The following is a 487587-nucleotide window of genomic DNA, read 5'->3' as shown; positions in this document are numbered from 1 at the left end:
TGTAACAGCCAGAACAAGACAGCTAGTAAAGCATAAGAGCTGATGACTAGCACACCTAGCAGCATCCTAGGAACCTAGCAATGTTTCTCTCAGTAGGAGCCAGGATAATCCCCAGCCCAAATACCCATCACTGTACCCACATCCCAATGACAGATGTTCCTGCCATTGTGCCATAAGCTCTTGGCTTTACTCTCACCAACATCTTCTTTACAGGCACAATGGCCACTGGAGAAGGCCCCGGGGGACACCATCAGACGCAAGCTCCACAGCCCCAGCCAAAGCAAGAACCAAGCAGCCCAAGTGCCCTCTTTAGCCCTAAAGTGAGCCAAAGTTAGGCTTAGGCACACAGGCCAGACTTTGCAGACATTCAGAGCCCAGCCACAAGCCTCCAGCAAGCACACAACCAAATACACTGTTTCTCTCCTGGGAAAAGGGCCATCCTCCAGTGTAAGAAAACTCCTCCTGATCCCATTACTAAGTATATTTTGGGCCATACCCAGGAAGAAGCTCCCTGCCAGAGGCCTTGGCAAGACTGCCACACTGGTACTCAGAGTCATGTTCTTGGAGGAAAACTCCAGCCCTACCTTGTTCATCCCCAGATAACCAGAGGTTGGGTCTGTGGCTTGTAGGGATACGACCACCTTTACAGCTGCAATGTGGTGGGCCTTCAATCACATCACACTGGCGTCCTGCAGACCAGATGGCCCTGACAGTGTTCTCAGCAGGTCCATGAACTGACCACCTGCTACACCCTGGACATGCTACTCCTGTTAAGCCACCTCCACTCCAAACCTTTTGGTATCACTTCCTTTAAAGGAGGCAGGGACGGAATCATGGGGCCAATTTCCTCTTGGCCAAGGTCACAAAAGGTGTCCAATCTTAGTGATTTGATTAACCAAGCAGGAGAAAGCTCTTCTAGGGTGATGGCTGTAGGGTGCAACTCACTGTCAACAACAAAAACCCAACCCTAAGTAAGCAAGTACATCACAACCTGGTGCAGTGAGTCTGTACCAACTGGCAATGATACCTGGAGAGTGCCTCCCCACCTGAACCAAGCCATGCTGTCAACAGGTGTGTCTTATTTTTTTTTTTTTTTTGCAGGTTTTGGTGATAGGGATATACCATACTTTCCTTTGACATGCCTAAACTTCTAAGCAGAGTAGGGAAAGGGACTGCTAGAACACAGGACACTGAAGGTTAGGCCAGCACGCCCTAGGCAGAGGCCTTGGGCTGGATGGGGTAGAGTGATGCTGGCTCCTCAGCCATCTCCATGTACTCCACTGAGGCAACCATGGTTCAGCATTTTAAATCACATCGCACTGAATTCAACAGTAATTTTCAAAGGTACATCCCCCCAGCATATACAGTCCCAAACTCAACAGTCTCACCTAGTCCTCAGGAGTTAACTTGAGAGGTTGTTAGCCAGCAGAGCAGCGAACTCTTGAACCATCCAGTTCATCCAAGGGACGGGAAGCAGGCACATGTTCATTTCAGCAAGTCCCCAAGACAGAAATCTGCAGGAAGAAGCCTCCTGTAGCCAGAGACAGAACAGGTCCCCAGCAGCCTCGACACAAGGCAGGCTTCAGGATGCCACAGATGTTGAAGCTGAGCTCCACACTCCCAGAGGCCAGCTGGGAGCTTGAGCCTGGACTCAGAGGCTGTATACACACTAGAACAGCCATCAGTGTCAGACATGGGGTCCATGCTGGGTTACCCTTACAGGTTTCTCTAAAATGCTCTGAAGGCTTTGAGCTGCCAGCCTGGGACCACTCACAGTTCTGTAGCACCAAGGCCTGGAAGACCAAGGTATGTTAGGGTGTGGGTGGGAGAGAGCTGAGCAGGAAGCTGTTCACAGACAGAACACAGCTCACACCATCAGTCGTGTCATGTCCCACTCCAGGCCGAAGTGGCCAGCAAGAGACACCACCGTGAGGGATGCCACACATCCTGCCCCCAGGAACTCACCCTGCTGTGGAGAGTGAGGCTCCCTGTCACCACAGTGTGCCATGAGCATACACCTGCATCCAGGGAAATCAATTTCCCACTGTCACACTACTGCCAAACCCTAAGCTGTTAGGGAAGTGAGCTCTGTGAACTCTTTCCCACAGCAGGACAGACACATGGAAAAGTGAAGTACATTTTATTTCATTTACAGAGACCTCGGAGCAGAAAAATGGTGTTTAGGCAAAGAGCACACAGCTGAGGAGCACCAAAGAGAAGCTGGTTATAAATACGCCGGAGTGCTCTGTGGGTGGAGTGAGCATAAGTGTGGCTGGTGCCCCCCAAGGAAGGAGAAAGCTTCAAAAGAGCATCTCCGCTTTCCTCTGGGTCAAGACCATGTCCCCTGGCACCAGAAACAGCCCCCTCGACGCCATGGTGACCAGAGGCATGCTAGTGTAACACTGCGAGGACAACAGGCCTTTGTCAGATCTCAGCAGCAGGTGCACTGGGAGGGACCAGGAGCTTCGGTAGGTGGTAGGGCACAGTGGCAGAAGGCCACCCTCCCATCTGTTCTACAGCTGAGTAATAAAAAAATCTCAAATCCTGATGCTTGGTAGATGAAAGGTCCTTTCTGTCCATCTAGCCACTCTTGATCCACACCATCTGCAGCTCCAGGCAGTGACGTCTAATCCCCTCCATGGCCCTGGGGTGTTGGCGGTGGTGGGGAGTTCCCAACTGTGTAGGTGGTTGCATGGCCACTCCCAGCAGGTGCTTGGGTGCCAGAGTCAGTCAGGGGTCGGAGTGGGGTCAGGGAGCTCCAACACCAAGGAGCTACAGTAGTTTGACGTAATTCTGTGGAATCAGTCCCCTCTTGCCGTTCAGAGTCCCTTCTAGCCAGCCAGGCTCCCTCGACGTTTGCACTGAAAAGGGAAGAGAAATCACTTTTGACCAAAATTTTCCCAGGTACAGGCTTCTTGGTGTTGGCTGCACCGTGATGAATCCTGATGGCTCAGCAAGTCGGCTGTCTCAAGGCAGGGGACAGGCTCAGCTGGGCTTCCCATCACAGTTCTCACCCGCCTTCCTTAGCCTCCAGCTGGTCTCCCAGCTCCCCATTTACACCACCATGCAGAGTTGCTCAATGAATGTTGCCCTACCTACCCGCAGCCCTTCTCAGCAGCCTGCACACATATACCAGGGCCCTGGCCCTGCACACCTCCTATCAGAACCCTTCTGCTCCACAGCCTGTTGGCTGGGAAGGCGTTCCCCTGGCTGCCTCAGCTGGCAAGCTTCCCCTCAGGAAGCCTGGTGATCTTAGGAATCCACTTCAGCCTTCTCACACTTACAGGCCTCATGGGCCTTGGCCGACCACTGGTCTGTATCCCACACTGGATGGGGAACTCATGAGAGCAGGCCTCGTCCTTCACAGTCAGGGCACAGAGTCCAGCCCTTGCACATTTCTACAGAGAGCTGCAATGCATCCACAGCCATGGGCACAGGGTCCAGGTTGCCAGCAGCAGCACGTGAACATCAAATGCAGAATCATTTAACAACAGGTCCCTGTGCAGGTTCCCAAACACAGGTGGGAATGACAGGGCAGTTGTGGCCCACCAAGCAGATCAGCTCAGAAGCTGGCTGTGGAAGGCAGCTTCCCACCAGAATCCATGAGGAAACTTACATCAGCAACCAAGTCAGTCCGTCTCTTTTTGTCTCTCTCTCGTACACACAAACACACTTTCTGAAGTAATACTCAGCCTCACTATGTCTCTCTTTATCCTATGACATTTTGAATGCCAGTTGCCACTCAGCAAAGTGAGTTCATGGCCCCATGAACACACAGCAAACACCAACTGGCAAACACTGATGTTTGATCCAGTTTTATTTGTTCTTTCCAACAAGGTAATCAATCAATTGTTCCTCCCCCTGCCCCTTGAATGAAATAAGTGTGCACGCCAGATGTCCGCATCACACCCTGACCTTCTGTTATTCCTTTCCCTGCCCCAGCCCCACAACAAACTTCAGACTTGAAAGCCTCTACGTATCTACTTCTTTGGCCATGAGGTCCTCCTACCCCTCACCCTAAACCTGGGCAGCACCACTGGATGCGGCAGATATCAGCTTGAGCCACTGGGATTCCCTTATGCTCCAGAACTGACTGCTGATGGGTCCCACCTGTTCCAGGTATAGGGTTGCTGCGGGAAGGGAAGCTGAGACTTCTGTCTCATCTAGGCTACACCATGAGCTGTATCATATATAACATAACTGCATACCTAAGACATGAGACTTCATGTTCCCCAGTGCCTCACCCAGAGTCAGACACATGATTATCTGTGCAATGAATGAACAAATGAATCAAAGGTAATGTTCTCAAGGTGATCTGCCAGCAAAGTCACTTGGTTCAATGACCTCGACATTGATGCAGTTCCCAAGAAAAGGAATTCTGGGGCTTCTCACTTCATCCAAATACCCAGGCTGGCAAAACCACTCCATGCAGCCACCAGCCCAGAAAAGGACCCTTGGGGTTGGAGTAGCATATAGCCAAACAAGGGCCCTAAAGTCAGAGGCCTTGAAAGAGGCTCCCAGCTGACGAGTGCTGGAGAAGGGTAATGGGGGGCACAACCTTGGAAACTTTCTTCCCTTCACAGGCTCTTTCTCTACTAAAGGGGGTCCTGGGACTTAGCTTGCAGCAGGCACTCAGACTCGACTGCAGGGCCCAGTACAATAGTTCACACAGAACCACCTTGACTATGCTGTCTCTTTTCCAACACACATGCTAGCACATTAGTCAGATACAGTGTACTTAAGAGTAAACAAAGCTGTGTGACTTCCCACAACAGGGGCAACAGGGAGAGGAGGGAGCAGGGCCAGGCCAGAGATCCTTAACAGCCACTAGCAACAGAACAGAGGCTTGTCCACTTCAGGGTACCTCCCTGGAGGGCAGCAGCCAGTGGGAAGACAAGTGGCACTGTGGATACCTGTAATAGCCAAGAGCTATGGCCCAAGGGTGGCAGTGCCGGGGGGTGGGGCAGGGAGAAAGGAAATGAGAGTCCAGAGTGCTGGCAGCCATCAGCCCCCAGGCACACATGCTGCAGGTGGGGCCGGGAGAACCTCCCACTCTCTCTGAGGTCTCAGCCTGAAACACCCATCCCAGACTCCCGTCTGTACTTGGTTTACAGTACAGGTTGTTGGCTTCCTCCACCAACAACAGCATGAAGTTTAATGTAATATACCAAGTAGGCTAGGTCCCCAGGAACTTGGTCCAACCTAATACCAGCCTGAGTATTTCTGTGCAGATGTAGCCAGTTATGCCACATGCCATGTAGAATCATGGCTACATCAGCAGACATGGTATAAAGCACATGAGCCTCAGACCATGGCCGGCCTCAACCCATCAGGTGAAGCAGGCCTGAACAGAACATGGGCCAAAGAAAAAAGAGGAAAAAAAAGGGAGGAACAGGAGGAGGGACTGCTACAGCTGCCTACACTTGGCCTCTAGCTGCAGAGACCAGCTGGACTCAGCCTGCTGGCTTACCCCAAAGGTTTTAGCCTTTGCCAGTTTCCACAATCACATGACACAATTCCTTAACACACACATACAAGCATGCTCTCTTTCCCTAGGCAATGCTGACAAATGCAGGCCACAAATACAGGGGAACACAGCACCTCACTATGTGGAGGGCTCTCAGTCTGCAGGCTCAAGGAAGATTATGGAAATGACATAGGGGTCATTTCCATAATTACTCCAAGAGTCAATGGTACCCTGGCTGCAGCTCTGGCTCAGTCATGACCCAGTGACCCTGCACAACATTTCTCATATCTGAAAGAGGGTAAATTTCAGCTCATCGGAAGTCATTGCAAAGATTAAAATGAGACCATTTATATTGGAGGGCTGGCAGGAACATGTCCATGGAGAGCAGTGACTATTATTTCAATCTCAAAACACAGGTGTGTCCCACCTATCACTCCGTCAACCTGTAAGCACTGTAATCTATTAGCCAGAATTTATGATACTCCTTCCACTCAAGGCCCTTCAATCAGGCCACACAGGCCCTTGCCTGTCAACGCCCCACACACCAGGGCCTTTCTGTACCTTACCGGGTCTGTTTGCCTCACTCAACCAACACTCTTTGGAAAAAGAAAGGTGTCTTTGTTTGAACTTCATTGTTGCTTAGATCACTTTCCTACTTGAGAGCTGCATCAATCAAACAAAAACTTAATAAACACTCAGACCAATAAAAGTAACCTGTCCTGATAACCCAAAGCAGTTTAGAACTTGATGGTCATGCTGGGAAGGGGTGGGACAGATAAGAGCTGACTAGAGTGGTGAATCCCAGCTTCCTGCACCTAGAAGGTGCTGGCCAAAGCCATGTGATGACTGGAAGAGTCCCAGTCTTACTCTCTTAAGAGGTCCTGGGATCATGTGAGGACTGAACCCAGACACTGGTCTATGCAACCAGAACCCCACATTCTTAGGCTTGGAGTTGACCTTTCCAGAATAGCAGGTTTGGCTAAGGCCCCAGACACCCTTACAACGAAGATGTTAGATGGGTGATGTGCAATGGTTAGGCCACAACTTGGAGTGCCCATGGCCCATACTGGAGTGCCGCTCCCAGTCGTGGTTGCTGTTTCTGATCCAGTTTCCTGCTGTTGGATCGTGGGAGACATCAGATGATGCTTCAAGTGCTTGGGCCCTTGCCACCCACGTGCAGGACCTGAATACAATCTCCAGTTTCCAGCAATGACCTGGCCTAGCTCCACGGCTGCAGGCATTTGTAGTTCCTCTCCATCATCTCTGTGTGTGTGAATTAGCTTCTCAAGCTGATGAAAAGAAATGAACATTTAAAAACTGGCACTATGCAAGACAGGATAAGATAGGACAGGAAGACCAGGAAAAAAGGGCTAGTGCTGGTCATGCTGTGTTTATGGCAGGTATCAGAAATCAGCATCAATTTGACAGGTGTCACTTAGGGTTCAAGAAGCTGCATTTGAAATGCTTCTGAGGGTCCAATTTCTGGCTCTGAGGTCCCAGGCTGCTGTGACACATTCATACCAGCGCCTAGGCAAGAACAGTAACAATTGACCACTCAAACTCCCTGCCATCACAGACGCCATAGAGGACTGCATGGAACACGCAAATGCTGAGACTGAGCCAACCAACCACCTTCTACAGCTGACTGGTAAAAACTCTGGGAATGCCTATCTACCACTCACTCACTTATCAGCTCATCATTCCAGAGCAGGGTGGCAAGAGCAGCAGGGGTCCTGGCAGGCATAGGTGGTCTGGCCAAGCCCAAGCACGGCTTCCTCTACAAGGAGCTGTTTGTAGGCACAACAGGAACCTGCCTGCCACTGCTAGGAGCAGCAGGCATAGCAGTGCCATTGTCTGTCACCCCCTCCCCATTCATGCCCTTCTCCGAGGGGTGCATTTTGCATGTGGGGGCCTCAGTCCAGGGACCCAGGAACATCCACAAAGGGGACACTAGAACATGGAGCCAGCTGTGTGTGCGGTCAGAGGCCTTAACCTCAAAGAGCTCGAGGCCCTCTCCCATACCCACAGGAGGCAATAGACATGGGGAGGTATGGAAAAAGCAGATCAGGGACAGCCAGGTCAGCAGCTACACCATCCACACCAGAAGGCTGTGGCAACCCAGCTGCTCATGAGCCAGTCATGACACAGGCAGATGGTATGGGGACGACTGGACAAGCATGGGGGCATGCTGCCTCTGTGTTAGGCATAAGCCACACACCCTATCCTGCCACTTACGGTCCAGGCAGCTATGAGCCAGCTGCAAATCCTTGGAAATCTGATGAAGCCCTGGGATAACATTTTTGATAATCCTTGTAAAATATATAGGACATACAGTATACCACTTTAAACTGCAAAGCCATTTTTACTGGCATACAGACAGTTATAATCTTGTGCCATCACCATTGCTGTGCCTCTCAGGAAGTGCATCCTCCCAGAGACTGTATCCAGCCTTCCCTCCTCCAGCTCCTAGCCACCTCTTTCACTCTGTGTCACTGACATAGAGACTGAGTGGGTTCAGTGACGGCCTGTGAGGCTCCCATCTCCTATATGAGTGATAGTCCTGGCTGCTCCACTTCCACCTGGGAGAGACCTGGGTGGAGTTTCAAGCTCTTGGCTTCAGCCTGGTTGGGCATGCCACTGCAGCCATTCCGAGCATGTATCAGGAGATGGAAGATACGTCTCTGTCCCTCTGTGTTCCTTTCAAATAAATAATTTTAAAGCACATTTTAAAAATCAGCAGAATCATACAATTTGCTCTGTAGCTGGCTCATCTCACCCCACCTAACTCCAAGGTCCACCCCTGTTGCTGCATGTTTCCAAATCTCTTTTGTGAAAATAAGTATCTTCATTGGAAAGGCAGATTTCCAGAGGAAAGAAGAGAAAGATCTTTCATCCACTGGTTTGCTTCTCAAGTGATCTGAAACCAGGAACCTCTTCTGGGTCTCCCATGTGAGTGCGGGGTCTCAAGGCTTTGGGCCATTCTCTGCTGCCTTACCAGGGCATAAGCAGGGAGCTGGGTGGAAATTGGAGCAGCGTGGACATGAAACAGTGTCCCTAGGGGATCCTGGCACTTGAAGGTGAAGGATTAGCCAATCAAGCCTAAGTCCGAGCCCCCAAATCTGACCTTCATGGCTGAACTACACATGTTCACGTCACATTCCACTTACCCCCTCAGCTGTTGACGGGTATTTTCAGTGTCTCCACTGCTGGCCCTCAGGAACATTGCTGCGGCGACTCCAAGTCTACAGTTATCTGGTCCAGATGGTACTCTGTTTCTCTGGGCACAGAGCCAGCTGGGTAAGCACTGGCCCCTTGGCATCTCTTATTAACTTCCTGAGGACCCCCCACACCTCTCCTCTCCACCATTCTGCAGTCCCACCTGCCCATTCCAGCACCACCAGCAGGAGTCTTTGCCACATATCCTCGCCAACGCTTATTATTCCATTTTCTTGATACTGGCCTTGCTGATGGGGGTGAAATCATAGCTCATGGTGCTCCTGCCCTATCATTACGGCCTGCCATCCCATAACAACAAGACTTGGGAGCTGGTGACAGGGATAATTTGGGAGAAGCCAGCTGTCAGAACTGAATCAGGACTCAGGTTTACCCGTGTAAACAGCATATGTGACAAAGATTTAAACCACCGAAGCAGCATCATAACATGGTGAACACCAGGAACTCACATGTAGCGTAAGAACTACAGTGTGACCAGTTATGGGAGTCCTGGCTCCCTGGGTTCTCCTCTCTCGCCCCATCTCATCTATCCTGAGTCATCAGTGGTTAGAATTTAGTATTTCTTGCTCTCTTTACACCAACTGCAGCTAAAAAATACAGCTTTATACACAAGTACACATCCGCAATAATATTTATTTAGCTAATGTCTGGGCTTAACTAGAATCACATGACAGAACCATCTGCCACTTATCTTTGTACTTAACAATTTTCCCTAAGATTCCCCAAAATCAAGAAATTTGGGAACAAAACTCTTGAGTTGTGGGGTGTATACATGATTGATGTTTAAAGACAACACTATAATTTTTTCCCAAGGATGACCCTGTACCTGTTTAAGACCTTTCAGCTTTAATCGCTGCAGGCCTGAGAGGAGCCATCCATCCACAACTGCTCACCAAGCAGTGGTGAGATCAGATGGCATCTACAGTGGAAACCAGCAAAGAACCTGGGGCAGTGAGAACCCAGCCTCAGCATCGAGTGTGCCAGCCCTGCCCGTCTGAAGGAGGATGGACAGCTGCAGGGTCATCTGTCTGGAAATAGACCAGTCTTCTGGCAACCAGTGGGACATGTTCCACAATCTGGGTGCTCTCGGGGGCCATAGCTGCACTGGGACTGCACACCCTCTGCTGTCCCCAAGGGCTTGGTAAGAAACAGCTGGGTCTCCTATAGAAGCCATCTTCAGCCTAGAATCTGAACTCACAGCTCACATCCGGGCCACACAGAAGGAGCAAGGGACAGCTGCCAAGCCGCCGAACTAGTGAAGCTGCCTTCCCTTCCACACCCGGGTGTAGGATTTCTCACAGTTGTCTCTCTTCCAAGCCTCCTGACAGTGTGGCCCAGAGGTCACTCTGACCTGCAGCTTGTTTTCTCCAAAGGCCACTGAATGCCATACACGGATTTTCTTCCTTTCCTGGGAGAGGGACAGAAGCCTTGCTGATCGATGGAAGATGCCAAGGGGACAAGTGACCCCAGGAAGACAGTCTCGGGTCTCTTCACAGTGCTGACTGCTGCTGGTTTGCACAAAGGGAACATTTTTGGCAACACTCCAGGAAGGCCAAATTGTAAACACTGGCCACTTGGAACCTGGCTCCCCAGAAGCAAGTCAGATACTGGCCAATCCGTCTTGCCCTGCCACTGTGATCAGACAGGAAAACCCCATAGCCATTTGTGGAAAGGCCTTGCCAGCCAGGTTCTGGGCAAGCACATATTTGAGCTAACTGAAAAGCCAATTGCATGCCAAAAAAGAATGTTGGAACATGCACACCAAAGACTGAGCTGCCACGAGGGCTCTTACTGGCCACAGGAACTGTCCCTGAGGACAGCAGGACCCACGGTGACTGAGCTGATGGCCTCCTGCTGGCCTGATGTGCACTGGCAGAAAGGAACCATAAGGTAGTTGCGAGTCGAGTGGCTCACATGAAACCAGACACTCACAAGGGCAGACAGTATCAACACATCAGCAAGGCATTTTTGGAGCAGCTGGCCTTAGGCAGGGACCATGGAGACACCCCAGGTGCCCCAGCCAGCAAGTCCAGACAGAGGCTGATGCCAGTGCCACAGGGCAGAGTCCAAGGAAGACATGACTTGGCTGAACACATGTAAATGTCCTCAGCATACACCAGCTGTGCTCGGGGTATGTCACAGCCTCCACCAGAGGCTGCTGGCCTCCAAGCCGGGTCTTCCAGGAGTACTCAGCACCGTCCTGGCACCTGTCCTGAATCCTGCAGATGCCCCAGGATGTAATGCTGGAGGAAGCTATGTGGGGTCATACAGGAAATAATATAGCTAAAATCTAATCACCAATGAAGCCAGAGAGAACTGAAAAATATCTGTGCAAAAGAAATTAAGGATAACTTTATTTCAGGGCAAAACAAAAATAACCAAACAAAAACCAACATGGAAGGCCACTGAGGTCAACCCCCTCCTACCAAAAAAAAAAAATGCAGTTTTCATGATCTTTTTCAGAACCTCCTGCAACTGCAGCTAATAGGAGCAACGCATGGCTGTCACTCCTCCCACGACAGTACAGGGATGAGCTAGTTGTATACGTCCATGCATGCTCAGCACACCACTGCGCCCACACAGGATTCCTGTGTCCAGTGTGCTTCTCGTACTCTGCATTCTCACTGCTGACGAGTTCACAGTGAGCATCTGACCCAGTTCTGGCTACTGAGACACAAAGGCTGGTAAGCTAGGGAAGAGATTTCTGGGAAAGATTCTTCACATTAGCATGAGGCATCCCATCTGGAGCTACGTGTAGCCACAGTGCACAGAACTGTGGCAGCCATTGTGCCCCACAATGGCTACATTTTCCAGTAGTACTACATCATTTAGTTTCAAGGTAGTGTAGCAGGAGACCCAGCCAGTGGCCCACGTGTATAAGACAAGAAAAGCTGAGCATAGAGATGGGAAAAACCTCTAAGTTTGATGACACCTTTGAGAAAATGCATTAAGCAACTCTAGAGGTCCCCTCCTTCCAGACTCCCTCTTGTGTGAGTTAATGTCCTCCTGACTGCTTGAGCCAGCTGTGTCAGTGAGCATCACCCATATCCTAAAACACCCTATAGGTACCTCCTACCTAAGGCAACCACCTCACAAACAATATGAATCAGGGAATTTCAGAGGTCCCTAAATAAGCTGAATCACACAAGGCAAGAGCTCATTACCATTTCTCCAATGGCCAAGATGCAATTCAGCTAGCCCAGCGCTCCCTCCCTCATTATGGTGTACTGACATCTCATAAGCTGGGAGCAGGGCAGCTCCTGCACCAGGCTCTCCTGGCAAAATTGTGTGAACGGACAGTACGACAACAGGAGAATGGCCTCGCTTTTACTGCGAGAGCAGCATTTTTCCACAAAGTGTCATTCTGTTCTCCATGAGGTTTGGTTGCTGCTGCCTTCAGCATATACCACATGTATCTCATAAATGACTCTAAACAAGACAACCTGCTCTCTGCAGACCACTCACCAGCAACTGCCATGCACACATCATGCTCACGTGTTCAATACGGACCAAACACTGCGTTGCAAGGATCTCAGGTCCCCACTGCTTCCCCAAAACTCTTCTGGGAAGCTCCACCCACACACAGCATCACTGTTTCCAAGGCAACCAATGGATTTCATAATGAGCGGGACTGAGGAGAAAATCAAGAGCTTGGAAGGGGGTGGGGGGAGTGGATATACTCACAGAGCCAGAGCCAAGGGTCTAGAAACACAACAACAGGCAGAATTCCTAGTATATGAGGGGTCATCACTTATATCAAAACTGACACCTGGTTTAAACATGCAAAGCCAATATCCCTGTGTTGGGAGCTCACATGTCCTTCAAATATGCAGAGCTGCAAAACACAAGGGGAGGAGGAATCCCAATTTTCCAAGCACAGTACTCTTCTCAGATTTGGCCAACTGGAAGCAAGTTAGGAGGCTGAGTTAGGAAGTCTAGGAGAATCAAGGGAAAAAGGGGAGGGGGTGACATAAATCACAAATATTCCCTAAACCCAAGTGACACTAACTTCTTTCCACCAGGACCTGAAGATCCATGACAATGAAAAGGTGCAGAACAAATCAACCCATAGAACCCTGGCATTCAGTCTAAGAGCTATATGGTGGGCTCTCTGCTGGCCAGAGTGTCAAGGGACAGCCGTGCTACCTGCAAACCTGTGCTGGAGATACGCTGCGGTCTCCAGAAGTATCTCACCACAGGACTCCCATCCCACAACACTTACCATCCTCAAAGATGGCTCCGATCTCAAAAGACAATTCCGAGCTGTGCTCTGCCTCACACGGGTATACTGCTCGGGCCTTCCGATTGATAATGCTGCAGAGGCAACAGGAAAGGTACAAATCAAACTGTGTAAAACCACGGAGAGATGCAACCCTCCCTGCACCCTACCTGCCACTTCCCAGAGCTCATTCATATGTCACCAGTGGGGGGCAACTCCTCCCACAGAAGCAATTAACCAGGAGGTGAAGAGCAGGCAGGGCTGTTCCTTGATCTCAAGGAAGTGATGGGTGTCAAGTTCCAGCCTTTCCTCAGGAAGCCTCTTCACCTAATTCTCCTCCTTGTCAGGTGGGATGCTCTGTCCTCTCCATCAGCTCCAACAGAGTCTGGTCACACTCCAAGTACTTCAGTCATCCAGCAGGAGATGCAGCATGGTGTAGAGACAGAGGCACCGACTGCAAGGACCACCTGCTCTCCACATCCCTCTGGAAAGGGCCTGTGGCTCTAAGCTGGTCATCATTAGCGACAGCCCCAGGAGGCACAGGCGGCTTGGCTTTGTATTGCATGTCAAAAATCACCAGTGCCACCATGGGAAAGGGCACAGTGGAGAATGAAGGAAGCCAAGCTCTTAGATCAGAGGCACAGTAGAGGCAAGTACTCTGTGTCCCTGGAGGAGGCGACGCCACCTCAGCCCGGGCACAGGCAGAGGGGCTTGCTGTGGGCCAGCCTTCTATGTTCTCAAGGGAATCAGCCATCGCCCAGTGGCACACAGTCATGTGCCTGGCACCCAGTGTGCTTCCTTTTAACACAAACAATGTGCTTTATTTTCTAGTATGAGAAGGTCTTCCAAGTGAAGTAGTTTTATTAAGGCACAACCAACACTAAAGAAACACTGTGTGTTCCAGTAGCTCTCAAGCAAGCCACCTTTACCCCACCAAGGGAACTTAGGCAAGCCTCTTGTAGCAGGTGAACACAAGATTCTGTTTGTCCAGCAGCATTCATGTCATTCGTCACCTACCTTTCAGGAGGCTTGTCCACTAGAGTGGTCACATGCGAGGGGGTAAAGGGTGGCGACAGGGGTGAAGGAGGAGGAACTGCAGCTGGATTGGCGCTTGGAGTGGTCGGAGACTGCGGGTTAAGCCACTGGACCATGGGTGACCGGGTCTGGCTTGAGCTAAGGGTACAAGGTGACAGCACAGGATTAATAGCATGAAGTTGGCTCAATACACACCACACATCCCACTCCTAAATGGCCAGTATGTTAACTCCTTTCTCTTTTCCATTCAATGGGCTCCAGATCCTGTTCGTAGCTTCGGCAACCCTGAGGCTAGACACAACTGCAAACTGGAGATTTTTTTCGTATACTTCTTAAACGAGTAGCAAAGTGAGGATCAGCTCTGACCTAGGGGCTGTAGCCATTGCTCTTGCCTCAGTGGGAAGGTCATTTCCTTAACCCTCTTGTTTAGACCTCACAGGCCAGGCAGAGGGCCCACCACTGGGCACCCAACTGAGATGTTCTAAGCCTCGAATCAGATCTTGCAAGTCAGCAGCATGACAAACTGCATTACTGATTTGATGGGGAAGCAGCACCCAGAGGTTCTCTCATCCTACAGCCAGAACAATAGGGAAGTCATTTAAAACACATTATTCTTTGGAGAACTGATTTACAAGCCTCCCACCAGGCTGTTCATTTGAGAATCAGAGAACCTATCAGATCTGAAGCCAAGAAACCTATCCATCTTAAAGTGATCTGTACAACCAACCGAACACGAGCCTGTAATGATGCCTGACCCATCAGGAAAGGGAAAAGGGGATGAGTGAAACTCAGAGGGATTTAAGGCCACCGCTCACCAAACGACTGTCATTTTATTTCCTGACAAGGATTCCAAGCGCTTGGCCCACAGTGGCCGAGGAAGACAAGATGTTTCACCACACCCCTCTCCAGTCCTGCCAGTTATCAATCAACATAGTGCAAGCCTGGCCATCCATCTGCCCCAGGAGTAGACAGCCAGGGCATGAAGACAAAGGACTAACGCAGTTGTCTTTATAAGGCCCTTTAAAAATAAAGATCATACATCTTGTAGCTGTCTAATCTTGGCTTATTAAAAAAAAAATTTTTTTTTAATCTTAGCATTCTTGTTTTTCTTTGCAAAGCAAATACACCCCTTAGATTTTGGAAAGCAAACAGGGCCTGTGCACCCTGGCCTGGCTTCCATCTTACCCCACTACAGGAACTGGGGACTCGCACAGTGTCCAGGGTAGGTAGCCTACCTAGGGTTAGGGAAGCAGAGCACAGGAGCTGCTCAGACGGAAGACACTTCACACAGGCCTTATCCCCTGGCAAGGAGTGGGCATGAGGCCACAAGCGAGGAAATTAAATGTGGCTGAATCACAAAACAAACCCACACTCCTGCCAGCAGGGGTCAGGGGATGGCAGGGCTCGTCTGCATCTCCCCAAAGCAAACTGTCTGCACTTTTTGTTTTAAAGGAAAAAGAAATTTTAAACACAAGATTTATTATTTAACTGCTACTTCCCAGGACTAGGGTAATGGGGTGGGGAATGTAATAAGCACAATTTGGGGGGAAAAAAGAACCAGTTAAATCTTTAATATTATATTTTCTCTGAAAGCTATAGAGAAAAATAGCTTTTAAAATGATTTATTATTTATATTGCAAAGACAGATATACAGAGAGGAGGAGAGACAGAGAAGATGATCTTCCATCTGATGGTTCACTCCCCAAGCGGCCACAACTGCCGGAACTGAGCCGATCTGAAGCCAAGACTCAGGAGCCTCTTCTGGGCTTCTCATGTGAGTACAGGGTCCCAAGGCTTTGGGCCGTCCTCGACTGCTTTCCCAGGCCACAAGCAGGGAGCTAGATAGGAAGCAGGGCAGCCGGGGTTAGAACCAGTGCACATATGGGATCCCAGCGTGTGCAAAGTGAAGACATTAGCCACCAGGCTACTGTGCTGAGCCAAGAAAAATAGTTTTGTAAGAAACTTTCTGGGGCTGTCACTGTGACACAGCTACTTAAGCTGCTGCTTTCAAGGCCTGTGTCCCACACCCTAGTGCTGTCTCAAGCCTTGGCTAGTCCACTACCAATCCAGTTTCCTGCGGCTGTATCCAGCAAAGCAACAGAAGACAGCCTGAGTACTAGATTCCCTACTATCGATGTGAGAGACCCGGATGGGGCTGCTGGATCCTGGCTTCAGCCCAATGCAGAGCTAATAGTTGTGGCCATTAGGGAAGTAAGTGAAATCTCTTTTCTTCCTTCCCTTTCTCTCTCCATCTCTGTCACTCTGTCATTCAGATAAATCAATCTTTAAAGGAAAAGAGATATTTTAAGAATCTCCATTCTTTGACCTTCAAGATTCTCAATAAACACCATGCATTCTGGCAAGGCAGTTCAAAGCAGAGAGACAGTTTTTCCTCAACCAGGGCTCTCAGAGAAAGCTGACCTCTCAAGACAATGGTGTACCAGATGAAGTGACCATCTCCTTTAAGCATCAGGAATGGTCCTAGCCATCTGGGTGTTGAGAGTTTACCGCTATGGACTCTCATGTCCCTAGACTCTCATGTCTCATCCAGCAAGCAAAAGCCTCGGACCAAATCTTCAAGGGCATTTGTAGAGCAAACAGCATGGCAGAGAAAGATTGGACTGGGTACATTTCTCCAGAGCAAACAGAAGGCTCTACTGGGAATGATGTGGGTTTTCTGAGCCCTGGCTTCCTCTCCTGTCACACCTCACACACAGGTGTCACCTGGCCCATGTTCCATGATCGTGTGCTGACACGTGGGGAACACCGACTCTTGGCTACTTTCACAGGTCTGACTGGCAGAGTCGCTGTTCTACCAGGAACCCCCTGGTTTCTGCCAACAGGTGAGAACCCGCGGCAGGCTTATGTAGGAGCACAGCAAAGTTGCAGACCCTTGGCTCTGACCATCTCATACTAGGGAGAACTGTGGAAAATAGTCACTCAGAATTTTTTTTTTCTTTTCGATTCTGTGGTTCAGAGAAGAACCCGGGCTGACAAAGTCATTGGGTCAAAGAGCAGAACTCATGGGTGACATCAGAATAAACTGTACACTGCATCCCTGTCACTCCCCAGAGTCAAACTCTGCAAAAAGAAAAATTTGCTTTCCTTCTTCCTGCCGCTCCTTTAATGGCGGACTTTTGATTAGTCAGGCTGGCAGGAGCACAAACCACCAATTCTATTGAATCATGCGCTACTGACCAATTACAGAAAGAACCCAAGTGCCACACATTTCTGCAAAGCCAAGCTGTAGTTCACAAAACATGAAGGAAGAAGTCCGCTCTCCCCCTGCACAAGCTCAGAGAGCACAGTTACCAGAACAGAAACTACCGGTATCTGTTCACTGTCTTCCCAAGTGAAAACGCTCAGCTCCAAGACTCTTCTCTGAAAACAGGATTTGGAGTGCCAACATCGAAACCTTCCTTTGGGGTTGGAGAACTGCTTTCTTCTCAATGAGGACACCTAGAAACAAGGGTATCTCCCAAAAATCAGAGGATTTTGAATCATGAATGCATTCCTGAAAGCACTCTCATTGAAGGTCTGCTTGCCTATAATCCTAAGGCAAACCAAAGCTTCCTTTCCTTGGTGGGGTGTGGTGATGCAAGATTTAGGGAAGACAACGACCCCTGCTATAAAAACAATAAACACTCTTGTTTTGGAAAAAAGATGCTAGGATGTGAAGGAAAGAGCTCATAGATTTTGCAATGCCAGAAAGGAGGGAAAAATGAAAGTATGAATTTAAAATGGGAGGCTGTAAATGTATACATACTAATGTGTATGTTACAAATTTTACATTTCGAGTTTATTTTTGTAAAAACTCAACAAATCAACAGTCCCTACTGCTTCTGATTCAAACCGTGACCCAGCCTTGCCCAGCACCAGACTTCATGCTCCATGCATATTAAAAACTTTCTGGCAACCAAAGAGCACAGAGGCTCCAGAAAGGGAGGGAAAGGGGACAGCTTAACTGTTAAAACTCAACACCAGCTTACTAATCCCAGGGGATGCCTGCAGGAACAAGCATTTTTTGCATGGCACACAGGGATGAGCTGTGGGCAGTGCTGCTGATACAACTGCCCAATTCCAGGTTCCAGGAGCACCAGGTGCCACTGAGAACTCAAGGGACATAGCAAGAAGAGAAGTTGGACCCAAGGACAAACCGTTGCCTATTTGAAAGCACAGAATCCTCCAAATACCCACACGTATGACCACATAAGAGATGAAATCAGGATCCATGCAGAAGTCCAAGCCAGAAGATCCTACAGGCTCATTTGCAAAGCCTCAGGGCAGAAGCTAACTCATCAGTAAAATAATCCTCACAAAGATCTGGAAACAGGCAGCACGTTCCAGAACAGCCATCCTAGGCGAAAGGGTTCAAAAACATTAATAAAGACACAAAGACGCCTTGTAGACCTGCACATTATGGGAAAGTCTCTGCTCAAATAAACGCCACATCTATTTCTTAAGTGAGGCATTCCACAGCAAGCCAATAGCTTGCTTCTTAGTGAGTGAGTTCAGCAAGGCAGAACTGCAACAATCTTATAACAAGAAAGTCAGAGAATGGGGGGAGCAGGCCTTTCAAATCCAGAAGGACAACCTGGAATTGACTCATTCCCTCATTTCTTACGGCCAGAGAGCCCTATCAGGCCCTTAGGACAACTAAAGGTACAACCTAGGTACAACTAATGACTCAAGTACCTCTCTTGGGTTCACAGCCAAGTGAGTGGGGAATGACCAATGAATAACCATCACAGGATGAGTGCCAATAGTTCCCTCAGAGACAACAAGGAGGAAGCATACAACCACCAGCAGCTCATCTAAGAAGGCTTTCTGCTGGAGGCTGAACCTGCTGGCTGGATGTTGCTGTTGTCAGTATCATCCCCACCTCTGCACATCCAGGTGCAGGCAAGCCACACAGCATACGCAGCCAGTACTGTGCCAGTTTTCTCCAGCACTAATTCACTCATCCTTAGTGGTCCCATTGCTCCATGTCACACACAAGAAGACTGGACCTTGGTAACCTTACTCAAGCTTAAGTCAGCAGCAAACCCTGTCTTGTCAAGGCAGCAAGGCACTCCTACTCTCAAGTGTTTAGGTGGCTGGGACCAAATGTGAGAGCAGGAAGCAGGGAGGGAAAATCCTGAGGGATTTTCATCATAGCCATTCCAGAGCCTTGGGCCCCAAAGCTAGCGCTGCGTTTACCTGACTGTGTTCATCTGTAGTTTCTGATTCTCCCCTAGAAAGCTCATTGGTGGGGAGGGCGGAAGGGGTACATAGAAGAAAACATCCCACTGAACTCTGCAGAAGCCAGACTGAGGAAGAGAAGTACTGCAGTGTGCCTGTCAGCAGCTGATGCCTGCCCTGGACTGTCATCTGCAACTGAAACTCGGCCCACTAACTTCAATTCTCTAGTCTCAGCTTCTTCAGCTCAAGTAGAGAAGGTGATTATTAAAAGGTCAAGTCACCATTGTAGTTAAATAAGATAGTAGATGCCAAGCACCTCACAGTAACTACAGCACAGCAGACACTCAGCAAATAAAGACCTTAGTATAATTTTGATTTCTGAGCCAGGATCTTGCCTCTGGTTTCCATAGTTACATCATCACTAATGATTTTCTTTACAAAACATGGTAAATAAACTAGACGAGAGAGAAAAAACTACAAAGGCATTAATGTGCACTTCACTACTTACAGGGGGAAAAAAGTGCAACATGGTGTCCTGCATTGGATCCTGGCACAGAAAGGTGACTTTAATGTGGAAAAACTGGTGATAGCCAAATACAGCCTCAGCCTAGTTAGCAGTTCTGTGTACGGCTAATTTCTGTTTTAAACAAAGGTACCGTGTTAACAAGAATTCAACTGGAAGACAAGAGGGTCAACGGTCTCTGGGAACGCCTTACAACTTTTGTATAAGTCTGAAGGAATTCCAAAATAAAGATTTTTATTTTAAACAATGGGCTATAAAAAAAGACAATCCCAAGTAAATTTTTAAATCATGAAACATTTAAAAAGGCCTTTGGAAATCAAGATCTCATAGTTAAGGGTATCCAAAACCCACAGGGAGGAAAAAAACCTTTTGGTTGATCCAATAACAAAACAAGATGCGTGAAAACAACATTTAGATATCACCTGTATCTCCCACAACAATAACACATGGAGGTTAACTGTCTTGACTCACTGTATTTTAAAAGATATGGGTTTTACCAGATAGGTTCTAGTTAAACTTTTGCTTACTCCAAAATAAACATTTTAATAAAACTTTTTTTTTTTCTGAAAGACATCATGCCAACGGGGATGGGAAGAGGGAGAAGGAGAGAGGTAGCAGGAGAGAGAGAGAACAAAACTTCCATCTACTGGTTCACTCCCCAAACGGTTGCAGTGGACAGGGCAGAGTAGCAGGGGTCCAAATACTTGGACCATGTTCTGCTCTTTCCCAGGTGCAGCAGCAGGGATCTATCCAGAATCAGTGGAGCAGCCAGGACTCAAACCACTGCAACAACATGGGAAGTAGATGTCACAGATGGCAAACTGGCCTACGCTGCCACAACACCACCTCAATAAGCTTATCTCTTAATTGCATTTTTTTCCCAATAAGCTTTCAGAAATGCCCTTAGATGATGAGACAGATCAAAATCAGTAAGCTTTCTCTATTAGGCAGTAGATGCTTCTGGCTCTGCAGCCCCTTTGGTCTCTCTAGTAATCCCTCAATTCTGCCATCACTGCAGGATAAAGTACCCACAAGCAAAACCCCAACCACTGAGGGTGGCTGTGATCCAGTAAAAATTCATTTATAAAGACAGGTGGAGGAGGTCCACGGTTTGCTCATTCTTGGATGAGCAAAGAAGGACTAGATGAGAATCTGCTTGGTAGAAGGGGCAGATAGACACTGGGATGGCAAACGTCAAGGCCTGAGAAACCTACACTCCCAGCTTCCCATTTGCCCTGGCTTTGTGATCAGTCTTCCTTGAGTTTCTGTAATTGGTCTGTCCATGTCCAGTGTTTTGTTTTGAAGCAAAAGTTAATTTTCTTTAAGATTTATTTATATGAAAGGCAGACAAACAGAGTGGAAGACATCTTTCATCAGCTTGTTTAATTCCCAAAATGCTGCCTGAGCCAGGGCAGGGCCAAGCCAGAGCCAGCAACCTACATCTCCACCGCACCCAAGTGGATGGCAGGAGCCCAAGCACTTGGGCCATATTCTGACCCCTTCCCAAGCACAATGGATTGGAAGTGGAGCAACTGGGACTCCAATCAGTACTGTGATATGAAATGCTAGTCTCAATAACCCACTGAGCTACAACTTAGTCCCAGAATCTCTCTCCTTTGGCTCACAACTACCAATCACACACAAGTGAGCTAGTTAACCCAGTCAGCCAAAATATAAAAGCAGCAACTTGTTCAGTTTGGTAGTAGGGATTTTTTTTTAAAGGTGTGTGGACAATGAGGAAAAAAGAGCACCAATCCCTGGGAACTCCTGAAGGAGGGCAGAGCCACACTGCACACTAAGTCTCCAACCTGTGAGTGCAGAGGCACCCCATGGACGTGCTACATTAACAAGAAGGACCACTAGCCACTCATCTGACATCTTGCAGAGTTCACTCCCAGGGCAAGTATGTTCTTGCTTTTTGCTCTGAAGAACTCTTAGAATTAAACTTCTGACCAGTCTTCCATGGAGAGTACACCTCAAATCCTATTTCTCTTTCTCTTGGCAACAGAGTAAAGTGGAATCTGGCAAGAGAGCTGAACTTGAGCTTTTTGGCTGAAAAGAAAAGCAACTGTGGCTCCACAGCAGAAAATCACAGCATTTGGAGGCCTGAGAGCTGCAATCCCACAGACTCACCTGTGGGACTGGTCCAAGCAGTGGATCAGTTTTGTATAGAAAATAGCCCAGTGTGAGGGCTAGACACATGCAACAGATCCAAGAAAGCCCAGAGGCACACAATAGCACTCTGCTAAAAGAACAAACACCACCACCTCTGGTTACTCACCAAGGTGACTCACAGCTGCCAGTCATGAGAGGTTTAGTTACCTTCACTATCAAGAACTGACAGATCTGATTGGGGTTCCCAGGGACTCCCATCTCCCAACCATGTGATGTCCAGGGTTCTATCCTCAGAGGTGCTATGAGAGGTGCCTCAGCTGAGCCTTCCAGCAGTAATCACAGGAACTGCTAACAGCACAACTGCAGGTTAAAGTTCAGGGCTCCTCCAAGACAAGGAAGGTCACGTCCCTTAGCTACTCAGCAATATCTCATAACTGATGAACCGGGAAGCTGGGGTCAAGCAAGACCAGACGAAGCTCTCAGGGGAAGGAGGAGGATTCCAGCAGGTGATGATCCTGAGCTCCAAGGATGGTAGTGTTTTCTGATATGTGGTATCTTGGCAGGCGGACGTGAGGATTTCCTTTTACAGACTGTCTCGTTAATTATCTTGCGTTGGTTTGCTTAAATAATTTCCACAAAGTCTCTAAGGTCTTAAGAAGTAGAATAAGGAAGCAAAGCCAGGCCTGTAATGTCTCTAAAATTAGGGCTTTCATGATCTAAGTTGTCGTCCAACTTAACCAAGAACACTCAAATTCTACTGCCTTAAACAGATAGTGAGATGGGCCCGGCAGCGTGGCCTAGTGGCTAAAGTCCTCGCCTTGAATGTGCCAGGATCCCATACGGGTGCTGGTTCTAATCCCGGCAGCTCCACTTCCCATCCAGCTCCCTGCTTCGGGCCTGGAAAAGCAGTCAAGGACGGCCCAAAGCCTTGGGATCCTGCGCCCGTGTGGGATACTTGGAAGAAGTTCCTGGCTCCTGGCTTTGGATCAGCATAGCATCAGACAGAAGATCTTCCTCTTTGTCTCTCCTCCTCTCTGTATATCTGACTTTCCAATAAATAAATAAATCTTTAAAACAAAAAAAAACCTGATAGTAAGACGCAGCCAACTGATTCACAAACAGCAAATAATAAGTTACAATGATGGCATCAAGAAAATATTGACTATTACAACAAAAAAACCAAGGTGACAAAAAGCCATAGGTGCAAAGACACTAATGTAGGACTTGGTTATTTTTCAAGAGTTAGAGGACCAGTGCAGTAGACTCGTGGCTAAAGTGCTCTCCCTGCACATGCCGGGATTCCATATGGGCACCAGTTCTAATCCCAGCAGGCCCCACTTCCCATTCAGCTCCCAGGGAAAGCAATGAGGAAGGCCTTGGGACCCTGCACCCATGTGGGAGACACAGTGGAAGCTCCAGACTTCTGGCTTCGGATAGGCTCAGCTCCAGCTGGTGCAGCCCCTTGGGGAGTGAATTAGCAGATGGAAAATCTTCCTATCTCTCCTCTTCTCTATATATCTGATTTTTCAATAAAAATAAGTCTTTAATTATTATTTTATTTTTATGATCTTTACATAGCTGATTAGGGCACAAGGGGTCAAGGGTTACAGGAAAGTGGGTAAGACTACTGTTTCCACATTGTCTCTCTCTCTCTCTCTCTCTTTTTTCTGCAACTGGGGGAAAGGAGAAGCTAAAGGAAAAACCCACACCCAGTCTTCCAAGCATCCCAGGGTCCCTGGTGTGGGGCATGCTCCAAGAGCACTGTTCAAGTGATTTTGATAGTTCAACAGTTCTGAATTGCTGCCAATCTCACCATTCCAAGCATAATGATCTCTCTCCAGAATCCACTGGCTGACATTGTCAATCTGAGAGTCTCCGTTTGCCCAGATTTTCACTGCCAACACTTGGCTAGGATAGCTGATCGATTTGTTTTTGTCCTCCATCCTCTGCCATGATACCAGTGTCCTCTGGAAACTCCAATGGACAGCCATATCCTCCATGTGCACTTGGATATGCTGTCCACTGCTCCTTCTGAGCCACTGAGGAGGCTCAGCTTTGACACATGCACTCCATGGTCAGACCATGGAACCTGCCATTCTCTTCATGATTAGAGTTCTGAGTTCAGCAGTTCAGTTGGGGGATCCCCAAAGAAACTTCATCCTGAAGTGATCCCAGACACGATTCTTGTGTGTGCTTGCCAGGATCCAGCAGTCCAACAACCCAATCAGCTTATGCATATGCTGATGGTTGCCACTGCTGGGTCGGTTCTGTTTCCAGCCCTGTCTTCTACACAAACCAATGGGTGTTGCAGTCCAGCCCAATTCTACCTACCATACACTTGGCCCTCATGCAAGCCAGTGGGAGCTGCAGCCTAGTCAGAGCAACCCACAATAACTCCCACCAGTCCTGCCCCTACCTTGGTTCCTGCACTTAACAATATGTACAACAGACTGGGCTAGTTTTTCCCACATCCCATTTGGCTCTCATACATGTCAATGGGCATGGAAGCCTAGCTCAACCCAACCTGCCCCACCAGCCAGCCCCCACACATGTGCTGGTGGGTGGCATTCTTTCTAGACATGCCTGCCACAGTCCTGGTTTTCATGCTCACCAGCCAGACTGGAAACCCAGGATGTAGGTGCCCACTGTTTCCCTAATGGACCCATTCCCGGATCATGCACTCTCCAGGTGGTTCTGCAGTTTGACAGAATTAGCCCCCAGTGCCAGCATCTGCCAGTTGATGCTGTGGCAAAGCCAAACCAACTCACTCTCACTCTGACTTATGCTTATACCAGTAGGAACAGTCAACCCTTCCCTGATTTGGCTCAAATGAGGGCAACAGGTGTTGCAGCTCTGCCCAGTCTGGTCTGTCCCCAATCCCAATTCACATTCTCCTGTGGGAGTGGTGGTCTAGCAGGGAAGTCCCTCGCCTCCCCCTACCAGCTTTACTCCCTTCTCACCTCCACCCGGTTCTCATGTGTGCTGATTGGGTGCTACGGCCCAGTCTGGCCTGGCCTGCCTCGCCTTGGCTTTTGCCAGTGGGTACTGTAGCCTGGCCCAGCCTGGTCTCCAATTCCAACTCATGCTGGTGGGGGCTACAGACTAGCCCAGCTCAGCCAGCATCCAGTCCAGGCCCTAATGTGAACTGGTATATGTTGTGACTGAACCTGGCCCAACCCACACTCTATTTTGGTGCTCAAATTTGCCAGCAGGTGATGTGAACTGGCCCCACTGGGTCCGTCCCTAATTTATGCCAAATGTATGTCAGTGGATATCATGCCCTGGCCTGATCTGGGCTGCTCCCTATCATGGTTCTTGTGCTCACCTGCAAGGACTGTGTCCAGACAGAAGAGTTGCCCAAGCTCCTCCATCAGAACCTCTCTGAATGCCAGATCTCACACACACTAGTGGGTCCATGGGCCAACCCTACTTAGTTCACCTCCTGTCCTAGCAGGAGCAGTGGTCTTTCCTAACTGGCCTTCAACCCATTCGGGTTGTTACTGTTGCATGTTTCAATCCAGTCAAACCTAGTCCACCACCAGACTCAGCTCACACATGGCTCAGCAGGGGCAGGGACCTAACCAAATCCATCCTACACCTACCCTGGTCCTCACGAGCACCAGTTGTTGCTGGAGTCTAGTCCAGTCTAGTGTACCAGTCCCAGTCCACACTTTTGCCGAGGAACACTGCAGCCATGTCTAGACAAGAACGCAGCTCCCATTCCAGGCCCAACATTCACTATTGGGAACCACAACTCAGCCAGGGTGTCCCCTTGGTTCCCCAACCAGGCTTGTTTGCAATGATAAATCCTGAGCATGTCAGTGCTTTTTCTGACCTAGCTTGATGCAGTCCCTCACCTGTCTTGGCCTTTGCCTTAGAATCTGCAGCCAGGCCTGACCTGGCCTGCCCCAAGTCCCAATTCTCGCTGATGGGTGCTAGAACCTGTTGATGCTCAGTCTGCTCCCATCCCTGGCTGATGCAAACTGGTAGGTATGATAGCCTAGCCCGGCATGACCTGTGCTCCAGCCTTGTTTCTGCTCTTCCTGGTGAATTAAGGTTTGCTTAGCCCTGCCCAGTTTGCCCCCTTCAAAAACCAATCCACACATTAGCCACCAGTTGGAGATATACTTTGCCCAGCTTGCCTGACTCAGAGGCCTGGACCATGTGACCACCAGCAAGTTATAATCCACTAGGGGAGTTTCCCACATTTCCCCACTTGGCCCACTCTCAGACCCAGATCTCATACATGCCAGTGGATGTTAGACCCTTGGCCAGCATAGCCTGCCCCTCTATCTTAGCCTTGTATGAGCTGGTGAATGTTGCAGTCCAGCCCACCACACACCCTGTCTTAGGATGCACATGCAGGTGCTGCAGCCTGGATTTGCCCCGACTGTTTGCAGTTCCTGTACCCATAAGTGATGGCAGGTTCCATGGTCACACCTAGCTCAGCCCATCACCACCCCAACTCTTGAGTTAACCAGCAGAACTAGTATTTTCATGGGGTTTGTCCCACACATCCCCCACAAAATCTACCCCTGAACCTGATTCTCTCACGTGCTAGTAAGTGTCATAGCTCAGCCTAATCGGACCCATTCCCTGTTTCGATATTCAGTCAGGTATGGGGATCTAGCCCTGCTATCAGGCCACCAGCCCTAGCTTTCACACGAACTATTGTGTAGTGGTCAGCAATGTTTCATGCTAACAAGCACAACTCAGGATTCCCATGTGGGCTGGTGTATTAGTCAGACCCATACAAATGATCCAGACTCTCCCCATCAAACTACCAGGTCTGAGTTCTATCACTTACTTGCAAGTTCAGTGAACCTGAACTTGGGACTCTTTGGGAATCTCTCAGGATTTAGTTCTCACCAACACGCACAGTGGCCTTGTCCATGGATGTTCCTAGGCACCAAATCCACACCCCCCATGATCCCACAGCTTGCTGATGGGTGGGCAGCAGGTGAAGCCCAGAGTTGACTGACATGCTTGTCACCCAAAAGCCCAGAATTTGCTCACTGTATAGCAGCAGTGGCTGTGGCTAGAGCTGTAAGCATTGAGTCTGATCTGGCCTGGTGCTACCACCCAGGTCCTGAAGTGGTGGCAGGCAGAGCCAGGGTCTGCCCAGTTCCCAAGAGTTCCCTTCAGAGTACTTACCATGGAGAGAGAAACCTCTCTGGCCCAGGCAAGCCAAAGACTTGCTCACCACATGGCACTGGTGGCTTGGCCAGGGCCCTAAGCATTGAGTCTGATCTGGCTCAGGTATCCCCACAGCAGCCACCAGGCTGATGGAAGCTCCTACTACCCAGGCCCTGAGCAAAATATATAAATCTTAAAAAAAAAAAAAAAAAACTCCAAAGTTCAGACATGTGTCTGTATTTTTAGAAAGCAAATGTATCATTACAGGGCTCTGCAGTTGCACGGACAATCAACATTCTAACTTGAAATAAAATCTCTAAATTTCAGAACTAGTAGTTACAACATAAACAAAGGGAAACAAACACACAGATGCCAAGTACATAACACAAATATCAAAAATGTCCCAGCAAGCTACCATGGACTACTGTTATCAGGGGTGGAAGCATGCTAAGCAGTAGATAATTTCCATAAAAAGTTGGAGAGATGAATTCCAGGAAATGCACAGGACAGAAGTTACACGCCCCACAACATGAATGTTGATAGATGCTGAGTATCAGTGGCCTAGTTACTGGCCTCGTGATTATTCCTACCAGCTTTCCTGAGGCTGAGGGAAGATAACTGAGTATCATCTTTCTCATATGAAGATTATGGGGCCCAGTGCAGTGAAATAGTGTACTAAGTAGCTGCCTGTGATACTGGCTGGTTTGAGTCCCTGCTACCCCACTTCTGACCCACCTGCCTACTAATGCGCCAGGAAAAGCAGCAGAGGGAACGTGAGTGCCTAGACCCCTGACACCCAGGTGTAAGACCCATATGGAGATCCAGGCTCCTGGCTTCAGCTTGGCTATTGAAGCCTTTGGGGAGTGAAAATTTTTCCAGAGCATGGAAAATCAACCTCTCCACACTGCCAATAAGTGAGGTGGGAAGTGGGGAGAAGGACAGGGGGAGAGGGGAAGAAGGAAGAGAAGGACAGAAAGAATATCAAAGGATGGATTGCCAAGGATGCTCTGTTGTCAAAATCAACTTTCCAATGCTCCCTCCCCAAATCCAAATCTCCGCCAAGGTGTAAAGATGACAACTGTGAAGGAATCAGATGTAAATGTTGAGTCCCAAAGGTCAACATCAGAAACTAAACCAGGGAGACAGTGGCCCCCAACTTCAAAGCAAGAGCAATGACCAGCTCAGAGACACAGATGTCACCCAGGCTTCATTTGGAGTCAAGAGGGTAATTTAAATTTTTTAAAAGAATTATGTATTTTTTAAAAAATAATTATGTATTTATTTTGAAATAGGCAGAAATGGAGGAGTAGAAGGAGAGATAAAGAGATAGGAGGAGGAAGAGAAGGGAGGATAGGGGAGAAGAGAAGAAAGGAGAGAGATATCAAGCTTCTATCCACTGGTTCATTCCCAAGATGGTCACAAAGGCCAGAAAAGCCAAAGGTAAACTAGGTCAAAGTCATGAGCCAAGAGTTTCTTGCGGATCTTCCATAATAGTGCAGGAGCCATCTTCTGCTGCTTTTTCCAGGCCATTAGCAGGGAGCTAGGTCAGAAGTGGAGCAGCTGGGACACCAATCTACAGGCACAATGAGTGTAAGAGTCACAGGTCATTGGGGTAAATGGATCAGAGGCCAAATTCTATTCATGTCCCTCATTATTTAGGTAACTTGGGCCAAATTTCCTATGCTCTTTGTGCCTTGTTTTCTCTACCTTTAAAAATAAAAATATATCTATTCTTCTGGTTTGATGTGAAGTATTAAGATGAAGTACTATTTACAAAACAGTTAAAACAAGATCTATGGCCCATAGAACTTACCACTATGTGGTCTCAGACCTAAATAAATCCCAAGAGGGTAACTCATCAAGCCTCTGCAGATCGAAACCGCAGCCTGAGATCAGGCATTTGGCGTGGGGGTTAACACAAGCCTGTGACATCTGCCCCTTTCCACCAGTGTTGGGGTGCAACTTCTACCTCTGCTCTGGGTGCTGGTTACCTGCTCATTTTCCTCTGTGCGGCACCTGGCTAATATAGCTCAGGTAAGTTGAGTCTTGGCCACCTACATGGGTAACCTGGCCTTACCCAACCCAGACTGTTATGTGCACTAAGAAGAGAACCAGTGGGTACAAGCAAACTCAATCTCGACGTCTCTCTACATCTCTCTCTTTCTGCTTCTCAGGTAAGGAAACAAAAATGTAATGTAAATATCCAACCAGCTTCTGTTACAGCAAAAAGGCTCAGCCTTTTCAAAAGCCCAGTTCCCCCTTGCTGCTTCTGTGGAGCTAACCTCCGAGCAGAATTCACAAGACTGTTACCCCATTCCTCCCTAGAACGGACCTACTTCAGAATTCAATCTCTTTGAGCCACAGTTCTGCTCAATAGGCATGGAATCAGGTACTGGTCGCTACTTCCTTCCTTCCAGCACCAGACAACACATCACCTACATGGCCCTCCATGTTCTGACACCAGTTCATCTTACAGATAAGCAGAGCAAAATGCCAACCTTATTACTAAATAGTTCGCCAATGGGATGAAAGAAATACTGGAGACTCTGTGTCTCAATTATTTGGTTGTTTGATCATCTAGTGATCCATGTTATTTGTATATTTACTTGAAAGGCAGAGTGATAGAAAGGGAAAGAACATCCATCTGCTGGTCCACCTTCCAAATGGTCCCAATGGCTAGGATTGGTTCAGACCTGAACCAGGAACCCTGAACTCCATCTGGGATTCCCACGTGGGTGGCAAGGACCCAAGTACATGGGCCATTGTCCACTACTTCACAGATGTATTAGCAAGGAACTGGAAGAGAAGTTCAGTAGCTGGAATATGAATTAGTACTATTATATGGGGTGTCAGCATTGCAAGCAGCAGCATAAACCACTATGTATGTCACAATCTCTGACCTTAGAAATCCTGATAATCAGAAATTTCTTTGGGTTAAGTGTCACTCTCTCACATCTTTTGTTACTTGTTTGTTTGTTTTAAAGACAAAGAGAGTCCAACAGATCCTCCATATTCTGGTTTAGTCTCCCAATAGCTGGGCTGGGCAAGGCTGAAGTCAGCAGCCAGGGAATTAATCCAGGCCTCCCATGTGGCAGGCACTTAAGTCCTTGGGCCGTCACCTGCTATGCCCATGGTACACATGAACAGAAAGCTGCACTGAGAACAAAGCTGGGCCTCAAATCCAGGCACTCCCATATGAGACTCAAGTGAGGCCCAGCAGGGACTGGGAGCAATAAAGCCAACTGAGAGGCAAGATGACAGATGTGTGGTCCACGGTGTGATATCCAGGTATGAGCCACATGTCACCAAAAACTGCTGGAAACTATTTTAAAGGACTATTTTTCAGACCTCTGGACAGGGTAGTCAGTTTATAGTGGTACTCTCACTCCACAGATCATATTTAAGGGGTACTTTAGTATCTTGTAGCAAAATGCATCAACTTGCTGAAAAGCATCCATGGAACTAAGAGTGTATTAATTTGAAATACCAAACAGCTCTCTCTGGGGGGATTCACATTTGTCCAACTTAAGGGAAGTGAGTTATCTCTAGGACAAGAATATTATAATTTCTAGGAATCTTCATCAAGTTCATGGAAAATATGTACTACAAAAAAGTTACAGATGACATCTCAAAAAAGAGTCTATACCAAAATAAATTTACTCTTTAATTCCATTGTCCATGAACTTTCTGAATGACTCTCTCGAGGATAACTTGCACAAGAGCACAATGGCAGGACTGTCTCCTGATATGAAATGACACCTGAGGGTTAAGATGTGCTCATCCTGCATCAAAGTGCTCGGGGTTGGTTCCTGGTTACAGCACCCTGCAGACCCTAGGAGACAGCCCAGCCCAAGTAGTAGAGTCCCTGCCATCCTGTGGAGGACCTGGGTTGTTTCCTGGTACTTGGCACTGGCCTGGGCCTAGCAAATCATTGCAAGAAGCTGGGGAGAGAGTCAGCAAATGGGAACTCTTTGTTTCCTTCTGTCCTTGGCCTCAAAAATAAATAAATGCAACATCAAGTTCAGATAGGCATGCATCTTTGTGGCCCATAGCAGCATGGGGGAGAACCTGGAATAGATGATTCAGGAATATTCTTAACCTTCAGGAAGAGCAAAGCCAGTGGTTCCCTTCGTGGCTGTGAGAGAGGGTAAGAGGATCTTCCTAGCCTTCCAGGGCCCAGAGTGATATGTACCTCAGGTTACAATATGTCAAGCAAGAAAGAGAAGTAGCTACTTCAGTATACCACCATCTTGAATATGGAACCATGCTGACAGAAAAAGATGGTATGGCTTTCCATTTGAAATCTGCACCACATGAACAGACCAACACCTGTTACTTTTCTGGGGCAGGGAACCTAAAAGAATCACTTGTCAAGGACCTGGTTCCATCAATAAAGTGAAAAATTGCTCAGAGGAAACTATTTGATTGGAGGGATAATGACTTTGGAACATTTGAAATTCCTTGACCTATGATATAATGTCCTCTAAGGAGACTGAGTTAGCAATTCTTCACTGACAGTGAAGTCACCCACCTCCTTGCCTTGTGTGCAGGTAAGTAATAGCTCCAGATGGATTGGCTGCAAGGAGCAATACCCACAAGCCAAAAACAGCAGCAGAAACCTAGTTCAGCCACATTATTTTCCACCTGCCAGAGGCCACAGCTGTTTTTGCCCATTGCCTACATCAGAAGCACAGCTGCTACAGGCTTCCTCTGCAAATCTTCACATGGCTAAGGTTATGTCATCTGTGTACACAAGAGTTACAGGGGTCCTCTGAAGCTGCCACGCATGTTTGGACTTCATTCCTCAGGTCCTGAGACAGGAAAGTCTACTCTTTGTCCTGGAACAGAGCCAGTCGTGGCAGTTAAAGACCAGGCAGTAACAGCAATTCCTTCTTTTCAGAACACCAAGTGGAGTAGAAATAACCCCAGAGCAACTATGCTTAAAGGCATCTTGAGTGAGTGTTTGGTCTTGTGGTTATCACCACTTGAAACATCCACATCTTCTATTGGAGTGCATGGATTCAAGTCCCAGTTCTGTTCTCTATTCTCTCCCATTAAGGTACACCTTAGTGGCAACACCTGGTGGCTGCAGTACTAGAGCCCATGAGGTAGACCCAGACTGAGTTCTGGACTCCTGCTTCACCCTGAGCCCCAGCTACTGTAAGCATTGAGGGTGTGAACTGGCAGGTGAGCACTCTCACTCTCCCTCCATCTCTGCATTTTTAAAGGGGAATCTCAGCCAACATTTGGTAGAACCTTCTATATTCAGTGTGATACAGTTGGTAAACAGAGATGAAGGGGAAGACAGGAAGAGAATGCATATACCCAAAGCAAAATGAAAAGGGTGAGATGAATTCTATACCATTCCTAAAGAAAGCTTTTCATCACCATTTGTAAGGAAAAAAGGACAGATCAGAAGTCAAATCTACCCACTTAAGAGAACTTCCATGATAAACGGAAAGAAATGGGATTTCCATAAATGCATACTTAAAATGGGAATATTTATTAGTAACTATTTAATGTGAATATTACACCCAAAAGTTCACAATATAAGATATAATTCTTATCATTCAAACTTCATGACCTATCAGGTTAAGGGAAAGACTAGATATAGTGGATATACAGATACCCACACCACAGGAAGATCAAACGCTAGCAAAAAACCAAACTAATATTTGAAGGAAATATTCTCTGAATGCCCAATAATGAGTATTAGCAGATCAAGGTATTACTTAAAGAGTCCTGCAGATGAGAGGATATCAGGGGAAGAGATTCTGGAAGTGAAGGTTAAATCAAACCCTGAAAATGGGTCGGGACTGTCTCAAGTCAAAAAGGTGCTGAGTTTTTTCGTAGGCAGAGGGAATGGGAATGTGCAGGAGACATTCCAGCAGACACCACCTAGAATAGCGTATAGGGAGTGAAAGGCCTGCCCTAATTAGCTTCCCTCCCAGGAAGCTGTATATGATCAACATGCTCCCAGCACCATGGGGAGAGGATCCCTTTGCCTTAGGGCTCCTGCCAGTAACCTGGGAACCTTTGAGAAATGGCAACATTCAGGCTCCTTCGTAGACCTACTAAATCCTAAACTCAGCTGAAGCACCATAGAGTAGGTTTAGGGGAGGCTCAGAGTTGACTCTGGCCTGTATCCAAGTTTGGGGACCACTACAAACTTTCCAGCATGGTTAAGAAACGCAGAATGCTGCACCTCAAGAGGAAATGCTTCAGAAGACACATGAGAAACATGTTAGACATTTATGTATTTCATCCATTGCATCTGTTAAAAAGGTACATTCTTCAAGTAGGAGAAATTCTACATTGCAACAAAAACCTGTCCAGGCTTGTTTCAACTCCTTTCCCTGCCCTGCCCCTCCCCTTTTGGCCCCTCAAGGTTAGAGTGCTTTCCATGACATTTTACAATTGTATGAATAGGAAGCTGGAGAATTCACTCCTCATTTGATTTATGACCAAAAATATCAAGCTCTTCTTGTTTCAGGCCTGGACGTGTTAGGAACTGAGCACGGGCTATACTCTGGCTCATAATGTCACTTTCCATCAAAGCCACTATGGAAGAAAGATTACTGACTCAACCGCTCTCCATGGACTGGGGCGCATCAGCTAGGACTGGCAGTGCTTCCTTTTTAAAACCCCAAATACCCTTTTGATGACCTCATAGCAACTTTGGGGAGAGGTGCTTAGCCCAGCAGTTAAAAAGATGTCTCATATGCCATGGTCCCATTTCCTAGCACCTATGTTCAACACCCATGTCTGACTCCTGGCTCCAGCGTTAACACTGACCCACTGTACACAGGACCTCCTGCCTGTGCAGCCCATGGCCCTGATCCAACTCTGACCCTCAGGGACACATGGGAAAGGAAGCCAGTGCAGACACAGGGAGACAGTGGTGATGGTTCAAGTGGCTGGGTCCCTGTCATCCATACAGCAATCTGAATTACTTACAACTTAAGTCTGTAAACAATATTCAGTGTGTTAAATAAATATGAGAGCTCTTCAAAAGTTCATTGAAAATGAATGCTATGGGGGGGAAATGTGGTTAATTTTTAACTGTTTTTAATTTTCCAAGAACTTTCTACGATAATCACATGTGATAATTGTACAGGGGAAAAAATCATCTGGAGAATGTTTTTCCATGTAAGACCTTTCATTTTGGTTTGGAATCAGGTTGTTAGAGCCCTCAGGTCACCCCCAAATTTTTACATGCCCAATTTCTTCCAGCCTTTCTTAATATTTAATAAGTTCATAATGATTTCATGTGAATCCAGCTGTAACTATAAAAAGCCAAGAAATGTGAAGAACCCTTTCCAATCCATTTTAAAGTCCTAAGAATGCCCATCTAGGATCACATGGCATCATTATCTATAATTTATTTTCAGCAACTCTGATTTAAAAAAATATATTACCCTCTGGGTAAATTATAAATGTATTTCTGGATGTAATTTGATTGACTAATCAAGTAAGGCCTTGTAATTAATAGTGAAGTTGTTTTTCTCTCTCCTCTGAGTATTTGTTTTGAAATTCAATGCCTTTCAGAGGCCACACATCACCCCTTCTTCATTGACCTGACAGCCTCACACCACACAGCAAGGAAAACCCTCACACAGTAAGCACAGGGTGCTATGGCACATTGGAATCATTTGTCCTATTACACCTGAGCTGACCCACACATATCTGGCATGAAAGCAAACCATGAGGAAAAGCTGGGTACATCACCCATCAGACATCTATTACTCAGGATGCTCCAGAGGAAACAGAGCAAAATGCCAGCACAGCACTGCCCAACATTCATACAGCCCAAATATCACCCAACAAACAGCTCGGAGAGCCTGGCCATCACCACTGTGTCAGCACTCTTGAATCTCTAAAAGCTCAGAGAATGATGAGGCACTAACACAGTTCCTCTGCACAGCCCCCAACAGTCGCAAACTGAACTCAGAGCAGATGTGAAGAAGCATTCCATCACCCCTTCCCCACTGAGAACACAGAGACGCCATTAAAGATCTGTTCTAGGGCACCTCTGCTGGTTAGCAGAACAAGGGTGCTCGTATCAGAGGGCTTTGGTGCCCAGTGAACACATCAACTTTGAAGCCAGCTTGACCTCAGCACCAAACTGAAGCAGCTACTTACACAGGGGATGCCCAGTCCGCACAGCTCCCTCCGTCTGCTAGGAGGTGGTTTTTTTCTGGGGTAGAAGGCCCAGGCACAGAGGTCGTGGTGGGAGATGTGGAGCAAAGCGAGTCCACCGCACTGGTCAGGGCCTCCTCCTTGGGAGAGGTAGGACTGTCACCTAAAGAGAACAAAAAGCAGTGAATGTCAGTGAAGTACTCAGCAAAGAAAACAACTCTATCCATGACACGCAACCACTTGGTTAGTCAACCCAATTATATTCAAAATTAATTTATAATTCAGCCTGAGAGTATTTGGATGCCATATCTTTAAGGTTTGATTTTCTTCTTCTATTTTTTTTTTTTTTTGAGGTTTACTTCATTGTTACTTGAAAGCAGAATTAGAGAGAGAAAGAGATCTTCCATCTGCTGGTTTATTCTCCAAATGGCCACAATAGCTGGAACTGGGCCTATCCGAAGCCAGGAGCTTCCTCCAGTTCTCCCACATGGCTACAGGGGACCAAGGACTTCAGCCATCCTCTGCTGCTTTCCCAGGATACAAGTAAGGAAGTGGCTATGAGGTAGAGCAGCAGGGATTCAAATCGGCACCCATAAGGGATGCCAGTGCCACAAGCAGAAGTTGGCTTATCATGCCATGGCACCAGTCTCCTAATTTTTACTGAGGATAGTTAAAACAAACCACAGATAACAACTGTGTTTTCCCCACAAAGATATAATGATCAACATCAGATCAAATGGAAGGGGAAGTCTTAAGAGTGACCTTCTAATCTTCCCCTTTAACAACAGCATTAAGAGCAGCTCAGAGCAGGGAAAGACCTCTCACCTTCTAGTCCATTGTTGGTTCTTTATGCACTAAAGTCAGTGTTCGGAGCTGATCAACTATATGACATGAAAACAGGCCCTGTCTTCTCAGCTGGCATCCTGTAAGCATTATTTCCTCTTTTTAAGGATTTACTTGAAAGTCAGAGTGATGGGGCATGACAGGGCAGTAGGTTGGGTAAGAAAGAAAGAAATATATCTACTAAACCTAACTCACTCTCCAAATGGCTGCACCAGCCAGGGCTGAACTAGGTTAAAGTCAGGAACCTGTAATTCCATCAGGGTCTCACATGGTTGGCAGGCACTAAGGCACTTGGGGGACGTGTTCTGCTGCTTTGCCGGTGCATAAGCAGAGAGCTAGCCAGGAATGGAGCAGCCAGGACTCAAACTGGGAGCCATGTGAGCGTTCAGTGCCACAGGTGACAACATAACCCACTGCACCACAATGCCAGCCCCTGGAATTACAATTTCCAACAGCCCAGCATAATACAATCCTAATAACAGGAAACTTTCTTTTTCCCTATGGACAATTAGGAAGGAAGTTTAGAAAGGCCCCTATCGTGACTACAGACAATGAATTCAAGCCAGAATAAAAAGGCATTTCCTAAACAATTCGCAGGATTTGTGTATTAACAGCAGATGACCGTATCACATATGTTCAATGTCATTTGTACACATACGGAATCATATATAAAACACCAAAGACTGTAAAGAGAGCTCCTGGGAGTGGCTGTTTCCTCAGGTGGACACCTTGCTTCCCTGGTTTCCCCGACACCATAAAACACACTTCAACGGCACCCATCAGAGCTTGGCCCTTCACCCAAACCCACGGCCCTCGTTAAACATTAACTTTTCCAAGGTGTCCTGCAGGAGCCAGCCTTGATTTTACAAGGGATGAGTCACAACGGTTGCTCTAGTACCTGCCACAAAAAGCAAAGGACAGCATAACTCGGAGCCCCCCAGCCCCAGCCCCCCACAGCTTCTGGCTAATGGAGTCTTTCCTCAGCCTTGACCTTAGGTCCTCAAGACAGGGATCTCAGGGACTCCAGAAACAGAGACCTTCCTCTAAGGCAGCCATCTCACAAGGATGTCAACTCTCCTGACACGGAAGCCCAGACAAAGTCCTAGGCTCTGAACTGAGCAGATCTCCGAGAGGCTGACCTTGAAAATCCATTGTACAAAATTATTCTTATTTGTGCCCTGACTCCATTCACAATTGGAAAAGAAGATCTACAGAAGCAGGATTCTAGGGAGCAGGAGATGGAGGCTAGCTGGAGGCTAGGGCTGAAGAGAAGAATGTTTATGGGTGTCACGAGGAGAGAAGCACTAAGATGGCTTTGTGCATAAGATTCTGAGTCCTTTCTTTCAGTGCCCTGCATGAAAGTAAGGGCAATACGGCACAGAAAGAGGAAAGCCCGCTGCCCCACAGACAGGTCCTCCCCCTGGTCTAAACCTTCCTGTAAGCCGTACACTGCTCACATCCACAAACGCACAGCGTGGGACACTGGGCGCCTGCTCCTGTCGTGAAGTCACTTTTTCCACAGCCTTTCACCATCAGAGCCTGTAGCTAATTGGAGAAACTCGGCTCTGATAGAAGGGCCAATTTTCAGGCCAATGAACCAAAACCCACTGTTAGACCACAGCTATGGCTTTCTTTTGATTTGTTTCCTTTCTGGGATACAGTCCATATTGGAACAAAGGCTGCTTGCTTCTTTCCTTGTGCCTGGAAAGCTCAACTCCATCCACTTCTGCTTTGCAAAGGAGCCCAAGGGTGGGCATGGAGACGCTGTAGCTCCGCCTTTCCCAAGCCCCTTCCGGGGTTCCCTTATCGTTCCTGAGCAAGACTCCCTTCAAAAGCCAGAACATACCCATGGGATCCCAGCAAGGATCTCCAAGAGAGTAGGCCCTAAGCAGGGACCTGTGGGACAGCTACCAATTCCAAGCTCAGCCAGCAGCAACAAAACGCTAGCAGTTCCAAAGCAGGGCAGCCTTAACATGAGTTGAGCATAAGTCTATCCTGGCTCAAAAAGCCTACATTACAGTCCTTAGTTTTCCAAGGCTGTTTTCCCAGACTGCAGTGCAGGCTGTGCATGACAAGGCAAAAGCAGAGGTTGCCAGTCTGGTACCAGCCTACTCCCTGACTCATTTCAACTGGGAGAATGAAACCTGTTCATGAGAAGTGACTCTGGGACACTTGAGACGCAAGCTCTAAAGTTACCTTTCAAAGCCATCTAAGATGTTGTCACAACCAGTACAGCTCATTTTCGCCACCACTAATCCCTTTCCCAGGCAGACTGACACAGCACCAACTGTCATTCAACATATTAAATCACATTCTATGAACAGAATTCGCTCTGCTGTCTACCTGCCAACAGGGGCCATCTGAACCCTCAAGGGAAAGTAGCCACGCAGAGAGGAAGCGAATGTTTGCAGAATGACCAAACGAAAAGATGCCTCATCTGACAACTCAAGTGCGCAAAAGTTCTTTTCTCCTTTGCTGTTTAGGAATGAGCCTATCTGCTTGAGACGCCCACTGAATTCAAGCGACAAAGACAATCATTAACATTATATGCATAACATTCCATATTTATAGTCGTTTCTGAAACTTCAGCTCACGCAAACACAAATTACCACTTTCTAACAGATATAAATACAGTAACATTTCTAAGAAGTGTCCTATGCTCAATGATGTTGGGGATAAACATTGCAAATCCTACAGCATTAAAATATACCTCAGCATTAAATGCAGATACTCATTTTTACCCAACAGATAAATCACCATGGGGAAAAGACAGTGTGTTAAGGGAATGCAGAGACAAGATATTCTACTACAGACTGATCCAAGGTCAAAACCCATCAAAAAATGAGCTGCCATGGGGTTAACATTGTGGCGCAGTAGGTTAAGCCACTACTTATGATGCTGACAATCCAAGAGAGCACTGGTTAAGTCTCAGCTGCTCCATTCTTTGTTATTTTTTTTAAAGATTTATTTATTTTTATTGGAAAGTTTTTTTTAAAGATTTATTTATTTTTATTGGAAAGTTTTTTTTAAAGATTTATTTATTTTTATTGGAAAGACAGATATACAGAGAAGAGGAGAGACAGAGAGGAAGATCTCTGTCCGATGGTTCACTCCCCAAGTGGCTACAATAGCTGGAGCTGAGCCAATCCGAAGTCAGGAGCAATGAACTTCTTCCAGGTCTCTGACATGGGTGAAGGGTCCCAAGGCTTTGGGCTGTCCTCAACTGCTTTCCCAGGCCACAAGCAGGGAGCTGGATGGGAAGCAGGACCGCTGGGATTAGAATCAGTGACCATATGGAATCCCGGCTCGTTCAAGGCAAAGACTTTAACCAACTATGCGATTGCGCCGGGCCCAGCTGCTCCATTCTTTTTTTTTTTTAATTTTAAAAAAAATTTTGATTGGAAAGGCGGATATACAGAGAGGAGAGACAGAGAGGAAGATCTTCCGTCTGATGATTCACTCCCCAAGTGAACACAATGGCCGATGCTATGCTGATCCGAAGCCAGGAGTCTCTTCCAGGTCTTCCACACGGGTGAAGGGTCCCAAAGCTTTGGGCCGTCCTTGACTGCTTTCCCAGGCCACAGGCAGGGAGCCGGATGGGAAGCAGGGCCACCGGGATAGAACCGGGGCCCATATGGGATCCTGGGCGTGCCTGGCAAGGACCTTAACCACTTGCGCCACTGCGCCGGGCCCAGCTGCTCCATTCTTAATCCAGCTCCCTCCAGTGGCCTAGGACAGCAGCAGATGATGGCACAAGTATTAGGGTCCCTGCCACCCACATCAGGTTCCAGGCTTCTGGTTTGACCTGGCCAAGCCTTAGGTGTGATAGTCATTTGTGGAGTGAATTAGTGAATATAAGATCTTTTACTCTTTTTCTGTGACTTTTTCTAAACAAATCTAAAACAAAATTTAAAAAACATAAAAATGAACTACCATTGTCTCAGAACTTAATCCTCTCCCACTGTATTAAGCAACTACCAAATCACCTTTCCTGATTCTTTCTTTCCCTCCTCCCATCTCTAAGTTGCAATTGATTTTGCATTACACAATCACACAGTGTTGTCACGCCCGATTTCCTTTCCTGACCCATTACAGGTTTTCTAAGCACACAGAGCATGTCTCAGTCTGGCTAACTCTCCAGGAGCTCAGTGCCGTGCCAGGACAGCAGGAGTCTTTAAGCCACACTATGGCTTCCTCAACTCAACAATACCTGGGGATGGAAAGCCATCACCTCTAGAAATGGAGAAGGGAGAAAATCTATCAACCTCCAAATATTTACACCAAATCTGCATACAGCTTCCAGCTCTCACCTGCCACCCCCCACCCCACCCCCAGCCCCATTTTCTCAAGCCAGAAGATCTCTAATCCTTTTAATTCACTGAGGGGTATTTTCTGGGCCTTCCCCTCATGCACCAGGCACACCACGTCACAGAAGCAAAGATTCTCAGTCCCTTATCTGAAAGGGGCTCACAGCGTAAAACAAAAATAGGTGGAGACAAGCACAGCATACAGCGGCATTTGCTACAAGATGATCGTATCAAGGAGCTCTGAGAGCCACAATAAGGAGGCGCCAAGGACAGGCAGAAGGCAAGCAACAAGCACAGGAAGAAATTATTGACAGAATTTCAAGGAAACAACCCCTGGCAGAGAAAACATCAGGGCTGAAGGACTAGAAACGGTGGACGTAACAGCCCACATAACTGGTTTTGGCTGGAAGACAGGGTCAAAGACAGAAGGCAGGTGCCTGGGGTAGGGTAAAGAGTACTGTGTGTAACACTGATATATATGAATTTATCCTGCAGGAACTGGGAAGTTATTACAGGGATTAAATGGCTGAGTAATATGATCTCAAGATTGGAGTCAATACACATTTGGCTATTACAGGCACTACAACTCAGTGAATAAAGGTGAAGGGTGAGAAAGAGATGAACGGTAACTCTCTAACTCTCGAGGACAGAAAGGCAAAGGCGGGTAAGAGTTCACTCTTTTTAGTATGATTTCAAATCTTCTGCAGATAAACAAGTGTTTATTTTCATGACAGGTGAAAACAATCTCAGATTGCAGCAAAAAATAAGTGCAAGAACAACAAACAAAAGCTCAATCAAACACAGGAGACATACAGATTTTAATTGTAGTACATTTTAAGCTTTTAGTAATCTATTTTTGGGGTGGAAAGGGTTCGGTTGCTGCCAAGATGGTTACTCCATCTACCTCCTGGTCATTCCATTTGAATTGATCTTTCATAGTGCTGAAAGGAATCCAGTTCATTTCTTTCTTCTTTCTCTTCCCTGACCACGTGTTTCCTAACAGTTAAGAAGATGGTTCCCTCTGACTCCCCTTCCTGCTGTTCTTTCCCTCAACCTACAAAGTTTGGGTGAGGAGGGAAACCAGAGGGTCTAGGTCATTCTGGTCCTACAGCAACAGAGCCACCCCCTGTCCCCTGTTCTGCAGCATCTGGCTTTCATATTAGCAGAGTAAGGAAGAAAAGGAGAAGGCAAAAAAGGGGGAAGAAAAAAGTTTCACAGTTAGAGTCGCTTGTCTGGAGAGCTGCAGAGTGTTACAGTGGGCTGCCCGAGTATACAAATGCACTTCTGGTCAGTATGCCCTATCAAGAACATAACAGGCAACTTACAGACAACAGACTGGAATCAGAACTAGACATTAGCAAAACTTTAAAGACGTACAGGGGGAAATCAAGAGCGACCCTGACAACCTCTTAACAGGAGGTCATGTGCCCAGAGCAAGGGGGTGCACAGAGTGGAGCAGGGGGACAGGAGGAGGCTTGTATCCCAACCCTGGAGACTCCCGGATCGCCACCAAGGACTAGCAGCATGCGCACCAAAGACTATATCCCAACAGCCAAGGAGACCACGGGGAATTGAAGTGCCTTTGGACACTAAGAACTCTGAGGTTATCCACTCCCGACTGAATCTCCAACATGAGATGAAAGAAGCCTAAATCCTACCCCACAGGAGCCAATGTCATCAGAACAGCCAGGAGCCCTGAGCGGTCCTCAGAAACAGAAGAACAGTACACTTCCTTCGGGATTCAGGAGAGGAGTTTTTCTGGTCCTTACTTAGTTCCAACTTAGGATCCCCACCCTCTCTTGCAGTGACCATCAGGGCCGTTCTGAAGCCCACCCCTCCCCACCCCAAATGGATTGGATAGACAGAGAAAAAGGAAAACTTAATGCCAGACAGGAAACGGTTAGCCTGGACTCACATATACCTTACTAGGTAGGACATGAACATAAGTTACTCCTCACTAGTGTATTGAAGATTTCTCTGCACACCCCTCCTAAAACTGCTGTGCACTTCAACTGTTGACATATGCCTTGTTGGAGTTATAAGCCAACATGGACTATCCCCAAATCCACCAAGTTCAGTAAAAATTATGCTTCAACACTATAAACTGCTAAATACAAAAGGGAAAATAGACACAAGACAGCTGAATAGTACCCTATAGCCTTTTAAGGTGTATAGCAGCCAGTTGTGTACAAACTAAAATTGAAATGTCAATGAAATAATCACAGGATATGGTTAAGAACTTGCATTTTTTAATATATTGGTCACTTAATACCACGTCATTTAACTCCATAAGGTTGTAAACAGTTGTTGATGTTATGTTATGGTTTTTAATTGGTCGGGATGACATTCTGCCAGCTCTGCCTTCAGACCAGAGATGGTCTCCCCAAGGAACTGTTAAACTTATTGGACAATAAGATGCTGGACATTATGCAAAGTATATGCTTGCAATGAAAGAATGAGGATTGGATTTGAACTGTTATACTGCAACTAGGTGGAGAAATCCACCATGGAGGTGGGTACGGGGAGGGGCTGGGGGAATCCCAGAGCCTATGAAACTGTGTTATAAAATCCAATGTAATAAAAACATGCACTTCTGCTCAGAATAGCCTTTAATGCTTCTTCCTATCCAACAGCAAACCACTAGGCTCAAAGCTTAGTTTACTGAGAGCAAAGTAACCACACGCCAAGACAATAACATGCCCATGCTAAGTCGGGTCAGAAGATTCCAGTCAAACTGGCAATGATATTTTCAGAGAAACCTCCTCCTCCTCTATCTGCCCAACACCAACACCAAAAAAATGACAAGATATCATTTGACAAAAAGGAAATAACTCTACTCACACATTTATTACATGTCTCTGTGGCACAGAGGCCAACATGCAGAAACCAATGGGAATACAAGTTAATGGTTCCACAATCCACAGACCCTAGAAGTAGCCAGTCTCCTATATCTTACCAGATATACCCCAGCACCAGGCATGAGACTGAACCAAGCTGCCCATGTGCACAGGGCCTCAAAGCTCCACACAGTACTCAGAGGCCAAAAATCTATGACCATTTCTCCAACTTACCAGAGGCACTGGAAATAGTGACCCACTCGGTCAAATGAAAGCAACTTTAAACACTGGTCTACAGGGCTTAAGAATGCCAGAAGGACAAAAAAAAAAATCCTGTACCTGAGATACATTATGGTTAACGTTGAAAGTATTAAATGCAGGCATGCACATTTACACATTATGATTACATCAGTTACGGCATCCATGTCCCATACCAGAGTGTCTGGGTTCAACACCAGATCTGGATCCTGACTCCAGCTTCCCACTAATGAAAACACTGGGAAGCACCTTAGATACCTTGGTTGTATCACCCGTGTAGGAGATCTGGACTGCAATCCCAGCTCCCAGGTTTGGCCCCTACCCAGCCTCCAGCTGTTCTGAAATTTGATGACTCAGTAAGAGACATCTTGCTCTATCCACCTTTAAAATAATACATTTGTGGGTCAGCAGCACGGTGCCAGCATCCCATATGGGTGGTTCAAGTCTAAATTGTTCTACTTCCAATCCAACTCCCTTCAAATGTACCTGGAAAAGCAGCAGAGGATGGACCAAGTTCTTGGGCCCCTGCACCAACGTGGAAGACCTAGAAGAAGCTCCTGGCATGAGACCAGCTCAGCTCCAGCCACAACAACCATTACAGAGTAAAGCACTGGTTGTAAATCTCTTTCTCTGTTCTCCCCTCTGTAAATCTGCCTTTCAAATAAAGTAAATCTTTAAAAAACAATACATATATGTATATACATATGCACATGGATATATACATGTGTATTTATACAAATATGCATTTGAATCAATACAAAAAAATAGACATATAATACCAAAAAATCCAGATAAAGCAGATCATATAAAAAGGAATATGACTCAGACTTACAGGCTTCTGAACAGCAACACTAAGAATAGAATAAGTTGAAGCAATTAAAAAATATATAGTAAAGAGCAGTATATTCAAACTACCATTCAAATGCGAGCAAATAACAAAAACATCATCACATTGAAAACCCTCAAAGGTTTCCCATCCAAAGAACTAGAGTGACAATATTTACTCTCAGTTACAATCCGCAAGTATGCAAATGAAAGCAGAAACAGCATATCCAACTAACACAGTTTGTCTATTGTTGACAAAGAAAATCTAGGACAAAGTGGGGGAAAAACTAACCAAAACAATCCAGAATCAAAATTTTAGAAAATAATAAAAGGCTAGGGGAGGGAGCCAGAGAAGTTGTGAGTTCGATAGTTCTCTTACTGAGGTTTGAACGGGCAAATACAATTAAATTTTAGAACTCAACAGATAAGACAGACTCTAACACTTGAAATAAAAGAAACCATTTCAGGAACAAATAACACAAAAACGTATTATTGAGAACAAAAGGAGGTCAGTTTTTCCTAAAGAGGCAGCAGGAGAAAATGGAAAAAGTATAAAACTCCCTAAATGAATAATACAAGAAGGCAGAAGTTCTAACATGACGGCAATTACAATATAAAATGGATTATATTTACCAATTAAGACACAATGACTTGGTAGAAATATTTTTAAATCCAGTAATATGTTAGCTACAAAAGACAAAGAAGTTGAAAAATAAAGCGAATATAAATTATGAAGCAAAACAAAGGTAACTAATTATCATACTAAAATACATGAGGGTCATTTAAAACTGACAAAAGGAGAGGATAGCTGAGGGGGCAGGCTGCACCTAATGAGCAGCCTCAAGCAGCAAATGACAGAACTGCAAGGAAAAAAAGAAAAAGTAACAATTACAGTTAAGGATTTCACCATACTCCTCTCAGACACTGACACGGACACCACGCAGACAACAATAACAAAAAATGGAGATATCTGTGACCAACCACATAGAATGCACTGTTACATGCATACACATACAATGCATCATAATTAAGGGGATATATATTCTTACCAAAGATACGTTTTTTTAATTTATTTGGTTTCAGCAGAGCAGGGGAGTGGTAAAGGGCAAGAGTAGACAACATAAACAACTACCAGCTCCTTCACCCATCCAAGAACCCACAACAGCTATGGCTGGGTCACTGGGTACCAGGAACCCAAACTCCTGAACCCGCCCCAGGAAGCTCCGTCAAAGAGCCAAAGCCAGGAACCAAACCCCAATACCACAAAATGGGACCAGCCACCTTAAGTCAAGTTAACAATCAGGCTAAATGCCTACTCCAAGAACATACATTTCTTTTAAAAAAAAAGCTACAAAATGTGCAAAAACCACATTATGGAGTAGTGGGTAAAGCTGTAGTGTATAGATCCCATATGGGCATTGGTTCACATCAGGCCACTCCACTTGGTATCCAGCTCCCTGCCAATGTCCCAGGAAAGCACGGAAGATCGCCCTAGTGCCCACGTGGGAGACTTAAATGAAGCTCTTGGCTCCCAGTCTTGGCCTGGCTCAGAGCTGGCCATGTGGCCACTTGGGGAGTCAATCAGCAGATAAAAGATATTTTTATTTCTCTCTCTCTCTCTCTCTCTCTCTCTCTCTCTCTTTCTCCTTCTCTCCCATTCTGTCTCCTTTCTGTAATTCTGACTTTGAAATAAATAATGTTTATTTAGTAATTCCAAAACATGAATATTATGCAAATTCTATTCTCAGACATAAACTGCAGAATTTCTATTTAATGACTCAAAGAATCTGTTTTATGATTTCCATGTATTGATAAGTAGGGTTACAAAGAAAATCCTAATGGAAAACAGAAATGTTTAAGTCAATGATAGGGCCCGGCGATGTGGCCTAGTGGCTAAAGTCCTCACTTTGAACGCCCCAGGATCCCATATGGGCACCGGTTCTAATCCTAGCAGCTCCACTTTCCATCCAGCTCCCTGCTTGTGGCCTGGGAAAGCAGTCGAGGCTGGCCCAAAGCTTGGGGACCCTGCACCCGTGTGGGATACCCGGAAGAAGTTCCTGCCTCCTGGCTCCGGATCGGCATAGCATCGGCCGTTGTGCTCACTTGGGGAGTGAATCATCGGACGGAAGATCTTCCTCTCTGTCTCCCCGCCTCTCTGTATATCTGACTTTCCAATAAATAAATAAATATTTTTAAAAAGTCAATGATGATGTCATTATGAAAATAGTGAGAGCAAAAAACAAAGGAGAACCGTGAAACTTTAAAACATTAGGAAACAAGCAACGTTCAGAATATTTTCATGCCAAATTGAAACAATTTTCCTGAATATTGACAGTCAAGGAAAGCCATTAGTTATCACAAGTGCTTAAATATTCAAGTGAAATTCCAATGTGAAATCTAAATGTAATCAAAACTTACTAAAATACACTTGATCTTTTATTTATTTTTGCATATTCATTAATTACCCTAAACTGTAATTTACACACAAGTTATGTTCCTCATGCAGTGAAAACTAATACTTTTACCTATGACTTACATTATTCATGTTTTGGTAAACAGAAGTTTCTTGCGTTAAAAAAATCTGCAAGATCACTGTGGCAATCAAAGAGAAAATGCAATCTGACATATTAAAACTCACTCTAAAAATGGTGAAATTCCAAGCCTGAATAACATTTTGCTTTAACCAATATTAGGAATCTTCTCAGCAGCAGGGGACAAGTAAAGCCCCTTTAGCTATCACAAGCCTCATGTCCCCCACCCCAGGGCCTGGAATCCTCGTCCTGTTGTCCCACTTCTTCTCTTTTAGAAGGCTGCTCAGTGAGACACAGGCAGTAAGCTCTGCTGCTCTGCACGGCAGAGCAATTACACATAAGGATAACGCACAGTGTATTTTAGAACAGCCAGAAGACAGGGATATTGAATATTTTTTACCACATAGAAGTAACACATAGTTAAGGAGAAAAACATGCCTTCCCTGATTTAAACACTATACAACATTTTGGATCAAACATCAAATGGGACTGCTTACATACACAAAATTTTACATGTCAATTTGGTTTTCTTTTTGCTTTTTTTAACATAGGGCTACCCAATTCACAACCTTCTTTCCTGCTTAGAGTGGCTCAACTTCTTAGACCAACAGATTTATTTGTCATAGTGACGCTGTTCCAATAGAGGCTGAAAGCATCAAGAATTAAGGCACATTTCCAACTCTGACGAGATCTCAAGAGGTAGGGAAGAGAGAAAGAATCAATATCCTGGAGGAAGAAGTCCTGGTGACAGAAAGAGCAACATCGCAGGGAGTGAGTTCATGGAAAGAGGCTCCAACCAGAGCTGATGAGGAATACTGCACTAAGGGAAGAGCTGTGTGTTCCAACGTTTTCTTTTGGCATTTTAAAACTGCTGTTGTTATTTTCCATGATAGGGTTTTGTAGGTATAGGGATTCCCAACCCATGCCAACAATCCTGTTTTTACTAACTTACATAAGTACGTTTAAAATGTGAGCTTTGCCATATTACCAAAAGCAATATATGCATCCAATATGAATCCAATCAAAAAACCAAGAACATTCTTCACAGAGGTGGAAAAAATGATACAAAGGTTCATCTTTAAACAGAAAAAACACGAATAGCCAGAAACATCCTGAAGAATAAGAACCTAGTGGGAAGGATCACAATCCCAGACCTTCAGACATACCATACGGCAGTAATAATCAAAACAGCCTGGTATTGGCACAGGAACAGAGAGGAAGACCAATGGAATAGAACAGAAACGCCACAAGGGAAACCACACATGTAAAGCCACATAATCTTTGACAAGAAGACAGAAAACAATCCAGGGAAAAAGGAAGGTCTCTTCATTAAATGATGTCGGGACAATTGATTAATAGCCTGAGGAAACAAGAAATAATATCTATACCTTTCACCATACAAAAAGATAAAATCTAAGTGGATAACAGATATAAACCTAAACCCAGAAACCATAAAACTTTTGGAAGAAAACATTGGAAATTCTCTGCAAGATACAGGTGTAAGTAATGACTTCCTAGAAAAAAATCATCAAAAGCAAAAAAAGTCAAGAGCAAAATAAACAAATGGTCCCATCAAACTAAGAAGCTTCCACACAGCAAAGGAGACAATCAACAAAGTGAAAAAGCAACAGAATGGGAGAAAATTTCTGCACACTATACAGGAGACAAGGGGCTAATTTCCAGAATATACATGGAACTCCAGAACAACCATGACAACAAAACAAACAAACCAATTAAGAAATCGGCAAGGGAAATGGACCCTTTTCAAAGGAAGAAATCAAAATGGCTAAGAGGCATATAAAAAAATGCTCAAGCTCCCTGGAAATAGGGAAATTCAAATAAAAACATCACTGAGATACCATTTAGCTCCAATAAGAATTGTCCATATACAGAAAACCATCAACAATACTTGCTGGTGAAGATATGGGGAAAAGGGAACACCACCCCACTGCTGGTGGGACCGCAGGCTGGTGCAACCACTATGGAAATCAGTATGTAGAATACTCAGGCAACTGAAAATCCACTTACCATATGACCCAACAATACTGCTTCCAGGAATATATCTAAAAGACCTGTTACATGAGAATGCAACATGTACCCCTATGTTCATAGCAGCACAATCAATAACCACAAAAACACAGAAGCAACCATAATGCCCATTAACAGAGGACTGGATAGGAAAACTATGGTTCATCTATTCTACAGAATATTACTCAAGTATTTTAAAAAAATTATATACATTTGTTTGTGGCCAAATGAGCCCAACTGAAGACCATTATGCTAAGGGAAATGATACGCTAAGGTCAGATATCATGTTTTGTAAGATAATAGGATGTCAAGTATAAAAACTGTCCCTGTGAATTTTATCTTACTGTACTTCCTAGTTGTTTTAACACACATAATAAGATTTTGTGATGTAACCTATTAATCAATAAATCCATGAGAGACCAATTGTTTGTGATCACCTGAGATGGTCAATGTCCCTTTTATCACTGTTATTACTGCTACCCATGGTAATGATGATCAAATCCTTACTGTATTCCCATTAGAGCTACACAGGTCACACCAGCATTTCTTTCTTTTTTGCTTTTTTTAAAGATTTATGTATTTATTTTTATTACAAAGTCAGATATACAGAGAGGAAGAGAGACAGAGAGGAAGATCCTCCGTCCGATGATTCACTCCCCAAGCGATTACAACGGCACTGCGCTGATCCGAAACCGGGAACCCGGAACCTCTTCCAGGTCTCCCACACGGGTGCAGGGGTCCAAAGCTCTAGGCATTCCTCGACTGCCTTCCCAGGCCACAAGCAAGGAGCTTGATGGGAAGTGGGGCTGCCCAGTGCCCATATGAGATCCTGGGGCGTTCAAGGCGAGGACTTCAGCCACTAGGCCACGCCGCCACCGAGCCCACCAGCAGTTATTTTGACAGGAAGATGTTGGACACTCTTTTGCAACACCCTAGTGTCACACTGATACCTTTATTATAAGTTCAATGACACCATGGAGATGAAGATCCACTATTTTTTTTAGAAAGATTTATTTTATTTTTGTTACAAAGTCAGATACACAGAGAGGAGGAGAGAGAGAGAGAGCAAGTGGAGCCACTGGGATTAGAACCGGCACATTCAAGGCAAGGACCTTAGCCACTAGGCCACGCTGCCGGTCCCAATCCACTATTTTTTTCCTCCCAACTTGCGGTGAACTGTATTCAAAGAGGTGCATAATGGAAGCATAGCAGAAATAAATATGTCCATAGGTAGAAACAGAGAAGTATGTCTCCGCACATGCAGAACAAGGATGGACTCACAGAGACATGGCAGACAATCTCCTACATTGTTGGGAGACACTTCAGCGGCAGTAAGATGGACTTGTCAGGGTACACAAAAGTCACCCACCTATTGCAAGACTGGAGGGGAGAACAATGGGAGGGGAGGGAACTTGGGGAGGGAAATGGGAGACCCCAGTGCCTATTAAACTGTGTCATAAAATAAAGATTTTTTAAGTGACCTTTGAACAGAGCAGGATATAGTCATGCCCTACTTTCCACTATGTGGTAAATATGATTATTGCAATAAAATTTCCTAACCACAGCGACCTTTCTTATTAATATTGCCCAGGGTATTTAGAGCCCTAAAAAGGAGACCAGTGCTCTGTAACAGGAACACAGCTACCAAGTGCATTCATAGGTATTCTGACATAATTTTCACTCTGATAAAATAGGAATGGCTATAGCTTCTCATATTAAAAAAATAAACAGTACCTTCAAGCAGGTGCTTCAAAGAGCAGTTAACATGCCACTTAGGAAACTCACATTTCCTATCAGAGAGCCTGGGTTGGATCCCCCACTCTGATCCCTATTCCAGTTTTCTGCTAATGAGTACCCTGGAAGGCAGCAGGTGTAGGCACAGGTAGATCTATTCTTGCCATCGATGTGGGAGACCTGGATTGAGTTTTTGGTCCTGTGCTTCAACCTGACACGACCGCCAGCTGTTGGTACTTGGGTAGTGAACCAGTGAAAGGAAAGATCTCTCTCTTTCTTCCTCTCTCTGAAATAAAATAATCTTTTGAAAGAGTTCCTAGTGCCATAATAAGTAGTCAAAACCCATGTTTTCCATCTCCCAGGTAGCTAAAAGTAAATTGAAAAACAAAGTTGAACAACACATGTAGAGGTGACTGTCATTCATATAAAAACCAGGAGCTGTTGAGTTCTGGCCAACACAATAGATACAATGGAAGCAACAGCTCAATTTTTTTTTTTTACATTTAACTTTTATTGCTATCATTATATGATACAGTTCCATATTCATTATGCCTCCCCAATTCCCTGCCCTTCCAACCTAGTTCCTCTATATCATTATTAACATATAGTTCTTCATACTCAGTCATATGCCCATCATTGCAGACATGGACAATGCCAGAGAGTCCAGCATCCTATTGTCAAGATACAGTAAACAGTTTCATTGCAAGTCCATCTTTATCTAGAAGCAGAAATGCACACCACACTGCATCCTCACATCTGGATGTTAGTCTCCATTTCACAGCTACTGTACATCCCCTCAAATGAAAAGTCATGATACAAAATCAACAATAGAAAGAAAAATAGAAATTTACAATGACATAAAGTTAAATAACATGTTACTAGATATGACAGTCTCCATTACACAGCTACTATACATCCCCTTAAATGAACAGCCACAAAACAAAATCAACATCCAGGAGGAAAAAGAAATTAACAACGCCAAGAAGTTAAATATCATGCTATTAAATGACTAACGTGTAGCTGAAGAAAGGAAAATGAAGAACCTTCTTGCAGAAAATGGTGCTTCTGTATGATCTATGAGTCATTGAATGATTTAAACAGAAGAAAGTTTTGAAGAGATGAAACTAACAGAAAACAACAAAACCCATGCAATATAATTTTCACTGATCTTTGTAGGTGAAATGTGTCCCCTACAGACAATAAACAGATGGGTTTTGTTTTATAATCCAGTCTACTAATCTATGATGTTTGATTGAGCTTTTTACATTCAGGGTTAATATCTATGGGTGGTACTTTGGTCCTGTCATTTTAGGAATGGGTTGTTCATTGGTTTAGTCTTCTGTTGTCATTTTACTGGGATGTTCTTCCCGTTTGCCTTTGGTTTTGGTAGGTGCTGTTCCTCTTCTCTGTCAAGAGAACATCTTGAAGTATCATTTGTAGGGCAGGTTTGGAAGAGGCAAATTCTTTTAACTTTCTTTACTGTGGAAGAATTTAATTTCACTTTCAAAGACAAAAGAAAGCTTTGCTGGGTATGTTATCCTAGGTCAACAACTTTTTTCTTTTAGAATCTGAAATATGTGACTCCATTCTCTTGTAGAGTTTCCTGTGAGAGATCTCCTGTAAGTTTAGTTGGCATTTCCTTTATATGTCAACTGATTTTTTTTCACGTGCACATTTAAGGATCTTTTCCGTATGTTTGACTGAAGAGAGCTTGATGATCATGTGTCTTGGTGAAGATAGCTTTTGATCAGGCTTGTTGGGAGTTCTGTGCTCCTCCTGGATGTTGTTTCCCAATTCTTTCTCTAGATTAGGGAAATTTTCCTTGATTATTTCATTAAATACATTTGCAAACTCAGCTTCTCTTTCTGTACCTTCTGCGACTCCCATAACTCTTATATTTTGCCTCTTTATAGTGTCTTTCAATTCTTGAATACTTTTTTTTGGCCTGATCCAGCCCTGCTTCCAGCTTTTTGTTTGCTTCCCCTGGTGACAGGAGACATCTTCCAATTCTGAGATTCTTTGTTCTGCCTCCCTCATTCTACTTTGGAGACTCTCCACTGTGCTTTTAATTTGCTCTACTGTGTTCTTAATTTCTGATATACCAGCATTCATTTGCTTTATTGCTTCCTTAAATTCTTTGAACTCTTGCATGAGCTTGTCATTTTTTATCAGAATCTTTAAATGAGTCTATGGATTCTGGGTCCCCCATTTTCTCAATGTATTCCTCAGTTAACTCTGACGTTGGCATAGGGTTTTGCTCCTTTGCAGGAGAGTTTTCAGTACTATTCATTGTGCCTTTGTCTCTTCTTTGCTCTTGGTCATTGTACGTCTGGTTAGCAGAGGCTTCTCCTTGGGGCAGGTTTCTAAGCTCTGTCACCCACAGGTCTACAGTTAGATTTTACTTATTGCAGTGGGAACACAACTCTTTCCTTGCAACAACTTGTGCCACTCCCTCCAGCAGGTACAAGATCTGAGTTCCTATGTTAGATTTCCACCGTGGTCTCCACAGCCCCAGCTCCTGGCTCACCACTCTCCACCTCCTGTGATACAGTGTTGAGGCTGTACCATTGTCTCTGCAACCTTTCTCCCACTTCCGGTTCAAGCAGGTCCCAGATTAGAGGGAAATCAGGTGTCCTATGTTTATGTTGTTGGTGGCGCTGATCTTGCCAGAATCTGTTGGACATTAGGTCTGGGTGCCACACGGACCTATTTTAACACGTACAATGCCATAGTTGGTATTACTTTCCTGTGGGCCCCAGTGAGTTCTCACGAGCTCAGCACATGTGCAGTTCACTGTTGTCCCCTGCAGTCCTAAAGCTATTGCCACAATGTACAAATGGCGCCTGACGTACCACCACTAGTAGAGTTCTTGATCTGCTGGCCATCAGATCTGAAGGCTACCCAGACCTGTCTTGGGTGGAACCTGTATAATGCCACATCATTGCAGTTCACTGTGTCAGAAATGAGCTCACTTCCTGCTCAGAGCATACTCTGTCCTTTCCCTATCCCTTTCCTCCTTACTCAAAATGGCACCCAATTCCGCTCTAGAGGGCTGACTGGGCTCTGAAATCCACCCAGTTCTCGCACTGCCTGTCTGGGACCTGCTGCTCTGTCCCTGCTCCTGGTCAAATGAAACGGACCAGCAGGACGGACAGTACTTTGTCAGAGTTCACCTCCCAAGCTCCCAGTGAAAGTCCCTTCCCACCTGGTTGCTGGTGGAGTTCTCAGCTTTGGTGGAGTTTAGATCGCTGTGCTGGAGTATCAGTCACTTGAACACAACACTGCTGTGCCAGCTGCTTTCCTGTGTCTGTCAGTCTCCATGTACCCTTTTGCTTTTGTTCTGTCCTTTCCTATTTCCTGAAATATGTCCTCTCTGCTTCATCCTGATTAAATGTTTTTCTGTCCGTTTAAACATTTCCTTACCCTATTCTGCCATCTTGATTCTCTCCTCTTTAACAGCTCATTTTAAGAGTGACAGATATTAAAGGAATGGTAATCACCCTCTGATCAATGATTGAGTACATGAGCAGAGTCGGGTACACTAAGCACTCCTGTTTCCTAAATATAGTGAAGAGCAATCAAATTTCACTACTCCTCTCCTAAGAAACTAGACATCAAAAAGTTTCACAGCAGGTCACAAAGCATCCCATCCAGTATGAAATTCTGCTTTTAGGAATATCACCCAAGGACACTCTGGTTGCCCATAACCGTAATCCCTTTTCCCGAGGTCTTAAAAGCACAAGGTAATTTAGAAGCTTTGAGTTTTGAGAATGAAACTAAAAGTAAAGTTTACTCCAGTGTAAAATAGCTTTGGAATCCAGGCATAGCTGTTTTTGTTGTTTCCCCACAATATGTATCTGTCATGGACTTTTGCAAGATCCTTCCTTTGCATGAATTACAGAACTTTTTACATCAAAATAACCCTGTCTTTAAATTTTGTTTCTCATGGGATTCTTTTGAAGTAGCCCCATCTGCTTGATTTCCAGCCGCTCAAGACCTCCAGCTTGGTGAAGGAATCTGACATCCAGAACGGCATACACTCACAATTGCTCCAAAAACAGGAATCAATATTTTGCCTAGTATTTTATTTTTGCACCCTTCCCAGCATGAACATTCCCACAATTACTGAGTTTCAGAAAGAGAGGTGTAGCTAGATGCCAGAGGATGAGGAAAGAAGAAAAGGCCACACTCAAACAACACAGAACGACCTGCCTTGCCCATCTGTCACCTAAGACCAACGCAACAGCCCATTTGTTGGCTGTATAAGAAAAACAGACTTTTTCCCCCCACAACATATCCAGATGCTTCCCTGGACCAGAATGTTATGGAATTCTATGATCTTCTCTAACTACAAGCTACAACATACAAATGGAACAGCAGACACACAGCAAGAACTGTGTAAGACCGCTCTAACCAGCACACCTGAAAAAGGCATAGTTCAATCCAAAACTCAATGACCTCCCCTCCAAATAGCCTATGAAAACCTGGCACTCCTCTTATACCCTTCCACAGCCATCTCGAACCAAAAACAACCAACTAACTGATAGACGTTTCCTGACGAAACACAATTGATGATGGTATAATCAAACAGGTAAGATCTCTAGACAGGAACAGTCTGAAGAAAAAATTGAGACATTTTTCAGAGTTTAAGGCATAGCAATATGCATCCTATCCTCAAAACCTATCCTGGAGTACTCAGTACTACCTCTTAACATCTCATACATTAGTTTAGCTTGCTTGGAATAAATACTTGGGCAAACACAAACATGTACACATACACACCTGTGCAGTTTATTGAAAAAACTAAGATACTTTATAAACTCCAAGTTTGATTTCAGAATTAAACTGCTAAAATTATGAATAGAGTGAGTAGCTTTTTTCCAAAAGCAAACCAACTTTATCATTCAAAGTAAGCTCTTTACTGGCCAAAGAGTAGAAGGCAGTGAATGATCATTACTAGAAAATAGTAGCAATTCTCTGATCAGTTCAATTTTACCCTGGAGCACAACAGGAGGGGAATTACAGAATTACCCTTCCCAACAGTCCACTAAGGAAAGAAAACAACTGTGTTTCTCAGCTGGTGGCAGTATTCTGACAAAGCTGATACTCACTAAAGGAACAGAGAAGTTCCTGAAAGCCCACCTACCTGTATTCTCAATCACACCAAAGCTCCAGTCACTCCATCCTGGGCAGGGAGGGAGACAAGATATTCTGGTTCCTCTCACCTCTTTTTACCACCATGAACTCACACAAACCAAAAAGGGAACACACAGACTAATGGCAATAGAGCTATGTAGGACAAATGCATGCAAATTCTCCCTCTGGAATCAATAGCCTCCCACCACCCATTCCCAAAGCCCCAAAACAAAATTGCACAGAGATTTACAAACTAAGAGGAAAGGGAACTCCTGAATCACAAATTAAAATGTCACCTTAAGGCATGAACGATTAAGTAGCCTTCATATTTTTACTGTGCAAAGATTTTCAAAAAAAAAAAAAAGCATAATGGTTGCCTTAAAAAAACAATCAGAAAGTCAGACTATGCCAAATAGGCATGGTAAAAAGAAGCAGATGACAGAACCAGCTGGGTTACAATCAATCACATGACAAAAACACAGACTCTTCAGAAAGAGTAGCAGTTAATAGGCATTAGTTTAAAACACAAGAATCACAAGACTACCTGCTAAGGGTCACAGAAGTCAGTACCAATGCAATTAGGAAACAAGTCAAACCAGCTCAGTAGCAATGTCAACAGAAGTCAGAGTAAATGGCTTTACTCTGTAAAGCAAAGGACATTTTTATATCATTACCACAGTCTCAGTTATTATTTAGACTCAGGGATTTCTGCTGTAACATAAGGGAAAAAAATCTGCACTGTCATCCTTAAGCACCAAAAAGTTATCAGTTACTGAATCAAACTGTCTTCCATAAACTTCTGGGGAAGTCTGCCAGTTCAACAGTTCAGGAAATTAAGAGTGCTGTGCTCAGAACCCAGACTCCAGCCCTACCGAGACAGGGAAAGCAGCTAGCCTTCGAGAGATTTACCTGCTACTGCAAGCATGTTTGTGATTATTACTGAAAGCATGTTTGCGGTTATTACTGCTACCATAAGACACTGGCAATCAACCAATTATCCTAGCTATCACACTGAAATGCAAGACTTACTTACATTTTCACAGAATGCAAACCAAGCAAGAAAATATGTTCAAAGCCTTCCTATCTCATACAGTAGATCCTCAAAGAAGAAATGTAAGTTCACATTCCTGAATATTTACTACATATAGACTGAGCAGTTCACATCCATTAACTCCGCTGATCTTGGCAAAATCCATGTCAAAGTTTTATTGCCTGAATTCGTGAGGCTTAGCAAGGGATTTGCTGAGACCATAAAAGTCATCAAGAGGAGATCAGGGATTTAGAGCCAGGTTAGTCTAAATCCAAACTTAACCACAAACATGCCTACCATTCAATAAAATTCTTTGCCACTTAAGAATTTCCACTAATAGTGATCAAAATTCTAGGACAGTTGGACTCAGCAACCATCAGAAGTAAAAGGTGAAAGATACGTTAAATTTAGCAGGAGAATACTGAGCAGGAATAGTTCGTCATTCTCTGCTGTTCAGTAGAGTTTCTCTATCCTGAAGGACTCCTTTCTTTCTATGGCTGTTTTTCATTCCCAATGTCTCAAGATGCGCAACTTATAAGCACAGGTCATTTCAACGTTAAGCTGAAGCTTTAGAAATATACAGATAAATGTATGCATGTGATATGTGTCCTTTAATCTTATGTGTGTATATGTATGTGCAAAAATTCACTATTCAAAAAGACAGGACATACAATGACATACAAACCCTTAAAGGAAATAGTTATTATCCCCTAAGGATAACAGCTTTGTCACAACTGATTATAGACACACCTCAACTTATGACGTTGTTTTCCAAATAGACCCGTAAGCAGAAAGTACTATTAAATTAAAAGCTTATTTAACACAGCTAACCTAGTTAGTAGCCTAGATTGGCTTGTTCTAACTTAAGCAGACTTAGCATAACTACATTAGTCTAGCATAGGACAAACTCATCTTAACATAAAGCCTATTGTACAACAAAACACTGAAAATCTCATAAAATTGAATGAACATCACATGTGAAGTGAGAAACTGAATGGATGTGTGGGTCTTCACCTCTAATGTCCACAGCTGAGAGCACATGAGCTTCAAGAACATTTGCAACCCTGCACAGTCAGCTGCACTACAGCAATAGCACTAGCATTTTCGCATCGAGCTGCAACTCACTACTGCCTCTCAGCATCTGCACCGAGGATCATGCTGCAAGTGGTTAGCCCAAGGAAATGCAAAAGCTAAAGAGGCACAGTTTTCACTAAATGCACACCATCTTGTTTCTTTGTCCAGATTTAATTCTATGCGGTACATTTATTTAACCCGTGTTAGTTTTAAAACTAAAATTGAGCCAATGCATTCTTCATTAGGAAGCACACCATGCATATAATGCTCTATACAAACATTTTCCCATGTGGAAAGGTTAAAGTTTGTGTGTAGTTAGGAAAGGACCTGTAGAGAATTAAGATGGCAGAATAGGGTAAGGACATGTTTAAACGGACAGAAAAACATTTAATCAGGATGAAGCAGAGAGGACATATTTCAGGAAATAGGAAAGGACAGAACAAAAGCAAAAGGGTACATGGAGACTGACAGACACAGGAAAGCAGCTGGCACAGCAGTGTTGTGTTCAAGTGACTGATACTCCAGCACAGCGATCTAAACTCCACCAAAGCTGAGAACTCCACCAGCAACCAGGTGGGAAGGGACTTTCACTGGGAGCTTGGGAGGTGAACTCTGACAAAGTACTGTCCGTCCTGCTGGTCCGTTTCATTTGACCAGGAGCAGGGACAGAGCAGCAGGTCCCAGACAGGCAGTGCGAGAACTGGGTGGATTTCAGAGCCCAGTCAGCCCTCTAGAGCGGAATTGGGTGCCATTTTGAGTAAGGAGGAAAGGGATAGGGAAAGGACAGAGTATGCTCTGAGCAGGAAGTGAGCTCATTTCTGACACAGTGAACTGCAATGATGTGGCATTATACAGGTTCCACCCAAGACAGGTCTGGGTAGCCTTCAGATCTGATGGCCAGCAGATCAAGAACTCTACTAGTGGTGGTACGTCAGGCGCCATTTGTACATTGTGGCAATAGCTTTAGGACTGCAGGGGACAACAGTGAACTGCACATGTGCTGAGCTCGTGAGAACTCACTGAGGTCCCACAGGAAAATAATACCAACTATGGCATTGTACGTGTCAAAATAGGTCCGTGTGGCACCCAGACCTAACGTCCAACAGGTTCTGGCAAGATCAGTGCCACCAACAACATAAACATAGGACACCTGGTTTCCCTCTAATCTGGGACCTGCTTGAACCAGAAGTGGGAGAAAGGTTGCAGAGACAATGGTGCAGCCTCAACACTGTATCACAGGAGGTGGAGAGTGGTGAGCCAGGAGCTGGGGCTGTGGAGACCACGGTGGAAATCTAACATAAGAACTGGTAGCTGCTGGAGGGAGTGGCACAAGTTGTTGCAAGGAAAGAGTTGTGTTCCAACTGCAATAAGTAAAATCTAACTGTAGACCTGTGGGTGACAGAGCTTAGAAACCTGCCCCAAGGAGAAGCCTCTGCTAACCAGACGTACAATGACCAAGAGCAAAGAAGAGACAAAGGCACAATGAATAGTACTGAAAACTCTCCTGCAAAGGAGCAAAACCCTATGCCAACGTCAGAGTTAACTGAGGAAGACATTGAGGCAATGGGGGACCCAGAATTCAGAAAACTCATTTTATTTCTTTCTTTATTTATTTTTAAAGATTTATTTATTTATTGGAAAGCCAGATATACAGACAGGAGGAGAGACAGAGAGGAAGATCTTCCTTCCGATGATTCAGTCCCCAAGTGTGTGCAACGGCCGATGCTCTGCTGATCCGAAGACAGGAGCCAGGAACTTCTTCCAGGTCTCCCACACGGGTGCAGGGTCCCAAAGCTTTGGGCCATCCTTGAATGCATTCCCAGGCCAGAAGCAGGGAGCTGGATGGGAAGTGGAGCTGCTGGGATTAGAACCGGCGCCCATAAGGGACCCCGGCACGTTCAAGACGAGGACTTTAGCCGCTAGGCCACATCACCGAGCCCCAGAAAAGTCATTTTAAAGCTTCTGATGAAAAATGACAAGCTCATGCAAGAGTTCAAAGAATTTAAGGAAGCAATAAAGCAAATGAAGGCTGGTATATCAGAAATTAAGAACATAGTAGAGCAAATTAAAAGCACAGTGGAGAGTCTCCAAAGTAGAATGAAGGAGGCAAAACAAAGAATCTCAGAATTGGAAGATGTCTCCTGTCACCAGGGGAAGCAAACAAAAAGCTGGAAGCAGAGCTGGATCAGGCCAAAAAACGTATTCAAGAATTGAAAGACACTATTAAGAGGCCAAATATAAGAGTTATGGGAGTCGCAGAAGGTACAGAAAGAGAAGCCGAGTTTGCAAATGTATTTAACGAAATAATCAAGGAAAATTTCCCTAATCTAGAGAAAGAATTGGGAAACAACATCCAGGAGGAGCACAGAACTCCCAACAAGCCTGATCAAAAAGCTATCTTCACCAAGACACATGATCATCAAGCTCTCTTCAGTCAAACATACGGAAAAGATCCTTAAATGTGCACGTGAAAAACATCAGTTGACATATAAAGGAAATGCCAATTAAACTTACAGGAGATCTCTCACAGGAAACTCTACAAGAGAATGGAGTCACATATTTCAGATTCTAAAAGAAAAAAGTTGTCGGCCTAGGATAACATATCCAGGAAAGCTTTCTTTTGTCTTTGAAAGTGAAATTAAATTCTTCCACAGTAAAGAAAGTTAAAAGAATTTGCCTCTTCCAAACCTGCCCTACAAATGATACAAGATGTTCTCTTGACAGAGAAGAGGAACAGCACCTACCAAAACCAAAGGCAAACGGGAAGAACATCCCAGTAAAATGACAACAGAAGACTAAACCAATGAACAACCCATTCCTAAAATGACAGGACCAAAGTACCACCCATAGATATTAACCCTGAATGTAAAAAGCTCAATCAAACGTCATAGATTATTAGACTGGATTAAAAAACAAAACCAATCTGTTTATTGTCTGTAGGAGACACATTTCACCTACAAAGATCAGTGGAAACTATATTGCATGGGTTTTGTGGATTTCTGTTAGTTTCATCTCTTCAAAACTTTCTTCTGTTTAAATCATTCAATGACTCATAGATCATACAGAAGCACCATTTTCTGCAAGAAGGTTCTTCATTTTCCTTTCTTCAGCTACACGTTAGTCATTTAGTAGCATGATATTTAACTTTACAGTGTTGTTAATTTCTTTATCTTCCAGATGTTGAGTTTTGTTTTGTGGGTCTTCATTTAAGGGGATGTATAGTAGCTGTGTAATGGAGACTGTCATATCTAGTAACATGTTATTTAACTTTATGTCATTGTAAATTTCTATTTTTCTTTCTATTGTTGATTTTGTATCATGACTTTCCATTTGAGGGGATGTACAGTAGCTGTGAAATGGAGACTAACATCCAGATGTGAGGATGCAGTGTAGTATGCATTTCTGCTTCTAGATAAAGATGGACTTGCAATGAAACTGTTTACTATATCTTGACAATAGGATGCTGGACTCTCCGGCATTGTCCATGTCTGCAATGATGGACATATGACTGAGTATGAAGAACTATAAGAGCTATACTTCAGTAATTATATAGAGGAACTAGGCAGTGCAGGAGAATTGGGGCTGGGATAAAGGAAATACTTGGAACTTATGGAACTGTATCATAAAATGATAATGATAATAATAATAATAATAAATGTAAAAAAGGGAAGGGAGCTGTGTCGTGTGACTATTTCGTAACTACAGGAAACACAGGACCCTCTATTGCATATATCCATACATTAGGCTAGATAGACCACTATGCAACATTCTAAAATGAAAAGAGGGAAATCGTACTTTGTACTGACATTAAAAGCTGTACAAGATCTACTAAAATTTTCTAAAAATAGAAGCACAAGTTTGACTCTTCGCTGCACGTGGAGCAAATAAGTACATGTGGAATAAATAAGGCGTATGTCTATATTTGCTGATACGAAGATAAGGATTTCTACAATGATAAATCAGAAACCATAAGTTAAACACAGATGAAACTGCTGATATTCTATTTGTTCTGCCATATATAGCGAGCAGTTCTATACTATTCCTAACAACAGTGCTTATCCAGCCAGCTGGAATTTCAACTGTGAAAGGATTTCAGAAGCTATACATTAAACTACATGAAATCCTTGATAACTTACTACTTTTTAAAAAAGATTCCTGTAATTATTTGAAAGGCAGAGTTCTTTAGAAGGGAGCGGGGGAGAGGAAAGGGAGATGGAGGGGACAGGGAGAAAGAAATGTATCTGCTAACTCATTCCCAAATAGAATCAAGGGCCAGAGCCGGGTCAGGCTAAAGCCAGGGGCTAGGCATTTCATCTAGGTCTCTGTCCCACACGGATGCTTGGGCCATCTTCTATTGCTTTCCCAGAAGCACTAACAGGGAACTGGATCCGAAGTGGAGCTGCCAGACTCCAACCACTGCTCAAATGAGTTGCCAAAACCAAGTGGAAATTGAAACTGATGCATCATAATGCCAGCCCCAATTTGCTACTTTAGACATACAAAATGATAATAAGAAAGAGATAAACCATGTTTTCTAAAATTGTTGATGCTAGAAAAATTGAGGCCTAAAATATGGCCATTTTATGTAGCTGTGTCTATGAGAACACTTTCAAAAGCCTGTGGAAAATAAAACTGAAACGTTAAGTTTTAAGGAGCTGACACGTTCAGCCTGGCAGTTAGTACATCCACCTCCTGATTCCAGCTCCATGGTGACGCAGACCTTAGGAGGCTAGTGGTGATAGCTCAAGTGCTTGGGGCCCTGCCACAGCCCTGGGCCGACCTGGATTGAGCTCCTGGCTTATGGCCCCAGTTCCAGCCCAGTCCTGGCTGCTGAGACTACTGTGGGGTAAACCAATGGATGTGACTCTGGCTCAACTGTGTTTATTCTCTCTCAAGTAAATGAATGGCTTATTTTGATTAAACAAAATTTTTTTTTTTTATCTATACATACAAGGAGTGTTTAAAAAGTATGTGGAAATTTGCATTAAAAAAAAAACTATATGTGGGTTTCGAAACCTTTCAAATTGAAGTAAGTGTATTTTTAAATTCCATTTTCCAAAAACTTTATCAAGTACTCTCATGTGAATAGCAATGGTTACAGATCTGGCTTGCAGGTTCAGAAACCGAGTGGACAGGACTGAACGCAGTCTTTCTACTTTTATATTCTTTCATGGTTTTTGATTTTTCAAGCCTATGAATGCATTATCTAAAATGACAAAAAAAAAGTTAATGAACAAACACATGGAGAGACAAGGAGGAACAGGGCAGGGGAGAAACCACAGAACCTGATATCTTCACAAGCAGCATCAAACTCCTGACCGTGTTTGAACTCCAACTGCAACAATCCGTTGAAGCATCAGACACCAAAGAGACCCCCACCACAGGCACCCCAAGAGCAGATATCTGCTCACTGAGGCAGAGGTTGTAGGAATCATGATAATATACTTCCACAGCAAAGTAGGAGCACTGAAGTAAAACGGGTGTGTCCCACCCACCTCTCCCTTTCAAATGAGCACCTGCCTTTGCTCTGCAGCACCCAGGCTGGCAACACCATGTTTAGACCCCGGTTAAAGTACCGTCACCTCAGCTCTTCCTTCTTCAGCTCCTGTTTCCCAACCACAATTTGAGTCGCTTGCAGAAAAAGCCGCTAACCACTGTTTTAAATGGAGAAACCGAGATTTTAATAGTCAAGAAATACAGATGTTTGCCTTAGAAGAACAGAATCTTTCTGAAGGGATGTGTAAGAAAACTGACAACGTATGCTAGGTCCAGGGCAGGAAGGATGGGGGATTGCAACACTTGTACTTGGCACCATATGGTAATGAACCCAGATCCCTCAGTACGGAAGCCTGGGTACCAGCCTGGATTTGTTTCTGTGAGATTTGAGTACATGGTTGACTGACTCAGTTTCCAGCATGGAGGATGAGAGCCTACTAACAGAACAGTTCTCTGACCTACCAACTTTATTATAACTTTACTGGTCACTACAATTCTCTCTGAATTCTGTATCATGTTCTTGCATTAGCTATTAAATTTAAGAAAAAAGAGTAGCCTATTAGCATACACACAAACACAAGACACACAACAGAAATAAGCACTATCGCCACTCTGACCCAAGGAGACAAAATTAACATGTCATGCTAATTTTTGAAGTAGCAGTCATTTTTGAATGGGCTTTGTGATTCATTGTCCTTCAACCAAAGTTGACAGGTACTCCTAGATAGGAAAGCCATGGAAAATAGGTGCATTTGGAAAAAGCCAGGCTGCAAGGTTGCTACTAAGAGATTAAAAAGGAGTTACTCAGAGATAATCCATGACCAACCCAAGTTGAGTACTTCCACAGCTCACTCCATCTTAGATTGCTTCTTTTCACTCAACAGTGTAAGTAACAAGAACCAGGCCATCGGTTTGCTTCATCGCATTAATTGTAGACAACACCCTTGTTCCATGGAGACCTTTACCATTTGCTCATAATGGAAGGGATTGCTGAGAAGTCACCTGGATCTGACCACAGATAATCATTTTTCCTTTCAGATTTAAAGCTCATCTTCTTGCCTACCAAAGAAAATGCTTCAAATCAGTCACTTCTGACAGCCTTAAAAATCCCATTTCATTCAGGATAAACAATACTTCAGTTGGTTTGAAAGGATGTTTCTTAGACAGCCCAGCTACCTCCTACGCCGTAGGAGTTTCAAAGAGGGCTATAAAGAGAGTGACAGCTGCTTGAATTCAGAACTAGAAATTAAAATAAAAGCTATTAGAACTGAAGGGGGGGGAGAACCCACTCCATGGGGAGACAGGCTTTAAAGAATTTTTCTCTCTTCTGTAAATTCCAGTTACCTGCCATGAACTTATTTTCACCATAGAAGCAGCTATGTACTTTTTGAAAGGCGTTAAATAAGCCCCTTTTCTCCTCTAGGGGGGAAAAAAAAGGCAGGGGGAGGGGAGAGTGAGTCCCACACAGAGGCGTAGTTAAGACTGCAGAGGAAGTCCTAGCAGAAGCTGCCACGTGCTTTGTCACCAGCATCGGGGGGCCGAGCTCCAAGAGCATTCTGGGGAGACGCCTGTGCAGGGGAGGCATCGTGCGTGACTTACAGGCATGCTGCAATGCAATTACAGCCCTGGGACTTCTGGCTGCCTTTTCCAACCCATTGATCGCATCACTGTAAGTTAAGAAATAATCTGTCTACATATGCTGTCACGGACTCCAGCCCAGCCTGAAGATTTAACTTTACAACACAATCATTGCATGTCAAGCAATCACAGCACTGCCTGAGGACATGGCAAGAGGCCTCCACACTCAGGAGGTTATGATCCAGAGGACACCCGTGAAATGTCATGGAGAGGGAGAGAGAATCAGAATGAAGGGAACACTTTCAAGCTGAGACAGAGCTGCTTGTATGCAGTTCCCTGAGTTGATACACTTCTGTGCCAGGTGGATCAGATGTATCCAACAGAAAAGAGCGATGGCTACAGGATGTCACTAAGAATCCATACCCAAATAGACCTCCAGTGGAACACTCCTTGCTGCTCACCCAGTTTAGCTGTCCTGCCGACAACTAGGGTGGAACAGGTAACCACCACTCACACAAGCACCTGAAGATGCTTTCTTAGGATGTTCTCTTGGGCACTGAGATAAGAGGCCAACACAATTGCTATTAATGTCAGCTAGCCATCCTCAGCTTTTATTCAAGTAGAAGTTCCTGTGTAGTGGTGGGTTCCCTGCCTTAAGATAAATCTGTGAACATGCGTGGTGATATAACTGTGAGGTAAAACAAGAGAAACGTGAACTCTATGTTGACCATGATTATGAAAGCATTCCTTTTTCAAAAACACATTTCAGTAACTAGCTAATATGACCTTTCCACTGACTTTATATGTAAACAACCTTTATAAACACATTGCATGCTACCTTAACTAAACCTATTTTACAAAATCACATACAGGAAGTACTGAACATAGCATTAAAATGACATTTGTTCCCTTTTGATGGAAAGATGGTTTACTTATGTTAAAACTGCTAGAAAATAAAATTCATGCCCCAAGCAAAAGATAAACACAACACTCTCAGGTTTGAGCTTCAACTGTGGTTAGTGGCCTCTGTTGTGACGTTGGCCTTGATCTCCCTCTCCAGGCAGTTCAGAAGGCTCAAGAATTTGCTTTAACATTGCCCCCAAACACCCATTTTATTTTCCCTTCCTACTGCTAATTCAAGATTGCATCAACTAAAGCCTCAATTACTTAACCAGCCTTTTACCACAGTCTTACTGATTCCTACGGGCAGATTAAGTCAGATTAAGTTTCCTTAAATACTACTTTCAAAACGTTACAACTGAAAACCAGTGGTTCTTGTTATCCTTTTTAAATGCACAGCACCTTTCCCTGGCTTTCAAGATACTGAGCAGCCCATAGCTGGCATCTGAGACCTTACTGTGTGCCACACACTGTGCTGGACACATGCATCCCCTTACTCTACCCAAGCATCTTCACTGGCAGATGCTATTATTACCCAAAATTGGTGGTGAATAAAACAGACTGAGGGAGCAGAAGCAATTTTCCCTTGAACAGAAAAGGAGAACAGATCTTCCTGGGGCCAGGCTTCTAAGTGCCCAATCACTGTTTAGGCTGCCTTTTCCGAGGCCTTACAGAACCATATCTGGCCTACCTGTCCCCAAGCGATGCTGTCAGCCCTGCTCACTGACAATCAGGTGGTTTCCTTCACGCTTCATGCATGCTCTCATTTTCTCCTGTGGGCCTACATCATGTATATACCATCCTCCTCACCTGGTACCTGTGCCACTCAAACAGCTCCAGACATCCATAGAATTGTCCCCCTAATCCACAGCCCTGGAGGCAGAAAAACTGCACAAGTGCTTAACCGTTTTTCATATTTGAGGATTAAAAATTCACCTGGATAAAGTCTCTCACAGTGACCTGTATATAATTTTCTGCTCTCTTGCTCATGCCTCCAAATTGAACCAAATTCTTTCAGCTTATCTAAGGTGGCTAATTTATACCGTCAACATTAATGTCACTGATGTGGGACACTTAAATTCTGGGTAGCTATTTTCAAAGTTCTGATTCCCGATGATTCAGGTTGAAGGGGTCCCCTTATCACAACAGCACTCTGCCCTCCTCTGATGGCACAGACACAATTGGCACAGGTTGCTGCTTCAGACAGAAGGAGGTGCACTGTTTACCCACCATTCCCTCAAAGGGTGTGCATATTGTCACTGTTTGCTTACAGGGCACTGTACTCTCACCATCGTCTACACTACTCTGCAGCACTACAGAAACAAGTGTTCCACAGAACATGCTGCCCAGAGCACTTCCAGGATCAAACTTGAAAGCATCAATCTGAGAACACAGAAGACCAACTCTGCAATAATATTAAATCATGCCAGTGGGATCCACTATGATTTTCTCTTTCAGTTCACAACAAATCATAGTTTTAGGTTGCCTACCTAAATATATTGCTAGGTTAGGTGCAAAAGAAGACAGGCGCAAAATATCACATTATACAACAAGACACATAAAAACTAGTCCTATAAATGTCTGGTGCTGTTTAAAATTAGAGCTAACAGAGGAACAGAGAGCTTAGTCAAAATTCAGATGACAAACCACTTCTCCCCTACTAGCCAAGTCTTCCTCTCCATTGAAAAATAACAGGAACTACCTTCATAGCAGACAGGCTCAAGAACTTCCCTTGGACTTGGAAGAATCATAATAAACAGGCTCTCTTTATGTAAGAGGCAGTAAGGATGAAAACATGGGGCAGGCAGGAAAACTATGTTAAAGTTGCTGTATATTACTTGTTCTAAGGAAATAAAAACACAGGACAACTTGCGAATAAATGAAAGCAACCCTTTGACTGCTAATCTTTTTAACACTTAGCAGCCTCACATTTTTTGCTGATTCAAAAGTGACTTGGTCAAATCCACTCAGCTTTGAAGTCCAAGAGATTATTAAATGCTGCAAGGGAACAATATATATGGCTTCCAGAAGAATTTTTTTAAAAAATGACAATCTTAGCAAAGATAGTTAAATGTGCCAATATCAATTCAAGCTTTGACCAAAGTGAAGACAGGAAGCCTTGGTAGTCACGCTTACCATCCCTCAATGGGGGGAGGGCAGGGGAGAGACTCAACACCGCACAGGCAGAACCAGGGGTAGCAGCAGCAGCTTTCATTCCTGTTTCACATGGGCTGGGATCTCCACTTCCAGGCCTGTCCTACTGCAACTCAAACTAACAGGCTGGCTGACTTGTAGTTCATGACTTACTGATCTCCCTGATGCTGAACCGAAACCCATTCTGGATGTTTTCCAAGAATGGTTGTTTGGTACAGCACACAGTTTCCTGCTTAATATAGAACAAATAGCATACCACAAACCACTTCACTCAAATACCAAATTTATAACCAAATCATAGGGCCGAGGAAAAACTCCAGCCACCCGATCTGGTTCCTTGAGTTTTGGCAGACACTTTGCTGCCTTAACTCCTGAGCAAAAGAGCATTCATCCTGGGATTTTATTAAGTGAAATTTAACTTATACTGCAATAAGTAAAAGGCAAGGAGAATAGAGATGTTTGCATTTAAAGTTGCTACTGAATTTATGCAAGTCAGGAAACTTTCAAAAATAGTCAGGGCTACTTAGAGTGCAAATTCTCAGTCAAACTAGATAATCATAGCAAAAACTTTACTAATACCAGAAACGAAAAATAGCCAAAGTAGATATTTCTGAAATCTTCCAAAATTGTTGACAAGTGATTGAGGTTATCTGAACAACAAAAAGAAAAAAATTAAGTCTTGGTAATACACACACACACACACACACACACACGCAGCACACAGCACACAAAAGCACTACCTGCAACATGGGCATCCAACATGAGCAACAGATTGTGTCCTACCTGTTTCACTTCCAAACTGGCTCCCTGCTAATGTTCCTGAGAAAGCAGCAGAAGATGGACTAAGTACTTGGGCTCTTGACATCTACAAGAGAAACCCACATGGAGTTCCAGCTTTCTGGTTTCAGCCTGGCCCAGCCCTGACTGTCATGGTTGTTTGGGGAGTGAACTAGTAAATGAAAGATATTCATTCTCTCTGTGTTTCAAATAAATGAAATACATCTTCTATCTGTACACATTTCTGAGGGATGAAATTCAACAATCTAAGTGACTTAAACATGAACAACTTTTTAGTAGCCTTTCCCTTTGAAGAAAGCATATTTACCACCTCTCCACTTATTTCACAATTTTTATTTTATACTTATCATACAAATTTTATGATACTTATGGTTGTGACAAAATACAAGACTTATCATATTCTAAGTGTTTCTTTTCACACAACATGAGCTTCACTACAAGCTGAGCTACAAATAGCTGGGAGTGCTGACTAGGGAGCAGGAATAACAGTTTGAACTGACTTCTATTATTTGATGTCTTCTAAGGTAAAACAGAATCACCAAAAATGACCAAATTCACTGGATGTCTTGATTCTTAAAGTTTCCAAAAAGTAACAAAATTCAAGACCACAATCAAGAAGCATTAATGTAAAGGTCTCAGATACTCTGCCTTCCTAAGGGCTCACATTGTGGCTGGCACAGCATATCAAGCTGCTACCTGCAACACCAGATTCCCATACACATGTCAGTTAGAAGATCTACATATAGTAGTAATCCCTCATACAAAAATTGTCAAATGTTACTATTCTATTTCTAAGAAAACCAAAAAAAGTAGATGTGATTATATGAGGAAAAAAACAGCCCCTTCATTTCTCCTTCATAAAATGTAGTCAATTCCATTTTGCTCAAAGGACAATAGCCATGTTAGGTCTTATTTTGTGCCTTCTCGATTTTTCCTTCCTCCTAGTTCCCAACACTCACTCATTTCACTATTCATTACCACTTCTATGAGAGAACAAGTGAGATATAAGAGAAGGTGCAATTCAAACCAGTCAATTTCACTCCCTTTTAGCAGCTCTGTTTAGAAAGAGTGAATGTGAGAATAACAATTAAAAGTTAACCGGGATCCGAAGTTAAAACTAGTGTTTAAAAATTAATTCTGAGGTGGGAAGCTGACTTTGATGACACACAGATTATGGCAAAACTAATACTTGTACAGTACGTGCACATGTCGTAGGTCATGTCAAAGAATGTTGGAAAGTCTCGGGCCTCAGCATTCTTCATACAGACAGATCTCAGCCAGTGGAAGACAGCTGTCCAATCCTTGCATGGGTCCACGTGCTAACTGCTTGAACATGTAGCTGCCACTTGAGCACCTAGCTGCTTACAAAGCACCACAATCTCCCATCTTCATTCTTCCCTCTTCCTTGGGCAATCATCTCACAAACACACAGCAATGTAACTGCAGTAGTTCAAAGGGAAAATAAACGAAAGCAATACCAACAAGATGATGGGAAGAGGAAGGAGAGGAAAGTCTTTTCTAACTCAGAAAACGGACTCAGTAAGCAGAGAACTTCTTGATTGCCACTCAGCATTCAGTGGCCTCATCCACCTTGTGTGAATTAATGTTGAAAATCCAGGTCTCCAAACTCTTTCTGAAAACTAGGCAAGCTGGCCACCCTGGGACAATGCCGTCACATGGCAAGAATTAGCTGGAACATGGGAGCTTGGATGGGGTGTGAGAACTTCCACTTGCCAGAGTCCCTCTGCTGCCCAGCGGGCTGGCCTTGGCAGACAGTTCTGTTTGCCACCACTGTCATGTGATGAACTGTTCTGCCTTACGAGGCAAGCGAGGCACGGATACTGTAAACCCCAGTGTAATTGGAAGCTGTACCTTTAATCTAGATACACTTAACATTAGGCTCCATCAGCTCTGCTCATAAAAGATCTGCTTTATTTTAGTTCCCCTTCCATTTGTCTCAGGGTTACGTAACCTCACAGGAGGTCACACAAGTCTCCCAAAAAAGAAATCTGAGCTACCTTTTAAAAATAAAAAAAGAATCATGCATAACAAAGACAAACACCAAACTGAAACTGGCATTTTTTCTCTGACACGAAGCCTCACTCTCCCAGTTACTCTAAAAAAAAAAAAAATCACAATTTTTGAAAAGGAAGAAGAAACTCAGACAGAGAGGAAAGAAAAACCATGGCCTGCCCCGAGGACATATGGTATGCTATACTCCCAACATGCTGTCGAGCAGAAAAAGAGAATTAACATCTTACCATCCTCCAGCTCAAGACAAAGATTGTACACAGCCACGGGTCTCTTTGTCCTCTGGCCTTGTCTCTTTGATTGCCTCGGTGGAGCGTTTGGGGGCGATGCTGACAGGCAGATGGGCTCAGGGAATGTGGAATCGGGCGGGGTCCGAAAAATCTGCCACCAAAGCAGAAAGAACATCATGAGAAACCTGCGTGCTGCTCCACAACCCAGCAACAAACAACGTCTGACTTGGAGTTCATTCAAGATCAACCTGAGCCAAAAATCACTCATTCCTTCACGTTTGGAGAATGGGTCATAAGCTTTTCATTTCTGTTTTCAGATTATGATTTCAAATTAAAATTTCTCATGCAAATTAAGAAAAAGCCATACCAAGTCATTGTATTTCCAACATTTCATTCCAAAACTAAATGAGCATTATTACTTTTACTAGGTACAGATCATGTCACAGCTCTTCATCCCCCAAAAAAGTAGCCAGAGATAAAACATTAAGCACAAATATCCCATTAAATTTCAGAGGGGTCTATTTATGCCAAATATGCTGGTGTCAATTTTCTTTTCCAAACTACATAAACAGAAACATATGACTGCAAATATTTTCACACGTTTAAAAATAGCCTATGCTCACAAAATTACCTATCCAGATTCCCATTTACATTTTTTTTTTTCATTAAAATGCTTTGCAGATTTTATCAGCTCATAATACCCTCTGACTACCCTGGGTAAGTCCTCCTTCCCTTTGAGGAACCTGGACTAGGAGTCCTGCGTGTAACTAAAATGCCATTTAATGCCAATAATTAAAAGGTGTTTCTTCTTTGCTAACCTTTTTTCTTTTTCTATTGAAAAAGAAAAAGCCACTTGTACTATGGAAAGACAAAAGAAAAACTTCATATAGAGGTTGATTGGCCATGGCTGCCAAGCCCTCAGCTCAGAACCTGCCCTCCCAACTACTTGAGATCCTCGGCCCTGAATAAAACTATAAAATAAAATACAGTGGAGGCATCAACCCAAAACAATCTGTGTTCCTTAGGTGGAAGCCGAAGAGAGAGCCAACTAGCATCACACAAAACGCACATCTACAATGCACAAAAAAAGGCAATGCCTGTACATCTCACTATTGTAAGGAAATTATTATTTATTCACTGAAATAAAAACAGGCACCTGACCTGTGATACAACTCGGGGTATCACTTACAGAAGAGTATCACATTTAATAATCAACAATGATGTTGGCGTCTTAATTGCACAATCTAAAAGTTCTCACCTAGAAACTATTATATACCAATAAAAACAAGCAATTTCAACAGAGCATTTGCTTTATAGTACCATACTGCCCCCTCATGTGTAAATGTAATAAAAAAAAAATCTCGATGATTGAGGACAAACATTTGCAAGTGTAAGTAGCACATTTCCATAGAATCTCTGCTCCAACAGGGTAGGCTAAAAAACAGCAAACAACTTCTCTGCCTTCAAAGGCCACTGCTGCCTACACTTTTGTCCACAGCTGGATTTGCTGCCATCTGCCATTGTTCTAACTGAGGACTGTTGGCGGAGTGGTGGGACAAGCGGAACAGTTTAGCTGAGGATACTGACAGAGGAAGAGAGAAGAAAAGATGGAAAATGTGAATGCCACAGAAGGAAGATGGCACACTATGAACAGCTCCTTGCCTTAGGGCTGATTCTTACAAATATGGCAGGTATTTCCAGAATTGGAGGCCCAATTATATGCACTGCAACCAAAGCATCAACAAGCAATGGAAAACTCCTTAGTGGGGATTCAGCACCAGACAACATACCCAGCAAATGCTCCTGAAACACTGAAAATGACTTCTCTTCCGCCACAGTGGGTACTGGGTAAGGGTGTGGGGAGTGGGATGTGGAGGCAGACCACCAAGTCAACCAGGACCCACAAGTGGAACTTGAGGCTACTGATCTGAGACCTTCCCAAAACCTCAGTCCAGATCCTCAAGCTGACCCCAAATGAAACAGTTAAAGCACTGTTTAGCTCAGGTCAGCTTATCTGGCAATGGGACTGGCTCTCAAGTTGTTTGATTTGACTTATATCTAAAATCACCTCAGGCAATTCTTTTTAGCAGGGAAGGTTAGCAAACACTACTTTCCATGCCCCCTCCATAACATTTTACACCTGTATCAGATGGACGAAAGTCAAAGTCAACACATGGAACAAACTGGCAGTGGACACAAAGAAACTGATTCCTTTTCAAGTACTAAAGTTTCAGAGATTCCAAAACATGTGCACTCCTTGATAAGATCTACATTGTAGCAAGATTTCAAGGAGTTCAACTAGGTCCAGATTAGTGAAGGTAGGAAAGCATATAAACAAACCTGAAACAGTGCTACCTTGCTTCAAAGTTTTACCAGCTCTGGAACCTTTCATGTATTTCTCACAAGTTTATCTACAATTCTCACATTCATAAACAGGGTTGTGGCACTTGTATCAAGTTATTCTAGGGATTAAAAGAGATAGTGCATATAAAAACCTCAACAGAGGGCTTGGCACTTAGTAACCAGAAATAAATGGTAGCCACTTGTTTTTGCAATACAATCACATACTCATAAGGTAAATACTGATCAAAATGAATTCAGATCCCTACAACTCCGCTGACTGGCTGTTCAAGAGGGTGCTAACCTCCTGAGATCTTAAACACTCATTCAAGTCCGTGCTTTTGGTAAAGTTACTCTGAAGTGTCCTGAAAAAAGACACTAAGCAATGTGCTAAAGGAAGGTAACAAACAGAACACACTTAAAATTCTCAAGTAATCTAGACTCAGACCATCACGTGTTTGTGTCTGTACCGTGGTACTGAAATTTCAGATTTAAACGACTTTCTAGCTCATTTACCACACTGAACAGTGAACAAATGCCTGCCTAGCAGGCGACAGGCTTTCTCAAAAGCACACCAATGTTCTCAGGAACCTTTGCACTCAGTATTTCTCAGTGTTTTATAAATGAGAAAAGTTCAGAAACAGGCATTTGGAATCCTTTTTCTGTACATTCATTCACAGGGCATACAGAATTACCAACTTAAAATTAGCTTTCCATATATTTATTGATTTTGAGCCCATCAAATGATTTCATGAGCCTTATATGGCATAAGGGCTAGGCAGTCCCTACTTCTGATTTAAAAAAAAAAATGGTAGTCTTCACAATGTAAAAACAGAATCTGAGCTTTCACTTCTGATGCCAAAGCTTCCATACCACATTCTACTACCAACAAATACATTTCTGTTATCTGCTGGGAAAGAGTAAAAATGTATCTACATCAACTCACTATCATTGCCTAACACGTGTCTTCCGGTACACTAACAGCAATTCTAATACCTCTTTCCTCTGCCTCCTCATTCCATCCTGCTTTTAAGCTACAAAATTATTCTATGACGCTTCTCTCTGAAACATCAGGGGTGATCTTAAAGGATATTTCTTTTAGATGTAGAGGAAGATGAAACAGTGAAACAAATATTCTGACCTGTTTTTTGAAATTACTATCTGACCTATTGGCAAACTGATTCTAGAAATTACAATTTAGCTTCTCATGCACCACCTTGTCAAGATAAGACATTACTGATATTTCAGTTCTGCAACCACCACAAGGATGCTAATAATAGCTCCTCTTATTCCTCAGGTCTCTTTTCAAGGTCTTTCAACTTCCCCAGCCTATCTAACACTACTACATTGATATTACACAATACCTTGTCCAAATTCAGACAAACTCATCTTAAGCAATACTCAGAATCTAGTGATGAAGTCTACTCATCACTTTCTCTTCCAGGATAAAAATTTCTCCATTCCACCTACATATTTGCAACAGAAGAAAAACTCAAATCAGAGTATCCACTGACAAAAAGCACAGCTCCACACGCTGTCAGGTGAGGCAGTGCTTGCTTATTCAGGTCCCCTGAGAGTGCCAGCACAAACAGAAGTCTGGCACCACAGCTTGAAGTCACAGGTTCCTCAGACACAACAAAGCAAATGTTGATGCCCATGGGACTCAGCCATGTGCAGAAACCCGAATCCTCATACTCTGCTGCCACGGGCCACATGTAAAAGCCACTGCACTTCCTCTTCCACAACAACTTTAAAGCAACACAGTGTGAAAACTGTGCTTTAGTATTCAAATCAAACCTGTAGCATCTGTAGCATCAACCAAATTAATACAATAGCATGAGTAAAGGAATTACAGGGATGCAACACTTTTAAAGATGGTTTTAAAGAAGAGGTCATTGGCCTTCCTGGTCACAGAAAGACACCTCTATCATCCAACCAGAGTTACGCCTAACGGGTCCTTGCTTGCAGTGTGTCGGACATTACAGCAAAGGCTCAATTTCCAACCAGTAGCATGACTCTCATGTCTATCTCAGGGTCCTCCTGTTCTACTGGCTCCACAGCCACCCACTTACACGAAGCCCCATTTATCTTATATCCTCTTTGTTGATGCTTTATCACACAGGTGCACTTCGATTCATCAACAGACAGAAGTTTATTAAGAAGGCAGAAAGGAAATCAATGCATATATTTCTAGGTAAGCATCTAACATAGTAAAGAGGGATAGAAATGAATTATTCGATTTTCTTTCTAAAACAGCATGATTACAAAATGGCCAAGTATTTGTTTCAGTTTCCGGGTCCGTGGTGTTTACACAAACACTCCTGATTATAAGGTGACTAAGGTGCCTCCAAAATGACTTGAATTTCTACCCACACCTACACACACTTCAGAGGTTAGAAACCATGTGAACAGTACACAAAGAGGGATGAAAACTTCCCCAGCTGTCCTTGAATCAGCAGCACTCCATGACTAAATATGGCCCTGTTCTACAACAATGAACTACAACCGACAAATCAGACTGAAAGTGAAATACCAGTTGGGTTCAGGCTTAAGGCTGGAAATAGTCGAAGGCTTCAGTTGGTTCTGGTTCATTAAAATTCAGAACCTCAGAGCTGGAAAGGATCCTGGTTATCCCTGAGGCCAACCCCGTTATTTCACAGTTGAGCAAACTGAGGCTCCTGTGGTTAAAGATTTGCTCTTAGTCACACTCCTCGGGAGCAGACTCAGATTACACCCAAGCCAGGGCCTCCAAGCCAGCTGCTATTTTCCATCTTGCTGGCTCTCACCTTTCCCCTCCAACAGAGCATTCTTTTAGCATGTACAGTTGGCTTTAAATATCATTGGCTCTCACAGCTTTAGAATCATCCTACCAACCAAATCAAATAAAAAATTTAAAAAATACATGGTATCTGGGGTGTAGGGAGGATTACATTTATGAACAATCAATTACAACTACTTACACAACATTTACACTATAATCAGTATTGCTAAGTCCTCAAGAGATTAAGTATACGGAAGATGTGCATGGATTCTATACAAACACCAGGTGGAACAAGAGCAGTTACAGATATTGGTGTCATTGAGGTCCTGGTACCCAAAGGTACCGAGGCAGATGACTATGTTTCCTGTTCAAGGAAGATTCTGCTCAAGTGTTGCAGTTTTGAGGGTAGAAGTACAGACTGAGGCACTGTGGGTTAAGCTGCTGCTTGGTACACCAACATCCTATTTCAGAGTGTTTCATTCAAGGTCCAGAACCTCTGTTTTCAATCCAGCTTCTGGCTAATGCACCTGGGAAGGCAGTGGAAGACAAGCCAAGTATGTGGACCTCTGCCATCCACACGAGATACCAACATGGAAATGGGATCAAGCAGTTGTTGGGGAACTCCAGCTAGTTCTTACAAGAGGACTGTTATAAATGACAGGCTTCTTGTCTGTCTCTCACATGCACTCCTGCCATGATGTCACTGGCCATGATGTGATTTGGCCATGGGAGCCTCATCTGAGCCAGCAACATGATCTTGAACTTCCAGAATATGAGTGAAATAAACCTCATTTCCTCATAAATACTGAATCTCAGACATCTCACTTCAGGAACAGAAAACTAACAGAGCAGGGTAGGGCAGCAGGTGGTTAAACGCCGATAAAATCACTTATGCCTTGTCAAAGCAACCATACGCAGAACCCGAAATTCAAGAAATCTACAGCAAGCTGATTTTTATGTTGATAAGTTTGTACTGCCCATAAATGATGTTACAAATAACCAAATGGCCTTAGGCAGAGAAAAAAAAAAAACAAGGTTCCCATCCCTGTAATGGTGGAACATATTCCCACAACTATGTACTTCTTAACCACAGGTGTGTTCAGTGCCCTGCTTCTCCCAGTGTTCAACAAAGACATTATAATTTTGAAATCATGCTGGGGAAATGGTATTAGCATTTTTTTACATATGCATGATAAAACTTTCTCCCAGTCTCTACTCATAAAAGGTGAACTTCTCCTGATTATGCCAAGGCAACATCACTCTCAGATTCATGGCGGGAACATAAATTTCCACGTAGAAAATGTTGTTGTCTGATTCACAAATCTTTAAAAACACTCCAGCTGCAGTTTTTACCAATTTTCACCTGCACACATTTGAGAAAACATGGCTCACAGTTTCCAAAATCAGAAGAAAAAACTTTCCAAAACACAGATGTAACTTTTGACTTTCATAACTCCAATATCCACTCACTCCTCACTAAGCAGAAGGCCAGTACCTGACTAGAATTTGCTTTAAGGCATCACAGTTTGCTTACAGGCAAACTGAAAGTCTGTATTTCAGCAATAGAAGCCTACAATAGCACTCATGAAACCCACTCCACATCAAGCACACTCCCACCCCCTAAGGACCCTTTTTCTCTCTTCCTCCTTCTGCCTTGGTTACAACTTCTTTTCAGGTCCATTTTCTTTTGTTCTGCCCCTGGCCCCAACCTTCTGCTTTCTGGGCCTCAAGTTTCCCAAGGCATTACTTGGTCCCAAAGCAGTCCAGAATGGCCACTTTGCACAATCCCTAAGGAGACTTCCCACACCATGGGCTAGTGTACAGCCAAATAATAAAGGATCATTTCCCAAAGATCACCTATGAAACTTACAAGATTCTCAAGGTGATTTTCTGGCTTTTTGGGGGGCTTGGGGAATACAAGTCATAGCTCCTAGTCAACTGAGTAGGCCAGAAAAACTATTCCTCTAAAGTAATGAAGTCATGGATCTATCAATTCATCAAAAGGAAATGTGTGAATTTTCATCATGGGGCAGAAACTACTTCTTGAAACTCTATCCGTATGCATCTACATTTTCATCAAAATCACTGGAATCATTTTCCAAGTATGCATGCCTGCAGGCATGGCTTATGTATGTGATACTGCAAGACATTTTCCCACTTCATATAGACCTAATAAAAAATAAAAATAAAATGCCTCAAGCAAAATCAGGTGGTCAACAGCACTGCTTTATGAGTGGCTACACAAGGATGGTTTATTATCATTATCCACATTTATTCACTGCTCCTTAAATATAGAGAAGAGCTGGTTTGTTTTTAGCGATAAAACTGTTTTTCCAAATTACAACTTATTCACGTTGGAAAGTGATAGCATACATTACCTTCCTCTTCAGAAATGTTGGTAAACATCCAAAAAAGCTCTCTGAAAATATAAAAAATCACCCATAATCCAACAAACATGTTTCTATCAAAACTTCGTTGATTGTTCTGCAAGGTCTCCCCTACCCTGCCTTATCTGAAACATGACAACAGTTAATACATTCAATAAAACCATATATGAACCTCGGACACTTAGAAGTGCCCATTGTCAAGAATCTAAAAACACAAAAGATATTATCTCTGCCGTATACATTAAGAATAAGTTTTACAGTAATGCTCAATTTCTAAACAAATTAGAACACAGCAAATTTTACCTTCCAATCCAATCGTTTGTAACCAGGATTTAGAAAACATTCAATAACAGCCTCAATACCTCCTGACTGCAAAATGCTGATCACAAAAAGAAAACCTGGCAGGCACCATGTGTGACAGTTTGAAAACAAGGCCAAAAAGTCGGACTGTCAGAGCTGCATCAGAGCTCTCCTCCACTGTTGTGGCATAGCCCCAGCCTCCAGGTTAGCCCAGCCCAGGCATCAGAAATGAGCACAGAAGTCCCCAAATGACTCTAGCCTACTGCCATTCCCGATTTCCCAGCTGAGGCCCCATACATCACAGAACAGACGCAAGCCAACCCTACCATAATCTCTTTGAAGCCTGCATAATCATGAAAATAACAAAACTGTTAGGTTTCTCAGCTACATTATGAAAAATAACCAAAATATCACCTTACCAAGTGATCTGTAATTTCACCAACAATGCAACAAACTGATACCGTGCATCTGCCTTCTAATGTGATATGCGCAGATCAACATCATGTATGTTTTCCCAAAAAACAAACTATGACTATAATCATGAAGAATCAAATCAGACATCAATTTACAAAACAACTATCCAGTGCACTTCAAAAGTGCTATGACACGAAAGGCAAGGAGAAACTATTCTAAAAGCCCTAATAGTTCAAGCTGCAATGCTTGCATCCAATGTGGGTGTTTATTCAACTCCCAGCTGCTCTACTTCTGATCCAGCTCCCTGCTATTGCACCTGCAAAATCAGTGGAGTATGCTCCAATCCTTGTCCACCTACACTTGGAAGGGAGACCTGGAAGAAGCTCCTGCCTACTGGCTTTAGGTTGGAACAGCTCCAACTGTTGTGGCCACTTGGGGAATAAACCAGTAAATAGAAGCACCCTCTCTCTCACACACACAACACACATTTGTTCTCCATCTTCTGCTCTATTTCTGCCTTTCAAATAAATAACAGTCTTAAGTAAAAAAAGAGACTACAGAGTCATGTCAATGATTAAATATGATCCTACTGGACCCAAAGTTGAAGACATTTTTTTTCTGCAGAAAATACCAACTGACGCCAGGTGAAGTGTAAGTATGAATATAGACTTCCCATTGCAACAGTGCTTCTCAAACATTTACACACATGCAAACAACCTGAAATATTATTTAAAATTCAGGTTCTGGTTCATGAGGCCTGGAATAGGGTCCAAGAGTTTCTATTTCTTTGAATGGCTTATTTTTAATTTACAAATCATTTTTTTAACAGATTCAACATAGTTTTAATAAAATTCTAAGAGCATAATAATATCTATCCCCTTCCCCCATTTCTGAAAATTGCGAATGTAGGGTCCAGATATAATAATATCCAGTTCACCAAGAGTTCTGAGATGGTTTGTGTTTTTAGGAGACACCTGTTCAGTTACCTAGTGATGAAGAGCCATGTCGTAAGAGAATCTGGACTCTGATGATGCAGCAAATACAAGCCATAAAAGGATCGTATTTCACAGAATATATGGTACTCAGATATTCATTGTATCACTGCTGCAATATTTCTGTAACTCAAATTTTTCACGAGAAATTTATCTAAAATATAGGTAAAAATACCTTTCAGGTATTGTTCTGATAGAAATGACACAGAGGAGCAAACAAGCAGTTAGGAAGATTACAAACAAGCACACAGTCCTAATAAGTGCGAAGACTCCAAAAATCCTCAAGCTAAATAATAATCACCTTTAAAGAACTATAAAACCCAATATACTTTCAAGATCCTAAGCTACTCAGAAATGGGGCAGGAGAGCAGAGAAATCTTCCATCTCCTTAGAATGTGTGAGGAAGACGTGAAGTATAACCTATAGGGAACATAACAAGTAACTCATAGACAACAGACTTGAATCCGCATTAGACAATAGTAAAACTACAAAGACATACAGGGGGAATCAGGAGCGATCCTGACAACCTCTTAACAGGAGGTCATGTGCACAGAGGAGGGAGGCACCCCAGCGAGGAGCAGGTGGACAGGAAGTGGCTTGTATTCCAACCCTGAGGACTCCCAGATCCTCACCAAGGACTATCAGGCACCAAGGACTACATCCCAACTGCTAAGGAGACCACAGGGAATTGGAGTGCCTTCACAAGCTGAGAACTCTGAGGTCACCCATCCCCATCTGGATCTCCCACATGGGATGGAAAAAGCCCAAATCCTTCCTTGCAGGATCCAAGGTCATCAGAACAACAGCCAGGAGCCCTAAGCAGTCCACAGAAACAGAACAGTAAAGTTCTTTTGGGACAGGGAAGGGAGCTTTCTCTGGTCATTGCTTAGTTCCAACTTTGGGTCCCCACCCCCTCTGGCAATGACTATCAGGATCGCTCCAGAACCCCCTCAAAACAAACAAACAAACAAAAACCAGAATAGATAGAGAACAACAAGAAAATCTTAGAATCAGACAGGAAACGGTCAGCGTGGATTCACATATACTTTACTAGGTAGAACACAAATGATAAATTACTCCTGACTAGGGTACTGAAGATTTCTCTGCACACTCCTCCTAAAACTGTTCTGCACCTCAACTGTTGACATATCTCTTGTTAGAGTTATAAACCAGTTTAGACCACCCTGAAAACTGCCAGGTTCAGCAAAATTATACTTCAACACTATACACTGCTAAATAGTAAAATGAAAATACACAAGACAGCTAAATAGTACCCTATTGCCATTTAAAGGTGTATAGAAGCTGGTTGTATATAAACTAAAATTGAAATGTCAATGAAGTAGTCACAGGAAGTGGTTAAGAACTTCCATTTGGGCTGGCGGCGTGGCCTAGCAGCTAAAGTCCTCACCTTGAACACCCCAGGATCCCATATGGGCGCTGGTTCTAATCCCGGCAGCTCTATTGCCCATCCAGCTCCCTGTCTGTGCCTGGGAAAGCAGTCCAGGACGGCCCAAAGCTTTGGGACCCTGCACCCACGTAGGAGACCCGGAAGAAGTTCCTGGCTCCTGGCTTCGGATCGGCATAGCATCGGTCATTGTGCTCACTTGGGGAGTGAATCATCGGACGGAAGATCTTCCTCTCTGTCTCTTCTCTCTGTATATCTGACTTTCCAATAAATAAATAAAAATTTTTTTAAAAAAGAGTGCGTAACTTGTCAAAATAAAGAAAAATAGATAAGTAAGTAAGTAAATAAATAAATAAAGGGGGAAAGACTGAGTAAAACTCTCACACTGAAAAGACACTGTGTAGTACAGGAAAAGGGGTGTGGTGGCATGGATAGTAGGAGCGTGGATAGAAGGTGGGGATTCCAAGTTATTCCATGGAAGGAACCAGAAAGATATTGTGAAGGCCACAGCAACAACTCTTTCCCAATTCTTTCATGGAAGAGAGAATGAATTTGATCCCATAGGTTAGTCAAGGCCCACAGGGTAATCTATATGAAGGCTCCCCCACTTTCTCTCTCCCTCTAAGATGTATTTATTTTTATTTGAAAGGCAGCTACAACAGAAGGGGGAGGTGGGAGATTCTCCATCTACTGGTTCACTCCCCAAATAGCCACAATGGCAATAGCTGGGCTGGTCCGAACTTGGGAGCCTGATTCCAGTCTACCACATGCATGCAGAAGCCAGGCACTTGCAGGGCCATCCTCTACTGCTTTTCCAAGTGCATTAGAAGGAGCTGGATGGGAAGTAGAGCTACTGGAGCTTGAACTAGTACTTACATGGGATGCAGCAATGCAGGCCGAGGCTAGCCTGCTATCCCATGGCACTGGGCTCTGCATGAAAGCATCTTAATCTCAATAATAGTGGCCATTTTCAATCAAAAAGTCTTTGTTGCAGAGCACTGTCCTAGCAGTTGTAAGGGTTGGATACTGTCCCTGGCCTTGTCCTGCTGTGTTAGTTGTAGCAACTCCTGACCCATGTGATCATGAAGATGCAAATGTCACCAGACACTGTCCAACAATCCTTTGGAACAAAGGCTGATCAAAGCTGAGATCAGCATTTACAGCACCGCTCCAACCCAAAAGAAACGTGTCTAGCAGTATGAACACCAAGTCAGCCTGGGCAGCAGTGGCTTCACTGTCATCAGTGGATGACATCAAACCAGGTACTGAATCATTTCCTAAGCAAGTGGTGCATCCAAGAAGTTTTCAACAGAATGCAAAATGAAGACAATATGTCTAGCAGTTCCTAGGAATGTTTTATAAAAGCAACTGCAGAGAGCAGTCTGGAGATCACATGGTTCCACAGCAGTAAGGGACAAGTCAATGGAGATAGCAAGGCCGGAGTGAGGCCACTGAGCGTCTTGTCTGACACGCTGAGATTTCAGACTGATCAGTAGTCCCACTAGGTCCAACGAGAGAACCCCTGGGCAACTGCAGTGTCTCCACCAACTGTGACCAGAAAGGCAGAAAATTCAAAATGAAGTCCACTGAGACTTGGAATGACACTCAGAGGCCACAGACCCAATGTTCAAACTTTAAAAACACTATGACGTGCAAGGGGGACTAACTCTGTATTGGATTCCACAGTCTGAGAACATGTAACAGTATGTGTAAGATGAATATTAGAGACAGGTGGAACCCTTCTGAATTACTGAAGTGACATCCCTTCTGGGCAGTCTAATTTGGGAGATGGTGAGTTCTGAATCACTCCAGTTTCACAAGGCAACACTGGGAGCTTCCCAAAGTGATTTACATATGCTGCGTGCAGGGATGCACTGGCCAGCCCACAAAACTGCAAGCAGGAAAATGCATACCCATTTCCCATATTCTCCTGAGTGATTCCTCTTGCTAACAGTCCTGCCAAGTTTACCGGTCACCCTAAGCAGCATAGATTAATCACTCCTCACACCATCACACCTTGCACTATGCCATCTCACTGATCACACTCCCGTAGGATGGTATTAACATGCCAAGGGGATTCTTAGGGCTTACCTGCAATAAATAACCACATCTTAGTAAGCCATGATTTCTGGTTTTCTTTCCAAAGAGTATCTCAGATAACCCCTAGTACACAAAACCTGCTATAATCTAAAACCTCACCATAAACACATCCTTTACAAACAAAATCACCATCATGTGGTCTCTTGCATGCCAACCCTTCCTTCTTCTGGAGACATGGAAGAAGATTTCTACCCAAGATGCTTATGGTTCCTTTTCTTTTAACTTACGAAGACTCACAGCACTTATAGGCATAGTAATTTTATTAACCTACACCCTCTATGCAAAAATAAACAAGCCAAGACAAAGTTCAGAAAAAGGCCCAAATGTTCTGCTCCTATGTATACGTGGGAAGGCTGAGGATGAACAGGGCAGAGAAGGTAGGCATTCTGGCAGGTAATTAGGACTCTCAAAATGCTATTCAAGCAGTGAGAACAATCTGAGAGGAAGATAACCAATGACCTGTCAGATCCTACACCATATTTTCATTTTCAGAACAAAGACTATTGCTTAAATACACACCCTTCAAAACTATTCCCTTTTCTGGGACAGGTGCCTGGAATAGTGGTAAGATATAGCTTTGGATGCCCACGTCTCATACCAGAGTGCATGGATAGGAGTCCTGGCTCGGTTCCCCATTCTAGCTTATTGCCAATAGATACTCTAGCATGTAGCAGGTAATGGCTCCCATCCATATAGGAGAGTCACACTGAATTAATCACTCCAGGATTCAAACTCAGCACTAATCAGGTTATTGAAGGCATTTGAGGAGAGAACCAGCAGATAGGAGATCCCTTGTCTCTCAAATAAATAGGTTTTTTTTTTTAAAAGGCCTGGTGCAGTAGCCTAGTAGCTAAAATCCTCACCTCACATGTGACAGGATCCCATTCCCATCCAGCTCCCTGCTTCTGGCCTGGGAATGCATTCGAGGACGGCCCAAAGCTTTAAGATCCTGCACCCATGCGGGAGACCTGGAGGAAGTTCCTGGCTCCTGGCTTCGGATCGGCATAACATCAGTCGTTGCAGCCACTTGAGGAGTGACTCATCAGACAGAAGATCTTCCTCTCTGTCTCTCCTCCGCTCTGTACATCTGACTTTCCAATAAAAATAAACAAATCTTAAAAGAAATGATTAGGTTCTTTTGCTTTACTAAATATATACATTCCTTTTTTTCCCCCAGGAGGAAAAAGATTCCCTTTTCCTCTAGAAGTCAGAAGGACAGCAGAAAGCACATTTAGCCAACAGTGGGTATATATTTGTTTACTTCTGCAGACTAGAACTCTCCACTTACTGCTTCATGTCACACCACCACTCCTCTCCTTACACTGGCAATCTGGACATGGCCAAAAGGCTTCACTGGGCTCAGTTGAATACTGGAAATGGTTGGGACAGAGGGACATGGTCCCGCCTGAATCCACTGGGTTCCTTTGCTCTCTCCACACCATGCCTGCTGTCTGGAAAGACCAAAATGCATCACAGGAAAAGCTAGAGCAGCCAGGGCTGAGCAGGCAGCTCTCTTCCAGGCCTCTCTGCCTGGGCTTCCTCACAGCTTGGCAGTCTCAAGGTAGCTGGACTTCTCACGCAGCAGCTGACCTAAGGAGGAGCATTAAACAGCAAGGATGGGAAAAACTGCTGGCCACTTCCAGCCATGGCTAAGGATCGCTTCTGCCACATGCCACTGATCAGAGCAAACTCAGAGCAGAGTGTGCCAAGGCCTAGGAGAAGATGCCACAGAACCCCAACTCCTGAAGGCCAGACTGGAGAATGTGTGGCCACCTTGAATCTACCACAGAGAGACCCAAATGCTAGGCTTTCACACAGGATACCATGGCTACATCTGGGTCTGAACCAACCAGTCCCAAAGTAACATCAAGACAAAAATGAATCCTGTAAAACACAATGTGTGACAAAGAGACCATAACCCAAACTTATCTCACTACTGGATCAAGTTTTTGTCGCTCAAGTACAAGACAACCACACATGGACTTCACTCATCAGGGAGATAGGCGCTACAAGAATGGAAGGAGCTCCCCACTGATTTAGGGAGGGCCAAGTATGTGCTGTGCAGAACCAGGCTGTATTGCAACACCCATTGGTTCCAGTGGAAGTCGGGGCTGAAAACAGAACCAACCCAGCAATTGCAACCACCAGCTGATCGGGGCGATGGACTGTGCTGGGCCCTGTACTTGCTGGTGCATACAAGAATCTGGTCTGGGAACACTCCAGACAAAGTTTCTTTGGAGATCTCCCCAGTTGAAATGCCGGACTCAGAACCCTAACCATGAAAGGACAGAAGATGGAACAAGTTAATCAATCACCTCAGCTATACGTTGGCAACAAAATACCAGGCAAATAGAGACGCTATGATGGACAATGTCAATCAGTGGATTTTTCAACGACCTCATCGTGCTTGGAGTGGCGAGATTGGCAGCGATTCATAACTGGTAAACTATCGAAACCACTTGAGTATCTCAGAGCATGCCCCACATGCGGGACTTGGGGTGGGTAGGAAACTAGGTGGGGCTTCTCCCTCAATATCCCCCTTTATCTCAGATACATGAAGGAAACAATATGGAAATAATAATCTTACCCTCTTTCCTATAGCCCTTGAATCTTTTTACCCAAATTAACTATGTTAAGATTGTCAAAATAAAAAATAATAATAATAATAATAATAAAAAAGAACGGAAGGAGCTCAAACTCACTGGAGCCAGACTTGCTACCACAGTTTTCTCCAGTTAAAATCTGGTATCTGGTCATTTCCAGCACACCACAAACATTGGTCAAACCAACCAACAGTACTTTTACACTCAGATTTAGAACAATTGTTTCTTTGGTAACATAAATATGGAGTGACTGTTTATTTTAGGACAATGAAGGCAATCACAAATAGGCCAATTTCTTCCTAAAAATGCCATCAATGATCACACTGACATATCTACAATACTAGAAAATCATTTACTCGAGCCTTTCTTCTAGCCAGTATTGAAGATTCTCCACCCCCCACAAAAAAAAAAAAAACCCTCTTCCAATAGTTATTTCACCTGAGGAGGAGAAAAAAAGGGGCAAATTTACATGCCTATATTAATATATAAGTACATGCCTATATAGATGTTTAATTTCTATACAGGAACATTAATACACAACAGTTCCATATAGAAACACACTTGCACATCTAACTGTTTAACTATTCATCCAAATACCAACTCTCTCTCATGGCATCAGTATTCTAAATATCAGAAGTAAATGAATAAGCACAAAGACTCTACGGCAGCAACGCAACTAACATGTCCCAAGAATACCACTGAGTAGTAGGAGAGGGGGTGAATGGGAAGTCTGGTCAGGAGATGGCATAAAATTTTATTTAGTTCAAAATGAGACAGGATGCTAGGGTCCTCCTGGAGCTCATTCAATTCCAGTGCATTAGTTTTCTTATGCTGCGTAACATACTAGCACAAATCCAGTGAGGGTTTGGGGCTAGGGTTGTGGCAGAGCAAGTTAAGCTGGCACATGCAATGCTGGTATCCCATATGAACACCAGTTAGAGTCCCAGCTGCTCCATTCCCAATCCAATTTCCTGGTAATATACCTGGGGAACTAGTGGAAGATGGCCCCAGTATTTAGACTCCTTCTACTCAGCTGGGAGACCCAGATGCAGTTCCAGGTGCCAGGCTTCATCTTTATTCCTATTGTCACTAGCCATTTGATGAGTAAAGCAGAGATAGAAGATCAAGATGTGTCTCCATCCCTGTCTCTCCCTCTGAGGCTCTGCCTTGTGAATCAACAGAGAAATCTTTAGAAAAAAAAAATCTAGTGGGTAAAATTAATACAGCACCATTGTTATTTTTTATTTCCATATATAAGAAAGTTATCCATGACATTGGAGTTTGCATGGGGTACTAGTCCAGGCACAGCCCGGCCATGTCCCCTCAGCTCTTAGGGCTACATTCAAAGCACATGGAAGCCATCATTTGCAGGCAGGATGTAGGATGAATATGCTCCCAAATTCATCCAGGTCAATGGGAGAATCCAGTTTCTGCAGCTGTGGATCTGAGGGCTCCAACTGTGGCCTTGGCACTGCCTGCAATGCTCCACCACATGGCTCCCTCTCTGGGCAGTTCCAACAAGGCTGTTTACCCATTCAAGGCCAGCAGGAAATTTTCTCTCCAGTCTGCTAAAACAGCATCTTATGTAAGAGATTCCCCTTTTGCCATGTCTGAAAAAAGACTCTGACAGATAGATTGCATTCAAAGTCCAAGCACAAGCCAAACTTTCTGGGATGCTGAAAAAATTCTCACACGCTGAACCTGAACAAGCTCCAAGACACTGGCATGCTGTCTCATTGTGAATTCAGCAATATCTCATAGCACCGACTGACCCAACTTTCCAATCAGACCTGCACTCATTACATTGGGGCCACACTCTTCAGTATTCCTGGAATCCACTAGGCACACTACTGCCTCAGGATCTTCATCAGGCTGCAGCACACCCCCCACAACACAAACACAGGGATCACTGGGTGTCACCCAATACTGTGTCTGCCACCAAGCTACCTTCACCTGCTCAATAGACTACAGAATGACTCTAAGGCCAGAGCATAATTTACTTAAACCTCCTCTCCCATGGATTGCTGTGTGTTCTGATTTTTGCACTAACAGACTCTGTTCATCTTCAATAAATCTTTCCATACGACTAAATAACAGACTTCCAGGTTCAAGTACATATAAAACCTTGTGGGACAATGAAGGTTTCAGAAAGCATGAACTGGAGAACGCACAATCTCACCACTAGTGTGCAAAACCACAGACTTCCTCCCTCCCCCACAAAACTTCTCCTGTTAGGGGAACTTTAACACCTTCTTCCGCCAAGAGGTGTTTGGTCTCTCTTGTATACTCACACTCCCATTGCACATTCAGACTACTGCTCTTAAACCTCCACTCTCAACAACCATTTTAGTGAAACAGCTCTTGAATACACTCAAGGACTGTCCATGTACACAATCATATCTGCAAATAAACATTTTCCTTTCCAGGTGTTTTTCAAGAAGTAGAGGGGTACATTGAGGACACTCCTGTCTGGTGGATCACTCCCTAATGTCCGCAACAGCCTGGTAGCAGGGGCCAGAGGCAAAAAGATGGTACCTCAATTGAAGTATCGTACAGGTGCAGCAGGAACCCAGCTACTTGTGCCATTAGCAGTTACCTCCCAGGGCCCACAGGAACAGGAAGTTGGAGTGAAGATTCAGGGGCCTGGCTCAACCCCAGACACTCTGGGAAATGGGCATCCCAACCTCTGGAACAAATAGCTACTTTCCCCTCCGAGTTTACCTTATTTCTTTTACTTTCTTCTAGTCTAGTATTTCCAGCATGTTAAATATGTACATAATACTCATGTCTTCCATGTGTTAAGAAGATCAACAGGTAAATAAAATACACAATTATAAACTAACAGTATGCCTCTCCAAATAAAAGTGGGTCCCCAATGTAACTGTGCACATGCCAGGATCCCACATGGGTGCCAGTTCTAATCCCAGTGGCCCAGCTTCCCATCTAGCTCCCTGCTTGTGGCCTGGGAAAGCAGTTGAGGATGACCAAAAAGCCATGGGACCCTTCACCCACGTGGGCAACTCAGAAGAGGCTCCAGACTCCTGGTTTAGGATTGGCTCAGCTTCAGCCATTGTGGTCGCTTGGGGAGCAAATCAGCAGGTGCAAGATCTTTCTCTCCAGCTTTCCTCCTCTCTGTATATAAAATACATGTATATAAAATACATCTTTTAAAAAAAAGAACTTTAGAATTTTCCCTTACTATTCAATGAGCAAGTTTGAACAGATTTAACTATTCCAAAATCAAAATAATTCACTGGTAAAAATATCAGAGCCAAGTGTTTTTGGGGGAGTAGATGGCTGTTCTTTGAAAATTTCTCAGTATCTCACTACTTTTCAAACCCAGTACAGCTCACAATTTATCTGTTTTATGTTTCTCAATCACCTCCCAAATGTAAGATGCATTTGTAAAGGAAATGCACTATCTAAAGGAAAGATTTATTTGAAAGTCAGTTACAGAGAGGAAAAGGGAGAAGATGAAAGGGAAGAAATGGAGGGGGAAAAAAGAAAGTGATTGCTCCTCCATCTGTTGGCTCACTCCCCAGACACCTTTAATAATCACCATGGGACCAGGATTAACCAGGAGCCAGGAACTTCATCCAAGTTTCTCGCATGCCATCATCATGAGTGGTTGGCTTTAAATGCAATGCCACAATGCTAGCCTTTCACTTTTCCTCAGTTTCTGCTTTTATATTTATTCTAGTTTTCAATCATTAAATTCGATCCATGAATGAAAAGTTTAAATTTCCAAATTACAAGCTTTTTCTCATCTACTACCATTATTGCTATTATTCATCATTAAATGTATGATATACATTATAGAATGAAATAGGGAGTGTTTACTATTTCTGCCTTTTGCAAATGAGGGCCCTCACTGTACACAGAGGGGTAAGTCATGTCCTGTGATGCTAGCGTCGCATATGAATGGTGTAGCAATTCAAGCCCCAGCCATTCCACTTCCAATTCAGCTTCCAGTTAATGTACCTAAGACTCAGAGGACATACCATTTACTTGGGCTCTGTTTAGCCATGCGGCACATTCAGATGGAATTCTGGCTCCTGACTTCGCCCTGAACCATTCTCAGTCACCGAGACCATTTGAGGAATGACACAGCAAATGACAATCTCGTTTTCTGTCTCTGTAATGGCTGAGTAACATTCCGTGGAGTACATGTACCACAGTTCCTTCAACCACTTCTCTCTGGATGGGCATTTGGGCTGTTTCCATGATTTTGCTGTTACAGATTGTGCTGCTGTAGATATAGGATTACAGATCCCTTTCTCACATGCAATCTTCGTTTCCTTTTTATATATTCCTAGCAGTGGGATAGCTGGGTCATATGGCATATGGCGGGTTTATGTGGAGTTCTCTAAGCACTCTCCAAACTAATAATCTCAGTGGTTGTATTAGCCTACACTCCCACCAGAGGTGAGGGAGGGTACATTTCTCCCTCTCTGATGCTGCCAAAATAACCAATGAATAAACCAACCTTTTTTTTTAAACTGAGGATTTTGTGTGTGTGTAGCCATAAATAGTCAAGTCCTCATCATTGCTCCACCACATTCTAAATGGGAGGCCAAAAGGAAACAGGGGGTTATGTCCATCAATGGATGTTTGTCAAAAATCAGCATTTGAACTACATTATGTCTTCAATATAGTTCATTCTGAGTAACACAGAATTCACAACTGAGGTTTCCTGAAGTCCTGTGGACTTCAACAGATTAAGTTGTCCCCCTGACTCTGAAACAATGTCCACTTTTATCATTAAAATTGTGCCTGTTCCACGTCTTCGGTTCTTCCATTTCACATTCACCATTTTCTCTCTTTCCTCTCCCTGTCAGTCTTTCGCATTTCATTGAATATGACTGCTTCATCAGTGACAATAATTTGTTTTGTAACTTTTGATTCCATTCATTTCCATTTTTAATTAGTTCATGTGTCTTAAAATGTTGTTTGGAGGTGTCAGTCTGGTTTCTTAGCTCAGCAAGTTCCTTTAAAAATCCTGTTTTAGCACTTTATTTCTAAAGTCCCTTTTTACTGGAGAAATAGTTCTTCTAAAGAAATCAATTTTTATTAAGTTCATTTCTTCCCTCCTTTGGTTCAGTATGTCTTCCACAACAGATTCCTGGTCTTCAGTTTATATTGCCCCTCCTGTTGCCATACATTTTTGCAGATTTCACACTGGATATATTTAGTGGGTTGATTTCAATTGCACCAATCAATGTTTTACATAGGCAGTTCCATCAATACTACTCACACTACTAGCTGCTCACAGTACTACAACTAAGGGAAACATCTCACTGAATTTCACCATGTGTTGGGTGCTGGTTTCCTTCTATGCACTGGCATTTTGCCTGCCTGGGGATCTACAGCCCAAGAGAACAGTTCATTATCCTGCTCAGGCTGCCCACCAGAATCTCAGTAATTTGATCACTCTGGGAAGCCAAAATCCCAGCACCAAGTGTTGGCAGGGCTGAAGAGGGGTTATGGCTGGCCACCAGCTCACTCACATGGCCTTTTCTGTATGTGCATTCCTGGGGTCTCCTCCTGTACACAGGAGGACATCAGGCCTCCTGGATTAGCAACTCATCCTAATGACTGATTTAACCTCAGTTACTCCCCTAAGCTTCAAACCCAAATCATGAGCTAGAGCTTCACTATATGAGTTTGAGAAGATACAACTCAGTTCATTACAAATCACTTCAGGTTGGACAAAAATTCAGTCACCTTTGTGCAGCTTGGTCACTGACCTTATCTCTGTGGTTTTGCCAACTCACTCTTGTCTGTTTTCTGCCTAGCAACAGTATTTACAACAGCAGAGGGGCACTAGGACGCCTCAAGTCCAGGTGTCAGTTCACCAACCACTTCTTGCAGCACCAGATGAAGCAAGTAGGTGTCATGTGGAGTTGCTCACACTGGCCGTAGTCAGGGTAGAGAATGAACCATCCTAACCCTGCTCTTTGGTTGCACTTTCTGGCCTTCCACTCCTGCAGTGGCTCTGTGTTGATTTCATTTTGGATTCTTTACATTGTTTTCAACTGCCTCTGGATTGCTGGAGATGTATACAGCATGGAGTACTGAAAATGCTGTACCCCAGCTCATCCCTTTCTCTGGGAGGAGAAGAGGATAATCAGGAGCAGTTTTATCCAAAGTGGCCCAAACCAGCTGCTTCAACAAACTCAAGGAGAGATTTTTAAGAGTTTTGCAAGGGGCCCGGCATGGTAGCCTAGCAGTTAAAGTCCTTGCCTTGCATGCACTGGAATCCCATAAGGGTACTAGCTCCAATCCCAGTGGCCCTGCTTCCCATCTAGCTCCCTGCTTGTGGCCTGGAAAAGCAGTCAAGGATGGCCTAAAGCCTTGAGACCCTGCACCCACGTGGGAGACCCAGAAGAGGCTCAAGACTCCTGGTTTAGGATCGACTCAGCTCTGGCCATTGTGGCCGCTTGGTGAATCATCGGATAGAAGATCTTCCCCTTTGTCTCTCCTCCTCTGTATATCTGACTTTCCAATAAAAATCTTTAAAAATAAAAGAGTTTTGCACATATATATATATACTTCAAGAATTCATAGAAAATAAAATCAAAAGATAAGCTTATTTTGATGGTAATAAAGGCCACCATCTGTGTTTAGTTTTTTTAATAGTTCATATTTTTCAAGATGCTTCAAACATACAATTTCAAAATTTTCTGTACCCATATAACTTACCTTTTAATTTCTTTTCTTTAGTGGAATTTTTGAAAGTCCCTTACCTATGTCTCCCATATCACTTCCGTGGATGGGATGGCCAAATTGGGAATAAAAGAGACAGAACATGTTTTAGAAACCCCCATTTGCTTGTCTGTGCCTGTTTGGAAATTCCATGTCAGTCTGACATCTTGTTTTTTTCAAAAACCTACTTTTAATTAAAACTGTAAAAAGCTGAGATCTTATTCTGCCATTTTAAAACATTTATCTGAAATATCTGTTAGATAATACATTGGCAATAAACTATGCTTGCAGATACAAGTTAAAAGCAATAGAAACTTAAGCTACATCCCCCCATTGAATAAATGGACCACATATTTTTATTCAAGTATTTTAATATTATCCTAGCTTTTTTTATCTAGAGCAGGGTTTCCTAACCAAGACCTATTCACAGGAATTACTATATGTCTTAATATGTAAACAACAAATATGTACTGGTATTTTTTCGGAAAGTCAGGCTTTTTTATTGAATCCTCAAGAGATAGGATATGTAAAAAACTGCCTAAGAATTACTGACCTAGAGTAATGAATGGAAGGATTACCAAGAATAGGACCCAATAGATGATTTAAAATAATTACAGCAGTTTGGATTCATGTAAGGAATATTAGAGGCAAGGGAAAGAGCTTCTCTAAGTTCCATGGAATTCAAATGAAAACAGCAAGACACTGAAAAGCTGGGTTGTGGCTGAAACTGTGGTTGTGGTTGTGGCTGCAGCCCTGGAAACACAACCTTGTAGGAACCACAGAATATAATTACACAAAATCCACACTCATAAGATCTTTCCCCATCGATCCATCAGTAGATACTGTTTACACCATGTAAATTTAGTACATTCCATTAAACACAAATGATGGAATTTCTCCATTAAGTATAGAAAGCGACTAATCCACACAGTGGTCATTTTCCCTAAAATTCACATAAATAGAAATGATACTCCAAAGAAATTAAGTGCTTGAAACCTTCTCTAGGAGAATGTCCAAACCTCTACTTTTGGTTAAAGTAGAAAAAGACAATTACATCCCACGAATAAGTTGCATTTTTAACATGCAGGTAAAGCAAGATCGATTCAGCACACATCAGTGAGGACGCAGGTGGATACAGAAGATGACATCCCAGATGTTATAATCCAGGTTGTATGTGTTTCTAATGTTACTGCTTGTCTACTTGCACATAAACAGCATTAGACTATTGACAAACGATTTATACATCTTTCTCATAGCCTAAGAACCAAACCACTTTAGAGACTTGGTTTGACAAGACCGATAATCCATAGTTTGCAAGCACTTTCAGTAATTACAAGTATGTAATAATGATGATTAACAATACTGGAGCTGTGCCGTATTTAGTAAGAACTTTCTTGTGCATGCCACCAGCACTGGCAGGCATGTGTGGCTCAAGTGACTATATAAAGCTCATGACTTTACAAAATGAAATAGAGATTTCCTTTCTTACTCTCACACATTCCAACAGAGACATACATAAGCATTTTTGTGTCATTTAGACTTGGAGCCATGCATGTAGTAATATTAACTGAAATACTGTGCATCATTCAAGCTTAATAAGAAACAAAAAAAAAGTCTTGTTTCTCTTGGAAGAGTAAAAAGACCACAAGGAACTTTCAAGCTGTGTGGTTCAACTTCCTGAAATCCCTCTTGGAACAAGACAGGCTATAAATGAATAAAGCAAGCTATGTGACCAAGCGAAAGGGAATTTCTACCCTCTAAGTTCCAGCTTCTCGCATTTACATAGGAACTGCACGCAACCCAAGACTACCTACCTTTCCAAGGTTGGCTGTTTGATTCAAGGCTTGCAGGAATCAAACCTTGCCAACATTTGGAGCACCTGGTACTGAGTTAGCCTTTAGTGCCTTACCTCTTTCCGTGAGCCAGCTAGATGCTTGGGAAAAGCCAGCTTGCATGTATCTGTTATACCCCTGGAGGTCTGGCCTACTGTTGTAAATAGAAAAACTAAACAACTTCTGGAACAAATCTTTAAATGGGCTCACAGCAAAGCTCCCAGAACATTAAGTCTGGATCTTAACCTGGCTTTGCACAACGGGACATTTTGTAAGTGCAAAGTCCAACATACAATCTCCAGGCCATGTTGCCAGGTCTCTACTGTGTCAGTTAGCTGCACTGCATACTCACTCAAGAGTGGACTTCTAGGAAATGAGACATGGTATAAGGTACGTGAATCCACTTAATATTTGTTGGATATATTAATAATTGGACAAAACAAAGGGTGTCAACTACAAATAGACCATTTTACTAGTATTAAATAATTTCAGATACATACATACGCAAAAATACTAATATAAAAATACTAATGTAATGAACTCCTGGGTAGTAATCATTTATGTTCCAATAATCACTAACTCCTAACTAATCTTAGTTCACCTATATTCCCACCCCTGAGACCACTCTGCAAATTCCAAACTAAACACAGATGAGTAGGAAACTTTGGGTGATTAGATTTAATTCCATTGTAGAATTCAGGGCAAGTGTATGGTACAAGGAACACTTGTTATGCAATGTTCTTGCTGAAATAATCATTAAAACCCTTCTCTCTGTGGTCAAGATCTTATCTCCCATAAGAGGACATGTAATAAGTAAAAACACAATCCTTCCCCCAAATCGCTAAAGACCAGGGGATACTTTTAGTATGCCTAGTTAAGATATTTTAAACTCGCAATAATTCCGCAAACCTTTGCTGGAAAAATGACTTGGACCCAACTCAGAAGAAGGAGTATGGGCCATAATACTGGGTCGTAAACTATCCTGTAGAATGCAAAGCAGAAAGCTGGTGACAGTGCTTCAATCTACTCACAAAAAAGATTCGTAAAAGAAAAATCCAGAAGATAGAAGAAGGAACAGATGCTGTCAATGGGACCCAGACATTACCAAGTGCAGCCTGAAGGAAGGAGGTAAATTCGGACTAGGAGCAAGGCCCCAGGAGACAGGGCAGCACTTTGCTTTCTGAGCACACGGGGGAACCCAAACAAAACACTCAATGCAACTTAGGGATGAAAGCACAAGAAAAACTAGTAACACTGACTGGAGCAGAGTCACACCACTACTCAGGAAGTCCATATTCCCATCTGAACGCCTGGCTCCAGTCCTGCCTACTGCAAACTTACATTGCACCTTACTGTGCCCAGGATATGGGTTCCTGCCACCAATATGATACACGTGAGTAGAGTTCCGAGCTGCTGGTTCCTGCCTGGTCCAGCCTTGGCTACCGCAGGTGTTTGGAGAATGAACCAGCAGATGAAAGATTACCTCTACCTGCACCTGCTACACCCCCTTTCCCTCTCAGATAACCTGCCTTCCAAAATTAAACTGTAAACACATATACCACACAAACAAAAGGAAAAAAAACAAAACAAAACAAAACAAAACAAAACAAAAAACCAGCTCTTGCCCTCCAAAGTCACTCTCACCGAAGAATCAGCCAACTGGAAGCTAAGACCAGGAATGCTGAGGGACTTTTCATCCTGTTCTGAACTAATCCAGTGACTTCACAGTGCATGGCTTATAATTTACCTAATTTGGACTGACAACGCTCTTTGAGAATTCCATGTACTCAGGAAAGTCAATTACACACTTTTTAACATAGCTAATAACCAGCAACGCACCCTGGAAAAGCGGAGTTTCTTCCAAAGTGCACGAGGACAGCCACATTTCCCAATGACAGAGAATGTCCTTGTAAGGTCTCATCTTCACCCGGTGCAAGCCCTTTAAGTTCCTCCCCATGGCCTATTAGATGCCAACTACAGTGCAGGCCTGAAACGGCAAGGCTAGACTAGTTGGCACCTGGGAGCTTGGGTACAGAATTTTCTTTGAAATTACAAATACCCCCTAAATAGGATGGCTTATTGTGTACTTAACTGCTTGGACAAAACTGCGCCATGAGGAGGTGTTATGCTGAACAATACTTGCTTGCTTCCTGGGAGTATGAAATGGCACACACCAGGCAAAGAATGTGCATATGACTATTTTCCAATGGAAAGCATGGGCCCCATGTTTGGACAGGTTTCTCTGGACTGAAACAGTATTCATTGGCTTTTAATTATGATGACATATCTGAGGCTGACTAACTTATTTATAAAAGAGTTTATCATGGCTTTGTAAGTTCCAGAGCTTCAATCTGGCATAACCTTCTAGCTGGCAGAGTCCGGATGCAGCAGAAAGCATGTACTTCTCTCTCTACCTACCTACCTATATGGTCTCTTACAAAGTCACGGGGGTTTAGTCATGGGGGCACCACCCTAAAGCCTCCATTAACTTCCCAATGCTCACTCTCTAAGCACCACACTTGGAATCCAAGTTTCTATTTTGCCAATATCATTTGCTTCTGATTTTTAGGTTTAAAGCCCTAGGATCTGGTAACACTCCAACCGTAAGAGAAGTATCACTCACAAAGTGTTGTTTTCCTTATGGGGACAGTGTTGGTTCCTACTCCTCCGGGGAGGCAGCAGTTTAGGAAGCCTGAATGTAGACTCCACCAGGCTGCACCTGCATCGTCCACACAGAGTGCTTATACATCCACACTACACGGCTTTAATAAATCCAGTTGTGACAAGAGATGGTTGCTGAGTCTCCTGAATCTTTCCAGCAAATCTCCTATTATGGCTGGGGGGGTTAAGAACCCTGCCGATGCTATCAGAGAAGCAGTTCCTAAACTTGCTGGGAAGACTTCTACTGAGGGGACACCCAGTAGAAACCTGCTCCAGGTACTGTCCACTCTAACTCTGGTGACGGTGGACACAAGAGGAATGCTAGCAGTTTAGCAGAACTAGTAGAAGGGATGCACCCCGGTGTCCATGAATTAAGACTGTCATTCCTTAGTACAGCTTACTATTTTTTTTAAAGATTTATTTATTTTACTTGAAAGAGATTTTGCAGAGAAGGAGAACCCGAGAGAGAGGTCATGCATTGCTTGTTCATTCCCCACTCCTAGACCAGTCCAAAATTGGGAGTCAGGAGCTTCTTCCAGGTATCCCACGTGGGTGCAAGGGCCCAAAGAATCCTCCACTGTCTTTCCAGGCCATAAGCAGGAAGCTGGATGAGAGATGGAATATCCAGGACACAAAATGGAAGCTACATGGGATGTCCGCACTGCAGGAGGAGGATTAGGCTGCTATACCAGGACACCAGCCCCAAGTAACTATTTTTCTGATTGACATTCATTAGCCAAAATAAGTAATGAAGCAGACATTAGTGTTCACCATTATAAAGACAAGACCTGAGGCATAATCATAGGGTCATCAATAAGGTATAATTATGTGCAGGAATGGAAATCTAGAATATGTGATTTGGAAGAAACACAGAAAAATCCAAATGAGGTCATTAATTTGCATTTTGAAGACATAATCAGAGATGCCTTCTATAATTTGTTCTCAAGTCAATTTCCAACTTCTGCCTTGCTGATGCAAAGAGGCTGTCCTTCAGTATTTTAAGCAAACTGTGCTTCAGTGTGAGTTCAAACCATCCCCAGCTAAAATTCAAACTTAATATTTTAATAAAAGGTCTCCTTCAATGAGGTTGGGAGAAAGCAGGAACAACATAATGTTACTGATGGAACAGAGTGGGAATCTCAGTTGAGGGATACACTCATTGCCGCTCCCAGTTTCCACCTTTGTTAACTGCTTAAGCCTGGGAGTACCTGAAACTCTCAAAATCATATACATACATTTCTTCCATGTGGTCCTAAAAGACAATGTCCTAGCAACAAAACCCAATGGTTTTATTAAATTTTCAATGTATCATCTCATGAAATCAAGTTTCATCATGCTACCACGGAAAAGCATATTAGATAGGTAAGCAACTTTGAAATATCAAATGACCAAATGAATGGCAGAGCAGAGGAGCAATTAGCCAGCAAAGGTGGAGGAACACAAGTTAGAAAAGATATAAAACAAGTATCCAGAAAAATAGATAAGTGCAAGTTGAGAGAAAAGCAATTTCTGGTTAACACCTGTGCTGAGAGAGAAGAAAAACTAAAGGACAAAGTTGAAGTTCTAATCCTAAAATTTTATAATTAAAACAACAGGTTGAGGTATGGGTGGTTTCAAAGGTCCAGTTTCTACCTAAAACTATGTTGACCAAACCCATCCTTAATCAGTTTCCACAAGGACTTAGCCATACTCAAAGCCTCCTGGAATTAACAGAACTAGTTAAAATCCTAGCCCAAGTTAAAGTCCATCCATTAACTGTATCCATAAACACTGAACTGCATGTACCTCCCACTCTTGTGTTTCCTCATTCTTTTCAAAGGATGACATGACTGCAACCAAAGTCTTGTAAGACTGAAACTACTAAAAGGAATCAGAGCAGGAAGTGTATGGGTGAGAAGAAAGGAATCTAATTTCATTCTTCTGCAATTATACATGCAGTTCTACCAACACTACTTATTGAAGAATTTTTTTTTCTCAATGTATGATCTTGCCATATTTATCAAAAGTCAGTTGACTATATGTAGGCTCTCTACTCTGTTCTATCAATTTATGTGATGGCCTTTATGCTAGTCCTATAGTGTTTTAATGACTATTACTATGGCTTAACATACTTTGAAATCAAATATTGCAGTGCCTCCAGCTTGACGGGGAAGAGAATGGGAAGGATGGGATTCAAGGCTGTATTTGGCTATTCTAGGTCTTTCATGATCTCATATGAACTTCAGAATGCTTTTTTTTTTTTTTATTCTGTAAAGAAGGCCACTGTTATTCTGATAGGGAGTGAACTGAATCCATACATTGCTTTAAGCAGTTTAGACATTTTTTTCTCCGACAGCAGACATCTTAATACTTCTTCTAATCCATGCACAAGGAATGTTTTTCCATTTTCTGCATCCCTGATGATTTCTTTCATCAGTGTTTTACAATTTTCATTGTAAGGGCTCATTCACTACTTTAAATTTATTCCTAAGAATTTGATTTTCTGTGGTTACAGTGAATGTTTTCAGTTCTCTTGCAGCAAGTTCATCATTAGCGGATGCTAAGCAGACAGCTAGAATTCAAATTTGCCTTGAATTTGTAACTGAAGGGCATCAAGAGAAGGTAGCTCTCCCCTGAAGAGCTGCTGGATCTGCTCCCACTCATCTCAGTCCTCAGACCTGCCCACACTTGACACAGCACACAGTTCTGCATCCCTGAAGGACAGGGCCAATCTCCCAGTAACCAGCTGAGGGTCAGCAGATCCTGCTGTCAACCTTCTAGGAGGGAGGAAACTGGCTTGGTCCAGATTCCAGCTTCACCACTCATGAGTAGCCCAGTCCAGTAAGGATGGGGACCAGTCTTTTAAATATGAAGGCAGGGTGTTGGGGGTAGGTGGCATCGCCACCATGAGCCCTCCCCAGAGTGGCTGAGAAGTGGTCTGAAAGAAGTATTTGTACTAAATGTGGTGACTATAGACCAGCAGAGAAGGCAAAAGCAGTAAGCAGCTCTGAATTGAGAGTCTAGAGAAGGATCCTCTCCCAACTCTATCTATAAATAACAGATTTTATTGGTGGATTTTTCTTTGTGTGAAAAAAACAAATGGAAAGTAACTAACAATGGAGTGTCTGGATTCAAGCCCCAATTTCACCTCTGAATTCAGCTTCCTGCTAACACACAACTTGGGAGATAGCAAGTAAAGGCTCAAGTACTTAGGTTTCTGCCACCCACTCAGGAGACCCAGGTACACTAGTGGAGAGTTGGACCAGACCTAGCATTCAGATGAGGGATACCAGTGTAAAGCAAGTGGTAGCTTAACCTGCAAGGCAATACCACCATCCCTTCCCCAGTGCCACGTCTACACTGAGAACCAAAATGCTGGCAGAAAGACTCATCTCCCAAGCTTTCTCTGATGAAACCAGTCCAGTCCAATGGGAAAATCTTACCAATCATCCATAGAGCTATTTTACTGCACAAAGCCCAGGCTGCCTACGCCACAGGCTAAAGGAAGGAGTGATTTAGGAAAACAATGTCTTTCTGTTTTCCTTCTTCCCTTTAAAAGGAATTTCTTCTGCTTCTAAAGCTTCTTTATAAACACTCCCCCAATACGTAAGCCTCTGTTGAGAGAAAAATAAATAACAGTAAAGCTTTCATGGCAACCCAAAGAGGTCAACATGTGTCAAAACTGAGGAGAATAAACCAACTGAAAATTTGTCAAACAAGCTTGCTGCGGAGTTTTGCCTTCTACACTCTGCAGATACTATACCCGGGCACAAACAAAGCTTTCAGAAACTTTAGAGTTCTGTGTTGTTGTTGTTGTTGAAGAAGATACTTATTTTTCGCTCACATGAAAACTGTTGCTGCCTAGCAACCCAGTGCCAGGAAAGCTAAATCAAGAAGCATTTCAGACTTGAGGCTAGAGGCTTGTTTTTTTTTTTTTTTTCAAAGAGCTTTATTTTTCTTATTAAATAAGAAACAAACTCTAAGACTGGAAGGTTCCTAGTACTTGATGGAAAACCGTTTGCATTCGTCTCACTCAGCCCTTCATTTTAAAGCATGACAGGGAGCCAAGATGGACACTGCTTCAGATCTACTGGGAATGGAGACATGGGCTACCCTAGGTCAAGAGGAGTCCCCATTTGGTCACTGCTGGGACAACAGCACCATGGGACTGATGGGAAATCTACATCACCTCTGATCCTTCTAGCCCTTGGAAAAGACAAGCAGGTAGCAAAATGACTTGCAATATCAATAAGAATAATGTAGTGTAGTGTAGTGTGTGTGTGCGTGTGTGTTTAATATTCTGACGATCATACCTGGATTCCCAATGAGAAACATGGTCATCTCTCAGTATGCATGGAGAAATATTAAGGATGTACCCTTGGTTCAGCTTCTGAGTATTTACATAAAACCTACACATATGTATACTTTATCTCATGATTATGTGCAGCACCTAATATGATTTAAATAGCTGTTATGTTAATAGAATAATCCTAAAGAAAAAAAAGTCCTTCTGTGGCCAGTACAGGGATAATTTATTTATCCCCAGATAACTTCAAGATGTGGAGCCTCTGGACACAGAGACGGAATGTATACCCATCTCACTTTATTCTTTCTAGATTCTTCTGTGACTAGGGCATACCAGTTACTCCAGGACTTAGAAGCACATGTGGCTCACAGGGATCAAGCCAAGTGTGGGTACTGAAGAGCTTAGAGCAGGACACTAACAGCATTCTTTCTCACGAAGCATGATGACTGCAAATGGCCTTAGACTGCCAAGCTCCTGATTTCAAAAGCTAAAATTCTTACTTTGACCAAGTTCAACAGAGAATCAAAGGAAAAGTTTCATATAAATCTAACTGCCTCTTGGCACCCAGTGGTCCACTGAAGTCATAGTAACTAAAGGCTCACTCGACAACCATGGCATCTCAGGCAATCAGAGAAGCAACGAGAACATCAGAGTGGAGACACACACCACAAAGCCGAGGTCAGCTCATAACACCTGCATACCACATACAAAACCCAATTAAAATCCAACCAGGCAAATAGAATCTGCATAATGATTACATAAAATGACTTCACTAAGGTAACACTATATACCTTCCATTTCATGGAACTGCAAATCACTCTAGTATTGGCACAAAGAAAGGAACAATAAAAGAAAATCCTCCTGATGTTACTGTCTTTGATGTGTCTCAAAAGTACTTCAGACTCTTTAAGGGCTCCTAGGAAGTAAGCACAGATGAGGAAGGAGTCAGAGTATAAATGCTGTTGAACAAAATAAAAAGATAAGAGATGTTGGTGGGCAATCAGCCTAACAGGTAAGCTTCTGGTTCACACAGCCTCATCCCACACTAGGAAGGATCTGTTCTCCTAGTTCTTGTTCCTGAGATGGCAATGATGCTCAAGGAATTGCCTTCCTGCCATTCACAGAGAAAACTGAGTTCCTGATTCCGGCTTGGCTCTGTGCTGACCACTGGGGGCATTTGGTGAATCAATCAACACATACAAACTCTCTTGCTCTTACTCTACAGTTAATAAGTAAAATTTGAAAAGGTATGAAATATAGGAAGAAGTTCCATCTGTACAGATCCTATTGTTCTCCAGAGGGCTGGCATTTCCTGGACTGGCACTGGATCACAGTGAGTTTTGTCACTGCTCACAGGCATCTCTTTTCAGACTGGTGGTCTGAGTCCCAGATCCTCTGCTTCTGATCCATCTTCCCGCTACTGTGCCAGAAAGTCAGAAGACAACCCAGGTACAAAATGGAATTCCTGGCTCCTGACTTCAGTCTGGCCCAGACAGGCGATTACAGACATCTGACAATGAACCAGCAGATGAAGGCTGTGCTTGTTCATGCCTGCTCTCTCTGTCTCTCTTCAACAAAGAAGCATGTGGAAATGTAAAAGAGCCTCAGAGTGAACAGTCACTTGTACAAAGTTCAGGCACCAATAGTCTTACACTGTCCTTTTCCATGTTTGCTCATTTTACCTCTTGTCAAAATCTGTCATGTAAAAAAAAAAAACCCACAGAAGTCTATTAAGTCTATTTATAAAAGGTACTTTATAAAGTTTTTGAAAAAATCGAATTAAAAGATGCTTTAATCTTGGTGCAAAAATAAATTTGAAGTAATATACATACATATATATATATATACACACACATATATACATGAACTTTGTGAAGATCCCTATATGCATGAACTTCAAAAACTGTCTGCACCAAACTTAACTTTCAGTTCCATTTTCCATGAACTTTCCCAAGTTCCCTCCTACCTATCTCACACTCCTGAACGGTCACTCAGTTATACCCAACAAGGTGACTTCAGCTTGTGCTCACAGCACAAATTTGTCTTGAAGAAGCTCCCATCACCCACGGGTCCTGAGACTGCCAGTTATCTCACGAGCAGCACCTGGCACCCTCTATCATGCACCAGAATGAATCTGACGCTGACACTGGGTTTCTCCTGGCTTCTCTTCTGTCAAGAGTGAAGTGTTGGTGTTTCTCAGGATGTTATTCTTACCATCTCCTGCTAATGAGAAGCCAAGGCTTTGGCATCAGACCATCTCAATTAAAACCCAAGGATTGACACATTCTGGCTGTGTGCCTAGGAGCAAGCTAATCTCTCACCACCCTCAGCTTTCTCTTCTGTATCAAGGGATGGCATATGGACTAACAATTCTGCACCTATATTACATCTATTTTTTGCCACGGGGATTTTATAAAAGCATATTTTAATACCAAAGAGTATGTATACACACATTCAACTTAGTGTTATATAAGAGGTGGATTCTAAAGATTGAAAGTGTGTAACATTTAAAGTATCCAACAAAAATGAAAGGACTTCAAAAAGTGTGGAAAACCAAAATGAAAAAAAAAAACTGGCACAAAAATGCTTTTATCTGTTATAAGGGTATTCAAAAAGTTCATGGAAATGTTTGGAGGGGAGGGGAGTCTAATAGATTGCAAAATGTGCTTGTAACCAATGCCCCAAACAATTATCCTTATACTCAAAAACAGTGAAGGGCAGAGAGAAAGAGTTCCCCCATCTGCTGGATTATTGTTCAAATTCCCACAAAGGTTATTGCTAGGCCAAACCAAAGAAAAGGCACCAGAAACTCCACCTGGGTCTCCCACGTGGGTGGCAGGAACAGTTAGGTATGCCATCACCTGCTGTCTGCTAGGCGCACACTAGCAGGATGTGGGAGACAGGAAATGACGCCAGGACAGACGCCTGCCATTAAGCATATACTGCAATAGCATTTTCCACAGACTTTTTAAAATACCCTCAGACTTTCTCATGCTGATGTCATGTTTTTAACTACGCCTTCTATTATATTTCACTCCTAAATGATTCCCTAACACGCTCTGAGAAACCCCATCAATCCTAACCCTGAACCTTGCCTAGCCCACCACACAGGAGGACACTGTGCACCCTAGAGTTCCTCCTTCTCTCTTCCACTCCTTTAATCCACACCATATAATCCCTCCCCTGGTCTTTCCTTCTACTTTCTATTACAAATCCTGCTGTCAGACACAGTTTAGGTGAAAGTGGCCCCAACGGCAGCAACAACAACAAAGAAACACAAGAGTCCTGCAGTCATTCCCACTTCCCCAGCCCCAATCTCTTCCCAACCTTACAGATGCCAGTTGGCCACATTCCAACAACAGTTGCATTCTGGAACACCGTGCTGGAGTATGTAAAGCCAGTGCCCATTAGTGCATGTTCCCTGCATCTGACAAGTTCTATTCTGCACCATACTTGCAGCTACGCTGGGACATTTCTTCTTCCTTCTACTAGACAGTCTGTCCTACCCCTAACCCTCACACTGCATATCTGTCTCATAGCAAATACTTGGAAAAACTGAGCAGAACGCACGCATGACACCGCACACTGCAAAGAACAAAAACTACACGTAACTCAGAGATTCTAAGCTAAGGCACAGCTCCAACTGGAAAAGCCGTGCTTAGTCCGTAGTTCCCGGTGTCCACCTGGGAAACACGATTTTTTATTTTGCAAGAGAAGAAAGACCTTGATCTGTATTTTTGGCCCATGAATGCTTCTTTTGAAGCATCTTAATGTATGATGTGCAAAGGAAGCCAACACATATGGATTAAGTTTCCTACAAAGCACATATGGATTTTATTAAAAAAAAAAAAAACACCACACACACACACAGCTGAAGAGGCTCAGAGAAACTATGATCTCCAAAGCAGATTACGTAGGGGTCTTTAAGTCCAAAACTCACTCAGAGCTCTCTTGCTTTAATTAGATGCTGACTCTCCTCTTGTGCTCCATGGACTTTGGGGAGTCACCTTCTTCATTCTCTCAGGGAGAGAAATGAAACATCTCTGTCACTTTTTCCCCTCTTGGCCTTGTCTCCCTTCTCCCACCCTAAGATTATCTCTTCTTTTTCTGTCCAGTTTTCCTGGCCTTTTTTCTTCCTCCATGGACCATTCTTCCAAACCTTCCTTTCCTACTCCCTTCTCTCCTCTTTTTGTTCTTAAACATTTACTCAGAGGACCGATTCCCCTTCTCTCAACACTTTCCCCTCAAACATTGGACTCTCTGAGTGCAGTGCAGGGGGCAGCATCAAGAAAGCTGTGGCGAAGGTGGACACAGACATCCATGGAAGTCTATGCAAAACAGGAATGCCCATCCCAAAGAAGGTCCTGGACTCTGACAGGAATTCCAGCTGAGTAGAAACAGCGCAAGCAGAGGCAGTGTACATGCACGGGAATGCAATTCGCGGTGGGGAAAGAGGCAATGGGGAAATGAAGGTCTTGAAATCGTTAACCAAAGCTGACATCCTGACCTGACCCACTCGCCAAGCAGTTATCTACATTGAGGTCTGAACTTGTGCACAACCTGAAACCCTCCCTCTACATCGCGCTGAATCCAGGCACACTGCAGAGTCCGAAACCCAGTGTCCCCTTCCTGCCTGCTCAACAGGAAACCTCTGCATTTTAACTAAAATCACCTGAATATTCTTAGCACTCTCAGAAGTCCCAGCTCAGAGCGTGAGGCCACTTTCTTCTGCTCCAACTGCTTAAATGGCTTACCAACACCACTGTCTGCTTCACAGCAGAAACATCAGGGATTTGGTTCCTTAGCTCCAAATGAGGCAAGAAAATAGGGAACTGCAGCATGGGAGGAGATCCTATTCATCCGAGGGACAGTATTTTTGCAAATAAGTTGCCCAAAAGTCCTCTAATCAGGATTTAATCAAATGATAGTTGAGCTAGCATAATGTTGTTCCAAAGCTGTTACCTAATTATTTCTCCTTCTAAAAGTGAGTAGCACAGTCCTCCTCCTGTTAGCTGTGTGATGGCTGGTTACACACTAATGAGGCTTAGAGAGAGTTGGACAGGACAACAAAAAGAGCATACCTTCACCACCACTTGCCACTCAAACAAAACTGACACCCACAAAGAAGGGTACTTAAAAAGTTCATGGGGACAAAAAAAAAAAATTGAATTGAAAGGTAAGCTTATTCTGGGGCAAAAACAATGCCTGCCACCCATGCACAGTTTTTTCAGAACACATTTTCCATGACCTTTCAGAAAGCGCTGCCTGCGCAGGGATTCAACTTCTGTAAATAAAATAAACTAGCTGTTTAATTCCATTGCCAAGGAACTTGCTGAAGTACCCTCACATGAGTTTCTTTTTACCATCCCGGTAAAGAGAAATCTCCTTTCAAAGCAAGTTTCATGTTTAACTTGCTGGTGAAGAGCCAGTATTTGGGCTTCATGGGACTGATTCAGAAGGTACAAATGCAGCACCCAGGAAAGGCTTGTTTCATTCACAACGCTTTGCTCCATGAACTATACCTCCATTTGTCTTTCTCTTTCCCACTCCAACGCCCCTCAAAATGCATGGGTAATCTTTCCAAACTAAGCACATAATATGATCCAGTATTTTGAGTATGGGGGAAAAAACCCCTATCTTCCAGAATCTAGCAGGGAGAAATAGACAACAACATGGAAAATTAGAAGTAACACAGAATAATTACTACTTGTGGTAAGTATTATGGCACACAACATAGCTTCCACCCTCAGACTACGATCTCCTTTCCAACAAGGGCTATAGCACTCATCAGCAAGTCGCAACTCCCAGCATGCATGCATGCTTGGCATACAAGGCAATCCAAGGCAATTCCAGTATCAACAGTCTTTCAAATAAACAGAGTGACTATGTATTTTGACAGTTTTAAACTCCCTACCTTAGAAGCAGATATCCATCCCCTGCTGCCCAACAATACTGTCTAGAAGCTCGCTCTCCCCCAACTTCTCCTTTCATTGCCATTCACTAAAGCACATCCCACCAGGAGGAGGAACAAGAGTCTATGCAAAGCATGGCAACTTTTTTCACACAGCATCAGTATCGGTACCTTGGCCAGTCATCCAGAAGGAGCCCTGCCTCTCAGTCCTCACTCTCAGTATCTCCCAGGTCCTTTGCTCCATTTTACTGTCTTTCAACATTCTTGACCTGCCATTTTTTCTCTCTGCAGCTAAGCTACAAATTCCTAACTTAATCAGGAGTTCAAAAGCACTATGACACCAAGAATCTGAGTGAGAAATCCCAGGGTAGGAATGAAAGCAGTCAACATCTCCACAGTTCACAAGGACATTGCTCATGCTCATTTGGATTCAGGGTTTGTGTATTAAGCCAGAGAAGAAGTAACTGCAACCAGGCAAGATACAGAATCAGGATATTCCATCAGAAAACACCACCTTGTGGACTGCTTCTGAGAGACGAGTTCATCATTATAGCAATTAGCAAAATGGAAAAGTTCTAATACAATGTGATCTAACACTACGCAGTGACAGTGACAGGCCAAACACAGGAGTTCTGTTTTGGTGGGGGCAGGGAGGAAGGAGGGGCGGCAGTAGTACCTTTTCATGGTTTTCAATTAAGATCTCCACGACAATATTCTGGAACTTCAAATCCATGATGGCAGCAACAGTTTCTTCCTGGGGCCTCATCAAAGTTGGTCCAAACACCACTCCTAAATTTGCCACGGTCATTAGATTCTGCTTGGAGTGATTTGAAACGCTGACAAAAAGGAATTTTTAAAAAAAGTTGGTGTTAACCAGGGGGCCATGACTGTGAAAAGCACTGACTGTGTTCCCTTAAAAACATGGAATCAGAAACGTAAAGGGCTGCCTGTTTCTGAACTATCTGATTCAACCAAACCCCACTTCCTGAGACCACTGCCTAGCTCTTCAACTATTGTTCTCTGTTTGACAGTCTGCTCCAGCCAGGATACCTTTCTCAGTAATTCCATGACTACATTAAGCTTGTTTCTTCTACAAGCCTTCCTTCACCAGTGTACCTCCTTGAAATATACTTCCAGATCACAGTGCCCTTGCACAGGAACCTGCTGGATTACATTGTCTGCAAACACGCAGAGCTGTCTCCCAGGACCCCTTGCTCATTCCCACAGCACAGCACCGTCTTGCAGGGAATGGCTTGCACCACAGGGGAATGTGTCCCCAGTGGTGCACACACTCCATTCAGTCCTACACTCACACAGCCCTTTCCCAACAGCCCTCTTTCAGTGTTTCAGGCTCTAATACCACTGTCTATTTAGAATTCTTTTCTATGTCTACTGCAATTGCTTATCTTTTTTCCCCTAAAACCAAGCTTCATAAAACATTCCAGAACCAACTGTGTATCCACCAGAACAGAAAAACAGAACTCAGCTAAAAATGTGCTAATGAAAAGCATGATTGATTGTGTTAACTACTAGGACCTTTGCCAGGTCACTACAATAGCCCCTGGTTTCCATTTTCTTTATTTACAATTAGAGTTCTCAAAGTGTTCAACAACTTCCTCTTACCTCCAAAATCCTACATAGCCATCTGAGAATCGCAATAAAACAAAGGACTAACTTCTTTATTACCTGGTAAGATTTCACTTATTTTTTAAAGATGGAGGGGAAGAAAAAGCAGGGTTCCTATGGAATAGCTTAAACAAACTGAAAAGACATGTTCAAACTAAAAGTTAGGTAGGTGTGAAACCAAACTAAATTTGTGAACAGACTTATAATCCCATTTCCAGAATGTGTGTAAAGCGGGGCAATGTGTAACATTCTCATCTTTCGCTTCAAATCTAACCCCGAGTTGCTGGCAAGGACATTAAGCAAATAATTATACAATTTTATGAAAGTATCATATTTCAACACTCTTGTCCAAGACACACACAGTGAGTCCAACGGCCAGGCTGCCCTTCCAGGTGTGGTCCCTGGAATGGTGTGTGCTGCTCCAGCTGCACTCGCTGTAAGTGAAAAAAAACATCATGCAGCGCCCAGAGCAGTGGGAGAAGGGGATAGGAGGCAAAAGAGCCTTACTTAGTCAGGTGCTTCACCAAAATATCCAACATTTCTTTATTTTTCTCTGGCAATTTGTGGACCAAGAAATGGATGGCATTGACTCGAGATTCTGGGCTGCCACTTTCTTTGAAAAAAAAAAAAAAGAAAGAACATGGTTAGTAGAGCATTCAGAACCCAATATATCCCCCCAAACAACAATCATAACAGTTCATCTATTCAAGATTTCAAGCATTCAATTAGCATATCTCTCCACCTATGAAAGAAAAAAAAAAATCTCTTTTCATTATCAGTCCTCTAACACCTCTTTTGTGGTCATTTCTGTGTGGCTACAGTGAAAGCCTTTTTCTCTTCTTATATGAAACAACAAAGGGTCTTCAAGTAATTTATAAAAGACACACGTTATTAAAAAACTATGCAGACACTCCAAAACTTTGGGGCACCACAATGTCATTTAATTCCACATTCCCACAAATTCTCTTTGTTCATTCTTACTTGCTTTTATTTATTTGACAGGCAGAGAGACAGACGGATGGAAATCTTCCCATCTACAAACTCCCTTTCCAAATGCCCTCCAGCAGCCAGAGCTGAGCCAAGACAAGTGAACTCAGTCCAGGTCTTACATGCGGTTGAGGAAGACTTGAACGCACACCTGCTACCTTCCCCCATGTGCGCATCAGTAGAAAACAGAAAAGGCAGAGCCCATACTGAAACCTAGGAACTCTGACAATGATCAAAGGCACTCCAAAGAGCATCCTCTGCACTGTGCCAAAGGCTCTTCTTTCCCTAAACTTGGTTACAATTGCTCAAACCTTCCCCCAGCAGGCACTCTGTGCTTCGTCAGCTACTTCCTGACTTGACAGCATATGGTCACTAGATAACCGCCCCCCCCCCATCAAGGAACCTCAGTGAAATATGTATGATCAGGCTCTTTTTTTTCCATGTGAATTAGATGGTATTCCCCCACCAAAACCTGTGTTCAAGTTACAACCCCTAGTAGCCCCAAATCCAGCTGATTCAAATGAATCATTATAAATGAGGAAAGACAGACATGGTAATCACTGCCATGATAGACATTCACATTGACAGAGTCCTGAAAACTGAAAAACAACTGGCCATGCAGGGGGTCACACCATGGAGCATCACAGTTGGAAAGGAGGCAGGAGAACCAAGAAGAAAAGGAGGTCAGGAGCCTTATTCGTGCTTTGTACAGGCAGCAATGGCCTGGGCAAGGCTAGCTAGCATGGTGCATGCTGGCTGGCTGGCTGGACGGATGGATGGCTGCAATTATTTCCATAGTCTCAGGGACATGAGAGATGAGGGCTGGAGATGATGACTTTCCTGCAGAGACCCCAGTGGGGGAGTCTGGTAGGGAAGGGCCATATGTTTCAGACCACACAGCCCGCGAACAGTGCCAGTTGTGAGCTGTGCATCTCTCAACACTGGATCTAAACTCCCTTCCCTTTATCCTCATTGGGAAAAGATGAAGCAAATGAAAACAACTCTTGCCATTGGATGCAATGTTAGAGTGTTCAGAGGGCATCAAAGAAGGGACAAATGAACACTAACTACTCATTTTTATCAATATGATTACCCATAAAATGGGGTCAAAATTTTCTTTTTTGGTTCTACACCAGGCTGGCAGGGAAGCTCAGGCAGTAAGAATCTTTCACATAAAGGAGACTATTTCGGCAGTGCCTTTTTATTTCTTTACTTTGATTTCATTTGGAAGGTGGGGACTGGGTAAAGGTAAAGACACCGACAGCAATCTCTTATCTGCTGGTTCATTTCCTAAAAGTACCCATAGGAGCTCGGGTGGGCCAGAATCAAGTGGTTAACCAGGAAATTCACCGCAGTCTGTTACATAGGTCTCAGGGACCCAGGTACCGGAACCTTTGTCCACCGTCTCCAAGGGTGTGCATTAGCAGGAAGCTGGACCTTGAGGAATGTGGAGGAGTTCACAGAAAGGCAGAAGTGAGGAGTTCAGGGGACACAAAGAGGCGGCACTGACTCTGCATGCAGGAAGGCAGCTTGAGACAAAACAGTGGTCTAAAAAGGCCACTTGGAACAATCAGTCTCTACAGGGGTCTCCTAAGTAAGTCACTAACAGTGAAGCAAGCACAAGCTATGAATAGAGCTAAGGATTCAGAGGCTGCACCTGACATGCTCTAGGGAATAGGTTAGAATTGGAGAAGAGCAAGTGAAAAGTCAAGCCATGTGAACAAGAAGTCACAGACTGGGGAGGGAAGAAGTACAAAGGGTGGTAGAACCACAAGCAAGGATGGTCAGCCAAGGAAATACACCCTGGAGTCACCCATTACAGTAAGTGCTTGCAACTGACAGCTGTGGGCTTGAGCAAACAGCCTGAGTTCTCCCAGCCTTAGTCTCCTCATCTCAAAATGAGGATGACAACACTACTTCAAAGGGCCAGAGCCAAGGCCAGGTCTGCTGTGGAAATCCTGCAACATATATCCTGCAGAGTGGTTGGCTTACAGCAGCCCTGGATCAACCTGCCGAGTGGCTGGCCCATGGCTAGCTGTGACCCAGGGCTGCTATTATGTCTGCTGCCTGTGTTACTACTGTGTAATAGCTATGATACACATGGATCTGACATGACTGGTTGCCAGACATCGTGGATCAGGAGGCAGAAAGGTGACCAGTGCTTCCTCTCAGGTTGCCCACTGACAAACAGCAGTGCAGAAGGCAAAGCCAGTCTGGGGAAGATGATGCTGGAGGTAACACAAAGATTGATGTTTAAGAACTGATACCCAGCAGGTGGCTGGGAAAGAGATCATAGCTCCTAAGTGTTCACATGGACAGAGCTGCCCAATGACTCCCAAAGACAAACTGAGGGCATGACACAGATCAGAGCTCCTAGCACGTATGGGGGAGATGCCAAGCCAACCAGGGAGGCAGGGGTGAGAGGAGCACACCTGCCAAAGTGGCAGAAAATGGCCCAAGTGTTCGGGTCACTCAAAGCACATGGGAGACTCCGGAGAAGGTCTTAACTCCCAGCTTTGGTCTGCCCCAGCCCTAATTCTTGTAGCCATTCGGGGAATGAACCAGTAAAAGGAAGAGATCTCCCTTTTTCTCCAACTCTTCCTTTCAGACAAGGAAAATAATTTTCAAAAATGTTCATTTTTTATTTGAAAAGCAGAGAGACAAAGATCTCACATCTATCCCTTCATGCCACAAATGTTCGTAACAAGCACAACTGGGTAAGGCTGAAGCCAGGAACTCAGAACCCCTACCTCCAAGCCCCCATGTGGATGTCAGGGACCCAAACTTGAGTCATCACCTGTTACTTCCCAGAGTGCACATTATCAGGAAGCTACAATTGGGAACGTAACAGGACTTGAACCTAAATCCTGCAAAATACAACATGTCAACCACTGCATGAAATGCCCACTTTTATTATATTGACAGTAATTGGCCAAGAACAAGTTTTTCAAAACGAAATATTGGATACTGAGTTCATTATAACACCAAGTTTCTGAAATAATGACGGAAAATAAGTAGCGTACTGTAACCAGAAAAGCATTTTAATTGTGAAACTTCTAATCAGCAGCCACTGCACCCCCAGCATCTATCTGCTTACTGTGCTGTGCCAACCAAGAGACTAAAAATGTAGAATGAAAGTTTACTGGGGCTTGTAAGACACATAGGCAGACATTAAATTTTCACATTAAAATGGCACTGTGATGTTAGGAAAGCACTGGTGGTAAACATCTAAGCACTTCCCTACACCTTCAGTGAACACACATCAGGTGGTCCTGCTCTTTGTGGGCATACCCTGCCCCTCAACCTACTGTGGTGGGATGAGTACATGAGCCTAAAACATGGCTCCTATTCAGTATTTGAAGCCTTTCATTTCCATGTTCTCGAGTACTTCCCAGCAGAAATCCCATAATGCTTTTCTTGCTCTCCTGCAGGTTTCCCAGTAAGGATGCACCAACTTGGTTAAACCAAAATCTATGCCCTGGACCCCAGCAAAGTTACGTTTCTCATCTGAAATGACTAAGATTTTGTCCTTATGATTTTGCTTCTCAAGTAATGTGACCAGAGGAAGAAACTACATGGGACACATCAACAAAAACGCTGCTGAGGACCAAGTGACAAGAGCATTGGCACAAGTGACAGCCACCACCCAAGCTCCAATCGCCATTTTCATGCTGATTCTTGAAGATGAGTCCCACTCTGACCAACAGAACACTGCAAGGATCCTGAGTTGGAATCGCTGACACAGAGCATGGAACAACAGCACACTCCACGCAGCCCCTGTCATATGGCAAATGCACGCAGGCAGGAGCCTGCCAGCCTCGTGGTAAGGGACAGGATCAGTCGTCCTGCTGCACAGACCAAATAATGGCACTTTCATCTCAGAAGATTCTAGTCCAGAGCCCATTCCAGTGTCTCACATGGAGAATGAGCTCACACTCCTGTTAGCAATTTCAGTTAACTCAGCTTGCAGAGTGCTAAATTATTAAATTAAATCTTCATTCTCTCAAAGAAAATAAGCTTTTTTCCCTCTCCTTGTGTTTCCAATGCACCTCAGGTTGAACAAGTCAGCTAATTCTGCTTTTTAAAACAAAGAAATGTGTTTTTTTTACAGTTACCATTTGAATAAAATTCAAATACTTTATTTATGAACTCCAGAAATTAACTCAGAAGCTTTCAACAGAAAAAAATTACAGGAGAGAAATTGATGAGAGAAGTGAAAAAAACCAGGAGAAACATTCAGAACTACTAGCAAAGAAGGCAACAGAGACCATCTCAGCTCCATGGGATACTTGGAAACCAGCACACATGACTAAGAACCAGAATCCAGTATCCATGCTGGTGCGAGAGAGAGGCAGGCACAGAGGCTGGTGGCCTTGGTCATGGCAGAAGTCAGCTCAGCCAACAGACACTTGTCACAAAACAAGACAAGCTGGGTCAATGTGAATGGAAAATGATAGATTCATTACAATCCAAATTTTCCACGCGCTTTGGCCATCTGATGTCTGTGACCATTTCACTCAGCACTGAACAGTACATATGGAAAGGACTTGAGCCTCTGCCCCCACTCTTTCCTCATGAAGGCAAGGTACTCACAAGAGGTCAAAATGAAAATGTCAAAAGCCTGCGTTGGCAGCTTAGGCCCCTAACATGCATCTGTTTAAGCAGAGGTGCATTCTCTCATTGACTAAGACTATCACAGGTCCCATCCCAAGCACAGCTGCACTTGGCACAAATCCACACCAGGAATGACAGTAGCCATAGTGTTTCTTCGCAAGAAATCTACTATTCAAATCATCAGTAAGACTTTGTCCAAGTAAGGAAGCAAAACACAGGGTACTACTATAGGAGGTGACGATTCCTTTTACATGATGCAAACTCATTGCCAACCACCACGGACTTCACTGCCTCTTAGAAAGTTAAGTTTGTTCCATTTAGGAATTTCTTCAACTGACAAAATGCGTGGGTATTCCAATTTCAAACACACTGCCTTCTGTGATGGGGCATGATAGCAATACTAATTACACTAATGTGTGGTAATTTAATATTTACCCTATAGTCACTTCATCTCTCTCCAATTCTCAGGGGATTCTAGATTAAAATTGGCACTCTTCTGCTTTTTCCAGGCTCTAAGGCAAACAACGTGCAACAATTGTCCTCCAACTAAGTTTAATTCTCTTTCCTCTGCCAAAAATGCCACAGGGAAAAAATCAAAACAAGGAAGCATTTGCTTGAGTTTTTGCCAAGAAAACTTTCCCTGATTTCCATGAGTGTACAAATTCTCATTTCAAAAAAAAAATCACTTCCACGTAAAAAACACGAGTGAGCAGAACCCAAGTTTTCTTCTTTTAAAAGCCTACCTTACCCTTGGAGTGTTGCTAGACCCATACATCACTTCTCTCTCCAACACATCAGGAACTTGTATGCAGCCTGGAGCAGAGACCTCACAAGAAGCGAGCATGGACATTTTGGGCTACAGTTAACACAGAGCCCAAAGGGGCTGCTTTGAGTGTTTCAAGAAATTAAACTATGGAATACATCTTAGGGGAAAAAATAAAAGGAAATGAAAATACAATTACAACTACTGTCAAGTGCACCTGTGTAAACCAATACTGTAGGCTTTAGCCAGGAGAACTGGGGCTTTGAATTTTAAATAAGGCCCCCCCCCCATAATCTGGCAAATTATTTAACATGCCTCAACCTACATTTCCTTATCTGCTAACAACCTAATACAAGTATACCTCAATAGACTGTGATGATTAAACAGCATGTGTTGAACATAAAAAGTGAGCTACATGATAACTGAGAGAAAACAAGAAAACCACAAATTGAGTATGACTCACAAAAAACACAATCCCAAATCTAAGTTTTGCCAATTGTAGGCCTTTTTCATTTAACATCTTGCACATATAATTCACTATCAAATATTGTGTGAACTTCGGGAATTATCTCATCCTATTCCTTCTGCCTATAATTTCCATCATCTAAGTAACTTTCTTTGCAAAAGCAAGCTTTCTCCAGCCTCCTATTCTCCCTAACTCTGCTACTTTCCTCAACCTTCTGCAAGTTAAACACTTTTGTGTTCTCATACTACATTTTCTCATGCACAAGCATGTTCTTAATCACCTAGAAGAAGTATTTGGCCTAGACATTGACTCTTAACCTGTTATAACACAACATTCAACCAGCCTATACTATTGACTAAATACCACATTAGGACATAGTTAATGTCTCTAAAACAACTGGCTCTTTTCCCCCAACTTTTCCAGGGGGTAAAACATCATCTACAGTGGTTTCTAGTTATAACACAGACCACAATATCAAGCTAAATTGCTCCCAAGGAAATCACACCCATCATCAGTATCAACTGCAAAAATCGCTTCGTTGATACTTACTGGCTGGTACAATGAAGTCTCCATGTAACTCATAGGTCATGAGGGGCTCTGGAAGACTCCTGAAAGAAAAGAATAGCTCAGAATTACTAAATGACTCCAAAAAGGTCACTTCCCTCTGAGTTTATTTTTTGTAAAAGGGTGTTAAATATATTTAGTGCACTTCTTGATTCTCTTGTAAAACATCCCTAGGACATATCAGACAGAAAATACATTAATCAAATAATCACTTCATTAACTGACAACTTGCACCAGGTACTATCAAAGCTTAGGGGGTTACAAATCCCTAGCCGACCTAAATATGCAGTTAATTTCTATCTGATCTTGGAAACTACCCCAATGAACATCTGGTCTTCTGTGTAAAATTTCCATTCACACTTTAGTATATTCAAATTCAAACATTCTATCTAGATGTAAGTATGTAATCTTGAGTCATTTCTAAGATACCAATTTAAGATAAAAAATACATAGAAAATATTGAACAAATCTCTCAAAACTCTACTATAAATATATTCATGCATATCAAAAAAATTGATGACTACTTCAAAAATACACTGAGCCCATTTTGATTTTCTACATAACAAAGTACGTAAGTGGTGGTATCTTTATCTTGTGGTTAATAGAACACTGTAGTTCGGTGACCAATGCTGCATTTCTTAAACTAAAACAAAAATGCATCACCCGACTGTATAAACACTTATACACTTAGATGAGCATCCATTCATCCTGTCTTTCTAGACAGTAGTCTGACAATAAATGAAGAACTTTTAAACAGTTGAAATACCCTAAAAATGGTTCTTCCAAAATTTTTTTAAATCAAAGATTTACAAATAATGACATACAAAAGCTAAGAATGTTCCCCGAGAGAAAGATCATGTTATATTGAGTCTGCTCATGATGACATAACAATACTGATGCTAAGGGATCTAGTAACAGAGCTTCAAAATATATGAAACAAAAGCTGGTAAAATAGCAAGAGAAATAAATTCACAAATACAGCCCAAGTTTATTTAAACATCTAAGTAACTGGTAGAACAAGCAGGTGGCACATCAGTTAGGACACAAAAGCTTGGAACAAATTATCAGTCATGTTCATCTAATTAACAAGGTTTCATTCTAAATGACACTCTATCAAAAAGTAATTCTAACTTTCAAACAAACACATTTTTTAAAGATTTATTCATTTTTATTCAAAAGTCAGATTTATACAAAAAGAGAGAAAGATCTTCTATTCCCACTGTAATGGCTGGAGGTGAGCTGATCCAAAGTCAGAAGAAAGTGACACTGCCTTAATTAAAGCAAAAACCCATGCAATTCACAATACTAGCAAAGTTTATGATCCTTTCATTAGAAACAACTGGATATTTACATGCACAAATCTACATGACTTAGACAAAAATTAACTCAAAATGGGTCAACGCTGCAAACATTCTACAAGAAAATAGTATTGAAAATCTCTGACTTTAGATCAGGCAAAGACTTCTTGACACATCATCCACATGTCTCAACAAAAAACAAAAATTGATCAATTGTACTTCACTCAAATTCAAAAGAATCTACACTAAAGAGTGCACACTGATAATTCAATTTATATGCAACTACAGGAAACGTCAACTTATTGTGCTAGGAAGTAGAAGCCCAGTCACTACAGGGGAGCCGAGGCTGAAGAAAGGAAATGCCTTGCTGTCTATTCTCCTAAGGAGAAGCGGGCTTCAGAAGGAGAGAGGAAACCACTGCCATAATGAAGATGCCCTCAGTGTATATGTATATAAGCTTATCAAAATGTACATGATTAATGAGCAGGTTAGTATTTGTATGTTACAATCCAATAATTATGCTATTAGAGGTAAAAACATACTCACAAACGTCTTACATGCAATTAATGATGCATCTTAAAAACATACCAATATTGCTAATCAGAAACAAAACTAAAACTAAAAGCACGAGTGAGAGGAAACTGTTCCGTTTACTTCCTCTGCCCTCTCCCTCTCCCCATTCTCCCTATAGGCTCACATTTAAAAAGGAGAAAAAACAACAACAGCAAAACAACAAAAACACTGTGCCCAGCCTGACTCAGGAGAAGGACCAATTACAAGGAATTCTTCACGACTTTTTGTTTCAAAGTGCAGGGTACTCAACAGAGTTCATGGAACATGAAATTAAAAGCTCATTTTGGGTATAAACATTTGAAATTCATGCATATACGGAGTGTTCAAAACCTTCCCGGAAAATTGTGGGGTTTTTTTGTTTTAAAAAAAACTATGCATGAAATTGAAAATATGCAGCAAAACACACATATCATTAAATTCCATCTTTCCATGAACTTTTTGAAGTATGCTCATATGGATAGGCAGGGAGTATGCAGCAAAGAAGAAAAATGGTTACCTGGCAGAAGGAAGTTAGAAGGTGACAAGCGGAAAAGGTGGGGCAATGAACACATTTAGATGAAACCACAGAGAGCATTTCTTTTCCAGTAAAGCTGATTTTGTATCTAATTATCTTCTACAGGCTACTTATATCATTGCCATATGTCTAGCCAGGCGATACAGCATAAAAAATAAATATCACTAATGTTAGGGAAGCAGTAATAAAAATGACAAGTTCCCCATACAAAATTGATTACACTGAGTCATCACATCTCTCACCCAACATGTTTGTAAAGCCATCCCTCTCCACCACACACTAGAATCTGCTGGGGGATATAAATTATAACATTTACCTAAACTGGCATTTTCTTCCCGAAAAGCCCCATTCCAATCTCCAGGTTTAAAAGAAGTTCCCTCCAGGTAAAATCATTTTACTGAAAACATCATCATAGTGTTCATCTATCCTCCCACAATGGGAAAATGTTGCAAGGAATACACTGGTGAAAATCCAAATTACAAAGAGACCAGGGTCTGGAACTCAGCCTTCTAAAACACTTGAAGTAAAAGCATTTGCCCCAAATCAGTGGATGACGAAGGCAGATACCATGCATAGGTCACCGCTCATTCTGTAAGACCTTAGTGGCTTTCCTTCCTGATGGAGTTTAATGCTTCGGGGGTTTGTTTCCTTCCTCCTTCCCCAACTGCCCAGCCAGTAAGGTGGCCGGGTTATCTGAAAGCAGAAGTCAAAGGCAAGAGCTCTTTTGGTGGTAAAAACAATCTGTCCCCTTCCATGGTGTGGTAGGGGAGAGAGCTGGGATTTCCACCCTATAGGCTGGTTGACTCCAGACCTCACACTTGACCACCACACTATACCAGCTCAAAAAGCAGTATCTACTCTCTTGGAGTAATATACTTGACCATGGAGTCAAAATGGAAATAAAAACTCTTTTCCTCCATTTGGTGCATTACCAGAGAGAAATGTCAATTATATCCTAATCATTACATTTTCTGTGCATAAAAACAGCATGGGTAGGGAAGGGGGAACAGCAATCAAACTCTTCAGTCTCCCCAGGCATCTGCCATCTTATGATAATCGTTTCATCACAGACAGGCAGAATGTGGATACTGGTTAAAGTGAAGTTTTATAATTACAGCATCTTTTGCCATCCTGTAGTCAATATGTGCCTCAAAGTGGAACTCAGTGGGCCAAAGCAATGGAAGCAGAAGTGAAAGCAGAAAAAGCAACCCAAGACCAGAGGCCACAAGGTACTACCTTCGGGGAAAACCAGCATCCAAAGAGAAATTTTAGCAACTAATTCCTGCCCCAAAGGAAAAGAACACCATGTACAGCAGGGAAATCCCCCTGTCTCCCCACCCCCCAAAAAACAACATACCTGTTACTAGAAAAACTGATTTTTACCCACCCACCCCCACTCCCCACTAATAGCTGAGTCACTTTGGTCAGTCTCTATTCCTATACAAGTTTTGAGTTGATCAAATAGCAAGATCATTTCTTTGGTTTTCATTTGAGAGGCCAGGATACAGACAGAACTTCCACCCACTGGTTCACTCCCCTTCATGTCTGTAACACTTAGGATTGGACCAAGCCAAAGCTGGGAGGCAGAACTCAATGCAACTTTCCTATCTGAGTGGCATGGACCCAAATACCAGAGCTGTGCTCACTACCTCCCATGTCTGCATTGTCAGGATGGTGCAAGTAGGAAAGCATTAGAATACACATGCAAAGTAAGAGTCTCCATTGCGATCTTACCTGCTAGCATCAATACCTGCTCCAGTAAAATGAACTTAAAGCTAGCTCCTACAATGGAAGTATCCTCTAGCAGTCAAACTCACATACACAATTCATTGTGTTTATGTCTCATATTCTTTCCTTTATCCATACAATACATGTTTCCTCTGCTTCAACACTGTAGTATTTTAGAAGAAACCATTCTTTGGAAGGAACATTTAGCTGTCCTGTCCTATACACTGTAGCATGGGCCTTGTCCCAATAACACTTCCTCCGGCAATCCCAACAACCTGAACTCCAGACACTACCAAGCATACACTAGGCAACAGGGAAAAACCAATGCTCACAGCTCCAGCTGTTGGACACACTACAATGGCTGTCTTCAGGGAGCTTCCCCTCCAATCCTAAACTAGGCACTAACAAGATCCAATTTGTACCATAATCTGCTTCCAAACCACAGTTTGGCATTACCAGTGGTAATCAGGATATAAATAATATATCTTAATTATACCTTCTACTAGGGCAACAGTAATGTATTTATCAGGTAAAGAAACTATGTATTTAACAGTAGCTGAAAACATCCTTTTATAAATAAGTTACTTAAAAATAGGTACCACACACCTAAACCTACTGACAAATTTAGTTATCACACAAACCAACTAACATAACAGGAAGAAAGCAGCACTGATGCAATTTTTAAAGTTTCACCAAAATCTAAAAAAGTCTATTGCCCTGTCAGTTTACAAGTCATATACTAGCTACATGTTCAATGACAACATGAGCACACAATTAGGCATATCAAAAACATGGAAAATTCTATTTTAAAAAGTGAGCTGGGATTAGGGGACTGGGGCTGTCCCTGGGGTATAGCAAGTTAAGCCGCCACCTGCAATGCTCTCACCCCACAGGTGCACAGTTCCCTCAGCTGCTCCACTTCCTGACCACACCCTGCTGCTATACCCAGGAAAGTAGAAGATGGTTCACGTGCTTGGGCCCCTGCGACTCATAGGAGAGACCCAGATGGAATTTTAGGCACTTGGCTTTGGTCTGGCTCAACCCCAGTTGTGGCAGTGAAGGAGTGAAACAGCAGATGGACAATCTTTCTCTCACTCTCCATTACTCTGCTTTTGAAAAAAATACTTTTTAAAAATTTCTAAGGTGATTCAGATCCAAGAAGTAACTGCCACAAGAGAGAAAGAGGGAGAATCTATGGAGTGCAAGAGACTAAAGACTGAAACAAACAGGGACCAAGTATTGGATGGTATTAACTACGTCAAGGATAATTATATTCTAAGTTTTTTTTTTGAGATGCACACTCCAGTATTTATGCGTACAATAAGATAACTGCAGGGAGTATCATCTGCAGGGAGTGATAGAATGAAGGATGAATCAAGGATAGACTGGAGACAATTAAAGAGGAAGGGCTTACACAACTGAGGTGTTATAAGTATTTTCCTAACTACAGAATGCTGTAATGTAATGTGCTCACTGGGATTGAAGCAACTTTGACCTATCCCACCACCATGCACACAGTTCAGAAGAGCTGGTCTTGGAGAACCCTGCCATTGCCTTGCCATAGCCTTGCCATTTAGAGAAAAGTCTCAGAACCACAGCACAGAAGCACAGTCCCAATTCCACTTTCATCCCTTCACTCACTTCTCTTTCTTAAATTCTCTGTATCAAATCTTTGTTACATTAGCTTATCATTAAATTCTTTTTGAAAGTGATGACTTACCACAATGCTTAATCTTTTCCTACTCCAGTCCTAAATACTTTTATAATACATACAGACTTAACTTTTTCATAAAACCTCATCATAAGACTTCAAAAAGAGAATCCTCAATTTTTCCTAAAACACAGATATCCAAATTTTTCAATAAATGGCTTTCACTTTCATGTTTTCAAATTTATTCCAGTTGTGTCCTGCGGCAATCTATTTGTGAACCGATGCACTTCAACTCACTCCACTGCACCAGAGCGTTACTACGCACATTTTTAATAAGGTTGAACTTGACTGTCAATACGTTTTTATGTTCACGTTTTCCTCTGTGGCTGAGAGGAGCTTACCTCAAATACTGTTTCAAGGCACTGGTTATTGTCTTTACTTCCCAATCTACAGAATTTTCCAGGTCCAGCTCATTGCATGTTTTTGCATCTAGTAAGCATAAAAGAAAATTTAAAAAAAATTAAAACTCTGAACATTCAAAGGCTCCATTAACAAAACTTACATTTTTTAAATGGACAAATCACAATCAATCCTAACATTTCCTACAAAAATATGACACACAATTTCTTCATAATACTATAAAGCATCTAGATATCTCCAATGCTTTCAAAAGTCTGTAGTACAGATCAAACAAAAGGATATGGGTCGAACTGTGAGTAAAGAAAAATTAGACATACTATGGTACTTCCACATCCACAGCTGTGATTCATATTTAGGTATCATCACCATCATCTTATTTGACAGAGACAGAGTAAAATTGACAGCACAATCCCATCAGCTGGCTCATTCTCTAAGTTTCCACAATGGCAGGGAAGATGATCAAAATTGTGAACTCATTCCACGTCTCCCAGGGTGGCAGGAACTCCGTTAACTGAGCCATCACTATTGTTTCCCAGAATCTACATTGGCCAAGCAGCTAGGATCAGGGGCCAGAGCTGGGTTTCAAACTCAGGTATTCCAAACTGGAACGTGGGCCTCGGAACCACCAGGCCAAAACCTATGCCAACATAGCTGAAAGTGCTCTTCAGTGCCCCTGGTTTACAGCCTGTGGCAGTTTCTGTTGCTGGCATTCGGTTTAACATGTTTTACGGGGGTGATGTTGCCATCATATTGCATTACGGCAGAGGAAACCTAGGGTGTCACCACTAATGGCAAAATGACTCGCAGAATGACAAGCCAGTAAGAAAAAGAATGATAACCATGGTCCAATACTTCCAAGATTTGTACTGATAGTATTCTCTTATTAAAGACAAATATCTGATCAACCAAAACAGAAGGCACATAAACTCTCAAATCCTATTATGGATAATTTTTTACATTAGTGTTGGAATGTATGCACTCTAAAAGGAAATATTTATTGGAAGCCTCTGTTGACATTCATTCTAAATTAAACTGCTTTTTGGTGTACCGGATGTATTGCTTCCCAATGCCCTTTCAAACAGCTAAGAAGTTTGGAAAGAAATACATGTAGCACCCCCCCCCCCGAAATAAAACAGAAAGGAGGTGGAGGAGTTAGTGGTATTAGGGAGAAGAAAAAAGTCAATCCTGGTTCAAGAGAAATGAAATGATGGTGGGTAAGGCAGGCACTCAAGTATGGTGGCATCTGGGATACCTAGGACTCTGGGCCGGGACACTTGGCACCAGCCAGACAACAGGGAGGAGTACGGTACCAGCACCACAAACGCCTGCCCATGTAATGAATCAAGCCACCCCATGCAAGTGAGCCTCAACCTTGCTCAACTTCAGCTCTTCATCTGCCAAAAACAAAGCATAGAAACACTCTCGAAGAAAACTCAGAGCACCAAAGCTATCCTGAGAATTTATGCAGATTTGCATCCATGATTAAATGTAGCAGGATAGTACCACAGCTGTGTCCCTGAAGAAGAAATGCATTCAGCAGTGATACCTGCCCAAAAGAAGGAGGTGGCAAATGGGTTATGACAGTTAACACAGAACCACTAACATCATCTTGCCTATTGTTCTACACTCAGGTCATGCAAAGGGAGAAAAAAAAATCTGTTTAATTCAGACACTGCTCTGGACTATTACAAAAAAATAAACCTATTTGGGAAAAATTTTTCCCTCTACCTTAAAATGTCTACATAAGGGGAAAATCTTACTAATGTTTCCTCCTTACACGCACTGAGAAGAAAATTCTGTCAAGATGGGACCCTGGGTCATGGTTTAAAAGTTCTAGGCTTGGGCATGATGAAGGGTGGATGACAACTCATTACGGGTCTCAAACTTTTTGACAACAGAGTAAAAGAGTAAATGATGGTTATTTCACAGGCATAACACCATACATATGAAGTCAATTACTCAAAGGTCTGGAGACTTTTTCAAGCCTTCAACATTTCTTGATTACAGCAACTGACAGCAACATGCAATAAACTTCAACAATGGCAATTGACACTGATTACATTTTGATCAGTTCCTACAATTCAGAACTCATTTGTTACTGAGCTTGTCAGACAAGCCAAAGATACATTCAAGAAATCAAATTAAGCACCCTGATTAAAGATGCAATCCTTTATAACTAGGACTAAATAATTCTGTTCTAAAGGCTTTGCCAACCAATTACTTCTGTAACTGAATATTCTGTCTCTCATTAAATCAATTATTTAAATCTCATTTTAACATAAGTCAAATAACATTTTCAATCAACCTGCTACCAGCAAAATCACCATTTTAAAGTCCAAGAGGCTTCTAAAGGAAATCTTTTATTTCCAACTTTCTACCAAAACATCTTTCTGTATTTTGAAAATCATATTCTCGCTATGGAAAAATAAGCCATCCTCCTAAATTCATGGACTAAAAAGCAGTTGTCACATCAGATGCTAGTAACTACACAGTGTCTGTGTTACTAATCCCCTATTAAATTTTCTTTGTTTCCAAATAACTCAATCATCTAGAATAGTCCTTTACAATCAATGGACACCATGGGATGAAGCAGAACTTGAGAATAACTTACATGGAACTCAGAGGTAAAAATATTCTTGGTGTCTCCACTCAGAATATGCTTTGCCATAAGTAAGGTTAAGATTGTTGCTTTATTCCCAATCAAGCTATAAAACCTTATAAGATTGTTTAAAAATCTCAATGAATATGAACAAAGACTCAACTTCCTATTTGGGCAGAAGCACTGACCACTTCTGCGAAACTGGAAAACTAGCGTCTACTTAACACGGCTGCCGCCTCCCTGCGCCAACACTAAGTTGGATCCAATTTTAAAGTGCATGAAGAACTCACTGAATAGATTTTGAAAACATGCTTCATTAAAAAAAAAAAAGATCACTGTTCTAGTTTAGTTTTCCCTTCAATCTGCATGATGAAGCAAACCTATAGGACAATGTAACTGCGTTTATGGTAAAACTCATAGATAACTTTTTTTTTTTTAATTGGAAAGGCAGATATACAGAGAGGAGAAACAGAGAGGAAGATCTCCCGTCCAATGATTCACTCCCCAAGTGAGCCGCAACGGCCGATGCCATGCCTATCCGGAGCCAGGAGCCTCTTCAGGGTCTCCCATGTGGGTGCAGGGTCCCAAAGCTTTGGGCCGTCCTCTGCTGCTTTCCCAGGCTACAGGCAGGGAGCTGGATGGGAAGCGGGGCTGCCGGGATAGAACCGGCGCCCTTATGTGATTCCGGGCGTGCAAGGCGAGGACCTTAACCACTTGTGCCACCGCTCCGGGCCCCATAGATTACTTTTATTTCTTGTTTTCTATGGCATTGCCTGAAAATAATACTATCATCCACCTTTTTTTTTTTTTTTGCAAATTAGGTTTAGAAATAGCTACCAAATTTACCTGGCCACACAAACTACTACCAGTTTCTCCCAGTTTCTCCTTCCTCTACTTTGATGTTTCCATTGTAAAGAGGGGAAGAAGGAGCACATGACGGCTTTAATCACACCAATCCTGACCAACCCAAAACCACAGTCCTTCATCTATTACTCTTATCCCATTTGCCAAAACACCATGAACCCTGTCCGACAAAGATATTTCGCCTAGTATTTTTTCCTGCCTTGTCCAAATGCTGCCACTTGCTATTAAGAAAACAAACAAAAAAACTTCAGACTGATATATCCTATCTTAGTGACAGCAAAACAAAAGTCAAGGAAACGACATGTAGATGAAATGAAAGCCACCAAGTGTTCACACCGGCATCTCCTTATAGAAATCTAAGCTTGGGGCCCGGTGCGGTGGTGCAGTGGTTAAGGTCCTCGCCTTACACGTCCGGGATCCCATATGGGCACCGGTTCTAATCCCGGCAGCCCCGCTTCCCATCCAGCTCCCTGTCTGTGGTCTGGGAAAAGCAGTCAAGGACAGCCCAAAGCTTTGGGACCCTGCACCCGCGTGGGAGACCTGGAAGAGGCTCCTGGCTTCGGATCGGCATAGCATCGGCCATTGCGCTCACTTGGGGAGTGAATCATCGGATGGAAGATCTTCCTCTCTGTCTCTCCTCTCTGTATATCCGCCTTTCTTAAAAAAAAAAAAAAAAGAGAGAAAAGAAAAATGAAATCTAAGCTTGATCAGGTCCAGAGCAAGGCCCTGCTGGAAACCCAATGGCCCCGTCTTCAGCTCACAGGGTGGAAGGGGCCTGAGAAGCCAAATGCTCACCACCAAGGGGAGAACAACTGCCTTTGCCTCCACCTGGGCTGCAAGAGTGCACAGGAATGGCTCCACTGCTCCATGGAGCTCTCCATGGCCAATGGCCATCACTGCTTTATGTGGGTATGAGGAAGACGGGAAGAGAGGAGGAGAAACGAGAGGAAGAAGAAACGAGAAAAGGGGAGATGGGAAGGAGGAGAGGAGAAAGGAGGACACTATTTCCCTCTACTTCAATCCTATGTATGAAAGGGAAACATACCAGAACAAAGAAAAAGAAATGTGCATGAGGCTAAACATATACCTAAGTATTTAAGGAACACATAAACACTTGACACATATACAAGATATTTTATGTGAAAACACTTATGAAAATAATCGGCAAATAATCAGCTCTAGGGAACTAAAGAGAAGCAAGTAAACAGTCACTCACTGAGTTCTTTGTATCTATGACTACATATAAATCTCTTTAAATTTCCCAGATACATAACAATTGGACATTTTCACTTCTATAAGAAAAATGCAATAAAAATACACTTTCAAAAATCTCAAACTTGGGGGCCGGCACAATAGTCTAATTGCTAAATCCTCATTCGAATGTGCTGGGATCCCATATGGGCACTGGTTCTAATCCCAGTGGCCTTGCTTCCCATTCAGCTCCCTGCTTGTGGCCTGGGAAAGCAGTCAAGGACAGTCCAAAGCCTTAGCATCCTGCACCCACATGACAGACCCAGAAGAGGCTCCTGGCCCCAAATTAGCTCAGCTCCAGCCATTGTGTGGCTACTTGGAGAGTGAACCAGCAGATGAAAGATCATCCTGTCTCTCCTCCTCTCTGTATATCTGACTTTGCAATAAAAATAAATAAATCTTTAAAAGAAATTTGAATTTGAAATACACATTGCTTTCAGTAATCACCTTCTTTTACTAGTTTAAAAAAAAAAACCAATGTTGAAAATTTGGCAGGTTCTCTCATCTTTTTTTCCTCTTCAGGATATAACCTTAAAACAACATAAGGAGGTGGGGAAAAGTTGAGGAGAAATAGTATCTACGGTATTGTAGAAAGGTTTTTCAAAAAGCTCATGGAAAACCATTTTCATGAAAAAAAAAAAAACACTTAAAATCACATAGATTTATCCAAATAAGCATTTTCCATAATTTTTTGAAATATTCTTATAAAATATTTTCCAACACAATAAAAATGTTTTTGCTGAAACAAATACAAAATTAGTTTCATTTGAATACTTATTTGACATGAAATAAATATCTTCAGGAACTCAAACAGATTAGGAAATAGTTCAATCTTATTTTGTCAAGGTACTTTGTAGGTTGAAAATAACAAGAAGTACTATTAATGTCAATGAAAATCTAATGTTTTTCGCCGATAATCTTAAATTCATGCCAGAGATGAAGTATTAAGAAAAACAAAGCTGAACCATGTAGCCTTCCTAAACGAATAAATTGATAAGTCACAAGTGTGCTCTAACCTCCTCTGTTTGTATTATTACCAAAAACATCACATTTCCCCTGCCAGTAAATGGAATGGGGGTGACGTCTCAACTCGGAGGCTGAAAGGAAGTGAAGGCCGTTTTCCAGGTCATGAATTTTTGAGGCTTTAAATATTTAAAACCACCTGGTAAGTGAAGGGCTATCTGGGGACTTTTCCCACAAGCAGATGAAACTACCACCTGAGTTCGGCAACACTATGGTAAGTGGGATTTTAGGAGATTAAGAACAAATTTTGAGACCGATTAACACTTCCAGGTGACCACAGGTCCTCTTATTCAAACCTGCTTTGAATGTGAACAAGATGACTGTAAATATAATCCCAGATCTTATGACCAACCTACCACCAAAATGAGCCTGTCAGTCAAACTCCCCCACCTCTGATACCAACAGTGGCTTCCAGTTCTGTTCACTCGAGCACCATCTTGGACATGAGAAGTGTTTCTAATTTTAACATTAAGTAAAAACAGATGCTGCCGTCCCATTAAACTCTTCCAGCTGCTACTGAACCACCAGCAACCTGAGTCTGTTTAATTTGGAGACCACTAACGGTAAAAAGGAAAATCTGACTGCCAAAATTGTACACCCAAGTTAAACCAGAGAGACAGAAAATGAAAACAGCTCATGAAAGCGCATGTATTCTAAAAAGGGCTCTCCAACTGATGATGGGCAATTTTACCCGAGGTTAATAGCTTTAAAAAAGATGTTGCTTATTAAATCCTTAATTCAAACACAGTCAAACAAGCCATTCCATCCATTACATGTCAGCTGATTTTATTCATCTGGGTTTATGCTTCCTAAACATGAGTCTTTGCTATGATGCCTTACACATGCACACAGGCGTTAACAGTACCTAAGGGCACTGTGAATATTAATTGAACTGAGATATCACATCAATTAATACATAGCAAGGCCAGTATGACAGATCGGTTTGATATGCAGGCCCTGAAGCCTGATGAGTTATCACCAACGCTCCCGAAGCGGCCGGCTTTGGGGAGTGGAGAAGGAGAACAGTGTCTTACAGGTGGCACTGCACTGGCAGCAGCGTGCAATGTAAAAGTGCTTTGTCATTCTCATAATGTCTGGGGTAATGAAATGAATTCACTTTCTGGCTTCCTCTAGTCTGCGGTGCCAAAGAACACTGTGTTATCAGCACAGATGGAGCATGCATGGATCTGGAGGAGAGCCTGGTGCGAACAACAAACAAGCCACTGTGAATACCAATGAAGCCCCGAGATTCAGACCCTCGCTGTCAAATGACAGCTTTGGAAGCCTCATAAAATCAAGCAATTCCCAGTGGTCTTGTCCAACCAACTGCTATGTCAAGGTTTTGGACAGGTAACTTGAAAGTCAGGTAAAGCACAGAAGACACTCCCATGAGCTGTATTCTTCTCCTCTCTCATTTCCTATCAAATAACGAGGCAGTAGATAATCTATGCTGAGGCAGATACTGAACCACTTCTCTGAGCCAACTGTCTCTGCACAGGAAACAACTCAACCCAAGCAGTTGAAAAGCATGGATTCACAAGTACACTGCACATTGCTACGAATGATGAAGCTGTGAATCAATGAACATGAACAGATAATGCATAGAAAAATGATTAGAAAAGAGGCATACCCATTAACATACTCAGAAGTCTCTGGACCTTTGAACTCACCCCCACAACTCTGTACAGTCCTTGGTCATTTATACCTACAGAAAGAGACAACATGTTAGCAAAATGCAAGACTATATTCTAAAAGCGTCTATCAGACATTTGCAATCAGGATTTTTGTTAACTCACATTAGCAACATTCCTGCTGATTATAAAAATAATACTTAACAAAAATAAGTGTTTCCTAACTTGTTTTTGCCAACTTGGTATTCGTAAGTGGTAGGTGGAAAACAATCTCATGAAACAATGTTCCATGTCAACAAATGAAACCAATGTTAAGGAAGTGAGTCAAGAACCATGGATGCGCGAAAATGTATATCCCCATAATTTGTCAAGATTTGTCAAAAGTTTAATGTTTATTGTGTTTACTTGTTTATATTTCTCTTGCAAAGATTTAGCCTTTAAAACTTATATGCTGGGCCTGGTACAATGGCTCAGGGCTAACACCCTTGCCACGATCCCAAATGGGTGCCAGTTTGTGCCCTGGCTGCTCCACTTCCCTTCCAGCTCCCTGCTTGTGGCCTGGGAAAGCAGTAGAGGGTGGCCCAAAACCTTGGGACCATGTAACCACAAAGGAGACCAAAAACAATCTCCTAGCTTCAAATGGGCTCAGCTCTAGCCATTATAGCCACTTGAGGAATAAACCAATGCAAGATCTTTGTCTTTCCTTCTCTCTGTAGCTCTGCCTTTCCAATAAAAACTAACAAAAATGTTTTTAAATAATTCTGTGCTGATGGGGCCAGCACAATGGTGTAGCACACTAATCCTTCAACTACAAGCGCCAGCATTCCATATGGGTACCATATTGTATCCCAGCTGTTCCATTTCTAATTCAGCTCTCTGCTTATGGGCCTAGGAGAGCAGCTGAGGCCCATGTCTTTGGGCCTCTACACCCACATGGAGATCTGGAAGAAGCTCTTGGTTCCTGGTTTCAGACCAGCTCAGCTCTGGCAGTTACTGATGCTTGAGTAGTTAACCAGTGGATGGAAGAGTCTCTCTCCTTCTCTCTCCACGTAAAAAACTGCCTTTCAATAAAAGCAATTACTTTTTTAAAAAGTATATGTTGAGGATCAGTACATAAAATGAAATCACTGGATGACTCTGAAGACCTCAGAAATCCATTGAGAATTAAAGTGAAACACTATACTCACAAGAAAATAAATTTAAAAACTACAAAATAATTCTACAGCCTATAGAGGGAGGTGCTCTGAAACTCTGAAAGAGCCCCGTAAGCGCAACAGCAAAATACCAAGTCAAGGCACCCTATCTCTGCAGACACCCGAGGACCAAGGGACCCTGAGCACAGCAGAAAATGAAGGCCAGAAAACACACTGTCAAGTGCTGGGCAGATGCGCTTATTAGGATTCTGATCTGAATAAGCCATTTGTAAAAGGCACCTATGAAGCAACTAGAACACTCCGAGTAGCACTAAGGCTGTTAGGGAAGAAAAAAGTGTATTTTTTAAAGTTGCATATTGTCAATTCTTCCTTGCTAAAATCAGTATTGTTACTTTCCTTATTCCTCCTCCTTGCCTTTTCTTTAGTTATTTGTCATCTTGGATTTGCTTTAAGAGAAACAGGGATAGATGAAGCAACTGTGGCAAAATGTTTGTAACTGGAATCTGAATGATATTATCAATCTATTTTACCCTTAAAAATGCTCATCACAAAATAATGATTTCCAAAGGTGTGAGTCATTATCTTGACTTCCAAAGAGTTACAGCTTTCTGGCTGCAGGCTGAGATTCTGTACAATGAATGTCAACAAGCACACAAGTAGCTGAGGATTTGAGGTCTTTAAGCGCCAGTGTTTCCACACAATACAAAACTCAGCAACTGAAAGCCCATGCTATTTACCCATTCTGCTTAACTTTCTCTTCCCCTCCCAGTGCAGGGGGATCTAAAAGAATTAAGCTCCAGTCAAAAGCAAGGGACTCACGTCCAACCTGTTACTGCTGAGCAAGTCAGAAAACCTCTGTCCATCTCTAGGACACATCTGACCTGAGGGAGCTGTATTCTGAGAATAAGACAACATGTGAGTTCTGTAAATTTTAAGATGTGAAACATACTAGAACTCTGCCTTGCCAAGAATCAGTGTTTTTCTTTATTCCCTCATTGTCTTTTATTATTTACTCATTTTTCTGAAGCTTGCCAAATGTTCTTTTTCTTTGTGTTATGACCTACATTTTTTTAAAAGATTTATTTTTTATTATTTTTTTTATTGGAAAGGCGGATATTCAGAGAGGAGAAACAGAGAGGAAGATCTTCCGTCCGATGATTCACTCCCCAAGTGAGCCCAACAGCCAGTGCTATGCCGATCCAAAGCCAGGAGCCTCTTCCAGGTCTCCCACGCAGATGCAGGGTCCCAAAGCCTTGGGCTGTCCTCGACTGCTTTCCCGGGCCACAGGCAGGGAGCTGGAAGGGAAGCGGGGCTGCTGGGATCAGAACCGGCGCCCATATGGGATCCCGGGCGTGCAAGGCGAGGACCTTAACCACTTGCGCCACTGCACTGGGCCCCTATGACCTACATTTTGACCGCACCTACACACACACACACCACACTGAATTCCTAAATCTCCAAATGTGACTGGACAAGGGTACTTCCAAAAAGTTTGTGGAAAGTACAACTTAAAAACAAGCAAAGCAAAATTTAAAGTTTGTGTGGGCATCTGATGCAGCAGTGAAGATGACCCCTGGGATGCATACAACCCCACAGAGTTCAAGGCGTGGCTCTGTTTCCGATTGTAGCTTCCTGTTGATGTGCACCCCTGACAGGCAACAAGTCAGGCCCAAATGCGTGGATCTCTGCCACATATACAAAACTTGGACAAAGTTCCAGGCTCCTGACCACATCCGACCCAGTCTAAGCTCTGTCGACATTTCTAGTGCGAACTAGTGGTGGGATATTTCTCACACTCTGCCTCTTAAGTAAAAAATGTTTTTCTTCTAACAGGTAAGTTTAATTTGGTGCAAAACATGAATTGAAGACAACTTCATTTAGACATAAGACCTCTAAAACAGTTTACAACAAGGTCACCAACGTGACTGGCATCCTTATCAGGAGAGGATATTAGGACACAGATATGCACAAGGGGAAGACTATGTGAGGACAGTGGAAGAGCACAGGTTGTATAAAGAAACCCACCCTGCCAGGACCTTAATGTTGAACATCAAGTACTCAAAACCAGAGAAAACGCCTTCCTCTTGCTGAAGTCCTCCAGTGTTAAACTTGACTATGGCACCTGAGCAAACTGTGCCCCCAGTTCTATTATCCCATTAGCGTGCCAAGACCTAGAATAGGAAGTGTGAAGCCGTTCAGCATCCACAAACCCATGTAGAACACTTGTGAATCACAGCTGCAGCAAAGCTCCTTCCCTGTGGGAAGCTCCCCGCCACACGCAGGCAAGAAAGAAAAGGAAATTGCCCAGAGGCATGCCACTCAGAGTCCTTCCTGCCTGCTCCAGGAGGGGGGTTAAAAAAAGAAGGCAAGTCTCATTCCTTCCTTCTCATAGATGAGAAAAGGGCAGGCCCAGAAGTTAAGTATCCCAATGGATTTCTCTCTTTTTTGCAGTGTTACTATTATTTAAGAAACCTGCAATAGTTTGACCTCGGTGCCAGAGACGAAAGGGCAAGTCATGCTCTACACTGTGTGCCACTATGGAAACTGCCTGAAGAGTGTGGAGAGATGGAGCGAACGTGTTACTTCAGCAACAACCATCACTCCGTGCTGCTGGTAATCACTATCAGATAATTGATCAAGCTCAAATTCATCAGCCTTAGAGGAAGAGTTAATTGCTAATGCATAATAAAAGGTGCAAGGGGAAATTAAAGCCACTCAACAGCTTTTCCTTTTTTTTAAAATGTGATTTAAATAAAACTACAAAAGCATCTTGAAAACAGCACCTAAATACTCAAGTCTTGCCAAATTTTTTGTTTCTTGTCATCTGCCCTAAAGGTTGCAGACTAACAACATGAGAATTTAAGCATACTTTGTATCTAGGAATGGCTATACATTCATACAAAAGAAATCCAATGTATTTAAAGAGTACAGAGCAAGCAATATGCCAAGTCATATTACTAAGTGTATCATATTCTTTCCCATCTCTGTTCCAATTTCACTGTGCCAAAGAACCACCCTTTCTAGTCACCAAGTATCAGAAATTCGTCATTATTTGACTTTTCATTTTCTCAATTCAACAAGCCCACGTCTATGCTTGCTGAAAACTTCACACTCAGCTCTGCTTCCTGAACAGTCTACTATGTCACGCACACTTCATAAAGGAATTCTGACAAGGCAACACACACAAACCAGCAACGATTCTGAACATCAGCGCCTTTTGTTTCTCCAGGTTTTTATTTTTTTTTAACCATTTCTGTTATCTATGGTCTTCTCCAGCCCCATTGTTAGAGCAAGCCATCAGCTCAGGGGCTGGCATTATGGTGTAGTGGACTCAGCTCACACCAATGCTTTCTTATGACTGGTTGTGATGGCCATGTATCCTAGTCAAAGACAGTCTTTTTTTTTTTTTTTTTTGTTCCCAAAAATTAAACCAGGAAAAGCAGTAACGTTTGGAGCCAGCATTGTGGCATAGCAAGTAAAGCTACTGCTTCAGATGCTGACAGTCCATACAGGTGTCAGTTAGAGCTCTGCTGTTCCATTTCCATCTAGATCCTTGACCTGGGAAAGCATAGAAGGACCCCTACACACAGGTGGGAGATCCAAAGAAGATCCTGGCTCCCGGCTTAGGCCTAGCCAAGCCCTGGCTATTGTAGCCATCTGGAGAAAGAACCAGCAGACGGAATCTCTCTCCCTCAACTCTTTCAAAAACAAATAAAATAAATATTTGAAAATAGATAGACAGAAAGATGATACAAAGAAAAAGCATTATTGTTTCCCTTGCATTCAGAACCTACGCAGAAAGTAACAGTAACTCCGGGCTCTCATATGGGTGACGGTAACTACCCACAAATACAAGCTTCGTACCTAATCCGTAATGTGCAGCTTGAGGAGAGAAGCTTACTGAAAACCAGGTACTTTATTGGGTCCCTGCCACTCACGTGCAAGAACCAAACAGTTCTGGCTCCAGGCTTCAGCCTGGCCCAGCCTCCACCTCTGTGGCAACTTGGGGAATGAACCGGAGAATGGAAAGCTCGGTCTCTCTCTCTCTTCCTAACTCTGCCTTTCAAATAAATTAAATACATCTTGGTGGGAACGAGTAAGCCATCAGATCAACTGCATATTGTCCAACCTTCACAGGCGCCCAGCGCATAACCACAATGGCACCTGTCAGGGCCTGCCCCACTTACCTGCAGCTGTTGCAGTGTACTAAACTCCGAAAGAATGCTGACTGTCATCCACCAATAACTCAGTCCTTGTTATCATCTGCAAGGATGTTCACATGGAAAAGTCACCTGACAAAAATGTTCTTCCCTTTGTCCTCATAAATTTATGCATCTGTGATGCACTTATTCACCTCGTATGTGCTGAGTGCTATTCCAGCTGTCCAAGAGCCAGCAGTGAATAAAATCCCATCCACAACGTACCTTGACAATAAGATGCTGGACTGTCTGCCATTGTCTGTACCAGCAATGGAAGGACACAAACAGCAGAATGATGGACTTACAGCTGCTTAAGAAGGACTATACTAATTGCAACAATATGGGGGAAATCAGCTGGGGGAAGGGAATTTGGAGAAGGAAAAAGGGAAATCCCAAGGTCTAAGGAAATATATCAAAATCAAAAATAACATAGAAGGGGGGAAAAAAAAAGAAAAAAAAAATCCATCCAAAAACTTTAAAATCCCACTTTTCCTTTCATCAGCCCATGTCAACATTCCCCCTTTCTGAACAAATAATCCCATGCCATTTAACACGTGACTACATGTAAAGCAGTCTCTTCACCACAATTCCCCAAAGGTCGGAACGCTTGACCTAACATTAGCACACTTAAGGCTGGATTCTTGCCGCTCAGTGTGCAGGTTTGCATTTCATTTTGCTGAGTGTGATTTCCATACCATTTCTATAGAGACGTTTTTTGAAAGGTACACTTCAAAAACTGTGGGAATTAGAATCCAAACATTCATTTTGGTGAGAATTTTGAAAGCCATGTTTATGAAGAGTTTTCAAAAGCTTTTCGGGGGCCCAGCGCAGTGGCGCAGTGGTTAAGGTCCTCGCCTTGCACACCCGAGATCCCATATGGGCGCCGGTTCTATCCCAGCAGCCCCATTTCCCTTCCAGCTCCCTGCCTGTGGCCCGGGAAAGCAGTCAAGGACGGTCCAAAGCTTTGGGACCCTGCACCCATATGGGAGACCCAGAAGAGTCTCCTGGCTTTGGATCGGCATAGCATCGGCCATTGCGCTCACTTGGGGATTGAGTCATCGGACGGAAGATCTTCCTCTCTGTCTCTCCTCCTCTGTATATCCACCTTTCAAATAAAAAATAATAAAAATAATAAATCTTTAAAAGCTTTTTGGGAAAGTGTACCATAAAAAAAAATACAAGGATTTTAAAATCTTTAAGCACCTAAATAAATTTACCTTAAAAACTTTCATTCATTTGAGAGAGAGACAGACAAATCCAAAAATCGCAAAACAGCTAAGGTCAGACATGGGCTGGGTGCCTGAAGCTAGAAACTCAATCTAAGCTTCCTAACCTCAGTGTCAGAAGCTGACACTGAGCCATCTGCGTATGCCACCCCCAGGGTATGCCTTAGCAGGAAACTGGAATCAAGAGCTAGAACCAGCATCAAATCCAGATACTTCAAGATGAGATGAGGGCATCCTAACTTGCAAGCTCTAATATCTACTCCTAAGCGATAAAGTCTAATTTCCCATGAACATTTTTACAGTACCCACATATGCTATACAGTGTATGTCCCATACAATCTTCTCAAAAATACAAATTCCAAAGCACATCCAGCCTTCAATTTTTCAAATAAACAACTGTGGGCTTATATTACAGGCTGCTCCACTTCACTTACGGCTCCCTACTTGTGATGAGAGAGAGCAGTAGAGGACGGCCCAAAGCCTTGGGACCCTGCACCTGCGTGGAGAATCCAGAAGAGCTCCTGGCTTCAGATCAGCTCAGCTCCAGACATCACAAACACTTGAGGAGTGAACCACCGGATGGAGAATTTCCTCTCTGTATATCTGACTTTTCAATAAAGCAAATAAATATTTAAAAAGGCAGTAAATGTGGAATGCCTAGAAAAATTATAACATATTGAAGATTATATGCTCTAAAGGTGACTCAATGAAAGGCAATGGAGAAATGAAGAAATGCTATCTACTTGTTGTTTCAGGCAACAGGTAGGTTGCCAATGTGTATAGTAATGTGTTCCCTACATGTATTTATCATGAATCCTCAATAAATGCTAGGAATGAATGTCTGTACAGTAACCATTTTCCAGGCTATGAGTTGCATAAGATCACACAAAAGTAAACAGGCTCACATAAAAGGCACCCTTCCAAGATACTGAATATATTTGTGACATTTTTAAGGTTCTGTCAGAGTATATATTTTTACTAAACTGGCTTTAAACACAAGCAGACAAAACCTAGGAGGAATGTCTATGTGCCATCAAAGACAGCCATGCACCATCAAAAATTCCAGATACTGTGCTAACCAATTTTAAAACGTGGGTCATTTGGCCTAGCAGTTAATATGCCCACATGCTATCTCACAGTGTATGGGTTCAAATCTCAGCTCTGCTCCCAAGTCCAACGCCTTGCCAATGCAAATCCTGTAAAGCAGGCAAAGTGGGTTCCAGCAGTTGCATCCCTGATACACATGTGGAAAAACCCAGACTGAGTGCCCAGCTCCCAGGAGATAGAAGCATGTGCTGTCACTTGCACTCCCTCAAATTCTGAAACTTAAAGCATTCAAGGAAAAAACAAAATACTTCTAATACTTACAATGCAATAAACATTGCAAAGATTAAGATGAGCGCTAATTCCCCAGCACTGAGACAATCAACAATAGCTGTATTAGCTCTGTATACCTTTTATGGACTGTTCCCTTAAAGGTCGGAGCTGCACAAGCCAAGACACAGGTCTAGAGAGAAGGGAGATCCCTGAGTCTTGGTCTCTGTGACCTTGCTGTCATTTCACATGGAAACCAATAGTATTTCCTGCCACCAAGGCAGGGCTGGCCCTTCAAGACTATTAGGAATGATACTAATAGAAGGTTTCCAAGCCTGGTAGTAAAACATCATAATTATTACAATGAATATGTCAATCCCCATTAATTTACTTCAGGCTCTTTCCTAAGCACTCATCCTTGCCCCTCCTGGTAACCATGGATTTGCCTTCATTTATAACAGATTAATGTGCATTCTCTAGTATTTTATATGATTTCAACCACAGGAATACCTGTTCTTATTTTCTAATACCATTCATGGTACATAATTATCAAATTTTTCACTGCTGTTCATACCAGTTTTATTGCTGAGCATGACTTTCTACCAATGCACCATTTCCTTACCCATTCATCTGTCTATGGACATTTAGCTAACTTGTGGATTTTGATGTTGCGAATATAACTGCTGTAAATTAGGGAGGGTAAAAAAAACAAAAAGGAAATTAGCTCAAAATGGTACCAAAAAACATTTTACTCATCCCAGGGCCTTGGTATCCTCCCTTATTTAAAAAAACAGTAATAATAAAAATAGACACAAGACAGCTGAATAGTATCCTATAGTCATTTTAAGGTGGATAAAAGCCGGTTGTATATGAACTAAAATTGAAATGTCAATGAAACAGTCACAAAGGTGGTTAAGAGCTTGCATTTTTTAACATATCAGTCACTCAATACCACATCAATTAACTCCATAATATTGTAAACTGTTGTTGATGTTATGAACTGTACTACTACAATAAGGTAGAGTAATCCACCATTGGGGGGGGTACAGAGAAAGGTTAGGGGAACCTCAGAGCATATGAAATGATGTCATAAAATGAAATGCAATAAAAAAAATACAAAAAAATAGTAATAAAAATAAAAAACAAAAAACCTATACTGGAAGCATCAATGTGCTAAGGTTGTAAAACAGAATTATTGCAAGTTCATGTTAGTGATATCCTGGAAACTCACCACCTCCTAGCTGCATGGCCTGGCCAGTACTCCAAGGCTCTCTACATACAGGCCAACAATGGAGTGGGCTGCTTGGGAAAAGCAGACACCTTTAATGAGTCTCAGATGTACCAAGCATTCAAGAGATGCTTTCACTGCAGCATACAACTGAAAACTCATTTCAAAACAGCAAGCAAGGCACAACACACGTAATAGTCATCGTAGCCAAAGCATTTAATTTACAGCCACTTTCATAAGATAAAGCACATGCTGGAAAAAAGTCAAAATATATTAAGTAAGAGTGACTCATGGAAAATGTAAAATTCCTGCTCACCAATGACATTTGTAATTTCTTTCCTCTGTTGGTAACCATTTGGGCAGCACGCAGATCCTATCTGGCAGCAACAAACCAACATTTTCTCTTCCTACCAAGCCTTGCTGTTTCTTTCATGTTGAATATCACACATCAACATCTTCGCAAATCTCAAGAATACATGGAAAAAAAAAAAACAAACACATGCCTGGGCAGGTATTGTGGCATAGCAAGTAAAGCCACCAGTGACACCGGCATTTCATGTGAGCACTGGTTTGTGTCCTGGTTGCTTGACTTTTAATCCAGCTCCCAACCAAGGACTTGGAAAGCAGAAGATGACTTAAGTACTTTGGCCCCTGTCCCCACCTAGGGGACTCAATTCCTGATTTTGTTCAGGCGCAAGGTCTTGCTCTTGCAGCCACCTGGAAGTGAACCGGGGGTTAGAAGATTATCTATCTCTCCCTCTCATTATAGAACTTTGACTTTCAAATAATTAATTTTAAGAAAAAAGCAGGTATTGGTTGCAAAAAATGTTGGCACCAAATTAAAATTACCTATAAAGTCCATTTTTCATGTACTTTTTAGAGCGCTTCCATATTTTCTACGTAAGCTCATTACGATTATGCGCAAACCCAGGTCAGCAGGTACTGTAAGGAACTGTCTTGAGACTGCATTCACACAGTCCTAGCTCCCAAACAAACAAGACTTGAACATAGGTGAGACACAGCTTGGCGCATGAGGCTGGCTGTCACATGGACTTCATTACTTCTCGCTACCCACTATGAAGAAAGCAATGGGAACGAATCACAAGGCAAATTCCCAATTCTGACTCAAAGCCATTATTCTTCCAGGTACTAATAATTTCAGTGTGCTCTAGACACATCTAGGTTTGACTCTTAAGTGTCTTTCTCTCAAATGCAATCTCAAGTAAGTGCTTGGTCTACCAGTTACTGCCTTTGCCTGAGAGCCAGGATGGTCTGGAGAGTACTTGTACAGGCAAGCTTTCTTCACTCCTGGTTTCTGAACAACGTTAAGATATAATGCTGGAGCTGAGACCGCACAGCATCTGGACTTAATTGTTAACTCTTGCACAACCATCCAAGTCTTCAGCCAAAGTGCCTTGACAAGGACTACGTGACAACTACAGAGTAACAGGAGGTTCCTAACACTTGGGGTCCCTTCCTCGCTGAGGTCCGATGTCTACCTGACCTGGGCTCTCCCTGAAGCCCTGGTTTCAACTCACTCAGTGTGTCCTTCAATCTCTCCTCAAAGCATGAACCTGAAGCCCTGGGTTTTTGGGCAGAATTCAGCTGTTCCAGTATCTGTCATGTTCTTTTCTTGGTACCCTATTTCTCTGCCCTGGGATAATTCTGACTTCAAATCAGAGGACCAGGAGCCAAACATCAGCTCTGCATTTTCCAGTTGTATGACCCCTGGAGGGCCAACTCTAACTTGTTCCCAGCCACGCAACCAAGTCTAATAAGCAACACTCAGCTCAGCCACCTACAGAGCTTCCGGAAGGCTAGGGGAGAGAGGACGTGAACACTCTAAAAAGACAAAATGACCAAACAGGGACCTTAAATTTTGCCAGATGTGGATTCCATAGACTTTACTTCTGCCTCCAAGAGGTGTCCTGAGGCGCCACTGAGACTATCAGCAAAGAAAGGGACCTTCCCTGGCAGACATCAGAACTTAAGAAGTCATTATGAAAAAAGGGCGAGTATACCTTTGCAATGGCTTAATCCCATTCATAAAAATTCATAAATAACTTTCACTGAGTGATGTTTTCATCTTCCTTTCCCCATTTCATACTGGCTGCACTTTCAACTCTCGTGTACATCTCCAGCATCCATGGAGGTTAAGAGCTCAGGCAATGAGGACTGCTTGGCTCCCAACAATGAGGAAAGGGAAATGCTGGATGTGGTTTTACCAGCTTATGCAGTGTTCATGTGCTGAAGTACTGCACCATACTCTTAGAGTGCACAAACAAGAGTGTATGTTTGGCCTAGCGGTTACAACACTGGGACACATGCGTCCTCTGGTGGAGTTCCTGGATTTGAGTTTTGGCTCTGGCCCCTACCTTCCTGTTAATGCACACCTATTACACATACCATGGGAGGCAACAACCACAGCTTGAGTTATTCTGTCACCCATGTGGGAGTCTTTGATTGAATTCCAGGTTTTATTTAGCTTTGCTTGTTAGACATTTGAGAAACAAGCAAGCAAATGGGAACTAGTTCATTTGCTCACTCTCACACTGTATTCTCCCAATTGCTTTAAAAAAAATAAATAAACATGAAAATCCTTAACATTTATAGTAAAGGATTTCAAATAACAATTTATAAAATTAAATCCCATATTTAAAATTTCTTTTAACTTTTCCATTTTGTTTGGAGAGAAAAAAAAGAAGCTTCAGAGACTGACCTCCCATCTCTCGGTTTACTCTCAATTCCTGTCACAACCAGAGTTGGCCCAGGCTAAAGCCAGGAGCCAGGAACTCTAGCCGGGTCTCCCACACAGGTGCCAAGAACCAAGTACTTGACTCTTCCAGTGTTGCCTCCCAGGGTAAACATGAACCAAAAGCTTTTGATTCCAACACTTGGATTAGGAATGTGGGCATTTTAACCTCTCTCTGAATGATCATGTCAAGAATCCAACCCCATGAAGTACAGATTTAAATGCATGTGAAGGCCATGAATTCATTTACTAAAAAATAAAAAATAAATAAATAAAACTTAATGGAATATTGAAACAAAAGCAGAAAGACAGCAGAAATCTATATAAACTAATCTAATATTGTGAATTGTTGTCAGATCATACCAAAAGCCATAATTCCACTTAAAATACAGATTCCAAACAGAAATAATGATACTTCTAGACAACTGTAAAAAACCATAGCCTAAAACCAAATGACAATACATCAGTAATGAATGTCTTCAATTTTCAGCTACAAAGATCAGTGTTATGAAAACCAGAGATGGATCACATGTGAAAAAAAAAAAAACCTGATGGAAGCTTTCTCAATACACAAAAATCACATCTAGCTGATATGAGACAAGCTGTGAAGCTACAACTAAAAGCTTTTGAAAACTATTCACAGCAAAACTAAATGAATAGAGGATCATAGGAGAAGCTAATTCATCTTTTTAGTCTGTACAGAGAATACGATTTCATAAAATGATTATCATGAGACAAAGATCACAGAGCCAAGGTAAAAGAAATGCAGTCATGTCATCCAATTAGCAAAAGTAACATTTCTCCAACTTGTGTAATGTTTGTGCTACTTGGCATCTTTCTGAAATTTGTGATTTACTGTATTTCATTTCTCATTCAAAAATGCACTTTTCTGTTTACAAAAAACAGACCCTTAAAAACTCAGTCTTGGAGTTGAGTCATCATTTGCAGTTTTCCAGCTCCGAGACTTTTAAAAGCGACAGCCTATTTCTTGAGACAGGTGTTTGTTTCAATCTACACTAAAGCAACTGGGTTTCATTTCCACCTCCAGACTGCAGTTTCCTGTTAATACAGAGCCTGGGAGGCAGAGGGCAATGGCTTAAGGAACTCCTATCACTCACAGGCAAAGCCTGGAGGGTGTTCCTGGCTCCCAGTTTTGGCCTTGGTCCAGCGCTGGCCATCGGAAGCATTTGGGAGTGAATCAGAGAATGGGAGCTCTTTCCCTCTCTCTGAGTCAAATAACATGTCTCACTGCCTCAGCTGCTCTCACTAACCGGGACAATGCCATCTGTCTCGTAGGGTTTTCTATGGAAAGAAAAAGCCAGGAGCCAACACTGTGGCAGCAAAGTAAGCCACCACTTATGACACCAGCATCCCATGTTGGTGTGCCAATTCATGTTCTGGCTGCTACGTTTCCACTCAAGCTCTTTGCTAATGTAGCTGAGAAGGCAGAAAAAAGTAAGCCCAGTGTTTGGGCACCCCACCCACGTGGGCAACCAGGATGAGAGTCCAGTGACAACAGACATGGCTGTTGTTGTCACTGAGTGAAGTAGCGACGGAGGAAGCTCTGTTCCTGAAGATGTATCACTCTGCCTTTTGAATAAGTAAATAAATCCCAAAAACTAAACTCATTTTAACAAATTCATTATCCCTTAGATTACTTCATGCACCCAAGCACGTCTCCTGTCTTCCATCCTCCTCTCCTCTCTCATTCCCATCAGTTCCACTCTTGATCCAATCTGTCAATAATTCTCCTCGGGGCTGCAGAAACACGGCAAACCATGTGGCAAATCCTCTCAAACCCACCGCTTGCTCACTCCTACCCACTCCACTAGAGACAGGAACATCTGCTGCTCCATTATCTTCCCACCAGAAAAGTGAGCATGTGCGCTTGCAGCCTGAGGAAATACAGGTGATACCCTCCTTTAACTGCATAGGGCATGCTTGCTGGATTTCAAAACAGATTCCTTAGGTATAAAATTTTTTCCATAACACAACCACTGCATCATGTGTGAATGCCTTCCAGCCCTCTTTGCAGTGGTCCTGTGAATACAGGCTCAGGGGACCAGCACACAGCATAATGCCCTAGCTACTGGGAGTAACAAATGGCCCTGTGTCTCTTCCCCTGGGGTCCTAAGCACCCCCGTAGCAGAGCAGGAAACCTGTTAACATGAAAGTAGCATAAAATTTCAAAAACTTCATGATCTTAACATTAGACTGATGGTAATCATTAAGAATAGTCATAGGAGGCCCGGAGCAGTGGCCTAGTGACTAGAGTCCTTGCCTTGAACACGCTGGGTTCCCATTTTCTAATCCCAGCACCAATTCTAATCCCAGCAGCCCCACTTCCCATCCAGCTCCCTGCCTGTGGCCTGGGAAAGCATCCAGGACAGCCCAAAGCCTTGGGTTCCTGCACCCACATGGAAAACCGATATGAAGCTCCAGGCTCCTGGCTTCAGATCGGCTCAGCTCCAGCCTTTGCAGTCACTTTGGGAGTGAATCATCAGATCGAAGATCTTCCTCTACTTATACCTCACTTTGCAATAAAAAATAAATCTCAAAAAAAAAATTAGTCATGGTGCCTGCACAATGGCTCAACTGGCTAATCCTCTACCAAAATGCACTAGAATCCCATATGGGCACTAGTTCGTGTCCCAGCTACCTTATTTCCCATCTCACTCCCTACCTGTGGCCTGGGAAAGTACCCAGCACAGTCCTAAGCCTTGGGGCCAAAAACCCATGTGGGAGATCCAGAAAAAGCTCCTGGCTCCTTGCTTCAATTGGTTCAGCTCTGTTAAGCCATTTGGGGAAAGAATCAGCAGGTACAAGATCTTTCTGCCTCCTTCTTTCTGTACATCATCCTGTCCAATAAAAATAAAGCCCAAAAAGTCATTTCCACCATTGTTCCTCCAAAAATTTTCCCACAGAAAGCACAAAGTGCTGGCTCAAGTACAATGGACATGTGTGTCACAGAAATAGGTAAGTTACTAATACAACCTGGAAAAGATGGGACAGCTAAATAAGAGCAAATTCATTTTTTTTTTGCATTTTAATTAACATGTAATGCAAATACATTCTGATGCAGTACAGTACCATATTTCAACATGTACATACAGTATAAAGTGATCAACTTCTATTCCCTTATCTTTTCTTGTGTTTACAACCTACCAGAGCCTCTCTTCCAGTGCTTTGTAACAGGATAGAATACATCAGTGTGAGAAGAACCTTCTCAGTAAATTTATTTTCAAATCCACCATTCACACAGCTTCAGTTAAAGTCATGGCAAAAATATTCCTAAAACAGACAGCCAAAGAGACTCAAACTCAAGGCAAAACTGAGCGGCCTTTTTCCTTCCATTCCTGGATGCAGTGATGAGAAAAGGGCTCCACGGTGTCTCGCTGCTGCCACCTGCCTCTCCACTATGGAGCAGCACAGCAGCAGGTAAAGAGGGCACACTCATCCCAGGCTCTTCTGCGTGGTGGCTGCTGGCTTTTTCACACTGTTGTTCTTGCTTCTGAGGGGAAATGTGGCCTACCCTAAAAGCCTTGGCATTCGTTCCAGGTCTCTTCCCATTCTTTGCTCTGACCATTTTGCAGTACAAGATGGTGTGTTGCTCAAATGCCCAGGAGGTTAAAAGTCAAATCAGTTCATCTAGCTGTCTGTTAAAGAGCCACATAGTAATAGTAGATTCAGTGATTATTCTGTTTATGACACAGCTTCCTGCTAATACAAAGCTAAGATGGCTCGAGGCCCCAGTCCCTGTCCCTGACATGGGAAATGCAACAGAGTTCTAGGCTCCTAGCTTCAGCATGGCCCAGCCCAGGCTGGTACCCACATTTGGGGAGTAAACCAGGAAAATGGACGAGTGCTCTTTCTCGCCCCATCTCTGTGTCATTCAGCCTTTGAAAAAAAACTTCTCTAAAAATTTTTGAAAAATCATGAGTCTGAGGACAAGCAAGTCTGTAGTTACTGAATTTATTCCTAAGTAGTATTTCACATTTACTGAGCACTCAATATATTGAGCTAACAAACGATAAAACTAAGGTAAGAGTACAGAGACTATTACAAGAGAGTACCATAGACCTCACCAGAACTTGACTCAAACATACAAACATCCCAGTCTGGAACAAGACAGTGTAGAGTTTTTTCAGTGTAAAATTACCTTATACACTCTTTGAAAATACCCCCAGGAATATTCTCTGGCTTCTGTTGAACCTCTAATCCCAAATATGAGTATATTGGAACCACGACAGCTCACTGTAATGACCATACTAAAGCTCATTCATTTTCTTCACTCCTGTTCATTCAGCATGCTAAGGAGGAAGAATGGATAAAACTGCAGGTAGCAGAAAGTGAAAGGAAGGTTGGAGATGCACAAGTAATAACCATAAACCAAATCCTAAGCCCACAGACACGAGGTGGAGGCCAGGGCTTGGGCAGGTTACATCACAGGAACCATTTGCTTTCTTAATGAAACACAGCCATTCATCTGGAAATGAACAGCTTCCCAGAGTTTGCTTCAAACATCCGATTACTAAATGAGAAAAAAAAAAATGAATATTCAGTCCTGACTTGCCAGGATTTTGCATTTTCCACTTTGCATTTGCCTCTCAGCAGACACCACGCGCTGCGTCAGCTTCCTCCCACACCAGGCTCCTCGACTTCCACCCACACTCACCTCGCACCCACTCTGATTAAAAAAGAGACAGCAAGTGAGAAACACTGGTCCGCTTGCTGTAAATTTTGTGCAGACTGTTCTTTTCTTCCTTTTACATGGAATTTGCCCTTGGCAACTGAAGATTAATGGGCAATGGTGAGAAAGATAGGCTGCAGGTTCACTTCAGGCATTTTATCTCCCACAACCCCAGAGTTGAGTACTCAACTACGCACTAACCATCACCAACAGCACGTTTCCAGACCGCACACAACTCCAAATAGTTCTGGGATCAGAAACAATCTCAAACCAACCTCAGTAAGATTCTCCAGAAACCTAAAAACAGGCTTTGTCAGGGAAGAGACACCCACTTTGACATGGGACAAATTAAATTTTTTCTTTGCCCATCTTACATGGGGTCTCCTACTTCTTTCCCACGAGCTCACAGCTGGTTACACAGCTGAATTCGATAATGGACAGCTTTCTTAGACCAATGTTTTAATGCCATGCTCTAGAAAATTCAAGTGAATTTTCAAATTATTCACATATGGAAGCCTTTTTAAAAGAGAAACCTCATAAACCAAAGCGGCACACAAATCTCGTTCTAAATCATTTAGAAAATAGAAAAAGAAACTTACTTTGCTTCACAACCACCTGAAACAGACGGGGATAGTGCAGGTCCAGAAAAAAAGACAAGGTCTAGCCGGCAGATGGTTCCCTTTTAGGAAAGGGAGTTACTCCCTCAAAGAAATTATGTAACTACCCTGCAAGCTCTAAAACCACGTAACACCAACTATCTTTCTATGTCAAATATGTTACTCAGAATTCAAAGATGCTGAAATAGATGTGTGAAACCATGAATTCAGAAAAGACTGATAACATAATTGGATAGAGAAGCTCTAATTCTGATTACTGAATAAATACTTGCAATAAGCATACAAACTGCTGTTGCCATAGCTAACATTGTCATTCACGAGCCAGGCAGAATTATCAACTTAAAAACTAATCTGAAATGCATTGAATTTTTAGTCTTTATTTTTCCTGCACTTGTGTTGGCACAGCCTGACTGAATGATTTTAGGGGCCTTACAGAGTCCATAGACCGGGCACTGCTGTCCCCTGCTGTCTAAGGAAGCCCATTCCCAAAAACACGTCTTCATGCACATTAAACCTTTCCCACTCCATCCTCACCAATCAGAAGCTTTCCTGCAAACTTGTAACTTGTTTTACATTTTTATTTGGTTGAGGCTGGCACAGAGCTTCCACCTACTGAATGTCCAAATAGCTGGATTATTAGTGCCGAGACCCAGGAACATAATGCAGGTCTCGCACATGGGTTGCAAGAACCCAACTACTTGAGCCATCAAACTCTGTCTCCCTCAGTCTGCATTAGCAAGAAGCTGGAGTCAAGAGCCAGAACTGGGTGTTGAATCCAGGCGCTCTTTTTTAGGATAATAATTTTTTTATTAATGACATTTTCCTCCACCTTGCTGCAATATTACAGTTCAAATCCAGTCAAGATTCTTTCATTGCAAGCATGGGGCACGGGCATTGAAGCCACTAAGTTAAATACCCAGACCACTAGCATTTCCTTTTATTGCCTGTATGCTTCATTTTTTTACAAATTTCTACATCCTACCATTAATGAATCAAGGGTTATACGCAATTAGCCCTTAAGGCCTAGAGTCTGCATTTACTCAATAGATTCTGGTTAGCCAACTAGCTTCAGGTTACAACTAGGGTTTACCAACTACACATCATTTGTTATTGAGAGGGAAAAAAAAAAGAGCACATTTTCTTCAGAACTTTCCTATTTTGTTTGGGTTTAGATTAAGCTCCTTTTTAAAAGGAGTTAATCAGAAAATGCCATACATAGTGGCACGCTACCAGCAAGAATACGATTCATGTTTTTCATTTCTCCAATGCACAGCCCCTCTCTAAGACAGTGGTTCTCAAACTATGCTATCAGAATCTCCCGGGAGGTGTTGCCAATTTCCACTTCCCAGTTTCCACTCAGCAGCATCTCAGTCAAATCCAGGTTAAGATTGTAGGTGATTCCAGTGTGTAACAAAGTTTGGAAACAACTGCCTTAAGAACTCCTTCAGCTTGGCTAGGTTGGGCAGAACAGAAGTGACTCCAGCAGCTTGCCAAAGTCAAGCTGACACTCCCATTGAAGAATGTGTGGAATGCCAAATTACCCTCACACCTTGTCTGCAAAACGTCATCACCCGCCATGATGCGTACACACCACTGGAACACACACACAAGGAGTTGCTGCTTCTCCCATCCCCCGCGTCTAAGAGGTATTCAAGTTTTGCATTCCCTTGGTGCTCATTTCCCTCATGTGCTTACCCGATCATGTGGAAGTGGTCCCAATCCATTGCCTGCCAAGGAACAGTCCATCAGGCTCTCTACTGTGAGTAACAAAACCCTTACCCTGAGCTAACAGCCCCTTTGTCTTTCTCTCCCCTCCGTCACCTCTAAGCCAGTGTATATAGACAATTAATTACCAATGGTGGAGAACTGATCATGGATAACAAGTATTTGATCACGGATAAAAGATCAATGGCTCTGACTCCCACCATACTGTAACTATATGAGCAAAGACAACTCTGGAAATGACAGAATATGACTGATTGATTGATTGATTCTAAAACTGTACCAAAACCAGGTTTGTTCTTATCTTACTAAATAATCCCACTCAGGCCAAGATACATCAATATCTATACTCTGTACATTATCAAGAATGTGTCATATATAATTTATGTTATCTAAGACATGTTAATATATTGCTGTTTTCTGAGGTATTGAGGACTACAGTAAGTAGTAGAATCTGCCTGAAGCTTTACAAATATTTCAGTGATATCAGGAATAATGTTAGCAATAAAAATGGCAAAATCTTTGTTAAAGAAGTTAGAAAGTAAACAAAACACTTTCACCAAACTAACTTCAATAAGAGCTTTCGGATAATGATAGGCATGTTTAAAATGCTGCAAACAGTGATAGAAATAATTATTAGATCTCACTTAATGCTTCCAGGTCCTAAGGCATTCCCACGGCAAGTGTATGTGATTCACTAATTCCAGCTCTCTGCTTTGCAGACTCCAGGTAGGCGGGGATGTGTTTCCTGTAGTCATTTGAGGCAAGTGAAGCCATGTGGCTATAGACCGCCAATTAATTGTGAGAGAGTGTGATTCACTCACTGCCTGGCAAGTGCATTTATCTGCTAGTCCAAAGCCTTCCAGAGCAATATCCCTCTGGTCAAGCAATCAGGAACACATAACCTGACTAGCTGCTGCAGAAACCCAGTTATCAAAGTTATGAGCAGAATGCTCCACCAATGTTTAATGGGGAGAAAGCACATAGGAGCTTCAGAGTTTCTAGAGAAATAGAATTTTAAAACAAGGGATTTTGAGGCACATTCAAGCACATTTTTTCACAATCTACATTTTTCCGTAAACTTCTTCTAGAACTCACATATGTAAGGGTTTTTGTAGGCTCTGGATTCCCCCAACCCCTCCACGTACCCTCCTCCTGAATGGTGGGTTCCTTTTCTTTCAGCACCAAAATAACCATACCATTGAATTCTACCTTTCCGTAAATTTTTTAAGTTCCCATTTAAGCCTTATGTTTTAAGTCAAGGAAATTTGGAGTGTTCTCAATGGAGGAATATAAACTGGCTTTATCCTGATCTTAAAAAATGTGTGTGTGACATAATACTTGTATCAAAGAGCTGAATACACAGAAACACTGGTTTGAGAAAACCATTTAGAGCAATATTCTAAGTCATCACTTGAGATGTCCACATACCATCTTGGAGCACCTGCTAGGAGTCCCAGTGCAACTTCCTGCTAATGCAAACCCTGGGCTGGGGAAAGCAGGTGTGATGCCATTTCTAGGGTCACTGGCCTCCTCACTTCAAACTTTGCCCAGCACTGACAGTGACAGGAATTTAGTAAGGGAACCAGTGAATGTCAGCTTTCTTTCTCTCTTCCTCCTCACTGTCCCTGCCCTTCTATTGCAAAGGCATTACACATAGCAAGTTAAACTACCACCTATGGTCCTGGCATCCCATCTGAGCACTGATTCCTGTCCTAGCTGCTGGTTTCTAATCCAGTTCCCACAATGCACTTGGGAAAGCAGCACAAGATGGCTACAGGGGTTGGACCCTGGCAACCCAGTGACAGACACATACTGAATTTTCAACTCCTGGCTTTGACCTGGTCTGGCAGTTGCCATTTAGAGAGTAACTCAGCAGATGAAAGATGTCTCCATCACTTCTTCTCTGCAACTCTGCCTTTCAAATAAATAAAAATAGTCTAAAAAATTAAAAAAAAAAAAAGAGCAACATGCTCAGAAGGAACCCACAAATGTAGGCTAAAAGATATTTCACAATATTCCTCATCATTATTAACAATAGGATCTGACTGCTCATTCTATTCTTAGTCTGTACTCCATTGAAAGCAACAAGTTTTAATAATGAAAGACTCTGATTTATAAATGAAAACAAATATCTGTGGGTGTTATTAAATGGGAAAAAAGCAAACTATGTGCATTCATTTATCCTGTGGAAGTTAGTCAGTCACTGGGATGGGTTGTCGAGCTAACTGGTTCAGACACCAGTGTCCCAGATTGGTGCGACTGCTTTGCACACCCAGCTCAGGTTCCTGACTCCAGCTTCTTGCTGAGGCAGATGCTGCGAGGCACAGGCGATGACTCCTATAGCTAAGTTCCTGCTCACATCCGGGTGGAGCCCCCACCTGGAGGCTGCTCAGAACATCTGGACAGTCAACCAGTAAATGAGAGCTCTCCTCGTCTGTTTCTGCTTCACAAACAAGTATCTTGATGGGTATTTAATAATTCATATATTGATAACACATTTGACACATACAGATGCCAATATGCTCAATCCACTCAATGTACATAATGCTCTACAAAGCTACACATGCCAATCAGAAAGCCTTCTGGTTACATCTTTAGCTGTTCAGGGAAAAGCAAAGGTATGAATAAAACATATCCTTAGGAAAAAAGAATCACATTTATCAAAACTGATAAGCATGCCAGTGATATGATTAAGGTTCTAACTTAAGGACTTCAAATGAAAAACATGAGTGGTGAGTGAGAGATACTAAATTTTTTTTTCAAGCACTAGGAAAATGAACAAATTTGTCAGCTCAACTTCCGTGCAGCTTGAAATGAATGAAAATCTGTCAGTCTGAATTGCCTCTGTGAGTGAGTGTGGGAGAAAAGGCTTTCAGAAGCTTGCGCTGTTATCACTGATGGGCAAATCCCCAAATCATAAAAGAGCTCATATTCATCTGTTGTCCAGCACTCTGGATTCACAGGTGCCAATCCTGGCTCTGTAATAAAGACCTTGTATTGATGGATAATGTGAATGCCAGGTTTCATCTCACTAAGTCATCCAACGTAACTCTGGAACATACACAACTTGAGAGTGAATTATATATTCAATTTATCCTACCTCCCTGAGTCTCTAAACAAAGAGAAAACATGCAACTGTCTATTCTACAATGTTCAACGTGTGGTTTATCCAAGTCCACGGGACTTTTTCTTAGGGACGAAGAAAAATTCCTTTGGGCTTTGGGCCAGCAGAGGAATTACTTGCCTTAAATTCAAAATGGAATCAATCCAAGTACTTAAAATAGGTAAATAGATAAGCAAATAATGGTATATCCATAGGATGGAATACCACCTGTGACAAAATGAAATGAGCTAAGGATACATTCAACTAGATTAATGTCAGAAACACTACACAAAACAGAGCCAGAGTCCACAGGCTATCTGCTGCATGTTTCCACCTGTAGACAACGCTTGAAAAACAGCAAAGCCGAACCAGAGTGAGGAAAAGCAGCTCAGTGGATGCCCAGGGCCAGTAAGGTAAGGAATGACTCAGAGCAGCAGGAAGGAATCGGAGGCAGGCATAGAAAAATCTACAACCACAGCTGCTGCTACACAACTGTATACATTGTTCAAGATTTGACAAATTGCACAGTTAAAAATCAACAAAAGCTGCTCCACGCAAACCATACTTCAATAAAGTTGATTTGTTTTTCAAGGGCATGCACAAGACAACGGGAAAGGGAGAACGTGGCTAGTTGTCCAATACGGCTGATTCCTCTCATGAGCTGAACTATCACACCGCCAGCCTACCCCCGCACTCACAGTCCGAAGCTCTATGTACCTCACTTCAGAAGGGGACTGCTTTTGGAGACAGTCTTCAAATGGGATGTTTAAGTTAGAACTTTTGTCTTCATAAGACACAGAGGTTTAGCTACACAGAGCAAAGGCCACAGGAGGACACAGAAGACTCCCCTCTGCAAGGAGAAAAGCCCCAGAAGAAACTGACACTGCCAAGACCTTGCACATGGGGCCTTCAGCCTCCGCCGTGGTGAGAAGATAGATTGGACTGTTCAAAGCCACAGTCTGTGGCATTTTGTTATGACTGAACTAGCAAGCGAACACAATTTCCATAATCTTGATTTCATATTTTAATAGAAGGGAGAAAAATGTACATTAACAAATAGCCCACTGTCCTTGGTTAGCAGAATGAGCATGTGTGCTAACACATTTTGCCCACACTTACACCAGCAATGTGTATTTTAAATGACTGAGACTTTACATACCTATAGCTTTTCACGAATAAAAAGATTCAGATAACCACGTTACCTCGAGCTTCAACTGCACTGATGCACTTTTTGAGAATCGTGAATCCCATTTTATCCAACTGTGCACCTAAAAGAAAGAGTTCGACAGTTTTCAGGACACAATTCTTAACATCTCTCCTCCACATGGAAAAGAGGAGGAAAGTTATTTAAATCTAATTTTTGTTTCAGTTTTAAAAGCTAAACATGACTTATCCTCATGTAAGTGATAACGATACAGAATTCACAAAATTTCAAATTTTATTTATTTTACAGAGAAACGGAGAGAGGTGAAGTGACACATTCCTATCCACTGGTTAACTCCCAACAGGCCACTGTGGGGCCCGTATGGAAATGCCAAGAAAACCTCACACACGAGTGGTAGGAACTGCCACCTGGAATCCTCGCCAGTGTCTCCCAGGGTCTACACTGGAAGGAAGCCAGAGTCGGGAGCTGGAGCTGGGAATGGAACCCAGGTATTCCGATCCAGGAGTATGATGCAACTGCTAGGCCAAATACCTGCTCTCAAATTTAATAGAACAGCATTTCTGCAACAGCAGGCCCTCTGCTATCATTAGTTTTTAAGCAAATATGCATCTCAAAAATAATAACTACAGCTTATTTAAAATAACCTCAAAGACTGTGATAAAAATTTAAGGATGCTATATAATAACAGCACATTTTGCTAAAAATGCCAACCACAACTCAGTTGAGGAGAACTATACATATAAATGAAGGTTCTCAAATGACTTGGGAATCTAAGAATTCAACTTTTTTTAAAGTTAGGGTGAGATGTGAGATTTAAAAAAATTCTAAAAATTCTTATTTGGACAAAGAGCATGAAATGAAACATTGACATTGTACATCACCATGCTCCAAGTTTCAAAAATAACATTTTATTATTTTCATCAAAAATTTAAAGTAGATGATCATGTGGCAAAACAGAAAATTTAGAAAACATAATTTTGTATTTTTTTAATATACAGACTTCCCTATGATTGGCTGGGTGCTTGTTTATCTCAATGAAAGACAACTCTTGCTTCCAAAACAGAACCAAGAAGAGCAGGACCCTTCAACATCGTATTCAGAACCCAGACAGCAGCACTTATTCCTGGCTCTCAAAGGGGCAATGGCAAGGACTCAGAAACAGAAACTTTGTACTGAACTCCCAATGCTCAGCTGGAAGAAAATTTACTGTGAACTGAGCAAAGCTTTACAGTCTATGAATACATATACACAGTATTTTAATAACTTCATAAAATGCATATTTTTCTCCCAGAAAGGCACGCTTTAATTTCTGCTATATCAGAAAGGGTAAAGACACATGGAGAAGATTGGAAGTGGAGAGGGAGGAAAAGCAGAGGAATGATAAAGACAGACAGCAGAGGCACCAAGCACAGAAAGGAGAAAGTTAAGAAGGTGCTTCACGCTTGGTTAGAGTTGCGGCTGTCCCACTTCCTACCCAGCTGCCTGCTAATGCACCTGGGAAGGCTCTATGGCTCTATTGCTCGGCCGAAGCCCTCCCATCATATGGTAGGCTTGAATGGAGTTCCAGGATCCTGTCTTCAACTTGATCCAGCCCCAGGCAATCATTCGGAAAATGAGCCAGCAGATGGAAAACTCCATGTGGAGTGTGTGTGTGTGCGTGTGTGTGTGTGTCCCTGCCAAATAAATGAATGTTTACAAAAGTGGAATTTCAGTGAATTTTCCATCCTCCTTCAATGCTCTGCCAAGGTCTAATGCTTAGCTGAGGCAGACACTGTCTTTTATTCATGCAGTGGGTCAAGTAGCTATGATCATTATGAAATCATGTGTTACTTCACAGTGTTTCCAAACTTGCTACTTGACAGCCATAGCCTCAATTTCTCCATGCATGAAAAGGCAATCTGTGAAGCAACCAGAAAAATGCCATCAGATTTTTATTTCAAAATAGTAAAACTGAAGAATACAAAGCTAATAGTATATTTTTTGCCTCAAGGATCTACAGTGTCATGAGAAGATCCTTGAGAGAATGCTCAGCGTTATTAGTCAATTTCCAAGGCACAACGACGTGCTGCTTGACCAGCCTACATCCCATGACTTCCGGGGTAGAAGTATCACGGGCAGGGGAACCAAGCCCCAGACCATGTGTGGCTGCAACTCTGCCATGGAAGCAGGTTGGACGTTGAGTACCTGCAATCATTTGTGGTTTAAAAATAAACAGCAAAGCAAGCCATAGAAAAAGTGTTTTGGTTCTTGTAGGGAAAGACCTGGAAAAGGTCCAAACTGTTAAGAATCAGTGGGGGCCCTGGCAATCCTGGAGACTTTAAGACAGTACTCAGTGGCTAAGACAGAACACACCTCCAGGAGGACTAGCAAAGAGAAGGCGCCTGCCCAAGCGGTCCGCCTGGGTCCAACACAAACCAATGCACAGAAAACAGAGTAATGCCTGTTTTGATAAATCAGTACTTACTTCCTTCTGGTCTTGGGACGACAGCTCTATTAAAACTGTGGAACAGCTAGTAAAAGAAAAAGGATGATTACTTTTTAACAAATCAGCGAAGATGATTCCAGTGGACACAATTAGGATCAAGCATTAAAATACATCTTTATGAATTTGACATTGGATTATGTGCTATGGGAGGCATATTTAGTCCCTGCCTCTGGGAATGAAGTACCCAAACCCTGGGAAGTTACTGGGTCATTCAAGTTCCTTTTGGTCACACCTGAGTTATGCCATAAGGTGACTTAGCATAAGATCATGAGATAGCCTCGGGGTGGGGTTAAATACCAAAAGGAACAAATGATTAGATGATGAGGGCTTCAAGGCTCACCCTTAGAGTGTGAGCTGGAGACTGAGCTCTAACGGAAAAATCCTTTCACAGTGAGCTTCTGGGATGGCGCACACATGAGGATGCTAGGAAGGTGGCGTTCCATAGAAGGAAGCTGTATGAGCCCACCCAATCCTCATGTCACACTTTGTCCCCTCACGTCTCTTCCATCTGGCTGTTTCAAATTGGATCCTTCATGACTCACTGTGAAATTAAGCCCAGTGTTTCCCCCCTGAGTTCTGCAGATATTTCTCACAAGCGCACAGTGAAGGTCTATGGGATTTCCTGATTAATGGCCAATCTGTGAGGTGTGGGAGGCCCAGCCTTGTAACCAGCATCTAAAACAGGGGCAGGCCTATACAACTGGGCCCTCCCCTTGCAGGATCTGATGCCAACTCTAGGGGAATCTGGTCAGAAATAGACTGACCTGGATTGTAGGACATCCAGAGTCTGGCTAGAGGACAGTATCCATACCTCTGGGGTCAGAAGTTAGTGTACTGTTTGATAGTTCTCTGTTCCTACACACCACCACGGGCTTGATGCAAAGATGGACAACACAGAGCATGTGAGAGGCCACTTTCACACTCTGAGGAAATGACCCCACCCCCACCCGTAAGACAATGATGAAAAGACCACAGTCCCTACAGAACACACTAAGGAGAGTTTACAGAAAGCAAAAAGGCTCAGGCACCTACTTTTGAAGGATGCTGAATTCTTACTGAAAACAGCTCATTTCCCTCCATTAGCCCTACATCCTGGTGTTTGCTGAAGACACCAATAGCCTCTGGCAGGAGCAGCCAAATGGTTGCTCCGAGTAGACTCCAGGAATCCAAACTACTAACCCAATATCTGCAATGTCCACACAACTACAACACTGCAACACCTTAAGTGTGCCCAAACAACCCCTCTGCAAACCTGCCTGTGTGGACATATCGAATCTCTTCACCAGGTTCATTGCTCTAATGGAGAGGTCCTACACATGATCAAGGCTGCACTGTCACTGACAACAGCCGTACTTCTCTGTGTCTAAGTCCCATGGTCTTTCTATTACACAAACTTACTTCTCAAAGTGCCTCTTGAAGCTCAATACCTCCTAGGTGAAGTATGTACTTTTCACTCAGTAAGGACTGGGAGAACCCATTTTGGATCTCAGTAATCATCAACATGTGTAAGGAGTCTTAACTCCCAGCTAAAAAATAGTAACGATAAACTAAAAATCAACAGGAATCACCCTATTGCATCTACTTGCAGCTCAGGTCAGGCAAGATGACTCAAAAACCACCACTGCTTTATTTGCTCGGGTGATGCTTTCTCCTATAGCACATCAGTTTTTCAAAACTATTCATTCAGGTTTTCACCTGTCAAATGCTGCCACACACACTGTGGACAAGTTGGGTTATTGCCACTTCCTACACCCTCACCAGGGTGCTCTCCATTAGCATCAGCTAAAGTTAGCCTGTGCACTTCACAGCTCCGTTCTGACGCCTCTCTCCTCTTACTGCACGTGATTCCTCTTCCACTTCTCATTCTCCTTCAGCCCTGCTAAAACAGCTCATTCTTTCCAGAGAAGTTCCCCAGGTACCTGCCCTGCTACTTCACTCTGATTCATAATACTTTAAGCAGATTTTATTTAAATTGGTTCTATGGTGGTTTCTATCATTATCCTCACTAAATCTCCAACCCCACACAGAAGCTGCCAAACTCTCAACTCCCGGAGGCTATAAGTCTACTGAAATGAAAGTAGCACTTGAATAAAGCGGCAAACAGAATGAATGCCACCGTCTCCCAATCCCCATCACCACCTTCAATGTATTCCTTAAAGCGGACTGAGCCAGAAGCCCGTGCACCAAGACTGAATAACCTGACAGACCGTAAAGCATGAGACCAAACCATAAATCATTAAAGCTAGTGAGATAATGACAGCAACCACGTGCAGGACAGTCTCCATTGAGATCAAGTGCACAGCCAGCAACTGTTGTCCTCACCACCCAAAGCACTATCAGGGATGAGAGAAGACATGAAGGTTTTAGACGACTTCCTCATGCAAAGCCAATCAGAGTGGCAGTCAAGAGAAACCAGACAAAATCTAATGGCATACCCGTCTTGTGTGTACTGCTGCTCCCCAAACCAAATTACAACAATGCTGAGTGCTTTCACATGGATTCTAATGCCAATTGCAGCAGGAAGCTTTTCTCAAATACCAAAAAGCAAAACATAACAAAAACAGCACACATTGACTCTGACAGACATGAAATTAAGTTCCACCATTGATTGTTCTTACAGCTTCTTTTCCACCCAGAGCTTCCAACCACAGCTTCCTCTCCTCTTCTGAAAATGCCTGCAAGGTCAGGGCAACGCCAGGCCTGAAAGACACCAGGAATACAGAGGTTACCCACTGCCACTGACAACAGCCACATTCCTGTTACCTCCAGTTCTAATGGCATGATTATAGGGATTGGTGTGTTTTCATTTTTAGACTTGATAAGACATATACCACGTAACATTTACCAGGTTAACCATCTTTACAGGTATAGTTCAATGGCATTACATTCATTTACACTTCTGTGCAACCATCACAACCAATTGTACTGAGAACACCTTCCTGATCTTGCATAACTGAAGCTCTGTACCCATGTACACTAACTCACACTTTCCCTCTGCCCAGTCCCTGGAAAGCACCCTGCCATTCTATTTACTGATTATACTCTCCTGCATATTACATCAACCATACAGGATTGACCTCAGCAGTTTATTCAAGGTTCATCCACTCTGCAGTCACAATTTCACTCTTTAAAAACTAAAGGATACAGGAGAAGAAAAGGAACACTTGAAAACAATGGTCTCAACCACTTTCCCCTAATCCTTGACCCTTCCCACACTGATCAACTATGTAAACATCATCAGAAATAAAATAAACTGAAGAAATACTCCATTACATGTGAGTATGCACAGCATTTTAGTTATTCATTTCAATAATATGGGTCACTTGGGTAGCTTCCACCTTTTGGCTATCCTTAATAATGCTGCTGTGTATCCTGAAGAATTGGAAGTTAACAGGAAGGATCACAATTCCAGACCTCTGCACATACTATAGGGTAGTGGTTATCAAAACAGCCTGGTACTGGCACAAAGAGAGGAAGATCAATGGAGCAGAACTGAAGCAGCAGAAGGGAAACCACACAGATACAGCCAAATAATCTTTGACCGAAAAACAGAAGACAATCCATGCAAATGGGACGGTATTATCAATAAATGCTGTTGGGACAACTGGATGATAGCCTGCAGACACAAGAAGTTAGACCCACCTCTTTCACCATACAATAAGATCAAACCTAGATGGATTAAAGACTTAAACCTACACCAGAAACCTTCAAACTTTGGGAAGAAAATGTTGGAAATACCCTGCAAGATTTAGGTATAGGCCCTGACTTAAAAAAAAAAAAAAAAGCACTAGCAATCAAGACCAAAATACACAAATGGGACTACATCAAACTAAGAAGCTTCTGTACAACAAAGGAAACAATCAACAAAGTAAAAAAGCAACCCACAGAATGGGAGAAGATCTTTGCACACTACATAGGTGATAGGGGGCCAATCTTCAGAACAACCAAAACAAAACAAAACAAACCACTAAAGAAATGGGCACGGGAAATGGGCAGACATTTTACAAAGGAACAAACCCAAATGGCAAACAAACATATGAAAAAATGCTCAAGCTCCCTGGCAATAAGGGAAATCCAAATTAATACTTCAATGAGGTACCACCTAATGCCTGCAAGAATGGCTCACATACAAAAAACACCCAACAACACTTGCTAGTGAGGATGGGAAGAAAAGGGACTACTCCACTGTTGGTAGGGCTGCAGGTTGGTACAGCCTCTATGTTAATCAGTATGGAGAAAACTCAAACAACTGAGAATCTGCATACCATATGATCTAGCAATAGCACTATTAGAATATATCCAAAACACCTGTTTCACGACAAACCAACACGCACCCCTATGTTCATAGCAGCACAATCAATAATTGCAAAAGCTTGGAAGCAACCAAAATGCCCATCAACAGAAGATGGGATAAGAAAGCTATGGCTCATCTACTCCACGGACTACTACTCAGCTATTAAAACAAACAAAATGCAGTTCTTTGTAGCCAAATGGGCCCAACTGGAAACTATTATGCTAAGGGAAATGAACCAATCCCAAAAGGATAGATACCACGTTTGCCTTAATTTAAGATGAAATGATGTCAATCCTAAAAATAGTACCTATAAATTGTAACATTATTACAACCTTAAACAGCCTGTATCACATGCAATAAGATATTGTGATGTAACCAATGAACCAACAATTAATGAGAGACAGACTGCTTAGGATCTACATCAAAGAACTGAAAAACACAATATGCTTTTAATACTCTATGTTATTCCATAATGGGTCGGGGGAGCAGAGAAATTTTCCACCTTCTTAGGGTGTGTGAGAAAGATGTTAAGTATAATCTATCAAGATTGTAACAGGTAACTTAGACAGCAGACTTGAATCAGATATTAGCAAAAACTATAAAGACATACAGTGGGTTCCAAGAGCGATCCTGACAGCCTCTTAATAGGAGGTCATGTGCACAGAGCAGGAGGGGACCCCAGAGTGGAGCAGGAGGACAGGAGGAGGCATGTATCCCAATCCTGGAGACTCCCAGATCCTCACCTAGGACTATCACTATGGGAACCAAGGGCTATATCCCAAATGCCAAGGAGACCACAGGGAACTGGAGTGCCCTTGTAGGCCAAGCACTTTGAAGTTATCCATTCCCTATCGGATCTCCCACATGGATTGGAAGAAGCCCAGATCCTTCCTCACAGGATCTAATGTCATCGGAACAACAGCCAGGAGCCCTAAGCGGTCCTCAGAGGAACAGTAAACTTCCTTCAGGACTCAGGAGAGGAGCTTTCTCCTCTTTTTTTTTTTTTTTATTTAGTTCCAACTTTGGATCCCACCCTCTCTTGCAATGACTACCAAAAAAAAAAAATTAGATTACATAGAGACCAGTAAGGAAAGTTTAGAACAGACAGGAAACACTCAGCTTGGACTCACATATACCTTACTACGTAGAACACAAAGATTAGTTACTCCTCTCTAAAGTATTGAAGCACTCTGCACACCCCTACTAAAACTGTTCTGTGCCTCAATTGTTAACATATGCCTTGTTTAGAGTTATAAACCTGCTTCAATTATCCTAAAATTTGCCAAGTTCAGTAAAAATCATGCTTCAATACTATAAGCTGCTAAATACAAAAATGAAAATAGACATGAGACAGCTGAATAGCACCCTATAACCATTTTAAAGTGTATAGCAGCCAGTTGTATATAAACTAAAATTGAAATGTCAATGAAGTAGTCACAGGATGTGGTTAAAAATTTGCATTTTCTAACATATGGGTCACTCAATACCATGTCAATTAACTCCATGACGCTGTAAATTGTTGTTGATGTTATGTTATGACTTTTCATTGGAGGGGATGATATTCGGCCAGCTCTACTTTCAGACCAGGGATGGTCTCCCAAGAAAGCTGTTGAATTTATCTGGATAATAGCTGGACTCTATGCATGGTACAAGCTCGCAATGAAGGAATCATGACTGGTTATGAACTATACTACTGCAGCAAGGTGGAGGAATCCAACATAGGGGTAGGGCATGGGGAGGGGTTGGGGGAATCCCAGAGCCTACAAAACTGTATCATAAAAATGAAATAATAACAAAAATGCCATCTTTTGAAGAAAAAAATTCACAAATAATGAGAAATCATTATACACTCAGAGAAAAAAGGAAAACAGGACAAAATGAAGAGCAAATAACTAACACTAAACAATTTTTTTGATCACCACTACTGAATTTATACTTTACATATGTACATAAATAATTCTGAATTAACCCTGCAAAAAAAAATAATGCTGGTGTGAGCCTGAGTGCACAAGCACCTATTCCAATCCTGCTTTCCTTCTTTCGTGCATACACCCAGAAGTGCAACTGTTGGAAAGTAGAGCAAATGTACATTGATACTCAGGTGCCAGGTGAGTCTAGTACAAGAAGCTTTTCATTATTTGGCATTCGGGAAATGCAAATGTAATCCAAGCACCGCAACGCTCCATCAGAATAGTCAAAATCCACAACACTAAAGCAACTGGACACAAATGAAGTTGTGGAGCCACAAGAACGCATTCGTGATTAATGGGAACCCAAACCAGTACAGACACTGGAGGAGACAGTTTGGTGGTCTCACCCTACAGTCCAGCAATCACAAAAACTAAATGACAGGAAAGTCTTCACCCGCAGATAGTGCTAGAATACAGGCTAGCTGGAACCAGGCCTGTGGTGCAACATGTGAAGCCGCCACCTTCAAAACGAGCACAGAGATGAGCACCAGTTCCTATCTACCAGCTCCACTTAGCACGTGCAAGCCAGCCCCATATCAATGTGCCCAGAAAGGGAATGTAAGATGGCCCAAGTGCTTGGGTCCTGCCAGCCATGTCAGAGATCTGAGCCTTCTTTACTCTCTACCTGTTTATAACTGTATCTTCCAAATCACTCATTAAATAAATAAATGAAGATTTATTTTATTGGAAAGGCAGATATACAGAGAGGAGAGACAGAGAGGAAGATCTTCCATCCGATGATTCACTCCCCAAGTGAGTGCAACGGCCAGTGCTACGCCGATCTGAAGCCAGGAGCCTCTTCCGGGTCTCCCACGCGGGTGCAGGGTCCCAAAGCTTTGGGCCGTCCTTGACTGCTTTCCCAGGCCACAAGCAAGGAGCTGGATGGGAAGAGGGGCTGCCGGGATTAGAACCGGCGCCCATATGGGATCCGAGGCGTGCAAGGCGAGGACCTTAACCACTGTGCCACCGTGCCGGGCCCCCAAATCAGTCTTTAAAAAAAAGCTATTCATGTGAGAAAAAATAAACTTAACTTCATGTATCCTAAACCATACACTGCTCAAAACCTTCCACAAATCATATGCTCATTATAAAGCATTGATCATTGATGGGAAATTGTTTCACAACCTTACAGTAGATAAAAATTTCAGAGCAAAATTCTCTATCAATGAAACTTTAATTGATAAATTCAATAACAAAAGTATGTTCTCATCAAAAGATACGAAAGTAAACAGGTAAGCCATGAGTTAGAGACTATATTTACAATTAACGTATCTAATGAAGAATCTGTATCCGGAATATGTAAAGATACTCCACCATTCAATAACAAAAAGAACATTTTTTTTTAAATCTGCGGAACATTTGACTACACAGAAGGAATACAAATGGCCAACAAATGATAAATAGCTAAACAGGAAAAGATGAACATCATCAAAAGCTGGTAATAAAGTAGAGCAAATGCAATTCTCATACAATAATAGGAGGGTAAAACACTTTGGAAAATTCAATGTCTCAAAAAGGTCAAACCTGCATGTCATAACCCCAACAAGCCTCCTCCAAAACATACATGCAAGACAAGCAGCAGTGTGCGTCCACCAAAATCCACACACAAAACTGCTTAACCTGACTTTATTTCAAAAATCTGAAACTACCTACGGATCACACTTCAATGCCCTTCAGCACACACTATAAAAATATGACAAGCTGCTCTCTCTGCAGCTGAGAACACAAGAGTAGAGGCCAGAGGCAGGGCTGGAAGGGGAACCGGAGGGCTAAGGAGGTCTCTGAATGAGTGCTAAGTCAATGTAAAAAGAGAAGTTTTGGTGTTTTATTGCACATTAGGATCAACACAGTTAGCAACATATCATGTATTTCCCCAAAAAAGAACATGAATGTTTGCATCATTTCATATCCCATAAATACACACACAGTTCACATGTTGGAAAAAACAATACTGGGCCTGGCACCATGGCTCGGTGGCTAAATCCTGACCTTGCAAACTCCAGGATCCCATATGGGCACAGGTTTGTGCTTTACTTCCCATCCAGCTCCCTGCTTAGGACCTGGGAAGGCCTTGGGACTCTGTACCTGCATAAGAGACAGGGAAGACACTCCTGGCTCCTGGGTTCACATTGACTCAGCTCCAGCTAAAGTGAACCAGTGGATAGAATGTCTCTGTTTTTCTGAATCTGCCTTTCCAATAAAAATAAATCTTAAAATACTAACATATTTTCAATCTATGTTCATGTCAATTCAAACTTTCAATTAACTGGGCACCAGTATTAATTGTGGCTTTCAATACATCATTGTCAACAGAATCATCTTTATAACATAATCTTACAGTCGATAAAAATCACAGAAATCTATACACACACACACACACAAAAACACTGTTTCTAATTCTACCAACTCTGTGCTCTACAAATGTCAATTAAGTTATTTTTAAACAGGACTTCCTATCCTATTTTCTCTCCACCAGAATCTTAATTCTTGAATGACTCACCATCGCCAAAAAATAAACCCATAGGGACCCCTTTCCTACCAACGTTTTCATAACCTATAACCAAATCAAGCGAGGCACTTCTGTAACTCAAATAAGCATGTACATTTTTATAAAATAACAGAATAATTTCCCCAAACAAAAATTCAAAACCAAGCTAGAGTCTTGATTTTACCAAACATTTTAATGTACAAATTCTCAACAGTGGCAATACTGATACTTTTTTTTTTAAAGATTTATTTTTATTATTTTCTCATTGGAAAGGCGGATATACAGAGAGGAGAGACAGAGAGGAAGATCTTCCATCCAATGATTCACTCCCCAAGTGAGCGCAACGGTCAATGCTATGCCGATCCGAAGCCAGGAGCCTCTTCTGGGTCTCCCACACGGGTGCAGGGTCCCAAAGCCTTGGGCCGTCCTCTGCTGCTTTCCCGGGCCACAGGCAGGGAGCTGGAAGGGAAGCGGGGCTGCTGGGATTAGAACCGGTGCCCATATGGGATCCTGGGCGTGCAAGGTGAGGACCTTAACCACTTGCGCCACCGCGCCAGGCCCCACTACTGATACTTTCTGCCAGGTGTTGCTGTAGGCTGGCCTAGGCAAGGAGGAACATGTAGCAGCATGGCTGGCCACTATCCATTAGATGGCAGAAACAACTACATCCCTCTCCTCTAACCCACATCTCCCTTCTCTAAACCGCAACCCCCCCACCACACACACACACACACACACACACACCCTCAAGCACACACTTAAAGAACAATCAGTTGCCAAATATTCCTGGGTAGCAGAATCATCCAAGACCTAGACCCAAGTGAATAGATTCTCTAAAATTTTCTCAAGTCTTTGTGCAATTAATTTTAAGATTTTTTTCCTACACTTTCATTTGAAAGACAGAGCTACAGAAAACAAAAGAATCTTCCAGCTGCTGATTCACTCCCCCAAATGGCCACAATGCCTAGAGCTGGGCCAGACCAAAGTCAGGAGCTTCTCCCAGGTCTCTCACATGGGTGCATGGTCCAAAGATTTTGGCTGTCCTCGGCTGCTTTCCCAAGTATTAGCAGACAGGTGGATTAGAAGTGGAACAGTCAGGACATGAACCAACCAGCACCCACGTGAGATGTCAGCACCACAGGCAGAGGCTTAGCCTACTATGGCATGGCACTGGCCCAACTCCTTTTTGTTGTGGATTTCCCCTCGAGTTTATAAAGTGCTCTCTGTTGAACTAGCTTTCCCAGCAAGCCCTACTCCCTCTCCTATGTCAACCTCAAGACCTCAGAACTGTCCTGCTTTTTATAAATCCTCCTACACTGTGAGTTCTCTTGACAACAGACCTCGTCAGGTCTTGGCTGGCTCTTGACTCACCATCAAGTAGTCAATCAACCATTTAGGCACCTGGAAGACATGCACCATCAAATTTATACAGGCATTGTAAGAATTAACTACAGCAGAAATATTAGGTAAATATTCTCACCCAATCCAACCTCCTGGGCTTCTGCAAGCAACATTCTCTCTCACTCTCTAACAGGAGACAGAGTCCTACACACATGCAAAAGGACATCAAAAGGTTCATGGAAACAATGGAATTAAAGAGTGGGCCGGAGCCAGGTTTTGGAGCTACAGGTGAAGACACCCATCCCTCCGTGGGTGCCTAGGTTCCACTGCCAATTCCAGGTTCCTGCTTGTGTGGTTCCTGGGAAGCATAATCCCCGTCACGAGGGAGGCTTGGAATGAGCTCCCAACTACTGGCTTCTAAGAACCCACAGCTGCAGACATTTTGTAAATGGATTCAGCAAGTAGGAGAACACAGTCCTGGGCTCTTGCTAGTTCACACACTGGCTCTCTCACTTTATCTCTACCTCTTAAAAAAACAAGTGTTGGGAATTGGGGTTGAGCCTGTTCAGTTCCCAGACCCTGACTCAACCCCTCCAGTAATGCAGAAATGGGAAGCAGCAGTGATGGCTCGTGTAACTGGATTCCTAACCCTCACAAGAGAGACCAGGGCTGTACTCCTAGCTCCCAGCTCTGATCTCAGCCCAGCCCAGGCAGTTGCAAGCATCTGAGAATTAAACAGCACATGGAAGAAATCTTTGAGGGTCTCTTAAATAAACAAACATTCACCTTGATGCAAAAAAAAAATTTTTTTTTTGAAATCTACATATGCAGATTTTTAAAATAATTTTAAGCTACTTTTAATGCTTTTGCAATATGTGTTTTTCATGAACATTTGGAACACTCCTATTAGAGGCTCAAGTGTTTAATGTCAAAGCACTCTATAGTGCTTGATGCTGAAGAAAAAGAGGTTCTACCCTCCTCATCGTGAAAATACAAACGGACAGATTATAAGAGTAAGAAGCATCTTGCTGTCGAGAGTCATACACCAGAAGTAGGCAAAAATCAAACTAAATATAAATTTTGAAATGTCAAATTAATGAAAGCAAAATGGGAAGCATTTTCTTTATGCAGTGCCTGAATGCGATGTGTGGGAGAGCCTCAACAGAATGGTAATTATTTATCAAGCAAATGTGCGGGGGTCACAGCACAGTGTGGCATGTGACAAGCACGCCAATGAGGCAGGAAGCAGGTTATATAACAGGACTGTTGGCGCTCAGAGGCAGGTATTTCATCCTCCAGAGAAGAAAGCTGTATCTTCCCAGGCTACGGCTGTCCACAGAGAAAACAAGAGACGACCAAGCATGAGCGCAAGAGCATCTCACAGCCTGTGGGATTCGAAATGTAGCTGGCGTGAAGTAGAAGGGAGTATTTATAGTCATTTAAGGCTTTGTAGTTCACTATTTGTAGCTGTGTTCCCTTTTTTAAAAAAAAAAGTCTAAAGCATGCCATGAAATTTATCCAATAAGTGGTACATAATTCAACATCTTAGTATATTATAGACTTGTGTAAGCATGACCAAAATCAATCCTAGAACATTTATATCACCTCAGGAACTCTCCTGTTCATGTTCTAGGACAGACCTTTGTATTCAGTTCTCTTGAACATACAGCTAAGAACAGCCATGTCTAAATCATTTTTCAATCCTAAATTTAACTTTCTGAAAGCAACTTTCCAAAGCAACAATTCCTTGTTCAAGCCCAGCCTTGGTGCATGAAGGCTCCGAGTTTTTTCCACACCCTCACCAACACTCGTTATTATCTAACTTTTTGCTCTGTGAACATTTTACTATGATTTTGGTCTGCATTTCCGTAACAGTTAATGATGTTAAACATCTTTTTATGAGATTATTGACTACTTGTTTACTTGCTCTAGAAAACTGTCTTGCTTGTATCTTCTGTCTGTCAAAATTTGTCTTTATTACTGAGCTATAAAAAAATCTTTCTGCATTGTGGAAACATGCCCCTTATCAAACATGTGACTTTTTAGACTCCTCCCACATCACAGGTTCTATTTTCAACATTTGGAAAGTGTTCTGCACACGTGTTCTAAAATACTGCCTTTTTGCCAAGGATACAGCCAAAGGAACCTTCTAGTGAATTGCGAGAGGGGGAAAAGCGAAGCACACATCTACTTAAGGAGCATTCAGCAGCAGCCAGGGACAGCTGACTGCTCCCTTCCCTCAGCCTTCTCCCCTTTCTCTACAGATTTCCTAGTAGTCGAGCACATGGATGTCTGAAAACGGGAAAATAATTTGCCATTTCAGAATTTAAAAGTCTCCCTTGTGACTAGGTGTAACCAGGTAACTGTGTGTTCAGAGTAACATTACATGAGCATAACAGACGTGTTTTACGACAAAGGAGAGCAGAGAGCATGGATCTGAGGCACAGGGGATGGGAAACCACGCCAACAACAAGCAGGATCCAACAGAGATGCCTCCTATCCAGCCTCATTGGCACCTCTGGCCTTCACAAACACAACAGAATATGAACTAGGACACTGTTTGGGCCACCTGGCTTTGACATGTTCTGTTACAAACCACCAAATGCAATCTGAACTAATGAAGGGAAAGCTCTGGGTTTAAATCCACATGGATTGACTGCAAGCCCAGCTCCCACACACAGCTTATCAAGCCTCACCTGCACAATGCTATGGGAATCGCACTTCTAACAAGATGATCGCACAATGGATACTTGGAAATGTGGCAAAATATATTGATATTAAACATGTGCCCCCGCATACGAAGCTGATGTGTGACAGTACTCCGGAGGAGCTCTGTGGAAACACCATCACAAACGCCTTACTAACAGCAGCAGCCTTCAGACCTGGCTGTGCTGCTGCTTAAGCAAAGCACAAACACTGAGCTCCCGCTGTGGCAGTGCAGCACACAAGAAAAGGACGGTTGTCTGGCAGCTGCCTGATTAATTCTAATCCCAGTTCTGTCACTCCAGGCAACAGCTCAATTTCATGTAATCCAGCAGCAATGTGGTCAATGTCCACCATATATAAGGCATTACATTTGTACTGCAGAACCAAGTTATACTAAGTAAGCCAGCATTCCTACCGCCATGGAATTAATTCATAGCCTGACAGACACAGAACAAATTGCTTGCAGCTCTTAGCACTTTACCTCACCAGGAATCAGGGAAATAGATAAGAGCCTATCTTCCCTCAATAAGAACTCAAACTTACCAGAATTAGAGACTTCAGAGTACACTCACCCACTGCCCATTTTTTGTTCCTCAAATGGACAACCAACAGCAACTCATTGATGAGTTGGAGGCAGGGAGAGAGGATGGCAGGGACCCAAGTCCCCTCAAACACTATCAACTGACTAAAGCAAACTAAATAAACATTTCCCTATTTAAAAGACGAAGAAATAAATCCAATACAAAGGTCAACAAAATAGCTTAGTTTTGAAGACTCCAAGTCATGAAAACATTTTGATTCATTTTCTTCACGAATAAATGAAGGCATTCATCCAAGCAAATCTAACAGCTTTAAGAAAAATTAATAAAGTACACATGTTTTACATCAGAAAAAAATACCAGAATGTGTAAGTTCGTATTTTTACAGCTATACTAAATGATAGATTCCATCAATAAAGTACATTTCCCAAAGAATTTCTGTCAATTGAAGTCAGGAACACCAATCAAAAGCCCCTACCTCTATTCTGTTTGAAAGGCCTAAGCAGACATCCCAAGAGCCACCCCAAGTAGGGAGCCAGATAAAGGAACCTGATGTTCCAAGAAGAGACAATAAATTTGAGTTGCCAACACACAGGTGGCACTTGAAGACATAAGGCTGGACAAGATCATAATGGGCTGTGAAAGGGCAGACATTTAAGCACTGAGTTCAAGAGGTCCAGGAAGGAAGAAACAAAGCTAGAGCATTAAAACAGAAAAGCAAAGAATAAAACAGTGAGACAGGGTCAGAACCAAGGAGGTGTGATGTCCTTGGACCAAACGAAGCAAGCATTATTAGAGAGCAGAGAGTGATGGGCCATATCAGAGGACACTGCAAGCAAAGAACGTGAGCACTGAGAATTAACTGCCGGACACAGTAATGTGGAGAATCCTAAGGCGCTTCAGAAAACCAACTGCAGTGGCAGATAGGGGCCAAAGTCAGGGTGGAGAGAATTCCAAATGAATGAGACCAGGTACGTGCAAATGTGTATACACACAAGCTCTATGTGGCAGATCTCAAAGTTTCTCAACAAGTTCTTATGGGCTTGAAATTTAGCCTCTTCCATACTGATGTTTTCTTTCTGTCACTTTTCCCCATGCTTTGGGAAAGTAATTACTCTATCTGTGCCTTCCAGGATGGTGTTATTGTACCTTGACACCTGAGGGCACATTTGCACATACCTGGTCTTCAGTTCATTTATTGGGAAGTAAAACATACACTCACCAATATCCTAAGAGAGAGAGCAGCAGTCACTTTTTTTATTCCTGAGTTTTGACCCTTTACTGATCTTTCATGTTTTAAAATCCTGTAAGTTTCTCCTCTCCAGACAGGAGCAGACTTAACTAACAACCTTTGTAGACAACCAGATCAGGTAAGAAATCACCACACTGTCCACGACTGAAAAAAAAAATGTCTTCTCAGTGCCAAGATTTTCCTTCACATTATTCCCAGATGTTGAAACAGATGCCAGACAAGGGGTAAGACAAACTTTTACTTCTTTCACTTCCTCCTCTCAAATACAAATTACTTTATAACTTAAAAAAATGAAAATCACCCAATAAGAAAAGAGTAGCTAATCATTCCTTTAAGTAGGCAAACGTTGCCTAGGATCCTCCACGCATTCAGCCTACACACTAAAGACTTCCATCTGAAAATGAACATTCTTCTGCAGTGGGAGCTACCACCATCCTCGACTCAGTGTTCCACAAACCAGGCTTTGGTCAACAATAAAAAGGCTCCAAGGTTATTCTTTTAAGTGATCACACGGATTACAACGACTCCAAACCTTAGTCAAGATCAATCTATTTATCACCCAACAGCCAAACATGGTGACCAAGATGAAACCGCTTAGAATGAATGCACGCACTAGAAATGTAACAAGGTTGTCATTCTCCCAAACCTGCAAAAATCACAGTTGCAACCAATCTGTATTTTCATTTAAAAAATTTTAAATACGATTCTGTATGGATAGCCTATCACTCTAATAACTTACCTGTCAGCAGCTTCTACGTCAAAACAAAACCTTCTGTCAATGGAGTCGGTATGCCTTCTGGTACATTCCTTCACGAAGAACACCTCCCCATCTCCCTGCAAAGCAGCAGAGTGAACACTCTCAGCAACTGCACAGTGAGCATCAAATGCCCCCCAACCCTGATTTAGGGAATAGAGACATGCAGGTTCAAGATTTTAAATCCTTTCTCTTTACCCTTTTCTCCTTGAAACTGTTAAAAATCTAAAATCTTAACCACTTGTGGCTGCCATCTTCCTATTCTTACGGTTTTCTAGATCTTGCTCCAGTTTTAACAGTATTAGGCAGGACCTTGGTAATTCTCATTTTAAAAGATAGATTATCAAATGAAGTGTCTTATTCCTAAAATGTTTGTTATTCTTTTCTCCTGCTCTTTCAAAAATGAAAACCTATTTTGGCTTCATACTGCATCAAACTATGAGTTACGGTCACTACATGATTGTTTAGGACCATAAAAGTGAAGTTTCCAAAGAGAACAACCTACAAATATACAAATGGCCCTAGCTCTCTGTGGTAGCGACAAACAGTGGAAGCATCCGTCTCCGTTCCCTAAGCAAATCACATGATTTTCTCACTTATTTCTATAAATGATAGCATTAATCTTGGTACACCATCCTCTTTAAGATCATTAGAGAAAAAAGTGTTCCAAGAAAAAAAAAAAAAACAAGATCATTAGAAACATGGTAGAAGATAGGAGACAGTACAGGAGCACTCGGAACCACAAGAATCATTACATACTTAAACAACATTTTACATCGTCTGGGATAGGAGGCTCTCTAACGTTAATGTAATAGTAAAACAGGCAAGTACTCAAAATACAGCTACGGCCTATGTGTGTTTTTCAATCACTGGGAAGTTCAAATTCTACGAGACTGCCAGGCAGACATATCCTAGGCCTCGAATTTGTTCCAACAGGAAACTCAGACTCCAGCCTCGTTCTCAGGCACAGGTCCATCAGCCGTCAGGAGGGCTGTCCTCAGCTCCCACTTTTCTCTGGTACTCTCATCATCCTTGGTCACTTTGTTATTGTGCAAACATGCTGCCAAGAAATGCAGTGTTGATGTATTTTTTCTTTTCAGGAAGAAGTGAGTGTCCTTCAAAGCATTTATGTAAAATGGGAAGGAAAAACGATGGTGGAAAAACGATCCTGAAATGCTTTGTTTTTTCATAGTATGCACTTTTCCATCTTATTCTGTCTTTACCTGACACGTAAAAACCGTATGTATTTATGTGCCACCATGTTCTGTTCCCATGCATGCACATACAGTGTAATATCCCATCAGAGTAAACATATCTGTCTCCTCAAATACTGAATATTTCTTACAGCAAAAACATCCAAAATCCTTTCTTGTAATTGCTTGAGACACACATTATCAGCAGCAATCCTAGTCTGCCACAGAACAGCACACGTTCCTGCCCCCAATTATAACTCGGCACCCACAAAGCAATCTTCCTCCATGCCTCCCCAGTCTCTGATAACTCATTCTTGCTACTCATCACAGCCAGAGTTTTCTAGATCTCACTAATGATTGAGATCGTGGTACTTCCATCTCTGTGGCTGGTTTATTTCCATTAACAGTGATCCCCCGACATATCCATGCTGCGACAAACAAGCTTGTATCCCTCTGAGCCATGAGTCATACTCCACTTCAACCATTCATAAACCCAGGTTGTTTTCACATCTTGGCTACTGTGTTAGAGCCATACCGCAACACTCATAGGAGTGTCTGTTCAACAGAGTGACTCAATTTACCTCACATGCAGACCCAGCAGTGGGGCTGCTACATCATAGGGTAGTTGATTTTATGTTCTCAGCAATAGTGTGCAAGGGTTTTCTCTTCTCTACATTCCCACCAGCACTTGTTCTCCTCTGCCTGAGGCCAGGTGTGGGGCTACAGCTCCTCAGTCTGCACTTCAACGACTGCTAACCCTGAGTATTGTCTTTCAGCACCTGTTGGCCACCTGTCTGTCTGCCTTTGAGAAATGTCCGTTGCAGTGTGCTGGCAGTTTAACGGGATTCTTTCACTGCTACTGCACTGAGTTCCTTATACATTCTGGCTATTAATTCCTTGTCAGATGTAAACCTTACAAGTATTTTTGCCATTCTGTGTTTTGCCTCTTCACCTTCCAAATAATTTCCTTTTTGTGTAGTGTTTAAGTCTGCTGAAATCACAGTTGTCTATATTTTACTTTGGCTTCTTGTGCTTTAGCATCTGATCAAAAAAGAAAATAAAAATCCTTCTATGAGCATCTTCTGTTTTCTTCTAATAGTTTCAAGGGAAGTTTTAAGGGATGGAGAACCTTTATTCTTCCAGAGGCCATTTGGATATATATATAGCATCATCTGTGGATCATGTAAATGCAAAAACTTAATGGATATAGTTCCATTTCTTCATGTCCTCCCTTTTACTTACAATAGTACTTTCTGGTTTTTATTTTAGAGCTTTTTCACCTCGATGATTGAATTTATTCCAAGTTAATTTTCTATGCAGCTAATCAAGATCAAGCTCCACTTTCTTCATTCTTCAGGTAATTCATTATTGGTACATAACAACCAATTTTCACACATTGCCTAAGTATCCTATAATTTGCTGAATTCACCTGTAAGATCTACTAGTTTGCTCTCAAACCTGAGGATCTTCCACATAGATCATCCGCCAAACGACAATTTGACTTCCTTAGTTCCAATGCGGATGCCATTGGATTTTCTCTTTGGCTTGGTACGCACTTTCAGTACTAGGTTGAACAGAACTGGGCATCCCCGTTCTACCCTATCTCAAAGAGGAAGCCTTCCCCCCTCCTCCACGCAGTATGACACTAGTTGTTGGTATGTTTAATTGCGCCTGACATGATGCGAGAGCTCTTGTACGTATGGATTTCAAAAACATTTCTGAACCACAATGAACTTGCATTACAGTCAGTGTCCAGGAACTTTCTGAAGTACTACTGTATATTTCAACAGAAGTGAAGCAAATTCTGTAATCACCTATACAAAATCCTGAGTTCTCTTCATACAGAATTAACAGAGCTATATCCACCCACAAAGAAAACAATGGATCTACTTTTTAAAAAACTGTTACAGATTACATTCAGTATTAGTTTGAAGGGCTTTTTCTCCAGCTCTATGACTGTCATTAAGAGATGGAGCTCTGTTTGAAACATAAATTAAGGTTGCTTGCCTACACAGCAAACACGTATGGTATACCTCTTCCTTACTCCCTGCTATGCTTTGCTTTTGTGTTTATTTGGGGGGAACCAGTGGTCAATTCCATGGGCAATATTTATCTCAGAACTTGGTGCATGTAACTGAACAACACAATTCATTAGTGACCACTGTATCAAGTTTTGAGGTTTCTACACATGCAACTCAGATCTCCTGTAGAAACTCGGAGCCTAAATCAAAACAATATACTACAGGTATTACTCCCCAGTAACAGAGATAGAGGCTTCTACGACCTCTTTAGAAAAAAATAAATAAATAACTAAAGACCTATGCATGCAATTCAGAAAAACAGTATTCTTTTTTGCCTATATTGACAATTTTAATTCAAAAAATAAAATGTTTCCATATTTAACAAACACAAACCATATGACTGAAACCAAGAGCTTTTCATATTTTGAAATATTTGTTGGAATGGATCTTGTACATGACAATGAAATCTCGATTCATGTGTATTTCATACACAACAAATACACTCAATACGAAGGTAATTTTGAAAACATTTTTCATAATTTTACACAAGAAGCAAAATTTCACTGGATGAAATTGAAGTCTTACAGATACTCAAACTTCCAGATGATGGAGCACTTCAGACGAGGGGTGCTCAACCTGTATAAGCCAGGCTGCCAATGCCTGCCAACCCTGCCCTCACATACACTGCCAAGCAGGAGGCCGATACTCACAAGCTTGCCCCCAGATCTGTGCTCAAATGGGATCATGTTGAACTTCTTGGCAGCCTTCCGATACATGCAGTAGTGTTTGACCCAGCTGGAACCAAACGGAGCAGGCCCTTCAAGAGGAAAAAAAAAACAGAACTGTGTGTTTTCCCTCATAAACAAGCCGATTGAGCTGCAAACACGTTACCAAGGAAGAGAAACCCAACCAGCAGCAACCTACCACAGCTCTATCAAAGAGTCAACAACAATGCTAGCTCTAACACCCGGGGAACGCTAGAAGAGGTAGAAAGCCCACCGAGGCACCGAGCCAAGCTCCTGACACATCTGCAGCCATGCAGCTGTAACTCAAATGTGGTTTTTTTGTTGTTGTTTTGTTTTTTTCAGTTTCTAGAAAACAGTTATCTCCTACTGGAAAATCTCCTAACTAAAGGCTTAAGCTTTGGTTGTTCTTAGATCTTAAGAGCTCACAAGGGTTCCAACGGTTCCACCCACTTAAGTCATAATCTGCGATTCAACTCTGGCTGCTCAAAATGATGCAACCGCAGAATCACAGCGCTGCAAAAAGCACCTAGTCCAGGAATGCCCCTGGAGCTTGAAAGCCACGGACAACACCCTGGTATGGGACTGCCCTCAGCTTTGTCAAGCAAGTGTGAAGACAAGGAATCCCAGGGCTCCACAGAAGTGAACCGTCCCTGCAGACATTAGCACTTTCTCGGCATCCCCATCGCACTTTGCCAAGTCAGTGTTAATCATCACTCAAGCCCAAGGGTCACAGCAACCTGAGTCAGGTGTGCCCAGCACCTGGAATGGCATTGCCATGAAGCCTCTCCTAACAAACCAAAGGTTAGTCTCAACACGATTTAACAGTGTTTCTCACCAAGATTTAGGAAAAAAAAACAATCGGCCTCTAAGATCACCCTGACTTCACATACATACAAACCAAGCAACCTTCTATACCTAGAAGTCAGAAAGGACAAACTGTTGGAAAGGATATATTTAAAAAGAATGCATTTAGCTTTTGCAAAAACTCATTCTTTTCTCTTGGAAGTGTGGACAGGATAGGCCACGGATTACTCAACCAGAGGAAATCTCATCTCAGATCATCAGTTCAAAGGCCAGAATTTGGGAACCACCATGGTGTATACTGTACATAACTAGCACTGGCGCTGTGTCCACAATACTGTGTAATTACCATAATTCACACAAAGAAAAAGACCTTGAAAAAGAGATGACAATCTCTCAACCCAAAGGAACTGAAGCTTAGGCCAAATGCCTCAGGCACAGCAAAGCCAAAGCTCAGATCACACCTGGCCCCTAAGTGCAAGGACTTCCCCTCCAATTGCACTCCTTCCATCCATCTGATGTTACTCTCTGAGAGGCTAAGAATACTCCTTCACACCCATCCCAGCCTGTGCCACGTACAGGAGAGGGTGCCCAAGGCCCACCTAGACTGCTGCCTCAGACATACAATTCACAAACTTAGTCTGTGATTGAGGGAATAACACTTCACACCTGGTGCCCCCATGTCATCACTGGGAAGTGGTGAATAGCTCATTATACTTCATAGGTTAGAGGTTATTACATGAAGAAAGCTGGACAGAGTTCAGCACAGTGCCAAGCATACAGTAAACAAGAGAAGAGTTTTGCCAATGTTGCCATTATTGGTTGTCTTTCCCCATTTAGATTTTAGCTCAGTTTCTCAAAGCTCAATTGCACAAGTCAGAAGCAGGCTTTTTTTTTTTTTTGGATGATGATCTTTACATAGTTGATTAAAGCTCAAAGGGTCAAGGGCTAGAGCAAAGTGGGTAAGACCATTGTTTCCAAATTCTTTTTCCTTCCTGTATGTGGGGGAAAGATATAGACAAAGGAAGAAGCCCCACCCACCATTCCAACCAGCCCAGGGTCTCTGAAGGGCACTGCTCAAGTGGTTTCAATAGTTGAACAGTTCTGAATTGCTGCCAATCTCACCACTCCAAGCACAATGAAATCTCTCCAGAATCCACTGGCTGACATAGTCCACCTTAGAGTCTCCGTTTGCCCAGATTTTCACTACCAACACGTGGCTGGGGTAGTTGATTGATTTGTTCTGTCCTCTGTTGCAGTACCAAGTGTCCTCTGCAGGTTCCGATGGACTGCCATATCCTCTATGTGCACCTGGGTATGCTGTCCACTGCTCCATCTGAGCCACTGAATAGGCTCAGCTTTGACACATGCACTCCATGGGCAGACCATGGAACCTGCAATTCTCTTCATGGTTGGGGTTCTGAGTCCAGCAGTTTGATTGAGGGGATCCCCAAAGAAACATTGTCTGAAGTGATCCCAGACCTGATTCTTTTGTGTGCTTGCCAGTACAGGGTCTGGCACAATCTGTCGCCCCTATCAGTCTATGCATATGCTGGTGGTTGCAATTGCTAGGTCAGTTCTGTCTCCATCCTCCTCTTCTACACTAACCAATGAGTGTTGGAGCCCATCCCAATCCTGCCCACCACACACTTGTCCATGTAAACCAGTGGGAGTTGCAGCCTAGTTGGAGCAACTCCCAGTAACCCTCACCAGGACCACCCCTGCCCTGGTTCCCATGCTTGCCAATATGTTCCACAGACTGTTCCAGTCTGTCTCACATCCACCTCATATACATGCCAATGGGCATTGAAGCCTAGTTCAACCCAACCAGCCCCACTATCCAGCCCACACCTGCAGACAGGTGCCACTCTGTCTAGCCATGCCTGCCCCAGTCCTGGTTCTCATGCTCACCAGACACAGTGGCAATCCAAGAAGGAAGTACCCATTTTTCTCTACTGAGCCCACTCCCACTCCCAGATCATGGACTCTCCAGGTGGGTCTATAGTTTGACTTGACAGTTAGTATCCCATGCTATCATCTGCCAGCTGATGCTGCAGTAGAGCCCAACCAACCAACACCCATTCTGACTTAAGCTTGTAGCAGCAGGACCAGTCAACCCAGCCTGGCTTTTATCTGGTCCAGCTCATACGAGGCCAACAGATATTGTAGTTCTGCTACGTCTGGTCTGTCCCCATCCCAATTCACACTCTTCAGTGGGAGTGGTGGTCCAGCAGGGGAGCCCTCCTCACCCCCCTACCAGCTTTGCCTCCAACCCCAGGTCATTCTTGTGTTGGTTGGGTGTTGTAGCCCAGTCTGGCATGGCCTGCCTCACCCTCAGCTTTTGCCAGTGGGTGCTGCTGTAGCCTGGCCTGTCCTGGCCTACTCCTAACTCCAGCTCAGGATGCTGGGGGATATAGCCCAGCCCAGCCCAGCCAGCACCCAATTCAACCTACACTCCATTCTGGTGCTTGGATTCACCAGTGAGTGATGTGAACTGGCCTTGTATGTATGCCGCTGGGTACCGTTCTCTGGCCTGGCCTGGGCAGAACCAGGCACTTAATGCAGCAGCTAAGAAATGGCTTGAGAGCCCACCATGGTGGGTGGTAGTCCAGGTCTGGGTCCCGGAAGCCCCAGGGGTGGGGAGTCCAGCGGAACCCAGTTCACCTGGCCTGGGTCCTTAGGCCCACCCTGCAAAGGGCTTGTCCTCCTCAGTGGAGGAGATGAAGCAGTACACGTGGAGGATATGGCAGTCCACTGGAGCATGCAGAGGACATCTGGTGCCATGGCAGACGAAAGAGAACAGAGCACACTGGACAACTACCCTAGCCAAACAATGATAGCAAAATCAGGGCAAACAGAGACTTTAAGGTCGACTGTGTCAGCCAATACACATTGGAAGGGCTCCCTCACCCTTGGATCAGCAAGATTCAGAGCATTTCAGAACTACAGAAACTTCTTGGGCAGAACCATGAGAGCATGTGCCACATCGGGACCATAGGTTGACGCTGGGAGGCCGTTCCCCATCCCTGGGTACTGGAGCAGTTGCAAGGTTGGATATAGCTTCTCCCTTTGCTTCCCCTTTCCCCAGATACAGGAAGATGAAATGGAAAATTTGGAGACAATGATCACACCTACTTTCCCCTAACCCTCAATCATTCCCACCCTAATTAAAATTTAAAATTTAAAGGATTAAAAAAAAAAGATAAGAAACAACTTGAGATACCTGCATGCCCAGGTTCAAGTCCCAGCTGTGCTTCCAATCCCAGCTTCCCGTCAGCACATACCCTTGAAGACACAGGTCATGGCACAAGGACATGAGTCCCTGCCACCCACGTGCAAGAGCCACACAGAACTCGCTGCTTCTGGCTTCCGCCCAGCCCTACCCTAGCTGTTGCACTTGGGAAGCGAGTCAACAGATGGCAGAGCAATCCCGGTCTCTCCCAGTGCCACTGCCTTTCAAAGAAATAAAAATGATTTTTGAAATTATGAATGTCAAAATTAAAGCTGCCTGTGATTTTCACCTGGGCATGTGATGCAAAGAATGACAACACTCTCATGACTCTATCCTGGATTTTAATTTAGCTTTTTCAAATTCAATTTAAAGAAAAAAAATGGGAGTAAAAACACAAAGCATGAAAGAAACCCGGAGTGCTGCATGTTCAATGACAGTTCTCCAAGCCAAGTGAAGACAGTGAGCCTGCAGATGAAGCTGAGAGCAAACGGGAAAGCTGAGCCACCCTGCCCGTTGCACAGAATACCAACTGCCATTCTGAACTGACACCACGTAACTGGGCCTTGGGTATCCTCCGCAGCCACCTGGTTGGCTTGATGTTCCAGGCCGCCAGCACGATGAACTAGCGGCATGAAGAGTGTACATTACAGCCCACTACGCACAGTTATGAAGGCAAGACGGGAGGAAGATGGGAAGGAAGGCATTGCACCTTCCCACCATTTCTACGGAGTTCCAGGGAGGTCCCACGCCTGATGAAGTCAACTTGCAGAGCTCTTGTAACTCAGAACGAGATTGGGGCCCCGTGTTTTCTTCTCAGCAAGGACTTCCTTTGCACTGTCACTCGTACCACGACTAAACAAAGGCCCCTTTCTAGATGCTGCTGGCAGCCCTCTGCAAGCTTGCTCATGTCTCTGGCAAGAACAAGCCAAGACTGTCCTGAAGGATGAGCAGATATGTGCCTGGGCCCCTAGCCCCCAGACCCAACGGCTCCCATGAAGAGGCTGCAGGGTTGGGGAAGGCCAGGGTTTGAACATGCAGATGTAGGTGCTGTCCGGGGCTGGAGCAAGGGCACAGGAGCCTCAGGAGAACTCTGCCACTGCTCCCTGACAAGCAGGTTCCTGGGGACACAACGTGGGCAGAGTAAAGAGAGAACAGGGCATCACAGCCCATCCTCCACTCACAGGGCCCCACTCCAGAGCAGAAACATGTTCACCTCACACAAAACACATGTTCCAGAATAGCAGAGGGCAAGGAAAGCATGAAGAATCACCTCCTAGGGTATCACAGCAACTACAGAAAGAAGTGGGGGGGGGGGGGGACAAATGACAGCAAGCATGTGGGGGAGGGGGAGGAATAATAAATTCAGCTAGCTCCCTGCTAACACTCTTAGGAAGGCAGCAAATGGTGACCCACGTACTCAGGCCCCGTTCACCGATGTGGGGGCTCCAGATGAAGTTCATGGCTCCCTGCTTCAGCCTGCCCCAACCTCAGCCATCACAGCCACTTGGGAAGTGACCAAGAATGAAAGGATCTCTCCTTCCCAGTTTCTCCCCGGACTCTGCCTTTCAGAAAAGTTAAAATCCTCCAAGAGAGCAAGACAGAGTTCTGTGTCACCAAGTTCACCTCAGCAGGGTTCACAAATGCCAAAGTATGCGATCAGTTATGGCGCCCATCAACACGCAAATAAAGAACATGAAGCAAATACACACAAGGGACCAATAGTACTTGGCCACACAACAGAATGAAGTGGTGTCATCTACCAGCACAATGGGCAAGACAGGAAGGCATCACGTTAAATAAGCCACACACAGCAAGACAAATACCACCACCTATTCGAATAGAGGAACTGCCAGAGCCCTGGGAAAGCAAGGAAGGACCAGAGAGGACGGAGCCAACATAAACAGAAGAAGTAAGCTCCTCACATTACACAGTGGAATGACCATGGCTCACAACCACTCCAGTCCTCTCAGCAACCTTTGCTGGCTCTGAGGCTCCGGGCACGACGGAATGGCAAACAAGGGGAAATGTCCATCACCCTGATTTGATCAGTACCCCGTGTACGCACGTGCTGAAACGTGGCGTTGCACGTTCCCTACCTAGACGCAATCACTGTTGACCACAGAGAGATGTGATGTTTTAAGAAACAGAGAAGAGCAGCTGTGTGCGCGGCGTGGACGTACGAGCCCCCACGCGGGCACAGTCTGCGCTGCTTACTTTTCTCCTGCACATACAGGTAGCCTTCTGCCGTGAACTGACTGGCTCGTTTGTGCTCTTTGGGATTCTGTCTGATTTTGTTCATCAGCTCCTCCACTTCCGATCGTGTGCCTTCAAATCGATTCCGGGTCTGCAATAAAGACACATCAAAGTCAAGTTGCGATCAAGTTTTGTCACATATTAAGGCTTCTGGATAAGTACAATTAAATTCAAAACTTTTTTTCAGTAAATTTCTCCAAACACTGAGTTCCTTCCGGTGTGTAGAAATTCATATGCAAATGAAAAAAAAACAGTATAATAGAGAATACAGAAAAACATCAGAGGAGTTTCACTTTTTTAAAGCTTTTTAACCACAAATAATTCCACCAGTTAATATAAAGATTCCCACCATCAGGGCTCACACCGTCACTCTTGCGGAAGAAAAAAGTGCCAGGGCCAGCCCAGTGGCTCCACAAGCTAGTCCTCCACCTGCCAGCCTCTGCAGCCCACGTGGTTCTGGTTCCAGTCCCGGCTGCTCGACTTCTGGCCTGACTCTCCAATTATGGACTAAGAAAGCAGTGGAGGATGGCTCAGGTCCTGGAGACCCTGCAGCCACATGGGAGACCCAGGGGAAGCTCCTGGCTCTTGGCTTCAGATCGGCTCAGCACCAACCACTGCGGTCGTCTGAGGAGTAAACCAGCAGATGGAGGATCTCTTTCTGTTTCTCCTTTCTCTGTGTAAATATGCCTTTCAAACAAAAATAAAATAAATAGAAAAAAAAAATGTTAAATTCCCTGCCTGGTTAGCTTTGTGAGGAGGCGGCGGGAAGCAAGGGGCTGCTGCCAAGCAGTGTGACTGGGGTCGACGTTTGCGTACTAGGAATTCTCCCTCGTCTCAGCCCCGGAAATGGACTTTCTTCTCTGCATATTCAGGAACACGCGTGTCAGTGTACCTAGATCAAGGAGCGGGGAAAGCCTCATCTAAAAAAGAACGTCTCTGATCTCACAAGGAATACAGCCTGTAACCCAGACGGCTGAGCCTGCCCACCTCTGCCACAGCGCTGTGTGCCCGACAGTAACGGGGGCAGCGTGATGAGTCAGCAGCCCCAAGGTCCTGGACACTTCTCCCCTCCACACGCCAAGGTAACGGTGTTAATACTGAAAAGCTGCTGATGTCAGACTGTAGCGGAGCCCACACAGGAAATTACCAGGGAAACATCTCCACGACCCTCCCCGCTACCAGAAGGGTTAGCCAAGCTTCTACGAGCAGCAAAATGACAGCAAGGTCCATTCCCCCGCTAGGGGATGAAGACTCGGGAAAACGCAGCTGTAAATGTCCACACACAAACTGAGGGCTGCTTCTGGGCTGCTTCTGACAGTCTGCTGCTTCTGGGCTGTCAGGGCGCACAAGGCTGCACCACGCAGGGCTCAGATCCTGCCTTCCTCCCCCCTCCCAGGCTGCCCCGCCTGCCCCATCTTTACACTGACCTTGCTCATCTGAAGTCCCTCCTTGGTAGTTTCACTATTTTCGTGCTCCCCCAGTCTCCCCCGCTCCCTGCCTGCAGTGTGTCTAGGTACATACACAGACACAGGTGCACAGAGCAAGCCTCAGCCAGCACTCATGACTTACGTAATGCTCCAATCATCCTAGATTTGACCCACAGGATCCTCTCTAAGCAAACTCCTGTCTTAGCACACAGTCCCTCGGCTCCTGCAGCATCCCACTTTCACCAATGCTTTCCCTGTCCCGGTCCTAGGCGAGCCAGACATCTCCTACGAGCCCTTTTTCCTTCCACTGGAGGCAGCACAGCATACACACAGACACACTTCTGGCATTTACACACAGAGGTGCAGCAACACCAAAGTAATACATAAACACACGTGCACAATATGCATTGTCAACTCCTCACCTACATGTGGGAAAACCCTGGATTCTCATGCCAGTGAATCCAATTCCCCTCACACACTTCCAATTTCCTGCTAGCCATGTGTGAGCCGTATGTGGGTATGGACAACCCGTGGCTGGGCTGAAACATCCGACAGCAAGAACCAGCTTGGGTTGAAGGCCAGTCAGGAAAAGCCACTGCTCCTGCTAGGACAGGAGGTGAACTGAGTAGGGCTGGCTTATGGACCCCCTGGTAAGAATGAAACCTGGCATTGGGAGAGGTTCTGATGGAGGAGCCTGGGCAACTGCTCTGGCAGGACACAGATCTTGCAGGTAAGTGCAAGAAACGTGATAAGTAACAGCCCAGAATAGGCCATGGAAAGTGTCCCACAGGCATACACCTGGCATGGGTCAAGGGCAACCAGGCTGAATCAGTTCACATCATCCACTGGCAAACCCGAGCACCGGAACAGAGTGTGGGTCGAGCCACGTTTGGTCATAACAAAAACACTAGTATATATTATGGAATGCCAAGGTGAGGTTACCTGTACCGGGTGTGGCCGCATCACCCAACCAGCACACGTGAGAACCAGGAAGGGAGGGGGGGCAGAGCCGGCAGGGGAATTCAGGGGGTTTCCCTTGCTGGACAGATACTCCCACTGGAGAACGTGGGCTGGGATGGGGGCAGACCAGACTAAAGAGGGCTACAACACCTGTGTGCCTCATGTGGACCACATCAGGGAAAAGCCGGGCTGGGCTCATTATTCCTACTGGTGTAAACAAAATTAGAGTGGGTTAGGGTTGTCTGGGCTTAGCCGCAATATCAGCTGGCAAAGGCTGGCACTGGGGGCTAATTCTGTCACGTTTAAACACAGAACCACCTGGAAAGTGCATAATCTGGGATAGAGACCGACCTGGGAGGGAAATAGTGGGCTCCTCCGTCTTGGGTTACCACCCCCACGAGAGGGCACAAAAACTAGGACAGGGCTGGGGTGGCTAGACAGACACCCAACATCCGTGAAGGCTGGATAGTTGAGCTGGTTAGATGGAACTAAGCTTCAGTACACATCAACATGTACGAGAGCCGAATGCGATGTGGGACAGACTGGACTGGTCTGCTACACATACTGACAAACCAGGGTAGGGGGCGGGCCTGGTGGAGGTTATTGTGGGTCGGTCTGACTAGGCTGCAGCTCCCACTAGTTTATGTGAGGGCTGACTATGTGCTAGGCAGAACCAGGCTGGACTGCAGCACCCATTGGTTCCAGTGGAAGTCGGGGCTGAAAACAGAACCAACCCAGTGATCGCAACGACCAGCTGATTGGGGTGATAGACTGTGGGGGACCCTGTGCTTGCTACTACATACAAGAATCTGGTCTGGGAACACTCCAGACAAAGTTTCTTTGGAGATCTCCCCAATCGAAATGCCAGACTCAGAACCATAACCAAGAAAAGACAGAAGACAGAACAGGTCAATCAACCACCTCAGCTATATGTTGGCAGCGAAATACAGGGCAAATGGAGACTCTATTATGGACAATGTCAATCAGTGGATTGTTCCAATGACCTCATTGTGCTTGGAGTGGCGAGACTGGCAGCGATTCATAACTGTTGAACTATCAAAACCACTTGAGCAAGTATCTCAGAGCATGCCCCACATCTGAGACCTTGGGTGGGTGGGAAACTGGGTGGGGCTTCTTCCTCAATATTCCCCTTTATCTCAGATACATGAAGGAAACAATATGGAAATAATAGTCTTACCCACTTTCCTATAACCCTTGAACCTTTTTACCCTAATTAACTATGTAAAGATTGTCAAAAATACAATAAGAAAAAAAAAAAGAATATGCCTCTTCCAGACCTGCCCTACAAATGATACTTTAAAATGTTCTCTTCACAGAGAAAAGGAATAGCAATTGTGAAGAATATCCCAGGAAAATGACAGCAGAAAACAAAATCAATTAATGAATAACCCATCGCTAAAATGACAGGACCAAATTACCACCTATTCATACTAATCCAGAATGTAAATAGGTTAAACTCATCAACAGAGTAACAGACTGGATCAAAAAACAAAACCATCTTTCTGCTACCTCCAAGGAGACACAGCTCAGCAGCGATCAGCAGAACCTACACACGTGGATTTTTAAGTTTTGTCTTCATTTCCTCCATTTTTTTTTCTTCTCATTAAATTCTTCACTGACTCACAAGTCAAACAGTATTTCTTCAAGAAGGTTCTTGAATTCCTTTTTCATTTCTTCAGCGACACATCAGCAATTAAGCAACATGTGCCATTGTAAATTTCTATTTTTCTTCCTGTTGTTGATTTTGTTTTGTGGCTTTCCATTTAAGGGGATGCAATGGAGACTATCATATCCAGATGTAAGAATACAATGCCTCTTCAAAGACACAGAAGTGTTTTAATTTCATCATAGAGACCTCAGTTGGGGATGGTCATTTTTTAAAGCTATTCGCAAAGCAGCGAATAGCTAAAGAGACGTGATATTAGAGTTTACACGTATTATTTAAGCAAGCTCTCTCCCAACAATCCAGGAGACATATTACTGTCCCCACTTTATCACTTTGGATGCTGATGACATTGATGTCCAGCAAATCTAAGTGAGATGCCCAAAATGACAATATGTGGTTGCACAATAGTTCAGTTAGAACATTGCTTTAAGTATCAGGATCTTCAAAAGGCAGAAGTGTGTTTTTAAAAACATGCATGTTAAAATTATACACAGGAAAAAAAGTATTATACAGGGCCCAGCCCTAGCGGCTAAAGTCTTCACCTTGCACATGCCTGGATCCCATTTGGGTGCTGGTTCTAATCCCGGCAGCCCCACTTCCCATCCATCTCCCTACCTGTAGCCTGGGAAAGCGGTCGAGGACGGCCCAAAGCCTTGGGACCCTGCACCCGTGTGAGACCTGACGGAAACGCCTGACTCCTGGTTTCGGATTGGTGCAGCTCTGGCCGCTGCGGCCACTTGGGGAGTGAACCAGTGGACAGAAGATCTTCCTATGTATCTGACTTACCAATAAAAATAAATCTTTTTAAAAATAAGCATATACAAAAAGATATGAAAACAGGGAATTAGAGAAGAAATCTTCTCTTGTGATACAGAAATAAGTTCCAATATAATCATTAAAGCGTCGGCACTGAGCTGTGTTACAGCAAGTGCGTGAAAGGAATGACAAACAATTCGTAGCAGAGCAGCAAGGCAGAAAGTGCAAGCCAGGGTAGATGGGAAAAGGACGCCCGGCAGCTATGAAACTCCCAGGGCAGAACTCCATGACACGCTTCTGCTCCGAGTCATCTTTGGGCCACCAGACCCAGGAGCCACTGCCACAAAACACTGACAAGACAACGCTGAGCTTCTCACTGAGAACCGAGCAAGGCAGTGCAAATTCAGGCTGTTGGTATTTAACATTTGAAATAAAATCAGCATTTTCACAGTTGATAAGATTTGAAAAGAGGTCATTTTTAGGCCCCAAGATCATTAAAAGGCAAAGCCAGATGGTGAACTTGTTTATAAAAACTTAACCAGAAATTCTGCTATCATGAGGAAGAAGATCCTATAACTTGCTATCATCAAACAAATACAGTTATGAAAACATGGCAGGATTCCTTGCTACTATTTTCATAACATGTTACTAATGTGAAAAAAGTTGTTATTTCCAGGGGTATTACTAACCAATTTTAAAATAAAATGTGTTAATTAAAAAAAAGAGCAAACTTTCATTCTACCAACACATCGAAGGGCAGGGAGATTGGACGTAGGGGACTAAGACGCACCTGAGCGAGCCTGGAACAATCCCTGCAGGAAAACAGGATAATCCATCTGGATCATGTAAGGCAGTTACCAGCCAGCAACAGAATCCATTCAGGCATGTCTCATTATTTTATTAGTTGTAGTGATTATTTCCCGGCAAAGAGAAAAACATTTTGTCGTCTCCTTCTGAGATGCTTCTGAGCCATTCTCCTAAGGGCTCTTGTCAGAATGTCCTCAAATCCTACTTCCTTCCGGGAAAAATCCGGGTCTCTCTCCCTAAATTCTCCTGGGAGAAAGGACCACAAAAGCTGCACGTGTTTTAAAATACCCTTTAATTCTGACACAATTTTCATTATTCTGGAAACTATTTTCTAAAAGCCATCCTGCCACTTTCTCTGCGTTCCATTCATTACTCTGGATTATAGAAAATGGATGAAGAATGAACCTGCCCAACCACCGAAAAAAGTGCAGCCATCCTTACAACACAAAGCTACAAGCAGAGGGAGTAAAAAGGGGTTGCTTTCACTTTTCAACAACCTTTCTTCCCGATTAGGAGGGGAAAAAAAGAGCTGTGCTAATTCCTTGGCTATAATAAAATACTGAGAAACTGAAACAAGCATAATGAGCAGGGAAGCTGAACATTTACGACTTGCTTCGAATATCCGAGAGCCTTTCTCTCTACACATAAACACGCGTAGCATAGAAACACAGCTGGAGTTATTTTTCCCGCCAGACATCGGTAGCTCGGTGCAGCCGGCATTTTTCCCCATTACACTAAAAGCTGACATCACTGAAGAATGACATGAAAGACCAAGAAATGAGTCGATTACAGCATAACCAAGGCACCTCAGACGACCAAGACGGGACGATGGGAGCTTCAAAGGCGCTAGAAGCTCAAAGGACAGCACAGAGGACCCCAGAGTGGGGAAGGGTTGGCAAAGAGGGCGAGAAGACCAGGCTAACAGGAAGACCCACCCCAGCCCAGAGGGGTGCGGGGTGAAACCGCAGGAGACGCCTCAGGTTGCAGAGCGTCCACAGCAAACCAGTGTCTGTCCACTTCCGTCCTGGAAATGGACGCCGTCCAGCCTCCGTGCGACACACTGCAAGTGACAGCCAGCCCGCAGGCTGGCCATGGGACTGGGCAGCAGCCACGCCCACCTGCAGCTCTCTCCAAACGACCCCGGTCCAGGCCCAGGAGGCAGCTGGGCCACACCGCCTCCAGGCAGCAGGAGGCCCAGCTGGGGGACCCAGTGCAGGGCCGGGGTGCAGGTCCACTGCTGGGACCCGCCAAGTCCTCCGTCTCTACCTTGACACTTCTGGGCATGTTTTCATAAGAAGCTCAAAGGTTTCATTTCACATGGACACTTCAAAAGGTTTATGCAGGAAAAATGGAATTAAAAGTTAAGTTTGGGGCCTGGCGGCGTGGCCTAGCAGCTAAAGTCCTCGCCTTGAACACGCCAGGATCCCATATGGGTGCCGGTTCTAATCCCGGCAGCTCCACTTCCCATCCAGCTCCCCATCCTGCTTGTGGCCTGGGAAAGCAGTCGAGGACGGCCCAAAGCCTTGGGACCCTGCACCCGCATCGGAGACCCGGAAGAAGTTCCTGGCTCCTGGCTCTGGATCGGCATAGCATCGGCCATTGCGCTCACTTGGGGAGTGAATCATCAGATGGAAGATCTTCCTCTCTGTCTCTCCTCTCTGTATATCTGACTTTGTAATAAAAAATAAATAAATCTTAAAAAAAAAAGTTAACGGTGACACAGCAGAAGTCTGGCATCCATCTGAGCACTGGTTGCAGTCCCAGCTCCTGCGTCTCCGATCCAGCTCCCCGCCCGTGCACAGGGGAAGGCAGTGAAAGACAACCCAGGGGCTTGGCCCCGCCACCCTCCTGGGGGACCCAGAGCCCCACACTCCGGCCGTGACCTGGCCTCCCCCCACACTGCACTCATCTGAGGAACCAAGCACTGTGTGAAGTGCTCGCTCACTCTGCCACACCCCAGAACCTCGCCTTTGAAATAAACAAACGTTTTTTAAAAGTTGAGCTTATTCCGGCACAAAACAATTCTGAAATCCTTATATTTTTGCTTATATACTCTGCTGATACAGATTTTTCAGGAGCTTTCTGATGAACCCCTATACTACATAGATTTTAAAACATTTATTTCACTTGGGGCCCGGCGTGGTGGCGCAGTGGTTAAGGTCCTCGCCTTGCATGCCCGGGATCCCATATGGACGCAGGTTCTATCCCGGCAGCCCCGCTTCCCTTCCAGCTCCCTGCCTGTGGCCCGGGGAAGCAGTCGAGGACGGCCCAAAGATTTGGGACCCTGCACCCGCATCGGAGACCCAGAAGAGGCTCCTGGCTTCAGATCAGCATAGCATTGGCCGTTGCGCTCACTTGGGGAGTGAATCATCGAATGGAAGATCTTCCTCTCTGTCTCTCCTCTCTGTATATCCGCCTTTCCAATAAAAAAATAATAATAATAATAATAAAAACATTTATTTCACTAAAATAAATTTATATTTTAATTCATTTGATACCAACTGTTTAAGTGTTTAAGATTTATTTTATTTTTATTGGAAAGCCAGATACTTAGAAGAGACATAGAGGAAGATCTTCCATGCAATGATTCACTCCCTAAGCAGCCACAACGGCTGGAGCTGAGCATATCTGAAGCCAGGAGCCAGGAGCTTCTTCTGGGTCTCCCATGCGGGTGCAGGATCCCAAGAGTTTGGACCCTCCTCAACTGCTTTCCCAGGCCACAAGCAGGATGGGAAGTGGGGCTGGCCAGGATTAGAACCAGCACCCATACGAGATCCTGGCATGTTTAAGACAAGGACTTTAGCTGCTAGGTTACTGCGCTGGGCCCTCAAGTGTTTGTTTAAAAGATGTATTTACTTGACAGAAATACAGAGGGGGATACACATCAGCTTCAACTACCAGGTCTGCTCTGTCCAACTGGCTATAATGGCCAGGACTGTGCCAGGCCAGCAGCAGGAGCCAGGCGCGCCATCGGGTCTCCCACACGGCTGAGAAGGACCCCAGTCCTTAGGTCATCTTCCACGGCCTCTCCCAGGCCATCCATGGGCGCTAGAGCAGAAGATGAGGAGCCGGACACACACCAGCTCCTGCAGACGCCGGCTCCAGCTCCTGCGGACGCCGGCTCCACCTGCCCCAGCGGAGCACCAGCCCCTGCAGGACTTTCATGCATTGTCCTGCCTGCAGGTTCTCCCCAAGGCAGCCACATGCTTCGCAAGGGCCAGACACAGAAAGAGAATCCACCCCCCCCCCCAAGCTACTCCGAGAATCAGCGGAGGATTTAAACACAAAACTAAGGCTTTAATGTTTTTACGGCACTTCATTCTGTGGCCCTCAGCAAGTGCTGTGAGAAACGACATGATTCGATGAAATATCCCTCTACCTTTGGAACAATTTAGAGCTGACGAGCAGCAGTCTGCACCTACGCGCAAGCTTTATTCCCAAGGCCACTGACATGGGAGCAAACCCACACAAGTTGTGGCTCCTGCAGGCAATGACGTGCAGGCAGCTGACAGCGCAGTGCTCCCCGGGCACACGTGTGACTCAGGCACACCTGTCACAGTGGATTTCCGACAGGTCCCCAAGGACGCTGCACACGTCCACGGGGGACACTCCCCTCCCCACCGGGACAAAGCCGCATGCAGGAGCCAGCTGTGCTCCACCAGTCCAGCTCTCCTAAAGCTGCTTATCCAAACCCCAGAGAAGGTATCCGTTTTCCACAAGGAACACTGTTAGCCACTGGGAACACCGCCACATCAAACTTACCTGGCAGGAAAATTCAGAGTGAACAGAAAATTTCTCACTATTTAAATGCCTAAATCTCAAGTGCCTTTACTCTTGATCCGGCTCCCGCACTGCTGACCCAGTGAAGACAAAACTCCTCTTGGAATGGTCCCATTGGTGCAGGAACGGCCGCCAGGTGGCGCCATTTCCTCAGGCTCCCGCATTGGCATGGCACACCACGATTGGCCAGAAGGTGGCACCAAACCCTCACCTTCTCAGTACTAAGAGCTCGATCTGGTCTTAATCTTTACACACCAAATCAATGTAGAATACACATTTCGAATATATTGCTTTTATACCGAAAAGCCTTGCATTTTCTTACGTTCTGAATGTTGATCTGCAGTTCCATTTTGTAGTGATTGAAGTCTTTGGCAAGCTCATGGCCCTGATGATAAAAAGTAAACATTCCCTGAAAAAACGACAGCATCTAAAAGCAAGAAGAAAAAAAGAAAACATTAGCACAGAGTCACCAGGTCACGCCCCCCGCATGGCCCTGCCCTGACTGACACGCCACTGAAGCTGCAGGCATTCCCAGCAGTCCAGGTCTTCACAATCAAGGCTGCTGTTCCTAAGTCAGAGCCATGGGACCATGTCGACACGTGTGTTGGTCCTCTGCAAGGAACCCTGACCACGACACACTGCAGTGCTGGTTCGCGCTCCGCTGGACCTCGACTGCCAGCTGAGCGTTCCGTCCCTGGAGCCATCCCCTCGCCGCTAACAGGGAGCAAGAACACCTCCTCGCCCTGCGACCTTGTGCAGCGAGGGGATGAGCACGTCTGAGTTTTCTTATTGCTTCATTTAGGTCAGTTCTGCTGCTCCAACTGTATTGCTGCTCCAGGAATCCTGATTGTTTTCATTAACTGCCCTTGTTTACTCGGTGGGTTCTCAAAATCATCTCTACAAAGGGCAAACTATGTAATTTGTGAGCCATACTTCAGTAGGGCTTTTTAGGAAAAATAATATCTACATTAAAATGGAAGTTAATTCTAAGTCTGTATTAAAGTTGAACTGAATTCATCATTCCAGATCTTTTTTTTTTTGGGGGGGGGGGGTGAAAACCTGCAGCTTGAAGGATCCTTTACATTCCAATTCAAAATAATATTTCAAAATAAATAACTAAAGTTATTAGAGATCAAACAAAATAACACTTCCTACATAGCTTAGAAAGAAATCCAGGAACTTAGAAGACTGCTTCCAAAGTTATACTCGGCAGTCTCTACATTCCAAATCATCGTCCCAGGACTCAGCACTGCGGCTCAGTGCGTTAAGACACAGCCTGCAGCGCTGGTACCCCTTTAGAACACCAGCTCCAGCCCCGGCAGCTCCACTGCCCATCCAGCTCCCTCTAACGCACCACCCCTGCGGGAGACCTGCAGATTGCTCTCCGTCTCTGACCAGGCCCACACCTGCCTCGCAGCCTTCTGAGAAGTGAGCCAGGGGGCAGAAGATCAACTGATTTCTTTTTCTCCTCCACCTCCCTCCCTGTAACTTGGCCTTTCAAGCAAGTATCTGTAAAAATGAGAATAATAACTATGCCCAAGTTTGAACTGGTACAGTTGGTTCAAAAACAGAGCTGCGAAAAGATTATTCTAGAAACATTACCATTCTCACTCATGTACTATAAATCCTTTGAGGCGTTTTTCAAGGAGTGGACCTACAGCACCAACAGAAAAAAAAATGGTTCCCAAGGCAGTCCTGAAGACCATGGAACAGTGGAAAAAACATTCATTACACCATGCTGTGCAGAAAAGATGCAGAGGCAGCCCCTGGCCCCCTGGGCCGTCTGCCTCGCCCTTCCCACTGATCCATCAGTCTAGTGACAGCAGACAGGAGAACTGGGAAGACAAGGATTTCTGCCACATCATACAACTTTACTGGTAAATAACTTGCCCATTCGATACTCACAGGCTCCACAAACTCAAACTTCTTTCTTTCTTGGATCTCCTGGAGCTTACAAACATATTCAAGAGACAGTTCATAGAAGTGCTGCCGGTTCTGCTCGACTTGGATGTCTGCCTGCGAGAAAACCAGTGAGGTGAGTCAGCCGGGAGATGGGGAGATGCAAGCTCCGTGTCCGAGCTCACCCTCCTGCAGATGGTGCTGTCTTGAACGTGGCCACGACCTTCACTCACGTGCCCCCCATGCCTGCTTTATTGCTGCAGCAGCAAATTCAAGCAACAGGTGCCTGGGAGCATGCAATATTCTAAAATTTTTACTAGAACACTTTGTGTCCCGTGGCCTCCACGCTGACAAAGGACTCCCAGCATTCAAGAAACTGAACTCTTTGTGGAAAATCTCATCCCCAACCACAACCACCAGCCAAGGCTGGAACCACCACAGGGACTCTAAACCACACCATCAGCCTAAGAGAAGGGACGGGGGAGCCCAGCCCCCAAGCCCGCAGAGCTCCAGGGCGGCAGGTGGAGGAAGCAGGGCAGGACACACAGGTCACACTCCTAAAACCTCGCTAGGTCAGCTGCCCAGGGGGCAAAGGGGCCGCCCAGGGGGCAGGATAATAGTCCCCAGAAGGCTCCCTGCTTATCTCACCAGGCAGCGCAGGGCTCAGCATAGCTGCGGGAGCAGCCCTCTGTAGCTTGGCCATTCATGCCCTCCTCTCATTCACTGCACTCAGCGTGCTGCAAGTGAGGCTTGGCAACATTCCCACGTTACTCTTTTCAACGATCAGATCCGCATTTGCTGACTCCAAACCACAGCTCACCCGGAACACCACCGCTGAATATGGTGACCAAGACCCAGCAGCCTAGGATGGACACACAGCCGACACGCCCCAGCAACCACCCCACAGGCACCGTGCGTCAGCACTCCAACTGAGCCAGGTTTACTGGTAAGTAGTTAGCCTTTGCCCGGGCGGGGATAGAAAATGGTCATGATGCGCAGCAAAGATGTCTGATGGCACTCATCACTAGGGAAACACAAATGAAACCCACAAGGAAGAGCCTACCACCTCACAACCCAGGAGGATGCCCGCTCTCTGAGAAGAAAAGGTAAGTGTTGGCGAGGAAGCCAAGGCACCGAACGCTCCTGCACCCCTGGTGGGAGTGTAACACAGGGCAGCCTCTACGTCCAGCAGAACGCAAGCCCCTCAACAAGTTAGGAAACCAGGGTGGGCAGCTGGCCGAACGGGTCAGACGCCCCAGGCCCACTCAGAGCCCGGGCTCAGCACTGAGTTCTGCTTCTGACTCGAGCTGCCCACTATCGCATGCCCTGCGCAAGCAGGGACAACTCGGGTCGCTGGGTGCCCCCCGCCAACGCCCCTGAGAAAGCTGGCTCCAGTTCCTGACTGCCGCTCTGCCCTGGCTCAAACCCAGCCATGTGCAAGCACTGGGGAGAAAGAACCAGCCAACAGCGCTCTCCTTCTGCCTTTTACACAGAGGCTTTGTAAACACCAGTCCTCATCCCTCCAAACTGCTCCGGCCTCCAAGACTGACGGACACAACTCCCAGCAGAACAGGATGAAGACGGAAGCTGTGAAAGGTGACTTCGTGTTCACCAGGAAAGGCTCCCCCACAAAAGTCACACCAGTCAGATTTACCCAGGGGGGCTAGCCGTTAAGTTCTCTCCCTGATCAGTCCTGACACTCCAGCCCCCCCCCCCCCACAGTGCGCGGAGCACCCCGCAGAGGTGAAGGTCTGGCAACAGTGCGATGATTAAACCACTCCCAGCGTCGTCGTCGTCGTCGACAGCACCTAGAGCCAGAGTCCCCAACACCCCTCAACCTCATCAAGTCCAAAGGCAATCACTCTCCTCTCCACGTGAGCCCAACAGGCACTCGCTCTTAACAAGCACGCAGTTTCTCTAGATTCTTACCTAATTTCTGACCATTCCTGCTGCAAATATGAGTAAGGATAAAGCAGAAGATCAATGTTTATTTACTCGAAAGATGGACCTGCATGCCCAGATGGGTCATGAAGTTATTATCTGGCTGTTCAGGAAAAAATTAACACTTCCAAAATCTAAAGACATGCCATTTTTCTCAAAAAATCCAGCATCTGCTATAGCACAAACATTAAGAATTTAGGAAATCGGATCAAGGAAGACACTATTATGTCCAGTAAACACAGAGCTGTAGCAGCCGAGGGTAATAGATGACCAAAGTAACCGGTCTATTACAGGCCACAATTTCTGGGGATTTTGGTCTGAATCCAGAGGAGGGACTGAATGTACAAGTCCCTATGCCTCTGCTCAGCAGTATTCCAGTAACCCCTACCGCTCTCTTAAGCAACTCAAACCAACCGGCATTAAATGGTGCCTAGCAAAGACTGACAAGCCACACTGCATCCTTCCCTCGGAGCATCCTCCAAGCCTGCACTCTTCCAAGAGAAGGCTGCTCCGAGAGGGAATCTGCCAGACGGGAAAGCGCCCTTCACAAGGGAACGGAATTTCTCCCTCTTCAGGATCTCCTGAGAGGTCTGCTAGGAAGTTCAGCCACCTTCAGAACCCACAAAGCTGCCACTCACCAGACAAACATCATGGCAAGTGGTCACTTGGTACAAGTACATTAAGCACCTACCCCAACAGGGACTGCTGGTTGCAAGAACCTTGCACGTGAGAGGAACAGGTCACGCAACAAACACAGGCGTGATGTTCCCACAGCTGCAAGACTGAACCGAATCGGCAGCCAGGAAAACCTTCTTGGTTTGGTAGCCCTCCAAGGAAGGAGCATCGGGAAGACTGTGGAACAAATGAGGCCTGCGGATCTGCATCTTTTTTTTTTTTTTTTTTTTAAAGATTTATTTTTATTATTTTTTTTCATTGGAAAGGCGGATATACAGAGAGGAGAGACAGAGAGGAAGATCTTCCGTCCGATGATTCACTCCCCAAGTGAGCGCAACGGGCCGATACTATGCCGATCCGAAGCCAGGAGCCTCTTCCGGGTCTCCCACGCAGGCGCAGGTTCCCAAAGCCTTGGGCCGTCCTCGACTGCTTTCCCAGGCCACAGGCAGGGAGCTGGAAGGGAAGCGGGGCTGCCGGGACTAGAACCGGCGCCCATATGGGATCCCGGGCGTGCGAGGCGAGGACCTTTAACCACTTGCGCCACCGCGCCGGGCCCGGATCTGCATCTTTAACAGAAGGAAGATGTGGTGCAAAGCCCTGGCCCAGGGACAGTAAGGCTGACCTGGGTGCAGTGGGATGCAGATCAGAAAGGGGCTCGCAGACCCTGGCGCCTCTGCAGGCAACCATCTCAGCAGCACAACTGTGCAGTCATGGAGGTGGGAAGGAACGACCCCCAGCCCCCTCCTCCCCTCCCCATCAACTCTGCTGAGGAGAAGATGAAGCCAGCGGGCAGGGTGGTCCCTGAAGGTGGAAGCACCCTGGGTGACTCCAGAGATTTCAGAATGAGAGCAGGATAAGATACCAAGCTGGCAGCACAGAGGGTGAGGCTACAAAAAGTGACAGCTGGCAGCCCAAAATGATGGTGAGGAGGAGTAAGCAGACTTAGCAAGTGCCAGACCCCCATGAGGGCACTGGTTCATATCCCTGCTACTCCAGCTCTGTGCTTATGGCCTGGGAAAGCAGCGAAGGACGGCCCAAAGCCTTGGGACCTGTACCCACATGGGAGACCTGGAAGAGGCTCCTGGCTTCAGGTCTGCTCAGCTCTAGCCATTGTGGCCATTTGGGAAGTAAACCAGCAGACGGAAGATCTCTCTCTCTCTCTCTCTCTCTCTCTCTCTCTCTCTCTCTCTGTGCAAATCTCTCTTTCCAAAACACAAAAAAAGTAAAATCTTCAAAATTAAAAACAGGTGAGAAAGAAAGTCAACTGATGGATGTGTTCTTGCAAATATGCTGTTCAGTATTGCTTGCTACAACTAACATCCCTCTGAATAAACTCACAATCAACATTCTACCTCTATGAACTGTATCTAATTTAACCACTGTAACAGGTGCTCACTACTGTGGCTTGTTTCACAAGAAATCCTTTTTCCTAACTAATGACAGTACTTGGTGATTTCTTTCCTGTTCCTACAAAACCCCAAACTAAAAATCTTCACCAGTGAAGCACAGGGCTGGGGTGAGGACCTGGTGGCTAAGATGCCCTTGACCCACGTAGCCCACACCACAGGGTGCCAGCCCAAGTCTGCTCTTCCCACCAAGCAGCACCCCCCCCGGGGGGGGGGGCAGTGATGGCCCAAGGCATTGAATCAGCAGAGAGAACCTCAATTGAACACTATTTTATCAAATGTTAAATGACAAAGATCTTCCACCCACTGGTTTACTTTGCAAACAGCCACAATTGCTGGGGTTGGATGAGGCCAAGCATGTCTCCAGCGGGCTGTGGCACCCCACTAACTGGACCATCATCTGTGCCTCCCACATGCCTTAAGAGAAAGATGGAGCATAAGCAGAGAACCCAAAACCCAATCCAGGTACCCCCATTTGTATGCAGGCATCCCAACCAGCGGTAAAGCCATCTGGATGGCAACAAATGCCCAGTTCGTTTTTCTGAAAGCATATTTACCCCTCCCCCCCGCAAACACACACCACACACACTTATTGAATGCTGCAAACACATTCACAAGAACATTAAAATACCTCTTGCAAATGGGAGTCCTTCTTTTTGGCTGATAAGTTCAGATGTTTATCGATTAAGCTGTAATTCTTCTCTGTCTCCTTGTCAAACTTCTTTTTTTCTTCCTACAAACCAGAAAAACACATAATGACCAAATAGAGAAAAATCACTCAAGCAATCAATCCACTGGGAATCCCATAGTAGGCAAAGTGTCTGAAAATAAAAACACACTGCGAATGTGATGAAGGCCTTTGAAAATATATCTGTACCCAGACCATGTGGGGCGACCCAGGACCAGGGGAGCGTGAGGATTAACACGATAGGGGAAGCTGCATTCCTGTTATTTTTCAAGTTTTTCTTAGTCTCAAGAAGGAATGCCACGCCACTTGATGCACATCGACAGACAATGCTTACTGGGAAAAACAGAGGGCTTAGGAAAGGGCTCTAGATTCGCCAAAGAAATGGAATTCAGTTAAAACTGAGTTTTCTCCCAGAGTTAAAAATACACACACATAATAATCACAGAGGGAAGAACGTCTCAGGAAAGATCTTCCGCCATGGTGCAAGGTGACTACCATCCCAAGATCCTACAAGCAGAAATGTCAGCCACATTCCCAGAGCTTCCAGGGGTTTCCACGACACCACTCAGAATTCAGCACCAGTAGACCCACAGGTGCTAGACGGATCCTGCCACTCCAAGACCTCTGGCTACAGAGCTCGGAGCTGGCCTGACCTCCTCTTTGGCTACAGCAGCTTTCTGAGAAAACAACCAGGACTTTGAATCCAGAAAAGACGGCCTCTCCATCAACAATTCTGAGCATCTCTAGAACACTGAGTCCTAAAATTTCCATGAACTTCAGGTTCCCTTAAACTCCCACCACCTCCCAGAAAGAAGCATCCATTGAACCCGCCTTTTTTCAATGTCTATTTTCTAAAGCCAAAAAGAACTTTAAAAAGAAAGGGGGGGGTGGGGAGTGGGAAGGTAAACTATTCTGGCCCTTGTCTGGCACAATTTTCTAAGTGAAGATTTCAACAGAAGAGTGCTAGTCCTTCTTGAGTAGTGTCTTCATTCCACTTTCTACTAGAAGGGGACTCCACACTGTCGTTTCAGAAACCTGGGCCAGTATGCCAGCTCCCTGGGCCGGCACACCTACAGACCTGAAGTTAAACCCCCTGCTGTGGGAGTCCTGAGCAGAAAAGGAGGCAAGGACCAGGTGCAGGTTCCTTTGAGCCTCCAAAAACGCACTGAGTGACGCCTACTCCAACTAAAAGTGCAACAGCAAAGGCTAAGACAGCAAAGGATTCCTCCTCAGAGGGTAAATGCAGGCTAAAATCTAAGCTCAGATTTTGAGGCTGTGACTCAAGGCTTTGGAGATAATGGGGGCTGGAAATCCTACCGAAGGAGGGGCCTTCAACAGGCCTTCGAAATCACCAAGTGTGCAGGCCATCTGGCTATGATCGTATCTAGACCACTTGAAGGCTGCTGAAGGCTCACCATTGCTTTTTCTCACATTCTCCCATTACCCCGTATGTGTCTCTTGCTCAACTTTCCCAAGTAGCCTTTTTCCTGCCTCAAGGTTGAAGATAAAGGGAGGGAGAGCTGAAAAAAGGACCGCCCCTAAGACCGTACCAGAGGGTTTTAAGGGGAGTCACAACTATACAGCGACTCCTTAGGGGTCTGCTGGAAGAGACTTGGGAACCGGTCTCTAGCAACACAAGTCTAATTTATCAACTGGCTGCACATATAATCTAGTTGTCTTTTCCAAAATAACAGGGATTTTTTTTTCTTTTTTGTGCTCTTTCAGAGATCCAATCTTAAAATCCTCATGAGCCTATAGTCGGAGCAATTATTCTGTGAAAAAAAGAGCTTTAACCTCCTTCATCCATCATCATCATCATCATCACCTCTTCTTCAAACTCAAACACCTTTCTGGTTTGGGGGGGGGTTACAATTTTTTAGTCTAAGATGTTACCATTATAAATTTATTTTCTTCTCTGCTTTTCATCATCATTGTGTCCTCCATCAATTATTTTAATGATGACCAGAAAACAAAACTGAAACAAACAGCCCACCATTTCTACAAAACCAGGGATACAGCAGGTGGGATTCCGGCTTTGGAAGCTGCTAGCCCCAGGTCTGGTCAGATGCCTCCGTGTACTTGGCACTGGATGCTGGCATCCACAGAGCGTCAATTCCTCAGCTTTCCACACAACAGGAACAGAGGCCACGGCCCAGTGTGGACCTCAAAGCACGAGCACAGGGCAGCAAACGCTCACCCTCTCCCTTATCTGTTTTCATCTCAATCACACAAAAGGACAAAGGAGCAAGAGATGCTGAACCTAGCATCCAACACGCCCAGCACACTCAGCAAACAGCATGAAATGGACACGTGGGACACGAGGGGAACGGGGGTAGAACAGCCCCATCCAGGCTTTGTAAAGAAAGAATCCAGCCAGGGATGAACAGCACACCCACCAAGGAGAATAGATACGCGTTTGTTCATACATGGTATTAAACAATTGCTACTGTGTTTGGATTTGGAATGCTAAGACTTCAAGAATTATGTCTTCTTACATTCGTTCTAGAATATTATCTTGTTCTCCTCGGTGCTCACGTGGCTCCTTACCCTGAAATACAAATGCTATAGCAACTTCACTCAGGTAGCTTTCAACACAAAATGGAGCATATTCCAGGAGATATAGGAGGTCTTCAGAAAGCTCAGGAAGTATATGCACTATTAAAAAATGACGCATGGATTTAAAAAAAAAATTCTACAGCCAAAAATCAACTTACCTTTTGATTCTATTTTCCCATGCCTTTTTTAAGTAACTTTACATACACAATATTACAATATAAATTAAGCAGCAGCATCCCCAAAGTACCACCAAGGATCGTGTTAAATTCAACAGAAAACATTTTCTTACCAAGAAGAGAGAAGAAACGAGACATCACGAGCTCCAACAAGGGAAGCAGATGAGGAATGAAGTGGGCTGAGAAAGGCTCTACAAATGGGTGAGACCCTGACAACTCTCAAGGCCAGTGGCTGCAGGTGGCACCCAGCAGGAACCCGGGAGCAAACAGCCCAAGATCCTGCAAGTCAGTCTCCTCTGACTTCCCTGCAAGAGCTGAGAAACCTAATGATCTTTCCATGATCGTAACAAATTTTTAAAAACTTTACAACATGAGCAAGCCACACAATTTATGTGTACAGATTAAACATGACTCATGGGAAGTCAGGAATCTGTTGTAAAATGTGCCAAAACTTAAAAAAAAAAAAAAGAAAATAATAAGCACTGGAAACAGCCCAAGTGGACAAACAGGACATACATAGCCTGATGATGGAAGGATGTCATGAACCTAACACATCCCAGCTATGCACGTCCTTTGAGTACCATTCTATGTGAAATACAAGCAGTATCACAAACAGCATTACAAAACCATTACCTAACCAATGAATACCGCTGCTTAAAAACTGAGTAGAAAGAGCCTCACCCTGAGCAAACTTAATTCCAGATGGACTGAAACAGTCACAAGTAAAAAATGAGACCATAATACAGAGAACGCTTTCATGAGAGCTCAGAAGAGAGGGGTATTCTGAGTAAGAACAAATACAGGAAACCTTAAGAACATCTACATATAAAATACGCACAAAAGCCTAGCTAAAAGACAACTACATTGGGAAAAAATTGCAATAAATATGTCAGAAAAAAGTAAACCTTCTTAACGCATAAACTCATCTTTAATAAGGCAATAACTTTTCTGCTGAAAGAACACATTAATAAGTTCCATTAAAATAAACAGAGGGAGCGGCGTTGGCCGGGTGATATAGCGACTAGTCCTCCGTCTGCAGTTGCCAGCATCCCATACTGGCGCCAGGTCCTGGCCCAGCTGCTCTACTTCTAATCCAGCTCCCTGCTTCTGGCTTAGGAAAGCCATGGAGGATGCTGCAAAGCCTTGAAACCCTGTACCTAGGTGGGGGACCCGGAAGAAGCTCCTGGCTTCAGTCAGCTTAGCTCCAGCCACTTGGGAGTGAACTAGTGGATACAAGATCTGTTTCTCCTCTCTGTAAATCTTGTGAATAAAAATCAATCTTAAAAAAAAAAAAAGATGCAGAATACATAAAGAAGCCTGGGTGTTGCGCTACAGTGGGTGAAGTTGCCACCAACATCCACACACAACAGCTGGTTCGAGTTCAGCGCCCTGCTCACGTGCCTGGGAAGCAGCAAACAGCACAAGGATCTGGGTCGCTGCCTGCACACAGGAGACCCGGATGGAGTTCCTGGCTCTAGACCTGAATTTGACCCAGTCTCCAGTGTCAGCGGCAGTCACTTGAAAATGAAACAAATAAAAATCAACCTCTCTCTCCCCCTCTTACTTTGTCCTTCAAATAATTAAATCATTAAGAAATATATAAGTAATTTGCAAAAGCTTGAATATAATTGTGAATTGCCCATTTTTCCTACATGATTGCCACTTGAAAGGGGAGAAACTTGTTACCAGGTGACTGTATTCTCCTGTATCATACAAACTTTCTAGGATAAGGGTTTGGAATGTTTAATTTTCAAACTATATTTACTGTTTCAGAAGTTAAGAATTCAAGTCTTCTGGGCCCGGCACTATGGCATAGTGGTTAAGGTCCTCACCTTGCACGCCCGGGATCCCATATGGGCACCGGTTCTAATCCCGGCAGCCCCACTTCCCTTCCAGCTCCCTGCCTGTGCCCGGGGAAAGCAGTCAAGGACGGCCCAAGGCTTTGGGACCCTGCACCCACATCGGACACCCAGAAGAGGCTCCTGGCTTCAGATCGGCATAGCATTGGCCGTTGGGCTCACTTGGGGAGTGAATCATCAGACGGAAGACCTTCCTCTCTGTCTCTCCTCTCTGTATATCCGCCTTTCCAATAAAAATTAAATAAATCTTTAAAAAAAAATTCAAGTCTTCTTAGAAACTCCCATTTATCTCCTCTTGAGCAAAGAAGGGGGGGCAGTAATGTCCCCATTCGGCAAACTAGACTCACACACCAGTAGCAGCCCACTTCAAATAATTTTTTCTTTAAACTTTTTTTTTCATTTATTTTAGTTATCTAGGAGACAGTTTGCATCTGCTAGATCACTCAGCTAACACCAATGAGGAGTAAGGCTGGCCAGGCTGGAAGCCAGCACTCCATCTAGGTTGCTAGCATGGGTGGCAGAGACCCAACTCCTGCAGACATGACCTGCTGCCTCTCCACAGGAAGGCACAACCAAAGATCAGACTCGGCGCCAGCACAGTGGCCTAGGAGGCTAATCCTCTGACTGCCAGCACCAGCATCCCACATGAGCAATGGTTAAACCCAGCCGCTCCACTTATGATCCAGCTTCCTGCTTATGGACTAGAAAGGCAAAGGAGGATGGCCCAAGTCCTTGGGTCCTTGCACCCACATGGGAGACCTAGAAAAAAGCTCCTGACTCCCAGTTTCAGATCAACCCAGCTCCAGCCATTACAGCCACTTGGGGAGTGAACAGCAATGGAAGATCTGTCTCGCCCCCTTCCTCTGTAATTAACTTTCCAAGAGAATAGATACATAAGTCTTGAAAATAATCAGATACAGGTCTCAATCCAGACACTGCAATATGTGGACCATAAACATCTTCACCACTAGACCAAATGCCAACTACAATACAACTGTCTTCACCTGTGCTTAGGAGAGCATTGGGATCCCCATTCTTCCTGCTCTGGGGTTTGCTTTCCTATAGCCACACGCACTTCTAAGACACACAGCCTCTCCAGTGTGACAGTTACTCCAATGCCAGTGTCATCCGTTCCTAGCACACATCAACTTCTAACCTCACCTCACCTCTTGCCTTAAAGCTTCTTGAGCCTCTGTGAGAAATACAATGTCAGTTTTTATTTCTGCAGCATGGATCATGTGGCTCCATGCCCAGTGAGTGCCCCAGCAACAGCTCTCTGGGGAGAAGCAACCAGCCAGCTTCAGTGGCACCAACGCTGACCCAAGCCACCCTCACCTCCCCACTGGCATCTCAACACTATTTGGCCAGAAAGGTGACAAGCCCCAGAGCTCCGGTGTGTCACCCTGGAAGACAGGATGCAGAAAGCAGGAGGAACCCTGAGCAATTCCTGGCAGGCAGGCAGGCAGGCAGGCAGGCACAGGCATCAAGCCCTAAATGAGATAACAGTGACGCAGGCCAGACCCCATACCAGACAAGTGTATTATCAGACTTGCTTAGTTCTCACAGTAAGCTTCTCAGAATCACTTGTCTGTGTTGCAGACAAAAACTGAGCTTGTCCAGGCCTTCAAAACTTGGTATTTGAGGTTCCAAGTGAGGATTCCACCCAGGAAGAACCAAGTCTTCCTCCAAGTCTTTCTGGAGTCCCACAACAGAGAAGATAGGGCCCGAAAAAGGACATCTCCGATGGCTCTCGGTATAGCACTTTCCACAGCACAGCCTGACTGCTCTTGCAGCTTAACTTTCGCATCGGCAGAGGGTGAGAGTTCACAGCTGCTTGCTCACTCCCTTGTAACGGTCAGGCTGATGCCAGGAACTCTCTCCATGTCTCTCACGAAAGCGGCGAGGAGCCAAGTCCTTGGATCATCACCACTGCCTCCAGTGTAAGACCAGGAAGCTGGAGGCAGGAGATGTAGGCAGGAGCTATCCAAGAGAAGCCCTCTGGAGCCGTGTGGTCGCCAGTTCATGTTCCTGCTGCTCAGCTCCTGACTCATGGACCAGGAAATGCAGTGGAACGTGACCAAGTCTCTGGGCTCTTGCCACCCATGGAGGAGACCCAGATGAAGCGCCAAGCTCCAGCCTGGCCAGGCCCTGGATGTTGCAGCCATTTAAGCAATAAACTCGTAGACAGGGGATCTATCTACAACTCCTCCAAACACAGAAAGATAGAAAAGGGGAAAGAGAGAAGAAGAAATGAGATATTCTGGTTAGAGACTCCAGTTAGTGTCTTAACCACTAAGTTTAATGGCTGCCATTGCACGCCCGGGATCCCATATGGGCACCAGTTCTAATCCCGCCGGCCCCGCTTCCCTTCCAGCTCCCTGCCTGTGGCCTCGGAAAGCAGTCGAGGACAGCCCAAAGCTTTGGGACCCTGTGCCCCTGTGGGAGTCCCGGAAGAGGCTCCTGGCTTCGGATAGGCATAGTATCGGTCGTTGGGCTCACTTGGGGAGTGAATCATCGGATGGAAGATCTTCCTCTCTGTCTCTCCTCTCTGTATATCCGCCTTTCCAAAAAAAATTAAATAAATAAATAAATAATAAAACTTTTTAAAAAATGCTTATCCCAGAGACGTTCAGCCCCATGGCTCTGGCATAGGTTGGGAGGCCTGTGCACAACAGAGTATGTGGGTTACAGTTCCAGCTTTACACCAGTTTCAGCATTCTGGGAGACATCAATGATGGTTCCAGTAGCTGGGTCCCTGCCACCCAGAGGAGACATCACACTCAGCTTCCAGCTCCCAGCTTGTGCCTGACTGAGTCATAATGGGCAACAGCGCACTAACCCAGCAAATGGGGAGAACATACTTTTGCCCTCAACTCCCTGATTGTCAAATAATTAATCAAAGGGAAAAAAAAGAGGCTCCTCCCCATAACCTACAGTGGCTGCCTCCTCAGAGTTCACACCAACAGGTCTGACAGCTAACACATACACTGCACTGGACAAGAACACAGGGCAAAGTGCATCAACGTGCAGCCAGTGGAACATGCAGGTGGCACAGAATGGGGCTGAAGGACAGGGTGTGACCACTAAACATTTTGAGACATGGACTAGCCCATTCAAATAATTTCTCCTTTATAAACAAATTACTCTGGGCCAATTACAGTAGCCTGAAGTCTTTGCCTTACATGTACCAAGATCCCATATGAATGGCAGCTCTGTGCCAGCGACTCCACTTCCCATTCAGCTCCTTGCTTGTGGCAAAGCAGCAGAGGATGACAAAGCCTTGGAACCCTGCACCTGCATGGGAGACCCTGAAGAAGCTCTTGGCTCCTGGCTTCAGATCAGCTCAGCTCCAAATGTTGCACCCACGTGGAGAAAAAAAAAAAACAGTGGACAGAAGATTTTTCTCTGTAATTCTACCTTTCTAATAAAAATTTTAAAAATAAAATAAACCTTGGGGCCCTGCACAGGGCAAAGTAATCTAAGCCTCCACCTACAGTGCGAGCATCACATGAGTGCTGGCTCATGCCCCAGCTCTGCTTAGATACAGGTCTCTGTTAATGGCCTGAGAAAGCAGTGGAGAATGGCCCAAGTCCTTAGGTCTCAAAACCTGCGTGAGAGACCGAACAAGCTTCCAGGTCCTGGTTTCAGGTCAGCACAGCTCCAGCCGTGTGGCCATTTGAGAAGTGAACCAGCAGATGAAAGATCTTCCTCTGTCCCTTTGTAAACTCTGCCTTTCAAGTACTGATTCATTTCCAAAATATAATCTTGACCTTCCCTTACCACCACCAAACTGAAGTCTTAGTTAAAAAAAAAAAATTAGAAAGTTCCATTTTTTAAATGGAACATGCAGTACCAGCAATGAAATGATAAAAGATAAAGAGACGAGAATGTTTGATCTTTAGAATAGCCTAAAGAGAAGTGCTCCGACAAGACAATCAAACTGGGACGGCGAGCAGTGAGACCCCAGAGTATTTCCTTTTATGGGTAACAAACTCATGTTGATCATCCACCCAAGGCCACTGGCACGTTTCCTGCCCTCCAACCCCCTGAGCCAAAGTCAGAGGGGGCACAAAACTGTGAGCAGCTCAGCAGGACAGGCCTAGAAGTTCTCCTTGACCCCTCGCTGCCACATTGTCTGAACCTTCTCCATTTATAGCCCTTCTCTTAAATGACCAAGCAGGACCAGCACCCTAGCCTAGCAGGTCAAACAGCAGCTAAGACATCTCACTCCCTGTCAGAGCGCCTGAGTTCAATCCTGACTCCAGCTTCCACCTAACACACACCCAGGGAGATGGCAGAGGGGCTCAGTTAACAGAGCTCTCACCACCCATATCCCTCACAACAGAAACCTGGATGGAGCTCCTGGCTGCAGTGCAAGCCATTGACAGCACCCAGTGCAATGAACTGGCCAGTGGGAGCTCTCAATCTGCCTCTCTCCAACAAACAGAAGCAAAACTGAAATACAAAGTAATTGAACAAGTCAGTCAGGAAGAACTGATTCAGGAATTATCTAAAAAGAAAAAGCAGCTCTTCGGGCCCCTCTATGTGGTTGTACCTATTGAAACCACGAAGTTCATTTGTACATAGGGATTTTAATAGTCTTCTTAATGAAGTGGACAAAGGGAAACATATTTCCAGGCATATTGAGAATACGAATATAAAAATTCTCTTCCCTACCCAAAATCAGCATTATTCTCTTCTCATAGGGCCAAGACAAAAATGGCCAACAACTTGCATGTTACTTTTTCTCCCTCAAGAACAGACACAAAATTTAGAAAAGGTTAGAGCCAATTATTTCTCTGGCTTCATTTCAACACTTAAGATGACGAACTTGAAACATTGTTAAATATATCCCACGTTCCAGCAGCAGTCATCTATTTACTCCCGGAAATCCTGGCTAACAACCAGCCCCTTCCATGCAGTCTGTGGTCTGCTCATCTTCGTTACTATGTAACACACAACATGGCCACACAAAACCCCACACTCTAAGGACACTGGCACACAACAGCAGCTCGATAAATCCTTGTGAAATGGAAGGAAATTCCAAATAAACACTCCAAAATTCTTTTCCTAGTTTCACTGGTATCAGGGTTTAAGATTAGATACGCTGCCATGCCATATGGTAAAGCTATACAGTCTGTCACAAACCTGAGGTGTAATCAGAAATAACGGCATTCCCTGCAGGGATAAGATCCTCCTTTTCAGAGTAAATCTGCTGTTTGATTAAAGATATTTTTACAGCTCTGAGTGGCAATGAGCAGCAAATGATGTTTGCCAATGGTTTTACTGCCCTGCCCAAGTGTTTTTGTTTTGTATTTAATTCCATACCCCCAAAGGGGAGAAAGTCCATTTAAAACATGAAACAACAGATGGTTTGTGGCAGCCTCCCTTCTGAAGAGGCCAATTGTGAATGAAGTGCGCCCTGACGCAGCCACGCTTTGTTTACTATGTGTATACTCAAACACCAACCTTTACAGCTCCAAGTTGCTCTTTTCTGAATTTTTCCAAGGGCTTAATCAGGGTTTCAGTTACACTTAATGCCTAGAAAACAAGACAGGCAACAAAAGAATACAATGTTAGGTTTACAAATTAGAAAACATTACTATTTCGTTGATCCTGTTCCACCCTGCCCAGAAATAAAAACAGATTTAACTGCTTTGTTTCATCCTGCTGGTGCAACAATTAAAGCACTTCAACATATTAAAGCACTCAGACTCTCTAAATATTTTCAGGGAAGCAGAGGTGGCACACCCAGCCAGCAAAACATGCAACAGAGTCAGTCCCACAGCGCTCCCACCAAGGAACAACCAGGCCTGCAACAATGCGGTCTATCACATTCATTAACAGAACACTTCTGTTTGAGATTGTTTTTTCCTCCCCCTCCTCAGAAATTTAAAATTCAATTACATTCCTTTATTGGTAATCAGACTACATTATGGAGAGGCCCAGGATGGTGTCTGCCCAGTTAAATACAGCCACTCTGCCTTCAATACTGCAAATTAACCTTAAGCCCAGCAGAGTCAGCGGAAGTTCACAAAGCCAGAGCAAACCCTGGGGTGCACTGACCAACATGACGTCAGGGAGATGGGGACATGGTAAGGACCACCCGCAACTTTCAAACATAATCACATTCTCTTCTTACAGTGACTTTGGTTTTAAGTCAGAATGTGAAAAACATGAAGAAAAGGGGGTACTCCGGCAAGCAGAACATATTAACAACAATATGCTGCTGAAAAATACTGGGAATAGAAAGTGAAAATATCGCTAAACACTGGCTGCACAACAATGTGGCATTTTTTTGTTCTGTTTTGTTTTGTTTTACAAAAGCCACCCAAATCCAAGGCTGAAAAACTGACTTGGAATACAAAAAGATTCTTAACTTAAAGCTATTTCCACAAGGACACACAGTCAGGATGCACCAGGCTGTCCCCTCCCACCCCCCACCCCCGGGTGCTACCCACACCCACCTCGGTCATCTGTCCTGCAAAGAGCTGGGGCAACAAAGTTAAAAGGAAGAATTAAGAGGAGGAGCTAGCCAGGGAAAGCATCTGCCCCCAAATATTTCCACGATGTCCTCTCTCCATTGTAGAGCCTGTGACCCAAGAGAGCCAGGTCGAGTTTTGCACAGTCGAGAGCAGAGCAGGGACCCATCAGCACAGGCCAGAAACCCCGAAGACACAAAGAATATGAAATGTCCCCAGTTCCTTACCGGACAGCATATACAAGAAGTGGGAATCACTTCTTTGCCAAGAGCCACATGGATAACATCATTCACAGGCCACACAGAATTATCACCTTAAAAATTAGCCTGAAATAGATTTATTCAATCTTGAGTCCCACCTGTGCTTGCCTCAGTAGAGCCAGATCAAATGATTTCCAAGGCCTCAAAGAGCCAGCCCACCAGCCAAAACCCCACCCTGATAAAACAGTTCTGCCACACATTTTCAATACAATCCAACTGAACAATGTCTCTCAGTCTCATTTTTGACAGATTTATACAAGTATCTGTGCCACATGCTTTGCTCCTGCATCTGGACCCAGCCTCATGGCTTCCTGAACAAGCCTACAAGTAATCCACTTCAATGGAGACTGGCATTCAAGAAAGTGCAGTGACGCAGGCTGAGACCACAGCAGGGGACATGGAAGCGTAGGAACACGGCATGAGAATGGTTAACAGCCTGAGCCCAGGCTTAACCAACCAACACTTCAGGAAAGGTAGCCAAAGGGCCCTTCCACACTCAAAGCAGTCATCACGAACTCTGAATTTCAGGGGACAAGTATTTCCTAGGGATCCTGGGCCTGATTCAACCATGAATACAAACACACACTCCTCCCCTTAAGAAGAGCAAAGGCTGAAACAGCTTGAATGGGGGGCGGGGGGGGGGGGGCCCACAAGGGTCCATGTATCAGGGGCATAATGTCCAGAGTCTTACATTAACTTTGTTTAAATTATTTATTTGTTTAAATTTATTTATCTGAAGGGGGCCACAACAGCCAGGACTGGGCCAGGCAAAAACCAGGAACTTCCAGCAGGTCTTCCACGTGGGTGACAGGGTCACCTTCTGCTGCTTTTCCCAGGTCATTAGTAGGAAGCTGAATGGGAAGTGAAGCAGCCAGAATACAAGCACAAATCCCAGTGCTCACAGGAGATGCTTACAGCTGCTTTACCCACTACGCCACAACACTGGCCACACATTTTTTAAATTAAGGATGGAGCATAAATCTTTTTTTGGAGTTTAATCCTTTTATGGTATGAAAAGATGGCACTTCAGAAACAGTGATTTGTGTTACACTATATTAGGCTGCCAGGGTGAGTCCTAAAGGCTTTATTATGAAGATTGCATGAAGGAAAGATAAAAACCGTGCTCAGTGTCTCCCTGTGGCCTGGCTCACCACGGACACTTGCCATGTATGTGTTCTTCCTTCGTCAGATGCCAGACTGATAGATGACTGCCTCATCTTGGACCATGACCCTCCTGAACTCCAGGTCAAAACCACCGCTCTTCCTAAGAACTCCCCTCTATACTTGTACTGAAGAGAGGAAAAGCTGAGTAGCAGCAATGTATAATAAGCATGCACACACTGCAAATTCTGGTAATTCTTTCCAATGAGGGAAATAGGGTATGGTGAGTGAGTCAGCAGAGGAGGCCTAAGGGGAAAAACAAATGCTTGGGAGGAGCTGCTCCCAAGATCTGGAAGGTGAGAAGGAATCAGGGTGCACAGAACAAAGGCAACTTTTCAGCTACAGAAGCAGGGGTGAAAGAAAGAACAAGTGAGCACCAGCTCATGTCCCAGTTGCTCTACTTCCCATCCAGCTCCCTGCTTGTGGTCTGGGAAAGCCCAAGGCCTTGGCACCCTGTACGCATATGTGAGACCCAGAGGAGGTTCCCGGCTTAGGATTGGCTCAGCTTTAGCCATCTGGAGAGTGAACCAGCAGATGGAAGATCTTTGTATCTCTCCTTCTCCCTATAAATCTGATCTGCCTTTCCTATAAAAATAAACCTTTGAAAATAAAATAAAAAGAACAGCTCATGTGCTATGACAAATGTCAAAAAGCCAGTGTAGATGGGGCATAAGGGACAACGAAGGAAGCGGGGAAGAGATGAGTGATGGTGGATGGCCAGGACATGCTAAGATCCATAGGATTGGGCCCAGCGTGGTGGCCTAGCAGCAAAAGTCCTCACCTTGAATGTGCTGGGACCCCATATGGGTGCCAGTTCTAATCCCGGCAGCTCCACTTCCCATCCAGCTCCCTGCCTGTGGCCTGGGAAAGCAGTCGAGGCCGGCCCAAAGCCTTGGGACCCTGCACCCGCATGGGAGACCCGGAACAGGCTCCTGGCTTCAGGCCAGCGCAGCACTAGCCATTGTGCACACTTGGGGAGTGAATCATCAGAACTCTCCTCCTCTCTATATATTTGACTTCGCAATAAAAATAAACAAATCTTTTTAAAAAAAAGATCCGTAGGCTCTGGCAGAAACTTAGTCACTGAAAGGTACTCTGCTTTCATTTTTAATTTACTTTTATTTATATATAATTAGATTTTTTCAACTACTAGCTCACTCCCTCAAATGACTACAACGATTAGGGCTTGGCTAAGACATCAGTGGCAAGGACTCAATCAACTGAACCCCTGTGCATTATCACACACCCGAAATCCAAAGAACCACCAGAACTTGATCCCAGGCACTCCAACATGGAATGTGGGTTTTTCTAAATGGTATCTTACCTACTTTCGCACAGTATGCCCAACCTCATCGGAGGGTTTTTTTTTTTTTTTTTGGTTTGTTTGTTTTTTGCAAGAAAGTGACACAATGATAATGAGATCTGTAAAAGACTACTTCTGGTTGCTCTGTGACAAAGAGACTACCGTTGGTATGTAAGCCTGGGAGAGAGGGGCTCTGGAGTAGCACAGGCAAGAGTGGTTTGAGGGCAAACAGGTATGAAAGAAGTCTATAGGTGGAATCCACAGAACAGGTAATGAACAAAGGGCAGAAAAGGCAGAATCTCTCAGGATCATTCCTGGATTTTCCTGCATGAGCAACTGAAGAGACATTACTACTCCTTACTGCACAAGGACAATCTGGAGCACAAGCAGCCAGAATACGCCAAGCTTTGAGTTGCCAAGGTGGGCATTTGGCTCAGCAGTTCAGACACGATGTGAGGGGTTAGCATCCCATCCTGAAGCACCTGGAGTAGAATTCCTCCTCTAACTCCCAACTCCAGTTTTCTGATAATGCACAGCCTGGGAAGCAGCAGATAATGACTCGAGTATTTCAGCTCCTGCGAAGGAATACAGATGAAGTCCCTGTTCTGACTTTTGCCTGATTCAGATCCAGCTATTGCAAGCATGTGATGGTTAAACCAATGTGGATGGATGGATACACACAAAGATAGATAAACCATCTTTCCCCTTTTCAAATAAATGTTTTTAAATGTGAAAAATACCAGGGATTTCAGCAAGTTGCTCACACTTGAGGCTCATGCCTACAAGTCAGATGAAATACAGAAATTTGCCAATCTTTAACAAGTAGATGACACTTTAATTCATTCAATGAGATACACAGGATGTGGGAGAGGAAAGCACAGGTCGCAGACCAGGCACGCATCAGCAGAAGGTAACAACAGACTAGGAAGCAGCCACCCAGATGCTGGATCAAGCAAGAAAGGGGCTGAGTGCCATGAACTACAGAGAAGCCCAACAAAGAATGAGGCTCTGGAAGGCACAGAAGCCTGGAGATCACGAGGGGACCCACAGGCTTCAGGACAGCATGGAGTGACACTGGCTTGCTGGCTGGGAACACAGGTAAGGTGCAAATGGCTTTTTTCTTCCCTCAGTTGGAGGTTGGTGCCGTAGAGACTGGAACACATCTCAGTATGAAGGATCAGGTGTGTCCGCACACCAGCATTACACACCTGTGAAGTGCCGGCCAGCTTCACAGATCCACTAGGCAGACAGGAGAAAGCTCCTGGGTCAGGAAAGCCTTCCAAGATGCTGCAAACTGAGTCGGAATATGTCGGGATAGGGAGGGCTCTACACAGAAGCCAGGGAACCCAACAATTTCAGGGCATGGGACTATAAAGCAGGTCAGCATCACTGAAGCACAGCAAGTCAGAGAGGAACGCAGCAGAAGGCTGGAGCCACCTGATGGCCTGCACTGACAACAGAATGGGATGAAGGAAAGGTCCTGAAAGTGGCAGCTGGAAGCATTACTACCACAGACAGAGATAGCCTCTTCACAAGAACCCCAAAACTGTGGAGGGAACAGAAGAGCCATCACAAAGACATACACAAGAGTAACATTAGATCATCATAACCATCCTTCATGTGCACAATTCATTGCAATCTTGATCTGACCTCCGAGGACTAACACAAGTCAAGGGAAGAAAATACATGCTAACACTGTACTGTGATGTGGCATGGCACGGTGTGTTCCGTTGCCACCAGACACACTGGCATCCCTTCAGTGTTCGGGCTTGACACCCACTTGCCCCTACTTTCAATCTAGCTCCCTGCTAACATGTCTGGGAAAGAAGCAGATTATGACCCAAATACTTGGGCTCGCATGTATGTGAGAGACCCAGGAGAAACTCCAGGCTCCTGGCCCAGCCCTGCTCATGGAAGCCCTTTGGGAAGTGAACGAGCAAATGGGAAGATTCACACTCAGTTTCTTTCTTTCTGCCTCTCCGATTTCCTCTTCTCCCTCTTGCTTCTCCCCTCTCATCTTTCTCCCACTCCTGTCTCTCCCTCTCCGTATAACTCAGCCTTTGAAATACATCAATTTTCTTTTAAAAAACAGGGGCTAGGGGGAGAGTATAAACGTTACTAGATTTCTCTTTGCAATTCAAAAAACAGATTTTTTACAACAGCAGTAGTAGTTATGTGCTGGGGTCCGTGTAGGAGGTGTAGATAACAGGAAGGTATGAAGAGAACAGCTCCCCCATATGGCAGGGCCCAGCGGATTTTTCTCTCACCACCTTGACACAGTCTTACCCCCTTTCTGCATGGACACTCAACCACCCCACTAAGAATTCTGTAATCTACTGAGGCATTGTTTGCCCCTGTGAGATGGCTTTTGCAACCAGCATGAGCTTGGGAGTCAATGCTATTGATAACGTCTTGGTGAGTGGGCCTTTAACTGTGCACAGGAGTACAATTAATCGCATGCCATTTTTGGACACTTTATTGTACACTTACGCATTGCCCTGAAATCTGGCCCAGACATATAGCATGCCTTCTGGGGAAACGGCTTGATAAGAATTTTACAAACTAATCAAAGTGATGGGAGTATGAGCAGAAACTGCTATGGCAAAAAATATATTTACAACAACCTTAAAGTTTAGCCTGTCCTTGCAACTCTTTAGATCATGTAGTTGTTTTACCTGCTTTCATAATTTAACTAGAGGAAATATAGGGCAATTTTATTAACATCATAGAGATATACTTTGGATTATTGTTTGATTGTTTATGAGATTGTAGAGCATAGTTGTAGAGGGATTTAATGTTTGAAACTTTTTGTCTTGGATCTTTATGGTTTCTCTTTTGTTGTATTTCTCCCACTAAGTGATAGATAAGTTGTAAAAATAAAATGTAGTAGGAATGTTTTACTGATTAGTAGGCAACCATCTGCGTTTTGGCCTTGGAGTTCTGGCTGTCACATAATGGCTACTTCTGAAGAATGAATAATGGCTTGCTTTGAAGAAAATGATAATGGTAACTTACAGAACTATCTAAGAGCACCTGGTTGACCATGAAGTAAAAATTAATTGAACATCTGTACATACTTAGTTCTGAAGTTAAAGATAGTAAAATCAAACGTTTGTGCAGAGGCTTGTGATGTGTCTAAGTAAATAAAAAGGACAGCTTCTTCTTGAGTAGCAGCAAGGGCGCACGAAGTGACACTGTCCGTGTGTTGCTTTATTGCCGACTCCACATACCCTTCTCAAGCTCCGAACTCCGAACTCTCCAGCTGGACTCCGGCAGTCACGGCAAGCATTAGGTAAAGTGGTTAAGTCACCACTTGGGTTACCAATGACCCATATCAGACTGATAGATCCCAGTCCCAGCTTTTGAATAATGAGCACCCTAGGAGGCAGCAGGTGGGAGCTCAAGAACACGAGTCTAGGGCCCAGTGTGGTGGCCCAGTGGCTGAAGTCCTCGCCTTGCACATGCTGGGATCCCATGTGGGCACTGTTTTGTTTCTCAGCAGTCCCGCTTCACATCCAGCTCCCTGCTTGTGGAAAATCAGTAGACCCAAAGTCTGGGGACCCTGCACCTGCATGGGAAACCCAGCAGAGGCTCCTGGCTTCAGAGCGACTCATCTCCAGCCACTGTGGCCACTTGGGGAATGAGTAATCGAACAGAAGATCTTCCTCTCTGTCTCTGACTTTCTTGGCCTCAGCCTGGCCCAGCCCTAGCTTTGCAGGCACTTGGAGAGTGAATCAGCAGATGGGAAATCTGCCTCTCTGCTTTTCTAATCTAATGAGAATAATGAAGATTTAAAAGTGAAAGTGCAGTTAAAAGTTTAAAATTCATTGATTTTTATTCTTTAGAAAAGTAAGGTTTTGTTAACTTGTGAACTGAACCTAAACGCATCTATCTGACGAGCACCCACAAACGCTACGCAAAGCTAGCTGGCTGAGAGCAAGGACCGTTTGCTGCTTTTCCTCAAAACAGCCTGGGACACCATGCAACTTCTCAGCTCTTTTACAATCTCAAAGGGTTATGTAACTTTTGTCAACCATGTTACTGATCTTTTCTAAGGCCAAAGATGATGCCTCCTCCCTAGAGACAAATCAGTAACAAATCCAGGACTGTGCCCAAAACTCTTAAAGGCATTTACAGTGATGACAGCTTCTCAATTTCAAAGCGACAGCAGAAGCAGCAACACTGAGGAAGGCTCTCAACTATTAGCATACTTGGAAATATTTCAGATAGAAGAGTACTAAAATGGAAGACGATTTTATTGCTATACACAGAAGATTATATAATATTTTTGAAAAATACTTAGTCCAGCCAAAGAGTAGTCACAATACAGCTTTGAAAGGGTTTTATGTGAACATAAATATGCTTAATAGTCAGTGGCTGCCCCTTTGAGCACAAGTTAGTAACAGGCTCTGCAGCCACGTGGCCTCAACTGCAATTTTTCAGTTTTGCCACCACACCAACCACCCATACACAGCACATAAGTGAATGGGCAGAGATGTATTCCTTCAATATGATTTGAAATCAAGAGGTAAGGTGGATTTGGCCCAGGAACCATAATTTGCCAAATCTTGGATAAATTGCTCTATTTACTCTTACCTTGTATTTCCTCTTTTGAGTTTTGATTTTTATTTATTTGAAAGACAGTGGTTTTTCCATCTGCTAGGAGACTCCTTGCATGCTCCCAACAGACAGGGCTCAGCTAGAACAAGCAAGGATGCAAAATGCCAAGCCAGGTGTCCCATGTGGGTGGGCAGGGAGGGACTCAAGGACCTGGTCATCACTGCTGCCTCCCAAAGGGTGCAGGAGGCTGGAATCTGTGCAGAGCAGGAATTCAATCCCAGGCACCACAGGAAAATAATACCGACTATACCATTGCACAGCTCAAAAGAAGTCCATGTGGCCCTCAGACCTAACAGTCAAAAGGTTCCTACAACATTACCACCAACCACCACCTAGCTATATAGGACACCTGGTGTCTCCCTAATTCTGCGACCTACTCCAACCACAACTGGGAGAAAGGTAACAGACAACAGTGCAGACTCAACACAGTGTTACGGGAGGTGGAGACTGGTGAGCCAGGAGCTGGGGCTACAGAGACCATCGTGGACATCTAACATAAGAACCCAGACCTGGAAATCGCTGCAGGGAGTGGCACAACTGGCTGCAAAGAGCTGTGTGCCAACTACAATTAGTAAAATCAAACTGTAGACCTGTGGGTGAAACAGCTTAGAAATCTGCCTCAAGGAGAAAAATCTGATAACCAGAAGTACAATGACCAAGAGCAAAAGAAGAGACAGAAGCACTATGAATATTACTGAAGACTCCCCTGCAAAGGAGCAAAATCCATTGCCAACCTCACAGTTCACAGAGGAAGACATTGAGAAAATGGGGGATACAGAATTCTAAACACTTGGTATAAAGCTTCTTATCAAAAACAAGAAGCCTGAAAAGCAGGCTTTCAAGGGAATCAAGGAATACATCACACTGGAAATGAATCAAATGAAAGCTGATATATCAGGAATGAAGAACACAGTAGAGCAAATTAAAAGAACAGTGGAGAGTCTCCAAAGTAGAATGAAGCAAGCAGAAGAAAGAATTTCAGAATTGGAAGATATTTCCTGTGATCAGGGTGAAGCAAACAAAAACCTGGAAGCAGAGCTGGATCAGACCAAAAAAGTATTCAAGAATTGAAAGACACTATTAAGAGGCCAAATATAAGAGTTATGGGAGTCGCAGAAGGTACAGAAAGAGAAGCTGGGTTTACAAATATATTTAAGGGCCCGGCGCGGTGGCGCAAGTGGTTAAAGGTCCTCGCCCATGTGGGCACCGGCTCTAATCCCGGCAGCCCCACTTCCCTTCCAGCTCCCTGCCTGTGGCCTCGGAAAGCAGTCGAGGACGGCCCAAAGCTTTGGGACCCTGCACCCGCGTGAGAGACCCGGAAGAGGCTCCTGGCTTCGGATCGGCATAGTATCGGCCCGTTGCGCTCACTTGGGGAGTGAATCATGGGACGGAAGATCTTCCTCTCTGTCTCTCCTCTCTGTATATCCGCCTTTCCAATGAAAAAATAATAAAAATAAATCTTTAAAAAAAAAAAAACAAAAAACAAATATATTTAATGAAATAATCAAGGAAAATTTCCCTAATCTAGAAAAATGATTGGGAAACAACATCCAGGAGGTGCACAGAACTCCCAACAGGGTTGATCATCAAGCTCTCTTCAATTGAACATAAGGAAAAGATCCTGAAATGTGCATGTAAAAAAAGGTCAACTGACATATAAAGGAATGCCAATTAAACTTACAGGAGATCTCTCACAGGAAACTCTACAAGCCAGAAGAAAATGGAGTCACATATTCCAGATTCTAAAAGCAAAAAAATGCTGGCCCAGGATAACATATCCAGCAAAGCTTTCTTTTGTCTTTGAAAATGAAATAAAGGTTAAGGAATATGCCTCTTCCAAACCTGCCATATAAATGATACCTGAATATATTCTCTTGACAGAGAGGAGGAATAGCACCAACCAAAACCAAAGGCAAGACACCGGCGGCGTGGCCTAGCGGCTAAAAGTCCTTGCCTTGCACGCACCAGGATCCCATATGGGCGCCAGTTCTAATCCCGGCAGCTCCACTTCCCATCCAGCTCCCTGCTTGTGGCCTGGGAAGGCAGTAGAGGACAGCCCAAAGCCTTGGGACCCTGCACCCATGTGGGAGACCTGGAGGAGGTTCCTGGTTCCCGGCTTCAGATCGGCGCAGTGCCAGCCATTGCACTCACTTGGGGAGTGAATCATCAGATGGAAGATCTTCCTCTCTGTCTCTCCTCCTCTCTGTATACCTGACTTTGTAATAAAAATAAATAAATCTTAAAAAAAAAACAGAACAGGTCAACCAACCATCTCAGCTATATGTTGGCAACGAAATATGGGGCAAACAGACTCTATGACAGACTATGTCAATCAGTGGATTCTTCAAGGTCCTCATAGTGCTTGGAGTGGCAGGACTGGCAGCAATTCATAACTGTTGAAATATCAAATCCACTTGAGCAAGAACCTCAGAGCCTACCCTACATCCGGGACCTGGGGAGGGTGGGAAATTGGGTGGGCCTTCTCCCTTAATACCCTCCTTTAAACATGAAGGAAACAATATGGAAAAAATAATAGTCTTACCCACTTTCCTGTAGCCCCTGAACCTTTTTACCCTAATTAACTATGTAAAGATTGTCAAAATATTTTAAAAATTTTTAATTTTTAAAAAAATTTTAAAAACAAAGGCAAATGTGAAGAATATCCCAGTAAAACAATGGAAGACTAAATTAATCAACAACCCATTGTTAAAATGACAGACCAAATTACCACCCATACATATTAACCCTGAATGTAAATTGTTTCAGCTCAATCAAACATCACAGATTAGTAGACTCAATCAAAAAACAAAACCCATCTCTGGCCTACAGGAGACAATCAGCAGAAACAATATCTCATGGATTTTGATTTTTTTGTTGTTGTTGTTAGTTTCATTTCTTTAAAACACTTTCTTCTAATTATTCAATAACTCAGATCATACAGTAGCATCATTTTCAAGAAGGTTCTTGATTTTTCATTTCTTCAGCTACACATTAGTCATTCAATAGCATGTTATCTAACTTCTTGGTGGTGTTAATTTTTTTTCTTACTGTTGCTGATTTTGTTTTGAGGCTTTTCATTTAAGGGGAAGTATAGTAACTGTGTAACAGAGACTATCAAATGCAGAAGTGAGGACTAATGCAGTATGCATTTCTACTTCCAGACTAAGGATAGACTCCCAATAAAATTGCTGAATGTATCTTGGTAATAGGATGCTGGAGTGTCTGCCATTGTCCATGCCCACAGGATTGACATATGGCTGTGTATGAAGAGGTATACAATGGCAATGATATAGGAAAACTCAGTGAGGAGGGAGGGAGTTGGGAAGAGGATAAGGGAAATTTCAGGGTGTATGGAACTGTACCATAACATGGTAATAATAAAAGAAAGCAAGCAATAAAAAAAAGTAAGTACTTCTTATGCTTTTTAAATACCTTCAAGATGTCAATTCTTGGTAAAATAGTGAACAAGTCAGGATGAGAATTATATCGTGCCTAATTATTTAGTGCTATCAGGACAGTCTGAGTACAACAACACAGAAGGAACAGTGTGTATTGCCCGTGGCTTTCATTATTTTAAGCCTAGATTCCAAGGAAGGAAACCCTGGGGGAATGCATCATCTGAGAGCAAAGAAGAATTCCCACTATTTTCTCCCAGGCCCTTAACAGATTTCTCATCTCATTAAACTAAAGGGCAAAGTCTATTTTCCAGTTCTCATCTTGAGAACAGTGGCAAACAAAGTTCAGCCAACAAACAACCTTGAGAAAGAGGCACCAAGGAACTATGCTAAATATTTGAGCACTATATATTTCCCAAGGGGGAGGTGGGCGGAGAAGCTTGGCTTCTGTAAGAACCCTTACAGAGTCATCCTGAGGAGTACACTCCCCATTATTTTTGCTAAGGAAGAGCTAGCCTGCTAGTTCCAGAGAAACTCTAGTCTGCAAACAATCCCAGTTACATATGCCTAGGGTCACATATAGGATTAGGTTACACAAAGAGAAACAGAAATGTACAAGAGCCAGTTATCATTCGGATTTGATCTCAATATTGTGTGTCATTTTTAAAAGGAGTGCTACCAAAGCAACAAGGCGAACAGCCACAGTAAAGAAACCAAGATGGAGTAGGTGTCTGGTGCTGCAGTTATGATGTCATTGGCATCTCCTACCACGGTGCCTAGGGACAAGTCCCAACTGCATCCTCAACTCCAATCTCCTGTTAACATGCAGCCAGGAAGGCAACAGAGATAGCTCAAACTGTTGGGAGACCTGGTATGAATTGCTGCTTGTGGCTTTTGACTAAACCAATCCTGACTGTACAGACATTTAGAAGTGAACAAGCAAGTAAGACCCCAACCTCAACAAACATAATTATCAATGTTCAGGAAAATTAAGCTAAAAAAAAAAAATTCAAAACATACCCATCTGTGAATATACAAGCATCATAGGTGTCAGAAGTTAGGATCACTTTTTATGACTTGAGTGTAAAAATATTTCTAACATACACACTGATTTTGCAAAAGTAGAGATCTGATATTCATACTCACATACAGGTACAATTGAAACTGTACCCCAAAAGGTTTTGTCTACTATTCTCCTGGGAAAACAGTGATGTGTTATAATCAGGAGCACACAACAGTCCTGGGAAAGTTCATGCAAAATTTATACAATGAAAAACCTATGAATGAGCTTAAAAACACTGTGCTAAAATAATCCTGATTTTGTTTTTCCACGAACTTACTGAAATACCCTCTTATAGCATGAGTAGCGGAGAGCTGAACTCTGGGACACCCAGCATTTGAAACTCCTTCTTGTGTTCAAATTCTCCTACCTGTTGTAGAAGGAGGACCTTCTTGTTGACCAACACTGGCTCTCCTGGCCTTCTTGCAGAGTAACAACGCTTGGCCAAAGCTCCAGCAATCACATGCTCGCAATGGGGACCTGGCTTTGAAAGCTGGTGCTTCACAGAAGCAGTGATGCTCAGGGATCCTGGTGACATCATTTTTTCAAAAGCTACCACCATGGCTAGTGGTAGTGTTTACCAGCTCTAAGTTGCACCCAGCAGCAACAGTGATGCTTTCAGAACTCGCTCCACAGTGAAATTCTGGGCATCTTCCTGTGTCCCAAACCTCTCAAAGACACCGTAAGCCACTGCACAGTCTTCAGTAAAAGAGCAGCTAACACTTGCAACACTCAAACTATCGTAGCACTGATTTCTTTCATTTCAGAAACTCATCAACAGTGTTGTCCAAATGCTTTCAGCACAATGCTCAACATTCCCACACCAATAACTCCTCTGATAAAAGCAACTCATCAGTCACCGGTTATGCTATTACCTATTCCTTCTCACCCTGCCACTTCTTGCTGTATTCCTACTCCACATCCATCACTTTCAACTCAAGTTTTAACAGATCACAATGACCATTAAAGTCCTCTCTCTCCTCCTTTTTTCAACCACTGAGCTAATAAAAGCATAAGGCTCAAAGAGCGACATTGAAAAAAACCTGAAGTTTCACAAACAATGTGCTTCTAAAGAGTTCTGACACAGTGAAAAACAGGAGGCCAACATTTTCTCATTCTCACTCCACCCTAAGTTATTTCTATATTTAACCTTTAGAAAAGATTATTCTCAACTGCTAAAAAAAGAAAAAAGCTTGTTCCCTACCTACTTCGCATCAGCAAGCTGGGGACACAAGGAGGGAGATGTCACACTTGAAGCCATTTTCATCTCTAAACGAACAATTCTATGATATCTCATTTTTAAGAACAGCTCATAGGCACAAAGCTAATGTAAAAACTAAGTACAGTGAAATAGTTCAAATTCACTAAGTAAGAACTAGTCAATTTTAATGAAGGCCCTCTCCCCTCCACCGCCCCCACCAACACAGACCCAGGCACTAACAGCAACATAGATGGAGAGATATTATAAACCCATTTTAAAGAGTTACTTGGAAATTAAGGGCTGGTGAACAAAAAAAAATCACCCCTTGAAAGCCCAATTCCTCCAGACCACAGCAGTCTCAACAGCACTGGAACCACAATGTACAAACACACACTCTGGAGGACACAGGTCAGTTACCACACTTCTGCTTTTTACTCAGGTAATTGAAGAACTAAGAGTTTCCCAGTGAAATTTCTTAGAAACTTGTAATCCTGAAGCCCTCAAGAGCTTAAAACTCAGTAAACAAACTAGAGCTGAAGTTCTGGCAACTTCTGGTTGCTTGACTTAATCTCCTGAATATCTAATCTAGCTATGACCCGGCCCTGTCAAAATCAGGTCACTGTATCACCAAAATATAAAATCCTCTTAGTGACTATCTTCTACCCAAGTATCTTAGGGCTGTTTGCCTCCTTTCACCCTTTAAAAAATATAATAAAAGTCATGAATTTGAAGGACAATAATCAAAAACAAAGTGCCAATTATTTAAATCAGACTCTACCAGTCAAGTTGTTTTATGATTATGCCTAGCAATAAACAAGGATCTTGGAATTAAAGACACTCCAATCATTAGGAGCAAATCCTAATAAGGATGTACCAACATTTAGCCTTCATTTTCTTTCCCTCTGTGCAAGAAGAAAAATAATGACTTGGCCTCTATTTTTAAACAAAACAAATACTTAGGCAGAACATCATAAAATGAAATAAAAGCCCCACAGAAATAAGTGAAAGATAAACTTGTCAGGAAGCTGTAGACACAGCATGAGATGGGGTTTCAAATTTTGTTAAGAGAATTTTAATCCATGAAGTGAAAGGTATTACTTAATAACACAGCTAGAAATGGAACCTAATGCATGATAACACAATAAACTACTGATCGGAGAAAACAAGGAATGATAAATATAGCATTTAAGAAACCACTTGGAATGCCTGCATCCCACATCAGAGGACCTGGGTTCCATTCCCTGCTCCATGCCGATTGTAGCTTGCTGCTAATGCACAACCCTGGGAGGCAGTACAGATTATTCAAGTTATATACCTGCCACAAGGACCATAAGGACTGAGTTCCTGGCTCCCAGCTTTGGCCTGGCCCAGACCAGACCCAATTGTTCTATATGAACCAATGGATGAAATATCTCTCACTCTCATAAATAAGTAAAATTTTAAAAGCCAGAAATTAAGAAAGAAAGGTTCAGAAAATCACATCTTAGAACAATGACAAAAGATTCCCTCTCCCATGAAGCACTGCCTGCTAGAGGAACAGGGCATGCAAGCAGCTGAAGGTGTTTGGTAACCCATTCTCTGACAAAGCCAACCAGCTGCACACTTCATCTCACACGGAGACCTGATGTATCACTGGATTCTCAACTGCTGGAACAATGGCTGGCTCACAGTGGGCATTTTAAAATGTCTGCTCTATAAATACAAAGATTCTCTGACAAATCTTGATGGCACAGAAAGGAATTTCTGTACAAATGCCATAGTCCCCTGCTGGTGCTGGAATCAGTAGCCAGGGAACAATTCTACTTAGTCCCCCTATAGACACTCTGAGTCAAAATGGTCTGTTCTGGTGGTAGTGCCTGTCCTACAAGCAGCAGACACCAGGAAACTTAGAAAATTCTTGCTGGAAACTTTGGAAAGAGAAAATGAAAGAACCTGGGCGGTCTGGTCTAGGAGCTGCCAGACAGCAATGTGGGCCTGAACCACGAGAAGGAAACAGGGGAGGAAGGAAGACTGGCTGGACGTGTATCTGGCTGCAGTGCAATTCTGGGCAAAGTTTCCCCAGGATGCCTGTCACATGACTCAGTGTCTCCCAGACAGGAGCCTGCTGCAGTGTCCCTGCCATCCTCAGTCACTGGCCAGAGGCAAAATATACTTTGCATGACCTCAGCAGAAAGAAGGTGAGAAAGTTCAGAGAGCACAAGCTGGGCCCAAAGGCCAATCATGTTCACACTCTCTGCATCCAACAGGTGCACTGCAGGTGTTGCAACTTCCAGACTTATTTTCTCAGTATATCACCATGGCCATTTCCTGAGACCTCTAACTACCACCAGCAACCAAACACTGTGTGAGGGGAGTCTTTATATTTTACACCAAAATAAATTTACCTCTTAATTCCATTTCCCATGCTTTTGCAACTACCCTCTTATTTCAATGAATCATCCATGCCAGGGATCAAGACCCAATACTTTACAAATCATCCAGAAAAAGCACTGTTAAATGCTGGTATGTGATAGTTTCTCAACACCTAGCACTTCGTATTTGAGAAAGTTCAGAGTTCAACACATTTTCATCATGTATCCCTCTCGTCCACATGTAAAAACTACACCAGGTGTAAGAGTTAATTCTAAAATGCCTTCCGTGCCTAATTCTTCTGAATCATTTTTTATTTCAAGTACCAAAATCTGATTATCTTCTCAGTGCCATCAGCAACACTGGAAATGTTCTGACTACTTCCTGGGTACTCCCATCTAGAATTTTCTGCCAAGAGAACAGCATGACCTCATCGGGCACTAACCCTGGCACTTCACTGACCTCCCTAGAAGTCTCCAAGGGGGAACTTTCAAACAACCCCTGGGGTTCCTGCTTCAGCCAGATGTGATCCTACAAAGGGTCTGCTGACTCAAATACCAAGCAGGCCGGGGGGGGGGGGCGTAGTGAAATGACAACCAAGTTCTTGTTTCCTCATGGCTGCTGCATGATGGACATGGACTCTCTGGGACATGTCCAAGGTGGAAGGAAAGGCTATCCAGTCTAACCAACAGCTCAAGGCAAGCTGTAAGATGAGAGACCATCTTCATTTCTGTGGTCAACTTGTTTCACAATGTAAATCAAGTCACTCCACTGAATCAACTCCAATTTCCTCATTTTTGCTTTGTTTTGTTTTTGAGGGGTATGTTCTTGGTAACAACATGGTCAAATTTAAGTTTCCCCTAAATTCTCTCTCTACTCGACAGGTTAAGGGAAAACTACTAAGAATGCTCACATATGCTTTAGCTCACTCCAAAATGTTTTCCTCACAGAATGGAAGGCTCAACTCAACCCATTCCCTTTAGTGAAATCAGACAACTGAATGGATTGGTTGCTTTCTGGTGTCCGAACCGCAAATGTGTGTACATGTGGGCAAGTGGTGCGGTTGGCAGGGGACAGAAGAGTGCAGAGTTAGCTGAGTCCTCAGAAGCAGAACAGTTCCCAAAGACATAGAATACAGGAAACGTAAGTTTCGGTAGGGAAGTAGAATCTGCCGCTGACAAGGCTGAAAGGCCACAGATGATGGTGAGTCACCCACCAACAGGACCCTGAGTCACAGGCAAAGCATGGCAGAATCGTCAAGAAGGAAGCTGGGTCTTAAGGTCAAGACAAGTCTCACTTGCAGTTTTGATGTGAGTCCTGACTGACCTCTCCAGGACTTCAGATCCATCAAAAGTAAATTCTTAAAAGGGTACATTCCTGAAAAGCAGGTTTTGGAATAACATTGGTATCTGCCTGAGTTATAACGGGTTTGCAGTGACAGAAGAGGAGTTGCACATAAATGCATCACTATCAGATTGGGATTTCTCTGTATGTTGATTGTGAAGATACAAATGCAGTATGTACCTACTTCCAAATGAAAGATGGAACTTCCAATGAAACCGGTAAATATATCTTAACAGGATACTGGACTCTGCCATATTCCACAGCTACAAAGTCGGGATACACTTAAATAGCAGAATCATGGACTTACGACTGTTTTTTAAAGGAGTATATTATTGTAATAAAACAGGGGAAATCAAACGGGTGGGAGGAATCCCAGGGCATTCGGAACTGTATCACAAAATAAATTAGGTTTGTTTTTTTTTTTAAAAAAGAACTTTCTCACAAGGTTGATTTTAACTGAATGTTGACATGAGTAAAGCACTTGTAGTGAACTTTATAATGCTTCTGAGACTTTCAAACTGAAGATTTAGGTGGCTCTTTACATTTCTGAAGTCAAGTTTATTCAATAAAGTCTCTGGCTTTTTTTTCCCCCGGAGGGGAAAGGAGATCACTGTCAATGTTGAAGGCCATTTCCAAGGACAAACAGTGTCTTGAAGTCTCTGACCACATTAACCACACTGAGGAATGTCTTCCTGACGAAATTCAGCTGGGACTTCCCCCTGCCCAACATGCTTGCTCACCTAAGAGCACATAAACTTGTGTCACTACATCTGTTGAAGAATTGATTACAACATGGTTGATATGCCATGGAAAATAGTTACAGCAAAATGAAACTAAAGGTCTAACTGTTGCAAGGCCATCCAATGCCTTAAGCACTCAGCATCCTTTAGGATCTGGCAATCAACGCTCAATGCCAACTAAGAACAATGCACACACCTAAGAGCAAAAACTTGTGCCATTAAGACAAACAACACAGTCTTCAGCCCTTCAGAAATAAGAGACACAAGCTTAGAATTTTAAGACTCTCCTAACCTCCTGATAGACATAAAGTGACCAAAACACAGTGTATGAAGACAGGCATCTGCTCTAGCAGATTAGGGACAGACTGACATGATGCATCAAGTAAGACTGCATCAGTCTGAACATGAAGGTGATTTGGCTACAACCTCCATCACCCCGACCCATCATCATGGTCAACTGGGACAGATCTGGCTAGCTAGACAGGGGTTCTCCTCCATCACTTCTCCACGTGTGACCCTCCCGAGGCTGTACATTTGGTCCAAGAGGATGACATGGCCTTTGATCAAAGGTCTAATGTGCTCCCCTAGAACCTCCAGACTAGCTCTCAAGAATGCCTGAGTTCAATCTTGGCTGTTCTCACTACAGACTCCTGCTTATGTTCATCTTGGAAAGCAGCAATGATAGTTCAAATAATTGGGTCCCTGTCACCAAATAGGTGAACTAGATGGAGTTGCAAGCCACCAGCTTCAACCTAGCTCAAGTCCAACTGTCACAGACATTTAGGAAGTGATCAGTGGATGAGATATAGATCTGTGTGTATCAATAAATTTTTAAAAATGTTTTACAATGTATAGGAAAACCCGATCTCTAATCTGATTGTGTGTTGATTGCTGGTAAAGAATTCATGGGAAACCAAGATGAGTGATCATTATTTTTGCATCTCTGGAAAGACTTGGAGGCCAGTGGGCCCATCCCAGAGTTTCTGGTTCAAGAGGTCTGAGGTGAGGTCTGAGAATTTGCATTCAAACTTCCTCCCAGTTGCCACTGAGATTATGCTTTGGGAAAAACATCTGCCCTAAGGCAAAAAGGAAACAATATCATGAAATTTTCTTCTGAAAGATAAACCAATTTTGTTTTGATCAACCAGTATTCTTTCATCAATACTGCAGAAATACTTTTTAAAAGAAAAAAACAGCTTGCAAAGGAAATCAGTATCAAACCTTGCAGAAGAGACTGGAGACACACAAATAATGGCAACTATGAAGTAAAGCAAAGCCGACTAGGGCTGCAACAGTCACCAGTGTACCTTGCATGCAAGCCTGTGAGCTAAGAATGGAAGCCTTTGGCACCTAGCAGCAGGGTAACCTTCCTACAGTGGCAAAAGTCCATGGCCAGGCATCCAGTAAGGGTTTCCTGCCCTTCAAGCTTTCAGAGGGCAAAGTACATGGCAGAGAAAAACCATATAGAAAGAGAGAACGAGAGAACAAGAGAACGAGAGAACGAGAGAGAGAGAGAGAGAGAGAGAAGGGTCTCTAAGGTCCGAAAAATGTGTCTACAAAGGGCCACCTTACACAAACCATGGAAAGGGACACAACTGGGAGATGCAAAGTCAGCTGGCTCCCATTTGCCCTGGTGGTCCCCAGAGTGAGAGGGAGACACGCAGCAGCACCATGACAGACACCTCTGGGCTCCCCTTCCTAAGTCCTCCTGAACTGGGCCTCACCTTTCACCCTACTTTGCCAAATCCTCAAAAACTGAGCCTTCATCTTCAGGCTTGGAAGAAAAATCTACAAGATTCGATCAAAGGACACACACAGGAAAGTAAACACAGCACGAAGGGCTTTAAAAGGAACATCAGAAACATGACAGCACTATTTTCAAAGTCCTTAGATTCCTGGACAACTGCCCATATTAGATGAGTACAGCGTGTTCGGCCTGCCAGAGAGAACAACTCTGGAATGCTGGCAGCCCAACGCTACCACGTTCCTTAGAACATACACAGCAGTGAGCATGGCCACCCAGGCCACTGTGCATGCCAGGACCCCACTGGTACCATCAAGGGAGGCAACTTCATCACACTTGACTAGCTTGGAAACACTGTCTTGACAGCTGGTAATGCCAGCTTCCTAAAAGGCGAGGCATTGCGGCTCATGGAAACCGGACTTGAATGTGCAGAGGCAGACTGCTCTGCTTAACCTGGAGATCTTGTCACTTCCTTCTCCAACCATGTGTTTGGAGAGAAACAGAGCTGGAGTTCACAAGGTAGGGAAAAGACAAACATACCTTGCCCTCTTCGCAAATTCAACCAGTTTTCCCCTCAAGGCAAATGCCGGCACTTTGCTTCATCTTTCCTTACTTATCGACTGATTCATCCTTCAACTCAGCTTGTGAATCAGCTGTTCAAGATGCCTTCCCTCCACTCCCCAAATACTCTACGATGTTGACCATCACCCCCAAGGCACTATTAATCAACCAAGGACAGAAACTATGTCTGATATGCAGTAGGCACGAAAGACTACGTCTAAACTAAAAATAGCCTAGACACAGATTGGACACACAAGCACACCTGCTATCTTCCAAAGCTACAAGGAAGAACTTGTTGCAGAATGTTGGACTTTCAGACAACTTCATTCCTGAAAGTTTAAAATCTTAGAACCGTATTTAGGATACAGAAAGCTCTTTTAAACTATTTGGAAATGATCTCTGCCTTCCAAACTACAAATATAGGCCAAGTGCTTGACACAGTGAGTAAAATGTCACATGCCAGCATCCCATATGAGTGCCACTTGAAGTCTCTACTTCTGATCCAGCTCCCTGTCATTGCATCTGGGAAGACAGCAGAAGATGGTTCAAACACTCAGGCCCTGCCACCCATATGTAAGACCAGTATAGGGCTCCAGCCTTCTGGCTTTAGTCCAGACCAGAGCTGGAGAGCCCAGCCATTTAGGGAGTGAATCAATCAATGTAAGATCTCTCCATCTCTCTAACTCTGCCTTTCAAGTACATAAATAAAGAAAACTTAGAAGACACTCCTCCACACACAAAAAAAAGCCCTCATTATACACATTGGTACGACCTAAATGCTTCTTAGTACCTGCGGTATTTTATAAACAAGCTATCACACGGGACACTTGAGTCCCTGGGGTCAGTCCCAGATCTGCTCCCCATTCTAACTCCCTATTGATGAGAACCCAGACAGGCAGCGGGCAAGGGCTCAGGCACTTGGGTCTATGCTGCACGTGAGACCTAGACTGTGTTCCAGGTGCCTGAGTTCAGTCTGACCCAGATCCAGCTGTTCAGGAATGTGGGGGGTAAACCAGTGGATGGAAGATCTCCTTCTCCCCTTCTCCCCTTCTCCCTTTCTCTTCCCCCGCTGCCCCCACCTCTGCCTCCATCTCTTTCCCCCCTCAAATAAGTAAAATACAAATTTTAGATGATCACATGAAGGTACTTAAAGTTCATGAAGAAATAGAACTAAGTGTTAAGCCCATTTTGGTGCAAAACCATGTTGAAATCCACATATATTCTTCTATAATACATTTTTTCAGGAATGTTGAGTATCTCCTGCATATTTAGTCTTTGGACATTTTACTAACTTGGTCTTAATTGTGAATATACAATTAGTAAGTTACACCACAATCTAATTTACATGCTACTCATTTGTAATATTTTTAAGTAAAACAACGAATGATTTTTTTAAGTTCTTAGAAGCAGTGGCATAACATCATTTCAGCAACTAAAAAGACCTACCTCATGTCTCTGGGACCCTGTTCATGAGAAAAGAACTTGTTCAGCTGTAGAACTGCCCTCTGCCTGTTCTCTGCTTCCATCCCTGTTTTTATCCTCAATCATATCCAGTCTTTCCTCAACAGCTGAAAACTCCATAACTACAAGCTCACTTGGCTAATGGCTGAACCTGTTAGTAGGAGCAGAGAAACTCAACAGGACTGCAATTACCTTGACCATTCCAACCATTCCCTACATAGTATTTACCACATACACAAAATCGCCTTAGAAATTAGGGAACAGGGCCTGGTGCAACAGAGAAGGAGAGAGAAGAAGAATCGCTGTCCATTGATTCACTCCAAGCGGCCACAACTGCTGGAGCCAAACCAATCCTAAGCCAGAGGCCAGAGTCACCTCTAGGCCTCCCACGTGGGTGCAGGGTCCAGGCTTTCGGTTGTCTTCTACCACTTTCCCAGGCCACAAGCAGGAATCATAATGGGAACCGGGGCCACTGGGATTAGAACCAGTATCTCCAGTACCAGTATGGAATCCCAGCATATGCAAGACAAAGACTTTAGCTGCTAGGCTACCACACTGCGCCCTATTTTTTTTTTTAAGATTTATTTATTTATTTTTTTTTAATTGGAAAGACAGATATACAGAGAGGAGAGACAGAGAGGAAGATCTTCCGTCCGATGATTCACTCCCCAAGTGAGCGCAACGGGCCGATACTATGCCGCTCCAAAGCCAGGAGCCTCTTCCAGGTCTCCCACGCGGGTGCAGGTTCCCAAGGCTTTGGGCCGTCCTTGACTGCTTTCCTGGGCCACAGGCAGGGAGCTGGAAGGGAAGCGGGGCTGCTGGGATTAGAACCGGCGCCCATATGGGATCCCGGGCGTGCAAGGCGAGGACCTTTAACCACTTGCGCCACCGCGCCGGGCCCTATTTTTTTTTTTTAAATTGGAAAGTCAGATATACAGAGAGGAGGAGAGACAGAGAGGAAGATCATCCATCTGAAGGTTCATTCCATAAGTGGCCACAATAGCCAGAGCTGAGCTGATCCAAAGCCAGGAGTTGGGAATTTCTGGGGCTCCCTCACAAGTGCAGGGTCCCAAGGCTTTGAGCTGTCTTTGACTGCTTTCCTAGGGCTCAAGCAGGGAGATGCATGAGAAGTGGGGAGGCCAGGACACGAACTGGTGTCCATATGGGATCCTGGCACATGCAACGCAAGGATGGTAGCCACTAGGCTACCGCACCAGGCCGAAACAAGCATATGTTTAAAAAAAAAAAAAAAAAACTCAAAGCATGTAATCCATGCTGTGTAGCCAAAAGATGATACACTCTGTTGTCACTCCAATGACTAGCATGAATCTCAGTGTCAATAGTATCTCAGAGATCAAGGGCCCATTTCCCCTCCCTCTCTCCACATAGCTTAGAAACATTCCCAGGTATGAGTCAGTTCTAGCATAGCCCTGAGGTTCCATCTCCCTCTCTTTTTTTCTGCTTTTATCCTGTTAAACAGGAACCACCTAACTTTTTATAAGATTTATTCATTGACTTGAACAGCAGATCAAGAGAAAAACCAGATACATAGATCTTCCATCGACTGGTTCATTCCTGAAATGGCCAAACAACTGCTATTATTGGGCCATGCCAAAACCAGGAGCCTCCCATGCGACTATATGGGCCCAAATACTTGTGCCATCACTCCACTGCCTTTCCAGGCACATAGCAGGGAACTGGATTGGTATTCAGTTCAGCACTCTGATATGGGACGCTAGGGTTTCAAGCAGGGGCTTAACTTGCTGTACAACAACACCAGCCTTGGGAACATCTATTTCAAGGAAAGTGGTTCGCTGCTAAACAGTCAGAAGGCACCAACACAGTCTGACCTTCTCTATTCTTTTATTAACGAAGGCCAAAGGCTCTGACCTGGAGGCCTAGCAACTGGTCCCAGAGCTGGTCACCACCAACACAGAACGAGAAAGCCGAGCTTGAAACTCAATCTCATGTTCCTTCTACTGCACACAAATAATTGCATCCAACCTGCCATCGCAGCAGGCTGCTACATCCAGATCTCTTCCCTTTGACATTTGATATCAATGTAAGTCACCCTCAACTCACCATGATCTCTCTCTGTTCTTCCAGATTCTTGAGAAAATTTGAAAATTCACGCAAGGAAGCATCTGCAGCGAGAAAGGAGTTATTACATGGTGGCTGAGGCAAAGCAAAGCAAACCCAAATGGTACTCTCACTCACCGATGCAGCGTTCATCATCCGTCTCCGCATCACCGATGAATTCAAACTTAAAGTCTCGGAGGGAGTGAGCAAACTTTCGCTGCGCCGCCGAAAGACCTATGAAGAAATGCATTCTCAGTGAGTCCTTGTTTGAAGTCAGGGCTTACACAAGGAGGGCACTGGAGCTGTGTTCCAATCCATCTGTGAAAAGGAACAATGCAAGATCATGGCCAAGAGGACCTTCCTCCTGCACCTGGCACACTCGGGGGACCGGCTATGTCCTGTGTCCTGCACCCTGCCATAAAGCAGGTACAGAAGACACACGAGTTCCCTCCTCACCTTTCTACTTCCTCAGATCTGAGTGCTTCCCATTAGTTCCTACAGCACTTTCTCCGGTCATCGAGAGTCAGAACCCACCTGACGGTAGCGACTGGAAGGTGACTGGGCACACACACACATCTGATGGCATTTTTCCGGGTGAGCCAAGATTTGGCTGCCAGTGGTGGCTTCCAACTTAAAGGGCTCAAGGTCAGCCAAGAAGATGCTCTAATCTGATTGATTGCTATGTAACCACTCCAACCAGTTTACAAGTGGGGAAGCTGAAGCTCAGAGATGTTGAGTTATTTTCTTAAGAAAGGGAGAATCAAGATGGTGGAATAGGGTAAGGACATGTTTAAACAGACAGAGAAACATTAACCAATATGAAGCAGAGAGGGCACATTCCAGGAAACAGGAGAGGACAGAACAACAGCAGAGGGGTTCCAGCAGACTGACAGACACAGGAAAGCAGCGAAACCAACACTGTGGTGATGCAGTGACATAATCCAGTGATATTGAGCAAAAGGCAATCTGAACTCTACCAGCAGCAGGAACTCCATCAACAACCAGGTGGGAAGAGACACTGGGAGCTTGGGAGGTGAGCCCAGAAAAAGAATTGCCCATCCTGCTGCTCTTTTTTATTTTACCAAGAACAAAAAAAGAGCGGCAGATCCCAGGCAGTTCAAAAACAGGGTGGATTTCACAACCCAGCCCGCCCCCTCTAGAGCCAAATCGGGCACCATTTTAAGGATGAAAACGCAAGGCAAAGAAATGAGCAAATGCTGAGCTGGAAGTGAACTCATTTCTGATTCAGCAAACTGCAACAGCATGGTATACTACAAGTTCCACCCAAGACAAGTCCAGGTAGCCCTCAGACCTGACAGCCAGCAGATCAATAACTCTAGTAGTTGTACATCAGGCACCATTTTGTACAGTGTGGTAAAAATTTAGGACTGCAGTGACAACAGTGAGCTGCACATGTGCTGAGCTCACAAGAACTCACTGAGCTCAGTGCACTGCACTCGTCCCACAGGAAAATAATACCGACTATACCATTGCACAGCTCAAAAGAAGTCCATGTGGCCCTCAGACCTAACAGTCAAAAGGTTCCTGCAGCATTACCACCAACAACCACCTAGCTATATAGGACACCTGGTAACTCCCTAATCCTGCAACCTATTCCAACCACAACTGGGAGAAAGGTTGTACAGACAACGTTGAAGCCTCAGCACTGTGGAAACAAAGTGCTGAGCCAGAAGCTGGGGCTACAGAGACCATGGCAGACATCTAACATAAGAACCCAGACCTAGAAATCGCTGCAGGGAGTGGCACAACTGGCTGCAAAGAGCTGTGTGCCAACTACAATTGAAACAGCTTAGAAATCTGCCTCAAGGAGAAAAATCTGATAACCAGAAGTACAATGACCAAGAACAAAAGAAGAGACAGAAGCACTATGAATATTACTGAAGACTCCCCTGCAAAGGAGCAAAATCCATTGCCAACCTCACAGTTCACGGAGGAAGACATCGAGAAAATGGGGGATACAGAATTCTAAACACTTGGTATAAAGCTTCTTATCAAAAACAAGAAGCCTGAAAAGCAGGCTTTCAAGGAAATCAAGGAATACATCACACGGAAATGAATCAAATGAAAGCTGATATATCAGAAATGAAGAACACAGTAGAGCAAATTAAAAGAACAGTGGAGAGTCTCCAAAACAGAATGAAGGAGGCAGAAGAAAGAATCTCAGAATTGGAAGATATTTCCTGTGATCAGGGTGAAGCAATCAAAAACCTGGAAGCAGAGCTGGATCAGGCCAAAGAAAGTACTCAAGAATTGAAAGACACTATTAAGAGGCCAAATATAAGAGTTATGGGAGTCGCAGAAGGTACAGAAAGAGAAGCTGGGTTTACAAATGTATTTAATGAAATAATCAAGGAAAATTTCCCTAATCTAGAGAAATGATTGGGAAACAACATCCAGGAGGGGCACAGAATTCCCAACAGGGTTGATCATCAAGCTTTCTTCAATTGAACATAAGGAAAAGATCCTGAAATGTGCACATAAAAAAAAAATCAATTGACATATAAAGAAATGCCAATTAAACTTACAGGAGATCTCTCACAGGAAAGTCTACAAGCCAGAAGAAAATGGAGTCACATATTCCAGATTCTAAAAGCAAAAAAATGCTGGCCCAGGATAACATATCCAGCAAAGCTTTCTTTTGTCTTTGAAAATGAAATAAAATTCTTCCACAGTAAACAAAAGTTTAAAGAATATGACTCTTTCAAATTTGCTCTACAAATAATACTTAAAGCTGTTCTCTTCACAGAAAAGGAATAGCGCCCACCAAAACCAAAGGCAAATGTGAAGAACATCCCAGTAAAATAACAATGGAAGACTAAATAAATGAACAACCCTTTGCTAAAATTACAGGACCAAATTACCACCCATACATATTAACCCTGAAGGTAAATTGCTTCAGCTCAACCAAATGTAATGGATTAGCAGACTGGATCAAAAAAACAAAACCCATCTGTTGCCTACAGGTGATAAGCAGCGGAAACGGTATCTCATGGATTTTTATTTTTTTTGTTGTTAATTTCATTTCTTCAAAACACTTTCTTCTGATTAAATTCTTCAATGACTCATGGATCATATAGTAGCATGATTTTCTTCAAGAAGGTTTTTGATTTTCTTTCATTTCTTCAGCAACACATTAGTCATTTAGTAGCATGTTATTTAATTTATTGTTGTTAACTTTTTTTCTTCCTGCTGTTGATTTTGTTTTGTAGCTTTTCATTTAAGGGGATAGATAGTAACTGTGTAATGGAGGCTCTCATACCTAGTAACATGTTGTGCAATTTCAAGGCATTATGAAGTTCTAGTTTTTTTCCTATTGTTGATTTTGTATTGTGGTTTTTCACTTAAGACGTACCGTAAATGTGAAATGGAGACTAACACTTCCAGAAATGAGGATACAATGAAGTATGGATATCTAATTCCAGACTAAAGATGGGTTCCCAATGAAACTGTTTACTATATGACAATGCTGGACTCTCTGCCATTGTCCATGCCTATAATAATGGACATATGACTGTATGAAGAACTGTACTTTAGCATGATATAAGGGAACTCAGTGGTGAGGAGGAGGGGAAACTGGGGAGGGATAAAGGAAATCTCAGGGACCTATGGAACTGTATCATAAAATGATGATGATTATAATAATAATAATAATAATAAATTTTAAAAACACAAGAAAACTGCCAGTAAAGAAAAACAAATTTAAAAAAATGCACAGCTACAACACAGTCATTTCCCCAAAGGCTATGTCCTGACCAGGGTGTAAGTTCTGCCTCTGGCCTAAAGCAGTTTCCAAGCAGCCATTGGCTGCCCGCTACATGCCACATAGCTCCTGTCTCACAGAATGAAGACTGACAGCAGGGCTATATTCATTTAACAGCACACTAAGCAAATTGGGGGGAAAATGAAATGCAACTCCCAACTGCCAACATATTCACATGTAACAAGTCAACAGAGACAAGAGAACAAGTTAAGGTGATGTGGGGTAATCAGCCATTCAGGACACCAGCATTCCAGAATGCCTAACACAGCACAAGCTCCATCTCCAATCTAGTTGCCTACCTCGATGTCTGGGAAGGCGCAAAAGATGACCCCTGGGAAGTCAGGGTAGGCTCTAAAGATGATCCTTGGGAGGTCAAGGAAGACTCCTAAGATGACCCCTGGGAGGTCAAGGAAGGCTCCTAAGATGACCCCTGGGAGGTCAAGGAAGGCTCTAAAGATGACCCCTGGGAGGTCAAGGAAGATTCCTAAGATGACTGCTGGGAGGCCAAGGAAGGCTCTAAAGATGATCCCTGGCAGGTCAAGGAAATCTCCAAAGATGACTGCTGGGAGGTCAGGGAAGGCTCCAAAGATGACCCCTGGGAGGTCAGGGAAGGCTCCAAAGATGACCCCTAGGAGGTAGGAGGTCAGGGAAGGTTCCAAACGTGACCCCTAGGAGGTCAGGATTTCCAGGCTGCTCATTTCAGCCTGGCCCAGCCTCAGCCACTGCAGCCATCTGGAGGTTGAACTCTGTTGCTCTGCCTTTAAATTAAGCAAATCTTTTCGAAAGTAGGGGTGGGGCAGGGGAGCAACTCAGATTATTGTTTTTGGTAAGACAGCAGGAACAGTTTCGTCTTATTCATTGCACTACCAGTAACAATCAAGGAATAAAGGTGAATATGTTCATCTTTACATTATGAAATGCCAGTATTTGAAACCAAATCTCTTCTCCCTAATCATTAAGCTTAATGTTCCTGCCCCAACACATTCCAAGCCAAACTGCTTCCTCTTTAAATTTCGTAATAATGCTCACCAGCTCTTCCAACTGCCTTCATTCTTGTTGTAGCTGCTACTGTCATATAGGGTGCGCCTTTATTGCATTCTAGGTTTGTGGCAAAAGTGAGCTGAAGGCACAGATTTCCCAAATAATTCTTGCCCTCAAACATGTACATGGTCTCCTCCATTATCACAATTTGTGAGGCTTGATTTTTCCTCATCCATAGGTATTTTGCCGTTCATTTCTTTTCCTCCTTAAAACAGCCTGAGCAGGGCCCGGCGTGGTAGTGCAGTGGTTAAGGTCCTCGCCTTGCATGCCCGGGATCCCATATGGGTGCCGGTTCTAATCCCGGCGGCCCCACTTCCCTTCCAGCTCCCTGCCTGTGGCCTGGGAAAGCAGTCGAGGACGGCCCAAAGCTTTGGGACCCTGCACCCGCGTGGGAGACCCAGAAGAGGCTCCTGGCTTTGGAGCGGCATAGTATCGACCGTTGCGCTCACTTGGGGAGTGAATTATTGGATGGAAGATCTTCCTCTCTGTCTTTCCTCTCTGTATATCCGCCTTTCCAATAAAAAAATAATAATAATAAAAATAAATCTTTAAAACAAAAACAGCCTGAGCAGGCAGTGTTGTGTACAGAATAAGTCCCCACCTGAAATGCCAGCATCTCACAGGATCCTGTATGGACACAGACCTAAGATCCTACTACTCCACCTCCAACCCAGTTTCCTGCTAATGTACCTGGAAAAGCAGTGGAAGATTGCCCAAGTCTCCATGTTGAATGGATGAAGCTGCTGGCTTTAGCATAGCCCCAGCCCTAGCCTTCGCATGGGGCATGAGCCAGCAATTCGAAGATTTTTCCATCTCTAACTCTCCCTTCAAATAAAACAAGTATTAAAAAACCAATCTGCAAGGGAAAGGAAAAGCCATAAAACATTTACAAACTTGCATGGGGGAGCCACCCCTGTGGTGCAGTGAAGTAAGCCACTACTGAGGACATTAGCATCTCCAATTAGAACTAGCTGCAGTCCTTGCTGCTACATTTGGCCCCTGGTGCAGCTTCCTGCTAACAGGCCCAGGGAAGAAGCAGAGGATGGACCAAGCATCAGGAAAGCACATCAATACCTGGATAGAGTTAGGGCCAATGGCTTAGTAAATCCTCTCCTCCCTGTCACTCTTTGAAGTAAGTACAAAAATCTTAACGCACACACACAAGGTAGATGACATAGTATTGTAGTGTCATCCCCTGGAACATGGAATGAAGTTACAAAGCCCTTGCAGTATAGAACACGAAGTACACAGCACTGCAACAGCTGCCCACTGTCATTCCTCAGTGCAACATGACTACCTGTTCTTGCAGGGAAAGCATTTGGCACCTCTTCAATCCAAGCTGGTGTGATGGCTTTGTCTATTCAATCTTCACCTCAGGGAACTTTGCACACCTCAGGTGGACCCTCTAGGAACCAGCTGTCCTCGCTGTGAACAAGCCCAGGCCCGCCTGCTGGCCGATGACAGACAGGTGGCTCAGTTGTGGCTGGCCGTGCCTACCTCAAGGAGGAGACTACCCTGCACAGAGGCAACTGCCTGGTAAACCAGTCCAAATGGAAATCAACACGCACCTGCGTGTGTGGTAAGCCACTCAATATTGGAGATAATTCACAAAAAAAAATAGGTAATAAGACTTGGATTATAATTTTAAAGACAGAACATGAAAACAAGTACACACTAGAATACATACAGAACTATTATAAATTAACAGTGTAAGGCATACCTCTAATAAAAAAACTAAGTCAGACACTTGAGTAGGCACTTCACAAAAGAAATGTAATAGCCTATAGCCACAGCAAGATATGGTTCAGCTTATTAGTGGCTATAAAAGTGAAAATTTAAAACCTCAGGATACCTCAGTACACTCATCCATTTGGCAAAAATTAGCAAGTGTGGCACCTGAATGTTGATGTGGCTCTGTACAACAAGACTCACTTAAATTGCTAGAAAGTAAAAATTAATATAACAATTTTGCTATTAACTTGGTATTTTCTACTCTATTTAGTGATATCTCACATCCGGGAAACTGTCCATCTCAATCTATTTCCAATATAAACTCTTGCACACTGCAAGCTGTCAACATGTACTAGAAAATTCACAGAACTGATCATAAAACCTAAACACTGGGGGAAAGCAAACACCTAGCAATAAAACAAATGAGTAAATTATGGTGCAGTTACACACTATGAAATTGAAAAATCTCACAACTGAAAAGACGACACACAACCATACACAGAATGGGTCTAAGATAAAAAATTCAAAACAAGCTAGACCTTGGGGGCAGGTACTGGGCCTAGTGCTCAGGGTGCCTGGGTCCAAGGTCTTTTCAGACCACAAGTGCAGTTTCCTGTGAATGCACACCCTGGCGGCAGAAGGCAAAGGCTCAAGTACTTCGGTCTCTGCCACTCACATGGGAGACCTGAACTGAGCTCTGGCTTGCAGCTTTAACTGACCTGACCTTGGCCCATGAGGGCGTTTGAGGAATGAGCCAACACACAGGCGCTCCTGTCTCTTCAGTAAATAAACAACAACAGACCGCTACACTGATGCTCATTCAGGCACACCCAAGCGGGACAAAATCACAGAATAGCAAGTGAATCATTATCTCGAAAGCCTTGCAATGTTTACTTCTGAAGGCAAGGGTTATCCAGTTAGAAAGCCACAAGAGTTTAACCAAGTTGAATCATTTCTCTTTAAAACATACTTTGTTTTTCCAGGAACTTCTGCCTTAATTGCATAACTTTGTTTTAATGTAGTCCTAAATCCATGAAAGCGCACCTTTTAAGGTCATTCTAAAACCACTTAGTTTTTTATTTTGAGGGTGAATATAACTAGTCCCAGATTGAGCTATGTTGGCCTGCTCTTAGAACACACAGGCCAGTCACTCTATGTGGAGTGGCATCGAACTTGTCATTACCTGTTCACATCCTCACTCACACAGGACCCTTCTCAACAGTCTCCCTAAAACAGTGCTGAGGCATACTCTCACGCCCTGTCGATTTCACTGCCGCCCTGTTCGCTTCACAGCATTTGCTGCCTAAAGTGTCCTCAGTCAGTATTTATTCATCCTTGTCTACCGAACCAGCCCAGAAGATCACCTGTACCTGATACTAAGGCTGATGGTCCATTTGACAAAACACAATGGTTTGTTTCCTCAGGTTAGTTCATTTACCCATTTCCTAGTGCGGATCATTTGCAGGCTCATCATATATAATCATTTTATGTTATTCCATAATGTTAATGTGTACTGGGACATGCAAGCAGGTGTTAAAAACTCAGGTGTGTGGGGATAGGTATATAAATGTGTATATGTACTCACAAACACACACACATTTAAGTTGTATTTTTCTCTTTACCTTGTCTCATGGATGTCTCCCCTACAGAAATAAGTCACTCCTGAAGTGACTTATTGCATCTGGTTTTTGGGTTTGTGGCAAAAAAAAAAAAAGCTAACAAAAAGCAGTACCTTTCTAATAAAATATATGTTTTAATTTAAATAAAAATTGAGGTCATCTGTTGTAATATAGCAGACAAATCCACCACTTGAGATATGAGCATCCCGTGTGGGTGCAGATTTGAGCCCTGGCTGCTCTACTTCCAAACCATCCCCCTGCTGATACATCTGGGCAGACAGCAGAAGATGGATCAAGCGTTTGAGCCTCTGATGCCAATGTGGGAGAAGCTCTAGGCCCCCAGGTTCAGCCTAGCCTGAACCCAGAAATGACAGCCATCTGAAGAGCAAGTCAGCAAATGAAGGATCCTCCCTCCTCAAACCGCTGCTTCTGCCTTAGCCAAATAAATCTTTGAAAAAATTAAAACAAGGGCCAGGACCATAGTATGCAAGTTAATCCTCTGTGGCACCAGCACCTCGTATCAGTTTGTGTCCCGACTGCTCCACTTCCCATCTAGCTTGCTGCTTATGGCCTGGGAAAGCAGTAGAGGACGGCTCAAGTCCTTGGGCCTCTGCACCCACTTGAGAGACCTGGAGGAACCTTCTGGCTTCGAATCAGCTCAGTTCTGGTCATTTGAGGTGTGAACCAGCAGATGCAAGACCTGTCTCTCTCGTTCTGTCTGCAGTTCTATCTTTCAAAACAATCTTTAAAATAACAAGGATAACAAAGAAAAATTATGAAACATTCAGTGTTCAAATAAACATATCTAAATTTTCCAAATTCAAATTTTTGGTCCTTTAGCTACAAGCAAAATAGAAAAAAGCAGACTAAATAATTGTTCGCGGAATTAGAAGCAGTTTGAGATGAAAGGGCTATTTCAGCCCCTCTGGGACTGAGCTTCAGGACACCTTTCAGAAAGAGCCAATCACAGCTTGCATGTAGGTTTGCACAGCCTGCCCTGTACTGCCACTGCTTGCCCTTGATTCTGCAATGGACGGTTTCTTACTGAAGAGCCCCAAGTTTTCAGTTAAGACCATGAAATAGTAAACCCATACCTGGTTAGGGCTATGGATTGACATCTCTGGTTATTGCAATTCAACTATCTTACTAAGCAGCACTAAAGTTTCATTGGAATTCCTAAAGTTCCCAGCATGGCCCTTATCAAGTCCTAACTCCAACTTCCTTCTGTCCTCCCATCCCACACACTAATAAGGATCCTTGACAGAATCTGGCATGTTCTATAAAATTCTGAGTTGGAAAAGAAAAATAAAACAGTAACCATATGTTCTTTCCTCATTCATGAAATTGGAAATACAGATCATACTGGACTCCACATTTTTTTTTAACAAACTGTACCTCAAAGTACATATTCTTTTGCATGTAGAGACTAAACTAGATTATCAATTATGCAAAGATCTGCCAAGGGGACTGCCCTCCATTCTGCTTATCAAAACACATTCCAAAATCCTACAGTGCTTTACTTAAAGAGTCATAAGGTACAGACTTCAAGAATTTAATATCTTCCATGCCAGATTCAATGCCAAGGAAATAATGCTGTTGCTAATCCGAGTGACTTGGAAGTGAAACAAAATTCTTCTACAACTACGTTCTGGCTTCACATTTTCCTTCATGTGTTCCAGGCTTCAGGGACACCAGAGGCAGAGATTGCCTTTATTTCCAGCATACAAAAAACCAGAGTAACTCATTTCATAGATTTTGAAATGGTACAAACATCTCAAGAGCCCAGAATGCATTAGGTCTAGGCTTACAGGTGAAGTCACGGGCCGTTCTAACTGCAGCTCCTGGGGCAAAACTGCTTCTAGCACTGCAAACACAACACATTCCCAGTCCTAGTTCTCCAAATGCACTCCGCTGGGAGTATCTGTGTGGTCAGTTCTTGATCACAGAACATGTCATTTCATTAACATGCCTTCAAGTGACAATTTTAAAGGGTAAAAGAAAATCAAGTCAAGCCCAAAAACATTCACATAATCTGAAACATATGAAAGCATGACTCTGGTGTGCACGGCTCAGAATCCAATACAATGCATAACAGGAAACCAAGCAGTTTAAGAAAACAGTCAACTAATGAGGCAAACCCTTTGGAAGGGAGTGAATTGGAAATACACAAGGACCTCACTAAACCACTAAGTCTCCAGTGGCACTGCACACTTCCCACAGAAGCAGAGATCACCACGGCAAGGTACTACACTGAGAGCACGTACCACTGTGTTACTGAATGGGAAGAAGAGACCAGAAATCACCTATCTGTTGGTTTCCAGTTGCTTTAGCCATAGACCCCCCCCCCACCTTACTCAAGGAAAACCTTAAGAAACTGATACAACATTCAGCACTTACATATTCATTTAAGCTACTACAAATGATCACTAATGTAGTGACGTAAAAACAAATGAATGATCCTGCCATTCTCAGTGGTCAAAATTCTAAAACGGGTCTCATAGGGCTGAAATCAAGGGTGCCATTCCTTGAGCAGGCCCAGGGGACAATCCACCCTTTACCAACTTCCAGAGCTGCCCACTTTCTTTGGGCTCATATCCACAGTGCCCAATTCTATCTCTGACCTCTGCTTCATATCCACATCTCCTCCTCTGACCCTTTCAGGAACCACCCATGATGGCTTCAAGTCCTTGGATAATCCAGGCTAGTGTCTCACTAACCCCACCCCTCAACCTGCACGCGCGCACACACATGCACACACACACATCCATCTAAAGGCCTTCAATCTGTGAAGTCCCTTGTGCAATGAAAAAGGACACACTCAGGTTCCAGGTATAGGAAGGCAAATCTTTTTTTTTTTTTTTAAGATTTATTTTTATTATTTTTTTATTGGAAAGGCGGATATACAGAGAGGAGAGACACAGAGGAAGATCTTCCGTCCAATGATTCACTCCCCAAGTGACCGCAACGGGCCGATACTATGCCGATCCGAAGCCAGGAGCCTCTTCCGGGTCTCCCACGCGGGTGCAGGGTCCCAAAGCTTTGGGCCGTCCTCGACTGCTTTCCCAGGCCACAAGCAGGGAGCTGGAAGGGAAGCGGGGCTGCCGGGATTAGAACCGGCGCCCATATGGGATCCTGGGCGTGCAAGGCGAGGACCTTTAACCACTTGCGCCACCGCGCCGGGCCCAGGAAGGCAAATCTTTTGACAGCCGTTATTTTGGCCCACCGTATCCTATGTCTGCTGCTCTTCTCACAACTACATATAATCATGCAGTAAACTCAATGAGACGGAGGTGCTATAATCATTGACTACTTCACTAAAGAGAAAACGGGCATGCACAGAGGTTAAGTTGCTCAAAACCAAACTACAAGACTCAATCTGATATTGTGATGTATTGTGATGTACTTGGTTAAGAGGAGCCTGCAATGCCAGCATCCCTTACAGATGGCAGTTAAGAGTCTCATGTGCTTTGCTTCTACTCCAGCTCCCTGTTAATGAACCTGGGAAAGCAGAAGATGTCCCTTGCACCTGGGAGACCCAGAAGCAGTTCCTATGGTTCCTGGCTTTGGCCCAGCCCAGCCATAGCTGCTGTTGCCATTGGGAATGAACCATGGATGGAAGATCCCCTCCCTGCATCTGTCTCTCCTTTTGTTACTCTAATTTTCAAATAAATGTATCAACAAATAATGACAAGTCAGCAAAGCCACTCAGGTAGAGATGGGACAATGAAACCCTAACTGACTGGTTTAGTCTCCAAAATTCAGAACTCAGGGCCTGATGCAACGGCTCAGCTACTAATGGCTCAGCATGCACCAGCACCATATGGGCGCTGCTTTGTGTCCCTAATGCTCCACCTCCCATCCTACTTCATTTGTGGCCTGGAAAGCAGGAAAGGGTGACCCAACGGGACCCAAGGGTGACCCTGGGACTCTACGCCCACAGGGCAAACCCAGAAGAAGCTCCAGGCTTCAGATCAGCTAGTTCCAGCCATTGCAGCCCCTCGGAGAGTGAACCAGTGGGTGGCAGATCACTTCAAGTCTCCACTGCTTCATGCTTCCAATCTGGCTTCTGCTAATGTACCTGAGGATGATTTCCAGTGAATGATGGTCCACAGCAGTTCAGCCGCCACCATATGGAAGACCAGGATTTGGATCTGAGCTCCTGAATTGAGCCTCTCCCAACCCAAAATGTCACAGGCATTTGGAGACTGAACCAGATAAACAAAGAGTTCTCTGTCTCTCAAATAGAAATAGATCTTTCAAAAAAAATTAAGAACTTCATCAGGCAATCTGATCTTAGACAATCTACTTTAATTATGCTATGTAACATGTAAAGAAACAAAAAACACTACAAATTAGAGAGTGTAACTTACTTAAAATACGAACTATTGAAACATTACAAATCTAGGTTCAAACACTGGCTGTATACTACATGTGTGGCTTTGGGCAAAACCCATGAAGCAAGCCTCAAATTTCCCCCACATATATTTAAAATAACCAGACAGTCCCATCAACTTACCATATGACACACACACACATATACCCCACTTCCCCTTCACAAGCAAACTGTAACTAAGAACCTCCACTGCCTAGGCTGGTAGGTTCCACAGCACATGACTGCCCCAACTTCATCAGGGACAGAACAAGCCCAGGCAGCCAACCCAGGAAAAATCCCCACAGGCGTGCCAGAAACAGACACAGATAGGCATACACAGAGATTAAGAAATAAAGTCAGCAAATCAACAACCGGTGCAGCTAGTTAAGATTACCAGCTGTCCTGAACATGTTCACAGAAAATAAGCATTCTAGAATTGACACAAGGCAGTGTCCTGTGATTTGAGCTGCACCCCCCAAGGCCCCGATTCCAGATGTCCATTAATGCCAACTCAAAGAAGTGGTGATGGCAAAAAAAAAAAAAAGCTGGATTTCTGCCACCTACCTGGGAGACTTGGAAACAGGTCCTGGCTCCTGGCTTTAGCAACACAACCACTGCAAAGTTCTTGGGGACTGAACCCACAAGTTAGGGAAAGACCCCTTGTATATACAGACACAATGATTTGCACCAAACTAAACTCATTTTTTAAATTTACTTTTTCATGTTTTGAAGTAACAAGCAGTATTCTAGCTACAGGGTCTACAGCAGGAACAAGACATACAAGGGGAAGCGGGGAGGGAGGATGCAAGGAATAGAGATGGGAGGACAAGGCACACACTACCACTGGGCACCATGGAGAAACCCAAGGGTTGTGGGAATGAGCACAGCAGACACTGGACAAGTCAAAAACACTACACTGCCAAGGTGGCATTTGAGCAAATACTTGAAGCATGCCAGCAAACAGCCTTCCATGGGTCTGACCCAAGTGTGGCAAGAGCCTGTGTGGTAGAACTGACTGAAGGGTACACAGCTAGAGCAGTAGAGAACAGGGCCAAAGATAATCCAGAGGCCTGTTCAAAGACTGGCCTTTCCTGGGGAACCTCTGCAGGGTTTAGTGGATAAAGGACATACGCTCAGGGTACAGTGTTTTCTTAGCTGCTGTGTCAGGAAGGAACCGATGGTGGAAAACTCTGGCAGCAGGCCAACAGGGGAGGAAGCCACTGTGCCAAGTCAGGTTACAACAACATAATGCTGCTTAGAAATTTTCTGGAAACTGTGCTAACAAGCAGTGGGATCTAGAGGTCTTAAAGCCAAACGACCACCCCAACATCTTTAGTATAGACTTTCAGGCTCAAAAATCAGGTTTTTGTTTGTTTGTTTAATATTCTTATTGGAAAGGCAGATCAGATTTATGGCCAGAAAGAAGCTGACCCAAAGCCAGGAGCTAGGAACATCTAGGGCTTAAATGTGGGTGGAGCTTCCCAAGGCTGTGGGCCATCCTCTACAGTTTAGGTCTTTTGTTCATTTTAAAAATGTATTTACATTTATTGGAAAGACAGGCTTACAGATATAGAAAGATCTTCCCTCTGCTGGTTTATTTTCTAAATAGCCCCACAGCCAGAGCTGAGCTGATCCAAAGCCAGAAGTCAGGAACTTTCTTCCAGGTCTCCCATGTGGGTGCAGGGTCCCAAGGTTTTAGGCCAGCCTCTACAGCTTTCCCAGATCACAGGCTAGGAACTAGATGGCAAGTGGAGTAGCCAGGACATGAACCAGTGCCCATACAGGATCCCAGCACTTGCAAGGTGATGATTTACCCATTGAGTCATCATACCAAGGCCCCCAACATGTATTTTTTTAAAGTAAATTTACAAAGTTGTTTTTAAAGATTTGCTTGTTTGGAAGCCATGTTGAAAGAAAAAGACAAGGGGAGGGATCTTTCGGCACCCGAGTCCTTCCCCAAATGCTCCTGGGCCAGGCTGGAGCCAGCAACCTGACCTGGGTGTTCCACATCAGTCAGGAGCCCTTGGCCTATCAGCAGAAAGCTGGACCAAAATTAGAGTGAGGACTTCAACCCACATTATGATATAGAACGCCACCATTACAAACAGCAGCCTAATCTGATATTCTACAGCACCAGACCTTCCAACTACTGGGCTATATTCTGTAATAACGATCTCAGAGTTTACACTGAAAAATGTCCTTAAGGACAGCCATCACTTCCATAACCTTGGGATTCCATGCCGACAGAGTCTGTACTACAAGTATTGTGATCTTTATAGGGTCTTCTTATTTGCCTGTATTGCGAGTTCAATTGCATGCTCTGAAAATGAGCCCTTACTTGAAGACAGTGTTTTTACAAAGGTAATTAGAGATCAGAAAGGTGACACGTCCAGTGTGACTGCTGTCCCTGTGAAAGGGGACAGGCGGCACAAACCATCAACACAGGCAAGGCATCATGAAGAGACCTGTGGGGTGCACTGGGGACTCCAGGCCAAGCAGAAAGGCCTGGGAAGGACCCATCCCTCACAGTGTTCAGACAATCAATCCTGCCAAGATCTTGACCTTGGACTTACAGGCTCCAAACTCTGAGACAACAGATTTCTGCTGCTTAACGTACCCTGTCTGAACTCACACAACCGAGAAAATCAGAAGCTGAACTTTAGGGTTAAAAGCAATATACAGATTAGAACACTATTTGCAAACACTGTTCTTAATGCTCAGAGATGTTAAACTCAATGACAAAACACAGTATTATTTAAACATTTGGTAATGAATGGAGTAACTCGGCGAAGTGGTAACCAAAATACCCAAAGAATGGTGAGACCAAGAGAAAAACAAAACCAGGTATCCGAGTAATGTGAAGACAAGTTAACTCACTAAGCACAGCATGTGCTTGAGGCCCAAAGTAAATGGCTTTTGATTTTTTTTTAATTTTCTGTTCATTTATTTATTTTTATTGATTTACAGAAAGAGGGACAGTAAGAAAGATCCTCTGTCCACTGATTCACTCCAAGCAGCTGTAATGCTGGAGCTGAGCCAATTGGAAGCCAGAAGCCAGGAGTTTTTTTTCGTCTGAATCTCCCACGCACGTGAAGGGTCCCAAGGCTTTGGGCCATCCTCTATTGCTTTCCCAGTCCACAAGCTGGGAGCTAGATGGAAAGTGAAACAGCCAGGATACGAACCAGCACCCTTGTGATGTCAAACACACACAAGGCCAAGCCTTTAGCCACCAGAACATTCCCTCTTTTGTCCTACATATTGTATTCTTACAGACACCCAATCAATTGTTGGCCACCTGGTGCTCCAGGTGGGACATGGCATCCATCTCCAGCTTCTGCTTCTCGGGTTCCATGGTCAGTACCTGCCCATTTTCCTCCATGCCCCAGTGTTCCTCCTTGCGCTGAGTACCACTCATGATCACACAGTCGCAGTTGGCAGGGTCTTCATAGTTGATGCACAGATGACATTTCATCCAAAACCTGTAGATGGGAGTCATTTAGTAGTTGCCCAGCTTCTTCTCCACATTGCAATGAACATCCTTGCTAATGTGGTTCTTACAACCATCCCAGGTGTTGTACAGCATCTTGACCAAATATGAGGATGCCTTATAGCAGCTTCCAGGCCCGCTCCCGGGAGAGGTGGCTCTTGTAGTAGCAGTTGAGGGAGCTATGCTGTCCAAAGCCAAACTCAGCAAGGAATCAGGGAGCAGGTGTTCATCTGGCTGAATGGATGCAAGGTTTTAGACCTTTTTGACAACCTAGCTGCTGGAGCAACACTAAGGCACGGCACAAATGAGAAATGTGTTTGCCAACTAAAACTGAGGGTGGCTGAACAACTTCTCCCATTTCTCAAAGTCTTCAAAATCTACTGTAAATGCTTCCAAAAAATATGAGGTTGGTGTTGTAGTGTAGTGTATTCAGCCACTACCTGCAGGGCTGGCATTTCATATGGGTGCTGGTTCAAATTTCGGCCATTCCACTTCACATCCACCTCCTTGCTAACACACCTGTGAAAGCAGTGAAAACGGCTCAAGTTCCAGGGTTCATGCCACTCACATGAGAGATTAGGAGGCAGCTCCTAACTCCTAGCTTCAGGCTGGCACAGCCCAGGTCACTGTTGTCAATTGGAGAGTGAACCTGCAGAGAGAAGATCACTTTCTCTCTGTAATTCTGCCTTTCAAATCCTAAATTTTTTTTTAAAGAAAAATTTCAAAAAAATAAGACTCCCTCATGAAGCAATACTGTCTCCTGTTTTATGCCCCCAAGTTAAGCCAACAGCACAAACGTAAAGGGAAATGTGGCCAAGAAATGACCGATGGGTTGCTGGGTACCCACTGCCAATTCAGCACAGCCCAGTAGGGCCTACCCATACAAGGAGGGCAGGGCTACTGCCCCGATTAATTACCACCCGGAACAGAGACAAATTACCATCACACACCGAGAAAGAACTCAGAGATCCAGGACACAAATCCCACAGGAGTACAAGGGAAGACAAACGCTGAAAAACACAGCATGAAACAGCAGGGCTTGAACTGAGTCCAAAAACAGCGCATTTGATTTACATAGCTATAAACGAGAGGAAAGACATACAAAGCATCAGGAACCAAGTAAGGCATGCTTTAGATGAGAATATGATAAAGAGTTTATATTTTACAAGCAACGAAAGTTAGGACTTTTAGATGCAAGGAACAAAGACTCAAATAATGGAAACACATGTACCATAGCTGAAACCAAGTGAACAATCTGCCATGAGAAAGAATCTGCCAGAAAGCTGGGCCCTGGAATCTCCTGAATCATTGCCACTAACACATCTTGACTTACCATCTTCTGTCCAGTGCAATGGTCACTGCCAACATCTACTTGGTATAAATCTTGTGGTCAGAACTGTGACTTACTGCCAATTATACATTTTACAGGAAAAAAAAAAGTCTCTAACAAATGGTGTTGGAATAACTGGATACTCACATGCAAAAGAATGAAACTAGACTCTACCTCATAGCACACACAGAAAACTCTAAATGGATCAAAGACTTAAATGTAAGATGCAAAACCATGAAATTACTGAAAGAAAACTGGGTGCAGGACCTTGATATAAAGATATATATATATTGGACAGGATCTCAAAAGCACAGACAACAGAAGTAAAAACAGACAACTGAGAGTATCAAGCTAAGAAGTTCCTACAGAGCTAAAGAAATAACCAAGAGTCAACAGTCAACATACAGCATAGGAAGAGATACTTGTAAACTATTTACCAGACATGAAATTCATAACAAGCACAAGCAAATCACTTAAAAATATGCAAAAGATCTGAATAGATTTTTGCATTTCTCAAAAAACTACCAAAAAGCATATTTTTAAAAGCTTAGTATCACTAATCAGAGAAATGCAAAGCCAAACTGCAATGAATTAACATCTCACTCCATTACACAAGTCAAAACAAAAAAAATGCTGGATATGGAGAAAGGAGAACTCACATACACTGATGGTATAAATGTAAATGAATAGTCATTGTGTAAAGCAGGAGAGGCGTTTCTCAGAATAAAAATAGAAACTATTATGTAGCTATCTCAACAATGGGTGCACACCCAAAGGAAATGAAAACCACATCAAACAGACTTGCATTTCGTGTTATGGCAGCACCCGTCACATTATGGCATCAACCCAAGTATCCACATATAAATGAATGGATGAAGAAAACACACACAATGGAGTATCATTTAGCCATAACAAAAAATGAAATTCTGTCATTTATAACAATGAGAATAAAACTGAAGAACATTTGTAGGACACCAGAATTGGAAAACAGAGCCAGAATCCAAAGTAAGCAACTCCAGTACAAGATGCACACATCTCAAGCCAGGCCAGGTGCCTGCACCAATGTGGAGTAGGCCAAAGCTGTGCGTGGCACCAGCATCCTATATGCACACTAGCTCAAGTCCAGTTGTCCCACTTCCAATCCACCTCCCAGCTTATCATTTGGAAAAGCAGCAGAGGATGGCTGAAGTCTTCAGGATCCTACACCCTTGTGGGAGAAGAAGTTACGGCTTGGATCAGCCCAGCTCCAGGTTTTGAGGCCATTTGCAAAGTCAAACAGGAGATGATCGAAGACCTGACTCTCCTTCTGTTACATAACTCTGCCTATCAAATAAAAATTAACCTTTAAAAAAATAACCAGGCCAAATGCCATCGCCACATTTTGAACCTGTAGTCTCTGGTAATACTTTTGATCATTTAATACAATCTTTCCATTCTTCACAATTTCATCAATTCTTAATTCTTCCCATCAACAATAAGCATCTAACATTATGATGGGCTTTTATAGAACAGTCTCTCCCAACCCTTGGGAATCTTACACAATAGATCTGGTGACTTCACTTCATAGAAGTTGGAGGAAATTCACAGGAAGTAATGTAAGACTTCTAATAGCACATGTATCAATCCCAGGTCTCTGATTCCCAACTCACTCTATTTTAAAGTTTCATCTCCCAGCTCTGCTTAGCAAAGTCCTTTCCCCTTCACTATATAGCACCCAACCCCAGAGTTTCAAATTTCAGGTGAGTATAGCACTAGTCCACCTGGTTACAAACTTCCTGGGGGCCTGGAAACCCTAGAGGCAGACTGGCGAGAACCAGGCAGCCAAGCTGGCTCCTGAACTGTCCCTCACAGGTCCATTGAGATTAGAAACTTGGAGCAAGTGAAAACTGAGTCACAGACAGCACAGTTTATTCAGACATTTTTCATGGTGAGACTTCCTTAATGAAGGAAGCTAACTCGTTATCTCTTCGAAGGCAACAGCCCATGGACAGCGCCGGGTCACCAGGCCACACTTTGACCTACAGCCACGATTCTCAAAGCACCACTTGTGACACAACAGTTGATACAAATCAGTATACTGGGTCACACAGGGAGGAAACAGTTGTGGGTGATGGGGCAGTTACTCTTGTAAGATTTCTGGACATACTAAGAGAAGACTAAATGACAGTAATATCTTGAAGATAGAGACAAGAGGTAAATCTCACTACGGTGTTTAGAGATCTGATTTAAATAGATCTGGAGCAAGGTTCCTAAGGCCTGGGCAATCAGCTGGACTGTGCACACTGATGCCGTTAATCATCCATCAGAGATGCTCAGGGCACGAGGGCAGCCCTCATTCAGGTCCCATCAGCTTGCTCCATGGGTGTATGCAGACACCCCTGTGTGACAACCTGCAGACTTGCTGGGCGAAATTATAAATGTCATGCTTGGCCGTAATAAAGAGCCCACAGGCTACAAGGACACTTCAGAAGTTTCACCAAAAATAGCAATAAAAGTTTGTTTTGATGCTGAAAGAAATTTTGATCCATAAATAGTTATTTTAATGACACACACTTTCACAAGCTCTCCAAGATGCTTTCATATTAGATATGCAAATCCTACAGACTTTCCTACAAGAGTACAGGGTTGGAGAGCAGAACCACAGGCTGAGCGGGCTTAAGCATTCAACAGCTGAACACTTTGAAACACAAGAGGTTTGCCAGATGAGTTAGCCGCCTTGCACACAACCTCAAATAACTACAGTCACTAATGTCAGCTTGTAGTAACTATTCACTTGCTAGCAGCTTTTCAAAAAATGAACATAAGCTTTCATATACAGCATTCAGACTTCTATACTGCAAAAGAATGGGCTCCAAAGCACCTGGAGCCTTTCATGAGAATAAGCAAATTCAGAGAGACAATACAGAAATAGCAAGAAAGGAGGGTGACTATTTTTTAAAAAAAGATTAATTTATTTTTATTGGAAAGGCGGATATACAGAGAGGAGGAGAGACAGAGAAGAAGATCTTCCATCCGATGATTCACTCCCCAAGTGACTGCAATGGGCCGGTGCTGCTGAGCCGATCCAAAGCCAGGAGCCAGGAGCTTCTTGTGGGTCTCCCTCACGGGTGCAGGGTCCCAAGGCTTTGGGCCATCCTCCACTGCTTTCCCAGGCCACAAACAGGGAGCTGTATGGGAAGCAGGGCCACCGGGATTAGAACCGGTGATTATATGGGATCCTGGCGCATGCAAGGCAAGGACCTTAACCACTACGCCACTGCGCCGGGCCCAGGAGGGTGACTTTAAAACCTCCTCCTCGGCAAACAGATCACACAGGAATCTGATTTTCAGTTTTAGTGATGCTAGGTGTGGTCTTGGCTATTGAACTTGAATAACGTCACAGTCCTCATCTGCAAACTAAAAATAAAAAGTTTCTTTCTCACAGAGGATCTGAAGAAATTAAGTTACGGGCCCAGCATAGTGGCCTAGCAGCTAAAGTCCTCATCTTCAACATGCCAGGACCCTATATGGACACCGGTTCTAATCCCAGCAGCTCCACTTCCCATCCAGCTCCCTGTTTATGGCCTGGAAAAGCAGTCTAGGACGGACCAAAGCCATGGTACTCTGCACCCACGTGGGAGACCTGGAAGAAATCCCTGGCTCCTGGCTTCAGATTAGCTCAGCTCCGACTGTTGTGGTCACTTGGGGAATAAATCATTGGACGGATGATCTTCCTATCCATCTCTCCACCTCTCTATATATCTGCCTTTCCAATAAAAATAAATCTTTAAAAAAGAAATAAAGATTACGTTACCACTTACCAAGTATCACAATACTCAGCATACAGTAAAAGTCACTAATATTTGCTAAGGAAGATTTTAAAAAAAAATCACGGCTCTTGCATAGAGCTTTGTGAAGAATTAAATGCCTATGCACAAGGGCGTGGCATGCTGGTCTGGCACTTGGTTCTGTAAGAAATCATTCCTCATGTTTGTGAAAAAAAAAACGTATTTCAAGCACAAGACAGAGCAGTATTGCTCCTTCTACCACTGGCCACCGCAGAATCTGTCCAGGTCCCCGGCAAGCATGTCACAGCTCCCACGGCAAGTCATTCTTACTCCACAACTAGAGGGACAGACAGATGGGGGGCAGGCAAAGATTCAACTTGAAATATGTCCCTCTCCACAGATGATGCATACGAGGTTTATTTTCCCAAGCTTATTGTTGTGTTTTTATTTTTCTTCTTTTTGTTCAACTGCTTTTTTAAGCCTTTGTTTATTCATTTGAGAAACAAGACAGATACATAAAGATGGAGTTTCCTCAAAAGCCCACGGATAATTGAGTCTGGGCAGCAGCTCAAGCTGGGAGCCAGGAACCCATCTGGGTCCTTTCTGCCAGTGACGAGGACCCAACTACTTCAGCTATTCCCCAAGCTTTGCACAGGCTGGATGCTAGCACAAGCAGTGTCCGGTGGGAATACAATCCAGGCATCCTAGTTACTGAACCCCTACCTTACAAAACATGCTCTATTTTCACAAGGAAATACTGTGAGCAGTTCCTGGTGTTTGTGGAGTCAGGAAACATAAGCTCCTCCATGCTAAGCTGTAAGGTTACTTTATTTGGGTGATGCCACCAATCTTAATTATACCTTTTCCTCTTTGAAGTGGTGAAGACAGCCACTGATAAAATGTGTTTGCAAAAAGATACATTTTATAAGATCACTGAAGTGTTTTACAGTAGAAACACAAGGTGTGTTATTTCAGACTTTACCAAAAACAATCAGTACAAAAACAGATAGATGGAAGTGATCTCAGTCAAGAAAATGTAAGGTTGGGTTCTTCACAAGTATCTTATATGTGTTCTACAAAGTTTAAGATCTTTAGTATGTTGATGCTATAAAGCCTAGAGAGCACAGCCATGGTACAGTGGATTAAACAGCAGCATGCCACAGGAGGGCCAGCCTGTGTTCCAGCTACTCTGCTTCTAATCCAGCTCCCTGCTAACACACCTAAGAAAACAGAAGATGGCCCAAGTACTTGGACCACTGCCACCTCTAGGGGAAACCTGAATGGTGTTCCAGGCTCCTGGCTTCAAGCTGGCCCAACCCCAGCCATGGTAGCCTTTTGGGAGAGAAACCAGCACATAGTGAGCCAGCCAGTCTGTTGTTCTCTTTCTTTCCCCACAATTCCCCTCCTCTCCCACTTGCTGCCTTTCAAATAAAATTTTTTCAGAGTTAGCTAAAAAGGAAAAAGAAACTACATTTCTGATCAGCAGCTTAGCTCTAGTCTCAAGTCTGTAACTAGCCACAGAACCAATGGATCAGTCATTTAACCTAACTAGTTTTCACGTTTGCTCACCTACATAGTAAGATAGCTGAATACAAACTGCTTAATATACAAAAATAAATGCTAAAGTCTTCTGACACTTTCAGCATTTTTAAAAATTCTGACTTCAAGAATGAATGCCCAACTTTACCCTACTAAACATGACAAATCCTGGAATAAGACAAGGGACAACCAAGGTGATGGAAGACGATCTCACCTGTGGACATCAAGATTATAAGGTCAATTCAAAAGAGTGACTTGCATCCCACACACAAGCAGCATGGTCACCTACATCAGCCACTTATCAACCCCAACCCAGTGATGAAAGGTGACCACAGGTGGTTTGTTTCTACCCCGGGTCAACTGCAGTCCCTTTGACATCAAACAATCTAAAGGGCAGGGGAAGGATAAGCCAAAGCATCAACAACGGTAATCAAGCAGGGGAGCAGAGATATTCCATGGGGCAGGCAAACCCAACACAAGGGTCATATTCCAAGCATCTTGACCCAATATGTCTTCTTGGTCCCCCAGGCCTGAGACTCCCTTGCAGGATGACATGAAGGAATCCACAAGTCATCAGTACACAGAACCCCCATCAACAAACACCATTTCAACAGCAATTCTCCGTGTCCAAAAAGCATAGGGTCTGCCACCTTAAGGAAAGCCCCTGACTAGCTTCCCCTGGTGGAAGGTACCCGAAGGCCCAATGCAGGGAAATTCCTTCCACGCTTGCCATCAGCATAAGCAGAAAGCAATGAATTGAGAGCCCCAAGTCAACCAAGCAGACCAAAATAATACTACAAAGAATCTGAAAACTTAACTATCATAGGAGCACACCTCACAAGGCAGGCCAGGACCTGTATGCTAGAACTACACTGGGTATTGGCTAACATAGAAGGTTCAAGTGAGACTCAAGAGTAACCTAATAGGCAACATGTCTAAACCACAATTAAGAATCACCCATCATACCAAAAATCAGGAAAACCAGATCTGAATGAGAAAAATTAATTCACACTACCTCTGAGAAAAAGCAGAACTCAAAACCAACAGAGAAGGACTCTAAAGCAGCCCTCAAAGGTTTTCAACAATCAACTACAGATTCTGCTGAAACAAATGAAAAAGTAAGAAACACCTCTAAATAAGTGGAAAGTTGTAGAAGAGAAATGATTAGACACCGTAACAAAATCTAATTTGCTGGGCTTGACAGAAGAGTGGAAATGAAAAAAGACTGAACTGCAGGAAAGGAGAGAATTCAATCACACTGAAATGGGAGGAAATAAAACAACTTCCCAGAGCTATGGGACGGCAAAAGATATATTAGTATCAGAGTCCCAGCAATATAGGCGAAACTAAAGGGGGTTAAGAGTCACAAAGAATCATTGGCTGGAAATCTCCCAGTGATAAAGGACATACAGCAATTTAACAAGCAAACTTCTTAGTCAAACACAAAAAAAATCAATGTAAAGGTTAAAGTCAACGATAATTATGACTGACACCATAACTAAACTTTTGGGAACTAAAGACAGGGCTTGGCATTTCATGCAGCACCAATTATGACATCTGCATCATACACTAAAGTGCGTAGGCTCTGGTCCAACTTCTGCTTCTAATTTCCTGCTAAAGTAGCAACAGCTCAAGTAGTTGGGTACCTGCCACCCATGTAGGAGACGTAGATTAAATTTTTTGGTTCACAGGCATTTGAGAAGTGAACCAGAAGCTGAAATTATGGAGACTGAGAGAACTAACTCAACATTTCAGAAGTGCTGAAACAGTTGTCACTTTTAAGTTCTATATCCAGTAAAACTATCCCTTAGGAACACTGAAGGGATGGGTTCCTAGAACTACTTTTAAAGAATGAATGACTACTGAAACTCTTCTTTTTGACATGGAAATTTTGAGAGTGTCTCTCCACGGTGACCTCCAACCTCAGAGTTTTCAATCTAGGATGAGATAACACATTCAAAACAAAATTATAAAGTTTTAGCATATGTCTGTAATATTACAGCCAAAGACTAGCAAATAAAGATGGTTCAGAGGTGGGAGGCAGTATTGAGGCTGAGACATGGCCTAAATTATACTGGCCTTTGAATCACACACTGAGGAGCTGCTAAAAGGGCACAACTCACACAGAGCCACACAAGTACAACAAACAAGGTGTGAAACTACAGAGTATATGTTCATGGAACACAGAGGAACTGCTCATCTGACAAAAAAAGCACCAGACCAGGAGCCAAAGACAGAGTCATGATTCTTTGAACCCTAGCTGATCAGAGAAGCACAGAGGAAAAGCAAGGGAATGGATAAGATGTAGAAATGAAGAAGCATATGGAGGGCAGGAAGGGATATCAACAGTTACTATGTGGAAGACTTCAAGGGACATAGCATAGGGCATGACTGATTCTCAGAAAGGCCCAGAACATTCACAAAGGCTACTGACAGCTGATCTAGACCTCAAAAGAGACGACAGACTAGATTGCCTTGAACCGAAGCAAGAAACTGTTGGGAGAAAAGCAGCCGATAACTGGTGGGCATTCTGGATCTGATTAATGCCAAATTTGTGTTAGCTATACCAGTAACACCAGAGTTACTTACTTTTGTCTAAATGTAGGTGGGAAAGGCAGAGAATGTTGAGTCAGGATATGCTATTCTACTCCACAGCCAAGCAGTCTGCAGACATAGGAGTGGGCAGACAATGACTGGGAATAGCTGAGGGCATATTTGACAGGAGAGGAATGACTTCTAGGGTCCTCCACAGATCATGCCTCTACACTTGCAAGGCAGCAAGGGAGCGGAGACAGAGCAGTTCAGAGCGGGAATACTGGAGGGCAGGTCTGGGAAAAGCCAAGGCACCCATCCACATAAGAGACCTGGACTAAGCTAAACAGCATTACCCACTGTCTAGTGGCACACACAAAAGCTGCAGCTGGGAGACATGTCTTGGCTGGCCAAGGCCAAAGGACCTGCATGCAAGTGTTAGAGCTGGGGGTAGACCACAGCATCCAACAGACTGTACTACACTTGATCTTAGCCAAACGGCTGAGAAGCGATGTATCCAATAGACTGTAAAAGAATTAGATCTGAGGACAGATTCTGCAGGGGAATTGTGGTTTCCCTCTGTGGGACTTCAGCACCCACTGGTTTACATGCAGAGCCGGTGGTGGTGATGAGCTGAGCCAGGATGGACCACAGAACCCACCTGACACTCACAGGAGCAGAGGCTGGGTGGAGGCCGGGCAAGGACACTGTTCAGCACTCGCCAGCACATGCAAAGACTGTGACCAAGAGCAGATTCTGTCAAGCAGGGATGCTGCATCTGCCCACATGCATGAGAACCAGGGCTGGGAGCAGGCCTGGAAGGGGAACTTGGAAAACTTCCATAGTAGGCCATAGATCCCCCTTAAAAGCACAACAATCAGGGCTGGGGGATGAGCAAGGCCAGGTCAGGTAAAGCTACAGCACTTGTCAACATTTGTGTGTGCTATGACTGGGGAAACACTGGGCGTGGCCAGGTCTTACCAAACACGGGCACACACAAGAACCAGCACAGGGTGCAGACTGCACCCAAATGGGCAACACTGTGACTCTCCAGAGAACTCAAATGCAGGAGAGCCGTGCCAGGCTGGGTCAAAGTAGCCACCACCACACACAAGACCTAGCACAGGGAACAGACAGGTAGGGGAATTCTGGGAAAACCTCTACTAGGCTGCAGTTCCCACCAATAAGGGCAAGAGTCAGGGCTGTGGGCAGACCAGGTTGGGCAATGCTGTAGCAACAACTGGCACTCTCAAGAGCCAGAATAGGTGTGGAACAAGCCAAGCAAGGACGTGGCAACTGCCAGGTCTGCAGATGGGCCAGGCTGGACTAAGTAATATCACCCATTAGAGCAGGAATGAGTGCCAGAAAATTGGGCCCAGCTATAATATTTGCCAGTGAGTTGCAGGACTAAGGGCAGGCCATGTCAGTCTGGTTAGCAGCACCTGCTGGCACATATTAGATCCACTACTGCAAGCAGGTCTGGTAGTTGAACTTTGGGAACTCCTCTGCTAGACTGCAGCTCCTGCTGGTAAGTGCAACAGCCAAGACTGGAAGCAGGCCACATCAGGCAGGATTGCAGCACCTATTGGCCTACATGTGAGTCAGGTCTGGGTGTGGACCAAGAAGGGTCAATCCACAGTACACAGTCAGGACAGGGTGCAGGCCAGGCCAGGTTGGATCACAACACCCACCAATTCACATGAGGGCTATGGTTGAGGTTGGGAATCAACCTGGTAGGTAGTAGGCTGCTGAAAAGCGCTGGATTGGGGCAGGACTGCACTGAACCAGGACAATACATAAGGATCAATGAATCAAAGAGCTGGTTCTTTGTTGAGAAAATCAACACAAGATTCCCCACTGGTCCAACTAATACAGAAAAATAGTGAGAAGATACAAATCAATAAAGACATATACAGATACCTTAGATAAACAGAATAATCAGTTACTATTACAAGCAATTATACTCCAACAAATCAGAAGACCTAGAAGTAATGGACTGATTTCTGCACATCATAAACAATTTACCAAAACTGAATCATGAGGAAATGGTACATCTCAACAGAACTATAACCAGGATGGAGATGGAATCAGTAATTAAATCCCTCCCAACAAAGAAAAGTCCTGGACTGGATCGTTTCATTACTGAATTCTACCGAACATCTGAAGAACTTACCTCAACCCTGCACACGCTATTAAAAACAATAAAAAAGGGAAGCAATCCTCCCAAACTCATGAGCCCAACAGCACCTTAACACCAAAGCCAGACAAAGACACAGAAAACTACAGAGCAACATCCCTGATGAACCTAGCACCTAGGTGCAAAAATCCTCAAAGCACAAGCCGAAAGAATGCAACAATACACCACACAGATCATTCACCTGAATCAAACAGGATTTAACACCGGCATGCAAGGACAACTTAACATACACAGATCAATTAACATAATACACACCAACAAAAGGAATAACAGCAGAGAAGGCATTTGATAAAATCAACACCACAAGACAAGCACAGAAGCAACGTTGTACGACACAATCAGACAGGAAAGGAAGAATACAGTCGCTACACTGTAAGTAGTACAATGTCCTAGCTATGGGGAATCCCCATACCCAAAATGAGGAACAGAAGAGGCAGAATTGCACCGGGCTGCAGGACTTGGCAGGAATTTCTGCACTTACTTTCTGATTTAGTTCTGCGGCTGTCTCCTCCAGGAGAACCTTCCTGAGAATCCCCAGGCTCTAAGTTCAGGTGTCCTGAGAGAAAACGCTGACAGGTATACAGGTCTATTTTACCACAAAGTATTATATGTACCTTCAAAATGTTCACAGAAAATGAAATAGAGGTTTTTCATGCAACAGAATTTTTAGATCCACGTGGTCTTTTGATAACACATTTTTCTTAAAAATTTTGAAAATTTTACAAATGGCTATTTCTCACTAAATTATGTCTTTTTATTGCATGGTTGTCCAGTAAAGTCTCCACAAATGGAAAAACAACAGGAAAAGAAAGAACTTCACACATCAATAAAATCAGTTGAAACTTTTCTATCACTTTCCTTAATCATTCTTCTTCCTCTACCAAAATAGCTCCAGGAATCGCATTTACGTCTTTAGAGCATTTGAGAACTCAGCAGGCTCTCCAAAACCAGCAATCATAGCATCTGAAAGGTCACTCACAACAGCATGAAAACCCACCAGAAGATGACAAAGCCGAGACTCCACAGCTGCTCATTCTCGACTCACACTCAACTGCGCACCTACTATGTGGGAAGAGCCACAGGGACAACATGGAGCCCCTGACTTGAAGGCACAGAGCACGTTCAAGAAAAGCTCACCTCCTTCAGAGGATGAGTGACTGAGCAAACAGCAGCAAGCCAAAGGCAGGGCTACCCCTCAAAGGAAGTAATTTTCTATAACAGTTGAACTGCAATTTTCTTTTAAAAATTTTCTTAAAGAAAATCAGGAGGAGGTAGACGAGCACATAAAATTTAAAAGATCATTAGCATACTCCTGGGCCCGGCGCGGTGGCACAAGTGGTTAAGGTCCTCGCCTTGCACGCCCGGGATCCCATATGGGCGCCGGTTCTATCCCCGGCAGCCCCGCTTCCCTTCCAGCTCCCTGCCTGTGGGCTGGGAGAGCAGTCGAGGACGGCCCAAGGCTTTGGGACCCTGCACCCGCGTGGGAGACCCGGAAGAGGCTCCTGGCTTCGGATCGGCATAGTATCGGCCGTTGTGGCTCACTTGGGGAGTGAATCATTGGACGGGAGATCTTCCTCTCTGTCTCTCCTCTCTGTACATCTGCCTTTCCAATAAAAAAATAATAAAAATAAATCTTAAAAAAAAAAAAACATACTCCTAACAAGGCATTCTAAACAGACTAGATCACATACAAAAATTAAATATATCCTTCACTAGCAGCTACTGTATTACCCACGCCCTGAAAAAAAAAAAAAGTTGGAGAAATTAACACTAACTTGTACACTTACATGGAACTGATTAAAGTAAAAAGAATTATTATAAGTGTCTGGTGGGCCAGCATCATGGCACAGTAGGCTAAGCCTCTGCCTGTGGGACAAGATCCCATGTGGGAACAGGTTCAAGTCCTGGTTATTCCACTTCTAATCTAGCTCCCTGCCGATGGCCTGGTAAAGCAGCAAAGGATAGATAGTTCAAGTCCTTGGGCCTCTGTATGAACCTATGTGGGAGACGTGGAAGAACCTCTTGCCTTCGGATCAGCCTAGCTCCAACCATTGCAGTCATGTGGGGAGTGAACCAGCAGGCGGAAGATCTCTCTCTCCTTTTTTCTGTAACTCTGCCTTTCTAATTAAATTTTTTAAAAACGACTTTCTAGAAACCTGAAAACATGTTTTAAATATTGATATTCTTTGCTTTAATAATAAAATATAAATGAGAATATGATACCTAGACCCAAATCAGAAGGAAACTATTAAACTCCTATACTTGGGTGCAGCGCAACAGCCTATCAGCTAAAGTAGTTGCCTTCCATGCGCCATGATCCTATATGGGCATCGGTTTTAATCCTGGCGACCCCACTTTCCATCCAGCTCCCTGCTTCGCCCTGGGAAAGCAGCTGAGAACAGCCCAAAGCTTTAGGATCCTGCACCCACGTGTGAGACTCGGAAGAGGCTCTGGGTCCCTAGGTTTGGATTGGCTCAACTCCAGCTGTTTCAGCCGCTTGGAGAATGAACCATCAGATGGAAGATCATCTTCTCTGTCTCTCCTCTTCTTTGTATACACGCTTTTCCAATAAAAATAAATTTTAATTTAAAAAAAAAAACTCTGCTAAACTGCTATATTTGCAAGATAGAACATTAAAAGTCATGTTTCAACATATACTACTTAGTGGCACTGTGAAACCAAGATTTTTCTTATTACACACACACACACACAGCCCTATGATGGATTTTTAAATTTTCTTACACCCAAATAAAATTGCTTTTATTCCATTTTTCCTGAACTTTTGAAGTGTCCTCACGTATCCATTACTCTTGAAAGACCTCAGCCTATACTCACTTCTCAGCCTCAGTTTCAAAGGAGGATAACAGGGTGAAGAATCTACCCCCACATGCAACAGCAGAGAACACAGTGACACAGTAGATACATGTTTCCATTTCCAAAAGCCATCAAGGCAGGGAGGACCAGGAGGGATGTGATACTCAAAGACTGCTAATCTTGACTTGTGACTCAAGACTTGGTTGCCATAGGAGGACGGGGAGAAGCACCTGCAGGGAGCCCTCTGCAGCCCCTGCTGTGACTGTTCCTGCTGTGGGTGCTGCTTAGAGACATCAAGAATGCCTAAGAAACCACCCAAGTGCATGCTGACAAACAGTGCCCATTCTCTACGCAGGCTACATTTTCAACAAAGAACCTTTTATATGGGGATAATTAGAGGATTGCCTACATCCCTATGTTGAAGAACTCAAATTTTGTGTAGGGATTAACTGTACATGACATATTTGTTGCCTCATGCATGGGTAAGCATACTATAAATATTAACTGTTCCTGTACTCCACCCCATCTTGACCACATGAGAAGCTTGGTTAAATGTTCACTAAATGAACAAATTTCTCAGGTGCAATGAATTACAACCTTTGCCACCCCAAAACTATTTAGTAAATTGAACATTGCCTGCATTTTGCACTTCGCCTCAGAACCATTTGTCTTCAAGCCTGTTTCTTACATTTGCAATTCTACAAGAAACACACATGGAACAGCACTATGCCCAACAAATGCTGATGACTCTGATTTACAGCATATTCAGAGAATGAAAGAAGCTTGCAACAATTGAAGATCAGTGTGACTGGTCAAATTATTCTTTCTAAGCTTTTTTTTAAGGTTGTAAAACTTTAGGGGGAGAATTTTGTTCTGCTAAAAATGCTAAAAATTAGTCATTCACTTCACAAGTGTTTCCATGACACAAGAGCACAGGACCAAAGTGTCACATCCCAAGGCATTCACAGCATGAAGGCATATGGACAACCAGGGACTGGTTTCTCGGTACAGGGGCATCATGGTTGTTCAACTGTTTTAACTGTTGAGTACATCAGGTGGGGATTCCTGGACAGCTCAAGTGTTACACACAAACCCATGGCAGAGGGCAGAGGAGTTGTGTCTAATCTTGGGAAGGGATTCTGGGTGGTTTTTTCCCCAACCCAGACTATGGTAGACAAACTTCTCCATTTCTGGCTACCAAGAACTGAAGGGGAATCCTAGTTCCCACTCTGTGTTTAAGGGACCCATTCTTTTCTTATACTTGGGTTTAAGACTCCAAGCACCTTATTTTTCACCCTGGTATAAATTCAAGTGCCCCAGGTACAAACACAGTGTAATCTAACCCATAGGAAGGAATACACTAAAGTGAAACATCACTTGAAGGCCCAGGTCAACATGTGAGGTAATCTCAACTGTTCTTCAGCAAGCTTGCACGAAGAGCTTGAGAAACAACAGGTGCTATCTTCGCACCTGGGCCACCTCTTCTCTTTTCCATCCCAGATTCTTTAAGTAACAACAGCCCATCTACAAGTGTTCACAGTCTATAGTAGGAAGGTTTAAATTCACAACACCACAGTACACAATCCCATATAGAAAAGACAGGGAAGAAGGAAGATTTGTGAAGTTCATCTTTAGCATCTGTACCATCACCTTCTACTGAGTTCTATATTTACTCAGCGTGTATGTATAAGGCAGAGGGAAACAAATGCTTCACCCACTGGAACAACCAGGGCTTGGCCAGGCGGAAGCTAGGAACTCTATCCAACTCTCCCACATGGGTGACAAAAGCTCATGTCCTTGTGCACCACCTATTATTTCCCAGGGAGCACATAGGTAGGAAAACGGATTGAAGTAGAGGCCAGACTTGATTCCAGGCACTCCAAAATGGACAAGAGCATAATAAACAGTGGCTTAACCAACTACACCACAATGCCAAACTTGTAATAATTTGAGTTGTCTGTCTAGTTTACTTGATGAAAATTTCAATCTATACGTTCCCATTTAAACCATCTCTCTCTGAAAATTCAGTTGCGATTTATCCTATGGTTATTTGAGGAACAGGTGTCTAAATATTCAGATAAACCCAAATGCCAAGTACAAATCAGGGTTCACAGGGTAAAATCCTATCAAACACGTGAGTAGGAGCCAGCACCAGGGCAGGTCGAGTACAGCTGCTGCCTGCGACACCAACATTCCATGTCAGAGGTATGGTCCAAATGCAGACTCCTCCACTTACAATCCAGTCCCTAAGTACCTGGGCTGCTCTTTCACTATGCTTTCCAAATAAAGCTTCTTAAAAACTTTAAAGTGATATGTTTTATACTACTTACGACTCTCCCATGTGTAATTAAAGTATAAAAACATGCACAGCAGTGATATATCGCAAACCAAGGACAGTGGCTATTTCCAGAATCTATGTGCTTCTAATATTTCATTCAAGAAAATGGGCATACTTTATAAAATACATTCCACTGAAAACTGGAAGAAATTTAACCCTTAGCATACAAATTAACATCAGTCAGTAAATCTGGGATCCCCAGAGCCTGACACATCAGACATGCTCCAATAAATATTTGCTTAATGAACCGGAAAGACAGGTAGGAGGAAAAAGTCTAATTATTAATATAGTAATTGCTGAATAGTTTCAAGTATGTCTAACCACATCTGAGTATCTGTGAGTGTGAATGATAATCACTGATACACCAGACCTTCTCTGTGACTTGAATCACACTTTCTACCAGACCTTTTCAAAGATCACACAAAGCGCTACAGACCATGGGATGATGGTGCAGGAGAGGCTTACAGGAGCTCCTGAGTGCAATCTCAACCGGGGAATCCGTGCCCTTGCAAGCCTGGAAAGCAATCAGAGCGACTAAAGCTTTCATGCCCTCCCAGAATCCTGCTCCCTCAACTCGGGAACTTCCACATGTCAGCACAAGCACACAGGGAGAAGGTGCTATATGCAAGAGCACCCTGATCTTGAATTTCCCAGCCTGCACTACAGTTAGAACTAGGCTATTTACAAACCACCCCACCTGCAGTATTTCGATATTAACAACCGGAGCTGAAAACACTAGGATTAACAAAAACCTTTCAGGTCATTAAAAACCTACCTAATCACTAACGGAGAAGCACCTGTGATAAGAACCTTTCTAAACCACTGCCATCAAGAGCGGACAAGACTCCAGTGTATCACTTACATCTAGTCTCCCTGGACCAAAAGAATGCTCTGGTCTCAAATGGCTTTTATCCCTGTTTTTAGGGATTTAAAAAAGGATGGGAGAAGAACAACACTTTACAAAAAGTCCGAAACAGAAGGTAAAAATACAGAACAAGGGCCTGGCATGGTAGCTTAGCAGCTCAAAGCCTCACCTTGCATGCACCAGGATCCAATTTTGGAATCAATTCGTGTCCCAACTGCTGCACTTCCCTTCCAGCGCCCTGCCTATGGTCTGGGAAAGCAGTGAAGGACAGCCCAAAGCCTTTGGACCTGGTACCCAAGTGGGAAACCTGAAAGGAGCTCCTAGCTCCTGGCTTCGGATCAGCTCAACTAGGGCCGTTGCAGCAGAGAGAAAATCTTTATCTTCTTCTATGAGAATCTGCCTTTCCAATAAAAATAAATGTCTTTAAAAACACAAAATATCTGATTACTTTTTAAAAAGATTTGTCTATTTGAAAGAGCTGAGGAGGCAGGGAGGGAAATCTTCATCAGCTGGTTCACTCCGCAGGTGGCTGCAATGGCCAGCAGTCGGCCAGGCTGAAGACAGAAGCTTCATCTGGGTCTCCCACATGGGTGGCAGGGTCCCAAGCACTTGTACCATCTCTACTGCTTTTCCAGGTTATTAGCAGGGTGCCAGATCAGAAATGGAGCAGCTGGGATGTGAACCAGCACCCATATAGGATACTGCTATCATAGGCGAGAGAGACTTCACCTGAATTGCCACAATGGCAGCACCAAAACATATGATTTGATACCCAACAGTGTGGCCCTGATCTGAAGAGATAACTTTTCTTTCCTTAAAAATTAAATCTAAAATGAGGTTTATCCAAATGACCAAAATTTCTAAATGAGGCTACTATATTTGCCTAAATCATCACTGAAAACACATGGACAACAAACCAAGCTGCACTCAAACCACGTACAGGAGCCAGTGTTGTGGCACAGCAAGTAAGGTTACCACCTGCAATGCCAGCATGCCATGTAAACACTGGTTTGAGTCCCTATTCCTGGCAGTGGTTCATAAATGCTCAGATTAGGTACTTCTCCATTAGTGAATAAGAAGGTGTGTTTTCTCTCTCTCTCCTTCCCTCCTAAATGCCTTTCAAATAAATCTTCTAAGAAAAAAATTGGTCACTCTGCTTTTCAAATAACTTTTAAAAAAGTATGTACATGTACCTTGTCAAAAACAATGCTGAAATAATAACGCCATGCTGAATTTAGTAAGACTACAGGTAAAACTGACTTCCTCAAGACCTAAAAAGACTTTCACGGCTACAAGAAGATCCTCTTTGCCCAGTGCTCACTCTCAAAGGTGATGAGGGTTGCCCGGGTGGGGGGGGGGGGTCACTCCGTAAAGGACAGCTCTCCTTAGAAGCATAAGGTACCTGTGAGGGTGATCCATCAGGACGCCTGCTGTTGTACAAACTGGACAGACTTGCAGCTGCAACATCAGATTTATGATGCTCTGATCACATTCATTAGCATCCTAACCAATACCCACTTTATTCCATCTAAGCTGGCTTTCCCAGATGTTGCTTTATAGCTTAAAGATAACAAACAATAAAACACAAATGTTTTCAGGCCTAGGAATATTTATCTAGCTTTTGTGGAATCACAGGAACCTGTCAGGGCACTGGTAATTATAGCTCTCCACAAATACAGTTGAATACTTCTTCCCATTTTCACCAACAAGAGACATCAAGTTTGGACGTCATTTGAGATAACACAGACTACTACCTGGTGTTCAAAAGATACACATGGAACATTCCCAAATGTGGACAAAGGAACAGAGCAGGCCTAAAAGTGCAGTGGCAGGATCCACCTTCCCAGCCCAAGGCACTGGATCCTTCACCCTTGGTCCTTATGCTCAAGCTCACTGAAGTTTGGGCACACAAAAGTACTTTACGGGGCTGGTGTTGTGGATTCTGGAGTAGCAGCAAAAACTGCCAATTGTGGCACTAGCATCGCATTTGATTGCTGGTAGGCATTCTGGCTTCTTCACTTCCCTGCTAAAGGCCTGGGAAAAAACTGAAGATGGCCCGAGTTTTTGGACCTCTGCACCTGTGGGAAAGATCCGGATGAAGCTCCTGGTACCCAGTTCCAGTTGGGCTTAGACCTGGTTACTAATATCGCCTGAGAAGTGAGCCAGTGGCTGCAAGATTCTCTATGTCCCTTTCTGTCATTTTTCTTTCCTGTCTCCTTCCTTCCAAAGCTTTGACTCTCAAATACATAAATCATTTTTTTAAGTATTGAGAATATTTCCTTATACTTTAGTTTGACTTCATAAACTTGACCAAAGTACTTACTTTAGGGGAAAAGAATGAAAATAGCTATTACAATGTTACTACGCAATCCTAGAGGTATGCTTTGCTTGTGGCCATGGAAAGTAGACATGAAGAGCAACAGCTGATGAACGCCATCTATATTTTCATGACATGTTTTCATGTCCAGAACTAAAGGATTTTACACTCTGGGCCCTGATCTTTCCTTAAGCCCCTCGTTTATCACCTGGTCAAAGGCATCCTCCTCACTCATTTTCCAGATCACAGATTCTCACCCTCACCAATTGGTGCTTCATGTTAACATCAACCTCACTGTTGCTCTATTTCTACCAGATTACATGGGGACTCAAGGCAGGACGATTAGGATGGCTTGAATGAGCTGGAATTTCCCACAGCCCTGCCTTGTAACTCCACCCCTTGACCTGTCAATCCAGGACACCCACTTTCCCAGGATGCACCTATGTCTCATCCAGGAGACCAAGGAGGAGGAGATGCCATGATGGCTACATGGAAGTTAAAAACCATAGGGAGAGGCCATGAAACTTTCAGAAAGCCTCATGCACACTGAGCTCCACCCCATTGGTAAACTCAGTTAAGGCACACCCTCCACCTCTAAAAAGAGACTGATAACATGGAAACCGCCCTCCTTTTGCTCTTTGCTTCTGGCCAATGCTCTGGATAATTCTCTGCCCTCATGCCACTCTCTGGCCCACACATGATTGCGTCTCTCTCAACATGGAGCGGCCCACACTCATGTGTAAATGTAGATTCACTTCATTTCAAACTCTGCTCTCACCTTTACGTTTCATTTACGCCTCTGAATTCTTACCCCTGTGGGGGCAAGGATTTAGAATAAAAACAGACACAGGCCATCATACAACTTCCAAGGTTATTAATATTCACAGTATCAAAAGACCAGAGCTCAGGCTACTGATATTCTATAGCTATGCACACAGTGACAGGAATTCAGTGGTCACTGCACATGGGACCAGATGGCTTAGATAACAGCTGACAGGTCTTGAGACTCGAGCCAGGGAAGCACAAATCCAGTGCACTTAATCTGGGGCTATCCTGCAGTGGTCAGCAAGAATGCCATGTACCATACTGGAGTAACTAGGTCCAAACCCTAGTTTCGATTCGTGGCTTCAGTTTCCTAATAATGCAGCTCTTAGGAGGCATTAGTGATGGTTCAAGTATCTGTGTTCCTATCCACGTGGTGACCTGGATCACATTTCCAATTCCTGGCTTCAAGCAAAGCCTCACCTGAGCTGTTTGAGGTATTCTCTCAAAAACAGTAATTAAAATTTATCCCAGAGTTGACACTATGGCATAGCAAATAAAGCTACTACTTTTTATGCCAGTATCTCGTATGTCCCAACTGCTCTGCTTCCAATCCCACTCCCTGCTAAGGTGGAAAGCGGAGGAAGATGGCCCAAGTCCTTGTGCCTTTGTGCCCACGGCAGAGTCCTGGAAGAATTCCAGATTCCTGGCTTCAGGCCAGCCAAGCTCTGACCACTGCAGTCATTTCGAAGGTGAACCAGCATATAGAAGACCTTTATAAATCACCCTTTCCCTATGTAACTCTACTTTCACATAAATTTTTGTTATCCCACCCAGAAATTGCTGCCAGTTTCATCTTCCCAATCCTATCAGCCTTTCTTGCTCAGAATCCTTTCAGTCCAATCAACCCAATGCCTGAGAAGCACAATCCAAAATTCCTGAACTGGTATTCTCAGCCATTCACTGGCTGGCCAGGGCTCACACTTGCTGTGCTTCTTCCCTGCCCCTTCCCTCTCTCCACCCCAAAGAGAATGATTCACATTTACCTTCACAAACCTCATCCTCTCTGCTGATGTTGTGCTCACACTGCTTTGAATACTGAAAATCTGTTTGAGTGCAGAAAGGCAGGGTTTAAACAAATATTGAGTCCTCACTGTGCCAAGCATTTCTCAAATATTACAAAGGAAGAAAATGCAGCCCCACTGCTACCAGGACATCACACCTGATCCTCCAGCTTAAGACACTCACTGTCTGGTAAAGCCCCCAGCACTTGGAGTGCTACAACCCCATGATTATTTTTTGTGAAGATAAGAATAACTGAAGAAGAGATTGCTCCTTCCTAAGCACTGGCATGGAGGAATTCCAGGCCCCTTGAGAACAAAGGGGGCTTCAAGAACAAAGGAATGGCTGCCGCTGTAACCAATGCTGCTAAGAGGTGAAGACAAATACAAAGTGTCCACCCGACAGAGTCCAAGGAACTCAGAGGTATGGCCTTGGAGAAGGCAAACAGCTGTCAAAAAACACAGTCTACAGGTAACTGAGCAAAGAAAGCACAATCCACACATGTGGAAACAGAAGGCCAACTACAGTGTACCGTATTAAATTGCCACCTAAGATGCCAGCATCCCATTTCACAACAGTTCAAGTTCTGGCTGCTCCATCTCCAGCTCCCTGCTATTGAGCCTGGGAAGGCCTAAGACGGTCCAGGTGCTTGGGTCCCAGTAACCCACAGGGGAGACCTGAATAGAATTCCAGGCTTTTGGTTCACCCCAACCCCACTGTAGCCTTTTGAGAAGTGAACCAACAGACTAAAGATCTCTGTGTGTCTCTAACTCTGCCTTGCATGTAAATAAAATCCTTTTAAGAAACAAAAGACACCGGTGGCCTGTCTTTACAGTGACGTGAATGCTAACTAGTTGCCTTCTGTGGTTATTAGATGTGGCTATCTGAGAAACTCCCAGGCACTCCCAGCCAGCAGCTCCCTCCCGGTAACCCACTTCTGCAGTTCCTTTACAATGTTCACAGCCCCTTCGCCTAGGGTCTCCCACTGCCTTCTGCCTTCGTTACGAGGAAAAAAAAAAAAAAAGAAAAAGAAAAACCAGAAGAAAGAAAACTTACATATAAAAAAAAATCGGGAAACTAACAGTTTTTTTTAAGTGATCCATCTCAAGAGGCATCCGTTTTTGTTGGTTAACAGAAACACTAGGTTTTTTCAGACTCAGTAAGTTTTCCCTGGAAGAGGGCTGCATATAACGCGGCATCCACTACCAGCTAGAGGCTTCCCAAACGCATTCAGTGATAAGTTATGAAGATAAATGAGCACTTTGCATTACTAAAAGAACAAGAAAAAGATCATTTGGCAGTCATCTGTAAATCAAGCTTTCATAATTATTTTTAAACCCATTTTACTACATCTCAGAGCACAATTTTCCCTTGAGAAAATGACTGCTTAATAGCTTAATAACAGAAATACAAAATCAAGTTCTCCTGGTAGCAAAATGCTTACACAGGCTTTGTCACTTTAACAATTCAAATACAGTGGCGAGCACTGTGGTAAAGCAACTAGTGATAGCAGCACTCAATACAGGCACCAGTTCAAGTCCCAGCAGCTTCACTTCCAATCCAGCTCCCTGCTATGGCCTAAGAAAGCAGTGGAGGATGGCCCAAATTCTTGGCTTCTGCACCTATGTCAGAGACCAGTAAAAAGCTCCAAAATCCTTCATTGTAAGCAAGAAAAGTAAGCTTGCACATGAACAACATTATACAGGGGATTGGACTGTCCCAGCCCTAGCATACTAGAGTCATGTGGGGAGTGAACTTTTGAATGGAAGATCTGTTTGTGTGTAACTTTACTTCTCCAATAAGTCGTTTAAAGATGGGGACAAGAGAGGGACATTTGCAGGGGAGGGCTGCCTGGACCATGCCTCTCTGCACTTGTAAATCACATATCATTTATACCTATCTGCAGTTCAATGATGTCCAAGAGAAGTATAGAAGGAAGATGTGATGAATGTTTTTATTATATTCATGTTCTAGAAGTCAAAGAATATGGATTTCAGGGACATGACAGAGCTAGTGCTTCATGCCTAACATTCTCAAGTTGCCCTTCAAAAACCGGGGCCCGGTGGCGTGGCCTAGCAGATAAAGTCCTCACCTTAAACACACCGGGATCCCATGTGGGTTCTAATCCCGGCAGCCCCACTTCCCATCTAGCTCCCTGCTTGTGACCTGGGAAAGTAGTCGAGGATCGCCCAAAGCCTTGGGAACCCGCATCCACAAGTGAGACCCGGAAAAAAGTTCCTGGTTCCCAGCTTCGGATTGATTGAGGTCGGGCCAGTGCGGTCACTTGGGGAGTGAATCAGGGTACAGAAGATCTTCCTTTCTGTCTCTCCTCTATATATCTGCCTTTGCAATAAAAATCTTTTTTTTAATTAATTTATTTTTTATTTTGACAATCCTTACATATTTAATTGGGGTAAAAAAGGTTCAAGGCCTAAAGGGGGATATAGAGGAAGAAGCCCCACCCAGTTTCCCACCCACCCTAAGTCCCGGATGTGGGGCATGCTCTGAGATACTCGATCAAGTGGTTCCAATAGTTCACCATTCCTGGGTCGCTGCCAGTCTCACCACTCCAAGCATGATGTGGTCGTTGAAGAGTCCATTGATTGACACAGTCCCTTCTAGAGTCTCCATTTGCCCAGTATTTTGCTGCCAACAGATAGCTGAGGTTGTTGCTTGACTTGTTCTGTCTTTTCTTGGTTAGGACTCTGAGTCCAGTGTCTCGAATGGGGAGATCCTCAAAGAAATTTTGAGGTATTCCCAGTCCAGATTCCTGCGTGTTCTAGTAAGCATAGGGCCCAGCACAGTCCATTGCCCCGATCAGCTGGTGGTTGCAGTTGCTGGGTCGGTTCTGTCTCCACCTGTGTCCTCTTGCAGTCCGGCCTGGTTCCGCCCTGGACACACTTGGCCCTTGCACGTACCAGTAGGAGTTGCAGCCCAGTCAGGGCGGCCCACAGTAACCCCAACCAGGCCCACCCCCTACCCTGGCTTGCCAGTATGTATGGCATACTAGTCCAGTCTGTTCCAAATACCCTTCTGTTCATATACTTGCCAACAGGTGTTGCCACCTACTTCCATCCAACCATCTCATCCAACCGGCCCTAACGGATGTTGTTGGGTGTCTGTCTAGCCACCCCAGTCCCTGTCCTAGTTTCCATGTCCTCCCGTGGAAAGTGATGACCCAAGAGGAAGGAGCCCACTATTTCCCTCCCAGGTCGCTCCCATTCCAGTTGTGCCCTCTCCAGTTGGCCCTGTGGTTCAACTCAACGTGTCTAACCCTTTGTACCAGCTTCTGCCAGCTGATGCTACAACTAAGCCCCAACAACCCTCACCAACTCTGATTGTAGCTTGCACCAGTGGAAATAGTCAGCCCAGCCTGGTTTTCACCCAATCTGGTCCACATGAGGTGCGCAGGTGCTGTGTCCCTGCCTGGTCTGGTCTACCCCCTACCCAGCTCACACTCCTCAGTGTAAGTTGCTGTTCAGCTAGGGAACCACCCCTTATTCCCCTGTCAGCTCTGCCTCCTCCTTTCCTGGTTCTCACGTGTGCTGGTTGGGTGCTGTGGCTGCATCCAGCTCAGGCTACCTCGCCTTGGCATTCCAAATTGTGTGTTGCTTTTGTCACGACCGGACCTGGTTCGACTCACACTCTGTTCTGGCGTTCAGATTTACCAGTGGATGACATGAACAGATTCAGCCTGGTCTGCCCCCGACCCATGCCAAATGCATGCCAGTGGGACACTTTCTATCACCTCTTGGCTGTTACCTTCCATGTTCCTTGCGCTGACCTGCAGCGTCTGTGTCCTGCCAGAGGAGTTGCCCGAGCTCCTCCATCAGAACCCCTCCATGTGCCAGGTTACGCGCATACCAGTGGGTCCATGTGCCAGTTGGCCTCCTGTCCTAGCAGGAACAGTGGCCTTTCCTAACTGGCCATCATCCCATTCTGGTTCTTGCTGTAGAGTGTTTCAGCCCAGCACGGTCGTCCACAGCCCCATATAGCTCATATATGGCTCAGTTGAGGTTGGGACCTAGCCTAATCTGTCCCACATCTACCCTGGTACTCCAAAGCGCCAGAAAGTGTTACGGTCTGGCCCGGCCTGGTACGTCTTTTTCCAGTCCACATTTGTGCCAAGGGAGACGACAACTGTATCCAGACCCTGCCGCAGCCCCATCCACCTGTCACGACCCCTGCCTTAGACACCGTGGCTCAACTCTGTGCTTAATGTGGACCAGTTGGAGCCAAAACCAAGCTGGGCATGTCCTGCGCTGCACCCTGTGTTCCAATCATGTTTGTGGACTAAGGTTTGCTTAGTCCGAACATTCAGGTCTCAGTCCCACACTTGCATTAAGGTTTCATGTCCTGGTTCCTGGGAATCACCAGAAATCAGTGTCTCACCTACGCTAACAAAAAAAAAAAAAAAGAGAGTCTGCATCAATGTTAGATCACTAACCTGAGAAGATCAAGTAGCAACATGAAACCAGATTATAAACAGAACAAAGGAAACACCAGAATTCATCACTTGAAAATTAGAAACCTATAACTGAACGCCCTGTGATTTTATTTTTAGATTCAGTGACACTTCAAAATCCTCAATTCTTGGCCTAACAGTCCACAGCATCAGTTGAGACGCACACATCCCCCTTTCGGAGCACATGGGTTCAAGTTTTGGTTTACACTCAGGTCTTTGTGTTGCTCTCTGTATTACTTCCCACCAGTGTGCACAACGGAGGACAGAAGCTGATGGCTCAATTCGTTTGGTTCCTGCCACCCATGAAGACAGGTTTAGGGTCCCTATTTCCTGTGCACAGTCATCACGCGGTAGTGAATGAGCATCCGAGGAAAGTGCCCCATCTCTGACACGGCCTCTCCTATAAGCAACTAAGCACATCATAAACTTGTGTTTTAGCTCTTAACCCTGAGGGCTGTTGGATATGACAGTTCAGACGCCTCTTCGGATGCCCAAACGCCAGAGAGCCCAGGTGCAAGTTCCAGCTCCTCTACTTGTGGTCCCTCAGATTCCTGCCAATCGGCATCCCAGGAGGCAGAAGGCGATGGTTCCTTTACTTCAGTCCCTCCCACGCTTGTGGAAGACCAGACCGAGTTCCAGGCCCCTGACATGGGCCTTGCCCATGCTACTTTTCGCGGGAATTTGGAGAGTGAGCCACCAAGTAGAATCAATCAATCAATCAATCAATCAATCTCTGTGCCTTTCAGAGAAAATCCTAAAAGTAAAAAAAGTTTTAATCTCCTCGTTCATGTTTAAATATCAGGTCTTAATCATAAGAGCTCTAAGACCTAGACAAGTCAATATTCAAAACACAAACTCTAGCTAGATATTACAGCTGCGTGTGTTTTATTTTCTTGACTATGAAAAAACAAGTCACTCATACACTTAATCATTTTTGCAACTGACTTGGTCTGTCATATATAAATACTGCTGGGTCTTTTGAGTCTTCAAAGATGAGTTGAACTCTGAGTAACTCAGAAATGTTCTCAAGTGACCCAGGACGTCTTCACATGAATTTTTCCACAAGTCTCTTCCTTCCAGTTTACAAACTGGTCAGACCCCTGAGGAAATTGCAACACAGTCAATAATGGAAAACAGGTATGTGGTGCTTCGTCTAGCAAACACTGAACCAATATCCACACAGAGCTTCACAAAGCACCTCCCAGGCACCTGATCCTGCCAGCCACACACAGCTCGGTCAAAGCCGATTTCTCAGCATTAGTTCTTGCTAAGGTAAGGGAGACTCTCTGCTGACAGCCATTTCCACAAAGGAATATTCTCTAACTTGTAGCTGACTGGGCCAGTGCACAGCTGACACTGGAAGAACACGCTCCCAAAAACGTGTTGCTCATTTTATACTGATGACAAAATGCAAACAACATGGAAAAATGCCACCAGGACCCCATGACATTACACAGCTGTCATCGAAGACAAGGCATCATGTTTCTCACAAAAACTACATAGAGCAAAACACCAACATTTACTCTTAACTGTACTGTACAAACCAGAGCAGAAACCTGTTTCTAACACCAACTATCTGTTTGCTACACCTCACATACCCAGAACAATTTAGCTCACTGCAAATTTCTACGGGACATCTGCTATATGGCAGTATCAATGATGTGTGTACCATTTTAAAATATATATGTATGCATGGATCAAAACTTTTTCCATCTTTTAATTCCTTTTTTCCACAGAATTTTTAAAGAGCCCCACAAGCACACATACACACACACACACACCACTTTGTATTTCCAAGGACAGAAGGGAAAATGCTAAATGGTATAAACTATCCTGTGACTGAACCATTTATTTCACAGTACTTCAAAAACCATGGTAGCTCAACTCTCACCGTTCTCAACCTAGAAATTCAAATTTAAATAGAGTCCTAGAGGTTGACACTAGGCATCAAGAACTACATAAATAGGATGACCCAGTTATTCTAGTTCCAAGAACTTGACTTCCAGGGATATACAGGGACACATACACAAAGGTTTGTTTATTTGCTATCATTCACTGTAGCAAAGAGTTAGAAAGAATCTAGATTAATAATTTTCTTCTAATTATTCAGGAAGAGTATAGTTCATTCAGGAAATGAAACATGATTAGCTATTAACACAGAAACTAGGGTCTTGGGACAGAGGTACCTAAGATATAAAAGCCAGGGCCTGGCGCAGTAGCTTAGTGGCTAAAGTCAGTATCCCACGCATCAGTATCCCATATAGGCACCAGTGCTAATCCCAGCAGCCCACTTCCCATCCAGCTCCCTGCTTGTGGCCTGGGAAAGCAGCAGAGGATTACCCAAAGTCTGGGGACCCTGCACCTGTGTGGGAGACCTGAAGAGGCTCCTGGCTCCGGATCAGTGCAGCTCCGGCTGTTGCGACCACTTGGGGAGTGAATCCATGGATGGAAGATCTTCCTCTGTCTCTCCTCCTCTCTGTATATCTGACTTTCCAATTAAAAACAAAAATGATATAAACGCGAGAGGTCAGTACGGTCGTGCAGCAAGTGAAGTCACACCTGCTTTGATGAGAGTGCCTGTTCACGTCCCAACTTTTGCACTTCAGATCCAGCTCCCTGGGATCTGGGAAAACTAAAGATGGCCCAACTGCTAGGGCTCCTGCATCCAAGTGGGAGAACTGCAGGGAGTTCCTTCTCTCAATCTCTCACCAACTTTCAAAATAAACTTCCAAAAAAAATGTTTTTATTCAACAACAGATATAAAAAGCCACTCAAAATCATTTGCAATGTGTATGTGTAACTTGAATGTTCTGCACAGGCTAACTGTACATCCTGGCTGACCAGGGCCAGTCCAGTATGTGCCTCAGTAGTGCTTCACTTTAGTCAACAAATGGTCACCACATCCATCCCCTAATGGCTATGGGCCCAACATCATGCCAGTTAACAATTATGCATGAAACCTGTATGATGAGGCTCCCACTGTGAAATCTAAGAAAGAAGTCCCCATGTTTTATCTCATTCTCTGCAGCGCCACAAGATAGATGGGGAAGCTCTTTGTCTCCCACCATCTAGGACTTGGGCTGAGTTTTGCGCCTGGGCCTGTTTGGTTCACCTCAGTGCAGCCCCTCAATGGCACTCACCCCCAGAGGATGCCAATCCCACAATACTCCTTCAGGCATGCTCTCACCCTGGCATGCACTTGCCTTTTGTCACCTGCCCTATTCCACCCAAGAGCTGCTGCCCCCACCTGAGCCACCCTCTCTGAAAGGATGATACATGACAACCTCAAGAGTCTGCTCCTTTCACCTGGCAGCCGGATGTGACTTCCCTTCTCAGGTTCTAGGAGTAACAGAGTAAGCAAGTGTGGGTGAGCCAGCTGGAGAGGGGAATCCCTACAGAGAGCTCCTGGGCCACAGCTCTGACCCACACAGACCCAACCAAAACCAGTATACAGGAAGCCAAGGAAAAGACAGAATGAAATCAGTGTAAGCACGCACTACAATGATAATGGATGTTCTCTTTAAGATTTATTGTATTTTCAGTAAAAACACAGTTACAGAGAGCTCAATCTTCCATCCATTATTTCACTTCCCAAATGGCCAGAACTGAGCTGGTCCAAAGCCAGGAGCCACTTCCCAATATCCTACATGGGTGAAGGAGCCTAAGGCCTTGAGCCATCTGCCGTCAAGTCATACTGAGGGAGCTGGACTGAAAGTGAAACAGCCACAACCAGAACAGGTGCCTATAGAGGATGCTGGTGCTGCAGGCGGAGGTTTAGCCTACATACCATAGCAACAGCATCTCTTGTTTTTAAAGAAAATTAAAGATATTATCATCCCTGTTGAGACTATCTTGCCGTGCTAAGTATCTTGTTTAAGAAAACTGTTAACGGCTGTTGGATTAATCTTATAACTGATGTGTGCCAAATGTTTCGTAATTATAATGTATTAATTTAAAAATAAGACTGGAACAAAAAATGTTCACAAACAATTCTGGCAAACTGCAAAGTCGAAAAGATTTCCTACAACCAGATTTAAACATGATTTAATTAGGGGTACAGTGCTCAGAGCACATGTGACTTATAATACTGGCTCTCATTCAAGTCTGTAAGAGAGCAGAACTCTAGAGAAGATGACAGTAAACAGTGAAGTGGGTTTTTCTTAACAGGACTCTACTGAACGGGGCATAAGTTTCTCAGAAGAATAGGACATAAATTCAGAAGGTAAGAGATCACGTGGCAAGAAGTAAGAACAGACATTGAGGACATGGCACGGGCACTGTGCTGTGAGCACACACACACACACACACAGAATGTGTGCTAAAGTCAGGGGCTGATCCTGTTAAGCTGCCACTTGGGATGCTCGGATCTCCTGAGTGCCTGGAATTGAGTGCTGACTCCCCATCTGCTTCTGATCCAGCTTCCTGCTAACCAGCCTGGGGGGCAGTAAACAACCGCTCAGCACTGAGTCCCTGCTACCCATAGAGAATCACACAGAATTCCTGGCTCCTGGCTTTTTCCTGGCTCAGCCCCAGCTGGTGCCAGTATCTGGGGAGTGAGCCAGTGGATGGAAGACAGCTCTTTCTCTCTGCCTTTGAAATAAATAAAAATGAATGCACAGTGTTTAAAGACAATCACACTGAACCCTTGGTTTGCAAACAGGATGGACAAGAACTGCTTTGGAATAAGATCATTCAAACTGGGATGGGTGGAGACTGGGTGGGGCTTCTCCCTTTATCTCCACCTGTACCCAATACAGAAAAAAAAATATATGGAAATAGTCTTCCCCACTTTCCTGTAGCCCTTGAACCTTTGTGCCCAAATTAACTATGTAGAGACTGTCAAAAATAAAGGGGGGAAAAAAAGATACTTTAAATTGAGCTTAAAAATAACCAAAGACTTTTCCCCCCAAAGCAACTCCTGCTCAGACTTCCCCTTTCTGGCAAATCAATGGTCATTCCGGGGACTTCCCTGGCAAAGGAAATGCCAAGTCACCTTTACACTCTTCCTCTTTCTTACCTTCCAGGCTGGACAGAAGGCCCTGTTCAGATAACCAACCCCTGGATACTGCACTTCCCACAACTTGTCTTTCCACCGCCGGCCTCTTCTCCAACTGCTACCATGACCACTGAAAGGAAATTCAACCAATATGCTCCTGATCCAAACTCAAAGGCACCCCCTCACCTGAGGTCAAGAGCTGGACCTGTGGCTGCTCTTCAAAGTGGTGTGTAGGTCCACCACCATGCCCAAGGGCAAGACAGAAGCCACACATGCACACAGTGATCCCTGGAGGGCAGGGAGCATGGATGCCCGTCTCGCAATCTCTGCTCCAGCCTGGCTTCTCCAAAGGCAGCACGCATGCTCCCTTCCTCCACCACACAGGTTCTGCAGTGTGGCCCTGACATCTGCAGCACCAGTATCACCTAAGAACTCCCCCAGAAATGCAGACTCCAGGACCCCTCTACATTTATAAGCCAGTAAGCAGATTAAGTAAATACATCTACTTAAAAGGGAAACCCCCATATCATCTAAGATCTCACATCAGTCCAGGATTAAGAAATCACCACACATTGAAAGCGTAAAACATATCTGATTTATCTCCCAGAATTCTAGTTAGTGTTACCACGTGATATACGACAAAGACCCATATCCTGTCAAAAATGGAAAGCTCTATGTGTCACAGGACAGACAACAACCCTGTCTGTCTCAAAGTTAAGGAAATTTACACACATTCACACACACACACACACACTCACATCTTACTATCAGGGAAAATGAGCTGTGTTGGCCCTCCCGGCAACCAGCTCAGTGTGGCACACAGATCACCCCTCACCACCACCACATACTGGCTGGGCCCTCAAAGCCCCTTTCGACCCTCAAGACACCTCCCTAATTACAGAAAACAGATTCGTGCTTGGAAACTTGGGTGATCTAAATGCACAAAACTGATGATACTCCAAGTAGCAAAAAGCAAAGGACACTACCCGGGCCTCTCTCAGTTCCTGTTACTCCTCAGAAAGGCAAACTGTGAAAGTCTATTCGAGGATGTTGCTGGAAACCATACACCCATGAATCACCCTCGAAGCCCAGCCAGTGTGATTCAGTTAGGGATCAGCCCATCTGACAGGAGGGTGACATCTCCAAGCCTTAGGGTCAATGCAAGGCCAAGTCTGAAAAACGCACCCTAGCCAGATGATTCTGTTCAGCTACAAAGACTAATTCAATTGGAAGAGCCGGAAAACCAAATTTCCTAATAGCAAGAGGACAGACAGCCGAAACTGCCATCTGGCACATTCATCTCTAAACAGATAAACCATCAGTGCTGCATAAGCTGACCTATGACTGTGAAGGGCGCACCCCAGGACTGCCAGCTCCAGGCCAGCTGAAGCGTTTCTGGACTTGTCAGTCAGTGGTCTGTAAGGCCTGATGCCTGCCTCGGCACCTCGGTGTGACTGCAGGAAGTGAGCAAGGCAAGACATGCTCTTGTACAGCACAGAAGCTGCCCCAAAACAAGCCTCAAAACCCGGCCGAATCAAAACTACAATGTGCCGTCTATGCTCCCATGCAAATCCCAATGCCAGCAACTCTGACCCATCCCCCAACTCAACCCCTAACACAGAATAACAGCATAATGAGGGACAGCTGTTCTCCATCAACTAACTCAACACAGCCACACAGCCCCAGGTCAAACTGAACTAGTAAACAAGCAAGCACAAGGAAACAGAAGAGCCTGCAGATTTTCTCTTCCACTTGTTGGACAAAGTTGTAGAACTCGGATTCCTACACTGCTTGTTGTCTGTGAGGGAACCACAGTGATTTTGAAGGAGAAGAATGGGCTTCACAGCCAACCAGTAAAGCCTGGCAGAATTCCATCTGTGACACCTGCAGAGAAAATTTTCTCACTAGCATGTTGTACCTGCTACTCAAAGTAGGTCACCGCAAAGGCAACACATCAAGCAAACATCATACAAGATCAGATGTAATCTGATTAGAATTCTTCTGATCACATCTGATTCTTCAGATTACATCTGATTAGAATACTCCACATCTAGGAAAACACAAAAGCTATCTTGGAATGCCTGGATTCAAATCCAGCCCAGTGTCACTGTGTCCAAGTCACTTAACCCTTCTGGGCCTCAGTTTCCTTATGCCTAACACCACTCATTGTGGTGAGGATCAACAGGTAGGCATTGCATCATAGGACAACACCCGGCACTTACACTTGTTAACAAGGGTCAGGGTTGTGATTGTAGCAAGCCACTACTAGCAATGCTAGTATCACACATGAGCAATGGTTCAAGTCCAGGCCGCTCCATTTCTGGTCCATTTCCATGCTAATGTGCCTGGGAAAGCAGCAGAAGATAACCCAATTACTCAGATCTCTGCCACCTCTGGGGAGACACAGATGGAGTTTCTGCTTGTACTGTGGCCCAGCCTCAGCCACAACAACCATTTAAGCTGTGAAGTAGAAGATGGAAGATTTTCCCTCCCTCACTCACTCCCTCCATCACCACATCACTCTGCCTTTCAGATCAAAATAAATCTGAAATAAACATATGTTACAGAATGGAAAAAAAACCAGAAGAAATAAAAAAATTAAATCATAAAATCACCCTTATGTCTATGCAACTTTCATTGCAAAGACACACTTTTAAACCCTACAACCAGAGTCATCGTCTCCACCTACACACTCTACCACACAAACCAAACCTGCCAAACCACATCAGGTACCTGCAGGCAAGCACTGCCACGCAGATTCCATTGAGAAGAGTTCATGGTTCCTGAGCCCACAGATCTTAGATTTCAGCTGGGGAAGTGAAGACAAATTAGGTCAGGAATGGGGAACAGATGGAACTGACAATCAACCAGCTATGACCGCAGCCAACTATGGGAAGCCAACACAGGCTACCATGGAACAGAGTCACTGGGCTAACCACATGCCAGGCACAAACTTAAATGTCTTGTTTATATTAATTCATTGCATTATCACAGCAACCTTACAAGTACTATTATCCCCATCTACAGCTGAAGAAACTAGGGCACAGAAAGGCATGAAACTTGCTCAAGATCACATAGCTAGAGTGACAGAAATAGGTAAGAATCACCTAAGCAACTGGATTCAGGCACATGTGTGCTTCCCACCAGCTGCAAAATCTATTTTCAGGCTCCACTCTAGAACTCATCCACCTAGGCCTAAGCCACCATGAAAAGGAAACAGATCTGTAACGTGATTTCCAGCAGCTCTAAAACGTGCATCCTTCAGAGCGATCCAGATTCTTCATGTTGGCTCATGTTCTAGTTCATCATTTTTATTGTTTTGTTGTTGTTATTATTACTAGATTTTTTTTACGGGCACAGTTAGATTGAGGATGGGGTATGTTTGTCTTCCATCTGCTGGCTCATTCCCAAAAATACCAACAGCCAACACTGGACCAGGCTTGAAGCCAGGACTCTGGAACTGCATCCTGGGTCTCCCATGTAGCTGACAAGGGTCCAAGCACATGGGCCAGCTTCCACTGCCTCCCAAGGCACATCGGAAGGGAGCTGCGCTGCAAGTGGAGCAGCTGTAACTCGGACTCAGGTAAGGAAGCCTGTGTCCCAGGGCAGTAGCTTAACCAACTGCACCACAGCATCAGTGCTGACTGGCTCACATTCTGAAGACAAAGGCTACAGAACCATGAACTCACTTCTTTTCTTTATGCCATACTTCCACTGGGATTTTAGGCTTCTATATACAGAGCAGATGCTTTTTAACAGTTGTATATTGTACACATGCTGAAATCCACTACAATGTCACTTTGTTGTCTTGTAACCCTGAGTACCACACTGAAATCCACATACAGATCTGAGTTGATTGCCAGCACAAACTTTAACACATCATGCTGCTTCCCAAGCTGTCATGGGCAGCTGGAATATTAAAACAAGAAGCCTTCCACGGCCTCTTATTATGGTGGGCAACATTCCAAGGGAAGTTATATTAGCCAGCCCAAAAGCTGTTTCCACAAAATAACTTCTCTCCCTACTTGGCAATATGGGATGTAGCAAAACTGGGTAAAGTGCCTAAAAGGAAAAAAAGGTATACGCATACACTAAACATTCATGAAAGTGAGTTCATACTAGCCCACACTAGCCAAACCCACTTTGGGAAGGGAAACTTGTTAAAGGTTTTTCAAGGAATCTTATTTTAATAGCTTCTCTTGCTATAAAGAAAGTCTTCCCCTCTGCTAACACCAACCAAAAAAAAAGAAAAAAACCTGGGAAAGACACTTCCTCAGGTTCTCAATACACAAACAGCACTGTGTACAATGTGACAACAGAATGCAGAACACTGGCATTCTACCACACTCTTTCCTAGGCAACTCCCAAGGAGTTCCACCTAACCGCCTATATGTATTGCTTTTGGAATTCTAATCAGTTCCGCCCACCCAATGACTCAAAGTGAAATATTAAGAGATAGGAACAGCTGCGCTCAGCCACCATACCAAGAATAGCCTCCAGGAAACCAAGCTGCACTTGGAAAAGGACATTTACAAACTCCTCTGAGCTTCGGAGTGCACTCTAAGATGGGAAGCTTCTCCTAGTCCCCCAGGACAATGCCTACAAAAGCTTCACACTAACCTTCACCAGGGACCTGTTGTGAACCTACAAGCAAAATCAATTATCTTGGGAGCCAAGTACACCCCAGGACCTTAAACGCCTATGTTGTTATCTGGAATTTTCTGGGAGACAAAGGCCTGGTCAAACATTTGAGAGAGAACACAGAGGCATCACAGCTCTCTCACCAGGCAGCACTGGCCACCTACTACAGGCCTGAGCTACCAGGCAGTCAGTAAGCCTGAGCCCATTTTTCTTAACATGGTCTTCTCACCTAGCCCCACACAATTTTCCCCCTGTATTAGAACCATGCTTGGCAATGAATGCCATAACGTTGTAAATTTTGATTGGGATGATACTTTGCCGGCTTTACCTTCAGACCAGAGATGGTCTCACCGAGAAATCGTTGAACTCACTAGGATAATAAGATGCTGGACTTTATGCTTGGTAAATACTTCAATGAAAGAACCTCAACTGAATTTGAACTGTGGTAATACAACAAGGTGGAGAAATCCACCATGGGGAGAGGGTTCGGGGAGGGATGGGGAGAATCCCAGTGCCTACAACACTGTGTCACATAATGCAATGCAATTAATTTTTTTTAAAAAAAAAGTGCTTGGGCTTGTTTTTTGTTTTCTCATCAAGGCTAGGCAAGGGGAGAAAGCAGAGAAGGGCAATCTACCCAGTGACAACCGGCAGACATAACAGCAGCATGTAAGGAGACAAAGCCAAAGTGCCTCACAGGTCTCTGGACAAGTCCCAGGCATTCCTGCCAACCTGAAGGAAAGCAGGCGCCAGTGCAGCTTCTAAGTGGAGACGGCATCTCCTGGCGGGACAGACGGAAATGGAGCGACCACCTAACACTGGCCATGCAGCCAAGTATGCACCTGGTTGTGTGCAGAGAAAAGATAGCTATGTAATCAAAACACCATCTCAGCAACACAAACTGCACTTGCACAGACCATCAAGAGAGCAAGAGTCTACCTGGCTCCAGAAAGGAGGTGCATGTTAAGTATGCAGTGAGTTCGCATGCCAGGCTTTTGCATTTATTATTTAATCCTCACATTACAACATTTGAGCATGTTTTATTTCCACTGCTGACACAGGCTGCTGCTGGGTTATGTCCCTGAATTCCTAATGCCTAGAATGGGACCATATTTGGATATGGGGGTGCCTTTGAAGAAAAAAAAAAAGACTATTTATGTGAAAGGTAGAAAGAAAATGATCCTCCATCTTCTGGTTCTTTCTTCAAATGTCCACAGAAGCTAAGGCTAAAGCTAGAACTCCATTCTAATATCACAAATGAATAGCAGGGCCCCCAAGCACTTGGTCACTCATTTGCTGCCTCCCTGGGTGCATCAATAAGGGAACTGGATCAGCATGCAGAACATTCATGGCTCAAACCAGCACTGACAGGGCAGGCCAGTGTCTCAAATGACAGCTCAACCCGCTACGCCACAATGCTGGCCCCTAAAGAAATAAAGTTAAAATAAGGTCATTAAGGTAAGCCCTAACTCATTATGGCAGCTGCCCTTATAAGGAAAGAGGATGAAGACACAGAGGTGCAACATCAAACTAGAAGAACATGGCCTTCTAAAGCTTTCATGGAAGCCAAGTCCCTCTGCCTTGATCTGAGAGTTCTCCTCTCCAGAACTGTAAAAACACCGCCACTGCTTCAGGCACGTTTCACCATAGCTGTGCCAGCAGACTGATCCAGCCACTGTATAGAAGGAGACTCTGAGGTTCAGAGAGGATAAGCACCCAGATCAAGGTCACGAGGCTGGTATGTGGCAGTTGCAATTAGAATTCAGGTCAAAATGCATATTACTTTTCCAAGTTAGGTACTTGGGTTGGCATGAAATACTCAACAAATACTTGAACCGGTTTTTAGTTAGACCACATGACTCAAAGTCAAATATAGGATACAGAGATAAAACCATTAAGGAATGGCATGAGGGTTTTAACTCCTAATGGCTACACTATTAGTGACTTCAGATTCGATGTAAGTTCTAATTACAGGTGGATTTCCCAATTATATTGCTCACAGGATGCAGATGAGCAATTGGTCCAGGTAGCAATGACAAGGATACAAAGAACAGCTGGAGGAACAGCCGTCCATACCTCCATGTGTTCAGAAACAGGAGCCCCAGAACACAGTCCTCTTCCTGCTTTTCTCAGCCCCTAAATCTAGTATCTGGTACATGCTTGTAGAAACAAAATGGGGGGATCTGGTGCGGTGGCCTACCAGTTAAAGTCCTCGCCTTGAACACTCCGGGATCCCATATGGGCGCCAGTTCTAATCCCAGCAGCCCCACTTCCCATCCAGCTCCCTGCTTGTCGCCTGGGAAAGCAGTCGAGGATGGCCCAAAAACCTTAGCACCCTTACCTGTGTGGGAGACCCAGAAGAGCTCCTGGCTCCTGGCTTCAGATCGGCTCAGCATCAGCTGTTGCGGTCACTTGGGGAGTGAATCATCAGACAGAAAATCTTCCTGTCTCTCCTCCTCTCTATCTGACTTTGCAATACATAAATAAATCTTCAAGAAAATGGGGGTGGGAGAATGACCTGCATTGTGGCATAGCACAGAAAGTCATAGCCTACAATGCAATCATTGCAGTGCCAGCTGCTCCACTTCCGATCCAGTTACATGTGAATACCCTAAAAAAAAAAGCAAGGGAAGACAACCAAGTATTTAGGCCCCTGCTACTCACATGGGAGATTCAGATAAAGCTCCCAGCTACAGCCCAGCCCAGCCCAGCCCTTGCCACTGCAGCCATCTGGGGAGTGAGCCAGTAGACAGAAGATCTGTCTCCTTCTGTCTCTTTTCTTGTATGTGTATATGTATGTATGTAAACTCATAGTTCAAAATACATTTTAAAAATAAAACTTTCCAAAAAATGACAGGATCATTCTCTACTTCCTCACATATTTTTGAGCCCACATACCAACTATGGTAGCGAAAGGTAACATTCACTTAGGGTTCCTCCTCTCTTCCCCCAACAGGCTTACTTCTAACCACTGGTTTTTAAACCAAGGTACAGGGAAAAGCAGGATGCATCAATGACTTGCTCCGGTTTTTATCAGAAACCATCAGGTAACAAAAGGTTTTTAACAAAATACACAAATAAATGCCCGATTTTTAACCAATTTAAAATATACAGCACTGAAGGCATGTCAAATACAATTTCATCTTTGGTGATTCAAGAGGGTTTTGTAGATCTGCAAGGACAATTTTTATGAGTATTAATTATCAGTGTAGAAAGTCTGTTAAGCTGTAAGAATTCCAGGGCTACAAGGCTAGCCAAGAGGGAGCCTGCTCTGTAAAGAGAAACACTGGGCACAAACTTGAAATCAAGTCCTCGATGCATGGTTTATTTTTTAAGGGTTGCAGTATGGCTAAAATTACATGAAACAGCAATGGGCTAACCTGGATGTCTACAAAATTTACACATATTTTCTACATAGAAGTTTTAGGCTTACAACTACAAACTACCACAGATCCTTGGTGTAGTAGTTCTGGCAGAAACCGGAACTAAATAGAGTAGGAAACACTTCATCATTAAAACTGACCAGGGCTACCTACAGGGTTATCCAGTTCCCCAGAGCAATAAAAACATCACATTGCACAGGCTCCCACACTTTTAAATATGTACATAAATATTTAAACAAAACCATGAGTTGTCATCCAATTTGTTTAGTTTTTGTAAAACATTTCTTCTGAAAATGTTCAAAAAATAGTTTGAGGCTTCATAAAATGTGACAGAATACCTTCTTATACTGAACAATTTTATTGTCCCAGTATATTCATGTGTCTGGTTCCTTTTAAAAAATGGTAAGTAAAATTCATTTAATCCCCAACTTATAATTACTTTTTTAAAAAAATATACATAAGAGACTACTATGACAGGAAGCAGGAACTTCAGCAAGCTACTAACACATCTTGTGATGTTAATAGCAGATTCTTGAAGATTATCTGACAGTAATGTTTCTAGACACTTAAAACCACTCAGAGGTTCTTATCAGGAAAGGTTTTACAACACAATAAAGCAGTACAAGTACAGCTTCGAGGGCACTGTGATTCACTCAGCCTGAAATTGGGCTGCAGCTTTGTTGGGAAGGGGATAGGACCAGGGGAAGGTTAGCAGCAGGTAGGACCCCAAGGGAACAAAATGGCAGCCACAGCATAAGTGCTATCAGGCAAGCTGCTTGGTTAGGGGTCCTAATCTTCTCCTTCCCTGAAATTCAGCAGCTAGAAGACATGTCTACTCAACACATTTGCTACATGATCTAAACCAACTAAATATTTTAAAGTCATCTTCATGCCTTAAGATTTATACCATTGGGGGTAATCTTGAGCATATTTATATAGCTTCAGTCAGGATTCTCCATTGTTGTATCTTTCCAATTTACCTTTTCTATTGAAGACACATTCCTTGGCCAATGTACTATTCCTTGGTCCTCCACTCCACCCTTATTTTCAAAGTCCTATTTTCACTACAATAAAATTCCAGTTTAGAAGAAGCAATAGAGGCCAACACTGTGAAGTAGCACATTAAGCCACTGCCTACAGTGTCACCATGCTGTACGGGCACTGGCTCGAGTCATGGATACTCCCTGCTAATGGCCTGGGAGATGGCCACCACTGCGCTCCATGTGAGAGACCCAAAAGAAGCTCATAGCTTCTGGCTCCAGCCTGGTCCAACTCTATCCAGGGAGTGATCCAACAAACTGGCGCTTTCTTTCTCTCCCCCTTTCTCTGACACTGTCTTTCAAATATTTTAAGTTACAACTTTTTTTTTTTCAAAATTGAGGCCTTATAATCTCCTAGTATATTTGTTGGTATTCTTTCACAAGGATAAATACAGCTATTTCTAAAAAATAGATTGCTTACTATTTTTAAGACTGACATATTTAAACTCCACAGCACATATTAAGGCTTCTCATATTTCCCAAACCTATGGTGATTACAAGAAGTTAAATTAATATTTACCAATCTTTGTCCACGGTTTGAGAAGACAAGACCCTGGTTTAAACAAAGCTCAACAGATTTCTTTACTGCTGGATTTGCTTGATAATCACAGTACAGTCCAAGTCCTGAGTTCCACAAAGATTTTGCCTTCAGATGCTGTGTTGCTGGAGTTTCTTCCTATCCCACTAGAATTCATCAAAAATGCAGAGAATTAAGGGGCTAAATCCTAACTTGTGTTGTTCACCAACATGAGGACTATACCCCTTACTTACACTGCAGTCTGTCAAGAAAGCCAATGTCTTGTGATGTGTTCGCTGTAAAGCTCTCAAATGACAACCTTCCCCTCAGTCTTCATTCAAAACCACTGCCTATGAAGACGTTAAATGACTCAATGTAATGATGAATTCTGGTGAATCGCTGTAACTGGACATGTCATGCTGCCTGTATTTCTCCACATAAACAAAGACATGACATCACAGTCCGAAGTCTATGCTAAGTAGTAATCAGTAACTCAGAGTCTAAGAATAACTCCCAGGAATATAAATAGACTTTCAAGGCTTCAAATCACAAGCAATACTACAGAGGCTGCTTTTGTATAAAAGCAGCAACTACCTTCATTATACATACTCAACAGTTACACAGCCCAAAATTTTATGTTCAAAGCACACCTAACAGACCATGACATTACATAAAAACAACTTCAGGGACTCCCTTGCTGAGCCACATCTTCCACTGGTAAGCATGAGAGCTAGGACTGGGACTGGGAACAGGCCACTCTGGAAGTGTGTGAGGCTGGGCTAGGCTATCGCACCTACTGGTGCACATTAGAGCCAGAATGTAGGCAGGTCAGTCAGGATACACCACAGATGCCAAGTGGCAGGACTGTCAAGCTGGATTACAGCACCCCCTGGTATGCACAAGATCCAGCACTGAGAGTAAATCTGGTAGAGAACTGTGGGCACTCCCCTGCTGTACTTCAACTCCTGCTTTGCATGAGAGCCAGGGCTCAGGGCAGGCCAGGCTGGTCAAGGCAGCAGCACAAGCTGGTACCCATGAGGGTCGGGATTGGGGCTGGGGCTGGGACAGGCTGAATTAACCTGTAGCACCCAGGCGAGTGCACAAGACCCACATGTGATGCAAGGCAGTCCAGGCTAGGCTGCAGCACATGCCAGCAAAGGCAAAATATAAGACTGGAAACAGGTCCAGTGGGGATTACTGGGGATTGCCCCAACTAGGTTCTGGCACCTGTTGGTGTGCATGAAGACTGTGCCTGTGGCAGGCTGGGCTGGACTAGACCACACACCTGTCAGTTTGCATTAGATGGGGCTTGGGAGGTGCAGGGGAAGACTGACCAGGCAGCTGTATCTACCAGTAAGTGCACTAACTGCAGAACCCAGATACAGGTGATGGATCAAACAAATCCTGCAGTGGCTGGTGCAACCAAGAGTCAAGTCTGAGGTCACCTCACTCGGAGTTTCTTGGGAGACTACCTAACTGGCTCAAACTGCAACCACAGACAAAAAATTAAAAGATATGTGGTCCTGGGCCCGGCGCGGTGGCACAGTGGTTAAGGTCCTCACCTAGCACGCCCGGGATCCCATATGGGCGCCGGTTCTAATCCCAGCAGCCCCGCTTCCCTTCCAGCTCCTGCCTGTGGCCCGGGAAAGCAGTCGAGGACAGCCCAAAGCTTTGGGACCCTGCACCCACGTGGGAGACCCGGAAGAGGCTCCTGGCTTCAGATCGGCATAGCATCGGCCGTTGTGGCTCACTTGGGGAGTGAATCATCGGACGGAAGATCTTCCTCTCTGTCTCTCCTCTCTGTATATCCGCCTTTCCAATAAAAAAATTAAAAAAATAAATCTAAAAAAAAAAAAAAGATATGTGGTCCAGCCTTAAGAGTACATACATTGGGACTGGGCCACCTCAGTTGCTGATGCCTGTGCAGTGGTCAGCATGCCCAGATGCACACAGTAGACATGACAGCCAGCTCATCTAGGCCAGCAAGGGACACTGACTGCTTCAAAGGATGGAAAGCCAAATAGATTGAAAAACTCTTGACCAAGCTTTGCAACCAGTGTCTAGACCCAACAGACCTTGGAAAGATTTCCTCTGAACCCTGGTGCTACGATGGCAACCATGTCTCAGAACTCAACAACTTATGACATTTCTTCCCACCTAAGGCTCCCTAAGAGGTCAAATGACTATCCACCATTCCCAGATTCTGATGTAACCTGACAGCAAGGAATGGCCCCTTCCCTTTCTGTCCTTGCACACACCAGAGATAAAAATTAAAACATCTGTCCTATCCACCTTCCTCTATGCCTCCACCCTTCCCACCCTGAGACCCACATGTTCAGCCATCCCTCTCAACTATGTAAACAACATTAAAAAGAAACTAACTTCCACATTTCATAAGAAAAAGCACTTAACAAATGTTTAGTGACTCTATTCCAGGAACTCTGCAGCTCAAAAGTCACCACGGCCTGGGCATCGATGTAAAACTGTCACTTTCCAAGTCACCTCGCACACAATTCCACCTGATGTAATTCACTTTTTTCCCCAAATGCAACCATACTTCTTAAAGTTTACTGTGACTGCAACACATAATGTATTTCCTTTTCATGGGTTTCCTGTCTTCCTATTACATCATTAGTTAATTAGCTCATTCTATTTTACTTTTCTTGTGGTTTTGTCCTGCCTTCTAACTGTAAGATGTTATCCTTCAGAACTACTGGCAAATGCAACAGAGAGTAGATGAGCACCAGTGAGCTGCACTATGATTAGCGACAACCCATCCCACCTCAATCCCACACCAGACTCCAGCCCACTTAACCAAGGGGGGAAATGCAATTGAATTAACTTGCCTTTTATTATCACTACATCTATCCCCAGTAACTTAAACTTTCTCTTTCTATACACCTACCAGGCTCTTACTTTGCATCCATTTCAACGAATCTTTATAAGATCCAGCAGTGCTAACCAATGAAGGTAATTTACCACTGAAAACACAGACTTCAAAAGCAATAAATTTTTTTCAGGATTTATTCATTTTTATGGGAAAGACAGATTTATAGGCTGCAATGGCTAAACCTGAGTTAATCAGGAACCAGGAGTTTCTTCTGGTCTCCCATGTGAGTGCAAGGTCTCAAGGACTTGGGAAATTCTTCACTGTTTTGCCAGGGATGTCAGTGCCAGTTACCCACTTTAGGCAAAGTAACTCACGTCTAGTTCCCAGTTTCTGCAGAGTAAAGCGATCGTAACAGGTATAAAAATGAGGTAGTACACAAAGTTCTCGTTACACAATATCAGGGGTCACGAATTTAGCAAATCCATGGATAATCTATTCAACAAAGAGCTGAGTACCTACCATGTGCTACACATAAGACAGAAATGTCTGACTCCAGAAAACGTACATTCCAGAAGAACAAATGCTTAGATACCATGCGTGTGCATTGTGACAGACAGCCCATTGATATGTGCCAACCGGAGTTTCGGGTACTCTGCTTCAAATCAAGTTCCCTGATACCACACCTAGAAAGGCATCAGAAGGCCCCCCGATGCTCCCACGTCTCCCTCCTCCTGCCACTTCCAAGAATGACTCCTGTCACCCAGGCAATCCAAGAATAAGCACCAAGTTGAGTCCCACACTTTGGCTTCTGCCAGGCCAGCCCAGTTGTGACAAGTGAACCTGCAGATGGAAAAATCTTTCTCTAACACTCTTTTAAAAAAAATTATTTTGGGCCCAGCACGGTGGCGCAGTGGTTAAGGTCCTCGCCTTGCACGCCCGGGATCCCACATGGACGCCGGTTCTAATCCCGGCAGCCCCACTTCCCATCCAGCTTCCTGCCTGTGGCCCGGGAAAGCAGTCGAGAATGGCCCAAAGCTTTGGGACCCTGCACCCACGTGGGAGACCCGGAAGAGGCTCCTGGCTTCAGATCGGCATAGCATCGGCCGTTGCACTCACTTGGGGAGTGAATCATCGGATGGAGGATCTTCTTCTCTGTCTTTCCTCCTCTCTGTATATCTGACCTTCCGATAAAGATAAAATAAATCTTAAAAAAAAATTATTTTATTGGAAAGTCAGAGAGACAGAGAGGAAAGACAGAGAGGAAGATCTTCTGCTCCATGATTCACACCCCAAGTGGCCACAACGGCCATAACTAAACCAATCCGAAGCCAGGAGCCTCTTCTGTGTCTCCTATGTTGGTACAGAGTCCCAAGGCTTTGGGCCATCCTCGACTGCTTTCCCAGGCCATAAGCAGGGAGCTGGATGGGAAGCAGGGCTGCCAGGTTTAGAAACGGTACCCATATGGACCCCAGCATGTGCACAAGCAAGGTCTTTAACTGCTAGACTACCGGCACTGGACCCGACACTCGGCCTTTCAAATAAATCTTATATATTTGTTAACTTTTCACTGGATGGCTAAACACTAAACAACTTACAAATGGGAACAATGTCACCAGAAAGTCCTCCCTGAGCAAAGTACTGAACCACGACTCACTGCTATGGCCACACGTTATCAGCACCAAAAGCTGGGAGCCAAAGGGTGAAGGGGCTTCTTTTGGTGTCATCAGCATATTCTAGAACTGCTGGCATTGATCATCGCATAAATATTTTAAGTATTCTGAAGTCAATAAATTAGGCACTTTGGTTTTTAAATTCTCTTATTTAAAGGCACATAGCGACAGACCGGTGGAGCAGAAGTCTTACACCTACTGGTGCACTCCTCAAATGTCTCAGGGATGGATCAGACTAAAACCAGGAGTAGGGACCTCAATTCAGATCTCCCACATGAGTAGCTGAAACTCAAGTATTTGAGCCAGTATCTGCTGCCTCCCAGGATGTTCATCAACAGGATTCTGGAATAAAAAGCAGAACCAGAACCCAAATCCAGGCACTCCCAATCTGAGATGCAGGCATCCCGAATGGCATCTTTACCGCTGAACCAAATGCCGTTTCCAAATACACACATGGGTGAACTGTATGGTGTGTGATTTACATCTAAACAAAGCTGTGGGGAGAAAAATCATCAGCAAAGCTTCAGTCATAATAACAGTACCGAATGCTTTACAAAGATGGAGAACAGTTCCTTTTAATACAGAGATGTTTAACAAACAAGGCTACTCAAATGAAGTTATGGCAAACAAAGGTTGGGTCTGTGCTGTGCCTGCTTCTCTTCTGTGTCCTGGCAAGGTGGCGTCTCGGGCAAACCTGTTCTATATCACAGGTTATAGGTGACAGTCAAGAACAAGCACCAGATTCAAGGGCAGCCAACCGTCAGGCAGATGACCTCTTGCCAAAGAAGGGCAACAGACTCTTAAAGCCCTGACTGAGGAATAGGGCAATGCTGTGCTACTTACAGTTAGCAGCCAGGGCCAACTGAACACGCAACAGAGACCCACAAGTAAGCCCAAGTTTGGAGGAAGGAGAAGCTTGGAAGAGATGAGACCCATGGGGAGTGGAGAGGAAAAAAAGCTACAGAAGGGCAATCAAAATGAGGGACATGAAGCAGCCAATACCAGCTGTCACAAAGCCATCTCCTAGAAACCAGAAAGCACCTTGTTCCCAATGACTTTCTGCTTCTGGCCACCAGCTATTCTAGAAGACATGATCATCTTTGACGTAAATTTCAACCAAATTAAAGAAACCAATGCATCTTCCCAATACTCCCTCTGGCAGCTCTCATCTCAGCAGCAGCACTGCCATCATCCTACACCCGTGTCCTCCATCCCCTCCCGGAAGACCCTTTGTTTTAATACCAGGTGTCCACAATAGTCTGATGAGAAAACAGCACTCAGCCACACAGAATCTTTGTTTTGTGTTTTCTACTTTCATAACTGGAGTCCAGTAGGACAGTATACTTTTTTTCAAAGATTTATTTATTTTTATTACAAAGTCAGATATACAGAGAGGAGGAGAGACAGGGAGGAAGATCTTTCGTCCGATGATTCACTCCCCAAGTGACTGCAATGGGCCGGTGCTGCGCCAATCAGAAGCCAGGGGCCAGGAACTTCCTCCAGATCACCCACGCGGGTGCAGGGTCCCAAGGCTTTGGGTCATCCTCTACTGCTTTCCCAGGCCACAAGCAGGGAACTGGATGGGAAGTGGAGCTACTGGGATTAGAACCAGCACCCATATGGGATACCGGCGCTTTTTTTTTTTTAAGATTTATTTATCTTTATTACATAGTCAGATATACAGAGAGAAGAAACAGAGAGGAAGATCTTCTGTCCAATGATTCGCTCCCCAAGTGAACACAACGGCCAGTGCAGTGACGATCTGTTTTCTTTTTTTTTTTTAAAGATTTATTTTTATTATTTTTTTATTGGAAAGGCGGATATACAGAGAGGAGAGACAGAGAGGAAGATCTTCCATCCGATGATTCACTCCCCAAGTGAGCGCAACGGGCCGATACTATGCCGATCCGAAGCCAGGAGCCTTTTCCGGGTCTCCCACGTGGGTGCAGGTTCCCAAAGCTTTGGGCCGTCCTCGACTGCTTTCCCAGGCCACAGGCAGGGAGCTGGAAGGGAAGCGGGGCTGCCAGGACCAGAACCGGCGCCCATATGGGATCCCGGGCGTGCTAGGTGAGGACCTTAACCACTTGCGCCACCGCGCCGGGCCCGACGATCTGTTTTCAAGACGAGGACTTCTGCCACTAGGCCACTGCGCCGGGCCCAACAATATACATTCACAACACTCTCTCCACAATCTAAGGTAAATCAGTGCTCAGTGAGGACCTGTTGACGAGCTAATGTTAGACAAGAAACACCAGCCAAGATCCTCAGCACCACAACTTGCAGCTCTCTTCAGCAGAGCCAATAAAGTGGCTCATTCCACAGTCATGCCAATCTGTTTCTGTCCTTGCCTTGGTCTAGGACACAAGCTGGGCCACAAGCAAATCTTTCCCAGACTTGCTTAACCCTGGAAGAGGCCCTGTGACTACTGGGGCCAACGAAATACAAAGAGAACCTGATTGGAGAGTCTTGGGAAAACACAGATCTCCTTTCTCCCTCTCTTTAAGTGACTGGTGTGCAGGCATCTTGAACCACAAGAAGGGTAAACCAAGAACTGCTTAGTGTCCCCATCTTTGAGATTAGTTGGCATCCATCTACGACTGATTGATGAAGGGGAAAAGAATCACCCACTGGGTACAGGTCTGCCTCGGGTTCTTCTAATGCCTACAGCCTGTCATTTCTCATGCAGAGCTCCTTGACAGGTAAGTGGGAAATGTGACCCAATACGTTTGTATTTGTATGGACAAAATACACAGCAAATGGCCACAGGGCTGCCTCACAATGTGCTGTGTACGTGCAGCACCCCTATCCTCTCTAGCGTCAGGCCAGCCTCTCACACAAACAACCGCATATCCCCCACCTATAGAGGGACAAGAAGCCAGTGTCTGCTAACAGTGCTTAACAGAACACAAGAGAATTGCTCCTTAAAACAATTTCAGCTATCACATCAAGATGTAAAGATACAATGCAGTATGCAGCTCTGCCTCCAAATCAAAGATGGACTCCCACTGAAACTGTTAAAGATATCTTGACACTAGGATGCTGGACTCTGCCATTGTCCACACATATGTCAGCTCATACTTAAAAAGCAGAATGTTGGACTCATGTCTGTTTTTGAAGAACTTAGGCCACTGTAATCATGTAAGGAAAATCATGGGGGCGGGATTTAGGGAGGGAAAAGGAAAAATCCCACTGCCTATGGAACTGTATCATCAAATCAATGAGTAATTTAGCAGCTTGCCAAAGTCAAGGCCATTGATACTAATGTTTCTTGGCTAGACGTCACATGCCGAGGACCAGGGTCTCTTCTCCTGTACAGTCCAGTGCAACAGAAGGTCTCACAACTCTCCAAGCAAAACCGAATGGAAAGAAAAGCCACAAACACAAACCCAGAATATTCAGGATGAGCTTACTACAAGAACCAATTACGCAAGAACCTGTTTTCTGGAGTAAAAATGCATTTTCTAAGTAAAAAAAAAAAAAATTAATCAGAACAAAATGACAATTTGTTCCTCTTAAAATAACAAGTACTTCAGACACTACAGCTTTGGTTTTGCTTAAATAAGCCTGATTTTATTATCTCATTCTTTGGGAACATTTTTCAAAGCTGCTATGTTGAAAACATTTTAGTAAATCTTACAGAAGGTACAGCTTCACTATGTAGCAAATCAGTAGTTTTGTCTTGTTTTCTTCCTTCATATGCACTTCCTTCTTGTACACTTAACACCAATACTCAATCATGGGTAGCAGTGAAAACTCACCCACATTGAATCAATCAAGGACAAAAATGTCAGCATGCATGGGCATATTAGGCATGAATAATCAGGAGTGACAATAGGAATCCAAGCAGAAGAAATGACCTACTAGTTGGCAACTGCCAGTGAGCTTCTACATCTGGAACCTTCCAAACTTCTTGAACACCATCACACCTGTGCCCCAAACACACAATCTGTACAATCTGAAGATTCACAATTGAACCCTCAGAAGTTGAACACTGTCCCACCTGTGCCCCAATGCCTGCTCAGTCTGTCAACATTCACAATTCAACTGAGGCCAGAACCACTTTCTCCACAGCCTCTAGCCCTTTACCTTCTGAGCACTAGGCTTCTGACAGCTTTCATCAGATAACACTCAACAGGAAGCTGCAAGAGAAGCTGATTCAGCCTCATTTAGTACAAAGTTACTTCCTTATGAAGGGCATTTTCCGCTTTGAGGGACGCCTGGAAAACTGGGGCAGGAAGTCAAGATCTGGATTCCCTGGGGTTTGCATCTGCTTGTTGGCTAGACTTCCAACTCTAGCACTTTTGGGAGCCAAGTGAGTATGTACTCGGCGTGTAAACTAACACCTCTGAACCAGGTACTAGAACCTGACAGAGGGGGTGGAAAGCAAAAACACCCACTGAGAGATCACTGGGATCTAAACGTGGACAAAATGAGGAATCTCGGGCAAAAAGAAGATCTGAGTTGAAGTCTTCCTCAAGAGCAGCAGGAACACAGGAACAGAAAACCCGTACTAGGAAACATCTCATTTGCTCAAGTCATTCATTCATCAAGTCATTCATCACCAGGAACACTGATCTGCACCGTGACATGATTAAGTCTCCATGTTTTCTCACTCTCGTCCTGATGCAAATTCTCAACATAGATGAATATGAGAGCCATACAAAACTGGTTTCAAAAAGAGTCATCCTTTAAAATACCACATTTATCTCCAAACATATTATTTGTTAACACTGCACTCAGGTAAGAAAATTGACTTTGTGCAAACCTGACACTACAAATAAGCTTATGAACCAAGAATCAGAACAAAGCAGAGTTGAGATAGCCACTTTAGCTACAAGTAAAAAGTCTAAAAAAAAAAAAAAAACTCCTCCAGCTCATCAGTGAGAACCAGGAGGCCAAGTCTTTACCTGCAGATTTCCATATGTAAACTGAGATTTACTCCGTTCATAATCAGCTAAACCCTGAAAAAATTTTTTTAATTTTTTTAAATTTTAAATGGATCCAAATGACTGATTTATTTTTATTGGAAAGGCTGGTCAGATTTACAGAGAAAAAGGAGACAGAAAAATCTTCTATCCGCTGGCTCATTCCCCAAATGATCCAATTTCCAGAGCTGAGCCAATCGGAAGCCAGGAGCTTCCTCCAGCTGTCCTGCAAGTGTACAGGGGCCCAAAGAAATAATACATCCTCTGCTGCTTTCCCAGGTCAAAAGCAGAGCTCGATCAGAAGTGGAGCAACCAGGACTCAACCAGCACCTATAATGGAATGCAGCTGTTGAAAGCTGAGGCCTAGCCAACCACCAGAGTGACAGTCCCAAAAGCATAGTCTTTAAAAGGATAAATACAAGCCTCTACCTCTCAATGATAAACCATGTAAGCATGGCAATAAAACCAGACTGTCACTATAGATCACCCAGTGTGTGCCCTTAAGACTGTGAATAACATCACTTTTTATGGTGTTTGGGTTAAGAAGCCAACTGCAGTCTTTGTTTTTAAAATAATTTTCATAAGGGTAGCTTATTTCTGTTATTTCCTTTCCCATGATTTTTAATAGTTTAGCAGAAGTTTCTACCAATTCATGGAAATTCTGAAACTGACAAGTTAGCTTTATAAACACTGCCGTAACTGGGTTTGTGAAACACTGTCTCAACAGCAAGAATGCATGCTCTTAATAGAGAACAGCAACAGACCAGGGCCTCAGCTTTCCCAAGGAAACCTTATTGTAAGAGTAACTATCTCAGGATGGACCAGAGGTGAAGATGCCACTTGCAGTACCCACATCCTGCATCAGAAGGCCTACAGGAAAGTCCCAGCTCAGCTTCCGATTCCCGCCTCTAGCTAATGCATACCTGGGGGAGGTAACAGATGGCAGCTCAAATCCCTGGGCCGCTGCGACCTACAGGGGAGACCAGGAGTGTGTCCCTGGCTGCCAGCTTTCACCTGGCCAGCTTCAACTGCTGCAACCATATGGGGAGCAAATTTGCAGATAGAAACGCTTTTGTGCACACACTTGATGCTTTTTCAAATAAATGAAATACTTTCCTTCTTCAGCTTGACACTTCTTAAAACTATAGGACATATCGCAGGATTTCTGTATGAACTAAAGGCTCTTTCACTGGAAACAGTTCAGGACTTAAACCCTACTTCAGTGACACCACCTTGCCAATATTTTAAATAAATCAGACCAATCAAAACCTAACATCCCTTAAGGACAACAATCTTCCCACTGTGCTTTTAAATTAATATTCTATATATATATACATATACTTTCATTTTAACAAATCCAGTATATAAAAAATGGATAGACACACATACATAAATAGGGGGTGAACGGCCATTTCCTTTCAAGAAATCACAGACCCTTCTCCAATAATAAGCAGTTGGGTTAATTCTTAAACTACGACTAAATTACACACATACAATGTGTGCTCCCACAAACTAGGATTGTATTAATTTCATTCTAGTCTAGCTTTTCTTCCCAATATAACTCTTTGGTAATATGCTCACTAAACGGATGCCGCGATCTCAAAGATCATCACTTCCCCACCCCCTACTGCACAGTTGGCCTCCACCCACTTCCAAGTTCAAACCTCAGAGATCTCCAGCTCCCACCGGTGTCAGCTCCCTCCCCACCACTTTCCACCTGCCCTCACTGGGGCTGCTAACTTAGGAAATGCACTGTCTAAAAGCCACCTTTCCTTTTGGAAAGGCAACTTCAAAGGCCACAAGATCCACAGGTCTTTACAGAGCTGCCTCTTTGTTTTCTGGACAAAGCAGCACTTTCTAAAATCTCCTGGTTCTATGATCTTAAAGATAAAGTTGAGCCTGCCACAGTGAGGTAGACCCTGCCCACAGGCACTCACTCATCTTACACACAAGAGAACTGTTAACTGTGGTTAAGTGATACATCCTGTTGCTGGATGTATGACTCGTCATTAACAGATGAATTTGCATAGCCATACAAGCCTCTGAGGCAGTACCAATTAAGACAATTCCACAAAGGCCTCAGAATCAACTTCCTCTTCTTTAACCATCTCCATTCTCCTAGGTTATCAACAAAAACAGTTTAAATAAATCACCTAACAAACCTTTTCAAGTAACTGGACAGTATTCACAATGAAATGACAAGGAAAATATTTCCAACGACTACTGTAAGATTCAAAAGAAAATCCAAGTCACACACACAGCTTCCTACATGCTTACAGGGTTTCTGAAACAACCTCCACTTTATAAACCCATATACAGTATATGAATGATAGTACATTAAATAAGAAAAGAAAATCTGCTGCTCTATACTCAAGAAAGTGTCTGTTTAAAAGGAAAAAAACTGAAAAATTACTCCACCCATTCTGCTGAATGTATTGCATTCACAAATATCATTATTCAAAATAATATTTTGCTGTAAAAAAATCAATGGGCATTCTCGGTGTCAAATTTAAACCAGTAACTGCTGTTTGATTTTTTAAATGATTAGAGTACTGATTCCCACCCTGGTGGCTTGGGGGGGGGGGGTTGGGAGAAGCCTGTGGGGCCAGTGGATGCAGGCTTGGGTGAGGGGTGGGGAAGGGCTAAGGGTATAGCACCAGTGGCATGTGGGGACCTGGGAGCTCACCTCTAGGCAGGTGGAGCAAACCTGGGATTTCCCCATAGGCTTGGTCCTGGATGAGGAGAAGAGAGAATCCCAGGTCTGCATGCTGCCCTGGTGTGCTGGTGGACCACGTCTGCAGAACCTCAATGAGGCTGGATCTTGGGTGTGTGGAAGGGTAAGGTACCAGGTCAGCTCAGGTGCCAGGAGCTTGGGACTCCAGTGGGTGAGAAGACCTTTGGATCAGCATCATCACCCTCTGGGCTTCTGAAACCTTTGCTGAAGAACCCATGCACTTTTGGGTACAAGGATTGTGCATTTAATAAGAAAGAAGCAAGAGAATATGGGGCAGGGAGGACCACCATGAGAGTATCTTGCAGGTTAGAAAGAAAGGACTGAAGGACTCCCAACAACAAGGTCACTATACTTGCAGGTGAGTGAGGGGCCTGAGGCCTGGTATTTTGGAGAGGAGATGGACCAGCACACATGGGAGACCTGAGCTGTGCCTGTCCAGCACAGATCATTACTGACCATGATACATCAGTCCACGTGAAAGCTAGGACTGGGGGCCTGTCTGACAAGGTCAGATCCCAGTACCTGACAGTGTTGGAACAGGGACAGGTCACAGACTGGGCCATGACACTAACCTGCACGCAAGAGAACCAAGTATGAGGGGTAGATTTTGTGGGGGGTATGTGGGCCTAACCCTGTGGAATTGCAATTCTCACTAGTTGGCTTTGAGAGTTGGGTGGTGACGGGCCAAGCTAGGCAAGACCATAGAACCCACGAACACGGGTGCTGGGGGCTGGGAACAGGCTGGGCAGGTCCAGCCTACAGCACTTGCATTGGCACCCTCAAACAGGGTGTGGGGCGGGCCAGGTCACGATACCCACCAGCCTGTACAAAGGCCAGGAGGGCCCAGCACCCAACTGCGTGCGTGAGATCTGGGCCTGGGATCGAGCCTAACAAGGGGAAGTTGGGAAACTCCCCTGGTGGGCCACAGCTCCCGCTGTTGCGCACATAGTCCAGGCCTGGGTGTTGAGCAGACTCGGCCGGGTAGTTCCATCTGCCGTCAAGTGCATGGGTTGGTTTTGGAAGGGGGCAGACCAGGCAGGAGCAACCAAACCTTAGTTCGCTGGCAAGTACAGAAACCAGGCTGGAGTGTAAGTCATGCCAGGCTAGGCTGTCATACTTATTGGTTTACATGTACTAGGGATGGGAACAGACTGAGCAGGGCCAGGTTCCAGCAACCACTACCGAGAGTTGGGACTGGGGATCAGTTGGGTCAGGTTAGGCTGCACCATCTGAAGGAGAAGGCAAGACAGGAGGGGCCTTGCCAAGCTGGGTCAGAGCAACCACGGGCACACACAAGATCTGTGGATGAGAACAGGCCTGGATGGGGAGTTAAGGGGATGCCCTGGCTGAATCCAGATTCCCTTTGGTGAGCGCAAGCGCCAGAGTGGGGGCTGTGATCTGATCTGGACATGGCTACAGTGACCCTCAGCATGCGTGTGGACTGGGTCTAGGATGTGGTGGACTATGCTGAACTCCAGCACCCACTGGTGCTTATAAGATCCAGGATAGGTATAGAATGGGCTAGGCTAAGTCTCTGCCCCTGCCGAGCCACACATAAGCTGTATCTGGGTGTGAACTAGGCTTAACTGAGCTGTATCACCCAACAACAAGAACCAGGATGGGTTGAAAGCCAGTCAGGAAAGGCCACTATTTCTGCTAGGACAGGAGGTGGAATAAATAGGGCTGGCCCATGGACCTACCAATGTGCACAAGATCTGGCATTGGGAGAGATCCTGATGGAGGAGGTTGGGAAACTCCTGTCAAGACAGTCCCTGCAGGTGAGCGCAAAAACCAAGACAGGGAACAGCCCAAACCAGACCAGGATACAGTACCCACCAGCATACGTTCCGTTCAGGTCTAGGGCGATCCAGGCTGGGTCAGTTCATATTGTCCACTGGCAAATCCAAGTGCCAGAATGCAGTGTGGGTCAGGCCAGGTCGGGTCGTAATACCACTCAGTCCATATTAGGAATGGCACTGGGTGCTGGCAGAACTGGGCTAAGCTGTAGTCTCCAACAGCATAAGCTGGAATAGGGGGCAGGCTGGGCCAGCCAGGATACAGCACCCACTGGCAAATGCCAAGGTTAGGCAAATCATGCCAGACTGAGCCACAGAACCCAACCAGCACACATGAGACCCATGGGAGGGGTTGGGGAGAACCCAGTAGGAGGAATGTGGGGTGGGAGGGAACTGCTAACCACTATTCCACTGGTGAGCCTGAGAGCTGGGATTTGGGGCAGACCAGGCCAGGCAGGACTACAACACCTGTGGCCTACATGTGAGCTGGATCAGGGGAAAGTCAGGCTGGGCTAACTGTTCCTTCTGGTGCATGCAAAAGCCAAAGTAGGAGCGGGTGGATTGGGCTTTGCCACAGCACCAGCTGGCAGATGTCGGCATGGCAGGGGTGGGAGTGTATATGCAAAATCTGTCAGGCTAAACAGCAGAACCACCTGGAGAGTACAAGATCCAGGAGTGGGAATGGGCCCACTTGGAAAACACTGGGCACTTCCCTCCTGGGTTACCACTCTGTCTGGTGAGCATGAGAACCAGAACTAGACACGGCTAGACACAAGGTGACAACAGCTGGCACCAGTGTGGACTGATAGTGGGGCTGGTTGGGTTGAAATAAGCTTCAATGCCCATTGACACGTACAAAAGCTGAATGGGATGTGGGACAGACTGGACAAGTCTGCCGTACATACTGCCAAGCACAAGAACCAGGGCAGGGGGCAGATGTGGTGGGAGTTATTGTGGGTCGCTCTGACTAGACTGCAGCTCCCACTGGTTTGTGTGAAGGCCAAATGTATGTGTTGGGCCGGATTGGGCTGGACTCCAACATCCATTGCTTTGCATAGCAGACAAGGCTGGAGACAAAACTGACCCAGCAACTGCAACTACCAGTGTGTAAATAGGTTGATTTGGGTGACAGACTGTGCCAGGCCTTGTGCTGCCAAACACACACAAGAATCAGGTCTGGGATCACCTCGGATGTTTCTTTGGCGATTCCCTCCCAATTGAACCGCTCAACTCAGAATTCCAGCCATGGAAAGAATTGCAGGTTCCACGGTCTGACCATGGAGTGCAAGTGTCAGAGCTGAGCCTCCTAGATGGCTTAGAGGAAGCAGTGGACAGCATATCCAGATGCACTTGGAGGATATGGCAGTACATTGGAGTCTGCAGAAGACACCTGGTATCATAATAGAGGACGGAGGACAAAACAAATGAATCAACTACCCCAGCCAAGCATTGGGCAAACAGTGCCTCTAAGGTGGACTATGTCTGCCAGTGGATTCTGGAGAGATTTCATCCTGATTGAAGTGGTGGGATCGACAACAATTCATAAACTGTTGGACTATCAAAACCACCTGAACAGGATTCTCGCATTGTGCTTCATGGTGGGAACCGTGGGGTGGTTGGGAGGCTGGGTGTGGCTTTGCCCCTTGTCTTCCCCCTTTTCCAGACACAGGAAGGAAAAAAATGCGTAAACAATTGTCTCGCCCACTTTCCTCAAGCCCTTGACCCTTTGCACCCTAATCAACTATGTAAAATTCAAAACTCAAAAATAAGTAAAACCCATTATATTAGGAATCTTAAATAGACTATAGCACAGAACTGTGGAATATTACTACTTTAAAATTTTCTTTCACAATGATCAAAAAGTTTGTTTGCAATGATCCAAATTTCAGTGGCTAAAATTTTATAAGCCACAGACACCCCACTGTATCATCAACCTTGCTATAGTTAAGACGTTGGTGACTCTCATCCCAAACTCAGGGTGTTGCTCCCCAGAGTCTTACTCTAACTGTCCATAAACATAGAAACAAGCCAACTTTGGTATCTGAAGGCCAAGGCCTTGGGGAGGTGACTGAACTTGATCTTGAAGGTGGAACTCACATACATCCTGTGGTCTCCCCAGAGACCACGTGTGCATTTGTGTCCTGTGACAACCTGTACCACCTTCAGGTTCTGGCAGCAGGAAAGCTGACAAACCAGTGGGACTTACCAGACCTTGGACTGAGCCAAATGAAACCTCTTTCCTTATAAAGCTGGTCAGGTCATTCATTACAGTGATGAACAACCAAAGAGAACAAAGCCTTGTAGCTTAGCAAGCTGCAGGGACCACACAGTCTCCACTGCCTCTCTCAACACTGCACGTCCCCCAGCGCCATCTGGTTAAAATCAGTCAAGCAAGCAATGTGGAAAGATGACTACCCTCACTAAGTCCTCAGTCAGCTCCAGGCACACTCTGGGACCAGACAGAAACAGGCCTAACAAAGTGACTCAAGAGCATAAATCCTTCATTTTTTAACTTCAGTTTCTATTTTCTAAATATTTACTGCTTTAGGATTGCTTATTGTCAACATGTGTATAGAGAAAAGCAGACACCTGTGAGATCATCAAATCACTGACACAACCAATGCCATCACTTCCCAAAGTTCCTCCCATTAATGTTTTACTTTTTCTTCTGTAAAAAAAAATATACCCTCCCAAGAAACACTTGTGTGTACAATATCATCATGGCCTCTACAGTGTAGAGATCTCCAGGTCCTACCTATGCTTTGCATATATGTAGCTTTGTATCAGACATCAGCTTCTGCCCCTACTCCCACCCTCACCCCCAGTTCTACAGCTCCCCTTGTTGTGAGCTTGGGCATTCTGTCCAATCACTTGCTTATAGATTTTGGATTTAAGATTTAGTTACTTTTATTTGAAAGGTAGATTTACAGAGAGAAGTGACAGATCTTCCATCTGCTGGTCTACTACCCAAATGGCCACAATGGCAGAAGCCAAGGTGATTCAAAGCCAAGAGCCAGTAGTGTCTTCCGGGTCTCCCATGTGGGTGCAGGGGTCCAAGAACTTGGGCCATCTTTTTGCTTCTTTCCCAGGCCATAAACAGGTGGCTGGATTGAAAATAGAACAGCCAGGACTGAAACCAGCGCCCATGAGATTGTGGCAGCAGATTCATCTGTTAAGCCACCACACCAGCTACTGCTGCCTGCTTTCTTCACGCAAGTGGTCTACAGGCATTTCAGGCTAGCCCAGGTACAACACCTTCAATGTCTCAGTGACTAGTCTACATGGGCAAGTGATGCAGAAAGGACAGGAATTGCATGCAGAGCAAACACAGGTCCAGCCTGATATGAAACAAACCCAGGTGATGCCTGTGGTCTTGCATGATCCTAGTCTTCTAGCCTCCCTGTTCAGATGTTATCCTCCAGCCTCCAGGACAGAGCTCTTGAACCCCAGCACTAATATTTTGCGCTGGGTCAGCCTCTCCTGTGCATTTTAGGATGCTCTGCAGCATGGCTGACCTCTGCCCACCAGATGCCAGCAACCCCTTCCCTTCGTAATGACCAGAGGGAACCAAACTGCCCTTTGAGAAGCACTTCTCTAAGAGAATGGGGTATTCTCTTGAATTTCCCTAACAGAAAAATGGAAGGCTTAATTTACAGTCACATGGAAATAGTGCCAATCTGGTCGTGAAGCCAACTGGGAATGTAAACAGACCTGATGATGACCTCACCCGGACCTTGGAATCTGTGCATCCAGGCAAGCTTCCCCCTAGCCCTCATTCATCTGAGTCAAATCCCATCTCACATAGTTTTAGTGGAGCTTCTTTCACTTGTAAACCAAAAAAAATAATAAGAATATGTATCTTATGCCAAAAATCTGAGCTGTCAAGGAAAACACAGGTCAGATTAATTCTAGCCCTCACCCTGCCCACATGCCTTCTACATAAACGGGCCAACACTAATTCCACAGTCACAAGCAATGAACTCCACCACTCAAGTCCTTTCTCTGAAGCACCTGAAAGTCTCCACAACGGAAAAAAAGGAAGAAAAATGTTTTTATAGATCATAACCATTCACTTTCAACTCTCAGAAGCATCATTTTTCTTCTTTTAGACAAAATGATAGAAACTTGAAGTCCTAGAATGTTCTCACATGTTTTCAGATACATTTTTTCTACATACTTTAAAGCTTTACTTACTCATTTGAAACACAGAGACAGAAAAATCTTCCATCTGCTCCTCTACTCCCTAAATGGCAACCAAAGCCTGAGCTGAGCCAGGCTGAAGCAAGAGCCTCAGAACGCTATCCACGACTCCCATGTGGGACACCAGTACTGGGGTACTTGAGCCATCATCTGCTGCCTTCCCAGGTACATCAGCAGGGAGATGGACTGGAGGTGGAGCAGTTGGGACCAGCAATGGTGTCCATTCAGAACTGTCAACACAGTACGAGGTGGCTTAACCTGGTACATCACAACCTCAGCCCCTCTGCAGGCCTTTAAACACAGCAAGACCCAATCCAATAAAACAGAAAAACCAGCAGTGTCTCAGTGAGAAAGTATTCTCACTCAACTGACATTTTTTAAGATTAAACACACTTGGGCCCAGCGCGATGGCACAAGTGGTTAAGGTCCTCGCCTTGCACGCCCGGAATCCCATATGGGCGCCGGTTCTATCCTGCATCCCCGCTTCCCATCCAGCTCCCTGCTTGTGGCCCGGGAGAGCAGTTGACGACGGCCCAGGGCTTTGGGACCCTGCACCCGCGTGGGAGACCCGGAAGAGGCTCCTGGCTTCGGATCGGCCTAGCATCGGCCATTGCACTTAGGGAGTGAATCATTGGACAGAAGATCTTCCTCTCTGTCGCTCCTCTCTGTATATCTGCCTTTCCAATAAAAAAAAAACAATAAAAATAAATCTTTAAAAAAGATTAAACACACTTAAGGTCTTTTAAATGCTTACAATAGTCCAACATACAGTCTGACACAGTATCACGATGCTTACTCATCCAGTCATAGGACTCCTACTTTTTCTGTACCCACGGTCTCCACTCAGTCTATATGATCCCACCCTTTCCAAACAAATCAGAAATCTTGTAATAAGTTACTTATTAATCAGAAAAGGAATGTGGTGAGGAAGAAATTAACGTAGAATCAATTACTAAAAACTACCTAGGCATCTACCTCACTGATAAACTTACCAGCTGACAATTCCTCCAGTGTCCTGCCACAAATCCACAGTTTCACCCAGGCACAGGTGCATCTTTCATCACCTCTGTGTATTATGAAGGGTGCCTGCCCCTTGGCCTGCAATTCGAATCCCATCTTCTACAGCCCCTGAAGATTCCATCTCCCCTCTCTTCCGTGTACCACATCAGTTACATAACTCCCCCTCAACCTTCAATCACTGGGCTCATGTTCCTGCTTAACCTCCATTATCACCCATGACATCATCTTGCTAAGATGGTGTCACCTAGACCTTGTAGCATGACCTTGTCTACACCTTCCTGCTTTAACTCTTTCCCATAGTACTTGCCTCCCTAGTTACTGCTCGTCAAATCTCTAAGATCTTTTTCCCATCCTTGAGATCCTGAGAAGTTGTTGTTGTCAGGATTTGCCAACCACTTGCCATCCCCTCCTCTCCTCTCTCTCGGAATCATCCTGGCATCACTTCCTATCCAGATTCTTCCAGTTGTACCTCTAGTCCCTGCTCTCAGGTACATACGCATGGGGGTTGGGGAATGGAACTTGTAGAATACAATCATGGTACATCTCAGAAAGATCTGCGCCTCAACGTCCAAAGTCAAAACCTGTCCCTTAGTTGGACCAAGTCAGGGATGAGCATGCACCTGCCCAAGCCAGGGACTACACCATTACTGCAGCCCCCACTGACAGTGCTCCATTCCCTAGGCCTCTAAACGCAAACTCCTCTTCCACCACCAGTGTCTCCAGCCCAGACCTCTAGGCCTGCGTTGCTCCAATTCTTTCCCACAGCCTGGGAAACAATTCTGAGAATGCCAAGTCCCTGCTCAGAATTTTTCAACATGCCACTCGCACTAGAATAAAGTTTTTCATATGCTTTGCAAAGGGACCTTGCCTTCTCTGGCCACTGACCACTTCCACTCTGAGTCAACAGGACAAGTTCTTTCTCAATCCCTCTTCCTTACTCCCAACAAGTCCCCTTTGGTCTCAACTGATTTTGACTACTTCCCTGAAGTCTTTTAGACATCCCCCACTTCTGGAGCCAGATTACTACAGTCATAGCATCTCACACAGGGGAGCTTCGAAAAGTTCATGGCAATTATTATGAAAATCACTCAATTTTAAGCATTTTGATGCAGAAAATGTTTATCTTTCAATTTTATCCCATGATAAATACCCTCTTGAATGTTAAACCTTGAGCAACCACCCCCAACACCTGCAAGTTCAGTGGCCTTTGATGACACCTCTGGCTTGATGTCATAGATAAGATTACTGCAGAGATAACCATAAACAGCTTTTTAAATGTTTCTACAATTATGAAACACAAACATGATCCACAGTGATTCAGATACCTATTGTAATATTTTTTAATTTACTTAAAATGCAGAGAGAGACCTTCCTTCCATCCACTGGTTCATTCCCCAAATGCCCTCAACAACCAGGGCTGTGTGAGGCCTAACACAAAAGCTAGAACTCTATACTGGTCTCCCACAAGAGTGGCAGGGGCCCAAGAACTTGCACCATCATCCACTGCTTCATAAGACACATTAGCAAAGAATCTGGATAGGAAGTGGAAGAACCAGGACTCAAATCAGGCACTCCAATGAGTCATGCAGGCATCCTAAGTAACAACTTAACCCACTGCACCACAATACCCACTCCCAGATACTTCCGGTACTTTAAAAAACAATCTAATGTAAGATAAATTTTCAGTATTTTTAAGTATTTTTGGGCACAGTGCAATAGCCTAGTGGTCAGGATCCCATATACTCACTGGCTCTAATCCCAGCAGCCCAACTTCCCACCCAGCTCCCTTCTTGTGGCCTGGGAAAGCAGTCAAGGATGGCCGAAAGCCTTGGGACCCTGAAGCTGTGTGGAAGAGCTGCATGAAGATCCTGGCTTCAGACTGACTCAGTTCCAGCTGTTGCAGCCACGTGGGGAATGAACCAGCTAAGGCAAGATCTTTCCCTCTGTATATCCGACATTCCAATAAAAATAAATCGATCTTCTAAAAGTTGTTAGCTTTAAAGATAAACACAAAGAAAAGACAAAGAGATCTTCCATCCTGTGGGTTCAATCACCAGATGGCAGCAACAGCCAGCACAGGGCAGGCCAACGCCAGGAACCCCGAGCACCATCTGGGGCTCCCATGTGGACTGCAGGGGCACAGCATCTGCTGCTTTCCCAGGTGCATCAGCAGGAAGTGGATATGAAGTGGAGAAGCCAGGATTTGAACTGGTGCTCACATGAAATGGCAGCATCACAGGTGGCAGCTTACTGTGATGTGTCACAATGCTGGCTCCATTAGCAACATTTTAAACAGTTCACTACTGAGTGTATTTTTTGAAGAGGAAATGAAGACATACACAGAGAAAGACAAACAATTTGGCCAAGTTTTAGAGCATATGCACCTGACCAAGACCACTCTTCAGTAATTTTTGTGGTGCTATCTTCAACCTGCATTGCACAAAGTAAGAACATTATCAGCATCATAGCTACACTATCTGGCAGGTTCTGCAATGCATGTAATATGTCCACAGCATTCTACTCCCTCGTACTTTTGGCTCAGTCTCCGTAACTGTCAAGTCAAAGTTTTCAGTGATACACTTGGTTCCAACACACAATTACAGATGTTATTTTTCTTATTTAGTAAATGAGGCTTGTATTTTACACTATGTCAAACTGTTGTTAGGCTGAAGGAAAAAAATGAACACATTTCTAACAGCAGATACGGAAACTACTGGCAAAGCAATTGTGTTCAAAAGTTTAACCAAAGGAAGTTGGGACAGAGCTCTTAACAGCAAGAATAATGCCTCACCATGGCCTCTGTGGCCAGGCAGAGCTCTGAGATCCCTTAACAAGCGTCAAGAAACCAGCTGGGACATCTGCATATCATATCAGAGTGCTGGTTCAAGCCCCAGCTCCACGATCCACCCCAATTTGCTCTAAGTGGGTACCTGGGAGGTGACAGTAATGGCTCAAGTGACCTGAGCTCCACCCATGTCAGAGCCCTGACTGAGTTCCTAGCTCCTTGCTTCAGTCTCAGCCCACTCCCCGACACAGCAGGTACTCCTATGTTTAAATTTCTTCTAATCTTGAGTAATGTGAGTTAAACAGCACTACCGCCAGGCAGAGCTCTTATTAATAGAGAGAAACTGAGGGCTTCAGGAATTTGTCCAGATCACAGCTAGCAAGCAGTGGAGCACTCATTCCTCTCCTCAGCCATCAAAAAGTGTGCGTCAGACCCAGTGACACTGCTCTGGCCAAGCTCCCCTGTGACACACCTCACGACAACTTGCTCCCAGGGTCATGCCTTAGCACCCAAGTGCACAAGGTGTTCCTCCCACTCCCATCCCCGTGACCCAGGCAAGGAGGAAGCAGAAGCTACTGTCACCACTGAAACATTAAGTGGCACCGGATTAACATCTTCCCAGGAAACATGAGGAGGAAATTCTCGTCAGACCAGCGAGTCCAGTCCAGCAATGGCAGAAAGCCGGGGTGCAATTCCAGTCTGTCCTTGGAATGTACTGACAGGGGCTGTTCAGCATGAGTGTGCTTAGAGAGGGATGCCAGGGCTCTCAATAAAAAATCATCCACCCCTTTGCCAATCTATAAAGTACGTTTACTGAATTGGCGTCATTAGGAAGGCAGCCTGGGGTACCTATCTGCTTTGCAGTTGTAACATCCCAACCAACCTTTGCTGGATAACCCAACTCACCTGAGAATGAATTGTGATTATGAACATCATTTGTCACCTTACATCCTGACGTCAGAAGTCTAGTTTGAATATGGCACAAGGCTTTGGAAGATTTTTTTGGTTTTGATTAAGATCAAATACTTCTCGGGCCGGTGCGGTGGCGCAGTAGTTAAGGTCCTCGCCTTGCACGCCCGGGATCCCATATGGGCACCGGTTCTATCCCAGCAGCCCCACTTCCCTTCCAGCTCCCTGCCTGTGGCCCGGGAAGGCAGTCGAGGATGGCCCAAAGCTTTGGGAACCTGCACCCGCATGGGAGACCCGGAAGAGGCTCCTGGCTTTGGATTGGCATAGCATCGACCGTTGCGCTCACTTGGGGAGTGAATCATCGGACGGAAGATCTTCCTCTCTGTCTCTCCTCTCTGTATATCCACCTTTCCAATAAAAAAAAAATAATAAAAATAAATCTTTAAAAAAAAAAAAGATCAAATACTTCTCAAAGTCCTGGAATGTAAACCGACTATCCACACTGAACTTATATAACACAAAACATCTAAGAACATTCATTAAATTCTTCATTATAGTTAGGATTTTAAAGTTTACAAAATTAGGCCCCAGCTGTAGGCAACTGCCTAGGTTGCCCTGGACATAGGCAAGTATTACATTACTGGGAGAAAAGCAGCCAATAGCTGACTAACATCCTGGGCCTAATTAATGCCAAATCTATCTTAACTATACCATTGTGCTATCGTATTGTTTTAAGATATGCAGGTAACTGAGCACCACCACACAAAGCAGTGTGGCACATCATGGCACCAGTCCTCAGGCATGCCACTGCAGGGAGAGGGGGCTGCTACAGACTACATAGGGAAGGGAGCCTTGGCATGTACTGGAGTGGAACCAACAAGGCAATGTTCGAGAGGACTTCTGGGTGTTTCCAGGCAACTACACTTGCAGGCAGAGAAGGGGAGACAAGGTAGCTTACAGGGGGGAACTGGAGGGCATGCCTGAGTCAGGCCAAGGCACTCACCCACATAGGACACCTGGACTCAGCTAAGTAGCATTGCCCACTGGCACACACAAAAGCTGGGGTTGGGGAACATATCTGGTTGGCTTAGGTTGTGGAACCCACCTGTGAGTGTCAGAGCAGTTGAATGGGCCCTGTCAAGGTGCACCACAACACCAACCACAAAGTTAAAAACCCACATCTGAGGGGAATTTCTATAGGGGAATTGTGGGCTCCCCTCAGACTGCAGCACTCATCATTTCACAAGTTGGAGGTTTTTAACCACCTCAGGCTGGACCACAGAACTCACCTGAAAGGAACCTGGTTGACCCTTGCAGGAGCTCGGACTAAGAGAAGACCAGGTGGGCAAGGCTGTAATACCTACTGGCATATACAAAGGCCAGGACTGAAAGCAGACCATGCCAAGCAGGGCCACAACACCAACTAGCACATCAAGATCCAGTACTGGCAGCAGGTCTGGTAGGGGAACTGTGGGCATTCCTCTGCTAGGCTGCAGCTCTCTCTGGCAAGCATGAGAGTCAGGACTAGGGGTAAGCTGGCCTGACCAAGATGGCAGCACCCATTGGTATATGTGTAGGCAGGGTCTGGCGGTGGGGTGGGATGAGCTAACCCACAGCACCCATGGATAGGCATGAGCGCCAGATGGGATGCAGGATGGTCTGGCACAGGCCACAGCATACGCCAGCATGCATAAAAATCAGGGTTGGGGAATGGCCTGGTGGGGGCTTTTGGGGGTCGCCTCAACTAGGCCATGGCACCTGTTGGTATACATAAAGAGTGGGCTGTGGCAGACTGAGTTGAGCTAAGGCACAGCTCCTGTTTGTTCATCTCAAAGATGAGATTGAGAGGTGGGTCAACTGACCAGACACTGCCTCCACAGGTATGTATGCTGACTAGTACAGGTAGTAACTGACCCTGCACTGGCTAGCACACACAAAAGTCAAGTCTGAGATCACTCCAAACAAGCTTTCTTGGGGGACTCTCCTAGATCGCTGAACTCAAACCCCAACCACAGGGAAAATCACAAGATATGTGGTCCAGCCTTAAGTGCATATACTAGGACAGGGCCGCTTCAGTTGCTGATACCTGTGCAGTGGACAGCATGCCCAGACGCACTTGGGGGACATGACAGCCAGTTCATCTAAGCCAGCAGAGCACATTGAGTGCCCCATCAAAAGAAGGAAAACAGAACAAACTAAAACTCTTGACCAAGCTTTGCAGCAAGCGTCTATGGACGCACTAAGGTGGACTTAGGCAGAATATTTCCTGAACCCTGGTGGCAATGAAACTGACACCGTCTGAACTATCAAAAACACTCAAACAACAACTTTGGGACATTCTTCCACCACATCAGGGTCTCTTGAGACATCAAATAACAGTTCCCCATCCCTGGTTCTGGTGTAGTTTGACAGCAAGGAGCTATCCTCTTCATCCCCTCCTCCTCCAGCAGACACAGTGAAATTTTGAATCACCCAGCTTCCTCCATGCCTCAACCCTACCCAGACTAACAGGAGGCCCACATGTGTGCATACCTCTCAACTAGCTTAACAATATTAAAGCTAATTTAGGGCCTGGCATGGTAGCCTTGCAGCTAAAGTCCTTGCCTTGCATGTGCCGGGTTCCCATATGGGTGCCAGGTCTAATCATGGTGGCCCAGCTTACCATCCATCTCCCTGCCTGAGGCCTGGGGGAACAGTTGAGGATGGCCCAAAGCCTTGGGACTCTGCACCCATGTGGAAGACCCGGAGGAGGTTCCAGGCTCCTGGCTTTGGATCAGCACAGCTCCGGCCATTGCAGCCACCCGGGGAGTGAATCAGCAGATGGACTTTCCAATAAAAATAAATAAATCTTAAAAAAAAACATTAGAATTAAAATGTTTATGAAATCATGGTCTTATTCTTAAGTCGCTAGTTTGGGGCCTGTAATGGTTAAGTACACATCCCATATCAGAGTGATGGGGTTCACACCTTAAACTGTCTCCAGTAAGCCACAGCTCAAGTAATAAGGTCCCTGTCACCTAACAGAAGACCTGAATAGCTTCCAGCTGCTAGCTCCACACCCAGTCATGGCAGGCATTTGGGAACCAGCCAGCGAGAATGCTCTGTCCCCATCTTCTTCCCTCTTAAGTAACAACAACAACAAGTTTACAAAATTACAGTAAGACATAATGAACATAAACATTTACTGTTTCACAATTTAAAATCCATGGGAGAGCCGTTAAGTCCAGCAGTTAAAATAATTCAGTCTTCCGGACAGTAGCTTCCTTCTAACACAGAACCTGGGAGGTATGCTTCAAGATTTCTGGCCCCCACAGGGCAGACTCCAACCCTGGCCGTTGCACACATGTTAGAAGCAACCAAATGAAGAGGAGCTCACTCCCTAACCTTTCAAATACATAAAGTTATAAGATGAATCAAATATTAAACATCTTTTTTTCTGTACCTGGCATTTAAAGAGGGTGAGATACATGAAGCAGAACTATATGTATCACAAATACAGTGTGCACAGAAGAAAAAGTGACTATACTACAAAACCACTGACTACAAAAAAACTGATATGAATGCATACAGCTATCTCTAAAGGCCTAGGTATTACAAACATCAGATTGGAGCTAGTTCCTGGCCCCTAGGATGAAAGGCAGCGAGAGGCTTTACACGTTTTAGTTCCTGTGCTTCAGGGAAGAAATGGGAATTCAGAAACTTCATGGAAAATGGAATTAAAGGAAATGTATTGGTACAAAAAAAAATGTTGACCTCCAAATGCTGTTTTTCTCATTAATGTTATGATCCCTATATGCACAGATTTCAAAGGTGTACATTGGTATAAAGTTATCTTTTGAATACAAAAATGTATGAGAGGGCCCGGCGCGGTGGCGCAAGTGGTTAAAGGTCCTCGCCTTGCACGCCCGGGATCCCATATGGGCGCCGGTTCTAATCCCGGCAGCCCCGCTTCCCTTCCAGCTCCCTGCCTGTGGGCTGGGAAAGCAGTCGAGGACGGCCCAAAGCTTTGGGAACCTGCACCCGCGTGGGAGACCCAGAAGAGGCTCCTGGCTTCGGATCGGCATAGTATCGGCCCGTTGCGCTCACTTGGGGAGTGAATCATCGGACGGAAGATCTTCCTCTCTGTCTCTCGTCTCTGTATATCTGCCTTTCCAATGAAAAAATAATAAAAATAAATCTTTAAAAAAAATGTATGAGAAAGAAAACACTTTGGAATTTTACTGATGTGCAGCTCTTGTTTATGCTCTTATGGAACTGATGTCTTCCCACTTTACTGTTTTAAGTTAGACCCTGGGGTACACTTTAAGAAATTTTAAAGTAGCTAAATCCTCACCTTGCATCTGCCGGGATCCCATATGGGTGCCAATTCAAATCCCAGCTGCTCCACTTCTCATCCAGCTCCCTGCTTGTGGCCTGGGAAACCAGTTGTGGATGGCCCAAAGCCTTGGGACCTACACCCATGTGGGAGACCTGGAAGAAGTTGCTGGCTCCTGGCCTCAGATTGGCTCAGCTCTTGCCATTCCAGCCACTCGGGGAATGAATCCAGCAGATGAAAGATCTGTCTCCCCTTCTCTCTGTATATCTGCCTTTCCAATTAAATAAAAATAAATCTTTAAAGAGTTTTTAATTATCTTTTCATTCCACATTTCCATGAACCACTTGAAGTACCCAGTACATTAACATTTCTTTGCATCTTCTTTTATTTCCCTATTTCCAAAGTATCTCAAACTTTCTAAATGAAGTCAAACACTAGGTGAAAATCTACTCTCCTGACAGGAGAAACGAGGAATGTGGAGGAGGGAGAAAGGGGAAACTGGGAAAGGAAGGGAGAAAGACGGAAGCAGAGGGGGAGAAAGCACGGGAGGAAAATGGAGGCCTGTGTCTTGCAAACAATCCTGAATCAGCAACAGCTCAATGTCTATACTCAAATGAGATTTAGTCAGTGTTTAGTTGCAGGGACCTTAAAAGTCACTAAGTTTTAAATCACGGTCACTGTACTGAATTAAGTATATTCTAACTGCATCAAATGGACACACATTCCAGATACCTAGGATGTATCATTAACTTCCCCAGAAGAAGCCACACTTAGTATCGTGGTTTAGGGTTTGGGAGTCAGACACACAAACCTATGTCCACATTCCAGCCCTGCCAGTGACACAGCTGCATTGAAGACAAGCTTTTAATCTCCCTCAATTCTGTATCCTGTTCTATAAAATGTGGTAAATAACACCACATGATGTAATTTTTACCATTCTATTATGCCCTTGCCACACTGAACAAAGTGAAACAAATACAAAATGCTTAGTATCTTAGCTACTGCAATCAAAAAAATACGTCCTTTTAAAAATATTTCAGATAGTTTGCAACTGCCTGTGTCTGAAATATAATTCCACTAATCTGTAAAACATTCAAGACAACCAGAATTATATTCTACAGATTTCTATGCATTGACTCAATGCTTTAAAAAAAAAAAAAAAAGCACCACCTGGACCATACAAGTTATCTTTAAACAAGATACAGAATGACAAAACAATGCTAGACAACACTAATTCCCATAAAACAAAGCCTTAATATTTGCATCTATAACAGATAACTTTATAGAAGTGGCAAAAGACCATGTTTTCAGTAACTGTATTCAAAAACAGTCTACTTATACATTGCCACATAGTCAATAACCAAAGCATGGTTTACGACAGTCTAGCAAATTGTACAGTATATTTTTAAAGATTTATTTTTATTGCATAGTCAGATAAATAGGGAGAGGAGGAGAGAGAGAGGAAGATCCTCCCTCCGTTGATTCACCCCCCAAGTGACAATGGCCGGAACTACGCTGATCCCAAGCCAGGAGATCCTCCGGGTCTCCCACACGGGTGCAGGGTCCCAATGCCCAAAGTGTGCAATATTTTTATCTACCTCACAACTTATATCCTTTTTGATGTAAAGCATATACACATACAGGGGTACTTGAAAAAAAAAGGAATTAGGGGACATTCATTTGATCCAGGGATTAAGACACCCCTTGCACATCCACATAACTCATGAGAGTGCCTGGTTTGAGTCCTAGCTCCACTTCTAACTGCACCTACTTGTTAATGCTCATCCTAGGAGGCAACAGGTGATGGCTCAAATATTTGAGTTGCTGCCACCCAAAGAGGAAGATGGAGTTCCAGGCTCCTGTTGCAGGGGTGTTTGGTGAATAAACACCACATGGAAGCTAGCTAGTTCACTTACCAGCTGAGAGCAAGTGAGAGAGAGAGCATCTCTGCCTGACAAATGAAATTTAAGCTTTAAAAAACAGAATTTAAGACCCAGTACTGTGTTCTATCAGGTAAAGCTGCCACCTGAGGTGCCAGTATTTCCTGTGGGTACCAGCTGAGGTCCTGCATGGTGCACTTCCAACCCAGTTTCCTGCTAACATGCCAAGACAAACAGCAGAGGATGGCTCAAGGACTGGAGCCACTGCACTCACATAGGAGTCCTGAAAGAAGCTCCTGCTCCTGGCTTAACAGATCCAGCTCCAGCTGCGGTGGCCATTTGAAGAGTGAACCAGTGGACAGAAGATTGATCAATCAATTGATCAGTTGATCTCTGTCTCACTCTGCCTTTCATATGAAGCAAGGCAAGCTTGAAGAAACAAAAAAGTTGAAACGTCTCAACACAGAAAAAAAATCCATGTTGTCCTTTTTCGTAACATGATTTCCAGGAACTTTTGTATACTTCCTGTGTGTGCTGTGGTGATCAACAGCTACTAGAGTCATACAGTGAAAACAGCTAATTTGGACCTCTATGGAATTCAGAGCTGTTGTACAGAACAGGATCACCTAACAGCTCTTAGGAAAATTCCTCTTCCATAGGCTCCTGTTACCTTCTTTCTCACTGTGAAGAGACCAGAACCAATACAAGCAGCATTCAAGGAGCTGTCAGGGCTTCCAGCAGACAACATGCTGTTGTTGATGTATCTCTAACTTTAGGCATCTTGTCAGATGATGTCAGCACAGGGCCTCTGGCAGAATACTCTTCCTTATCAACCCTTCCTCCTCAGCACCCTGGGTGACAGGCCTTCAACCTTCAAAAAGTTTCACCAATGTTTCAGCAGTCTAAGGAAAACCTGCTATGTCTGATGACTCTGTGAATCACAACAAGTTCCAGGAAACGTTTCTCCCAGATACCACTGAGCTGACTGGCCACGTGGTATTCAGGCTTTCCCACTAGCGCCCTCAACTACAGAGCTTGACAAGGGTAGTGATGACTCAAACAAGTACCTCCTTAGGAGTAACAAGCAGTAAACAGTGAGATAACTGCTCTATGCACCAGAGAAGCTATTGCTGAGCAAGAAAGGGGCCTTAACATTAGGACATCTGCTTGCAATGACTACGTGGCATAGTCACTGTCAGCCTTGGAGGGCTAATTCACTCATTTAGTCCAACTAGTAGCCCAACATCCTGGAAAGTGGTCTCATTTCACAGAATAGAACATGGATAAAAGCAAGCAAAGCAACTTGACCTTGGATGGGTAAGTTACGACACTTTATACCATTCTCTCATCAACATTTTTCGCATGAAACACAAAAATACACTCCTCCCTTCCACACAACCTCAGTGGGGACAGGGAGTCAGGATGTCAAAGGGCTCCAGAAAATGGGAAGACAGAGAAAGACATTGAGAGCACAAGATCAGCCACTGACCAGCAAGATGTCCTCAACAGACAAAGCTCTCTAGTGGCAGGCACTGAAAAGGAACACTCCAATTCCAGTCAAAGAATTACTCTGAGTAAACCATTTCAAGTTTTTCAACTCTGGCTGGGTCCCATCCTAGCTCAAGTTGATGGTCCTCCTTTTCACAGTCTCCCTACAGATGAGCCTGTTGCTGCAGTAAAATAGAGCGTGAACTCCAAAAAGATCCCAGGTGATGCTGGAAGTTGCAAGGGGTCCACAATGACTGGTGAGAATTATTTTCCATCCAGGGAAAAATACATTTTGTAACAACTTTTTAAAACACATGTTACTTTCCATCCTTCTCTAAGTTTCACTTAGTGGAAACATGAGCACAGAATTTATTATACCACACAAAATTTATTATAGCATATCAAGTCAAACTAGCTGATGCCATTTAACTAAATATTCAGACATGGCTTCCTGCACAGCACAATCTGCAGCTCTCACAAGGTTTCCAAGAACTCACATGCAATTAGCTTGTTGTCCCACCTTCCTTCAGCTGGCACCGCTCAAGGGCTCACACAGCAAACAGCAAATACAGGCATCACAGCCAATTCAGAGTCAGAGTTCCCATCTGCTGGTTCACTTCCCCTCCCCTCCACTCAACTTTACAGGGACTGACCAGTCAGTGGAAGCATTGAGCCAAGAACCCCACCTGGGTTTCCTATACGGATGTCTGGGCCTTGAGCCATTGCCACTGCTCACCAGGTTTGCACCGGCAGGACGCTGGGGTCCCAAGCGAAGCCAGGTACCAAACCCAGCTGATACGGGACATGGCATCTCAACTAGCAGCTTAACCACTAGCCCAAACACATCTCCCAGAACCATCTTTTTAAAGTCTCCTTCAGTCACAAAAGGAAACCTTTTCCTGAAAACGCAAGAGATTATTCAGTCTCACCAGCCTGAAGTGGGACACATGCTCATTCTTCAGCCAATTATCAGTCCAGAAAATGCATTTACTGTAACAAACTTGGCATAGTGTTCAATGTAATTGCGACCCTTTGCTCCCTTCTGCCAAGGAAGGGCCTGAAACCGCCGAGTTACACTCTCAGAAAGATACCTAGTCACCTTTCTTGAAGTTATGTTCACAAGGGTGTAGACACTTAACTCTGGGTTGTCAGACTTAGGACAATGTTGGCTGACCAACAAGCACGTCACATTTCCATCTTCAGAACACTCGTATCCCATTTTACAGGAAAGAAAACTGAGGCTCAAGCATAAGAAGTCAAATTCTTTGAAGTTTTCTGAACTTCATGTTTCAGGTCATACCAATTTAGGATAATTCTCCAAATTTCTCTGCTGCAGCAAAGATAACAAACAGAAACTCAAATGATTTCCTCAGGGAAACAAAGCAAATACCAAAACCTAAGAGATGCCAACACTTAAAAGTCATCAGCTGTAATATTGAGTCCACTAACAAGATCCTTTTCCATGTCTCTGGTTAAAGCAGGATCCCGAGCACACTCATGCTGCATTACAACAGCTTACAATTGTGTGTGGATACAGATAATTTTCCTAAGTATCTTATGTAACTCCAATAACACTTCTTTAGAGATCCACTTTATTTTTATTGGAAAGTCAGATTTAGAGAGGAGGAGAGACAAGAAGATCTTCCATCCACTGATTCACTCCAAGCAGCCTCAGTGGCCGGAGCTAAACCAATCCAAAGCCAGGAGCCAGGAGCTTCTTCCGAGTCTCCCATGTGGGTGCAGGGTCCCAAGGCTTTGGGCCGTCCACAACTGCTTTCCCAGGCCATAAGCAGGGAGCTGGATGGGAAGTGGTGCCGGCAGGATTAGTACTGGCACCCATATGGGATCCCATTGCGTGCAAGGCAAGGATTTTAGCCACTAGGTTATACACTGGGCCCCCAGTAAGATTTATTTTGCAAATATTTCCCAGAGCAGGTTTATGGCACAGTGAGTTAAGTCACCACTTAGGATGCCAGCTGCTCCATTTCTGATCCTGCTTCCTGCAAAATGTGCCAGGAAAGACAGCAGCAAATGATGGCCCTGCCACCCACATAGAAGACCAGAATGGAATTTGTGGCTCCTGGCTGTAACCCTGCCCATCCCCAGGTGTTAAGGGCATTTAAGAAAGTAAACCAGTAAATGGAAGCTCTCCCCCTCTTGTCAACTATCAAAAATAGAAACTTAAAAATATTTCCCAACAGAATAGAATACACCTTCTCAAAAAACCACTACTGATGTAACCCTATGACAAAAATGTGTTTTTTTCTGGCAAATATGCTGTAGAGTTACATGAATCAAAAGCACCAGAAACTACAGGCACAACCTGAAATGCTTACAGAACTTTAGACTGCACTGAAGGAAGACACTGGTTAGTACCAAAATGAAAGGAGTGGAGAATTTTTTTCAAAGCCCATTTGAACAGAGAATCAGATAAGTGAAGTGAATAACCCCACAGGAGCTCTCCCTACCCCCACTGCTCTCTCCAACCTCTTCTACACACAGATGCCCAATGCAGTCTCTAAACTATGTAGGGGAAGCTTCTCTTTTTCTGCCAAGGGCCATGTGGATATTTATGTCATTTTCAGGGTTACACAAAAATTATCAGGTTACAAATCAGTCTGCTATGGATCTATGGAGTTCCCCCGTGGTTGCCTTGGCAGGACCAGACCAAATGATTCTGCAGGCCTGCAACAGCTGGATGTTCCCCACCCGGGCTCTAAGCCATCTCCTGCAGATAACATCAGTCTCCTGTTGAAGAACCTCAGCAGTTCTCCCTACGGACAAAAGCTACATTCCCAGCCTGGTTTTCATGGCTGCGCACAATCAAACTGACTTTCCCATTCATCCCAACCCACTGGCTGAAATGCGCTCCAATTCCAGCCAAACTAGCCTCCTCGCTCCCGGCGAAAGCTGCAGGTGTTCTGGCTGCTTCCCAGCCGGATCCAATCTGGCAAGGTTCTCTTCCTTAAAACACAGCCCCTTTGCTAGTGTCTACAACCAACTCTTGTTCCCAGCAGGATTTACATATCCATTTATAAAGCAGAGCATCCACTGCTTCTTCAGGCACTCGGAACATTGCAGACAGGAGTTCAAAACTGCTCCTTAAATGGAAGGGAATTCAACTACATGACAATAAAGTCAAAAGCCAAGGCCTGTACTTTTACTTTTTGATAGCTCAATCACAGGCCCTAACAAATCATAGGTGCTCAGTCTCTCCGGATCGTCCTTTCAGTGAGCGCCGTAGAAAGCCTTCAGGACTCCCAACTTCCTCAAGTATTTATAAAAGATCCCAACGCACTAACATCAAAATCATATACCTACAGTAGTTAGTGCACCCTACAAAGCAATTAAAAACCGATCACAATCCTAAACACACAACCCTAAAAATGCACAAAAGGCTAGCTTTGCAAAACAAAGTGTAAAACATCTGGGGATGTAAACAACACGATGTAGTTTACAGTTCCTCTACGGATGGCGCACCCAGTGTCCTTCTTGGCTCTCGAATGTTACAGAAGGCTCAAGTGGTCAGATGAACGAGTGACCAGGACTAACAATGACCTCACCAAGCTCTTTCTAAGTGCTGCAGAACCTTAGGAAGGTCTCTAACAAGCAAGGCAGGAGACACGGAGCGCAGAACTAGAACCAACTGTCACGTAGCAAGGCCCTAACACTGAAGATTTAAACCCGGTCTCCGGACTCCAGCCCAATCTTCGTCTCCAACTGGAGCAGTAAGGATCAAGTGGGAAAATGTCAGTCTTCTAACTTGCCAAAAGTATGTGAGCCAGAGCTCTGTTTCTGGCATCTTCTAGGGAAGAATTTTAGTGGAACCTAGCAAGACAAGGGCTTTCCGCTTGTTCTGGTGCCTCTTACAGCAAAGAGGAGTAAGATTCCAATTCAGAAATGTAAGCAAGTCCACGTTGTGAGGAGGAAGCCTGACAGCTGCCCCCCCCCCCCAGATGTACCCGCTGCCGTTGCTGCTGGGACAGGAGGCCTGTGTCCTGTTGGCAGAAGAGCTGGTATGCAGTCGCATAAATAGCTTTATGCCAGGGGCCAAACTGCCACTGCCATCTGCCGCTCCTGTCCTCGGCTGCTGCCACTGGGAAGCGGTCTCCCCCAGCCTGGTCACCGGCTCACAGTCATGGACAGGAAGAGCCTTCTCCCCTCCCCCCACACACCTACCTGACTTCTCTGCTCTTCCTCCTCCCTCTGTTCACCTTTCTCCAGGTACTTACTGCTGCTCCTGACTTCCCACAGGAGCCATGTACCCTATGCCACAGGCCTGGAGAGGCATTCACCAAATAAACCCTAGTGCATAACCCATGCTAACCAATTCCCAGCTCTGATTTTACAACATTAAAGAAGTTACTGCACCACAAGGCAGATACCTTGGGAGATCACCCGGAGGAGTGACTGAGTTGCCTCCAAAATTACAGGGATAGCCTATTACATTGTTCTCATTAAAAAGCATTTCAACTCAATCATTAAATGAGAGTTACCTGGGCCAGGCTCCCTGCCAGGTGCAAGCCAGGGTACCAGGTGAGTTTGCTTTAATCTTCCTTAATGCAAAATCAGAGAAGGACGGAGGGTCTTACACAGGTTATTTTTCCCAAGGGTAATTAAACTCTCCACACTGGCAACTCTTCAAGATAAGTGTTCAAAGCCCTGGCAGTACAAGCAGCTTGTGCGCTGTGCCGGGGTTGTGGGTCCCAGGAGGGGTCGGCCTCCCCAATTCCTCCCCAGAGCTAACCTCTGCCCATTCCCAACTCCATACGCACCGGTGTACATCAGCTGGCCTCTCTCCCTGGGATGGCCCCACCACACTTAATTCTCTGAGTTTCTCAACAGATCAGGGCAGGCGCGCCAAGCATGACCAGGGTGGAATTCCCTATTTGCAAACAGTGCTGGCTCCACTCCGGCCGCAGGGAGGGCCGTCCGCCAGCCCTTTCGAAGCCCAATCTTTGACCCCTCGTCAGCACGGAGAAAGGAAAGGAATGTGCAGAAAGCAGCACAAAACAGGTGGACTTTCTGGTTTGGCACAGTGAGAGATCTGGGGTAAGACCGTCGCGAGGTGGTGGTGGGGAAGTGGCGGCAGGGAGGCTAGGGCAAAGGTGCGGCTTTTTGAACTCCTAAAAAGCCAAGATTCTGGTGAGCGGTCAAGAGACAGCACTCTGTGGCGGGACACCGTGAGCAGCTTCAAAGTACAAATAATAAAAATACCAACGATAATAACAATCCTGTCCCAGGGCCGTGCGAGCCTCAGGTCCCTGCAACCGAGGGCGCAGCACCGGAGGCTGCCTGGTCGGGCCCGGCGGGGTCGTGGACAGCGCGCTCCCACGGATGGCCCCTGGCTCACGTCCCCCGACTGCGGTAGGAGCAATCACCCGAGACCCTCCCGGGTTCCGAGGGACCCGGACTGGTTGGATCCGGCTCTCTGGAGCTTCTGTCTCCGCCTAGAGAGGCTGGCTGCTCCCTGCCTCGCCACGCCGCAGCCCCGTGCCCGCTCACGTCTCCCCGCTTACTTTTGGTGGCGGCGATGAGGTTCTTGCCGTCCTTGATGAGCTCTTTGATGAACTTGTTGGTCCTCTCGAGCTCGGCTTCGTGGGCGCGAATCCTCTCCCGGAACCACGGGCTGTCGAGGTAGCAGTCGCTGAACTCCAGGGGCTGCAGCCCCATGACGGCAGAGGTCCGCGCGCGGCACACACCGCCCCGCTGCCTGTGCGCTTCAGCCGGAGCCCGGGCTCCGGGTGGGAGGTGGAGGCGGCGGCCAGGTGCTGGGGCCGCGCGGGCGCGGGGCAGGAAGCCCAGCAGGAGCTAGCAATCCCGGACGCGCGGTGCCCGCGGCGCCAACATGCCCCGCCGAGCCGAGCCCGGCCACACCGAGGAGCTGCTGCCGCCCCGGCCAGCCACCAGCGAGGCGCCCCAATCCCGGCAGCCCCCGCCGAACCTTCGGCGTGCGCCGCGCCGCCCCGCCCTGACCGGCCTCCGCGCCACAGGCACGCCCCGGGCGCCTCCCGGGCCCGCCCCGCGCTCCTTCCTCCTCCTTCCCTCTTTCCTCCCTTCTCGTGCCCGGGCGTCTCTTCTTCCTTCCCCCCCCCACCCCCAGCACTCGCCCCTCCTCTTCCTTCCGAGGCTTCCTCGGTGTAGGATTTCGGCCCACGGCTCTCCTGGAGCCCCCGGCGCGCGGCCCTCAGGCTGCGAAGTGACTCACCGTCCGCTCCCGGAGGCGCGAGAACCCCACGCGGGGCCCGGGAAGTCGCGTCTTGCCCTCAGCCCCTAGTCCCCGCGGCGGCAGTGGTACAAGTCGGAGGTGGCTTGGCTTCGCCCGAGGCCACGTTGGCCTCATTTGTCCTGTTTATCCAGGGACCGACTCGCTGCCTTGCATCCGTTCACACGTGTGGTATTCATTTTCCTCGTGTGTGTTCCCCGAGTGAAGTGAAACGCGTGTTAAACCTGCACGCTTGGCCAGGGCGCGAGTGTATACCAGGTGGGCCTGCGCGTCCGTGCCACGCTGAGCCACAGAAAAATCGTTTCTGCTGTGTTGAGCAGATTGAGGTTACCTAAGTAGGTAGAAAAAAAAAGAACCACCTGAAAAGCAATGCGAGCTTGTGTGTGGTTTTTCAACTGGTGCAGCCAATGAGAATCGATGGCTGAAGAGCCCCGCATGCTTAGTGTCTCCGAAAAACGTGAGGGAACTTTAAATGAGTGCAACGTAAACCTGACGGTAAAACCACTCATTACAGTAACTTTTCATAATAACGATTTCTTGAGCAATGAATGCAGCCTAGCACGCGCACAAACGTACACATACCCCGAAGGGCATGCTTTTTTTTTTTTTTTAATATTTGTGTAGTAATGATAGTAACGTTACTGAGAAACTTCAAAGTGGTTCTTTGAAACGTTCAGCCTCGAGATGGGTAATTAAGAGTCTGTTTGGACAGCGTGGTGTAGGAGTGCAACACTCCAGAAGAACTTAAATAAGCTTCCTACTCAATCAATGCTTTTATTACAAAACAGCACAGTAGGGACCTAACCTACAGATAAACAGGACTGCTTTCACGTCTGTCCTCCAGTGACGCTTACAAACAACCGGTAAATTGAAAGCTTCATTTCCTACGAAAATCAGTAGGGGATTGGAGTTCACTAAGAAAATAAAGGAGGCAAATAAAGGGCAGGAGAGACACTCCAAACACAATGTCAACAGAGGACCAACTCTGCCCTCGGGGTGGACAAAAACCCAAACTTTCTCATAGACTGGCTTGGGGATATATGCCAAAGAAAGGGAAACATACATCCTCATCAATCCTGGCACACGCGTGTACACGACAGCATTATTCACAGTCAGAGAGGAGTCCACCCAGTATCCAATAACTGTTGAGTGAATAAAGTATATGTAGGTAGGGCCGGCATTGTGGCCTGTCAAAGCTGGGCTGGCATTCCATATGGAAAGCCTGCTGATGTCCCCGCTGCTCTACTTCCAATCGCATTTCCTGCTTATGACCTGAGAAAGCACTGGAAGATGAACCAAGTGCTTGGGCACCTACACTCGGTGAAGCTCCCAGCTCCTGGCTTTGGCCTGACCCAGCCTTGGCCATTTAGAGAGTGAACTGGTAAAGAACTCTCTTTGTCTCCTTTCTCTCTCTCTTTCTCTCTCTCTTTCTCTGTGTAACATATATATATATGTTACATATGTATATATGTATATCTGCCTTTGAAACAAATGAAATATTTTAAATGTATCGCAAAAAAAGGAAGATGTGTGTATCCATGCGATCAACTATTAATTCATAATAAAAAAAAAAAGAGGGGGGAGTGAAAGGAGCCAGCTTTGTGAAGTAGCAAACAAAGCTGTTATTTGCAATGATAGCATCCCATATGAGTGCTGGTTTGTGTTCCAGCTGCTCTACTTCCAATCCACCTTCCTATTAATGGCATAGAAAAAGCAATCCAGAATGGCCCAAGTGATTGGGCCCTGCCACTCACATAGGAGTGTAATAATAGTCTTAGCTAGTTCAGGGTCAGGAGCTTGGAAGCCACATCTCCCCCACCTATGTCATCGTTTCTGCCCACCTGTAAGTGCAATGACTCAGCTGGAACCTGAGGGGAAGAGATACTGCATTGTTGCATAACCACTCCCCTCTCAAGGCCCCATAATGGCCCATGATGGGGAGGTTGCTTGCTTCCATCTGTCATTCTCACACTGGGTCCAGGCCTCCTGAGTACCTGCTTACTGTCTTGCTTTCCATGGACGGACTCCAAGGACAGATGTAGCTCCTGAACATGGCCCCTTTGTGTCTGTATTCCTTACCCTCTGTTCACTGCTTGGGCAAGTCAGTGAAGATGCAAATACTAAGATGTTTTGTTTTTCTAATATATATATTTTCAAGAGCTCCAGGAGATGTGAGGCCTAGCAAATAGAGAAGCCAGGAAGAGGTGAATGCCGTTTTGTAAATGTGTCCAGATTGTTCACTGTGACTCTTAGGATAATTTATATTGCTGGGAAAGCTGGGACATAAGTCTTCAGTCTCACAGACGGATTTCACAGTAATTTCCATTTCTTCCTTTCAGGATTTCGATTCTGATTGGATTGCATAGTCACTTTTTATTTGCTAATTTCTAGTGGCCTTAGTTAATAAAGATTTTTTAGTACATTTAGACTTGCTTGGAATGATCTCTCTTGACCCTGCACCAGGAGACCTGCAAGAAGGTTCACTTCTAATAGCTATGCAACTTTAGCACATGCAACTTTTCTTTCTTAATATGCAAAATCTTTCTTAATATTTAAGAAGTGAAGAAGGTGAATTGCAATTGCAGGTTAGATAAGATTTAATGAGAGGCCAGCACAGCACTGTGCATAGTAAGTTAAACTTCAGCCTACAGTACCAGCATCCCATATGGGCAGTGGTTCGTGTCCTAGCTGCTCCACTTCCAATCCAATTGCCTATTAATGTGTCTGGGAAAGTAACAGAAGATGGTCCAAGTCCTTGGGCTCCTGCTTCCACACAGGAGACCTGGAGGAAGCTCCTAACTCCTGAGTAGCCATGTGGTAAATAAATCAATAGATAGGAGATATCTGACTGTCCTCTCTCTGTAACTTTGCCTTTCAAATAAAAATAAGCAAGTATTTTTAAAATAATTATTGAAATAGTTTTTATGAACTGTCTTCATGACTGCTAAAAGTTATAGTAACCATGAGGACCAAGAAAAGAGCAGACCAGACCATTAAGCCACTGCCACAACACCAGCAACCCATTTGGGTAGCCAGTTGGAATATTGGCTGCTGTGCTTTCAATTCGGCTTCCTGCTAATACATCTAGGAAAGCAGTCAAGGATGGTGCTAGTACCTGGGCCCCTTGCCACTGACATGGGAGGGGAACTGGAGTTCCAGGCTCCTGAATTCAACCTGAATCACCTTGGGGGTGAATCATTGGATGAAAGAACAATCTGCCCTTTTCTCTGTCACCATGCCCTTAAAATAAAATAAATCTTGAGAAAAGTAAGTTAAAACTTTAGAAGAAAAGAAAGGGAAAAGAGAGTAGAAAGGACTGGTTAAAGAGAGGGATGAGAGGGGAGAAGAGATGAAGATTACATTCCATCAATATTGGAAAGATGTGACGGGAAGAGGAGCGCTTACATCATAGCATTTAACTGTAAGACAGAATCCAAGGGAAGTGGTCACAAAAGCAGATGCTGCTACATTTCCAGGTTTCACTGGTTAATTGTTGTTCCACAAGTGTTTGTTAACCTTACATGTGGGCAGGCACTGTGTTAGGAGCTAGTGATGCTGGTACACACACACACACGCACACACACACACACACACACATACAGCAAACAGTGCATACCCCCCACCAGGCTTTTAGTCTCTGGAGCAAGACTGACATACCAAAAAGAATTTACTAAATATGTATCTAGTTCAAAAAGTGAATTGTCATAAGACTCATGCAGCATGTGTGCAATACTTATAATTGGTAAGGTCTGATACAGATTGAGGATTGGGTTCAAGAAAGCTTCACTACAAAAGCGCAGTGATCAGAAGAATCAGTGGGAATTAACCGTTAAGGAGGTGGTAGGAACACATTAATCCACACCAGGAGCCAGCCTGTTAAAGCTACGGCACATTCAAAGGCGCAAAAGAGGTCATGTGACTAAAGGACAGTGAGGGAACCCAGCAGTCATGATAATCCTAGGTGATGGATGGCAGACAGCAGTCAGATCATCCACAGCCTCATAGGCTTTATTTAGGATTTTCAGTAGCATCTGAATGCAATTGGAAGACTTTGAAGAGTTTTAAGGAAATGGGGATGTGATCTGGTTTGTGTGTTTTGTTGTTTTTTTTTAAGCAGCTATATGGGGAATAGAAATAGTCAGCTGTTAATACAGCAAGTTTCAGCCTATGGCAGCATCCCATATGGACAGTGAATTCAAGTACGGGTTGTTCCACTTCCAATCCAGCTCCATGCTAATGGCCTGGGGAGGAAGCAAAAAGATGGCCCAAGTCCTTGACCCCTATACTTACATGGGAGACCAGGAAGAAGCTCCTGGTTCCTGGCTTCAGTTCGTCCAGCTGTTGTGATTATTTGGGGAGCCTTCAGTAGATGACAGGGCTCTCTCTCTCTCTCTCTCTCTCTCTCTCTCTCTCTCAAATAAAAATAAACCCTGCCTTCGAAATAAAAACAAACCTTAAAAAATTCAGTCAGAAAACCATTGAAGTTGTCTTGGCAAAAAGTAGTATAACATATCACTCATAAGTAACATTGGAAACAGCAATGAAATATATTTGGAGGCAAGTTCTGGGACTTGATAATGGCCTAGATATTGGAAATGAGGAGAAAGGTAACCAAAGATGACCCTGAGTTCATGGTATGATATGTTAGGTGAATGGCCATGCCATTTACCAAAAGAACAATATGGAATAGGAAGCTGATATTAGGGCAGGCATGTTGGCCAACAATTAAAATTGCCACTTGGGATGTCCACTTCCCATTTGGAAGAGCCTGGTTCAAGTCCTGGTATTTCATTTTCCATCCAGCTTCTGATATTGTACAACAAAAAAATGTCTCAAGATCTTGACCTTTAGTTACCATTATGAGACACCCAGATAATGTTCAGGTCTCCTGGATTCTGCCTGACCCATCCCTTGCTGCTTAAGGAATTTGTAGAGTAAGCCATCAGAGAGAAGAACTTTCTGTGTCTGCCTGCCTATCTTTCAAATAAAATGAGCATAAATAAATATTTTTTAAATAAAAAAAGATAATATGATGGTGGTGATAAATGGGATGGAGACAGTCTTAAATCCCTGGAGAAACACTCAGATATGTATGCCAGATACACCTTGGGACTCCAAAAGCCATATTTATGGTTTGCTCAGTGCCTGGATTAAGTATTTGAATCAGTGCCAGGTGGTCAAGTTTCAGTCCACATGCAACAGCGACGCACTCAGGGGAAACATTCCCTTTATGTAGTTTCCGCTACACACAATATCACCTTTCCTGGATGACTCATGAAGGTGCTACCTGTAAAGTCTAATACAGCCCTATTGAACTTTTGGATGTGTTTCAGGCTGTAAATCCATTCGAGTTAAGTTCAGACATTTTGCTATGGTTTCAACAAGATTTGGCTTCTGAACACTTGTAAATATTTATAAAGTTTGACTCTCCAAGTCTTATGTTATATACTAAGAGGATGGAACCTTAGTCCAATGATGGTGTTTAGGAGGTTGGCCTAGTGAAGGTCTTTAAGTCCTTGGGGTGTGTTCTTGAATAGTAATCTCTTGAGAGGGTTGAATGTAGAGTCACTCCACTTACCGGCTTGTCATGAGATCCTTCTTCCACATGCATAGCCTCACCGGAGAGCCAGACTTCACACTTGAGCTGCCTACCCAGCCGGTGGGACCCACTGTTCTCAGACTGTGATTCTCCAAAACTGGGAGCCAAAATAAACCTCCCTCCATCATAAGTAACTTGTCTTAGGTAGTTCGTTCCAATAGGGAAATGCTTACTAAGACACACATTATGACAGAACATCTGAAATAAAAATAAGTTATATAATACAGAAGATATATATGTGTGTGTGTATACACATACGTGTGTGTGTGTATGTGTATCCAGAAGTTAATATGTAATATGATTCCAAAGTGCCTGGGAAGCATTGGATTCCAGCCTCCATGTTACTTCGTGGTACAACACAACTCCTAAAGCTACTTTGGGAAGACGGAAGGGAAAAAACAAAAGCATCCCCTCCTAGTCAAGTCAGTTTCTTTTCTCAGGATTCCTGTGTATCTTATGATATTTAAGCTTTTAATCTTTTTAAAGATTTATTTTATTTTTATTGGAAAGTCAGATATACAGAGAGGATGAAAGACAGAAAGGGCAATCTCCTGTCTGTTGATTCACTCCCCATGTGGCTGCAATGGCTGGAGCTGAGCTGATCCAAAGCCAAGAGCCTTAAGTCTCTTCCAGGTCTGCTGTGCAGGTGCTGGGTCCCAAGGCCCTGGGCTGTCCTCGACCACTTTCCCAGGCCACAAGCTGTGAGCTGGATGAGAAGTTTAGCTGCCAGGATTAAAACCAGTGCCCATATGGGATCCCAGGCATGCAAGGCAAGGACTTTAGCCACTATGCTACCACATCAGGCCCTTCTTTTCCTTTTTAAAGAAAAATTCATTTTATTTATTTATTTGAGAGGCAGATTTACAGACAGAGAAAGGGAGAAAGGTCTCCAATCTGCTGGTTGACTCCCCAACTGGCTGCAATAGCCTTGGCTGTGCCAGGTCAAGGCCTGGAGCCATGAGCTTCTTCGGGGTTTCCCATCTGAGCCGAAGAAGTTGTACGGACCATCTTCCGCTGCTTCCCCAGGCCCATTAGCAGGGAGCTGGATCAGAAGTGGAGCAGCTGGGAATTGAACTGGTGCCTGTATAGGTTGCTGGCACCGTAGGTTATAGGATTAACCCTATGAGCCTCAACAATGGCCCTGCCATTTTAACTTTTATCTCATTGGCAAAAACTGTCATTAAGAGTGAGCTATAGACTCTCCTATACACCAAACCCTGTCCTGGGCTACAAACACGCTCTTCTATCACAACCACTTCAACTTAGAAATCAAGTCACTTCGGAGGCAGCATGGCCATACCTTGCCTCAGACCTGGAAGCGTGTTACTCAACAGATCACTAAGATCAAGATGGCAGAGGGAAGGCCAGCAGGTTAGGCTACTCAGGGGACAATTTTGGAGCAAGGGGCAGATTAATTCACCAGGTTGTAAAGTTGCTAAACAAAGACTTTGTGAGCTAGTAATCTATAAAAACTAAAATGATGATGATTGCAACACAAGAAGAACACACTTATTTTCTGAACTATACACTTGATGTGATTAACTGCTAAGGTATAGAGCCAGTGTGCCAGGTAGTGCCACCACCTGCAATGCTGGCATTCTATATGGTTGTCCGGTTCAAGTTCTTGTTCTTCCCTCCTAATCCAGCTCCCTGCTACTGACCTGGAAAAGGCAGCAGAAGATGGCCCAAGTGCCTGGGCCCCTGCCATCCATGTGGGAGACCCAAAGGAGGCTCCTTGCTCCTGGCTTTGGCCTGGGGCGAGGGGTGAAAAAATCTCTCTCTCTTCCTCTCTTTCTGTAGCTCTGACTTCCAAATAAATAAATATATTTTTGAGATTGTTAAGTTTTGTATTAGGTAAACTTTATCACAGTAAAAAAAAAAAAAAAAAGTAATGAAGGGGGCCCAGTGCAATAGCATAGCAGTTGAAGTCCTTGCCTTGAACCTATATGGGCACCAGTTCTAATCCCAGTGGCCCCACTTCCCATCCAACTCCCTACCTGTGGCCTGGGAAAGCAGTCGAGGACGGCCCAAAGCCTTGGGACCCTGTACCTGCGTGGGAGACCCGGAACAGGATCCTGGCTTCTGGCTTCAGATCAGCGCAGATTCGGCCATTGTAGTCAATTGGGGAGTGAATCATCGGACGGAAGATCTTTCTCTCTGTCTCTCCTACTCTCTGTATATCTGACATTGCAAGAAAAATAATTAAATCTTAAAAAAAAAAAAAAAAGAAAAGAAAAGATGAGTTGTCACAGAATCTGGGGCAAAAAAGCCTAGGCCTGTTGGTTAAAATGCCGCTTGGGACATTCAGGTCCATGTTAGAGTGCCAGGGGTTCAGTCCTCACCCTACCTTCAGTTCCGTTTCATAGCAATGCAAACCCTGGGAGGCAACAGGTGACAGCTCAAGTGGGTGGGTCCCTGACACCTATCTGGGAGACTGGAATTGCGTTCCTGGCTCCTAGGTTTGGCCTCAGGCTTTGCAGGCATGCTGGGATTGAACCAACTGCCGGATGCTCTTTCTATGTATCTGTCAGTTTGTGTCTCTTTCTGCCTCTCAAAAAGAAAATTTTCGTAAAAGGTTTTTTTTTTTTTTTAAAGTGTCATAAACTAGTAAATGTCCAAAGGCCAGTGCTCTGGCATAACGAATGAAGTCGCCCCGTACAGTGCTAGCACCCCATACTGATGCTGATTCAAGTACAAGGGCTAGAGTTTGGATCCCACTCCCTGCTGATGAGGCTGGAAAAGCAGCAAAGGACAGGGAAGATCTGGAAGATACTCCTCGATCCTGGTTTCAGATTGGTCCAGCTTTGGCTGTTACAGCTATTTCTGGAGTGAACCAACGGATGGGAAGATCTCTCTCTCTGTCTCTCCCTCTTTCTCTTTAACTCTGTCTTTCAAATTAATAAATAAGTCTTTAAAAAATAATAACTGTCCAAATGTGTCTGGCCTTTTCTCCCATCTATTTTTATAAAAGAACTTTTTGCTCCACAGAAGATCTGTTGAGACCTGGCAATGTAGATGATGCAAGCCTGTGCTGAGAACAATAAAGCTGGCTAAGTGCTAAGGAGAGCCACCCACAGTCCTCCAGGATTGCAGTGTTTGCTTCCAGTGGCATGCAGAAACTGGCATTTACAACCTCAGCATTTCCTGAGCACCCACAACCTACCAGGTACACTGCTGGAACTGGGGCAAGAACTGAGAAGAAAGGGATAGCCTGTGCCCTCTTGGACAACATACACCAAATCATCAGGGAAGGAGCAAGTATTGTGGCCTAGCAAGTTAAGCTGCTGTTTGTGACACTGGCATCCCATATCAGAGTGCTGATTAGAGTCCTGGCTACTCAGCTTCTGATTCAGCTTTCTGTAATGTTCCTGAGGAAGCAATGAAATAAGACCTAAGTGTTTGGGGTCCTGCTATCCATGTGGCCATCCCAGATGGAGGCCAGGCTCCTGCTTTTACTCTGGTTCCAGTCTGGCCACTGGGGGAGCAAACCAGCGATGAAAGATCTCCCCACCTTCACCCAGTGTATGTATGTCACAGTTTCTTTTAAAATAACTAATTTTAAAAAGTCGTTAAGAATGCATAGAACCCATCAAAATGTTAATAAGTGCTAGGAAGCTACTTAGGGTGCCGCCATTACAGGAATCCTTGGCCTCTTTAGATGTCAGTGTGGGAAGATGTGACGACTAAGATGAGAACTGAGGGTTGGGGAATGGATGTACAGAGGTGAAGCAGATGTAAGGTGGGAAGGGAAAAAGCATTCCAGAACAGGCTTTGTGGAAGAACCAATACTGCACTGGCCACGTGGCTGAAGCACTGTGAGCTGAGATGAGACTGGGGAGAAGGAAGATCCCACCCCCCTGTACCGCCCTGGCCTTGCTTTCTTCTTCAAGGACCACTGAGCCTGAGCTGCAGGGTCAGCTGTTTGTTCCAAAGGAGAGCTTGCCTTTCCCTTCACCCCTTGATTGAGCACCTGGGGTGGGCAAGGTAGAACAGTCACCACTCAGGCCTTTGTGATCTGGTATACTCTGACCACAGGGAACAAGCAGACACATGGATGAGCATAAAACAGAGCACACAGCCTGGCAGCCAGGCGTGGAAGAGGGTGTTCTGAGCAAAGCTGGGGTGGGGAAGTGGGAAAATGGGTGTGTGGAATGCAGAGATTCTCCAAGTCCTCCCACACTGACATTCATATCCTCTGAAGAAATCTGGGACTCTCATCTTTTCAAGATTGGAGTTAGAAGAACGTGGCTCAAGGAAATCTGGGTCACAGCACTCCCCAGTGGAGTCCCCTGTCATTAGTGCCATTGCTGCTTCTCCACTGACAGCTTCGGCAAAGACTTGGCTTGCACAACATGTGCCCACGTACTGTGTAAATCATCAGGCATTCTTCACTGCCATAGATGCCTCAGGGGAATGCGGCTCTCCATCCCAGGACATGCCGATCTAGTGTCCTTGGCATGACCCAGGGAGAAGTTTCCATGGAGTGACCTTCAAGTGAACAGATCCTCAGCCAACCCACCATCACTAGTGGTATGTTCTCAGAGCCCACCAGCACTTGAGCAGGACAGAACAGGAAAAAAGATAAAAACAAAAAGAATGCTTGTTTCTATGCTTTGATCTGGCTATTTCAGATCAAGACATTTGTCTTAAGAAAATGCTTTTCAAAATTTATGTACTTAGCACTATTAGTTGCAAAAACAAAAGAAGAAACCCAACTACTAGAAAAATGGTAAAATCAGCACTTATCAACAGACTCATGAGTTCATGGGCTTTGATATTATTAAAATGATCATTTGTGAGGTGGGTGTTGGCCTTGCAGTTAAGACATCTGTAGCCCACATCAAATACCTGAATTCAGGTGGGCACTGAGAATGATGGTTAAGATGCCTGACTCCCACATTGGAGTGCCTGAGTTTAACCCCTGGCTATGCTGCCAATTCCAGCTTCCTGCTAATGCATACTTTGGAAGGCAGCAGGTGATGAAGGTTCAAGTATACTGGTCCAATGACCATGTGAGAGGCCTGAGTTCGGCTCTAGGCTTCCAGCTTTCACCTGCTGCACCTGCCTCACATTAGGGAATCCAACAAGATCTTTTTAAAAAGATTTATTTATTTTTATTTGAAAGGAAAATTTACATAGAGGAAGAGAGAGACAGAGAGAGAGAGACAGAGACAGAGAGAAAGAGAGCTTCCATCTGCTGATTCATTCCCCAAATAGTGGCAATGGTTGGAGTTGAACTGATCCATAGCCAGGAGCCAAAGGCTCCCATGTGGTTGCAGGTACCCAGTGACTTGAGCCATCCTTGGCTGCTTTCCCAGGTCATAAGCAGGGGACTGGATTGGAAGTGGAGCATGAACTGGCACACATATGGGTACCACATTGCAAGGTGTAGGATTAGGTTGTTGAGCCACAGTGCTAAGCCCTGGCAATCCCTCCTCTAAACCCTTTTCTCTTGGATCTGCCACAGCCACTCAGATTCTCCTTCTCAGAACTTTAACTTTGAAACGTAGTCAAGAACTGACAGAAAAAACAAAGTTCATCTGCTCCAACCCAGAGTGATGGAAAAGACCTGTTGCTTGGGCAGGCAAAGTCATTGCTTCAAGTTTGTTTCTTTGTTTCTTCAGGCTTCCTTTGTCACTCCACGAGCTTTGGATGCAATGGCTTGTTGCTTAAATTGTGAGTAGCAGTGTTTTTGTTTTGTTTCTTCCCACAACTAACAATAGGTATATTGACTGCTTGGAGAAGGTAAGAGACCTCCAGAGAAATTGTGAGGTATTTGGAATTGACTGTCTGAGATACACAGACTGTAGATGCGATTTATTAAGTTACCATCTGTGACCACATTGCCCTAAGCAGCACTACTGTGAGCCCTTCTGTGCTTGGAACAGGCTTGCTTTAAATGTATTATTCAGACAGTCCTTCCCTTTTATCACTGCACCTTCAGATTTTCATTTTTATTATTTATTTTAATCATGAAAAGAAAAAACCAAAGTGACAGAAAGATCTAGATAGCAATTTTTCATCTACTTGCTGACTCTCCAAGCGCTCATGACAGCTGAGACCAGGGAGGCTAGGCTGAAACAATCCATGGGGTGGCAGGGACCCAGCTGCTGAAGCCCTCCCTGCTCCCCTGCTCCCATGCAAGGTGCACGTTAGCAGCAAGCTGGAGTCAGAGATGGAGCTGAGACTTGAACACAGGCACTCCGACCGAAGATACAGCCATCCCAGGCAGGGTCTCAACCTGCCCCATCAAATGCCAGCCTCGGGGTTTTCATTTTCAAATGAAGTTTTTCTATAAATACTTGAATATAAAAGACTTTTTAGCATGAACTGGGAAAGTTTTGCTAGACATCCATTCTGAAGTTAGAGTTCCTGCCATGGTCCCATGTACTGTGTGAGACATATGCTATAAATGGTATTTCCACTTGGATACACAGATCATCTAAAGGCTTGCCAAGGATAGTCCATTTCTCTTTTCACAATCTTTCCAGAGGCAATGTATGTAACACCTGAATTCAAAGAATGTGTTAAAGACCCTTGCTGATGAAATGAAGCTGTCAGGTAGGGGCAGCTATTCCCACCAACTTACAAATGGTCAGAGGAGAAGTTGGTCTTGCTACTTTTTAAAGAAAGCTCTTTTTTTTGAAAAAAAAAAAAGTTTATTTTAATTTTTTTGAAAGGCAGAGTCACAAAGAAAGGCGAAACCTCTCATTCTCTACTTCACTTCCCAAACCAACACAATGATCAAGCCTTGGCCAAGCAGAATCTAGGAACCTGAAATCTACCTAAGGCTTCCATCCGGTTAGCAGGGGCCCAAATACTTGGACCATCTTGCACTGTTTCTCCCAGGCACATTAGCAGGAAGCTTGATAGGAAGTAGAGCAGCCAGGACTCAAACCAGCGCCTGTATAAGAAGCCAGAGTCACAGGCAGTAACTTAATTTGCTGCTGTACCTGGAGAAGGCTAACATCAGATCAGCTCCACTCTGGCTATTGCAGCCACTTGAGGAGTGAACCAGCAGATAGAATATTTTCCTCTCTGTAAATCTGCCTTTCCAATAAAAATAAATAAATCTTTTTTAAAAAGTGTAGATTTGGGCCCGGCGCGGTGGTGCAAGTGGTTAAGGTCCTCGCCTTATATGCCCCGGGATCCCATATGGGCGCAGGTTCTATCCCAGCAGCACCGCTTCCCTTCCAGCTCCCTGCCTATGGCCCGGGAAAGCAGTTGAGGACGGCCCAAAGCTTTGGGACCCTGCACTCGCATGGGAGACCCGGAAGAGGCTCCTGGCTTCAGATCGGCATAGTATTGGCCCGTTGCACTCACTTGGGGAGTGAATCATCGGAAGGAAGATCTTCCTCTCTGTCTCTCCTGTCTGTATATCCGCCTTTCCAATAAAAAATAATAATAATAAAAATAAATCTTTTTTTAAAAAGTGTAGATTCAAAAAAAGTTGAGTATTAATTTCTCATAATTCGAAAAGGTTGCTTGAACTCATTAACTGGTTGTCAACATTTATCACCCTCCACAGAGCATCCAACAGACACATGACTAAGCACACAGAAACCAGGGCCCAGTGCTGCTGGAAACGCATCAATATCCATAAGGCTGGGTCAATGCTGTGGCATAGTAGGTTCAACCTCCCCCTACACTGCTATCATCCCATGTGGGTGCTGGTTCAAGCCCCAGCCGCTCCACTTTTAATCCAGTTCCCTGCTAATGGCTTAGAAAAGCAGTGAATGGATGGCTTGAATCCTTGGGCCCCTGAACCCTGAACCTGAATCCAGAAGAAGCTCCAGGGTCTTGGCTTCAGATCAGCCCAGCTCCTGCCATTTTGGCAATTTAGGGAGTGAACCAGCAGATGGAGGAGCTTTCCTTCTGTCTCTCCTCTCTCTGTAAACCTGCTTTTCAAATTAAAAAAAAAAAAAAGAAGAAGAAAAAGTAGTAGCTGCTAAGGAAGCCAGGCCCAAAGAGGCCAATGTAACATGCTTAGCTCCTACAGGCTAGTCCTTGCCACTCTGTGAAACTTTCCCTTAGATCAAATATTTGATTTTTCACTTTTAATCTGAAGATTTGAAAAAAATATTATTTATTCATTTGAAATGAAGAGTTGAAGAGATAAAAGAAGAAAAAGAGAAAACAAGATCATTTGTCGCATGTTTTACTCCCTCAAAAGGTCCCAGTGGCTGGGGCTGAATGGAATTAAAGCCAGGTGCCACATGGTTGGCAGGGTACCAAGAACTGCAATCATCTTCCACCACTTCCTCAGTCCATTAGCTGAGAGCTGAATTGGAAACCAAACAGCTCAGATTACAACAGGTGACCCTGTCAGGTGCTCAAGTCATGGGTGGTAGTTTAACTCACTAAGCTACAACACTGGTCCCTTCCTAAGATATCTTGCGTCATTGCAATAAGTGAGACATCAATATGTGGGCTCCATTAACAGGAGGGTTGGGGAAAACGTTGCAAGTAGTTAAGTGAAGCTGATCTTGCATCAACATGAATAAGAAGAAATATGTAGAGATTTGGGAGGGCTTATCCATATCCAGGTCTCCTCTCCCGTCTATGCCCCACCAGATGACCCATTTGACTGTGGTGCAAGTGTCCATGTGATTTCCAGAGAGGAACATTGCATTCTGGTGCAAGGCTCTACAGCTCTTTCTTGTCTTGTCAGTGTGGCTATGAAGTCCTTATGTTCCCGACAGGAGCTGTGAGGTGAGTGAGCCTCTGTTAGCCTCTCTGAAGGCAGCGTGACTGCTGCCATGGATTATGTAATTCGAGTTAGATATAAATCTCTGTTGTATAAACTGTCAGATTTTACAGTTGATTGTTATCATAGAATAACCTGTCCTACTCTAATTCAAAGGAATCTGGAGCCAGCATTTTGGTGTAACAGGTTAAAGCCACTGCCTACAAAATTAGCATCCGATATGTGTGCCAGCTCATTTCTGGCTATTCCATTTCCAATCTAGCTCCCTGCTAACATGCCCAGGAAAGCAGTAGAAGATGGCCTAAGTATTTGAAGTCGTGCACCCAGCTGGTGGAACTTGAAGAAGCTCTTGGCTTTTGGTTTCAGCCTGGCTCAATCGTGGCCAAGTGATCACCTGGGGAGTGAACCAGTGAATGGAAGACATTCTCTCTCTCTCTCTCTCTCCCCCTCTCTTGCTCTTGCTCACTCCCTCTGCAATTCTTTCAAATAAATGAATAAATCCTTTTTAAAAAAAGAAAGTAGTCCAATACCCTATTTACAGAGAAGACTACTGGTTATGGATTGAATAGCATATAGCAAAGGAATGACACGAGAAAAAGAATTTTTAATTTTTTCTTGGTTTAATGGGTACAGAGTTTCTGCTTGAAGAAACTAAAAAGTTCTGGAACTGGCAGTAGAAGTGGTTGCACAGCATCATGGCACTAAGTATCACTTAGTTATACATTTATCAATGGTCCAGGTGGCAAATTACATTATTGATATAAATATGTATTATATAAAGGCACAATAAAATCATCAAAAAAGCTTTTTTATAAAACATATATTTATTTTTATTTTAAAGGCAGAGTTATAGAGAAAATAGGAGAGATAGGGAGGTTATCTTCCATCCATTGGTTCATTCCCCAGGTGGCCCCAACAACTGCAACTGGACTGTTCCAAACTGAGTTTCCGCTAGATGTCTTAAGTGGGTCCAAAAACCCAAGGACTTGTGCCATCTTTCACTGCCCTTCCAGGCACACCAGCAAAGAACTGGATCAAAAGAGGAGCAGTAGGGCCCTGCGAAGTGGCGCAGTGGTTAAGGTCCTCACCTTGCATGTCCGGGATCCCATATGGGCGCTGGTTCTAGTCCTGGCAGCCCCGCTTCCCTTCCAGCTCCCTGCCTGTGGCCTGGGAAAGCAGTCCAGGACGGCCCAAAGCTTTGGGACCCTGCACCCGCGTGGGAAACCCGGAAGAGGCTCCTGGCTTTGGATCGGCATAGCATCAGCCCTTGCGCTCATTTGGGGAGTGAATCATCGGACGGAAGATCTTCCTCTCTGTCTCTCCTCCTCTCTGTATATCTGCCTTTCTAATAAAAATAAAATAAATCTAAAAAAAAAAAAAAAGGAGCAGTAGGGAGTCAAACTGGCATTCATATAGGATGCCAGCACCACAAGTAAAGGCTTAACTTGCTATGCCACAACATCAGTCCCTCTACAAAAATCTTAGTGTTGGGCCCGGCATGGTGGCCTAGTGACTAAAATCCTTGCCTTCAACACACCAGGATCCCAAATGGACATTGGTTCTAATCCTGTCAGCTCCACTTCCCATCTAGCTCCCTGCTTGTGGCCTGGGAAAGCAGTTGAGGATGGCCCAAAGCCTTGGGATCCTGCACCTGCGTGGGAGACCTGGAGGAAGTTCCTGGCTCCTGGCTTTGGATTGGCTCAGCTCCAGCTGTTGCGGTCACTTGGGGAGTAAATCATTGGATAGAAGATCTTCCTGTCTCTCCTCTGTATATGTGACTTTGCAATAAAAATAAATCTTTAAAAATCTTGGTGTTCATAAGGGTTAGAAAAACTAAGCACTTGTATATGAGAATGCTTCAAAATATTCATGGAAAAATAAAGTTAAAAATAAGTTTGGGGGTCAGTATTGTGGTGCAGTGGGTTAGGCTACTGCAGGTAACATTGGCATCCCTGATTAGAGACCCAGTTCAAGTCCTGGTAGCTTTGCTTGTGAGCCATTGAGCCTAGGGAAGCAGCATAAGATAGTCCAAATAACTGAGTCCCTGCTAACCTCATGGAACACCCAGATGGAGTTTGTAGCTCCTCACTAGAGTGTGGCCTTGTTCTGGCTGCTAGGGCTATTTGGGGAGTAAATCAGCAGATGGAAGATCTCTATCTTTCTCTTCCTCTCTGTCACTTTTCTTTAACAATAAATACATCTTTAAAAGCAAAAAAATTAATCTAATATCGGTAAAAAAAAAAACTATAGAAAAAAACTTGAAATCTGCATATCATTGATTACAATACACATATCGCATGAACTTTTTTGCAGATCTTTGTATCATTGGTGAGAATATAAATATAAAGATTACTGGAAACAATTTTTGGTGATTTTTAAAATTTTATTGCAAACTCAGATATACAGAAAGGAGGAGAGACAGAGAGGACGATCTTCTGTCCGATGATTCTCTCCCCAGTTGACTGCAATGGCCAGAGCTGAACCAACCCAAAGCTAGGAGCCTGCAGCTTCTTCCGGATCTCCCATTCCGGTGCAGGGTCCCAAGGCTTTAGGCCATTCTCGACTCCAGGCCACAAGCAGGGAGCTGGATGGAAAGTGGGACCAGTAGGATATGAACCAGTGGCTATATAGGATGCTGGCACATGCAAGGCGAGGACTTTAGCCGCGAGGCTACCGCGTCAGGCCCTGGTGATTTTTATTTTAAAAAGACTTTTTAGAAGGTGAGAATGTGGCTGACAAGTTAAGATGCAGGTTGAGATGCTCATGTCCCTAAGTTGGAGTCCTGTCTTTACTCCCAGATCCAGCCTCCTGCTAATGCTCACTCAGGAAAGCAGCAGGTGCTGGCTCTACTGGTGGAGTCTGCACCCACGGAGCACATTCATCCTGTGTCCTCAGCTCCCGGCCTCGTCCTAGTCCATCCACAGCTCTCACAGGGATTTGGAGAGGGTCATCTTCCCTTTGCTCTGTCTCTGTCCCTCTCTTTCAAACAAATAAGCAAACATATAAATGAATAAAAATGCTTTAGAAGACATTACTCTTTGGTTGATCTATTTATCTTCTGAGAGTCTGACCTAAATTGAAAAAAAAAAAAAGATAAGGGCCCAGCGCAGTGGCGCAGTGGTTAAGGTCCTCGCCTTGCACGCCCGGGATCCCATATGGGCGCCGGTTCTAATCCCAGCAGCCCCGCTTCCCTTCCAGCTCCCTGCCTGTGGCCTGGGAAAGCAGTCGAGGACGGCCCAAAGCTTTGGGAACCTGCACCCGTGTGGGAGACCCGGAAGAGGCTCCTGGGTTCGGATCGGCATAGTATCGACCCGTTGCGCTCACTTGGGGAGTGAATCATCAGACGGAAGATCTTCCTCTCTGTCTCTCCTCTCTGTACATCCGCCTTTCCAATAAAAAAATAATAAAAATAAATCTTTTTTTAAAAAAAGATAATACATAAAATTGTCTGAAAAAATGATTATAACCCTGGTAAGATTTCTAAAAGCCAAAAATTTGAAACATTCTAAGATTGACCATAGTGAATTGGTTGAGTGATTTATAACAGATTCACATACTTAATGACATAGGGAAAATATTCCAATATAATAGTAAGTGAAAAAGACACAAGGCTTAGGTCTTGAATTAAGTACTGAATAACTAGTTTGAGTTTATAAATTACATTTATGTAAAATTAATTGACAGCATTGTTTTTTTGTAAAAAAAAAAAATCTTTAACTTATTTGTTTAAAAAGCAGTAGAAAAAACACATACACACATAGATAGCTCACCTGCTACTTTATTCTTCAAACACCCCTATAGCTGCAGCTGGATCCAGCTAAAGCTGAGAGCCAGGAACTCAGTTCAGGTCTCCTGTATAAATGGCAGAGACCTAAGTACCTGAGCCATCACCACCTGCAGGGTGCATATTAGTAGAAAGCTAGAATTGAGAACACACCTGGGACTGCAACCCAGGCACTTCAAGTATGGCATCTCAGTCCCAAACAGCATCTTAACAACAGTGCCAAATGCTTGCACCAAAAACCATTGATTCTTAATGAATCAATTATGACTATGTACATGAATTCACTTACCTTCTTTTTAAAAAGCTTTATCTCTTCCTGACAAATGAGTTCCCCAAGCTCCTTTATCAGGTCCAAGATCTCCCACACACCAGAGGGTTCTTGGTTCAGCTTGAATTGACCTACCTTCTGTCCTGCTTGAGTGTTCCACAACCATTCCAACTTTTATTGTTGGGTGCTACAACCCAGCCCTGCTTGTTCCACCCCAGACCTAGTTCTCACATAGTGCAGCAGGTACAAAGCGAGACATAGCCCAAGCTGTCCTATACCTACCCTGACTTCTATGAGCACCAGTGGGTGCTGGAGTCTAGCCCAGCATGGCACACCCCAGATCCAGTCCACACCCATGCAGAGGTATACTGCAGTCATTTGCAGCCCAGTTTTCCGCCCCCATTCAGGCTCCCGTATTAACCAGAGGGAACCACAGCTGAGTCAGTGCATCCCCTTAGCTTCCTGACCAGGCTTGCTCCTTGCCACAGAGCTTGTGCATGCTGGTGGTTGCTCTGACCCAGCTTGGCATAACCCATCACCAAGTTTGGCCTTGGCTATCAAACACTGCAGCCAGTCTTGGCTCGGCCCACCCACAGTCCCAAATCTTGCTGGTGGTGACTGCAGCCTGGTTGCCAGCCTGCCTTCATCTCTGGCTTTTATGCAAACCAGCAAGAATGCTAGCCTAGTCTAGCTTGCCTGCACCCCATCTTGGCTCCCACATGTGCCAGTGTGCTATGTTTTGGCCTGGCCCTCATCGGTCTGCTTCCCTAGAGCCAACCCACACACCTGCCAACAAGTGGAGCAGCCCTGCCCAGCCTGACCAACACCCATCCTTGACTCACATGCTCACCAGTAGGAGTGACAGCCCACCAGGGGAACTCCCCAAGTTCCCACCAGGCCGACTCCCAGACCCAGATCTCACGCAAGTCTGCTGGTACTAGGCCCTTATACCCAGCACATTCTGCCTGCAATAGTGTTGGCCTTTTTGTGTGCTGGTGAATGTTGTGACCCGGCTTGCCCCACACCCTATTCTTAGGTGCACCAGTGGGTGCTACAGCCTGGACCAGCCCAATCTGTTCCCAACCTCAAAGCCCTTGAGTGTTGGTGAGTTCCAAGATAATGCCTAGTCCAGCCGATCACCTCCCCAGCCCTCAAGCAAATCAGCTGCTATAGCAGTCCCACAGGAGTGATATTAATTTCATAGCCCAGTCTAATTTGGTCCACACTCTGCCCTGACACTAACTGGCGGGTACTGTGGTTGAGCCCTGCCAGACAGGTATCCAGCCATGTATTTTGTGTCACCAGTACGTAGTGGTCAATATCAACCAGCCCAGTTCAGGTCTCCCTATATTGGTTTGGCCTCAAAGGTCCTCTGGTTTCTCTCCCCTAAGCCACCCAGTCTCAGCACCCTCATTTACCTGCAGGTGTTCTAGCCTGTTGGTGGAAAGCCTCACAGAAATCAGTCTTCATCTGTCACGTTCTCCCTCAGTGGTCTTTCCTCACACATATCTTCAGACTCCCTTTCCTGAGGAATCCACAGCCCCAACCCCCATGCCTGTGAGTACACAAATCCCCAGACCCTGTCTGTTGGTGTGCTGGCTTCTGTTCCCCACATATTTTTTTTTTAAAGATTTATTTATTTTTATTGGAAAGGGTGATATACAGAGAGGAGGAGAGACAGAGAGGAAGAAGATCTTCTGTCCGATGGTTCACTCCCCAAGTGATTGCAATGGTCGTTGCTGCGCCAACCCGAACCCAGGAGCCAGGAGTTCTTCCGGGTCTCCCATGTGGGTGTAGGGACCCAAGGTTTTGGGCTGTCCTTGACTGCTTTCCCAGGCCACAAGCAGGGAGCTGGATGGGAAGCAGGGCTGCTGGATTAGCACTGGTTTCCATATGGGATCCCGGTGCATTCAAAGCGAAGACTTTAGCCACTAGGCCACCACATATTCTTTAAAAAAAAAAAAAATAGGAAACTGTGCTGGCACACTGGTATAGTTGAAATTTTGGCATTAACCAGGTCCAGGATGTCCCCCAGCCATTAGCTACTTTTCTCCCAGCAGTTTAACACTTGCCTAGGTACAATGCGACCCTAGGCAGTTGCTTATAGCTGGGGTGAGAAAGAATTCTTCAGATGCAGTGGATGACATTACTTCTGTGTCCCATTGAAAGTGTCTGGGTTGGAATCCCAGCTTGACTCCTGGTTGCAGCTTCCTGCTAATGTGTGCACCTGAGGTAATGCTGCAGGAACTAAGTCCCCACACATGTGCCCTCCTATATTGGGTTCCTGCCTCCTGGTATCAGCCTGGCTCAGCCTGAGCTGTCTTGGGCATTTGAGGGTATAAACCAGTGAAAGAGTAATTTCTTTCTCTTTGTTCCTTTGCCTTTCAACAATTTTTTTAAAAAAGAAATACTCAACACTAAAAATGGCTGTCTTTGCTTTCTTATTTTAACATAAGCATTTTTTTAAAAAGAAACTTTCCCTAGTATTCTTTCCTAGAATGTTGTCAACTGGAAAGAAAAAGTACTTTGAACACATTTGTCACGCTGACTCTTGAAAACATATCTGGAATACATTCCAGTACACTAAGAATTTTTAGATGTGTTGGATAAAATTTGGGCAAAAAATTTTTACATTTCAGAGTGAGTTTTCACATTAAATTAGAGACGTAAAATAAGAAGAAGTAAGGGAGAGGAGGAGGAAGAATTGGAAGACTGAGGATGAAGAAAAGGTGAAGACAGGAAGGAAGGTGAAGCAACCATAGAACATCGCCCTGTTAAGAACCAGGGTGTAGAGAAAAGAGGTCTCAAGAACAGGGTGACCGAGAACAAGAGAGAATAAATCAGACTGAGGAAATCAAAGGGAAAGATGGTTGAATCCACTGATGTTCTATAGCTGCTTCATCCTCCTCCCCATGTTTACCCTCATCTTCTTCCTCTCTGCTTCCTGTTCTCCTCCACCCCCTTCATCTTCCTCCTCCTCATCATCCACACTGGGAACCACACAGAACAGTGACAGATTTTCCGGTGACTTCCCTGGTGGTCTCTCCTAACACATATGCAGCTGTGCTAAGACGGTCAGGAAACCCACAAAGAAGCTATTTGGTTTCTCACACAGCCTCTTCGTGCTGCTTCAGTTTACATCTCACTTGAACATCTCATCCAATCCATTCCAGATTTCCATTTCACTTCCGTGAACTTTGAAGAAGGCCCACTGCTCTCACTGAGATGAAAGTATTTTCTGAGAGAATTTTTCCTAAAAATAAAACTCTTAAAAATAGAAATATGTTTATAATACATTATCTTTAAGTTCCATCACTTCAATTCTAACCAAATAATTCAACAACTTTTTTTTCTTTTAAATTGTTTTTCTGTTTGTTTGTTTTCATTAGAAAGCCAGATTTACAGAGAGAAGGAGAGACAGAAGGATCTTCCATCTGCTGGTTCACTCCCCAAGTGGCTGCAATGGCCGGAAATGAGCAGATCCAGAGCCAGGAACTTTTCATCCTCCTCTGTAGATAATGTAGATTTTTAGAGATAGTTGACAAATGTCCATGCCATGAAATCTTGGAATTTTGGAGATCCATTCTGATCTCTTCTGTGAAAAAAAAAAGTGGAGTGGTTTTTTTTTTTTTACTTATTTATTTAAGGGGAAAAGTGATACACAGAGAGCTCTCCCGTCCACTGGTTCACTCACTGCTAACTGAGGCTGATCCCAGTTCTAGCCAGGGGTCATGAGCTTCACCCATGACTTCCACATAGGTAACAGGGGCCAAGCACTTGGTCTATCTTCCACTGCTTTCCTAGGTGTTACCAGGAAGCTGCATTGGAAGTGGGGCAGTCAAGACTCACATTAGTTTTCATATGGAATGCCAGGATTGCAGGCTGCAGCTTAACCTACTGCCCCACACACTAGCCCCATGACAGACTTCTACATTTTTCTTCTGCTTTCAAAATCTCCTCAGTGACTTCATTTCTAAGTCTTTCCATTTCATCAAAATGTTCTATTGCTTTATGTTCTTTTCCCCTCGTTGTCATGCTCAGAGGGGCTCACGTGTCCTTTCTCCTCCTGACAGAACTTGAAGTGAAAGTGAACGCTGGTGTTTGGAGACCATGTTGGGAAGAAAGGTCAAGAACTGAGCCCGGAGCCTCCTCAAAGGTCAGGAAAAAATTCGGAGAAATCTGGTCCTCTTTGGCTTATCCTGTTTCCTAGCTTTAAATAGCATTCATGTGCTACTGATCCCCAAATTTAAGCCTCCGGCAAATACCAGCTCACTCCAGTTTTTCAGACTAATTTTCAACAGTCTTTTGCTGGAGACCTAATGTCTCAAATAACCTATTATTTCATACCTAATTTCTCAAAAAGCTGACTATCAATTATCTAATATTTCAAGCTTACTCTTTCCAAGCCTGTTTCACCTTCATTCTTTTTTTTTTTTTTAAAGATTCATTTATTTTTATTGCAAAGTCAGATACAGAGAGAGGAGGACAGAGAGAGAGGAAAATCTTCCGTCCAGATGATTCACTCCCCAAGTGACTGCAACAGCCAGAGCTGAGCTGATCCAAAACTAGGAGCCAGGAGCTTCTTCTGGGTCTCCCATATGGGTGCAGGGACCGAAGGCTTTGGGCTGTCCTCAACTGCTTTCCAAGACCACAAGCAGGGAGCTGGATGGGAAGCAGGGCTGCCAGGATTAGAACCAGTGCCCATGTGGGATCCTGGCACATTTAAGGCAAGGGCTTTAGCTGCTAGGCCACTGCACTGGGCCCTTCACCTTCATTTTTTACCCTGTCACTCTTCACCACGGTTCTTCTAGTTGCTCAAGTCTAAAACACTCAGGGGGGACTCTACACTCTTATCTTTCTGTCAGAGTCCACATGTTACCTGTCTTCCTACAAAAATAATCCAGAATCAAATCACCACGCTTTCTTTCCACTGTTGGCCACTACAGCAAACCACTGTTATTTGTCTCTTGGATTATATAAATAAATTCCATTTCTGTCTTTATTTGAGTGATCCTACTAAAATGAAAATCATTTCTTAATTCAAAATCCTTCATTATTTCCTTTTATATGAGGCTGACTTTGTGGCACACTGGAATGAGCCACCTTTTTAGCATTTCATATCAGGGTACCAGTTGGAGTCCAAGCTGCTCTACTTAGAATCCAGCTCCCTGCTAATACACCTGGGAAAGCAGCAGAACATGCCCAAGGGCTTGGGCCCCTGCCCACTACATGGGCCACCTAGATGGAGTTCTGGGCTCCTGGCTTAGGCCTGGAGCAGACCTTGGTATTATGGTGATTTGCAAGATGGTCCAGCAGATGGAAGATCTCTTTCTTTCTCTCTCTTGATCTATCAATGTGTCTTTCAAGTAAATAAAAATAAATCTTAATAAAAAACGAAACCAACAAAGATATCCATTCATGCACATACATGCAAATTTCTCAAAAGAAAACAAAACTTTACGCATCAAATTGTTTCTACTAGTTATCTCTTGGTGGTAAAATTACAAGTCGTCATATTAAAACATTTATCTTTTGCTCCAGTAATATTATCCAAGGAATTTATATATTTAGGTAATAATCAGGAAATGCCCAAAGATTTGAGTTCAGGCATCTTAATCCAATCATATTTATATTAGGCAAAAATGACAAATACCCAAACTAACCAGTAGAAGGAAACTATAAAAACAGTACAATATTTTAAAATGCATATAGAGGAAAAGACTTGAAAGAGTTGCACCAAAACATCAACAGTAGTCATTTCATAGGAATCACACACAGGTGGCTAGGATGTAGAGCTTACCAGTTACAGAATGCTTCCCATTAGCAAACCTGCCTGGAACTTCCTAGCTCAGAACACTGTGCCCATTCTGATCAACACTCCCTGCTGTGTTCCGCAGTGTCAGCTTATGCAACCCTCTCTCTCATGGACTGCAATGCACTGGTGGAATATATCACATGAAGACATCGGGACTGAATTTGTTGTGACAAAGATCATCCTTACACAGCATGCTTAGAAAGTGGAGAGTGCAGGCCCTTTTGGTCTTTGCCAAATTAGGACAAGTTGAGCTATTTTTTTGCAGTGACTGATAAAGCGTTTCCCAAGAGCTTCTTATCGGTTTTGACTTGTTTAAAAAATTCACAACTTCAAGAACCAAGTTGCTTATCCTGCTCAGTGTCTTTATTTCCCAATTTTAGGCTTACATTTCTTTTGCACTTTAAGTGTTAAGCTTAACGAGTTAGTTCTTAGATATACATGTCTTGTTCCCAGTTGAGGAAATCAAAATAAGGAAAGCATGTTTAAATTCATAATTTTTCTTCTTTCTAATTGGACCTCAGTCACCAAGACCCAGGAAGCATATTAATATGGTCAAGAAAGCCTTTTTTCCTAATTCTTTACCTAGCTACAGTATAAAGACCATTTAAGGGCCCGACACATTTTCAGTGAAAAGTTCAACTGATAAAAAGCAGTACACAAAACTGCTAAGCAACAAAGGCCACAAAACTGTCAGAAGTCATACCAAACACTAAATCGTTGTTTTCGTGAATCAAGTCGTTCAAATTTGAAAGATATCAATGCAATATACTAGATCTTCAGCAAATTCATTTTCTTACCTTCCTGACATAAGGTAAGGAGGCTGCTCCTAAAAGCTGACATCGTGAATAGTGAGAACATGAAATTTCAGAAGACTTTGGTTGAGAAAGCAGAAGTGTACTACACATCGGCACTTTGCTCTTTTGTAATATACAGGAGAACTTAGTGATCGAGAGTTCCCACGAAAGACAGGAAGATTTGATATGTGCTTATCAAAGATTAAGACTTTTAAAAAATTGACCTTTTTAACATTCTTTTTATTTAAACTTATTTATTTTTATTGGAAAGTCAGACATATAGAGAGGAGGAGAGACAGAGAAAAAGATCTTCTGTCCAATGATTCACTCCCCAAGTGACTGCAAGGGCCAGAGCTGAGCTGATCCAAAGCCAGGAGCCTGGAGCTTCTTCCGGGTCTCCCATGCAGGTGCAGGGTCCAAAAGCTTTGGGCTGTCCTCATCTGCTTTCCCAGGCCACAAGCAGGGAGCTGGATGGGAAGCAGGGTCACCAGGATTAGATCTGGTACCCATTTGGGATCCCGGCATGTTGAAGCTGAGGACTTCAGCTACGAAGCCACTGCACTGGGTCCCCTTTGACATTCTTTGAAAAACAAGTTAAAATTCTATTATTGTATCATTTTTCAAGCAGAGAGAAAAGTAGAAGTTACTAATACAAACATTAGCTTCTCACGATTACCCAAAAAAGGATATGAATTTAGAGACATAACTTGTGTGAAAATAAAAATAAACCACAAAAAATAGTCAAAACTATAGAATTAATTCTAAACAAGCTGTGTAAAAAAATACTGCTAAACAAGCAAAAACAGCTTATATTTGGCACTGAATTACCTCTGACAAATTTAACCAGAGGCAGTAAATACCATTAGTATATAAGGATGGATTTCATAGGTTCTTGGTGTATTTTATTATTTAAAAAAAAAAAGATTTACTTATTTATGGGAAAGTCAGATTTACAGAGAGAAGGAGAGACAGAAAGATCTTCCACCCACTGGGTTATTCCCCAAGTAGCTGCAATAGTCAGAGCTGAACTGATCCTAAGCCAGGAGGCAGAAGTTTCTTCCTGGTTTCCCCTGTGGGTGCAGAGTCCCAAGAGCTTAGGTCATCTTCTACTGCTTTCCCAGGCCACAAGCAGTATGCTGGAAGGAAAGTGGAGCAACTAATGTATGAACCCAGCGCCTATATGGGATCTTGATAGATGCAAGGTGAGGGCTTTAGCCACTAGGCTATTCTGTTGTGCCTTGTTTTTATTCTTTTTAGGGCTAATTTACAGAGATGGAGAGAGAGAGAGATCTTCCATCCCCTGGTTAACTCTCCAAATGAGTCAGGAGCTTCTTTAGGGTACTCCACATAGGAACAGGGCCCCAAGCATCTAGGCCATCTTTCACTACTTTCCAGCCATTCACAGGGAACTGGATTGGAAACAGAGCATCCACAATTGGAACCAGTTAGCTAGCTAACTGGTTTAGCTAGCTACGCCAGCGCACCAGTCCCTCATAATGTCTTTATTATACAACATTTAGACATTATTATTTTTTAAAGATTTATTTATTTTTATTACAAAGTCAGATATAGAGGAGGACAGACAGAGAGGAAGATCCTCCATCCGATGATTCACTCCCCAAGTGAGTGCAACGGCCAGTACTGCGCCGATCTGAAGCCGGGAACCAGGAACCCCTCAGTGTCTCCCACGCGGGTGCAGGGTCCCAAGGCTTTGGGCCGTCCTTGACTGCCCTCCCAGGCCACAGGCAGGAAGCTGGATGGGAAGTGGAGCTGCCGGGATCAGAACCGGTGCCCATATGGGATCCTGGGGTGCTCAAGGCGATGACTTCAGCTGTTAGGTCATGCCGCCAGGCCCCAATATTTATACATTATATATCCTTTCCACTTAAGGAACTTTATGTAACCTTATGCAATGCACAGTTTTAAACTGCATAAACTCTGGGTTCTCTCTCCTGTCCCCTATTCCTTTCTCTGGGGATTTGTGTGTTGCACTGACCTCAGAGGCCAGGGCCAGGACCTTGCAGAAATGGGCCCTTCCTTCTTCTCCTTGGTGATCAGTATCTCTCCTTGCTGCCCTGTCTGCTAGTCCCATGCTTGTCAGAAGACACTCTCTGTCCCATCACCAACTTTGGCCACTCCTGCATTGTTCAGGGAGGCTCAGGACGCTGGTGTATGCTCTGTGTGCTGCATAGCTGAGGAGGAGTGTCTCAGTTGACTGCCTCTGCCTCCTGGGGGGCAGGGACTTCTCAGTAAAGCATGCAGGTGAAGACCCCACATGTTCCACAGCAGGGAATTTCCTGTCCTATCTTAGGAGAGCGCACAGGGGCCACAGTTCTTTCTTTCTTTCTTAAGATTTATTTATCTTGATTGGAAAGTCAGATATACAGAGAGGAGGAGAGACAGAGAGGAAGATCTTCTGTCCAGATGATTCACTTTCTAAGTGACCGCAATGGCCAGAGCTGAGCTGATCCAAAGCCAGGAGCCTGGAGCTTCTTCTGGGTCTCCCACACAGATGCAAGGTTCAAAAGCTTTGGGTCGTCTTCAACTGCCTGCCCAGGCCACAAGCAGGGAGCTGGATGGATAGCAGGACTGCTGGGATTAGCACTGGTCCCCATATGGGATCCCGGTACGTGCAAGGTGAGGATTTTAGCCACTAAGCTACTGCCCTTGGACCCACAGTTCTTTCTTAGGCACCTACTAGCATCTAACAATCTATTCTCAGACCCCAGATTCTCTTTCTTTTTCTAGGATGGTCAACTTTCATTTTCTCAATGGATAACTTCATGATTCCTAACTCTTTACCTGCTGTGTAATGGCTCTGCTGAGTCCTGCACTCTGACTAACTTAGAATTCAAAAAGACGTGTTTCCTGTATCAACAGATTTTGCCTTTCTCATACAAAATCTGCTATTTTCACCTTTGTTTTTGAAATTTCACTCAAAAACTTGCCTTTTTACTTTGTGGGTGTGCTATTCCCATCCTGAAGCCATGAATTCTACTGGTTCAGTGAGCAAAGAGGGAGGCCTTGTGGTGGGCAGAGGAGCACAGCAAAGCCGAGGAGCAGCAGTCAGTAGGAGCTATGGGCTGCATCCTACTGCCTTATTCAGCAAGTGTGTATCAGCAAATGTGTGAATAACAGTTAAGGGTGATACAGGCCCCCTAGTGGGCATTTGGAAATAATGCTGGACATCTTATGGCAGTGATTAAGGGAATCGGTGGCATTCTGTAGCTGGAAGGTGGGGCAGTAAGCATCCTTCAATGTACAGAAAAATTTCATGCAAAATGTCAGTACAGCTTTGGTGGGAAATACCAAGGACACTTTTCTTATTTGATGCTGCTTACCACCTGGCACAGTCCAAGCACCTGCCTCCTAGGCATTGAGGGCTGCTTTTTCACCTCTGAGAGTCTGACTTCTTCCCGCTCCACAGTTAGTAGGAATAAACTGTCCCTTTGTGCTGTCTTTTCACCCACCCAGACTGAGCCGTGTCCTTCTAGCAAGCACGTAAGAGTTCTACAACTTGACTTCAGATCCTTCTTCCATCCTCAGTCCTTGAAATGGACTCAGAGTGTATACTCTGAGCTTACGTGGCTGCTGTTCTATAGAAGAAATACATACAGATGGTTCTCATTCTTCTTGATGTCATTACTAACACTACCATCTGCAGGAGAACATACAGGAGACTTTATATTTTCATCCTGTCACTAACCGTGTGATTTTGTGTCTAGTCCTCTCCACAAGTTACTTAGTCATGTTGTTTATAAAAATGAGGCAGTTATACCGAATTGGGTGCCATTTTGTGCAAGGAGGCAAAGGCAAAGATAAGGATTGAGCATACGCTGAGCTGGGAGTGAACTCATTTCTGACTCAGAGAACTGCATCAACGTGGCTTTCTTTTTTTTTTTTTAAAGATTTATTTTTATTATTTTCTCATTGGAAAGGCGGATATACAGAGAGGAGAGACAGAGAGAAAGATCTTCCATCCAATGATTCACTCCCCAAGTGAGCGCAACAGCCGATAATATGCCGATCTGAAGCCAGGAGCCTCTTCTGGGTCTCCCACGCGGGTGCAGGGTCCCAAAGCTTTGGGCTGTCCTCTGCTGCTTTCCCAGGCCACAGGCAGGGAGCTGGAAGGGAAGCAGGGCTGCCGGTATAGAACCGGCGCCCATATGGGATCCTGGGCATGCAAGGCGAGGACCTTAACCACTGCACACCCGCGCCGGACCCTCAACGTGGCATTCTACAGGTTCCACCCAAGACAGGTCTGGGTAGCCCTCAGATCTGATGGCCAGCTGATCAAGAACTGTAGTAGAGGTACATCAGGCGCCATTTTGTGCACTGTGGCAACAGCTTTAGGACTGCAAGGGACAAAAGTGAACTGTGCATGTGCTGAGCCTGCAAAAACTCAGAGGTACGTGGATTGCACTGGTCCCACAGGAAAATAATACCAGCTTTGGCATCATACGGGTCAAAATATGTCCATATGGCAGCCAGACCTAATGTGCAACAGGATGTGGCAAATCAGTGCCACCAAAAATCTAGGTATATAGGACACCTGGTGTCTCTCTAATCCTGGGATTTATTCCAACTGGAAGTGGGAGAAAGGATGCAGAGACAACAGTGCAGCCTCAGCACAGTATCACAGGAAGTGGAGAGTGGTGAGCCAGGAGCTGGGGCTACGGAGTTCTTGGTAGAAATCTAACATAAGAACTCAGACCTGAAAATCACTGGAGGGAGTGGCACAAGTGACTGCAAGCAAAGAGTTGTGTACTAACTGCAATAAGTAAAATCAAACTGTAGACTTATGGGTGACACAGCTTAGAAACCTGCCCCAAGCAGAAGACTCTGTTAACCAGAAGTACAATGATCAAGAGCAAAAGAAGAGACAAAGGCACAATTAATATTACTGAAAACTCCTCTGTAAAGGAGCCAAATCCTATGCCAACTTCAGAGTTAACTGAGGAAGACATCGAGAAAACTCATTTTAAAGATTCTGATAAAAAATGAGAAGCACATACAAGAATTCAAAGAATTTAAGGAAGCAATAAAACAAATCAAGGCTGATATATCAGAAACTAAGAACACAGTAGAGCAAATTAAAAGGACATTGGAGAGTCTCCAAAATAGATTGAAGCAAGCAGAAGTAAGAATCTCAGAATTGGAAGATATTTCCTGTGATCAGGGTGAAGCAAACAAAAACCTGGAAGCAGAGCTGGATCAGGCCAAAGAAAGTACTCAAGAATTGAAAGACACTATTAAGAGGCCAAATATAAGAGTTATGGGAGTCGCAGAAGGTACAGAAAGATAAGCTGAGTTTGCAAATGTATTTAATGAAATAATCAAGAAAAATTTCCCTAATCTGGAGAAAGAATTGGGAAACAACATCCAGGAGGGACACAGAACTCCCAACAGGGTTGATCAAAAGCGATCTTCACCACGACATATGATCATCAAACTCTCTTCAATTGAACATAAGGAGAAGATCCTTAAATGTGCATGTGAAAAAAATCAGTTGATATATAAAGGAATGCCAATTAAACTCATGGGAGACCTCGCAGAGGAAACTACAGGCAAGAAAATGGAGTCACATATTTCAGATTCTGAAAGAAAAAAATTTTCGAACTAAGATAACACATCCAGCAAAGCTTTCTTTTGTCTTTGAAAGTGAAATTAAATTCTTCCACAGTAAAGAAAAGCTAAAAGAATTTGCCTCTTCCAAACCTGCCCTACAAATGATACTTCAAGATGTTCTCTTGACAGAGAAGAGGAATAGCACCCACCAAAACCAAAGGCAAATAGGAAGAACATGCTAGTAAAATGACAACAGAAGACTAAATCAGTGAATAACCCATTCCTAAAATGATCGGACCCATACATATTAACCCTGAATGTAAATGTCTTAAGCTCAATCAAATGCCATAGATTAGAGGACTGGATTAAAAAACAAAACGCAAAATATAGTCAGGTTCAGCAAAATTATGCTTCAACGCTATAAAATGCTAAATATTATAATGAAAATAGACACAAGACAGCTGAACAGTAATCTATAGCTATTTTAAGATGTATAGAACCAGTTGTATATGAACTAAAATTGGCATGTCCATGCAGTAGTCACAGGATGTGGTTAAGAACTTGCATTTATTTTTCACATACTGGTTACTCAATACTATGTCAATTAATCCCATAATGTCATAAATTGTTGCTGGTGTCATGCTGGAGCTTTTAATTGATCGGGATGATACTCTGCTGGCTCTACCTTCAGATCAGAGAAGGTCTCCCTAAAAAGCCATTGAACTTATCTGGACAATAAGATGCTGGACTCTATATTTGGTATATGCTTGCAATGAAGGAATCTCAACTGAACTTGCACTGTGGTTATGCAACAAGGTGGAGGAATCCACCATGGGAGAAGGGTTTTGGGAGGTGTGGGGGGAATCCCAGTGCCTATAAAACTGTGTCGGGCCCAGCGCGGTGGCGCAAGAGGTTAAGGTCCTCGCCTTACACGCCCGGGATCCCATATGGGCGCCAGTTCTAATCCCGGCTGCCCCGCTTCCCTTCCAGCTCCCTGCCTGTGGCCTGGGAAAGCAGCAGAGGACGGCCCAAAGCTTTGGGACCCTGCACCCACGTGGGAGACCCGGAAGAGGCTCCTGGCTTCGGATCGGCATAGCGCTCACTTGGGGAGTGAATCATTGGACGGAAGATCTTCCTCTCTGTCTCTCTCCTCTCTGTATATCCGCCTTTCCAATGAGAAAATAATAAAAATAAATCTTTAAAAAAAAAACTGTGTCACATAATGCAATATGTAAGTAATTAAATAAAAATTTTTTTAAAATCCCAAAACCCATCTATTGTCTGGAAGAGATACATTTCACCAACAAAAACCAGCAGAAACTCTATTGCATGGGTTTTGATGTTTTCGGTTAGTTTCATCTCTTCAAAACAGTATCTTGTGATTAAATTATTCACTGACTCATAGATCATACAGTAGCATCATTTTCTTCAAGAAGGTTCTTGATTTTCATTTCTTCAGTTACACGTTAGACATTTAGTAGCATGTTATTTAACGTCATGGTGCTGTTAATTTCTTTTTTCTTCCTGATGTTGATTTTGTTTTGGGGCTTTTCAGTTAAGGGGATGTATAGTAGCTGTGTAATGGAGACTGTCATATCTAGTAACATGTTATTTAACTTTATGGCATTGTAAATTTCTATTTTTCTTTCTATTGTTGGTTTTGCAATATGGCTTTTCATTTTAGGGGACGTACAGTAACTGTGAAATGGAGACTAACATCCAGATGTGAGGATACAATGTAGTATGCATTTCTACTTCCAGACAAAGATGGACTTACAATGAAACTGTCTGCTATATCTTGATAATAGGATGCTGGACTTTCTGCCATTGTCCATGCCCGCAATGATGGACATATGACTGAGTATGAAGAACTGTATTTTAGTAATGATATAGAGTAACTAGGCGGGGGGGGAGGGGCAGGAAATTGGGGAGGGGATAAGGAAAATAACAGGAGCCTGTGGAACTGTATCATAAAATGATAATAATAATAATGAAATGTAAAAAATAAAAATATAAATATAAAAAGAAAACAAATGAGCTCCTTGGATCCCTGATGATCCAGTGTAAATATTCACAAAAGCATTTTCACATGCAGGCATTGTTTGACACCCCTCCTCCCCTGTATTCATATTTGCACTGATGTTGTAAAAACAAAGACAGAACAATGGCAGGTTGAATTTCTGGTTCCTTGGGGCTGGTGTTGAGATGCAGTAGCTTAATTCTTGACTATCCCAAGCAGGAGTGCTAACTAAAGTTCCAGCTGCTCTTCCTCTAATTTAGCCCCGTGTTTATGCACCTGGGAAAGCAGCAAGAGATGACCGAAGCAATTGAACCTCTGCCATGTGGGAAATTTGCACGGAGTTCCATGCTCATGTCTTTGATTTGGACCAGTCCTGGCCATTGAAGCCACTGGGGAGTGAATTAGTGAATGGAAATAATCTCTCTGTCTCTTCCTCTCTTTCTCAGTCACTCTGTCAAATAAATAAGTCTTAAAAAATATCTCTGACTCCTTAATATGAATCTAGGCAGATGGATCAAGTGCATTAATAACTATTATACCCTTCACCACCACGCAGTTGCAGGGGAATAAAGCCTGTTTCATTTCAGATGCTTTAAGCAACTGCTAAAAAGTATTCACCTGATATTAGATTTCAACCTGTGAGGACACATCTTTCTAATATTGTGTGTGATGAAACAGGAAATATTCCTAAATCACATCTGCTGCAGATAGGACGATGTTGTCTTGAGGAAAAGCACACGTCTGACTGCTAGAACCACATGCTCAATTAGCCACTTTTTTCCATGATAACCATCTGTACTTGAGAGAAAGCTGGAGGGTAAAACTATACATGCTATACATGCTTACACTTGCAAGTAAGGCATCCCCCCCTCCCCCCGAAAACGAGCCAGTGTGCCTGTAGTATCCAGGAACATAACTGAAAATATTTAGTACCAGTCATAAAATTTGAGCTTCCAGGTATTAGTATTTGGAGCTAAAGGTAATGCCAGAACCTGTAGCTTTGACATCCCACATGGGTACCAGTTTGAGTACTGGATACTCCATTTCTTTGTTCCAAAGGTCTATTTATTTTACTTGAAAGTCAGAGTTACAGCGAAATCGGGAGAGGGAGGAAGGAGACAGTGAGAAAGAGGGAGAGACAGGGAGAGAGAGAGAGAGAACAAGAATATGAATCTTCTATATGCTAGATCACTCCTGAATGTTCACAATGGCCAGCGCTAGCTTGGTCCAAAGATGGGACCTAGGAGCTTCTTATAGGTCTCTGCTATGGGTACAGGGACCCAAGACCTTGGGCCAACCTCTGCTGCTTTTCCAGGCCATTATCAAGGAGCTGGATTGGAAGTTAAAAATGTAAAGAGATTCTTACAATGTTTGAGAAATACTGTCCTACGTAAAAACTCACAGGTTTCATGTGCCTTGATAGGATCACAAATATATTTTTTGATTGAATCATTATTATGAATAAACAGTGGGAGTGTGTGTTTGTCCTAATGGTTAAGACAGAAGTTAGGGCAGCTGCATCTCCAATAGTAGTGCCTGGGTTGAAGGCACAGTTGACTACCAATTCCAGAACCCCCTCCCTTTTCTTTTAAGATTTATTTTATTTATTTCAAAGTCAAAGCTACAAAGAAAGGGATACACACACACGGGGAGAGAGAGAGATATATCTCGAGATCTTCCACCTGCTGGCTCACTGTCCAAACCAATAAAGCATCGAAGGCTAGACCAGACTGAAGCCTAGAGCCAGAAGCTTTATCTGAGCCTCTCATGTAGCTGGCAGGGACCCAAGTACTTGGGTCATCTACTTCTGTTTTTTCAGGCAGATTAGCAGGCGGGTGGGGCGGGGGAGGTAGAATTGGAAGTAGAACAGATAAGACTGGAGTTGCAGGTGGTGGCTTAACTTGTTCAGCCACAAGGACAGGCCCTCCAACTTATTGTTAATAGATCCCTTAGGAGTAAGAGATGATTCAAATAGTTAGGTTCCCATCATCCATGTAGGAGGGCTGAATCGAGCCCTAAGCTTCTAGCTTCAGCCTAGCCCAGCCCTGCTGTGGTGGGCTTTTGAAGAGTGCTTGGTTTGAGTCCTGGTTATTTCACACTTGCGTTCTTCCTTCCTGCCAGTAATGCACCCAGGAGGTGGAGACGACGGTCCAAGTACTTGAGTTCCGGTCACCTATGTGGTACACATGAACAAACTCCTGACTCCTGGCTCTGGGTACAGTGGGTTCAAAATCTCCCCCTCACCATTACTCTGGTTTTCAAATAAATAAGTCTTTAAAAATGACAATTATTGAACAAATGCTTTACATAATGATTCCTTGAGGCTATAAAAATAATTTATAACAATGATATGAAGACAGTGTATACTTATGAGCTCAGAATATGACCCCTGAGAACAAATTTAAGATTTATCTATTTATTTGAAAGCCAGAGTGACAGAAACACACAGAGAAAGCGAGAGAGAGGAGAGAGATCTGCTGTTTTCACTTCACAAATGGTGACAATGGCTAGGACTGCTTTAGCCTAAAGCCAGGAAGCAAAAACTTCATGTAGGTCTCCTACATGCCAGGCAGAGGACCGTCTTCGGCTGCTTTCCCATGCACATTATTAGCAGGGAGAGGTGTTGGGAGCTGAGCAGCTGGGACTCAAAGTGGCACTCACATATGAAATGATGGTGTTGCAAGCGACAGTTTAACCTATTGTAGCACACTGCTGGCCACAGGCCAATTTTCTACATACAATATTATGTCATTAGCTTTGAGTACTTCTAAGGTAGTCCAAACATTTTTAACTTTTGCTTTTTTATTTTATGAAAAACATTACTAAATAATATCTGATTTTTCCAATTTGATAACATTTATGATTTTTCAGGAAATAGATGCTATATGTTATTAAGCAAGGCTTTATTTTTGCTTGTAGATAGCTTTACTAGAGGGACAATTATGCACTTCTATTTGAATAGCTATGTTAATATTTTATTTAATTATCAGTCTAGTACCACACTTAATGTTGGAAAGAACTTGACTATCTACATATTTGAAAAACCCCCCTAAAACTTCTTGTCATATATATGAAAATGTGTATACAGTTACTATATGCAACAAAAAATACTAAAGATTTGCTATGAAATGATTCTCCCTGTTGCATTTCTATTTGCTATAATGAACCATCTGGAATTTATGTTCCACTCTCCTATCAATGTCATCAAACATATGGCTTGATTCTGAACATGCTGGTATAACAAGACTTTTGTCATTTTTTTTTTTAAGATTTATTTTATTTTTATTGGAAAGGCAGATATACAGAGAGGAGAGACAGAGAGGAAGATCTTCCGTCCGATGATTCACTACCCAAGTGAGCACAACGGCCGATGCTATGCCGATCCGAGGCCAGGATCCAGAAACTTCTTCTGGGTCTCCCACACGGGTGCAGGTTCCCAAAGCTTTGGGCCGTCCTCGACTGCTTTCCCGGGCCACAGGCAGGGAGCTGGATGGGAAGCGGTACTGCTGGGATTAGAACCTGCACCCATATGGGATCCTGGGCGTGCAAGGCGAGGACCTTAACCACTGCGCCATCGTGCCGGGCCCGATTTTTAACATTCTTATACACAAAATTGTTTCCTCTGTCATTTTGCCCTTCTTTTATTTTTATCATAGAACTTCATAAGGTATATTTCTTTCATTTCTTTAGATTTGTTTTATTTTTATTGGAAAAGCAAATTCACAGAGAGGAGAGACAAAAATTTTCCTTCCACTAGTTCACTTGCCAAAGGACTGCAATGGCCAGAGCTGATCCAATCCTTCAGGTCTCCCAGGTGGATGTAGGATCCCAAGGCATTTGGCCATCCTCTACTGCTTTCCAGGCAATAAGCAGGGAGCTGCATGGGGATTGGAACCAAAGGGCATGAACCTGTGTCCATATGGAATTCCGGAACTTGCAAGGGGAGGATTAGTTAATTGAGCCATCAAACAGGGTCCCTATAAAGTATCTGAATTTCAAAGGCATTACCACCTTTATACAGAGGACTCTCTAGTTCTGGTTCTTGAATTCCAATATTTAACTGAGGCTTGATTTATCAGTCATGGTTACCTCGATAGTTCTGCTTCTAAATTATCATCCTTGCCTAACTTCCATTTTTTCCCTCTTTTTTTTCCCCTAATTACCTGATGTTGTATTTTACTTAGTTAAGAATAATCTCATTTTTTCCTTCTATTTTTAAAATGAAAATCTCTTAACTTTTACTATTCCTGCCCTGAGGGTTGTGTTTCTTATTCAGCCTTAAATTATGCCTGAACTGCTGTACAATTTATCTTCCTAACTGAGGGTCAGATTACGCTTCCAGGCTTTATCCTAATTTATATATTAATATGTATTATAATAACATACATTTATATATGCACTATGCTGTTGCCGTCTTCAATCAGGAGATTCTACCCTGTGTTGTTTTCTCATTTTTCATGCTGTGGACCTATTCTATACCCTAGGTTTTATTTTTCACAGCTAACTGAATTAATTAAATATTTTTCTGATGGGGCATAGTTTTGTAGCATCCACTCCCAACTTTTTCAAAAGAAATGTGTCTGATATTTAAATTTTTTAAAAATATATTTTTAAATTGAAAGGAGGGCCCGGTGGTGTGGCCTAGTGGCTAAAATCCTCGCCTTGAACACGCCCAGGATCCAAAATGAGCACCGGTTCTAATCCCGGCAGCTTCATTTCCCATCCAACTCCCTGCTTGTGGCCTGGGAAAGCAGTCGAGGATGGCCCAAATCTTTGGGACCCTGCAGCTGTGTGGGAGACCCGGCAGAAGCTCCTGGCTTCTGGCTTCGGATCGGCATAGCATCGGCCATTGTGCTCACTTGGGTAGTGAATCATTGGATGGAAGATCTTCCTCTCTGTCTCTCCTCTTCTCTGTATATCTGAGTTTCCAATAAGTAATAAATAAATATTTTTTAAAAAATTGAAAGGCAGAGTTACACAGAGAAGGAGAAAGAGAGGGAATTTTCCATCTGCTGATTCACTCCCCAAATAGCCACAATGGCAGGGGATGGGCCAGGCAGCAGCCAGGAGTCTGGAACTTAATTTGGCTCTCCCACAGCCACAGCAGGGTCCCAGGTACTTGGGCCATCTTTTTCTGTTGGATGGAACTGAAGTGGTGTTGTCGGCAGCAGCTTAACCCACCTGGCCACAACGCCAGGGCCCCATTTCCATCTTTTCATTTCAGCTAGTGCTCATCCTTTCCTCTGGAACAATATCATTCCCTTCACCTCATGGTGTCCCAAGAAGCAATTCACATCCTAACACCTTTTTATCTATCCACTTAGTTCAACCATATAAATGATCTTCTCACGCAATTTTAAGAGGAAGCCAGAAGTAATAATTGAAATCAGGCTTTACTTCCTCTAATTTTTTATATGTTAAGTTTACTTGCCAGAATTGCAACTCCAGATAGGACTTCTATTCCTTTCTAACACTCTGATTGGTGTTTAAGTATATTCACTACGTTGGGCCATCATCTTCACAATTCCAGAATACTTTTATTGCTCCCAAAGAAATTCTGTACACTTATACAGTCTTTCTCTGTCACCCAACTTCATTTCTAGGAGACTACTAATATGTTCCTTCACCATTGATTTACTTGACTAGAACATTTCTAAGAGTACAATTCAAACAGGGTTAGGCATAGCCCAAACTCATGTAGACATTTAAATGCCCAACTCTTACATTAATGCTTACTGGGTTAGTGTTACTGGACTAAGGTCAGAGATGATAATATCATGAATTTTGGAGATAGATCTCATGAGAGGTTTTCAAGTCATTAAGGCAGTTTTTTTTTTTTTTAAGATGTATTTATTTTTATTGGAAAGGCAACTTACAGAGACAAAGGAGAGGAGACAGAGAGAAGACTCTTCCACTTGCTGGTTTACTCCCCAAGTGGCCGCATCAGCCAGAGTTGAGCCAATTTGAACCTAGGAGTTTCTTCTGGGTCTCCCATGCGGGTAAGGGGTCCCAAGGCTTTGGGTTGTCCTCGACTGCTTTCCCAGGCCACAAGCAGGGAGCTGGATGGGAAGCAGAGCAGCTGTGAAAGGAACTGGTGCTCATATAGGATCCCACTGCATGCAAGGTGATGACTTTAGCCACTAGGCTACTGTGCTGGCCCCAGAACTTTCAAATGATTTTCATAGAGGCTGCTTTATACAGCATTCCCTTTGATAATATGAAAGCATTCTATATATTTTTTTCTTACAGCCTGGTCAAAACTTTTTTTGTTTTTACTTACAGTCATAATAACAAAAAGATTGGGAGGTGTCTGTTTTCTGGGAAGAGGTTTCAGCCTATTACACTTGGCGTTTAAAGAATATGGGCTTTGTACATTCATAGAATCAAATGCTTACAGATTTTAGTAACCTAAGTTTTAATGATCCAAATAACTTGAAAATGGCTCCAGATAGTAGTACCAATGATTAGCATTAAGTACAAACATATATCCTAACTATAGAAATGGTTTTGGGCCGAGTGTGATGGCCTAGTTCCTAAATTCTCACCTTGTAAATTGCCGGGATCTCATACAGTCGCAGGTTTGTGTCCTGGCAGCCCCACTTCCCATCCAGCTCCCTGCTTGTGGCCTGGGAAAGCAATCGAGGACAGCCCAAAGCCTTGGGACCCTGCAGCTGCGTGGGAGACCTGGAAGAAGCTCTGGCTTCAGACTGGTTCAGCCCCGGCTGCTGTGGTCATTCGCGGAAGTGAACTAGCAGTTGGAAGAACTTTCTGTCTCCTCTCTGTAAATTTGCCTTTCCAATAAAAATAAGTAATTTTTAAAAAAGAAGCTTTAGTCTTTATCTTGTTACGATAATACCAGATATTTAAATCTTAATTTTAAGGAAGTAGTAATAAAGGATAATAGTAGGGCATAAACCGTTAGTAGAATCTATATGCACAATGTAGGATCATGGAAGACGTATTCTCCATTGTATGTACAAAACAATCTACAATATTTTTTGTGTGCCCTCCCCAGCTTTTTACTATACTCACCATCAACATATTTGAAAGGAACAAAAAGTCTTTCACCTATACTTCCTACCTATACCCGTCTCCAATGTAAAGGTTCAATCCTACGTTAAGTGCCACATTCGAATGCAGAAAACGTGTTCTTTCTACGTCCCATACTCCGGGCACTGAAAGAAATTTTAGGCTCGTTTTCAGCCAAATGAACAGGTACCGAGACAATTTAGATTCTAGCCATGTCAAGACACGAACTGGAAGTAACTTGGGGGATATCCTTAAAGGCTCTTACCCACCACGCATAACGATTTAAAGCAGTGTTCCCACATGCTTTATGGAACCTAGTGCAGGAATACAAAGTTCTGACTTCAGTCAAGCAAAACAAGGTCCTCGAGAACCCAAAACGTACGTCACGACCCCAACTCACAGAAGCCCGCAGCTTGCTGCCCGGGGCAGGGCGTGTGCGTCAACGTGCGCACGTCTCGCGCGCTGACGTTCGCCTGGCGTACACCGCCTCCGGAGTGTGCGCTTGCGCAGTGTGCGTCTCGCGCGGCGGCGCTCGCTGGAACTTCCGGCCCACGCCGGCGGCGGAGGAAGGGTTAATCGTGCTGAGCAGGGACTGCAGCTGACCGCAGTCTGCGAACGGCGTTTTGGATCCGTTTACCGAAGCCTCGCTCAAGTGTGTGCTCCCTGACGGACGCTGCCATGCCGAACTCTCGGCCCAAGTGCAGGCGCGGCGCGGGCCGGGACGAGCTGGTGTCGCGGTCATTGCAGAGCGCCGAGCACTGTCTGGGCGCCCAGGACTTCGGCACCGCCTACGCCCATTACCTGCTGGTGCTCAGCCTGGCGCCCGAGCTCAAAGACGACGTCAAGGTGAGGCCCGGAAGCAGCAATAATAATAATAACAATACGAGAGTGTCCCCGCGTGCAGGAGGGGCAGGTCCGCGGGGCTGGAGGTTGCTCTTAAGCTTTAGTGTTCGCTCTTTTTTATACCTTGTGTTCACACCCAGAAAAAGCCCCCAGAAAGTACTGTTGGTTCCACCTCCAATGCTGTGCAGAATCGCATGGTTCCCACCATCTTCTTACCTGCCCTGGTAAGCCTCCGGGGCCTTCTGCACCGACTGAGCTCTGTGCTGCGGGCTGTCTCAACACAGCCAGCTTTTTGTGGCCGCTTCAGAGGCCCTCGGATTGCAGTGCGGTCGTGTATGGGACGCTCCAACTCCTCTCTAAGTGTCTCACACCTTCACACAGGGGACTTTGCCTTTGTCTTGTCTGTGTGTAGAAAGGACGTTGTGTTTCCATCTAATGAAAACTTGCTGAACTCATTTGACTGTGCAGTCATTCAACTCCAGTGTTGGTGATGTGTGGCACCCATTCCGCAAGAAATTTAGTTTCCAGAGATAAAAGTTCACGTTCGATTTTCTTCAGCCAGCGGTCCTCCTGGGCCACAGAATTGGCATTTTGGAAGGGTAGAGCTCCTTGTGGTGGGTGTTGACTTGGGCCTACACTGGAAGTAGGTAGCTCTAACGGCGATGTGAATGTTGGAACCAGCTGGCCTTCTCCGAGAAGAGATATGTGGAGATACACATTGCTCCTGTATGCAGGCAGGGATACAAGGATCCTTCGTGGAAAAATGGATTTGAAAACTTAATTTTGGGGAGCTGACATTGTGGAATAGCAGATTAAGCTGCTGGTTCAGGTCCCGGATGCTTGGCTCCTTGGCCTGCTCTTTGCTCATGGCCTGAGAAAAGCAGCAGATGGCCCACGTGGGAAACCCCAGAGCAGAGTTCCAAGCCATCCCGGGAGCGAACCAGCTAATGACAGGTCTGTCTCTCTCTGTGTAACTTTGACTTCAAATGAAAAGTTCATTTGAATGAACTTTCATTCAAATGAAATCAATCCTTAAAAAAACAAAAGTTTATTTTGGTACAAGAAGTTTTGAAACCCATGCAGTTTTTCCCCCATAAGATATATCTTCAATGAACTTTTTCAAGATTCCTTTAGTACATGGATTTACATTTCTTTTGTAGCAAAATAAACTTAATTTCAGTTTCCATAGACTTTTAAAATTACCCTTATAGAGTAATGGATCAACCCAATACTCTTTCCTTCAATTCCTTCTTTCCCAGTTTCTTCTTACATAAACTGGGACAATACCTCTCTTGAAGATACACTCAGTGTATATCAAAAGTTCGTTTAGGGAGTTGGTGTTGGGGTGGAGGATGTTAACCTGCTGCCTGCGATGCTAGCATCCATGTGGAGTGGGCTTGAGTCCTGGCTGCTCTGTTTCCAGTCTAGCTCCCTGCTAATGTGCCTGGGAGGCAGTGGATGATGGCTGTAGTACTAGAGTCTTTGTTACTGTGTGGGACACCTGGTTGGAATTCCAGGCTTCTGGCTTTATCTTAGAGCAACCCGTGCTGTTGCAGGTATTTTGGCAATGAAACAGCAAATGAGGTATTGTTCATTGTTTCTCACTCTCCTGACACCTTCCCCCACCCCTTCTTCCCATGCTTCCAAGCTCCCAATCACTTTGGCTTTTAAGTCTATCAGTCAATCAATAAGCAAAACTTTGAGACATTCATTTGCAATTTCTATTGTCATAGTTGACACTCAGTAGGGCTTGTAACATGTTCTGTTTTCTGCAAAACAAAGCTTATATTTCTTCACAAAAGTTTCCCCGCATTCCAGTCATACCAAAACAACCTACTTACCTGTAATGGCCCATGATCATGTATTTCATACAATTTCTGTTTGTTTTAGAACCTGCTTCCTTTCCCCGTCACTCTAGTCAATGTCGTAGAGATTCAGTTGCAAGTGTTAACTGCTCTGTATAAAATATGTGAAGATAATTTTAAATACATTCACGATGAAGTTGGATTGTCTGAAGTCTTCACACTTTCTATAATCTTGCAGTGTGGAGAGTACCTGGAGGGAACCGCCAGATTAGGTTGTAACAGTGGGAATTGAGAAGAGGTGAGGAGTTTATAAAGATTTCTTTATTTTTATTTGGAAGTTACAGGGGCGGTTGGTGGGGTGGGGAGAGAACACGTGTGGGTGAGATCACCTCTGTCTGTTGGTTCTCTGCCCTGGCTGTTTGCACTGGCTAGGGTGGGGTCATGCTGAAGCCTGGATCCAGGAACTTCATCTGCGTCTCTGATGTAGGCAGAAGGGGCACAGCATTTAGTCAATCTTTTGTTGCTTTCCTGTGCCATTGGCAGGGAGTTGGATCAGAAGTGGAGCAGCAGGAACATAGACCAGTGCCCACAGGAGATGCTGGAGTCTCAGGCGATGCCTTTACCCACAGCATCACAACACCTGCCCCGTAACATGTAAAGATGGTTGGCTGGGTTTGAAACATTATGCAGAAAGTTAGGGTAACATTAAATGGTGGCTCTGTGCTATGAGATTGAGTGGGTTCTCAACCTTGTATCTTGTGTAAGAGGAGTATGAAAGAGTCATTGTAGACATTTTGATTTTGAACTTTTTCAGTTGTATTTAAATTAAAAAAAAGATTTATCTATTTTTTATTGGCAAGGCAGTTCTACAGAGAGAAGGAAATACAGAAGGATATTCCATTGATTGTTTCATTCCCCAAATGGCCACAACAGTCAGAGCTGAGATAATCTGAAGCCAACAGCCAGGAACTTCTTCCAGGTCTTCTACATGGGTGCCGAGTCTCAAGGTGTTAGGTCATCTTCTGCTGCTTTCCCAGGCACAAAAAGGAAGCTGGATGGGAAGTAGAGCAGCTGGAACATGAACTGGTGCCTATATGGCATTCTGGTGCATGCAAGGCAAGGATTTAGTCACCAGGACACCACACCACACCTGTATGTTAAATTTCTTGCTGCACTCTGTGCGATAGGAACATAGTTTATAATTATGTGTTAGCCCCAGTTCTTTGCACATGGGTTGTTCAGGAAGCATTGAACTGAGCTGTCTTGGATTGAGCTGAGGAGGCAGTGTCTGAGATGACCGAGTCAGGGTTCAGAGGATACTGTTTAGATTAGAGACGTAGATTTAGCATCCATGAGCACATTGGTAATAGTTTAGTTGTGATGAATGAAGGAGAAAGAGGGTCAGAGAAAATTCCTAAAATGCAGGAGCCCACAACAAAAAGACATAGGCAGAGGATTGGGAAACGGTTATGATAAGAGATGATATAGAGAAGGAGTCTATAAGGTGGTTAAACTGGCTAATTCTGGTATCGAGATGTATTTTTAAAAGTTCATCTCTGCATTTGTGTTTAAGCAGCACAAAAAGTCAACTGAATGGAATGATTGGTAAATGACTATGCGTTAATAGTTTCTCTGTAATCTTTAGTTAACAATATGTTCTTTGGTTTTTTATGTTAATTAATGTCTTTTCTTGTTTGTAAAGGAGACTTTTCAGTACACACTCTTCAAATGGGCTGAAGAGCTTCACGCTCTCAATCGAATACAAGACTTACTTGGTTGCTATGAGCAGGCCTTGGAGCTTCTTCCTGATGATGAAGTGATTTGCAATAGCATGGGGGAACATCTCTTCAGGTTTGTGGATTCCAGTATTACTTGTTGAGAATTATTCTGTATCATTCTGGATTAGGGATAAATTATCCAGTAAATTGGGTAGGAAAAGTTTGATATAGTAGAATAATCAGGGATCAGCCAGTAAGAAATAAGGAGAAATCAGAATAAGTGAATAGCAAGTATGATACTATTTTTGATATTATCTGATGTGCTTTGTTATATCCACTGCCCCTGAAGCTGAGATAGAATATCTAGGGGAAAATATCCCTAACCCTCCCCTCACTCCCAGGTCTGAGATCAAAGTCTTGATAGAGCTGTGATTTCTAGGATGACAGAGAAGTTATTGTGGTACCTGAATGGGACTTGTAAAACTGTTCTCTGGAATTTGCTGGAATTTGCTCTTTGGGATGCCAGAGGAAACATCAGGGGAGTGTATCTCAAAGAGATACATCAAGAGTGTAGGGGTTCTGGGGGAAGCTGCTGCCCGGTGGATACTGCTGGCTGCTTTGTACTTTGGGAAGTCTGGGGCTGTGAAAACGCAGAGCAGGTGGTCACTAGGAAGCAAGGCCCTTTGTCTTGCTGGGATCCTCTAGCACTGTTGAAGGACACATCTTCTTGTGTCAGCTGGTGGAAAACTATTGTAGGGCCGGTACTTTTGTCATAGAGCAAGTTAACAAGAGATTTAACTTGGCAGTAAGGTGAAACTGGCTGTGTTGGGGTCTTCAGCACCACTGTCAGGTCTGCTGATGTTTTAGGAAAACTCACAGCACTGAGCCAGCGAGAGTCCCAGCTCTGGTTTACTGCAGTGAAAGGAAATAAAGCAAAACATCAGCCGAAAGGAGAGGTGTAAAGTCTGAAGGAAACCAGTCGCAAGCCTGCAGAGGTCTTCCAGTGAAGTTGCACGGGGTCGGCCTCCTCACTTTACATGTTCTTTTCAGTCTTTCACGCCTTTCCCCACTGTTGCTTTCTTCTCACCTCAAATTATATCAGCTAAAATAAACAGTGTTGTTAATGAATTACAAAGCTCCTAAATGACAACAGAATGTCTTCCTAAGTGTGACTGGACTTCATTGGCTAATGTTCCCTTGATAGCCCACCGGATAATTTTGTTTCTGATGTCAGGGTTTCTTTGCTTGGCTTCATAGACTGTGCACAATCTGCTCTGGCAAAAAATACAGTTGATTTTTGACCACCAGGCGTACAGGAGCAGCTCGGAGGTGTCTCCTGGCCTTTGCCGTTGGTGTACTTTACAGAGAAAACTGGGGTTCTGGCAAGTGGAGCTCTCACTTCAGCGCAGGATCTGTACTGTACTGCAGTGTGTATAGTTGCTTAGGTACTTAGTAATGACCCAACATATATAATTGTTATAGGGGTTCAGAAAAGAAACAAGTCATGATTATTTTAGCAATCACAGAAGTTTCCTAAAGGAGACAGTACTTGATCATGGGGAGGTTGCTGGTGAGGTATTCCCAGGCCAGGTAAGTGGCATGAACGTATAATCAAATTCATTTTATCTGGCATTTTTCTTTTCTTTTTTTTTTTTTAACTCTAGGATGGGCTTTAGAGATGAAGCAGCTGGGTATTTTCGTAAAGCAGTGAAGCTAAACCCTGATTTCAATGATGCAAAGGAGAATTTTTATCGTGTTGCAAACTGGTTGGTGGAACGCTGGCATTTTATCATGCTTAATGACACCAAGAGGAATATGGTATATAATGCAGCAATCAAAAAGGCTGTTAGTTTGGGATCCAAAAGTGTTTTGGACATTGGAGCAGGAACTGGAATTCTAAGGTTTGCCATCATTCTTTTAAAATTACGTATATGCACGCAAGTTTGCTAATGTGAATTAAAGGAGTTTGCCAGATGTAGAATTTTAAGTATCAAAATCTTGAAATAGTTTATTTCTTATAGTCTTGTTAGGGTTATTCATACAATTACTATTATTTTAATTTTCATAATATCTTTTACTTATCAGGACACAGTTACTGAAATTTTGAATAATGAATTTTAACAATTTTAAAGATTCATTTCTTATTTTTATTACAAAGTCGGATATACAGAGAGGGGGAGAGATAGAGAGGAAGTGGAGCTGTCAGGATTAGAACTGGCGACCATATGGGATCCCGGCGTGTTCAAAGCGAGGACCTTAGCCACTAGGCCACACCACTGGGCCCAAGAAGATTCATTTCTTTAAAAGGCATAGTTACAGAGAGCAAGAGAGAGAGGGAGAGACAGAATATCCCATCCATCAATTTGCTCCCGTGATCTTGAAGTTAACAAATACTGTTTGACTTGAAAAATAATTTTTATCATATATCAAAGTAACCAGATCAACATGGGACACTACATTAGTCACTACTGATTCATAGATATATAAATTAGATTTAGCTTCTACTTTTTCCATCTCCTCTTCCTCTATAAGGGGAAGTTTGGTGTACGACAATACATCCTTTTTAAACAGTTATAGCTTAGATCAAGGCACTGAGTAGTGTGGAAAAAGAAAATCTATAATAGGGTGCCTAAACATTCAATTCAAAATTGTTTTTTTTTTCCTTCTTTAAATGACATGTACTTTAACTATGAGGCAGCTATTCAGGTTTTCAATAACATTTAGGGATACATTCAAAGGATTTACTAGACAGTCCAGGTGAAATGGTTGTAGAAATAGAGGCAGTGTCATTACATATCAAAATCTACTTTGATATCTGGAAGTTTACAAAAAGACTTGAGTTCTTCAAATTAATGATGCTTTCTGTGACTCAGGCACTCTTTTCTTGGCAAGCTCAAATTAAAATTTACTCATGAAGGTAAGGGTGCTTTCTTCTAGAAAAGTTTCTTTCAAAAAAAATTTTTTTGAAGATTTGTTTATTTTTTTGGAAAGGCAGATGTACAGGGAAAAGAAGAGACAGAAAGAGAGAAAAATCTTCCGTCTACTGGTTCACTCCCCAAATGACTGCAGTGGCCAGAGCTGAGCTGATCTGAAGCCAGGAGCCAGACATTTCTTGCTTGTTTTCCACATGGGTGTGGGGTCCAGGGGTATGAGCAATCCTCTCCTGTTTCCCCAGGCCATTGGCAGAGCTGGATCAGAAGTGCAGTAGCCAGATTAAAGCCATCACCCATATGAGAGGTGGATGCTTGCGTGATTAACCTGTTGAGCCACTGTGCCAGCCCAGTATTTTGTGCTTTTAAAAAACAATTTGTTTGGGCCTGGTCCGGCAGGGTAGCGGCTAAAGTCCTGGCCTTGCACACTGTGGGATCCCCTATGGGCGCTGTTTCACGTCTTGGCTGCTCCACTTCCATCCAGCTCCCTCTTCTGGCCTGGCAAAGCAGTAGAGGATGGATCAAAGCCTTGGGACCCTCCTGGCTTCGGATCGGCTTAGCTCTAACCATTTGGCCATTTGGGGAGCGAACCAGTGGTGGAAGATCTTTCTCTCTGTTCTGCTGCTCTCTGTAAATCTGCCTTTCCAGTAAAAATAAATAAATCTTAAATTTTTTTTTTTGAGATTTGACCCATATACGTACCATGCATACTGTCACATGGACACATAGAGAAAGTTCCTGTTTGCTAGTTTTCTTGCTAAATATCCACAATGACTGAAGTTGAAGTTGGAAAACCAGCTAGGATCGCTGAACATAATGCAGGCCTTCCACATGGGTGGCAGGAACCACGGCTTGTCTTATCACTCATTCTTACTTTGCATTGGCAGGATCCTGGAGTTAGAGTTGAGCTGGGAATCAAACCAGGTACTCTAATGAGGGACATAGATATCTCACTGAATAAGCTAAACACATGTTTCCAACTGTTTTTTTAATTAATTATTTTTTTTTATTGGAAAGGCGGATATACAGAAAGGAGGAGAGACAGAGAGGAAGATCATCCGTTCAGTGGTTCACTCCAAAGTGACCAGAATGGCTGGAGCTGAGCCAGTCCGAAGGCAGGAGCCAGGAGCTCTTTCGGGTCTCCCATGTGGGTGCAGGGTCCCAAGGCTTTGGGCCATCCTCGATTGCTTTCCCAGGCCACAGGCAGGGAGCTGGATGGGAAGTGGGGCCGCCGGTATTAGAACTGGCACCCATATTGGATCCGGGCGCGTACAAGGTGAGGAGATTAACCACTATGCTATCGCGCTGGGCCTTCCAACTTTGTTTTAATGTAATGAACATCATGATTATATGATATATTTCTAGACAATTCATTTTTTTTTCAATATGGGATGGTAGTGGCAGTATTAAAGAAAACAGTTGAAATTTGAAGATGTGAAATATGCAGTAGACTATTTTTCCATAATGCAGCATTTTTTTCCCTCCTTGTAGCATGTTTGCTAAGAAGGCTGGAGCACACTCTGTTTATGCCTGTGAGTTATCCAAGACCATGTATGAACTTGCCTGTGATGTAGTGGCAGCCAACAAGATGGAAGCAGGGATCAAACTGTTGCATATGAAGTCACTTGACATAGAGATTCCGAAACACATTCCTGAAAGGTACTACAATGTAAACTGGTTTTAGTGCTTATAATCAGCTATTTTACCTTTTAAAAATTACTGTTTCTACTATGGTCTAGATAGGAGGATAAGGGATATTCATGAAACTTCTTAATCTTTTAATTACCTAAATAAATGATACTGTCAGTAACAGCTAAAGGAATTCGGGAAGGTAGTAATTATTTTGGTGTGTCTTTGAGTAAAAATTTTCTCCCATCCAAGTACTAACCAGGCCCTGAGTAAAAATTTTCTATAAGCAAAGAATGGACAAAAGAGCAGAGCTGTACAGACCAGTGGTTTTTGTACACTCACAGTTAAGTAAAGTAAAAGTCAGTAAGGTTAGAGACACGATAGGCATGATCAATGTGTAAGAGACCAACTCCGGGTGTGCAGTGTCCTAGGTGTTAGAGACTGGATCTGGAGAGGGGTCTGACCTTCGGTAAATGTTCTTTCTGGATCAAGATAAATGAGAACTGAGGAAGAGGATTGCTTTTGAATATATGTATAGGGTGCTACATGCACACACACTTACTGGTGGCTTCAGGACAGGAGACTGGAAAGGGTAGTGGATGAGAGCTTCCCATCCTTAGGGGATTGACGTGTACAATGATGAGCAGGCCACAGTGCCAAGCGAAGGTTGTTCCTCTATCGGGGTCCCTCGTCCCACGAGCAAGACCCCGATACTGTAAAGATTCTTAAAAAAGTTTATTGGTCAAGACTTCAAGCGTTGTGGCAAAGTGAAAGCAGTTACAGCATTTGTAAGATTTATTACAGTAAAGCAAAAGCAGCCTAATGCTAGCTAGCAATAGCCTTGAAGTGATAACGATAGCTCTAGCTCTAGCCTTGAAGCACGCCTGGGAGAATCTCCTCATTAACTATTTTTCACCCAGACCTTTTTACATTACACAAACCAATCCATACACAGTTCCTCACATCATGTGGTAAGCACACCAATCATGACTTAGGTCACGTAGCTTCCCTGCGTGCTCGGCCCAATCCTCAGTAACTTCCCAAAACCTGTTTACCACCTTTGTGCCACGAAGCAATGGTCAACAAGCGCCATCTTTGAGGCGCGGCTCCGCTCTCCACATTCTTCCTTCCCCTCAACCAATAAATAAGAAGGAGCCGATAGAGCACAATAGTGTCAGGAAGACGAGAGCAAATTCCTCAAGATTCAGGAGTACATGTTGAAACTGGAATATATCAAAAAATTTTACATGTGGGTTATTTTGATAATATGCTCTTCCTTCTCTCAGCTTTGATATCTCTATGTAATAGCCTAACACTTTACTTACATATGTCTTTAAAAAATCATTCTATAGAGTGTCCCTAGTTGTAACAGAAACTGTCGATGCAGGTTTATTTGGAGAAGGAATTGTGGAGAGTTTGATACATGCATGGGAGCATTTACTTTTGCAACCAAAGGTAAGCAGTATAAATATAAACATAAATAAATATATATGCCAAAATGACATATTTAGTAGGAATTTTTTTTTTTAAATTTGTAAATGGCAATGGAAAAGGCAGCACTTGGTTTAATTGATTTGATTTCATAACCTTCTCTGCTTGGAATTTTGCTGAATTATCAAAAGGTAGTGCTACTTGGCTTGTTAGTTTTTTTTTTTTAAGATTTATATATTTTGATTAGAAGGTCAGATATACAGAGAGGAGAGACAGAGAGGAAGATCTTCTACCCGACGATTCACTCCCCAAGTGGCCGCAACGGCCAGAACTGAGCCGATCCAAAGCCAGGAACCAGGAGTTTCTTCCAGGTCTCCCACGCGGGTGCAGGGTCCCAAAGCTTTGGGCCATCCTCGTCTGCTTTCCCAGGCCACAGGCAGGGAGCTGGATGGGAAGTAGAGTGGTAGGACGTGAACTGGCACCCGAATGGAATCCTGGCACTTCCAAGGCCTCAGCACTGGGGCCAAAACTCACTTGTATCATTGTGAAATTATACTTTTTATTGAATTTCTCTGCTGTGCTTTGCAAATCATATGTTTTATACATATGCTATTCATTATGTGGGAAGGATTTTAACACGTAATAAAAGTGAACTATTTACAACAAAAATTTCAGATTGAAAATATTCTTTGAAATGAAGAGCCATTTATTTTTGTTATATGTAATAAAGATTTTGTTTCTCAGGGTAATGCCACAGAGGTTTTACTTTATAATGCTGCTGCTTTCCTTCTCCTTGCTTCCATCCTCTGCTTTCTTCCTCCTTCTATTCTTGCCTTAGTATTTATATTATGAAGTTAAAAAAGCATACACTTGCACACAAATATGAGATGTTCATACATCGTGATGAAAACAGTCCTTCCCTTAGCTTGCTTTTCCTTATTTAAAGTTCCCCTTCCTACTGCTTTTCATAACTTATCATTTATGCACATTTTTTATACATGTAATAATAGTGTTGTTGTATTTTTAGACCAAAGGTGAAAATGGTAATTATGAAAACTATGGGAAAGTTATACCAGCAAGTGCTGTAATATTTGGGATAGCAGTCGAGTGTGCAGAAATAAGAAGACATCATAGGTAAGTGACTATTTTAGTAGTAAATATTAAAAAACAGTATAAGGAAAATACTGAATTTAAAGTTATTCAGGGAATATTTGGGTAGGGACTTACAGCTTTCTGACCTTTAAATTTAATGGCATTTTTGTGTAAATAAGATAATTTCAAAAAGTGTAGAAAATTAAATTGGTAGATGCATTATTTGATGCAGTTTTGAAATTCATGCAGTTTTATTTCATAGTCTACATTTTCCATGAACTCTGATCCGTGTGTACATGGTTTTAAAGTTTTTTTTTTTTCATTGAAACAAGCTTACTTTTTGATTCAATTTTTCAAAAATTTTTCCAAGTACACGTATGTGTGTGTGTAGAGAGCAAAATACATTTTTTTAAAGATTTATTTATCTGTATTGGAAAGTTAGATTTTAAAGACAGAAGGTGAGACAGAGAAAAGGATCTTCCATCCGGGGTCTTCCATGCAGGTGCAGTCTCAAGGCTTTGTGTCATCCTCAACTGCTTTCCCAGGCCACAGGCAAGGAGGTGGACAGGAACTGGAGCGATTGGAATATGATGCAAGGCAAGGATTTAGCCATTAAACCATTGTGCTGCACCCTAAAAGGCAGATTTAAAGAGCAGAGACAGGTCTTCCATTTGTTGAGTCACTCCCCAAATGGCTGCAGTGGCCAGAGCTGAGTTGATCCAAAGCTAGGAGCCAATGACTTATGGCCCTCCCATGAGAGTGCAAGGATGAAGGACTTGAATCATCCTCTGTTGCTTACCCAGGCAATCAGCAGGGAGCTAGATTAGAAGTGGGACAGCTGGGCAGGGCCCAGTGCTCGTGGGGAATGGTAGTGCTTACAGACTGAGGACTAGCTTGATGTGCCACTGTGTCAGCCTTGTTGACTTTTAATAGTAAAACTTAATGGTAAAGAAATGGGAACAAAGAATACGGTAAAAATGGATTTTCACTTTTTATAATAAGTTTAGACTCAGATATGTAAATATAATATATAATATATAAAATGTGTAATAACTTGAAATTTTCACTTCACCTTGTATGACATGTGAAATGTAATTAAATAACTGACATTATTAGCATTTCCATTTGATGATTTAGCTTTTGGATATAATAAAATAATTTTTGAAAGTACACTTCACTTCTGAAATCATACTAAGTCAAGTAAACTAAAAAAGGAATGCTGCTGAATTGAGGTGGGATGAGGTTGGAGTGTTGATCCCTTTACAGAATGGTATTAAAATGTTCCCGAAATGTTTTTCCAGCATAGATTTTTATTATTGACACCTAAAAATTTTGTAGCAAGTGCATAGACCATAAATTTGTGAATTTTAAATTTGACGAATTTTTATGAAGTTGATAGACTCCACTTCAAGGGCTAAAGAACTTGTTGAAAAAGACACAAATGAATAGGAAGCATGAAAATGTAAAATTTGCAGGAAAAATAGTTGGATTTGAAACCAAAAAACTATACATTGAAACAAGAGCCTTCCCTAAGAAGATGATCAAATCAACCCGTCAGCCATATTAAGGAACATCATCGGAAAACAACCACTTAAAGTTAGAGATGAAAGAGGAATGGTTTCAACTTTCTGCTCTTTACACTGTTTTCATAGGCAATTGTAGAGATTCTGATTTCTTGTTGTTAGAAGTTTTAATGGGGGTCTACCTTCATTCCTTGGTAGAGGCGTGTTCTATTGATTTTGTTTGATTACTGGCACTCTCTGGTCTCCATTGCATACTTTGTGGGGTTACATGTGTGTTTTTATTCTACTTTATACTTTTTTGTGTGTATTTTTTGGTGGAAGTTGTCTTATATTAGAGTGAACATATGATATCTGTCTTTCTGGGATTAGTTCGTTTCACTTAGCATAATGTTCTCCAGTTGGGCCCATTTGGATGCAAATGATAGTTTCATTCTTTGTAATGCCTGAGTAATATTCCATGAGTAGATGTACCATAGTTTCTTTATCCAGTCCTCTTTCAATGGAAATTTAGGTTGTTGCATGTTCTTGTGATCTTAGCCAGCATCTTAACTGCTATACTAAATGCCTGTCCCATGGATGACTTTTTTGGTGTTTTGTTGAATATGTTTTCTTTCACTTCTCACAGCAAATCTTGTCAGAAGTTCTTTAATGTAAACTGTGATTTGCTTTCCTTTGTAATTCATGTTTCATATATATATTACATATGTATAAATGTAACTATGTCTAAGAAACCTTTGCCTCTGAGGTTTTAGTTCTCTTTTATACTTATTTTTCTGGATTGCGCCTTAGCTGGTGTTACTTGATTTTGAGGAAGACCCATTTCTTTCTGTTTCCTCTGTTACTAGAGTGGGTATGAAGGATGTTGCTGGTATCCACTTGCCAGCCAATGTGAAATTTCATAGTCCAGCATACTCTTCTGTGGATACTGAAGAAACAGTTGAACCTTATACAACTGAAAAGATGAGTCGGATCCCTGGGGGCTATGTGCCTTTGACAGACTGCTTCAAAATTATGACAGTAAATTTCAACAGTCTTCAGGTAAATGAATGGTCAGCTACTGTTTTTAAACATTGACTTTTTTTTGAAGATTTTGTTTTTTATTTGAGCGGTGAAGTTACAGAGAGATGGAGAATGAGAACAAAAGGGAGTAAGAGAGAGAGATATCTTCCATGCACTGATTTGCTCCCCAAATGGCTCCAGGGCCAGAGCTGGACTGATCTGAAGCCAGGATCCAGGTAGCTTCTTCAGGTCTCCCACATAGGTATAGGGGTCCAAGGACTTCTGCTTTTCCTGGCCATAAGCAGGGAGCTGGACGGGAAATGGCATATCTAGGACATTAACCTGTGCCCATACAGGTTGCCAGTGCCATAGGTGGGAGCTTAGCCTACTGTGCCACAGTGCCAAACCCCTACATTTCATGCATTGTTCATGAATGATTTAGGTTTTACTTTTGGAAGTAATGTCTGCCCATTGAATATGTTCAAGCAGTTCAGAAGAATAGACAGGAAAAAAGTCATAGCGTTTTTCTTCCTTTTAAAATCCTGGCCCTTCTTTCCCAAGTCATTGGTTGGAAGTACATCTTTCCAGACTTGCTTTGCTAGTTTTCTACAAACATACACTTTTCCCTGTTGCTCTGCCACGTGCGTTTTCTGCCACCTGTATGTCATAGACTTCTTTCCACATCAGCAGTATGTTTGTGCCTCATCCTTCTGAGCATAGCTTTATAGCATTCCAAAAAGTCAGAAGACCCCGTCCATTGCACCTGAGGTAGTTGTAGGTGTGCCAGCTGACTGAGTCCTTGAAGATGCTGGGCAGGACTGAAACATTTTCAGATAGGAAGTGATGTTATATTGAGGTATGAATATATTAAATGTATAAAATTATCTCTCTCTCTCTTTTTTTTTTTTTTTTACATCTTAGGAATTAAAAAGTCTTGCAGCTAGAAAGCCTGATCAGATTTGTGTTCCTGTTATGAAAGAAGGCATCCTCGATGCTGTTGTGGTTTGGTTTGTGCTCCAGCTCGATGATGAACACAGTCTGTCCACAAGTCCTGGGGAGGAAACGTGCTGGGAGCAGGCTGTGTACCCTGTGCAGGACCTCGCAGGTGAGGCTTGTCTACCTTTGGCTTTACATTTGTTGCTTTAATTCTCCACGCCTTCTAGCCACTGGTCTCTTCCCTGATTAGTGTGGGTATGAAGTTTCCAGTCAAATGAGTTTGGTTCAGTCTTTCAGTATTTCCTTTTTTCTTTTTTTTTTTTTTTTAATGAATTTTAACTAGGTAACATATGTAAAGAAGAGGGAATAAAGCTCTGCTGCCTGCCACTCAAAGATACCTGTTGTTAAATAACTTTTTTCAACTGTGGTTTTCTAGTTACTAATGAAAGCGATCCATGTTCAGTTTTTAATGGAAAGCCTTGGATACATACTGCTTTTTTTTTTTAACATTTATTTATTTTTCTTGCAAAGTCAGATATACAGACAGGAGGAGAGACAGAGAGGAAGATCTTCCGTCTGATGATTCCCTCCTCAAGTGGCCGCAATGGCCAGTGCTACGCTGATCCGAAGTCAGGAGCCAGGAACTTCTTTCCAGGTCTCCCATGTGGGTGCAGGGTCCCAAGGCTTTGGGCTGTCCTCTACTGCTTTCCCAGGCCACAAGCAGGCAGCTGGATGGGAAGTGGAGTTGCCGGGGTTAGAACCAGCGCCCATATGGGATACCGGCGTGTTCAAAGCAAGGACTTTAGCTGCTAGGCCACAGCACCAGGCCCACATATTGCTTTTAGTGAGGGAATTTGATGAAAAATTTGATGGCATCTGTGGAGTCACAGACTATAAACATACTCTATCATATGATCACAATATTGACACTTTGAGGGAGCTAATGGGTCCACACCTTTCCCAAAGAAGCTGCATTTTAGAGATGCTTTTGAATACAACTTGTTTGTTTTTCTGCCATTTTATGGGATTCAGTAAGTCTACAGCAGTTGAATTATATAGAAAACACTATCCTCTTTTTTTTTTAGGTTTGTTTATTTTTGTTGGAAAGTCAGATTTATAGAGAATCAGAGACAGAAAGATCTTCTATCCACTAGCTCCTAAAATGGTTGCAGTGCCCAAACCTGAGCTGTTCTGAAGCCAGGAGCTTTTTCTGGGTCTCCCTTGTGGTGGCAGGGTCCCAAGGCTTTGAGCTATCCTCTGCTGCTTTCTCAGGCCACAAGCAGGGAGCTGAAAAGGAAGTGGAGTAGCTTGGAAAGGAACTGGTGCCCCTATGGGATCCCGGCACTTGCACGGGGAACTATTGTACTTGGCCTGAAAACTATCCTTTTTAAAGTGGAAGGTAAGGGCCCGGCGTGGTGGCGCAAGTGGTTAAAGGTCCTCGCCTTGCACGCCCGGGATCCCATATGGGCGCCGGTTCTAATCCCGGCAGCCCCGCTTCCCTTCCAGCTCCCTGCCTGTGGCCTGGGAAAGCAGTCGAGGACAGCCCAAAGCTTTGGGACCCTGCACCCGCGTGGGAGACCCGGAAGAGGCTCCTGGCTTCAGATCGGCATACTATCGGCCCGTTGCGCTCACTTGGGGAGTGAATCATCGGACGGAAGATCTTCCTCTCTGTCTCTCCTCTCTGTATATCCGCCTTTCCAATAAAAAAAATAATAAAAATAAATCTTTAAAAAAAAAATAAAGTGGAAGGTAATGTACTTGTTTTTCTGTCTGGTCTTTTTTTTTTTTTTTTTTGTAAGATTTATTTTACTTTTATTGGAAAGGGAGGAGAGACAGGAAGATTTTCCTTCTGCTGATTCACTCTCTAAGTAGCCACAATGACAGAGCTGTGCCGATCTGATCCCAGGAGCCAGGAGCCTCTTCCAGGTCTCCCACATGGGTGCAGGGTCCTAAGGCTTTGGGCTGTCTGCAACCACTTTTCCAGGTCACAAGTAGGGAGCTGGAAGGGAAGTGGGGCCACTGGGATTAGAACTGGCACCCATGTGGGATCCGGGTGTGTGCAAGGCGAGGATTTCAGCCACTACGCTATTGCACCGGGCCAATCTGGTCTTTTGATCAAAGATATAATTCAGCACAGTCATTAAGTCGTAAAATCTAGAGTTGTAGATAGTATGATGTTTTTGGAGTATATGTGCATTCATTCCTTGCCTCTGCTACTTACTGACCTTTCCTGGCTAGCCTTGCCAGTTATCGCTAAGATTTTATTATGTCATATATAAAAATGAGATTATTCTGTATACCTTGCAGTAACTATTGCAGACATTTTTAGAGATAATGGGTATAAAATGTCTACCACATTGACACTCAGGAATGACAGTTTTTTCTTTGTGATTATTCTGACTCTCTTGGAGTAATTTTCACAGCTGGCAGTAAAAAAAAAATCCTTCTTGGCAAGGGACATATTAAACATTGGATTGGCAGTTTGTGCATTTGTTTGATTCTAGGACTGATGAAGAGGAATTGTCATTATATATTTATATTTTAAAGTTTTAACCATAATATGGAAGCTAATAGAAAGAACAATGATGTGGGGTTTTTATGGTACGACTTACAGTCTGTTAATTCCAGATTCTTAAACATGCGGAGATTAAGAGATATTACTTAAATTATTTTGTTGAATGCTACTTTTTTCTTTTGTAAGCTTCTCTGACAGAAAGAAAGTCCTTTGAAGCAAAAGTCATGTTTAGTATTGAGCTGTGAATTTCATGTACCATCATTGTTTTAAACTTAATTACCAAAGATGATAGATAGCCCCCTACAGTACTTTGCTGTTGGCTCGTGTGGGGACACAGTGATACCTCATGATTGCAGTAAAAGCACTGTGATACTGGGTTGAGTAGGGTTTCATAATGGAACTCTTGAAACACTCCATTAGGCTGTAAGTTAACTGAATCTTCAAGTTCCACCTTTCCCTAGGTGAAGCTAGTGGGCTATGTCTAACGTTCTACATGTTAAACAAGTATAAGTAATCCATCCTGTGTTGATTTAAACAATGGCAGGACAAATGTCAGCTTAGATTTCTGTGATCCTCAGGCTTACAAGTACCCCATATCAATCTCTTATACTTTTTTTTTTCTTACCATTTTATGAAGACTATTGGGTGAAGCCTGGGGACCACGTGGTGATGGAAATATCTTGCCAAGATTGTTACTTAAGAATCCAACATATTAGTATCTTGGATTTGGAGCATGAAATGGATACTGCAAAAAGTTTTAACAATAAAGACTTGTCATCTTTTGGAAATGAGGCTGAACTCTGTGATGCCCTGGCAAACCTTCAGACCAGTAATCCAGATGCTGTGGAACAGGTGTGTGTTTTGGAATCCACAGAAATTGCTTTGCTGAACAACATCCCATATCATGAAGGCTTTAAAATGGCAATGAAAAAAGTGCTGTCTTCCTTGACTCCAGAGAAACCATGTCAGGCCATGGATACTCACTGTCAGGACAGCGAAATGAGCTCTGGAGCTGAACAGAGTGATGCTGTGGAGAGCAGCCCCGAGCCTTTCTACGTGTTGGATGTGTCTGAAGGCTTCTCTGTCCTGCCTATCATCGCTGGCACACTCGGACAGGTTAAACCATACAGCTCTGTGGAGAAAGAACAGCACCGTATCACGTTGGGTCTCATATCTGAAGCCAATCACTTTCCTAAAGAAACACTTGAGTTTTGGCTGAGACATGTTGAGGATGAATCTGCTATGTTGCAAAGACCAAAGTCAGACAAGTTGTGGAGCATAATTATATTGGATGTTATTGAGCCCTCTGGACTCATTCAGCAGGAAATAATGGAAAAAGCGGCAATATCCAGGTAAGACACAAACTACAACTTTTCCTTTTTTTTTTTTTTGTTTTTTTGGTCTCAAGTCGTGTGTGAATTCTCCTGACTCCTTTAGTGGAGTAAATTGACTGAGTGACGTTGGCTGTGGCTCCGGTGTTGCTTTGCACACTAGTGCCTTCTTGCTTTTCTCTTTATGTGCATTGCATGTACTGCAATGTTTTTGTCCTAAAGAAATCTTTATACTGTAGATGTGAAGAAGAACGCTTGCTACTTTGGGTTTGGATTGGTGATATGTCATTTGGGGGCATTAGATAGAAATCAGAGTATGTAAGAGGAAGTTGGGGTGAAAAAAGCAAAAGTTGAATTTTACCTTTATGACATGAGGAATATACAAGGAATACCTTACTAAATATGTGGTAAATATGTGGAGCTACCTGCTGTGATCAGTATGGTTAAAATCTAAGTTAAAGTCTGCTCAGCTAGTCAAATTGAGGATTTAAACCCAGATGCAGTCAGTTGCCTGAAGTCTGAATTTGGTTATGGGTTTTACATTTTTCTTACAGACTGAGTACATGTATTGAATCAAGCTTAATAATACAGATGTGTGTGTAGCTACACGTTACATTGAAAATCAAAGAATAGGGCCTGGTGCAGTAGCTTAGCAGCTAAAGTCCTCTGCTTGAATGCACCAGGGTCCCATATGGGCACTGGATCTAATCCTGGTGGCCCCACTTCCTATCTAGCTGCCTGGGAAAGCAGTCGAGGATGGCCCAATGCCTTGGGATTTTGCACCCATGTGGGAGACCTGGAAGAGGCTCCAGGCTCCTGGCTCCTGGCTTCAGATTGTCTCAGCTCTGGGCCGTTATGGCCACTTGGAGAATGAATCATTGGGCGGGAGATTTTTCTTGCTGTCTCTCCTTTCTGTGTATTTGATTTTCAGTAATCTTTTTTTTTTAAAGAAAATTAAAGAATAGTTTATTGAAAATCAAAGAATGCCTAGTAATAGCTAAGGTGAAATGATTATTGATTAAGGAGGTTTATTATTCCTTGCCCTGTTTGATGTTACCTATATGAAGAGGACGGAAAACAATGGGTTATTAACTTGTTTCAGTGAACTTCTAAGACATCCAGCTCATCTATCCTTACCCCTCTCATGCCCAGTCCTAGCCTCTGGTAACCATGTGTTCTGTGGTTTGGATCTCACATGCTCCAGAGGCCTGTGGTAAAGGCTTGGTCCCCAGGGCAGCACCTCTGGGAGGTGGCAGAAACTTCTGGAGGCAGAGCCTAATAGGCTGTCCTTGGAACACTGGGGGCATGTTCCCCCAAAGCAGTATTTAAGATGTGGCTTGAGATGGCAGCATCAATTTCTGAGTGCCTTGGTTCAGTCCTGGCTCTGCTTGCAATTCTAGCATCCTGATAATGCCTGTGCTGGGAAGGAACAGGTGATGGGGCAAGTGCTTGGGTGCCTGCCAGCCTGGGTGCCAAGCTCCTGGCTTAGTCTGGCACACCCCTTTCCTTCTCAGAATTCACTCACACAGACAGAAAGACAGACAGACACACACACACACACACACACACACACACGGCATAGCAGATTGAAGTCATCTCTTGAGATACTCATCCCACTCACAGTGTTGCTTCCATTTCCAGCAGAGACTAGGGGCTCAGTGTCTAAATTCTTGTCTTACACACTCCGGGATCCCATACAGGCACTGTTTTGTGTACTGGCTGCTCCTCTTCCCATCCAGCTCCCTGCTTGTGGCCTGGGAAAGCACTAGAGGATGGATCAAAGCCTTGGGACTTTGTACCCATGTGGAAGACCTGGAAGAAGCTCCTGGCTTCAGATTGGCTCATCTCTGGCTGTTGTGGCCACCTGGGGAGTGAAACAGCAAGATTGAGCATCTTTCTGTGTCTCTCTTCTCTGTAAATATTTTATTTCCAATAAAAACAAAGAACTATTGAAAAAAAAAAAAAAGAAAGGAAAAGAAGCAGAGGCTGGACTCGGTTCCATCTCCTCTGATACGAGATGTGGAATTTCCAAGCAGTAGCTTAAATCTTTGTGTTGCAATGTCCCTGTGTTCTTTTAGTTCATGGACTATTCTGATTACAGTGTTTGAATTATCTGTTAATTCATATGTCTCCATTTCTTTACTGTCAGGTTCTGGAGATTTAATTTATTCATTGGATTGAACCATGTTTCCCTGGTCATTTGTATTCTTTATCCTTTATTTAATTAGGCTTATAGAAGGTACCTAGCTCTCCTATCTTTACTTTCTGGCTTGGTAGATACAGGTAGGGAATTTATTCATTAGGCTGACTAAAAATTCTGAAGATTTCTCAGTTCTTTTCTAGAGGTGTACTGTCCTTGGACTGATAGAAGACTTTTGCTTGTGTTTATCCAAGACCTGTCCATACACCTGCATTGTCTAACCTCCCTGAGCTTTAGCAAACCACAGTGTTGGAGCGCTCCCTAGTGTCTTTCTGTGTTACTGTCAGCCCTCTGGTACTCTGCTAAACCACGATGGGCTCCTGGGTTCTTGGTGACTCCCTCAGCCTGTCACCAGTTCTTGAGTAGTCAAAAACAGCAGAAATCACACCCTGGAGCAGATTTTTGAAAAATCAGAATGTTGGATTAAGTCCTACTTTCCGAAGCACAGTTTGGCAGTTAGGAAGCTTCTCCCAATTGTGTAAAATTGTGTTGGGAAGGGGTGCTGTGGTGACTAGATGCTATTTATTTTATGCCCATTATAAAACATATTTTAAGATTTTTATTGGCAAGACATATTTGCAGAGTGAAGGGGAGAGAGAGAGAGAGAGAGAGAGAGAGAGATTGAGATATAGAGATAGATCTTCCACTTGCTGTTTTATTTCCCAGGTGGCTGCAATGGCTGGAGCTGAGCTGGTCCGATGCCAGTAGCTAAGAGCTTCTTCCAGGTCTCCCAAGAGTGGTGCAGGGTCTCAAGGCTTTGAGCCATTCCACATTGCTTTCCCAGGTCATAAGGAGGAAGCTGGATGGGGAGTGGAGAAGCTGGGACGTGAACTGGGGCCCACATTGGGGTACCAGTGATGACAGATGGAGAGTTAACTAATTGATGTAATGTACCATTCCTTCATTTTCAGTGTGGTTCCTCTTGGCTCCCTGTTTGGCTGGGGTTCAGGATCTTCATAACAAGTTTCTGATTTTCTCACAAAGTTAGTTAGTCTGTATATTTTTGTTAAGTTCATGTCTCCATGAAGGAAGGTGGATCTTGGGTTCGCTGTTATGTTTTCTTGCTGATCTCATTCTCCCTGTAGCTTCGTAGTAACTTTCAAAATCAGGATTTATGGGACCTTCAACTTGATTCTCAGAGATTGTTTCCTTGAAAAATTATTTTAATTCCTTTGGGATACCATTTGATTTTTAGGATGAGCTTTTCTGTTCCTGCCATAATTGTCGTTTTGACAGAGTTTATTTACTGTATGTCATTGAGATGATATTGACATCCTAGCAACATTTAGCCTTGCAGTCCAGGAACATGGGCTCTACGTGTGCTGTCTTTAATTTCTTTTAGCCAAGTTTTGTAGTTCTCAACACCTAGGTCTTTTACTTTGATTGGGTTTAATCCTAAAGTATTCTGTATTTTTTGGTGTTATTATGAATCAAATTATTTTCTCAATTTACTTAGCAAGCCAAAAGAAAGGGTCCTGAAAACCCTCGGTTTATAGATAGTTGACCAAACAATAGTACTGGAATCTTATATGTTAGAAATGTGGACTGATTTCTAATTTGAGGATAACTTTGGGTAGATACTGTCCAAGTTGACGAGAGTCATAGCTGTTAGCTGGCTTGTTGCTCTGCTCCTCCTAGCTGGTGACAGGGGACAGAGGACAAAGTGATGTCAGCTGAAAGCCCTACATTTACTGTTGTTAGATTCACCACTTGCCAGATGTTAGATTTGCCACTGGCCAAAATATTAGATTTGCTGACCACCAGGGAAAGAATAACTCAGCCAGATATATGAAAAGGATTTAGATGGCCTTTATTTCAGCGAACCACGGTCATGGGCTTCGCTTCCCCATGCAGCAGAAAGATGTGAAGGAGTGAGCTGCAGAGGAAGAAGAGCATGGAAGAGATGGGGAAGGGGCTTTTTAAACTCTTCTTGACATGGAAGCCAAAACAGGGGTCACCTCGACCCTTATTGGTGGGGAGATATGGATCTGTGCCCCTCATTGGTGCAGTTGTGGTCTCACAGCCTGAGGGGCCTGGCAGATTCTGCCATCTATTCAGGGTTTGGTTTGAGGCTAACCCTGTCCTTCTCTGGTTGCCATGGTAGCCATCAACTACCAGATGTGTTAGGAACAGAAACACATCTGGCAGGGTATTATCCTACTGCTTACTCCCTATTCCTCATAGACTTCATGATCCAGAGTTTTTTGTTTTTAAGAGGTTGTCTTATATCAGATTTATTTATTTTGTGTTGGAAACTCGGAGTTGGAGGGAGGGAGGGAGAGACAGAGATCTGTTGCTTCATTCCCCAAATGGCTGCAATGGCTAGAGCTGGGCTGATCCAAAGCCAGGAGCCAAGGACTTCTACATCTCCCACTGCGATGCAGAGGTCCAAGTGCCATGCCAGCTTTTGCCGCCTTCCTAGGCCTTTAGTAGGGAGCTGGATTGGGAGTGGAGCAGCCTGGACTAGAACCCAAATGGGATGCTGGTCCCGTAGATGGAAGCTTAGCAGGCTAAGGCACCACAATGGCCCTAGCTAATTAAAGTTTTGTTAAGAGCTGTGTAATTTAGTTAAAAAGCTTACACTTTTATTACTTGTGGAGATTGAATTTCTGTCACTTTACCTAAAATGCTAAAAATTTCATTGGAAGAATAATGAACGTGAGTAAAATAGTCAAGATGGTTGATTTGTATGTGTTAGCATAAGGCTTATAACTCAGGTGATTGTTGGAAAACTGCCTAGGACACTGACATTGAAAAAATATGGTTATTGGGCCCGGCGCGGTGGCACAAGTGGTTAAAGGTCCTTGCCTTGCACGCCCGGGATCCCATATGGGCGCCGGTTCTAATCCCGGCAGCCCCGCTTCCCTTCCAGCTCCCTGCCCGTGGCCCGGGAAAGCAGTCGAGGACGGCTCAAAGCTTTGGGACCCTGCACCCGCGTGGGAGACCCTGAAGAGGCTCCTGGCTTCAGATTGGCATAGTATCGGCCCGTTGAGCTCACTTGGGGAGTGAATCATAGGACGGAAGATCTTCCTCTCTGTGTCTCCTCTCTGTATATCCGCCTTTCCAATGAAAAAATAATAAACCCCCCCCCCAAAAAAAAGAAAATATGGTTATTAATATATAGATGTTATAATTTTTCCTGCTATCCTAGTAATGTTCTTTGTTGTTTTATCATTAGTTCAGTTTCTATTCAAGGGTTCAGCATTGCATTTAATTTGCATGTCTTGCTATAATTCTCTGTCACTATGACTTTAAATACTAAAATGTTATTTGGGTGGTGGGGAAGGGAGTATTGGGGAGAGATTGAGATTGAGAGTTGTCAGTCTCTACAACAAGCTGGCTCTACAACAAGCAGGGCGTGGCAGGACTAAGCAAGGAGCCATGAACTAAATCCAGATCTCCCTCCTTGGTGGCAGGGAACCATGGTCTCCTTTGTGAGCGGCAGGATCTCAGTCACTTGAGCTGTCCTAGAATCTGTGTTAGCAGAAGCTCAAGTCAGAAGCTGGAGCTGATCAGGAACTTTACATACCCTGTCATGTAACACAGGCATGTGAACGGACAGATGAGCTTCCAGGGAAATGCCACAGAAGGAAGCTTGTAGCGCTTATTGATGTTAACTTAAAAATGTGATATAAATTTCTTCCTGATGTTACTATTTTCCCTTTTCTAATGAATTAGTCATTTGTAGGTATGGCAATTCTTCTTCCATTTCTCTCTCTCTCTCTCTCTCTTTTTTTTCCCCATTTCTCTAAGATTTGTATATTTGAAAGAATAATAGGGAGAGAAAGTGCTCTTTTGTCCACTGTTTTCCTCCCCAGGGGCTTGCAATGTCTGGATTGGGCCAGGATGAAATCAGGAGCCAGGAGCTTCTTCCAGGTCTCCTATGTGGGAGCCCAAGCACTTGGACCATCTTCTACTGCTTATCCCTAGCCACTAACAGGGAGTCAGATGGGAAATGGAGCATCTGGGACACACATCATCAGCATCTGTATGGGATGCAGGTGTCCATATGGGATGTGGCTTTACCTGCTAAGCTACAACACTAGCCCCACAAATGGTATTTGAAGACTGTCTAAATATCCTTTTTCTAATCAAACTTTCTAATAGATAGCTTGAATGTAGTATTTTATCTCAAATGCTCAGGACCCAGAAGTATTTTGAATTTAAAATTTTTATACATACTGTGACTACACAAGAGGTACACTGGGCATGGGGCCAAATCTAAACATGAAATTCATTTGTTTCAGATATCCTTAAATACACACCCGAAGGTAATTTTATAAATATTTTTAGTGTGCCTGTGTTTTGACTACAACTGATCACATGAGGTTAGACATGGAAAGGTTTGGATTCTGGAGCATTTTGGATTTCACTTTTCAGGTTATGGATGGTTAACCTGTAGTTACTTCATTGTTGTCTTTTGCAGGAATCTAAAGACTCACATATCCAACTACTTGGATATTTTTCCAATGTCAGCAGTAACTTTAAATTTGAACTGTTGGGCAATTATTTCTAGTAGTTTACAGTTCTGAACTACCAGCCCAAAATAACACAAAGTCCAGTAGACTCTGTGTAGTCTATAGCTCACTAATTCAAATTATTGACATTCATATAACCTCAGGAGTCAAGAGCTTCTAAAAATATTTTTTCCTGGGCCCAGTGTGGTAGCCTAGTGGCTAAAGTCCTCGCCTTGCAGATGCTGGGGTCCCATATGGTCACTGGTTCTAATCTCGGCAGCCCTGTTTCCCATCCAGCTCCCTGCTTATGGCTTGGGAAAGCAATGGAGGACGGCGCAAAGCCTTGGGACCTTGCACCTGCATGGGAGACCTAGAAGAAGCTCCTGGCTCCTGGCTTCAGCTTGGCCCAACTCCAGGCATTGCAGCCACATGGGGAATGAATCAGTGGATGGAAGGTCTTCCTCTTTGACTATCCTCCTCCCTGTATATCTGACTTTGCAATAAAAATTTAAAAAAATAAATCTTTAAAAAATATTTTTTCTTTCTGTAGATGTTTACTACAATCTGGGGGCAAGATCTTTCCTCAGTACGTGTTGATGTTTGGGTTGCTTGTGGAATCACAGACACTGGTAGAAGAGAGTGCTGTTCAAGGAATAGAGCGGACTCTGGGATTCAATATAGCACCTTTCATTAACCAGTTTCAGGTAAGTGTCTGGAGGAGGAAGTTCAGCTAGGAGACTGTGACTCATGGCTTATCTTATCTCTCTCACTTTCCTCTGATTTAGTCACACTGTTCAGCTGGATTAGAATAGATTAGATTTAGCTGGAGCAGAGGAGCCTGCAGGTGAAGATCAACCTGAAGGTTAGAGTAACCCAGGGAATCTTGTCGTGAATACTGACTAGAGTTTGCAGATGCTCCTCGCAGTCACTGCACTCTGATGGGGGAGGCCAGCATGGAAGTGAGGACTTAACCTGCTCAACTTCACTGTGGGCTGTTTCTGGCAGTTTCACATTTTGTAAACCATTCACTCACTGACTTAGATTTTATTATCTTCTTTCTTCTAATGTGACTGACAACTGAATCAATGAGATAAAATGCAAGATTGGTTAAAAAAAAAATAATACATTAGAAGAAGTAACCGTTAATTCACCAGATGTCCACAGAATGTCTACTGCATGACTTTTATATTTGGGGACTATGGCTGTGAAGCTAGGAAGATTTACGTTCTTGCAGTGATGAATCTAGCACCTAAATCAGAAGAGATAAACAAGTAAAGACATTAATATGATAGTGCTATGGGCACAAAGTAAGTTAAGGGAATCAGGGTGTGGAAATATTTTTTATTAATTATTTTTTACTTATTTGAAAGTAAGAGTTAGGAGTGTTGGAAGTGATTTTGTATCTGTGGGTTCACTACCCAAATGGCTACAATGGCTGGGGCTGGGCAGGCCAACACCAGGAGCTCCATCTAAGGTCTTCCCTGGCACAGAGTTCCAAGCACTTACACCATTCTGCTGCTTCCCCAGGCTTGATGGCAGGAAGCTAGATCCAGGTGGAGCAGCCAGAACTCAACTTTCTGTGCCACAGTGCCAGTACCAGGACAGACTGTTTTTATACAGGTTATGCCTAAAGGAAAGAACTCACAGATAATTATACCTCAAGAGAATTAGAAAACAAAAACAAAACAAAAACCAAAAACCCAACCTGCAGCAAACCATACACAGTTGAAAGGATTAACAGACATAATGGACCCGAGGCAAGAATGTGATTGGAGCATTCAGAACAGCAAGAAGAAACCGAGGGACAGTTACGAGATATGTAGTCAGAGAAGTGTTAGGGGTCAGGTCTTGTAGGCTTTCTTGGCCATTGTAAGGGCTAGAAACAACGGGAGGGTATGAGGTGGAGGGGTGACACTGTGTGACTTTGGACAGGATCACTACGGTTGCTGTGTCAGGCGGAGGATCATTGTGAGACCAGGTAAAGGGATAGTGTCAGTGCAGTTTTCTGGTGAGAAGACAGTAGTTACAACAGGATAGGGACAATGAAGGAAGTGATATAAAGTGGTTAGATTTGGGATATATTTAATGTAGGTTTTGATAGATTGGATATGAAATATGAGGGGAAGATATCCTGTTCTTTGGGATCAAGGCCCTGTAGGAATAGTTCCCATTTACTTATATGGAGAAAAGAAAAGGAAGTTAGGCAGTGTTTATGTGTACAGGGTCATTAAGCAACTGGGTAAAGAGTTGAGAGGAAGCTTGAAGCTGTACATTTTGTAGTTAGTGGCATACTGGTAGTATTTAAAGCTGTGTGCACTGTTGGGCTGATAACTGAAATCTGGAGAGCTTATAAGGTTATTACCAGCTACAGATGGGTTATCTAGAAGAGATTAGCAAAGATGACAAGTCAGTAGGTTAAGGTGAAAAAAAAAAAAACAAGTGGAGATTGACTGAGATACAGGTAGAGTAGTCATGTGGGTGCAGATGGGAGCTGACATGGGTCTCAATAGCTTAGCTGACTGACACAAGCTGAGACAGAGGCATATTAAGGACTCCTGGAAATGGTACAGGCCTGCTTGATACATTGGAAGCATCTAAGGTCTGTGATCCCTGGCATCCAATTCTAGGTGCTGGAATATGGCCTGAGAAACTGAACTTCCTAAAAGCTCCCAGGCCATTTTAATTTTTGATTATGCCAATCATAGCCAAGGTGGAAAACCTTTATATTCAAAAAAACAACCAACCATTTTCTTAATGAAATCCACCTACTAATTTTCTTGAGTTGGGTTTCTTTTGTCAGCAGTTCAGTGCTTAACATTGAAATCTTGGGAATATTAAACATTTTAATCTGCCATCATCTAGATGAAATGTCTTTAGGTAACGGAAACTATAGCGTATCATTTGATCTGCCTTATAAGCTTTGTTTGGTTCAGTTTTCCTGGTAGCCTGGAATAATGAAAAAAAAAAAAAAAAATCCCTGTATCTTAGGTTGGTAAAATAAAAGGCGGTAACAGACATACCAAGGATTATATGATACTGAGCCAAATAGGAATCAAGCATTTGATGAGCCCTGACCAGAAAAAGAATGTTAAAGGGAAGAATTTATAATTCTAGGTACCTATACGTGTGTTTTTGGACCTCTCCTCATTGCCCTGCATACCTTTAAGCCAGCCAGTGGAACTCTTACGATTAGACTTAATGACTCCGTATTTGAACACTTCCAACAGAGAAGTAAAGGTAAGGATCACCCGAAGTGATTATTGGCATAGATTAACACTTTAGATACATAGTTTTGTCCTTTCTTTTGGAGATTCAAATCAGTTTTTAAAATTAATGTTGTTTACTCAGTTTTATTTGAGAAGAAGAAAGAAAACAGAAAGGCAGCTCCAACCTGCTGGTTTGCATGCTGCAGCCTGCAGTGGTGTGTTTGATCAGGCCAAGGCCAAGACAGGAGCCAAGAATTGAATCCAGGTCTCCCATGGGAATGGTTGGGACTTAACTACTTGGGCCACTACCTGTTGCCCCCTTTCAGTATGTATGAGCAGAAATTGAGAAATGAAGGTGCATGGGGCTCCAACCCAGGCACACCGATATGGTACGCAGGCATCCCGACCTGTGGCTTAACTGTGAAGCCAAATGCCCACATGCATTTTTTTGAACAATAAACAAAAGTAAATTTGAGTAAATATTAATGAGTAAAAACTTAATGTTAAATTAGGTGATTAAATGTATTTTACAGTTTTTATATTTAAGAGAAGAATACTTATCCAAGTTATTCTCTCCTGATGAAATGTTCATAATTTCTCAATTTCATAGGTACACATTTGTAAAACTGGGCAAGTGACTGCTATTCCATTTTGGTATCATATGTACCTTGATGAAGAGATTAAGTTGGATACATCAAGTGAAGCCTCCCACTGGAAACAAGCTGCTGTTGTTTTAGATAAGCCCATCCAGGTTGAAATGGGACAGGAGCTTACACTAAGTGTTCAGCACCACAAAAGCAACGTGAGCATCACAGTAAAGCAATGACGACCAGTTTCATGATGCAGACTGTTTTAACTAGAGCATCGGAGACAAAAATGACCTGAGTTAGTGGGACTGTAATCATATAATGAGTGTATGAAGCTTAATTCCTTGTAACAAGTATTTTTAAAAATGACAATAAAGCATATTTAAAAGATACTGAAGAGCAGTTGCTATAGATTTGATTTCTGGAAGAGGATGCATCATTGTGGTAGTTTCAAAATTAGGAAACTTTTATTTTTGCTCAATTTTACTTAATGCCTTGTCATTGTCATACTTTAAGAAAAACTTTTAATGTTTTAGACATCTTTTCCTTAAATCCAAACTTATAACTGAAGCATTTAAAACATAGGATCACACTGAAGACTGTGGGCCTTGGTGTAGCCTGTGGGGAGCGGGGTGTGGAAGCAGTTCCGGGATTAGGAGGGGCTGTTGTAAGATGGCGGCTGGTCCAGGGCCAGGAGACGGAGTTGGTCTCGCCAGCAGGTAAGCAGGAAGTCATAGGGATAGGCTAATGCCCCCCCCTTCACCCCGTGATTACTGGCCTATCACATAGTGCCAAGTGGACCCATGGGGAGAAGTGATTGGTGGAGAACGATATAAAAGTAGCCGGTAAAAGCTAGGCAGGGATGACAATGAGGATGGATGGACGGTGGAAAAGTTAAGGCGAATGGGGAGGAAAAGCTGCAGAAAGGGATACAGAAGCGGTACAGGAGCAGTAAAAGCAGTACAGAGAGATGGGGACAAGAACGGAGGAATGCAGCAGAAAGTACTGGAAGAAGGGTGGCGGAATTAGGGCTAGAAAAGCGGCAGAGGAAAGCTTAGACCAATGGCGACAGGAGCAGCGGAGATAAAGATTCAAACACAGCCGCTTTTGGCAGTGAGGGGTCTGGTTGTGGCTTTTCCTGGACCCTCAAGAGTGTGCCTTGTCGTTTTAGTGTCCCCGCTGCTGGGCGGCAGCGACAGTACCCAAGCCTACTTCCTATTCAGCTACCCGTGAGGTTCTGAAACAGCTCAACCTTTGTTGACAATGCAAACTTAAATTAAGAATTTAAGTTGCAAGATAAATATAACTTAAAAAGTGAAGGAGTTAGGGCAGAAAATGAGTATTCCAGAGGCATTTTTGGTCTACTTTGGTAAAGAAAAATTAAAAGTTGTTAAGTAAATTTTGTATACTTAGTCATAAACCTTTTGTTTTCAAAGTTTTGCTTATGAGTGTAGACTAAGAAAAATGATTGACAGTTCTGGCAGACTTTTGAAATAGGGAGATTAATAGAGACGGTTATTATCAGACATTGAATATGTTGTGTTCTTTGTAAGCAGGCCACAAAGAAAAACAAGGCATATCCGCTCTCAACTGCTTATTCACGGTACTTCATTATAATTGAATTACTCATCTTTTTTTTTAAAAACATTTTATTGCATATATACATATGGTACACAACATTGATGTTATGGGATACACGTAGTTAGTAAAAAGCTTACTACAGTGAAGTAAGTTAACATACCTGTTACCAATCTCATGGCATGAACAGCTCAAACCTACTCACAACCATGAATCTCAAAATACTCAATTACCTATTGTCCTTATGTAATACATTGAACTCCTAGATTTATTCATCCTCACATATGCCACTGTGTATCCTCTGACCTATACTAACCCCGTTTCCTCCCCAGCGTCACTGTTTTGTTCTTTGTATATATTTATATTTCACAGACAAGGGAGATCATGTTCACAAACTAACATTTTTCTCTCTGATTTGTTTGAATTAGCAGGTCTTCCAGGCTCCTGCGGGCTGGATAACATCCCATTGTATTTATGTACCACTTTCTTTATTCATTTGGTCTATCAAGTGAAAGTTTCCATATGTTAGCAGTTCTAAGTATGGTTGTGCTGAACTTAGGAGATGCACCTTCACTAGGAGGTGGTGAATTCATTTTATTTGGGTACAGGTCCAGAAAAGCGTTTGCTGGATCATATATGCACTCTACTCTTCTTTAGAAACCTCAGTTCTGCTTCTATGGCTGTCTAAATCTGTAGTCTCACCAGTAATGTTCAAGTTATCTGGAACTGTTACCAACATTTGTTGCTGATTTTTAAAAATTTGTCATGCTGATGGGTGTTAGCTAGCTCAATGATTTTGATCAGCATATTTCTGCTAATTAATTAGACATTCTTTTAATACTGGTGTTTTTCCAGTATGGAGTTTTGTGACTTTTTTTAAGTTACTTTTTTAAGAGTTTTTTTTTAAGCGTTTTTAAGAGTTACTTTTTTATTGGAAAGGCAGATATACACAGAGAAAAAGAGGAAGATCTTCATCCTATGGTTCACTCCCTAAGTAGCTGCAACAGCCATAGCTAAGCTGATCTGAAGGCAGGAGCCGCCTTCTGGATCTCCCACGCAGGTGTAGGGTCCCAAGGCTTTTGGCCGTCCTCTGCTGCTTTCCCTGAAGTTCCAGGCTACAGGCAGGGAACTGGAATAGTCGGGATGTAGACTGGTGCCTATTTTGGGATCCGGGGGATACAAGGTCAAGATTTAGCCACTAGGCAGTTGTGCTGGACCCTCTGTAAATCTGTTATCAGATAATATGGTTTATAGGTATTTTTTCCCAGTCTGTAGGCTGCTCTTTCATTTAGTTGGTTGGTTCTGTTGTCATGCAGATCTTTAGTTTGATGTGTGTGTAGGTGATCGGTTCCACGACGCTCCCTGCTTTGCCCTTTTTGAGCGTACCAATGCAGATGTTCCAGTCTCTCGTTATAATGGCCACAGTATTTGCACACAACCTAAGTACATCCTCTCATGTACTTTAAACCATCTGCAGATTACACCTGCAGTCCAAATGCTATGTAATATCTGTTACACTTTAGGAGGTAATGATGAAAGTACATATTCAGTGTATATACAAGTTTTTCTTTAAAATGTTTTTGATCTATGGTGGTTTGGTGAATCCACGGAAGGCAGGCCTACTGTGGTCTCATTTATTTTGCTTTTATTGCCTAAGCTTTAGGAATATGTGTGTGTGTGTATGTAGTAGTTTTACTGTTTCTGGTCTTTGGTACATACAAATCCAATTTTTTCCAGCACTATTTTAATTGAGACTGTCTTTCCCCTAGTATGTCCTCTTCATGCTGTTTTCCAAGATTTTACTATGCATGTTTACTTTTATTTCTAGGCTCTTCATTCTGTTCCACTGCTCCTTGTGTTTTCTATGACACTACCATACTGCTTTTTATTCTACAGCTTTATAATTTTACATCAGTAAAAGTGATTCCTCTGATTTTTCCCTCAGGACTGTTTTGACCATTTGGGGTTTTGTATGTTTCTTTATGAATTCTAGGATCATGTTTTCTTTCTGTGAAGAATGTTATTAGAATTGTGATAAAGATTGCATTGAGTTTACACTGCTTTGGATAATATGGGTGTTATAACAATATTAATTCTTCTAATCCACGAACATATCACCTTTCCATTTATATGTACCTTTAGATTCTCTCATCAGTGTTTTATAGTTTTCAATGTATGCATCTTTTACCTCCTTAGTTAAACTTACTCTTTGTTATCTTAGTTTTAATCCTACCATAAATGGGATTTCCTTTACATTTTTCACTTAGACTGTCATTTATGTATAAAAATGCTACTGATGTTTCTATGTTAATTTTGTATCCTGTAGCTTTACTGAATCCATTCAAGCTTTTTTTTTAAACGCATTTGTTAGCTTTAATTTCAAGAGAAATATTTGAGAATTGTGAACAGATACTGTTAATTACTGTGAACCAGAATTTAGATACATGTCTATATACACACACACATAAAAAGGCATGTTGCTATGAGGGTATGCCATATATGAAGGTTATGTTTGTATAAAGCAAAGGTTATGAAAACATCCATAATGGTACTTTTCATATTTTTAGTCCAAAATGTTGCACATGACTATGGGTTGTGACTACCAACTAAAGAAGCATCATCCTAAATGACTTTCTCCCAAATCAGACTTATTTGGATAAATGAGTAATTCAGATAACTCAACAGACATGTACATTTGTTGATATTTTTGGTAGCTCTGAGGAAAAGCAGTAATTTTTAAAAACATTTTTGCTGTGCTAATTAAGAAATTTTTGTTACAGCATGAAAGGCTTATCTTTTAAAGAATGACAAACATAAAAGGTTGCAGGAAAAAATGATAAATTATTATTTATTGAAAGACATCCATTTGAGAAGTAGAGAAATAATCGTTAGGTAAGCTTATATGGCACATGATGTTGATTATGTTCCACTAATTCATGTTTCTGAATTAGGCTTTCTGTTATTCCAGAGTCTTACATTCATGCAGCATGGTAGGAAACTCTGTTAACAATGTCCATCCTCTTACTAAAGCAATGTAACAACAAGGGCATTTAGCTGAAGTCATTTTCTACCATTTGAGTATGTGATACTCTAGTGTTAGGAAATCAAGTCTAAGTCTAGGAGATTTAGACTATTTGCAATATGTAAAACTCATATGTAAGTCCAGTAGTTGTATCTGGTTTTCACCTATCTTTGTGTTGAAATTTTCCATAATTTATGGCTTGTCCCAAGCACAAAAGTTCTGAGCCTTGGGAGATACCAGGTAATGGAATATGATGGTTCTAACAGAGTTTTTTTTTCATTTTTTGCCTTTTCATACTGCTCAGGATTCCAAAGCTTGATCTGAAGGTTCTTTTTTCTTCTCCATAGCATCATTAAGTATTTCATCACACTGCTTGGCTGCAGTGGGCGTAGTCTGGGGAGTCACAGTGTGTCCAAACCCTTGGTAGTGACCCACAGGTGAAGGTGGCATTGAAGAGGCAATAGACATTGCATCCTGTGATGATGATGATAACAAACTTGTATGCTCATTTTGATCTTGGTCCTCAGGAAAGAATTTTTTCCTAGGATGTCCTCTGACTGTTCGTCCTTTAAAGTAATGTAGAGGTTTCTGTGTTAGCCAGTTATTTTGACAATTACCCATTATAAAAATGAGCTTCCTTAGTTGCCTTTCTAATTCCCACCTCTCCTTACTCCATATCTGAAGAGCCAGCATTATGGTACTATTTACCTAATCCTTTTAAGTTTCTCAAGTATATTTAAATTGTCTTCAAAGAAATATTAATACTACCTAACTGGATGAATTAAATGGCTGGTACTTACCAACATGCCTTACTTGTTCAGAAATATCATCTCTGATATCTGAAACATCCCACATGGCAAGAAAAGAGTCAAAGCATGAGCCCTCTTCCGCTTCTTGGACATAGGGTTTATACGAGAAAGTGTAGTGATGAGCAATAGCAGCCAGGAACATCTCAATACAGATAATAAAGTCCTGGAACAAGAGTAACATCTGCATTAACCATCTTGGGGTTTAAATATGGTTTTCTTCAATGCTCTGTTTCTCAAGTACTTCTCAATGGTTAACACATCAGCAGCTTGTTTTTTTTCCTTTTCAGATTATGATCAAAACAATTTGGCTTTGACCTCTTCAAAAAAAGGTCAAGATATAAAATTCAAACCTATTCTGCACCACTATTGAGTGAGCAATCTACTATTTCATGGACCTGAAATCTAGGAGGAAAAACGCAGAAAGAGATCAGAAGAATCAGGTTTTACTCTTGGTTCTACCAAAATTCTGTACTTATGGCCAACTAGTTCTCTGCTTCCTCAACTGACAGGAGGATACATGCAGCGTATCCCCTTAGGCTGCATGTAAGCAGGCTTCATGGAGGTAACATAAAATGCTTTACAAGTAGTCAAGTTATACTGAGTTACAGCACTACTTACCTGGAGTCCCGTAGCCACAGCTTCTACAGTTTGCCATTCCCATGTATGCTTTTCAGAAATAACGCCAACTTTTACCAACAAAGCAATAACTACTGCTTGCCTATATGTTAGGAAAAGGTAAACGCCAAATCTATATCAAGCATAAAATGAGCAGTTGTTTTAAAAGTATGTCATTTAAAAGTTAACACCCAGTGCAACCCACTATTACCCCTGCTTTTACAATGTATTCTTGAAGAAATGGTACTTATATTTGCTTTACCAACTAATTTCATGTAGTAGATATGTAAATGCTGTTTAGACATGTATGAATTAGTATTTTTTTTTACAAGAGCAGTATTGAGATTAATCTTGTTTTAAAGTGTAGGAGCTACAGACAGAAAGGATCTGGCTCCAAGATAATGAGTCTTACTGAGCAGTTTCCACAAATTGCCCAGGTTAATGTAAACATCACTTAATGAGAGACAAGGCATCATAGTTCTAGCTAGAGTATATTTCAATTTTGCTTCTAATTAGGAACAACCTGAAAAGTTGTTTTCATAGCAATAATGTAGAGTTATACATGACAAATGCTCTTCATCATGTTGATCATTCTTTCCAGGTGGTGAATGTCAAGGATTTTCTTCTCCCATTTTTGTATTGTTTCTAATTTGTTAAATTTATTATATTCACTTTTAGGACCACCACCTCCCAGTGTCCAAGCATTTTCTAAAATAAGGACATTGTATAGTTCTGCTTTCTGTTTTAAAAAAGTGTTTACTGATGAACACTGCCCCATATTATTAAGCACGCTACATCAGTCTTCCAAACTGCATAGTATTGTGTAACACAATGGGACTAAGCTTTAATTTTTGTGATATTGACATATTTAGGTTACAGTGACCCTGTGATTCTTTATGCAGTTCTAATGGGATGAACTGTAAGTTAGGTTGAGACATTGTAGCCCATCTACCGCACTGAGATTTAAGATCCTCCTTACCCCAATCTTTACTGCCTTTTAGAAAATGAGAACATTCATGAGAAAGCAACACTTACCAGAAAGACACGAAAACTACCAGCTTTACACAAAGAAATTTGCCAACAGGTTGGATTGGACTCAGTTCTTCCTTTAGTACTTTATAAAATAGCAGGAGACAGTACATGGCAAACTAGAGGCAAAATTAACATTTAAACTTTATTAAGAATAGCTGACATAACGATAAAAAGTTCTTCAGTAAAAGGAAAAATAAAAACAAAAATCTGTAATTGATTCTAAAGACTGCTTACCTCTAATTTTATAAGTTTATTGCTTAATTTCTTACATAAATAACAGTGTATGCTTATATGTAAGATAACAAATAAGTGCAGTTTCAAAAAATTGCAATCATGAAAAGAATTGGAGAACAGTGTTTCACAAGGGCAGCAACATTAGTTCTACTAAATTTACTTTTTAAAATAAATGCTCCTTGTATCCCAACCCTGAAGATTCCTAGATCCTCACCAAGGACTATCAGTACGAACTCTGAGGACTACATCCCAACCGTCAAGGAGACCACGGGGAATTGGAGTGCCTTTGGAGGCCGAGAACTCTGAGGTCACCCATTTCCATTTGGGTCTCACACATGGGATGGAAGAAGCCCATACCCTGCCTTGCAGGATCCAAGGTCATCGGAACCACAACCAGGAGCACTGAGCGGTCCGCAGAAACAAAACAGTAAACTTCCTTCGGGACTAGGGTGAGGAGCTTTCTCTGCTTCTTGCCTGGTTCTGACTTTGGGTCCCCACCCTCTCTCGTAATGACCATCAGGATTGTTCCAGAAACCCCCCAAAACAAACGAACAAATAAACAAAAAACCCCTAGAATAGATAGAGAACAACAAGGAAAGCTTAGAAACAGGAAACGGGCAGTGAGGATGCACTTATAACTCACTAGGGTTTTGAAGATTTCTCTGCACACCCCTCTGAAAACTGTTCACCTAAACTGTTGACATATGTCTTGTTAGAGTTATAGAGTTAGACTACCTGAAAAACAGCCAGGTTCTGCAAAATCGTGCTTCAACGCTATGAGCTGCTAAATACTAAAATTAAAATACACATGAGACAGCTGAATAGTAATCGATAGCCATTTTAAGGTGTATAGAACCCAATTGTATATAAACTAATAATTGTAACGTCAATGTAGAAGTCATAGGATGTGGTTCAGAACTTGCACTCGTTTTTTTTCTCTCTCTCTCTCTTTTAGCATGCTGGTTACACAATACCACGTCAGCTAATTCCATTACATTATAAATTGTTACTGATGTAATGTTGGGATGATTGGGATGATACTCTGTCGGCTCTACCTTCAGACCAGAGACGGTCTCCCCAAGAAACTGCTGAACAATAAGGTGCTGGACTCTATGCTTTGTAGATGCTTGCAAGGAAAGAATCTCAACTGAATGACCTGTGGTAATGCAACAAGGATCCACCAAGGGGGAGGAGGGGTTTTGGGGACGGAGGGGGGGGAATTCCAGGGCCTGTGAAACTGTGTCGCATGATGCAATGTAATAAAAAAAAATAAATTAAAATAAATAAGTAAGTAAATAAATGCTCAACTCTAAAAATCGGTAGTAATAATCTAATATTCAATAACAATGGAAATTTTCCTAAAAGTTCACCTAGTTCCATTAAAATCATAAAGTGCTAATTTGAAATATTTCAGAATATGAGAGGAAGAAACAATGAAGCTATATTCACAGCAGTTTCATGCAACCATTCTTTAATATATGTTGGCTTCTTTGTTAATGCCAGCAACTAAACATAAAATTCATTGCTTAATTTTTTCCTTCTTAAAGCATCTTACTTTTCTATTGTTTAATAAATATTTGTGAGTGCTTAGAGTTTGAATTGTCAAACACTGAGAAAATGTAGATACAATTTTTAAGGAAAATATTTAAAATAATCCTAAAATAGCAGTACAGAAAATAGCATATTAAAATGTCTACATGATTTGAACACTTCCATATTCTTTTTCACAAACCAGGCTTTTGAATTTGAGAACTGTGGCTTTAAGGTAAATAGGAGTGCACATGAACCAACCCTAAATAGAAAAGTGTTTGCCAGATAGCAATTAAATTTTAAAATCAAAACAATCTGAAACTTTTGCACAGTAAATACTCAAGAATCATCTTAGAGAAATATGTTTATATTTAGTATGTAATATTTATATAATATCTTCATGTTTTGTGGTCTACCAGCCTGAATATATTTATAACCTTGGTCCTATTACCATACAGCTTATAATTATAGGCTGTTGCTAGATGTCTCAGAACAAGTAAGGCATATTTTAAGCAGAAAACAAAATCGAGAAATGAAACCAGATAAACCATATAATTCACCCAGGTTGCATTCTGTTAATGACGCTAATGATCAGTAACCAGTTCTCTCAAGTTGTATGTTTAATTTGCTTTTCAAGAAGATTAAAAACTTTGGCTATGGGATATCTCACTCATTCCTTAGCATTTCTTGTTGCATATTAGAAACCCAAACATTTTCTGCATATATTCAATCTGAGTTGTTACAGGTAAGTGCCTATTAAGTGAGAACTCTGGAGAATTCAGGAATTACTTGCCTTGGAATGAGGATTATATGTAACAACTGCTTAAACCTTTGGCCAATGACAGGACCACAGTATCTTTAACCAGTCCCTGCCACTGGGCGAGGGATTCTTTCTAGACTTCTGCTATTACAAATCAGAGACTTTATTTACAAAGATACTCAAAGTAATGTATTCCCTCTGACCAGTTCTTCAGAATACATGTTTTTAGAGCATTCCAGTTTTGAGAAATTACCTATTTTTTAAACTTGACATTCTCAATTTTCTTTTCATTCAAAATATATGGTATGAGAGAATTGCTTTCTTCAAAATGTGTAAGTTCTGTGAATTATATTTCAAGGTGAAGAAATAGACAATCAAGCCTTACTCCAAGATGAAACTGCTTCAGGGAATTCAGAGCTATTGATACTAACTTAGTATAATCAAGGAAAACAAACATTTACTTACCAATTGTGACATATTGTTTATTATAACCAAATAAGTCCAAGCATTTGAAAAGCTAAAGTTCCCTTCGTCATATATACCAACCAGCTCACAGATTCTAAAAAATGGTAAAAATGAGACAACTTTTTGATTAATGAAATTAAAATGTATTTCAAGATGCAACAACAGCAAAACCTACACTTACAAATTAGCTTATTTGAGTGATCCTCTAATTATTTCAGCCAGAGGCACTACAAAAATGTAAGGAAAAATGTTTTCCTCAGAATGTTGCCATGATTATTTCTCCAACTTGAAGGAAATCCAAAACAAGGCACAGACATTTTAACAGGGGAGACTAGTTACTAAATTCAGAACAATGTTGCCCAGTTTTGTGAAGCTTTACTGCTAGACACAGTACACACCTGCAAGTGAGAGGGTCCCCCCGCCCCGCCCCTGGCTCCGTAGTCTTGGAGATAAATTTTATGAAGACGCAGATTCTCTCAAACATGTTTTATAATCAATATTAAACTCTATACTTATTTAATATCTAACATGCTGAAAAATAAAGCATGCTTTCATTAATAAATTTGTCTTAACTGGAAAAAAACTGCTAGCTCAATGGCAGTGCATTTCTTTCACTCACTTTTTTTCCTGGTATTCTTCTATTAGCATGCAGAATGTTAGTGGGTACTAGTAGATGGAACATGTAAGCTACCTGCTTGACATTATCTGGTGTTCTCAACATTTTGAGGGATTACTTTGTGCCACGTTAATGAATAAACCATTTTACCCTAAGGTGTCTAGCCCTAACAGAATGTTTTACAGAAAAATACATCTTCTTCCTCTAAATTAACTATGTAAAAAAAAAACCCATGTAATTAATGCAGAGTACACACATGAACTCCATTCAACAGGTTCTAAAGCTGTGTGGATATGATTTCTGCATGTGCTTTAGAGAGGATGCAGGACATGCTGATTCTCTGCCATATTTATTTTCACAGAGTAAGTTTTTCATGTAACTGATTTTTCAGATGGACCAGAACTGCAGAACAAACACCTAAATTAATCCTGTGTTGTTACTCAGTTGATCACATATGAATAAAAGCTCGAGGATTTTAAAACAATAAATAACATAAAATGTTTGCTTACAAAGCAACAATGGTGGTGAATGGTCTGACAACTGTATACTGCAACACACCCAGTTTGCACCTAAACAGCAATACTCTGCAAAAGAGAAAGAACTTTAGCAATTCAAGTATTCATTTAAACAGCTTCAGATTTTCTCCAGTCTCCAAATTAAAACCATTTTGACAAATGATATGTTTTAATTCTTTCAATTTATTAATCCTATATGGTAGTGAGGGAAGGATGTGAGTGGCAACAAATGATCTAAACAACACTGATGACATTATCTGACAATTGTATCTTCTCAAAGATCTCCCTTTTGGGGACAGTCTCAATTCCTGTGTAGTACAGCATAAAAGAGAAGCCCAGTGTAATTCTGGAGGACTGAAATTGAGTCACAAAGCAATTGCGTGTATGTGTGTTTGAGAAAGAGGGCATTTCATTTTTTGGAAATTATCATTTATGGGAACTTGTGCTGTTGTGCAGGTTAAGCCTGCAGCTTATATCCTATATGAATGCAGATTCGAGTAGTGGCTGCTTCATTTTCAATCCAACTCCCTGCTGATGTGTCTGGGAAAGCAGAGGAAGCTGGCTTAAGTGCTTGGGCTGCTGTGCTCATGCGGGAGACCCAGAAGAAGTTCCTGGCTCTTGGCTTCCAAACCAAGCCAACTCTTGCTTTTGAGCCCATTTGGTAAATGAAGTAGCAGATGGAAGATTTCTATTTTTCCCTTGCTGTAATTCTCCCTTTGAAATACACTTTTTTAATAAAAAGAAATTATTGTTTGCATTTAAGATTTGGTTTCCTTCTAGTTTTTGAGTATGACAGAGAATATTCTTCCTGGATATTCAGAGAGGTGGAAGCAAAGATCCTACATAAAACATCCTGTTCTTTTCCAGGCTTATTCAACGTAACGGAAAATCTGTAAGGAGTAGCAAACCACACCAAAACAAACAAAAGCCAAGACAATCTTTTTAACATGATTGGAGAGCCATTTAAGAGTCCTCTTAAAATTTAGACCAAGGAGGGGGCGTGACACCTCCCTCCCTCTCTGCCATACAATGGTTCAACTGATTAATCCCCTGCTTGCAAGTACTTGTATCCCATATGGGTGCTAGTTAATGTCCTGGCTGCTCTGCTTCCCATTCAGCTCCCTGCTTGTGGCCTGGGAAAGCAGTCGAGGACGGCCCAAAGTCTTGGGACCCTGCACCTGCATTGGAGACTCAGAAGAAGCTCTTGGCTTTCATTCGGCTCAGCTCAGGCCATTGAGACCACTTGGGGAGTAAATCAGCAAATGGAAGATCTTTCTGTTTCTCCTCCTCTATGTAAATCTCCCTTTCCAATAAAACAAAATGTCGGAAAAAAAGAGAGCAAAATAAAAACTTCATAAAAATAAAATACATCTGAGAAAGTGTGTCAATTACGACAGTAAAGAATTTAAAAGGGACATGCTTTAAGAAGAAAAAAATGATAATTAAAAGATCTGATATGCAAGATATGAGGAATAACTGTTAAACTTGAAGACCTTTAAAAACTACCCAGGACCTGGCTAAAGTCTTCACCTTGAATGTGCCAGGATCCCATATGGATGCCAGTTCTAATTCTGGCAGCACTGTTTCCCATCCAGCTCCTTGCTTGTGGCCTGGGATAGTAGAAAATGGCCCAAGGCTTTGAGGTCCTGCACCCTCGTGGGAGATCTGGAAGAAACTTTGGGCTCCTGGCTTTGGATTGGCTCAGCTCCGGCCGTTGCGGTCACTCTGGAGAGTGAATCATCAGATGGAAGATCTTCCTGTCTGTCCTCCTCTCTGTATATCTGACTTTATAATAAAACTAACAATGAACGAAATGCAATGTAAGGGCACAGTGAAACACCACTCTACACCACCTTGACAGGTAAACAATGAAATCTGCAGAGGATACTGTTCAACAGAAAAATTTTATTTACTTAGTTTTAAATTCTTTTTATTTTCATTTTATTTGAAAAGCAGACTTGAAAAGCAGAGAGAAGAAGGGAGATCTTTCACTGGTTCACTCCCCAAATACCTGCAACTGTAATGGCTGGGCCAGGCAGAAGCTGGGATTGCAGAACTCCAGCCTAGTCCCCCTCACGGTGACAGGAATCAAGGCCCTGAACTTACCTGCTGCCTCTAAAGGGTATATGTTAGTGGGAAGCTAGAGCAGAAAGTACAGCCATGACTTGAACCCTGGTACTCTGACACAGGAGGGAATGTACCACCATCATCCTAAGGGTCACACAAATGCCTGCCACGGATGGTTTTTCATATTCCTGATAAGAGAGTAACTTGATGTGCTGCAGAGAACAATTGGTCACTAACCTGCAAAGTTGAACAAGGCCTACTACATCCACATCAAGATGCATACCCACAACAGTGGTTTTCAAATTCTTATGAATTCAACTTATTTTAAAAATTTGGGTTATAGCCCACTAAGAGTGAGAGAAGAATAATAAAGGTTAGTGCTGTTCCAATTATAGAAGCATAAATGCATCAAGTCACCAGGAGAAGTGTTTCCCTTCCTCCCATGAATGGCTTACACAAAACCAAATGTTCACAAGAGAACTGACTGCACTCAACGCTTATGTTACAGAAATCACAGCATAAACAGGAGAGCTGTTTTTTTCCATGAATCAACCTCAAATGTGTCACAGTATCTGCACAGTAAAAACATTATATTGGCAACAGCCTTGTTAATTATCAGATATTTTACACTGGTTATCACAGGAAAATGAGTAACCTACATTTTATTTATAAAAGGTAGAATGAAAAATATTATTACTAGGACCTCATTCCTCAACTCTGATTTTAGTAAACATTCAGCATCTGCTTGAAGACAAGAAAACTTGGTATCTGTGAATGCACTGCTGACTATCAGTCCCATTTACTCAGAATTCATGTCAGAGGAAAAAGAAAAAAAAAGAGATTAGGAGACAATTGTTTAGCAGCAAACAAAGCAAGTGCACAAGCACAAAATGTGGGCATTTGTGTAATGCCATTTGACAAAGGCATGGGATTTTAGTGACCTCAGACCACTTGTGCTGGTCTGTAGAACATGTTCAGCCTACTGGATAAGATGCCTATGTCTAGCACGGCTCCTGTCACCATGGAGGATACCTGGATGTCCCTGGAGCCTGGCTTCCGCTGGGCACAGTTCTAGCTCTTGTGGGCATTTGGAGGGGGGAGACAGCCTATGGTAAGTCCATCTCTTTGTGTCTCTGCCTCTTTAAAAAAAGAAGCCAAAACAAAGCAGTTTGCTAGTCTGAAGAGCTTACATTAGAGCCTTATCTTAGGTTCTATGGCAATGAAAGAGCCCTTATCAAAGTCAAGTTGCCACTATCATATCCTATCATCTATACTTAACAATGGAAGTCTCTCATCTCACTCAACTCATACCTTTGACCAGTTCCAATTCAGTCAACACAGATACAACAATCTTTGGAAATGGATTTTGGAAACCAGTTCTCTGCAAAGCAACCTACAGTGGCTTCTCATGACTGACTCTCACCCATCAAACTTGCAGGTAAGTTCTCATCCTCTTTTATAGGGCTTCACCTTTGAGCACTGTCTTTGGCCTAAGTCAGCTTAAACACAGTTAAGTCACTGACCCAACATCTCAATATCTGATCAATTACCACATATTCACCTTGAATTATTCAAATCCCTGACTGCTTTAAAGCAAGAATCCTGCTAGTTTAGTAAGCATCCCCTTATTTTTTTTTTTTAAGATTTATATATTTTTATTGGAAAGCCAGATCAGATGTATAGAGCTAAAAAGAGATGGGGGAAAGATCCTCCATCTGCTGTTTCACTCTCATAGTAGCTGCGATGGCTGGAGGTAAGAAGATCTGAAACCAGGAGCCAGGAGCCTCCTCAAGGTCTCACACGCTGGTGTAAGGTCCTAAGGCTTCCAGCCATCTTCTGCTGCTTTCCCAGGTCATAGCAGGGAGCTGGATAGAAAGTGGAGCAGCCAGGACATGAACTGGTGCTCATATGGGATCTTGGTGCCTGCAAGGTGAGGATTGAGCTATTGAGCCATGCATTAGGTCCAATCCCTACTCACGATATTTCTTAGCAGTCTGGCATCCACTGACACTTTCAATTTACACCTTACCTATAAATGCCCATTTATTTGTATTTATTGTATTCAGAGTTCAGCACAATCTATCTTCTCTGTTCACCAACCTACATTAAATTTTCCTTATTACCCTTTCTCATGGCTGCCTATTTTCCTTCACTGCATTTCCTCTATTTGTGTCTTCACTTAATTCCTAATCAAATTATAAATTCCATGAAGTCTACATCTGTTTTGTGTATTAAGAAATAACCATACACTGTCACTAGGTTCTCAACATGTTTTGTTTTCTTTTTATCAAAAAGCCAAATAGCTCCCTGTAACATTCAGTGTTAAGAGACACGGCTATGTCAGGATTTTGTACAAGTAATTCTGTGCCTCGTGACGGCAATGTAGCCATCTCTAAGTTGTACATTTATACTGATTGTCAACAGCTCCACATCATTCCATGAATGCTGGCTTATAACTTCCACCTTAATCCCTGTTTATCTATTCTCAAGTCTCATTGATTCTTTGGATGCATTCTCTTACTGCTTTTCTTTCTAATCCAAATTTCATCCTTTCATTATCCCAAAGATGGATGATTACAACCTCCTATTTCTCCATCTCTGCAATTTTCTTCCCTTTAATGCATCTTTTATAGTATTGCAAATTGATCTTTCTGAAACACCGTTTTCAAATGCCTGCTTGCTGAAAAACAGCCATGGTTCATTTGTAAGTAAGTGCAATCTTAAGTTCAACTTACTTTTCAAAATGAAAATTGTACATGACATATAAACTTTTCATTTAATATCCTACACAAACATATAACATAAACATTAACGTTACTGGAAAAAAACATTATTTGTTGTCCCTATTGATATATGCTGCTTCCCATCTTAGGTTATCTTTCTAAGTCTCCCCCCTCCCCCTTTCTTAATTAGTTACTGGAAAGGGAGAAGGTGGGAGGAGTACGAAGAAGCAGTGTAGGAGTAGACCCACCCATGGGTTTATTTCCCAAATGCCCATAAAGGCTGGGACCAAAAGCAGAGTCAGATACACATTCCAGGTCTCCCACACCAGGAGCAAGAACTAACACTCTTGCTGTCTCCTAGGGACTACATCAGCAGGAACCAGAGTCAGGGGCCAGGGCCAAATACTTTACCCAGTTATTAAGACTTGCAATGTGTGCGTCTTAAGTGCTGGGCCAAACACCCACCTCCACCAACTCTTTTAACCAGCTATGTGATATTGCAAAAAATCAACAGACCCTGAATCCCAATTGCAATAGGATTTAAAAAAATTATTGATAATTTGAGGCCAATATCATGGTGCAGTCAGGTAAGCCTCTGCCTGCAGTGCCAGCATCCCACATGGGCACTGGTTTGAGTCTCAATGGCTCTGCTTCTAATCCAGCTCCCTGCTAATGGCCTGAGAAGGCAGTGGAGGATGACTCAGGTCCTTGCACCCACAGAAGAAGTTCTAGGCTTCTGACTGGATTGGCTCAGGACTGGCCATTTTGGTCATTTGGGGAGTGAGCCAGCGAATGGAAGATTTCCTTCTGTCTCTTCTCTATATGTAACTCTGCCTCTCAATATAAATAAAATAAATATTTAAAAAAGTATTAATAATTTACCCAAAACACAGGCACCCACAGAGAAAGAGATCTTGTATTTGCTGGTTCATTCCCCAATGAGAGTAATAGCTGGGGTGGGCCAAGGTAAGCCAGCAGTCAGGAGCTCCATCTGGGTCTCTCATGCACTTGGCAAGTATTCAAGCACTGAAGACAATACTGATGGCACAGCAGGAAGCAGGAACTGGAAGCAGAACTGGGACCTAATTCCAGGCACTCTGATAGGTCACCCAAGTGGCATCTTAGCCACCACATCATATGGCATCTCACACTGCCATTCCTGAAATATTTTATTTAACTTTTCTGTTTGGGATAATTAACAAAGAATACCAACACACAGGTAGATTATAAAAATGTGTCTTGGGCCCAGCGGCTAAAGTCTTCATCTTGAACGTGTTAAGATTATATGGGCAGCGGCTCTAATCCCAACAGCCCTGCTTCCCATCCAGCTCCCTGCTTGTGGTCTGGGAAAGCAGTTGAGGATGGTTCAAAGTGTTGGGACTCTACACCTATGTGGGAGACCAGTAAAAAGCTCCTGGCTCCTGGCCTTGGATTGGCTCAGCTCTGGCTGTTGCGACCACTTGGGGAGTGCATCAGCAGACTGAAGATCTCCCTCTATATCCTTCCTCTCCCTGTATATCTGACTTTCCAATTAAAAAAAAAAAATCTTAAAAAAAAAGTGTGTCTTGTTTGCCTTTAAACCTGACTATCAAGTATATCAGGGTAGGGCATTCTGTTTTTTTTGTGTTTTGCCTTGTTCGCAGTACTTAACCAAGGGCTCATATTTAACAACTTTGCTTAAATTGAAGTAAAACAGAAAAAAGATTAAAACCAAAAAATACTTACTCTCCCATAGCCCATGGTGGACAGCAACACAGAGGAGGGAAATGCTTCTGCTGATCTTTGGCTTCAAGGATTAACACCAGGTTTGGATAGCGGTTTGTTAAGTAATTGGTAAGGAATTGCATAAAGCTGTAAATGACATAGGCTTCATAGCATTCTCTGCAGGTATCCACATAGATGGCAATGCTGGGGAACTTCAAAGCCACCCACTATGAAAAAGCACAAGTGTTAAAAATAGTTGTGGGCAAGATAAATCAATTGTAATTCCAATTCATGGTCCTCAAGATTAGCTAACTCAAAAATTTTGAGATGTCTTGTGGTATACCAATATCGACCACTCTAAAAGCTACCATTATAATAGCTACCAGAAAATGTGTAAAATAAAATTTAAAATTTACTATAATTTTATGATACAGTTCTATAAGTACAAAATAAATTTTTAAAAGGCACAAACATCTTAGGTATAGCTAAGCAAAGATAAGTAGAGATAAAAAATGAGTATCAAGAGAAGAACTAAATTAATTCTTATATATAATCCAAAACTTTTCTTTGGTCATTGTAAATATTTGTTATAGGTGTTTCCTTTAGAAATCAAAATAGCATTATATGATAATTACATATATAGCCACTGGGGAATTTTTTTCTTTTTTGGTTCAAACAAAAGACTTAATAAATACAAAGGATGGTAATTTACAGTTGGTCCTTCTGTAATTCAACCAACCCTGGGACTCAAAGTCTGGGTAAAAAAGACTGTGCTCAATATCAATGGACTTTTTTTTTTCTTGTCTTATTTCCTAAGCAATACAATATAACCATTATTTACACAGAATTTAGTGCACCAGGTAACTTAAGGATCCTAGGCATGACTTATAAGTCCAGGGGAGAAATATAAGTAGGTTACATGTAAATACCTCACAGGGCACCCAAGTACCTTCAGGTTTTGGTATCCACAGGAGTCCTAGAACTAGTCCTTTTTGGATGCTGAGGCATGAATCTAATTTAAAACACTCTTGAAACAACCAACAGCCACTACACTCATGAGCTTAAAAGATTAAACCAAGAAAATAAAGAGTGTATAAAATTTAAAGCAGTTGTACTTTTCTTTCCTATGATCATACTTTGTCTGTTATCAATATTATCCGCAAGTGAACTTTTCCACTTTTCTACTGTTTAATGAAAAAGACCTACTTGCATTATCTTAAATCTTCCGTAAGCATGGTTAACATCATCCGACAAGTCCTAAGTTAATGAAATAAAATGAAACATACTTACACTATCTAAACTGTATATGGGTACCATCCAAAGAATCCTATTTGGAAAGCAAAGCATAAATTTTAAAAATTTTGTCAAATTTACAAAATAAGCAAACACAACACTAGCAGAATAAAAACACATGATTTACCTTATTATTGGTTTTTGTAATTCAGGTTGTGTGTAATGCACTAAATGCTGCAATATCACCCACAGGGATATAGGTATAGTCAACAGCAGAAAGATTCCAGCAATAAACCAAGCCTTAGTGTGTATTCCAACCTTGAGAAACAAAACAATGCATTAGTATAGATTCTGATAGTAAAGTTAAAAACCTTCATAAAACATTTCTATATCTTATGTTTTCGTTTGATTACAAATAAGGAACACTATTTTCTAAATTATGATTTTATTTCTCATTCAAGCAGTCTGTTTCTGTGGAGGCAGGGGTCATATTTTTCATGAGCATTTTTCAAGGAGCATTTCTAACAGCTTTTCATTTGTCAAGAATATTAGTTCATTTCTCAGTTTGCTGTTTGTCTTTTATAATTCGTTACTGCTTTCACAAATGTACAGCAGTTTTAAAATCTTCTGCAAGTCCCACGTAAAAATCTTTTAATGCTTGTTAAAGGCTAAAACTCGGGGGCCGGCATTCCTGCACAGCAGCTGAGACTGCCCCAGGACACCAGTTTCCCATATGGGCAATGGTTGGTGTCTCACCTACTCTACTAGTGATCTAGCTCCATGTGCTTGGGCCCTGAACCCCACGTGAGTGACCAGGATGAAGCTCTTGGTTTCAGCCTGGCACAGCACTGGATTTCACAGCCATCTGGGGAATAAATCAGCAGATGCAAAACTTTTCTTCCACTGTCTCTCTCTCTTTTAAATATAAAAACAATTACAAAAACAATAATGAACATTTATTGCATGCTATTTGCCTGATGTTTGGCTCTGATATTGACATGCCTTTTGTTCAAAGGCAGAGGACATAGAAAGAGTGGAAAAAGCAGACATTTTTCATCCACTGGCTCACTCCTCCAAACAGCCATAGTGGCAGGGGCTGAAACAGGCTGAAACCAGGAGCCTGTAACTTCATCTGAGTCTCACATGTGGATGGCAAGGGCCCAGGAACTTGAAAACGGAGCAGGCAGGAATCAAACTGGTGCTGTGAAAACAGTGAATAGTATTTCAAGTAGCAGCTCAATTTGCTGTACTATAATGCTGGTCCCTGAACGGATTCTCTCAAGAGTTTTAAAACTTACTATCTGAGGGGGCCCGGCATGATAGCTGAATTGGCTAATTCTTCACCTCCAAGAGCTGGGAGCCCATATGGGTGCCAGTTTGTGTCCTGGGGGCTCCACTTTCCGTCCAGCTTCCTGCTCGTGGCCTGGGAGGGCAGAGGATGACAGCCTAAAACCTTGGGACCCTGCACCCATGTGGGGAGACCTGGAAGAAACTTTTGGCTCCTAGTTTTGTACCAGTTCATCTCAAGCTGTTGTGGCCATTTGGGGAGTGCATCAATGGATTATAGAAATTTTTCTCTCCTTCTCTCTATAAATCAGCCTTCCCCCCCCCCAAAATTAAGAAAATCTTTTTTTTTTAAAGATTTATTTTTATTATTTTTTTATTGGAAAGGCGGATATACAGAGAGGAGAGACAGAGAGGAAGACCTTCCATCCAATGATTCACTCCCCAAGTGAGCGCAACGGCCGATACTATGCCGATCTGAAGCCAGGAGCCTCTTCAGGGTCTCCCACATGAGTGCAGGGTCCCAAAGCTTTGGGCCATCCTCGACTGCTTTCCCGGGCCACAGGCAGGGAGCTGGAAGGGAAGTGGGGCTGTCGGGATAGAACCGGCGCCCATATGGGATCCTGGGTGTGCAAGGTGAGGACCTTAACCATTGCGCCACCGCGCTGGGCCCAAGAAAATCTTTTTTTAAAAAAATTCTAAACAAAATTATTATTTGAAAGGTACGTAGGAGATGGAAAGAGGATTGACAGACAGCTAAAGTTTCAACATCCTGGTTCAATACACAAATGTTCACAACAACTAGTGCTGGGCCAAAGCCAGGAGCCAGGAACATAACACAGCTCTCAACATAAGTCGGCCACATGGGTGGCAGAGACCTGACTTGCAAAATCACCTGTTGCCTCCTGGAGTCAGTATTAGCAGGCAATCAGAATCAGGAGTGAGCCCAGGTGCTCCACTATTAATATTTTCACCTTTAGGCCAAACGCATATCCCACGCAGGAGCTCTTATAATCCTCCTGTTACACTAATACCCAAACAAACTGTGTTTACATACGACTCCTGTTTTATATATAACAATACCAATTCAGGATATTATATATCCTGAAAATAAAAGCTATACCTTTCAAGGTCAGTATTCAATCAATATTTTATTTTATTTTTTTTTTTATTTTTTTTTTTTAAAGATTTATTTTTATTATTTTTTCATTGGAAAGGCGGATATACAGAGAGGAGAGACAGAGAGGAAGGTCTTCCGTCCGATGATTCACTCCCCAAGTGAGCGCAACGGGCCGATACTATGCCGATCCGAAGCCAGGAGCCTCTTCAGGGTCTCCCACGCGGGTGCAGGTTCCCAAAGCTTTGGGCTGTCCTCGACTGCTTTCCCAGGCCACAGGCAGGGAGCTGGAAGGGAAGCGGGGCTGCCGGGATTAGAACCGGCGCCCATATGGGATCCCGGGCGTGCAAGGCGAGGACCTTTAACCACTTGCGCCACCGCGCCGGGCCCAATATTTTATTTTTTACAAGCTGAATTTCTAAAAATATACTCATTCTAAAGCAGCACTGTCCAACTTTATGCAAAACTGTATCTGAATCTTCTCTTTTTGGGGGAGTCCTAGAGAAGGAATTTATTATTATTATTACTGGTTTTCAGAGAAAGAGTGTATCCAAGTGCTAACAATGCTTCCCTATTCACTGTTAGCTCTCAGAGGCTTGTGACAGCTCCTGACAGGGGCCAAACTTAGGAGCCCTGAACTCATACAGATGTTCTAGTCAGGTGGCAACCACGTACTTCTTAGAGCCAACAGTACTGCTTCCTGGGTCTGCACGGGCACAACGCTGGAGTCCTGTGCCAGAGGCAGGTTTTAAACCCAAGCACTTCTCACATGGTGGCATCTGATCACCTATTCACAAGCCTGTCTTGAAGAATCTGAGTCTTTTTGTTTTGTTTTTTTAAAGGGTAGCAGTATTTGTGTTTGGAAACTGAGTGGTTTGAGCAGCTAACAAAATAGTGGTAGAGCCAGCAACTTCACATTTCACTGGTTTAACAAGGTATTTTTGCTCAATATGGAGCTAGATATGAAAGAGGTAGGAAATTTAAAAAAGAAGAACAAAGTTAATTTTATATCAATAAATTTCCACATTGAAATGTACAGGAGCCTGAAAATGAACACTCATTTTTCCAGGGGTTCTACTTTGCTCACTTTCATTTAAAAGTGGGTGTCAATTTCAATTACCTAAGAAAATAGTAGCAGCAGAAACACAGGGCAGTTTCTCTTTTATAAGGTTACTATTATGAGAGTCCTGCCAAGTAATTTTAATGTCTGTTTTTTTTTAATGATTGCTCTAGTGCCCAAAAGTAGGACTTGGTTGTAGACATAAGAGAAACTTTATGTGTTTGTGACTAATGAAGGCCAAACATATAATTACAGTGTGCAGTGAGGAAGAAAGTGCTTTCTCAAACAATCATAAAACAAGCGACTCTGGATAACTCAGTCATTTCTGCATAGTCACGTCAAAATAAGAAAAACTGTACCCCAGGGAGCTAGTAACATTTTCACACTGCAAATCAGTTTCAGAAAAACATCAGCCCATACTAAACATTGCTTTTATAGCCATTTTGACTTTTGAAATATGCAAAAAGCTAGGTGTGTAAGAAATTTAAACTACTTTAAATGTGTTCAATGTAAGCAATGTTACATCAGAAAAAGTCACTATCACGTGTCTGTGGAAATTATTTCATTTCTCTCTAGGTAATTAATTCAGCTTGAAACACACTTCAATAAAGAAACTATCAACCTAAGTCTTAAACTTATCAGACATGCCATAGCTTCTTGTTGTCATTTTGTTTTGTTTTGAGCTCATAAAAGGAGAAGGATTAGATGCAAAGTTTTTTTCTACGATAACCTGAGGAAAGAAGGCACAGATAAAGCCGTGCAAGAGAAAGCAATGTCTAGGAGCCAAGTTAACTCTTCTCCAGCCTGTGCTTCAAAGGAGCACAGAACAGGAAAGGGTGATTTTGGGTTCCAGTCTGCAGAGCGGAAGAGAGCAAAATGGACAGATGCTGGTGCTCAGGCAAACAGACTACAGAGAAACACTGAGCCTGCCTGAGGTCCATCAGACATGCTCGGCCACGTGAGAGGGTGAGAGAAATAGTTCCAGCAGTGCAGACGGGCGATCATCCCTTCATTCCAAGGAAAGCCTGTACTGGGCCAAGGCATGACAGCAATGGCAGTTCATGAACCTCCCATTTTCTGTAGCCTCTTTCCCAGGGGCTTCTCATTGTGAACACTGACTCTAGTCTTTAAAATACAGGCTATGTTTCATACAAGATGTCTCTCAGTGTAAGTCAAAATGCATCAGATGACCAAGTAGATAAACATGTAATTTTATCCGGGCATGGATTAACGTTCCGGCCTCTCCACTTGCGTTCCAGTTGCCTGCTAATGGCCTGAGAAGAGCCTGGAAGATGACCCAAATGTTTTGGTCCAAGCTACACCCACGTGCGAGACCCAGTTAAAGCTACTGGGCTGGCTGTTTTGCCATCTTGGGAATGAGCCAGTGAATAATGTTTTTCCATTCTAACTCTGTTTTTCAAAGAAATATCGTGTGTGTCTATATACATGTACATATATATAAACATACCTTTTTTTTTCTAAAAAGATGTGCTAATTAGGGCCTACTATTTGCTGGACACAGTGTTGAGACTTTTAAACACATCAGCTCATAACAAACAGAACAAAGATAAAGCATATGAAGTCCTTCGCACATGTCACTACAGTCACCTATCTCTGCCTTAGGGTTTTAAAGAGGATTAAACGCAGACTATAACTAAAATCTGAGGGCATGCTGTAGTCAGTGTCTGTGCCCTTAAAAACAAAAGTGAGCAAATCCTTCCTTACTCACACTACCCTCTTTCTCGGGGGCATTAATTTCTCAGTTATCTGCAGAATCAAAATCCTCAGGGACAGCGAGATGGCTTCACTGGCCAAACTCATCCATAAGCGCCAGCATCCCATATGAGTACCAGTTCTAATCCTGGCAGCCCCACTTCCCTTCCAGCTCCCTGCCTGTGGCCTGGAAAAGCAGTCGAGGACAGCCCAAAGCCTAGGGACCCTGCACCTGCGTGGGAGACCAGGAACCTCCTGGCTCCTGGCTTTGGATAGGCTCAGCTCTGGCTGTTGTGGCCATTTCGAGTGTGAGCCAGTGGATGAGAGATCTCTGTCTCTCTCCTGTCTGTAAACTTCCTTTCCAATAAAAATAAATCAATCTTGTTTAAAAAAATTGTTGAGACAAAAAATGAATAACAAACTTAAATTCCTACCCTGATTCCACTTTTTCATCTCACATGGACTCTTCTATCTTGTGGAAACCAAGGGACATTGTAGTAGCACTGGTACTGGTCACCACTTCCTTTCTGAAACACCTTTTTGGCACTCTACTCTCCCGCTGCATGCTGCCTCCTGGAGCTCCTTCTGCTCTGCCTGACTGCACTATATTAACGCTAGGCTGTTGGCCCTTTCAGTTTCTTCTTTTAATCTCATCCATCTTACTGGCTTTACCACCACCGACATTCTGATGATTCTGCCATGGCCATAACTGTATACCCAAATTTTAAAGATTTATTTATTTTTATTGGAAAGGAAGATATATAGAGAGGAAGATCTTCCGTCTGATGATTCACTCCCCAAATGACCACAATGGCCAGTGCTGCTCTGATATGAAGCCAGGAGCCAGGAGCTTCTTCCAGGTCTCCCACATGAGTGCAGGGTCCCAAGGCTTTGGGCCATCCTCGACTGCTTTCCCAGGCCACAAGTAGGGAGCTGGATGGGAAGTGGAGCTACCAGGATTAGAACTGGTGCCCATATGGGATCCCGGTGCGTTCAAGGCGAGGACTTTAGCTGCTAGGCCATGCTGCCGGGCCCAACCCAAAATTCTTTTGCTGAGATCCTAACCCACACTGTGACTGTGTTTGGCGATGGGGCTGTTAGCAGGGAATGAAGGTTAAATGAAACCCTAAAACAGGAGCCCAATCTGACAGGGCTGGTGCTGTTCTAAGACAAAGAGGCACCAGAGGGTCCTCTCTACCGGGAGAGCACACAGCAGAAATGTGACCATTGCAAACCGAAGGAGATGGCCACCTCCAGGCGTGACTCCTACTGGCACCTCTCTTCTGGATTCCAAAACATTCTTCAGAACTTGGAGGGAAAAAATTCTGTTTTAAGTTGCTCAATGTATAGTATTTTATGGCAGTGAGAAACTCCCGCATTTGTATCTGCAGTTCCATCCCGAGTCCGAGATGTGCCTATCTGACAAGCCAATCTGACGGTTCTCGTGACACTGAAGGTGTATACACAATCAAATTGCTCTCAAGCCTTTTACTTTCCATCTCGGTCCCTGGCACCAGTTATTCAAATCAAAAATCTCTGATTCAACTTTGACTTCTCCATTTAATTGTTGACCGTCCCATGCAATCCAACCCACTTGTAAGTCCTGTTGGTTCAGTTTCCATCTTTACTTCCGAGATCCTGAGCCCGGCTGTAAATCACCACAGCCCACTACTTCTCAATCACCACACAGAACTTTCCAATCTCCCTTCACCTCTACTCCTTCTTCCATAGTGAGTTCTTGAAATTGTGCAATAAGACTGTCCTGTCTGTGTTTCCACGCCCCCCCCGGTTTTAAGAGTACTAAAATATTTTTGTCATTTGGCTTTGTTCTCTCTGCCTCCACCATTGCATTCCATGAAGGCAGGTACCATGTTGGTGTCTCTCAGGAAACACAACGGCCTAATTCCTCACTGGGTCTGAGTCACTGGGACTTAGCAGGAGAGGAAGAGAAAACTAAATAAAGCTTCTCTCATGGTAGACAATGTAAAAGTTCTTCAAAAATAAAGCAGAGAACTTGGGGAAGGGAAGCCTGGCATTTTCACTGGGCTTGTCCAGTGACATCTGACTTGAAGGGCATGGAGGGATGAGAACAGTTTATAGGGGAGGGCAAGGTTGTGAGGAAGAAGCAGGCAAAGCCACAGTGGGGAAAACCCAGGACTTGAGCACAAGGGGAGCTTAGGGGGAGTGGTCTAGCACATGTCTGGCCTTGACAGCCACAATTAGGAACACTGGCTTTTCTTCTGGGACTAGTCAGCACGGAGAAAGACACATAGAACGTGACTTGTCTCTACCTCGATACTCCAGTTGGTATGATGCAAAGACTCCAGGCAACACATATTGAGAATTTGGTGCAGGGTTACATTGGTGGAGAACGCAGATTGAAAAAATTGTCCCTAAAAATCAGCGACTGGGGAAGTCTTAATCTAGGATATTTCTACACCCCATTAACCTGACAAGTAGTCCGTATGCCATCCTCCAAGGAAATACTTCAAAGCAAGAAACCTTTACCCACTTTTAAAAATGTTTATACCTGAATTTTAGTAAAGTATGGCAGAAAGCCCTAAATATCTAAGAAATGAGAAATACTGAATGTAACAGAATAATTATGAACAATGCAGAATGGGAATTCAATAACAACAAAATGAAAATGCAGAGCCCAAGTGTGTATTAAATATATTTTGTTTAAACACGTAAAACTAATCTCCACAATACAAAAGCAACTGAAATAACCAATTTTTCCACAGCTCTTGTAAAATGAGCGTTTCTCAGTAAATATACTTTATTCATTCAAATCGAAAGTCCACTAAACAATTTTTTAAAAGATTGTGTCTTAGTTAAACATTTACTTTGGGGTCTTGTGGCTTGTACAACTTTACTGATGTCACAATAACAATGTGACATCAAAAATATACCAGGAACTTCTTGCAAAACCTTTGCTAGTTAAGAGGTAACAGCTCCAGTAGTAACAAGGATGATTCAACTAGAATCCCTTAATTCAGAAAACTAATTAAAAGCTACTAACATTCTATACATGGTTCTCAAAATAGTCTATTTGATTTATGTAAATCTAATATCTGAATAAATCAGATTTCAGGAATAGGCTGACTGTGCACAACACAGATGGATATTTGCAAAACTAGTGTTCCTCGCAGCTTTGCTAACGCATTCTGTTTTCTCATCCTTGCCCCACCTCCACCTGTAGAATGCCACGAATAACCGTAAGGGACAACAAAAACCAGACACGTTTACAACCCGAGACTGGGCTCAGACGCGCGCACGAGACGGATATCAAGGTACCGCGCCCGGGTGTTTAGGGCAGCAGTCGGGGATAAGTGTCGCCTCCTTGGATTGAGACAGGGGAGAGGCGGACGGCGCCGGGCCCCTCTTACCTCCAGCTTCTGTAATTCCCATACGCACAGGGGCACCGCGACCACTATGGACACCAGGTAGATGACCACCGCAAGAGGTCGGATCCACTGCCTCCAGTTCCTCCAGGTGCAGGTGCAAGGCATGTTGTCGCACCAATCGGCTCCGAGGAGCCAGCGGAAAGAGCTCGCGGGAAGCTGTCACCGGGAGAGCCCTGTTCTCCGGCTGTTTTCTCCACTCGCATACTACGGAGAACCCAGCGTGGGTCGGGAGACTTCAGCAACAGCTCCAGCCGCCGCCTCGGCCGGCGCTGCGCTTTCTGTTGCTGCGACTGGGGCCGCTCAGGGTGCAAGCAGGGCGCAGAGCGGGCAGCATGCTTTCTCCCCGAACCCGCATCGACCCGGCTCGAGCGCGGTGGACTCCCGCTGCCCTCACCTGGGGATGCCCCTGAGCTCCGCCTGCACCATGGCCTGAGAGAGGGCGGCACGACCAGGACCGTCCTTTGGGGACCCTGAGCGCTAGCGTTTTTCTAGGGGAGGCGTCTCTGGGCCCGGTTCTGTTGGTAGGAGAGGCCCCAGGTTTTCTATCACTCTCTCGAACCGGGCATCCTCTGCGGCGGAACACCAGGCCAAACCGGGAGCTTCAGCGCTCTTCCGCTTCCGCCCTTGCTGTTTGAGGCAGGTGATTCGTCGTCAGTGTCCAGCGGAGACCGCCCCATCCGGCCCGTTTTCCACACTCTGATTGGTCATGTGAGCGGGGGCGTGGCCCAAGGCTTGCGTACTGCGGAGAGAAGGCGGCAAGAGGAGTTGAACGCAGTTGCTGTGTGTGAACCGTCCTCTGGGGCTTCTCGAAGCCGCAGCTTGGGACACCTGAGAAACGCTAGTTATTGTTCTTCTAATGGACTTATTCCAGCTCAAAGAAAGCCTGGGTAAGGGACAGTTATTTTAGAGTTCACCTGGGAGTAGATACGAAAGGCAAGTGGAATGACTGAGAGTGGAAAGCATCTGCCTACTTGGCTATCAGCGGTGAAAATCCAGGGATACGGCATTTCTGGATCCTGGAGAAGGTTCATTCTAAAGATAGCTTAATTTTAGAAGCCCGACAAATACGGAATGTCCTTTCCACATTTAGAACTTGTGTTAAAAACTTGTACTCGTCAAAGTTTCAAAAGGCTGGCATGACAATTGAAAGGAATTTTGTGTACTCATAGCTTTTTTTTTAAGATGGGGATTTTTTTTTTTCTTTTAAGTTAGACAGTCAGATATACAGAGAGAAGGAGAGACAGAGAAAAAGATCTTCCATCTGCTCATTGCCCAAGTGGCCGCAAGGGCCGGTGCTGTGGCAGGAACTTCCTCCAGGTCTCCCTCATGGGTGCAGGGTCCTAAGGCTTTGAGCTGTCCTCAACTGCTTTCCCAGGCCACAAGCAGGGAGCTGGATGGGCAATGGAGCAGCTGGTATATGAACCGGTGTCCATATAGTATCCTGGCGCTGTAAGGTGAGGGTTTTAGCCACTTGGTTATAGCACCAGGCTGGTACTCACAGGTTTTAACTTTTTAGTTTTATAGAGCAAACAGACAGCAAGTGGAATCTTCAAACTTCTGAAAGGCAACAGACTAAGCAACGGCTTCTCCATTAGCTGTAAGACTGTCCTGGAGCTCGGTACTGTTCTGATTTCTTCACCTGTCTGCTCTCAGTTGTTCTGCACACAAGTCCTAAGAGGAAGGATGTTTTCCTTTCCACAGAGTGAGAAGGCAGTTTCCCGTGGTTGAGTGATTTGCCCTAACTCCCTGAGCTGAGATTCTAATCTTGGTCTTTCCAGACTTCAAAGGGCTTGGATGTAACCATTTGACATGTCCAACCCCTCCAAAGCAGGACTTTTTGCCTTTTGGTGGTGAGCACAAGAAGGCCTGTAATACTGAGTGCCCCTTGTCTGTGGTTCTGACATCAATACAGTATTATGATTATCTTCCCCCGTGTCTTCTGTGTGAACCAAATTCTGGAGCTGATTTCTGCAGCTCTGTTCCAAGTCATTCACATCTCTGTTTTATAACTTGGATTCTTTGAATATGGAGTGCTCTCTTAAACAGAAAACAGGCCTTTTGTTTGTTCTTCATAAGCTAACTTATAAAATTGAAATAGCTGTTCTAAAAAATAAGTCCTGATTATTAAACCAATAAGTCCTACCTTTCTAAATTTCAGAAAATAGAACAAAGAAGAAAATCTTCCCTCTACAAGCTATTATATGTACAGCTTACTTGGTGCGCAGTGAACGCTTCCTTGGGTAGGTTGTTTCTGTGCTTGTGCAGCTTTGCAGTTGCCTGTAATAAACTCCCCATCGTTCTCAAGGGCAAGCCAACCTTTTTCACCAACTTTGTGAAACCTTCCTTGATCCTCTATCCTTGTGTCTTTACATCATTCGTGTTTACTCATCTTTCTTAGATTGTGGGTTTCTCAGAGCAAGCTTAAGATCTAGGACCATTAGGAAAATGTGAGAGAAGACACCACAGCTGACTATTGTGTGCTAGTGGTCTTAACACCGATTTGTGACTGGTTTTATCTGTAGTTAAGATTCTACTGATCAGCAAAGAAATGAGAAATACATGAAGTGGGGTTTTCTTTTAAGTCAATTTATGTGCTGTTGAGAATTGCATTGTTTTTTGAAGCCATCCATCCTTTATAAAATAGGACAGTAATAGTAGATGGTGGTTATATTTTTTACTTTTGAGAATAAAATGCTGGCAACATTGTTTGCTCACATTTGCTTTAGAAATTTTTCTTGGCCCGTGAAATTCTTGTTGTCAGTAATGTCTGTTGGTGCCAGGAGTCATGGTGTTGCTGTGCTCCTAATCGAAGTCTGAGGGCAAGTTTGTGATTGCTGGTATCAGAAAATAAGAACTGATTGCGACTAATAGATAGTACCAGGGTCAAAAGCAAGGTAGTTACTAACCTTGGTGAACATTACATTAACTGAAATTTCTGTTTATCTGTCACTGTGTCATTTGGAAATGGGCAGATAAAATTTTACCATCTTTAAAGAGTGTGTTTCTACTCGTCTGACCTGAAAGGTAAATGAAATTGACTTTGAACCATCTGGGAGGTGGCCGTTTATAACTCATTGGCTTGTGTCTCCATCTGTCTCACCTGTGTGTGTGTCCATGGTGATTTTAAACCCTGGCTGCGGTTTCCTGAATAATCAAAAGATATTCTGTGTTTCCTCTCTTTTAATCTGTGTGGGCTTGTGACTGATTGACCAGTAGAATATGATGAAAGTGGCTGTAGTCATCATATGTGACTTCTGAGGTTAGGTCATAAAAGGCCAGACAGCTGCACCTGACTACTGAAGCACTTTGGAAATTGTCTGCCATCATGTAAGAAGTCCTCCTACCTGAGTTCTGAATGCTGTAAGAATGCCTGAGATACATAGGAAGCCCCTCGAAGATATCCTGGTTTCTAGTCACAGCTCAGACCAGCCCTCAAGTCAACTCAGCCCAGGTGCCAAGAGTGTGAGTGGAGGACATTCCAGCTCCCGAACATTGTATGCCCTCCCCAGCCTTTGAGTTGTTCAGCTGAGACTCCAGTCATAGCCACAAAAGCCATCCCTCCTCTTCCTTATTCTCTATCTCAAGCTGCAGGGCCTGTGAGCATAATAATGTGGTTGTTTTACTTCATTGAATTAAGGTGTGGTTACTTAGCACTGTGAAGAGATAAGTTGCACCGCCTGCTCTGTAAGAAGTTTCTCTCTGATGGTGATTTTTGCTTGTGTGTGTTTATAACTGACCTTTTAGCTAGGGAAGGTGCCTTGGTTTTTTTTTTTTCTTTAGGATTCATTTTATTTTTATTGGAAAGGTGGATAGACAGAGAGGAGGAGGGACAGAGAGGAAGATCTTCCCGTCCGATGATTCACTCCCCAAGTGAGCGCAACGGCCAATGCTATGCTGATCCGAAGCCAGGATCCAGGAACTTCTTCTGGGTATTCCACATGGGTGCAGGGTCCCAAAGCTTTGGGCCGTCCTCAACTGCTTTCCCAGGCCACAGGCAGGGAGCTGGATGGGAAGTGGAGCTGCCGGGATTAGAACTGGCGCCCATATGGGATCCTGGCTCATTCAAGGCGAGGACTTTAGCTACTAGGCCACGCTGCCGGGCCCGCCTTGGGTTTTTTAAAGAAGACTGTTGGCTCCAGAGTTTGAGACTGTGTTATCACTCAATGGGTTAAATGAATTTTAGATGGAGAAGTTGCAAGAGTGCAGGTCAAAGAGGTGAGCTGGATTTTATAATATACTTAATTTTGTAATGTTTTGGGTTTTCTCCCCTCCTAAGTGGGAGCGTGATCTACCGTACACCAAGAAGGTAAGAAATAAAATACAAGTGGTACAAGATGTATGTCAGACTTATTTTAAAAAAGCTTTATTTTATGCACGTGAAAGGTGGATTTAGAGAGTGTGTGTCTGCTGGTTCACTCCCCAAATGGCTGCAACCAAAGTCAGGAGTCAGGAGCCAGTTCACTCCAGTCTCCCAAAAAAGTGTGGGGGCCTGAGGATGAACACCACAATGCCAGTCCATGTAGGCTAACTTGCTACTTGTAAACCTTAATGTTAGTGTTAAATATCTTTACCCACTTCTTAAGTTTCAATGTTATCTACTGCAATTTTTATATTTCCTTTTATGCTTCATTAAAAATTCCACCCGTGTCTACTTCCTGTGCCTGCCACATGACGATCTGTAGAACATATTCAAAGTGACCCATTGACTTGGCGAATTTTTTGAGTGTGTCATATCATTTTGTTTAGAGTGTCTAATGCTGATTCAGGCCTGGCGTGCCCATTTGTGGCCTGTAGTGGGTTAGTTATGGTCTGCAAACTGCTATCATGTGGCCTATGAGCAAAGAATGACTTTTACATTCTTTATTGTGAGACTATGCAGGTCACATACCATTTTCACTGTTAAGAGTTTGTAATCCAGTAGGCTTTAGTGAATGTCCATCATTGTGTTACATCACTACCATCCTGGAGCTGTCTCATCATCCCAAATGGAAACTTGGCGTTCATTCAACAGTAACTCCCCATTACTCCTAATCCCTGTGGGTGATAACCATTGTTGTACTTTCTGTCCCTTTGAATTTGATGTAGTCTAGTTAGTATGTACAATCATACAGTATTTTGTCTTTTTTGTTTGGCTTATTTCAGTGAGATTTTTTCAAGATTCACTGATATTATACAATAGATTTTCATTCCTTTGTAAGATTAATGTTCTCTAGTGTGTGTGTCACATGTGTATCCATCCATTCACACACTGATAGGCATTTGAGTTGCTTCCACCTTTTGTCTGTCATGAATAATACTGCTGTGGGCATTGGCTCAATTTTCTACATTCAGTTTGGTTTTTACATTTTTAAAAAGTCGTTAAAAGATTTTAAAATATTTACCGTTTGGACTTGTTTGCAAACAGGTATGTTTGCCAACCCTTAATTCAAAGTAAGTTTTAAAATGACTATATAATGGCCTGTTGTGAAGTCTGATTGAGTTTTTCCCATAAAGTGTGTTCATTTCTTCACTGAGAGATTTAAATATTAATAGAATTTCTCACACGAAATAGTTGGAGTGCTATAGTTGTTTAATCTCAAAACAGTGACATATGATTTTGCTTTAATTATTAAATAGGAGTGAGAGTTATTGGCTTTTAAAAGGATACTGCAGTAAAGTCAGACTAAGGAGGGCATAATTCTTTTTGTTTGTTTGTTTTAAGTTTATTTATACCCTTATAGAGAAAGAGGGAAGAGAATGGAGAAGGAGAGACAGAGGTCTTCAGTTGGCTGCCTCACTCCCCAAATAGCTGCAACAGCCAGGGCTGGGCCAGGCCAGACTCCTCTGGTTGCCCATTCAGGTGGCAGGGACCCAAGCACTTGGGTTGTCTTCTGATGTTTCCCTGGAACATTAGCAGGAATTTGGATTGCAAGTGGCGCAGTTGAGACTTCAACCAGCACCTGTATAGGCCAGTAGGTGTAGCAGTTGGAAGGCAGCTTAACCTACTTTGTAACAAAATAGACAGAAGCTGGAAGCTTTTTATTATTATTATTATTTTAAATATGGGTTGCAGGAGTCCCCAAAAGCCTTTAAATTTGTTTTTGTTTGAGGTTTATTTATTTGAAAGGCAGAGTTATAGAGAAAAAAAGAAGAAACAGATCTTCCATTCACGTGTTTGCCCCCAAAATGAGTTCAGTTGTGATGGCTGGGCCAGAAAGAAGCCAGGAGCCAGGACTTTCAGCTGGATCTACCTCACAGGTGCAGGAATCCCAGGACTTGGACCGTCTGCTGCTGCTTTCCCAGGTGCATTATCAGGGAGCTGGATTGCAGGTGGTGCTGCCAGGACTCGAACTAGTGCTTACATGGGATGCCAGTGTTTCAGGTGGTGGCTAACCAACAAGCCACAACATTGGCCCTGCAGGAGGCATTTTTGATATCTTTTTATAATTCTCCTCTGAGCAAGTTATGTCCTTTGAAACTTGGCATCTCCCAAAGTAGAAGTTCCTGAATTTTTTTGATGCATGATATCTTTATCAGTAACTTTTTATTGTGTCCTTCAGCCAAAAGAATATTTAATGGTTCCATTTGTTACTTAATTAGGTTCAAACAACCTAATTTATAGGCATTCCTTGATTTTGTGAAAGATGTTTCTGTACTTCACAATGTGCCAAGATGCTTCTATGAGCTCCAAGGGCTTCATGGCTCATATTTGGGAATCAAAGTCCTAGGATCTTTTCTTTGGGTTTGACCTAATCCTTGTCCTTATTTGTTTTATTTCAGATGCTATCACCAATATTTTTAGGGGCTTACTTAACAATTCATGATGATTTTCTTTGCCACACAGATTAAATTTTGCATTTTTATTTGGATTTATTGTCCAAGTATATTAATTGATTAAAAGAGTTGTTTATTTGAAAAGCAAACTGGCAGAGAGCAAGAGTTGTATCTAGGGGTTCACTCTTGAGATATCTGAAACAGCTGTGACTAGGCAAGGCTGAAGCCAGAAAGCAGGAACTCCATCCATGTTTCCCGTGTGGGTAGTAGGAACACAAATACTTGGCTGTCATGTGTTGCTTCCCCAGTTGCATTAGCAGGATCCTATATCAGAAGTGGAGGAGCTGGGATATGAACTGGTATTACATGGCACATGAGCATCCCAAATGGTACCTTAGTCTGCCACACTACAATGCCTGCCTTATAGTATGTTAATTTTATGTTGGGTCAGAATATGAGAATTAGGCAATTGTCCTAGAACTAAAGTTGTTCATCTTCCCCCATTTTCAGGGTCCTCTAGTTCACTCCCTGAATGACTTCAGTGTCCTGGGATCAGCCAGATAAAAGCCAAGAGCCAGTTACTCCATCCAGGTTATCCACATGGCTGGCACAGGAACCCAGGTACTTGGGCTACTTTCTGCTACTTTCCTAGGCTCATCAGCAGGAACCCATCAGTAGTACTGGGCAGGACTCAAACCGCACTCATTTGGGATGCTGGTGTTGCAGGAGGTAGCTTAATGTACTGTACCACAGTGCCATTTCCATGGATGTATTAGCTTTTTATTGCTGCCATTAAAAATGACCAGAACCTTAGAAGATTAAGCATTGTATATTTATTGCTTTACTGTTTTGAAAGTCCAAAGTCTGGCACGGATCTCAAAGGATCAAACCAAAATATTGGGCCCTGTGTCATGGCTCAATTGGCTAATCTTCTCCTTGCAAATGTTGGAATCCCATATAGGCGTCGATTTGTGTCTTGGCTGCTCCACTTTCCATCCAGCTCCCTGCTTATGGGCTAGAAAAGCAGCAGAGGATGGCCCAAAGTACTGGGACCCTGCATCCATATGGGGAGTCCTGGAGGAGGCTCCCAACTCCTGCTCTGGACTCACTTAGCTCTAGCTTTTGTGGCCACTTGGGGAGTGAACCAGTAGATGGAAGATCTTTGTCTCTTCTCTATAAACCAGCCTTTCCAACAAAAAAAATCAGTCTTAAAAAGAAACCCAGATATTGATAGGACTGCACTTCTTTTTGGAGGCTCATGGGGGTGGGTAGCATTTGTTGTGCCAATGGCTATTTGAGCAGGTTTAACACATTTGTGGGCCATACAAAATTATCAACTTAAAAATCAGCCTGCTATGGATTATTGAATTTGAGTTGCACTTGTGGTTGCCTTGGCAGGGCCACGCTGATTTCATGGAGCTTAATTGTCTGCAGGCTGGACATGCCCCACCTTTGCAGGGGAAGATTCCTTTCCTTGCTTGTTGAAGTCTTTTTGCAAAATTCAGTTTTTTTTGCAGTTGTAGGAATGAAGTGCCTTTGTACTTGCTCAGTGTCAGTTAAGAGCCTTCTGTAGCTTCTAGAGAATGCTCCAACGTCTCGATTTATGGTTTCTTTCTTCCACCTGCAAAGCCAGCCACAGTAGTGTCTCTTCTTCCTCTTCTTTACCTTTTGAGAACCTGTGTCATCACTTTGGGCCTAGCCAGAGAATCCAATATCGTGGCCTCATCTCAAGGTCTTTAACCTTAATCACGAAGGTGTCAAGTCCTTTTTACCATGCAAAACAACATTCACAGGTTCTATGACTAGGCTGTGACAGTCTTGGGGGAAGGAGTACTATGCTGCTCACCATAGCTGGTGATGCAAGAAAATGATCTTAGAGAAGCAGGCAAGATACCAGTGAAGATGCCCACTTCCCAGAGAGCCCGGGGATGACACCTGGCTTTATTTCCCATTCTGGTTCTTCGCTGTTGCTACCCTGGGGGGCAGCCAGGTGGTAAAAAGCTCCAGTTGTTGAATCCCTGCCGCAAACATGGGACACTTGTGTTGAGTTCCTGGTTCCCAGCTTTGGCTCTAGCCAGAGCTGTTGTGAGTCATTTGAGAAGGGAATTCTGTCTCTCTTTCCCTCTGTTGTATTTCTGCTTCTGAGACAAAGTAGATTTTAAATAAAATATTTAACTTGTTTAACCCTTAATTTTCAATTGTTTTACTCCTATGTGTTTTGTGTATTATATTCTGATATCTAAAATTCCCTTTCCAAGGCTGATGTTAGGTTTTGTCTATTTATTGAAAAAGTATTTGAAAGCAATTTCTGCATAATACCCAACAACATAGAACAGGGGTATGGAGGCAGTGGGGAGAATTTTATTGTTCATCTCTAAATTGAAGAAAATAACTGAACATGATTAACCCTGGAAGGGGAAGGATCAGTAGAGAAGAAGAGCTGAGTGAGGCTGACTAGGGATTACGTCCCACATGTCTTCTTCCCTCTGCCCTACTGAAGAGCTTTAGCTTGCACACAAATGACATTGCTCAGTCCCTTGTTACAAAGGTTCTGAATACTGAGTATTCAGGTTTGTCTAGTAAAGCACCCTTGTCTTAGCTTGAGAGGCTAATGTGTCCAGCACAGCTGTGGTCTCTGGGAGCCTCCTAGACTTCGTTGTTCAGAATCTAATGGTGTGGTAGCTTTTTGATTTCCCTCTAAGCTCTGTTACTAGTATTAGCCCTGCCACTACCTAATAAGCCTTTGAGGAAGGTCTGAAGGATACTTCTTGACCAAGTTTAAGGGAAAGGTACCCTTTGGTGGTGCTAGACAAGTTAATGTGAAATGTAACAAAAAGTGTCTTTCCTGATTACAGTAGGAAACTGGGATTCCAGAATGGTAGAGGGTAGGTGGTAGAATTAAACTGACAAAGACAAGTTTAGGTGTAGTTTAATGTGTCATGAGACAGAGTGGTAATAAGAGTGGGCTCGCTCCTAGGAATATACCCAAAAGGAGTGAAATCTGCATGTGAGAAGGGGATCTGTACTCCTATATTTGCAGCAGCACAATCTACAACAGCAAAGACATGGAAACAATGCAGATGTACATCCAAAGAAGAGTGGTTAAAGAAACTGTGATACATCTATTCCATTGAATGCTATTCAGCTATTAAGAAAAATGAAATATAATTTACAACCAGGTGGTCCCAACTAGAGACCATTGTGCTCAGTGAAATGAGTCAGTCACAAAAGGGCAAATACCATATACCATATGTTCTCTCTTATGTAAGGAAATCAACATGAAAAGTGTAACTTCAATAATCCAACCCATACTGTTTTTTGTTTGTTTACTTTTTTTTGCTGTATCCCATGTGTTTTGATTTTTTAAAATTTCAGTTTGGTTTATTCCAAATAATTTCTTTTCTCTTGTTGAATTCATCATGGACTCATGGATTATACGATGACATCATTTTTCCCAAGAGACTTTTGTGTTTCCTTTTTACCAGCTGTTACTCCATGGCGCATTTTTTTCATGGTGCTGTAATTTGTTGTTGATGTGTTGTTGTGGCTGTTCTAACTCGTATCAGTTGTTTGACCTTGTTTCATGGCTTTTCACAGATGGAAATGTATAGTGATAGAATATTGGGGTCTATCATGTACAGTTATGGGGGCATAATGGAACATGCATCCCTGCTTCCAGACGAAAGATTGATCCCAATGAAATTGTTGGACATGTGTAGACAATGGGATGCTGGGCTATCTGACATTGTCTGTACCATCAGTGTTGGGGTACACTTAAATAAGAGACTGATGATTATGATCCTTTATCCTTATAACGAAATGGAAATAATCTGATGGGGGGGTGGGAGTTTGGGGGAAAATCCCAGCCTATACAAAATTGTACCACATAATTTAAAATTCAAAATAAAAATATATTACAACTGGAAAAAATACATAAATTCAAGGTTATTGATTTTTATGTTTTATTCCAAAATGATTTGACTCTAGTGGTTTAACTTGTTTTCAAACATGTGTTGCTTCATACTTTCTTATGAAGCTCCCAACCCCTTCAAATTTCCCTTTTTTTAGTGATAACCTAACTTTCTTATTTTCGTAAGTAACCATCCATTTCTGAGTAAATTCCTTGTATAAACATTCTTAATAAGCCAAGGTGCCAGCCTCTGGTTGGTTTCTTACACATTATTTTGGTCACTAGGTGAGGTCATATTTCCTTGAAAGTTGCTGACACTAGTAAGCTTATGAAGTCATTTGGACTTTGACGGGTTAGGTATAGTTTTTCCGCTAGTTTTCATAATTGTCTTTCTTTGTGGCTGTCCCCACTGGTCTTGGGGTGGGGATCATGAGGATCTACCCTGAGTTGGGTGTTCCTCACTGGGCACAGAGTTAGAAGATAGTTTCATGATTCCTTGCAATCTTCCCCAGGTTGGGAGAATGATGAGAATTATAGTCCCAACCTCCTCAGGCTGGCACTAAGCTGGGTCACACATGGCAATGTCAGGTCCGTGTGAGGCTGTCAGTGACAGTCTTCCAAACAACTTTATCCCACCGAGCCCAGCCAACTGTTACAGGTTTTTTCTAGTGGGGAAGTTCTAGAGTTCTGTGAGCATTTGCTTGGGGTTGAGATTTTTGATCTTTATGTGGTGTGGAATCTCACTTTGACCGGCCTCTGAGCTTCAAGGCAGACTCCTAATCTCACCTGTCTTAACTCCTTAATGCCTGGAATCTTGCTGCACTATTTATTGGAAGTTGGGGGAAGAGAGATGGCGGGAGTCCCTTGCTGTTTGGCTAATGAAGGTCCAGAGTGGCTCAGTCTGCAGGTGCTGATGGTAGTAGGTCTCAAGATGCTGAAATAAGGCTGTCCATCAGAGATTCTTATGTCTCTCTCTCTCCCTTTTTTTTTTTTCTTGCTTACACTCTCCTTGTTTTCATGGTGCGTAGGGTAACCAGACTTGCACACTCTTCTAGATACTTGTTCTTCCTCCATTGTAATTTAATCTGGTTAAGCACTGCTGTATCATAGGGGCCCGTGCTGTGATGTAGAGATGCCACCTGTGGTGCTGGCATCCCATGTAAGCACTATTTAATGTTCTGGCTGCTTCTAATCCAGCAACCAGTTTATGGCCTGAGAAAGCAGCAAAGTATAGCCTGGGTCTTTGGACTCCTGTGCCCACGTGGGAGAACTGAAAGAAGTTCCGGGCCATTTGGAGTATGAACAAGCAGATGTGTGTGTGTGTGTGTGTGTGTGAGACTCTTTGTGTAACTCTATCTTTTGGATAAATGAAAAAATGTAAATCTTTTTTAAGTTGCCAGATCCCTTAGTTGAACAGGGAGGAGTCTATAAAGTTGTTGATACTTTTGTTGCACATGAGTAGATATGTTAGGCATTGTAGAGACTTTAATAGGAAAATTAACAGACTATTTGGTTAACAATGGATATTTTTTCTGATTCATTGTTTAATCATTTGATTATTTGTTTAGTTATTACCAATTATCTTCCTGGTGTGCTGCATTCAGTGACCTTTAAGTGTCCTTGGCCAGTCATCTGCTGAATGTTCAAAACGTATCTCTTTAGCTGGAATAATTTGAACGTATGATCTACGAATGAGACCAGAAATGTAGGCTGATGAGGATTGAATGGTGCTGAGGCCCTGAGAGGCTGACAAGTCCTTCCAGTGAAATTGTCAGATAAAATCTGTGGGCAGTCTTGTGTTGGGTCTGGGCATTCACATGGAGCCCAACAGTCAAAGTGGTTTAGAGTTAGTTTGAAGTAACTGAATTTGGTTAGTTGCAGAACTCTCTGTAACAAATTAGATGCTTAAGCTGCAACCAAATGACTAAGCTGTAGCAAATTTAGTTGGGTTTTTTTTTTCTTGCCTCATATTTATTTTGCTAGAGTCAGAAAACATTGTTAATTCAAGTTCTCAGAACACATGGTTAATTGGAATTTGTAAAGTCTTCTGATTCTAGGAGCTGCTTGATTGATGAATCATTTTTTTTACTTTTTAATCATTTGGTCAAAATCTCCTTAAATTTTAACACACCTAACATTTAACTTCATCTTCCCAAGGAGAGATAGAAAAAAAAATCATTGATATAAGAAATGCCATCAGCTTTGGAGTGTTGTAATGGCTGTTAATTGTGACTGCTGTAGGAGAATAGTGTCACTAATAAAAGCCACTGATCTCAGTGAGAGTGGGAGGATCTCAACATGACGAAAGCTAAGAAGCAGCACTTAATGAACAAGAAAGAACGGTGATTGCAGTCGCTCCTCAAAGGCTGTAGACCTAGGCCTGGTGTTGTGGTGTAGCACATCAGGCCACTGCCTGCAATGCCAGAAACCCATTGGGGCATGGTTCAAATCCTGTCTGTTCTACTTCTCATCTAGCTGCTTGCTAATGTGCTGGAGAAAAGCAGCAAAGGACAAATCAAAATCTTGGGTCACTGCACACATGGGAAACCTAGAAGAAAGTTCCTGGCCTTGGTCCAGTCCTGCTCTGGCCATTGGACCTGCTCATGGAAGACTAGTTTCTCTCTTTCTCTCTGCTTTTCAAATAAATAAAACAAATCTTAAAATGCAGTAGGCCTGGGGCTGTCTCTGTAGTATGTCTCTGTCTTCTGTGTGAGGCACCAGCATCCCATATGGGAGCTGGTTTGAGTACTGGCTGCTTCACTTCTGATCCAGTTCCCTACTAATGGCCTGAGAATGAAGTGGAGGATGGCTCAAGTCCTTGGGTTCCAGCACCAACATGGGAGAGCCAGAGGAAGCTCCTGGTTCTTAGCCTCAGATTGGCTCAGTTTTGGCCATTGCAGCCATCTGTCTCTCTTCTCTGCAACTACCTTTCAAATAAAAATAAAATAAATCTTAAAAAAAATCAGTAGGACTGATGTTTAATGGCCTGACCTCAGGGAGACCCAGAAATCCTAGTATCAATTAGGAGTCTGAGATTTTTACCCTGTAGACAAGCTAGTTCACTCATGAAATGCCTGCAACAGTCAGGGTTGGGCCAAGACAAGGCGTGAAGCAAAGAATTCAGTCATCTTGTGCTTGCCATATATATGGCTAGGACCCAGCTGCTTGAGCAAATTTGCTACTTCCCAGGCTGCAATGGAGAGTGTAGCCTGGAGTCAAACCAGGCCCTTGGACTTGGAATATGGGTATCCTAAGCAGCGTATTAATCACTGTGCCAAGCAATTATTTTGAATGAACATTAATTCCCAAATAATCCTGAAAAATGGTTACTGGTCATATGGGTCAGTAAGCATTTAAGTTAAAAACATAATAAATTGGTTAAGAAAAGCTTAACAGAGGTACTGTTTTCAAAGGCAGGATAAAGAGTTTGAAAACCTATGGGCCTGATAGGCTGTTTTTTGGACTACCTGAAACAGTTCTCACCTTCTGTGCAGGAATTAGGCTACAAAGGACTCAATTAGCATCTGCTTTGCTCTTTTCTGATCTCTCATTCATGGTGAGCTATTGGTTCAGTCATTGGAAACCTATTGCCTAAACAGATCAACTTCCTGGGGCATCTGGTAGAGCAAAGGGCCAGGATGGATTTAGTGTGGCAAATTCAACCAACTCAATGAAATGAAGAATTAAAAATAATCCTTTAACTTAAAGGACTCTGATAAAGGCTCCACCCCCGACCTTAATCCTGCTGAACTATAGGGGATTGATTTAGAAATTTGGTGTCTAGGAAATAAAAGCTTCCTATATTTATATGGTACAATATTGTCACTTTTTTTCTCTCTTGTACAAGTAGTAATGATTTACATATTATTTGCCAATGTCCTGGAATTGGCTGAAACCATATCTTTCAGGCTCAGAGAATGTGATGCGTTATGAATTTTTGAATATATCTCATTTTAATGTGAAGACAACTGAACTGGTCTGCTACAGATTTGACCCAATTATTTCAACCATCTTCATGTTTGATTCCCATCACTTTGGGTTGCATGAACTGTGTGGCCATTGACATGGATTATAAAGCAGCTTGAAACAATAAGATCTGCTGTGCTGTGACTTGGTCATCCTGCACAGAAACATTCTCAGTTAAAAGTCATATTATTGAGGGGAAGATGCTGACCTGGTCAGATTCTTTCCCACTTGAGATTCTTTGAGTTGCACTGAGATTGCACTTGAGTTACATTGTCACTAGCATATTTTTTAAAAATGTAATGCAATAGGACAAATAAATGTCTTGAGATAAGTGTCCCATGTCTTTGGAAAGAGCAAATGGGTGACAATATCCAGAAAAGTTTATAGCAGTTTGAAGCTGCTTGTAGCCCAGAACTTGGCCATATGCATTTTTCTGAAAAGTGAAGCAAAATAGAATGAGAGCAAAGTATGAAACGTGAATACTAGTAAAAGAATTTTAATTTTCACTTGATAGATAGAAACAGAAAGATAAAACTCCCTCTGCTAGTTAACTTTTTCAAATGCTTGGAGCCAAGGGTTGGGTCAAGTCAAAGCTTGGAGCTGGAAACTCAACCTGGGCCTCCTTTTGGGGTGTAGGGGCCCTCATGAGCTAGCACTGCTTCCTCCAAGGGTCCACAGTGGTAGGAAGCTGGAGTTGGGGGTAGAGCTGGGATATTGAATCCAAGCACTCCAAATGGAACATAGGCATCTTAAACCTTAGCCCAAATGCTCCTGCATCTTCTCACCAGATTAGTAAACTTATGTGGAAGTAAATATCAGGGTCCAGTGCAATAGCTTCGTGGTTAAAGTCCTCAGCTTGCATGTGCAGGGATCCCATATGAATGCTGGTTTGCATCCCGGCTGCTCCACTTCCCTTCTAGTTCCCTGCTAGTGGCCTGACAAAGCAATAGAGTATGGCTCAAAGCCTTGGGACTCTGCACCTGCGTGGGAGATCCTGAAGAAGCTCCTGGCTTAGAATCGGCTCAGCTTTGGCCATTGAAACCACTTGGGGAGTGAACCAGTGGATGGAAGATCTTTCTGTCTCTTTTTCTGTATATCTGACTGTCCAATAAAAAGTAAATCTTTCAAAAAGAAAAAAAGTAAATATCAAAATGGAGCTTGATGGCCCAATTTTTTTCTTTTTTTTTTTAAAAAGATTTATTTATTTATTGGAAAGTCAGATATACAGAGAGGAGGAGAGACGGAGAGGAAGATCTTCCATCTGATGAATCACTCCCCAAGTGAGTGCAACAGCCGATTCTGCGCCGATCCGAAGCCAGGATCCAGGAACTTCTTCTGGGTATCCCACAAGGGTGCAGGGTCCCAAGACTTTGGGCCGTCCTCGACTGCTTTCCCAGGCCACAGGCAGGGAGCTGGATGGGAAGTGGGGCTGCCGGGATTAGAACCGGCGCCCATATGGGATACCGGTGCGTTCAAGACGAGGACTTTAGCTGGTAGGCCACGCTGCCGGCCTGGCCCAATTTTCTTTAGAGTGATAGTTAATCTCTAATATTTCCAATGGAGCTATTTTATATTTTAATGTCTATATCATTGTAATTTTTACTCATGGCCTTAAAGATTTACCTTTAAGAGGAGACGATAATTTCTAAAAAATTGGTTTATTTTAAATGGATATTTTACCCTTAAACTTTACCTTTATGCCAGTGGGAGCTGTAGTCCAGCAGAGTGTAGTGCCCTGGGTTCCCTGATAGGCCCACTACCAGTACTGGATCTTACCCTTTCCAGGGGGTACTACAGTCCAGTCCTGGCCCATGCCAGTGGATGCTGTGGCAAAACCTGGTCAGTCAGCACTTAATCCTGGCTTTTGCATGTACAAGTGAATGCAGTGGCCTGGCTCAGCCCAGCCCTCTGCAAACCCCATCTCACGTGTGGGGCAATGTGTGTTGCAACCCTGCGCAGTCTGTTCCACCCCCAGTCCTGGATCTCACATTCATCAGTGGGAGCAGTGGCCCAACAGAGAAGCCCCTGCAGGCCCCCTACTAGATTTCCTCCCAGCCTGGAGTCATACATGTGCCAATGGGTGCTGTGGCTCAATCTGCTATGGTCTGTCTAACCTTGGCATTTTTCAGTTGGTGCTTCAGCTTGGCTCTGCCCAGCTTCTCCCCCAGTCCCAGCTTGTGCTGGGATATGCTGCAGCCTAGTCGAACTCAGCCTGTCGTCTATCCTGGCCCTGATGTGAACTGACAAGTGTTGCATCCCAACCTGGCCTGACCCATCCTCTCACACCTGCCAGTGGGTAATCATGTTTACTGTAAAGTACAGCTAATTCAGATTACTGCTGAGTTACATAAAAGAGATATTTTCAGTCTTAACAGCTGTTTCTTCAAGAAAAGTTAGAAATATTGTGATTTGATTCTTAGCTGTTTTAATCACTTTCCCCCCGTATATTTGTTTCATGGGAACCCCTCCTTATATCTTTCAGATTTTCCCACTGTATTATAGCAGCAGCAGAAAATGGGGGAATGTGAGCCCCTCCAGAGATCTAGCCTTGCCTGAAGACATTGCGAGGCAGTCGGGGTAGATTTCTCTCCATTCTCACATCTTATTTGCATAAGCTACTGGAACTTTGCAATTTATACATACATATATCTAATAAAACTTTAAAGATTTAATCTAGTAAGTCTGGTAAAATAATTTTTTAATTTTTAAAAATATTTATTTGAAAGACAAAGTTGAGAGAGAGAGCAGATAGAGATCTCCCATCCATTGGCTTACTCCCCCGATGTTTACATAGATCAGCTTTAGGCCATGTGGAAGCCAGAAGCCAGGAGCTGCATCCTCAGTGAATGGGTGTTGCTAGCATTGCAGGTGGCAGCTTAACTTGATATGCCACAATGCTCCCCCAAATTGGCATTCTTGTTTTGTGGCTTTGAAGTTCTCCAAGATATTGCCATTTTTTTTGTACACTAAGTTTGATATGTGCCAGGCAAGTACATATCCTTTATCTCTGTAGATATATCCTTTATCTCTGTAGAGGCCAGTTCAGGAAGTTTTGGGAAAATGTGGAGAAAAAAAACAATAGGCATAGTTTGCTAAATTTTTTTTAAACCAAAATAAATTTAAAATTTTCTCCATACTTTTTGAAATAATCTTTTATCTGCTGGTTCATTTTCCAGATGCCTGAAACATCTAGTGCTGTGCCAGGCTGCAGCCAGGAGCTGGGATCTCCAACTGGTCTCCTGTGTGGGCGGTAGGGACCTAAGTCCTTAACCTTGAACTCCCAGGGTACAGCCAGGGTTCAAATCCAGGGATTTAAGTATGGAATATCACCATCCAAAATGGCCAAATTTCCACACATAAACAACTTTAACAGATAAAAATATTTTAGATATGGTAGAGCCTTATTAATTGTAAGAAATAACCAATTTACTAAAGGTGAGGAATGTGAAATAGTAGAAACCACTAACATTGTTTAGCTTTACAAAAAATACTTTGAATTTTTATTCTTACTATAAGAAATTGAAGTAACTTTAACCATATATTCTCAGTGGATGGTCCAGGGGGCAGATGCTGTGTAGAATAGGGAAAAGTTTGCTAGCAAGAATCAAGTGTTTACAGCTATGCAGATTGGTGCCCATTCTGTCTTGGCTACACTACGTGTGCAATGAGAAAGGAGGCAGTCCTTTCTCTAGCATGGTAAGTTCTGATGAAATACATTGCTGGGGAAAGGCCCATGCTATGACGACCTGCTGTTGCTGCTAGGGCCCCTTGGATCTACACAAAGCACTCATGTAATATTAAAGCCCTCCAGGGTTTCAGACCAGTCATACTGCTTTCTAGTTTGGGCATTTATGGGTATGATGTCCTTTTGATCTTTATTTTCTATATCCTGTAATATGGGAACAATAATGGTAGCAAGATCAAAGGGTTGAGGTAAGCATTTGATGGGATACCACATGAGAAATTCCTGACGTAGAGTTGGCTATTGCCATACATCCTAAGGAGTGGATCCCTACTGTACAGTGGACACTGAGCCGCTTTGCTCACACTCTCCTATCATCTGATAATTGCTCCTCCTCTCTTCATTCACACAGTACAGCAGATTCCCATTGACCTGTCCCGCAGTGGGACAGGTCTTTCCCCAGGGAGGCAGGCAGGGGAGCATGTATGCGTGGAGCAGCAGGAGAGCAGATACCAGAGAGCTGGTGATGGCTGAGCAGCTCCTCTTTAGGATCTTTGGAGACCGAGGACCATCTGATGAAAAATAGCAGCACTCCTAAATTGCCTCCTTTCTTAGCTAGTGTGCTTGGTTGTGCTCTGGCAGCCTGCCATTATGGTCTATGTGTGGTTCTGGTAGAGGAGCTTGACTTTCCTTAACACGGTGGCCACTTCATCTCAATGTCAGCTTGGCTTAGCAAAAGCAGAGCCAGCTCCCTCATCCTCCCTAATAGTACACTTGATTGCTGATCCACAGTGCTAGAAGCTGCACACACAAGGTATGTTTCTTCCCATAGACTGCTCCTGGGCGCCCTCCCCAACCCCACTGAAATCACCGGGCACAGTAGGCACCTTGGTTTTCCTGGCAAGCTCCAACTTAACCCAACAGTCTGGGGCCTATAGAGGGTGAGGCTGTGAGGCTCTCACAGATCTCATTTTTGCTTGCTCAGCTGCTGCCACATTTGTGCAAGATCTAATTCTGCTAATAAATCTTCATTCCTCTTATATTCCTAGTGGCTCTGCTGCTTTGCCTGGATCTAGAATGCTCCAGCTGGTTGTGTTTCTTTGAAAAGATGCAATGATAGCAATTTTTAAAAAAGAGATTTTGCTCACCTTAAACAAGAGGACATTTAATAAAGGAAAACATTCAGTCAACATTTTTGAAAGGAAAATGTTTTTAGAGCAGAAAGATTAGGGATTTTTCTTACATAATTTTTAATATTATAAAGGACAGGTTCCTGAAGTCATGGTGATTTTATTAAAATTACCAGTGCATCCTAAACTCTTGAGCCAAGTTGAGGGAACTAGGTGTGACTTGGGCCTTTTCCAGACAGATAAGTAATAACAGCTTGAGAAAAGTTTGGAGGCCAGCAAGGGCTGGGATTCGGAAGATCCATCTGGTGGTAAACTGGCGACAGGAACATCAGCTTCCTCACTATGGGTCCGATGGGAGAAGCAGAAGCACTAAACATGTGCACAGGCACCCGTCTGCTACAGATTGACTTAGGCAGCTAGAGGGCTGGTACAATAGATTCTGAAAGGCTGTTCTTGTATCTGAGTTTGGAGCTGGAAGTCCTCTCTCTGAGAAGTTTGTTACCTTCCTGTACACTATAGCAGTAAAGATGTTAGACGACTAAATTCCATTATTTTAAAGGCAGAGTGACAAAGAGAGGAGGGACGGAGCGAGGGAGGGAGAGAGAGAGAATGAATGAATGGATGGATGAATGAATGCATGTGAAAATGAAATAAAAAAAGATCTCTAAGCCAGTGGTTCACTCTGCCACAGCCAGGGTTGGGCCATGACAAAATCAGGAGCTTTATCTGGGTCTCCCATGTGGGTGGCAGAGGTCCGGGCACTTGGTCTGTCTTTTGCTGCTTTTTCACATGCATTAGCAGGGGACAGCATAGGAAGCAGAGCAGCTGGGACGTGACCCAGCACTCCAATGTGGGATGCTGGTGCTGCAGATGGAAGCTTATGCACGTGATACAGAACATGAACTCAACCTGAACAGCACCATGCTGGCCCTGAGACTAGGCTGCTTTAGCTCAGGTGGAAGAGCTGCCTCTCTTGCCCAGGAAGGTGCTCTCAACTTTACTGGTTTCAGGTTCCCAATTTCATTGGAATCTGCCCACATGTCTTTATTTCACTTTGCTAAGGGTCTTGTTTTGTGTGGGTCAGGCAAAATATCCTTCCAAGGTGAAGGACAAGTCTTCCTTCTGGCTTAGATCCTTTTTTCTTTGCTAGGTATCAAATTACCAGAAAAGTAGTGGTTTAAGGATATTCAAATAGGTTATCCCACAGTGCCCAAAGGTCTGATGTCTAGGTTTGAGATGACTGGCATTTTTGAAGTCATTAGCCAAGATATTGGCCAAGACTGGGATTGCCACCTAGGCCTTGCCATTTGTGATGTTCTCCTTTTTGAAAGTTTTTTTTTTTTTTTTGCTTGTCTTTTTGTCTTGGAAATCATCCTCTATTGGTGGCCAAGCCCAGAATGGTGAACTGCTAGAGCAACCTTTTGAAGGTTCTTTATTTTAAGATAAATGCAAATAACCTGAGCAGGAGGTAGAGCAAGAGGAGGAGGAAGATATATAGGTGGTCAAGGAAGCAAGAGATCTGACAGTGAATTTTTAAAAGTTGTGTGGCTTATTGTTGCAGGCAGGGCATATTTTAATGGAAAGCAAGTAAAATTTTATAGATTTTTTTGGTAGCAAATAATTACATCCTATTTTCTTAAAGAAAATGTGTTGATTTAGTTGGAATGTTCAGAAGTTCACCCAACTTTAGTTATGGCTAGATCAAGGAGTCTCTATAATTTTTTTCTGGGACTATTTCACTTTATCCAGGTTTTATGATGCTTTTCCTCCCAGGAGGAAGTACTTACTGATGTTTCTCAAGAATAATTTATAGACTTGTTCAACTTCAACCACATTCCTCTTCCTGAACCAGTGCATTGTGCAGGTGGCATGGAGTGGTCCAACTGGCTAGATCTGGGATATGTGCCTTTTCATTAGCTCTACCAAAGGTGTGGGTGAAGCATCTGTACTGCATGGAATGAGGCCTTTATAGGGAAGATGAATGGTGTTTCCAGATGGAGAGAGCAAGGTGAGCTAGCAAAACCAGATCTCCTGCAAGGTTAGACACCATGGTCTTAGATGCCACACGGTCAGAGAGTAGAGAGGACGCTGTCTCAGCCACAGGTGGTTGGAACCACTCTTGTCTAGGTCATGGAACATACCCACATTTCCAGTCATAAATATCTGAAAGCATGATTTCAGAAAAATGAGATCCTGAATATTTTCTGCATTGTATAGAACCAGCTTCCCAGGTTTTATTTGTTGTGTTATTTCCTTCATTACCCTAATATACATTGCAGTAAAGGAGGTTTCTCTTTTCTCTGACCCCTCAGTGACTCAGATTTGACAACTCTTCCTTTGTGATGCAGCCCACGCCTTTGTACTCATTATGCTTGGTTAGGTCATTATAACCAGAGGTGTAGACTGTCAGGAGCCTACTAACTGGTCTCTCTGCTTCAAGACATACACTCCTCCACTGCCAAATAAACATGATAAAATCTTTTGATCCTATCAATTTTGGCTCCACACACGTGTTCAGGTGCACTTTGTGTTCCCAGGCCTCCAGTGTGTGGCTTAGTTCCATTTTCCCATCCTGGGACCGTGTGTGTGTTTCCAGACACAGCATTCCCCCAACCCCCCCAGCTTTGCTTCTGCTCTATGCAAATCCAATCTTCTCAACAGAATTCTCTTCCTGCCATGCCCTCACAGTCAAACCCATCACTGGGGTGTTAATTTCCCTGCATTTCCCATCTGTTCTTTTCCTTTATCGACTTCCTGCAGTAGATAAAGCTTCCAGGCGGAGAAAATCAGGGAAGGGTTGCCAGATTTTTCTTTAAAAGGTGATTTACTCATGTTCTGAAAGGCAGAGGTACAGAGAAAGAGATCCTCTACTTGCTGCTCAACTCTCCAAATAGCCTAAATAGCCAGGTCTGGGCCAGGCTGAAGCCTGGAACCAGGAGTTTCTCCAGCGTCTCACATATGGGTATTTAAATGCTTGGGCTATCTTCTGCTGCCCTTTTAGGCACATTAGCAGGGAGCTGGATAAAAGGTGGCACAGGCAGGACTCAACTGGGGTCACAGCACCAGTCCTGAAGGAGTTGTCTAATTTAGCCAATAATAATGCAGAATGTGGAGCTGGCATTGTGGTGTAGCAGGTTAAATTTCTGCCTTGATGCTTTATCTTGGCTGCTCCACTTACATTCCATCTCCCTGCTAATGTGCCTGGGAAAGCAGAGGAAGGTGGTTTGAGTGCTTGGGTCCTGGTCACCCATGTGGGAGATGAGGATGGAGTTCTAGGCTCCTGGGTTTGACCCGGCCCAGCTCCAGCCATTGTGAACAATTGGGGAGTGAGCCAGGTGATGAAAGTATTTCTACCTATCTCTGTGTCTTTTTATCTTTACAACACTACCTTTCAAATAAATTAATAAATATAAATTAATAAATAAAAATTCAGATTACCCAGTTTAAATTTAAATTTAAATTGTGTGTTTCCCATATTGCTCGGGTATATTAAAAGATATTGCCTACACTGCGTATTGGCAACCATTATTTATGTAAGGTCCAAATGGAATTCTGTTCTCTGACCCTAGTTTGGGCTTGCTCAGAGGATGAGAGCACAGCAGAGTCTGCATTTATCAAGCACCCAGCATCTGTATCTGGTTTGGGATTTACATTTGTGATACAGAATTAGTAAGTCTCAGACTTGGCATGGTAGCCTAGCGGTTAAAGTCCTCTCCTTGCATGCGCTGGGATTCCACGTGGACGCTGGTTCTAATTCTGGGAACCCCGCTTTCCATCCAGCTGCCTGCTTGTTGCCTGAGAAAGCAGTCGAGGATGGCCCAAAACCTTGGGACCCTGCACCCATGTGGGAGACCTGGAAAAGGTTCTGAGTTCCTAGCTTTAGATCAGCTCAGCTCCAGCTGTTGCTTCGGGAGTGAATCATCAGACAGATCATTTCTGCCTTTCCAGTACAAATAAGTAAATCTTAAAAAAAAAAAAAGGCAAGTCTCAGAATCCTACTAGAATTTGAATGAGAGGTATTTATAGAGCTGTGTTGAAAATTGTACAATGCCACACAAGCACATTATGCAGATGCATTTCCTTTGAAAATTCAAAGTCCTGGAATGGCACTTGGCATAGTAACTGCTCAGTAAGTATTTGTTAAGTCAGAACTGTTTAAAGACAAATAATCTTTGCAGATGAATGTTGTAAGACAAGGCATGATTTGGATCCTGTTTTTGAAGCCTGACCTCGCATCAGGCCATTCATATGTAAGTGACTGTGTCATATATGCATGTGTTTTGCTGTAAACATTTTTGGTAGAATTAAAATTTAAATTTAGCTTCTGAAAAAGATTTTGTTATGAATAACTCAAGATTAATTTGTAATTTCTTAATTTAGAGGAGTGAAGGCTCTATGAACTTAGCTGAGGAAAATATTTTTAAATCAACTTCCAACTGAAATTTGTCATTTGAAGGTTCTGTGAACTTAGCAGAGGAGAATATTTTTAAATCAACTTCCAGGTGAAATTTGTCATTTTCTTGTGAGCAGAGGCCACATATCACATTGATACTAATAGCATCTCACCAGTAGAAATCACAAAGATACATTTATGATACATTACAGGGATTGTAGATGTCTCAAAATATTTATACGCATTGGTACTTACAGAATACACTAATTAAATATGCAGCTAGATCCTAATACATAAATACAGAGACAAGTCTGGCATGAACGGTTTCGCTAAGGATGGGGGTATCCATGTTTTCATGCTGGAGTGCATAGAATTGTTTCCCAGCTTCCTCTCTGCCTCCCTCTTCCTCTTCTTTCCTTCTTTCTTTTCTTTTTTCCTTCCTTCCTTCCTTCCTTCCTTTCTTTTTGCTCTATTTCTTCCTTCTTAAAGGTTAATCTCTTTTTATTGAAAAGTCAGATTTGCAGAGTGAAGGAGGGACAGAGAAAGATTTTTTTTTAAAGAGAAAAATCTTTCATCCACTGATTCAATCCCCAAGTTGTCATGATGGTCAGGGCTAAGTCAGTCCAAAGCCAGGAGCCAGAAGCCAGGAGCTCCTTCTGGGTCTCCTGTTTTGGTACACATTCCCAAGGCCTTGGGCCATTCTCTGCTGCTTTACCAGGCCACAAACAGGGAGCTGGATGGGAAGTAGAGCAGCCAGGATATGACCCAGTGCCCATATGGGATTTTGGGTGTGCAAGGTGAGGACTTTAGCCACTAGGCTACCATGCCAGGACCCCCAGCTCTATTTCTAATCCAGCTTCCTGCAAATGCATACCCTAGGAGTCAGTAAATGATGCCTTAAATACTTGGGTCCATTATGTTCGATGAAATAAACCAGGGCAGGTCAGGCATGTGGAGTGGAACCTCTATTTCATCGACTAATTTTGGCTGATGAGCAGAGGGCACAGTTTGCCTCCAACTGCTTGAAAAGCAGCCAGCACCATCTTAACTCGGGTGGCCAGTGTGCCTATCGGGCACCGGGCTTTGCCTGCTGGCTGCCTGTCGATGAACTCTGGGGACTTGGGGGTGACAAATTATTGCCTAGGGACATCCATGGATAAGGACACTGTACGTGTAAGTGAGGAATGAATCCTGAGGGACGCCTAATAACAGGGCCACTGTACTTTCTGGTAAGTGAGGGGACTGAGACCTGGTGGTATGGAGGGGAGAGGTTGGAAGATTTGTATGGGTCAGACTGATCCACCAGCCTACACGGGAATCCTGAGATGGGCTTGTTAGCACAGAGCATCACTGACCACCACACACCATACCACACTAAAGCTATGGCTAGGGGCCTGTCTAGCAGAGCTAGATCCTAGTACCAGGGTACAGGTCACATTAGGCAGGGCCATGACACTAACCAGCACACGAGAGAACCAGGTCCAGGGGTAGATTCTGTGGGGAATAAGTGGGCCTAACCCTATGGAAATACAAGTCCCATTGTATTGTTCAAGAGTTGGAGTAGTGACTGGCTGAACTAGGTGTGAACATGGAACCCACTAACACTCACGGATACTGGGGGCTGAGAATAGGCTGGGTAGGTCCAAGCTGCAGCACCTGCATGTGCTTCCTAAAACAGGGTGTAGGGCAGGCTGGCCCACAACATCTGCCAGTTCATACAAAGACCAAGATGGAGGGACAGGCTACACTGGGTAAGGACCTAGCACTTTGCTGGAGCATGTGAGATCTGGGTCTGGGAGTGGGCTGAGTGAGGGAACCTGGGAAACTGCCCTACTGGGCCATAGCTCCCCCTGGTGAGCACATGTTTCAGACCTAGGCATCGGGCAAGCTGGGCAAGATAGCCATATCTGTTGGCAGGTGTGTGGGTTAGTTTTGGAAGGGGGCGGACTGGGAAGGGCTGAGTAGACCTTTGCCCACTGGTGAGTGCAGAAACCAGGCTGGAGCGCAGGTCATGCTGAGCTAGAGTATCACACCTCCTGGTTTACATGAGCTGGGGATAGGAGCAGACTGAGCAGGGCCAGGTTGCAGCACCTGCCAGTGAGAGTTGGGACTGGGGGCTGCTAGGCCAGCTTGCAACATCCAAAGGCAAAGGCTAAGACAGATGAGGGGCTCTGCCAGGCTGGTTCAGAGCAACCACTGGCAAGTGCAAGATCTGTGGATGGGAGCAAAGGGGACGCCATGGCCAGGTAGTGATCCCCATTGGTGAGCATGAGAACTGCATAGGGGACTGAGGTCTGGTCTGGGTATGGCTGCAGAATTTCTTGGCATGTGTGTGGGCTGGGTCTGGGGTGCACCAGACTGGGCTAGAATCCAGTGCTTGTGAGAACCAGGGTAGATGTAGGATGGGCTAGACTAGGTCTCTGCCTCTGCTGAACCATGTGTGAGCTGTGTCTGGGTGCAGACCAGGCTTGGCTGGGCTGTAGCACCCAACAACAAGAACCAGAATGGGTGAGGGCTGGTCAGGAAAGGCCACTGTTCCTGTGGGACAAGATGTGGACTGAGTAGGGCTGGCCCATGGACTCACCTGTATGCTTGAGATCTGGCATTGGAAGAATTCCTGATGGAGGAGCTTGGGGAACTTCTCTGTTGGGACACACTCCCTGTAGGTGAGTGTAAGAACCAAGATGGGGAGCAGCCCAGGCCAGGCCAGGCCAGGCCAAAATACAGTACCCACTGATACACATTTGGTGCAGGTTGGGGGCAGGCCAGGCTGGATCAGTCTATATCACCAACTGGTGAATCCGAGTGCCAGAATGGAGTGTGGGTCAAGCCGCTTCAGGGCGCAATACCAGCCAGTCTACATTAGGGCTGGGACTGGGGGATGGCAGGACTGGGTTAGGCTGTAGCCTCCACCAGTGTGAGCTGGAATTGTGGGTGGGCCAGGCCCAGCCAGGCTACAGCACCCACTGGCAAATGCCGGGGTGAGACAGGCTATGCCAGATTGGGCTGTAGCACCCAATCAGAAGATGTGAAACCTGGGGGGTGGTGGGGATGGACCCAGTGTGGGGAGTGGGCTGCGGGGGCCTCCCTACTAGGCCACTGTTCCCACTGGTGAACATGAGAGCTGGGATGGGGGTAGACCAGGCTGGGCAGGGCCACAACATCTGATGGCCTACTTATGAGCTGGATCAGGAAAAAGCCAAGCTAGGCTAACTTACCTTCTGTTACATGCATAAGCCAGTGTGGGTGTGGATTGGTTGGGCTGGCAGATACTAGTGCCAGGGGCCAAATTCTGTCCGGCGCAAGCATGGCTTAGACAGATGGTAGCATCTGCTGGCATCAGTGTGGACTGATAGTGGGGCTAGTTGGGATGAACTGGGCTTCAGTGCCCATCAACATGTACAAAAGCTGAATGGAATGTGGGACAGATAGTACCAGCCTGTTGTATATACTGGCAAGCACAAGAACCAGGGCAGGCCTGGTGGGGGGTTTTACGGGTCTCTCCAACTAGACTGCAGCTCCCACTGGTTTACATGAAGGCTGAGTATGTGGTGGGCAGGATCGGGCTGGGCTCCAACACCAATTGGGTTGCTTAAAACACAGGGCTGGAGACAGAACTGACCCAGCATTTGCAACTACCAGTGTGTGTACAGGCAGACTTGGGTGACAGACTGTGCCGGACCCTGTATTGGCAAACACACACAAGATTCAGGTGAAGTTGCAGTGCAGTGTGCATCTCAACTTCCAGATGAAAGATGGACTATTAATCAAACTATTAGCTGTATCTTGACAAAAGTATGCTGGACTCTCTGCCATTGTCCATTACCACAATGATGAACATGTGACTATTTATAAAGAGCTATGCTGTAGCAATAATATAGGGGAATTCAGTAGTGGGGAGGGAACGGAAATCTCAGGGCTTACGGAACTGTATCATAGAATGATGATAATAATTTCAAAAGGTAAAAATAAAATAAAATAAAAAAAGAAATAAGTCAATCCCCAAAGGACAAATATCATATATTCACTGTCATAAAAGGAAACTTTTTTAAACTTAAAAAAATTATTTTAGATGATATTTACATAGTTGATCAGGCAGGGAGGGAAGGATCCAGGATTAAGGAGAAGTGGGTGTGATTATTGCTTCCAAACTTTGTATTTCTTCTTCACATTCCTGAGGAGGGGGGGGAGGGAGGAGCTAAGGGGATAGACTATACCCAGCCTCCCAACCATCCCAGTATCCAAGGATTGGGAAAGGCCACCTGACATCAACCCAAGGTCACAATGTGGTACATGCTCTGAGGGTTCTGCCTGGGTGGATGTGATAGTTCTGAAATGCTGTGGATCTCACTGATCTGTGGATGAGGAATCCCTTCCAATGTCCGTTGGCTGACACCATGGACTTTAGAGTCTCCATTCACCCAGATATTTACTGTCATGGATTGGCTGAGGAAGTTGTCCATGTGTTCTGTTTTCCTTCCTCTGCTATGGTACCAGATGTCCTCTGCAGGCCCCAATGGGCTACCATGTCCTCCATGTGCACCATGGTTGGCTGTTCAGCACTTCATCCTTTATACTGAACAGGACCACTTCTAGCTGGGCTTGTGGACCTGGGCCAGGCAACCCAGGCCAAGCTGAATCTCCAACTCTGGGTCTCACAGACATGGCACACCCCCTGCAGGTGGGACAGAAATCCTGGCCATGTGACCTGAGCCTCATCAGGGCCCCCTGAGGCTCTTGGACCCAGCACCCACTGTGCAGGTGGGCCGAAGGCCTGGGCCACGCAACCAGGACCTACTGGATTGTTCATCCCTGGGCTCATGGACCCAGCATCAACTATGCAAGTGGGCCCAGGGACCTGCACCAGGAGACCTAGGCCTCTCCAGATTCCCCCACCCCTGGGGCTCACCGACCTGGCACTCACCATGCAGATGGACCCAGTGACTTGGGCCAGGAGATCCAGGGCCCTTTGGACTCTCTGTCTCTGGGGCTCATGGACCCAGCACCCACAATGCTGGTGGGCCCAAGGCCCTGGGCCATGTGAATTGGGACCTGCTGGACTCTTCACCCTCAGGGTCTCATGGGCTTGGCACCCACCACGCTGGTGGGCCCAACGACCTGGGCCAGGTGACCCAGGTCCCAATAAGGTAGCTTTCATGCAAAATACAAGATCAATAGATATATAGGTAGACATGTATATGCATATATTCATTTAGAGGAACTGTGTAATGGAGACTAGCATACCTAGAAGTGAAAATACATTGCCGTATACATCTCTACTCCCAAAGAAATGGACTCCCAATGAAGCTGTTAACTATATCTTGACAATAGGATGCTGGACTTTCTACTATTGTATATACCTACAATGTCATGGTACACTTAAATAGCTGAATGATGGACATGTGACTGTTGTTGAAGGACTATACTGCTTAGTAATATTGGGGAAATCAGTGGAAGAGGGGCAAATGGGGAGGGTGGAAGAGGAAATTCCTAAGCCTATGGAACTGTATTATGAAAAATAAAATTAAAAAAAGGTTGAATCCCTGAATTCTTTATGAGAGAGTAGGATGAAATTCATGACCCCTGGCTTTGGCCTGTTGGGTGAAGATTCTCTCTTCCTTTCTCTCTATATTGTGCTGCCTTTTAAAGAAAATTAATAGGAAAATGCATGACTAAATAAGCATATATGAGTATTACAAATCAGTTTAAATTTTCTTGAGGATTTTTATTAAAAAACATCATTGGGCTTCTTTGTAATATATTTAAAAAGGTTGTTTTGAGGATTCTGTGCAGTGGCTGAAGTCCTAGCCTTGCATGTGCCAAGATTCCATATGGGTGCCGGTACTAATCCCGGCAGCCCTGCTTCCTATTCAACTCCCTGCTTGTGGTCTGGGAAAGCAGTCGGGACAGCCCAAAGCCTTGGCACCCTGCACCTGCGTGGGAGATTTGGAAGAATTTCCTGGCTCCCGGCTTCAGATCAGCTCAGCTCCAGCTGTTGTGGTCACTTGGGGAGTGAATCATTGGACAAAAGATCTTCAGATCTTCCTCTCTGTTTTTCCTCCTCTCTGTATATCTGAATTTCCAATAATAATAAAAACAAATTGTTTTGAAAAGGATCTAGGAGCCTCATTAGCTTGATAAAGGGATCTGTGGCAAAACAGTGATGCAGCTTCCAGCTAGGGCCTGTAGGTCAGATAGCTTGGGGTTGACATCTTGGTGACAGTGGCCCAGGGACTTTTCTTCATTCTTTTCCAAAGCATAAAGTGGATTTAGAAGGCTGAAGAAGGCATAATTACATGCAGAAGAGAAGGTATGTCTATTTTAAAAATTATGCATTAAAAATTTTATTTGGACAGTGTGTTTCAAGATGCAAGATGGAGAGAGGGAGAGGGGAAAAAAAGAGAGACATTTTTTCCTTCAGAAAGGTAACTCCACAAAAGCCCAGGGCCACTGGTAATGGGTCAGGTGGAGGCCAGGAGCCATGAACTCATTGTGGGTTTCTCACATGGAAGGCAGTGACCCAAGCACTCAAACCATCACTACTGATCCAGGTGTGTGTGATCAGGAAGCTAGAATCAGAAGAAGAGCTAGAACGTGCATGGTGAGTGTCAGGCACTCAGTTATGGGATGGGAGCATGAAAGCAACATCTTTTTTCTCGTTCCTTTGCTTTCTTATCTTTTTTATTAGACAGATTTGAGAGACAAACATTGTTCATCCCCTGGCTCACCCCTCTGCAACAGCCAGAGATGAGCTGAGCTGAAGCCAGGAGCCTGGATCCCTGTCCAGGTCGGGGTCCCAAGGCTTTGGGCCATTCTCCACTACTTTTCCAGCCATAAGCAGGGAACTGGAAAGGAAATGGAGCAGCTGGGATATGAACTGGTACCATATGGGATACTGGAGCTTTCAGACAGAGGATTAGTCAGTTGAGCCATCTTGCTGGACCCCTAACCAACATCTTGATGACTTTACCAAACACCTGCCCCAGAAAGTCTGTATCTTACTGGCAACATTTCTGTATATAGAGACAAAAGCCTTTGGGCTTCCTGCAAACTTACCTGTAAATATCCTTCTAAATAGACTCATTTGTTCATTTAATCAATGGTTGCTTATCAAGGGCCTGCATGCCCAAGATTCAGTCCCTTTTGTCACTCATTAGCTGAGTGACATTGAACAAGTGTTTCTTTAAGGCCCACTCTTCTAATCTGCTAAGTAGAGATACTAATTCTTAATTTTGTAGAGTAGTAAGAGGATTAGAAACAAGTTAATACAAAATTAAATTCAAAGATTATTTTGATAACAAGCGGTAGAAATCCATGCATGCAATGGGCCTTCAAAAATCTGTGGAAAATATGTATAATGACCAACTTATGCATGAATTTTTTTTGAGAACCATTAGAAGTGCCCTCAGGAGTATAATTTTTATGTGTGATCTAAAAAAAATAAAGTGAGGAGATATAAAAATCTATAAACACAAGCAATTACAGTGGCTAGGAATCCTTATCCATTATGTTGCTGATAGCTGTGAGAGAAGAGCATAAAAAATTGCCCTGGTTCTCTAGGGAACAATAATCAAAAATTGTATTTTCTTTGTTAGACTTAAAAATTCTTGATGAGGGATCCAGTGTGGTAGTCTAGTGGCTAAAGTCCTTGCCTTGCATGTTCTGGGATCCCACATAGGCACCAGTTCATGTCCTAGCAGCCCTGCTTCCCATCCAGCTCCCTGCTTGTGGCCTGGGAAAGCAGTAGAAAACGGCTCAAAGCCTTAGGACCCTGCACCCATGTGGGAGATCTTGAAGAAGCTCCTGGCTCCTGGCTTTGGTTCAACTCTGACTGTTGCAGCCACTTGGGGGAGTGTATCAGTAGATGGAAGAACTTCCTTTCTGTCTTTCCTCCTCTGTATATCTGTCTTTCCAATAAAAGTAAATAAAACTTAAAAATAAAAAAAAAATTGATGAGCTAAGTTCTTTCTTCATAAAGTTTTTTATTGTTATTATTTCCCATGATATGGTTTTTGTAGGTATAAAGAGTCCCCATTTCACCTCCCCTTAGCACCCTCCACATGCTCTCCCCCACCATCATTTTCCCCCATACTATTGCAATAGTGTAGACAATCCTTTAGCAACAGTCCCAAGTCCAATATTGTGCTATTTAAGTGTATTATGGCATTATAGAAATTGGAAGTGGTAGAAAATTTAGTGTCATATTGTGAAGATACATTTAATTTTAATTCCTTTAATTTCTTTTTCTTTCCTTGTAGCTTTAGTGAGGATTTCCAATACTTTTTGAATAACAGCGGTGAACCCTAGCCCTAACCCTAATGCATATCTAGTTCTGGGTCTCAGTGGGAAAGCTTCCAGTCTTTCCCTGTTCAGTATAATGTTGGCATTAGTTTTTTTGTATATTGCTTTGTGTTACAAAATGTTCCTTCTATGCCTATCCTGGTAGGGACTTTTAGTGTGAGGCAGTGTTGAGTTTTATCAAATGCCTTCTCTGCATCTATTGAGATGATCATATGGTTTTTATTCATTTTGTTGATGTGATATATCACATTTATGGATTTGTGTATATTAAAATATCCCTGCATGCCAGGGCTAAATCCCACCTGGTCTGAGTAAATGATCTGATGTATTGTTGGATTCTGATGACTAGTATTTTGTTGAGGATCTTAGCATCTGTGTGCATCAGGGATATCAGTCTGGAGTTTTCTTTCTTTGTTGTGCTTGTATCTGACTTTGGCATTAAGGTGATGTTGGCTTCATAGAGTTTGGAAGGATTGCTTCCCTTTCTGTTGTTTTGAATAGACTGATTAAGTTCTTGACATGTTTGGTAGAAATCATCAGTGAAGCCATCTGGTGGAAGATTTTTCTTGGCTGTGAGGGGTTTAACCATTGATTCCATCTTTGTCCTGGTTATATAGTTTTATTTAGAGTTTTGATTACCTCATGACTCAGTTTTGGTAAATTGTATGTGTGCAGAATTCTATCCATTTCCTCTAGGTTTTTCAATTTGTAGATAGACAGTTGTTTGTACTAGTTCCTGATTATTCTGTGTATGTCCGAGTTATCCATTGTTATATTTCTTTTTCCATTTCTGATATTATGGACTCATATCTTTTCCTCCCTTTTTGGGGCAATCTGTTTTGCTGATTTTCTCAACCATCTTTTGGACTTATTAATCTTAATGTCTTGTTCTTTTGTTCTCTATTTTGATTATTTCTTTTTTTCTGCTAATCTTAGGATTATTTTACTGTTGTTTTTCCAGGTTCTTGAAATGTATGACTAGTCATATACCTGGTGCCTTTCTAGTTTCTTTAGGCACTACCTAAAATTAACTTTCCTCTTTACACTGCTTTGATTGTGTCTCATAGTTTTGTTATGTTGTATTGTTATGTTGCTTTTAAGTGTCCTCTGATTCCTTCCATAATACATTGTTCATTCAGCATCATGTTGTTCAGTTTCCAAGTATTTTCATATTTTCTGGGGTTTTTGACTTGTTGGTTCTCAGTCTCACTCCATGATGGCCTGAGAAGGTGCCTGATATGAGTCCACGAGGCTTGTTTTGTGGCATGTAGTACGATCAATCGTGGAGAAGATTCTATGTACTGATTAAGTATTCTGTGTCTGTAAGATGAAAGATTCTGTAAGTATTGACTCCAGTTGTTCTATTGTCTGGATGAGCTCTTTTGTTTTCTTGATGAGTTTCTGTCTTGTTGATTTGTCCATTGAAGTTAGTGGGATGTTAATGTCTCCTACTATTAGTGTGTGGCAGTCTGTTTCTCCCTTTAAATCCATTAATATTTGTTTCATGTAGATAAGAGGCATGCATTTGGTACATGCACACCTATCATCCTGACTTCCTTTTGCTGAATGGACCCCTTAATCATTATGTGGTATTATTCTTTACCCCTTTTAATCATTCCATATCAAAGTCTATATTATCTAATATTAGAATGGTTATACCAGCTCATTTCCCCTTTCTATTAGCCTAGAACATTCCTTACCATCCATTTCCCTTTCAATTTCTGTGTATCTTTTTTGGTAAGATATGTCTCCTATAGGCAATAGATAAGTTTTTTTTAAAATATTTTATTCTTTTTTTATATATATTTTTATTTTGAATTTTTGAATTATGTGGTACAATTTTGTATAGACTGGGATTTCCCCCCAAATTCTAACCCCTGACAGATTTTCCCCATTTTACTACAGTGGTATAGTCCTTCGTAAGGAATCATAATTCCATCAGGCTCTTATTTACGTGTACCCCAACATTGCTGGTACAGACAATGTCAGACAGTCCAGCATCCCATTGTCTACACATGTCCAACAGTTTCATTGGGAATCCATCTTTCGTCTGGAAGCAGGGCTGCATGTTGCATTATACCCTCACATCTGGATATGGTAGACCCCAGTGCTCTATCATTATACACTTCCATAATTGAGAAGCCATGAAACAGGGTCAACAACTGGTATGAGTTAGAACAGCCACAACAACACATCAACAACAATAACAAATTACAGCACCAGTCTGCTAATACGTGACATTTGATTGAGTTTAAACCATTTAAATTCAGGGTTAATATCAACAGATAGTAATTTGGTCCTGTTGTTTTAGTATTGAGTTCCTCACTGTTTAGATTTCTTCTGTGTTTTTTTTTTTTTTTTTTGAGATGTTGTTCATGTTTACCTTTGGATTTGGTAGGTGTTATTCTTTTTCTCTGGTCTGTTAGAGGAGAAGTTTTTCAGTTTTTGCTGTGGAGTCTTCCAGTTCTGAAATTCTTTCTTCTGTTTCACTGGTTGTGTTGTTGAGGTTTTCCATTGAAGTTTAAAACTGCTTTATTGTAGTCTTCACTTCTAATAATTCAGTTTGATTTGTTTCAGTGTTGCTATCTCCTGTGTAATATATTCCTTAAATTCCTTAAACTGCTTATGCGTTTCTCATAGTTTGTAATTGGCTATATAATGATTTCTGAAAATTCTTTATCTGGCAGTTCCTCAATTCCTTTATTTGCTAATTTTGAGATGAAATAGTCTTTTCTCCTTTGTGGGAGAGATGTGAGCCATCTCATTCATTGTTCTTGTGCTTCCTCTTTTGCCCTTGGTCATCACAACTCAGGTTAGTGAATTTTTTCCCTTGGGGTTGAGTTTTAGCTGTGCTGTCCACAGGCCTTTACTAATCCTGTTCAGTGCCCAGTTTTCAGTTTGTATCACTTGCATCACTGAGTTTCAGTCAGGGGCTCCTGTGCTAGGCTTCTGCCGTGGCCTCCCTGACTAGGGCTCCTGGGTTGCTACTCTGCCCCATGGGATCCCGTATTCTGTCTGCATTGTTGTATGCTCAGGCTTTCTCCCACTCATGCTTCCAGCAGTGCCCAGAACTAGGGTAGACACCAGCTATCAGTGTAAACTCTATCGCAGGGTTGTCAGCAGTTCCTGTCACATGGATTTTCTTTTTTTTTTTCTCTCCTTGTCAGAATTTCCTGGCAGTTAGGTCTGGGGGCAACCTGAACCTATTTTCAGTGGAACCCATGGGATACCAAGTTGGTATTATTTTCCTGATTTGGACCAATACCATGAGTTGAGCCAGGAGTGAGTTCTCCCCTGGGGCATTCCCATAGAACTCAAGATGGTTCCCAATATGGCACTGGTGAGGGTGTGGGCCATGAAATGTACCCCATTCCTACACTTGTCTCAAAGGGCTGCACCACTCTGCTTCTGCTATGATTGGATTATAGATCAGTGTGATCTGCAGTTCTATGGCTGGATTCACCTCCTGCATTCCTTGTGGTCTCTGCTTCCCACCTGAGCACCCATGCAGCACTGATATCCACTGGGGTATCTGTTCACCGTAGCACACTCCTGTTTCTGCTGCTTCCCCATGTCCCTGGATCTCCAGGTGCCCCTGTGCTGTCAGCATGCCCACTCCTATTTCCTGGGATGGCACCCTCTCAGCTTCTCCTGTGCTAATCCTTTTCTGTCCATTTTAATATTTTCTTACCCTATTCTGCCATCTTCCTCTCTCTGATTCAAGTTCTTACTAGCTTGCATTTGAAGATCATGGCATAATCCTGGGACACATGTCTGTTCTTCCTTTTCTTTTGACTGTACTTGCTGTACCCATGACACAAAGAACATCATCCTAGAGCTGAAAAATGATGGCTGATTTTCCTGTGTCATCTGTTAAAGATTGTTTCCCTCCATAAATAGTTGGTGGGGAAGGGAAGAGGAGAGAGGGATAATATCTTCCATCTACTGATTTACTCCTTAAATGGCTCTACTAGCGAGAGCTGGAGTATTAGCTGTATCAGGCTCAAGCCAGGGGCCAGAGACTCCATCTGGGTCTCCCACATAGGTTGCAGGGGCACTTGGGCCATGTTTCACTGCTTTCCCAGGAGAATTAAGCAGAGACGTGGATCAGAAATGGAACAGCCTTGGCTTGAATCAATGGTAATATGGAATGCCAGCATCACACATGCTGTATTGCAACACTAGCCCTTGAAATAATATTCTTTTTTTTTTTAAAGATTTGTTTTATTTTTATTACAAAGTCAGATATACAGAGAGGAGAGAGAGAGGAAGATCTTCTGTCCGATGATTCACTCCCCAAGTGAGCGCAATGGCTGATGCTATGCCGATCCGAAGCCAGGATCCAGGAACTTCTTCTGGGTCTCCCTCACGGGTGCAAGGTCCCAAGGCTTTGGGCTGCTTTCCCGGGCCACAAGCAGGGAGCTGGATGAGAAGTGGAGCTGCCAGGATTAGTACCAGCGCCCATATGGGATCCTGGCATGTTCAAGGCGAGGACTTTAGTCGCTAGGCCACGCCACCGGGCCCTGAAATAATATTCTTCAAATAATTGTAAAAGCCCAAAAAGGAAGATACAGTGACTTAGTAGTAAACTAAAAAAGGTATATGACATTGAAACAGTTTTTAAGTCCTGTTTTTAATTATGATACTGAGTCATCCTAAAGTTTTCCTGCGTAACAGTTTATTTTGTAGAATCTTAAACTTGGGGTTTTTATTATTATTATTTTGTTTTTTCATTTTTACGTCTCAGGCAGACTTATAAAAGGTGGTCATAGCAAAAAGCTACCACCAGGCTGTGCTGTAGTTCCACAATGGAAACCCACTGAGTGAGGAATTCCCAAAGGTCTTAGTTACCATATTATTTCTATTTTTTTTTTAAGCAAATAAGGGTGGAGACAAAAACTTGAAAAAGAAAAGATTTTCCTGAAAACAATTTCGAAATGCCTATGTTTGAAAACTAGATTTTTCAAACAAAAGAGACTTTATCTGTATATGCTGCTATTGTTTCTTTTAGCAAAATGGCTTTAAACTCAGGCCTGTTAGTTAAAAGCATTTTCCTAGTTGGAAAAAGACATGAAAACTCTGCTGGAGGTTTTGTCTCACATATTCTCCTGTTGATGGATGATGCTATTTTTAAAAATTTCAAAATAAGGTATATTTTATTTAAAAGTCATGGTTAGTATCTTAGAAATCAAGCTCTAGAAAATAACATAAACAGTGCAACTTAAAAACAACTCTTTTCTTCCTGGCAAAGTACTTTCTTTTTTCTCTTACTTGTTTTTCCCAAATGTCAATATTTATAAGTCAGGGGTTGTGGGAAATGTTACCTAGAGCTGTGAGGGCCGGAGTTGACGCTCCTGGCTCACTGGCGACTTGAGCCTGACTGGGAAGGATCCAGTCCCAGGTTTATTTGCACCCCCATGATGTGCCCTTTGAAATGAAAGAGAATTCTGGTGTACCCTGCTCTGCTTAGTAAGATGTCAAGATGAGCGACACACTTAGGTTTCTGTATAAAAACAGAAGATGCTGCATAGATGCCAAAGCCAGCCAGCACAGTTAGTGTACGTGAAAGTCCTGTGATGACATTCATAAGCCTGAAGTTTGGGATCAACTTAGTTTTTGAGCATGTCACTGTCAGAAGCACTGGTCACTTTTTTTTTTCACCCCTTTTAGGATGTGGGTGGTGTTAGTTTTGACAGCAGCAAAAAGGAAAATGAAATAAGAGAAAAATCAGGAGTAAAGTATAGAACTTAATATAGTTTTTTAAAAATGAGTTGTTACATATCAAGGTGATTGGTCTTAGTTTATTTCCTTTTAGATTAAAACTCCTTAGAGTGTAAAAGCTGAAAATAAACAGTTTCCCAGGAAGACTAGAGAATTGGAAGTTAAACAAGAAAATTGGGTCCACCAACAAGTTAAAAAAAAAAAATCTAAAAATGAAGTCAAGAGTAAAATATGTCTTGCAGGTCAAAGGGCAGATGCTGACATTGAGTCATAATTTATTTGAAGGACTTCTCCTGTATTTCTAATTTAAATCCTCTGTCTCTTTCCCTGTGTCATAGTATTTTTAAGGATTGTGTTTTTTCCTTTTTGTCCCCATCACTTTCACAATACTTTATTTATTTGCATTGTTGCAAATATCCCACCCAAGCACCTCACTGGTTCAATCTCTTCAATAGTTTGCAAAGGCTCCTTATGTAAACAGATAACATTTCATAGAACACTGAATTTTCCTAGATTTTGGTACTCATTATTCTAATTTATTTCTGGAATAGTGTGGCAAAAGAATTAGTGAAATTAATGAATGGAACAATTGTGTGTGGGGGGTGACAGTCTCTCATTTCCTTGCCAGACACGCGGGTGTGACCTTCTGCTTTCTTTGTCAGAATAGCTAGATCCTAAGTGTGTGTCTCACACTTGCCATGCCAGTGTTTTGCTGTTTAAATCGCCCAGGCTGTTTCTTCATCTGCAAGTGAGCATAAAAATATCGAGCTTAGAGATATTGATTGTGTGAAATGAGTGATGTGCAGTCCTTGGTAAAATGTCTGTACTCAGTGTGTGATAATTTCTGTCTTTTATCATGGACAGGAAAATACCAACAAAAAGAAACAACAGAGGGGGAATGTGTTTGGCCGAGTGGTTAGGACACCCGTGCCCTGTACCAGAGTGGCTGGGTTTAAGTTCCAGTGCCACTCCCAATTCTAGCTTCCCACTGGTGCAGATGCTGGGAGGCAGCAGGTGGCAGCTCAGCTAGTTGGTTTCCTGCTGCCGGTCAAGTTCCTGAGTCTGAGCCCTAGCTGATGTAGACATTTGAGGAGTGATTCAGTGATTGGGAGCTCATTATTGCTCTCTCTGCTGTTCATCCTCTCCTTTTATTTCTGCCTCTCAAATAATAATTATAAACAAAAATCCCCACAAACTTGTATGCTTCTTTGAAGAAAACTATTAACCAAGCAATTAAATTTGAAACTATTAGGGGGTTGTGGGTGGTGGAAAAAAAATAAAACTTTTAAGTAGGTTTGTATAACAACTAGCATTCCATTGTATGTCATTCTTGTAATTCAGTTGATATGCTTGGTGATATTACCTTTGGAAACAAGACTCAAACCAAGGGGAGAAGAGGCAGTGTGTAATATATGTATTGGGCAGTATGCTTAATTTAAATTTATTTTAATTTATGAATATATTCATATGTATATAGTTACTAGCATATTTGTGTCTATGAGGTATAAACTCTTATAATTGTTCCTGACTCTATATCCATGTGGATGTTTGAAGTATGTTTTTGATGAGATCACTAAGGTATAGTTCTATGAAAGTACTTCACTTGAAAAATTTTTCACTGAAAGAGTTATAGAGCAGGGAAGGAGAGACACAGATATCTTCCATCTGCTAGTTCTCTTTCCAGATGGCTGCCACAACCACAGCTGGGCCAAGACAAAGCCAGGAACCTGGAAGTGTATGCAGTTTCCCACATGGGTGCAGATGCCCAAGCATTTGGGCCATCTTCCTTTGCTTTTGCAGGCACATTGACAGTGCACTGGATGGGAAGTAGATCAGGCAGGACTCTAACCTGTGCCTGTGTATCACAGGCTGTGGCCTGATGGGTCGTGCTATAATGCCAGTCCTCTTGGATTTTGTACCTCTATTCATTCTAAAAATAGAGTTATTAGATAAATGTAGTGAAGTGGGAAACAGTGAACTCGTCTTTGCTGGCTACCAATAGCAGTGTCTATGAAAACCCCATGTGGGCTTAGCCTATTTTATTTTAAAAAGCACAATCGTATAAATACCATCCTTTTCATGAGAGTCGCTGTTAGTGTTCAGATACTTTTTACAACTGTTCTGTTGTTGTTCCCAGGGTTTTAGGACCAATTAAGAAATCACGGCAAAGAAAAAGCTAGTCTTACCTTGTAGTCTTCTTCCAGTTAGGCTCAATTGCTTTTTTCAGTGAATTACCATCTGTCTGATTGAACTGTTGCCAAAAATACACAAACCTGATTCTGATGAGAAAAAGGTGCTTTTCCTTCTTTTTAAAGCCATTGTAACTCTTGGTGTGTTAAGGAAGCCATCCGTTCATGGAGCCTCAGACCTTTTGGAAATGCTTGCAAGGCTGCCGCCTGCTTGGATGGGGCTTCATTTTTTATGCATAAGTTAAGGGTATCGGTTCAAACTCTGGCACTGCCTTGTGATCATGTCTTCTCAATGTTAGTATTCATGGAGTGAAACAGGGATCCTTTTGAGCTGAAAGACTCCATAAAGAGACAAATGCTATTGTTGAAAAGGGATTGTGAATTTCTAACCAGAGTCTTCTGTGTTGCATTTACAGATTCCAGACACTTCTAAAGAGAAAAGGAAAGGAACACAAAGGCCTTTGTGTTCAGATCAGGCCTGCGATGTTCTTTGTATCCGCACATGGGTTTGTTTAGCGAGTTGCTGCAGTGCTGTGTGTGTGATTAAATCTCAGCTAGTCATCATGGAAGAAAATTATAAAAACTGTATGTGGTCCGTATCTTGACACAGAAACTGGAAAGCAACATGAACTTGTTAGTGGATAGATCCAGACTTTGATTTTAGTGAATATATAAATAGTTCAGCACAGCAATAAAGGCCAAAGTATCTGTAGGTGTATCTGTGTTTGACCTTTAACAGAAAGGGGATATTGGTGAAAATATAATAATAAGAAAACACCACTGGAAGATACCTTTTTTAGAGCAAATAAAACTATAAGAGTCTTCAGTTAAAAAAAAAAATTGAAACACAGACTTGAAATCCTCAAACTAGGCCTTTAAGAACTTCAGTTTTTTTAAAACTTATATTTTCATCTGAAGGAATAACAGAAAGAGGGAGCGATTTTCCATCTACTACTTCAGATGTCCCCAACAATCTCTTACTGGGTGTAGCAGGAACCAAACTATTTGCGCCTTCAAGCACTTTATCACAGATTCAGACCAGGCATTCTGATATGAGAGATGTAGCATTCCAAGCAGCAGCTTATTTTGCTGTGCCATGTGGGCTTTAAAGCTGATACTAAGCCCCTTGAGCTTTGTTGCTTTGCCACTCTCAGACCCTTCTCTCTGGGTGCTGGCCAAAAAACTAAGTACCGTTGTCATATGGCTGAGGCTGGCTGTCCACACAATGCAACTATATATTCTTTCAAGTCCCCCACATTGTGACAACCAGTTTGTGAGCAAACCTGGAAACTTTGCAAAACTCAGTGGCTGTACTGTGCAGGCTATTGTAAATTAAAAATTTTCTTCTGCAAGTGAATTTGGCAATGGATGTGGCAGCCATTTTCTTTCCCCTATGCATCTGTCTCTTTGGAAATAAAGCCCGTGAATAATTTACTTTCCTGTCAGACTTGTGCTTGCTTTTATTTTTTATTAAGACCTGAAGTGAGTGGGGGTAAGCTTCCTTGTATTCCTTGGGGCTACATGACCTCATGACCTCTGAGGACCTGCCAGGTCACTTTGAGTGAAGGAAGGACCCTGCAGTGTCTTCACATCCTCCCCCCCACCTCCCCTGCCGTTGCACTTCCCGATTTGGGCTTGTGTTCAGGCTGCCTCACATCCTGGTGGAAGGAGTTAATCACCCGGAGCAGAGAGCCTGGGGCAGATGTGGAACACATGGCTTCCCCACTGCCTGGTAAAACAGTGAAATAGGAAGCCAGGGATGTGTAAAAGGCAACCCCAAAATGTTCAAGAGTGTATTATAAAACAGACTCTACTTTTCTATTTTGCACCTTCCCCAACCAAGAAGACTAAAACTCTTCTTAGCTAAGTGAGAGGCCAGACACAAAAGGCGACATTATTGTGTGAATCTGCTTATATGAAAAATCCAGAATAGACAAATCTGTGGAGACCGAAAGCAGATCGGTGGTTGTCAGGGGCTGCAGGGAGGAGAAATGCGGAAGAGTTTCCTTTAGGGTTATAGCAATGATGCTTGTACCTTTGTGAATTGTGTAATTTAAAGTGATAACTTTTATGCTACGTGTATTTTATGGGTTTTTCTTTTTCCTTCCTTATGTAGGGCATTGTTGAAATGCAAATAGAGTTGTTGGATCACTTGTACCCATCATAGTCTTAGTAGTACATTTAGGGTGATTTTTAGGTTTCTTGGAGGTCCTGAGGCTACCCGGAACCTCAGATGTGTGACTTCAACCATGGTGCCTGAGGGCTGGGCTGGAACACCAGCGGGCCAGGAAGGTAGACCCTCAAACTAGAGAGAATGCTGCAGTGGATGGGATCCAACTTGCTATATTTTAGACTTCAGTGGAAAACTCACTCTTTCTTCATATCCTGTTTCTCCTTGGGAATGGAAGTGTTTGTCCCATGTCTGTCCCAGTACTGTCTTTAGAGAGCATATAATGTGCCCGATTTCACAGAGTTACAGTCTCAGGATGAGTCATACCTCCCTCGTTTTACCCGTAACTGATCTAAATGATATTTACGATGAAACTTTGGACTTTAGAGTTGATGCCAGATTGAGCTTCGACTTTTGAGACTGTTAGGATGATTTGTATCTTTCATACCAGAAAGGTATAAACTTTAGTTTGGCTGGTGTTAGAAAATTCTGGATTAAATGTCAATGTTCCCTCCCATTCCCTGCCAATTTAATGTGTTGAAGTCCTAACTCTCAATATTTGGAGGTGTTTGGAGGTATTATCATTGAGAGGTAATGAAGATGGGATTGTCGAGAAGGATTGAGATACTTTCTCTCTATATCCCCTGATCTGAAAGGAAAGGCCATGTCAGAACACGGTGAGCAGGTGGCTGTCCTCAACCTGAGGACAGAGTCCTCCCCAGACACCAGCTTGGGTGGCACCTTCATCTTGGATTTGCCAGCTGCCAAAAGTGGGAGAAGTAGGTTCCTACTGTGGCAGCCACATGTCTTTTGATATCATTCTCAAGGCAGCTCCAGGCTAAGATATCAGGTGTATGTCTGTGGGGAGGGACAAAGCAAATATGAATACGTGTGAAGTGGAAGAGGGCTGAAGACAAATGCGTTGCCTTGCGCATTTTTGGGATCTGCTATGCTTTCAGCATGAGATCCTGGATTTGAGCAAATTGTGAATTTATTAGAAGGGCAGTTTTTCCTTCAGTTCCCACACTCATCAGAAGCTCACCAGGTACAGGAAATCTCAGCCCTGCAGAGGCTCTTCCCCCACGATCACATACACATCTTTTCATGGAGAAAAGCAAATAAAAACTCCCAACCACACATCCATTTTCCATAGTTATATCTTTTAGAAATTTGGACCAAATGACTTCTTGGCATTTGTCTGTTACTAGTTTAAATGACTACCACAAAAGAGAAATTTCAAAAGTCATGTCTCCATGTTTTACTCAGTTATAATGGAACATATTGGACAGAATGTTCTTTTTATGAGCTCCTGACACTGTGGTGACAATTTGGTCTATGCAGTCTACTTTTCAATAATCTTTACAGTCTTTTCACTTCTTTAACTAACTAACTAACTAACTAACTTCCTTCCTTCCTTCCTTCCTTCCTGCCTTCCTTCCTTCCTTCCTTCCTTCCTTCCTTCCTTCCTTCCTTCCTTCTTTCCTTCTTTCCTTGCTTTCTTCCTTCTTCCCTCCCTCCCTCCCTCCTTCCCTTCCTCTTCCTCCATCATGTTTCCTCCCTCACTTCCTTTACAACCCTTTTCCCACAGCCATATTGATCAGGCTAGCAGGTCATCTTGTTTTCTTTAATGTAATTCCTTCAATCTCCAAGTACCCCATGCATTTTATGAGCTATAAGAAACCCTGGGAGTTATGTTGCACTGGCTAACAATGTGAGAAACAATTCTTGGGAGAATCTAATATGACTCTCCATTGGGTCTTCACCTTGGATAGAAATGATACGATCTAAACTCAGCTAGCTTGAAAAACACATGCAAAAACATTTTGTAAGAGCAGATTCTCTTTGGGGAGTGGACTTTGTAGATACTGGGTCTGCTGGCTGAAGGGCAGGAAAAGAGTCAAACTCCTGTGAGCTGCACAGCCTAGAGTGGTTCTTTGTGATTGGTTCATAAAGAGTGGACATTTATTTCCTACAGTTCTGGAGCCTTGAAAAGTCCAAGATCAAGGTGAGTGAATGGAACTCCTTGCTGCATCCTCACAGAGCAAAAGGAGCCCCTGTTTGTCCTCAGAGAGTAAGCACTGAAAGAGCAAAAGGGATGGACGGATAGCATGTCATCTCATGGTGGAAAAGCAGAAGAGAAGAGGCCTACAGTACCTCCAAACTTTGTGTAAGGCACTAATTAATCCATTCAGGAGAGCTCTACCCACAGGATTTAATCACCTCCTGGAAGGCCCCACCTCTCAATACTATGACAGTGAGGATTGAATTTCAGTGGGAATTTGGAAGGGAATACTTTCATGCCCTGGTATCCATGTAAACTATAATGAGACCCAAAGTATGTGCCTTCTCCTGAATCAGCTAGGGGAGTCCGCAAGTCTGGTGTGGCTCTGGCCAGCAGAATGCTGGAAGAGGGATGAGAAGAAAACCCATTGCTTGTGCTCTTCTGTTCCTCTGAATGGTGAGATCAAAGCGGGTTTTGTAGCCCACTAGTTTGTGTTTAGTGCAGCACTTGTTTATTTTGTTTGGAGGTGGTTTCTATGAAGGGATTAAAGACAAAGCTGAGAGGAAATTGTTTCTTCCATATAATCCTATAATAACTACAAGTTTGTTGTAATCTTTTGGTTCCCACAGAGGTTTGCTCTGTGTGTGTGTATATGTGCACATGCGCCATTGGAGGTGGAAAGGCAGGAAGCTGACTACACAGGAAATAAACCTTGAGAAATTAAGGCAAATAAGGCATATCTGGTGGAAAGTGAAACAAGGAGAAGTAAATATAGATACTTTCAGATTGAGGATGAGATCATATATCTGTAAACACGTAAGATGAAAATAACCTTTTAAAAATATTTATTTATTTATTTATTTGGAAGGCAGAGTTACACAGAGAGAGACAGACACAGAAACAGGGATATTTCTTCTGCTAGTTCCAGTCCCAAAGGACTGTGGTGGCCTGGGATGGGCAGCGATGAGACCAGGCCCAAGCTTCTTCTGAGTGTCCCAGTTGGGCACAAGGGCCCAAGCCCTTGGGTTATCTTCTGCTTACCCAGGCACATTAGTAGAGAGCTGGATCAGAAGTGGAGCACCTGGGACATGAAGCAGCTCCCATGTGGGATAGTGACATCAAAAGTGGTGGCTTAATTTGCTACACTACAATACCAGTCTCCTCACACTTGAAAATGCTTCAAGTTGATAATGGATTTTATATAATTCTTGGGTTTTATGTTAGCTAACTTTACTTATTTTACAATGAGGTGTTAAACATATCAAATAAAGTATTGAATAGATGTATTGAGAAACTTTTGTGATAGCCCAGACAATAGAAAATGGTGACAGTAAGGCTGGTTTTCTGAAATACCTCTGGGACATGTCCATAACTTGACCTTTGTCATAACCTTGGGTTCTTGGAAAGTCCAGAAAGGGGAGTGAGAATGCTTATCACAAGATGGTATCTCATTCCAGCATGGGATCTTGCTTTCCTTTTACAGCTCAGGCAGTAAGCTTATTGACCAATATTTTTCTGTAAATAGAATTGGAAAGGACCTGTTTGCTTGGTTCTGTCTTGCTGGTTGGATAGTTTAAAGTGCAAGAAGCTTAAACTGGGTATCTGTGTTCCACGCCACTACAGTTGGTGGGGTCATTTGTATTGTGCACTGATGTTGATTGAATGATTCACATTACATGCCAGTTCTCTCTTAGTTAATTAGATGAGCATTACTTAAAAAACCCTGAACAGGGCTGATCGGGGCTGCCTCCTTCTACATGTGGTAGAATGGGACAGTCCACAGGGCAGTGCTGGTCAGTGAATAATGACTCCTGAGCTTCTAAAAGTCTGCCTCTGACTCATTTCTGGGATAGATTTGGTCAACTCACAACATTTCTGTCAAGAGAGTATGCTGTGAAATTTCAGTTCTTGTGATTATTTGCTGACTGGGGACTATAGCTGTTGCCACTGTCCGGCATCCAGGATAAGATATGCCATAATATCACAAGGCTGGGAGCAGATCAACATTCAGAGTATGGTTTGCACTGAATAAGTATCACTTTAACATCATTGTAAAGTTGAAACATTTGGGCCTGGTGCAGAGGCTTAGTGGTAGGAGTTCTCGCTTTGGATGTACCGGGATCCCATATGGGCACTGGTTCATTTCTGGCCATTCTACTTCCCATCCACATCCCTGCTTGTGGCCTGGGAAGAAAGCCTAGGATGGCCCAAAGCTTTGGGACCCTGAATCTGCACGGAAGACCCAGAAGAGGCTTCTGGCTTCAGATCAGCTCAGCTGTGGCTGTTGTGGTCACTTGAGGGGTGAATCAGTAGGTGGAGGATCTTTCTGATTCTCCTTCTTTCTGTGTATCTCAGTTTGCAATGAAAATGGAAAAAAAAAACTTGAAAAAAGTTGAAACATTTTACGTTAAACCATTGCAAGTTATGGCCTATCTGTATAGGAGTAGTGGGGAAAAAGAAGAGAAACTCATAGAGTATTATAGGGAGAAAAGAGCATAAAAGATAATGTAACAGTTAATCATCAATTAGAACTGAGTTAGATTTTAAGGACCACTAAAGTCATCTTCATTTCAAAGATGTGGGAACTATGTGGATGAACAGATTGGTTAGAGTCAGAGGTAACAGGGAACACTGAAATATCCTCTTCCTGGAAGTGCACAGCTGGGTGTGCTGGATGGTGAGCCTATGGAAACAACTCTGAGCTAAACACAGAGCTGTGCTGCGGTTTTTCTTCCTCATACTGTTAAAGGGTATGTATCTATACATACCCTATAAAACTTACTTATCTAAAAAGCAGAGTTAAGAGGTCTCCCATATGCTGGTTTACTCCCTAAATGACTACAGCTCTTAGAAATGAGCTAGTCTGGAGTCAGGAGCCAAGGCTGACCCCATACTCATTCTCACCCCAGTTACCATGCATTAGAGTATGAATATGAGTGTGGGGTCAGTTACCATGCACTCTCAAGGCTGAAAAGCTCCACAGGAATACCACACTGACCCCACACTCATACTCACCCCAGTTACCATGCATTAGAGTGCAGAGAGATTTGACCATTTGCTTTTTCAATGGCAGGCCAAGGCTCATGTTATGGGACTTCTGTCCAGAGAGGAAGGGTATGTGTGATGCTGGGCTAAGCAAAGTCACATGTTTACTGCAAGTACTGTTCCAGAGATTCACAGAACAATCAGATTCTGAACTTTGAAGTGGAAAGATAAAGAGCTTTAGATTCAGATATATGCCTGTCCAGGCCAGCCTCTATCACTTCTGAAGTGAGAGGCTTGGCCTGGTGCCAAAGAAATACCAGCATTAGCAAAATGGTAAGAAAATGTAGGACGCTGCAGCCCTTTGAGGTCACTTTGGTTTGAGAGGACTCAAATAATGATTTTGCTTCTCAGAACAGGAAAAAGGAAAGTCAGAAGGAATGGGGCTTTAGCTTTCACACTTCTCCCTCCAGGCTCCTGGGAGGATGAGGGTGGGAATCAGGTGTGGGGGATGCTTATGTGGGAGGCACAGGGGCACCACCCAGGAAACAGGACATGCTTATATTTCCTATTGTGTTCATTTCTGGACACCATCATATCCCTGTAGTTAGAGTTTCAAATGCTGATTTTCTTTAGCTGACCCTTTAAAAAGTTAAAAAGACTACATCTGTACACTCTTGTATTTTCAATCCAGTTGTATAGGCATCATTGGGTCACTGGAATGTATTCCTTTTATAAGGAGAGGTATTGACTGAGAGTCAGTGTTGCTAAATCCACTCAAGAGGCCTTGATTGCCATAAACTGAGCTTTTTTTTTTTAAGTATTGAATTTATTGAGAAGTTTAAAAAATAGTTGAAAAGTTTACATAGTGAAGTAACAATAGTCGTTACTGCTCTTTTAATTTCCCTGTGTATTTAACTCTATACTGATAAAAGCAGGTGTTATTTTTGTAAGCAAGGAAAACCAGTATTAAAAAAGTTTATAGGTGGGCCCAGGCTTCACCCGCCGGCATCATGGCGTGGTGGGTGGGATTGGGGAGGGGCAAGCTTGGGACTTGGGGATTTAAACTTCCAGCAGCCTGTTGGCTGCTGGTGCGTGCCAGGCCTGGATCGTCTCCATGCTCAGAGCTGCGATTCCAGTGAACGCATACACGTTGTGACCTGTCCCTGGATGGCCAGTGCGCCATTCGGTGCCAGGCTCTGCCTGCTGGCCACCCGGCAGCCTGCTCTGCGGTTTTGGGCTTTGAATTGCTGCTTAGGTATCTCCATGTTCAGCCCACTGTACTTCTGGGATGTCAATCAATCCTAAAGGATCCCAATGACAGAGTAACTTTTCCTTTGAAGCTTAGCAAGGGTAATGAGACCTAGTAGGCTGGAGGAGAGGGACAAGATGATCTTTATGAGTAAGACTGATATACCAAACTCCTTTAAATACTGTGCAGTAATTTTAATCACCGAACACCAGTTCATGCAAAAGCTAAGGCTCAGGGCTTGTCTAGCAGGATCATTTCCTATTACCTGACATGTTGATGGATCAGGAAACTGGTCATTTTAGGCAGGGCCATGACATTAAGCAGCACACAAGAGACCCATAACTGGGGGTAGAATCTGTGAGGGATGTGTGGGCCAAATCCTCTGGAAATACTAGCCCCACTGGATAGCTCAAGAGGTGAAGGGGTGATGGACTAAACTAGGTGTGACCAAGGAGCCTGCCATCACTCACAGGTAAAGGAACCCACAACAGTCTAGACTTGTGAAGGTGTCAGCACTCGAACGTGCATCCTAAATAAGGTGTGCAACGTTCACCAGCTCATACAAGGCTGATTGGAAGGCTAGACTATGCTGAACACTGGCCTAAAACCCAGTGGTATGTATGAGAACTGGGTCCAGGAGTGGGTCAAGTGGAGGAACTTGGAAAACTCCCCTGGCAGGTCATAGTTCCCGCTGGTGAACCCATGGTCCAGACCTGAGGGTCGGACAAGCTGGGCAAAGTAGCTCCATTGGCTGGCTAATGTGTGGATTGGTAATGGAACAGGGTGACCGGGCAGGACTGATCAAACCTTAGCCCACAATTAGAAATCAGGATGGAGCACAGGTCATGTCAAGGTAGGCTCTTGCACCTACTGGTCTGCATGAGCCAGGGACGCTAAGCCACAGCGTGTAAGGCAGAGGTCGGGACAGGTGAGGGGCTGTGCCAAGCTGAGTCAGAGCAACCACTGGCATGCACATGATCTATGGCTGGGAACAGACCCAGTTAGGGAGCTAAGGGGACACCCTAGCTGGATTGAGTTTCCCACCAAGGTTCATGAGGCTGTGTTCTGATCAGGAAATGGTTGTAGTCTCAGCACAAGTGTGGACTGGGACTGGATGCACCAAGATGGGCTAGACTCCAACACCTTCTGGTGCTCTGGAGGGCCAGGGTAGATGTGGGACGAACTAGGCTAGGTCTCAGCCCCTAATGAGCCATATGTGAGCTGTATGTGGGTATGGACGAGCTGTGGCTGGGCTGAAACATCCAACAGTAAGAACCAGATTGGGTTGAAGGCCAGTTAGGAAAAACCACTGTTCCTGCTAGGACAGGAGGTGAACTGAGTAGGGCTGGCTCATGGACCCCCTGGTATGCACAAAAGCTGGCACTTGGAGGGGTTCTGATGGAGGAGCCTGGGCAACAACTCTGGCAGGACACAGACTCTGAAGGTACGCACAAGAAGCATGAAAGGAAACAGCTCAGAAGAGGCATGGAAAGAGTCCCATTGGCATACATTTGGCATGGGTTGGGGGCAGACCAGGCTGAACCCGTTCACATCATCCACTGGCGAATCTGAGCATCAGAACAGAGTGTAGGTTGGGCCAGGTTCGGTTGCAACACATACCAGTACACATTACAGCTGGGATTGGGTGCATGCTGGGCTGGGCTAGACTATAACCCTCACATTACAGCTGGGATTAGGTGTGGACCAGGCCAGCACAGGCGATAGCACTCATTGGTAAATCCTGAGGCGAGGGGAACCATGCCATGCTACAGGGCCTAACCAGCACACATAGAAACCGGGGAAGAAGCAGGGTAAAGCTGGCAGGGGGAATGTGGAGGGTCCCCCTGCTGGAACATAACTCCCACTGGAGAGCGTGAGCTGGGATGGGGGCAGACCAGACTATGCAGGGCTACAACACCTGTGGGCCTCATGTGAGCTAGATCAGGGAAAAGTCAGGCTGGACTAATTATTCCTACTGGTGCAAGCATAAATCAGAGTAGGTGAGGGTTGGTTGGGCTTTGCTGCAGTATCAACTGGCAGATGCTGGCACTGGGGGCTAATTCTGTCAAGTTAAACTGCAGAACGACCTGGAGAGTGCATGATGTGGGAGTGAGAGTGGCCTAGAAGGGAAATAGTGGGCACCTCCCTCTTGGGTTACCACCCCCGATGGAGGACACGAAAACCCAGGACGGGGTTTGGGTGGCTAGACAGAAAGGCACCCAACAGCATGTGTGTGGGCTGGATAGTTGGGCTGGTTGGGTTGAACTAGGCTTCAATGTCCATTGACATGTATGAGAGCTGAATGGGATGTGGGACATACTGGACTACTCTGCTGCACATACTGGCAAACCAGGATAGGGGGCAGGCCTGGTGGGGGTTATTGTGGATTGCTCCGACTAGGCTGCAGCTCTCACTGGTTTGTGTGAGGGCCGAGTATGTGCTAGGCAGAACCAGGCTGGGCTGCAGCACCCATTGGTTCCAATGGAAGACAATGCTGGAAACAGAACTGACCCAGCGATTGCAACCACCAGCTGATTAGGGCAACGGACTGTGCCGGGCCCTGTACTTGCTACTACATACAAGAATATGGTCTGGGAACACCTTAGACAAAGTTTCTTTGGGGATCTCCCCAATTGAACTGCTGGACTCAGAACCCTAACTATGAAAAGTCAGAGGACAGCCATATATTGGCAGCGAAAAACTGGGCAAACGGAGACTCTAAGTTGGACTATGTGAAGGAAACACTGTGGAAATAATAGTCTTACATATTTTCCTGTAGCCCTTGAACCTTTTTACCCTAATTAAGTATGTAAAGATTGTCAAAAATATAATTAAAAAAATGGAAAAAGAAAAAAAAAGGATAAAAAAACTTACAGGGTGGATTATCTTAAGCAAACCTATTTCAAAGAACACTGCATAATCTAGTCTTCTGGGGAAAAAAAGCAAGAACCTAGTTTACAGTTGAAGAGTATTATTTATTCATTGTCACAAAGTTGCTGACCATGAATGGAGAGAAATTCTGTTTCCTTGAATTAGGTTGATAATTTACCTCAGTTGTAAGACCTTTTCTTATCATATTTAGTGCATTATCAATTTCAATAGATTTTTCTCCTCTGATCTTACATACTTTTTTAGAAACTAAAAATTAGTAACTAAATTTGGGAACTAAAAATTTTAGGAACTATTGGGTAAGTGGACTCAGTTTACAAATTGTATTCCTTATTAGGAGGGGTGCAATTTCCTTAAGTAATAAAGCAATTCCTAAGAAAAAGCAGATTTACTGTTTCCCACATTATGAAGATAGACAGGCTCCTTGACTCATTTCTCACAGAATGATCCATGTGCCCAAGATTTCCAAAGTTAGTTACGCAACAAGCTTCTGGTGATAGTAACCACAGTGACATACAATTACAACAGTAACATGGGCTCAGTGTTTTATGGGGTGCAGAAGACTTGTATACATACCCTCAGATCCTAAATGAGGAAAATTACTCTGCCTTGATAAAGAAACTGATTCGGACTGGTCAGGAGGCCAGTGTCTGCCTTGCCTGAACACTGAAAGATTGAGTGCTTGTGAATTACACATCCTTGGATTCAAATCCAGGACCTGCATGCATTACATGGCTGATAATAGACCTTATTCTCCCTAGAGATTCACTTTCTCCTCATCTTGAGATAATGAGCATGAAGCATCCACAATGCAATGCCTGGCACATACGGATTCTCAATACGTGGTTTCCCAGTTGCCTTGACCAAACCACATGCCCAGGCCACAGACTCATTTAGGGGAATTTCTTGGCTGTGGATTATCTGTTGTCTCTGTCGCCTTGACAGAGCACTTGGGCATTTTTGACACTCTTCATTCAGCTGTAGTGAAAACTCTAGACTATACATCCAAGAGGTCCAGGACATCCATGTCAGTTTCTTGCACAATTCCTAACCCAAATAAGCCCTTGAGAGTAGATGTTTGCATAGCAGTCATGCTGCTTCCTGTCTTGAAATCCCTGAGTAAGAGTTTGGGCTCTACTCCTGGTTGTAACTTCCTGTAAATATATGTCCTGGTAGACAGCAGATGATGGATGGCTCAGGTGGTTGGGTCCGCACCACTCTGGTGGAAAATCTAGTTCCTGGTTTCATTCATGCCCAATTCTGGCGGTTGTAGGCAGTGAGTGAACTAGGGAATGCAGATTTCTGTCTCCATGTCTCAATCTTTCAAATAAACAGAAAAGTAGACCCTCAATACGTATTTGTAATGAGAATTACTGGTCTTCAATGAAATGACATGTTTTGTTCCTGAATGTAGCAGTTGAAATCCCCTGAGGTGGCTGTCTTTAATCCCTTCGGTTGCTCTAACGAAGTACCATAGATACTGCACAGCTTGTAAACAGCAGAAATGTGCTCATGGTTCTGGAGATTGGGAGTTGGAAATCAGGGTGCCAACAAGGCCAGGTTCTGTGGGGAGGGCACCTTTTCTGAGTTGCAGGCTGTAGACAGCTCTCTGGAATCCCTTTTGTAGGGGCATGAATCTTGCCTGGTGCTCCACTCTCATGACCTAATCACCTCCTAAAAGGTTCTATATTCTGTTACCCTCATGGTTCAACATGCATTTTTGTAGAGTGATAAGCTCTCAGTCCATTGCAGTGTCTGACCCGCTCCTAAGCTTGTGTGGGTCTGGACAGTAGCACAAAGGCCCATGGAGCCTCCTTCCCTGATCCCGTCTACTCTCAGCATTTCCAGTAGACACTGGAGGGTTTCTGTCATCCCTTCCAGCTCTGTCACTTCGAGTCTGTGATACTGGAATACAAAAATAAATATATATACAAAAAATATATATACAAAAAAAACTGGTTTTAGTTATAGAGACACTATGTATATACTATAAATATATACATAAAACTGTTTTTAATTATGGAGACACTATGTATATTATATATCATATATCATATGTATAATTATATATGATATATCCAATATATAATATATGCTATATCATATATAATACAACATATATAACATGCTATGTAATATATAAATAATATAATATATAAATTCATTATATAATATATAACATATAAATGCAACATATAACATATCAACATATAATATATAATACAATATATAATATATAATGTATAATATAGGTATATAAAATATAATGCACATAATATAGCACATGCAATATATCATATAATATATAACATATAACATGATATATAATAAAATATCTAATATATAAAATCTAAACATAAATTATAATATATAATGTATAACACAGCATATATAATATGTCACATAAACATGTATAATGTATGACATATAACATGAATATGATATAATATTACATATTATATTACATATCACATATATTGTATGTCATATATCATGTATTACATGCCATGTATGTGATATAGTGTTATATATTATATACCACATGTTATATATTACATATGATATATGCTATATATAATATAGACCATATAATATATATCATATATTATATATTACATGTAAAATAAGCAAAAATTTTATAATATATAATATATAGAGTTTAAAATATATGATATATAATATTTATTATGCATACTATATATGATATATGATATATCATATTATACATCATATATTTTATAGTACAGGTTATATATTATATCAAATATATTATATATATTGCCTAATAAATAAATATATATTTAATAAGCAGGACCCCTTCCCCAATTTTGTTTAAATAATTTTTGTAGTTGATCTGCCTGAGCTGTGATATTGTACATTCTTTGAATAATCACTTGTAAAGACTATCAGTACTTGAAGTTTTGAAGTGATTTCCTTTGCTCAAGCGAAGGGACTTCATTGGTTTTGGGGTGTTGGCATTGACTCCAATAACAGACTGGAGAAGAGCCCAAGCAAAAAAAATGCTAGGTGGTTTTTTTTTTTTTTTTTACTTATTTCAAAGGCAGAGTAGGAGACAGAGAGAGAAAGAGAAAGAGAGATACATATGACTGCATAGAGAAACATTGAGAGACTTTTTCCCATCTACTGATTCACTCCCCAAATGGCTATAATGGCCATGGCTGGGCCATGCCAAAGCAAGAGGTGAGAGCTTCATGTGGATCTCCCAGCTTTCCCAGGACATTATCAGGGAGATGGATTAGAAGCAGATTAGTCAGGTCTTGAACTGATGCTTGTAGAAGTTGCTGATGTTATTACAGGAGGCAGCTTTACCTGTCAGGCCACAGCACTCATCCCTGCAGTTCAGTTTTATGATTCTGCTTTTATACAGTTCTTGATAACAGTGACTAACAATATACATGCCTCATAAATAAAAAGTAATCTAGAAAAACTCTTCTCGGAGTCAGCATTGTGGCAAAGCAAGTAAAGTCTCCACCTGTGTTGCTGGCATCCGACATGGGCACTAGCTTGTGTTGGTTGTCTAATTTCTGATCCAGCTCTGTACAAATGGTTTTGCAAAAGCAGTGAAAGATGACTCAAGTGTTTGGGCCCCTGGCACCCACACAGGAGATCCATATGAAGTTTGTGGTTTTAGCTTGCTCAGAGAATCAATCTCTCTTTCTGACTTTCAAAATAAATAAATCTGTCTTTTTATAAAAGATTCTTCATTGTTCTACCTTTAAATAAGTAAACTTTAATAGCTTCTTTTAAAATTATAATTGTATTCAGATTATTTTATCCATTTAAAAATACATTTAAGGGATGAGCAGTTGGATTTTGCTTTAGACATCTCACATCCTGTATTAGACTACCTGGGTTCAAGTCCCCGCTCTGCTTCCTATCGCATTTCTTGCTATTGCACACCATTGGAGGCAACAGTACTTGTGTCCCTATCACCCACACAGGAGACCTCGGTTGAGTTCCCTGTTCTTGGCTCTGGTCCTGCCCAAGTTGTTATAGACATCTGGGGAATAAAACAGCAGAAGTGAGATCTCTGTCTTGCTCTGTGTATGCTTAAAATGAATACCATGTTAAAGAATGCATTTAATAATGCTATTCATTAGATTTTCAAACGAGTACACGACCCAGAAGAGACTCAGAGCCTCTCTATGGGTATGTGGATAGTCTTGCACAGAGAATTGGAAAGGTGTCGCTATGGTTTGAGTGGGTCCTCTGAAGATTCTGTGTTGGAACCTTGATTCTTCAATGCAGAAACATTAGGAATACTGGCATACTGAGAGATGTTTGGTTAAGAGGCCAAGCCTTCCATAAATGAAGCAATGGAATAATACCTTTCTCCTGTGAATGAGACCTTACTTTCAGGTAACTGTATTAGTTACTGTGAGAACAGGTTGTTTCAGATCAGAGCTACCCATCCTGTCTCCATTGTGCACACTCCCCTGCTTGCCCTTGTGCTTTCTGTCATGAATTGGGTAGTAGAAGGCTCTCACCAGAAACTGACAAGATACTGTTGTCATGATCTTGGACTCAGTAGTTTCCAACCTTGGAAAAGAAAAGAAAGCATAACACCACTCTTTCCCCAGTTTCAGGTATTCTGTAATGGGAATAGGAAACAGATCATGGCAGGTGACATTGGTGGTATGGCATTCACCAAATGATCTATCTTTTAGCTAGACATTTCTGTGACTTTGTTGTAAGACTGTTTAGTAACATTTTGATATCAGAATTGTTCTCAGATTGTACTTTATTCAATACTGTGCTTAGCTTATTCCAAAATGTAAGAATTAAGAGGTTAAATGATTAAACGATTTTAGGTAGCAAATGTAAGTCCTTTCTTGGGAGCATGACTTACAAAGTGTAACTGATGCATTAAATCATAAAGTTGGCATCCTGAACGTGCTTCCCGCACATTGGTCAAGACCCTAAAAACTCATCAAATGGCTTTGTGTTCCATTTTCAAAAAATGTTCTCTGTGTTATAGGGTGTGATGATTTCTTCCTGTAAGTTCCATTTTATTTACTCCCCCCTCCCCAAATGTACACATTTCTCTTTGGGTAGCTCAGAAGATGTAAATTATTATTGATTTATTTACACTGAGTACTTTCGTTTGGCCTTGTATACATGCTAAGTGCTCACAGAAGGTATTAGATTAATGAGCCTGGAGACTAAAGTCTTCTGTTTATCTACTTATTTGGGAAACAGAAAATCTCTCAGCCACTCAGTGTAAACTTGCCTGCTCTGTGTAGCTAATTGCATCAAGCTTGACCCAGGGAACTCCACAGCTTCAGCCATGAATCCATAATGGAAGCATGGGAACACTAGCTGCTATTTTCAGTCATTGTGAAAGCAGGTTCTTTTTTCTTCTTCCATCTTTTTCCTGTAAGATCACCAGGAGACCTTAGATTGAATTCTAGGACTTTCTCTCCTACTCCCTCTTTTTTTGTGCATCAAAATCCTTAAGATGGCTATAGCAGTCTCCTTTCTCATCCTTCCTAAATTAAGTTTGCTTTTTCTCATCTATCCTCTTAGCCCCTATGCCATTACTTTATGCTGTTGAGTAATTGCTTCTTGAACTAAACAGACATGAATTCATGAATTTTGTGAAGCTCCTGCTCTCATAATTTGATACAGGAAGGAGAGATCCTGTTCTTGCCAGCCCCATTTCCACCAGAATAGCCTTTATCCATTATGTTTGTCTGAACATCTCCAGTGAAATATTATTTGATCCAAGAATTTTGTAAGGATTCAAACCATTGGTCTAGAGAATGCTTTTGGCATGGTTAACGGCTATGCTTCAGCTCTAGCACAAGCTACACTTTTCCATTTGACTATCCAGTAATGCAAACCATCAAGGGAAGAATACATGTAAAGACAAAGGCAGAATTTGAACTTACATATATCTCTGAACTAAAGATCACCAAGAAGGGCTGGCAACCACTAGTGGCTAGGAGAAGAGTGGGAGTGTTTTCTAGAATCTCCAAAAGAACCTTATTTGCTAATACCTTGATTTTGGAGCTTCTGGCGTACATGTCAATTTCTATAGTTTTAAACCACTCAGATTATGGATAACTTGTTTATGACAACCTTGAGAAATTAATACAGAGCCTTGAACAATTCTCTCCTAGTCTTTAGTTCTCTTCATAATATCTGTGAATCCAATAACTCATGCCATCCTTTTACTGCCTACTTTCAGGATTTCTTCTAGGTTGTTTAATCCTCAGATGGAGTGCCAGTTTTCTCTTCAAGAGATCTTGAATTTGAAATTGCATGTCCATAGAGTGGAAGTCATATCCGACATTACAAAGTTGTAGAAGTGGTCCATTTGTGTGTGTGTGTGTGTGTGTGTGTGTGTGTGTGTGTGTGTGTGTGTGTGTCTTTGTCTTTGTGGGGCCTTTGTGAAACTGCTTTTTAGGAGTAGACATTTTTTTCCACTCCTTTACCATACTGATTCAGGTATTGAATAGCCCTGGATAAGGAATCAACAGATTGATTTTGAAAAAAAAAAGGGGGGGAGGAGTGTATTTCCTGGGTTCACTGGCAATAATGAGAAGACTTAGCTTAGAAATGTGATGAATGAAGAACTCTGGGGATAACCTTTGATCAGTAAAGGAATGAGATCTGGCATACAGATGCTCTTGCTTCTTGTCCTTTGGGAAAATGGTTCCTCAGATTACTCAGAGGGATTGAGCCTAACTCTATGATTTTTATAAATTTACCCTTCATTGGCTTTTTTTCTTCATCCTATTCTGTCAATATGATTCCTGAGTTTGTTTTCCAAATAATCTAACTGCACTGGCATTAGAATCTGTATTTTAGATGGAGGAGGTAGGGAAAGGAAGTGTACTAGAAGTTAGTGTAGAAGGCAGATAATCAGAGTCAGATTGTCTTGTGGACCTGGATTACTCAGCAGCCTGATGGCAACAACAACCTCATTGCTAGAGACAATATTGTGGTAGCCAAGCATCTTTGTGAGAGTCTTGGCGAGGCTGATGGCAGAGCCCTAGGGTACTGACTGACCATTGGAATAATTCCATAATGGGCAGTAATGGATGAGCTCTACGGCCTTTGGCATGTTTGGTCTTCTACTAGGAGAATTCTGCAAAGTATGTGGCCTTGGAGTGAATTCTGAGCTCAATTTAAAGTGTGAGGCAGCTGGAGCCTGTCATGTACTAGACTCCTTACAGCAATTAGATTTTTCAAAAGGGATATGGGAGGTGCATGGTTGGACTCCTAATGTGCTTTTGTTCATGGAACTGAGTTCTACGATGACAGTTGTGGTGACAGAGGAGCACAGATTTGGGTACAGCTCTTAACCTAGCTGAGGTTCAGTGGTGTAGCTATCATACCAAGGCTAGAGCTGAATCTATGCCATGAGTTCTGAAGAGATTTGTTGAAATGTCAGGTAGATCATGATTTTCTTGGAGTGAATGAGAGGAACAGTGAGACACAGCACTGTTTAACTTGTAAAACGAGGAAAAGAATAAAGAGCATCTGAGAAGATATTATTTACCATATTGGAAAACTGCAGTCTCTTGTCTAGTTTCATTATCTTCATCACATCTCATATTCAGAGATTGTCAGTTGAAGGAGAGATTGTGTTCTCTTAAGGAAGGACCCTTCAGTGTCACTGCAAATAAACAATAAATACCTCCCTCATTCCTATCTGGAGACAACTATGACTGTTTAACTGAGTGTATACTATAAAAGAAAATGACTTTTGAGAGGTGTAGGGTAAAGACAGCTTCAGAATTAAGGGGGAATCAGGGAACTGGGAATTGTCCTCATGGCTTCAAAGTTTAGGATGGAAATACATGACATCTAGTACTAACTGGAGTCCTGGTCCAAATATGAGCCCAGAGACCTGATTGGTGATCACGTCCATAGTCCTCTTGTGTGTAATTGGGACTGATATTCCTGGGAGAATACTTGCCTTATTTACCTGCTCTGTGGAGTAAGCACCATTGTGGTTCAAACGGCCAGTTAAGTGCAACCACTTGGGTTCTACTGTTCTCTTTCTTTCCTAGTCCTTTTAAAAAGATTTATTTATTTGAAAGGCAGGGAGAGAGAGAGAGAGAGAGGAGAGAGAGAGAGAGAGAGAGAGAGAGAGATCCTCCATTCTCTGGCTTATTCCCGAAATGGCCATAATGGCTAGAGCTGGGAAGGTCTGAAATCAAGAGCCAGGAGCATCTTCCAGGTCTCCCAGGTTGGTGGTAGGGTTCCAACCATATGGACCATCTTCTACTGTTTTCCCAGGCACATAATGGGGGCAGCCAGGACTGAAACTCACAGCCTGCAAGGGATGCTGTGTTATAAGTGACAGCTTAAGCAACTGTACCAGAATTCTGGTCCCATATTCTCAAATTGTATCATCCCTGAGTTTATTTCACCAAGATAAGACAATAAGTCAGAATAATATTCTATGTTGATAGAATTTAATAATTATTGCCAATATTTAATATTTGGGGAGTAGGGAAGAGGTGCCTGTCATTGTTTCATTTGGTTCACTGTTATCATCCGTGAAACAGTAGAACAGAGAAGAGGGTGTAGTGAGTTTAGCCAAAAAAGTCATTTGCAAAGCTCCATCTTACAGTAGTGCGTAGTATCACAGACAGACCTCTCAGTCCAGTTTCCACTACTTGGTATGTGGCTATTGTTTTGGAAAATGTTATCTCACTTGGTAAAAGAATCAATACAGAGAACATCAATATAGGAAAAATGTCAAAATACATTCTGTGCTGTAAGATTCTGTTGACTCTTCCTTCTTCTGTCACACTATAGTAGAAAGGGAGTTCAGGCATCTTAATAGCCATAGAACATCATACTAGTCTTTGTATTGATGCCATGGTTGGTCATTGCATAGGAAAGTAAGTGGATGCTTTGGTGAGTTTTGTGGGTGCTGTAGCTTGGAATAAGAATGAATAAAGATCCTACAGTGATTAGGAGTTTGTCATATCTTGTCTGAGGTATATGTTTACCACCTTTAAATTACAGCAAATGTTACTGCAATTTGAATTTCCTATAATGCAACAAGGGACGGTAGCAGTGGCCTTTTTGGATTTTGGTGACAGCATAGGTACTTAAAATATTGCTCTGGCCCATCTATTGGATAAAGGAAAACTGTGTTCCAAGTGAAGCTTAGAACAGAGGGGGAATTGGAAGCATTTCGGACTCGGAAGTATAGGACTGTCTATTTCACTGTTCTTGTTGCAAGACCAGGTACATGCTTCATGTTAGAAGTCATCACATTACCAGTGGAGGCTGACTTGGGCTCGACCCTTTGCATCAATGCAGTGAAGAATTGCAGATTCCCTAATAGGGAAATGAAAGTAGGCACAGAAAAGCAAAGGTTACTAAAGAATGTTCTAAGGGAGGAATGGGCTAGTCAGAAGAGGTAGTGTCCTTGTTTCCTCTTGGGGCATGGGGTTTTGAATCTTTAAAAGCTGAGGAATGTGGTGTTTGTGATGTGGCTGTGATGTTTTTGATTGATTTATGGGGTAGAACTTTTCCTGGAAAGGCATAGTCCTCACAACTGGGTCTTCTCTCTTTTGACCCTCAAAGGCCATTAGGGATCTGTTATGGCATTTTGGAAGATGGAGTGGCTGTAAACCCACATTGTTAATTATACTGACCATATAATGAGACAGGGTCACCTTAATGTCAAGTGGAAGTCTCATTGTATGTGTACCATACTGTCTTTTTCTGATTTGACTGAGTTCCCTTTTTTGCAGGATGTGTTAATCACAAGCCACACCACAAAGTGGGTGGACTTGGGTAGCTCTTAGGTAAGCCACAGCAAGAGTGCAGGCCCTTGGTTCCTACCCCAGGAGCCAGTAGTCTAATTTCTTCTCTAACAGCCCTGACAGGCAGAGATGACGTATGGAGTCTATGGGAAGCCCCCAAAAGCTAGAGCTAACATGGTTATAACTTCTGCATAAGAGAAGTATTAGCCATTTGAAAAATAGTTTCTACAAAGCTATACTGCTTCACTTGATATTGGATGGCTGATCATGGAAGTATAAAGCAACTGTGAAGATTGTCATGAGTTATGTCCCCCAAGACATGGTGTTGGGGAAGGTAAAGGGACAATACAGCATCATGGAAATGGAAACTTTTTGGGAGCTTCTCAGAGGGCATAATAAGCTGTCAGAATAGGTGGCTCTGACCTCCTTATCTCCTAACTTCCTGCGCACCTGTATTTATTCATCAGCTCACCCCGATAGCTTTTTTGAGGAGTTCATAATGGTCAACTGCAAGAGGAGAAAAAATATCCAGCTTAGTTCATAGAGATGTAGGTTCAGTAAATCAATAATAATGTTGGCAAAGTCCATTTTCACAATGGATTTATGCTATGTGATGGCCCCACTTGTAGAGTATCTTAAGGGATAATAGTGAAATGAAACCCTCACTGCACAGACCTTTCAACAGTAGTACCCTTATGTCAATTTTGTGTGACAGAAATTGTGTGAGGCATTGGCAAAATGACTTGGCGGGTTGGTTTTAGATCTAAAGAGGACAAGATTGAAAATCTAAAGTGCAGGAGGTCTACAAAAGAAGGCTGCCTTTGCCTGTGCTTGTGCTAATGCACCCATGAATGAAGTAGTAATGTGTTTCACTTACTTGTTGTGATGTAACATTCCATAGCAAAATTTAGAAACTTAAAACAATTCCTTTTAAAATAATTCTGATGATTCTTTGGATCAAATGTGTAGGTCTTCTGCACTATTGGATTTTAGTTAGGGAGTCCTGAAACTCTCTACAGAATTCTTTTACCTTGGTTAGTTTGGGCTTCCTCATGGCATGGTGGTTTCAGAGTAGTTACAAATCTAAACTGGCAACTGGCTTCTAAAAGGAAGCATTATAATGGCTGAAAAAAGAAGTAACAAGTTTCTTGCTGCTAATTAGACAGCCTGAAACTTAAAGGTTCAAATCATAAGTGATTTATTGTATCTCATCATACTGTGGGTCAGGAATTTAGGTCGGGCTGGTGTGGCCAAGGTACTCTGCTCCACAAGGTACCAGATACTCAGCTGATGGCTCCCCTGGTCTTGTAGGTTCTGGAAATCTTCACTGTTCTGTCTGGCATCTTAGTTCTTCATTGCTCTTCTGTGTGGTCTCTCTTTAGTTTAGACTCAGGCTGATCATTTGGTTATTTAATCTAAGTTTTTGTACAGCAGAATATGGGGTTTAAACGTCTTGTTTCTATTATTGCTGATGTCTTAGAGCATGACATGGATCCTGAATGATGCTCTCTTGGACTTAAGAGCACACTTAGTGAGAAAAGATATGTGATCATGGGCTCATGACCATATGATGCATGCACACCAGAGCATGCCACATTTCTTGGAAACAATGGCCTGATAAAATGTTAAATGGTCCCTTAAAGGCTCAGCTAAGATAAAGTTTGAAGACAATAGCCTGTGGGCTTGGGGCACTGTCCATCAAATCTGAGGTATACTGGATTCTTTCACAAAGGAAAATTCTCAGAAAAATGCATGTGTATTACAGTGTAGGAAAGTTCAGACTCTGAACAATTTCTGGTAGGTTATTTCAGTAAAGCTTTTTTTTAATTTTAATTTTTTTAATTTATTTTTTTAATTGTTGTTAACATTGTATTATGTGATACAGTTTTATAGGCACTGGGATTCCCCCTACCCCTCCCAATACCCTTCCCCCATGATGGATTCCTCCACCTTGCTGCATAACCACAGTTCAGTTCAGTTGAGATTCCTTCATTGCAAGCATATACCCAGCTTAAAATAAAGTCCAGCATCTTATTGTCCAGATAAGTTCAGTGGCTTCTTGGGGAGACCTCTGGTCTGAAGGTAGAGCTAACAGAGTAAAGTTCCAGTCAGTTAAAAGCCCCAACTAAACATCAGCAACAATATACAATGTTATGGAATTAATTGACATAGTATTGAGTAAACATTATGTTAAAAATAATGCAAGTTCCATTCTTCGAAACATCTGGGTTGAGACAGTAACAATGACAGGTTCAAAAACTAACAATCAAACAAACAAAAATTACAGGTTAAATCAAGGCAAACATGTGGTATCTAACCTTTTGGGATTCGCTCATTTCCCTTAGCATTATAGTTTCCAGTTGTGCCCATTTAGCCACAAAGAACTGCATTTTGTTTTTTTTAATAGCTGAGTAGTATTCCATGGAGTAGATGAACCAAAGTTTTCTTATCCAATCTTCTGTTGATGGGCATTTCAGTTGCTTCCATGTTCTGGCAATTACTGTTTATGCTACTATGAACATAGGGGTGCATGTTGGTTTCTCGTGAAACAGGTGTTTTGGATATATTCCTAGGAGTGCTATTGCTGGGTCATATGGTATGCAGATTTTGAGTTGTTTGAGTGTTCTCCAGACTGCTTTCCATAAAGGTTGTACTAACCTGCAGTAAAGTTTTAATCAGCTTAAAATGGACAAATCAAAGCCTCTTCTTACTTAGGCATTTGGCACAGTGATTAAGACATTGCTTGGAATATCCATATTCCGTCAGGGAGTGCTTGGGTTTGAGTCCCGGCTCTGCTTCTAATTCTGGCTTCCTGCTGGTCTGCTCCCTGGGAGGCAACAGAAATGACTCATGAGGTTGGGTCTCTGTCATGCATAACAGAGACCTGGATTGAATTCCAGGATTGTGGCTTTGGCCCAGCCCTGCCCCTGACAGGCACTTAGACAGTAAATTAGTAGAGGAAGGATCCCTGTCTTTCAAATAAAAAGAAACACATTAATTGATTTTTAGAAATCAATTTTTAGCCTTACTGGGTGCGTTAAAATTCTTAAAGGTTTTACCAGACTATAAAGTATCATTAAACTTTATGTTTTCAGGAGCAGAACTTTTACCCCTTCAGATTTGTACTATTGATTTCTCTTTGTATGTAAAGCACATCTTTTTGATGAGGGCAAGAGTATGATGATCTTACTCCAGGCTCGTGTCTTTAACAAGGATTAGATTACTGAATGCAAACACATATAAGAAATATAAAGTGATAACAACTTTCATGCAAAAGATGAGAAAGTACACACACAAATGTGTGAGGATGGGTTGACCTACATGGAGAAATACCTAGTAATGCATGGGCTGGAGAAGAGAGAGTGCAAGAAGAAAGAACACCTGTGTACCTTCCCCAGTTTTTGCCTCTTTTATGAGATAGGGGGTGATTGTTTGCATGGATGTGGGCCCTGTAAAGTTCCCTGGCTTGGTTTTGTTTTATACTGCTCTCTTGAAATTCTTGATAATTTTTGAAAAGGGGATTATGCACTTCCTTCTGCTCCAAGGCTTAAAAATTGAGCCAGCACACAGTGGCTCAGTTAGTTGGGTTCTTACAACCCATGGGGAAGACCTGAATGATTTTCTGGCTCATGAATACCTGAGGAGTGAACCAGTAGATGGGAGGTCTCTGTCTCTTAAAAACAATCAAGCAAACAACAACAACCCTGATAGGGCTTACATAGGCAGTGTAACAAAACAAACATGAAACTGAAAACTTTTGTCTGTTAGTTTTTGTTAGTTTTAGTTAGAAAATGGCAAGATAACCTGATAGGTATGAAATGGTAACTTTACAGTTGCTTTGTTGTTGCAGGGTGCAAGCAAGATCATGTCAGACATGTCTAAGGTTTATTAAGGAGTCTTTATTAACCAAGTTTGGTGATAACAGGTCCACTAGAAATACCAAATCACAAGTCCAAATGGCAATCCAATCTATTGCAACCCCATGAGGAACAAATGGTCATTACCCTGAAGTCTATCCATTAAGATGAAGACCTATGGCCCAGCTTCCCCAAAAATATAAGTTATCTTAAGAGACATGTAATGAATAACCTGGACACATTTTCAAAGCTGCAGACATTCACCTTTCCCTGGCTTCTCTGCCCACATCCCGCTACTGCTAGGCCTCACCTCTTCTGATAGTGCACGAATTAGAAATACAAAGCATCTTAACATTGCTATCTTCATTGTCTTGCCCAAGCAGTAAACAGAGGGTGAGGAATATAGACACACAGGGGCCATGCTCGGGATGCCTGTCCTCAGATGTAGCGGGCAGGTCAAGAGTCGGAGTGCCAGAGCAGTAAAAGCACAGGACCAAGAGAGTGAGCCCTTCCTCATCATAAGTCTTTATAGGGACCTATAAGGGGAGTGGTTACACAACAATGCAATACTGCTTCCTCTCAGGTGATAGGTGAGAGTCACAGGTGGGCAGGAAGGAACACCTAGGAGGTAGGGGAGTGGCTTCCGAGCTCATAACCCTGAACTAGCTGCCTACCTCACCACATAGTGATTTTATTTATTTATTTATTTATTTATTTATTTATTTATTTATTTTTAATGGGGAAGTGTGTGCATGAGTATTCAGACCCACAAAGTGAATGGGGGTCAGGAAAAGGTCAGAAAGTGGAAATTACATAAAGCCTTTTGGACCTAACATCAGAGAATCAGCTTCTGACCGGAGTGAATAACACTGAAGGTGAAATTGCACAGATGTTTCTTTCCTTATTCACTTGTAGCAGCTTCCAGGGGAAGACTAAATTGCATGCACACCTCTGAGATATTGCATATCTAACAATATCTTCATGATACCTCACACTTGACTTAGGGTAGGCATGTGGGAAATATTTCTTTCAAAATCCCGGAGTCATTAGTCTAGTTGTTGATGTCTAGCTTCATGTTGGTACTGAGCAGTCTAAAGCCACCCTTGATTCCTCATCCTTCCTTGTGATCATCTTTTCTGTATTTTGTAGAACTTCTCTGAGTCCTACTATTTTGAAATTTCAAGGTGGCATGCCCTGTTTCTATCTACTTTATTGAGTATCTTTGAATTCTGCCAATGCACGTTTGGTGGTTTCCT

At 43.5% G+C, this 487587-nt stretch overlaps 3 protein-coding genes across 7 annotated transcripts; 1 reads left to right on the top strand and 2 right to left on the bottom strand.

Annotated features, from left to right (window-relative positions):
- Nucleotides 1-2124: 2124 nt before the first annotated feature.
- ARHGAP10 (Rho GTPase activating protein 10) lies at nucleotides 2125-324745 on the bottom strand. 3 transcript variants are annotated; one of them, XM_040967286.1, is made up of 23 exons: nucleotides 324400-324745; nucleotides 231871-231966; nucleotides 231736-231797; nucleotides 207442-207513; nucleotides 197325-197426; nucleotides 192678-192788; nucleotides 191095-191199; nucleotides 181317-181446; nucleotides 175034-175140; nucleotides 171095-171189; nucleotides 158384-158465; nucleotides 155745-155790; nucleotides 153318-153383; nucleotides 130107-130181; nucleotides 122721-122808; nucleotides 116541-116599; nucleotides 109669-109774; nucleotides 108212-108371; nucleotides 70840-70990; nucleotides 35053-35212; nucleotides 13938-14093; nucleotides 12924-13015; nucleotides 2125-2861 (listed from the first exon to the last, which is right to left on the bottom strand). In XM_040967286.1, the coding sequence occupies exons 1-23, from the start codon at nucleotides 324551-324553 to the stop codon at nucleotides 2773-2775; spliced, it is 2364 nt and encodes a 787-aa protein (XP_040823220.1). In that variant the 5' UTR covers nucleotides 324554-324745; the 3' UTR covers nucleotides 2125-2772. The 3 variants fall into 3 exon arrangements, with proteins under 3 accessions (XP_040823220.1, XP_040823222.1, XP_040823221.1); XM_040967288.1 differs by lacking the exon at nucleotides 13938-14093; XM_040967287.1 differs by lacking the exon at nucleotides 153318-153383.
- A 40510-nt stretch (nucleotides 324746-365255) lies between these two features.
- PRMT9 (protein arginine methyltransferase 9) lies at nucleotides 365256-394286 on the top strand. Of its 3 annotated transcripts, XM_040966815.1 has the most exons (13): nucleotides 365452-365536; nucleotides 367424-367636; nucleotides 369041-369189; nucleotides 370721-370957; nucleotides 373478-373645; nucleotides 374968-375070; nucleotides 376074-376180; nucleotides 378507-378699; nucleotides 379582-379765; nucleotides 382749-383463; nucleotides 390650-390803; nucleotides 393214-393336; nucleotides 393916-394286. In XM_040966815.1, the coding sequence occupies exons 3-13, from the start codon at nucleotides 369170-369172 to the stop codon at nucleotides 394129-394131; spliced, it is 2220 nt and encodes a 739-aa protein (XP_040822749.1). In that variant the 5' UTR covers nucleotides 365452-365536; nucleotides 367424-367636; nucleotides 369041-369169; the 3' UTR covers nucleotides 394132-394286. The 3 variants fall into 3 exon arrangements, with proteins under 3 accessions (XP_040822748.1, XP_040822750.1, XP_040822749.1); XM_040966814.1 differs by lacking the exon at nucleotides 367424-367636 and having other exon boundaries at nucleotides 365256-365536; XM_040966816.1 differs by lacking the exons at nucleotides 367424-367636; nucleotides 369041-369189 and having other exon boundaries at nucleotides 365370-365536.
- A 4005-nt stretch (nucleotides 394287-398291) lies between these two features.
- TMEM184C (transmembrane protein 184C) lies at nucleotides 398292-421951 on the bottom strand. Its single transcript, XM_040966690.1, has 10 exons — nucleotides 421359-421951; nucleotides 412983-413113; nucleotides 412853-412889; nucleotides 411584-411789; nucleotides 405063-405137; nucleotides 403938-404031; nucleotides 400952-401064; nucleotides 399920-400019; nucleotides 399293-399464; nucleotides 398292-399058 (listed from the first exon to the last, which is right to left on the bottom strand). The coding sequence occupies exons 1-10, from the start codon at nucleotides 421479-421481 to the stop codon at nucleotides 398793-398795; spliced, it is 1317 nt and encodes a 438-aa protein (XP_040822624.1). The 5' UTR covers nucleotides 421482-421951; the 3' UTR covers nucleotides 398292-398792.
- Nucleotides 421952-487587: the final 65636 nt, after the last annotated feature.

This window comes from Ochotona curzoniae, unplaced genomic scaffold (genome assembly GCF_017591425.1).
Source record: "Ochotona curzoniae isolate NIBS_2020 unplaced genomic scaffold, NIBS_Ocur_1.0 scaffold_4506, whole genome shotgun sequence".
NCBI lineage: Eukaryota > Metazoa > Chordata > Mammalia > Lagomorpha > Ochotonidae > Ochotona > Ochotona curzoniae.
Note: the sequence above shows the minus strand (reverse complement) of the source record. Positions and strands in the feature narration are given on the sequence as shown.

Bases quoted from the DNA above. Each gene is read 5' to 3' on its own strand.
- ARHGAP10 (XM_040967286.1), bottom strand. From the start codon at position 324,553: ATGGGGCTGCAGCCCCTGGAGTTCAGCGACTGCTACCTCGACAGCCCG. The intron at 181,447-191,094 runs GTAAGAAAATGC...TCTTTATTGCAG, and splicing joins TGCAGATCAACATTCAGAAC to ACCCGGAATCGATTTGAAGG. The intron at 116,600-122,720 runs GTAAGCTCCTCT...CTTTTCTTTCAG, and splicing joins GCCTTGAAACAGTATTTGAG to GAGTCTTCCAGAGCCCCTCA.
- PRMT9 (XM_040966814.1), top strand. From the start codon at position 365,369: ATGCCGAACTCTCGGCCCAAGTGCAGGCGCGGCGCGGGCCGGGACGAG. The intron at 365,537-369,040 runs GTGAGGCCCGGA...TTGTTTGTAAAG, and splicing joins AGCTCAAAGACGACGTCAAG to GAGACTTTTCAGTACACACT. The intron at 376,181-378,506 runs GTAAGTGACTAT...CTCTGTTACTAG, and splicing joins GAAATAAGAAGACATCATAG to AGTGGGTATGAAGGATGTTG.
- TMEM184C (XM_040966690.1), bottom strand. From the start codon at position 421,481: ATGCCTTGCACCTGCACCTGGAGGAACTGGAGGCAGTGGATCCGACCT. The intron at 405,138-411,583 runs GTAAGTATTTTT...TCTCTTTTGCAG, and splicing joins CCACCATGGGCTATGGGAGA to AGTATTGCTGTTTAGGTGCA. The intron at 400,020-400,951 runs GTAAGTGTTGCT...CCTAACATATAG, and splicing joins GTAGTTTTCGTGTCTTTCTG to GCAAGCAGTAGTTATTGCTT.